The 576,716-nt window shown below is 49.3% G+C and overlaps 2 protein-coding genes across 3 annotated transcripts; one reads left to right on the forward strand and one right to left on the reverse strand.

The window, feature by feature from the left end:
- The first annotated feature begins 178,656 nt into the window (after window positions 1-178,656).
- Window positions 178,657-467,086, forward strand: CTIF (cap binding complex dependent translation initiation factor). The gene is made up of 12 exons (XM_058557072.1): window positions 178,657-178,809; window positions 248,755-248,962; window positions 262,539-262,610; window positions 277,671-277,744; window positions 278,986-279,090; window positions 285,462-285,537; window positions 328,109-328,185; window positions 371,624-372,116; window positions 374,753-375,052; window positions 426,028-426,183; window positions 463,141-463,194; window positions 465,025-467,086. Exons 2-12 carry the CDS (start codon window positions 248,783-248,785, stop codon window positions 465,238-465,240), a joined length of 1,803 nt encoding a protein of 600 aa, XP_058413055.1. The 5' UTR covers window positions 178,657-178,809; window positions 248,755-248,782; the 3' UTR covers window positions 465,241-467,086.
- Window positions 467,087-521,204: 54,118 nt separating this feature from the next.
- Window positions 521,205-551,657, reverse strand: SMAD7 (SMAD family member 7). 2 transcript variants are annotated; one of them, XM_058557074.1, is made up of 4 exons: window positions 550,515-551,657; window positions 549,109-549,162; window positions 543,299-543,370; window positions 521,205-523,238 (listed from the first exon to the last, which is right to left on the reverse strand). In XM_058557074.1, exons 1-4 carry the CDS (start codon window positions 551,125-551,127, stop codon window positions 522,700-522,702), a joined length of 1,278 nt encoding a protein of 425 aa, XP_058413057.1. In that variant the 5' UTR covers window positions 551,128-551,657; the 3' UTR covers window positions 521,205-522,699. The 2 variants fall into 2 exon arrangements, with proteins under 2 accessions (XP_058413057.1, XP_058413056.1); XM_058557073.1 differs by having other exon boundaries at window positions 543,299-543,373.
- Window positions 551,658-576,716: the final 25,059 nt, after the last annotated feature.

The raw sequence follows: 576,716 nt of genomic DNA on the forward strand, positions 1-576,716 counted from the left end.
CCGGACGGCTTCCCAACCAGTGAGGTCTCCAGGTCCATCCTTCAGGTACCACTGATACATGATAGCACTCCTGCACCCCTCACTGCCTCTGTTTCCCCACTGGCATCAGCTCCCTGCTTCCCAAGGGAGCTGGTGGGGACTAACGACTTCTTGGTTTGTTACTCTGAGTTGCTCAAACAGAGGTGCTGCATCCGTAACAGCATCAGGCCTTCCCATAAGGCAGAGGAAGTGAACCCACCTGATGCTAAATCTTCCGGTGCCTGGATCCAGCAAGCACGGGGCAGAAACTAATAACTATAAAGCATCCGTCTATCATCTTATCAGGCCTTACTGTGCGTTGTTTGCATAGTTATCTTCCCAAGGGTTGACATTTTATGTCTCCTGCAGGCTGATATATTCTCCCACCTGCCATATCATTCAGAAAGGATAGACGAGCCTCAGGTTCATTACCTGTCATTACACCGTGTACATGTCGCTGGGGGCCGAAGCATCGATTCTTCTTGAGTTTCCCTGGCGGTACAGCCCCCTGACTTGGAGGCTCCAGGTCTGACGGGCTGTGGATTACGCTCACTCCTCAGGCCTTGGGTAGGCTCCACGCCATCCCTTATTGCTTTCCTGGCTGGCCCACTCCTTAGGGGTGGTAAGGTCTTCTGAGCTCCCAGCTGCTTCAGAGGGGACCTGCAGGAAGGAGAGAGGCCCCTGTCAACCACCAGGGCCAGAAACACATGTCCAAGTTTTAATTGTTCTAGAACTTTCCAGCCATCCTCTTATTGCCCTTTATTATTAGGTCTTACAATTCCTGGTGGCTATACAGACTCTAACTCAGCTGGACTCTTTGCTACCAATGTCTAGCCCACCAACCCTATCCCCAGGCCTCAGTGTGTATGCACACACACATACACACCCCTTCATTCCTGTCTCCTTACCTCTGCATATTTCATTTTCTCCATCTGAAAGACCTGCCTTCCATCACGCATCCTGTCCCCCCATTCAGAGTTTAGCTAATACCCACCAACAGAACCTCATTGCCCCAGGAAAGAGGAAGGAGCTGGGTGTTCTCCCTCTACCAATGAGACCCACAAAGAACAAGGTCATGTCTTCTGGGGACATTCCTCAATTCTTCTAGCCCAGGTCCCTAGGACAAGGCTTCTGGGGTGCTGTGGTTTGGGGGCCCCAGGAAGGCCACCCACCTGTGGCTGATGATAAGCCTCCTTTCACAGCCCTTCACTCAGAGCGAGAGACTAGAGTGGAGATGCAAACCTCACTGGGTGAGGGACACAGACACTGGCTCCACTGTGTGACCACACTTCATAGCCAAGACCACGCCTCACATTCTGGGGTGCCGAGGGCAGGTGGTAAGGGGTTCCAGCTAGAAGCAGCCCTGCTCCAGTGTGGAGATCTGCCCAACTCTGGAGACTGGGTCCACACTGGCTGCAGCCCTGCACCTCTGACCAGGCATGGCCTCCAGCTCCTGAGGGTGGAGGGGGAGGGCTCCCACTGCTCTGACCCTGAGCTCCACCCCAACCCTGGGCTCCTCTGGCCTCAGTGGACCCACTGCTGAGAAGGGGCTGCAGCAGGTGGAGAGTGTCTGCCAGGGCACCCAACACTGCAGGTAAAGGGAACCACCATGGACAGGGATGAGGGTGGCAAAGGAAGGCAGGACCGTGAAGCCCCATGGATTTTGTTAGCATGATGATGACAATGTTTTACAACACGCGTAATGATTTATATCCTGCAAGCTGATTTGCATCCACTGGACCCATTTGGTTTAATGATAGCCATGTAAAGGGGTATTTTAAAGATGAGCAAACAGAAGCACAGAAAGGTTGAGAATCTCAATAAGGGTCACACAGTAAGTTAGTGAAAGAGTCAAGAGTGGAATTCCTGGCTCCCAATTATCATTCTTTCCAGCAAGTTCCCTGGCACTAGGTTAATTTCATGTCACTTCAGGGGGGTGGCAGGTCAATAGGAATGGGAAGGGGGGTAACAGCGGCATGCTTGGCATGCTGGCGGGGGATGGAAGAAGAGAACAATCATGCCTTTGGTGTCTTCCCTGATAGCAGGGTCCAGGAGGAGAGAGCACAGAGAGAACAGGGTGATAAACAGGGAAGACAGGAATGTGGAGGCTCCTAGCTAACAGGACCAGCTTGGGCAGAGGAAATTAGCTGTGATAAATAGCCACACTTCCGGGGGGCTGTGCCGACCTTGAGCCTCTGGGCGACCTGGCTCTCTACAGCTCTGGCCTCCAAGGCATTTCTGGACAAGGGGCACTGGGGGTTGGAAGCCCCTTTGAAAGAACAAAGTAATTATTATTACCTTCCAAAAGTGTATATACATTTCAGTGCTATTTTCTATATGTGATATATTCCTAAATAATAATTAAAAAAACTAAACCCCACAAAGTTCCACCCCTAGGAAGAAAGATCTCTGCTGCTCCTGGACAATGGGATTCTCTTCCTGATTCCAAAGCTGCTCAGCTTCTATTGACGTGGAGGAATCACAACCTAGGAAATTCCTACTTGGCAATAGAAGGCAGGGCCAAGCTCCTTCCAGAACAAGCAGCACAGGCCAAAGGCCTGGAAACCCAGGAGAGGTCGTACATCCATGGAGTTAGGCAGGAAAACGACCCAAACACCAAGAGCAGCCGCGCAGCTCAGCGCAGACCCACACGCCCACCTCCGGTCAACAGCGGACTAGACCTCAAAACATCAGGCTATGGGAAGAACAGAAAGTCATCTCCTTGGCATTAGTGCTTTGTCTCAGGCAGCCAGTGGGTCCTCGTTCTACCTTGGAGCTCTGTGAGCCCTACTATGCACACTGGATGCCACGGAGGAAGAAGCTGCACCCTTTAGAAGCCAGCCACCTGCCCATCCTGCTGGCTGCAGTCACCTGGCGGCTGCAGCTCCAGAACAGCTAGAGCACATCAGTTTTCGCTGGGGGTGGGGAGGGTGGGGCCAGGAGCCCTTTCGAGCCCTCCTGCAAGGTGGGGTTGAAACATATTCACAGCAGATGGTGCTGCCACCCTCACTCCAGGATTCTCATTCCTAATTATCTGTGCTGTCAGCAAAACAATTAACCCTCAAAGAAAAATTGCGCCGTCCACTCCCAACCACATGAAAAGGCAATTTTTCCCAAGGACGAGGGACACTTAGGGCAGCGGCAGAGGGAAAGTAGGGCAGCCTTGCGTTCAGTTCCGGATCTCACTCACTCCGGGCGATTTCGCCATCCTCTGACCTCTGCGGTCTGCCGCAGGCATTGCACCGGCGGCCCCTCCTGCCTCTGAGCCTGCGTGTCCTTCTCCATAGAAAGACGGGTGAATGTGATCCCTCTGGTCCCCTTCAGTCCCACAGTGCTACCATTCTACAAGCCCGGTTCTCTTCCTCTGAATTTCAAGTTCCTTTGGAGCAGAGACTTAGTTTCCATCTGTTTCTTCATTTATTGGCTCACTTGCTTATTCATCTGTTCATTCATTCATTCATTCATTCATTCAGTGATTGCATATTTACCGTGTTGCTCCCAAGAGATACAAAGAAAATATCTATTCAGCGCTTCTAACCCCTGCTTGGAGCTTTCTTCTCCTGAGATGTGGGGAGAGGAGGGAAGGATGGGGCAGGGAGAGGTGGGGGCTGCCAGGGGCTTGAGGACTTGGCAGTGGCTTGGCATCAGGCTGTAGGAGGGAAGTCCTGTTGCTGCCTTTCGTCTCTCTCTGAAGATTCAGCTGTGGAAAGGCAGCCTCCCCTCCATAGAGCTGAATTTGATGAGCAAGCCTCTTTGGTCCCAAGGCCGGCCTGCATAGGGGTGGTGATGTGAGGAGGGCAGAGAGTCCCCTACCCCATCACCATCAGCCGCTGTGGGGCTGGTGACAGCACAGGGCCTGTGCTTCACAGGTGCTCATTGAATATGTGAGGCATGAGTGAATGAAGCAGGATGCCCCTCCTTAAAGGAACTGTTTTAAAGGAAAGGAGAGTTTTTACAGGGCTAAGGCATGATGTCTGTTACCCAGGAGGCTACCGTTTAAGGCTGGGATCTGTTGGTCTAATTCATCCCTCATCATGCACTGTCATGGAAAAGAAAGCAGAGTGAGCAAGAAATTGTAGAATGTTCGCTGTTGGGGCTGCACGAGACTTTAGGAATGACATCGTCCTGGGCCACGTTTGGCAGGTGCGATCTGGAGAGGTTGAGGGGCTGGGTGCTCACAGACAGAGAGATGGAGAATGATCCTGATGCAGGTGGCCCCACATCCAGGCCTCACTCTTGCCCCTCTCCACACTGCCTCCCAGGATCACCTCTGAACAGACTGAAGAACTCACAAGGCAGAAAGGCAAGTCCAGATCTGGGCACCGTCCAGCCCCACGTGGGGCTGTGAGCCCCCTACTCAGGCAGGGGCTGTGCTCTGGGTACCCAGGGAAGGAATGCAGAAAACAGATCAGGACTGGGAGGGGGGAAGAGGGAGCTGGGACCCCTCCTCCACCACCATTTTGCCCAGTTCAAGCCTTGCAACATTTTTCTTCCCTCTCCCTGTCGCCCATCCGGCTACCAGCACTTGCCCTCACCCAATGCCCGGCAGCACAGGCTCAGATGCCAGCTCCTCAGCATAAAAGGAGTGTGTTTATATTCAAAGCGGGCTGTTGCCCACTCAGAACCTGCCCACTCGAAAGCAGCACATGTGACTGCACCCCCTGCCCAGAGCCCAAGCAGGACAGATGCCAACCTCTGGCTGGAGACATTTCTAAATATGAGCCTGGCACAAAGAGTCAGGTTCCCAGGCCTCCTCTGCCCTGGGAGACCCAGCCAGGATTTTCAAGGCTGCGGGAGGGAGAGGGCTGGGGGCAGGCAGGATCAGGAGGCAGCCAGCTGAGACAGCCATCAGCCCCCAGAAACATCACCTGAACCCCTCCCCGGCCTTCCAGCCTCGTTAGGGGAAGAGAAAGGATTATCCTGCACCCAGAAAGTCTAATCAATTGCCCGAAACCCTTGGCAGCGGGGACAGGAAAGCCACTGCCTGCTGAAATGTGCACGGATTAAAAATATACAAATGGAATATTTTTTCTTCCCCTCTCCTCAACCCCCTGAAGCCTGGGATGCTTGTTAAAAATAGCCTTGCTGTGGCATGGATCCTACTAAACCCAACGGCTGGCAAGAAAATGAAGGAGCCAGTGGAGACAGCACTAAGTGGTTACCCAGGGGAGTGGGCTGGGGAGGGGCTGCTTTCAAGTGCTTCCGGACACACTTCTACACTGTTTGGATTTTTAACAACAAGCAGATATTATTTTCACTAGTTTTTTTTTCAAATGGAGGTTCATCCATTGCAACCTCCAGCCTAAGCTTCAGGCTGAACTTGTACTGACCTAGCAATCCAACAGCCCAGTGCTAGCTGGCCTGGTGGTGCACTGACCCTCACCACCCAGGGCACCAGGTACAAATACAGCCCAGGGTCATGAAAGGAGCACCGAATCCAGAGTCAGTCTCAGATCTGTAACTAGCCAGCTCTGCGACCTCAGACAAGTCACTTGAGCTCTCTGGACTTCAGTTTCCTTAACTGTAAAACGAGGCAATTGGATTACATGCTAAACCAGGTAACATCTAGTCCAAGCATTTCACAGTTTTAAGGATTGAAGGAAAACATCTAAGACTTGCCCTGTATTTCTCCCCACCATGAACAGGCAAGAGGAATGTGTCCCTGGGCGGAGTGGGGTTTTAAAATCAGGAGGCAGGTAGGAAGGAGAGAAGCTGTTCTGGGAGCAGAGACTGACTCCACACCTTGCTGATGAAGTGTGCAAGGTGGAAAGAGCATCACTTCGGGACCCAAGATGTCCTGGGTTCAAATCCTGACTTCAGCTGTTTAGTATCTATGTGAATTTGGGTAATTGCTTATAACTAGTGCAAATCAACTTCCTCATCTGTAACATGGGGCAAGAATAGCCAAAGGCTGTTGCGACTGTTAAATATAATAAAGTGAAAAAGTACCAGGCTCACTGTAGGAGCTTAACATCCTTTTCTTCTTCTCTTCCTCCTGTCGCTTACCCTGGACTGCATTGCAGGGTGGCTAAGAGCGCAGGCTCTGCCATCAGGTTTGCAGCCCAGCTCCACCACCTAGCAGCTTGTGACCGTGGGCAAGCCACTTAATTTCTCTGGGCCTCAGCTTCTCCATCTATAGAATGGGAGTGCGTTGGGGCTGGTGGTATGCTGCTCCAGCCCACACTCCTGCCCCTTCTAGCCAACTGGGTCCTCAGTTTGCAATCTAACATCCTCCATGGATTTGGCTTTCAGAACTCCCTTCACAAGCCTCCCCCTCCCCCAGCCTCTCTAAGGTTCCCGGCCCACAGCTGCCCAGCACCTGTGCTTGTCCCGCTGGCCTGGCCCTTCCCCCTATTCACTCCCTGCCCCCTCTCCGTTTGGTCTCCACTCAGCAGGTGTGCACCTGGCCGGGAGTGTGGATTCCATCCTGGAGCCATGAAGAATGTGTGCTTCAGATCAGTGCTTCCCAAGCTTTAATGTGCTTATGAATCACCTGGGGATCTTGTCAAAATATAGACACAGACTCTGATTCAGTAGGTCCTGGGGGGGGGTCTAAGATTCTGCATTTCCAACAAGCTCCCAGGGGATGCTCATGCCGCTGCTGGTCCAGGACCACCCTTTGATTAGCAAGGCTGTAGAGTGGAGGAAACCCTGGCGTGTATGTGCGTGTAGGGGTACAGGAACAGGGACAAGGCAGGCCAGTTATCCAAATCAGAAAAGCAGTAGAATTTTGACCAAGATGGCATGATAGAGACCGAGTGTGGATGGCAGAGACACTAATGAGGAAAAGTGGGAGAATGTTTTATGAAATTATGTGACATTACCCAACCTATAAAAATAATGTTTATTGAGATAATGCAGCAACACAGAAAGATGCTTACGAGATATTAACTGCAAAAGCAGACTACCAAATATACGCACACTAGGTCTTCAACTCTGCCAAATGCACATGGAAGAAAACTGATAGTAAGGCTACAGCTCAGGACCACGAAGGCTGTGTTATGGTGATGTAACCGGGCGCATTTTTATTTATTTGTCCTTTTCTAGATGTTCTTAATGAAGTTTTATCATTTTTGCAATTTAAACTTTATCTTCTATATATTCTCCGATGCCTACTTCCCAAAATTGTCACTTACTCTGTGCTATTGAGGTTTGATGGATTTTGAGCACAAATTGCCATTGCCGCAATGGCTGGAAAATGGTGCATTAAATCTTCTCAGTCAAACCCAAAAATAAAGCAACCCAGATTCTGTTTTTCCTCTAAGCCAAGGGTCCAGCGCTTCGGAAGGCTGGCGCTATCACCTCTCACTATAGCAACAAGGAGACCCTGGTAACCCCGAGCTTATGGTTATTAAGAGTGAAAATAGGGAGTCTGTGGCTAGATGGTCAGCAAGAAGCTACTGCAGCTTTGCACTGGACAGGCTGGGTTTGGAGCCTTCTCGGCCTCTCTTGCAAGAAATGGAAAGCAAAAATCAGACCCCAGGAGCTGGTTCCCACAAGATTACAAGGAGTGCTTGGTATTTTCTTGTTTCCCATTTCAGGGCCGTAAGCTGCCCTTCAAACCCCTTCCTGACACGCCAGGAGGTGGGCTGTCATAGAATCAGAGTCCAAACTTTTGGGCCAGGGGATGCCTGCTGCTCACTCGCGTATTGGGCAGGTCCACACCACTCCCAATGCCATGCCCCTAGGCTGCCCTGTGCACCTCTGGGCAGCTCTCCTGGCTTACCAGCACCCCCACCCATTCATCTGGACCTCCATCCCATTCTGTGCAGGATCTCTTCAACTAGTCCTGAGGCAGATGTTTCAGGCCACCAAGCTCCCATCTAGGCCTTGGCTCTGACCTCTGGGAGGCTGGAGTGGGTCCCAGCCCTGGTCTGGCTGCTCCTGTCTGAGGTACAGCGTCTGAACCCAGGCCTGCTCCCCAGCCCCTGAATCCATTTTGCACTCTAGTGAACCAAGTTCGAGGACCAGTTCTGCCACCATCTGGCTGTGAAACCTTGGGCAAACCACTTCACATCTCTGAACTTCGATTATATCATCTATAAAAATTTTAAAATGGGTTTACGCGATCTCATGGTCTCTTTTGGTCCTAACCCTCCATGATGCCGACAAGAATAACCACTTATCTAGCCATACGGATGAGATATTTCACATACTAGACAACTAACCATGGCCCTTCAAGCAACAAAATGTGTTTCATTTTAACCCTGCTGCACGAAGTATTTTTTTTTTAATATTTACATGCTTCTCTTCCTTCTTGGCAAAGGACATAAAACCTAACATTTGTTTGTGTACATCTCTCCCTAGCTTTGTTCCATAGAGCACTTGCAGTGCTGAGGTGCTGAACAGAATGTAACCCCATCTTGAGGGCCCTTCAGCGTCTCTGTGAGGCTCTCTGCTGTGTCGGGTGATGTGTCCCTGCCACGGGGCCTTCTCTCCTCTACCCTCCCCTTCCCACAGTACAGCTCCCAGATGGCATGCTCCCTGATTGGGTATGCCTGCTTCAAGAAGATTCCCTGCTTCTGATGTGCAACTTGGAACCCTCCTGGGGCTCAGAGCAAGGGTCGGTGGAGGGGTGTTCTTAGGAATAAGGAGCCATAGCTTCAGCCATTCTCGCTGATGGTGGGCACTCTTCCCTCGTTTTGATGTCTATGTTCTGGATGGAGAGGTGACGGCAGGCTAATCTCTGGAGAAGTGAAGTGTCTGTTTCTGACCCCTCACCTGAACCAGCACTTGTTTCTGCTTCACTGGCTGGTCTTCCCAGAGTTTAGAGATCATCAGAGCTGGTGACATGACCACAAGGGCCCGACCAGAAGGCAAGTTCAGATTTAGAATTTAACCCCAACTCTATACACCTCTGGTGTCACTCATTTCTCCAAACCCATCCCTGAGTCTCAATATGCTCTTGCCTTGCTTCTTCGCATAAGAGATGCTACAGTTACCCAAATGAGGCTTTCTTTTCCCTGCTTCCCCCAGGAAGCCACCTAGGGGCACTACACCAGATGCAGGCTCATCCCCAGACCAGAAACATCTGGCAGAGCAATCTGCACCCCCCCACCCCTCCTCTCCCTGGCAAAGCAGCATGAAGCCTCAACTCCCTCTGCCTCTGCCCATGTCCCAGGTCGGAGCCAGCTCCACCAACAAGCTCTCACTGTCTCCTCTGCACATCGAGCTTCCGGCGGCCTCTTCTCCTCCCTGACCCAGTCAACTCTGCATTTACCACCGACCCTACCACGTCCCCCTGAACATGTGAACTTCCTGTTCCACACGTGACGGAGCCCACCACATCACTAATTCTCCGGAGGACACCAGCAGAGCGCCTGGAGGTTGCGGTCGGAAAAGAGCATTTCAGAGTTTTCAATCTTAGAGGCTGGCAGTTCTGAAAGGTGGCCTTTATGGAAAGGCCAGGCTGCCAACTACAGGAGGGGGAAGCTTCGGGGAATAAAACAGTAGAGCCACTTTGAGACCAAGGTGGGAAATGGTTTGCAAAATGCTGAGGTCAGCAAGAAAAAGGGCAGGGAATCAGGGCAGAGGAGGACCAGGAGGTGGGTGCGGGATGCCCCTGGGAAAGGAGATGAGGTGATGGATAACCCAGGTGGAGAAAGCAGTTGAGGAGGCCCGGAGGGCATGTTAGTGTGATGGCGGATTTACCGGTCCTGTTTCACAAATGAACCAGACCCAAGATTCCACCCAGCGGGCTGTCGGGAAGGGGCCTCTACAAACCCACATCCCTGCTGGGTCTGGCCCACGGAGTAGCATGGCAGCAAAGAAATGAGCCAAGACAGTCAAATAGCATGAACCATGCAAAATAACAACCACCACCAAGAGCCAGGCATTGCCCCTGAATAAGTCAAGTCAATCATCACAGGCACCCCACCTCTGAACTGGCACCTATTTCTGCTTTGCATCCGATCTTCCCAAAGAGGGGTTTATATGTTGTCACTGCTGACATGACCACAGGGGCCAGACCAGAAGGCTTAGAATTTAACCCCTCTCTGCACATCCCTGGTGACATCCCAGGTCCCAGTCCAGCTCCCACTTTTACAGATTTGTAAACTGAGGCTTAGAAAGGGCAAGCAACCAAGGTCATGCAGCTTGTAAATGAGGAGTCTGGATTCGAATCCTCGACTACCTGATTCCTAAACACGCCCCCTTGGCCACCACACTTCCCTGCAGACCCATAGTTCCTCCCTGGGGCAACGACAGTGGCTCCCATCTGCTTCGTTCTGGGGACCCTGCCATCTCCCTGTATGAAAACACTGCTCCAGGTCTCCTGCAGAGGCTGAGATGCTGCCGGCAGGATTACTCCCTCAGGTAGGGCTGGTTTCCAAGAATTACAGTGTGGACACACTGTGGCCATGCACACTGTCACCTCTGCTCAAACACACACGGTACAATTGGCTGGGAGAGGAAGCCGTGAGAGATGGACCAGAGGACACTGGAAGCTGGGGGCAGGGAGGGGAGGGGAGACAGAAGGAAGCAGGAAAAGGGCAGCTGGGTCTGGGGGGCTTTCAATACAGCCCTGGCTGTGGTGCTGGCTGACGGGCAGCTGGCAGGACTTGAGATGCACCTGTTAGCAGCTTGGTGGCTCCATCAAATCAAAGAGTCGCAGCATCCTGGCAACACTTGATAGGAGAGGGAGGACTAGAGGAGGAAATCATTGTTTCTCTTCATTGCCTATATAAAATGGGCACGGACAAAGGAAATGACAGAGGAGAACAATCATAAATTTTCTCTTTATAACTAGGCTCAAAGACCAAGTCTCCATCTTTTTTTGTTTCTTGCATTCTTTCTAACGCCTACCTGTCACCGCCCAATGCAAACTATAGGAGCTGCATATGTGCTTCCATTCCACAGGTTTTTAGTGAGTCCCTATTATACGTTCGGTCCTATCAAGATGATGAGTGGACGACAAATTGATACTACAGGCCCCTACATGATGGTGTGTGTGGTCTCAGGAGGGAATGTGGGACACACACCTCCCAAAGCAGAAGCCCAGAGTCACCCAATCCTTGGGTGATGCTGGAATAAATGGGGCCCACACTAAGTGCTTAGGAGGAAAGCTTAGAGCAGAACCAAGCTTCTCAAGAGGTGGTGGGTTCTCCAGCCCTGGAGATATTCAAGGCAGGCTAACTGGCCACAAACAGAGGAACGAGGGAAAGTCCAATCCATTAGGGCCCAATATGGCAAAGGACCTCGAAACACCGTGCCCAACAGGCCATGGTCGTGGGGGGGGGGGACAGTTCACACATTCTGGGGACCAGTTTTAAAGGGCAGGGGAAAGATGCTGCGAAATGTGCCTCGAACCCCCCCCAGGGCAGGGACCACAACCTTTTCATTTCATTTTGAGGCCCCTGCACGTAGCACAGTGCCTGGCCATGCTGGGCATGCCAACAGTCCCTCAGGAAGTGAGCTGGGCTCCAGAGCACTCAGTCTGCACCACATGGCACCACACTGAAAGTTAGTGCCTGCTTCCTCCTGCATGTGCTGCGAGGCCCACTCTAACTGGATCGTGAGCTTCTTCCAAAAATGGTTTTCCGTATTTATTGTTTTGAGTAGTCTATTAGTTTTCTGTGACCACTATAACAAATCACCACAAACTAAGTGGCTTAAGCAATACAAATTTCCAGTCATGCACCACAAAAAGACGTTTCAGTCAACGACGGACCACATATAAGACGGTGGTCCTGTAAGATCAGTACCATAGAGCCTAGGTGTGTGGTAGGCTACACCATCTAGGTTTGTGTAAGAACACTCTATGATGTTCACACAACAACAAAATCGCCTAACAACACATTTCTCAGAACACGTCCCCAACATTAAGCAATACGTGGCTGTATCATCTTACAGTTCTGTAGGTCAGAAGTCCAACACAGGTCTCACTGGGCTAAAATCAAGGTGTCAGCCGGACTGTGTTCCTTCCTGGAGGCTGTAAGGGAGAATCCGTTCCCTTGCCTTTTCAAGCTTTGAGATGCTGCCTGCATTCCTTGGTTCATGGGCCCCTTCCTCCATCTTTGAAGTCAGCAACATAGCATCTCTGATTGTTCTTACTTGGTCACATCTCCCTCTCTGACCACAGCTAGGTAAGGCTGTCAGCCTTTAAGGACTCATGTGATTCGATTGGGCCCACCTAGATAATCCAGGATCCTCCCCCCATCTCAAGGTCTATAACCTTAATCACACCTACAAAGCCCCTTGTGCCATGTAAAGCAACATATTTACAGGTTCCAGGGATTTGGGTGTGGACATCTTTGGAGTGGCCATTATTCTGCCTACCACAAAGAGAAATACATTCACATTGCTCAATTCAAATGGCACAAAAGGCTACAGAATGAAAAGTTTCCCTCTCATCCCTATCACCCTTTTCCTTCTGTTTCTATCCCATGAGACTTTGTACCTATATAAATAAACAGCAATATGTATTATACCCTTTTTTACACAAGCAGTACCATACTGTAATACTGTTCTGCATCTTGCTTTTTCACAATACCTTTGAGATTGTCCTGGATCAGTATATAAAAGCATCCTTGTTCTTTTACATGGCTGCATACTATTCCACTGTATGGCTGCACTATAACTGATTAATCCAGTCTCCTGCTGATGGACATTTACGTTGTTTCTAATCTTTTGCACTTACTAACAGCACCGCAATGAACAACCTTGTATGTATGCCCTTTCCTGTATGTGCCTGGATCTGTAGGACAAATTTATAGAAGTAGAACTCCTTGGTCAAAGGATATGTGCATTAAGATTTCACAGCTACTGTCGAATTGCCCTCCACAGAGTTGAACCCATTTATACATACACTCCCACCTCCAGCCACGTACGGGAGTGAGATGTAAGCTTGTGTAGGCAGGGAAGCCATGGCTCACATTTCCTCCGTGTCACCCAGGGTGCTTATTCCATGGATGGACTCAGGAAGCCCTTGGGGATTACCGCTGCTCACAATTCCTTGGACTCTTGTTGGTGATGGGGGCAGGGACTGGAGAGGAGGATGATGCCAGTTCAAAGGATTTAGAAGGGCAGCAGCTTTGTGCCTCTCGACCAACCAAACAGCTCCTCCCGCACCATCATCCCTCCAGGTTGTGAGCCAACGGGTTTCCCCCGTGGGGAGAGCATATTACCACTGTCTAAAAGAGGGACTCTCAGCATTGATGCGCACCAAGAGGAGATTACAAGTGTATTTGGGTTTCCACAGTCCCAGCTGCACCCATGTTAAGAAAGAATCATTTTCTTGCTGTAAATCTATTCCTGGTGGAGACATTGCTTCACACTGAATGAGCCTTTTATGTGCTGACGTCAACTGCGATCTGAAAGATCAGTTAAATCACTTATTCCGGAAGACATGAAACCTTTGACTGGAGTGACTGATTAAGATTTCACAGCAGCAGTTGCCGGGCCTGGGGAGCCCAGAAAGCTCCCATTCCCACCACCAGCCCAGCAAGCTCAGGTTGGGGCACAGGACCCAGAACCCTACCCACCGGGAGCTTTCTCTCTGGCACAGCATGGAAGGGGCTGAAGGGGAGAGAGCAGAGTGCTAAGTCCCAGCAGGGGAGGCCAGAAGGGCAGGGACTAGGGTGCCATGCCCTCTGCCAAGCCCCCTTCCTCACTCTGTTTGACCTCTACTTGGCCTTCTAGGTTCAGCTCAAGGGTCCCCTCCTCCAGGAAGCCACAAGGCCAGGACTCGGTAGGCGCCTCTACAGCATGTTCCTAGAGCACCTTTGACTCTGAAATGTAACCTTGTCTGTCCACCTGACTGGGCGCCCACTGGACTGTGAGCACTCTGAGGGCAGCACCTGGCACAGAGCTTGATGCCCACTAAGTGTCCAAGAAATGCTTGACAAGCGAATGAAACTGAGCCCCAGAAGCAATCAGAATAGCTACCTGCCCTAACGGTATCACCCACCAACGTATTCAAACATTCACAGCCCTACTGGGTGTCAACCATTGTGTTAAGCCCTGGAGGTACCTACAGGGTTCCAACAGGGCTTCTTGTCCTAAAATGCCACCCTGGCCCCAAACGCCCACTGTTTGAGCTGCTTTTTTTAGTGGAAGCCCACTTGCCTCCCGGAAGTTATACTGAGCTCAGGGGTCCTCTTTAGATCCTCAGCCAGCGAGCAGTGAGGCACAGGAGGGGGAAGGTTAGATCTAGAGCCCGGGATGCTGCCAGGCAGGGTGGGGGGCAGGCAGTGCAGAGAGCAGCCCGTGGGCAGCCTGGGGGGACCGGGCACCGGGAGATGAACATATACCTTAGAGGACATCAAGGTAAGAGCTGAAACTTAGAGAAGAGCACAAGTGACCAAAGTTAATGACAGAAGTGATATGCAAGCAGGTGAGCAGGCCGATGTCAAGGTCGGAGGTGAGCTGGAAAGCTGTGATCACTGTATCGGGACCATGGAGGCCTAGGCTCTCCCCATCTCCAGCTCTCAGAGGCTGTCATCAGCCTTAGACATCTGTATACGAGAGTCATATCCTCAGCCTGCTTGCCTCACACAGCTGCTGTACATTAAGTAAGAGAAAAGATGAAAAGTTCTCTGGAAGCCTAAAAGCAACGTAGAAACAGAGACTGCTATATGAATAGTCCTTTGTTTTTACCTAGTGTCTCATAGTCTGCATAGAGCTTCCTATCCAGAACCTCCCGATCCTCTAGCAACCCTGGAAGACAGGCAAGGAGAGTCAGACCCAATTTACAGATGTGAAAACTGAGGGGCAGAGAGCTCAAGCCCAGAAGCACACAGATAGCAAGGGGCTGAGCTCATAGCGCGGCAGGTCTGCTAACTCCAAATAGAGTGTTCTGTTTACCACATCAAGATGGCCCCGCATTGCCTAAAACCACAGGCTCCAGCTGCACAGAAAACCCTCCTCCTTCTTCCATGCTGTCGCTTTCCCCGGATTTGTTGATTGATGAATGAGCTTCCCCAGGCTCTTTGTAACCAGCAGTGTTGGCTTGAGGGGTAGGTGGGGAAAGAATCTTTATCCGGGCTGCAGGCTGAGCTCAGCCTCTGACCAGCTGTGGGGCTGTGGGAGAGCCCCAGCTCCCTCCAGCCCCATGTATCTTTGTTGGGAAAACCACTTAATGACCCTAAACTAGGCGTTTCCAGGAAAATGCACTCAGGGCCTTTCTGTGACGGCATGACAGCAGGGTGGAGCTGGCCTGCACTGAGAGGGCACCTACAAGGTTCCTGGCACTCTGTGCCTATCTCTTCAGTTATCTCGTGATAACTTCAGGTCAACGTTAGTACAGATGAGGAGCAGAATGGTTGCATGACCTGCCCACAGCCCCCACAAAGCCTGGAAGGGGTGGGGCCCAAAGGGCCATCCCTGCATTTTCCATCGCAGCAGGGGTGAGAGAAAAGGAGATAGAGGCATGGTGATGAGGCTCTTATATTTTTTCCCCCAAAAAAGGCTTTATCTCCACTCCAAGCCATCTCCTGGGCCTTCCAAATTTTCCTTCTGTCTATGAATTATGTGGCATAAAAGACACTCAATTGGCAGCAGAAATCAAACTGCAGTTTCTCAGATACTTTCATTCTGTAAAAGCATCGTCTGAGGGTGGGTTTACCTGGGAATACACCTGTGAATTCACACCTATGTGTAAAACTCCATCTTTCTTCAAGGCCTATTTAAATAAACAGGTGTTTTAGGCTGACATAACCAATCTCAACATGAACACAATTAATGACCTCGCTCGTAACAGTTTCCTGTTGGAGCTTTACGTGCACTGTATACACTGTTCTCACGTACAGACCATCCGGTATGGAAAAGAAGGAGGTGATTAATCACTTGGCAAAAGGATTCACCTAAGATCTCCGCTCATCAGTCTCAAATACAATTAGAATAGAGTTTCTCTTCCCACGTGGCTTTCAGAGCATATATGTCTAATGGACTTGGGAACATGGCTTGAGGGACACAGCTATTTCCTGCTTCCTGACTGCAAATCTAGCACCAATTCCAGCCCATCTAGCCAGTTAAGCAGGAGAGGAGAATGCTGGTGTATCAGGGTTGGGTCTGAAACATAGCAGCACACTCTCCTCCATGTTTCACAGAAAGGAGGGGAGATGGGGGGACCAAAGAAAGTGGGCTGAGCTATTGCGAGCCTGCCAAGCACACTGATGCCCTCTTATCCCATTAACATCCAGGACCCCCGGCCTCACCCCACCCAAGGACATTCTTGTTGACCAGCCTCAGAGGGCTTTCCCTATACCCACTCTGTCTCCTGCTTCCTCTCTGACCAGCAAACCATGGTAACCCACCTCTGCCACACCTGGCCTTTCCTCCTCTGCTTTCATCAAAGTTTACCTGCCCTATTGGTCCTTGGAGAAGAAGACTGCCACGTAAACCTCCTCTAAGGGGACCTAGCATAGCATGCTAAGATCAGTTAATTTCCTTCTTGGGCATTTCTGGTTTGTAACATGAGCCTCTTGAAGAGGGTAATATTTTTAACAAAAGAATGTAATCTCCAATAGTGAAATTTCAAGGACTGTAGGGGAGAAACAGGGTGGTGGGGGAGGGGGAAAGACAGAGAAATATCTGAGATGCAGCCTTGAAATCACGTCACATGGATCGGCCGTGAGCTACTACTGAAAATCTGTTTTTCAAAATTTAAAAGAGTCAATTTCCAGATGTCTGCTTTGGGAGCCAAACTGCTGTTGATTTGTTCCCAGTTCACCATGGAATAAAGTCTGAACTCCTCACCAGAGTATTTCAGGCCTGCCATGGGCCCGCTCCTATAAAGCCTTCTCGCCCCTAGTAGGAACTCCACACAGCCACTGGCTTCTGCACTGTGCCCCAGGCCTACTCTGGGCTTCTGAGCCTGTGCCCCTACACACTGGCCCAGCCCAGAGGGCCCTCTCATTTACCGGAGCCACCATAATGCACAACTCCAGGGGGCGCCACTCCCATCCTAGGTCATGTGTGTGCAATGCGTGGCACAGTAATCCAGTCTGCCCACACTCATGGCCTCTCTGCTTCAAGAGCACCCCACCACCACCACCACCACTGCACACTCCTCTGCCCACTCTCCCCGGTGCTTAACATCTTTGGCTCCTTCAGGATTTTGACGCTCACTACCTCACATTCTCTTGACCTGGGTGGGTGGGAGTAGGTCCCCAATTGGAGTAGAAGTGCTCTGCGGGTAGTGACTGGGTCCTGAGTCTGTAGAAACCATCCCCACACCCAGGTTAGTGGGCCGAGAACTTGGCATTGGCTTTCAAAGTGTGGTGCCAGGACCAGCAGGAGAGCAGCATCTGGCAACATCCTAGAAATGCAAATTCTCTGCCCCAACCTCTCCACCACCACCTCTTGAATCAGACACTCCGGAGGTGGGGCCCAGCACCCTGTGTAGGAAGCCCACCAGGCAATTCTGAGCCACGGGAAACTGGAGAACCACTGAGGTATAGGATCCTCAGCACACCCCGATGGGTTTGCTAAATTGATTAGCAGGGTTTTCCAACTTGGAAAGGAGCCGGCCCAATTGAAGCTGCCCATTTCATTGGTCTCTTGTGGGGACCCAACTCCCATGTTTGTTCTAAAACCACAAAGTGAACTCCAAAGCCTTCCCAGCAGCCTGAAGCATTATCATGTCAAGACTGAACACAGACAGCTCCGAGCAGCCAGGCCGGCCAGCTCTCCTCCAAAGGGCACTCCTGTTCAACAGCCCTTCCCCTGGTCCTGCTAACTGGGTGGGGAAATTCCTCAGCAACCAATTAGAGTTTAACACCTCCCTGTCTCCCGACCTACCCCAGCTGCGGTAAGTGCTCTTCCAGCACAGAGCTGGGCATCTTGAAGGCCTCCTTCAAGTTCCCCACACCTTTCACGGCCTGCCCAGGGTAAGTCCCAATATCCCATCTCCTGCGGCGAAACTGCGGTGAGGAGGGGAAGCCAGACAAGAAATACAGAGCCAGGTTCCCAGCCCCACTCCAGACTCACACAATCGGAATCCCCAGGAGGAGCCTGGGAGTCCTGATGTTGAACAAGTCTCCCTGCTCATTCTTATCAACAGGCAATCTGAAAAGCAATCAATGAACCCACCCTCCTTATTTGACAGATACGGAAACTGAGGTCCCGGGGCAGTGACTTGGTATTCCCTGACCATTCCAGATCACAAAGCACCCTCCCCAGTCTCTCCGCCCCCACAGCACTCACAGCCTGGATCCCACCCACAGTTCCTAACACACACCACCCTACACCACACTTCGCAACACTCCGCCCACTCGCTCCTGTTCCGCCCCCACTGAACTGGGTCTAGGGGCAGGGCCAGACCATAGGCATGAGCCCCCCACTAGCACTGTGCTCAGAGGGAGCTTCAATTATGGTTTGACGAATGAACAGCCCCCCAGGCAGCCCGCACTCTTCATTAGCATATGCACTGAGATTAATCTTCCACATCACGAGATTGTCACCTTGAACACACTGGAAGATCTGTCCCAGAGGGGTGAGAGGATGTATACATTCTGACGGGAAGCCAACGGCCACCTGCAGAACAGGTGGAGAGGGGGCCAGAGCAGTAGGGGGTAGAGGCTGGGTCGGGGCTGGAGGAGGTTCACAAGGACAAACTTCACCTTCTTGTTAATTCTGCTGAGCGCCAACCCTGGAGAACACAGCTGGGAAGTGGGACACAGAGCTCACGCTTTCTCACCTCTGCCTCTCAAGAGCCCTGACGCTGACACATAGAAAAGGTGACAATGAAACAGAGACGAAGAAGAGCTCCAAGGAGAAAACAGGCCTGCTCAGTCTCTGGGTCACAGGGCGCAGGGAATCCTCACCAGGTGACCCGGGCAGGGCGAGACACGGGACTGGCCTTCCCCAGTAGCACAGAAGGTGACTGCCAAGAGAAGGAGCTTTTGGGGGCTCCAGGAAGGTCTCACTGGTATTCGGACACTGCCGCACCCAACCCTCATCAGGCCTCCCCACCTCCCCGTATCAAGCAGGCAGGCTGGTAGCAACACACAACTTTGAAATTTCAGGGGCCAAAGACAACAAAAACCTATTTCATGCTCATGGTACAAGTGCAATGATTCTCCAACCTTTTCATTTTCAGATTTGCCCTAAGCAAATGGCACATAGTATACATTTTTGTTATGCAGCATAACCCTTCCAGGCATAGAATCAGTTTCTCTGCCAGTCAGGACAGGCTAGGTTGTGCTGCAGTAACGACAAGCCACTGCGGACTGTGCTCACTGCAGTCACCTAGGGTTTCAGGCTGACACAGCAGCTACCGTCTTGAATGCTGCCAACTGTCCTGCCAGCTCTGGAGGGCTTCGCACTGGTAATTAAATGCTCCAACCTGGAGTGAAACCCAGCACACCACTTACAAACTGCTGGCCAGAATTCATCTCATGGCCCCACCCCACAACAAGGACAATCCTGCCCAGGGCCAGCAGACAGAGAGACGATGACCACCACACCCACAAACACACAGGCACAGCCACCCAGAGCTGGTGCCTGCCATTCCTCCCCATCAGAGCACCACACCTTTCCCTCCCCCGTGAGAAGACAAACTTTCTCCTCTGATTTGTCATTTTCACCCCAGGATGAAGGAAAGCTGTCAGAACAGGTTTAGAAAAAGGAAACTATGAAGACAAGCGAACATGATTTTCAAAGAAAATGACAGGAGATATTATGACAATATATAACATTACAATCTTATGATACATAACAACATTCAAATATATAACATATTATTTAGGTATAACAGGGAGTTAAAATTAAAGGTTTTATGGTGATGGCAAAATGACGGACACTAGATGCCAATGTGAGAAGGAGACAGGCAGAATATATAGAGGAAAACTTCAAGGACGAGTTTAACGACAGTTGGACCTTCCAACAGGTCAAGGAGATAAAAGGAGGCCAGAGAAGGCCTGCCCTGCATATACAGCCCCTGGAAAACCCATCAAATACTGGCGCATCAGTTCTGCAATGATGCTTTGTGACTTTAACAAGCCATCCTTCCCCTTTTGCCCAAAGAGAGAAGGGTGGGAGAGAACTTGGAAAGAAAGTCATGAGTGGTACAAAATAGGAACAAGAAATCATCTGTGCTGAGGTGCGGGGGAGGGGCAAGGAGTGGCCAGAGACCAGAGACCACTGCCTTCAAGGGGTACTTATCATGAGAGGGATTTAGCCCCGGGAAAAAGAATCCAGCAAAGCATACAGGACATTGGCGTGTCTCCCGGTTCAGAGCTAGGGTGTTCTGGCTGCTTCTACGGGCCCAGCCACAGCATCCTAGGATGTGTGTGTATCTAGATTTATTTGTGAATGGGGCCTTCATGGAGGAAGCTCCCTGCTGTCTGTAGAAGCAGAACTGACTGAGTCCGGAAAAAAGTCAAGACCCTCGCTAACTGTGAATTAGCAAAAGATCCCATGTGAGGGTAACTACTTTTCCAAGCATTGGAATACAGGAACCACAAGAAGCTAAACGGACCTTTCCTTGAGCATTCAGAAGTCACTATGGCCCATCAAGATGCTTTGAGTTGTCCTTTGCAGATCAATTCAATTCAATTCTACAAATGTTTGTTGAGTACCAAGTCTGCACCAGACTCTGCAAATTTGAGAGCAAGAGCTTGAAAGAGAGAGCACCAGCCATGACCCCTTCTCTCAATGAGCTCCCAGGTCCTGGGGAGGCAAATGCTGCGCGCATAATGCAGCGTGAGGAGAGCTATAAAAGCAGCATGTCTGTGAGCAGCACGGCCCAGAGCAAGGCCAGGCGAGACTAACCCCGTTTGGGGATGGAGCAGAGGAATCAGGGAGGCTCCTTGAGGGATCTGACAGCTGAGCTAGGATTTATGAAATAAACTTTTCTCCAGCATGAGGTTCGGGTAGTGGTGGGCAGGGAAGGTTTTATGGGGACGTTACAGAACGTGGAAAATCACAGAGCCATAACACACCAGGACAGATTTGAGGAGTCGATGCAAATGTGAAAGGAAGAGTTGAAAGAAATGAGCCTGGAGGTGCAGACAGGGGCCAGACCACAAAGGGCTTTGTATTACTTGATCCTGGAGGGCAGAGGGAGCCAGGGGAGGGAGGTCAGGACACCTTAAGAGGGTGAACCAATAGCCCAGGGAAGAGACGAGGGACTGAACCAGGATAGTGGTGGTGGGCACTGAGGGGACTCTACAGGTTTGAGAAATACGTAAGAAGTAGAATCGCTATGACAAGGTGATCAGCCAACGGTCAGGGTGAGAGGGGAAGGGAGGATGTGAAGGAGCCTGAGGAAGGAGACGGTGTCATGAAGGGACTGGTCCACAGGGCACACACTGCAGAGACCTCAGGTAGACAAGGATAGAGCAGCTGGCGGTCATGGGTCACTGGTGGTCTCTGCCAGGGCAGAATTGGGAGGGGGTGAGGGAAAGGGAGGTCTCCATAAGACTCACATGTCCCAGGAACCTGGATGTAAGGCAAAGGTGGAAGAATGGAAGGATGGGGGCCCAAGGGTCACAGATGTGCTTTATTTTTACCACGAGAGAGAGAAGTATGTTTCTATCCCGAGGGGAAGAAGCCAGTGGAGGGCAACGGAATTTGAAGATGGGGGTTGGAGTGGGGACTGGGGGAGGGGGCTGGTCAGTGGTGCCAGGAGCAGATGAGATCTAGAATACACATGGTGTGGTAAACCTGGGCAGAAGACCAGGAATTTGGAACATCTGGTCTCCCTGAGTCAGGCAAAACTCCTAAGGGATGGTGTCCAGAGAGTCATGGTTGACAGAATACAGAACACAACTGTTTTTACGCAATATTTTCATGTGCATAGAAGTCTTCATTTCTCAAAATGCTTCCATGAATGATCTCACTTGTTCCTCACAATGATTCTGTGAGACAGCCATTAATATTCCCATGTAACAGTTGAGGAAGCTGAGTTCAGAGAGGGCAGGTAGCTTCTCCAGATTCACAGAGTGAGTAAGTGATGGAACTAGCCTTAGTAACCAGTCTTCCAGGCTCCAGATCTGCTGCCGCCCTGCCTCCCAGCTCCCCAGGGCCTCAACTCTCAGGTCCCAGAGGAGACTCACGCTAACTCTCCTGCACAGTCTTTTGCTAAACATAAAAATCTAACGTACTCCTTTAATTTTATTTGACATTGCAAAATTCATCCAGTATCAGATCTAAAACATATCATAGCATCAAATAAACATGATTTCAATTATTTTTTTCTAGGTACACAGGCTGCCTTTGCAGCAGATTCTAACGGACCTTCTCTCCTCTCTCTTTTCTCCATTCGTGCCCTGTGCCGTGCCGTGCATCAACCCAGGGGCACGATGGAATCCCTTGGGAAGCCTTTAAAGGAATACCAAGCCCAGGACACAGCCAGGACCATGGGATCAGAACCTCTGGGGGTGGGCCCGGGCATCAGCGACATCCAGGGGATGTGGATGCACAGGAGGGACTCAAAATCCTGATGTGGAGGAAGACAGCTCCAGAAGGGCTCCTGGGAGATGCCAGGGAGAGAAGGGGAGGACCCGAAGCTGCACAGATTCAGTGAGTCTGGTCAAACTCACAAGCCCCTCAGCCAGTATGCCAGGAGGAGAAACCAGGGAGAAGCTGCCTCCCATCGTGTAACTCCAGTCCTGCCTGCCCTGATGGGCACACTCCCATTTTCCCTTCCCGGTGATCTGCCACATGGAAGGCAGGTTTGGGTATTTCTCCTCCTTTTACAGAGGAGTTAACCGAGGCTTGAAGATGTGAAATGCCTACCCCAAGGTTGGTCATCTTTATGGAACAAAGACAGCCCAACTGGAGGACCAGAACCTCACTGCCAGAGAGGACAGAGAGCTGACGTGGTCCCTCCCCCTTGCCAAGGCCTTCTCACATATGGGCCTCTCTCATTTTCACAAGGGGGACCCTTTCCAGTCAGCTCACCTCTCCCTGTGGTCACAGGGTACTTCTTGATGTGTGCCCAGCTCTCCCTTAAAATCTTACAATGCACACGGTTTCATGCCCCGCAGGCGAACCCTTGTCACCTGCATCATCGTGTCCCCTGGCCACTCTCTACCTAAAACAAGAAGCTCGGGTAAGTTCTTGGGCAACTCCACCTACCACCCCAAAATCAGCCTTTTGGCTCTAAGAAAGGTACAGAAGGCTCCTTGCCCCCTGCTCCGAACCAGCGCCTCTCTCTGGTCCCTCATGAGACAAAGAGCTTCAACAACCCACAGTATTCACGATGACACCACTGTGCCACCTAGCACAGCACCGAGAAGGGCATGGCGCCCACCCTGGGGGCCTGCTGTCTGGTAGAGAATCTACGACGTGCACACACGAAACAGGAAAATCAAGAATTAAACTGGTTGAAACTAACCTTAGGTGCATTCTAGCTCTTGGAGAAGTTATTTAATCTCTCTTGACCTCAGTCTACTCATCAAAATAATGGGGACACTTCCTATACTAACACCACCTTAGAGGGGAGTGTGAGGCCAAATGAATTAATCTACGTGAAGTGCTCAGAATGTGCCTGAAGGATACTTAGGCTCCGAAATGCTGGTTGTTATTGCTGTTGTGCTTTCTGTGTAGACTGGATGCTCAGAGGAGGGAGGGACTGTGTGGCCTACAGCGGCTAGGAGGGAATTTCTAGGGGAGGCTGGGCATGTAAGCATTAATGCAATTGAGAGGGGAGGGTACCATTCAAGAGGAAGGCAGAAAATGAGTCGGAATTTGGACATTAATTTACTGTCGGCGAGCCACGAAGTGTGAGGCCCAACCCCAACCCCAACCCCCCCAGAATTCCTGCCGCTGCTGCAGGATGGACCACATTATTAAAGAAAATACCCCACAGGAACGGAAACCAAACAACTCCAGGCAACAGGAGTTCAGGGGACCTTTGGCTCTATCTCCAAGGCAATTGAAAAGAGCTCAAAACAGATTAAAATATGAGATGAATTTCGAAGCCCAGGAATGAGAGAAAATGAATCCTGTGACTGAGAAGCCAATATGATTATTGCATTATTTGGTTGGAAAGTTAAAATGTGCAGGAAATGTCAGATGCTTTCTCGAAATGGAGGGAGGTTAGGGACAGCAGAGCCGTTGGGGGCATATTCTTTTTAATATTAAAAAACAGCTTCACCCCCGACTTAGTTTTAATCAGAAAAACCCTGTTGGTAGAGCAGCCTGCCCGTCTGCATCTGCCTGAGGTCTTTTTAAGGCAATATTCCACCCCTCAATTGCTGCCCCCCCAAGGACAAGACTTTTTATAAGACCCCCCCCCAATAAAACTAAATAAATCCCAGGGGAAGGGTGCCCTCCCTACACACACACCCCTAGACACACCCTCAGGGCACTGACGGTGGCTCAGCCCCAAACCAAACCTGGTAGAAAGCCCAGCTACCAGCAGTTTCTCTCTGCAGCCTCTCCACATCTTTCCTGCCTAGATTCATTCTCCTCCTCCCTGGGCAATTACCACTCCTAGGTCTGTTCACTATCCATGCCACCCTCAGTCCCCATGTCCCCATCTCCGTGTCCATCATTCACTCGTTCACTCAGTCATTCACTAAAAGATTCTTAGGTATCAACTTGCAGGCTGTGCTGGGTGTTGAAGACACAAAGACATGCAAAGCCAAGTCCCTTCCTGCAGAGAGCTGACAGTCAAATAAGGAAGACAGTCATGCAGCGAGCGATGGAGAGGCACAGTCTGGGGGAGCTGAGGAGAAGGGCTGGTTAATCCTGCCCACAGGAAGGGGGCAAATCTCCTTAAGGAGGCAGCATCTGGGCCTGACCGTTGAGTTGGCTTTCATTATGAGGAGAAGAGTAAGGGAATTCCACGTGTGCACACAGAATTAAGCCAAGGCCCATGGCCAGGAAATGTGACCCAAACCCAAGGGATAGTGAAGAGACAAGTTTGACTAGTGTGAAGAGGCCACGTGAGAGGTGAGAGAGAAAGCTAATGAGGAAGGCCGAGGTCAGACTGATGGGGGCTTTTTTGTATTTTTTAAATAAGTAATAAATTAAATGGTTCAAATCCAAAAAGGTACAAAAGGAAGTGCAGTGAAAAGTCACCTTCCCATCGCTCCCTGCAACTATCCCACTCCTCATCTCAAAGGCAAGCAATGTCAGTCGTTTCTTATGTATCCTTACAGAGATATTTTATGCATATACAAGAAAATATATACCTCTTTTACTTTTTGTGCACAAATGGTAGCATACTATATACATTGTTCTACATTTTTCCATTTAATTATATATTGCAAACCAGTAGTTCTCAAAATGGAGAGTGCATCAGAATTACCTGGCCATCTTGCTAAAACACAGATTGCTGGGTCCCACTCCAGAGCCTCTGATTCAGTAGGTCTAGGGTGGAGCCTGAGAATGTACATTTCCAACAAGTTCTCAAGTGCTGCTGCTGCTGCTGGTCCAGGAGCCACATTTTGAGAACCAATAGTGTAGATCACGCTACATGAATTTATAAAGAGCAGCCTTGTTCATTTTCATGGCTGTGTAGTATTCCATTGCTTGACCATATGGTGATGTATTTAACCAGTCCCCTCCATTTAGGTTGTTTCCAATCTTTTGCTATTTCTAACAGTTGTGCAGTAATTACACTTGTGCATTCATTATTTCACTCATGTGGGTGTAGAGTTCTGGGATAATGTCTGGGTCAAAGGGTATGTGCACTGGCAATTTTGACAGATACTGCCAGGAAGCTCTTGGAAGGAGCCTTGAATGCTAATATAAGGAATTTTGAAATTTAATTAATGCAGGCTTTTGAGCAGAAGACTGGTGAGGTCCGAGATGTGCTTTAGGAAAATTAATCTGGCTCCAAGGTGAAGTGTGGACTAGAGTGAAGAGAGCCTAAGAGAGAATTACCACTGTGGCAGACAGACTCTAAGGGTGCCCCATGAGCCCTGCCTCCTGGTCATCATACCTTTAAATAAGTCCTTTCCTCTAAGTGTGGGTGGGACCTGTGACTGACTTCTAACCAATACAATATGGCACAAGTGATGCAATCTCACTCCCGCAATCACGTTACATTATGTAAGACTACACCTTGCTAGTAGACTGGTACTAGAGACTTTCTTCCTTTCTGGCGTTGAAGAAGCAAGCTTCCATGAATCCTACTGAATGCTGCCAACAACCACACAAAACGGGAAAGAAATCTTTCCCCAGTTGAGCCTCCAGATGAGAACCCAGCCCTGAACGACACTTTGATTGCAGCTCATGAGAGACCTTAAGGCCAGGACCTAGCTAAGCTGTGTCGGGACTCCTGGCCTACAGAAATAACAATTCTGTGAGATAACAAATGTGGCTTGTTTTAAGCAATTAAGTTTGTAATGATCTGTTTGGCAGCAAGAGATAACCAAGCAAACTTTAGGAGGGTGTTCAAAAAACAGGCCATTAAGTGAAGGCCTGAAGTGAACAGGTGCCAGGGGCAAAAGAGGGGAATAGAGATGAAGGGTGAGTGTAGGAGATGTTTCAGAAGAGACCAGAACCTATGGGTTCACAAGAAAGGCAGACAGAGCAGCCTCCTACCATCTGGGGGCAAGACGGTTGGACAACGTCCCTGACACAGGCTCAGCCCATTTTCATGAGACCAAACCACAGAGCAGTCCAAGGTGGGGTGGAACAGACACCCTTGCTCCTGATCCCTCTCTGAAAGTGTTCCTTCCCTTGCAGATGTCTCCCTCCAAGATTACCTCAGCACAGCCTCCCCAGGCCACCAGCGGCCACCTGCAATTTGCTGACAAGGCAGATAAGCACCCACACAGAGAAGACCCAAATAAATCAAGGCGGCATTTCAAACCACTGGGAGCAAGATTGACTTTTCAACTAATTGTGTTGCAACAACTCAGGAATCAACTGAAAAAATTTGGATCACATGTATCAAGGACCTAAACAAAAAATGGAACTATGAAAAGAGCTAGAAGAAAAATGTGGGAGAATGTTTGTAATACTCTTGAAATGGGAAGGACTTTCAAAGTATGACCCAAATCCGAATGTCATATTTTTTTAAAAAGGCTACATCTGAGTTCAAAAATCTTAAAATATCTAACACCAGAAAATAAAATAAAGTCAAAAGATAAATGAAAAAATGGGAAAAATATATTTTGCAACATATATGGCAAGCATAGGGCTAATTTCATTTCTATGTAAATAATGTGCATGTGCGAACATAAGCAAGTCCGTAAGAAGTACCAACAACTCAATAGAGAAATGTACAAGAAAGAAGAAATTAAATTTGTCAGTCCACAAAGCAGGAAACACGAATGCATTATACACATCTGAAATGATGCTCATCCTCACACAATGCAGGAAATGCAAATTAAATCCACAATGTGATCCAATATTTCATACATCAGATTGGGAAATATATTTAAATATGCACAGTGCTGCTGAACCAGAGTATGTATAACCACTCTTATCCACAGTTGGTGGAAGTTTAAATTGGTGTCACTACCATGTATGGAAAGGGAACACACATACACACGCGCGCGCGCACACACACATACACACACACACAGACTCTCTGGAGAAGGACACAGGAGCACTGGGAAGAGTGACCACCTCTGGTAGAAGAACCATGTGACTGCAGCCAGGGCACAGAAGTGGACAGGAGGATTTTCACTGTATCCCTTTTGTACTGTTTACAACTTTCCCAAGTACATGTACTACATTCTCAACAACTCTGTAAAGTAATAAATAAAAAGAAGTAGAGAGAACTTTCACTTCTGGGAAGATGGAATAGACATACTTTTCTATGTGCTTCCCTGTAAGTAAAACTAAAAACCCTGGACATTATGTATAAAACAAACAAGATGAATCTGAAACGTAAAGAGAAGCAACTGGCTAGGGACCTTGGGGCCTGAGAAACAAGAGGATGGTGAGGTTCTTGGGTTTTCTTTTGGCCTCATATACCCCAGATTTGAAGAAGCTGATAACCTGGAAATATCAATGGGCACAGACAAAAAAAGCCCCAACAATATCCTGCTCTTTCTAGCCGAAAGACGAGGAAAGGGGCAGCCTAGAAAGACAAAACTTCTATACAATAACTGCTCTAATCCAGCCAAAAACTGCAGAAAAAACTGTGGCCCCACCCTAATCCATGCTAGCAAAGGCCAATGAGGAGTCTTGACTCTTACTCCCACCCAGCAGTAACGAGGCACACTTACCTGCTGGAATGGTGTCAGTGGAGGCCTAATGGACAGTCAGGATTTTCACCACTGCTCGGCAGTAATGAGACCACCTTCAACCCCTATGGTGTAAGTGGAGGTCACACAGGAAGCAGTAACTAGGCATTGCAATCCCTCCCGGTCAGATAGGTATTTGTGGAGGCTGAGTGGGACACTGGGACTTCAACTCCCACATGACAGTAATGAGGCAGTACCCCCAGTCTCCCTCTGGAGCATGTGAAAAAAAAAAAAAGCCAGCTAAAGCAGAAGGTTTAAGCAAGATCCAGAGTCTCAAAACGTATTACCCAAAATGTCCAGGTTTCAATCAAAAATCACGTATCATATCAAGAACCAAGAGAATCTCAAATTGAATGAAAAAAGACAATCAATAGATGCCAACTCCCAGATGACAGAGATGTTAGACTTATCTGACAAAGATATTAAAGTAGCCATCACAAAAATGCTTCAATAAGCAACTGTGAACACATTCAAAACCAATGAAAAAAATGAAAAGACTAGCAAAGAAATATCAGATATAAAGAGGAACCGAATGGAAACTTTAGAGCTGGAAAATATCAATAACTGAAATAACAAATTCAATGGATGGGCTCAATAGCAGAATGGAGGGAACAGAGGAAATAATCAGTGAACTGGAAGATAGAGCAATAAAAATTGCCCAATCTGAAAAATAGAGAGAAAACAGACTGCAAAAACAAACAAACAAAGCCTCAGGGACTATAGTATCTGTGGTACTATGACAAAAGATCTAACATTCCTGTCACTGGAGTCCCAGAAGGAGAGGAGAATAAGGGTGGTCTGAAGAAGTGCTCAATAGTTGAAAACCTCCCAAATTTGGAAAAGGACCTAAACTGACAGATTGAAGAAGCTGAGCGAATCTCAAACAGAATAAACTCAAAGAAATCCACATCAAGACACATCCTAGTCAAACTTCTGAAAACTAAAGACAAAGAAAAAATCTTTAAAACAGCCAGAGAGAAACGACACCAGCTATATGGTGAAAACAATTAGAATGACAGCAGATTTCTCATCAGAAACCATGGAGGCCAAAAAGAAGTAGCACAACGTTTTTCAAGTGTGAAAAGAACTATCAACCCAGAATCCTATATCCAGAGAAAATATCCTTCAGGAACAAAGAAGAAATCAAGTCATTCTGAGATAAAGGAAAACTAAGAGAGTTTGTTGCCAACAGACCTACTCCCAAAAGAATAGCTAAAGGAAGTTCTTTAGACCAAAAAGGAACAATGAAAGAAGGAACCTTGGACCATCAAGAAGGAAGAAAGACACTAAGCAAAAGTATAGGTGAATACAATTGGCTTTATTTCTCCTCTTGAATTTCTAAATTATATTTGACAGTTGAAGCAAAAATTATAACACCATCTAAATGCATGCAGGAAATATTTAAGACAATTACATTATAAACGGAAGGAGGATAAAAAGACATTAAGGGAGGTAAGTTTTCTACATTTCACTCAAATGATGACACCAGTAAACTGTGGTGAGTTATGTACACATAATGTACTATGTAGAAAAACCACTAAAAAAAAACTATTCAAAAATATAAACTGAAAAATACATAGATGAGTTCAAGTGGAATTCTAAAAAATGTTTACATATCCCACAAGAAGGTAGGAAAAAAAAAGAAAGGAAAGAGACAACAAACAGAAAACATAGAAACAAAATTGCATACTTAAGCCCTAACATATCAACAATTACATTAAATGTGAATAATCTAAAGATACCAATTAAAAAACATGACCCACTATAGGCTGTCTACAAAAAACTCAGCTCCAGTATTATGATACAGGCAGGTCAAAAGTGAAAGGATGTAAAGAGATATATCATACAAACATTAATCAAAAGAAAGCAGGAGTAATTATATCAATATGAGATAAAGTAGACTTCAGAGCAAAAAAATTACCAGAGACAGAGAGGGATACTGATAAAGGGTCAATACACCAAGAAATCATAACAATCCTAAATGTGCATGCACCAAACAGTACAGATACAAAATATGTGAAGCAAACCTGATACAACTGAAAAGCAATAGATAAATCCACAATTACGTTTACAGACTTGAACATTCCTCTCTCAAAAATTAATAAAAGAACTAGACAATCAGTAAGGATACAGAAGAACTCAACAACACCATCAACTAACAGAATCTAATCAACATTTATAGAACACTCCACCCAACAGCAGGAGAATGTACATTCTTCTTAAGTGCCCACAGAACATACACCAAGATAGACTATATCCTGGGCCGTAAAGCAAACCGCGATGAATTTAGAAGAATTGAAATCATACAGACTGTCTTCTCTGACCTCAATGGAATCAAATTAGAAATCAATAACAGCAAGATAACAGTAAAACCTCTAACACTTGGAAACAAATCAACATACTTCTAAATAATCATTGAGTCAAAGAGGAATCCAGATGTCCTTCAACAGGTGAACAGTTAAGCAAACTGTGGTTCACCCACACCATGGAATAGTACTGAGCAATAAAAAGGAACAAACTATTGATACATGCGTCAACGTGGATGAATCCTCAGAGAATTAGGCTGAATGAAAAAAATCTAATTCCAAAAAGTTACAGACATATGGTATGATTCCATTTATATAACATTCTTGAAATAATATAATTATAGAAATGAAGAACAAATTAGCAGGTTTCAGGGGTTAAGCAGGGAATGAGGGCAGGAGGGAAGTGGGCACAGCTATAAAAGCGCAACAGGAGGGATCTGTGTGGTGATGGAAATGTTCTGCATCGTGACTGTATCGATGTCAATATCCTGGTTGTGATCTTCTACTATAATTTTGCAAGATATTGCCATTGGGGAAAACTAGGCTAAAAGTACAAAGGATTCCTCTGTATTATTTTTTTACAACTGCATGTGAATCTCCAATTACCTCAAAATAAAAAATTTAATTGAAAAAAAGTAGAGAATCCCTCCCAGAAGATGTTATCAAGGTAACAGTGCCAATACACACACATTCTCTCTCTCTCTCAGACACACACACGCACACCCATCAAGTGCCTTCAGCTATTGCCATATAAATTTTCACTGCTTTTTAAGTCTGATGTGATTTTCTGCCTCTCTTTGGAGAAGCCTCATCCAATCTCTATGAGGTCCAAGAAAACACCTCTGAGGTCTTTCCTTTGGCCTCCTGAGGCTCGTCCACAGCTTGGCTCTGGATTTGTTAAAGAAATCCAGAACCCACTAGGGAGAGAAAAGCAGGCAGGTGGCAGGAGGTGATCCAAGCTGCATTTTGGGGAGGACATGAGCCACTGAAATTAAACCTAAAAGGGGGTATGTGTCTAGTGCCTGGTTCTATGCATGGCACACGTTTTTCTGGAGAGACAGTTTGTGGCTCTCACCCATTTCTCAAAGGGGTTCATTTCCCGAAGGTGAGAGAAGGAAGAGATCCACGCTTGATATCCAGAACCCCGTTTCTGCAGGAACAACTGGTGAGCTCTGCCGAGCCCCAGTCCACCTTCTGGAAACTCTCAATAAGCCTCCCAGTATTCCTGCCCCTAGTTGAAAAAGCACTGTTCTGAAAATTGCTGGACCCTCAGGATATTCAGTTTCCATCCTGTGAAGCTGGAAATGTCAGAGCTTGAAGATCATCTCATTTAAATGCCCCATGCCCACCCAACAGAAGAGGAAACGGAGGCGTAGGGATATAAGATGAATTCTCATGACCATCCAGACAGGCAGGAGCCAAGTTGAAACCAGAACTTGGGTCTCCTCCCTGCTGCCAGCTTTGGGACATCTGTCCCTTAGGTTGGCATAAGAGCCTGACATCAGTCAGGGCAACCAGGAGGGCACATGCTGGGCAGGAGGACTGCCATCCCCACCTTGTTACCAGTGGGAACACATCAGGCCCGGATTAAAGTGAGCACAGATATGCAGAAGTTAATGAGCAAAACCTTCCTCTGAAAATACCTGACAGTACTTCTGATGTGGCAGCTTTCATTACTCCTAAGAGATACAAATAGGTGGCAATGACGGTTAGGAACACTAGACAGATTTTATTACCTTGGAAGACAGGCCATTAAATGCCACTGTTTCCCAGGGATGTTTCCATCCTGCCCCCTTCTTCCTCTGAGCCCCTCCATTTGCACCATGGCTCCATTTACCAACTGCTCACTCACTCCGCAACTGTTAATTGAGGACCTATGGAATGCCAAGAACACGAAGGTAAGGAGACATGAGCCCCGCCTCGGCAGAGCTCACACTTAGTGGGGGCCTAAATGCTAAAGACACCAACATGATCTACTGGCTCAGCTCAGGCCCACCCCAAGCCCTGCAGCCCCACATGTGACCACCTATTGCACCGTCAACAGGCCCTTCACTGACCTCCCATCGCTCCCAGAGCTGTCTGCCTCCCTCATCGCTATCTTGCAGAGAAGTTTGCGCTGGGGAGAGCCCTCTCACCTGACAACTGAAAGAGCCTCCTGCTTGGCCTCCCTGTCTCCACGCTGGAAGCCCTTTAATCCTTTCTTCACTCTGCTGCCAGAGTGAACATCCTAAATCACACATCAGGCCATGTCATCTTCCTGACTAAAATCTTCTGTGGCAGCAGCTGTTAGTGCTCTCTGAAGGATGTATGCCTCCTGACATTTCCCAGCCTCCCTTGCAGTTAGGATGGGGCCATGTGACTAGTTCTGACCAATAGACTGTGAGTGGAACCATAAGTGTCACTTCCAGGCTGAGGGCGCTAAGAGCCGGTGTGCTTTCTCCATCTTTCTCGTCCCTCCCACTGTGACTCTGGAGGTTTCATCAGACTTCACAGTAGCAAAATTAAACCTTTCTTGGGGTTAAGCCATTGAGATGTTAGGGGTTGCTTATTAGATAGTTATCATTGGCTGACTAATAAAAGTTTTCACGGGTTCCCCATTGCCCTCAGCATATGAAGTCCAAATCCCTTAGTGTAGCCATGTTCCACGCCTTTTATGGCCTGGCCCAGCCCCCCCCGCTGGCCTGTCTCTTGGTCCTCCCCTAAACACACCCTATCAATAACCATGATTCAACCATATCTGCAGGTTCTGGAAGGGCCATGCCACCTCCCACCTGAGATGTCCCCTCTACCTGGAATGCCCTTACCTCTCCCTGCTTCCACCTCCTCTATCTGCTTAGCAAACCTCCATTCATTCTTCAATTCCCAGCTGAAGAGTCCTCAACTCTGACTTTTCCTAGATGAGCTGGGGGCAACTTCTTCCTGACCAGAGGCACCCATCTGCAAGCCAGAGGCACCTGGTCTACACCTCCAAGAGAGCCCATGCTCACACTGTGTCTTGGTTTCTTTTACTCTTCTGTGTCACCCACTGGACTGTGAACTGCACAAGAGCCAGGAGAGTGTTTTCCTCATCTTTAGCTCCCCCAGAGCCTACCTCAGCATCAGGTTCCTAGAAGACCTTCAGAAGATGTTTAATGACTACACAAATAGAGCCCCCTTTAAACTCTGGAGAAAGTCACCTCTTCTTGAAGGAGAAATTCAACCAACTTACAGGAACTCTTCATGAAAAGAGAAAGCTTGAGGTGAGGAACAAAATGACCCATAATTCCACTGGGCTCTAGAAAGAGCTCTGTTCTGGAAGCCAACAAGCCAGGTCTGGCTGCCGTCCTCCATCGGCTCAAAGTCCCTGGGCAAGGCAGTCCCGTCTCGGTCATCTCTGAGGTACCCTATCCAACACCAAGTTACACGGTTCTGAGCATGGCAAAGCTGTCTCTGCCATCCTGCCTGCTCTTCTTGTGGTCCCTCTCCTTCCCAGAAGCCTCCACTCAGAGTTCTTAGCCCATTTCCACTGAACCCCCACCTGTTCAACTAAAATCTGATAAGGTAGTCACCAGCAATATATTATTCTTCCTCAGGCATTCTACTTTAATATGAGACCTCTGAAGACACAATGGAACAGCATTCATAGGGGGATTTCAGGCAGAAGAAGGGCAATGGGAGAGACATCTGGCCAGTGATGAGGGGTTCTTTGGAGACACACCTTCCCTGCACCCCGTTCCACACCCATCCATCACACTGCAGAAGTAAGAGCTGTTAGCATGACTAGACCCCGGCAGACAGCAGGGAGAGTGCTGGCCTGAAAAGAGTTAATTTTGGTGGAATATCCTGAGGGTGGGACCCAAGCTCCTCACTCCTCATTCCATGGTTTCTTTTATCTGGTATTTCTGGCCAAGACAATGAGCAGACAGACTGGAAAGTTACAGGCCAGCTTTACCGATTGCTGCCAAAAATGCAGCAAAGGAAGCTGGAGGGAGACTCGAGCTTCTCTTTAATTTCCTCTTCTGTTTGGCTTCGCATGTGCTCCCCCACCCACCCCACTTGGAGTCTTTTCTGTCCTTGGGCTCTAACTCTGAAGGAGAGCTGCTTCCCAGCCCAGCTGTGCGGGAAACCCCCCCATCCCACCCCAAGTCTCTCCTGACCAAAGTGCTGGCCACATCTGTAAGGCTCTGGCCCTTCCTTGAACAGCAAAGACACTTAGAAGCATGAGATCAACCAGGAAACCCAATTCCCAGGCTAAGCTGGAAATGCAGGGGGAAGAAAGCCTGGGTGAGTCTCTCCCTCTCTCCTTCTAGACTGGAGTCAGGACCCAACTGGAAGCAAAACTGGAAAGGTGGTAGGTGGGAGAGGACCTCCAAACTCCCTGCTTCCCCAAGAGAGGAGTGCCGGCAGAAGGCTAACCTGACCACTGAGAGTGTTCCACCACTAGCCAGCAGGGTCTGGATGGAAACTCTCCACGCTCGACATGTGTGCACACGGACACACACAACAAATGTAGGTAAGTGCAGAAGAGAAAGAAAGAGACCAGGATTGAAATCCTGTCTCTATCTGGGCATGTTATTTAACTATACTGAGCCCCAACTTTCTCCTCTACAAACTGGGGACAATTTGCAGGATGGTGGTGAGGATTAAATGAGATAACACTCCTGCTATGGGACTTGCAGGGACAAGGTCTTCCATAAATGTTAATTCCTCCCCAGACTCTGGCAACCAGTTGTCATTTGAAAATGACAGTAGAGGAATAAGAAGACTAGGTTTTGAGTCCCAGCTCTGCCACCAAGAAGGCAAGTCCCTTATCTTCTTGGACTTTCTTGAAGTTTCCTAATCTTGAAGAGCAGTGTTTCTCAAACTGTAGCATGCATCAGAATTGCCTGGAGGGCTTGTAAAACACAGAAGACCGGGCCCCATCCCCAGAGCTTCCATTCTGTAGTTCTGGAGTGGGACTGGAGAATTTGCATTTCTAATGAGTTCCCAGGTGATGTTGATGCTGTTGGTCCAGGGACCAGGCTTTGAGAAGCTTTGAAGTAGAGGTAGTCTAAGAACTCTTTCCAGCTCTAGTGGTTTAATGAGTATGTTAAACTAATCCACGTTAAATTGTTAGTGACTGATACTTGTTTAATGTGTTCTTCTTAAGGCTACTTACATTTTAAATAGAATAATGTCTTGACCCAAAGAAGACATCTACTTCTAAGTTAGGTATCAAAAGAGCCCTGGAGTCCACGACAGGGCAGATGATTCTGAAGGAAGGGCATTCCAGGCCTCTCCACCCACACTGTGCAGGTGTGACCTAAAAGGCGGATCATTTGCAAAACTCTACCATCCCAAGTGATTCAGCTGCACTTGGTTAATTACTGTTTTAGGGCATGAGGTCTGAGGCTGAGGAAAGGTCCCTGGTTGCCTGAAATCAGCCCAAGGCCAGGCACCATAGCTGGAAGCAGGGCTGTCAGTCAGCTGTGACACTCCAGGTCCCCCCACTCCCGTCAGGGCCCAGGAGAGCAGCCTCCTGCCTGGGGAGGGCGACAGAGCCAAGGGCCTGCAGCCCCAGAGGCTGTCACACTGTGCATCTCTGCAGTTGGGGATGTAATACCCCTCTCAGCTTCACTCCCTTGCTTTTGTGTCGCTGTAAGGCCTGTCCAGCAAGGTGGCTGGGCTCTGTAAATGCTGCTGTCATTCTGCTAATGCTCTGGGCCTGCCTCAGGGAAGATAGCTGCCCCACATGTCAATTACAGAATAATGACACCCTCTGCCGCCCTCTCACCAGTCCCCCACCCAGCATGGCCCTGCCTTTGGTGCACAGGAACATGAAGAGAGCAGAGATCATTATGTAGCAACACCTTCCATCCTCACTGTCTTCTCAATATTTCTAATCGCAAACGTGGATAAAGTCTTCAGGAAAACGTCTATGCTGTGAAAAAAGGTTCCCAGAAAGAATCCAGAGGCTGAAAGCAGGAATGAAATCAAGCCTTCAGGGACCCAGCCTGGGCTCCCACTTGGGCCCAGCACAAAGGTCACAGGGGATGGGGGAGGGATGTGTCTAAGCAAGCCTACCCCACCACAGCATCACCCCACAAAGCACCTGGTTTTGCTTTTGTTCACACTACAAACACTTAGCAAGAGTCTATTGATGTCTGGGCATTGGGTTAAGGGGTGCATATCTAAAGATGAACAAGAAGTGCCCCCCAAAAGCTCTTGGTCTGAGAGGGTGAGACAGCTTGATGTACAAATTATCATCAATAATGCAGTGAGGGAAATGAGTGCAAAGTCTATGTGAGCTCAGGAGAAGAGATGGCTAACTCTTCTTACGGGAGTAGGGAGGAGAGGACAAGATAAAGCAGCACAGAAGGGTGACACTTGAACTGGCCCTAAGGGACGCACAGGAAAAAACATGTCTGGATGGGGTAATATTCAAAATCTTTCACAACTGCTAAGGCCCAAGACCGACCCAGTCAGAACAGACGCTGAGCTGAATGTCAGCCTGACCAGAAACATATGGCTAGTTACACGTATGCATCTACTTCTGCTTCCTCTCCAAACTCTACTAGAATGACGGTTTTTAAAAATTAAGTATAAATTTTTATACTTTTACAAGGATGGGAAGAACTGGAGAAGAGACAAAAGTAATGGAATTTTGGAAGCTGGAAATCAGATGGACAAGTGGTAAATAGCTCAGGCATCCCAAAGAGCTGAATTCTAAGCCAGCAGTGGGGAAAGATGAGAACGAACCCAATTTATACTGCAAAACCCTCTTAACAGTTCAGAGATTGGTGGTCTCAGTTCCTCTTGAAAGCGGGAGAGACGGGGAGAGGGATAAAATAAGGAAGATTGGTTGGCAATCTGTTTAGGAAGAAGCTAGAGCCCCAGGTTCTTTCCCTGACTAGCGACTACCCCTTGCCCAGCCCAGCAGAAGATGGAGGTTTATTCTTTGAAATAAATAGAGGCCTTCTGGACTGGGAGACACCAGGCAGAATTGAGGACAGAGCTACTATGCTGAAAACAGGGAGATTAAAGAACACTCATTTGCATGCTGGTTACTGAGGTTCCATTCCTTCTCCACTGGGCACTCAGAGCACCAACCCTCAGGATGTTACCCTCCAGGCAAGAGACAAGATGAGCCTTCTTTGAGGACCCCAACCTAACTAAGAAGAAAGACTTCATGATTTAAAAAAACTTCATGATATTTAAGATTCCACAAGAAAAAGGCCCAGCCATATTATCCTCCAGTGAAGCCCATGGTCATCAAATCCCACCTGCACTGAGATTCTTAAATACGCACAGATAAACAAGAATAACCAGACAACTGAAGAAAGCTTCAAAATTGAACAATAGAGACCAAAACAAACAACTTGGAAGAAACAGAGACTGTGCAGGAAGAAGAAAACTTGAAAAAAAAAATATCACTAATTTCTTAAGAGAGACAACACTGCAATAATAAAACAGGATGCTATAAAAAAGCACATTCAGAGAATAAAAAAAGAATTCTTGTAAATTAAAAATGTAACAAATGAAATATCAATAGAGGGTTGGAAGTAAAGTTGAGAAAATCTCCCAGAAAGTAAAGCAAAAAGACAAAGAGATGGAAAAGAGAAGAAAAAAGTTAAGAAAACTAGAGAACAAGTCCAGAAGGTCTACTATCCAAATGAGAGTCTTAGAAAGAGGGAAAAAACATGAACAAGAAAAGTAAACCATCCACAAAGTCAGTAAAATTTCCCTGGAACTGAAGAGCCAGAGTTTACAGATTGAAAAGGCCTGCCAAGTGGGCCCTTAGATAAGAATATGAGCACAACTGATTAAAATAGATCCACTGCAAGGCAAAGCACATCATTGTGACAGCTCAGAATACTGGAGAAAAAGACAAAAACAAAAACAAAACATGTTCCTGGATTGGAAGACTCAATATTAATATGTCAGCTCTTCCTGATTTATCTATAGATTCAACACAATCTCAATCAAAATCCCTGGAATCGGGGCCGGCCCGGTGGCGCAAGCGGTTAAGTGCGCGCGCTCCGCTGCGGCGGCCCGGGGTTCGCTGGTTCGGATCCCGGGTGCGCACCGAAGTACTGCTTGGTAAGCCATGCTGTGGCGGCGTCCCATATAAAGTGGAGGAAGATAGGCACCGATGTTAGCCCAGGGCCGTCTTCCTCAGCAAAAAAAGAGGAGGATTGGCGGATGTTAGCTCAGGGCTGATCTCCTCACAAAAAAAAAAAAAAAAAAAATCCCTGGAATCTATTTTGTAGATATTGACAAACCAATTCTAAAGTTTATCTGGAAAAACAAAAGACCTAGAATAACCAACACAATATAGAAGAAGAACAAAGTTGAAGGACCCACACTACCTGATTTCCAAACTTACTGTAAGGCTACAGTAGTGAAAACAGGATGGTATTAGTGAAACAATAGACACATAGGTCAATACAACAGAATAGAGAGCCCAGAAATAGGCCCACACAAATGCAGTCAACTGATCTTTGACAAAGGAGCAAAGCAACTTAATGAAGAATGGATAGTCTTGTTGACAAACAATGCTGCAATGATAGGACATCCATATGTATATATTTTTAAAAATCCAGCTAGATATAGACAAAAAACAAAATGGATCATAGACTTAAATGTAAAATGTGAAACTATAAAACCTCTTGATGAAAATATAGTAGAAAATCTCCATGAACTTGGGTTTGCTGATGAGTTTTAAAATGCAACACCAACATCAAAAGTATTGAAAAGCACAGATAATTGAAAAAAATTGCTAGGTTGGACTTTACTCAAATTAAAAGCTTCTGATCTATGAAAGACAAGCCCCAGATGGGAGAAAATATTTACAAAACACATCTGAGAAAGGACTGGTATCCAAAATATACGGACAACTCTTGAAACTCAACAATAAGAAAACAACAAGCGAGTTAAGAAATGGGCAAAAGATCTGAACAAACACCTTACCAAAGAAGATGTACAGATGGAAAATAAGTGTATGAAAAGATGCTCAACATCGTTTGTCATTGGTAAAATGCAAATTTAAACAACAATGAGGGCCGGCCCTGTGTGCGCTCCGCTACTGGCAGCCCGGGTTCGGATCCCGGGTGCGCACCGACACACCACTTCTCCGGCCATGCTGAGGCCACATCCCACATACAGCAACTAGAAGGATGTGCAACTATGACATACAGGGGCTTTGGGGGAAAAATAAATAAATAAAATTATAAAAAAAAAAATCTGTATAAAACAAGAATTCGTTTTAAAAAAAAAAACAACAACAACAATGAAATACTACTACACACCTATCAGAATGGCCAAAACCCCAAAACTGACAATACCAACTCCTGTCAAGGATATGGAGCAAAAAGAACTCTTATTTATTGCTGGAAAGAATGCAAAATGGTATATATCTAACTGATTTGAATACCTTTACCCACATAAAAACCTATACATGAATGTTTATAGCAGCTTTATTCATAATTGCCAAAAATTGGAAGTAACCAAGATGTCTTTCAATAGGTGAATGGATAAACAAGCTGTAGTACATCCATAGAATGGAATATTATTCAACAACAATAAGCAATGAGCTACCAAGCCACAAGAAGATATGGATGAATTTAAATGCATATTGCTAAATGAAAGAAACCAATTTGAAAAAGCTACATACGTATGATTTCAATTATATGACATTCTGGAAAAGGCAAAACTATAGCGATGATAAACAAATCAGTGGTTACCAAGGTTCAGGGGGAGGAAGAGGGAAATAGGTGAAGTACAGGGTATATTTAAACTATCCTGTACGACACTGTATTGGTGAATACAAGACATTAAGCATTTGTCAAAACCCATAGAACTTTACAACACAAAGAGTAAAACTTAGTGTATGAAAAAACATTTTTTTAATTGTTTAGGTGGTGGAGATATCCTAGGATGGAATGCATAATGTGACAATAGAATCTAAATGTAACATATACATGAAACAAGTTCACTGCAGGGAGTGGGAATAAGGTGCTGACCTAATTAGCTTTGGATATAAATAGAGTACATAAGACTAAAGGAAAAGGAACTGTACATAAGAACTGTACTCTAGTTGATAAAGTTGTTTCCCACAAGAGTATAGGTTAACAATTCTGAAATTATTATACATGTATATTGGAATTGAATATTAAATAAATGGATGGCAGATGATGGCAGCCAGGTTTCTCAGTGTTGGAATGGGTAGTTACAAATAAGCAAAGGCTAGAATGATCCATGTGATAATGGATTAGTATTGGAGACACCAGTATGAACTCATGTTTACCTTAATATAGAAATATTTACAGATATGTATATATACTTGGGTTAGTATACACACATATATGTCCTTGCTCTGTCATCTGAGAAGGCCTAGAAGCAATGACATCCCAGTAGCAATGAGCACACCTAGTGCCCAGATCTTGTTTTCTAACACCATTCTCCAATAAAAGGAACTAGATCTCCTTGGAGAAATGGCTGGTTCTAGGACTGGGGAAGGAAATACACAAAATTAGCCTGGAGCATCTTGTAGTGCCAAAGAATAAGAAAGTGCTAAGACACACACACACACACACACACACACACACAGTGATGGGGGTATGTCAAAGGAATACAGGAGCCAACTGAAAGAGCTCCCAATGGCAAAAACTGGAACAATTTAAGCAACAAAATAAATGAAGTCATAATGAATTATAACCCAAAGTATAAAATGAATATTCATGAGTCCATGTAATATAAGTAAATAATTGAAAACGTAAATAAATGGGAGAGAATAGACAAATCTCCCATGCAGAAGAATTCCAAATCATTTATGTAGATACTCTGTCCTTAAAGAGGTGAACATAATTCCCCATTCCCTAAGTGTTAGCTATGCATAGTGACTTTCTTTCAAAGAGAATATTATGGAAAGGGAGAAAAAAAAGAGTAACTTTAAAGTTGAAAACCTGACAAATGCTATCTCAAATATCAAAGTTAACATCAGCAATGTCATATTGATAACATATACCCTTGATTTGATGTGATGATAATGGCACTTTACCCCTGTGATCTTCTTCCCCAAAACACATTACCCCAGCCTAGTCATGAGAAAAACATCAGATATATCCCAATTAAGGAACAATCTACAAAATACATGACCAGTGCTCCTCAAAACTGTCAAGGTCAGCAAAAACAAGAAAAGTCTGAGAAACTGTCACAACCAAGAGGAGTCTAAAGAGATACAACTACTAAATGCAATGTGGTATCCTGTATGGGATCCTGGAAGAGGATAGGACATTAGAGAAAAACTAAGGAAATCTAAATAAATAATGGTGAATTTAACTAATGATGATATATCCATATTGGTTAATTTATTGTGACAAATGTATCAAACTAATGTAAGATGTTCAATATAAGGACAACCAGGTGTGGGGTATATGGGAACTCTCTGTACTATCTTCACAATAATTCCATAAATCTAAAACTGTTCTAAAATAAACTCTTTATTTAAAAAAAAAACTCTTACAAGCTTCCAGAGGGAAAAAACAGGGCATGTATAGAGGACTGGGTATCAGAATAGTTTCAGACTTCTCAATAATAATAGTGAAATCTAAAAGGCAATAGGAAAATGCCTTTAAAATTCTGAAGGAAAATGATTTCCAAACTAGAATTCAATACCCAGCCAAATTGTCAATCATGTGTAATGGCAGAATAAATATACTTGCAGATATACTTTCAAATAATTTACGTCCCATGCATCCCTTCTTAGGAAGCTGTTGAAGGATGTGATCTACCAGTACAAGGGTTTAAATCAAGAAAAAGGAATCCATGGGATATAGGAAACAGAAAATCCAACATAGGAAGGAGTTAAAGGGAATCTCAAGGATGATGGTGAAATGTGACTCCAAGATGATAGCTATACACCAGGCATAGAGATCAATCAGTACAGATTGGAGAACTTCAGAGATACAAAGAGATATTTGTGTACAAAATGAAATCTGAACATTATGAGAAGAGATTTAGACAATTGGTAGGAATTTGGGGACTGAACTGTAGTAGTAACACAGAATCATAAGCAAATGAAAAATAACACAATGATCAACTCTAGGGAAAACAAAGAGTGATTCAAGAAAGAAACAGTATCATAGAGATACTAGATGGTTCACCTGGAAAGAGCATGTACATAGTCATAACAATGTAAACACTCAATATTTATCTTACAAACATTATGATATAAATATGTTGAGAGAATGAGGGGGATGATGTGTCAGCCAGATTTTTCTAGGTTATATTGCAGTAACAAAAGAAATCTCAGTGGCTTACAAGAACAAAAGTTCTCACTCATGTAATATTGCAGACAGCTGTGGGTCAGCTGTGGCTACACCACACGTCTCCTTCATTCTAGGATCTAGGCTAAAGGATCAGCCCCTCTTTGGGACATGTCCATATTCTTGGCAGAGGGAAAAGAGTAACTCAGGCAGACCATGCAATGGCTCTTAAAGCTTCTGATCACAAGTGGCATATATCACTCCCACTCACATTCCATTGACCAAGCTAACCACATGGCCAGGCTCAATGTCAATTATATTATCCCTCCCATAGAGACGCAAGTCACAAGACAAGGTAAACAGGCATGTTATCCACTTACAGGGAAAGAGTGATTCAACTGGGAACAATAGTATAATTGATGAATGTATATACGTATCATAGTCCTGGGTGGAAGGGAGGTGCAGCAAAAGAGAGCTAAATTTTCACCTTCTTGGCTTTCACTAGTAGGAAGCCAATAGAGAATGCCTAAAACTGAAAAATCAAGATGAGCCATTTACATACGTTATTTAGAAATATAGACATAAGCATAATAATTCAGGAGAAAGAACTCAAAATAGTTGCCTCTGCAGAGCAGGAAATGGGGGTTGGGGAGCAGGGGACTATTATTTTTTATAATAAATTTGTAAAACCCTTTGGTAAAAATAACTAAAAGATGACAAAAAACAACAATGAGGCCAAGCAGCTCTTAATTGCTAACCTTCACAGCGTTGTGGTTACTTTTCACTGTTTTTGATAGTAAGAGAGTGTATAAATCTCTTTACTTTAAAACAAACCAAGTGAAATCGTTGACAGCTACTATTATATTAACGCCCCTTCAAAACCCACCACCTGGTGTCACACATCCTCAGCGATGACACCCCTTCCTACATAAGTGAAACCTAAATATTCTCTACTTTCATTCAGTCAACTCTGTATTATCCAAGCCACAAAAGAAGGATAATAACACAGAATCCCATAACAGAATATAATTCAGAAGTCACATGAATGAAGTGAGAACGCAAACATGTTATTGCTATGCGGGTAACTTGCCTTACTAAGGTTGCAGAACTTCAAATAACACTGAAATTTTTTGCCTATACACAGATCAGGTTAGGAGAAACTATACTAGAAGCCCTCCGAATAACAGAACTCGGAAACAAAAACTTGCCTCAAATGATAACATATGCAGGTGACTAAGAGTTAACATTCCTTTTCCCCCTCTGTACTCTCAAGGTATACACTGCATCTTGAAAGATGTACAAGTGGGAGGCAAGGTAAACACTTCGATCACTGCTTAATAGGAACTCAAATTTGGCCCAATATTTTCTTAACTTAGGTAGGCTAGATGTGAATGTTCATTTACAGGCATGATATCACAATTGATTTCTATAACATAACCTAAACTGGATATAACGGCACCTTAGTCACAAAATACCGTGAGTCAGTTGTCAGTCTGTCAACCCCCATACTCGCCAGACTACTGGCTCAGGTCAATATAAAATTTCCCTTCATTAATAATTCCTTATAGACCCCTCCCAAAACAAAAACTTTTGTAGGAAACTAATTCAACTACAATTTTTTTAAAACTAATGGGGATTAAGAATAGGAGAATACTTTTCACTGCATTTCTTTTTATATTTTTTAACATTTGAATTGCCTAAAATTAAATTACATGTATTTTTTTAAAGCACAAAAAAAGGGGGGAGGTGAGAAAAGCATAAAATAGTTTAGCATGTTATAGGAACAGCAAACAGCAGAGTACCACCAAGGTTGTGGTGTCTGGGTGAGGCTGGATGGGAGTTCTGGAAGCCAGACTTGAAAAAGTCTCATGCTGTGATGAAGGGGCCGGACTTGAAGCTTAGGTATTAGAATGATAATCCTGGGGGCGGAATAATCTTAGGGGTCAGAACCGATAGGAAGGAGGGATCTGCCTGTGTCCTCAGTCCTTTTTGCATTATCTCACTTTAAATCACAATTTTACCACTGAACTAGAGTAGTAAAAATGGACGTGGAGCCAATGAGATGAAGTCAAAAGATACTTAGACGGAACTGCTTCAGAGGGAGGTGAAGGGCAGAAGGATAGAAAGAGGAAACAAAGCTAGTTTTGTTGATAAGGGTTAGCTAGGGTTTAGCCCCCACCCGGGACAGCCCCCTCCAGACTCCTCCCCCTTCCCCTGCAGCCTCTGATACAGCAGAAGGCTTCTCCGTTGTCTCAGCCTGATGAAGTGCGCTTGGCCAGCTCAGCCTTAAGACAAATCGCCTGCGCTGGTACCAGCCAGCTTGCCCCTGGAGCTCCCCCGACTCTGGGAACTGGAGGACTGAAAACACTATGGGTAGGCTTTAGCAATGGGTAGTGCAAGTACTTTCCGACGGGCAGTCTGCCCCTGTTCCCTGTCACCACATCCCCGGAAGAGAAGCTGTTGGAGACTGGAGGGTGTGATCAGGAAGCTGGGAAAGGATTGGGGAAAATGTTGCAGAAGGCAACGCTGGATGCTGAGTCATGGTGCTAGATGCAACCTCACAGCCTAGCCGCCATATCAAATGCACCCACATCCTTCACTGAAAAGGGCTGCTACGATGATCGCGGAGTTGAGGTGAGCTGCAGCGGACCCAACATTATACTCTGTAGACATTTTATTCAATGTTTACTACCTTCTGGTTTGCAGATCTCTTTTCAATTTGGAGTCAATATTTTTCTTTTCAGGTCTCAAGTATTTTTGTGGGCCTTGGAGACATTCGTAGACCCTAGTGATACCCACAATGACCTGCGGCGTCTGGCAATTAGGAAGTCATTGATGACCTCTGCTGAGGCTGACGGGGGTCACTGGGTTCGGCACAATGATGAGGAGCTAAGGTCAAGACTTCAGTTCCTGTCCTGGCCAACTGGTTTTGCACAGTCCAGCAATTACAGATCCCATCTTGGGGTACAGCTAGAGAGGGTGGATAGCCCCATACAAAGTCACTCCCGTTACAATTCCAAACGCATGCGCTGTTGTGAAGGGGGTAATATATGCCCTACACAGACGCAGGCCTGCCCAGAAAGAACTTACCATTTGGAGTGCAAGGTAAAAGGACAGAGATGGGCGGACATAGAGAAGCAACTGAAGCATACAAAAAGTCCCTTTAACCTCTTCCAGCTAGCAGTTCAGAAATACACAGGAAACCTTCCATATTTGCAGAGTCGTGATTTGTGGTTTCAAACATGCACGGCGCTGCTTGCTCCTCGCTCCTCGCCAGCCCACACTGTTATGCTGCAGGCAGCCAGTGCTGCAGACACACAGCCCATGTTTCTCTACAAAGCTCCCTCAGAATGGCCTTTCAGCTGCCCTGGTTCCATCAAGAGGAGATTCTCTCCCCACTCCCAGCCCTGCAAATATACTCTTTTTAACCCCTAATGGTTTAGTCGCAGAATTGTAAGATGAACTAGAAGGCAAGGATCTTACAGACCTAATCCCCACTTTTTCTGACTCCTAACCCATTATTCCAGCCCCTGTCTAATGCAATTAGACGGGGGTGTCTCCTAAGCAGAGGCTGCTCTCTCTGGTTAACACACCATAGGCTGAACTCCAATTGAGGAGGCTTCTCCATCCACTCCAAAGACAATCAGTGCTGATGTGCTTGATCAAGAAACCCTGCCCACCCCACCACCACCACTAACAGCAAGAATCTTCTAGACTAGATGTTGAAAGGCGAAAAGAAGAGATGGAGGGAAGAGCAGAGGGCAAATGCTGCGAGTCCACAGGGGAAGAACATGCACCAACCCAACATCCAGGTGAACTTGGATTCAAAGGCTATTCCTCCCATCCATTCAACAAGTACTGACCCTAGCCAGTGCAGTGGACGGGAACAGCAAGGCGCTGATGCCTGCCAAAGAGGGGAATGCAATCTAAGCTGCAGAGGCTGGATGTACCCACAGTCACCATAGTTTTCCAAACCACAAATCAGAGTTGTTCTGGAAAACCCAGGTCACAGAATAGCAGGAAATACACAAAAGAATCTTGGGTGTAGGATGATGAGATACAGCCTATACACAGATATGCTGGAAGAATGCAATTGGCAATCTGAATAAATCCAGGGGTCCCACATCCCAGTCCCTGCAAGGACCCTAGTCGAAGATACAGGGTCCAGCAAACTGAAATAACCGAAAGGAGGTCCCGGTCTTGTCTTGCTTCATCTCGAAGAATGTCATCAGACACCACGTGATAATGCACTGAAACATTTCTCAAGGTGCCCTTTCTCGCCTCCTTAAGTCCTCTGCACCTCTCTGGAGCCTCTCCTTTGCCAAATCTTCCAAACTTTCCTGGATGCCCAGCATGCAGTTTCTCCATTCTCTTTCTCCTTTCTTAGCTCGCAGTGCTGTAGGAGGAATTAGTTTCAGTGGGATGATCCAAGAAGACTTCTTGGAGTGGGAGGTATGTATGGTGAATTTTAAAAGATAAGCTGGATTTTAATGGACAAGAATTAAAGACCATTCCAGTTTGAGGGGCTATGATGAGTAAAACCAGGAGGGGGCATGAAATGCCCTGTCATGTTCAAAGACAGCAAAGTAGCGGGAGTCGGGGTATGCAAAAATACAGCAACAATGAGACTGGAAAGCCCAATCAAGAGATCAGGATTTGGAGATCAGAAATCTGGACTCATTGGAGGTTTTTTGGTAGAAGGTAAAATGTGCCAAACAGCATTCCAGGAAGACCCAATGGATCGATTAGAGAGGAGGATGCCAGTAAGGAATGTATTGCATCAACCCATCAAGCCAGCCTCCATTTTAATAGATGCTCAAAATGAATGAGGCTTTATTTCTAATAGACAGTTGTAATGGAGACTATTGGAAAACTTGGTCATCTGAAATGCACAGATAACTCTCAAGTCTCATTGCAGCATCATTTATGGCCGTCTACCTCCTCCAGCGAATCTCTTCCCTGAACTTCAGTAAGCTGCAAAACAGATGAGTCTGACCTTCATGTCTCTGCCTCTCAGAGAAACAAGCAGTGAGATGGGCCAGAGAGGGAGGGCAGCAAGAAGAGGATGTGGGCCTGGGCCCCTATATCCTGATGCAAACAAGCAGGGAACTTGGTCAGAAGTGGCAAACCAGCTGATAGGGTAATATCGTAAAGAGCACCATTTGGCAAAGGGAGAAAGAAAGCATGTCTTTCACCCCAAATACTAGACTAATTAGCTATGCAGGTTTGTTTTATAAGACTGTTTCCTCCTTCCGATCAAAATCCCAACCACGCTTCAAAACCCACCTCGGCCACAAAGCCAGCCTCATTATCCCACCCTCCCTGCTGTCCCTCTCCTGAACATCTACAATACCAAACAGTTTGCCACCTAAGGCCAACGCCGTCTTGTTTTTTTCATCTTGTTTCAATGGGCATTCACGTCTTCCTCCCCATGAGGGACTATGTTCCTTAAGATCAGGTAATGTATCTTATATTGTCACAGAGACTTTCTCACAGCACCTAACAGTGGGTTGGGCATACAGAAAGAACGGAATAAACTGTTGCCGAGTAACGGATTGTTTAAAAAGTGTTTGTAAAACATCCCAGTGCTTGTATCTGCTTTCTTTTCTATACTGGGAAATCCATGAAAGAAGCTGGCTTTAGCAAACTGATTTAAAAATATCTTATTTCATTTAGACTGACAAATACTAATATCATAGAAGTTGGAGCTGGAAAAGAGAGACATTTGGGCAATTTAGTCCATCTTAAGTGGAAGTGATTGATGTAACTGATCTAGAACAAGTAGGGATAAAAGGATTGTTTAGAAGCCCACATCAGTATTTAAAAACTATGTTCTCCGAAGTTCAAATGTTGTGCTCTCTTGTTTACAGGATTCATTTGGCCTCCCCCTGCCTCCAGTCTGTATGTGGACCAAGTTGCACTTCAGCCCAACCCTGTCTGAGTCATCACACTTTCTAAATAATTGCCCTTCGGTGTGAATTAATGCAGAGGCTTTAGGCTGGGAGTAACAGGTTAACTCTGCATGCTGCAAAACCACATTTTGTCATTTATTCATAGAGTGATGTTCAGTGTCCTTTAACTGTGTGTGTGTGTGTGTGTGTGTGTGTGTGTGTGTCTGTTTGTGGTGGGCCTGCCTGTGGGCCTTGTGAGCAATTGAGGGCCTGTACCACCTCTGTAGATTGGCTCATAGAAGAGCAGGGTGAAGACAGTGGGCTTCAGAGACAGATAGAAAGATGCAGATTCAACTCCTGATTCTGCATCTTCCTAGCTGTGTGATCCTGAGCTGGGCCCTTTACTGTGCTCTTTGCTGCTTTAACTAAAATCAATAATTAATTCTTCTAACTACAAAAGTAATATATGTCCATACTAGAAAAATTAGAAAACACAAGCTAAAACAAGAAAATTTTAATTTTAATACTATTTTAATATTCATTATTCCAGACTTCTATACATAGACACATTTTTATCGAAATGGAATCATACCAAAAAACAGTGTCCTTTATTGCTGGGCAATTTATTTTGATCACTTTTCCAAAGTACTACATATTCTCCACAGAATTTATTTTTATTTCGTCTAGAAAAGAGCTTTGTTTTTTAATTAGTTTTTTAACATACACACATAATAAAAGTAAGACATAGTCAAAATAATTCAAACAGTAACGAAGAGTCATAAATATAATGCAGAATAAAAGCCCCTCCCGCTATCACGCCCAGTTGCAGTCAGAGAAGTAACACTCAGAGGCCAGTTTTTAATAACTGCTGGTGAGTGTTTAAAAATTGTCATCACAGCGTATCACTCACCTGCTTAAAAACTTCCAGCAGCTTCATATTCAGAGCAAATTCCAAGCCCACCCAGGGACTACCCTTTCTGAGCCTCCACTTTTCCTCTGATGGTGTAAGAGCTGAAATCCACCATCTCTAGGGTTGGGGCCAGCCCTCGCAGGCCACTGTTCTGCCATCTATACTCCTATCTCCAAAAGAGACTGCCTCTTACTCCCTCCCCAAGGAGAAAACCAAGGCACTGAGAGGCAAGTAAGGGTGGTAGCCACTCGGGCTCCTCCTCCTCCTTCCAGAGGCCTTTGCAATTGACAAAGCACCCTTCCTCTGGCTCTCACTTTCGCCTGCATGTGACACAGGGTAAAATGTGTGAGGACAAATGGCCTGGGCAGGAAAGCCGCTGAGCCAGGCTGCAGCAGACTTGGTCTCTGGTCCTCTCTGCTAATAACTACTTGTGTGGCTTAAAACCTCCAAGTTTCCATTTCCTCATCTATAAAATGAAGTAAGTGGACTGGTTCACCAAAATCCCTCCCAATGCTAGTGCTCAGTTCCAGAGAAGCAAAACCATGGTCATCTGGGTGACCGAGCTAGACTCTGCCTAGATGGAGTCTCTCAGTCTCATTTTACTCTCAGGAACTCCATAAAATAGGTAATTTTTACCCTCATCTTACTCAACAAGAAAAATGAGGCTCAGAAATCTTAAGTAACACGCTCAACTTCCCACAGCTGGTAAGTGGCAGAGCCAGGAATTAAAGCCAGTCAATCTTATTCTCTTTTATGCTCTTTCTGAATGCAGTTCATTGGATTTTTGTTTTTGGAGCACCTGTAATAAAATTTTATTAGAAGTGCATGAAAATGTTTTTGGCTTAACATGTTATAATGCAAAGTATAATGTCCAATTCATTGGATTTTTGATCTGCAATTCAGTCAACTATATATTCTATAGGATAATAAAACTCTTTATTAAATTGACCAGACATGACAACAAATTACTATATTCACGAAAGCAATATAGCATCAGTACTCTGACCTTCAGCTGTTATTCATCGATCATGGTGTCACCTAACACTCATTCTTTCTACAGCTGTGGTTCTCAAACTTGCGAGTTCATCTGAACCTACAGGAAGGCTCGTTAAATGACAGATCGCTGGGCCCACCCCTAGAGTTTCTGATTCAGGTGGCCTCAGTGGGGTGGGACCTGATAATCTGCATTTCTCACAAGCTCCCAGGAGATGCTGATGTTGCTAGTCCGGGGACCTGGTTTAGAGAATCACTGCTCTAAAACACTCCTGCCCTCTTGGTTCGTCTAGTTCCTACAGGCTCAAGCATTCAACTGTCCCGGCTATAACTGTTTCACTGTCACAACTTTGCTCCCCTGTCCAGGGTCTGCTGTCTACCTACTTCTTCCCCTCTGGCTCTCAGCACAAGAGAGAGCTTGGCTTTCTGCCCTATTAGTTGGCTTTCTGCTCCACACCAGCTGGCAAAGGCTGAAAGGAAAGGCCTTCTAAGTCAGCATCCCAGCAGGGTGAATTCCCTGTGACGAGCCCTTGAACCAGAAGGAAGGACTGTTCCCCTTTCAAAGCATAAGATCTTCCCTTTCCACCACACATTGAGTGTCTAATAAGTGCTTGCATCTACATACAATTGGTTTCTCCACTAACTTTTTTTTTAAGCTTTGAATTCTTCAAGAGGAAATGCTCTTTTTTATCCCCAAATATCGTTTTTTCAGAACTTTCTTTAAACACACACCAACAGAATGCAACCAGGATTTAAAACAGTAGATTCTACACAGAAGTCCAAGGGCAAGCTGTGGCTGTGTTTCTCTGTTTGGCCTCATTTCTTGCTTGGAGTGGTCAGGTATAATCAAAGAATGGCTGCTTTTGGAATAAAGGTCTAAGTTAGGGGTCCTCCACTTGATCTCCGCTCCTTTCAGGGTTGCTAGAGGATGAGAACTGCTTAAAAGTCAGACAGGATAGTGAATGTCCTCACTGAGGGTGCTTTAAAATAGCAAAAGACAGCTCTGGAGCTGGTAGACGAGAAACTCATAAAGAGATAAAGGGGTCTTTGGTGACCTCCACATTGCCTTTCTGCCCACTTCCTCCCGCGCCCACGTTAGGCCATTGCGACAGGGCAGTGCAGTGAGAAGGCCATCCACAGGCATGGACAGTGGGAGACCAGGATCTGGTCCCAGCTCTACCGCTGACCAGTGAGTGTCCCTGGACCACTCACTTCAGCTCCAGGGACAATATTCAGTTGTGTGTATATAGGGAAACTGGCCTGGATGAACTCAGAGGTCAGCTCAGCACAGTCTGTTAGTGAGAACCGGAAACGGTTTGGACCAAATGTGCTAATGACTTTGCTTTTGATGCGACAATACCTTGGCATTTGTGAACTGTTAATGACCAGGGAGGAACTGTTGTTGTCCAAGTGCTGAAGAGCCCCCACTGCCAAGGTAGGACCCAAGTGGAATCAGGAGAGGCCCTGCCCAGAGGGTGTCCCCCCAGCCCCACGGGCCTGCTCTGACCACCACATTCCTGCCCACATGGCTTTCTTCTGCAGAGAAGATGAAATGAGAACACACCTGCATGGGCCTGGGATAAAGGGTTCCTTTCCCTTCCCCTCCCCCTTTCACAGTCTCCCCCTCACTAACACTCCCCCCTTTCCCTGATATATATATACAGTCAGGTGCTGCATAACGATGTTTCAATCAAGGATGGACCGCATATATGACTGTAGTCCCATAAGATTAGTACCATAGAGCCTAGGTGTGTAGTAGGCTATACCATCTAGGTTTGTGTAAGTACACTCTATGATGTTCGCACAACTACGAAATCGCCTAATGATACATTTCTCGGAACATATCCCCATCATTAAGTGATGCATGACTATATATACAGCTTAAAAAATTAATCATTGAATTGTAAACCTATAAAGTGAATTCCATGGTATATGTTTTATACCTCAATAAAGCTGTTAAAAGTAGTTTTTTTAAGATTTTTTTCTTTTTTTGTGTGTGTGAGGAAGATTAGCCCCGAGCTAACATCCAATGCCAGTCCTCCCCTTTTTGCTGAGGAAGATTGGCCCTGAGCTAACATCTGTGCCCATCTTCCTCTACTTTATATGGGATGCCGCCACAGCATGGCTTGACAAGCGGTGTGGTGGTGTGCGCCTGGGATCCGAACCGGCGAAACTCGGGCCGCGGAAGCGGAGCGCGCGCACTTAACTGCTGTGCCACCGGGCCAGCCCCCTTAAAAGATTTTTATTAATGTAAAGATCTCATTTGATTCTTCTGCAATTAAGCTCTGCATCAAAACTAAAGGAAGTTTTGGTCAGGACACCTTCAAGATGATCACACGCGCACACACACACACACACACACACACACACACACAGGGGACTAACGCTGATGCCCCTCAGTAAAAACCGGCCACAAGGGCAGAACCTGAGCGTCATCCAGAAGACACAAGCATCCTGGGTTCAGCAACTTCAGACACCTCAGTCCTGGACGCTGCCACCTCAGCAGCTGGAAAATGATGTTCCTCTGCCTTCAGGAAGCCAGGACCCTCCCAGATACCCTAAAAGGCATGAGGCTCTGAATCGTCAGGGTCCTCTTTGCAGCACGGACTTTCTGACTGAACATCAAAAGAGCAAAGCAGGGGCCGGCCCGGTGGCGCAAGCGGTTAAGTGCGCGCGCTCCGCTGCGGCGGCCCGGGGTTCGCTGGTTCGGATCCCGGGCGCGCACCGACGCACTGCTTGGTAAGCCATGCTGTGGCGGCGTCCCATATAAAGTGGAGGAAGATGGGCACCGATGTTAGCCCAGGGCCGTCTTCCTCAGCAAAAAAGGAGGAGGATTGGCGGATGTTAGCTCAGGGCTGATCTCCTCACAAAAAAAAAAAAAAAAAAAAAAAAAAAAGAGCAAAGCAGACCACACAATGAAGAAGCCACTGGAACCCCTTCCAACCCTGGCTGGTTCTGAGGCCAGGAAATCCCCAGGTCAGCCACGCAATGGATTGCTGCAGCATTTCCATTGCAACCATTGCATTTGAAGGCTTCTACGGTTCAGCCATTTCATTCTCCCTATGGTGAAATGGGGTAGAATAGACTTCAACTGGCATCCTTTTTTTCCTGAACTTCAAAAAGAAAACCACCATGTGACCAGTCTTCAAATTCAGATGCGTTGTACTCGCAAGATCTTAAAAATGTCTAAGAAGTTTCTTTTCTTTCTGCTGCTCTATTTTGTTTGGTCAAATCCAGCTCAGCCGATGGCAAGTTCTCTAATGATTGATTAGAGGGTGGGGTGTGGGTGGCTGGATCTTCTGTTGATATTAGCTTGAAAGAGCAATATCTGAAGAGCTCTCTGCCTTGTCAGGGAGCACAGTTAAGCCAGAGGCGTGGCAGGTGACTGAAGCTGCAGGGTGGGAAGCGAGGGACCCAAACCAGGGAAAGATTAGAGGCAGCAGGTTCTTTATTTTGACAAATCTTTTCATTTTAATCATCTGTAATAAGACGTACATTGTCGTGTGTACGATATATTTTGGAAAGATAATGAAGTCTGGGGACCTAACTCAGCTCCTAGCTATTAAATCTTTGCTTCGAAGTGGGCTAAAGTCAGAAGTGCATGTGTGGGTGTGTGTGTGTGTGTGTGTGTGTGTGTGTAAAAATTACAGGGCTGTTACATCAGCAGCGGCAAAAATTAGCCAGGTTCTACTACTACATTGAGATTTAGAACATCAGAGTACAGTGACTAATTTTTCTGTAGATATCTTTACAGCATTTGAAATTATGAACGCATAATATGCAAATACACGGAGCTAAGAAATACGCATTCTTGGCAGAGACTGAAGACGTTATAATGTGTGCTGTAAACGGCGACGCGTATGTGTATAAAATCAGTGCGCACATACTAACTGGTCGATTATCCCCTCTAAAACCACACATAAATTCTCCTGACAGGAATTGGAATTTCACACACATCCCGAGAACGAACAGACTCTTAATGTGCTGTGTGTGTATGAAGGATGGAGTATAAAAAAAAACCAGAATGGGTCACTAGGCTAAGAAAGCTTTCTGATTCTCGAGCATGACCACAAAGGGACTGGGGGCTGTAGTTTCCTTTTGAACACGATAATTATAATATTAGTAGTCGTCAATAGTATTTATTGAGTTCTGGGCTCTGTGACAGCCACTATGCTGGGTGCTTTCGAGTCATGATCCCATTTAAGGAGAGAGAAAAATAAAGAGAGAAAGAGAGAGGGGAGTGTGCACATGCGTTCTCTTCAAAAGCTCTACCGCCCTGGCAAATGGCTACTCTCCCAGGGAATGTAACAATTTACAATGGTGAAAATATTAGTTTGTCCATGAGGCAAGCAGGAAGGGGAACTAGGTTACCCAGGTACCCAGTGGCTAGGCTAGATTCCTGGTACAAAGATGTGTCGTTTTGTGGCAAGGCTACTTCAGACCAGGAGCCAAAATCTGGGTAACAGCAATTCCTGAGCAGAGAGCAGAAAACTAGGAAACTATGCAGTCCAGAATCTGAGAAGAGGTAACGAATTCCCAAAATAGAATGTTGCTGAGTCAGGTCTGCACAAATGCAGGGTCTTGAAAATTGTAAGGAAGGAAAAGAAAAGCCCTCAGTTAAACAATGGCTTTTAATGACTTCTGCAAATAGGTGCCACTCAGCGAGGTGGCTCAATCTGGTGCATCAGAATCTGTCATGAAGAATTTCTGGCAAAGCAACAGAGAGAGAACATAGCGTGACTTAGTTTTCCATAATGTAAGCAGAAATATCATTTTACCAAATAACTCACTTTTACAACCTTGCTCTCCATCCCCACCCCTCTCGCAAAGCAGTTTAGGAAAACAGCCAGGGCTCCAGGTAGACAAAGGCAAGCGCTCACTCGTGCATTTTCCGATGGCTGGCAAGGCGCAGGACTGGGATTTTGAGCTCTGCTTTCTCTTCTGTACCACCCAGCTTGTGAGCACGATTTCTGAGTTCTTGGAAACCAGCTGAAATCTGAGTTAGGACATGATTTGCAAAATGGGCACAAGCACACCTAACATCAGAGCTAAACCAGAAATAGGAAGCATCTTCCTTCTGTCAGGGTGCTTTCTATCTTCTCCAAGAGTCAAGGCAAGAAGCCTGAGATGGACATCAGGTCCATCAGGTGAGTTTTGGATTTCCTAATACTTCATTAAGGCACGGATTCCCAAGTCAGTCATAAAAACAACAGTGGGCTTTTTTGTTCAAATGGTTTGTATTTATTTGTAAGTTCGTACTAGGACAGAGAAACTTTAAGATTACAAAGATGGATATAAACCCACTGGAGGAATCATATGCCGACTTGGGCTTTGGTATGGGGTCCTCAAATCCCTGCAGCACATCTCACAACCTACCCATGACACAGGATTTACTGGCCCTCAAATCCTTTCCTCTGTTCCTGTCCATTCACCACCCCCAACAACACAAATTATTTGGCCCACACCACACAGAGAGCAAGTGTACGGAAAGAGCAATTCTCATCCTTGATCATGAACCACAAGGTCATTAGCAAGTCATGTGGCTCTCACATAAGTCATGTTGAAACATAGAACCATCCATCTCCAGAATTATAAAACAGTAAACACACATCTCCGGGAGGTCTTAACACCTGATTTTAGCGTCCTGATATTCCTTTGTGCTGGTAGTTGCATTTTTACAACGGTGCTCTAAGTGGCTCCAAAAGAAATTTCCTAAAATGCCATAGGAAAGAGATATTGGGCAATGAACAAAAATCATCCCAGTTTGGTTCTGGACTAAAATACATGGTTTTAATACTCGGTATCAAGTGGATTATCTCTTCCTAAATTCTTATGTTTTAATGCTAAAATCGACATTATGACATCCCCTGAAGGATACCATAATTGAGCTAAACCAGGCATAAAAACAGAAGCGAACTGGGGGCCGGCCCGGTGGCGTAGTGGTTAAGTTCACACGTTCCCCTTCAGCGGCCCGGGGTTCTCGGGTTCGGATCCTGGGCGTAGACCTACACACCGCTTGTCAAGCCACACTGTGGCAGCATCCCACATACAAGATAGAGGAAGATTGGCACAGATGTTAGCTCAGGGACAATCTTCCTCAAGAAAAGAGGAAGACTGGCAACAGATGTTAGCTCAGGGCCAACCTTCCTCACCAAAAAAAAAAAACAACCAGAGTGAACTGGACAGAGAAGATAAACAGCCTGGGAGTTAAGATATGCTGCAATTAATTCTCCAAGCCTGACCCGGTTAACCAAATGTATTTCTTCCCACTTCCTACACGTCTTTCTGCTGAGGGGATACTTCTTTCTGAGCATGATACAGGTCATGTTGGTCCCACCACCATGCCTTTGCACAGGCTGTTCCTCCCTCCCTCAATAACCTCCAGGAAGCTCAGTGTCAATTTAGGTGCAGTGGAGAGAACACAGGCTCTGGAGTCTGAGCTCTGACGGTTCCAGGCAGCCATGTCACCTTGAACAAGTTAACCTAAACATTCCAAGCCTCAATTCTTCATCTGTTAAATGGGAATAATAACGTCTAATTGAAAGTTGCTGTGAGAATTAATGGGCGTATCACACTCAGCAGTGCCTGCCATGTAGCAGTTGCTAAACTGATGTCACTTCCCATCCTCCTGCCATGCTCCCTTCCTGAGGTTCATCTCAAGTCTCACATCCTGCCCATTCCAGGCACCCAACGTCTCTTTTCTTTAAGTCTTACAGCCTTTACAAGCTATACTACACCATTTAGCCCTTCAGTATAAGACTTGTAAAGGTCTCATAAACATCATCATCTTCCCAACCAGATTCTCTGATCCTTGAGGCCAAGACCACGTGTTGGGCTTCTGATCCCCTGTAGAACTGAGCCCAGGGCTGCAGACAGTGGGGCTCCAATGCACCTGTGTTCTCTGTGGGATCCCAGCTTCCCTCCCTGCACACACGCAAAAGCAGCAACGATTCTTTGTGACGGGTAGTTTGCAAGCCAACCTGCAACTCTTCAGCAACTTTAGTTTGTTGCCTGCAAACTGCTGATGAAGGTCCACAAGCGGCCTGTGGGCTGCTTCCGGCAAGCATTCTGAGCCCCCAGGAGGGCAGGCTGCCAGGACTGGGGCCAGCGTTCCTGGGAAGCAGATGTCCCTCAATCCGGGAGGGGAACACGTTGCTGAATACACACAGGGTCAGACCTGAAGTCTCCAGTTCAAGCAGGTCGAGGGTGCCCCCTTCGATATCGTGAGGTTGATTTCTCCCCCCTGATCACAGCCCCCTCTGTCCACGGGGCTGTTCTGCCATCGCTGCCCATTGGCTGAGAAGGGATCGGCCTGAGAGAGAGCCTTGGTTTCCAGACTGAAGTCAGCCCCGTTTGCCTGGGATAAAGAGGGATTTCAAGGCCCCTCAAGGTCAGAAGGAACACATCAAGGACACGCAGAGTCTGCCTGGCTGAGCCAAGGTCCCAGACCCTGCTCTTTGGAGGACCCTGACGGAGAGAGGCAGCTGAAAGGGATCAAGGACATGGTCCACGAGCTGTGGTTAGGAAACCTTGCTGCTCATATACAGCCAGTAAGCCCAGAGGCCCCTCCCTGACACCCTGCACCCCACCCCCAAGTCAAAGGGCCCAACACCCCCTCTGTAGCCTTGACTTTCCTTCATCAATGCTGCCCCCCACACTGCTTTAACTGTTCTCTTCTATCAAAGTCACCCCCACCTGCCTCCGACGCCATGCCCAGAATGTGAGCACTACCCTGCATGCCCCTTCTCTGCTCCCCCACCCCCACCCATCACCTGGCCCAGTGCCCAGTGCCCAGCACATAGCAGGAACTCAAGACACACTGGTTTAATAAATGAATGTCAACTGTATGGCTCATTTTCCAGGAAGTTCAATGCAAAAATTGTTTATTTTACTCTTAATCCTTAAACAATTAAGCAATTTTATTCTTTGAAGCATCTTATGAACAATAAATCAGCTTAGAATGCTATCAATTTGTCTGTATTCGGAAAACTCAAGGATTGCTTTCATTAAAACATCACTAGGTAAAAACCAAGACTATTGTACAAATAAAAGGCAGGAAAAACCAAAATATCCATCTGTAAGGGACTGGTCAAACAGTAAATTTGTAGTATAGCCATACAGTGGAATCTATGTAGCCAAAACAACCAAACAAAAAGGAACAAGTTCTTTATAGTCAGAAATCTCCAAGACACATTGTTCAGTGGAAAACGTAAACTGAATTATAATGTTATGATATGCTTGCTTTTGGGTCAAAAAATTTGAGAATCCATACGCACATGTATGTGCACATACACATATATACATATTGTCCTGAATATGCATAAAATATCTTTAAACTGAAGAAACCATAATGGTGGTTGCTTAGGGTAGAGATGGGGTGAGAGATAGATGTTTCACTTTGAATACCCTTTTGTACCTTTTGAATGTTAAACCACGTAAGTATTGACCTATTCGAAAAAATTAAATTAAAAATTCAAAGCAAACAATGTGTGGAAAAGTAATAAAAATTCTAGTTTGGGAAAACACGAAAGAGAAATCCTCATTTACAAAGGGTTCAAGGCAGCCTGTTGAGTCATCTGTTAACTGTAGAGGAGACAAAAACCGAGGAGGCACCCTTGTGTGGCCAAAATGACGCCATGGCAGCCGTGGGCTCTGGCATCGGCTCCTCTGCTGCCTTTCTGGGTGACCCTGGGGAGTGGTGGGGCCTCTCTGACCCTTGGTTTCCTCATTTGTAAATAGAAATGGTTGGACCAGCTCTTACAGCACTCTTTCCTGTGTGGGAGTTGGGGGTCCTCAGGTAGACAGAGCTAGTTACTTAGTGACAATCTAATTTTTAAAAAGAAGAGACACTCCTTAAACAGGAGAGAGGGTTTCCTTCTCCCACCCACCCAGAGAAGTCTATGCAAGGAGATGAAAACCTCAAACCCCTCCTCGCCAGAGTGCAATGAAACCAGTGCCTCTGACTTCAGGAGCTTAAAATACACTCGCGGACACACCCTTCCCTCTAAACACACCTGCCACTCTCTTCCTCCCTCTTCCCACATCCTCTCTGGACAGGCCGAGCGCCCATTTATGACAGAGCTGAAATATTTCCTTTTTTGTTCTAATGTTTCCTGCAGGGCCCTTCCCCTCTTCTATGACTGCCATTCACAGTCATCTGGGATGACCCAGGAATAAGAGGAAGCTCCAGGATTTAAAGATAATGAAAACACGTCACTTTTTAAAAATAATAGTTAACATCCATCCCCAAAAGACACTTTTGAAAGAAGGCAACTTAATGGTGGTGACTGGATATTGTCCATTCTTAGAAAGGTTTACATGTCTCTAAGTCATCCAGACAAAACTTTCTAAGGAGATGCTTTCAAATATGCGGCCCAGCAGTGCTCTGTTGCCTAGACTTTCTCTCCAGCCCCACCTCCACCGTCTTCCAACTTAGGAAGTAACTAAATTTGCTTTCCATGTCTTTCTCCCAGGAATTAGAGAACACTACAGCTGGAATGGCCCTTACAGATAACGCAACCTCATTTTGCAGATGGGGAAACTGAGGCCCGTATAAGTGGAATGACTCCCTCATGAATACACTATATGCCCGCCACTGGGCCAGCACAAAAGTCAGGTCTCACAACACTTTTCTTCTCCTCTAATTTGCTTGCTTTTGAAACATTCCCTCCCAGAGGCCCAGCTGCCTTCCCTTGCCATGCAGAGCCCCTCCACCAGCAGCTCCAGCCTCCCCCAGACTGGCTCTCCCGACCTGTGCCCCAGGCTCACTGCACTGTCCCCAGGGGGCTACCGAGCACTTGAAATGTGACTAGTGTCACATGTTGAAATAATAATATTTTGGATATATTGGGTTAAATAAGATACCTTACTAAAATTCATTTTACCCATTTCTTTTTACTTTTTTTAAATGTGGCTACTAGAAAATTTAAAATTTTAATTAAAATTACATAGATGGCTCACACTATATTTTCACTAGGCTGCACTGCTCCAGGTCATATACTGCTTTCTCATTCAGTTTCCAGTCAGCAAAACCGACCTGTCCCATGTCCCATTCCCTGTGTGGCCAGACATTCTCTACTCTCAAGACCAACCCTTGCCCAGGGGTTAATGAGTAAATAGTGTGCCCCTCCCAGGGACATCTAGATTGCGCCTCTGAAGCCTCAGGATGATTTTAAGAAGTATATCTCCCCTTCTGAAGGAGGCAGGGAAGGAGGGAAGGATTCTGGCAGCCCTCAAGTGTGAATTCTATCTACAGGTGAGCAGTGGCTTCCCAACAGTCGTCTTTCCTGCAGACTGGAACTTCATCCCCTGGAGTAAGTACAGTGGTCTCTTGGGGAGGAGGAGGAAGACAACAAAGTCTTGGATGTTTTTGGCACCAATCCTTGGTCTTCTCTCTCCTCTCCCTTCAGGCGAGGAACAGACATTCACAAAACACATAAGTGACACTGGCTTCCATGTATGGACCCCTCATTCTTTGTCAGGAGCTGTGCTTTGTGTGCATTATCTCATCACATTTTCCTTCCCACCTATGAAGTTAGTTATCACCATTTACCTGATGAGGAAACTAAAGCTTAGAGGGGTCAAGTAATGTGCCCCAGGTGACTGCAGGAAAGTGGCCAAGCCATAGGATACAGGGGTGATCAGCTCCCAAACCCATGCCCCTCACCATCCCTTAACTTCTGGAGGCCTCAGTGTCCTTATCTGCAGTATGGGGATGATACTTGCCTGGAGGCAGGGTGGGGCCCGTGATTCCCGAGAACCATCCTCCCCTGGGACTAGGTTCTGGGCTCCTGAGGAGCCACCAGTTTGAAGGATTTCCACCTCTTGCCATTCCCAGGATGGGCTGCCCCCTTCATCCAAGCTGGCAAACCTGTCCTCGCTCTCTTGACTTTGAGGCTCCACACAGCCCTCTCCTCCTGCCTGGGTGCCCTCTGGTTCCTGTCTCAGGGAGGTAAGTGCCTCTAGCGCCTGGATCAAGACTCATATCAACCTAAGCTTCACCTCCTCTGAAAACCCATCAAAACTATTGAATCAGAGAGCTGCTTCCCATGCTGCCCTTTCCTACTCTGCTTCCCAGGATGTGATGATCTTCCCCATCCTTCACCCCCAGAGCCTGTGCTCCCTCCCCAGCCAAACGCACTCCCAAAAGAGGCCTTGACATCTGCAGGCTTAATCAAGATCACCTCCCACAGGAAGGGTTTGGTATTTCATTCATTCAGCAAAATATTTCCTGAGAACCTACTGTGTGCCGGGCAGTCTTCTAGGCCCCAAGCACACGGCAGTGACCATGACAAAGCCCCTGGGGCCCTGAAAGAGCCAAAGTTGTCCCCAAACAGTGATGCCCCTAACACTAATCCTATGATAGGGGTTCAAATTTCCCCAGATTCTCCTGCTGTTCTTATTTTTAGGCCAAGGAATGATTAGTTAACGGGCACTGGGGGTTATTTTGTAATCGTTAAATAAGCTATGATACATTACTTGAAGGAATGCTACACATCCATTAAAATATGTTTCTAAAGAATATTCTGGCATTAGTAAATGTGACAGAACACTCAGTAAGGGGACAGCTTGCAACACCATATACCAGTAGCTCTTAACATAGTGATACAGAGAGGTGAGGAGTGAGAAGTGTTTCTGAGCACGATGTGTTGGGGGTGGGGGGGGACAGAGTGGGGGACTATTTTCCTAATTCTAAACTACCGAAGGCAAAGCTCACTGAAATCTTCTCAGCCCGTGGGAGACTTGGAAAATACATTTTCTTCTAAATATCAATGATTCACAGTGGGAATGTCTCAGACTCCCAAGAGAAATAAACATTTCTGTTTATTAAAAGATGGCACAGGTTTAAAAAGTTTTAGAGAACAATGTTTAATCCTAATTATATTTATGTGTGCATGCGTGCACGAGAGAGAGAGAGATGGCGGGCACAGAAAAAAGACTGGAAGGAAATACATGAAAATTAGAGTATCATAGCAGTTTTTTCCTTCTAATTTTACACCTTTTCATATTTTCCAACTTTTCTATCATGACTCTTATTGCTTTTATAATCAGAAAACAAGCAGCAAACTGAACACTAATAGTTTTTTAATTTCCTTATGAATCTGTTTTTATGGGCACCATTTCAGTGGGTTTGGAAATCAGCAGGGTGTGAAAGACAAATGAAATTCCCCATCCCTACAGGGCTGAGCGTACCCCTTGGCCCTGAAAAGAAACCCTCCCTGCATCCACGCTGGCAGCCAGCTGTCCACAGCTGTTTTGAGGAGGCTGCGAATGAATGGAGCTGGTGGAAAAACACAACATTCCTGACTCTCCAAGGATGGCATTATGCTTGGAACTCTTGCTCACCAAAGAAGTAAATAAACAGAGAGGGAGAGAGAGAGAGATGGCAGCCAAGCAAGCTGGAGGAACTTCAGACCCGGAGGTGGGTGAGCTTCCAGAGCTCCCCAATTCCTAACATAACATCTGAAAGAAGTCCCCTTTGCCCAAGCCAACCAGCCTTGTCGCATCAGTGCTAAGGATGCTTGACCATGGCCCTCCTCTTGCATGCCACCTTCCCTTCCTGCCACACATCACAGTGTATGAACAAGCTTTATTTCTGCCTCTAGGCTGAAGAGCTCCCAAGGGCAGAGCCCCTGGCTGACCCATCTTCATATACGCCCTGGCACTCACTGGTGTATCCACTCACCAACTATTTCCTCGGGCACTGCTACATGCCAGGCAGTGTTCTGGTGCTGAGGATACAAGGGGAGCAAAACAGACAAGGTCCCTGCCACCACGGAGCTTACATTCTAGTGGGAGAGACGAGTAATGAACAAGACTATATCCCAGGTGGAGTTAGGTGCTATGAAGAATATAACACAGGGCGCTGTTTCAGTTGAGATCTAAATGACAAGGAGAAGCCAGCGGGGGGAAGATCGGAGGGAACCGCATCCCAGACAAGGAGAATAGCCAATGAGAAACACATGAGCTTGGTGTGTTCAAGGAACAGACAGGATCCAGGAGGGTGGAATACAGGATGTGGAGTGGGGTCAGAGAGGCAGGCAGGGGCCAGCCCCGGGAATGCCCACAGGAGGGTAGGCAAAGGAGCGTCCATCTGCCTTAGGAAGGAAGCTCACTCTGCCCCCTCTGTGAGGCTGGATTGTGCCGTGACAGCCCAGAGAGAAGGACTACATCACTGTCCATTGAGTCAATGACCAGGTGCTCCCAGTGTCTCTGGTGATGTGGAGTGGCCAATCAGCTTGGCCCAGGGCTCTCATAATGCCTATGGAACCCCATCTCTTCTCATCCACACTCTGCTTCGACGTCCTTGCCCTCCTGACACCCCCTTCTCAGTGCCAAGGAGCACAGCTGACGGCAATGAAGAAGAAAACCTGATGGCCACCCACGCACCCACTGGTGTCTAGCCCTCAGCATTTGTTCAGCAAACATTTTCCATGCCCAGGCCATGTGCTGGGTGCTGAGGATGTGAAGATGGGCAATACACAGCCCTGCACTCAAAAGCCCCAGCGTGCGATGCCTGCGCCAGGCTCCCCAGGCACCACTCTCGGCCAGGAGCTGCCCAGCGACCACCTCTCCATGGAAGGCCTCCTGTTTAAGTCTTCTCTCCCTGGTAAAACCTGCTGTGAGCCCCTGAAATGGTTCTGATGGGTGGATTAATTCACTTCAATGGACTAAACAGAGAGATAAGCTCATGCCCTGCCTGCTTCCTCCACCCCCATCCTCATGCCTCCATCAACCCAGGGAGAAAACATGTCTGGTCTCAGAATGAAGTTGTAACTGGTGGGATAGCAGGTACTATTTATTCGAAGACAAAGGAGGACTGTGTATTGGTGTTGGTATGAAGAGTGGGAGGGTGAGGGGGACTGTTGGTGACTGGGCTTGGGTAGGAGTGGGGAAGGAGGGAATAGCCTCACACCGCCTCAACCAGCACCACAGAGAAATGCCGCAGCACACAGTCAGAGGGAACCACATCTAATCTGCCGCTTTCCGAATCTCCTTCTGCATAAAAATCATCGTCGTCATTATTAAGGAAAGCCGATTACTCCCCACTTTAGCAGATTCTTAAGTTCTGCCCTGTGAGATTTCTGGGGTGTGCCTCATTCTGTGCAAATGGGGGTTCAGTGACTGAGAAAAAGTACACCCACTGACTCTAGGAAATTCTTGTATCCAAAATCCCCCGGAGCAGCTGAAGTTCCAAGAAGCCCTGCAGGACCCCTCACACCGGCCAGGGTTTACTCCAGTACCTGCCACGCGGCTGGGTGACAGATTTTCTTCCCCTGGGGCACAGCCATCCTGGGGAGAAGTCAGCACCGAGGATGGTTCCAGACCCTTGAGTCTCTTCTTCCCAGGAGGGGAGGAGGGGTTATAAATAGCCTGGACTCCTTCAGCCCGACACAGGCACAGATCCCACACCCCCGCCCCAGCCTCAGCCAGCTGGTCCCTCCTCGCCCAAGTTCCCACAGCCAGCTAAAGAGGGAGGGAAACTGCTCACCCACAGAGGGGTAGGGAACAAAGTCCCTCAGGCCCCCATGGGAGTGAGCGGCCTCCCATGAATTGCAACTGTAACCCCACCACCCCTCTACACCCCTTTGTAAACGCGGTGCTGGAGAGGGGTGAGGGGCAATATTGTTAGGGGGCCTCTTACACTCTGGTCACTCCAGAACACCCAAGCTGCATGCTCAGAGTATGTTAATGCAGTGAATGAAGTTATAGGAATAACACTTTCCTCTCTCTGCCTCAGTTTCCCCATCTGTAAGATAGACAAAGAGCTGAACTATGTACACTTGGGGATGCTGAAGAGACTAGCATGCAGTGAAAGTGAAAAGGCACTGTCAAAATACAACATTGTATTATTATTAAGATACCAGATCTTGGTTTCTTCTACAGGAGCCTCAAGCACAGCTATGGGGACATTGATTCTTATCTGTTGTGAGAGCAGAAGAAGAATTATACTCGGTGACATTGTATTAGCCTTGAATTCTTTTTTTTTGTTTTTTGTGTGTGTGTGTGTGTGTGTGAGCAAGATGATCCCCGAGCTAACATCTATTGCCAATCCTCCTCCTTTTTTTTCCCCCTTTTTCTCCCCAAAGCCCCAGTAGATAGTCGCACATCTGAGGCTGAGGCAGCCTCAGCATGGGCGGACAAGCGGTGCGTCGGTGCCGCTGGGTGCCGCCCGGGATCCGAACCCGGGCCGCCAGTAGCAGAGCGCACGCACTTAACCGCTAAGCCACGGGGCCGGCCCAGCCTTGAATTCTTGATACTGCATGCCCTTGAAAGCAGTAAAACTTAAAAAATATTCTCTCTTAAAAGTCATTTCTGACTAATACACATTGACACACACCGCACCCAGAGCTATTTTGAGTTAATATGGTTCCACTGGACTGTACATGACATTATAGACTGAAGGATAAGCATTTCCTAGAATATTTTGGTTGGAGGGGGGGAGTTCTCCCAACAATCATTCTGTTTATCATTCAAATCCTTCCCACCCAGACACACTGGTAAGGAACAAGTGGCTAAAATCTAAGTGGCCAACTCGCAGTTCTTTTTAATTAAGACACTTTGTTTGCTCAATAAAATACAATGTAAAAAACATTTACTGAAAACCCACTCATTGATGTCTAATAGCTGTGTCAAATACTCATAACAACATTTATTCCAACACCCCCAGATAATTGTTCATCTTTCTCATTTGGTATCCACAACAGCACAGCATTTGTGTCCAAGTGTAATTGATCCAGAATTGGGCTCCCTTTCAAAAATATCTGTAAAACCTAATTACCAGGAAAACAGAGTTCTGGCATTCTATGGAAAGTGGGTGCTTCACAGCATGACAAGCTGCAAACTCATCTTGGCTAATCAAGCCACATTATGTTACAAAAGGAGTTTGAGGAGTCTGGGGTGAGGAGGGAGCAGGGAAAGCTGGGATGGTGTCAGACTGGAATCTGCAGTGACAGTCTTGATTTTTTTAAGGCAAGGGCAGAGGACAGGAAATATACCACATTAGCTGGCAAGCATGGATGGAGAAAGTACCAGATAATGAGCCCATGATGGGCTTGGGTGTGGGGGTGGCATTTCTGCTCTCAGGCCCTACAAGGCCTTGCTGAGGGAGCTCTCTCCACCCTGGCCTGGGAGGCTGATGTCATTTCTGGTCTCTCCAGGCCTCTAACCACTGTGGCAGGTCACTTTCCTTCCTGGGGCCTGAGTCTGCTCATCTGTAAAATGAGCTCTCCTCATCTCCTCTAGGATGTCTTTCAGCTCCAAAATTCTGTGACCCCTTAAAGCAGCTTTCTGCTCAGGTACTTGTTGAGGTTGGGGGAAAAGGGAGTGGGAGCCGGACCAGCGAGAATGAAGGACTGAGTGTTTCCAACTCTCATGCAGCTGTGCACAAACTTGCAACAGCCGGGTATCAGACCCACTCCGGGGATAATGATTTCTTTCAGCCCAGGACAGACCAACCAGGGTGGTTCTAACCTCGCTGCCCTGGATTCGTCAACCCGGCCAATAAGGAACGGGGCCAAACCACCGGACTTCTTGGAGCCTCTTTCCCAGAGCTGACCACAGCACCTCTTCCTCTTCTGAGGAGTCTTCCCTTTCCAACCTCATCCCTCTTTATGTCCCAGAGGCTGCAGACACCCCAGCCCTAGCCTTGCGAACGGTCCAGCGAAGTGCCCCGGGCAGGCAGCACACGCCACCGACTCCTGGCTCCCCTCGGCCCTGGACCCTCGCCGCCTAGGCTTGGGTACCAGCCTCCACGGCTGGTTTCAAAGGAAAGGAGAGTTGTTGCCGTTTCGCTTTTCTTTGGCTCCTCCTGGCCCTCCTCCTAATGCAATCAGACAAGTAGCCCGAAAAACAAAGCAGCACCGCAGCCCGAGACCATGCGCTTTCAAAGGAGCAAGAGATGCGCGCACCATGAGCGAAGATGCGCCCGGTTCCTAGAAGAGATCCTGCGCTGCTCCGTGCGGGCGACAGGTACCGGGCTGGCCTCCGCTTAACTTTCCCGAGGCACAGAGGAACCGGGCGTGCGCCCATTTCCCGCAGCTTCCCAACTGGACAGTAGCATGGGTCTTAGGGTCCCGCAAGGGCGCCACCTCGGGCAGGGACCGCTACGAAGCCCTTGAGCCGCGTCGCGAGATGCGGAATCCCAGACTTTCCAGCTCCTTTTCTAATCTTCAAGATAAAACAGGGTGAGGCGCGAGTGCCAAAGTCTCAGGAAACCGTCACTCTCCAAAATGCTCCAGCGCCTTCCTGGCAGAAGTGCGGTAAAACTTTTGGCAGAAACCACCTGTGGCTGCCAACAGGCCCGCCCTGCCCGGGCCGGGAGGCGCCGCCGAGCCCGGGGCCGCACGCGCCCGCAGAAGTTCCCTTCCAGCCCCGCGCGCCACTTCGCTCTGGGCCGCGGTGCCAGCCAGGAGGCGCGGCGCCCGCTCGCTGGCTCGCTCTCCGCTGGCTCTCCCCTTCTCCCTCCCTCCCGCCTCCCGCCTCCTCCCGTTGCATGGCTGCTGCACGGAGCCCCCGAATAGCCACCGCAGCCCCCCGCCTCCTGCCCACCGCGCTGGGGGCGCCCCTGTCCCCGCCAGCGCCCCAGGGCGCGCGGACCGCTGGCCTCTTAGCAACAGCTCCCGAGATAGCTTTCGGCGTTGGTGATGCAGAGCCACCCTCCGGGAGCCCCGCGACCCCTAGACCCGCCTCGGCAGCCGAGGTGCGGGGGACATCGCGACCGTCACAGCCGGTGCTCTAGCCCAGGGCGCGAAGCCACTCACCTCTGCGCGCCGCCGGACCCGCGCGCCTCCCGCACTTGGCGACGCGCCGCGGTCCTCGCGTCCTCCTTCGCCGCCGCCGCCGCGGCGGTCCGTCCGTCCCTGTGCGCCCGAGCAGCGCGGGCCGCTCGGCTGTCAGAGTCTCGTGGCGGGGCTGCGCCGGCGGGTGTGGAGCCGAGCGGCGGCGGCGGGCGCGCGGGCAGCTCCTCCCTCCCGGCGCCTCCGCCCTCCTCACGCCCCGCCTCCCGCGCCGCGGCTGTCAGCCCCGCGCCCCGCGCCCGGCGCCCGCGCGGTCCGCGCCACCGGCTCCGGGGGCGCACTGGGCTAAAGGGCCCGGATGTCTGCGGTCGCCTCTCCCTCGCGCCCGCCCCCTCCCCTGCGCCCCCCTCCCCGCCCTGCCACACATGCACTTGCTGCGTCTCAACCTCCTCCTCGGCTCCTCTTAATTCCTATTTTGACAGTAAGTGTGTGGGTGGGCGGCGCTGCGGGGGACGCCCTGGACCGGCAGAGGCTGCGGGCGGCAGTCAGGACCCGGTGCGCGGGCGGAGTGGGGGCCGGGCAGAGCCACCATCCACTCGGGGCTCCGCATCTTTTTTCTTTCTTTCCTTTTTTCTCTTTGCCTCCTCCAGGATTTAAAGGGACAGCCCCGGCCGAGGCGAGGGTCCAGGCGGCTGCCGTTTCTCCGGTCTCCAGACGCCCTCTGCGGCCCGGCCGGACCCGCCCGCACCCAGAGCACAGGCTCCCGACCGCCGGGTATTTTTAGGTCCACACCCGGCCTGGGGCAGCGGGGCGGCAGAGCTTGGCTCGGTTGCCCCGGCGCACAGCTATTTTTACAGAGTCCGATTGGGGGAGGAAATAAAACAACTCAGCAACTGCTTCCCCACCCGAAAGCAGGGAGCAAGGAGTGGGTGCGAGAAGTTTCCCAAATTCTCTCGGAATTCCAGCGAGCTCAGAAAGACACCTCTCCGACACGAGAAACCACAGGCTTGCGCACTTCAGGGTGCGCGAATCCCTGCGGGCAACCCCGCTCTAGACGCCTGTCGGGCATGGCGTCCCCCCACCCCTCGCCGGCCAGGATTCTCCGCACCCCGCACCCGGCGCGCCAGGGACCGGCCTCGGGCCCCGGGTCACTCCCCTGCACGGCCTAGAAGGCGGCCTTCGGAAGCATCCAATCGCCCGGCTACGCAGCCAGGGGGCGGGCCCTAGGTGGGCTTGGCTCCGCCCTGTCCAGCCAAGCCCCGCCCCCGCGGATACAACTCAAACCCACTTGAGAGTCTCCATGGGACCCGCAGCTCGGAGCGGTGACGGACAGCACAAAGGGCCCATCCGAGGGAAGAGGAGGGGGCTCTGGGCCCGGGAGGGATGTCGTGAGCGGTCGCGGGCGAGGTCACTCTCGGGCAGACGTTCTGGCCACCAGCAGGCCAGGGCGCACGGGAGCTGGCTTTTTCCTCTACCTTTTTGGAACCCACTCCTCCGCGCTCTCGGCGGACGTACGAACCCTCGCCCGCCGAGGCGCGACATCTGCGACTGTACCCTCCGATGTCAGCCGGTCCTCTTCCGGACTCTTCCCTCAGACGCAGGCAAGTTTGCCGTTCTCAAACTCCTACAGGGGCTGCGCTTACCTGAGTCGCGCGGCGCTCAGAAGAGGCAAGAAAGCGAATCCCTCCCTCCTGGGATTCGTACCCGTTCAGGTCAACGTCTAATGAAAGGGCAGTGGGGTTGCTGCTGTCTGGGTAGTGTCTTTTAACGCTGAAGATCCTAGATGACATCCTTTACAGAATTCACAAAAATAAATCTGTGGACACCTTTTGCTTGGCACTTCTTCCCAGAGTTGCTCATTGGGATTTTTGTTGTTGTTGTTTCATTCATTCGTGTAATACATGCACATTGCAAGGCACCACGTGGGGAGTAGTAAAGACAAGGGAAAACGCTCTGGAATAGGATGTGACAGCGGAAAGCTAGGCACAAACTTGAAAGGGGGATCTGGAACATTGGGTTGTGTACATCATGTTTCATTTGCCACAGAGGCCTGGCTTTTCCTATAAGTAAATGTCATTCATGCAACAGAGTGAACCACCTTATCCAAACCGTTCAAAGGCTTATAGAAGTCTAGGAAAGTCTGTCCCGGAAATGAAGAAATTTTCAGATTCAGGATGTCAGGCTTCCAAGTTGCTAGAGCTTTCAGTGGCAAAATAATATCCTTGCTTTAAGCACCCTGAGAGCCACTGCCCTCGCAAATTAGGTTGTCTGTCTCCCTGCTAAATTGAGTTGTCTGTCGCACTTCCTTTCATTAAAGGGTCTTCGGCAATTGGGAGTACTGCTGACCTAGCTGAGAAGGTCAAGCTTCTAAGCCGGAAGCATGGGGTGCATTTAGGGAGTACCTGGAGGAGCCGAGCCCTGGAATGGCAAAATGCCTGTGGACGACAGGAATGCATTTCAGGGGATGAGGGCAGCTAGGACCATGGAAAAGGTGTTTTGTTTGAGAAACGAGGGATGTGGGTACTAAATTAGAAATGCCTCTAAGTCAGAAAGGCTCTCCTCCCTTCTCTGGGTACAGACGGCTCAGAGCAGATGTTGTGTAACTGGGGATCACTGAACGGCTTTCCATGTCAGGAGCTATCGGAGGAGGGTTCCAAGTTCCGGACAGTGAGCTGCAGTACTACTGAACCTCATCACCATAGGCAAAACTTTTTTTTAATTGAAGTATAATTGACATACAACATTATATTAGTTTCAGGTGTACAACATAATGATTTGGTATTTGTATATATTGCAAAATGATCACCACAATAAGTCTAGTTAACATCACTCACCATACATAGTTACAAAATTTTTTTGATGAGAACTTATGATGAGAACTTTTAAGATCTACTTTCTTAGCAACTTTCAAATATGCAATACAATATTATTAATTATAGTTACCTTGCTGTACTTTACATCCCCAGGACTTATTTAGTTTATAACTGGACGTTTGTACTTTTGACCCCCCCTCACCCATTTTGCCCACCCCCCGCTGCCCGCCTCTGGCGACCCCCAATCGGTACTCTGTATCTATGAGTTTGTTTTTTGTTTGTGTTTTTTGGTTTTAGATTCCACATATGAGTGACATCATATAGTATTTGTCTTTGTCTGTCTGACTTATTTTACTTACAATTAATGCCCTCAAGGTCCATCTATGTTATCGCGAATGGAAAGATTTCATTCCTTTATATGACTGAATAATATTCCGTTGTATATATGGGATAGGCACACTAACTTGAAAAGATACCTGCACCCCCGTGTTCACTGCAGCATTATTTACAATAGCCAAGATAGGGAAACAACCTAAGTGTCCCACAATGGATGAATGGATAAAGAAAATGTGGTGTATATATACATGGACTATTATTCAGCCAGGCAAAACTTTTATAAATTTAAGAGCAACCATTAGTGGTATTACAGGATTTTTTTTTAAAGAAAGCTGCTGTTACAGTGCCTTTACAATTTTTGTTGAGTTGTCTTTTTTCCCACAAGACTTGAGCTCCTTACCCATCCTGGTATCCTCAGTGCCTAACACACACTCTGTACCTAATAGGTGCTTATTAAAAGACTGATAAACAGAATGAATGAAAAGTCAATTTAGGATGGTGGAATGCTTACATGGTAACACATAACGACAGAGATCCACTGAACTTTGTAAGACTCATTTGCAATTTACTTGTTTGTGTATAAGTGCAACTGTAAACTTTGCCATAAATAATAGGATTTACTGGCTCCTACCAGACTCTCCTACTAATTAGCCATGTAACCTAGAAAAGCGTGTCATTCATCTCCTCAATGCCTCTGTTTCCAGATCTATAAAAAGGGGATAATAATGGGAACTTTTCTACTCCATAGGGATGCTGGGATGACCAGATGAGAAAAGGTGTGGGCTGGTGTTGCCCCGTGAACGACGTTCATTACGGGGCTACTGTGTGTCAAGCACTGCGGAGCGCATTGTAAATTGTAAATATTAGTTTTTTGGAATAAAGTTGACAGAAATTATCAGAGAATTGAGTTCAAATATTTACCTACATCCCAAGAGTGGTGAGAGGCTGATTCAAGAGAAGCGAAAGGAAGGGAATTAACATTGACAGAGCTCCTTGTAGAATCAGAACTCACGGCATGTTATATGTTCCTCATCACAACTATGTACAATCCATTTTGTTATGACCATTTTATAGATGAGAAATCTGATCCATAGCAGTGGCGAGGACCAAGGTCCCAAAGCTTGGGAAGTGGCAGAGACAGCATTGGGACCCAAGTTTGTGCGTTTCCGAATTCATCAGCCTCCTGTCCTGCGGTGCTGCCTCTAGAGGAGAAAGAGAAGAGGCTTTGAAAAAATCAAGAGAATTTCAAGAAAACAATGGTCCATGCTGCGAGGCAGGTCGGGCAAGGTGCGATCTCGCTTGAGAGGAACTTCCTAGAAGAGGTGGTATTTGACTCCGTCCTTTAAGTTTAGATGGTTTTTCTCACTCTCTCTCTCTTTTTTATGTTGAAATAATTTCAGATTTTCAGAAAAATTACAGAGATAGTGCAAAGAATTTCCATATACCTTCACTCAGATTCCCCAAATGCAAACGTTTCCCATGCTGGCTTTATCCTGCTGTCTCTCTATATATACATATTATTTTTTCCTAAACCATTTGAGAGTAAACTGAAGACATGATGCTCCTTTACTGAAAAATTGTTCCTTGCGTGTTTTCTAACAGCAAGGACATTCTCATACGTAGTAGTCAAAATCAGGAAATTGCCAGCAACACTATCATCCAATCTAAACCATATTTAGATTTTGCCAATTGTCTCACTAATGTCAAAATGAAAAATAAAGAAATTCTAGTCAGGAACCAACCCAGGATTATACATTGCATTCAGTTGTCGTGTCTCTAGGGAGGGTATTTTTATTATTAAAAAGAAATTTTATCCATTTTCATTTCTTATTTTAAATGACCATGCACTCATGGCCCATATAGGGTAACAAAGACTCTCTCCTAGACTAAACTTTAGACAGGCTCATCTGAGCCCTCTTTTTGACTAAGCCTTGCCCTTGGACCCTGTCTTCAGCCTGTCTAGTCCAGTTGTAGCAAGAATCCTGACAAGTCAGTTTAGTGAGAATCCCCTCACCCTTGATATCTGATCACTCTCAATATCTGATCAAATTTCTCATCCCCTACCCTTGATATCTGATCCCCCTGGCCTGCCTTTAGCAAGAATCCTATCAGGTCAGTTTAGCAAGAATCCACCTACCCTTGACGTCTCCTCTTAGTAATTTTCCATCCACTGACCCCCACCCTTTCCTGGCTGTAAATCCTCACTTGTCCTGGTTGAGCCTGATCTCTCTCCACTATTGCAATACTCCTTTTGCAACAGTCTTCAATAAAGTCTTCCTTACCATTTTAACAAGTGTCAGAATAATTTTTTCCTTAAGAGAGCCAAAGAAAATACAGAAAAAAATAAAACCTCTCTGTAATCATCCACCAGACACAACCAGTATTAATCCTTGACTTTTTTAAATGTGCATGTGTAATCCATGCGTACAACCACCACCCTGTTCCAGGGGCCAGCTTCCCTTAGAAAATATTGAGGGTACAGCACTTCTACTTTGAGTTCCTCCAGTTCTTCCTCAGTGTTCAGTGCACCTCCTGCTGCTTCCAGCTTGGCCGCAGTCTACCTTGCCCCTTAGCTCCTGACCCAGAACTCCATCTCCTTCCAGAGGATGCTGCATCCCCTCCCACAGTCCCCAAGAAGAAGCTGGTGTGGGCAGTCCACACCCCTCAGACACGTGGGTCTGTTTGCCACACCAGGACCTACAAAGGTCCTACTGGGTAACAGATTTAATAAAAGGTTGAGGTAGCTCAAGGGAATTAAAATGTAAGACTGGACAACTTGAATATGGACACAGTGCATGATATATGACTTCCCCCATATTCCAGGGAAGAGCAACCAGAGGTTCAACCCTCCAGAGTGGGTCCCTAGATGGTGCACCCCATTTCTAACCTGGTTCCCCTGCTTTCGGGAGTCCTTCTTGCCCTACATTTTGTTCGATGACCGTTTGATGTGACGCTCCATAGGAGAACCAGCCCCTAACCTGAGGGAAGGGGAGTTCCCTGGGATCCCTTCCCCGTGCCCCTCCAAACACACATTTCCCCAAGCCTCAGTCAGTCAAGCCATCTAAGGTAATGCTCAGGGGTAGTTGGGTGGTCACCAACAGGGCTGTTCACTGATGGCCATGGGCATCCCAAGCATGGCCGAGCAGCTGAGCAAATCAGGGCAGGTGAGGTCCTGAGGGAGTCCAGCCTCCTTCAAGATCTCCCCAGCAGTCTGCTTGCAGCTGTGCCTATGTATTCTTCCAACTCTTCAGCAGTAATAGTTGAATCAATGTGCACACACGCACACTTCCCCCACTTGCCTTCCAGGGACACTTCTCGGAGAGATTCAGTCTAAATCTATGAGGATCAGAGAGACAATTTGCTAATTACCTCAAATTTTGCAAAATGCCATAGTATTACTTCCTTTCCTTCATCACTCTCTCCCTGGGTTTATATTGTCTCACTGCCCCCTCTCCCTCAATGAGAACTCGGAAGTGATCCATCACTGAGCTGGGGGCCCCATTGGGATTTCCCTTAGCTGGCCAAGCACCAGGTTGGAGCTGTGCAATTACCCTGAGGTTGTGATTAAACCAAGGGCCCTCAGTCTACTCAGAGGCCATGTGGCAGGAGAAAACTGCTTTTATTCAGGATGTGCAGGGCAAATATGTGTGGCAGAGTGCCTGTTTACATAAACAATTTGATTTTAGAATGCATTACAAAATTCATGGCCCACGTGAAGTATAGTGACTCGATGAAGATTTAGAAAAATGAGTAGAAAAGAGGTATTTACATATTATTTATTGTTTCATCTGTGCATATAAAGATTCTTCATAGTGTCCAGGCACCATCTCTCCCTGTTCAAGTCCAAAAACCATCTTTCCTTTTTTTTCTTGTTCGCTATTGTCAAGTGCACCATTCTTAGTTAATTTCAAATATCCCACCTTGAGAAAAGGTTGCAGTGCCATTATCACTTGTAATGCCATGGCTCCTCAGAACCTGTTTGTATCGAAACAACATAGCTCTTCTTGCTTCTGTGCTTTCCTAGCCCCATTGACTCATGACATTGCATCATCCACCCCGCAGTCTGTGAACACTGGCTTCCGACTCTCAAAAGTTGTTACTGTGTTTTGTTGACGAGGACCTCAAACGCAAGTCTTACCCAGCGTATGGAGGAAAATGTGAGCAATCATTCATTTTCAAGTCATGTTAAATTTACTGTTTGGAATTACACAGCATAAACATACAACACATTTTCCACCCATGACTTCTCTTAAACTCTTTAGGCTGTAATCACTGCATTGTTAGAAGATGATCTCTTTCAGTGTAGACCGAATCCCTGTATATTGGGTTAAATAATGTTCCCCTAAAATTCATATCCACCTGGAACCTGTGAATATGACCTTATTTGGAAATAGGGTTTTTACAGATGTAATCAAGTTAAGATAAAGTCATACTGAATTAAAGTGGGCTCTATATCAAATGGGTGAAAAATATGAAATGGGAGAGGAAAATTTGGAGCCAGGACACACAGGGGGTAACGTCATGTGAAGATGGAGGCAGAGATTGGAGTGATGCATCTACAAGCCAAGGAATGCCAAGGATTGCTGGCAACCCAGAAGCTAAGAGTGAAGCATGGAACAGATTCTTACTCAGAGCCTCCAGAAGGAACCAGCCTGGCTGACACTTTGATTTCAGACTTCTGGCCTCCAGAACTGTAAGAGAATAAATTTCTGTTGTTTTAAGACACCAGGTTTATGGTAATTTGTTACAGCAGCCCTAGGAATCTAATATGTCCTGCTTTCTGTAGACTGACACCAGCGGGAAAGATAGGCAAGGAGCCTGTGGGTGGAGTGAGAAGAGAGGAACAGCTTATGCAAAGAACATCCATCCCCTGTCCAGCACAGTATAAGACCAACCTGAAAAAGCATGACGTCACCACATCGGTTGGAGGCAAGAAAGGACATTGATGAGAAAAACCCATGGGCATTGTGGAGCACCAGACTCAAAAGCCATCAGAAAATAGCCACTGCCTCTCCTGGAGGACTTCCTGACCTGTGACACAGAGCCTATTGAAGGTGCAGGGTGACTGCCTTGGAGGCCAGGTTGGGGACACATGGGGTAAAGGACGCCTGCCACCAGCCCCACGCCCCATGGGTCCTGTAGACCAGCAGCAGCATGGTGATCTGATTACATAAGAGTGAGACCTGATGTGCAGGCCCGTACGCATGGCTCAAGCCCAAAGGTCAGCTGGGGACCATCAGTAGCCCAGAGCCCCAAACTCATTCTGCATCCATAAGAATCACCCCAAATCAACATGTCTGTACCTTTTTGGTGATTCAGTTTCATAAGAATCCACAAAACAAATACCACATTGGTCAGTGGAAGCTATCCACTTACCAAATCACCCTCCTGGAACTGGGAGCTGGCCCTAGAGCCCAGGGATGACTCTATAGACATGAGTCCCAGAGCTGTTGGGGACATCTAGTCCACCCTATAAGTGGGACAGTGGGTCAGAGAGTGCTTGAAGGGGAGAAACAGGGCCTGGGACCCCCATAGGTTCTGGGTTGGGCAGCTGGCAGTGTGCCCAGCCAATCCCATGCACATGAAGGAACTTTGAACATTTTGATGAAGGCGCTCCAAAGTGTGGGGCCTCCTAAAGCTCAAGGATGGGGCAGGATCCCTTTGGTGCTGGTCTAACAGGACTTCCTCCTTGACCAAACTTTAGTCAGGCTCCTCTGAGCTCCCTTCTTGACCAAGCCTCAACTTTGGTCTGCTGAGCCCAGTTTTAGCAAAGAATCCTGCTAAGCCTTGATATCTGATCACCTTGATATCTGATCAAGTTCCTCATCCTCCACTCTTGATGTCTAAGTCCTTGGCCTGCCTTTAGCAAGAATCTTGTTAAACTAGTTTAGCAAGAATCCCCCTACCCTTGATACCTAATCAAGTTCCTCTTAGTAATTTTCCATCCACTGACCTCCTTGGCTGTAAATCCCCAGCTGTCTTTGCTGTATTCAGAGTTGAGCTCAGTTCTATACTGAAGACTCTCTCTCATACTACAGTAGCTCCAATAAAATATATCTTGCCATTTTTAACAGGTGTCAGGTGCAATTTCTTTTCTTCTACAGGTTTAAGCATAGGACCAATTTTATTCCAGGTGCATTTTAGTGCTCTGTGTGTGTTTGTGTGTGTATCTGATACAAATGAGCTCATACTATACCTATTATTTATAAATTGCTTTTTTCATTTGACAATTTTGGTTGTCTCTTTTGAAGGGTATCGATCTATCTATCATCCATCATCTTTGCCAAACTTCTTGTTTTAATCTCCATTTTAAAATTATTAATGATGGGCCGGCCCCGTGGCTTGGCGGTTAAGTGCACGCGCTCCGCTGCTGGCGGCCCGGGTTCGGATCCTGGGCGCACACCTACGCACCGCTTCTCCGGCCATGCTGAGGCCGCGTCCCACATACAGCAACTAGAAGGATGTGCAGCTATGACACACAACTATCTACTGGGGCTTTGGGGGAAAAAATAAATAAATAAAAATTTAAAAAAAATTATTAGCGAAGCTGATATTTGTTCATAAGCTTTTTGGCCATTAATATTTCTTCTTTTGTTAATTGCTTATTTGTGCCCTTTGTCCATTTTCTAATGAGTTTTCATCTTTTTTCTTACTCATTTGTAAGATCCCTTCACATAGTGAGAATATTAATCCTTTACCACAGATATTGCAAATATTTTTACCATTTTGCCATTAGCTTTTAAGTTTTGTTTGTATTAATGTCTTTACCATTCTAAATTATAAAGCAACATACCACCTCTGTATACTTCTAATAATACATAAGTATATTAGGTTAAAAAATTAAATTCCCCTTCATACCCACAAAACACAAGAATTGTACTCTTCTCCCCAGAGAGTACCACTTCTAAGAATTTATTGATGATTTTCCAAATCCTTTTCCACGCATTTCTGTTAAGATTCATTTTGATGTGTAGAAGTTTTAACCTTTCTTAGTTATTCATCTCTTAAAGCTTGATTGCAGTGTCATCCACTCTATGACTGGTGCCATATTAGAAACACCTTCCAGACTCCAAAGTATATATAAATACTCACCCATATTTTCTCCCAAATTTTATGGTTTCACTTTTTTTCAAATTTAAATCTTTAATTAATCTAATAATTTCATAAATAAATTTAATTTCTGTAGAGTGTGGTTTGAGATAAGGAACTTACTCTGCTGTTTTTCCAAATAGATAGAAGTGACAAGTATTGAAAAAAAGCACATCTCAGAATAAAGGAAAAGAATAAACAAATCCACCAAGGGAAGTATTTGCAAAGTTAGTTCAAGAAATAGCAACCTCACGTGGCTGTAGCATAGGAGACTTATACTGGAAAAATAGAAGATACAACTTGAAAGGTCGGTGAATTAAGATCGGGGAGGAATGTGAAATTAGGGTTTTAATCTGTAGGCAAGGAGGAGGTCTGAGGCGCTTGGGAGGAGGAAGTATCTGGCCAGAAGTAATGTGTCCCTTAGAACGGTGTGAGGACAGATGTGCGAAGTCGGATGTGCAAAGGCAGGGAGATGGCGAGCCTATTGTAGTGGCTCAGATGCGTGTAACTAGGGCCTAAATTAGGATGGTGGCAGTGGGGATAGAGAAGAGGTGGTGATTGCTAGAACATGGAAGAGTCAACAGGACTTGGTGAGCACCTGAATATGGAAGGGAAGGAGGGAGACAGCTAAGATTCCCTAACTCTCAAGCCCAGTGGTTGTCACGAGGACAAAACTACTTATTGTATGGATGGAGCTGTTCTGTTCTTCATAGCTCTTCTCCTTCTGCTTTCTCAGGTGGTAGGTTGAAGAAGTTTTCCTTTCTCCATATTACAGATGGGGAAACTGAGGTTTGTCAAGTCATGACTTGCTCAAGGGAGACAAGAGAATTGGGTCCCTTGCAGCATAATCTGGGTGAAATGTAGGCGACAGGGATCTGGGGCTCTGTTATTTCTCTTTGAACATGGTGACCTCAGTTCACCTGTGTGCACAGGGTGGGGTCTACGGGGCAGGCGATGAGGGGACGTGCTCCTTTGTGTGTATGTGCTCCCCGGGTGTGCGGGTGAGGAGGGTAGCACATGCAGCAGCTGGATTTCTCTCTCAGGAGGTGGTGATGGGCACCAGTGCTCCCTGGATGGCTTCCTCTTCCCAAATAAACAATCAGATGACACAATGTCTGAAAGCCCAGAAGATTTCCTGTCTCCACTGGCCTGGTTCCCTGCCTGCTGCAAACTTGGAGCCATTGGAGCTATCTCCAGCCTTCCACCTCCCTCCGCCCTCAGTCTCCAGCTCCAGGACTCACAGAACACCATGAGCTCACTGCGCCTGGCCTGCTTGGCACCAGCTACATGAAGAGGCTGGACGTTCTTCTGCCAAAGAAAACCCAGTGGCTGGGCCAGCAACCTGGACTTCCTCCAACGTGCTGGCTCAGCCATGCTACCCACCTCAAGGCTCCATCCCTCCCAGGGGTCTGCCAGTCTCTTTGGGCCCCCAATCCGAGGGACCCTGAATAGAGTCCAGTGTTACCCAGAAAGAGAGCCGTGTTTCCCAGGAATCATTACCTTCTCTCCAAGCTGCAAACAAGCCAGCAAAAGTGCAGAGAATGAAAGGGGACTGGTGGTTTCTAACCTACAGAAATCTACTCATTCTTTGAGGTCCAGTTGATTTGTCATCCATTCTGTGACTTCTTACCCAAATTCCACCAAAAAGCACTAGCCAACTGCTTCTCTGTGCTCCCATAGCGAATGTGTGCAGTGTTATTATAGCCCTTGTTGCCTGGGAAACAAATAGGTTCCATCTCATTAATAGGTAGTGATCGCCTGATTGCTGGGTCAAGAAGGATGCTGAGGCCATATGCCAACACAATGGAAAAGTATGCCATCGCCAGTTAGGAAAGGCAGTTGCAGTGGGTCACAGCCAGGTACCATGCAGCTGTGTCTGCCAACCCAGACTGCCACACTGTACTGCCCTCTGTTACCTCGACTGTCCCCCATCACCATATGAACAATCTGGGACGAAGGCTCCATTTGCCCATCTTTGTATCTCCAGTAACTTGCACAGTGCCTGACACTTAGTAGGTGCTCAAGAAATATTTTGCTGAATGAATGATTGGTTAGAAGACTTCATAATCCTTCCCACAGGGTAGAGAAGCAGATGCACCCAGCCTGGCTGTAGACAAGTGGGAATTACGCAACCTCAACACTCCCTTGGGTCCATAGGGAGACCACTCCTCCTCGAGGCCCTTGATGACATCGAATCCAATAATATCTTTTCACAGCATTATTCGTGTATCTCCAGCTTGTCTTCACACTAATAACTTGAGGTTACTTTAACCGCACTGTGCCTAGCACGTGGGCACCCATGGGCACTTAGTAATTCCTGGTTACATGAATGAATCTGTCTTCTCCTGACTCTCCACCTGCCATTTACTCTTCTGTTTTGTAAACACTGTTTATTTGGTTTAATACCTGGTAGTAAATGGATTGCCATGTTGTATAAATGTACTTAATTTCCTCTTATCAAGCATGACCATCCTAATTGAATTTGTAAATATTAACCAAACCATAGAATTTTCATTTGGAATGCACCAGTTTAAGACAATTATTTTAAAGGTGAGGAACTGAGACTCTAATTATTGACAGAGTTGCTATCTCCTCTCTGCCTTCCCCTTTTCATTCTTTGATTCAACAATAATTTTTTAGAGTTAACAAAATAAAAATAATTTATTATAGATAATTTTTGGAAGAACACAGAGAAAACCATACTTCTTAATGTTGTGATATCCAGCTTATATTTCTGGGAGCTTTTAGACAAAATCAACTTTAAATGTAGGTAGAATTAGCAGGGCGACCCACCAGGTTCACTTCAAATTCCTCCCCAAGCCATACATAGCCCTTCAACAAGAATTTACCAACAATCTAATATGTGTCTTAATCAAGTATCCCCACTTATACAAAAGAGATAGAAGACACAGTCATGCCCTCCCAGTACTTGTCTCTGCAATTATCTAGAGCTTTAAACATTTTCTATAGGCTGTCGAAGCCACAATAGCGTCTTATTTATGTGGTATGCCACTCAAGCAGGTTTTCTAGAAATTTAAAGCTTGACCCTTCAGCGATCAGAACTTAAAACATATACATATTATTATGTACATTAAAAAGAAAACTTTCTAAAACATATTAAATCCACGTTTTTAAAAGAGAAAACACTCACTATAACCCCAACCCCTCTTAAGGATGCCAAGGCCTCATTCTTGGGCTCAGCTACAAAGCCCTGATCAACTCAGGGTTCATTTTCATCAAGGTTTGTGGGGCTCAACCACACTGAACGGCTCTAGACAGCCATGGGTTTTTAGTTCTTCTATTTAATTCTGGAGGTACTTCTGCCTCTATTCTTACTACAACGCTTGGCTGTCATTTCTCCATTTTGCTGGACTTTCTGCTTCTCTTGCTGTTGCATGTGGGGCTCTTCAAGGGGGCCGCTCTGGGTCAACTCTTGGCTGTTGTTCTCCTCGTGTTTCTCTGTCTCTTTTCCTTGAGCCCAGTCGTTTACTGGACCCTCACCTGGGACAAGCATCATGGGCACTGGACCTGTGCAGTCATGCAAAACCCCACACTTAGGGGGGCTCACACTCGGTTCAATGCTCTACTGTTGCTGTCTTGAAATTCTTCATAATTTTATCTTTGAATTTGTGTTTTATAAGTGACGTCCGATGGGACAATGGGGCATGAGCATGAGAGAGGAGATATGCTGAATACGAGCGTCTCTGCTCTTTGCGGCCCCACTCGCATATGGTGTTGGCTATGCCCACTATGTGGCTCCATGACACCCTCACTTTGTCCTCCCTTCGAGTCTGGCTGAACTCCCTTCGTCGTGGGCCCACAGGAATTCTGTGCTCATCTTCCATGTCCACACGGCTACCACTGTGTGAGCAGGGCTCTGACAGGCCCGAGAGGCCACCCTTTCCATTCAAACCAGAACTTGCTTCAAATACAGAAGGATGACAGTGGCATTTCTAAGAAACACAAATGTCCAAGGAACCCTGTCATGTCCTTTTCTTACTTGTGTCACCTCTCTGTATTAGCCAGCCACTTACTTGGAAAATGATGACATAAAAAGAAAGGGAAAGAAAGGGCAGCCCAACTTCCTTTTCCTTTAAGTCCTCACCTATCAGTAAACTGAAGGTGGAGGTACGTGTGCCTATCAAAAAGTGAAATAAAGACAGTGGAATTAGTTTCATCCAGCATTTCCTCTGTTGTGGTAAGAATAAAATACACATGAATGTACAAGCTATGAAATATGAATTATGTAATTTTGCATACAAGTTAAATGCTTTTGTATTTGCAATTATAATTAGCTTTGCTTATTCACAGTAGCCAAAAGGTAGAAATAACCCATATGTCCACCGGTGGATGAAGGAGGTACCTAGCGTTGTCCAGCTCATAGAGACAGAAAGTAGAGAGGTGGTTGCCAGGGGCTGGGAGGAGGGGAGAGTGGGGAGTTAGTGTTTAATGGGTACAGTTTTAGTTTTGCAAGATGAAAAAAGTTTATGGTTAATAATGGTGATGGTTGTACAACATTGTGAATGTACTGAATGCCACTGAATTGTACACTTAAAATGGTTAAAATGGTAAAGTTTATGTGATGTATAGTTTACCACAATAATAATACTAATAAATGGATAAGAAGGTTAATCCGTGCCCTTGTCTCTTTACCATCTTCCTTCCCCTCCTAGAGGCCTGTGGCTCCTGGAGAAAGAGAAAGATGACTTACGTTTTCAGTTCAAGGCTGGGCAGGAAAAAAGACAGAGGAAATGAAGGTGAGGATGTGGTGTTATCCATCAAGGTTATGGTGCCAGTTGAAGGCTTGTTTTCAGAGAAGCCCTTCAGGGCTTTCTGATGATGGTAGAATTGGGGGCATAGAACTTTTAGAGCTGGAAGGCTCAGGGAGGAGAAATGACTTAGCAGGTCCTCCCAGCTCGTGGGTGGCAAGGACAGTACCAGAGCCAGGGAGGGGCTGGCTCCCGATCCAGGGCTCTTTCCTCTTGACTGAACGTCTCCAAGAGATTGCAGCTATGAGGGAGACGGCATGTGAGTCAGTGACTACAGTGCAATGAAAAGGGGACTCTAAGTAAGGTAGACACAGAGGAGCCACGGGCTCTGCTTCCCGGGGCTAGACCAGAGAAGGCTTTGGAATGAATAGCTAAGGAGTTATATAAGGCAAGGAACCCGGAACAGGCATCCTGTGTGGAAGGAACAGCATGTACCATAGGACATAGCAGCATCGGAACATTGTTTCTGTCGGGAACACTATTGCCGTTTGGCACAGGACTGTTCCAGGCATAGCAGGACGTTTAGCATCTCTGATCCCTGCCACTGAATTCCATAAGCACTCCCCCAGTCATTGTGACAACATTACACACCTGACCCATTTCCAAATGCCACCCGGGGAGTGGTACCACCCCTAGTTAATAACTCCTGAGTGGGTCTAGTTCCTGCAAGTAGTTCAGCAAGGGCAAAGAGCCAAGTGAACCGTGACTGAGGCTGTGGCAGTGAGGGTGAGGGGAGTGAGGGGCCAGGACACCTGTGCAGCAGGGCTTCACGGGCGAGTGACCAGAGCAGTCACCCGGGGTCCTGCACACAGAAGAGCCCCAATGCTCTGAGGCACGAATTTCAATCGTGAAATTCTTGATCCTTTTATCTTTGAACTTGTGTTTTGTGAGTAGAGTCCGAGGGACAATAGAGCATGTGCCAAGGGCTTGGAGCCTCTGTTCCTGTGCAGTCCCACCTCCTACTGCCTCCCCAGGATGGGTTCTCAGCCAACCACTCCATGACCCCTAGCATTTCAGGCTCCACACACTTCCCCCCACCCTGCACCCCATCACTTGACCCCATCACATTTTTGGGAGGTCATGTTCTGCACTGTTCTCCACCCCCAGCGGAGGCCAAGGCAAGTTTGGGGAGGGCCAGGGTTGAGCACATGCCCCTTGGCGTCTCAGGGATAGAGCAAAGAAGTGGCCATCATTGCTGTGGGCTGGCAGCACCATGACACATTGGAGGGTGACTCAGTAGGGTCCCCTTTCCCACCCCCCAATGCAGATACCCAGCTTCTCTTTGGTTGCAATCCCTTAGGGGTTGCCTGTCCACCTATGGTTTGGGGTGGAAGCCCATGGGATGGGAAATTCATTCCCTACACCCAGTGGGGAGCCCTGCGTTTTGCACTGCACCCACAACTTATAGAGCCAGTTCTGCATGCATAAGAGTGTCAGCAGTACAAGAGACATATAAGAGAAAGAGAGAAGAGACAGATAGAAGGGGATGCTTTTGGGAAATGGTCTGGCATGGACTCAGTAGAGTTTAGTGACAGATTACATATGGAAGGAGAGGGAGGATTTTCAGAAGACACCCCTCCTCCTATTTTTAGCCCAGAAATAGAGAAGGATCAGTTTGTTAGAAGGGAGTATGGAAAAGTGAGGAGAAATAATGAGTTTACTTTGGGACATATTTATGTGAAGATTATTGCAAAGATATTCAGAAAGCATTTGGAAATTAGGTTAGGAGCCCAGGAAAGAAGTCTGAGAGAAAGAAATAGATTTGTGAGTCGTAGGTATATGGGAAGCATTTGAAGTCATGGGAGCAAAAGAGAATGGCCAGGACAAGATGTGGTGGTTTGAAGAGGGACAAGGATGCTGCAGGGACAGAGAGTAAGATTCAGACAGAAACATGGGCATTGACTTTGTTCACTAGGTCACCAAGTACCTCAGAGCTGCACTATCCAATACAATAGCCACTAGCCACATGTGACTATTAAAGTTAAATTAAGGTTAAAATTAAATAAAATTTAAAGTTCAGTTCCTCAGTCTCAAGAGCCACATTGCGTCTTCTCACTAGCCACATGTAACTAGTGGGTACACACTGGGCCACTCAGAATACAACATGCCCATCCTCACAGAATGTTCCGTTGGACAGCACTACCTTAGAGCAGATTCTGGGGAGTCGACTTGTCCGGGAGGTCATCAGCAGTGCCAGGACTGGATCCCAGGTCTCCAGACCCCCAGCCTAGGGATTTTGCCCTTGGCTCATCAATTACCCTTTCTGGCTGGCAAGGATGTCCCATCTGCCACTGACTTTCTTGGCATTAAATCAGCACCCACCACTACCGCACCCAGCCTCCCACTGCACACCCCTTCCTGGGCCTCCCACGACTCTTCTCTCCATTCCTTCCCCCTGTTCACCCAGGTGCCGTGCCTGGCGCACAGGAGGCACTCAATAAGTGCTTGTTGAATGAATGAATGACTGCTGGTGAGGTGTGCCAGCTCCTGAGAAGGTCTTCTTGCCATCACTTACTACAGAAATAGGGTCTCCTCCTCTCACCAGCTCAACCCTCATGGTTCTCAGTCTGGTTTTGTCAACCTGGATAAATGCAGTCCTATCTCCTACACCACTTGCTGCCTTGAGTGTTCATTTTTGAAGCATCTTGGAAGCTGTTCTGCATCTGCATGGTCCCAGGTGCATTCGGAAAGTGCACAAGGGAATCCAGAAGGTAGGGGATCTGGTGGCCGGTGCCCAGGATGAGGAATCATAAGTTCCGCGTGTCCCCCTGTGTGATCTTGGGGCAGGCATAGAACCTGTCTGTGCTCTAGTACTCCATCTGGAAAATGGAGACCCCTGATCCTGTCTACTTCACAATATTGTTGTAGGAGCCTGGATGTGAAGGGCTCTGAAAAGTTAAAAGGCTACTCATGTGTCTCCTCCTGGCCCACCCCCACCCCATCCACACAATTTCCACACCTTCTTCATTAAAAACTTTTCCCCATCATCATTCACTCTGACTTTTGAATATTCCACACTCTCCCCAACCCGTGATGGCTTTTCCATTCAGAATATGAGCATACAGAAATCCATCTCACCCTCCAGTCTTCTCTTCCGCACCTCATGCCCCAAGGTCACAATCAAGTTTCCCAAAGGGCTCCTCTCCCCTTGTGGACTCCTCCCTCATCTCCAGTCACTTCTCAGCTCATAGCCATCTGGCCCTGCCTCGCCGCTCCATGGATATGGTTCCCACTAATGCCGCCAGGGACCTCCAAGTCCCACTCCGAGAGGCCGGGCCCCCAGCCTGCTCCACCCCTGGTGGATTTGGTACTCTGACCTCTCCCTCCTCCTTAAGCTCCTCTTTCTGTCCACTTCCAGGACCCCATGCACTCTTAGTTCTCCTCCTACCTCTCTGATTCCTTCGTCTCAGGCTGTCCCCAGTCCCCCCACACACTTACGTGTACCCCACCTCCGTCTGCATGACCTGAAATGTGTTTCTCGGTGCCCCACCCTCCTCCCATGGCTTTCTCGCACTGCGCACTCTCCCTGGGTGACTTGACCAGGGAAACAGGTGCCCTGACACCCAAGTCTGCCTCTCCAGTCCAAACTGCTTTCTGATGCTGAGGACTTGGATGTCCAGCTGCCTCCTGGACATTATACTTGGAGGCCCACAAGCATTTCAAACACAATGTGTCCAAAAGCCAGCTCATAGTCCCCCAAAGCTTCTACCTGGGTTCATTTACTATGGATGGAACTTTATTAGGCATTTTAAGTTGGTTTCCCCCCAAAATCATGCCTAATAGGAAGGATTCAACTGCAAGAGTTCTAGTTGGGAGGTGACATCTCAGTGAGGCCTGATCTGACCACTCCACTTAAAAATGCAGCCCCCTCCTTGTCCTGTCCCCTGACCCCGCTCTGTTCTCAGAGCATTTATCAGCTCCTAACATATGCAATAAACTACTCATTTATGACGTTTATTTTCATGGTCTGTCTCCCCAGCTAGAGTGTAAGGCCACAGCGGAGGGTTTTCATCTGTTTGTTCACTGATGCATGTCAAGTGCACAGCAAGCTCGACACATGCCTGTGGAAGGAAAGGATGACTTGCGGGACTGTGGAGGCCTCTTTTTCTGCCTCCCCCCAGACATAAACCACAGTAGGGTAGACTCTGCTTTATTCACCCCCGAACCCTGCACACTTAGCACGTGCCCACCACATCCTAGACCTCACTGAATGTTTGTGGAACAAGCAAAGTTTGAACATAAGACAGTGTGACCGAATCTGGGGTGACAATTCCTGCCAAGGCCCGTTGTCTCACTATGGCGTCTTTAAAGCTCGGATGCCTTGAACTCTGGGAACTGTGCTAATTTTGTTTTTATTTTTATTGATTTAGTCATTCTAAAGGTAAGCGTTCAAGATCACACTACCATGTCAGCCAGGTGGGCACCCATTCCCATGGAAATTTGGGTGATAAACTGAAGAGGTTGCCTCTTGGGCTCCTCTTTTCCTAATCTCCATGCGGATCACTCTACTTCTGATACCTAATCTGCTTCTGACACATTAATGTGGTAGATTCTTGCAGAGGAGCTGTCAGTGACCAGCCCACATGCTCCGGACACTCAGGATTCCGCTTCTATCTGTGAAGTCCTCGTGTAAGCGCCTTGACTTTTCTTTTTTTAATTATCTTATTGAGGTCATAATTGGCTTATAACGTTGTGCAAATTTCAGGTGTTCGTTATTATATTTCAGCTTCTGTATAGACTGCATCGTGTTCACCACCAACAGTCTAGTTTTGTCCATCACCATACGTATTTGCCCCTTTGCCCCTTTGCCCCGTTCACCCTCCCCCTCCCCCTTCCCCTCTGATAACCACTAATCTGTTCCCCTTATCTATGGCAAGATAGACTTTCCACCAGAGGGCTTTCTCTTACCCCAAGTGCCAAGGAGATAATGCCCCAGGAGCAGCCCTGGTAGAAGGAGTTGGAGGATAGGTACTCCAGCTAATTCACGCCTCAGGGGGACCTCAGTCGTGGTTGATTCTGTCTGTCACAGTGCCGTGGTGAGACTGTACCCCGTTTGCATCAGAGGCAACTTGCCCCATAGGACATCATTTATTGGCTTTTTTCTCTCCCCTGTCTCACTGCTCCACTGCCCTAGAAGTGCTTCCTGGGAGCATCCCCCCATTGGACTGCTGTTCTGAAATCTTTGTCTCAGGATCTGCTTCTGGCAAAACCCAGACTAAGACAATTACATTATTGCTTTCTTTTATATACTGCCTGTCTGTAATCGCTAGTGGAGGATTTGAAAAAAACTTTTATATTGTACATTATAATGCATCTAAATCGAGCAAATTATGCACATACAGGTCAATAAATTATCACAAAGTGAGCACCCGCGTATCCACCACCCAAGAAATAAAACACTGCCAGTACCCCAGAAACGCTCTCTTGCTCCCCCCTTCCCTACACATCCTCCTTCCCTAGCCGCTATCCTGATTTCTAACACTGTAGATAACTTTCCTGGCTTTTGAACTTTATATAAATGCACTCAACAATATATATTCTCTCAGGTCTGACTTCTTTCACTCAACATCACATGCATGAGATTCATCCATGATGCCGCACGGGGCGGCATCGTACTCATTGCATGACTCGATCACAGTGTAGTTATCTGTTCTGCTGATGCCAATCATTCAGAGCTGTTACTAAAAAGGCTGCCATGAACATTGTTGCACATGCACATGTGTACACAATTCTGTGCTATGTACATCAGTATGGACTCATTGTGGATTTGGGGGCATTTGTGATAATAAGTGGGAGAAAGACATTTTTTTAGCAGGGAAGCCCTCTAGGTGCTCGTAATACGATACCATGCAGGCAGCTGTGTTCTTACTGTTCTAGTGTTATAACAAGGCTACAATAAGGCGACCTGTATTAGTTTCCCGTGGCTGCTATAGCAAATTACCAAAAACAGAAACTTGTCCTCTCATAGTTCTGGAGGCCAGAAATCCGAAATCAAGGGGTTAGCAGCCTCCAGAACCTGGAGGCTCTGACTGAGAATCCTTCTAAGCCTCTCATAGCTTCTGGTGGCTCCTGGCAATCATTGGCATTGTAGATGCGTCACTCAGATCTCAGACTCTATCTTCACATTCTGTGTCTTCTCCCCTTCTCTCCTCTTATAAGGACACTTGTCATTGGATTTAGGGCCCACCCTAATCCAGGATGATCTCATCTTGAGATCCTTACCTTAATTACATCTGCAAAGACCCTTTTCCAATTAGGGTCACATTCAGAGGTTCCAGGTGGACCTATGTTTTGGGAGCCACCATTCAACCCGCTATAGGACCCAAGAAGTTGGATATAGTTACTCCCTGAGAGTTAAACTCTTGAAATCAGGACACAGTGAAGGAGCTAAGTTCTCTCAGGAATCACCTTGGGTATTTCTCTGAGGAATCACCTTGGGTATAAGTGGGACATCTCCCAAATCAAAGCAGGATAAGCAGAGTCCAGCTGAAACTAATCAAAGCCCTCCAAAAGTGATTCCTTCATCGGGATCTACAGAGTTTTTCCGTTTTGTAAGAAGGCATCACAAAAATCAAAGTGCTCCTGGCTAGGGTCATGTTTAGGGTGATATTATCTAATAACTTGATCACCCCCACCCTAATCGTTCCAACAAGTGCTCCCCCAAAAAGTGGCCTAATGGAAGGGAGGACATCCAGGCATAGAGAGTCAGGACAATAACAGAGAAGAAACCCTGAAGACAAAATTTTCCACCTTGCAGTTTTTCTGAGGACTGACTTGAAACCAAGTTTCATTGAAGAAAACACGCACAACCAACAAATGGGAGAATCAATTTTGCTTTGCAAAAGATTCTTTATAGAGAGAGCCCCCTAAATCATTCCCTGCAGGCTCCTTTTAGACATCAAGGTCCCTTGATACCTTTAAAATAGCATTTCCTGGGGCGGCCTGGTGACATACTGGTTAAGTTCACACGCTCCGCTTCTGGCGGCCTGGGGGTTCGTGGGTTCGGATCCCGGGCGCGGACATGCGCACCTCTTATCAAGCCATGCTGTGGCAGGCCTCCCATATAAGATAAAGGAAGATGGGCACAGATGTTAGCTCAGGGCTAATCTTCCTCCCAAAGAACAAAAAAAAAAAATAGCATTTCCTTTCCTCAATCCTAAGATTGAGTTTGTTCACAGCTTTTCAGGACCATATCTGTTGCCAAAATCCACGTTTTCTTGTCCCAATGAAAATGCTCTGGTAGTTCACTTATTTTTTGTGCTGGTCTCCTGAGCTAGTTAAAATCAGCTCTAGTGAATAAGCTGATCTCCCGTTTATCCTCATCTGGAAAAAAGCAGAGGTTTTTCTACATGAAACAAGGCACATTCTGCCTGACAGACCTTGCAATCAGGAAGCCTAGAGTCTAATAGCTGCCAGATCCGGGATATCTCACTTCCTCTCTCTGTTCCTCCCATCTCTCTGTCTTTTAAAGAGAGTTCACTAATTCAAAAGCAGCAGAAGGCCTTTTTTGGGAGAGTTTTCTATAAATCTAAAATTTATCCCAGAAGAGATCCTCTTGCTCTTGCACAAGAATGTTGGTTAGCTTGGTTGACTCTGAGGTCTGCATGAAGCTGAGGCGTGAGCTCTCCAGGCAGGGCTGGAGCAATAATGCAATGACCAGTGATAACAGCTGGTGGAGAGCTGCTTCTCTGGGTCAGATGACCCCTGGAAGTTTCCATTGGCACCCAGCCAGGTTAGTGGGGTCTAGAACCTGCTACACCAGCAGCAGCCCTATCCCACCTGCCCAATTTGCTTCCCCTCTCTCTCCCACCCTCATCTCTGCATTGGCCCCCAAGATGCTTCCCTGCCAGCCCTCTACCCCATTGCCTGAAGCTGGAACAACAGCCTGTCTGCTGCAACAAGACATGCTACACTCTCTCCTCCTGCCTGTGCCGTGGCAGGAAGGACAGGGAAGGAGCTCAGAACGCAAAGTCCAGGCGAAGCCCCGATTCTGGTTCTAACTAACCATGGGGCCTCAAGCCAGTCCCTTCACCTCTCCACACTCAAGTGCTCCTCCCTTGCCAATCGCTCCATGGTGTTGCAGGCAAGGGTCCTGCAGGCAGACCAAATTCAAATTCTGACTTCCAGACTTCCTAGCTGTGTGACCTTGGGCAAGTGCTTCACTGTCTCTGTTCCCTCAACTGTAAAATGGAGACAATAAAGTGCCTACCTCATAGGGTTGTTAAGGATGAAATGAAGTAATATGAGCAAGGTGCGCAGAACAGTGCCTGTCAATAAATGTGGGCTATTATCTCCCAGGTTGCAGGACTCACATGAAATACTGGGAGTGGAAGAACTTGGAGAAGTACAAAGTCAGAGAGGGAGAGAGAAAGAGAGAGGTGGGCAATGGCTATTTTCTTTCTTTTTTTTTTTTTTTTTCTGTGAGGAAGATCAGCCTTGAGCAAACATCCATACTAATCCTCCTCTTTTTGCTGAGGAAGACCGGCTCTGAGCTAACATCTATTGCCAATCTTCCTCCTTTTTTTCCCCCCAAAGCCCCAGTAGATAGTTGTATGTCATAGTTGCACATCCTTCTAGTTGCTGTATGTGGGACGCGGCCTCAACATGGCCAGAGAAGCGGTGCGTCAGTGCACTCCCAGGATCCGAACCCGGGCCGCCAGTAGCAGAGCACACGCACTTAACTGCTAAGCCACGGGGCCGGCCCACAAATGGCTATTTTCTTAGTGCTCAGAACTCCTTATTTATGTCTCTTGTTTCTTGGCCTTTTCAATTCCTTTCTTTAAGAAATACCCAAAGCCAAGTGTGAGATGAAGGAGGAATTCGCAGTTTTCTAAAACACTGGCGGAGCGGGTCATGGACCGCCATTCAGACTGGGGTCTGGACACTTCCTGCTTTCTGAGACATCAGAGCCTTCCATTTGAACTAAAAGATCTGGGATTTGCTCTTGAGCCTCATGCTGACCAAAGACGTGATCTTGGGTATATGGCCTGGTTTCCTCACCTGTACTCTGGGGTGTATAAAACCTTCCCTGCTCCCTTAGAGGGACATGGTGAGGTTCAAAAGGGAAGTGCTTTGTAAACTGGAAAGTGCCCTACGTACATGAACACACTTGACTCCTGGAGGAGAAGAAAGGTCAGGAAAACTTTGAGGACAGGAATTAGATCTTGGTCATCCTTTTATCCAAACTCCTCTTCCCCAGTGTCTCCTTCCAGCACCTGGCCAGTATCTCGCACACACTCAGTGCTCAATAAAACGCTTGCTGAGATGACTCGAGATTGAGGAGGGTATCCATGACCCTTGTGGGTTTCCAGCCCTGAGGGCCCTGACATCTCCGGTGTGTGGGCTGCAAGGAGCCTGCCAAACACGTCACCCATGAAATCACAGGGCCACCAGGAAGGAGGCACAGGTTGGGGTCAGTGGGAACGTACTGGTTTGTAAATTGCACCGTGTCATCATGCACACACCCATGGGCGGTAGTAAGGGAGCAGAGGGAAGAGAAGGGAAAGTAGACAATTTCATGTGAGTGAAATTGCAGGTCCTGCCAGATGGCTCACAGGCCGGGGGCTGGCCCTGGGCAAAAGTGTGCAGTAGGAAAGTTTGTTTTCACTGTTGTCACTCTCTCCATTTCATCATCTTCTCCAACTCGGCCCCCCCAATACACACACACACACACTGCCCGCCCTTGCATTCTGTCCTCAGACACATCCCACTCTTCCACCTGGGAGCCCACCTGCCTGCTCCAAAGGGAAGCCATGACCTGAGCCTTTCCCTACTCCCCTGCCCCATGGCCCCCCCATCTCCCACCAGCATCCCCCTGCTCCACCATCCAACTGTCCAACAGTTGCTGATCTAACTGTCATCCCTTACCACATTAACACTAATTAGCTCCTTCCAGGTAACACAGTTTGAACTCCACCTTGTATTGTGATCTGAGCCCACATCTGCCTCCCAATGAGAGGGCAGGTTCCACAAAGTTGTGGACTGTGTCTGATCCTCTTTGCAGCCCTCTCAGAACCCAGCAGTGTTAGGACCACAAAAGGTGCTCCGTGAACACTCTGTAATGTGCTGGGTTTTTTACCAGTTACCTGTACCTTGTGTATGGGCAGCCACAGAGTCAAAGCCTCCATAAGAGTTGAGTGGGGTCAGGATGATGTAAAGACCCTGTGGATGGAGAGAATGAGCTCCTAAAAGGACCGGCTGGACCCTGACTCCCTCAGGCAGTGTCATGAGATTCTAGTGCTCCATGAAAAAAAAGTCTGGTTCAGCCTGAGTGAAGGGTATGTCGGAACTCTGTCTTACTTTGCAATTTTTCCATTAGTCTAAAGTGATTTCAAAATAAAAAAGGAGGAGGAGACAATGACAAGCCCAGATAGTTTTACAGAGATTTTATCAAAACTTAGAGAAACAGAAAATTCCTGTTGTATACAGACTCTTTCAGAGCATGGAAAAAAGAAAACCAACTAATTCATTATATGAAGTTAATGTGACCCTCATTACAAAAGCAAACAAAGACAGTACAGGTGATGAAAAGTAAAGATCAGGTTTATGTATGAGCTTGGATACAATAGTCCTAAATTAACTAATTAACAAATTGAATATATCAGTGTATAAAGAAAAAGACATCATAACCAAGTAGAAATCCAGGAATGTAAGGATGGTTTAACATCAGAAAATCTCTTAACGTATTACACCATATTAAGTAGTTACAGGAGAAAATTGATATGTTCATGTCAGTGATAAAAAAACATTAAATATATGGTTAAATAAACAATTAAATATCTTCAATGGTCATTCATGATTAAGATATTGAAGTCTAGCAACTGTAGAGAACTTCGTTAACAGGACAAATAGACTCTATCAAATTATTAGAGTAAGAAAGTTCAGGAAACTTGCTACATACAAGAACAACATATAAAAATTAATGCATTTCTATAAATCAGGAATAGACAATTAGAAAATGTAGTAGAGAAAAAGAGTTCATTCACTAGAGCAATAAAATTTAGGAGGGACATAGAACTACATTTGACAGGAGAAAAATGTGTGAGATCTTCACAGAGAAATTTATAAATCTCAGCAGTTTTCTATCACTGTGGAGCAAACCACCTAAAACTTAGTAGTCTAAAACAACAAGCTTTTTATTTGCTCATGATTCTACAGGTCTTCAGTCTGGTCTAGACTTAGCTGGGGCGGTTCTTTTACTGGTCTCACCTGGGGTCACTCATGCAGCTGCAATAATCTGGTATCTCAGCGGCTGCATGATGTAAGATGGTGTTGCCTGGGCCACCTTTCTGCAGCCATATAGCAGTGGAAGAGTTCCAAGAGGGTCAGAGCAGAAGCTGCAAAGCATCTCAAATGAAGTCCAGGCACTGAAGACATACAACAGCACTTCCCCTGTATTCTCAAGATCAAAGCAAGCCACAAGGTCAGCCCAGATTCAAGGCATAGAGGACTGGCAAAATCACGGTGCATCCTCGGATGGGAACAGGTGCTGTGACCACCCTTGCAAGCAACTGACCACACAAATCCCTACTGATCATAAAAGATGAGCTGAATAAATGGAGACGTGTACTTTTTTCACATAGATGGGAAGAATTAAAATTGTAAAAAATGTCAATTTTCCTCAAACTAATCTATAAATTTTTTAATTGCCATAAAAATTCCAAGGTTGTTTCTCATGTTGTTGTCTGTAACTTGATAACCTGATCCTAAATCCATAGGAAAGAGTGAAGGAATAAGATAGAGTGTTATTAAGATGGCACCTAATAGTATATCATGTAAGATGGAAACTGTATTAAAGAAAAATCAGGGGGAAAACAGAGGATGAAAGGTAAAGATAGTGGATTAAACAAATGCTTCCACTTTCACTCCCTCCTGAAATCCCACTCCAACCCAAATGACAGTAAAGCAAAAACGAAGAAGGAGAGAACAGGACAGAATTCTAGCAACCAAATTTTGGAAGCTAAAAAGCAGATGAGAGGGTGGCAAATAACATATCAACTCAGTAGATCCAAGAAAACTGGGTTCTCCCAAAAGTGGGGAAAACCACGAAGCAACGAGATTAAATGAGAGAACTCTGCAAGGGCTCAGGAAAGACCAGAACCAGTTATCTCTAGAAATAAAGATGAAGATGGGGCGAAGTAAATAGTTGAAAGTCTGTACAAGACACAGATTCCCAGACTCCCTCCAGCTCTGCACAGCCAAACCACTGCCTGCTCATTATGGAATTGGAAGTTTATTCTCTGGAGAGGATCAAACAAGAGGTTCCCTGATTGGGCAGAGTTGAGGGCTGGAGTCTCCTACTGAAAGCCGAGCATCAGCAAGCCTGTGCACACTGGAGGCTGAGCCTCACAGATCTCCCTGCCTCTGCTCCAGGAGCCCCGGAGGCCAAGTGTTCGCCCTCAAGACAGGAAACAACTTGATCATCCCAAGAAGCAAACCTAAAGATACTGATACTGAAAATCTACACGCGACGATCTAGCCTGATTGTCTCAGGACAATCTCTACTCACATACCCAGAGCTTCCAGTTGGCTTTTATGTCCCCGTAAGGACATAGAGATCTTCAGACACGTGAGGAAAGCCACCAACATGAAAGCTAGAGACCAGACGAACAAATGGAAAAAACAACTTAGAAGAAGCCAAGTTGACTCGAGGAGAAGAAAACTCAAATAATGCTGTGATAAATATTGTCAGAGTTGTAAGAGAAGATATTGCAAATGTAGAACAAGGAGAGGTTACTAGGAAAAGGAACATTCAGAGAACAGACACAAGTGCTCCTGAGAATTAAAAACATTACATTAGACATGAAAAATTCAATAGAAGAATAGAAGGCAAAACTGAGGAGAGAGGGCAAAGAAAAGGGGTGGAAAATAGAAAAGAGAAGAAAATTAGAGAACTAGTCCAGGAGTTGTGGTATTTAAACAACAGGATCTCCGGTAAAAACAACAGAGAAAATGGAGGAGAGGAATCATAGAAAGAAACAGAGAGAGAGAGAGAGAGGAATAAGAAGGGAAGAGACAAGACAAGAAAGAAACCTCTCAGAATTGCAAGACTTGAGTTTACAGATTTAAAGGACCTGGCAAGTGCCTAGCACAATGGATGAAACATCTTTATGAAATTTTAGAACATTGTCTACAAAGAAAAAAAAATCCTACAAATTTACAAATGTCAGAAAGGCTATGGACTTTTCCATAGCCCTACTGGAATCTTGAAGATAATGGTGAATGCCTTCCAAGTTCTGAAAGTAAAGTACTTCAAATCTAGGATTCCACAACCATCCAAAGTACCAATCAATTGGGAAGGGAGAATAAATGTATTTTCAGACATGGAAGGTCTCACAATATTTACCTCTCATTCACTTCTTCCCAGGAAGCTATTAAAGGACACATGCCCCCAGAACCAGGAAATAAACTGATAATAGGAAGAAATGGGACACAGGAGATCCAACAGGAAAGAGAGATGTGCTAGCGAAGGAAGGGCCCAGGATGACAGTTGTTCACCAGGCATAGAGGCTTCCAGTCCACACTGGAGCTTATCAGACACCTCCAGGAAAGTCTTCTCAGAAACTGAGATTGATTAACTAGCTGATGATTGTGAAGGGAAGAATTAGACAAATGTTGAACCCTTTGTGATTGAATTAGATATGTGTAAATAGAAAGCCAAGCAAACGAAAAAGCAAGATAATTTTTACCTCCAGGAGAAACAAAATAATTGTGTGAAAAAGAAAAGTCATTGTGTGGGAGTGCAAACTGGTGCCACCACTATGGAAAACGGTATGGAGATTCCTCAAAAAATTAAGAATAGAACTACCATATAATCCAGCTATTCCACTGCTGGGTATCTATCCAAAGAACATGAAAACGCAAATGCATAAAGATAAATGCACCCCTATGTTCACTGCGGCATTATTCACAATAACCAAGACTTGGAAGCAACCTAGGTGCCCATCAAGGGACGAAAAGACAAAGAAGATGTGGTATATATACACAATAGGATACTACTCAGCCATAAAAAAAAAAAAAAAAGATGAAATCTTGCCATTTGCCACAACAGGGATGGACCTTGAGGGCCTTATGCTAAGCGAAATAAGTTGGAGGAAGAAAGTCAAATACCGTATGATCTCATTCATAAATAGAAGATAAAAACAGCAACAGAAAACACATAGAGACAGAGATTGCATTGGTGGTTACCAGAGGGGAAGGGGAGAGGGGAGAGGGTGAAAGGGGTGATTTGCACATGAGTGTGGTGATGGATGGTAATTAGTCTTTGGGTGGTGAATGTGATGTAGCCTACACAGAAACCAAAATATAATGATGTACACCTGAAATTTATATAATGTTATAAACCAATGTTACCTCAATAAAAAAAAAAAAGAAGAAAGAGAAGTCATTGTGGTTTACTATTGGTTTGCTGTAAACCAGGCTTTTACATAGTCAAATTAACGTTAATCCCAAATATTGATTTAACGAAAACTATGACACAACCACATTGAGGAGCTGGGGAAAGGAGAGAGACACAAGTAGAACAAGCAAAGAATTCCTCAGTAGATGAATGTTTAAAACTTAATGATTAAAACTGAAAAAAAACTATGAGGTAGTAATACAAGTTTAGACATGTTATTTAGAGACATGGAAATAAACATCAAAATAATTGGAGTTGAAAATAGTTGCCCCTAGGGAGGGAGATGTGGAGAGGAAAGATAGGGAACTGCTATTTTTCTCATCAAACCTTGTAAAACAATTTGATTATCCATCTGTACAACTTTGATTAAAGTATAAACTTTTAAAATAAAATTTAAAAAATAAAATGGTGGAAATAATACTGGCTCTTACCCTTTTATCAAGCTTGAAAAACTCTAAAGTGCCATACAAGTAAAAGGTATTTCATAGCTAATGAGGCACAGGAACAATTGTGCAGGTCAGTATTTATAATCTGGTTGATATTTTGAAATGTCACTGCTCTGTCATATACGCTCAATCTTCCAAATTGTTTGTGCTTATTTAGCATAACTTGTTTCAAAATCGAGGAAACATTCATGCCACACACACACACACACACACACACACACACACACACAGGAAGATCTAAGAATAGCCAAGGCAATGGAATAACAAACTGGCAGGGGACTTGCTTTACCAGATATTAAGACTTTGTAGAAAGCTGTATAAATTAAGTGTAGTGCTGGCACAGAAGAAATAATTACACAAATAGAACCAAATAGAGAGTAGTTCCCTAAAATGGAACCCTAAAATGTGACAAACATTGGGGAAAGCACACATTCTAAATAAATGGGGTTGGTATGATTGGTTATCTAAACGGAAAAACTAACATTAAATGTAATATTGGATTTTTTCTAGGAGAAAGCTGAAACAGATAGCAAAACATTAAGATTTAAGATTTTACAAGCTGAGTGAGAGCTAAGTCAAAACAGAAAAGCAAACAAGATTTCACTGCGGGTGCTGTGTGGTTCATAGACTGGAGGGGGAATCCAGCCAAGGAGACCAATTGGAGGCCATTGCAATAGCAAGGGGAAGAGATGATGTGTATTTGAATAAAAAATGGCTTCGATGGGGACAGAAAGAAGGTGTAGGTCCAGCAGACATTTCTAAGAGAGACTTGATAAGACCCAGCCACTTATCAGCTTTTGGTGATCAGAGAAAAGAAAAGTCAATAGACTCCCAGGTACCTAGCCTGGAGACTGGAAAGATATGCCGATGTTAACAGTTAATAAGTCATCCTGGGTTAACAACAGCTCTAGGTAGGATATAATTATTTCCATTGCGGATACGTTTAAATCTAAGACTGCTACAGAACCTGTAGGTGGGGATTTCTAGTAAGCAGTGGTGTAAATACAGGTCTGCAATTCAAGAGAGAATTGGAGCTGGATGCAGATTTGGAGAGTCCTTGGTGGATAGAATTAAGTCCCTGCTATGTGCTACCATTGCCCTCTCCTCCCTTCCCGTCACAGAGCTTGTCATAATCGACTATAACTACTTGTTGTCTCCTCACTAGGCTGTAAATCCTAGAGATAGAGGCGGGCTTGTTCTCTGCTGTACCCTTAGTGTCCGGCACATACTAGACTCTGTATTGAGGACCTAGCAAAAGGAAGATGATCAAGGACAGAACCTTGAGGAACAGCAGAACCTACTGGACAGCAGCAAGAGAAGACCATCAAAGGAGCCGTCAAAGCAACCACCAGAGAAAGAGGAGACGAACCACAGGATGTGCATGCCCAGGAGTCAAACAGAGAGACGATGTCTAGAGTGGAGTGTGGCCAAGCGGCCAAGATGTTCCTGTTCTGGCTAGGTTTCCCACCTGTCTCATCTCAGCTCTTTCTAGAGGAACTTCCCAGTCCACCGTCCAGACGCCACATTACTCTCCTTCCCCACAGAGGCTGATTAGATCAATGATGGACACCTGACCCAGGGCTGTGTCAGTCTGTCAGTGGTGAGGTTTCGAGGGAAAGTAGAGGGAGGAGAAGTCAGCACCAGGATGTGTCATTTGTGAGGGAGCGGGACCTCTGGGTGAGCAGAGGAAGCTTATAGCAGAGAGAATGAGAATGAAATGGAGAGGCAGCCTCCTTTCCCAGTACTTTCCAGTTCCCAGCTCTGGCCCCTACAAGACCTGCCCTGACCTTAGGTTTTGCGGGATCTGATAAATCTCCTTTTCTTCTTGAGCTACTTAGAGTGGATTTCTGTCCTCCTACCTATGCAGTTCAACTAGATCTTTAAACCATATCTAATATATAGATAACAATTTTAAAGGAAATCAAATGTCTATGGACTCAAGAAAATCTTCCCCTTTACTGGAGATTGTAGACGATACTCGGCTCATATTAAAAATATAATATTTTCTTGCACTTAGAACACCTCTGTTTAGAATTCTGGAGCTAGAAGGAACCTTAGAATCTGCCAGCGAGGGAGAGAATTCATTGCCTGCAGCCATATGCTATTTAGTGACCTGGAAAGGACTCTATTCCTGAACCCCTGACTCCCAATCCAGGGATCTTACCACAAATGCACCCTGTGCCCCCATCTCTAGACTCAGGGAAAGAAGTGCCAATCACTACACAATGGCGCTGGGTACTCAGCCCCATCAGTCCTCCAAATCCAAGTCTAAGAGGAAACACTCAGACCCGGTGGCTGATTTCTCTGCAGTAGGACCCCTCTACCAGGAAGATGGCTTAAATTAAAACCCTGTGTAGGATGGCCTGGGATGACCGCTCCATTTAAGCCGAATGCTGGCAGGATTCTGTTTGTTGAAATCCTGTGTTCCTTTTGTGCATTTTTAAAGTCACATCTGGTGCCGACCTTAGAACCAACACTTTTGTGCTGAATGAAAACTGCGGGATTGTGCGTGCTCGGGGTTCGGGACTCCTCTGAAAGGCGCTCCCAGCCTTTCCAAACTTTCCAAACTGGCCCAGGATGTCCGGCCATGGTCGACTTCCTCCTCCATGGCAGACAGTGCCAATCGAAACACGGCCTCCTGCCAAGACTCTGGGACCACGCTCAGATCCAGGCTCCGGGGGCAGAAGGCAGATCTCGTGCCAAGGTCTCCAAAGCCGAGCTCCTCCTGGGCTCTCATCCTGGAAGCATCCTGGCCTCCCCTCTGGAAAGGGGACATCAGTCTTCAGCTGATTCCTGACATGGGTCGGGTCGGAGCGCTGGAAGCTGCAGGCCCTCCTCCAGCTTGCCTCGCACTCTCCAGCCCGGAAAGGCTGGTTTGCAGCGTCTGGAAAAGCATTTACTGGTTTGGTTGTGGTCTGCCCTAGCAGCCGAGCTGGCTCCAAGTGCCACGTCTCCAAGAGCCACGTCCTCCACCGGCTGCTCCAGCACAAAGACACTCAGGAAAGGTGACAAGGAGGCCCACTTGTACCGTCCTGGTACTGTCCTTCCTCCATTATTTGAACTCAAAAATGTTTGTTTTGTGGAATGAATGGAAAAAAAGGCTGCCCATTATCTGAAATTCCTTTTGCAGCAGTCTTTATGTGATGCTTAACAGACTGAGTGAGAAGAGTCTGAATGAAGTTTTCCTGCATATTTCACTGGGCTTGTGCCAAATTGGATGGCTTATGATGACATTTATCTTCTCAGCCTTCTGAGAAAGGAGCAGGGGATTAAACTTCCTCTCTATTCTGTATGTGGGAAAACAGGCTAAGGGAATTTCAGAGACTCACAACTGTGGAGAAAGACCCAGTAAAGGCACAAAGCAGGGCCAGTCTGAGAAAATGCATGCTAATGAGGTAGACTTTCCCTGCCTTTAGGGAGTTATACAATTGTTAGGCACTGAGGACACCACAGGTGGGGAATTCCGAGGGTAGAGGAACCGGAGGTGGATCCCTTTGCAAAATCAATTTGAGTCACCCCAAGTTTAAACATGTGCCCCAAACTCCCTGTACTCTTGTCCTTGTGCCCCAAGACCTAGCACAAGTGACCCCACTCTAGAAGTTTTCCCTAATTGCTCAGTCCTCATCCATCTTTCCCACCTAAAACTTCTTCCAGTCACCGTCTGAGCCACATCCTCCATCTTTACTGTTCTCAGATTCATGTCAGTCTTCTCTCAACTAGACTACTAGCTGCTTCTCAAGGGCAGGGACTATGCCCTAGATTTTAGAAACCCCAATCCCACTGGGTGTCCTCATTGTTTGCCAAATGACAGGGTCATGAGCACAGCCCCAGGGGCAGGATCAAAGAAAACAGTCATTTGGGACTTGAGGGAAAGCCATCTTGTTTTCCATAAGAACAGATCAGGGAAAAAAAATCAACCATCTGAAATGACGGTAGGCAAAGACATGAGGCTTCCTCTTCAAGTCATGGAAGGTGGCTCTGCTGTCAGCTTCACACACAGGATGGAGCTGGGGTGAACCAGCCTCAGCTGGCCCAGGCTGAGGCTACCCATAGAGGGATTGTTTCTTATGCTCCACACCATTAGCTGCTGTGTTCATTAGTTGTTTCACAAGGATATGATGTGTCACCTAGATGGCAAGCTCCCTATACACAGGGACGCTTTACAATTCTTCTGGACACCATAATCCAGTATTAGACACATAACTGACCCTCTGTTAACCCCGACTGATAAACATTAATATCCAACCAAAAGAAGAGCCCATACTCCAAGCTGGATAAACAAGAATGGACCATTTTATGGGTGGAGAGATTAAATGGATGGCCCACTGGAGTTCCTGCCAATCAGCTGCAGGATTGCAACTACGATCCAGGTTCCCTACGCCCAGTTCACTTTTCTATGGCCTCAGCCATGTTACTCAAGGAGCTTCTACCTACCTCCACCTCAAAGCACTGGGATTTCCCAGCAGTTCCCCTTCTGGAAACTTCCGTCTGTGCCCAGGCCCATTGCCCCATGAGCACCAGGAACAGAACCTGAGAAGCTCCTTTCCAACTTCCTGTTCCAACCTCACAGCCCCCTAATTGACACCTCCCTGGCACCACCCATATTAAATGCCACAAGTGACCCAGAATCATGGCACCATGCATCTGGTCCCATCTGTGACCCCGAGCAAGTGACTTCCCTTTCAGGGTCTCATTGTTTGTATCTGTAACAAAGAAATTGACTAGCTCATCTCTGAGGGGACTTCTTGCTCTAAAAATCGAATGGTCTGGAATGGCAGGTAGGTGTCGGTTTGGTTCTCATTTGGTTGGTTTTCTTATCTGTGTGTCTTGGCCCTGCACGGCCATCTTTACTTGGGGTGGACAACACAATTATCCACATCAAATACCCCTAACTGGACAGTGATCATGTGTCCTGCCCTGGGGAGGCCTGGGGTGGGCCTGAGGCTACCCAAAGGAGATGTGAGATGACTTTGAGTTTCTAATTTTCCTTAGAAATTCATGTGAATTTTGTATTCTATTCTATATTATTACTGAGTTGTTTAAAATAGAAATTTTTGTCCCCAAATCTTAGAGTAGAGTAACTCTCCAGGAAGGTATTTCATGATAAAGTTGTTTGAGCGGAAGCACCTATCTGCAGGGGTTTTCAGGGACACCAGAGCTTCCAGGGCTGAAAATTCATCTTTTGATCCAATAAGAAATCCCTCATCAGATATTCGTCCTTTTCTGTTAAAATGCAAATTCCCTTGGGAAGGGTCTAAAAGCTAGGCCACACTGAGACAAGGATGAGATTCTATTCTTGGGTCTGAGAAGCTCGTTACTACAGGACAGTCTGGGGCTGTGGGGATTACCAGTAGCTGGTGAGAACAGCTGAGGATTTGGGTCAACTTCCATCAAATCAACACCATGATTCAACTATGTCCTCCAGAACCAGAAGGGCATGGTCCTGCACACTCAGCAGCAGACAGGTCCCCCTGAAGAGCTGCATTCAGAGCTGGAACCACGCCTCAGAGGGACTTAGACTAACCAGCCACAGTCTGGACAGAATTCAGGGATGTGCGTCTCATGTGGATGGATGGAGAGACCAGAGTGGGGGGCGAAGTGGAGGATGCTCCCAATTGTCACAGGAATGAGTTTTCGATTTGTATAGCCCCAGAGGACAGAACTCAGACTAGAGCTCACTGTTTTAGGTTTGGGCTCAGCAGAAGGCAGCCTAGAATCTTGTGAAATGGAGATGGGCTGCCTTGGTAGGAAGTGAGCACCCTGGTCCTGGGAGAATGGAGGCGGGAGCTGGCTGGCCACTGGGCGATGGGAACCCACGAAAGGCTGAGAGGCACATGGAGATGCAGCTCCTAGATCCTCTTGGAGGAAGAACTTGCTGCCCAGCTGTGCGGAGTAGGTCAGCAGACAGCCTCCAGTGTCAGCTCTTCAGGGTCGGCTTCAGCTACTGGGAGCCCCCTCCCCTGGGGCTCGCACATGGTGACTGGGAGAGGCAGGGTATAAAGGCTTGGACCTCCAGGCCTGCTGCAGGATACCCTGATGGGCAGTACTCACTTCAAAGCTAGGTTGGCCAAGGCTTTGTGGGGTCTGCATCACCATTCAGCATCTTCCTCTGACCCTCAAACTCCATCTCAGCCTCTACTTCTGGAAAACTCTACCTGAGACAAAAGGAAACAACATGGAATGGGTCACCCTGAGGTTCTAGGTGATCATGCAATTATCACTCCCTTTCATCTGAGTGTGAATGAATTCATTGAAATCTTTACAGAGAACAAGCCTATACAGGTGAAGCTTCAGGAAGTGGGGAGGAAAAAGTCACAAGACAAGGAGGTTAAGAGACAATGGATTGAGGGCTGGCCCCGTGGCTTAGCGGTTAAGCGCGCGCGCTCCACTGCTGGCGGCCCGGGTTCGGATCCTGGGCCCGCACCGACCCACCACCGCTTCTCCCGCCATGCTGAGGCCACGTCCCACATACAACAACTAGAAGGATGTGCAGCTATGTCATACAACTATCTACTGGGGCTTTGGGGGAAAAAATAAAGAAAGAAATAAAATTAAAAGAGACAATGGATTGAGCTGTACACTTTCAATGGGTGAATTGTGTGGTATGTGAATTATATCTCAAGAAAACTGCTTAAAATTTTTTTAGAGAAAGACGATAGAGTAGCTCTAAGATGGTCAGCCCCTCCCAGGCCGTGCCAGGAGACTCCAGCACTGCAGCCCAACATCAGGACCTTGAAGGACCCGTGCAGGACCCTCGGCTCCTCAGCAGGGCTGTCTGTCCCCACAGAGCAGATTGGGCCTGCCCAGGGCACGGTTAGCAGCCCTGGGAGGCTTCAGTAGCACCACCTTCCTCACTGTGCCCCAGAGTGCAGACGGTGGGCTCTGCTGCCAGCCAGATGCTAATACGCCATTTTGTTCTCCACGAACCAGGGTCAGCAGACTTTTTACAGAAAATATTAAATATATAGTAAATATTTTAGGCTTTGTGGGCAACATGGTCTCTTTTGCAACTACTAAACCCTGCCGCGGTAGCACAAAAGCAGTCACAGACAATATGTAAATGAATGGGCATGCCTTTGTTCCAATAAGACTTTATTTACAAAAACAGGCAATGGCCCAGATTTGGCCCTGAGGCCTGTAGTTTGCTGACCTCTGTCCTAGAGTCATGGGCCAGCCTACTTGGGAATAATTTCAGGCCATAGAAGAGAAAAGTTTTCTCTATTTGAGATCCAATCAGGCATCATGTTGCTTGTGTCTTTCAGGCCTCGCTGGAGAAATGGGACCAAAGGGTCTATATATGTGACATAGATTTCAGTTCAACTGGGAACAGAGACCCATCGAATATGGTTTCTGCTCTCAAGGACACCAATCGAGTTCTAGAGACATGTAAATAAGCAGATAACTCCCATTCCGTGTGATAAGTGTAGGAGAAATTTAGGTACATATATGTAGGTTTAGGCTAAAGCCATCATTAGCCATTGTCACCAGGATTCAGATCATTAATTTGGGGGCTGGGTCAGTTGGCCCTCATGGTGGGCTAATGAAGTGGTATCTGTAGTCCCTTCCAGCCATGGTCTTTGCACATCTACAGAGGACTTGACTTTTCCAAATTAGCTTTGGAAACAAGCACAAACATAATCCCAGCTTGGCACTGAGTCAGATCCTACAGGTATTGTTTTGGTGCATAAGCCACAGGGGTATCCACCAGGAAGGGAGGGTGGTCACGGTCATTGTACGGGAAAGGCCAGGGGCTGGGTGTGGCTTCAGATGCCTCATTGCCGTTTCCTGGGCCTGCTCAGTATATTTCAGCTTGTGTGTATGTTTTTCCCTCTGCTGTGCCATGACAGCAACTAGGCGAGTCTCCCAGGTGCCTCCCAGGCCCTGTCTATGGGTGCCCTCTGGTGGCCTGTCGACTGGAAAGCCTTGGGCCTGTTAAGCAAAGAAAACAGGCAGGCGGGAAGGGGGGAGGCATGAGAATTGGTTGCAGAGATTTCTACCAGGCTACCCCTTCGCCAATACAAACTCAAACCTCCCCCTAGGGATTTTGGAATGCATCCAGAGGTTGTTTTCATTCCTAATCAGATCCCCTTCGCTCTTTCAATTTGAGTGATTCGTACCATCAAACAGTTCAAGAGACTTGGCATTGTGAACTGTTTATGGCAGAGAGGGCACCCAAGATCTACTAAAGGCACTGGGGGGTGCAATGGATAAAAAGGCAGCTGCGAATTTTCCTTGTGGGGAGCCATTTCTCCTGTACATCTACACCCCCAACGCTGAGTCACTGGCACTCCACTCCTGTTCCTTCAATGTCTCCCACAGTGGGGGCCTCAATGGGGAAGGACAATCTTCATTTTTCAATGGGAAAGGACGGTCTTCTTCCATATGTTAAGGGCAGTAAGGGGAGCCATTTCTGGTGGGCATGCTCATTTCACTGGAACAGCGGTGCTAGCTGAAGTTTGCATGCTTCTTGCCCTCCGCTGAGGCCATCCACATGTCTTCTTTCACAACCAGAGGGCAGGGTCTGTGGCCCGTTCCTTCAAGCTACACTGCTGATATCCATGACTCTGGCAGTGCCCGTCCTTGGCCGAGCTGTAATGTTGGTAAAATTCAGCTTCTGTTCCAGGACCCCCAGCTTTTTTCAAGGTCCATTCCTTGCTGTCCCCCTTCCCGGCCCACTCTTCCCCTCTTCTAGTGCACCCACCATCATCCAAAAATCTCTGGGCACTGAAGTTTAGGTTCCTCTCCCCAAGGAGACTTGCCTTTTCCTATTTATGTTTCTTTTGGAAAAGGACATCGTTCTACGAGTCAAAAGACCTGGATTTTCATTCCAATCCTGCCACCGATGGCCGTGTAACTTTGGACAAGCCACTTTCTCTCTCTATAGTAAGGGGATTGGTCTAGGCCAGTGGTTCTCAACTTGGCTACACATTAGAATCACCGAGGAAGCCTTTTAGAAGTACCTTTTGTTGCCTGGGGCCAACCCCAGAGAGTTGGATTCATTTGGTGTGGGTGGGATCCCGTCATCGGGACTTTTCATAAACTCTCTAGATAGTTCTCATATATATCAAGTTCTCACATACATCAAGGGGAAGTGGAAGTCTCTGAGAGCACCCAGCACTGTCTGCTATTTGCCTGCATGTGAAGCCAGCCCTGGATTCAGGAAACACATGTACAAGGCCACCTGGAGACAAGGGAAAAGCAAGGACAGCAAAGGTTGAAGAAATTGAGGAAACATACTTTTATAAAGACTCCAAGCAGAGCCCTTTCCAGCCTCTGGAATGGTGGTGTGGCCTCCATCAGATCTGGGATGACTGAGCAGCAGCCAACAACGTGTTTTGCAGTTGGTCCATCCTAAAATTGATGACGGGGTTTACGGGAAAAGTCCAGGGGCCTGAGTCCAGACAAGACGGGAGCTGGCTCGGCCCTGGAAACACCATGTTAAGGGGTCCTGGTTCCCACCCTCCTCCCCTCGTGTCCAGAAGACTTAGCAAGGCCCTGTAGCACATTGTTAACTGCTGGACTCCTGATCCAGACTACCTAGGTTCAAATCCTGGCTCCACCACTTACTAGCCATGTAACCTCAGACAAGTTACTTAACCCCTCCGTGCCTTGTTTCCTTGTCTGCAAGGTGGGAATAATGTTAGTGTCTACCTCTTAGGGTTGTTTTGAAAATGAAATGGGTTGGTACCTGAGCAGTATGTGGCACTTAGAATGTGCTCCATAAAGGTTTCCTCTCCTTATTCAGGAGAAAACTTACACTGTACTGGAATGAGAGTCTGAAGACCTGGCTTTTCATCCCACCTCCATCTTTATCCAATTGTGTGCTCTGGGATAGGTGACCTTACTTGTCTGTGTCTAGTGCCCTCTATTCCAAGATGAGGAGTAGGGCTAACTCCTTTACTCTAAAATCTTTTATGGATCCTCACTGACCTCATGATAAAGTTCCAGTGCCCTCACTTGGCCTGGAATGCCCTTGGCGTCCCCAGCCCCTGCCCTTCTCTCTAGCCTCAATTCAGGCAACATCCAAGGTGGTCACGGCTAGTGAGTGGTCTTGTAAGGCATCATCATATCATGTCTCTCCTCTGCTCAGAGGCTTCCCATGGCTTCTCATGCCACTCAGAGTAAAACCCAAGGCCTGTTGCACAGCCTGCCTGGCCCCACAGTCCAACCTCAGTTCCTACCACTCTCTCTTTCCATGCCCGCACACAGCCCTCTGGCCTCCTGGCTATTCCCGAGATGCCAGCCTCTCCTGCCTCTGACGCTTGTTGTTCCCTCTGGCTGGAACCTTTCGTCAGAGATCCACTTGCCTCAGGCTCACCTTCTTCAGATCTCTGTTCAAGCATCCAGAGACACTGTAATAAATAATAAAAAACAAAGTCAAGGGGCCTACAATGTAAGGGGTGGGCAAGGGACAAACAAAACAGAACAAAGCACAATAGAGAATAGGTATGTCATCAGAGCAGAAACAACTGAGTTAACTTCACGAGACAGCCTGGAGTACTTCCACAGCTCCAGAGAGAGAAAGATCAGGGTGGACTGCAGTCCTTCTGGAAGCTTTGAACTATCAGAGAGGCCTTTTCTGACCACCCATCATACAATAGCACACTGCCCCATCACCCTGCTTTATGTCTCTCAGTAGCCTCACTGTCCCTAATGGATTAAATGTTGGTCTACGGTCCGTCTTCCCTTCCACAATGTAAGCCCAAGGGAGCAGGGACTGCATTTGGCTCCCTGCTGAGTTCCCAGCTCTTACAGCCATGCTGGGAACATACAAGGTGTTTAGAAACTGGGTTGAACGATGAAGGATGCTGGCTTGCCTACTAGGGAAAGTTGTGTTATTGCAAGGAACTCCCAGGAAAGACATATCTTAACCTAAAAAAATTAACTTCTTTTTCGAGTGATGTCAGGCATGGAGACACATGGATGGGGAAGATATTTTAGGAGCAATGGGAATATTCCTTGCCGAGATCCTTGGACCAGGTGGGGCAATACCCACCGCCTGTGACCACGTGGAGCAGGAGACCTTGGAAAGCCATTTAGCTCAGCCCCCATCTCACCAGAGGACCAAACCCTGAGTTTGGGCCCGATGACTTGTCTTGTCTAAAAGACCTCAATAAAGGAGACAGCACTCCAGGCTCACCATGCCACTGTGCCCACCATTGTCCCTCTGGGCACCTGGGAGGCCTGGTGGCAACCTGGACTCTCCCGCTGTGGGCAGGACTCTCCTTTTAACTTCTTACTTCTGTGCTGCATTACTTAGACAGTGGTGGCTTCCCAAATGAAGCCACGTGGTTTGATGGCAGATCTCTGGGGGGAAATGCCACCCTTTCATTGTCCTCACCACTGTTCTGAAAATAGTCCTTTTTAGTCAAAGCTTAATTTAGTTAATGTTCCCAATAGAAATGAATAATCTAAAGTGTAAGCGAATTCTCTTGCAGGCTGTGACGACAGTGTTCCTTCCCTTTATTTAAACACCCTCCTGGGCAGAGCCTCGACTTGGCTTCCCCTGAACCTCCTTAAACATCCCCACCCAGAGGCACTCCACTGATTTCCCATGGGTACAGTGTGCCCTGGGGAGGGCACAAAGGGGCCCCAAGGAGCACCTGCCCACACATCCAGGCTCCCAGACTTGTGCCCTTTGTCCAGTCCCCAGCACCAAGCTGGTCTGGGGGACCCAAGGGAAACCATGGTCCCCAGAGTCTTCCAGGGGCTTATGACATAAGGGGACACACACATGACACGGAACAGAATAAGATGGACAATAGTTACGTAATCACAGCATAAACAATTGAGCTAACTTAATGAGACAACCTGGGAGTGCTTCTGGAAGGAGAAAGATCAGGATGGGCTAGAGATGTTCTGGGAGCCTTAAGGCCCAACTCAAAGCTCACTCCTACTAGGATGACTTCTCCATGGCTGGAGGAGATCTCCCCTCTGCAGCTCCTGTTGCGCTAATCCTAATCTGCACCTCTGGGGTGGTTCTGAACAATCACCACCTTCTCCTATAATTATTTACGTATGAAGCTAATCAACTCCCAGCAAAACCTGCTTCGGCCCTCGGGGTAGAAAGCTGTCTGTGTGTGCCATTGCTTCTCGAACTTCCCTCCATTGTGCAACTGAGCACAGTGTAGAGGGATCGGCAGGTTACATGCATGTCTGTGTCCCTCACCAGGCTTAAAGCATTGGGAGGGGTGGACCTACGTCAGTCTAGTTCATTGCCGTATGCCCTGAGCCTAGTGCACTGCCTAGCCCATGATGGGCCCTCAGTCAATATTTGTTGAATGAAAGCATCTCCTCTACTAGAACCCAATATCCTAGATGCACGGAGCCATTTCTTCTACTCTTCCTATTCTTCCCTGAACGTATCACAGTGTTAGCACTCTGTAACTACGTGCTGACTCAATGAGTGAATGAATGAATGAATGAATGAAAGGAAGACTTCACAGCAGAGATGAGACTTATACTAAGCCTTCAAGGATGAAGCAATCCAGAAAGTCCCAGGAGGAGTGACCATGGTTAAGATCCCATCAGCTTCTTACTGTGGTCCAACTCTCCTGATGAGGTCTCTCATATTAAATCCAGTTAACAAGGGGAAAATCCACCCAGAGGCGTAATAGAGAGAGTATGTCTGCCGCCTCAATTCTGGGTCTGGCACCAGCCGTATACACACCCAGGGGTCATCTTTATGTCCTCAGAGCCCAGCACAGTGCCTGGCATGTGGTAGGTGCCTCATAAACATGTGTTGAATGGAATTGAATATCTCCAACCCATTATTAAGTATCCTGCAGCCCACAAGACTGGGCCATCCAAGACTCTGGGTTTAGGGGAAATGTGTACAGAAGCAGAAACCCAAGCAAACGTGCCCCCAGTCCGCTGGGCTAGATTCTGCAGGCTAAGGTTCTGCAGAAGTAAAAGGATTCTAAGTCTGAGATAGACACCAGCCTCGTCAAGTACAAGCTATAACATTTGTTCTAAAGGCCTGTCATATACCAGACCTAGAGATGAGAGTTGTCCCAATGCAGCTGAGCCGTGAGAGCCCAGCCCCTCATGGCTGACATGTGACCCAAGTGAGGATGGATGGGCAGAGCAGCGTCAGGACGGGAGACATGGTCCTACGGAAGGGGGGTACAAAATTCAGAGCATGGAAGGAGGTGTCTGGAGGCCCCAAATGGTACGTCCGTCTTGGCAAGCAGTGAACCAGCCTGGTTCCCAGAATTGTAAAATCTCATTTTTCCCAGAGAATCTGATCCACGGGTAATTTGAGATGGAATATTCTAAATGCAGGGCAGTGACTGCAAAGGGAGACATAATGTTACCTTTTCCACCTGTCCACACCTCTTTCTCCAGTAAAATGAGAAAAGAGAGAGAGACAAGACAGCGGTTCGATGTTAGCCTCCCCATCCTCCTGTCCGCACTGCAGGAAAGTTCCTTTTGGTTCACCAGATGATGTAGGAGCTGCTGGCAAGAGACCCCTTCTGGGAACTGGCTGCTGAGTTCACCCAGCCTGGAGAGCAGCTGTGAGCTGGCCTGGAGCAGAGCCAGGCGAGCCATTTACCTCCTGTGCCCTTCGTGTAATTCTGGGGTCCCTGGGCAGGATCTGGGGTGGGTGATCAGGCGGGGCCAGCTTTGTCCAGTCCTATGACTTTGTCCCTTCCAGCAGTGCTCCAGTGGCTGCCAAGATTTGCTGCAAATCCCCACCCCTGCCGGCCCAGGGTCAAGACACTGCCAGCTCTCAGCCCAGGCAAGTTGTCCCCAACCCACAAGGCCCTTCTCTCTGATGGGCAGCCCCAGGCTGCGTCTCTGCCTCTTTCCTTAACTAGTTAGAGCCTAAGTTCCTTTGGGTGTACAATGGGAACGACAATAATGACCTCTTCCCACTACCTGGGGACGGCTAGCATAATCCAGAGAGAAGTTGGGTGTGAGGTCTGGGATGAAGCACCAAGGGCTCCAGGTTAATTATTATTATTACCTCTGCTCGACTCAAGAAGGAAAGGGGGGAAGGACATCACAGGCTCAGACAGGCCTGCAGCAATCAGGGTGAGGCTGGTTGGGATCTGCTCATCCTCTCTCAGCAGGTCTGCAAGCAGGGCCGAAGGAAGCCGTGTCAGGCCTGGGTCCTTAGCACAAAGAGTTGATGCTACTGGCTAAGAGAGAAGACTGGCTTGAACTTAGGACGGCACCACCAGGCTGAGTGGGGCCTGTCAGGGGCCTAGGCAGGTGCGCCCAGCAGGAGGTGGTGGAACCAGAGGTTATTTGGAGCCTCCTGGCTTGTTCCCAGATCTCATGGGGACGGAACAGCCCTAGAGGGCATCTCACAGTGCTGCCCAGGCTAGATCAGAACAGCATGATCTGATCTCCCCCCAACCACGAGACCCCCGAGTCCTCAAAGGCCTGTCGCCTCTACATTTCTACTAGACTCCCCCTTGGGAAGTGTCAGCGCCCTCTTCAGGGACAGAAGATGTGTCAAACTGAACTGAAATGCGTAGTGAGGCCCCTGGGGGCTGGCATGGAGCCTGGCACTGCTTGGAATGCAAAGAGGAGTGGGACCTGATTCCTGCTCTGTAAGGGATTCCGGTCCAGCTGAGGAGAAGGGGGGCGGGGAGGTGGCTGCCACCCAGGGTAGGATGCAAGGTTGAGAAGACCAGGAGGGCGCTAGGAGCCAGAGAACTGGGATATTCCCTTCTGTTCTGGGTCAGAAAGTCCTTCTTGGAGGAGTTGACATGTCATAAGAGCCAGTACTGAGCAGTGGTCAGCCCTCGGGCTGGGCTGTGGGTGCTGACTCGGCCACTCCTACAAGCAAGGAATTTTGAACTCCCCCAGCATGCATTTTCTCATCTGTAAAATGGAAAGAAGAAGACATCTGGCCATGAAGTGGCTATAGTGATTGAATGTGACCACGTACACTGCACGGAGCAGGCTGTCAGCTGCAGATCAAGTCTCAATCACAATTCACTACTATTAAGCAGGGGTGGATTTGAATTTACGGAGATAGTGGGGAAAGGGTAGGAGCGGAGGATGGTACAGATCGATGTAGCTCATCAGTTTAAGTTTGAGCTACTCAAGTTAAAATCCCATTTTAAATAACCAAGGAAGTTTCTATTTAAGGAACTCCAGTGGGGAAAGGTTTTGTAAAATACAAATTCCTTTTAAAACAGTGAAGAATCTGCTTTGTTCTCCTGCTTTCAAGTCTGACTTTCGTATAGTAGTTATTTCAGCATGTATTAAGCATGTCGCTTATCCAGGATGCTGTGCCAGGACCTGTGGTAAGAGGTGAGAGTCAGAGGAGTTTGCAACTCAAGAAGTTTGCAAGTGACAAGTTCAAGGGCACAGGTCCTGTCAGAGAGGAAGGCCCGTGTCAGGGAGCCTTGCGTAGCCTCTCTCTCAGATATCTCCAGGGCACTGCTCAGGATGGATTCCCCCACCCCCAGACCCCACGGTCTTGGACAGACCAGCTTCTTCTGCTAAGATCAAGGGCAAATGAGCCACTACTTACTTAGGCAGGCAAGGGACCCCCAGCTGGAGGGAAGCATTAGAGGTCTATGAGAAATTCTAAGACCTCAGGGCAAATCTACCCCAACCAGCCTTCCTTAGCTGAATTTAAAATTAACAGCCCAGCTGCAAAGAGAGTATTTGTTCTGTGTTCATAGGGAAATGGCCTGTGCAGATCTGACCTTGGCTCTGACTCTCACCCCTCCTGCCACAGACCAGAACCACAGAAAACATTAACCCTCCGTCCACCAAACTATTGCTCTTCAGCAAAAGGCATTCAGCCCCTTGTGTGGGTTTAGCATAAGGGGGTGCATTGTGTCCTGGCAATCATTTATTGAGCTGTGCCCCCTATATGAGGTGGCTCATCGTGCTACAAGATAGATCCTTTCATTATCCCCATTTTACAGATGAGAAACTGAGACTTAGCAAGATTTCGTAACCTATCCAAAGATCATACAGCTAAAATGAAGCAAACGAGGGATGTGCATCAGAGCTGGACACCAAAGCCTGTGTTTTCAACCACTGCTCTCTACCGACACCCAGCCCAGTGCTGTGTTTTAAGAAGTCCTTGAGGGACTCTGATACTTTTCTTTACGACCCTTTCTAGGTCAGAATAGCAGAACTGTGGGTTGTATACAAGAGGGTTGGAAACTCAGCCTGGGGGGTGTATATGGTCAGGAAATATGTTTTATTTGGCTATAAGAACGTTTTTAAAATAAAAAAATTTTAATTTAAATTAGATGCCTAGCCTGCCATGTATCCTATACATGAACCTTACATCTGGATCTTTCCATATTTAATTACCTGCCTGACCCCGGAAAGCATTTGAATCTGTGACCCCTGGTAGAGCCCATCTTTCCCTCCCTTGTGACTTTGGGGCTGGTGCTGGGGGACTCTTCAGCCTTGAAGGCACTTCACCCTCTCTTCCCCTGGAGGTACTTTGAGGCCGCCTCTCCTGCAGTGAGAATTCAGACCGAGGAGCCAGCAAAGCCCATGTGGCTCTTACTTTCCCCTACTCTACCCACTTCGTCTCTCCCTGCCCACCCTGCGAAGGACTCCACAGTCCTAGACAGGCCAGCCTGTGTTCCTGAGACCAGAAGTCCACTGAGTGTGGGCAACTCAAAGGGGAGCCAGGGTGTCAGCACCAACCCCACAGTCTTCACAGGACCCAGTGGTCCACAAGGCCTGGCATTGACCAAGGCCTCTGGGCTCAAGGCTAGGTCACTGCCACTTGGCCCAAGGAACTGCAAACCCAAGGCAGCTCCCATCCCAGCTCTGCCATGCTTTGAAACAGTGCCAACAGCAGCCAAGGTGAGGCCTCTAGGTCCAAGAGAGTAGTTGGCTGGTCCCCTGAGTGTCCTCAGGGCTGTGAGCACCCCTTCGTTTACTTGTTCCTGGACCAAGTCCTGGGCAGCCTTGTTTCATGAAACCATGAAACAGCTTCCTGATGGATTTTTCTGGAGAAAATGTGTATGTGTGTGTGTGCGCACACACGCGTGTGGGGGGGTGGGGGAGCAAGGGAAGAGGGAGGGAAGAAGAAAGGAAAAAGCAAAGAAGGAAAAGCAAAACAAGAGAAAACAGCCCAATTCAAAAGACATGTGGTTTTCTTCTTGTGGTTTGATGCAAGGGCTTGGTGGTTTAAGTCAAGCCCTGAGCCCAGATTGTGGGGCAGTTAAAGACTGGGTAGGGCTGGAGAGAGTCCTGAGAACAAAGAGTCTATTGAGGGTGCCCTGCCTGGGGGCGAGGCAGGCAGCAGGAGGGCAGGGCACCTCCACTCACCTGTGGGCTCCCTCCCCTGGGCACAGGCGTCTGGTTTACCCACAAGCGTGACTCACCCAGGAGCTGTTCTTCCTCTGAGAGTATGCAGTGCTGTACAGGGGAAGTTTCAGACAGAATGCGATCCGGTATGAGATCCAGACTTAGGTTCAGAAAATGAAGTCTCCATAGACAAAGACCTGAGATGAGGGTACGGGTTTTAACTCTGCTACAGTCACTAACACTGACAAAGAACTTGGACCAGGTCACTAACAGCTCCAACTTTACAAGATTCTAGACCCCTTTTTAGGGGTGCAGCCTTTCTTCCTACTCCTTGGGCTCAGCAACATCAAGTTTATATGGCACTTATTTGCCTGGCACTCTTCTAAATGCTCTGTTAACTCATTTAACCCTTACATGTCCATGAAATAGGTCCTAGGACTATGAACATTTTACAAATGAGGAAACTGAGGCTCAGAGAGGTTGAATGACTTGCTGGATTGTGAGTCCAGACAGTGAGCTCTAGCATCTATGTTACTAATGATATACTGGCTCACTGTGGGAGGCAAGAATGCCCAGGACAAGGCCAAATATGATATTCCCAAGGGACAGACCCATGCAGCCTGTTCCCTTCCTTCAGCCTCCAACTCCCTACACCCAGTACACATACACAAATGCAGAAGATGATACTCACTCCCCAGAGAGGCCAATGCCCTGGCTTCCTGACCTGGAGGAAGGTAGGAGTCAAGTCCACATGGCCTCTCAGACTTCTGAGAGTTGAAAACTGGGCTCTGGCAAGGGTGAAGATCTTGACAAGTCAGATCCCTGCCATGCAAAGCAGCCTTTGAACAAAACCTCTATCATGGTTACAGTGCCCAGGGGTTGGAATTTTCTGGTAAATTGTATCTTCTGGGTATTGGAAACCCCATTGGCTTTTACTGTTGTTGCTGGAAACCTCTTTAAAATGACTATGTAAAAATAATCCCAGAGCTACCATCAGCCCAACCAGGGTGATTCCCCACCAGTCCCAGAATGGAGGCCACGGGGCTGAACACCCACACATATCTGTTGGATTTCCTTTCATCTAGACCAGGTGCTGGGGGAACTAAGCTGCACTCCCTGTGCCTGGCCTCTCACCCCCACCCCACGCCAGCAGCCTCATGCCTTCCCTCTTTGCAGATCACAGAGCCTGTTAAAGCCAATAGAGACCTTGGAGACCATCTAAGATCCCACGACGCAGCACAACTGGTGGAAAGAGAACTTTGGAGTCCCAAAGTCCAGTGATTTGGAGCCCATCACTTATGCTCTCCGAAATATCAGTAAAAACACCCACAGTAACTGAACGGTTACTGCAAGGATTAAAAGGGGGTCTGCCCATAGAGCACGGAGCACAGTGGCTGGCACAGAGTGCCCACTCAGTAAGCAGTGGCTATTTCCACTTAGACCTGCACTTGAGTTTATTGATAGAGAAACTGAGGCTGGAGAAGTGGTATTGAATAATAACATGTATCTGGCATTTTGATTAGCACATTACATATATTTCCTTATTTATTCCTTTATGAAATAAGGAATATGAAATTTTCCTTATGTATTCCCTATGAAATAAGACAGAGTCACCTGAGACCCAGAGAGGTTAAGGAACTCTCTCAAGGTCACCCAGGCTAGTAAGTGGCTAAGCTCAGATTCACACACCGGAAAAGACGGGATCAGGGGTCGAGAGGCCATCTCTGCCTGTATGGCAGCCAGTAAACAAAAAAAAGTGATGAATCAAGGAAAGAATCAATGAATAAATTGGCTAGGAATGTCTGAGTTCAGAAACACCCTGAAAATCTTCTTGAAATAGTATCATTGCCAAATTACCCATAGCCCTGCCACCACCGAAGAGACTTATACTATATTTCCTGAGATTAACATGGGTCAAAGGAGCTTCGGTGGTAAAGGATCTGTTTCTGGGAGGAACAAGTACATTTGTAGAGCAGAGACAAGTCCATAATGCAGTGTGCACTCAAACTCAGTATTTTGTGGCCAGACACTAATCACCTCCAGTGTGTCGGCCACTCTGGGGACACCAGAGAAGAGGTCCCAGTCCTGTTCTTATCATCCAGTGGGAGATGAGGAAGTTATGGGTGAAAGGAGATAGGACAAGACTGAGCTCCAGATTTGAGGGAAGAGAAAGTGATGCCTGGCAGATGCCCAGAAGAATCTACGCAGTGAAGAGTGGTGAATGGGCCAATGAGAGTCCAGCAGACCAGACGTGGGTGGGGATGTGAGTGCATCCCAGGGCTGTACTACCCCACTGTCTGCTGCTGCTCTTTCGCTCCTCAGTATCCTGACCACAGGAACGTTGTTCATGGAACCCTCCAGCCCCAAGAGTCCTTCTCTGACTTGTCTGAAATCTGGGCCCCAGCATAGAAATGTTTTACACTCTTAGTCATGGGGCTTTCCTGATGCCTGAGATTCAGCATGGATCTAACAGAGATGTCAGAGAGAACTCAGGAAGTAAAGGAAGCAAGAAGAGAGGGAGTCTACAATGTCAAGATTGTAAAAGACAAAAATGCAGGTGAGGCTAAAGAGACATCACAGCTGTCATCCGTGACTGGATCCTGGATTAGAAAAAAAAGACACCAGAGAACACTGGTGGGATTGGGGCAACTTGGGAAATGAGAATATTGACTGGATATTACCTAATAGTATACAAATGTTAAATTTCCTGAGTGTGAGAACTGAATTGTGGGTGTGTTAGAGAAAGTCTTTGTTCTTAGGACATATTAATGCCGAAGTGTTAAGGGTAAAGTGTCATGAATATCAGCAACTAACTCTCAAATAGTTCAGCAGGGGAATATAAATATATATATATATACACACACACACACACACACACACACAGAGGGAGAGAGATAGACACAGAGAGACGGAAATAGAGACAGAGCTAGAGACAGAGGCAAAATGGGGCGCCATGTTAATCCACGAACAATCTAGGAGAGGGATTTGCAAGTATTCATTGTACATTTCTTGCCTCTTCTCTGTAAATTGGTGTTTTTTTCAAGGTAAAACTTTGGGGAAATGTTTTAAAATAGTTTTTTTTTTAAAGAAAAGGTGAACCTTCCAAATGTAGCCTCCAGTAAGCATGAGCACAGTGGAAAGTGCTGGCGTTGGAGAGGAGGCAGGTAAAGCAGAAAGGAGAAGGAGGTAGAAAAGGAAGACCCACCAGAGGTCTCCCTCCACCGACCCTGGGAAGGTCCCTTGGAAGCTAATTAGCTTATCTGAATCCATCTCCTTGAGGAGATTAGGATAATGATATTGCTGATCTCTCATAGTTTTGAAGTTTAAATGCCATCACGTACATACAAACATGTTTTGTGAACTGTCCAGTGGAATGTACTCATGATAATTATGATTTAAGGGAAGAAACAGTGAGGAGAAGGGCTGAGCAGAGAGAGTTTTGGAAGGTAAATCTTAACTAAGGGAAGTTCTGGGCTGGCCCCATGGCGTAGCAGTTAAGTGCGCGCGCTCCGCTCAGAGGCCCGGGGTTCGGATCCCAGGCGAGCACTGACGCGACGCTTGTCAAGCCATGCTGTGGCGGCATCCCACATAAAGTGGAGGAAGATGGGCACGGATGTTAGCCCAGGGCCAGTCTTCCTCAGCAAAAAGAGGAGAATTGGCAACACATGTCAGCTCAGAGCTAATCTTCCTCACAAAAAAAAAAAAATTTTATATCATGCCTTAATTGCTTAATGTAATGGGATTTCTTTTTCTTTTTTTCTTTTGCTTTTTTTCTCCTATTATGTGTGTTACTTTCAATAAATGAAGAGCAGTAAGAGAGAGTGGAGAATGCAACTTTATACTTTGATACCTCGGGGCCAGAACTTTCAGAGAACTTCCCTAGATGCAATCTGCTCCGATGACTTTAAAATTTATACAAATCAATGCAATAGAATGGCAATTAACATGTAATTAAGGCACCACTCAATTGGGGCTCACCAAGACCTGGCACTCAGGAGTCCAAGTATGAAGCATGAGGGGTTTTTATTTGTTTTTTTGTAGTGGCTGAGGCATGGGTGGAAATACTCAGACTTTCTGGGGAAATTCCAGATTGTTTTCTTTTCCTTTTATTTATTTATTTTTTTTTTTTAAAGATTTTATTTATTCATTTTTTTCCCCGCAAAGCCCCAGTAGATAGTTGTAACGTCATAGGTTCACATCCTTCTAGTTGCTGTACGTGGGACTCGGCCTCAGGTTGGTCGGAGAAGTGGTGCCTTGGGGCGTGCCCAGGATCCGAACCCGGGCCGCCAGCATCAGAGCGCACGCACTTAACCGCTAAGCCATGGAGCCGGCCCTCTTTTCCTTTTAAATATTTTATTTTTTCGAGTAGTTTTAGGTCCACAGCAAAACTGAGCAGAAAGTACAGTAGAGAGTTCCCATATACCTGCTGTCCCCACACATGCATAGCTCCCCCCCAGTATCAACATCCCCCACCACAGTGGTACATGTGTTACAGCCGGTGAACCTGCAGTGACCCGTCACTATCACCCAAAGTCCATAGTTTACATTAGGGCTCACTCTCAGTGTTGTACATTCTATGGGTTTGGGCAAATTATAATGACATGTATTTACCATTACGGTATCATACAGAACAGTTTTACTGCTCTAAAAATCCCCTGTGCTCTGCCTATTCATCCCCCCCCCCCACTAACACCTGGCATCTACTGATCTTTTTACTGATTCCATAGTTTTAGATTTCCCAAAATGTCATATAATTGGAATCTTACAGTATAAAGTCATTTCAGATTGGCTTCTTTCACTTACTAATATGCATTTAAGGTTCTTCCATGTCTTTTCATAGCTTGATAGTGCATTTCCTTTTAGCGCTGAATAATATTCCATTGTCTGGATGCACCACAGTTTATTCATCCATCCACCTACTGAAGGACATCTTGGTTGCTTCTAAGTTTTGGCAACTACGAATAAAGCTACTATAAACATCCATGTGCAGATTTTTCTGTGGACATAAGTTTTCAACTCCTTTGGATAAATACCAAGGAGCACTATTGCTGATTCATATGGTACGAGTATGTTTAGTTTTGTGAGAAACCACCAAACTCTCTTCCAAAGTGGCTGTACCATTTTGCATTCCCACCATCAAAGAATAAGAGCTCCTGCTGCTCCACATCCTGACCAGTATTCGGTATTGTCAGTGTTCTGGATTTTGACCGTTCTAATAGGTGTGTAGTAGTATCCCTTTGTTGTTTTAATTTGCGTTTCCCTAATGACTTACGATGTAGAGCATCTTTTCACATGCTTATTTGCCATTGGTATATCTTCTTTGGTGAGGTGTCTGTTCAGGTCTTTTGCCTATTTCTTAACTGGGTTTGGGTTAATTAATTTGGGTTTCTTATGTTGAGTTTTAAGTTTCTTGATATATTTTGCATAGCAGTCCTTTATCAGATACATCCTTTACAAATATTTTCTCCCAGTCTGTGGCTTGTCTTCTCATTCTCTTGACAGTATCTTGCACAGAGCAAAAGTTTTTAATATTAATGAAGTCCAGTTTATCAATTGTTTCTTTCATGGATTGTGAAACATACTTGGGATAAATTCCACTTGGTCATGGTGTATAATTGCTTTTATAAATCATTGGATTTCTGCTAATATTTGTTAAGGATTTTTGCATCTATGTTCATGAGAGACATTGGTCTGTAGTTTTCTTTTCTTGTAATGCCTTTGTCTGGTTTTGGTATTAAGGTAATGTTGACCTCATATAATGAGTTAGGAAGTGTTCCCTCTGCTTCTATCTTCTGGAAGAGATTATAGAAAATTGGAAACATTTCTTCCTTAAGGTTTGGTAGAATTCAACAGTGGTGCTTTCTGTTTTGGAAGCTTATTCATTATTGATTCAATTTCTTTAATAGATATAAGCCTATTCAGATTGTCTATTTCTTCTTTTGAGAGTTTTGGCAAAGTGTCATTCAAGGAATTGGTCCATTTCACCCAGGTTATCAAATTTGTGAACATAGAGTTCTTCATAGTATTCCTTTAATATCTTTCTAATGTTCATGGGATCTGTAGTGATGTCCTCTCTTTCATTTCTGATATTAGTAATTTGTGTCCTTCTTTTTTTCTCAGTTAGCCTGGCTAGAGGCTTCTCAATTTTATTGATCTTTGCAAAGACTCAGCTGTTGGTTTCATTGATTTTGTCTATTGACTCCCTGTTTTCAATTTCATTGATGTGTGCTATAATCCATATTATTTCTTTTCTTCTGCTTATTTTGGATTTAGTTTGCTCTTCTTTTTCTAGTTTCCTAAAGATCTAGTTTCCTTAGATCATTGATTTTACATCTTTCTTCTTTTCTAATACATGCATTCAATGCTGTAAATTTCCCTTTAAGCACTGCTTTTACTGTATCCCACAAATTTTGGTAAGTTGTATTTTCATTTTCATCTATTTCAGAATATGTTTAAACTTCTCTGGAGATTTCTTCTTTGACCCGTGTATTATTTAGAAGTGTGTTGTTTAGTTTTCATTGTTGTGGGAATTTTTCAGCTATCTCTGCATTATTGATTTCTAGTTAACTCCATTGCAGTCTGAGAGCAGACGTTATATTATTTCCACTCTTTTAAATTTGTTAAGGTGTGTTTTCTGGCCCAGAATGTGGTCTATCTTGGTGAATGTTTCATGTGAGTTTGAGAATTATGTGTATTCTGCTGCCATTGGATGAAGTAGTTCAATAGATATCAATTATATCCAGTTGACTGGTGTGCTGTTGATTTCGACTATATCCTTAGCCGATTTTCTGCCTGCTGGATCTGTCCACTTCTGATAGAGAGCTGTTTAAGTCTCCAATAATAATAGTGGATATATCTGTTTCTCCTGCAGTTGTATCGGTTTTTCCTCAAGTATTTTGACACTCTGTTGTTAGGCTTATACACATTAAAGACTGTTATGTCTTCTGGAAGATTGACCCTTTTATGGTTATGTAATGCCCCTCTTCACTTCTGATTAGTGTTGGCATGGTATGTCTTTCTCCACCTCTTTACTTTTACTCTATATATGTGTTTATATTTAAAGTGGGCTTCTTGTAGACAACATATAGTTGGGTCGTGTTTTTTTAATCCACTCTAACAATCTCTGTCTTTTAATTGGTGCATTAAAACTATTGATGTTTAAAGTGACTATTGATGTAGTTGGATTAATATCTACTATTAGATATTAATAGTAGATATTATTAATCTATGAATAGAAAACAGTGAGAAAAATTTTTTTTCCCTTTTCTATTCATTGCCTTTTGTTCCTATTTTTGTCTTTCTCTCTTTTTCTGCCTTTTGTGGTTTTAATTGAACATTTTATATGATTCCATTTTTTCTCCCTTCTTAATATATCAGTTGTACTTCTTTTTTAAATTTTTTTTAGTGGTTTGCAATATACATTTACAATCAATCCAAGTCCACTTTCAAATAATACCATACTGCTTCACAGGTAGTGCAAGTACCTTATAATAACAAAATAGCGTTAATTCCTTCCTCTCTATCTTTGTATCACGGGTGTCATTAATTTCACTTATACATAAGCATATATACGTGCATATATAATAAAATACATTGTTGTTATTATTATTTTGAATAGCTGTTATCTCTTAGATCAATTAAGAATAAGAAAAATAAAAATTTTTACTTTACCTTCACTTATCCCCTCTCCAATGTTTTTCCTTTCTTTATGTAGAGCTGAGTTTCTGATCGATAGTTTTCCTCTCTCTGAAGAACTTTTTTAAACATTTCTTGCAAAGCAGGTTGAGTAGCAACAAATTCCCTCAATTTTTGTTTGTCTAAGTCTTTACTCTCCTTCATTTGTGAAGGATAATTTTTCCGGGTACAGAATTCCAGATAGGTGGGGTTTTTTTTCTCTCAACACGTTAAATATTCCATTCACTCTCTTCCTCCTTGCATGGTTTCTGAGGAGAAGTTGGATGTAATTTTTATCTTTGTTCTTCAATAGGTAAGCTGGGTTTTTCCTGTGGCTTTTTTTTTTAGGATTTTTTTTCTTTCTTTTTGATTTTCAGTAGTCTGAATATCATACGCCTAGGTGCTGGGTTTGTTTGTTTGTTTGTTTTTCCTTTTTTTGGCATTTATCCTGCTGGTGTTCTCTGAGCTTCCTGGATCCGTGGTTTGGTGTCCAACATTAATTTGGGGAAATTTTCAGTCATTAGTGCTTCAGATATTGCATCTGTCCTTTTCTCTCTTTCTTCTCTTTCTGGTAATCCTATTACATGTATGTTATACCTTTTGTCTGTGGCAGCTGAGTGTTGCTGTGATGCTGAAAGCTATGGCCACCAGTATGTCAAATACCACGGTGGACGGGTTTCAGTGGAGCTTCCAGACTAAGAAAGACTAGGAAGAAGGATCTGGCCACCTACTTCTGAAAAAATTGGCCATGAAAACCCTATGAACAGGAGTGGAGCGTTGTCTGATATAGCACTGGAAAGATGAGAGGATGACGCAAAAAAACCAGGCAGGGTTCCACTCTGCTGTGTGCAGGATCACTAGGAGTCAGAACTGACTCAATGGCACTAACAATAATACCTTTTGTAGTTGTTCCACAGTTCTTGGATACTCTATTCTTTTTTTCTAGTCTCTCTCTTTTTTTTTTTTATAATTTTATTTATTTATTTTTCCCCCAAAGCCCCAGTAGATAGTTGTATGTCATAGTTGCACATCCTTCCAGTTGCTGTATGTGGGACGCGGCCTCGGCATGGCCAGAGGAGCAGTGCGTCGGTGCACGCCCGGGATCCGAACCCGGGCCGCCAGTAGCGGAGCATGCGCACTTAACCGCTAAGCCACAGGGCCGGCCCTCCAGTCTCTTTTCTTTTCTGCTTGGGAAGTTTCTATTGACATATCCTCAAGCTCAGAGATTCTTTTCTCATCCATGTCCAGTCTACTAATGGGCCCATCAAAGGCATTCCTCATTTCTGTTACAGTGTTTTAGGTCTCCAGCATTTATTTTGGATTCTTTCTTAGAATTTCCATTTTTCTGCTTACATTGACTAGACTCAGATATGGCAGGGATGTTGACATTATCAGACCAGGAATTTAAAGCAACTGTGATTAATATGTTAAGGGCTTTGCTAGATAAAGTACACAGATGCAGATCGTCTCCCATATCTGCAAGGCCCTCTTCCACACCAAATCAGGCTGCACCCTGTTCCCTGCCCTCCATCCTCAATCAGAAGGCCAGAACAAGCCCACACAGTACAAGCAGGGCTGCTCAGATAGTCATCATTTCAAAATCCTGCAGCATTAAGATAAAGCATACCTGCTATAAAAGGGGGAGGTCATCCTTCTAGAATAAAATATATCCCAATCTACCCCAGTTAAGGTTTTCATTCCCAATTGTTCCTTCTGTCCACACCTACCATTTCCAGTGCCTCCCAGGAACCCCTTGTGACCTACACTGACTTTCAGACTTTAAGTAAACAGATTAAAGCTTATTGAATGCCCAGCTCACAAGCAGTGGGCCTTTGGAAAACCTCTAACCCTTCTGCCTTGCTTGTATGCTGAGACAGATAGAGACAGTAGTGACTCTATTTTCATTTCATTTCAGCAATAAAAAATGTTGAGGAGCGGGCCTGGTAGCGTAGCAGTGAAGTTCGCACATTCCGCTGGGCCGCTGGTTCGGATCCTGGGCGTGGACCTACTCACCGCTTATCAAGCCATGCTGAGGCAATGTCCCATACAGAAGAGCTACAACTCTACGACTGTGATACACAACTATGTGCTGGGGCTTTTGGGAGAAAAAGGACAAAAAAAAAAAAAGAGGAAGATTGGCAACGGATGTTAGTGCAGGGCCAATCTCCCTTAAAAAAAAAAAAACTGTTTTATTTTATTTTTTTAAAAAATGTTGAGCATTTTCTACAGTTCTGACAGGAAACAGTTACTAAAGACACAACCGTGTAGACAGATGTGGTCTCTACTTCCAAGGAAATCGCAGACTAACAGAGATTCAGTGACTGACACAGAGTCCCACAGAGTTAAGGCTCAAGTAATCCTATGGATTTCTACTCACAGTCATCCCTGTAGTAGGCATCCAAGAATAAATATTTGTTCACCTAGATGGAAAGATGGATAGAGACATACATCATACAAACATACACACACACGTACATAGTTGTATGTGTGGATAAATGTTCCTTTCTCTATTAAACCCAGGAGTATCCCACACTTACCAACAAGGCATCTAGAGGTGACCTCCAAAACTGAACAGAAAGTAGCCCAAAGGGGTAAGCACAGGTGAAAACAGACTATTACTAACCATTGCCTAATGACGGTACTGCAGCGTTAGAGTCATATAAGGGGTTTTCAAAATTACAGATGACCCTCAGGCTCCATCCCTAGAGATTCTGATCCATTGAGGGTATAATCCTAGGTATCGGTATTCTTTTTAAGTTTCTGGGACTGTTTTGATGCACAGTTGAGTTTGAGAGCCCTCGGGACAGATTCCCAGATCTACAGGTCCTTCCAGCAAGTGTGGATCAGGAAGCCACATAGATCTAGGCAGAGTCAGCACAAGAAAGACAGAAAACTTGGTTACAAGGCTCAACCAGGGCAGAAAATAGGGCTCCTTGCATTCCTTCAATATATAGGTAGAATTGGGCCTCAAATTTGAAATAGACCTCAATTTGCTAGCAAGTGCTAAGAGAGTTGTACATGACTCTTGCTAAGTAACATGGCTCTGAGAGACTTTAATGCTAACATCACACTGTTCACCTATGGTTCTCAATCAAACCTTGTGGTACAACTCCCTCTGTGAAGAAATGAATCTATGGAAGAAAGAGAAACCATCTCAGTATTTGCACAGGGAAAAGTATTTTTTTCTGCTGTGGAAATGCGAACTTGTCACCGCAATGATTATCTCCTCCATTAAACCCTAAAAGGTTGAAACTGGTGAGCAAAATCAGCTTAATTTATCCTTATCTTGTCATTGGCTTGTCCTGAGGCCATCAAAATTGGTGAAGTCTTCATACTGGTTTTCTTTTACTGCCATGTGTTGCTGTTCTGGCTACATAAAACCTCATCCAGAACTACAAGCCAGGAACCACCTCATGAGAAAAATCCATGCCCTTCAACTTCACTTCAGAATGTACAGTATCTGGAAGCCATTGGCTTTATCCCTAGTGAGTAAAAATTAAATCTGGCCTGGGAAAAGAGTAAATTAGATTTTTGAGATCAGGATACAACATTGGACTATGTGGACCTTTACGAAAAACTACTATGCTGAAACTAAACTCTTCGCACTGCTAAATTGGAGCATGATCGTTGACATCACCAAGGGAATTCACACCTTACAAAAGAGTTATCCACCAGGCTCCTTGACACATGGAGATCTTCCTTACGTTTCAGGAGCAGAGCTATTGCATAAAACTAGGCACACCTGGATGCTTTCGTGGACAATGTTAGCACACGTAAGTCTTAATTTATAATATACAGAGCCCTTGAAAGTAATCAATGTGCATCTGGCTAAATGGTCTCCAAGGTAAGAATTATTGAGTAACATGCCCCTAATTTGCTGTTATCCTGAAGCATAGTGCATCTGACAAAGACCTTGTGCCTCCTTGTATTACCATTCCTAGCTTCCTTCCCAAGGCTCTGCCTGTCTCCTAAACCATGCTGCTGCCACTGCTTGTAACGACCTCCCCAAGCTGACAGGAATCCAGGCTAGGCCCCAGGCCACATGGCCAACACGTACCATGTGCCATTCTGAGGGATCCTCCATTTCTACACTTGGCTAAAAATGTCACATTCAGAGCATGGCATCTGGCTCTCTGAGCAGCTGCCATGGAGCCAGATGATATATTACAAGGGTTAGCATCCACTAGGAAATGGAAGATGAAAGGGAGCTGCGTAATAAATTTCTCCTCATTTCTCCCTTCTGTAGACTACTCTGAGGACTAGTTTCTCCCTGAAATTCTTTTGGAGAAAATCCAATGTGCAACATGAACATGCATGCCAACTGAGTTGTATGTCTCTTCATGGCTTGCTGTGAAGCAATGGCCAGTACAGTAACATATTGCATAGTCTCACGTGTTTCCTTGACTCACTTCCCATTTTTCTTCACCCTGATCTCCCTGGTCTTGCACTTCACAAATGTAACATCAGCACTTGGATCTTTGCTTAAACCTCTGCTTTTTAGAAGACACAGGCTAAAACAATTGCCCACAAGTCGTTCTAGAAAATAATCCTCAGGTTGGCATTAGGGAGTTGAATGGCCCACCTGTCTGAATGTAATAGGTACTCCATTGCTGGTGGTACACAGAATGATACTCGTCCCTTGGAATTTGGTAGATTCATGATTTCTTCAACTTTCACTGTAGTTAATCGGGATAAAGTGCAGGTGGAGGGAGATCAAGGCACTGGGAGGTCAAGCGGTCATGGCACTCAACCAATAGAGAAACTATGTTAATTACCAGGATCATGGATTAGATGGATACTTACTTCAGCATTAATGACACTTAAATAAATAATAGGCTCAGGGAAGTCATTTTAAGGCATGATCTAAAATCCAGATGACCTCTATGGTGGTATTAAAGGAAGTCTTTATTTCCTTTGACCTCAGGGAAGACTGCTGAAAATCAGAATAAGGATCTGATGCAAAGGGTTCCAGAGCTGCCATAAAGGTGAAATGCAGAGCCTTGGCAAATACTCTATGTCAAGTCAGAGCCCTGATAGAGAAAGAGTAGGACTCTGAGTTCTGGGATGGAGACATTTAGGTGAATGAACCCGAGCATCTTGAAACTCCCAATTCCCTTAAGCCCTCCTTCCCAAAGAAGCAGCACCTTCACCTTTGCCAGAGGAGATTAGATTCTACTGGCCTGGAGAATGTGCAATGATCTCACCCAAAGCAGTTTCTTCACAAGATGATGCTTGTCCTCCTGAAGACAAGCTAACCTCCACCAACCCTCATTGTTTCCAGACTGGTAACCAAAGTCAGGTCTCAGCAAGCTCAGATGGAGAAGCAAATCCCTGTTCTAGGGAGGAATTGTCTAGATAGGAAAGCAATGACGAAACTAGCAAGAACTTGGGAACATAAATGGAAGTGAATATTGAAGGTGCTAGCCCAGAGGGTGGCAGAATGTAGAGCTGCATAGAGGGGATTCCTCATTGACATGGGGTAATTCATTTATAACTCATACTTTAATCTGTGTCAAGAACACCTGGATAGTTTGCTAGGATGGCTACTTGGAAGCCTGGACTCCACAAGGGACTACAGTAATCGAAGTGGAGATGCCAGAATTACCTTGGCAGAGTGTTAAAGAAGAGATCAGAAGACTCAGGGAAGTGGAAATATTAAACATGGATTTATCATGTAGGGTCCAAGAACCTACCACTCAGAGGATATACTCTTCACTAAGGTGGTGAAAAACCATTGGTGAGGAAGCTATCAAGCATCTTGGAGAAGATCAATAGTGGCTTTCAGAGGCACAATGGACATAATTACTTAATGGGCAAGCAAGGCAGCAAGATGGAGTGGCAGTCAGGATTCCTTGATGCGTAGGAATCCGCAGCAGTAATTAATAGATTATGGTGTCCTAAAAGTGAGATAGATGGACAACCAATTAGAGTGATATGGTATTTATGTAAACAGAAAAATGTCTAGATCTGGCAAGTAGAAGGCTGACATTAATGACTGCAAAGTAAAACTGTGGCCCTTACCTCTAAGCCAGTTCACAGACAAAGCCCATTTTGAAGAGAATTCCAGGACCCTATGTTCTGACCAAAGTCAACCTCACAGAGGATCCAGTGTATCTGCAAACCCATCCTGTGGTCATCCATCCAGTTCCCAAATATATAGTTAGGATAGATATACTCAGCATATAGTTAGTAGCTGGCAGATCCCTCACAATATTGGCCTGATTTGTGGAGTAAGGGCCAATGGAAGCCCTTGAAATTTCCCTATCCCCAACACCAGCCTCCAAGATAAATTAGAAGCAATATCACATTTCTGGAGGAACTTCAGAGATGAGCACCAACCATCAAAGATTTGAAAGATGAGGAAGGTGGTCCCTATTGTATTCTCATTCTGTTCACCCATGACAGTGGACTACTGCAAGATTAACTCCATTTTCAGCTGCTGGTCTGAATATGGATCTTTACTGGGGCAGATCAACAGAGTGCCTGGCAATCCATCACTAGGGAGAATCAAAAGAAGTTTACCTTTACTTAGCAGGAACAGTAGTACACGTTCACTGTCCTGCCTCAGGCTGTGTTAACTTTCTTGCTCTCTGTCATGATACATCACAGCATCATGCTGATCCACTATATTGATGACATCGTGCTAATTGGAACTGGTGAGCAGGAACTAGGAAGTATCCTAAACACACTAATAAGACACATGCATGTTAGAAAGTGGGAGATAAACTCCACAAAGATTCAGAAGGATGCCACATTGATGAATTTTTTAGAGTTCCATTTGTCTGGGATATATTGGGACATCCTTCTAAAGTAAAGAACAAGTTGCTGCACCTTGCATCTTATAACACAAAGATAGAGATATCATGCTTGGTGGTTTCCTTGGATTTTGAAGGCAATATAGTCTAAACTTCTATTCCATTTCTCTGATGACTCAGAAAGCCACCAGTTTTGCAAGGGCTGCCAGTCAAAGTTGTGGTTCGAAGTACTCTGTTTCTTGGGCTATGTGACCAACAGATCCAATGGTGCTATTATCTGTAGTGGATAAGGATGTGGCAATCCTCAATAGAAGAGTCACAGCATGGAGTCTTCATATTCTGGAACAAGGCCATGCACTATGGTAGAGAACTATACTGTTTGAAAAGTAGCCCCTGGCATAATGCTGAACCCTAATAGCAACTCAGCAGCTGACCACGGGACATCCCATTACTGTGCAATCTAATTCTCCAGTATGAGTTGGGTGCTGTCTAACCTACAGAATCCTAGGTTTGGACATATATATCAGCAATCAATCATGCAATGGAAGTGGTAAGTTTGATGCTAGTCTTTAGAAGATCCAGAAAGATTAAGTAAATTACATAAACAGATGGTCTAGACTCCCATTTCCCTCATCTCTGCCACAATACTAACTCTCCCTCAATCCATACCTATAGCCTCCTAGGGGTACCCTACATCTCGCTGAACCCAGTCTTGGTTCACAGATTAGGATTGCTGCTGCCTTGTCACCCAAATCAAGAATGACCCTTAAAGATGGTGGCAAAAGGTAATTCTTCTAGTGGAACAAGCTGGAACCAGTACACTTGGTCATGTGGAGGGAGTCGGGGCCTGAGGCATAGATGTACACTACCTTCTTGGTGCTATTGGATAGCTGGGCCAATAGTCAGGGGCCTGGAAGGTACAGACTGGAAGATCAGAGATGAGGAAATCTGGAGAAGAGATACGTGGATGGACCTGAGGAAGTGGGAATCAAGTGCATGGATGAATCTTTGGGCCTCACATACGTGCCTACCTGAGAGCATCTACACACTTGGTGCTCTCAGCCAGCAGCAAGACAGGATGGCCCATCCTCAGTTAGTCATCCAATCTCCCTCTTCAGATATTTCAGCATTTGTTCAACGTGTCTTTGAACAGAGTGGTCAAAGTCACAGGATGTAGGTCACACAAAAATCCAAACACAGGAGCTCCCCTGTACCAAGGCTGATTTATTTAATAGTGATTGCTGAGTGCCCAACCTGGCAGCAAAAGAGACCAATGCTGAGTGCTTGAAATGGCATCATCCATCATGTAGACCAGCTAGCCACCGGGGACAGGTCAATTACATTGGACTGCTTCCACTTTGGAGCAGGCAGCAACTCATCCTTCCTACAATTGACAGCAACTCCAGAGAAGGATTTTCTTCAGGGTAAGGCATTACACACATCACACACACACAGACAAACACCAGTATGTGGCACAACACTCAGGGCATTGGAACAATTCGTTGGAGAATAAAAGAGTGAATAAATGAATGAATACTGGAAATAAACGTGTGAGTCAGAGAGTGAAAATTTACGTAAGTTCAGGAAGACCAGGAAAGCCTCTCCAGTCTCTTTCCCCCATCCTCATTCCTCAATCCAGGCCATAGGGCAGGCTCTTAATTGGACCATTGTAATTCCCATTCAGATATATCCCGACCTGTACTCTCTGTCTCATAGCCCCTTTATTCCAGGTGTAAGCCACCATAATCAGGGGAAACACTCTAACAGATATTGTTTCGCTTTATCCTCACCACAATCTTGTGAGATAGGAAGGTGTGAGAGAGACAGTGCTCATCAATATCCATTTCTCCTCTTCTCCCTGGGCACGGGTCTAAACTACATTTCCCAGGCCCTCTGCAGTTTGGTTAGGACCAAGAGATCAAATTCAGACAAATGGAAAATGTTCTGTGCCACTTCCAGGCCTGACCCATACAAATTTCTTAAGTGTGACCCTCCGTTCTTTATCTGACCTGTGGACACCTTGGAGACCACACACTGAAGATGGCAGCTCCATCAGATGGAAGGAGCCTGGGTCTCTGAAAGACTGCGTGGAGCTGAAGCCCCTGTCCGACTTGCATTGGACTTGTACATGAACAGGACAGCTTTCTATCTTGTTAAACCATGAAGGGTTTGGGATTATTTGTTACAACAGTTAACCTAGCCCAAGTAAAACAGGAAAAGAGGTGTGAGTTTTACTATGAAGAATGTGCAGAGACCAAAATATCAAACTGTGAGGAAAAGTGCAGGTAATGGAAAATTACCTGGCGTCTGGTCAAACACACCTAGAGATTCTTCCATGGCTCAACCCTTGGCTGTGTAATTTTGGGCACATCATTTAACATCTCTGAGCATCCATTTTTCTATCTGTTAAATGAAAATATCTATCTTTCAAGTTTATCATGAGGATGAGAGATGATATTTATAACGTGCCAAGCACACTTGCTGACATAGTGGGTGTTCAATGAACATCCACTTTCATTATTATTAATAAAGAATTCTATAATAATAATCCTATAATAAGGAATCATAGATTCACATGGTAAATAACATTAAAGCCAGAGTCAGAGCCCCATTTTCTGAAGGCTAGCCCAGAACAGCCTTACTACACATCCTGTTTTCCCCAGCCCTGCTTTGTGCTGGGGCCAAATGGCCACCATTTTATTATAAAGGAACTCCTGTTAGAATTCATGTTTCTGAAAACAAGACTGAAAACCTCTTCTGAACACCCTTTGCCTGCACGTATTTGAAGGGCTGAGATTAGGCCCAGGCATCACTGAAATGATGTGACCATGAGTTTTGTTATAACAGAGTTCCACTGCATTTGTAACAAAGGTGACGAAGAGGTCACAAATGGTGACCAAAGCTACAGTATTCCACTTTGCACTTTTAGATTCAAACTCTGCCTATTTCCAAGGCTGTGTGAGCCAGCTGTGAACAGGAAAAAAAAGCACTTGAAGAATAAGTTTTTGCCGTCTCCTTTCAACTTCCTCAATTGCTGCACCCTCTGGTGGTGATGAATTTAATCTGGTCTGTCTGTTCCTGGACTTTAAAGGAATAATGGAATTGCTGATGCTGGAGCGTGGGAACCTCACCCTGTGGAGGATCTGGCTAATCACACTCACGCACGAACTCTTTAAGGAAGACCAGGCTGGTGCATGTGCAGCCTGAAGGCAGAGACTGATGTCAGGGGCTCTGCCCGGAGGCAGATGAGAGAGGTGACGAGGGCTTGCCTGCCAGACAGGGGTCGACAGGAATCAAGAGGAGCAAGCATTTCAACGGGGGAAACCCACAGGATTTGGAACTGGACTCAAATGAGAGGAAGGAGGTAAAAATGAAAGAATAGGCTAGGAAATCTCTCCTGGTTCCAGACCACTGGCCACATCCAGGCCCCTGCAGGCTACTCCTCCTCCGGAAGGTACAAACAGTACAAAACTCCACCGGGCAATTTGAAGACAGCATCATCCACTTCTACCATACGGCTTTCCCTTTATCTGTCTCCCTCATGCGTCATCTCTGCACTGGCCAGAGAGGCTGGCCAACTAACTCCTAGGCAGAGGAGATGGTACAGGTGGTGGCAGCTGCCATCTTGTACCCACTGGTATGGTGACTGAGTCCTCCTCTCCACCTCTCCCACCCCCACAGAGATTCATTCCTTGAAGGAAGCCTTTTCTGGGCTTCAAAGCAGAATGCAAGTAGATCTAGAAAAAACTAGCACCCTTTTCCCCAAAAAAAATTTTTTTGAAAAAACTGGATTAAGCAAAGATAAACAGCTTTCTATACTGCAGGACTTCTCAGAGCTTTGAGTACATTAAAGTGCTAAGAGAGTCAGCTACAAGGGATTATAAGATGGTATTTCCAAAATTTATTTGAGCATTGCAAATTGATTTTCAAAGAGCATCTTGCAAGATGCTCTCCAGAACCCACTTGAGAAACCCTTCCTTAAATAACTAGTAAGCATATTTCTATTAAGATCCTGGCTGCCAGGGCCGGCCCCGTGGCTTAGCGGTTGAGTGCTCGCACTCCGCTGCTGGCGGCCCGGGTTCGATCCCGGGCGCGCACCAACGCACCGCTTCTCCGGCCGTGCTGAGGCCACGTCCCACATACAGCAACTAGAAGGATGTGCAGCTATGACATACAACTATCTACTGGGGCTTTGGGGGAAAATAAATAAATAAATAAAATTATAAAAAACAAAAAAAAAGATCCTGGCTGCCGGAGCGCTGCCGGAGCGCAGGTCCTCGTGATAGAAAGAATACTATTCTATGTTCCAAGATACCAGAGTCCCCCTCAGATCTCCCGCTCTGTGTGTGCTTTTGGTTAGTTCCCTTCATTTCTTTGGGTTCCATTTCCTCATCCATGAAGTGTGCTTTTGGTTAGTTCCCTTCATTTCTTTGGGTTCCATTTCCTCATCCGTGAAGTGAGGAGTTTGAAAAGATCTGTGGTTTCTAAACTGTTCCAGGGAAACTTGGGACTTCATGGAGGTTCTTCATGGGTTCCACGACAGTCTTAAATTTCCATAAATTAAGAGAATGTGAACTCATGAAAGAATCCACTAATCTCTTTTTACCTGTTTTATATGGAAGATTTACCAAAGATTTCATTTGAATAAAAGAGTTTATTTGCTAAAACTAGTTGAAAACCTATAGAATATTTAATCTCTAAGGACAATTCCAGACATACACACGGTTGTACAAGTGTATGAACTGAGATTCAAGTAGGACAGCCTGGACTTACAAGGTTTACCAGTGTGGACGGTGGCTAGCTGTGTGATATGGCCAAGTCGCAGGACTTGGGGGAATTTTTGGACTCAGGTAGTTCAGCTATTGGGAATAATGAAAGAGAGAGTGACTGTGACTACACTGGAAATTTTTACGGGACACACTTTGGGGGAAGCAGAGGCTGCCCCAGATTGGCAGTGGGGAACCAAGTCGAGGGCAGAGGGCCCTGCGGCTGAAATTGCCTCCCCCCCCCCGGGGCCCCTGCATCTGCCTTTTCCTTTCCTGTCTCCCAACTCACCCCTCCTGCTCAGTCCACAATGTCATCAAATAACCTTCCTCAAATAGCCCCTTTCTTGCTACCAGGTTGCCCGTGAACCTACAGGAATGTGTTGCAACCTTTGCAGAAACTCTGTGGCTGGTTCTCAGTGGTGCACCAGGCAATTGCAATCTCCATAGCTAGCTAGCAGAGAAAATAGGCATCGTTGGTTAAAAAAAGAAACCAAAACTGAGGTGACTCAATCTTTAAAAATAAACGACCCAAGAGCCTTACATATCAAATCTGTGGGCTTCAATAAAAACAGAACTTAGAGATAAATTTGTAACTTTAAATCTGTATATTAGAAAATTAGAAATAAAAGCAATTAAGTAAGACTACACTTAAGGGCAGTGTGGTCCTGGTGATAGTTTAGTGTTTTTTTTGTTTTTGTTTTTTGGTAAGGAAGACTGTCCCTGCACTAACATCTGTGCCCATCTTCCTCCATTTTTGATTGTGAGATGCCACCACAGCATGGGTTGATGAGCAGTGTGTAGGTCTGCACCCGGGATCTGGGCCTGCGAACCCTGGGCCGACAAAGCGGAGCATGTGAAATTAACCACTATACCACCGGGCCAGTCCTGGAAGTTTAGTTTTTTAATCTCCCAATAACCCCCCCGATAAGCAAGCAGATTGGATAGGATACCTCTCTCCAAATACAAAACAAAGCAAATAAACAAAAAACCCGCATATAACCTCTTCAACCAAACTAGGTGACAGGAAATCTATCAAACCCTGAGGTGTGGACAAATGCATCAAACCAGCCACAACAGGACTTGGCCACAAAAATGAAAAAGTCACCTCCAAATGCTCACCCCCAAAAGGAGAAGACGACACCCTGAGCAGAAAGGTGGGCCCACAGATCTGAGAGCACCCTGTGTGGGGAACGTAAGTCCCACAGGCTGGAAGCTGTGGCGGACAGCAACAATAACTGTGTGGACACGGGCAGAGCAAAGGGGCGTGGAGCAGTTTAAGGCCTTGGGAATCTTAGAAATATCTGGCCATCAATTCATTCCAGAAGGAACGAGCCTCACTTTGAAAAATACTGGAAACAGAAACCAAGCTGAGCAGGGCAGGAACACTATGAGTAAGTGAAAGAGAAAGCTTAGATGGCAGGAGAAGAGGCACCTAGAGGAAGAAAGTCTTGGAAAACACTGAAATACAACACCTGAAACAGAGAGAATGTGCTAGAAGGCTAGGCCTGTAGAGCTCTAGGGCTGAGGACTGGAGCTGGAATGGGACCAATCACCCAGAACCAGACTTATATCTCAGAGACAAAGAAGCGGCTGCAGAGACAGGCCTTATTTTGAGTCGTTCATGACACCAACAGAGGAGGTGACCTTGAGCCTTGAGCTGGGAAGACTGCCCTAGCCCATCTCCTCCCCAACTCCCCTTCCCCACCCCCAGCTTGAGCTTCCTCCTAAAAGCCTGGAGAAGCCATCTGCTTAAGTATGAGGGAAAGGGGAAATACCGCCCAGCTCCACGCAAAGTTACCTTTCCAGAGATTAAAATGAAGCAAAGAACATTGGAGCGCTAGCAGGTGCCTTTAGCGCCCTGTATCATGAGCTCGTGGCCACCTCTAATTTCAGTCTCAGCTGCAAGGGACAGATCCATATGAGCTTGGACCCAGCCCACCCTGCAGTGCCCCTCCTCAACTGGGCTCTCTGCCTTTTTGCTTTCTGTCTTGGGGCTTCCTCCAGGGCCTCAGGGGCCCTCTCAGCTCACATGTAAGAGCAGCCCAGAAGTGCAGGAAAGCTCATGTCCTTCAGGATCACCCCTAAGTGGGGCTGTAATGCATGTAGACCCATCCGTAAACTGGGCCCAAGTGTTTTCTTCCTCTTCAGCTGACCATAAGGAACTCTCCAGGAGCCCGTAGTCATATATTGAGGGACAGGAAGCAACTCAATAGGATTGAAGAAGGCTGAGCTACCTGCTCGTGCAACTTCCTTGTATCTTCTGGACCTATGTGAGCCTGAGATCTTATCTACAATTTCCATTTGATAATCGATTCTTTTTGCGTACTCCCAATCTTACATCTTGGCGAGCCAGATAACCCCCAGTTCATGATGGTTAAGCATTCGGTCTCTACCAAGCAAACCAGAAGCTTTTTCTCAACATGAGAGTCTGCAGAAGTGCATAGACTTGCTCGAAAATCCTAGAGGTCTATGCTGTGGTTCTCCTATTGGTATTCTCCAGAGACTCCAAAGAGTATCCCGATTTGCCACAGGCACTTCGAGTATCGTTGGATCTGCTGGATCACAAGGCCCAAGTGGGTGAGCAGCGTGGACTCTAGCCTGGGCTTGCTGAAGGCCTTTTCTTGCTCTAGTTCCCGATTGAAACTGCAAACAAGGTGTTAACTCTGACTTCCCGTTTGCAGCTAAATCTTTGATTTGACAAGTTACTATACCACTGGAAAATAACTCTGCCATGATTTCTTTCGCTGACTTTTTGTACAGCAGGCAGTTGGCAATGTCACCTCTACAGGCTTTATTAGCCTTTCGGCTATTGTGTGTGTTTCTTCATCCAATGCCACACGATCACTTACCTGTAAGATGCTTCAGTGGCCTGTTTTTTTTTCATTCCTGGTTTGAAAAGCTGTAACAAACAAGTTTTGGCCGTTAAGGACTTCATCATGTCTACATTTGAAATATTCAATTTCTCTTTTTCCTTAAACTCTGAATGACGGGCCTCAAAATTGTGCCACAAATTACCTGATGACATAATACTATTCAAAAATTTTCTGTTGCTTGACACAATAAATTGTAAATATCTATAAAGTTGAAGGAAAGATAGTTTTCCTATTATCGTTTTTCACTGACTACTTCACCTAGTTTCTTTGGAGTATATTCCTCTCTTGCACGAGTCAGAGAACTCTCTAATATCACAGTTTTATCTTTTTTCAGCTTCTTTAAATGTAGACAGTGCAGCTGTGGATTGAAATGAGGAGTCTTCTAATCTCTCTTTTTAAGCCAATGATTCATTCCAATAAGGAAAAATATTGTAAGTATGTTTTCTTTTATTTTAGAATAAAATATAATTAAATTATAAAATTAATGTTTTAGATACCAAAACAACAAAGATTATATACTTCTTGTGTTTCTGTATAGATGCCAGGAAAACTTTGGGATTGCAAAATAATGACTTATTATACAATAATGAAGTCACAGAGGTTATAGCAGGCATAACCAAAGAAAGGTAGTATGAGGAGTAGAATTCCTGAGAACAAACTGAGTTAATTTATAAAAATGCAATATTTATACCCTAATCTTACCAACTTAGAAAATTCTAGAAAACACAAGAATACACAAGCACACCCTCCAGTACCTGGCAAAGTAATAACATCATCACGTATGAAGCCTCTGGATTTTAGAACTGCTATGGACCAATGATCCCTTTGTACCCTCCATTTTTACCCTTTTTGAAATGGAATGTCTACAGCTGCTGCAGCTGGGATATGCCTATCCCAGCAGTGTATACTGGGTGTGTTGGGGGCAGGTAACTTGTCTCTGTAGTTTTACACACCCACAGAAAATGTACTTACCAAACCACACCCCAGGAGCCTCATCCAGCCTCATTCACATCTGGATCGGATTAGGATAATGAGATTTTGGACTTTGAGCTTATGCTATAATGGGACAAGACTTTGGGGGACCTTAATGGGAAGTGAATATATTTTATACATGAGAGAAATGTGAATCACTGGGGACCAGAGAGCTGACAATGGCAGACATACTCTTGAAGTGGTCCCTGATGTGTATGCCTTTGTGTAGTTCCCTCCCTTTGAGTGTGGGTGGTGTCTCTAACTTGATCATAACCAATTAAAGATGGTAAGGGTAATGGGATGTCACTCCTATAATTACTTACATTGTATAAGACTCCATCTTGCTAGCAGACTCTCTTGCTCTCCTTACTGACTTTGAAGAATCCACCTGCCATGAAGAAGCAAGCTATAGCTGCAAAGGACTGAGTACTGCTAACAGCCACACAAGCGGGGAAGTGGATGCTTCCCTAGTCGAGGCTCCAGTTGAGAGCCTAGCCCTGCTGACACCTTAATTGCAGCCTTATGAAACCCTAAGCAAAGGAGCCAACTAAGACATATCCAGACTCCTGACCAAGAAATGTTTCCTAAAACCCTCATAGCAAGCTAAGTATAGAAGGAAACTTCCTTAAATTGATTTTTCAAAAAGTATCCAGCAAAAACCTATATCAAAGACTTTTAATTGTGAAAGACTAGAAGTGTTCCCTTTAGAATCAGGATCAAAACAAGGATCCCACTAGTACCACTTCTGTTCAGTACAGTAAGGCAGGAAAAAAATTACAGGCATAAGTATTGGAAAGGAAGAAACAAAACTATAATTATTTGCAGATGATACAGAAAATCTGATAGAATATAGAGACTAATTATTGAATTATTGAATAGAGACTAATGAGAGTTCATAAATGTTGTAGATATGAGACCAATATACAAAAATAATTGCCTTCTTACACACTAACAACAAAGAATTTTTAAATGTAGTATAAGAAAAAGATATTATTTACTTTAAAAATAAAGGTAACTGTGAATAAATCTAGTAAAAGACATGAAATAATTTTAGGGAGTAAACTATAAAAGTGTTTTAATATTTTTAAAGAAGACAAATAAATGGAGAAATATGATTTTCATGGCTAGATGAAAGTAGCCATATCATAAAGATGTCAGTTCTGTAAATTTAATATAATTCCATTCAAATTTCAATAAAGTTTTTCATGGAATTTGGCAAACTGAAATTCCTAAGGAATTCATTAAAAAGAGCAAAGAGCTCATAATAACAAAAGCAATTTTAAAGACGAACAAGGCCTGAGAACTTGATCTAGAAACTATGAAAATATGGTATAAAGCTAAAGGAATTAAAACACTATATTACTGATGCAATAACAGGAAAATCAACCAACGAAAAAAATAGAGGGCCCAGGAAAGATCCTTACATGCACAGAACTTGTTTTTCAACCTAGATGGCATTGTAAATTTGCAGAGAAAGGATGAGCCATTCTACACGTGATGCTGGGTTTATTACTCCTTGGTATGGAAAAAATAAAAGTGAATCCCAACCTCACATCGTACACAAAATCTGTTCTAGCTGAATTGAAGACCTACATCTTTTAACTTTTTGAAGAAAATATAAAATATCTTTATGAACTTGGGGTTGGGAAAGCCAAAAGATTGGAAGCATAAACCATAAAGAAAAATGTTTGTCCCTTCTACCACCTAAAAAATTTTTTACGCTTTTGTGTATTAAAAGATACAAAATATGGGCTGGCCCGGTGGTATATAGTTAAGTTCACATGCTCCGATTCGGCGGCCGGGGGTTAGCAGGTTCAGATCCTGGGCGCAGACCTATGCACTCCTTATCAAGCCATGCTGTGGCAGGCATCCCACATATAAAGTAGAGGAAGGTGGGAACAGATGTTAGCCTAGGGCCAATCTTCCTTAGCAAAAAAAGAGGAGGATTGGCAAGAGATCTTAGCTCAGGGTCAATCTTCCTCACCAAAAAAAAAAAAAAGACACCAAATAAAACAAAAAGAAAAGCCATGTAGCTACGTCTAGGTCTCAAATATATTCATGCATCTTTTGGTTGTAATAATAAGAAATTCAAAATGGGAGAAAGGACAGATAAATTGTGACACATTCATAAAACGGAATACTTTACAGCACAAAATAAATTAGGTCTACATATATCAACAAGAACATCTCAAAAAGATGACATCAAATGGAAAAAAACCACAAGTTTCAGAAAGATACATACTCTATGACATATTTATATAAAGTTTTAAAATATGCAATTCTACCATATGTTGTTTAGGAATACATAGTGTAAATGCATGCATGGAAAGGATAAACACCAAATTTAGGAAAGTAGTTCCCTTTGCGGGGTAGAGTGTAAGAGGAAATACCATTGAGGAAAGGCCAGGAAGCTTCAACTGTATTTGTTATTTTATTTCTTAAGATGAATGTTATGTTGTTTTCTAAATCTTTTTGTGTGTTTTATATACATCACAATAATTTTTTTAAAAAAAAGAGACTGGGTCATTGGTGAAATCATCAAGCTGCTGGATCAAGTCTTGCTGAGTTATATGAGCCAATACAGCCTCATAATGATTTCAGCCAGCTGGAGCACGATCTTTTTGTTACTGCCACGAAAGGCTCCCAAGGGATTCGGTCTTCTCCTTGAGGCCTCGCCTAACCACTGCAGCGCTTGGATGAGCTTCTCTCTCGGCCTCTATAAGCTACGGTGGCTTCCACCTGGCCCAATATTGTGCAGATTTAACCCCTGATTATTTCATGTGCACTCATCTACCATAAAACTACAACAATAACAATATCTACCATTTCTTGGATGCTCTCCGTGTGCCAATATGGTGCTCATCTTTCTACATCCATTATTTTAAACCGTCTTTACAGCAACCCTGTGAGTGAGTATTACTAACTCCATTTTGCAAACCAGGAAACTGGAGCTCAGAGATGCTAAATGACTCCTTCAAGATCACACAGCAACAAAGTGGTAAGCCTGTCCATTTTCTGCCAACTCTTCAAAGATCTCCTCTCCTATGTCTCCAACTGCTACCTGAGGCTAGGTCCAATGTGAGCTGATGCAGTGATAGACTCCGTCCGGGGAGTGTTGTTCTGATGGGACTGAGCCTTCTCGACAAGGCCAGCTGCAGGGTGGATGAGAAGTGCTTCCCATTGGTGAAGCTGCACTGACGTGTCCTCTGAGCCCTGTAGCCCCCAGTGTGTGGGCTTGGGTCACAGCTGTACAGCCATCAGGTCCCGTCATGGGCACTGACTTGCCTGAGCATTTGCTACCCGGTCCCACTAGGTGTCTCTGTTACTTTATTTTTCTGATGACTGAAGGTGAACCAAGGCCACTTAAAACTATTCAAAGCCACATAAGTGGAGTGCCTGGAATTCTGTGGTCTTCAGACAATCCAGTCTTCTGCAGCTAACGATGTGGGCATGAAAGAAGAAACTCACATTTCTTGGAGGTCTTCTGCGTATCAGCCAGCTCACATACCTTAATGTTAATAACAGCCAACACTTAAGTAATACTTGGTGTGTGCAGACACTGTTGTACGCTCTTTACAAATTTAACTCACTGAAGCCTCATGACAACCCAGGAGATAAGTAGAGAATTACAGAGAGGTTAAGAAACTTGTCTAAGGTCACACAGGTAGTAAGTAGTCTGGTTATTTGGATGATTTCATCCTCAGACAACCCTGCAAGGTAGGTGTTGCCTTCCCTATTTGGAGGATGAGGAAACCAGGCTCAGAAAAATTAAAAGGCCAATGTTACACAGCTAGACAGTGGCAGAAGTAGAATCAAATCTAGGCCTATTTGACTCAGGACAAAATATATGACTTGATCCCTTCCCTGAGAGGGAGAGACCAGTTCACAGGGAGGGTCCTGTGTCCTTAGCCCACATGGGTCACATACACAGGCTTGTGGATACCATAAAGGATTGTGCAACCCACCCTTCACTGTAGACAGGACTGAGCTGTCTGAACTATTTCAGGAATTGCTTCAAAGGAAACAAGTGTGCCCACTGGAACTCAGGAGGATGAGGGAGCGTTGCCTTAGAGGGTTCTTGGTCAGGGCCAGCAGAGGTTGCTGGAAGGTGAGATCTGAGAGGATATACGGAAAGCCTCAAAATTGCTCCCTCTACCCAACTTTTAACTGCTGCCTGGAGTCCCCCCTTTAGAGAGGTATTTATTGGGCTTAAGGTTTTGACCTCTGTTAAAATACAAACTCCACTGGTGGTAGCCTTAGTGTTATTCACCAAATATCCTAGTTGTCCATCCAGGCCCATGATAGGATGGCACACCCTGTCCCCGTGGAGTTGCGTGTGGCCACATGACTCTCTGAGGACGATGAAATGTGAGTGGGCATATGGTGAGTCACTTGCATCTGGAAGCTTTGCGAGCCGGGGCACAGTTCATCACACTCTCCTTCCCTCTGCCACAGTGACCACTGATTCTCCAGAATCAGGTCAGGTCCAGGACCCTGGGTCCCAGGGTAAAGATATCAACCTCCATGGACACGCGGTCTGAGTGAGAAATAACTCTGTGGTATTCGCCCCCAAGATATTGGTATTGTGTGTAACGATAGTATAATCTAGTCCATCCTGACTGATACACCAGCAGGGTTCATTAATCTAGTAGTCAGCCATAAACACCCTAGTGTGAGTTTGCACAGAGCTAGGACTTTGGGAAAACTGGAGCTTTACTGGGGGGAAAAAAAGGAAGGAAAATATCTGTAATAATCTCCAAAGATGGCCCCAAACAATTCCACCCCCCTCCAGTACGTACATGTTGTTCCTCATCTCAAGAGGTGGATTCTAATTTTCCTGACCTTGAATTTGGGCTGGTTTTAGGAACTTGTGTGGCCAACAATGTGAGATGGAAATGATATTCTGGGATGGCCAAGGCTAGGTCCTAGGGAGCCTGGGTCTCTTGGAACAGCCACTCCTGGGACGCTCCCTCTCAGGAAGCAGTTGTCATGCTGGAGAAGCCCAGACCATAAAGGCCATGCGTAGGTGTGTACTCTAGTCACCAGATCCAGCTGAGCTCCAAGCACACTGGCAGTCATGGAGTAAGTCATCTTGAACATCCAGCCTGGTAAGCCTTCGCCCCTGGCTCTGTTTGAGTACAAGCACATGCGAAATCCCAGTGAGAACCGCCCAGCTGAGCCAGTGAACCAAGAAGTCAAGAGAGGTAATAATAGTGTTGTTTCAGCCACTACGATTTGGGCGTGGTTTGTTATGCTGCAATTGATAAACTACACAGAAATTGGCACCTGGAAGTGGGATGCTATTGAGTGTGTGTATGTTTTTAATCTAAAATTGGTGACATTGGCTTTGAGACCAGGGAACAGGCAAGAACGAGAGAGGCTCAGAGGAGACTGTTGGTGAAAGCTCGATGGACGGGGGGCAGAGCACAGAGGAAAGGCTCTTCCACATCTCATGTACCAGGGGACGGTGGCAACAGTGGTAACTTCAGTGACATTACATAGAAAATATACCTAATGAACCAGTGGATTTTTTTGTGTGTGTGTGAGGAAGATCAGCCCTGAGCTAACATCCACGCCAATCCTCCTCTTTTTGCTGAGGAAGACCGGCTCTGAGCTAACATCTATTGCCAGTCCTCCTCCTTTTATTCCCCAAAGCCCCAGTAGATAGTTGCATGTCATAGTTGCACATCCTTCTAGTTGCTGTATGTGGGACGCGGCCTCAGCATGGCCGGAGAAGCGATATGTTGGTGCGCACCCAGGATCCGAACCCGGGCCGCCAGTAGCGGAGTGCGCTCACTTAACCGCTAAGCCACAGGCCGGCCCTTGTGGATTTGACAAAGGAGATTTCCTGGGTGAGGGTTCTAAGCGCCAATATGTTCCTTTTAGCCACATTTGACAGGGTACCCACAGAAAGAGAAAAGAGAAAAATGAACTTGAAACTGTTTCTTGTCTTTTTTTTTTAACTTTGAGTTTCTCATCATTAGTATGATGTTAGCTGTAGTTTTTGTAGATGTTCTTTATCAAGTTGAGAAAGTTCCTCTCTATTCCTAGTTTACTGAGAATTTTTATCATGATACGTTGTTGGAATTTGTCAAATGCTTTTTCTGCATCTATTGATCTGATTTTTTTTAGCCTGTTAATGTAATGGATTACATTAATTGATTTCAAAAGTTGAACCATGCTTGCATACCTGAGATAAATCCCACTTGATCACGGCGTATAATTGTTTTTACACATTGTTGAATTCCATTTGATAATATTTTGTTAATTTTTGCATCTATGTTCGGGGGGTATTGGTCTGTAATTTTCTTTGTCTGGTTTTGGTATTAGGGTAATGTTGACCTTATAGAATGGGTTAGGAAGTATTCCTTCTGTTTCTATCCTCCGAAAGAGATTGAGGGAAATGATGATTTCTTCCTTAAATCTTTGGTAGAATTCACCAGTGAACCCATCTGAGTCTGGTGCTTTCTGTTTTGGAAGCTTATTAATTATCGATTCAATTTCTTTAATAGATATAAGCCTATTCAGATTGTCTATTTCTTCTTTTGCGTGTTTTGGCAAACTGTGTCTGCAAAGAATTGATCCATTTCATCTAAACTATCAAATCTGTGAACATAGAGTTGGCCATAGCGTTCCTTTATTATGTTTTTAATGTCCATGGGATATGTAGTAATGTCCCCTCTTTCATTTCTGATATTAGTAATATGTGTCTTCTCTCTTTTTTTTCTCAGTTAGCCTGGTTAGAGGCTTATCAATTTTATTTATCTTTTCAAAGACTCATCTTTTCATTTCATTTATTTTCCTTATTGATTCCCTGTTTTCAGTTTCATTGATGTCTGCCCTAATTCTTATCTCTTTTCTTCTGCTTACTCTGGATTTAATTTGCTCTTCATTTTCTAGTTTCCTAAAGTGGAAGCTTAGATTATTGATTTTACATGTTTTTTCTTTTCTAATATATGCATTTAATGCTATAAATCTCCTTCTAAGCACTGCTTTTACTTTATCCCACAAATTTGAGTAAGTTGTATTTTCATTTTACATTTAGTTAAAAATATTTTTAAACTTCTCTTGAGAGTTCCTCCTCGACTCATGTGTTGTTTAGAAGTGTGTTGTTTAATTTCCATGTATTTTGGGATTATCCAGTTATTTTTCTGTTACTGATTTCTAGTTCAATTCCATTGTGATCTGAGAGGAGACCCTGTATGATTCTAATCTTTTAAATTTGTTAAGGTCTGTTTTATGGCCCAGAATGTGGTCTATCCTGGTGAATGTTCGGTGAGCTTGAGCAGAATGTGTATTCTGCTGTGGGGTTGAGTGAAGGATTCCATAGATGACCATTACATCCAGTTGATTGATAGTGTTGCTGATTTCAACTACTTCCTTACTAATTTTCTGCCTTCTGGATCTGCCTATTTCTGATAGAGGAATGTTGAAGTCTCTAGTTACAATAGTGGATTCATCTATTTTTCCTTGCATTTCTATTAGTTTTTGCCTCATGTAGCTTGATGCTTCATTGTTGGGCACGTACACACTAAGAATTGTTGTGTCTTCTTGGAGAACTGACCCCTTCATCATTACAAAATACCCTTCTTTATTCCTAATAACGTTCCTTGCTTTGAATTCTGCTCTATATGAAATTAATGTAGCTACTCCTGCTTTCTTTTCAGTAGTGCTAGCATGGTGTATTATTGTATCCATTTACTTTTAATCTATATGTGTCTTTATATTTACAGGTTTCTTGTAGACAAAATATAGTTGGGTCTTATTTTTTGATCCATTCCGACAATATCTGTCTTTTAATTGGTGCATTTAGACCATTGATGTTCCAAAAGATTATTAACATAGTTGATTAACAGCTGCCATATTTGTCACTATTTTTGTTGTCCTTGCTCTTTGTTTCTATTTTTGTCTTCCACTCTTTATGCCCTTTGTGGTTTTTACTGAGCATTTTGTATGATTCTATTTCTCCTTTCTTAGCATATCCATTATACTTCCTTTTTTTCTTTTTTAGTGGTTACCCTAGAGTTTGCAATACACATTCACAACTAATCCAGGTCTAATTTCAAATAACACTATATCATTTCACATGTAGTGTGAGTACTTTATAATAATAAAATAATCCTAATTCTTCCCTCCCATCCCCTGTATCATTGCTGCCATTCATTTCACTTACATGTAAGTATACATAGCATATATGTTTATATAATATATATTAAGCATAAATAATCAAATATATTGTTGTGTTGCTTCCACTGGGAAGCCCACCACTGTGCTTTGAGTAGTCCAAGTCACATACAGAAGCCACATGCAGTCTCTCCAGTTAACATCCCCATCTGAGCTTGCAGCCAACAGCATCAACTGCCAGCCATGCTAGTGAGACACCTTGAATGGCAGCTCAGTCAAGCCTTCAGACAAGTCCAGGCCCAGCTGCCATTGGACTCAAATTCACAAGAGACTCTAAGTAAGAATGACTCAACTGACAACAGTCAACTCACAAAATTATGAATGATAGCAATAAATGTTTGTTTTAAGTCACTAAGTTTTGGAGTGGCTTTTTATACCAATAAATAAGCAGACAACTTCTAAAGTATAAGTACTAGGCCAGAGACCCAGAAAAGAACGGGTGCTACCAGCTTTGGGATGTCAAAGGAAAGCATTAGGGTACCATGAGCTAAAGAGAGTAGACAGGTACCTGTCATGTAACAGATATTCAGTCAACATTTGTTGAATGAACAAGCAAATGAGTGAATGAAAATGGGCACAGGTAGAACAGATTTCTCCTCCTTCCCAGCTTAACAGAGGCCTGTCTCTCTTCAGCCATCAGTACACAGTTAGCTCCAAGTCTGTGCTCCCAGCCAGACCTGGCCATGACAGAGGTGCGTGCCTGAGGACCTTCCCTGTCCTACCTCCCTGGGAAATTGAAGAGGATTCCTCCTCAGGGGTTGTGGCAACCCCCTTTTCTTCCTCCTCCTCCTCCTTCATTCCATACCTCCCCAATACTATTCAATTCATGAGCATTTTCCTTCCAAGACTACCACGTTTCTATCCTATCATAATGGCCACCTCCGAAAGCCAGTCCCTCTCTAAGAGGTTGACTTTCCCCATTTTTTGAATCTCTAACAGCTCTCCAGATGCCCACATTGACTTCACAAACCCCATAACAAAGGTCATGGAAACACAAGTCTGTGTCTTCTACTGGCATGCTGCAGGTGCCAGGATCCACACAAAGCCAAAGGGGGAAAGAAGGAAAGAGCATTCTTCTTAGAGTTTCTAGAAATAGCTCCAGTCAAGACACCTCATTCAAAGTTGTTCAAATATGAAAATGAAATGGAATGCTCATGCTGTCATTAATCCAAGAGTTTACTGGAATGCAGAACACATCCTTGATTTGTATGACAGTGCAAGCAGTGGACGCTCTCTTCCTAAGTCTTGTGCAAAAAAATCTGTTTAAGAAAGTGAGGCCTACCTTTGGTATGTGAGTAAGTTGCTTTGGGGACCGGTGGTTGCCTGCAAGAAGAGAGAGATCAGGACAAAAATGATCAACAAAATTAAAATGGCGGTACATTTGTCAACTGCTTTTGTTTCACCTTCACTTTCCGTCTATAGGCTCTGGCTCGTCATCTCCACTTCAGGAGAACATGGGAACTAGTCTTAGCTTTCCACTACTAGATTCTAGAATCTTAGACACTCAACCTGTCTGGGTCTCAATTTCTTTATCTGTGGAGTGAGAATAACATCGCAGGCTGAGTATTTCCTGAGTGGTATTGAGCATCTCATGAGATTACCATCCATAGAGCACTTTGAAAAGTTAAAGGTGCTTTAAAAACACATAATATTGTTGATTCTCCTTTCATCATCCATTCCTCCCCAAAACTGTGAATCCCACCCTGACACACACACACACACACACACACACACACACACACAAATCATTCATTTATTCATTCATTCATTCGACAGAAAATTTTTTAGCATCCACTATATGGTAGGCACTGCTTTAGGAACTGGGGCTATACTAGGAACAAAATATCCCTCTTGGAGCTTATATTTTAGTGAGAGAAGACAGATAATAAACAAATAAATAAATAGAAAATGTCAAGTGGTGATAAGTAATATAGAAAAAAAAGTATACTGTGAAAACCCTAAGTCTAAATACTACTCTGGTAAAAGATAGTGCCCGTGTGCATGTGTGTATGTGTGTGTGTTGACATGGAGCATGCCGAGGGGGAAGGAGTGGGAGGAAAGGAGGAGCTGGGGATTGGAGGTAGAAGAACCGTATAAATATATGTGTACAAGTATAATTTTGGTGGTAAGAATTGGGACAGAATTGTTCTGACTTTTGGAAGAACATCGAGTCCAAGACCTGTTTATTCTGTGATTCATTGTTCTGGCTTTGTCTGGGCTGGAGCAGGGAGAGAGTCTAGACAAGGTGCCCTGTGGGGCTCGGTGGCAGATGACCCAGTTGTGGGAGGCAGAATGAGAAACTGACTGGGGATTTGCACCTGTCAGGACCCCTCCCCTCTCAGCACTTGGTGAGAGCTGAAATGAGGGTGAAGTGCCAGCTCCCTGGAATCTTATAGGCCTTCCTTGCTCTCCTGTTCTCAGGCTCAGCTCCTCCCTGAGAGAACATTGGCCTGGAAACTCTCTAGGTCCAGTCCTCATGCTTTTTCCAGAAGGTGAGAGGGCAGACTCTTCTCCCCACCCTGGCCCCAGCCAGACCTCAAGTCACCTGAGTTCACCTGGGCTCACCTTGTGATGCCCCTACAGATCCCGTGGCTCTAATTCTGGAAGATGTAGCTTAGGAGAACTTCAGGACAGAGTGGATCCTCCATATTTAGTAGCTATTACCATCAAGTAGCCTTCTGAGCTTCAGTCTCCTCATCTGTAAAACGGGTATAACAGCTGCTACCTCGTTAAATGGATCATGAGTATAAGAATGTATTGCATGCCACAGGCACTGTGCTAAGTACTTCATATGCATTATCCCACTGATCTTAACAAAACTTCATAACCACGATTACTATACCCACTTTACAGATGAGAAATCTGAACAGAGACAGTTAAAAAAAAACTTGCCCAAGGTCACACAGCTGGTAAGTTATCAAGCCAGGACTCAAAATCAGGCTTGTCTGTCTCCAATGCTAGGGTGTTTGTTAATGTCTGTAAAGTACTTCAGTCATAATAAGAGTATCAGTTAGCTAACTGCTAGGAAACAGATCACCCCAAAAGTTAGTAGCTTAAGACAACCACCATTTATTTAGCCCACAATTCTGCAGGCTAGTAATTTAGGCTAGGCTCAGTTGGGTGGTTCTTCTGGTCTTTGTGGGGCTCCCTCATGCATATGTGGTCAGTGGCAGGGTAGCTAGGTGGCACTGCTTACATGAATTGACTGGCTGTGGTTGGGGTGCTGTGGCTCTCCCCCACGTGATCTCTCATCCTCCAGCAGGCCAGCCTGGGCTTTTTCCCGTGGCAGTGACCAAGACTTGGAACTGGCACCCTGTCAATTCTACCCCATTGTTCTATCCAGAGTAAGTCATAAGCCAGCCCAGATTCAGGAAGTAGGGATATAGGCTCCACCTCTTGCTGGAAGGTGTTGCAAAAGACATATTCAGAGGGGAAGATACAGGGAGGTTATTGACAGATGAATCAGTCTCTCACACTAGGCATTCAATAAACAGCAGGTAGTGTTACTATTAGATATTTTTGGACAATGTCTATCAGACAAACCCAGGTAATTAACTCTTCTGTCACTAAGTTCCCTAGAGAATTCCTTGCAGTAATCTGGACTCTTTCTACTACAAGGGGGCAGAACTCTACCTCATCAGGAATCTGTCTCCATCTTTGGCTCTCATTTCCGCTGGGATGGAATCCTTCTCCCACGTCCCCATGGGGTGGCAAAGATGACCACCAGCAGCTCCGAGCTTCCACCCTCCCCCATTTCATCCTCTTGGTGGAAAGAGAATGTCTCTATCCTGACACGTGAAGGAAAGCCCTGGAATGACTCCCACTGGCTCAGGTGGTGTCCTTAGGCCCATCCCATAGGTCCTCATGGTCGCTGATTGACCAGGTCTGAGTCTGACCAAGGAGGGATGTACCTACCCAGAGGAAGATCGCCCTTCTGTCACTGAGAGAAAGAGGAGAGGGCACCAAGAAAGCCACTCAACAGATGTCAGCCACCTACCTTTTCTCACTCCCCTAGAGGAAACTCTCCCTCTCTCCCTGGAGCCCCTTCATTGATCTGAAGTTTCTAGGTCAAAATGCACTAACCAAATCTTAAGTATTTTTTGTGTGTGTTATAAAGTTCAAGGGAACTTCTGTGAACTGAAGCAAAATTGCCTTTAAATGCCAATTGTGAAATCCTAAATGAGAATCTTGCGAAAGGGTCAAAATGAGAACTATTCAGATTAGAAAGTGCAAGGAATAAAACACAAAACAGGATAGCACAGGAAGTCGATAAGAAGAGAGGGAGGCCTTCTGCATACAGAATATACTGGATGCTTTATTCCTGGTCTGGGGAACATCCTGGAATGAAGCCTGTGCAGAAGGCTGAAGAGAAAAGAGAATTCCTGGCTTCTGCCCTAGAGAGTCTTCTTACTTTTAACCTTGTGATTCCCAGAGTTCTGACTCAGAGTGACCAGTGCTCAAACCCCTACTGTCCCAACTGACTAGCTGTGTGATCTTGGTAGGGTGATAAATAATTTATTGTCCAAACCAGGACGCTTTTGAAAGGGAAAGGGAATGTTAATATTGACTTCACAAGAGCAATATAATGTACAGTCATTCCTTTCTTAAGCAAAATAATAAATACTTATATTTTTAGGGGCATATAATAATAAATATAATATTTGCTCAGCACTTATTGTTAGACTGTGCTCAGTTCTTTGTATATTCACTGTAATCCTATCGTGTGGGAACTATTATTATCCCCATTTTCACAGATCAGAAAACTGAGGCTTGGAGAAGCTAATTAACTTTACCAAGATCTGGAAGACAGTATGTTTCAGTTTTCCTGTAACCACACAGTAATGAGACTATAAAGAACCACTAGAACTTGAACTTTCAAATGAGTATCCTTGCTGGGAGTATTCATCTTGAGAAATGACATAGTTGTCAAATGGTGTTCATTACTACACACGTGTTTGGAATTGTGCATTTGGAATGTCCCCCAGATCTTGAGGCACATATTCTTGAGAATCATTTTTATGGTAATAAATTTTCATTCAGAGAGGATAAATGTGATTGTTGAAAAGAACCCAAAGTGATTCAGGATAAAAGTGAATTATCTAAAAATATATTTTGACTTCTGGCTGCCACCTAGGATGGAGAAAGCTGAAAAATGTCACTCTTGCCTTCACAAGAAAACCCAGAAAATCCACAAAATCATAACTTTTCTTGAGCCCATCAAAAAACTGATGTCACAGGACAACATGATTAACATGAAATCTAAGGAAAGACAGGATTCTCTGAAGATGGACAGGATGTAAGCGTTGGTTCGTCTGTTAACAGAGCAAAGGAGGAAGACAGGGCCACCCTATAAGATAGCAAGAAGCATCCAGCTAAAATGTTCAAAGAGTCACAAAGACCGAGGCTGGGCTAGCATGAGACCATAGAACCTCTGGGGTTACAGACATGGGGGGTTCCCACCACTCGGCAGCTCTTCTCCGTGGACCTCCACCAGGCACTCATGAAAAAGATCTTGGGCAGGGAGGGAGACCAGAGAAAACCCTCCTCCGTGATTCAGGGCTGGAAGAGGGCAGTGGGCATAGCCATAGGAAAGTCATGACTCCACTCCCATATCTTTCTCCCAACGAAAGGCATTAAGTCAGTTGGGGAAAGGGCAGCAGCCCTATGGCCTCTAGGGCATAGATGAAGACACATTACAACTGGAGTAAGGGAAATGACAAAAGTCTCTACTCTCAGAGGAGGGACAGCACACAGTCCTGAGCCCACACCACTACATCTCCTGTTATTGGAGGAAAGTCAGGATCACAGAGAAAACCCCACTTCCAAGAAACCAGTGGCTGCCCAAGGCTGGGGCTGAATCAGAACAACAGAGAAGCCCACTCCATCCCTCCACACCCACCACCAGGTCGGCAAGCACCAAGTAACGAACCACAGCCATCTGCCACTGCGGGAGGGGCAAGAGACTGGGAAGAGATTCCCTCTGTGGTTCAGGAACACAGGGAACCCGAGGGTAGAGGAGGAACATTGAGAAAAATCCTTCTGGAACCCTATCCCCCTCCCTTAGGACATGGTGATGCTAATTAGCAAAACAAGTAGAAGGAAAATCAGTAAAGACTTAGCAGACCTCGCCACACTATCAAAACCATCTTGACCTAATTGAATTTATAGAACATTCCAAAAGATGACATCAGAATATACATTCTTTACAAGAGCGCATGGAACATTCACCAAGATATTCCATAAAACAAACTTCAACTAATTTAAAAGAATTTAAATCATAGAGAGGATGATCTCAGACCATAAAGGAATTATTCTAGAAATAGATAACAGAAAGATATCTGGACAATCCCCAAATATCTGTAAATTACGTACTACACTGCCAAGTAACCCATGAGTCAAAGTCACATGGGAATTAGGAAACATTTTGAATGGAATGAAAATGAAAACAAAACATATTAAATTTGTGGAATGCACCTAAAGCAGCACTTAGAGGGACATTATGGCATTAAATGATCATATTAGAAGATGAAGAAAGGTCTCAATATGAGGGAAATAGATATTTTAACAATATTGAGCATCCCCATACATTTACGTAGGTCTTCTTGAAGCTATGTCTGCAATGTTTTGTATTTTTTAGAATAGAAGCCTTGCATGTCTTTCACCATAAAGTTTTGAATTTATAAAAAAAAGAAATGACATTTGAGTATAAAATATAGCTTTTCTTTTTATCAGGGGTATATTCCAAATGAAATAAAGAAATAAGGCTTCATTTATTCATTTTATCGACAAATGTTCACACAACAACTAAAAGTAAGGCATTGCTATTTGCTGCTTATCCAAGAGGCAGATCCGATTATGAGCTCCTTGAAGGTAAGAGAGTGTCTCTTTGACTGGATTTGAACAACCCTTAACAAACTTTCCTACCCAGATGAGACTCTTATAAAAGCATTTAAAAAGACCCATTATGTTTCTTAGCCAGATTTTCTTTGTCCTTCAAGCCTCAGCTCAAGTGGCGCCTCGTCTAAGAAATCATCTCCAGTGACAACCTGCCATCCACACTGAGCTAGAGCCTTCCTCTCTCTCCCATGGTCCCTGTATATACCTCTGTCTTAACTTGTGGTTAGTTAGGCTGTGAGTAATAGAGACCTGAAACATAGTGACTTATATGCACATGCGTTTATTCTCTCATATAAAAAACCATCTGAAGGTAGGCCGTCTGAGGCTTGGCAGCTCCGTAAAGACATACACTCTCTTCTCTTTCTGCTCCAACATCCTCACTGCATGATTTCATCCTCAAGGTCACCACATGATCCAAAATGGCAGCTGGAAATACAGCCTTCTGGTGCACATGGCAGATACCAGGAGGGGCCAAGGAGTGGCCTTCCCTTTAAGTAGCCTTCCCAGATGTCCCACACAGCATTTCCACGTACATCACATTGGCCAGAAGCTAATCCGGGAGCCACACATAGGTAAAGAAGCCTGAGAGGTGTAATCTTTACCATGGGTAGCAGTGTTCCCAGCTAAGAGTCAGGATTCTGTTACTACTGAGGGAGAAAATGGATATGGACAGGCAACCAGTAATTCCTGCCAACCGCACTTAATACAGCATACTATAATTGCCTGGTTGTCTGTCTCTGTTACAAGAATGTGTATCTTGAGTGTCTGGTGCAGTACCTGGCATACAGTAGGCACACGAAAAAAATTTTAACTTTTCTCTTGAGGTTTATTACACATATACGAGTGCACTAATCTTAAGTGTGTATATTTGTCAATGAATTTTCACATATGAATACACCTATATAACCACCACCCAGGTCAAGATGTACACCATTTCCCCCATTCCAGAAGGTTCCCTCATGACCCTTCCTAGTCAACTCCTCCCATAAGTAACCACTATTCTGGCTTTTGTCACCTCAATTAGCTTTGCCTGTTCTTGAATTTCATATGAATGAAATCATGTGGCACTCAACATTTTAACCAACTAATGATTTCTAGGAACTGGAACCATCCAATCCAGATTTTCTGGGTTAGTCTTCATTTCATATAGGCTGTTGTTATAAAAATATTCTTACTTTCTAGAATATTGGGTTCCTAATTGACATACCCAGAAGCTGTCAGCAGACATTATACAGTCCAATTCCCTTTGGCCTGCAACACTTTCCACAATAAAGTTCTCTTCTATGTCCTCCTTTTTAAGACAAATATGCCTTAAAATGCCACCTCCATCAAGAAGCCTTCTGCTGTAGCTCCAGGTGTGCCAGGGCACTAGACGTGCATTTGATGGGGACAGTGACGACGGTGGAAGATAAACAAAAGCTGGCATCGAAGATGAACAGACTCAAGGCTGGCCATCTGGAACACCTGCAGCTGGCCCAGTGGGATGCTGTGTGCCAGTCCAAACTGCCCAGCTGGAGAATTCTCTGCCTCTGCCACCCCCACCGTTGGCAAGGAACCATCACCCTCCTCGCTGGCAGTCAGCTTGTTCTCTATTGGTCAGAAACAGAAAAGTGGGCCCAGATTTGTTAATCAGATCCAGCAGGACATGGAATAAGCTTGGCAGAAATGTAGGGAGCAGACAAAAGGCTGTCAGAGCTGGGTCTGATGGGAAGGCAGTGCTTCTTTATAGCAGAAGCAGAGCATCTCCCTCATGTATGAAAATGACCCTGTTCTTCCTGGAAGCCGCCCCAGAAAGTTTGTCCTGCCGCGTGTCAGGCTTTGGTTACAACCAGGAAGTTGACTAGGACCAGGAGGAGGGGGCAGATGGGCAGGAGGGACAGCGGGGATACCTGCAATGAGGAAGCAATCATTCCCATTAAGTTGGGCAAATGTGGACACATGAGACAATAGCATTGTAACCAGGGTGCTGTCTTCCCCCTTCCCTTCAGCTCTAGGTATATTAGCACACCCAACAGATCCCCAGAGGGCAGAGCTCAGCCCCTAGCCTCCACCTCAGGAGCTCACGGTGATTATTGAGATGTGGCTGAAAGCATGACCCAGGGTTGGGTAGTCAATGCCAGGCTGGATCTTCTATTCCAGGTACTTCTCCTGGCCAGGCCCTGAGGCCCCCTCCCACCATTCTTTCCTCCTTTTACATGCTGTAGGACCACCACTCAATTCTGCTTGACCCCCAAAGCACACTAGCTGGATCGCCTTCAGGGGGCGGCACAACTCAACATGCAGTTCTCCTTTGGATTCTCAAGCATAAAGTATGAGGAATAGTATGTGAATCCCTCACAGGGGATCTAGGTGGGTCCAACACAAAGATGTCTCTGGAGATACTGGGCACCTTCCTGTTTCAGAGGTGATTCACCCTCCTAAGTTCAACTAGGGTGATTCTCTGCAATTCTCTCACCAGAGAAGAGAAAAAGAAGTTTAATCTCCGTGAGGGCATCTGAATACACCACAGTGAGGACAGTGGAAGGGGAGGCTCTGTCCTTGTCCCTATTCAAATGTGGCTCGCCTTTCAAGGCCCCCTCAAACCCTGTTACGGGCTGAATTGTGCCCCTTCTCAAATTCGTCTGTTGAAGTCCTAACCTTTCGTACCTCAGAATGTGACTATATTTGGAGATAGAGCTTTTATAGAGGTAATTAAGGTAAAATGAGGTCACGATGGGCCCCAATCCAATCTTAAGAGACAGACACACACAGAGGGAAGACACAGGAAGGCGAGGGCCGTCTACAAGCCTTCTGAGGGAGCCCTCAGAAGACACCAACCCTGCCAACCCCATGGTCTTGGACTTCCAGCCTCCAGAACTGTGAGGATATAAATTTCTGTTAAGTCACTTAGTCTGTGGTACTTTGTTATGGCAGCCCTAGCAAACTAATATAAACTCTATTTTCTCTATGAAACCTTTCTTACATCCCAGTGAATTTGGTTATTGTTATGACAGATCTCAATGTTTTCTAAACCCTGTGTTACATAGCAGTGGTCCCTAAACTTTTTCCTGGCACAGTCCCATACAATCAACAGCTCTCTGTAGCAGTGATTCCAATGAAGAGGCGTCTATCATATCTAGGCAGGAGGACAAGTACGCTTCCACAAAGTTCGCTAAGTGAGTTTGATTCACGACAAGTTGGAAATTGTTGCTATACAGTTGAAAACAAACAGTTAAGCACTGTTATATACTTTATCCTCTGTTCTATTTGTTTAAGTGTATAAACCCTGTGTCCCTGTTTTAGCCTGGGTTCCCAGAAAGCAGAGCCTGAGACAAGGCTTATGTGCAGGTACCTTATCGGAGAACGTGACACCAGGGAGTAAAAGTGAGGGACAGGGAGAAAAGCAGAGCAAGAGGGAGACTCAGCATAAGGCTGCTTTATGGATTTGCTCACTTTTACAGGTATTAGTTGCCTGGCCCCACGAGTCCCTTTGTAAAGGCGTATGAAACATGTTCAGGATCATCCCTCTGAGACGTTTATTTCCTGGCTCCCAGCTGCCATTGGTCATTTTTGTTCCATGTGGTGGGTGCTAACTCCCCTGCAAGTCCCAATTGAGTATGCACGGGCACCTCGTGGGTTCCCATGAGTCCCATGTGGCAGTGTCAGAGCGACTTAGGACAGGAAGTGAGAAGTATGAGCAGGACTGTCCTTAGGGCGTACAAGGCCTAGGACAGATATTTTTTGTAGGGCTCGCTCTATATAAACAATTTGATTTAAATATCTACTACAAATTTCACAGGCTCACATGAGATAGAGTGATTTGTCGATGAGAATTGAGAATAATGGACAGAGAATAGGTCCCATCAACACATGCGAAGATTTTTTGTGGTGTCCAGGCACCATCTCTGCCTGTTCAGGACCATCAAGTATCTCTTCCTGCTCATTACCGTCAGTGCACCATTCCTGACTAATCGTAATCCTGAGAGAAATATAGCAAGCTGTTATTACTCACAATGTCATGACTCTTTGGAACCTGTTTGTACTGAAACAATATAGATCTTCTTGCCTCTGCAGTTCCCTAATATCATGTATTCAATGCTAGTTACATCATTACTCATAATGCTGCCCCATCTGTGGGGCCACCTGTGAATACTGGCTCCCAATGACTCTCTTAAAGGTTGTTAACGTGCTTCATTGAGAGGATCACAAATTCAAGACTTAGTCAGAGTATGCAGGAAAAGGTGAATGATAATTCATTTTCTGGGCACGCATGCTAAATGTGCCCTTCTAAATTTTCTAACATATATAGAACAGCATGTCTTCCAACCATGTCTTCCCTTGAACTCTTCAGCCCTAATCACTGCATCCCAGAATGTGGTCTCTTTCAATGTTGACTTCACCCCTGCCTTCCACACACTGCCATCAAAACGGAGGAGAGGCAACAGGCCTGTGGGGAAGGTCCGAAGAGTGGGACGTTTTCCACAAGGAATGTCCATCCCTCATTCAGCAAGGCTTCAGACTGACCTGGGAGAGCACAGTGTCACCACATCCATTAGAAGAGCTCAATGGCATTGAGAGTAAGGGTCCAGAAAGTCTTTGGAAGACATGGGAAGGGTCATCCCCAGAGCACTGCCTTGTTGGAACCAACCAGAAGTGGACCCTGAGGTAACCCCACAGGCTGGAGTCCTGGAGCCCCTCGGGATATCTAGTTGACCCCTTGCATGGTGTACATGTCGGGGGGGGCGTTGTGTTTGTGTGTGTATACCATCGAAGAAATTAGGCCCCAGGCCCATGCAAGTTGCAATTCAGGTTTAGGAGCCCTTAGAAAACTTCATGGAAGGAGTGGGGAGGGATGGGCAAGTCCTGAGGCTCAGATCAGAGGCATGGGTCCCGCTTACCTGGATCTAAGGGTGGTACTGGGTGTCGGGCATGGTCTGAGGTGACACAATGCCAGGTCAGGACCATGGGAAACTGGTTGGAGCCTCTTAGAACTGGTTGCTACAGCATTGACAAGAATAAGAGGCAATAAGGCTTACATAATCTGCAATGGCATATAAGAAGTTCTGACATACTCCCCCATGAGATTTTAAACTCCCTAAGGATAAGGACCATGTCTATTCTTTTTCTTATATGCCTCACATCATATAGCATATAGTGAGGATTTAATAATAAGTGCTCAGTAAACAGTTCAATTTACCCTGCCAGTCATTCAAAAATTTTTATCAAGGGCCTGCCTTATATATGCAAAAAACACCAAGCTTCATGAAGAATAAAAGGAAATATGCAACACAATCCCTGTCTATGAGAAGGTTGAGTTATTTGATCACTCAGTTGATGGAAGGGGGTGACAAACCTGAAATTAGCAACAAGAGTCCATGTCCCTCCCTCAGGGTTGTATAGAGCTGTCTTAGTCACCTGAGGCAGCTCAGGCTTCCATAACAAAATACCACAGACTCAGTGGCTTAAATTAAAGAAATTTATTTTATCACAGTTCTGGACGGAAATCCAAAATCAAGGTGCTGGCAAGGCAGGTTTCATTCTGAGGCCTCTTCTCTTGGCTTCTAGGAGGCCGCCATCTCACGATGCGCTCAATGAGCTCTTCTTTGTGCATTTGAGAGAGATGGGGAGAGAGAGAGAGCCAGCTCTCTGGTATCTCTTCTTATAATGGCACTAATCTCATCATGAGAGTACCACTCTCATGACCTCATCTAACCCTACTTACCTCTCAAAGGACTCATCCCCAAATACCATCACATTAGAGGTTAGGGCTTCAATATATGAATTTGAGGGGGACACAAACATTCAGTCCATAACAAGGGCCCAGTACATATTAGAGACTCAATAAATATTTGCTGAATGAAAGAATGTTCGTATCAGGAACTTCAGATTATCCTGCCTGGAATATGGACTCCCATTGTGGTTCACATGAAGTCAAATAAATAAGCAGATATCAAACGTCATTGTGTGCCCAGTCCTGGGCTGGACACTGACTGATACATGCAAAGCAATAGATAAGATTCATATCCTCACAGAGCTGATAATCCCTTTGGGGAAAAGAGAAATCCACAGAAAACAATCAAAGAACCAGGTAAGATTATGGATCTGAGGGTCAAACCACGTGACTTAGGCCTCAGGGCGCACATCTGTGGGCCCTCATAGCTCATCTCACAGGCTGATGTACAGGTTGCCTAAGTGTTTATTTAATGAGGAAACAAAGAGAAAAAAATCAGAAGTTGCCTAATTGGAGCTTACACCCAGATCCAGACATTAGGGAAATAAATAAATAGAAGGTCTCTTTTTCTTTGTTGTCATCCTAATACCCTTTCCAGAACCTTCCGGGTTCTGCTGTTCCAAGGTCCTAGGATCCTCTTTCCAGCTGCTCAAAGCTGCTACACCAGTGCATCCTATGGCCAGTTCACCTTGGGCAAGGAATCACACCCTGAATCTATTTCCCACCACCCCACACTCACCATCAAAACCTACCTGCTTCTGGGCCGGCCCCGTGGCTTAGCGGTTAAGTGTGCACGCTCCGCTGCTGGCGGCCCGGGTTCGGGTCCCGGGCGCGCACCGACGCACCACTTCTCCGGCCATGCTGAGGCCGCATCCCACACACAGCAACTAGAAGCCTGTGCAACTATGACATACAACTATCTACTGGAGCTTTGGGGGAAAAAATAAATAAATAAAAACTAAAAAATAAATAAATAAATAAATTTCAAAATCCAAAAAAAAAAAAAAAAACCTACCTGCTTCTAACCCTTGTCAAAAGGTGTGAGGATCACTTGCTAATTCACACCGAGTGACTGAAGACACCTACATGGGGGGTCCCTTTGCCCATGGTAGGGTTTGATCCTTCTATGCCTGGAGAACTCCGGCTCTTGGGGAACACACTGAATGCCTTTCTCCTCCCTCCTAATGCCAACTGGGAATTTTGAGGTTGGGTGAGGCTGATGGTTTGTCAGAGCCACTCTGAAAGGACTGCTTTGTGAACATCATACTTCTTGGATGTCTAGAAAACCCCATCACAAAAATGGTACTACTTTTCTCTATGCTTACAAAAGAAATCAACATTTTAATTCCACCATTAGAAATAAGATATGAAATGTCAAAATTACTGATTAGGCTAGTCCAGGGATCTATAACCTAAAAATTACCTATAATCATGATCTTAGAAATCATTAGATCTGGGGTTCTTCGGCCTTACCTCACATTAGAACCTTCTGGGGAGCTTTTAAAACACACTGATGCCTTGGCTCTGCCCCTAAATATTCTGATTTAACTGGTCTGTGGTGGATCCCGGACATTGAGACTTTTACAAAGCAACTCCAGATAGCTCCAGTGTACAACCAGGGTTGAGAACCACTGAGCTAGTCCCTCCCTGTCCCCAACCCACAAACTTATTCATGAGGAGAAGAGAACCAGAGAAGGAGGATGCCACTTGCCCAAGGTCAAGGCCAGGTAGTAGTCAAGTCAGCATTAGAACCTCAGCCCGTTGATTCTTGCTCAGAACTTTCTTCTCCTCCACAGCTATAAATGCTGGAGGGCAACACTCCTTCTGAGTGTAGCTTCCAAGAGAGGAGGGATGTGAGAAAGATCAAGGGGGCTGGATGTCTGGAGGAAGGAGAAGCCACAGGAAAGTTCGCCACACTTTACAAGAAAAGGCAGTGTTGACGGGCAACCATGTTAGCTCTTTGCACAGCCTCCACCAGAGGAAGAAGAAAATAGTTTAGTCCTAAGCCTACACTCTGTAGTCACTGTCACAGCCTCCTCTGTTACCAGCTTTGTATCACTGTGAATGTTACCACAGTCCCCAAATCCAGCTACAATTCCCAGCACTGAAAAGGCAGCACCGGGCCTGACTTGCTCCTTTCACCTGCCCAGGGAAAACTGCAGTCGACACAAATATGGCCACTCCCAGGGGACAGTCGTGCTGAAAGGGTCCTGTGTCTTAGAGGCTGCACATAATGCCCAATTATCCCCTGGCTTCCCTAGGGAGAGAATGGAGAGGTGAGGGTTTTCAAAAGCCAGCAGCCCTCAAAGATCCATTATGGGGACACTCACACAGCTGCCTTTCTCCAAACACCACAGAAGGTCACGGGGACACGGGGCAACAGAAGCAGCTGTTTGGGGCTTGAGGAACAGCCTCTCTGCCTGTTCTGGCCCAACCAGAGAACCCCTACTTCCATTCTTAGCTATAGAAACAAAGATGGAGGGTGTTGAGGCAGAAATTCAGCATCACATAAGAGGCACATTCCGGGCCATCTCTGTAGGGGGTTTGGACAAGATCCATAGAAAAGTTGAAGCAAGGAGATCCTGCTCCTGTCAAAGATGGCTCTGTGCTCTTCAAACCCACTTCTGACCAGCCCCCCGCAACCCCCCAGTCCCACTCGAGTCTTCTCTCTCCCTCCCCCACTGCCTGCCCCACTCATCAGACTCTGCTCAGGCCGTCCCCCTGCTGTGTCACTGTGTCTCTCTGGCCACATTAGGAAGTCCTCAAGGGCTGGAAACACACCATCTTCTCATCTAGCTTGGCTTCCCCACAGCTATTAACACAATGCTGAGCTCACAATAAATCTAATGCCATAAATATTTGTAGAACTGATTAACAGAGATTGAAAGAGAAGACATTTCCTTGTCTCCAACTTTGAATCTCTGGGCTTGATTTCACCCCCTTTTATTCCACCATCAGAAACATTTAAGTTTTGAAAATGCACATACAGCTCATGAAAAGCAATTTTTCTTAAATTCCACAAGTATCTGGAGGAGGCAGTATCCTGTAGTGTTTGAGAGTATGGAGTCCTAAAGCCTAGATTTTGAGATTTTGAGTCCTAGTTCAGGCACTTGCTACCTGGGTTACTTTGGGCAAGCAGTTTAACCTTGCCGAGCCTCAGGTTTCTCAACTGTAAAATGGAATTAATATTAGTTCCTCGGTCCCTGAGTTGTTGTGAAGATCAAATGATACAATGCAGGTAATGCTCTCAGCATGCTGCCTGGCACATGGTAAGTGCTAGATAAAAGTGAAGTATCATTATTTATTGATTCCCTACATATCTTTTGGCCAGCATGGTGCAAGGTGCTTGGCACACAAAGGAGAATAAAGCGAATGGTCTTAGACTTGTAACCTAGTAGAGGATGCCGACCCATAGAGTATCATTGTAAAGCAGTGTTACAACTGCAACATAGAGATGTGGACAAGGTATTTAGGAAGCCCAGAGTGAGGAACCCAACCAGACTTCCTGGAGGGATAACTGAGTGAAAGATGAACAGAAGGGCTGGAAGTGGGGTGCGGATGGCATTCCAGGCAAAGGAAACCACATGAACCAGAGTATGAGAACCAGGAGCAGGAAATAGCCTATGAAGAGAGAGAAATTGACTGATACTGCTGCAGCATTGAGCTGAAGACAGGAAGGAGCAAGACAATGTGAGATGAGCTAGCTACCTTTTCCTTTTTTCCCATTGCTGGTGTTGTTCAACAGAGGTGCCTTAGAGTGAGAGATGCATGAGATGCGTACCTCCTTGGTTTCTGGCACCCACATCCTTTAGGAAGCGTGTGCCTGAAGGAGGAGGAGGAACCAACAGATGTAACCTGCCTCAGACCTGAGATCATGCACTTAGCAGTGTCATTCCTTGGGAGGCCCTGTACCAGTGCAGAGCCTGCAGGAGTGAATGGCACGGCTCTTGGCTCACATAGCCTGTCACTTGGGATCACCACCTCCAACCAGGAAACAAGTTGAGTAAAGGACTGACAGAGGACCAACACCTCAGGGGAGCCTCCTGCCTCCTCACAGGCCTGCGCCTGGAGTTCAGCGGTCACCAGTCCTGGGCACCGCAGACCTCAGCACAGACCACACTGAGTGAGGAATTCACTGAGTAGGAAGACCAGCTGGTGCTGGATTGCCCTTTTATACCCTCAGGCAGGGGGCGGGGATACATCTGCATGCCAGGATCCACCCCCATTGCCATATAAGGAAATGCTTCAGCGCCAAGGTCATATACTTCCTGGTTCTATTAATGCATTGCATCATGGGGCCTGCCACTGCCTGCAGGAGTGAGGGTACACAGAGTTGGTATGTGAAGGAGGCTCTGAGCTCACCTCCAGTGTCAGACAGTCCCGAGCTTGAACCCAGGCTTTACCTCTTAGAAAACTCACAAGTTAATATAACCTTTCCACGCCTTGTTTCCTCCTTTATTAAATGGGAATCAGCACACCCACCTCATGGGGATCTTGTAATGATTAAATGAAACCGTGCATGTAATAAACGTGGCACATATTAAATATTCCAGAAAAGGGGCCAGCCCAGTGGTATAGCAGTTAAGTTTGCGTGCTCCCCTTTGGCAGCCTGGAGTTCACAGGTTCAGATCCCAGGCACGGACGTACACACTGCTTGTCAAGCCATGCTGTGGCGGCGTCCCACACATAAAGCAGAGGAAGATGGGCACAGATGTTAGCCCAGGGCTGATCTTCCTCAGCAAAAAGAGGAGGATCGGCAACAGATGTTAGCTCAGGGCTAATCTTCCTCACACACACACACACACACAGACACACAAATACATACATATATGTTCCAGAAAGGCTAGCTGTATTATTGTCCATATTATTGCCATTTCAAAGATAAGGGCTGCAATCTAGTTCCGAGTTGCGTCCTGTGCTGTGTATCAGGTACTTTCATAGGTGTTGGAGATCCTACAGCTAATAAGACATAGGACATGTCCTATGTGTAGTTTATAGTTTAGTGGTGGAAGGAGATAAATAAAAATTTATGTCACAATTCAAGGTATAGGTACTTAGTAGAGGTAAGCACAGGAGACGTGGGACCCCGGAAGGGCATTTAACCTGCTGTGGGAGTGGGGAGCATGCAAGCTGTTAATGGCGTCCTGGAGGATGCAGCTTGTGAGTTGAGTCCTAAAGGATGGGGAGTAGAAGCCCCATGAAGAAGTGAGGGGCAGGAAAAAAATGAGCAATGGCTCAGGGAGGAACATTCCATGCAGTAAGCTTGACGGCATGATTAAGGTTACTGGGGAGTCTAACCAGCAGGCTGTCCGGGCAATGACGCGAGGAAAATGTGGTTTGGTGACCAGGGTGATTTGAAGCCTATGCCAGAATGGCAGTTTTCAATGGCTTATTATTAGTGGATGTGGCCAAGATGGCCGGTTGTCTACCAAATATCCAGGCTTCCCTTCTTCCTCACCGAGAGGACTCCATATGTTGAGTGTGACAAATGCCCAGGTAAAAATCCATTTCTCGGTCTCTCTTGCAAATAGTGGTAGTCAGTGACATGTATGCAGAAATAATTTTTTTTACCTTTTATAATAAAAAATTCCAACATATATAAAAGTAGAGAAAATAGTATAGGAACCACCATGTACCCTTCACGTAGTTTTATAACTATCAACATTTTGCCATTCTTGTTTCATCTATCTTTCCACTTGTCTTGTCTTTTTTTTTTTCTAGATTATTTTAAAGCAAAGGCCAGATGTTATATCATTCCCATCCATAAATATGTCAGTATGTCTCTCCAAGAAATACTTTCTTTTTTAACATAACCACAATACCAATATCATACCTAACAAAATTAGCAATAATTCCTTAATATCATCTGATATGCAGTCTGTACTTAACTGGGGAATCTTTTTGAGAGGACGGACTTCGTACAGGACCACATGTCCCTTTACCTTTCCTCCCATCCCTCTACTGTTATGTGACAATTAAATGGCCAGAGCTCAATTCACCATTTTGTGACCATGTGACCCCAACTTTGAGACAGAAGCCCTGCACTGGGCAAGATAGAGGAGGAAGACAGAGGGGCTGGGGCCCTGAGAAACATGGAACCATCACACCAACATGAGACTGTCTAACACTGGACTTTTTTGATTCTCAGTCTTGTTTTTTTCTTTTTAAAAATTAATAGACTTTACTTTTGGATCAGTTTTGGGTTTAGAGAAAAATTGAACAGAGAGTACAGAGTTCCCAAATATCCCTCCACTCCCAGTTTCCCCTATTATTAACATCTTGCATTAGTGTGGTATATTTGTTACAATTGATGAACCAATATTAATACATTATTATTGACTAAAGTCCACAGTTTACATTAGGGTTCACTCTTAGTGTTGTACGTTCTATGGGTTTTGACAAATATGTAATGACTTGGACCTACCATTAGAGCATCATAGAGAGTAATTTCATTTCCCTGAAAATCCCCTGTGCTCCACCTACTCATCCCTCCTTCCCTCCCCTGGAATCCTTAGCAACCACTGATCTTTTTACTGTTTTGCCATAGTTTTGCCTTTTCCAGAATGTCATATAGTTGGAAGCATACAGCCTTTTCAGGTTGGCTTCTTTCGCTTAGCAATAGACATTCAAGTTTTCTTTGTGTCTTTTCATGGCTTGATAGCTCATTTCTCTTAGCGCTGAATAATATTACATTGCCTGGGTGTACCACAGTTTGTTTACCCATTCATCTACTGAAGGACATCTTGGTGGCTTCTAAGTTTTTCCAATTATGAATAAAGCTGCTATAGACACTTGCGCACAAGTTTTTGTGTGGACATAAGTTTACAGTTCCTTTGGGTAAATGCCAAGGAATAACATTGTTCGATCACATGGTAAGAGTATGTTTAGTTCTGTAAGAAGCTGCCAAACTGTCTTCCAAAGTGGCTGGACCAAATTTTTTTTTTAATGTGAGAGAAAAATCCCTATCATTTTTTAAGCCATGGTAATTGGGTCTCTGTTGTTAGCAGTCGAACGCAATTCCTCATTGATATGGTGGGAATGTGCCTACTGACTGCTGATCACCTGGACAGAAATCTACCAGCACACAATATGTCACCTTAACCAAAAAGCCAGAAGTAACTGCTCATCTACCCCTGTGCCCTTTTCTGTTGACATTTCTTCTTCTTTTTCATGAGAAGGTCAGGAGAGACTGCCAAATGCATAACAAATCAGTGGCTCTCTCCTATTGTAGCTCTCTATTAGCATCAGCAATACAAGAAAAGATTTCAGTTTGGCTCAGCTTGTTATTAATGTCTCATTAAGGTGTCTTCGAGTGATTCCTTCTTCTGGTAGGTGCTTGCAAACAATTTGTTTAATAATCTGTTCCCCCTGTCTTTGATATTTCTCTGGTCCTTCATAATTTCACCAGGATTAAGGATAGTGGTTTGACAGTTGAGTCTACAAATCCTTTTGTAGTTGGAATCCTCAAGTGCTGAAACGAGTGAGTATTCCCCACTATCATTATCCAGTAATCAAAATCATTTTAGTAACTTGATTTGGCTTCATGCTGTGCAATAGATGTGTTCTGGGGAGCTATATATATGTCATATTGTTATAAATTAATTCCTATTTTAAATGAATGGGGAAAGCTCATCACAGAAGAGGATAATTCAGTGAATCCTTCTATAAAGCAAATAATTCCATTATGTGAATAATCACCCTCTAATTTAGTTCTCTATGAATATGAAATATTCAAATATTGAGGGTTTTTTTTACATATGGAGATTATAGCTGCACATTTGGTTATATTCAATTCATTTTTCTTCTTTAACATCATTACGATTATTGTCTTCATTGTTGTTTGTTGTCATTACCAAGAAAAGAACTAAATTTTAGAAACATAAGAAAAGAACTGCATTACTAGAGGTTGTCCTGTCCAATCATAAGCAGATCTTGTTCTGCGTTGAGGAATCCTACAGCCTTCTTCAGTGTCCGCCTTCAGTGGTATAGAATAGTTACTTGGTTACATGACCTTGGGCAAATCACCAATTATATAAACTCTCTCTGTTTCTTCATCTGTAAAATGGGATAATAGCGTTGGTGTGAGAATCAAATGAGATAACAAACATAGAGTACTATGGTGGTTAATTTTATGTGTCAACTTGACTGGGCTAAGGGATGATCAGAGAGCTGGTAAAACACTATTTCTGGGTATGTCTGTGAGGATGTCCCCAGAAAAGATTAGCATTTGAACTGGTGGACCGAGTAAAGAAGCTCCTCCTCACCAATGTGGGTGGGCATCATCTAACCTGCCGAGGGTTTGAAAAGAACAAAAAGGCAGAATAAGGGTGAATTTGTTCTCTCTGCTTGAGCTGGGACATCCATCTTCTCCTGCCCTCAGACATCAGTGCTCCCGGTTCTCGGGCTTTTGGACTTTGATTGAATTACACCACTGGGTTTCCTGGGCCTCCAGCTTGCAGACAGCAGATCCTGGGACTTCTCCGCCTCCACAGTTATGTGAGCTGATTCCTATAATAAATCTCTCTGTCTCTGTCTCTTTCTTTCTATATATATCCTATTGGTTCTGTTTCCCTGGAGAACCCTAATACAAGATACAAGTGCCTTCCACATGGTCTGTGCTTAATTAACGCCAGCTATTATAATTGCTATTAGTAGAAATAATATTGGATGGTGGGGTTAGTCAGGCCTTCTCCTTAAAAAGATAACTATGATCACCTCACACCCATTAGAATGGTCACTACCAAAAAACAAAACAAAACAAAATAACACATGTTAGCAAGGATGTTGAGAAATTGGAACCCTTGTGCACTGTTGGTGGGAAAGTAAAATGGTGCAACCACTATGGAAAATAGTATGGAGATTCCTCAAAAAACTAAAAATAGGATTAACATATGATCCAGCAATGCCACTTCTGGGTATATACCCCCCAAGAATTGAAAGCATGGATTCAAAGAGATATTTGTACACCCATGTTCATAGCAGCATTATTGATGATAGCCAAAAGGTGGAAGTAACTGGGTCCAATGATGGATGAATGGATGAGCAAAATGTAGAATATACAAACAATGGAATGTTATTCGGCCTTAAAAAGGAAGGAAACTGACACATGGTATATCATGGATGAACCTTGAAGATTTTATGCTAAGTGAAATAAGCCAGTCACAAAAGGACAAATATTGTATGATTCCACTTATATGAGGCCCCTGGAGTAGTTAAATTCATGAAGACAGAAAGTAGAATGGTGGTTGCCAGGAGCCTTGGGAAGGAGGAGTACTTGTTTAATGGATACAGAGTTTCAGTTTTGCAAAATGAAGAGTTCTGTGGATGGATAGTGGTGATGACAGCACAACAATGTGAATGTACTTAGTGCCACTGAACTGTACACATAAAAATAGTTAAGATGAGAGGCCAGCCTGGTGGCATAACGGTTAAGGTCGCACGCTCTGTTTTGGTGGCCTGGGGTTTGCGGGTTCAGATCCCAGGCATGGACCAACACACCGCTTGTCAAGCCATGCTGTGGCAGGCGTCCCACATATAAAGTAGAGGAAGATGGGCACAGTTCTTAGCTCAGGGCCAATCTTCTTCACCAAAAAGAAGAAAAAAAAATAGTTAAGATGGGAAATTTTATGTTATATGCATTTTACCACAATTTTAAAAAAAATAAAAAAATTTGAAAAAACTCTACAATTCCATGATTGGGGAGTTTTCTCTCCCTAGCAAAGGGGAACATACCAGACGGAAGGAGATTGTAGGGACTGGAGAAGCGACAGTGAGGACAACTTGGATGTTCTTTTATGGAAATGAAGGCCAGCCATAGCTGACAGGTGGACAGCTCAGAACATCCCCTCATTTCACAAGTGTCCGTGGGGCTAATTCCATGACCGAGTGGCTTCGAGAAGCACAGCATAGGTTAAGACTCGCATCTGGATAACTACAGCCTGCAGAGCTAGGCCCTTCCCAAGAAGCTGGTATTTGAAAATTACAACTCAATTGAGAGCAGAAGAAGAGTTCACTGGTGCTGGCTTAGTAATTAAATTACAAGGTGATCATTAGTCAGCTCAGGCAAAAAGATTACATCTGAGTACTTTAAGCAGCCTAGGACTAAAACTCCTCCCAGAAAAAAAAACTGTGACTAAATTAATGCCATTTTCTACCAATTATAGATGCCCTCCAGAGACTATAAGGTTGTCATGGCAACATGCCCGCTGAAAGGGTATGTTTGATAAGGCCTGGAATAAAGTATAAATGGAGGGAGTGTTGCACATCTTATCTCTGTGTCAGACCAAAATTGTTTTGTAGGATGGGGCACAGGTGAACTGTCACCAGCCTGATCCCCTCTCTTCTGTGGCCCTGTCTGAGATTCCAGGCTGGCTGGCCCCCTCTGCTGCTGCCCTGCAGGAGAAGGGCAGTCCCAACTCTCTCCCACACAGCTCCCTTCCCCTGGGACGGTCTCCCATTCAGTGCCAGACAATGGGCACCTTTCCTTGTTTTTCTGAAAATCTCACTTGCCACCTCCTCCAAGTAGGCTTCCCCAACCACTGGCAGCTCCGTGATCCCTAGACCAGAGTCAGTTCAATCGCTTAGCTCTCACATTTCTCAGAAATTCATCAAAAAGTAAAGCAGAGCCCCTATTTTGGTTTAAGATGGCACAAAGTAAATTCAAGGATTCTTATATCCTTTATTCAAGTACCAAACTTGATCAAAATCAGTCAATGCTGTGAACCACACTAATACCATAGATACATTCCAGAAAAGTGGCTGGCAAAACAAAATTTTGTCAGTCCGGTCTGATGTTGAATGCACCAGATGAGCTGCTATTTAAAGAAACATTGGTTACTCCTTTTGTAAAAGGATAATCATCTCATAAAGTGTCTTTTATGTAAACTCCGATTTTCATATATTAGGTGTATTTTAGAATCTAAAAAGCTGTCTCAAGTCTTTTCTGGAAAGAGTGGAGTATAAACAAATTTGATAATCAATACTGCCAAAACAGAAAAAGAGGTCGGGTATGCATATTTGTGTCTGCCCCATGGGTCACAGGGGGACAGAAGTTCAGTTCCTAGGGCCCCTGGAAGACTGCTTCTCATTCCCCAGGTCCCACTGAAGCCCTAAAGGCCATGCTGAAGGTGCCAGTGTGGATTACTGCGATCTTGGATCAGGCCAGAGCAGACTCACTGTCTGGGGCACACTCCTCTGTCTGTGTGAATTATGACTCAAAACCAAACTGCATGCCCTTGGGCCAGAGAAAAAAGTCCAAATTGGTCAGATTTTCATTCAAGGTCCCACACTGCCTATCCCCAGTATGACAACAAAAACAACAACAATAATAACCAAAACATAAAAGCTAACCTTCACTGAGCCCTTATGATGGCTATAGGCTCCATCCCCATGATCTCATGTAATCCTCATAACAATTTAGCAAGGCAGGTTCTGTTATTTCCGCATTTGATAGAGGCCACAGAAGCTCAGAGCACTGAAGGTGCCCAAGGCTGTCAGCTGGTCATAAAAGGTGATGGCAAGATTCAAACCCTGGTCTGTGTGCCTCCTGAGTCCAGGCTCAAACTAGCTCCACGTTACTAACTTTCTGGACTTACTGCCTCCTCCTCCTTGCCTTTGCTCATCCCCACCCCTCCACTTGCTAATTCCCATTTAAAAACTCCTGCTGTCTGCCCACTGGGAAAGTCCCCTTCCCACGCAAATCACACTCAGGTCTCCAAGTCTGGCTGGGCCCCACTTGTCCTGAAAAATTTTCTCTACCACTCCAGCTCTCAAGACTCCCCCTCTCCCTAGACAATCACTCTGTCTGTTGTACATCTGGCATGTTTTGGATTTTAATCTTATACTGCCGTTTCTTTTCAAAAATGTGTCTGTCTTTCCATCTGACCTAAGCTGTGAGGTCCCATAAACCTAGATTAATGCACATTTTTGTGTGTTCCTGTCATTCATGATATCTAACTTAGAGTAAATGCATTACATGTACTTAATAAACACCAGAGTAAAAAAATAAAGGACATTTTAGTGATTTTTCAAATGGTATCTATAAAGACTTCTTAACAACACAGAAAACGTGTGTTTTTAATTTTATTAAGTGACTCAAGCTGGATGTGAAAATGCATAAGCAGTGCTATCTCAACTGGTGACATAATTATACATAATAAATCATCTGTTTAAAACACAAAAAGTAAAAACTACTAGGGTGAGAAATAAGTCAGGAAAGGAATGAAACCTCACTCAAGTTTAGCTGACTGCATCTTCATTATTTCCTGCAATCATTTCATTATTAACAAATTGAGAAACATGACAAACATTGAAAATCCAGGGTCTGGTATGTGGGGTCCAGTGCGTGTGTCTCACAATGAGCCACTGGGGGGCCAGAAGAAAATATTGATAGTTATTGATGCTCACTTTTACGGTAAATATAGGCAAAAAGTAAGCTTCTCTAGGGCCAGCCCGGTGGCACAAGCAGTTAAGTGCGTGTGCTCCCCTGCGGCGGCGGCCCAGGGTTCGCTGGCCCGGATCCCCGGCGCGCACCAATGCACGGCTTGTCAAGCCATGCTGTGGCAGCATCCCATATAAAGTAGAGGAAGATGGGCATGGATGTTAGCCCAGGGCCAGTCTTCTTCAGCAAAAAAAAAAAAAAAAAAGAGGAGGATTGGCAGATGTTAGCTCAGGGCCAATCTTGCTCACATTAAAAAAAAAAAGTAAGCTTCTCTAAGAGCAAAAGAACTTTGGAATCATTAATTCGTAAAAATTTTTAAATTATTTAAAAATATTTATTTCATCTGTAGGTCATCATTTAAAATGTCTTTTTTGGTAAATATAATAGATAAATGACAAACACATGGATGTGGATCAAAAATTTTTTTTTGACTGATGAGGTATATGAACAAAGATCATTCTTCTCTGGCATAGAATCATTTGGGGCATCAGACATATACAAACAAATGCACACACATTTTCGAAGTTTTAAAAGAAAAAAGAAAGTTTTAAAAGAAAAAAACACCTTGTTATAAATGCACAGTGAGGAAGACTGATGGATGTTTTTTGCAGTGGCAGGACAGGTGCTCCCAGGGGACTTAGAGAAGGTGGATCCTGATGTTTGGAGATGAGGGGGCGTGGTTAAGCTCGCTGGCTCTGAGGTCCACAGCAACGTGTGGACCACCCACCCCTTGCTGGCTCTGTGCCCCTGGGCAAGTTACGTCGCCCCTCCCAGCCTCCGTTCCTTCCACTGTAAAAGGCGCCATGTCGACTAAATGAGACAAAGCGCAGAGAGGGTTTCATTTGTTGCCTGCCAAATAGTAATTGCTCAATTAATACATTAGCTACTGTTCTTTGAAAAGGGGATTTAGGGGCTATGGAAGGCTCAAGGAGAAATTGTTTTGCAGACCTTTCAGGATAAGATTTAGGAGACAGGAATTACAAGCTAGTTGAATAGGGAGACATCTAGGATAGAAAAGAGAAGGGCATCTTCAGGAGGGGAAATTCTCAGCTACAGGGATCCTAAAGGCCGTAACGCCTCTCTTGCACTTCCTCTCTTTCAGGCTGTTCTAGATGTGGGTCTTTGGATTACAAAGGTCAGAAACCCATTCAACCTAGTGCAAATTAAAGGGAATTACTGTAAGGATACAGAGATATCAGGAATCCAACAGAGGTACAGCAGAGCACCTGCGACTGAGAATCGGAAAGTTAGGAACTGCTCTAAACATCTCCTCTAGACATCTCTCCCTCTCCCTCTCTCTTTCCCCCTCCACCCCTCTCCTCTACTGTCTCAGCTTGCTCTTGGCCCACTCAGGCCACAAGCCCCTGGCCGGACTGAGGAGGAATCACCAATGAGCAGAGGTCTCTCAGCCTTTTCCTGTAGATTCTTGCAAGAGGGAATCTGATTGGCTTAGTTCTTCTGCTGGAGCCAGAGCCTCTTAAGTCCAGGCCTAGCCAATGGTCTGGAGTCCCTTGGATCAGGTGTACGTATACCCTGGGTCTAATAAGCCTGACTGCCCCTCCTGGGGCAAGGATGGCACAGTTTTTCTAGAGTGTAGCCTAGTAAACAATGAAACTTGTCTCTTGTAGAGATGCAGGGGTGTATCTTTGCCCAAGTCTTCATCATGGACATGGCGGTGCGTGGATGAGGAGCTCATGCCACTGACCTGTGAGATCTAACCTTGAACTCCGAGGAACTTGAGGAATGCCCAAGTACTCATGGACTTCACTTGATGTTCTTTAATCTTGCAAGACAAGATCTGCTTGTGTTATGCGCCCTGGGAGACTTCAGGGCTTTGTTTAACGAATATCACAAACCCTTCCTGCTCTGCTGGAATGAAACAGCTTAACATTCATCATTTTGGCTACTTAGCTTTATAGCTTCTTTTGCCAGCTGGATTAGAAACATCTTGAAGGGAGAACTTCAAGTTTGGAAATAATCTTAGCACTCATAAAGTCCAACCCTCCCATTTTACAGGTGTGGAAACTGAGGTCCAGAGACAGGAGATGTCACACAGCAGGACACAATCAGGTGGGACCTGGAACCTAGTTCACGCGCTTAGTTCCCCGTGGTGCCTTGCAATGCTTTATCAACATTCGTTCCTTGATTTCTTATTCAGCTTTTGCGTTTCTCAAGCTCATCATTCTCTACTGACGTCCCTTCCTCCACCACCGACTTTCACCCTAGAGGATCACTTTACACCTGCCTTTTAGGTGTAGGTTTTGGGGGTTGTATGGCGGAAGCTGAGATGAGGCCTGGGTGAAATTCAACCTGGTTCTATCAAGCCATTATCTCTCCAGGCCAACACCACAGTAACAGAGCGTAGACACTAGACCGGTAACTTCCTTCCTTCTGCAGGGTCGATGGACACCAAACTGATGCTGATGAGCCCATTCTCTGGTTTCCACCTAAAGATAACTTCTGCAATGCCTCCCAGGTCAATGCTACAACATAGGGATTTAGGCCACTGCTGACCTCCTCCTGATGGGAAGTTACAAGTGGATCTAGTCCCACTTTCCTCCCAGAAGCCTTCTCTGACCATTCCAGCCTACCAGGAACTTTTTGTTCCCTTAAAATCACCCTCACACAGTATAGCACTTCGTCAGTTTCCCTATTATATCATGGCTGCCAGCCTGGTCTCCTTAGCTCCTGAAGGCAGGTAATTTTTCTCCCCTTGCACTCTGGTAGGCTCCCACTGTCACCTAGAGAAGTCCTCAAAACATTTTCCATGTCTAATGCTTTGTTTTTAAGTTGTGCTTGCTTATAGGAACCAAGGCAGAACATTGCCAGATGGCCAAACTGCAGAACCAGTCCAAACCAGAAAGGTCCAAGATGGCGACAGGGTGCCCTTGGCAAAAGCAACCGCGTGCAAAAGTGCCACGTGCAAGGAGGGAAGATCTGCGCATGCCCCAAATGCCCCTGCCCGAGCAATGACGCAGAGGCCCCTCCCCCTTCACATCCCATAAGAACCCTGGTCACCTTGAAGAGAAGGTGTCTTAGAGCGTGAGCTCTCCTTCTCCGTATTCCTTGATCAACGAGTAGTTTCTGCTCTGCTATTCCGAACCCGGTCTCATTCTATTGGCACGAGCGGCTCTGGGCAAAAGGACCCACTTGTGGGTCACCGGTCCCTTAGGGCTCAGTAACACCATCAGGCCTTCAATAAACATTTTGACTGATGGAGGAAAAGCTGGTAGGGAGAAGGAGAAAGAATGGGAAGAAAGGAGAAATAGTTCTTTTTGCTATATACTAGCAAGATACTTGCTACTATCTTAGGCAAGTGTGAATTAGGGAAATCAACTGCTTAAAACAGAGAGAAACAGTCTGGCTGTTAATTTCTAGGCTATGCAGTGACAAGTCAGACAAAGTCAACTCTTGGCAACTCAAGTCTTCCACAATTAAACCAATGCAGTGTCATTTCACTAATTCTGCACCCAGTGGCTCCTCTGACCTAAGCCTGCAGGTTGGGCATAAGATCAACCACAAAGCAGAGAAGGAAGGACAACAGATGAGGGACAGAGTAAGCTCCAGGCCTCCCACCCTGGGAAATTTTAGGGACCCACAGTCTTCCTTCAAAGACCCCATTCCAGCCTAGAATCCCCATCATCAGAGGCCATTTCAGAGAGATGGCAATAAGAAGACAAAAATGTTGGGGTTGGAGGGGAGAATGAAAAGACTATCTCATCATAGTTAGTGAAGGTTTATTAGACTGGACGTAAAGCAGAAGCCAGGCTCTGAGTATATGGAGAGCAGGAGGTAAGTTTCGATGGGTGGGGAGAAGCAGTGTGGGCCGGAGACACTGCCCAGAGAAGGCACCTTGGGTGGGGTAACACTATGTGGTCCTTGGGTAGCAGGGCGAGGAGGAGAAGAGCATAAGCACTGTTAGCTGGTGAGGATTTAGAAAGCTGGGCCAGCTGAATGTGAGAATTAGAACTGGGTGAAGTTTCCTTGAAGACAAACCTAACCTACTTCATATGAAGATGAGTCCCACCCCAGGAATCCTCCATGCAGCACCAGCTCTGCTGGCCTGACTCTGCAGAAAGAGAAGTTCAGGGATCATTCTCCTGGCCCAGAAAGACTCTGGGAGGAGGAAAGGAATCAGCTATCACCAAGCACTTGCTATGTGACAGAGCCAGTTTAAATGCATTATCACTATTGGTTCTCACAAGGCCAAGAAAGGTTGTTAAGCTGCCCAAGGTCACCTGTTCGGAGGCTAAGTAAGCTGCCCAAGGTCGCAGATCCAGGAAGTGCCACACCTGAGATTCAAACCCAGGGGTCAGGCTCTGCAGTCTGTGTTGCTCCCACTGGCCGTGTCACCCCAGGTGCACCCCTCACACAGATGCATGTACTCTCCACCAAGGTTTTGCTTTCTGCACATTGCTCAGCCTCTCTCCACCTCCAGCGTGGATCCTCTCCTCACCTCTGGGATGTGATTTAAAGCAAAGGCAAAACCAAGACCTAGACAATTCCATTGTTGTTTTTTTGCAGGTGGCGGGCCTCTCGCACAATGTGCAAAACAGCACAAAAGGCAGGTAAGTGGGAATTTGCAGAGTGGATAGACTCTGGTACTATTATTTTATATTTTGTAAACCCAGGAAATCATCCAGATGTTAAAGCATAAAAATAACACACTGCTGAGTCAATGAACCATAAATGCTAAGAGCGACAAACCAGCGGGAAGAGTCAGGTGTGCTCAACTATGTTCCTTTGGCAGGGGGACTGGGCCTGCTACCCAGACAACTGGCTCCCAGTACCCATTCTGCCTCTTACCAGTGCATGACAGTGGGCCTGCTGCCTTCCTCTAGAAGGGAGGGGATGACACCTCCATGCCCTTTGGTACAGTCGTCTCCCTTATTTGTGGTTTCGCTTTCCGAGGTTTCAGTTACCCACGGTCAACTGTGGTCTGAAAATATTAAATGGAAAATTCCAGAAATAAACAATTGATAAGTTTTAAATTGCACAGGTTCTGAGTAGCGTAATGAAATCTCGCACCGACCGGCTCCGACCCACCCGGGATGTGAATCCTCCCTTTGTCCATCGTATCCACGCTGTACACACTACCTGCCTGTTAGCCACTTAGTAACCCTGTCGGTTATCGAATCAACCTTGGCAATATCGCAGTTCTTGTGTTACAGTAACCCTTATCTTAATAATGGCCCCAAAGCACAAGAGTAGTGATGCTGGCAATTCCGATATGCCAAAGAGAAGCTGTAAAGTGCTTCCTTTAGGTGAAAAGGTGAAAGTTCTCAACTTAATAAGGAAAGAAAAAAAATCATATGCAGAGGTTGCTAAGATCTATGGTAACTTTTATTACAGTGCATTGTTATAATTGTTCTATTTTATTCTTAGTTATTGTTGTTAATCTCTTGCTGTGCCTAATGTATGAATTAAACTTTATCATAGGTGTGTATGTACAGGAAAAAACATAGAATATACAGGGTTCGGTACTGTCTGAGGTGTCAGGCATCCATGGGGGGGTGTTTCCTCCAGTATCCTCTGTGGGTAAGGGGGGACTACTGTACAAGAATCAAATGAGCTGCCCTATAGGATGTGACTGTGATGGTGTTTTGCTTTCCTTCCCTGGTTTGGCTCATGCTGAGCCTCAAGCCTGGAAGACAGGCTCCCCACACAAAATGAAATCCCACCCATCCTTCAAGGCCCACTGCAAGCCTGTCCTCCAGTGAGAAGCTGTCCCAGGCTCCTTCTGCCCTCTAGACTCATCCTCCACCTCTGCCCCCCATCCATCTACCCTTCCGCCCTGCTGAATTACTAGGACTCTCAGAATTCGCTCTCTTCTCGCTCATCTGGATCCTTTATACTCTGTAGCCTTAGTCAGATGCCTACCCTTCCTTTTTGCCTTTGTTAAAAATCTTAGCAATTCTTAGCTCAAGTACGGCCTCCTCCCGAAAGCCTTCCCAGACCCTCTCCCACACCCACCCACCCTCCATCCAGGTTGGCTGCTCCTCCTAAGGGCTCCCTAGCACTTTACGCTTATCCCTATGTTCAATGCTGACTTATCCCTTATACTTTCATTGACTGTGGTCCCTACACTAGACTTTGAGCTCCTTGAGGGCAGGGACTAAGGGTCTTACTTGTCTTGGCATTCCCAGACACATCCAGTCTGTGGAAAGTGCCCACCAAATGTTATATGAATTAATAAGTGGATTTCTAAGGCAGTTATACTGTGTCACACAGTTCCTCCAATGACTGTATAACCCCTTTGCTTGCAGGGGTGTCCAGCATGGTATATTTCTCCTGAAGGCCTCTCTGTGCCAAGCTCAGTGGCTGGCACCTAGTAGGAAGTCTGAAAACATTGGTGATTTGATTAAGTGATTACTGAATTATCCATTGCATTGAATTCTCCCAGCCACCTCGTCGTCCCCCGTCCCAGCCCTTAGCATGGCCAATGGAAAATTAATTGGTTGCAAAGTGCATATCTAATTACAACATCCCGCCCCTGCCACGGAGATGTTCAAATGTTAATTATAACATATGCATCTCAATAACAGACGTTAGCCTTTAATGCAGCATTAATAATGCCACTTGGGCCGCCCGGTGCATACACAAAGCTTCCTTTTCTCTGCCATTAGGACAGACTTTGCACTTGAAGCTCGGAAGTCCTCATCTTTAAAGCTTTCCAGCCCCTAAAACTAAACGTTTCCCTGCAATCCTGGACAGCGCCTAAAACCCCAGTTCTCCCAGCGCAGAGGCCCCCACCCCAGCGTCCTGGGGGAGCGAGCGTAGGGCGGCAGGTTTCGGCGTCGCTCGGCTGAGCTGTCGCGGCTGCTCTGGCTGCATCCCCGGCGTCCCGGCGGCGCCCGGCTCTCCAGGGCCCGCCATCCTAGGAAAGAAAGGCGAACTACATTACCCAGCAGGCCTCCCGCCGCCCTCTTTCCTTTCAAGTCTTTGCACGTGGCCGGAGGGGAGGGTGGGGCCTGGACGTCACTCTCCTACATTCTCTTTCCCTGTGTCAGAGCAGGGTTCATTTTTTTTTCCTTCCTCTACTCCCTCCCCCCCACCCGCCCCTCCCTCCCTCTTTCCCTTCCCTCCCTCCCTCCCCTCTCGGCTGGGTTTGTGCGCTGGGGCGCCCGATCCCCTCCGCAGCCGGGACGCGCGGAACTCCAGGCAGGAGTCGGCTCTTCCGAGCCTTCTCCCTCCCTTCCCCTTCCCTGCCCCCTCCCCCCACCCCCCGACTCGGGCTCGGAGCGGCGGCCGGAGGAACCCCGAGGTGAGCATCCCCTCGTCTGCCCCCCTCTTTTAGTCATCTCAGCTTGCCCATCGATTCGGGGACCCGGGAGGAGGGCTGCGTGACGTGCGCGTGCTTATAGATAAATCCGGGAAAACCGCCCCAAACAATTAGCCCCCTTCCCCCCTTCCTGCGCCGGGGCAGCCGGGCGTCCGCGCCCATCCACCGTCCCCCACTCTCTTGAGGACGGCACTCCATGATCTCGCCCGCTCCCCAGGTTAGCCTCTTCCCTGCCGGGTTCCCTGCCCCGAGGGCAGCCGTCGCCCTGGAGCTCCGGTGAGGAGGGGGGTTCTTGGGGGGCGCACGGCTGGAGCCCGGCTCGCGTTGGAGCCGCGCGGTGTGGCCGCTGTCATGTGCCGGGTTCCGACCCGGGGGGAGGTAGAGAGCGAGCGTGATTCCTCTCCCTTTTGTTTTGACGCCCGCATTTGCTGCATCGAGCAGTTGGTTAGTACCAGCCAAACTTGCAGCTGTTCTGACTGCGCTCCGCTGAGGTAGGGAGCGCGGCTCGGGGGCTCAGGGCCGGAGGCTGCTGCACTCGCGGCTGCCGGAGAGACCCCGAGAGAGTGTCTCCACGCCGCCCCTCCCTCCTCCGGTGACTGATTGTGTCTGTGGCAGCGGCCGTGTGTGTGCGCGCCCGTCCCCGCGGGCGCGGGGATGTCTGTCGTCTAGACAGGCTGCACCCTCCCTCCGTCCCCGGCGAGCCCGCGGGCCGCGGGGGGCGCGGGGGATGGGAGCAGAGGAGGAAACCGGATCGGTGGAGCTATTGCTGTCGCTGCTTTGGACATTCCCCACGGTGGTGATTCTGTTGGCATTTTTATTATTATTCCCGTCGCCGCGGTGTAATTGGGCCTGGGGAATAGGTCCGCCTGGCGGATTGGGGGTTAAGTTGACAGGCTCTGAAAAGCTAGCTCGCGGTGGCGAGTGACCCGAGCGGCCGAGGGTGGGCTCTGGCTTGGGTTCTTCGGGATGACGAGCAGGTGACTGTCCCGGACGCCGGTAGTGGGGGAGGGTGGGCAGGGGGCGGTGGCTCGGTCTGCGGCGGAGGTCTGGGGCCCCTGAGGGCCGCGTGCCCGAGCCTGGGTGCGACTGGAGAAGGGGTCCCGGGTACGGCGCGTCTGAGCTGGTTATTTCTCTCCATTGACGTTAGAAGACAATCGAAGGTCTGAACCCCTCATCTGGGCGGCGTTGGCTGTTTGGTTTCGTTGAGTTTTGGGGCTGGGGGCACAGGTGTAAGCAGGGAGGGTGGTGCGGCGTGTAGAGGGGAGGGATGTATGGCGGCGCCGCGTGCGTTCCCACCCCGGGGAGTGAGGCATCGCCTCCCCCGCCCAGCTGTTTGTGTGTACACACCGCTCTGGCGTGTATGTGTGGGGGGCGGGGACCGCAGACCGCTGCGTAGTGGGGACGCGCGTGGGCCCCGATCCCCCGCGGGGATTGGCCCTGCCAGCCCCCTCGTGGCGCCAGTTGAGCTCGTCGTCGTGTGTGTGTCCGCGCGCGCGCGCACCCTGGTTACTTGGAGAGGGGGTCATGAGACTGTGGGCCGGGGGAGACTCCGGCGTTGTATGTGAGCGGGGTCCCTCAGGGAGTCCCCGTCCTGCCCTGCAGCCAGAGTCACACTATTCCTCACTCCGCGTCCCCGACGCCCCCTGACCCCGAGGACTGGCCGCCTCCTCGGCGGCGCGGGGGGCTGGTCTGGCTGGGCCGGCAGGAGCCGCGGGCGCGCGCGTGTCGCCGCCGCCCGCCGGACACGCTCGGGGTGACCCTTGCACCGGGGCGCTCTGTGGGTGCGCGTGCCCGTGCGCCCGCCGCTGCCTGCGCAGACCTTGGAGAGAATCAGCGCGCTCTGCGACCCGGCTCCCAATTCTTGGTTCTGGAGACAGTGGGGATCAAAGGCTGCCCGGCCGCCCCGGCCCGGGCCCAGCCTGGCGTTGCCGCCTGCGCCGCTGTCCAGTGTCCAGCGGGCCGCCAGCCTTTGCCCTCTCGGCCGGCGCTCGGTCTCTCCGGTCGGGGGATTATCTCCCAGGCTAGGGGCCCGCGCGCGAAGGGAAGAAGCCGCTGGAGCTGCCCGCTCCACGGCAGCTGAAGACTCCAGAGGGCGAAAGTGACACAGCACGAGCGCCGCCGCTGCCGCCACCCGAGCTGGAGGAGAAAGGAAGGAGCCGCCCAGAGGGCGGGGAGGGGCCGGGGCTGTCGGGTCCCGGTTCCTCCTGCCCAGCGCCGGGTCTGGGCCGAAAACCTCAGGAATCTCGGCTCCGAGCATGCTCTGACCGCGCGAGGAAGTTGCCTGGCTTTCAAGAAAACCCAATTTTACGGGAACAGAATGCACCGAGCAGACGATAGAAGATGTCCAGTCCCTCACAGGATGCACTCAGGTTGCCTGAGGAAACTCCCTTTGAGTATTTGAAACAGGATTCGGTTTACACACAGCTCATCTCATCGGCTGTGTCAAGTGTCTGTCCTGGATAATGTACGCTTAGAGACAGTAATTTTGTAACTCATTCTGGGGTACAGTGTCATCAGTGATTAAGAGATTGCTAGAATAATAATATGTTTGTATGACTTTACAGGGCAGTTTTTTTCTCCTTGTATGATCACATTTATTAAGACGGTCCTGTCAGGTAGGGGGGGTATTAGTCTCATTTTACAGATGAGCACACTGAGGGTCAAAAAGTGCCCTGATTGCCTAAGGCCTCTCAGTAGAGGAAGGGCTGCTCCCCCACCCCCACCCTTTCTGATTTCTCTTCTGCCCTATGGCTTTTTATTTAAATAGTGACCAGTTATTTTTTTTTTTTTTTTTGGAGAGTAGGTCTTCACACCTCAGGAGGTACTGAACCTGAGAAAGGGGGTAAATTATGCTGGTATTTATTCTTTGTCAAAACACTTTTCATTTGCTACTAGTTCCTAATGAGAATAGCCACTAAAGAACAGAAGTCCCCTTTGCTGTTATTATCACTCATCTGATAATTTGCTGTTGGTGAATGGGCATCAGCTTTTTTTTTTTTAATTTTTTTTTTTTTTCTGTGAGGAAGATCAGCCCTGAGCTAACATCCGTGCTAATCCTCCTCTTTTTGCTGAGGAAGACCGGCTCTGAGCTAACATCTATTGCCAATCCTCCTCCTTTGTTTTCCCCCAAAGCCCCAGTGGATAGTTGTATGTTATAGCTGCACATCCTTCTAGTTGCTGTATGTGGGACGCAGCCTCAGCATGGCTGGACAAGCGGTGTGTTGGTGCGCGCCCGGGATCCGAACCCCGGGCCGCCAGTAGCGGAGCGTGCGCACTTAACCGCTAAGCCATGGGCTGGCCCGGGCATCAGCTTTGATACATCCTATATATACCAGTATCATGTGATACATGCGTATGGTATACATGTTTATACAACACATGCCTAGGTTCACATGGTGTGTTCACGGAGTCCTTATCAAATCCAAGGTTTATTCTTTGGTTACTGGTTTCAAAGCCATCAGATTTGAAGGGTGGACCCCTGAGAAACCATCTCAGGTTATACTCCCGGCCCCGCTCCATCTCCAGGAATGGGGAAGCCCAGAAAAGAGCAGAGAGCTCATACATGCCAGTATGTATTTCTCAGGGTTTGTGAATGTGAAAGTTCTCAGACACAGTCTAGAGGGTTGTTAGATTTGGCCAACAAATCAACTGTTCATTCACAAATGTATATCGAGCACCTACATGTTTGTGTATCTTGAAGCTCATACAAAGAAAATGTAACACGGGTCCCTGCCTGCCAAAAGACACATTCTACTGTGGAGACAAATGTAAGATTCTAAGTCCAGCAAATGGTTCTCGAGCCCCTACCTTAGGCTAGATCCTCGACCCTGTTTGGGCACACAGAGATAGTGTGGCAGAAACAGCTGAGTTACAATGCAGTAAAACCGATGATTCACAGCTGACGGGAGGGAACAAATCATAAATATTTTAGAGCACTCACCCTGGGATGTAGTCAATTTCACATATGTTGGCAGGGGACTCATAGTGCCAGTTCCTATCCTGGAACAGATGCAGAAGACAGCAACAGAGGACGAACAGCTTTATGTCCCTTGTTACCCTGGACTTCAGGCTGTTTGGAGCCTCCCAGGTGGGCTGGGAGGTATGTTGTTCTGTAGAAGTTAAGCAGCTAGTGGGAAATGACCCCAAAGCCAACCAACAGGTTACTCTGCTGGGCAATGAGGAGCTGGCAAGTTGTTCTCCATGGTCCTGCCGCAGCTCTGCTGGGCTGGGATGGGCTGGGATAGGCTGTCTTCAGTGATAGGCTGTGGCTTTGGTCAAGGTCTTCCTTGGACCCCCTGGGTTTAGTAGTTTCTGTCTTACGGGTCTGTGTAGGTGTTTTAATATGGGTCTGCTTTTTATCTATCCCTAAACTCACTTCTGGGGTCCCTGACACTGTCCTCCAATTTCATCTCAGTGTGGGGGGTCCATTGCCCTTGTTTTAAGGTTCTGCTGTTTGCAGCTCAGATCATGAAGGAGGAAACAGGAGGGGGTGGTTAGGATGGAGAAAGAATCCCGAGCCCAGATAGAGAACAGGAGGTACAAACAGACGGGCAAATCGCAGTTTCTGGGAATTCTCCAAACTTGGTGGCATTTCTGCTTAGCTTACCCAATAATGTGGCAGCCCCTTTGGATGTGCTTTTGGGGGAATCCTCTACCTCTGGGCCTCACTGCTGACTCACTGGTCACCTGAGCTCAGCTGCTCACTTCTGGCTCTGCTCTTCTGCCCCCTGCCTCATCCTGCACGGCCTTTAATTTAGAACAATGCTGTGATGGTGGCCTTCTCCCTGATTTATCATCATGCTGACTATCGACATCTGCCTTGTGTTTCTGAATTAAACCCAGGCCAGAGCTGTGGTTCAGAACAGGGTGAGAACAGACACATCCTCGGATTCTGGGCACCCAGACTTGGGAAGGGCCTTGTTGATGAGCTGATGTCCATGGGAAGACCACGAGGCCTGAAGAGGTGCAATGACTTGCCCAAAGTCTCAGGAGGCCCTTAGCAAAGTGGGACAAGAAATCTTGGATTTCAATACCTCATCAATCTTCTTGCTCTATACCATCATGCTTTCTGAAAAAAAGCAGGTTGTTACTTTCCAAAGAGCAAGAGGACTCTCCATCTTCTCTCCTTTCCTCTGGTTCTGGGAAAAGCTCTAGGATTGATATTTTAGTCTTGAGATTGCTTTCCTTCGAGACAGGCCTTCCCTGCCCTATCTGTCATCTTTGGCATCCAGGAATCTGGATGAGGGCATAGAATTGGGAGAGGCCCATTCCTTGGGGCCTTCCAACATTCTTAAGTTTGGTCTGCGGCTTTCCCTTCCCATGGCAGGGTCCTCAGGAACCTCCTGAAAGCATTTGCAAAGCAGTATGTGCATTTTTCTAGGAAGAGGATCCGTAGATTTCATTCGATGCTCACCTGACAAAAACTCCTGGGTGGGAGGTGGTGGAATGGGTAGGGGGTTGACTGGCACTGGAGACTATTATCACACCCTATACTTGATTTGGCTTTACAGTTTGCAAAGTGTTTCACACAAATTATCTCGTCTGCTTTTTATAGTAGCCCTGTGAGGCTGTTATCGCGATTCCCATTTTGCAGATGAGGAAACTGAGCCTCCATGGTTAATGACATGCTGAAGTCACAAGGAAGCGGTAGAGCAGGGATCTGAACCCAGGCCTTCAGACCTCAAATCCAGTGCCCAGGGCTGAGGGGGTCCCCCATGTCACATCACCATTACAGTTTTGTGCGCGGAGCTTCTTTATGTCCACTGTTGGCTCATATCCAGGCAAGGAGCCAGACCCAAGTGCTAACTTACCCAGGGGATGGGATGGATAAAAGATGGGAGGCAGTTACCATACCTGTGATATGTGAAGGGGGGCCGGTTTGGGATGATTTCATGGAAGAGGTGAATTTGGGAGTAGGTCTTGGGTCATGGTGGATCTGGCAGAGGTTTTCGGCTGGGACAATGGCCCCAAAGTGGTAAAGGGGAAACTGTGTGTGCTTGGGGTGGGGGTGGATCATCCTGCAGTCAGAGGGCACCTCTCAATAGCAATTGGGCTCTGTTTCTATGCCCACCTCTGTGCCAGGCCCGGGGCTACAACAGGGAACAGGCACAATCCCCCGCCTTCAGGGACCCCACTGTCTCGCAGGAGAGACAGACACTTAACGGTTAAATTCAGCATGGTGTGGTGAGCACAGTGGTCCAGAAAGTTCTGAGGGCCCTACAGTAGCACGGACGGGGCACCTGTTCCAGCCTCAGAGATCAGGGAGGGCTTCCTAAGGGAGATGGACCAGGAGCAGAATCTGAATGGATAAAAAAGATTTAGCCTGGAGAGGAGACAGGAGAAGGGCATTTGGGGGACGGAAAAGTGTGTGCAGAGGTGTGCGGGCCTGAGGCTACCTGGCTGTAGGAAGGACGGCAGCAGTGAGGTCAAGTACAAGGGCGGAGAGGCATACGGGGCTCAGATCTGAGGAGCTTTGGGAGCTTGGCTGAGGAGCTTGGCCTCCAGCCTGCAGGTAGAGCATGGGGGACAGGCTTGAAGCAGAGGCGAGGCACGCCGCCATGGATCAGAAGGGGATGTGACCAGGAGCCAGGTGGCCACTGGGTTGAGGAGGCAAGGACAAGTTCCATACAGTGTGCAGGTCACAGGGATGAGGCCTGGCTGGAACCAGGGCCTTGCGTATGGGGATGGAGGGACGGTCATACATCATAAACATTTAGGGGGTAAAGTCTGCAGTGATGGCTTGGCTCCTGGAAATAAGGGGGGGTGTCTCCGTGACTCCCAGGTCTCTGGCCTCACTGACCTGGTAGATGGGGGCGTTTATCCAGGTGTGAGCTTCTGGCTGCTGGAGCTGGTCTGCTGGGGTTGGGGTGAGAAGGAGGATTGTGGTGAGTTCAATGTTGGGCACGTCGAATTCGAATTGCAGAAGGATAGTCCAATGGAGCTGTCTTACAGACAACACAATGCCCGGGTCGGAAGCCGGAGGAAGAAGTGTGGGCAGAAGCGATAGTTCTGGGAGTGGGAAGAGGTCTTCTGCTGAGTGTGACCATGGTTGGGGCTGCTGTGGACAATAAGAAGACCTCTTCCTCCCATTGTCAGAGAATCCTTTGTCACGCCGGGCTGCTGTCGTCAGGGAAGCCAGGCGGGGATGCTGTGTCATGCTGGAGGCCTAGCTGGCAGAATCCAGCAACAGCCGAGAGCGTTCTTCAGCTGGAAGCATTATAGTGAGTTAGAGGAGAGGCGTTTTCATATTTCTTTTTTAGCAAATATTTATTAGCGTTCATTTCCCTATTAGGTTTTATTTGCACGTGCCTCCACCCTTCCTTAGCTTAGGCATTTTCATTTTTTAACATCTGTGGTGAGCAGAGCGCTGTCCCAGGCCCTTGGAGCATGAGTCAAGGGCAGGGAAGACGTGGACCCTGCTTCGGAGGAGCAGGCAGTCTAGTTGGGAGACAGGACGTTCACACAGGAAGCCACTAAAAAGCTGTAACAACCTGGGCAAATAGAATGCAAATTAAATAGGAAAGGGATGCAGACGCTTCTCTTCCTGTCGTGCTGCATTTTTATAGGGCTGATGTGTTTCAGGCAGAGCTCCAATCTTTTCATTTTTAAATTCTCAGGACCTAAAATAGAGCCTGGCACATAGTAGGTGTTCACCCTGCGCGTGTGGATCTGCAGGGATGTGGCCAGAATTAGTTGTCTGGAGTGGGAGGTCAGCCAGGGCAGATTTCCTTGAACAAGTCCAAAGAGGGTATCCCAACCTTGATTTAGAATATTTTTGGTACCACAGTGGAGTAAAAATCTTGAAAACCTTCCAACTACCAAGCACCTAGAAATGCTGCATAAAATATAACTAGCATCCTTTCAAAGAAGAGCTAAGCTCATAGAATGTAAGAGAAATCCCCAGAGAACGCAAAAGTGAGTGTGGACGGTAAGCTTGTCCTTACGCTAGGCCAGTCCTGGGGGTGGGGGTGGTTGGTGGGGTATGGAGGGGGGCGGTTACTGGTGTCAGAACCAAACGGAGTTGAGTCCTGACAATGTCTTCTCCAGGGCTGGAGATGAGGCTGGGAGTTGCAATGGAGACCCTGCCTAAAAATGAGCCCTGCAAAGGTTTGCACGCTTGGAGAAAGGATGGACTGGCCGTCAGCCTGTTGGCATGGAAGTGGGGGTGCTTGTCTGTCTTGGCCTAGATTTGGGGCGGGGAAAAATCTTCCCTGGAAACTTGAAACCTCAGGCCTGTTATGGCTTTGGATGCCCACTACACACGTGGTCTGGAGGTGGTCTGGAGGTCCTCAAGAGGAGGAATGAGCATATAAACCCTCCAGAGGCCAGGGTCCTCCAGCCTGTGGGTTCTAGGCTCTCAGGGGCCCTGGGAAGATTCTGGGGCTCTTCACCTTCACTGGCTTGGGTATCCATCTTAGAGAGATGCTGCAGGACCAGGGCGGCCCACCTGAGTAAGAAGGAGAGAGAGGTCTTAGTGGTAACCTTTTTTTTTTTTTTTTTTTTTGGTGAGGAATATTAGCCCTGAGCTAACATCTGTGCCTATGTTCCTCTATTTTGTATATGGGATGCCGCCACAGCATGGCTTGATGAGTGGTGCATAGGTCCATGCCTGGGATCTGAACCAGCAAACGCCTGGCCGCCGAAGCAGAACGTGCGAACTTGACTACACCACCCGGCTGGCCCCTGGTGGGAACCTTTTAAAAGGGCCTTCGAGACAACTGCACACTGGAAAAGGCATGTGCAGGGCTGTGGAGAAAGGCTGTTCCTGCCCCAGGGATTTGTCACTTAGCAGAAGCCTGCAAACAGCCCATCCAGGAAGGCCAGAATGTTCTCCCCTGCTTTTCTCAGGCCAGGTCTTTGCAGATGGGGCTTCTGTCTGGGTACCCCCTAAGGGTGCCCTATGCAGATGTCAACTGCTACCCGTCCCCTAGACCATGCACCACATTGTCTTCCTCATGCTCAGAGTCTAGAGTTCCTAGAATTTCAGACTTGGAGACATGTTAGAGGTCACCTAATCAATCCCGTACCTGGTGTGGGAATTCTGACCACATCGCACTTGCTCAAACGCTTCCCATGGCCAGAGTGTCCTGCTGTAGGAGGCAGCACCTTCCCTCATTAGAAAGCTTCTGCAGCTAGAAAGGCCTTTTATTTGCCTCAGCCACCACCCAGCCATTTCCACCCATCGCCCCTTCGCCTGTTGTGAGAGATGCTTTCCAGGCCTTTCGCCATCCTGCTTGCTTCTGCTGGAAGGACCTTAATTTGTCAAGCTAAGATTCTGTGAGAATCCAGCCAGCTTCCGTCCTACCTTCCTTAGCACAGAGGGAGCTTTTGAAGATAGATGTAAGGTTAGCTGAGCTGGCTGCGGAGGTGCAGTCTGTGATGTAGAAGTTCTGAGAAGCTTTGGCTCCGTGCTTTTCAGATATCATGAAAGACGCGACAGCACACACCGCACATTCTTTCCTCCAACCCCCAGAATACATTTCAGCTTATAAGTGACTCAGGAACCCGATGCAGGGAGCTGATGCTTCTCGAGTGTCTGTTATGTGCCAGGCTCAGTGCCGGGCAGTCTCTGTGGGCCTCACCAATAAAAGTAATTTCTGGGAGAGAGGGAGACAGGAACATGGAAATGCCTAACTGTCGTGACAATTGAGCCCTGAAGTTATTCAGAAAGAATGTGTGTGGTTCCCACTGGAGTGGGCGGAGCGGACATTCCCCTGCTGTTCCCTTATAGGGCCTTCCCCTGGGGAGGCAGTGGCGATGTCATGATCTCACCACTAGCTGAGAACCCACAGGCCTTTGCCATCTTCCTGGGGCATTTGCTGAGATGCTTATGAGTGTGAACCATGAGATCAAGAAAGTGGTCTGCTGGAGAGTCCACACCTCGGTGTGTCACAAACAGGAGAGTGTTCACAATCAGTGTTTTTTAGGGCATGCAGTTTTCTGTCTCTTGGTGTGGGTCTACGGTGCCCAGGATGCATATTTGTAGAATGAGGAAAGGCACTCGCTCATTTTGGACATCTTTCCAGATTCAAAACCCGTTCAGTGTGGCCTGGCACAGTGCCCTGCCTGAGGACTTATGGATCTCTACATATTCCTTCCCTAAAGAGGAAGAAAGGTACTCCCCCATGCCGTTGTGGGTTGACTTGTATCCCCCCAAAAGATATGTTGAAGTCCTAACCCCCAGTACCTGGGAATGTGACTTGTACTTGGAGATGGGCACTTAAAGAGATAACTAAGGTCCTATGGGTGGGCCTAATCCAGTATGACCAGTGTCCTTAAAAGAAGAAGAGATTAGAACACAGACCAGAAGACACAGACCTAGGACACTTGGGACAGCCATGTGAGGCCATGGGGGAAGGCGACCGCCTGCAAGGCCAGGGAGAGAGGGCTCAGAAGAAACCATTCCTGCCGACACCTTTATGTCAGACTTCTAGCTGCCAGAACTGTGAGAAAATAAATTTCTCTTGTTTAGGCCACCCAATCTGTGCTCTTTTGTTATGATACCCAGGCTAAAAACCCAGGCCTGTGTGACTCCAAAACCTAGACTTGCTCTGTGAGCTGCTGTGTTTGGGCCGTGGCAGAGATGTCTGTCAATTCAGGGATTAAACCAGTGGTATTTCTACTGAGACCCTGGGGTAATCCAATAATAACTTTAAAAACCTAACTTTTGTTAAGTATTACAGTGCTTAAGGAGCGCTTTACACGTGATCTTAATTAGCCTTCACAGCCTCTATTTTATAGATGAGGACATGAGGGCACAGAGAGGTTAAGTAATTTACCCCAGGTCACACAGCTAATAGGTGGCATAGCCAATATTGCCTGAGTTTTGCCTCCCAATGGGCACACCCAGGGTATGCTGAGGTCCCCTTGTGGTGTTCTGAAAAAGTCACTGGTCTTAGGTCTGCTGCTAGTGACCTGGGTGATCTGCGACAAGTCACTTCACACCTGGATGTCTTCTCCCCGGTGACCTCGGATTGGACGAGATAATATCTAAGGCTCTGATGTTTCATTCTGAGGTTCCCAGCGCCCAGCCTCTGAGGCAGGGATTATATTCTCGGTGCGGAAGAATCCCTGTGACGTCATCGTCAGCATTTGCCCTCACCTAAGGCCTCTGCCCTGGATCTGCCTGATTTGGCCGGGTGCACGTATGGTTTGGCAATTTGCTGCTTCCCTATAAAACTGATTTTTTTCAATAAGGTGGAAATTACCCGCACCCTGTGCCAGGCCCCATTCTGGGTCTTTTAAGGATGTGGGCTCTGGGTTAGATCCACGGAGGGCTATGGGGACAGGGCTGCTGGTGTGGACAGGTTTTCCCTCCGGGTAAAACCAACGCGGTTGACTGCAGCCTCAACCATGCCAGAGAGAAACCAACCGCGCGGGCAGCAAACCTTGGGAGCCCAGGTTGAGCCAAAGGCCTCTTCGTCTTTAGCCTCATCCTGTTTCCACTTCCCATGAGACCCGGGTGGATGAAGGGGGATGGTGAGGAGAGGGCAGTGGCGTGGTTCCAGGATCCCGCAGACTGAAGACGGGGTGGTAAGAACCGGGAGGAGGTGGGCTGGGCTGCCTGTGGACACTCTCGGGGACCTGGTTTTAAACCTCCGGCAGCCCAGCTCCTGGTTGATCCCCATAGGGTTTTGGCGACTTTAGTTACCTCATTGGAGCCGAGTTTACTTAATGTATCTGTAATAGATTTTAGATTAGAAAAGCAGTGGAATGTCAAATTCTGGTTCCCCAGGGGCCTGCTTATGACCTCCGTAGCTCCGAACCCAAGCTCTCTGGCTGTAGCACTGGGACCCCGGGGAAGAGGCCTTCAGATCTCGGTGGTGAAGACCCGCTGAGCATGCCTTAAAGGATGGCATTTATACTACTGATGGACTATAGGCCGATTTTCAGTTCAGTGTCTATGAATATGTAAAAATTTTAAAGCCACGTATTCAATTAAATGTGCATTAAATAAAAAAAAAACATAACTAGTACATGGAACTCATGATTTCATTATTGCTTAGCAGGAAGCTAAGTTTAGTAAAAACTCAATACAAGGTCAATAATAATATTACAACCGGTACAGAGGTGTGACAGAAAACTCCAAGGTGGCGAATTTTGGGAAATGCGGCATAGGCAAGTTTGGGTTGGGTTTATGTCACTGGGCACCGGGAGAGTTTTGATGAATATAGGTCCAGTTTCAGGCCATGGCTACCTCTTTTCATGTGACAAATGCGAGTTTCTAAATATTTATTTACATAAAACTTTTATACATGTGATTGTAATTGGAATTCACAAAAGGTGGTCGTTACCTAAAGACAACCTTAGTAAGTATTTTTGTAAAGCAAAGAATCTTTTTAGATAGTCTCCAGTTTCTTTCGAAAGCACGTGTTTTGCAAATTTAGACTTTTAAACAGTGACTTCTGCTATCTAGGATTTTGATAACCAGAAACTTCTTAATTGGCACCTGAATAACTTCAGCACAATGACAGTTAATATATTTAATGGTCAGAAAGATCATTTTAGCATCAAATTTGCTGCAATAAAGAGCGTTCCAGTTGATATTTATTCTCCAACTGATGATAAAGACTCTTGTCTCAAGTTAACTAAGGGATGCATTTTAGCACTAACTCATCCTAGTAAACCTGAAAAAGCTTTGCTACTCATTCAGATAATCTATAAGAGTTATATTGACGTTGAGACAACCACTTTTAACACTGGACTCAACATTTTTAGGCCAGAATAGTCTCTTCTATATTGTAAGCAATGGTGACCATTTTCTGAACCAGAAATCAGGATGCACATTTGAATTTTTGAACTCAGAACTTCTCCCAATTGTCATCTTGTATCTAGATTGGGACTCCGGGGTCTCATTCTCAAAATTGTTGATATGCTTATACAAGTTTATAATTCTTTTTTTTTTTTGATAAAAATATTGGTTCTACCTTCAGATCCTCCTGAGACTTACTTTCTCTTTCTAGTTTCTCCCAAAATATCTTAGCTCCTTACGATTCTGCTCCCAGTATGATGTGTGTGTGGGTTTTCCACACCACCAAGCAATTCTCTGACACCAGCTGGGTGTCCTACAATTCAACTCAATTCCGACACTATCTACCTGGAGATAGCCTCAGATCCCACAGGTTAAAGGCTCAGTCCTACAAGACTGCCCCTTCACCTCCCAGCTTCAGATGCTGTGCTTCTGACTGGCTGGCTATAGATTGGAGGTTCCAACAACCCCCCTCATTGAGTTCCATTAATTTGTTAGAGAGGCTCACAGAACTCAGGAAAACATTTTACTTACTTGATTACCAGTTTATTATAAAAGGATATAACTCAGAAACAGACATACGGAAGAGATGCATAGGGCAAGGCATGAGGAAAGGGCACAGAGCTTCTATGCCTTCCAGTCTGCCACTCTCCCCGAATCTCCATGTGTCCACCAATCTGGAGGCTCTCTGAGCCCATCCTTTTGGGTTTTTAGGGAGGCTTCATTACATAGGCATGATTGATTGAATCATTGGTCATTGACAATCTACTCAACCTCCAGCCCCTCTCTCCTCCCCTGGAGGTTGGGGGTGGGGGGATGGGAATGGGACTGAAAATTCCAACCATCCAATCACGTGGTTGGTTCCCCTGGCAACCAGCCCCCACCCTTGGTGCTTTCCAAAAGTCACCTCATTAACATAAACCCAGTTGTGGTGGAAAGGAGTTTGTTATGAATATCAAGCCGCCTTTATTGCTCTTATAAATTCCAAGGGTTTTAAAAGCTCTGTGTCAGGGATGGTTGAAGACCAAATTATATTTCTTATTATAAATCACTTTGTGAATATAACAGAATGTTAAATCTGGGGCCTGCATTCCCACCCCAGCCCCCAAATTCCTAACAATCAAAAGAATATTTTTCTGTGTTACCTGTGGCAACAGATAGCTTTGTGACCTGAGCATATGATTGAAATTTAAGAGCCGATTCTAGTTATCATTGCTGTATAACAAACCTCCCCTAAATCTTAGTGGCTTAAACAATAATAATCCTTTATTCTGCTCATGAGTCTGCCATCTGGGCAGTGCCCAATGGGTGCAGCTCACCTCTGCTCGACGCTGCATCATCTGGGATGGCTCAACCAGGGCCAGATCCACTTCCAAGATGCTCATTCCTGTGGCTGACAAGTTGTGCTGGCTGTTGGTCTTCGCCATGTGTTCTCCACGGGGCTGCTTGGACTTCCTCAAAGCATGGAGGCTGGGTTCCAAAAGCTAATGTTCCAAGAAACAGGAAGGAGAAGCTGCCGATTCCTTAAAGGCGTGGCCTGGAAACTGGCTCATGTCACTTCTCTATACCATTGGTCAAGCAGTCGCTGAGCCCAAATTCAAGGAGGAGACACAGACTCTGCTTCTCTATGGGAGGAGTGTCAGAGACTGGGGGGCCATGTTTTAAACCACAAGAGCTGATCTCACGGAAAGGGAGTGTCCTTCCTTTTCACCTTCCCTGAGACTTTAGATTTCATCTTCTACTTGCAGCCTTTTGTGGAGGGATGAAAAAAGAAATGTCTGTAAAACCCTGTTTCTAACATTTGAACTCAGTTATAGTTAGTGTTTTATGTGAAGTCTCTTTTATATTCTAATTCTTTGACAAGTGGCTTCCCCTTGTCATGGGTGTGTGGGCTTCTTCATTTAATCAGTCACTCCCAGAGTTCCCTGAAATAGGGAAATGCAGGCCCTTGGCCTTCCTGGGTGGGAGTCCCCACCCCCCCCCATTGGTCCTTCCAGTCCTTCCATCATAGTCATTTCCCCCTTTCTGCCCCATGCTGGGCCATCCATAGTTATTGGCCTTCTCAGAGCAAGACCCTGTGCTGGCTGCTCTGGGGCTACAGAGATGAATCAGGAGACACCCAGGCCCCGTGCCCTACCTCAGGGAGCCCAGGGTGTGTATTGTACATGGAAAGCAATGGCCTCAGTGTCACTTTTTCTCAGGATATCCTCTTCAGCTGGCAGAACACAGTGGGAGCATGTCTAGCGGGAATGCAGTATTGACCACTTCTCTTTCCCTTTCTGGGGCTCTTGATTTTAGAAAGTGCCCCGGCCCAGGAGGGCAGAGACCTGCGTTCCCGCTAAGTCAGATAACCCCCCACTCTGTTTTCCTCATCTGTAAAATAGGGAATTTGTCTGGTCCAGGGGTCAGCAGCTATGGCCCGCAGACCCAAGCCAGCCCAACGCCTTTTCCTAAGGGACGTTTTGTTGGAACGCAGTCACGCCTACTGCTCTGTGCGTGCCTGGGGGTGCCTTTGGCTAGTAGCAGCAGAGACCATATGGCCTACAAAACCTAAAATATCTACCCTCTGGCACTTTACAGAAAACGTTTGCAGACCCCTGGTCTAGAATAATGGTTTTCAAACTTCATTTTAGCCACAAAGTTCTTTGTTCTAATAACTTTTTAATTTTTATTTACCAATCAATCAATTCTTCTAACACTTACCATATGCCAGGCGTTGTACCAAGAGCTTTAACATTATTAACTGGTTTAATCCTTATAAAAATCCTATAAGATGGGTATTATTATTATCATCCCCATTTTAGAAAAGAGAAAATTGAGACAGAGTTAACAGAAAGATTAAGTAACTTGCCTAAGGTCACACAGCTAATAAGTGGCAAGGGCAAGATTCAAATTCAGCAGTCTGGCTCCGGAGCCCACGTTCTTCCCTGCTGCTCCACACTGCCCTCAGTGGGGGCCTGATGTGAAAACTGGGCGGAGCGGGGCCCGCTGCCTAGAACTGATACGGGGATGGTCAGCGTCTTCCCATCATCCCTCGGCTCCTCTCTCTGCAGCTCCAGGGCCCTCAGGGCCACGTCTGACAACCTCCGGAGGCTGTATAAGGTTAGCAAATAGTAGGGTCCTAAGCTTGTAGAGGGGACTTGAGCTTCTTTTTGGTTTCTACTAGAGGAATGGGTCCTGGTTGTTAGGAACTCAAGCAGGCCCAGAGCTGTAGAGAGCACTGTTCCCTGGGAATGAGGACCACAGACAAACACCGTTTCTAGATGATCATAAATATGCCCAATAAAAATGAGTGCTAGGAAACCAAGGTCCACATTTCAGAACAAGAAACCGCAAGAAGGCATCTTTCGATTAATTGCAATGCCCCAAACAAATATGAAAACCAGTAAGTCTATCTGGAGCCGTTCCCCGGGCTAGAGTGATTGACCTCAGAATCATGCCATAACATTCAGCAAGGGCCGACTTCCTGCACTGAATGTCACCTTCCCAGCTCCCTCCTACCCAGAACCACAGATCAGCCCTCAGGAGTTAAGAGATGAATGCTTTTCTTGGGAAGGTGGGAACCTGGGGCCACAGACGGGCCCTTGGGATCTTCCCTGCATGCTGATTAGCTGTCTTGACTGAGCCCCCTTTTCCCATATTGTGGAGTCCTCAGGGATGAAATATAGCCTTCCCTGCCTTTTGGGGGGGGAAACGCTCCTAGGAGCAGGGAGGTGAGGGTGGCTTACTTTTACTGTCCGTGGAAAGCTGACTGTGATCTTGGTGGTGGTTTGAAGGTGACTGGCATCTTGGCGGAGAGTTTATTCTTTGGTGTTTTGGCTGATCTCAACAATGGTGTCTATTCAATTTAGTGATTTAAGAGGACTCCTGATTCCTAGGGGACCCCCTCTCCCCGCCAGCCTGTAGCTCCTGCTGTACAGAAGGATCTCTCCTGTTCTGAAGTTTTGCTGATCCTGCCTTTTCTCCTAGGTTTGTGTCCCTGCCTGCCTCAGTGGGTGGGTAGGGTGGGCTCTTTCTAAGCTCTCCCCTCCTGCCTGGGGTCCCTGGCCCTGCCTCCTCCCCCAGCCGGCAGCACACTGCTCCCCACCCCCCACCCCCAAAATGATGACAGAGTCTTCGTGACAACCAGGAATCCAGTTCCTTCTCAGTTGGAGATTTTCGATTTGAGGGAAGGCTTGTAAAGTCTTCCGATTTTTGGGGGGGAGTGCTTTTAGGCCACTCTTTGCTTCCCTCGGTTTATCCAAATAGGGGTTTTCCTTGTTTTCAGGAGCCAGCTTTTCTGAAGTGCTCCCTCCCTGCAGTCTAGCCTATTTTAGGCATGACTGGAATTGATCATTGGGTGTCCCAAAGGCCGGAAGTTCCCAAAGCAAAAGGGGCTTTTGTAGGAGTGAGTGGAATCCCTTCTTTTCCCGGATGCTCGCCTCCTCCTGGAATGCAGTGCAGGCAGGGGCCTTGGGGGGACCAGACTGCCCGTGCGGGATGGAGACCCTGCCTGGGTGGGGACAGGTGGGGTGCAGGTCGGTGCCACAGTCTGGGGGCAGCTCCATGTGCTACAGATGGCCCCTTCCCCAGGCCTCGATGCAGGTCCCCAAAACCTGGCTCTCCTCTAGCTTGTCCTGGAAGAATACTTACCCTCGTTCATCCAGTGATTAACTGTAGACAGAAAGCAGGAGGTACTTGAATAAAATGAAGCTGTTTAATTTTGGGGAGTTATTTTGGAAACTAGAAGCTTGGTTCCCATTGAAGATACCTCATTAATATGTGTGGTTGTGTTTTTAACAACTTAAAAAATGTTATTGAAATTATGGTGCCACCACTGCATTAAAATACATTTGAAGAGAAGAACCATCCCCTCCTATCACTTGAATATTGTGTTAATTTTTGCCTGTTATATCCCTTTCCCCTTTAATAGCAACTGGTTGATTTGCAGTTATGTTAAATACTTTTGTATACATAATTAGCTTGCTTTTTATTTGTTTCAAGGTCTGTTTGTTACCCATGTCCCCAGTTTTCTGTAGATCCACGCTCCACAGCTCTGTTGCATCACTGCCTTCACCAGCGACACGTTCTCAGCAGAGTGTCTGGTTCTAGTTTGTGCTTCCGGCTGTCGAGGGCTTTTCCTTCCCTCCTCCTAAAGAAAACAGCTGAGAAATCGCCAGGATTGTCGTACCCTTAAATAACACCAGCTGCCACTCCTGTGTGTCGAGTGTTATGAATTTACCAAGTGCTGCCCCGCCCCGCATGTGGGTTGGGCAGGTCTTATTGTTGTCGCTCTACAAAGACACTCAGAGGGATTAAGTCTCAGGCAGGGCTTCACAGCTGACACCGGGACCAGAGGCCACATCCTCTCTCTCAGCCTTGTGCTCTTGCTGCCACACCACAGGACCAGCCGCAGACACCAGGGCCCGGGCCTCTGTGCTTTGGTCCTGCACAGTGGTGATAATGATAGTGCCTAGTTCATAGGGCCACTGTGAGGATGAATGAGCTGTTACATGTGCTTAGGACGGTGCCTGGTGACAATACATGTGAGCTCTTATGAGGGACAGTAGTAGCTCCACTCATGTGGGGGACAGATGGATCGCGTGGCTTAGGCACACCATCCAGAAATGCAGATACGACCTGTGCCCGGGTAAGTGTCATACAAGGTGAGAAAGTTGGGCCCACATGTGTGACTTTGTGGCTGTCCCCGATTGTGTGTTGCGTGGTCCAGCCTCCAAAAGTCATGCCCTTTCCTTCATCAGGGCAGGTCGACAAGGACATGAGGCCGTTTATAGAGCTGAACTGATGACTGTTTGCGGGAACACAGTGCCCTTCAGGCAGGGATCTTGGCGTGCTCTGTGGGCTTTTTAACCCCCAGCAAGTGTTGCCAGCCCATTTTACAGACCGAGGCTGCGGTCACCAGGCATTCTGGCTCCCAGCCTTGCCTCACTTACTACCTTCTCGGTGTCACCAAGCATACGCACACACACAAAGGAATAAAACCATCAACAGTGTGTGATGTGTAAAGAAAGAGGGGGTTCATTCATTCATTCCGCCAGCATGTACTACAATAAGCTGGGGGTGCAGCTGTGAGCAGGACAGAGCCTCTCCGAGCTTCCTGCCCACGAGCGAGCGAGAGAGTGAGGGAGCGCGTGCTCTGATGGGGGATAAAGCTGGGCAAATGGCTGGAGGGCCCCGGAGGGGAGTGGTGACTGGGGTGTGAGGGCAGAGTCCTGCGGGAAGTAGGGAGTATAGGGAGGGGGGGAGGGGCGTGGTCTGTTTGAGGAGCCCCAGGAAGCCATTGCGCTGGAGGGGAGTGACCAAGGGGGAGAGTGCAGGCCATCCTGCACTCTGGCGCAGGATTTTGGATGGACTTGGCCTTGGACCCATAGTAATGTAGGAAACCTTTGGAGGCTGTGAAGGGCATGAGACTGTGGGGCTCGGGGTATTATCTGGAGAGGGGAGCCGCTCTCACTTCTGACCCTGCTCAGGGCTGGATCTTTGGAACCTCCAGCATCTTCTGCATTTCTGGCTTATCCTGCTTCACAGCCTTCAGGTATGCTCCCCCCGTTGGGGACATTCCAGTGGTCTCAAGGGGCTAATGGCCCCCTCGCTCCTGTTGTGCCAGAACACAGGGCTGCCTCTTATGTGCTTTTGGCAGAATTCCCTCTGCCAATGGTGAGCTTCTGGAACTCCATATGTGCGCCACCTCTCAGTGAGCAGCGCATAGTAGGTCTCCCCAAAGCTGTAGGGAAGAGAGAGGAGCTAAAACTCAAAACCAGGTCCTGTGACTGTCCAGCACCTCAGGGAGGCACTTAGAGAGGAAGGAGTCGAGGTTTCATGGCCAAGATGGGCTTGTTGTGTGTGGGGCTTGCCCTCACAAGGGTTGGGGGCAGGGAAGGAGGTCAGCCCGTCCACAGCAGGGACACAGCGGAGATGACCTTCCCTCGCTGTGGGCAGCCACCTCATTCCGCTGCTTGGTTTTGGAGGTGACAGCTGGGACAGCAGCTGCCGCCTCTGGGACCGGCCTCTTCCTCTCGCATGCCTCTTTGAGAGGCATTTCCCTTTGGGGTGGGAGTTCTCGTTCTCTGTTTCATCCAGAAGGAAAGGATAGCTTTGGAAAGGCTACGGAAACCCCCTTGGGGATAGCCCCGGGTGGATGACGAGAGGCACTTTTTGGAAGGGATAAATAAAGCTGGAGTTATGCCTAAAGGACTTAACAGTTATGACAAAGGACAGGGCTTCTTCCGCACTCCTATTTGGGTTGCAATACCCCACAGCCAGGAGCCCACCTAGCTCAGGCCTGGCTGAGAGACTGTCGATTTGGATTTTCACTCAATCATTAAATTTTTTAAAAGTCAAAGAGTTAATAGTCTCATTTATTCAGCAAACTTATTCAACAGATATTTTTGAGCAGCTATACACCGGGCTGTTTTCTAGGAGCTGGGAATATAGCAAGTGAACAAAACAGACAAAAATTCTTGCACATGGGGTCTGATTTTATAACAAGAGGTCATCTTTAAAGAAAGACACTCCCCCCCGCCCCCAATCTTTAAATAGTAACTCCTGGAGTTCGCAGAGGCATTGGTTTAAGGATCGTTAGCTTTGTGACGGAGAGGCAGGGACAGGGGGGGTAGTTGGGATGACCAGGGACAGAGGGAAGCAGAAGCAGTGTCACCGGAGGCCAGGCAGACAGGGGGGACATCCAGCACTCTTGCGATGTGGCAAGAGTCAGGGAAGAATGAGCTTCTGTTTACAAAGTTGAGCTTGTAAATAGCTATTTCTGAACATGTTTATATTGCCAAGGTAACAGCCCCAACTGGTCTTCTGATAGACCAACAAGTGTTATTGAATATTTTCTTTATGCCTGGGTCCACAGGGCTGGTGGGAAGATGTGCACCCTGCCCTAGGGACTAACATGGTTAAGCAATTTGCAAACAAAACAAGGGCAGTTCTGTTCAGTTACCTCATGTGGCTGGACCTGAGAGCACTGCGGAAAGAACTCAGTGAGAGCAGTCGTGGAAGGCTTCCTGGAGGAGGTGGCTCCTAGGCTCATCAGAAAGAAATGGGGAAGGTGTTCTCAGAGAGGTGGTAGCATGTGAGCACGGCTTGTGTCCATCAGGCAGTGTGACTGGTCTGTCACAATGGAGTTGGCGATAGAGGGGGCAGAGGTTAGAGGGCAGGGGCCGGTGCAGGTCAGTGGAGGCTTGACGTAGTCTGTACCTGGGAGCCATTGAAGGTTTTGCAGCAGAGGAGTAACCTGGTAATGGTGATGTTTTCGAGTGTTTGGGGTGTCAGTGATGGCGGGAGAGAGCTGTTAGCAAATGAATGTGAGTCCAGAGAACCAGGGTCCTGCCCAACGAGTCATGGGGTCACGGACACATCACTCACTCTTTCTGTGCCACAGTTTACCTCATCTGTAAAATGAAAATAAGATTTCTAATCCTAGCTGTTTCACAGCTTTGCTGTAAGTCTTAACTTTGAGAATATATGTGACAACGCTTTAGAAAAAAAAAAGCGTTAATTCAAGAGAAAAATCCAGGCTATTGGTGTCAGGATCCCCTTCTCACTTTCACTTCCTGTGCCTGGGACACAGCAAGAAGTGAGAGAGCAATCTCATTTTCTTGTGGGTAAATGACATTGTCCAAACATCAGAGAACCCAGGAGGGGGGACGTGAGCTCAGGAGTATCGGTCCACCATTTGCATTTGATCCTCACACCACCCCTGAGGGGGGAAACTGAAGGAACCCTGAGCTGGAGCTGCAGCCCCGGGGTCCGGCAGCTCGTCGGCGACGGAGCCTGACAGACGAACAGGGCCCTGACAGACTCTTCTGTGTTAGTCTGCTGGGGCTGCCGTAACACGGTGCCACAGACTCGTGCTTAAACAACAGAGATGCTTTTTCTCAGGATTCTGGAGCTGAGAAGCCCAAGATCGAGGTGTCGGCAGGTCTGGTTTCTCCCGAGGCCTCTCTCCTTGGCCACTTGCTGTGTCCTCACATGGTCTTCCCTCTGTGTGTGTCTGTGTCCTAATCTCTTCTTATAAGGAGGCCAGACCTATTGGATTAGGGCCCACCCTAATGACCTCATTTTGCCTTAATTACCTCTTTAAAGGCACAATCTCCAAATACAGTCATAGTCTGAGGTCTGAGGTACCGAGGTTGAGTTAGGACTTCAACATATGAATTGGGGGCGGGGAACAGCATTCAGCCCATAAACCATTCTGACATTCTTTCAGAATTTCCAGAGTGTACACGGGTTTGAGTGGAAAGGCACACTCCTGGAGGAAGAGGGGAGTGAGAATTGTAAAATTGCTGGGCACTGTCTTAGACCTGATTTGGGGGAGGTAGCCCCATGGAGAAATATGACAAGACAGACACAGATGAGTGAATGATTTGTGTGCCCGGCAAACTTGAATTCACTTAAGTAAACTTCACAAACAAAAAACCCCTGTATTTCAAAAATGTTCAATTAACTCACTTTAGAAAAGATTTCATAACAGGTTTTGTTTAAATACCCAACCTCACTCATATACTTAAAAAGTGATTTGGTTTAACACCATGTGATTAAAGTACTACGTTTTCAGAGCCTGGCCATTAAAAGCAGGAGAGACAGCCTGTAATTAGAATTTTGCTGAAACTCCCTCCTCCAACGACCAGCTCAGTTCACAACAGTTGGCAGTTAAAGCAGCCGAGGCACTCGCGGGTCCTTTCCCTGCAGGTAAGTGTGTGCGGGGAGCCCACCAGTCCTGGGGGAGGGCAGCACCCATCGCCAGGCTCCTGCCTGGGCCTGGGGCCTGCGTCCTGCTCTCCTAGGAGCCAACGCTGGGTCTGTGCCGGCAGCAGTGCAACGTAGTCCCTCTTGCCCTCTGTCACTTGGGGGCAGCGATCTTGGTCCCCTGTCAGTTTAGAGGGCAAGGGGACATAGACCAATGAACATTAAGTGTTGTCCAAACCTGATGTTAGCGATTTCAACCTGCAAACATTTTACTCTTCCCAGAGCTGCAAACATGGCCAAGATGATTGTTAATTGACTAATTTCCAGTCTTCCCTATAAGTGGAGCACATTGCCTGGCATGGGGGGAGGAAGCAGAGATCAGAACGGCCCTTACCCACCCCCACCCCCACCCCCTAAGAGAGGAAAGCGTGTATGACCAGGAAAGCGTGTGTGTGACTGATCCATTTGCAGGGAAGCGTGTCATGATGCTTAGAGCGTAAAAGCCGACGATTATTGGGAGGAAGAGCACTTGTCATCTAGTGCAGAGGAAACGGGGGTTTAATAAAGCCGGTTCTTTTTGGGTGTTAGATTCTGTCCTTCCATCATCAATATTTATTAAGAATACTGTGGGCCAGGGACTGTGCTGGGTACTGAGGGCCATATGGTAGTCTCCTCTGGCCAGAGAGCCTTCAAGAGCAATTCTAGAAGGTCAGGTACTTCATTCCTGCCCTGAAGAGACGCACAGAGTAGTGGAGGAGACAGACATTCACACACAGAGTGGACGAGAAGCCCAGGGCGCTGTGGGAGTCCCTGGAGGGGTGCCTGGTCCAGCTTGGGGAGTCAGGATGTCTCCTTATGGAAGTGTTCAATAAGTTGAGAGCTAAATCAAAGGATACAGGGGAGTTATTCTGGCTAAGACATGGGGACAGGAATGCTTAAGGCAGAAAGGACATTATATGCAGAGGCCTGGTGGTGAGACCGTGCATGGGTGGGGGGTGATTCAGGTACTTCTAAGGGCACAGACTTCGAGGAGAGTGGAGAGAGGTGAAGAATAGGGCTGGATTGTTGAGCAGAGGCCAGAGTGTGAAGCCACACAGGTGGAGGTGAGTAACCAGACCTTGCCCCAGGATTCTGAAGCCAGAGATCCTGTGATAGGTGCCTTGGGCTGGAGTGACCACAGTGCTGGGCCGTCTGGACACAGCCTACCCACTGTCTATGGTGCTCCGAGGTCTCATTCAGACCCCTCATTGGCATCCAGACTGGAATATTTGTTCTTTGATTCTACTGTGAGGTTTGGATGGCCTCCTCGCCCTTCACACCAAGCTGCCTGGCTATTTTCTGGGCTGTGGCTGCCTCTGTGCCCCTTCATGCCAGTGCAGATCTCTTCAGAGCCTGGCAGCCTTTGTTGTTTAGAGTATATAAACCAACTCAAAGGAACCAAACCGTGAGTCTTGGTTAGTAGCAGAGCCCAGAAATAACCAGAGGTTAAATATGATAGAGATTATTTTTCTCTTCCATAAAACAGGCCTGGAGGTAGACTGGCCAGAGCTGTATGCTGGTTCCATGGGACCAAGGCCACTTCCATCTTTTTGTGCCACTATCTTCTGCATGTGGCTGTTTTACTCAAGGTCACCTCATGGTCCAACGTGGTTGCTGGAGTACGAGCCCTCACACCCTCATTCTGGGCAAGAAGGAGGAGGAACTGGAATCAGTTTTCGTTGGTCACCCCTATCAGCAGGGGAGGCTGGGAAATGTAGTTTTCCAGCTGAGCACTTACCCAAGGTTCTGTTAGTAAGGAGGAATGGGAGAATGGATATTGATTAGGCAACTAGCAGCCTCTGCCATGGCATGTCATGTGAGTGAGCCAGGGAGGACCAGCAGTTCTCCGAGGGCCGGGCTCTGTGCTCCCTCTCTATCTGCAGCGCTCAGCCACGTGGCATAGGAGATGCTGCTGAAGGGGCAGGCGAATGAGACAGTGACACGATGGAAACCCTAATTCTGATAAGCCACCAACAAACCCAGGTGACCAAGCGTGTTGTACTTGGATGATCTCAGAGTAACAGCAGGACTGTGCATGGGCTGGGCCCTGGCCCTACTTCTTACTTAGACAAGTCATTTACTTATTTCTTTGAGCCTCAGTTTCTCCTCCTTCAGACAGGGAATAATCCTACTCCTGCAGGTTTGAGCAAGGATCAAACGAGGCAGTAGACTATACCTAACTATATAAATGTAAGTTTGTGGTGCTGATATGGAGCTTGCTTGGCTGCTCAGACTCTCTTCCCCTCCCTCTTGATAAAGTCTAGGAGGTTAGGTTACTTTTCTGAGCTCAATTATATATACTGACTTCTCTCATAGTCTCCACTCCACCCACCCAGGCCACAGGAATTATAATATCTGCTTGTGTTTCCAGCATCTTTCTTGCGAAGAGCTCAAAGCCTTAATTATCTCTGAACCATCTAATATGCCAAGATACAGGAGAAGCAAGAATCATTATTTCCATCTGGAAAATGGGCAAGTAACCCACCCCAGGGTCAGAGCTGCAGCTAAAAACCGGGACTTCTGACTCCAAGCCCGGAGCTCTTTCTCCTGAAATAGTCTTTACAGACCTTTTGTTTTAAAGCCACAGGTGCAGCTTTTCAAAGTAATTCTTAGTCGGAGGCCCCGTGCACAGAACAGGGAGCAGAATGCCACTGGCAGCCCTGCCCTACTAGCCACGTCCCTGGAAACTGCCCCTAACTCTCCCAGGTGCCTGGGTGGGCTGCTCTTGGTCCCTCTGGAAGCATCCAATTCACCAGCTGCCCATAGCTCTGTGTTTTGAGTGCTCTGGGGGGCCACAGGAAGTAGAAACCCTAGCCCTCCCCTTAGTTGGGGAGATGAGGAACGGGGAAACGGTCTAAGGTCAGCCTGTCACAGTGACAGATGTCATCGCACCCTGGCTCCAGCCTGGGGTGGAGACCCTCACGGTCCAGGCCCCACCTGCCAACCCAGCCCAGACTCATCTCCCACTCTCCCAACACCTTACCCCAAATAGGTCCTCAGGGCGTGCTTCCAAGCTTGAAAGAATTATAAATTGGGTGGAATAACCACATACCCCAAGACAGGTAATTATAACATTATCCATTTTTCCTTTTATATTTTTGAATGTTTTTTCACTATTTTTTTTGCCAAGCTTCCTAACTTTTTAGTGAATTTGCCTCTTTGTCCTCATCCTGTCTTCTGTGGTCCACATGCATTGTCTAATAGCAATTTAATTTTTAAAATTTTTTTGAAGAGGCAATACATTTAGACAGTTCAAAAATAAATTCAAAATAAAAAGATACGCTCTGGAAGCAACCTAAATGTTCACGAACCAATGAATGGATAAATAAAATGTGGTGTATCCATACAACAGGATATTATTTGCCAGAAAAGGGAATGAAGTACTGATGAACACTACAACATGGATGAACCTCGAAAACATTGTGCTAAGTGAAAGAAGCCAGACGCAAAAGTCCCCTATTCCATTTATATGAAATATGCAGAAGAGGTAAATCCATAGAGACAGAACGAAGGTAGGAGGTTAGCAGAGGTGGGGAGGTAGGGGGAAGAGGGACTAATAATGGCTTTTCTTTTGGGGTGATGAAAATCTTTTGGAACTAGATAGAGGTGGTGGTTACACAAATTGTGAATGTACTAAATACCACTGAATTGTCCACTTTAACATGCCTGAAATGGTTAATTTCATGTTATGTGAATTTCACCTCAATAATCAAAAAAAAGTAGATATGCTCTGTGAAATATGAAAGCATTGTTTTTATTCTGTCCCCCTCCACTGTCCCCTTCCTTCTTGCCCTACTCCCTCCTAGAAATAATTTTTTTAAAAACCTTTTGTTATTGAAAATTTCAAACAGATGTAAAAGTAGACAGGGTAGTATAATGAACCTCTGTGTACCCATCACCCAGCTTTCTCCGTTATCATCTCGTGACTAGGCTTAATTCTTTTCTGCTGTTCATTTGTTATCCATGGATTATTTGAAGCAAATCCCAGACACCATATTATTTCACTCATAAGTAATTCAGTATATATTGGTAAAATGTAAGAACTCTTTTTAGAAAACATAACCACAGTAGGTAGCACTGTTAATAATATTTTGTTTCTCCTTTTAGTGTTTTTTCATGCACTATGGGGGGAATGTATTCTTTTTTTTTTTTTTTTTGTGAGGAAGATCAGCCCTGAGCTAACACCCATGCTAATCTTCCTCTTTTTGCTGAGGAAGACTGGCTCTGAGCTAACATCTATTGCCAATCCTCCTCCTTTTTTTCCCCCAAAGCCCCAGTACATAGTTGTATGTCATAGTTGCACATCCTTCTAGTTGCTGTACATGGGACGCCGCCTCAGCATGGCTGGAGAAGCGGTGTGTCGATGCGCGCCCGGGATCCTAACCTGGGCCGCCAGTAGCAGAGCGCATGCACTTAACCGCTAAGCCACAGGGCCGGCCCGGAAATATATTCTTATTTTCTCCTTCCTTACATCAAAGGGACCATACTGAAAATGCTATTCTGTTCCTTGCTTCTTTCACCTAACAGAATGTTCTGTAGATCTCTTCCACATCAGCATCTAGGGATCCTCCTTGTTTTTTCCTCAGGGTAGAGTATTCTATCATATGGCTGTCATTTATTTGCACATCCTCTATTTCTGGATGTTTGGGTGGTTTCCTGATAGTCTGAGCTGGACGCTATGCAGGCTGAGAAGCCAAAGGCAAATCCTATTTGGCTGCCGGCCCCAAGGAGCCTGGATTAGGCAGGTTATCCAGAGAAACAGAACCATTAGAGAGAGAAAGAATCCTCCCGGGGTCCTCTGTTCTTCTCCATGTGGTATCTCTATGTGGTTAGCTTGGGCTTCCTTCCGACATGGTAGTCTCAGTGTAGTGGGTCTTTGTTCAAGGTGGCTAGCTCCCCTCAGAACACAAAAGGAAAAGCTGCCGGGCCTTCTTCAGACTTGGGCCTGGAACAGACATAATATCACTTCTGCTGCATTTCTGAATATGCTGTCACACCCTGGGAAGTGTGGATACTGTTCTATCCCCATAGGATGTGGGAGAATGGATACTCAATAAATATTAGCTATTTTATTAGACAGAGCACTAGACTGTCTGAGACCCAGCTCTTGGGATCACTTCCTGCGTGACCTAGCCCCAGACTCACTCCTTCTCTGAATGGGGATAATAGAAATATTAGCCAGTCACCTGCCTCCCAGGGCTGCTGCCAGGTCCAAATGAGATAAGACAATAATAGCTATGGAAGGTGTTGGCAGCTGGGTACTGCAGGGTTTTGGGAACCTCCCTCCGTGGAGCTCTCACCCCCACACGGAGCGAGTCTCGTCTCTGCTGCCAGGACTCCTGCAGGCAGGATCCGGGGCGCAGGAAGGTCCCAGCTCCTCCTGAGGTGCCTAAACAGGCCACCTGTTGGGGTCGGTGGGTAGGGCTCAAGGCCAGTGGGTCATAAGGTGCCCCCTTTTGCTGAGTGTTTACTATGCCCTGGGGGCTTTACAGCTCTTACGTCTTTTCTCACGCACCCTCTTAGCAGTTCTGTAACGCGTGTCACTTTTGCCCCTTTGACAGATGTCCCCACGGTGACACAGCTGAGTGACAGAGCCCGAACTCCAGCTTGGGCCGGTCAGGCTCCAAACCCCATGCCCTTTACCCACAAAGCTGGCTGGGGAGAGAGACTCTTGGCAAAATACCAGAATTTTCCTCACTGTGAACACTGTCGACATTAATTAGATTAATTTTCACTTTTCTTTTGCCTTCGGGAGTTTAAAAATGATGCAGTGGGATTGCAGCAATGCACCATGAGCAGAGCTGCAAGTTCTGGTGTGAGAACCTCCACGCCCAAGAATTAGTCAGCTGCACATTTATTTATCCGTGTGCCCCCTAGGAAGCACCCCGTGACCCCACGAGAGGAGGAATGGTCGGTGGAGGCCCAGCCTCTTGGTCTGGCTCTCCTCTCCTGGGATGTTCTCTGCCCCCTAGGCCAGGACTGTCACAGATGCTGCTGCCCAGCGGGCATTTTTATCAAAGCCGCTTTGAGCACACGTCTACACAGGATTGTGGCCCCAAGCCTTGGTTCTCTGGAGTAAATAAACAACAGCAACCACTTATGGGGCCTCCTCTTTCCAACATAAACTGTTGAAGTCAGGGCTTTTGCTGTATTAAGGCCTTAGTAAATGAGATGCTTTGCCCAATCCCAGTCTTGCTTTTTCACCCCGGGGAGTCAACAAGAAACGTTTGTGGAGGCCCGGGGCCTGCCAGGCAGGCCTGAGCTGGAGAAACGTGCATTGTGGAACAATCGGCCTCAGAGAGAACTTGCCAGAGAACAGTTCGGGTCTGTGGATCGTCTCCCTCACCTCGGACAGCAGCGCCTGCGGGCAGGGCACCCAGGTGCCCCTTGTCCTGGCGCGAGAGCGTGCTAAGGGGTGGGCCTGCCTTCTGGGAGCCGTGGGTGTGCGGTCACTCGCGCCGGGGCTGCCCAGGGCAGCGCTGACCTTTGCAAGGGCAAACACGTGGCCTTTGGGGCTTTGCCAGGCCAGTCGCCAGCCCAAGAGAGAAGCACTTAATACAGCATGATTTTCCCTTCTCCCTCGGCCTGGCCATTTTTACTGGGAAACCAAAAAGACATAAGCATAGTGCAGTAGTTGTGGGGGCGCTGGGTCCACCGGTACCTTATGGCCTTTCCTGAGATGGGCCTTCATCTGAGGACCTTTGCCGTTTCCCCCGCATCTCGCGGGCATCCTCGCCCGGGCCCTCACTCACTCACTCCTCTCGCCTTCCAAGTCCTCTTTCTGTGCAGTTCTCTCCTTCAGCCAACACAAACACCAGAATAAGTAGGCGAAAAGCTGCCTCTGACCAAAGATTCTTCTCCTTTCCAGATTCGCTGTGCCAGCTGAGGCATAACCGTTTATTCCCTGACACTAAGTCTCTGGTAAAACTCAATAAAACCTGGTCCTGTGGAGGCCTCAGTACAGGATTTGTGTGACAAAGACAAAGAAGACAGAAGAAAAAAGGACATAGGTAGGATTCGGTCTGCTAAATGTACCCTTTACAATTCTTCCATTTAGACAGTAATTCTCTATTCTCCTTCATAAGCTTGATGTTTGGAGATTCAAGGCTTGTCTTTCTAGGGTTTTGTTTTCTGGCGTTCTCCGTTGAGGGGAGAATATTCTGAAAGGTTGAAATTGCTAATTGTTCTTAAAACCTTGAGAGCTGCATCTGTGGAATGTGTGATCTTAGAGCCCTGTGTGTTGCAAGCCACGATAGCAGATGGGCATGTGGGGCCCCCAAGGGAGTGTTTTGAGGGGAATTACTGAAGGGAAGTCATTGTAGCTGTTATGGACATGCCATCGAAGAGTGAATCTGATCAGAGGGACATCTGTAAGGCACAGGTGGGAGGTCAGGCATGAGTCACGGCCTCTGTTCCCGTATGGTGACCCAGGGGGAGCGGGGTCTGCCCAGAGCCCCCATGTCGTCATGTGACACCGAGCATGGCAGACTGGCCTGAGGGACTCAGACTGACTCTCGGGAACTTGAGGTTAGAGACATGAAAAGAAAACCACAAGATGTCGTGACTCTAGAAAAATGCTGCCTCGTCCGCCTGAGGCAGGGAGTTTGGGTAAAATGGAATCTGACGTGTGTCCCCGCCTCAGGACCAGAGGGTGGTGACAGAGTTCAGATTTTTGAGGCAGGTGGTGTTAAAAGCCACATCCAGAGAAATAGTCTTGTTTGGGGACCTAATCTTTTGCCCTAAGAGATATTAATCCTGACAGAGCGTGGAGGATCCGATTCCTGAGACATGTCCTTCCTTCCATCTGACGCCTCTCGCATCTGAACTTCCTTTCAGTCTTTAGCCACTGTCTGGAACATTTTCTAGATAAATCATTTTCTAGAACATCACCACCAGAATATTTTCATCACCTGCTGTACCCATTTGCAGTCACTCTCCATTTCTCCCCAGCTCCCTTAGCCCTAGACGACCACTAACCTACTTTCTTTCTCTATAGATTTGCCTATTCTGCACACTTCATATAAATGGAGTTATGTATAATATGTTGTCTTTTGTATCTGGCTTCTTTCACTTAGCATAGTGTTTTCTAGGTTCATCCATGTTGTAGCATGGATCAGTACTTGATTCCTTTTTATTGCTGAATAATATTCCATTATGTGGTTATACCACATTTTAATTTATCCGTTAATCAATGGATGGACATTTGTGGGTTGTTTCCATGTTTTGGCTGTTATGCATAATGCTCCCATGAACATTGATGTGCAAGTTTTTGTGTGGACATATGTTTTTAATTTTCTTGGATATGTACCTCGGCGTAGAATTGCTGGGTTACATGGCAACTTATATTTAACCTTTTGAGGAATTGCCAGAATGTTTTCCAAAGAGGCAGCACCATTTTACAATCCCATCAGCAATGTATGAGGATTCTAGTTTCTCCACATCCTCACCAACACTTATTAGTATCTGTCTTTTTATTACAGCCAGCCTAGTGGGTTTGAAGTGGTACCTCATTGTGGTTTTGATTTACATTTTCCTAATAACTAATGATGTTGAGCATCTTTTCATGTGCTTTGTAGTGGTAAAAGCCCAGGTTAACCTGTTCATCTAAGGGGTATTGGCCACTTGTATAACTTCTTTGGAGAAATGTCTATTCAAATTTTTGCCCCTTCTCTAATTTGGTTATTTTATTGTTGAGTTGTAAGAGTTCTTCATACAGTTTGGGTATTAGACCCTTATCAGATACATGATTTGCAATATTTTCTCCGGTTCCATGGGTTATCTTTTCACTTTCTTGATGCTGTTCTTTGAGGCACAAATGTTTTTAATTTTGATGAAGTCCAATTTATCTTCCTTATTTATTCTTTCATTGCTTGTACTTTTAGTGTCATAGCTAAGAAACCATTGCTTAATCCAAGGTCACAAAGATTTATTCCAATGTTTTCTTCTAAGAGTTTTACAACGCTCTTACATTTACGTCTGTGATCCATTTTGAGTTAATTTTTGTGTATGATGTGAAGTGGAAGTCCAACTTCATTTTTTTGCATGTGGATATCGAGTTGTCTCAGCACTACTTGTTGAAAAGAATATTCTTTCCTCATTGAGTTGTCTTTTTCTTTTTATCATGCCTTTCTCCTACTCAAAAATAACCTTCTCTCTCTCTCTTTCTCTCACACACACACACACACACACACACACACACGCACACAGCCCTGCAGCCTGCCCTGAAGCAGCGGTCATCTCTGCTGCTTAAGGGAGGCTTCCATGCAGCCCATGTCTTTGTCCCCAACTCCCAGGATTCCTTCCCAGATGGATCTCTGCTTACTCAGTTCTCTTTATGTGTTCTTTTGTCTCCCTAGATGGGAGTATTCAGCTCCTTCAGGGCAAGGGCATGAAGGAGGAGCTGCATGTGACCTAAAAAGCCTACACTAATATGTTATCTTTTCACAGCTGTATTTCTTGCTCCCAAGACAGATGTAAGCTTTCCCAGGCATGACCCTTGCAGAGCCCCTCATCCTTCTGAACAGTGTTCACTGACTGGATAATTAAATGGAGGCTTTTACAAGGCCTCTGGCTGACAAATGGTTCACTAAAATGGTAGTTCATCCACCTATCCATCCATCCATCTACCCACCCATCCATTCATCCACCCATCCATCCACCCATCGAACCATCCAACCATCCATCCCACCATCCACCTACCCATCCATCCAACCATCCATCCCTCTATCCATCCATTCATCCATCTACCCATCCACCCATCTACCTCATCTATCCATCTGCCCATCCATCCATCCACCCATCTACCCATCTACCCGTCTACTCATCCACCCATCTACCTCATCTATCCATCTGCCCATCCATCCATCCACCCATCTACCCATCTACCCATCTACCCATCCACCCATCTACCTCATCTATCCATCTGCCCATCCATCCATCCACCCATCTCCCCATCTACCCGTCTACCCATCCACCCATCTACCTCATCTATCCATCTGCCCATCCATCCATCCACCCATCTCCCCATCTACCCGTCTACTCATCCACCCATCTACCCATCCATCTACTGAGAAAGAACAGGGCTGGCTGCTTGGCCTCTGGATGCTGGCTGGATCAGCATGTGTTATAAGTTTGTATTGTTGTAAGCTCAGAATTATCTGATCATCCAAGGGGTAGCCAATTTACAAGGAAGCTGGTGTTTGAGGTTACCCTGGCTGTTGTCCCTGGCAGAATGCTTGGTGAGGGTCATTGGCACAGGGGCCTTTTTGGTGTGTGTGGGAGGGGTCTCCTCAGGAAGCCAATGACACATCTCTGACCTGGTGAGCAAGAGTTAGAGCAGAGGAACAGGGTAGTCTCAGGGGCCCCCTTGTTCCACTCCAGGAATATTTCTGTCTAAATTGTGATTTCTGCTCATTAGAATTTAGTGCCACAGGTTAGAGGTGGAGGCTGCTGAGAAATTCTCACTCTCGGGTGCCCTGTGCAGACCACCAGCCTTCAGCAATAACATCCTTGGGACCTCTAGTCCTTATATCAATTACATTCTATGAGTCCTGAAATTGGGCCCAATCTGAACCACTTTGGGCCCCCTGATGCCCTGGTAGAAGCATCCTACTACTATTTTGCAAATAGGGTTATTGACTTTGACCTCCCCTTTTGGGACACTCTCTGACTGGGGCTTTTATTCCCAGGTACCAGCCACTGTTTGCCCAGACCACTCCTCTTTCTGGGTGCTCAGGTTCTGTCTGTCCCAGTGTGCCAGGCTGCTTCCCCCATCGTGGGACGTTCTTTCTTAGAGTTCCTGTTCTCCTGCCCTGCAGGCTGGTCTCTATGTCCACTCCTCTCTGACCCCTCAAGTATCTGGGGTCTGGCCTGGGCCTCAGTGGGGGACAGGTCCCCTTGGAGGCCTTCGGCAGCATGTAGATTCACCGGGGGACTAGATAGCAACTAACCCACTTGCTGGAAGCAACAGAGCCTTGCTCATCTAAGACACTCTCTTGTATTGCTCCAGAAACGAAAGGCTTTGCAGTCCTGCTTTACAGCTGACTTCTTCCCACTTATCAATGAGTTGCCATGACTTTGCCAGGTTATTACTCATTCCCTCTTCAACATTGTGCCAGCACCAGCTCTCTAATATGTATTTTTATAAATTTCCCATTTCACAGTGAAAGAAGGTGAGACAGCAATACTCTGTTTTCACAAATACCACAAATACCACAGCTGATTTTTGTAAAAATTTTTGATTTGTTGTAAAAATCCTGAGATCTACCACATCCCAGTAGGAATTGCATAACTTATCAGCCCCATGTCCAAAATTACACTTTGTTCCTGTATTTTCAAAAATAATTCTTGCCACCACCTTAAGTTTGGGGGCTTTCCTTTGGCCCTGCCCCCCTCTTATCTCCACGTTCTAAGAGCTTTTCCCTTTTCTTTTCTTTCCTTTCTTTTCTTTTCTTCTTTTCTGGCATTTCTCTAACCACTGGCACTTACTGAGGGAAGCAGACCAGAGGAATGAAGAGTGGCTGGCGAGGGGAGGGAATACTTTCTCTGTTGGCAAGAGTGGAGCAGAGCAAGTGGCTGGGAGGATGGGGCTCCCCATCCAATTTGCTCCATTGGGTCAGGCAGCCAACCACCCCCTTTTCCTCGTTTCTTTTTGTTTTTTTCGCTTTTGTTGTTGCTTGCATAGGGCTTGAAGGCTAGAGTGCATATCCATCCTGCAAGTGTTCGTTGAGCTCTAGATGTGTACCTGGTACCCAGGAAGGTGTTATCACGTGTCGCTGGGTGGAAAGATGGCAGACAGGGTGAAGTTAAGGCTCCATGCAGGGAAAGGTATGATTAAGTGTCAGATGGCGTACTTTGGAAATAAGTGCTGGAGACTTCTGGGAAATGGAGGTCACTGTGGGCCAAAGCAGGGAAGGCCTTTTTTCTGAGGTGGGTGCAGGGGCCCTGTAGGATAGGGGGGTTGGAGTTGGGTGAAGAGCGACCCATTTTGGAGGGAGAGGGCATTACTGTTCCCCTGGGGGGACCTCCTGTGTGACTTGGCATCTGAGAGGCCCTGAGAAGAGAGGTACCAGAATGAAGCCTCCTGGGATGCAAGAGGCAGGCCCCGCGTGTGTGAGGTGGAGTCCCCTGCATGTGAGGTAGAGCCTCACACTCTGCCCAGTGGGGGACCATGATAAGACTTTACAAAGACGAACTGACAGCTTCATAGAGCTGTTTAGGGATGAGTTCTGGGACCTAGAACCTTGTGAGGACAGGGAGGCCTGTGAGTAACTGGACTTGGTGGCCCAGGCAGCTGGCACAGGGAGGTGATGGCAGCGCAGATGGCATAAAGACATCGGTAGGAACAAAGAGGAAGGAGTGAGATTGAGAGACTTTTCAGTGGGAGACCCTGCAGGGCCGAGTGCCTGGCTCTGGGGGATGAGGGAGGTGCTGGGGGATGGCATTGATTCTGTATAGTCCGCTGGGGGCCTCCAGCAGACATGGCCTCCCTGCTGCCTCTGCCGTGCCCTCCTGCCTTGGGGTCCCCTCTGTGCTTTGAATGGGCTTCTGAGTTGCACTGGGTCACATTGACCTGCCTGCCGTGTGCTGTGTGCCTCTCCACATAGGGACAGTCATGGCCTCCCCGCCACGGTGGTAGCGAGTAGTAGCAGTGGCAGTGATGGTGGGGGTGGGAGGATTGGTACTGGGGGTGGTAATAATACGATCATTTGGAGTACTCATACTGGTGGTGGCAATGATATGATCATTTGAGCCGTGACTACGGGCTAAGCATCTTACTGACTAGTTCATTTAGTCCTTACAACAACCTCATGGGGTTGGCCCCGTTTTATAGATAAGGAAACTGAGGCATAGAGAATTAAGCGATATGCCCAAAGTGACACGTCTAGTAAGGGGCAGAACTCAAACCCCAGACTCATGGTCCCAGACCCCATGCTTGGTCACTCCGCTCTACTCTCTCTCAGAAGAGCAGGCCATCAGTCACTGTCTGTTGAATCGCATTGACTGTGCCATTTTAAAGCAAATGTGGGTCAGCACCTCCAGTATGCCCAGGGCCGTGCCCTTTGCGCCCTCTCCACGCCATGTCTGTGATGGTAGGTAAGAGAGGACAGAGGAAACGCTGACCTTCAAGGGGCAGCCGGGCACTGGGGCTGGACGGATCCTGAGCACAGCCACAGTTGCCGCTGCTGTGTGACTGACCCCCACCCCACCTGGCCCTGGCAGATATCTGCAGCCCTGTCTGGGTCAGGCCAGCTGTGCTCTGAGCATTGGCCCTGAGAGGTTCTTAGGCCTCTGGAATGGCAAAGAAGGACAGAGAGGTGGAGTAGGAAACGGAAGTCCTGTCCAACTGGTAGTCTGTGGAATCGGATGCTGCAGAAAATTGTAATGAATGCCCTGTTAGCTTAATTTCCTTAGAGTGTGAAGTGTTTAGACATCACAGGGATGAGAGTGATACCAGCCCAAGAGAGAACTTTGAGTTCAGGTTGCATTATTCTTAGACTTATAGATTGGCAGGGGAGGAAGCTGGGCTATTTTAAGACGGTGCTGTATGAGTTCTGTAATTAACAGACAGTGTGCCCCCCGTTACACGCTCCCCTTGCTCACGCTTTATTGTAATTAGTGTTTTAATCATCTTCAAACAAGATCCTAAGGTCTTTGCGGGCCTGGAACATGCCTCCATCCCTCACTGCTCCGTCCTCGGTACTGGGCACACGAGTGTGGCGGGAGGATGAATTCCTTCTGGAGGGGTTGCAGGAGGTGCCAATAACTGGGTAGTTGATCAATGAGAAGTTTGGTAGGTGGCAGGAGCAACTTGACCAAAACATGGAGGGACAGAAGGCATGTAATGTCTAGGAAGGGCAAGTGACAAGGAGCACCGGGTTGAAGCTGGGGACTGATGGAACGAGGCAGCACCAGTGGTGCCTTGAATATCAAGTCACTTCTCTTGTCTTTAGGGAGCAAGGGCTGAAAACGCGTGCTCTGTCCAAAGAGCGTGAACAGTTTCCTGACGCTGGTGTTTCAGCAGACCAGGCCTCTGCTAACCTATGCAGTACCTTTGTCAGGATTAGAAAAAGGTCTCCCTTATCTTGGTGGATGAATTTTGAAGAAAGCAGCCCTTTCCCTTTCCTCCCTCCCTCAGGTGGCTGCAGCCTTGCGTCAGGGCACGTGGTTTGACAAATGGGGTACGAGCTGGCTCTTGGCCCTCATTCACTCTCTTGGATGGATATCTTTGAGCAGTACACAAACTGTACAACTAGATAGGGTCACCCTTTTGAGATTTAAGGTCTGGGTTTAGGCTCTTGATTGGAGAGAGTATAAGATGGGAAGCCTTCCTGTGTCACCCAACCCTGATCATCCTATTTATTTACACCCTTCTCTTGGCCCTATGTTGCTGTTATTTCCACATAGAACCAGTGACTGTTACCATGCAGGTCAGAACAAATGTTGGCTCTGGACCCTGGAGAACATTACCATCACCCAAGGAACTTATCCAAATGCAGATTCCTGTTCCCCAAACTTACACTGTACGTGATTCAGGAGGTAGGACAGAGCCCAAGAATCTGTGTTTTTTGTAAGTTCCCCAGCTGGAAACCACAGATCTAGCCCATCTCTTCAGTTTATAGAGAAGGAAACAGAGACCCTGAGAGAGATGGTGATTTGCCCAGGTGCACCCAGGGTGGGCTGAGACCTGACCCCACTCCCATGATTTTCAGTGAAGGCCTCCTTCCACTCCACCAGCTGACCCCCGGCTCTGTCCCAGCTCCCCACTCTCTGACAGTCTCCAAGTCCAGGAGGCTGACTCTGTACCATTTGGTTTGCAGATCATGCTTCCTGTAGCCATCAATGGTTTTTTTTTTCTCTTAACATGAACAGTACTTTACCAAAGAGTAATTTACCTACAGGATAATGCATGCATCTTAAGTGCACAGCCTGAGGGATTTTGACAAATGTTTGTACTGGCGGAGCCATTGCCCAGATCAAAATAAAGATCATTTCCATCACCTTGGAAGTTCATCACTGGTTCTAAAAGCATATTAGAAAGGCTAGTGAGGATAGAAGGCAGCTGTTTGGGGGACAGAGACCACCTCTCTTGTTTGTTCCATGTGTGTGTGTGTCTTGTATTCTCTGTAATTTCCCTTGGAAAGTGGGGCCAGTGTATGGGGCAGGGCTCAGGAAGAGGCAGGAATGCTTGTTGCCAAATTTCTCCAACCCAAAACACGTTCACGTGCCAGAGCCAGGCCAAGCTGCAGGATGAGAGTGGTGCATCTATTTGGACTGTCCACAGCATGTGAAGACTGCACTTAAAATCTGTCTTGTTGTTGAAGTAAAGGGATGCACAGAGAGCAGAACAAAAATCATTTGGATGTTGAAAATAAAAAATTATCTTTAAAGAAAGCTCCAGGTTGTCCTGGGCTTCTCTCAACCCCTGCCCTGGCCCCCAGGGTAATGCAGTCTTGCTCCTGGCCAGGCCCAGGCTTGGGAGAGGTCTTGGAGCCCCAGAATGTGGCATTGCCGGAGCCTGTCCCAGGACCCATCAGCTTTCTGTGAGGTTGGGGTGGGGCCTGGGAGCACAGCTTGGACACCCACACCACCTGCACCCCCAGGGGTGACCTGCTGGGAGGGAGGCCAGCACTGGTTTCCCTGCAGACTAGGTGGGCAGCCCACCCTCAAAGGCTCACTTTGAAGGGTCCTCACTTCTAAGCCATGAAGCTGTGGACAGGGACCTGTGGGATTTTCATTGCCTCCCTTGGAGGGAAGGAGCATGCAACAGCGGCAATCGACTCCAGCCTTGAGTAGCTCCCTGGGGCTTGCTAAGGGGCATTGACACTCCCTAGGGACAGAATTGGCTCAGAACATTTGAGCAGCTGACCCAGCCTACTGCTCAGTGATGCTCTCTTTCCTGCTCAGTGATTCTCCTTCCGTTTCACAGGCTTTTTTCGGGCTTTCTTTTCCTGCCTCAACTTCATGAGTCTTCATAGCTGAGTTAGAAAAAACAATAACCACCCACAGGTGTTTTTCCCTTTGGGCGAACTCACATTCGTGAGCCTTATTGCGTTGCCCCTGCTGACTCCGAGGGCCGATGGCTTGAAGGAGGACGCCTGTCCTGTGGGTTGTGGCCTCTGTTCTTGTTTTTCCTAGAGACACACTTGTAGGTGAAGGGTCAAAGACATCTTTGGTTACTTTCTTGATTGAGTTTCTTGATTCCTAGGTTAAATAACCTAGGAATTATATTTTTTAATAACCTAATTTTAAGGATTTTTTTTTTAATACTTGTGCCAAATCGCCCTAGAGATTGCACACGTTTTCACCCCATTAATGGAGTGTGAGAATACCTGTTTCCCAACACTGGGTAGCAGCATTTCTTTCCACGCTTCCAAATTGATGCATATAAAACTGTATCTCATTTTCCTCTGCATTTCTTTGATTACTAGTGAACTTGAAGATTTTTCAGGAATTTATAGGCCTGGAAATTTACTTTTCATGCTCTTTGCCCATTTTTATATGGCTGTAGTTCTCTTTTTCTTTCATTTTAGTTAGAAGTCTTCATTTAGGTTAAGGCCTTGGTTTTCAGCTTAAAAAATATTTATCCCTACCTAGACTTGGAAGCTTGGAACAAATTTAATTAACTTCAGAGTGGTACCAGGCCACCACTAGCCCATCTCCTGAGTGGTCTTTGGGAGAGTTAGGAGAGATGCCCCTTCCCTGGAGGACACAGCTCCATGCCTAAGGTAGGGCCTGGTGAGTGGGCACAAGTGGGTTTCAGCCCAGTCTGGGTCCCTCAGCTGGGCACCCCTGTTCAGAGTACAGCTGTACAACCCACACAATCCACGCAGCATGCGCCACTCTGTGGCTGCTCAGAGTGTTAGAAAACTGAATTGAGCCAGTTTTGAAAATAATATCAAAAACCCCAAGCCGCTGGATGGCACAGTTTTTACAATCATCGAATCTCCCAGTCTCCTAACGTGGGCATCACAGTGTTTTGAATGGAATCTGAATGAGGTTACCATTATGGGGTTTGGGTGCAGCGTGCTATGGCAGCAGAGGCCTGGAGGGGAGGGAAGAGGCCCGGGATCTGGTCCTGCCTTTGCTACTAATTAATGACGTGACTTTGGGCAAGCCAGCCAGCTTGTCCCGGCCTCACTTTCTCGCCAGTAAAGTGAGAGCTGCGACTAGATAAACTTCTAGGTCATTCTCAGTTCTGATATCCATGAGCCCAAGTTCTAGCCATATTTTTCTTTTTTTCACAAAAAGATTATGACATATTTAAGACAGTTTGGCTTTATTTTTTCTTTAGCATCCGGCTTATAGAAAAGCAAAAACATTTCAAAATCTGGTACGTATGTTTTTACATTTCACCAAATTTCCACCTGACCTAGTCCTGAAGGGCGTCCTCAGGGTCTAGGAAGTTGCTGGTGAGAGGGCATGGATGCATTTGACAATGGGAAACTGGTGATCTTGGGTCATTCCATCTCTTCCTTCTTTCCCTCCTCAGTAACCGTTTATGTGTCTCCTTGGTGAGCTCAGAAGTGAGCAAGGCTTCAAGAACCTCATTGCCTTTTGGTGGAGCAGTGACTCGAGCCTGAACTCCCCGGGACCTTCCTGTGTGCCAACTCCACGGCCGTTCTGCCTTTGAGCTGTTATTTTGCTTGCTCTGCTGGTGGCCTCTCCCAGCAAGGACCCCCGACACCCATAACTCTCCCTGCCTTTGGCTCCCACAACCACTTTCCTCTGCTCCTCCATGCCTTTCTTGCTCTCCACGTCTTCCCACAGGGAGCTGTTCTCTGTGGCCTGGGGTTTCCCGGGGTCCTAGTCCCAGCCCCTTCTCCACTAGCCCTCGGGTGGCCCTGGCTGTCACCTGAGTGCCGTTGACTGTCACGTCTGTTCTCTACCCCAGGCCTGTCCTCTGATCCCAGTCAGTTCCCACCCGACTGCCTCCTGGACACCTTGACCTCCGGCACCTCCTAAATCCAGCTTGAGATCCTTGTCCACACCCCTTGCTGTGGTTCACCTTCCTGTCACCTAACTGACCCCCCATGCCCAAACTTGGGACTTGCAGTCTGCCTCTCCTTTGTCCCCAGTCCCTCCTTGTACATCCAGCACCCTCCTTGCCCCTCCGCACAAACCCACTCACTGATCTGTCCTGTTGCCTGCACAGCTCTCGTTGTATCTTCTTGTCTTTGTCCCCTGCCTCCATCTTGGCACAGCCCACATCTGCTCTGGTCTGGCCACTTACAGTGCTCTCTCCACTGCTCCTTCTGCCTCCAGTCTCTCCCTCTCCCAGTCTTTCTTTATTACTTTGCCCCAAATCTAAAACAAGGAAAACCTCTGTCCTGTGAATGAATGTCCCTGGGAATCTTTGCTCTGTCTCTTTACTGCACCCACATCCCACATGGGGGAGGATGCATGCTTGCAAAGATGAACCTGACCTATCCTTTATCAAGGTAGGCCATTCCCCTCTCACTGTTTCTGTCACCCCCCAGCACAAGGTGGGCAGTGGGAGACCTCCCTGTGCTTCCCCATCCTTCCCCGTGTTTATCCTCCTCCCCATCACTACCTCCCATCATCTCCAGAGGCTTGGTGGATCAAAGGACCTGTGGTTGGATGTAAGAGCCTGAAGAGGCTGTCTGGCCCAACTCTTTACATTTTATAGAAAAGAAATGCATGACCAGAGAAGGGGAGTGTTCAGGGTCACACAGCTGGGCGTTTGTGGTGGGTCCTTTCCTAGGCGTGTGTTAGTTTCCTAGGGCTGCTGTAACGATTCATCACAACCTGGGTGGCTTAGAACAACACAGATTTATTCTCTCACCGTTCTGGAGGCTAGAAGTCTAAAACCAAGGTGTCAGCCACGCTCCCTCTGAAGTCCCTAGGGCAGGATCCTTCCTTGCCTTTTCCAGCTTCTGGTGGTGGTCGATAATCCTCGGCATTCCTTGGCTGGTAGATGCATCGCTCCAATCTCCACCTCCATCTTCACTTGGCCCTCCCCCTGTATGTGTCTCTGTCTCCGAATTTCTCTCTTTTTATAAGAACACCAGTCATTGGCTTTAGGGCCCATCCTACACCAATATGACCTCATCTTAACTTGATTACATCTGCAAAGATCCTGTTTCCAGATAGGGTCACGTTCACAGGTATGAGGGTTAGGCTCCACCATGTCTTTTCAGGGGACACAATTCAACCCACAACACCGTGGCAGGTGTCACCCATTTCTGTGGTGCTGAAGAGGGGTGTGAGATGTGGCTCACACTGGGTCACCCTGGGGTAGAATTCTGCCTGGTATCTAAGGTTGGAAACCCTCACTCCTCCACTTGTACTTGTAATGAACAGTTTGCTAGCAGTAGGGTTTTCTTTGTGCGTGTGTGAGGAGTGGAGGACTAAAGTGGGATGGGCCTTCTTTTAAGATGTGACTAAGATTTCAGCCTAGGGGAGGGAGAAGCGCCTCATGGGGCCATCATTTTTATGTTTTACCTTTTTGTCGTTGTTCCAGTCTGGGAAATAAACTTGCACACGCCCTGGGACTCACTGCTTTTCATTCTTCTCTGTTATTTAAACTAGCAGGCTTGCTCCCGTTTTCCTGTACAGGCAAGTGCCTTATGCTACGGGTTTTTTGATTGCTCTGGAAGTTCATTGTTGCTCTGGCCTCCTGACCTTTGTCTGGCCTCGGCCCATGCGCAGCGTTTCTGAGTCAGCATTTCGGGTGGGCTGCAGGGCGGGGCAGCATGATTCTCCATGGCCGCAGAGGTTCCGGCCCTAGGCCTGTAGGTGGGGAGAAGCCAGGGTTCGGGCTCCATATTTAGTCTGGAATCCAGTTCCAGCTGCTGCTCTGAGGCCACAGTGGATGCCAGAAAGGGCGGAACACCAGCCCTGAGCCAGAGCAGCCATGGCCTGCTGTGCAGCACAGCTGGGGACAAAAGTGGCAGCCCATCTGTGCTGGACCTGCCCCTTTTCCTGCCTCTGCGTTGACCAGGAGGCCCAGGGAAAGGGCCAGTGAGGGAAGCGAACATCTGAGAATTAGAAGGATTAGAACTAGAAAGGGCCTAAGGTGAAATAGTCCAATGCCCCTTTAGTATAGATGTGGAGACTCGGCTGGCCCAGGGAGGTGACTTGCCCGAGGTCACATAGTTAATGGCAGAGCCACTAGATTTGGGTTTCTGGACTCCAAGTCCTTTGCCCTTCCCTGGAGCCATGCTGCCAGGAGGCCGTGCTGTCATCAGGGTGGGATCCCTCCAAGCACCCACTTTACCAGAGACTGGGAAGAGAATGACCAACACTCCCGGCGGCACCCAAATCGGGAAAAGACAGATGTCCATTTCAGACATCTCCTGGCCTCCCTTTCTGGGCCACTCTCCAGATCCCATTGGCCTCTGCCACTCCTTACCCCTCCTCATGGAAACCTGCTTGTGTCAGTCATTTACACTGTAGTTTGAATGTCAGTCCTTTCCTGGGGGAGCTCGGACAGTCGTCACAGAGTCAGACTTGGAATCAGACAGACGCAGCATTCTGGGGCGTGTCGTAAGGTGCATGTGGATGGAAAGAGGCAGACCTCAGAAATGGAGGAAGCTCCAGAACCAGCTCTCTCCTCACGCTCTCAGAGCATCTCAGCTCCTGTCTGGTGCCTGCCCTGTCTCTCTTGTCCACAGACTGGTGATGCATCCCATGCTCTACAGTCCAGACCTGTTCAGGAACCAGTCCAATGGCCTTGCTAATTACCATTTCAGGGCAGGGCCTTCCCACCAAGCCACCTCGTGGTTCCCAGTGGGCTGCGGGTAGACCACCCTTGGGTGTGGCGTCCGCTGCTCCAAGCAGTGGCTGCCTGCAGGCACAGAATGGCCGGGTCTGAATCTCTGAGCAGGACACATGGGAGGGGACAGTTTCAGCATCAGGAAGAGCTTGGCACCGTGACAGCAGTCCCCATGGCCCCGTGTCCACATGCCCTTACCTGCTGTGTGGCCTTCGTGTCTGGACCTTTCTGGGTCTCAGTTTCCTCATCTCTAAGATGGGATCCATTTTGCAGACTAGAGGGAGGGTTGGAGAGAGTGCATTTAAAGGCTTAGCTCCTAATAGCCACTCACATAGTTATTATTATGATGTTCGTTGCCTCTCTTAATCCTCACAGCAATGCCGGGTGGGTAGGCAGGGCCAGTACTATTAACGCTACTTCACAGATGCGGAAATTGATAGTAGAGCAGGAAAGGGACCCACCCAGCCCTTTGGATTCCTGGTGCTGTGTTCTTTCCACTGAAACACCCTGGCAATATCTGGGTTTCAGGAGTGGTTCTCTGCCTTGCCCCAGTTCACCTAGATACGCGTGAATAAATTACCGTAAACTCTCCACTTGAGAGGCACTTTACTTCCCAGGGATGGTTTTGAAATGGCTCTCCCTGGCATTCTTCTGAATGGGGCAAGGAGCAGAGGCCGTGGCTCAGACTCAGCAGAGAAGCCGTGGGTCTCGACTGCTCAGTGAATGGATTAATAACTGGCGCGAGCCTGCCTCAGAGCCCTGGACGCTGTCATTCCCATGACATGCAACTTTTGTCGCTGTTAACAGTCAGAGGCTGTGTGCCGGCAGAGGGCTCCGGGAGAGTGGACGGGCGGGCCTGGCACTGCTGAGGACAGCAATTAGCAGGGAGTGGCTGGTACTAATCACTCTGATCAGCCAAGCAGAAGCCAGGCCTGCCTTTCACTGGCCGCCGCGCTGGGCTCCGGGGCCCCAGGGAGAGGGGAACAAAGGGAGTCGCTGCAAACTTTGGGGGCCTCTTCTCGTTCTGGAGGGGCTGGCTGCCGTGGGAGCAGGGAATGGTGGGCAACTGGGAGCTGGGAGGCCCAGAAACGGGGGGGCCCAGCCAAGCTGGCTGACTCCACGGTGCCCAGAGCCTCCAGATGAGCTAGCACATTTTTTTAATGAGCCCTATAAAGTTTTCTCCTGTCCCTCACCCTGGGAATCCTCGGTGGCCAGAAAGACTGTGGCACCGGCTGTTGGGTGGGAGCGTGGCACCTCTCAGGGTTCGAGAGGAGGCTCCAGGAGGGATTCCCTAGGTCAGGTTGCGGTTGGCAGAAATGCACAGGAAACCTCTCCGATGGGGTACCACGTGGAGAGCGGGATTCCAGCGCCAGCTCTGGGGTTCTCCGGAGAAGACTTTGCAGAAAAGGGCAAGTTTGTAGCACATGTGAAAGGACTCGGCTGAATCAAAGCAAAATTATCTTTATTGTCATCATTATTGGTATTGATAGTACGTCTTTGGAGTTCTTTTGTATTTTAGACCTGATATTTATGTGCTTAACAACCCTGGGCAGTTAAAAAAAATAAAGGGAAAAAAAGGTGTTATTCTCATCCATAGGTGTAGACAAGGAGGCCTAAACATGCAGGTGACTGACGCAGGTGACCCAGCTCAGGTGAGAGCTTGCCTTTGCCCCATGTGGGGCTGGAGCAGGCCAAGTGGTGCTGGGAACTCGTTCAGATTATTCTTTCTAAGTATCTGCCGCTTGTACCGTATGATACAAGCTCCTGAAGACGTATTTAGTGGAACTCTTCTATCAACCAGATGACATGGACCAAAGAGGTGAATATTTACCTCTCCTGGGGCACAGGTGCCTCCTGGAACAGGAACCTCCCCTCCGCCTGGCGCCAGCTCCCCACTCCAGAAACCTGCGGTGGAGGCAGAGAGAGTTTATATGGCAGAGAGGTGTTGTGGAGCATTGTGGCTGCAGTCGGACTACCCTGTTTTTTTTTGGTGAGGAAGATTCGCCCTGAGCTAATATCAGTGCCCATCTTCCTCTGTTTCGTATGTGAGTTGATGCCACAGCATGGCTTGATGAGTGGTTAGGTCCACGCCCGGGATCCGAACCCGCAAACCCAGGCCACCAAAGCAGAGCGCACGCACTTAACCACTACACCACCCGGCCAGCCCCCGGACTACCCTCTTTATGTGGGTGGGCTGGGGGAGATGCCTTGGTCATGGCCCAGCTTCGTGGATGTGTACCTCTTGCAGGTGCACAAGGCCCTACGCTCAGAAGGGTTAATGATTGGTGACTCCTCTGCTGTCTCTGTTTTGAAATTCTTATTTTAATCAAAAGACCCTGAATTTTCATTTTGCACTGGGTCCCTCAAACCACGTAGCCAGTCCTGCTTGCTCAAGGTTCCACAGCTGTTGAGGACACGAGGCCTGTGCTCCTCACAGCCACGCCTGGGGTCTCCGGGGTCTGTCCGCTGGCCCAGCTGCTGGGGAGGGGCCAGCAGAGGCCGCAGCTCCCACTGTTGGTGGGGCCGGCACTTATGGCAGCTGCACCTGGAAGCTGGGCAGCTGAGCAAGGCTAGACAAGGATTTCTGGAATGAGCTCACGCATTCTCTGGCTGCCGCTTTCCACCCCTCCCTCCCTCCATCCCAGGCTGCCCCTTCCCTCCTCACCTGGAAACACCAGGTGCACTCCTGTGACTTTGCTGGCAAAGGGCAAGGGGCCAGAAATCCTCCCCCCGTCAACCTCCTGCCCTGCCCTGAAGTTGGCTCCATCCACACTCCACACAGGGTATATTTTTGATGGATGGAGAAGACTAGAACTATCCAAGGATGAGGGCTGTGCTCCCAAGGGCCTGCTCCTCACCTGGTGCACTCTGTCAGGCTGCCTCAGGCCCTGAGCAGGGCAGGGCCAGGCCCTCCCAGATGCAGAACCACCCCACACCCAAACCCTGCCAGAGCAGGGCGTCAAGTTCAGCAAGAGAGCAATTGGAGAGCTGAGGAGCGAGATCAGAATTACAGATCCCGGTTTGCAAGTACTGTGGGACTCCAGAGAAGGGATATTTTGATGGTTAGTGCCAACTTTGCCACCTGAAACTAGTGGTCTCCAAAGTGGGGTGCATAAGTGCCACCCCTGAGGAAAATGTTAGAATGCCTATGTATATTTATTTTTCATTTTTTTAAAAAAATTCTTTTATTGAGGTTATATTGGCTTATAACATTGTGTAATTTCAGGTGTACATTATTATATATCAGTTTCTGTATATTTTTCATCCTTTAATTTCTGTTTTGGGGTATGTTTTTGTAATGCACAAATTGTATTACCAGGGTGAGTGTGTGTGGGTGTGAGTGCAAGTATATTATGCACACATGGTGTCTTAGTTTGCTAGGACTACTGTAACAAAGTAATACAGATTGGGGGGCTTAGACAACAGAAATTTATGGCCTCACAGTTCTAGAGACTGGAAGTCCAAGATCAAGGTGTTAGCAGGGTTGCTTTCTTCTCCGGGGCTATGGGGGAGAATCTGTTCCGTGCTGCCCCCTAGCTCCTGGCGGTTTGCTGGCAATCTTTGGCATTTCTTGGCTTGTAGATGTATCACCCTGATTTATCTTAACTTAGCATTCTTCCTTGGTGTGTGGTATGTGTGTGCAAATTTCCCCTTTCTATAAGGATACCGGTTATAATTGGATTAAGGGTCCACATTACTCCAGTATGACTTTATTTTAGCTAATTTCATCTGCAATGACCCTATTTCCAAATAAGGTCACATTCTGAGGTACTAGGAGTTAGGACTTCAATGTATGAACTTTGGGGAGACAGAATTCAACCCATAACTAATGGCATAAGCAGTGAAACAAGCTAGAAAACCACTGGCTTAATCAAGCTGTTTGCTCCTGTGATCAGCTAACCTGGACCGTGTGCTAGCCCAGCCGTCTCGGTTCCCCATCAGGAGGCCCTGGTCGAGGAGTAGTCTTGACAAATAGCAAGAGTGGCTGCAGGATTTTCAGGGCCCTGAGGCCTCCAGTCTGCCAAGAGGAGGAGAGACCCTCAGCGAGAGGTCAGGGCCTCAAGTGCCAGGTGCAGGGAAGAGTACCCTGGCATCATGCTTCTCTTCCCTGTCTCGAAGCATCGAGTCACAATGAGCAAAAGAAGTAGCACTAAGCAGTCATGAGGGAACCGGCTCCTGAGCCCAGCCGCTCCAGGGATGGGGATCAGGAGCCCTGGGTCTCTTGTGACATGACCTTGAGTAAGTCACAGGATTTTAGGATTTTAAAGTTGGCAGATCATCCTTAAAGATCACCCAGATCAACCCTCTCGTTTTACTGACACAGGGACTGAAGCCAAAGGAGGGGAGAGTCTTGCTCAGGGTTTCATTAGGATTAGGATGGGTGGCTGTGTTAGTTATCTATTGCTGTGTAACAAATTACCCCCAAACAACACATACGTACTATCTCTCGCTTTGTGCTGGTCAGTAGTCTGGGCTTGGTTGGCCTGGCTGAACCCTCTACTTCCAGATTCTCTCATGAGGCTGCAGAAAAGGTGTGGTTTAGGGCTGTAGTAGACTGTGGGAGGATCTGCTTCCAAGCTCACTCATGTGGTTGTTGACGGCAATCTGTTCCTTGCAGGCTCTTGACCTGAGGCCTCAGTTCCTCACCGGCTGTTTGCCAGAGGCCACCCACAGCTCCTTGCCACATGGGCCTCTCCATCACAGCAGCTTGCTTCATCCAAGTGTGCAAGCTGAGAAGGCAATAGAGAGTCAGCAAGGTGGAAGTCACTGTCTTTTGTAATCTGATCGCAGAAGTGACATCTTACCATTTTTACCGTATTCTGTTTTTTAGAAGCAAGTCACTAGGTCCAGCCTTGCTCAAGGGAGGGGATTACACCAGGTCATGGAAAGTAGGAGGCAGAGGTCATTGAGGACCATCCTAGAAAGCTGCTTACCACAGCAGCATTTGACAGAAAACCCAAATAACTGTGGTTTAAACAACCCAGAGATTAATTTTTCTCTCATGTAAAAGAAATCTGGAGGCAGGCAGCCCAGGGCTGGTGTGGGGGCTCTGTGGTCATCAGGGCTCAGGCTCTTTCTATCTTTCTGTTTTGCCATGCATATTGAGTATCTACTATCCCCAAAGTTGCCTCATGGTCCAAGAGAGCTGCTGGAGCTCCAGGCATCATGTCCAAAAAATAGGAAGGGCAAAAGGCACGTGCTAGCTCAGCAGTCCCTTTAAAGAGTTTCCCACCCAATAACTTCCTTTTACATCTCATTGGCCACTACTATCTGCAAGGGAGGCTGGGAAATGTAGTTTTTATCTGGGCGCATCATCTCCCCCCGTTATAAGAGTTTTGTTAGTGAGGAAGAAGGAGAGAATTACATATTACGGATTCAACTAGAAGTGTCTGCCGCCTTCGTGACTCCACAACTTAAAAGTGTTGAAGACAGGTTACTGCATTGTGTGGGCCCTGCTCCCAGTTCCTGGTCTCCTGGGGCAGCTGTGTGGGTGGAATAAGGGCAATGAACTGAAGGGGGAAGTGCAAATGCAATGTCGGATGATGCGTTGAATGAGGAAGTATGTCGACTGGCCGATTTCATTTGCTCCCTCCCTCATTCATTGAGCATCCATTTGCTGCTCCTCTACTCTCCACGAGGCAGCTGGAAAGGAGGAAGAAAAAGACATGAGGGACCCACAACATCCAAGAGAAAACAGATATGTGAGTGGATAAATGACCATTCAACAGATAACTCCTCAGAAAACCAGTCCTGGGGAGAAGGGGCATGTGAGCTGGGTCTTGAGAGGTGGATAGGAGTTGTCTGGATGGGACCGGGTCAAGGAAGCAGCCTGTGTGCTGACATGCAGATCCATCCCCCTGGCCTAAAGGAGGGCCTTGCTGGGGTGTTCTCTCTTCTCCAGCCTGAGAATGTGGGCTGTTTCAGGTGAGGATACCCAGCGGCCACTGCAAGCGACAGACCTCTACCTCCAGCAGGGCCTCTGATGGGGCTTCTGGCACCCTCTGTTCTGTTGCCTCCTCAGCTTTTCTAGTCCATCGTCTGATGCCTGGACCCTGTAGCCAAATTCCTTAGACCTCCAGTGGGCATGCGTCAAGCTCCAGGCCCTTAAACGGGGGAGGGTAGGGGGAAACAGTCGAGCAGGTAGGGGAACCCCAGCTGAGGTTACTGGGGAATTAGGGGAGGTTCTGGATCTCACCAGGGTTCCAGATTTCTCCTGCTTGGCAGCCACAGGCATCCCCCAGACCTTGTTTGCCTGATAAGTCACAAGAGAACAGTCAAAACCATACAACTTCACCTGTGAACTTCTGCTCATTCATGTTTAAGAAGGTGTCAGAGGCCTCGGTGTGAAGGAATTTAGAAGTGTGGTATCATTAGCAGGCAGGGATGGTGTGGCGGGCACCTCAGCACTGGGGCTAAGGTGGCACCATCTGAGGATGCTCAGAAATGCCTGAAGCCTGTGCGCCCTCTGTCACCATACACAGGCTTAGACTAGAGAGCCCACGAGGCAGCAGGCGTGCTGGCGGAGCTAGGAAGAAGCTCATGGCATGTGCATCTCTCGCATTTAAAACTTGCAGATCAGAACTTGGGAGCTTCTTCCCCTTTGGTATTTTGCCATCAGGAGAATCCACTCCCAGGCGGTTGGTATGTGAGATGATGAAATGGCATTGCAGTGTGGGCATGCGGGCTCCTGTACTCACCACTGTGGTAAACGGAGAGAGAATTCTATACCAACACCCAGAGCCAGAACAAGGATGGTAGTGCCAATAATGACAACGACATTTATTGAATATATTGAGGTGTTCAGCATGGATTAAAAGTGCTTTGTGGGGATTATCTTTGGTCCCCACTTCCAACTCCTAGCCTTCTTCCCAGGACGGTGGGCAACCCCAGTGGTACTCCCATTTCCCACCTCTGGCTCTACATAAGGTTAGCAGGTTCTAGATTAAGCCGTGATGCTCAGAGTGACGGGTGGACAGAATGCTGCCCACCCAGCAGAAGCCCTACTGCACTGCCGGAGTCGAAGATGACCTCTGTGCCAGTCAACTCATGGATGCAGAAAAACCTTGCAAATGAGGCAGTGTCCCTGCAGGAGGGGTATGAGCAGATGGCCCTGCTGGCCTGGGGTGTGGTGGGTGCCTCCGAGTATGGATGTGCCCTCCGCGTGACCCGCCACGGCGTCTAGGACAGAGGCCCCTCAGAGCCGGCGTTCTAACCAGGTGATCAACAGCTAACCTTGTTTTTTCTCTTAAACTCAAGTTTGTTTTTTCCTTGCTTATAAAAATGCCAAAAGCTCATTTTTTAAAAAAATAGGAAAATATAGAAAAGGTAGTCCTCATTCTGCCTCTGAGAGATGTTTTAGGATATCTGTTGTTTACAGTCATTTTTCTGTGCATTTACATATAATTGAGATCCTAGTATATAAAAAATTATGATTTTTTCTGCATAACATGGCAACATGAACGTTCCCAGGTTATTACAATCCTTCGTAAATAATTCCCGCGGGCCGAATAATCCATCGGGGAGATGGCCGTAGTGGAACCACTTTCTGCTGCTGAGTGTGACGATGTTTCAGCACCAAGTACGGGGTATCACGTTAGCAGGAGGCAGGGCAGCGCCCATGTCTTGGGTAAGACGGATGAGACCCCCAGATGGGATGCATGGTGGGGGCTCCGAGAGCCCTGACTGAGAGTGCCATGCCCCTCACTCAGCCTGTTAGGGGGGTTTCCTGAGCCAGCCCAGTGTTCCCCAAAGCTTTCCAGCCTATGGTACCCACAAAGTGGCTGGTCCACTTTGAGCGAGAACAGGGCAGCTCACCAAGTTGCCAACCACGTTTCTGATAACACTCTGTGCCTCAGTTTCCTCACTGTCAAATAATGGAGACAGTAATAGTGCCCATTGGTTGTGACCACTAAATGCAATAAAACGTGAAGTGTGCTTAGAAGGGTGTCTGGCCCCCAGACACACAACAGATGTGTGCTGTCACTATCACCTGCTACTGGGGAGCTCCCGGGGGCTGGGGAGCTAGGCCTGGCGTGGGAAGTAACAAGGATGCCGTAGATGAGTGGGTGATGCCAGGACTGAGTGAGGGGCTGTGCTGATACACACACCTGCTGCCGAGGTTCAGGTTCCACCACCTGCTAGTTGGTGTCTCACTTGTGACAGCTCCAAGGTCTGGGCACTTTGGGTGGGTAATCTCATTTAACACCCATGCTCTTCATCCTAGTAGCTCGCCCCAATAACGAGGATGAAAGTAAGAGGGGCCTTGCGTTCATTTAGCCCTTCTTGGCCCTGGATCTGTCAGGGTCATAGATGCACATGGATTTCCTGCAGCCAAGTGGAGCGGGGGTGGGAAGGGATGTGGGCTAGAGGCCATGGGGCTCAGCCAAGGCTTCCAGCCTGGGACAACTTCTCCACAGGGTCCCACTCTGAGAGTCCTTGTGCTACTACGAGAGTCACCTTAGTTGAGTTTATGTGCCTACCGGGGGCCAGCTTGGTGGTCGTGTGGCCCGAGGGCCTAGGAAGAAGAGCTGGATTCTGTCCGTGCCTCCATGGCTGTACACAGGGCCAAACGCCAACACCAACTCCTCAACCCCTTCTGCCCGGCGGGGTGGAATGAGGATTTGGGGGCCGTTTGATCCAGCAAGTCTCGCTGTGCCCTGGCCACCTGGGCTTGCTGCAGTGGGCGTCCAGAGAGGAGACAGTGGCACGGCCCCTGCCTGGAGGAGGTCACAGCCTCAGGGCTTGCATGTGGCTTGATATGGCTCCGCCATGCAGTCCCTGCACTTGGGGCCTTTCCCCTCCCCCACCCGGCAGACCTCCTGCTCCTCCTCCCGGGTCACTCAAGGGAAGCGCTCCCTGACCCTCTTTCCCAGACAGATTATTATTCGTCACCGTTATTTACTGAGCCTCTAGTGCGTGTTTGACTTTGAGATAAGCGCTTCAAGTGCGTGCATGGTATATTGATTGCCTACTGTTTGCCTGAGACTGTGCTCATTTGACGTATTTTTCTATAGTCCTCTCCACTGCCCTGTGAGGTAGGGATTTTTGTCTGTTTGGGAGCTGGGGACGCCGAGGCTGAGAGAGTTCAGTTACTTACTGGAGGTCATGCAGCAGAGGCTGCATGTGTCCGCTCCAGTTACTCCGTGCTCACTCCCATGTGTGTCCTTGTCCCTGTGTCTTTGGGACCCCCGACAGGAATTCCTACCATGCACCATCTTCTCCCTGCCCCCCGGGGGGGCTGCTCCTGGCAGAGGCCCCGTCTCCTTCACCTGGTACCCAGGGTCTAGCACAGTGCCTGGCACGCGCTGCGGAGGTGACTGTGATTTGTTGTGCTTTGCGTCAAGGCTGGAGCCAGAGTAAAGGGCATTGGGTGCCGTGAAGGGATATTTCCTTTGAGCTCTGACACTCGCTGTCCCCAGCTCTTGGTGTCACGACAAGTCAGACTAGCAAGTTGTATATTTCTTTCTCCGTGGATGGTTCTGGATGAACTGGACAAATTCTTCCTTACCTTTTGCAGTATAACTAGTTCTTTCCTTTTTCCCCTGATATTTCTGACCGGCCCTGAGCAGCCTCCTCCTGTTCCATCACTCCCCGTGCGGCTTGTCTCTTATTGGTTACATTTTACACTGGTGTGTCCCTGGAGAGACTGTGACTGGTGCTGAAATCTGAGAAATGCCCCCTTCACTCTCTCAGCCTCGTGGACAGAGTGTTTCCACGGCCGCTGTTCTCATACATGGTGGGCACGCACGCTTCTGGGTCAGCTTGCCCATTTCAGTCCTTTCAGACTTCTGTATCTCAGCTCAGTTTAACTGCATCTACCCTCACCTCGAAGGCTTTCGGCCCGTTCTTTATCCAGCTATAGGAAAAGAAAAAAGAAAGTTTTGTTGAAGCAAAGAGAACTGACCCTGTTGACCTGTGTTACTCTCAAGGCACCAGCTCTGCAGTCCTAGGCTCATAAAAGAAAAATGCGGTTTTCCCCATCTTGATCCAGTGCCAGGTGAGACACATCCACTGTCAGGATGCGAGCAGCGTGTTTAGATATTGAGAATCAATTTAGCAGTCTCCTGAACTCCGGGTATTCTGTTGGCGTGCAACAGACACAATGATTTCTAATGTCAGGCTCGGCAAGGACGTTTCTCCTGTAGGTGATCTGATGGGGGGAGGCTGTCTCCCTGGGGACCCTGCCCTTAGAGAGGGTGTGTGACTCCAAGAAGACACCTGACCAGCCTCATTTACAAACATGGCCCAATATTGTTGAGTGGCAGCCCCGGACCAGCCTGTGGAGAGTAGAAATGCAGTTTCCTGGCAGCTATAAACTAATGGTTCCTTAGACGGTATTGGAATGAGGTTTCTCATCACCCATCTTCACGGGGCTTGTAGGACTAAGAATGTATGTACAGATATGTTAATCTTACTGTGATATATGCTCTAAAAGACTATTTTGGTTTTTTTAGGCAAGAAAATGTAAGATAAGCTTAGCGATGGCAGTCTCCTGGAGGCAGCCTGAGGGAGTAGAAAAAACACACGTTGGCACAAATCTCAGCTAACAAGGGCTGTAGTCCTGTCTCTGATTTGGGGTGTGTCACGTCACAGCTCCAACGCCTGTGTTTCCTCATCTGTAACATGAGGGATTGGCTTGCCCATTTCGTTGCTCCGAGGAGGCATGGTTTTTTTTCACATGTTAATATCTCTGAAATCACGGTGCATCTGACTATGGCTCGTCGGCAGCCACATGGCCGGTACGACATAGCCGTCATTGCCTGAGCAGGCGTGAACATGGTCCTGCGGTTCAGACTGTCATGACCTCAGTTGAATTAGGTGCATTGTTGTTAGCCACGTGTTAAGTGTCATTGTCATTCAAAATGTCTTCGAAAAGATCTCACTGTGATTGATTATTGACACCAAAAGTGACTGTATACACAGAAAGGCATGGAAACAGCAGTGGGGCATTGATTGGATATTAGAAAAGCAAATAGTCATTATTGGGGGAAGGACTGCAATCTCATACAAGAATTGCCGGTCTCATGCATGCTATGCAGCGCCACCAAAGGCAGGAGAAATCCCCAGTTCCCTCAGAAGGGATGAAAGGATCTCAAAGTCACATGAGGCTCATGTGACCAATTTGTCTGCATGCAGGACCATCATTGAGACATTATGTCATAGTTTAATTGGTGGCAGCATTTTTTCTTTTCTTTGTGGCTCATAAAATAATGGTGGGTCTTACAACTGATGACTTGCTTTCTAAGGTTTCTCCTGGTTTTAATATCTAACAGTTATATTTGCGTTTTTCTGTCAGCTAGAGCAAGCTAATAAAAATGACATTTTCAGTGTTCCTCTCATGTGTTGGTGCTGCTCCTCTGGGCCCCACAGCACTTGACTCATGATATCAATTGCCTGGTTACTTTCCTGCCTTTCCTGTTGTGTCCCTAGCACCTAATACCGAGCTTGAGTAGGTGCTTTTTAAATGAACGGATGGATGAATGGACGGATGGATGGATGGACGGACGGAAGGATAGACGGACGGACGGATGGAAGGATGGACGGACTGACGGGGGGGTGGATGGATGGATGGATGGATAGATGGATGGATGGAGCTGTACCAGGAGATGAATCTCCATCTTTGATGAGGCAGCAGAATTCCTTCTAGGGAAGCTGCAGATATTTCTCACAGATTCAGTGGGAACCTAGACTCCATTTTTCAGGCTTTTTGTTGATTAATTTATAGTCTTAGTTGACTCTCAGAACTACAGTTTTCTCTGGAGAGGTCTCTAAGCTACTTAGCCAGAGAGTCCAGCTCAAGGCAATTATCCTGAGGCCAGCTTGTGTAGATACACTAATTTTTTAAACAGCTTTATTGAGATATAATTCACATACCACACATTTCACCTATTCAAAGTGTACAATTAAATGGTTTTCAGTATAATCACAGATAAGGACAACCACAGTGAATTTTAGAACACTGTCACCTCCAAAAGAAACCTCATACCCTTTAGTTATTGCCCTCCCTGCCCAATTATACCATCCCCCCAGCCCTAGCCCTAAGTACCCACCAGTCTACTTCCTGTCTCTATAGATTTCTATATTCTGACATTTCATACTAGTGGAATCATATAATATGTGATCTTTTGTGATTTTCATTTAGCACAATGTTTTTAAGGTTTGTCCATGTTGTAGCATACATCAGTACTTCATTCCTTTTTACGACTGAATAATGTTCCATTGCATGGACATTTTGTTTATTCATTCATCAGTTGGCAGACATTTGGGTTGTTTCCATGGTTTGGCTATTATTAATAATGCTACTAAAAACATTCATGTGCAAGGTTTTGTGCAGAAATATATTTTCATTTCTCTTGGGTATACACTTAGGAATGGAATTATGGGTCATATGTTAACCCTATGTTTCATTGTTTGAGGAACTACCAGACCATTTTCCAAAGTGGCTACACCAGTTTTCATTCCCACCATCAGTGTATAAGAGTTCTGATTTCTCCACATCCTTGCCAATGCTAGACTCTGATTCGTAAGGTCCTTTCTACTTCTAAGCTCCCAGGACTCTGGGTTGATATCCAGTGACTGTTGAGACTATGGAGGCTCCTTTCTGGCTTCATATATCCTGCTTTCCCTGTCTCAGCGGAGTTTGCAGAGGGCTGTGGGGAAATTCTGTTAATTATCTGCCAGTTAACCACTCAGCCTGCTCCCTGTGGTTGTAACTGGCTATAGACTGTTCCTGCTGTGTTCGTGTAAAGAGGTTATCTGCTGCTACTGCACTCTAGTGGGTGAAATTAACCACAGGGATAATGGGAAATAGAGCCAAAGGACTGTGATGGACTAATAAGAATAGCCCTCCAGGATCTGCCACCAGACGGATTCTCTTTTCTCTCTGCAAGGCATCTGGCTGTGTCTGGCAATCCTCGCTGCAGCTGCCCCAAACCAACCCTGGGTAGAGAGAGCCCCTAGGTCATAGAGGCCCAATATGAGCAGCTCTACAGTCTGCCCGCAGGGAGCCCATGGTCCCTCCATCCATCTTCTGTGGAATCAATCTTACTTTGTGCCTGGCCCTGGAAGAATAATGGTGGGAGAGACAAAGTGATCTCTGTCTGCAAGAATGCACACTGTTGTGGGTTCCCAGCAGAAGTGATCTGGAGCTCAGATTTTCTGGCTGCCTGTTTCCCTAATTTCTTGACCTCAGCATGTCCCAGAGAGAAACACTTGGGGAAACCAACCGCAGGAGAACTACCACACCTGAGTCTTCAACATGGCCTTGGCCAACAGCTCTCCTCTCTGGCTCAGCCATCCATTGCCGGAGACCTCCATAATTGGGGCTCCGTGTTCCACGAGATAAAAGCTGTAGCTGACAAGTGTTTGTGGTCTGCAGGGCTTGGCTTTCCCACATTCTCTCTCCAGAAGAAGTCTTTGCAGCACATAGGACCTTCATCTATTTCATCCGGTCCCTTTCCTCTTCATCCCTCAGAGCTGCTGCCCGATCACAGCACAACCCAGTGGGAACATTCAGCGACTCATTGGCCACAAGGTAGTGGGACCCTGGGACATTGCTGGTACTAGGGAAACACCTGGGGCTGGAGTCAAGAGACCTAGGTTACAGTCCTTCACTGTCACTGGGCCACAGGCAAATGGTTCCAGGGTCCCCATCCGTAAAAGGGAGGTGGTGATGCATGCCCTGCCTTACTCACACACTGGGTTATTGAGAGGCGACTGGTGGGATGGTGCTGCCCTGGGCAGACCCCAGGAGCATGAGGCCTCCAGAGATAACTTCTGACCACCTGGGTACTTCATGTCTGATGGCAGCTCACTCTGTTACCCCGTGAAAGGCACAAAGCCTCAATGTGGAGCAGCTTCCAGGGCCCACTTCAGGGGTGACCCTGGGTACCACTGCTTATGGGGGATGTTGGGTGAAGGATGGGAACGTTGAGTGAATGGAGCTCTGGGCACCTCACTTCTGTTCAATCAGAGAAGCCATGTCTTGGAGCCACTCTGTCTGGGTTCAAATCCTGACTCAGCCTCTTACTACCCAAATGACCTTGGGCAACTCCTGTCTGCCTCAGTTTCCTAGTTTGTACAATGGAGATAAAAATGATGCCTACATTATAGGATTATCTTGAGGATTAAATTAACATATGACAAGCATTTAGCACAGGATTTGGCACACAGTAAATGCTCAATAATTGCTAGTTGTTATTATCTTTTATATATCAGAGGAGCCATTTGTAATTTCATTTGAAAAATAAGTGTGGTATTAGAAGAACATAGTTTGGAAACCAGCAGTCTGTGGGGAACGTGGTATTGATGGTTTGCTTCCCTGCTTCAGTGAAGGTCAAAAGACAGCTGTCCCCGAGCAGGAGTAACCCTCGTGGGGTCCTCCGAGCAAAAGCAAAGGCAGCCATGGGTGTGCGCCGCCTCTGGGCCTGGAGGCCACTCCAGGAATGAGGAGTCCAGCCTTCCGTTTTCTGTGGTTTTGTGCTCCTGGGCCTTGGCTGCTCAGTTCTTTATCTCCTTGTGGTTCACAGAGAATTCAAGGAGAGGTGTAATGGCCCTGGGCACTGGATCAAGTTCACAATTCCTGTGGTTGCTGTCCAGTGGGCCTCAGGTATTGTGTGTGGGACACGCAGGCCACTCGGTCAAAGAGGGGCTGCCCCCAGCCTGGCTGTATTAGCTGGTTCCACTGCTAATGTGCCACCGTCTCCGCCCATCAGCAGCCAGCAGCTGTCTGTCTGCTAATTCCAGGTGGACAGAGCATCAGTTACCCACTGACTATTTCCTCACTTCTGGGACTCCATCATCAAATACTCAGTGATTAGCTGAATGTCTGCGGTGGGCCCAGGTCTGGCTCCCAGGGGACAAAGGAAGGAGCAGACATGTCGTCAGCCTCTAAGAGCTCATGGTTTAGCTGGGTAAGGAGGCAGCCCCTCGGACCCCTTCAGGGCTGAGCTGGAGTGTGGTGGGGCTTTAAGGGGAGTAGTAGGATAGCCCTGTGCTTTTACCTGGGCCCTCCCTCGAGACAGCCAGGAGAGGCACCCCTTTCCCTGGACAAAGCTTGGGGGTGTGCTGCCTTCTGTGGCTGGCTATTTTCTTTGCTTCCGGTGTAGCCCAGTCCCTTCCGAGTGACACAATCCTCCTATAATAGCCCTGTGCCTTCTTCAACCAGGTTAGGGTTGAGTCCTGCTGGTCTCAAAACCTTTCTTTCTCCCTCTTTGCAATGACTTGGCATATTTCTGTTTGAACTGTCATATGTTGATTGCACATTGTAGCTCCCAGGGGACAGTCCTTGTTCTTGATTTCCAAGTTCATAGGGATACCCCTCATTTTAGTAGTCATAGACCACATGCAATTACTTTCTTGCAGGGGGTCTTGAACTCAGATGGCTGTGAGGGCCAGGCAGGTAATACGTGTGAGGGTGCAGAGCCATGTAACAGTGATGGTTGTGGGCAGTGGGGAGACATTAGGGAGTGTTGGGGTCTGTGGAGGACTGGAGATTGCATGCCCTTTCTGAAGAGGTCAGCACTGCTTAGAGTGGGGAGGTGGGCCGATGTTGCTAGATCGTCCAATTTTTCAAGAAAATCAGAAATGTGGATTTTTATATAAAAAAACTTTTGATTTATAAATGTTGGCTCAAATATTTTTAAAATACCAAACAGACCAAACAAAGCACACTGTGGTCCAGATGTGGCCCAAAGAGACATTTGCAACCTCTGCTTTGTGGTTATACTCCTGTGCGGGAAGGTTATCCAGGGTCATCCAAGGTGGAGGACAGAGGCCCGAGGCCTGGTGAGCAGCTGCTATGGGTGTTCTGAAGGGAGGGTCACTGTGAGCTGGGGTGGTCCGAGTGGTGTCCGGGAGGTGGGCTTGAGCTGTCCTTAAGGATGAGGAAAGGAGAGGGACATGGATGCTGTTCTCAGAGTGAGCCAGCTCTGCCGTCCCAGCTGCGGGACAGGCCTGCAGAGTCACAGTCCCCACCGAGGGCCAGGCTGTGTGGAACCTGCTCCCGGCTTCTGAGCCCCCCACCGGGCTCTCAAAAGCTCGTCAGGACTCTCACTGCTCCCACTCGGCTCTGGCTCAGGAAGCTTTCCAGGGGGGACCCTGGTTACCCCAACGGAGACACTGGAGAGACAGCGTCACCCGAGAAGAAAGGCCTGGGGTGCTGGGGCCACCGAGTTTGGAGGAGCTTTCTGGCCTTAATCTGAGGTGCTCTCACAGGTGCACTGCCAGGTTCAGAGCAGGACACTGTCTCCTTTCCCTGCTGTTTTGAGTTAGTTTTCACCCTTTGTCCATCAACCCAGAAGTTTTTGAAGGCCAATGGTGGGGCCCACCCTGTCTACCCACCAGGGCCCAAGCAGGAGAGAGAATAGGTCCCCATGAGACCATGCAGGTTAGCAGAGCTGAGGTCAACCCAGGAACTGGAGTACGAGAGGGCCAGACTGAGGCCCAAGCAGGGCACAGGCAGATCAGAGTGGGGAGACATTAGGGAGTAGTGGAGTCTGTGGAGAAATGGAGTTCAGAAACAGCAGTGACCAGTGATAGTCAGAGTGGCCAAGGAGGGCATCGTGGAGGAGGTGTGTCTGGAGCCGGGCCCTGAGGGAGAGGGTGCAGTTTGGAGAGGCAGAGGTGGGAAAGATTGCAGGAGACAGAGTGGGGCATAGCAGGGGGCAGTTGTGATGTCAAAAGACAATCACAACCAATAATTGAGTGCTTGCTGTGTACCTGGCTGTGTTGTACACTTTCTCCTATGTTCTCCTTAATCCTCACTACATTTTATGAGATGGTAGTTTCATCATCAGTCTACTTTAAAGATGAGGACACAGGCTGCCCAAGGTCACAGAGCTAGGAAGTGGTTTAGCCAGCACTGGAACCTAGAATCGGAACCCGTAACTCTTATGTTACTCTGTCTTAGGACTAGGCAGCAGTGAGGAAGCCACCTGACTCCAGCCAGGGATGTGGCTGGCTGGCCAGTGACCCTGAGGCCTGTGACAGCTTTGGTACGTTTGTCTCCTCTGCGGGGCTTCCCTTGTGACTTCCACACCCTCTGACACCTGTAGGGCACAGCATACAGCAGGCGCTTAGCACCCATTGGTTGGAATGAATTGCCTCAAGGAAGCTCTTGAGTGTGGTGGGAAGAGGTTGGAGCCCTGGTTCTGCGACCAAGTGACCTTGGTGGCTGGTAGGGAGGGGGAACTGGATGGGTCCACTCCCCGCACCCTTGGCTTTAACGTCCTAAGGGCTGGGAGGGGCTGGGGGAGAGCCCAGGCCCAGAGGCAGTGGGCAGTATTGCTGAGGAGGCCCACTCTCAGGGAGGAGTGTGTTGGGTGGGCGTGGGAGGGCTGGGGAGCCGTAGGCCAGCCTGCTGTCCTGGGTTTGGGGTGGTGAGAGGTATAGGATGGAGCAGGGCCTCAAGGACCATGCAGTCTTGTCAAGACAAGATAAAAACCCGTAAAAAATTCAAGAGCAGGACAGGAGTTGGGTAACAGCACAGGGGAGGATGAGGAGGTGTCAGGAGGCAGCCTGTGCTCTGAGCCATGGGATCAGGTTGGGGGTCAGTGCCAGGAGCCCAGTGGAGGCTCCTGTGGGCCTCAGGGGCCTGCCAGGCAGGGCAGACCTGGACAGCAGGAGTGTCCAGGGGTAAAGGAGGGGCTAGACCTCCCAGAACCCGCCCCAGGTGCCCTCCTCCTTCTGGCCTGTCAGTGTAGAGGCCTCCGCAGAGCCAGGGATGCTGCTGTTTCAGGTTCTTCCTCCGAGGGGAAGTCCCAGTCAGGAGACTGGAATCTAATGCCGTGCCGTTGGGTGGACTGCTAAGGGCGCCCTCGTCACACCAGCAGGGTGCGCTTCCTTCCTCTCTCCACGGCCTCCCTTCTCAGACCCCTCTCCGGGATGCGGCCACAGTGGCCACAGTGGATGTGCTGAGGAGACAAGGATTCTCAGCATCTCTCTTGCTTTCCTGGCCCTCAGTAACCTGTCCCCTCACCATAAAATCCTCAGTTACTCCTGGAGGCAACTCTCGAGGAGAGACCAGGGAGGCCTGAGCCCCATTTTTCTCTCTGTGGAGCTTTTGAAAGAACCATTGCTCCAGGGCCCTGCACAGGGTGGGGGCTCACTAGGGTGTGAAAATGATGCAACGATTTGGGGTTTGTCTGTTATTTCAGACTATCTGTCCTGCTTTTTGTTTGTTTGTTTTTTGTGAGGGAGATCAGCCCTGAGCTAACATCCGTGCTAATCCTCCTCTTTTTGCTGAGGAAGACCGGCCCTGAACTAACATCTGTTGCCAATCCTCCTCCTTTTTTTCCCTTTTTCTCCCCAAAGCCGCAGTAGATAGTTGTATGTCATAGTTGCACATGCTTCTAGTTGCTATATGTGGGACGCGACCTCAGCATGGCTGGACAAGCGGTGCATGGGTGCGCGCCCAGGATCCAAACCTGGGCCGCCAGTAGCAGAGCGCACGCACTTAACCGCTAAGCCACGGGGCCGGCCCCTATCTGTCCTGTTTTTACTGCCTGACATTAATGATTGTAACCCAGAACTGCACTTGGGCTCCAAAGACACTGGCAGTCACTGGGGGAGAGGGGAGGTGACACTCAGCTCAGCAGGGGGTCTCTGGGGATGGCAGACTGTTGAGGGGCTTGGAGTGTGGGGACCTGCGTTGCAGGCCTGGCCCTATCTGTAGGCATCTGAGTGGCTCCTAGCAAGTCGTTCCTCTTCTCTGGGCTCCAGTGTCATCCTCATCTGCACAGTGAAGGGGCCAGATTCTCTAAGGACTCTTGAGGTCCTGTGGCTTAGGTTTCAGGAGTCTCCCTAGTTTGTTCAGACCAGTTGGATGTGTCTGGGCCCACAGTTCAGCATTGCAGGACTCTAAGCAGGTGCTGTTTTATGCACCTGGCTGAGAGCCCGAGGTCCACAAATAAATAATAATTCAGCCCGTTGAGGTCCTGCCTGGCCCCAAGTGGGCCACAGGGGAATGCTGCCCCTCTTCCAGGGAGCCGACCCGCAGGCCAGAGGGTCGGGATGGAGAATTTAGAGAACAGAGTGGAATATGAACAGTGGATAGAAGGGATGTGAGAGGTTTTCTAGATCTTGGCTATTCAAAGTGAGGTCCTCTGACCAGCAGCAACAACATCAGCTGGAAGCTGGTTAGAAATGCAGAATCTCAGGCCCCACCTGCGGTGCACTGAGTTTGAATCTGCCTTTTAACAAGATCGCCTGTGATTCGCGCACACATTAAACTTTGGGGCGCGCCGTTCCTGACCACTTTGCTTAAATTCTTGAACATACCTCACAGAAAGAAAGCCATTTTCCACGGGTAGGGGCAACAAAAGTACCATGAAACAACAGTTACACTTACAATGTGTATCACTCACCAATATTTTCTATTTTGTTATATATTATTTAATGCTGAGACCATGAGTTTATTTTACACGAAGGTTATTTTAGAGCCCAGTAAATAGCTGAGACTTGCAGCTTGAAAAACACTGCACTAGCTAACACCCTGTCTGATGTTTGAGTGACAAAGGGTTACATTGGTGTGTGTGGGGGTGTGTCAGACATTTAGAGGACACCAGGTGTCCTGACTCCTGAGACAGTAAATGTTGCCCACTTCCGAGGTCATCTCCAGCTCCAAGTGTTCCTGAACTTTCCCACTTCCGGTGCTTGGGGACCTGAGGCTCCTATATGCAGAGGCATCCACCGAAGCCCCCTGCTATTCTCTGGCAAACACCAACGTGGCCCAGCGTCTGCAGACCAGCACCGACAGGAGTGACTGAGCATGAGGGCTGCAGTTGGGGGAAAGGCATTGTCTCCGGAGTCCTGTTTATGCAGGAGGTGGAGTGTGGGCTGGACTCGGAGGGCTGGGTTGGCAGCAGGATGTTGTGAACGGGGTTCCCATGGCTTCCTCAGGAAGAGCTGTGGGCATCCTCTGTCCCCAGCCAGCACGGCCTCTCTCCTCCCACACATCAGCAGGCGGCTTGGCCTGTGGCTGTGGCCTGGCCCTGCCCTGGGGACCGCCTGACAGCCGACAAAGGAGAAAGCCTTAGTTGCAGGCTCTGGGTGAAGGTGTCGGTTGCCAGCACTGTGTGGAAGTGGAAGGGGAGAAGGGATGGGGCTTGTGTATATCAAGGTCACCGGGAGCCAACTGCTGGAGAGGAGCCCGGGGAGGGGTCTGTGCTGCAGCAAGCAGCATGAAGTGGCCACGGGAGAGGTGGGATGAAGGCGAGTGGGTGCGATTCAACACGGGGTGAGCAGTGTGAGCCCTGCCCCCACCCACAGCTCAGATGTGCCCACCTCAGTCTTCAGAGTTGCTATCATGCCAGGACAGGGGGACGGACCAGGAGCCCATAGCAAGCCCCTACAGCACCGCACAGCTCCCCTGCAGGAGGCTGGGCCCCTTGCAGCAGCCAAAAGCCAAAAAAATGCATCAGGAAAGCAGAAATGGAGACCTTCCCGGGCTTCCTCTGTGAGGTCTGGGGGAGTTGCATGGTGAAGGGCGGAGGGGAGTCTGATGAAGTGTGAGCGTGTGGTGCTGCCCCCTTCTGGGCCTGGAATGATGGATTCCCAGAGCAGGGCTGATAGGCCATGGAGCAGAAGCGTCTCGTCTGGTTTGCAGGTCACCAAATTCGTTCTGGGGATTGGAGGAGGAGGTAATGCCTCTAATGCCTGGCTGTTCTTAAAGGGATTGGCTAAATTTACAGCTACTAATACCATTTGTCACTGGGTGGGCACAAAAGGATGCTGATCTGCTGGAATGGTTCCAGCTTCTGTCTCTGGGCCCTCGGGGCACTTGGTGATGTCAGCTCCCCTTTCCTCCAGACCTCTCGCCCCTGACCCCTGATGATAGCTCCAAGGCAGGCAGGGCCAGAGGGTGGGAGGGGAGACTCTCGACCCCAGGCAGAGAGCCCTATGGGGTCAGCAGAAGCCCCTTTGCTGAGTGTGCTAGGAAGCCACACGGCTCTGGGCAGAGGACACGGTGGAAGGTTCCCATGGATCTGGGTAGGTGGAATATGGAAGTGGAGAAAGGCACCTTTGCATCAAAGGACGTGAGTGTTTTTGTTTCTGGCCTTAAAAATAGTCAGCCAGGCTCATTGGGCTATAGTGACAAGCAGAGAATGTGATTGGCTGCAGCAGGGGGTGGGGGTGCCCTGGGCCCCTGGGGCTGATATGAGGCTCCTTAACCCACAGATGTTGCAACAGCAAGAGGAGAGCATGGGCCGCCCCTTTCACCAGACTGCTGTAGATGTGCCTAAGTCCTGCCTGGGAAGCGCAGGCCAAGGACCTCTCCATGCCTCCATGACCTTCTGTAGCCTGGGCTCCTCCGTGCCCCTCTTAAAGCTGTGCCCACCCAGGCCCACCCCTCCCCTCTGCGGGCTCAGAGCTGCCTGCCCTTTATTGCAAAGTGCGGCCTCAGCACTTTTCCCACTCCTGTGGCTCGCCTTTTTGTTCCTCCTCATCCATCACCTGGCAGGGAGTGGGAGCAGGGCTGGGAGAGGAGGGGAGAGGGTGGGACAGCTGCGGGGGCGCGTTCCTGGGATCCTCCTGCAGCCTCTGCTCTGCGCTCTGCATCCCGGAGATGTGGCTGCAGCCCGAAGTGTCTCTCCTCCTCTTCCACGCTCTCCTCTCCTTCTCCTCCTTCCTCTGGTCCCATCCCCCTGTCACTTTCTCTGATCATTAAAACAGAAGCTCCTCTTGCTGGCTCTCAGCTTAGCCAGCAGCCCACCTGTTTGGGGATTCGCCATCCTGATCTTGCTGTGAATAAGAAACTGAGCCAGCAGGAGACCCCAAACACAGGCAGGAAGGGAGTGGAACAAGCCCTGGAGGAAAGCACCCCTTTATTTCCCTGTGTCTCCACCAGCCTGAGAGTTTACTGTGCCTCCTCACTCTTTTCACCTTAAAAATGCGGCAGAACTTCTAGGTATGTACCCCAGAGAATCGAAAACAGGGACTCAAACAGGTATTTGTACTCTCATGTTCACTGCAGCATTATTCACAATAGCCAAGGGTGGAAACAACCCACATGTCCTTCCATGGAGGAATGGATAAACAAAATGTGGTACACACATACAATTATTGTTGTAATACAATGTATGATTCGGCCGTAAAAAAGAATGAAATTCTGAGATGTGCTACCACATGAATGAATCTTGAAAACACTACGCTAAGTGAAATAAGCAGTCACGAAAGGACACATATATGGTTCCACTGATATGAGGTAACCAGAATGGACAAACTGATGGAGACAGGAGGCAGAACAGGGGTTGCCAGGAGCTGAGGCGAGGACGAATGGGGCATTGTTTAATGGACACAGTTTCTGTTGAGATGATGAAAAAGTTCTGGAAATAGATAGCAATGATGCCTACACAACATTGGGAATGTACTTAATGCCGCTGAATTGCACTCTTAAAAATGGTTACGATGGTACGTTTTATGTTATGTATATTTTACCACAATAAAAAAAGGAGGCGTAAGTGCCTGACTGCACTTCCAGCCTGATAGCTGAGGAGGTGGACCATGAGGACAGCACTATTCCCCTCTCCCTCCTCCTCCCTCTTCTCTGGTAAAGAGAGAAAGCTCTGGGCTCTTCTGCTGAAGGTGGAGTTTCTCAGCTGCCTAGTTGGGACTCATTCTGGAACATACAAGTGAGTCCAAGTGACGTGTTAGCCTGGGTTCCCCTGGGAAAGCAGAGTTCCTGGAGTCATCCCAGTAGCAGGAGTCCTGGGGGGAGTGACACGGGCGGAGGGAGAGCCAGGCAAAGGGGTGTTATTGATCTGGTCACCGCTGTGGGCAGCTGGGGCTCAATCCACTGGAACCTGCTGAAGGGCAGTGTTGTCCGCACCTCAATTGTCACTTGAGGCCAGAGAGAGTGTTTGTCCTGGTCTGTTAGCTCCTCACACTTCCAGGGTGCAGGGACCAGGTGCCAGGTGGGTCCCTGCGGGGATCTGCTGGCGAGTGTCAGAGGAGCCTGGGGCAGAAGGCACTCGGGACAGGTGAGGTGAGGCACTGTCAGGCCACACCGCATCAATCTGATTGGGCAGGAATCACTGGAGAAGGAGGGGGCATGGTGAGGACACAGGAGGTGTCCAAAACAAGTGACCAGTGAAGAGAGTCCTTTTTTTCCCTCTGGGCACCAAAATTCTGCAGGGTGGAAATGGGTGGCAATGCCTGTTTTCTGTCCCTTTCCTCAGTGAGCTAGTGTGGGTTTGGGGTGATTACTGCCCCCAGGCTCCCTCTCAGGACTGTGATGTGGTCCCGTGAGAGGCCACTGGAGCCTGGGAGAGCCCAGCAGAGTGAGACCGAGCTGCTGCAGGCGGAGCTGGGCTCTCCATCCTCCTGGAAACACTCCTATCTAGTTCCCACAAAACCCAGTCCTCTGCTTGTACCTGTGAAGTGAGCCAGGAAGCCCCTGATAAGATCTTAAGTCTTCGAGGAATAATGGGCGCGGCATTAGGCACTGGTTTTCCCTGCAGGTGGCTCCTTTTCAGCCCTCTCTGGACTTCAACCTTATCATCCCATCTCTCTGAGGCCGGCCACCTGCCTAGGGCCCAGCCCTCTAGAGTGGGCAGCCCAGTTGGGAAGTAAGAGACACACACACAGCACTTGAGGAATTCACTGGGCATTGGAACGGCAGTGGGGACTGGAGAAGTGGGAGATGTCCTGAGGGCCTGAGCAGGCTGCCAGGAGGTGGGGTGAGGAGGCTGTGGGGTATAGGCGGACCTGGAGCTCTGCTGTGCAAACTTGGACAAGTTACTTAACCTCTCTGAACCTCAGTTTTCTCTTCTAAGTAGTATAATTGTACCGATTTCACAGTAGCTGTGAGTGGTAAGTGGGTGAAGGCATACCAAGTGCTGAGAAGAGTGCCTGGCGCACGACATGGGTCCAGTCCACATTCGCCGTTCCTGTTAGTAGAAGTCACAGTACTCATGTCCAAAGGCCAAAGGTGGGTGAATCCTTTGCCCACTAGATGCCATTAAACCAGGGGATTGGGCTAGGGGCTGGAAGGCCTGACAGGTGCTGTTGCAACATTCCATGAGTATAAGGACCTCAAGATTTGGTAGGTAGGGGGAAGGGGAAAGTGCCTCTGGGTGCGGGGCACAGCGTGAGCAGAGCACAGAGGCAGAAAGAGTGTCGCATGTTAGTTTTCTGTTGCCGCGTAACAAATTACTACAAACCTAGCAGCATAAAACAATACCCGTTTATTATCTCACAGTTCTGGAAGTCAGAAGTCTGCTCAGTATATCATGAGGCCAAAATCAAGGTGTTGGCAAGGCTGAGTTCTTGTCTGGGGCCTCCGGGGGACAAAATCTGCTCCCAAGCTCATTGATATTTGGCAGAATTTACTTCATTGCAATTGTAGGACTGAAGTGCCCTTTTCCTTGCCGGTCATTGACCAGGGATTGCTCTCAACTCCTAGAGGGAGTTGCACTCCTAGAGGGAGTGCAATCCTTGCACATGCCCCCCCTTCTTCAAGCCAGCAGCAGCACATGAGTATTTCTCATGCTTTGCATCTCTGTCCCCACCCCAGTCCCAGATTTAAGGGCCTCCTGTGATTGGATCAGGCCCTCCTGAATAGTCTCCCTGTCTTCAAGTCCACTGATTTGGAGTTTAGTTATATTTGCACATCCCCCTCCCAGGAGTACCTGGGTTAGTGTTCGATTGAATAACTGGGAGAAGGTGTACACCCAGGACCCTCTTAGGGTTCTGCTTACCACATGTGGTATGTGCCCACAGGAGCAGAGTAGCCAGGGGGCTGGAGGGGGGCACAGGCAGCCATTGCAGCAGGAGGGGTAAGGTGGGTATTGGTGGTAGGAGTGGTATAAGGCCGCTGTAGGCCTTGAAGGAGAGATGGAGGAAGGGGCATTGGACAACCCCACCCCCACCCCCAACTGTGGCCCTGTACCACTAGGCACGCTTATCCCCATCTGAGCCGACTCCCTGCAGACCCGCTGCCACCCCGGCCTTCACACCTGGGTGCCCTCACTCTGATGAGGACACCACACAGGCCTGAAACCTCGGACTCTTCCCTCTGGGATAGGTGGACACACCTACAAGCCCCAAGGCCACTGAGCTCAAGAGCCCAGAGCACACCGCCTACTGCATGGCACAGCTCCCCTGCAGCTGGCCTGTGGTCCAAGGGAGGCTGGGCCCTCTGCAGCAGCCAAAAGCCAAAAACCAAGTCAGGAAACCAGTTGAAGAAAGTGTGTGTCCACCCAGGGCGGTTCTTCCTCCCTTCGCCAACCCCAACCTCTGAAAAAAACAGTGAGGGTCAGGGGGAGTCAGCATTCCGGGTCTCAGCAGCATTTCTGGAACCCAGTGGGCCATTATTTGTCCTGTTCTGGATCCACTACAGTTAAAAGCTCAACAAACCCTTGATTACTGGCGAATACCTATGTTCCAAAAAAGTTCTCAGTAATCCAAGGTTTTGAAACTCAAATCTTCCTTTAAACATACTAGGACCTTGCTTTTATCATCCACGGTAACATTTTAGACACACACAGCCTTTTGTTGTCTTCGAGCTCTGTGCACACATTATTCAGTTCTCTGCTATCTAACCATGGTTTGGTAGAAGACCATTCTACGAGTTCTGATGTGAAACCACGTGCAGGCTCTGCTTTCTCCAGCTGAGTGGGCTGCACCCTGGAGAGCACAGACCTCCAGACAGTGAAGGGGACACCAGGCAAGCTTTAAAGCCCCTTCCCATTGGCCTAGAGCCTGTCAGGAGGAAGCAGAGGGTCCCTCGTGGGAAGGGACCTAGAGGTGAGAAAGGTTCCAGCTCTCCCCACTTCTGAGTGGGTCAGGTGGGAGATTTTGGGGACAGGAGTGGGCAGTGGAAGTGTCCCTGGAGGCCTGGGGCCCCTGCAGCAGCTGGGTCCACCCTGTCCATCAGGGAAGGACAGCACTTTTGTCACTGGACTTTAGCAGATTTCCCTGGAATGCTGGTCACATTATGTCAGGCCGTCCCAGAGAGAGGGCCCAAGGATTGACGAGGGAGTCCTGCTCCTGTGGAGGGTGGCCAGGCAGCGTCCATGACTAGGCCACGCCCTCCCAGACAACCCATCAGGCCTTTCAAGTTCTATCATTAAATCCAGTCACGTCGCTACAGACAGAGCATGGCGTGTGTCCCACCCAGGAGCCGCACCATGACAAGGCTGCAAAATTGTGTTCATCACTTACGGCCTACAGCCTTCACCTAACTTAGGGGACAGTCTGGTGTCCAAAGAGACTATGTCTCTTTAGAAGGAGGCATTTTCTTGGAGGGCCCAGGCCCCTTAGAGGGTTTGTGTCTGGGGGTCCCCCGTATATCCTAATGCTTGGGTCGGGGACAGCAAAGCCTGTGGTCTGTTTTCTTCTGCTTTGTGGTAGATTTTAACTCCAGTTTGGGAGGTGGGGCTTGGGTGGTAGGCTGGGTCTATCTTCTGCTTTTTCCCAGGTGGTAAGGTCTAGATATGGACTAACGTCCAACATCGCACAAGTTACTGTGTTGGCCAGTTAGGCAAGTGACCTGCCGTCCCTGGGCCTCAGTTTCCCTCCCCCCACAGGGGGAATGCAGCATATTCTTCACAGTAAAGGTGAGCCGGTACCCACCGACTTCTCAGGGCGGTTGGGAGACCCATGATGAGCGAGAGCATGCTTCCAGGAGCGGGGAGTATTTCTCAAGTGGGGGCATCGTCTCAGCCTCCTGTGGTGTCTCACAGAGCCCGTCTGTTCTCTGTCTCCACAGCCCCCACCCAGGCCCCTGAGCTGGAGGGATGGAGAACTCCTCGGCAGCATCAGCCTCCTCTGAGGCGGGGAGCAGCCGCTCCCAGGAGATTGAGGAGCTAGAGCGCTTCATCGACAGCTACGTGCTTGAGTACCAGGTGCAGGGGCTGCTGACTGACAAGACGGAGGGCGACGGGGAGAGTGAGAAGACGCAGTCCCACATCTCTCAGGTAAGCGCTGGCTCGGGGAGGGCCCTGGGCACGTACGGTGACCTTGGAGAACTCCAAGAGGAGTAATAGGGGGGCTCTCATTCTAGGCAGCATCTGGTCGCCTGCCCTAGATTGCCAAGGTGTGGATGGTCCCGCCCAGCAGAGCATGGAATCCAGGCAGGAAGCCCCTGGCTGTGCACTCTCAGCCACTCTGACCCACCTCTACTCCTTCCTAACCCATTGGGCTGCTGGGGCCCAGCCAGACTCGCAATTCATGTGACACACATTTATTGAGCACTTACTGTATGCTAGGCACTGTTCCCTGTCCTCGACAAGCTTATGTTCTAGAAGAGATCTGGTGATTGTAGTTTATCCAAAATGTATAAAATCAAAAGGCTGTAACTTGAATATTTTCTCTGACTTAAAATATAGGCAATTGTTAGCAGCCAAACTCTCAGACAGTCAGGGCTCTGTGGGCCAGAGCTAGTCAGGGGCAGGAGGCGTTCTGACCAGAGTCTCAGGTTGGTCCTGCCCCCTCCTGCATTAGTCTGTGTCAGCCCTGGGCTTGAGTAGGAGGTGGACTTAGCTGAAAGACCGTGGGCCAAGATTTGTAAGCCATGAGTTCTCCCGAGTAGAGTGTGAACCATTAAGGGCAGTGACCGTATCTCATGCCTCTTTGCCTAACTTGGTAAATTCTCAGTAGATATTTGCTCAAGAGTTGCTCCAGGTTTACTTCTAGCTGCCTGTGTGACCTTGGGCAAACTCTCAACCTCTCTGAGGCTTGGTTTTTTTATCCAGCAAATGGGGGTTATCCTGCTGCCTCAAGAATGTTAGAGGTTCAAAGTCAATAAGAGGCTCAGAAGCTATGGAGAAGCAGGGTGTTGCCTTCACAAGGAGACATGGGGTCTTCTGTTCAGAGTCTGGTCCCAGGTGTCCACCTCTTTTACTTGTTGCCCCACCTCAAGTCGGGACTCCTCTGACAAGTAGAGGGGAGCCACTTGGGTGCCCTGCTTTGGAGAAAAGCCAAATGCAACTGGCTGGCTCACTGTCTGGGTGGGCAGAAGATCCAGACCCTCCAGCTTTTTAGAAAACCGTAATGAACTTGTGGTTTTCCTGGAACTCAGGGCCAGGAGCCAACCCGGGAGATTCTGAACCATGGTGGTCCCACTCCTCATCCCATTGGGGGATAGGGAAGAGAAAATCAGCCCTGAGAGAGAAATGGGAATATATGTGATGCTTTCCTGTGTCCTTGAGGTTCTAAAATCACAATTAGTGTAAACCTATAATTTGTCCAGTATTCACTGTACAAGTGTGTGTTAGGCACTTCTCGTGTGCCTGGTGTTGTTCTAGGGCTGGGTATCCAGGACTGAGCAAGACAAACGGAATCTCTGCCCTCATGAAACTTACATTCTAGTGGTGGGTGATAATTGCTGTGGAGAAAAATAAAGCAAGAAAATGGAATGGGGAGTGAAGAGGGTCAGGAGGGGTTTGAAATTTTAAAGAGGATGTCGGGGAAGATGTTCCGGAAGGAGGTGAAGGGGAGAGCCTGCAGATATCTGGGGGAGGAGCGTTCCGGGCAGAAGGAACAGCACGTGCAAAGGCCCAAGCTGGAAGAGTTATTCCCAGTGCAGCAAGGCGGCCAGTGTGGCTGGAGCAGAGAGAAAGAGGGAGAGCCAGAGGAGATGAATCAGCGAGAAAGCGGGTCATGTAGACAAGATGGGCAAGGGCTGAGCCCTGGGGTCTGCCAGCATTTAGAAAGCAGGGGTGTTGGCAGGGACCAGGAGGGGGTTGGCAGTGACACAGAAGGAAACCAGCGAGAGTGGTGCTGGGAGCCTGGGAAGGATGTGTTTCAAGGAAGTGGGGGTGTGGATTGACTGCGTTGACTGCTGCTGCAGGCCGGGAAGACAGGACTGAGAATAACCTGTCTGAGCCGTGGGGGTGCTATTGGTGACCCTGACTAGGGTCCAATCCACAGTCCTGTGGTGGGGGCCAACGTCAAGGAGACGGACTGGAGGATAATGCAGATCCTCTCTGTATAACAGGAGTTTCACTGTAAAGGGGAGAGACCTGTGATATTTGGGGAAGTGATGTCAAAACGGGAGCATTAACAACACATTGTGCATTGATGGGAATGGTCCGGGGCAGAGGGGAGGGTTGCCGGAGCAATGCCCTTAAGTAGGTGAGAGGCCTGACCTTGGCTCGGGCCCCCAGCAGCTCCCCCACAACCACAGAAGGGAGTGGCCAGGCTTGCAGCCATGGATCCAGAATGATACCAAGTTGCACAACAAAGCTGTGGGTTTCTCCAGCTATTTTCAGCCACGATGGTGCAGGTGCAGAGTTATGAAGGTGAATTTGACCACGACTGAGGTTTCTCTGGGTGAGGACAGTGGAGGGGGAGAAGGGCGAGGGAGGGAGGGAGTGATGACAGTGACGTCCCCCAACACCGAGCCAGGCAAGGAGGGGGTGAGGACCAGGGGTGGCTGGTGGACGCTGAGGGGTCGTGGGTCAGTGGATTGGAGGTCCTGGGGAATCGGAGAATTGTTGGAGTCCTGGGACCAGAAGGAGTGAGCTGGAAAGACAGACGTGTCCAAGAGTGGGATGTTTAAAATCCAGGTTGGAGGGAGTGCAGAAATTGGCGATGAAAGGGCTGGGTATGAGCGTGGGAGTGCGTGGGGTAGAGGATGGATCAGGAGGAGAGGGGTCGTGAACGGAGGGGCCAGGCATGGGAACCATCTTCACGGATATCGAAATCACCAAGAAAGGAAAAGCAGGTGCTGGAGAGGGTGGCAATGATCTAATTGAAAAGTCTTCGAGGAGTGCAGGGAGTGAGGTGGGGGTGGGTGACCTGGGGGTCTACAGATGACTGCAAAGGAGGCAGTGGGGGGTGCTTTTCTGGTGATGTGTTACTTATTTGCACAAGTTTGTTTCTTGATTTAAACTGCTCTTATTGTATAGTTAACAATATCTGACCTGAAGTGGAGGGGGGAGGGTGGTCAGACTACAGTGGAAGATTTCTGAGGGAAATGGACCTCTTTGGGTTGTCTGGGGCAGGAAGGGGAGGAACTAGGTGAATCAACTCTTGCAGCCTCCTGTAAGCATCCTAGAGCTGACTTCCCCAGCAGCAGGCCCCATAGACAGGCGCATGGGACCGGCCTGGCATGTGCTGCCCTCCTCCCCTACTGAGTGGACTCTGGTGGCTTCCAGCAGGGCATCCTTCACAGGTCCCTGCAGGTGAAATGGGCACTTACAGGAGGAGGGTCCGAGGAAACCATAAAGCTTCACCCCAGAGGAATGCTTTGCGAATGGTAGAATTTCTATTCCCAGAGCCGCCATCAGGGAGATGATTTTGGAAAGAGGGGCCCTCCCACTGTCTCTGACCTCCCTGTGGTGCCTTGCTGAGCTCTCAGGATATAGAGCAGATAGAGAAGTACCCTCAGTCTGGCCCTGCACTTCCGGCTCCTGCTCCTGGAATAGGTGGGGCCTGACCGTGCTCAATGTCCACATCTGGAGGGGCTTTTAAACAGATGTTTGTTGTGAGGCCGAGTGTGAAAAAATCTGGCCACTTGTAACATCTGGATACATTCCTTAAAATTTCTGCATTCTCTGAAGTTCCCTGGAAGAATGCAAACACCTGGCCAGACCCCATGTGCTGCTAGCCAAGGAGGGACATTTCAGCCCTGCTCCCACCAAACCCCTCTCACCCACCCCATATTTGCCCACAAACACAGCTGGAGTACAGACTCCAGGGGAGGGGCCAGCTGTGGACAGCTCTAAGCAAGGCCGGGCTTAGATGTGTCTATATAACACTTCTTTAAAAAATACAATCTCTGTTGACACAGCTTTATGAGAAATCTTTGCTAAAACACTTTTGCTTGTTTTTATTTAATCTTATGACTATTTTAAATGAAAGCCAAAAACAAAAAAATCCCAGAGAATGTCCCCGTCTGCCTGTCTGTGGTGGTGTTTTGATGTTTCTGGGAGAGGAAAATTGTTAAGAATCTTGGAAGGCTTGAGAAAACATGAGGGAGTGGAGAAGAATGTTGCTCTTCAGTTGGTGAGGTATTTTTTTAGGATCCGAGAGATGACAGGTGACACTCAGGAAGAAAATGCCTCATGATGCTTGTACAGTTGTGTTCTCCCCTGCCCCACCCCCAGCAACAACTATAGATAGATAGAGCAAACAGGATTCCTTTTCTTTTGATGGGTAACCAAGAGAACGTATGTTCTAAGTTTCCCAATACTTTTGGGATACAATATTTAAAATTACACCCAGGGCCAGCCCTGGTGGCCTAGTGGTTAAGTTCGGCATGCTCCTCTTCAGCAGCCCGGGTTCAGTTCCCAGGCTCAGACCTACACCACTTGTCTATCAGTGGCCATGCTGTGGCGGTGGCTCACATACAAAATAGAGGCAGATTGGCAACAGATGTTTGCTCAGGGAAAATCTTCCTCAGCAAAAAAAAAAAATTACACCCACAGTGAGAGGACAGAAATAAATCCACACATCTATGGAGAGCTAATTGTTGACAAAGGAGCCAAGAACATACAGTGGAGAAACACAAGTCTCTTCAATAAATGGTGTCAGGAAAACTGGACAGCTACATGCAAAAGAATGAAAGTAGACCAATATCTTACACCACACACAAAAATTAACTCAAAATGGATTAAAGACTTGAAATATAAAATTCCTAGAAGAAAACATAGGCAGTACACTCTGACTTCAGTCTTAGCAGTATCTTTTTGAATACCATGTCTCCTCAGGCAAGGGAAACAAATGAAAAAATAAACAAATGGAACTGTGTCAAACTAAAAAGCTTCTGCAGGGCAAAGGAAACCATCAACAAAACAAAAAGACAACCTACCAATTGGGAGAAGATATTTGCAAATCATATATCCGATAAGGGGTTAATATCCAAAATGTATAAAGAAATCATACAACTCAATGACAACAACAAAAAACAACCCAATCAAAAAAATGGGCAGAGGATGTGAACAGACATTTTTCCAAAGAAGATATACAAGATGGCTGACAGGCACGTGAAAAGATGTTCAACATCACTAATTATTAGGGAAATGCAAATCAAAATTACAATGAGATACCACCTCACACCCGTCAGAATGGCTACTATTAAAAAGACAGGAAAATAACAAGTGTTGGAGAGGATGTGGAGAAAAGGGAACCCTCGTACGCTGCTGGTGGGAATGTAAATTGGTGCAGCCACTATGGAAAACAGTAAGGAGATTCCTCAAAAAAATTAAAAATAGAAATACCATATGATCCAGCTATTCCACTTCTGGATATTTATCCAAGGAACACGAAAACACTAATTCAAAACAATATATGCACCACTATGTTCATTGTAGTATTATTTACAATAGCCAAGATACGGAAGCAACGTTTAAATGTCCATTGCTGGATGAATGGATAAAGAAGATGTGGTATATACACACAATGAAATACTTCACAGCCATAAAAAGATGAAATCTTGCCATTTGCAACAACGTGGATGGGCCTTGAGAGTGTTATGCTAAGCAAAATAAGTCAGACAGAGAAAGACAATTACCATATGATTTCATAGGTGGAAGATAAACAAACAAGCAAACACATAGCTACAGAGAACAGATTGGTGGTTACCAGACGGGATGGGGGTGGGAGGAGGGTGAAAGGAGTAAAGAGGCACATATGTACCATGAGAGATGGCAACTAGACTTTTGGTGGTGAACACGATGCAGTCTATACAGAAGCCAAAATACAATACAAAAATACAATGATGTACACCTGAAATTTATATAATGTTGTAAACCAACATTACCCCAATTACGAAAAGAATAGGGGGCCAGCCCCGTGGCCTAGTGGTTAAGTTTGGCACACTCTGCTTCAGTGGCCCAGGTTTGGATCCCGGGTGTGGACCTACACCACTGTTGGAAGCCACGCCATGGTGGGGACCCACATACAAAATAGAGGAAGATTGGCACAGATGATAGCTTAGGGTGAATCTTCCTCAGTAAGTAAGTAAATAAATAAATAAATAAAAATACACCCTTCCCCACATTTCCAGAGTGCCTGCTCTCCAATGGATTACAAGTCCCCAAAGGCACATCCTGAAAGTTGACCTCACTCTGTCCTTAAGAGAAGGGGGAATTATAGCCCTATTCAGCAGGAGAGAAGACTGAGACTGAGATGGGAAATGGCCAAACTACACTGCTTGGTGTTGGCTGAGCTGGGCCCTGGTGCCCAACCCTTCCCCACCTACTTTTGTCTCTGATGGGTACACGCTGTGACTAACAGGCTGTTGGGTGATTAAGATATTTTTCCCCTATGGAATGAGAATTAGGACTCCAAATCTCATTGACCATTAACCTTGTGGAAGAGATTGAGGTGTCACAAGAGGGAAAAGTTTGACACTTCTGATGTTAGTAGAAGCTTTAATGGATGATCATCAAGATTTAAAGCAGCATTCACAACTCTGGCTGCACATTAGAATCACTCGGGGAGCTTGGACAAATGTTGATATACAAGCCCCACCCCAGAGTTCAGTTGAATGAAGAGGCGCCTGGGAATTGGCATTCTTATAAGCCCCCATATGACTCTGATGTCCCACTGAGATTGACAGCCACAGCCACAGGTGGGGCATGTCTGTCTCCCTTCCCCACACCTCCATGGCCCGCTGCCTTATGCTCTATTCTCTTGAAAGGATAGAATGTAGGGATATTGTAAAGAGTGGATACATTTAATGAAGGCATATTTTCCAAAAATTCTTGTTAATAGATCAAATGAAGGGCCAGTGAGGGTAAAGATAACTTTCTATAGTCTTTTTTGATGCTGTCAGGCACTTGGAAGTCCTGGGTTTTGTCTAAAATGCAGAGCAACCTTACCAAGAGAGACGCAACAGTGCAGATAGGAAGAATGGGATAAGAGTACAGTCATGGGCTGCATGATGACGTTTCAGTCAACAATGGACCGCATATACAATGGTGGTCCCATAAGATTAGTACCATACAGCCTCGGTGTGTAGTAGGCTGTACCATCTAGTTTTGTGTAACTACACGCTATGATGTTCACACAACGACGAAATTGCCTAACGACGCATTTCTCAGAACGTATCCCCATCTTTAAGCAACACATGACGGTATTCAGATTGGCTTGATGCTTCTCTCTCACAGTGTTTTTCCTTCTCTTTCTTTTCATGTTTTTCTTTCATTCTGCCTTCCCTGTTCACTGTTCCTTCACCCACTTTGATCCCATTCCTTCATTTCCTCCTGCCCTTTGAATCCTTTTCCCCTGCCATCTTTGCTCATAGGAGGAAGCACTCAATGGTGGACCACCCATGAAAGGCTTTACAGAAGAAGTGAGTTTAAGGGGGAACTTTGGGGGTGGTTGAGCATGGGGGACTCATTTTATTAAAAAGTAATTTATTTTTAATTATGCAAGTACTATATGCATACATTGTCATGAATTCTCACAAGAATTCCAATATTAACAATAAAATCTCCCTTAGCTACCGCCTCATTCCACTACCTTCCCCTACCTTCCATCAGATTGGTGAGTTAACTTCCACACCCTTTTTTAATGCTATTACCAACACATATATATAATATGATTTATAGAAATACATTATTTCAAAATTATATATCATAGCCAGTGAATGTGTTGTGGAATAACCCGCATCTTTCCCCTAACTGTATGCCCTGAAGATTCTTCTGGCTTGTCCGTCTGCTGCACAGTAGCCCATCCTATGGATGTCCCATGGTTTAACCGTTCACCTGTTGATGGGAATTCAGGTTACTTTAAAATTTTCCCCTGGAAATACAAGATATTCAGTGAATACTGTTGGACAAGCCTCCTCCTGCATATATACAAGTGTTTCTTTAGGTAGATGCTGAGTAGAGTTAATTTTCATAGCTATTGACAAATTGCTCTCCAAAATGACTGTTCCATTTTTCACACTACCACCAGTGTATTAGCACAAATCATCTCTTGTCGCTTTAATTTGCATTTTCTTGATTTCTAGTGAGGCTGAGCCCTCACTAGATTACCAGTCACTTTTTTAAAAATAGGTTAAATTTTTATTTACTTTTAAAGCAACAATTGGAAAAACAGAGAGAGTCAGAAAACAGAGAAAGAAGTCCACCATAATTTTATGACAAAAATGAATGTAATTTTTGTGTATTATTTTTTTTTATATATACCATTTACAAACCTGTGCTTCTAGCATACATATAATTTTTAGCTTGCTTTTTTATTTGGCATGATCTCCTAGACACTGTTTGGCGGTTTTTAGCATAAAGTATAGTTGTTTAAATCCGCTCTTTTTCTGCCGGTTACTGTTGGCTAGATAGTAAAGTATAATTAAAGCTAACATTTATATATTAGGCCCTGTTTAGGCTCTGGAGACAAAGTCATGAACAGAATGGACCACAATCCCTGTCCTCCCAGCCCTTGCTTTCAGACCGGGGAAAGACAGATGACAAAGGAATGGGATGTCAGGAGGTGATGCACAGGAAGGGCATCAGAGAGCAACTGTCCTTTGATATCAAGAAGGGACATCCCTGGGGGGACTTTAGAGACCATTGAACAGTGGGGCGGTTTGTCTGTAGCCCCTTCGGCCTCCCTCACTTGCTTTTCCTCTCTCAATGCTCAGCATCTTCCCCTGTCCTTCACCAAGTCTGCTCCTGAAATACTGTACATTCTGGGATGCAAATGGCCGATAACGGATTCTAATTCTTTTTTAGTGTGAAATATTTTAAATGGACTGATAAGAGCAGAGAATAATAGAACAAACACCTATTTTGAGTATTTCCCTGTTTATTAAGTCTTAACCCTGTGCCATCTTTGCTTCAGCTCTTTAAATCAAGAAATAAATTATAACAACAATAATGGAGGCCCAAAACCGCTCCCATGAATTTGATGTTCATTGTTCGCATGTATAAAAATTTCCCATTTTTCCTGCCTCGCTCTGTTCAATGACCTTTTCAAGAGGAGCCGCCTTCACCCCCCAGAGGGCTTGCTTCTAGCTGTAAACCAGTTTACCTTGAAGGAGATGTTCTATGGGTGGGAATCCGGCGTGGGAGCCAGGCAGAGGACAGTGTTCCTGAGGTGGAGCTCTTCTCTCCATTCTGGAATCATCTCATACACAGAAGGACAGATTCCAAGAAGGTCTGTGTCTGGAGATTTTTCTAGGCAATGGCTCAGAAAAGGGAAAGGGGAGGCACGAGATGGTGGCTGCAGCCTAAGAAGAAAGAAGACAGCGTATAGCGCTATAGCGCGGAATCCCAGCAGAGGCAGGGAGGGGAGGAGCTTTGGAACAGGGAAGGGAGAGCTCCCAGGGGGCTTTAGGACCAGGGAAGAAGCACTCGTCCCCGTGGCGTGCTTCAGGCAGCAGCAGGGAGAAGAGGTCCCTGGAGCTGCTGCTTGGCTGGGGGGTTGGCGGTGGGATTCATGTGTGAGTGCAAGCCCAGTGACATAAGTGCAGTGATTCACACTTAATTCCTCCCTCTGGCGTCAGGAAAGCTGTACACAGTTGGACCACAGTCCCTCCTCCAACAACTTTACCCCGTGGGCCATGCAGTATCCAGCCCTGGCTGGGTCTCTGGGGTGGGTTTCTGCGGACTTGACCATCTTGCTTGCTTTCCCTCGTGCAGATAAGCCCCTCACTCACTGCTTGTCTGTACCATGCTCTCAGATCCACTTCGTCAGTTCCAGCCTCCCGACCTGCTCTTCCCCACACACCCGCTGCCATCAGTTCAGCCTCCCCTAGCACAGCTTTGATGACACCCCTCCCCTAACAGAAGGCTTCCGACCCCGTCTTCTCCAGGAATCCAGGCTGGCCCATTTTCTTTCCCTAACCACGCCTGCCCAGAGCACACTCTTCCTTCTCAGCCTCGCCCTCCACCTCTCCTTACATTCCTGTTATTGGACGTCTCACCTCTCCTGTGAAAGGAGAAGCTTGTTGCAGGTCCCACACCAAAGGCACTCAGGAAACCGCTTCTAGTTGGCTGATGTAAAGTTAAGGGTGACTTTGACAAAGCAGAACAGTCTCGTCGGAGCTTGAAACTGCTCTTGGAAAGCTTAACCAAGGGGGTGAGGTTGTATGTGGCTGTGAAAGAAGCCTGGCCTCCTCTCTGTGCATGCTTGTCAGGAGGAGCCATCGTGGTTCCCCAGCCCCACCCTGCCAGGGACCATGGAGTCTCCCACCCTCGGGTCACCATTCTGTGGGTTGTCACATCAGCACTATGCATCTGGGGTTGAAGTGTCCTGGGACGCCCTGAACCGGGAAAGCCTTTCTCTGTAAGGCTGTCCTAGGATGGGATGAGGAATGCATGATCTAATCTTCTCCCCAGCCAGTAGTCACTACGTGCCTTGGCCGACCCTCACCCTGACAGCAGGCTCCAACCAGGAAAGGAGAAACCACTCCAAGTATATAGAGCAGAGGGATTGTTTTTACAGTAGTTTAAACATTTTATATATAAATATATATACACATGCACATATACACACACATGTATATACATATGTATATATTATTCAAAAAATACGTATGCATACATACATATATGTACTACATTTTATTCTGAAATTATTTTAGACTTATAGCATGGGTGCAAAAATAGTACAGAGTGTTCTCATATACGTGTCACCCAGCTTCTCTTAATATGAACATCTTACATAACCATACTGCAAATATCAGAACTAAGTTGTTAACATTGGTACAATGAGACTTTATTCAGATTTCACCAGTTTTTCCACTAATGTCTTTTTTCTGTTCCAAGATCCAAATTTGCATCTAATTGTCATGTCTCCTTATTCTCTTCCAATCTGTCACATTCTTGGTCTTTTCTTGTCTTCCATGACCTTGACATTTTGTGTGTGTGTGTGAGAAAGATCAGCCCTGAGCTAACATCCACACCAATCCTCCTCTTTTTTGCTGAGGAAGATTGGCTCTGGGCTAACATCCGTGCCCATCTTCCTCCACTTTATGTGGGGTGCCACCATAGCCTGGCTTGACAAGCAGTGCATCTGTGCGCGCCTGGGATCTGAACCCCGGGCTGCCGCAGCGCGCACACTTAACCACTACGCCACCGGGCCGGCCCCCATACCTTGACACTTTTGAACAGTACTGGTCACTTATTTTGCAGAAAGTTCATCAATTTGGGTTGCCGAATGTTTTCTCATAATTAGATTGAGGTTGTGCTTTTGGGGAAGAACACCTCAGAAGTGACGTGCCCTTCGCTGGGCATCATATTGGGGAGTCCGTGATGTTGATGTGTTTTATTACAGGTGATATTATCCCCCATCACTTGGCTAAGGTGGTGACTGATGGATTTTTCATTTTCCATTTTTTTCCTCTTATAATTAATAAATAGCTTGGAGGAGATGCTTTAAGACTGCAAATATCCAGACGGGGAAATTTAATCCGGGGAGTTGGTTACCCACAGATAAAAGAGTTGAGAATCTAAACAACCCTGAGATCAACAATTGCAGGAAGCCATTACCACCTCTAGGCCTGAGGCACAAAGGGAGGAGATGGTGTTGCCAGAGCCCAGGGGTCAGTGTCATGCACAGAAGGCCTATCTGGTAGGGCTGGAGTCATGAAGGAGACCCAGTCCCTGCTGGTAATGCCACCTGAGGCATAGAGGGGAGGGGGAAGATACGCCCTGGCTTCTCCCTTCTTGTCTCCCATTGGCTGAACCCAGCTGGAAGCCAGCTGATGCAGGAGCCTGGGAATCACAGTCTGCAGGGGTCAGCCCCTCTGCGATACAGAGCAGGGATGGGCAAGCAGTCTATCTGAGGGCATGCTTGCCTGGGACTGGTACCTTGCCTTTGCCGATTCGCTTGAGCTGTGCTGTCCAATATGGTAGCCACTAGCCACATGTGGCTCTCCAGCACTTGAAATGTGCTCTATTGTGGATTTCACAAACTTAGTATGGAAAGAAGAATGTAAAATATCTCATTCACAATTTTTATATTAATTACCTGTTGAAATACTAATATTTGGATATATTGAGAAAAACAAAATGTATTATTAAATTTAACTTGACCCTTTTCTTTTTGCTTCTTTAAATCTGGCTACTAGATCATTTAAAATTAGGTCTGTGGGGGGCCGGCCCGGTGGCACAAGCGGTTAAGTGCGCGCGCTCCGCTGCGGCGGCCCGGGGTTCGCTGGTTCGGATCCCGGGCGCGCACCGACGCACTGCTTGGTAAGCCATGCTGTGGCGGCGTCTCCCATATAAAGTGGAGGAAGATAGGCACAGATGTTAGCCCAGGGCCGTCTTCCTCAGCAAAAAAAGAGGAGGATTGGCGGATGTTAGCTCAGGGCTGATCTCCTCACAAAAAAAAAAAAAAAAAAAAATTAGGTCTGTGGCTCTCATTTTATTTCAGTTGGACAGTGCTGCTCTAGAGCACGCTTGCACCGGCCTGTGTCATCAGCATTGTCATAAAAAGTCTTTCCTATACAAAGATCACGCCCTTAACCCACAGTCAGGAGGGCGTGTCCAGCCAAGGTTTTATAAAACTGGACTGCACTGGCCTTGGGCCATCCACACTCACCCAAGTTTTGACCAAGTGTGTCAAACAGAAAGAGACTGGGCTCCTCTGCTTTTCCTGTATCACACAGACTGTAGGTCAAGGTCAATGTTCAACATTAGCCCAGAGGCTAGCTAACGTTTAACCCAATAATAAAACACCACCACATGGCTAGATAGCATAGCGCCTTACAGAGGAAGAGCTGACCTGTACTACTACTTCATATCTTTACGGTGTTTTTATAGTTTGCAAAGGTCCTCATGTCAACCTTGCAGAGTCACCCAGCCTTGCAGTCCCCATTTTACAAGTAATGAAATGAAGCCTGGGAGATCACGTGGATTCCAGTAGCTCCCAGACTTCTGGTGCATCACATGGGGCGCTTGTCCAAATGCGGAAGCTCAGGCCCTACCCTCAGAAAGCCTGATTCAGTGGCTGGAAGGTGGGGCCCAAGGATCTCCATGTGGCAGGCTTTGGGGACTGTCACACAGGGGATTGTCAGACCACACTTCGGGGCACGCTAGGCCTCTGAGCTCTCAGGGGCTGAGTGGTGGGTTTGGGCTTGAGCCAGGCTTCTGATGACTAGTCTGGGGCTCTTCCCCAGTGCCAGGCTGTCCTGTCAGTCCACAGGTCTATTGTCTTTTGGAGCTGGGTATACAGGATGATCCACACATGCTTGCCTCACCTCCAGCTCCAGCCTTGACACTGTGGACGGCTAGTGCGGCTGAAACACGGTCAGGCGGTCAAACGTGGTGCTGGTTGTTTGAAACTTACAATGACCCTGTGCTGCGTCTGGTTGACTCTGGAATGTAGCTGGATCCTCATCACTTTGGTGGGCTAGGTGAAGGGAAATGAGTTTGCCTTCCTCGACCATACACCAAAGGGTCACCTCCATGTGGAATCTGGAGATGCCAACTGGGACCTGCTGGGGGAAGGATTTGCTGTTGCAAATGGCCGAGCAGGATTTTATACTGGCTCTGCTGCAGAAGGGCAGGGCTATGCCGGGGGCGGGGGGCCTGCGCAGAGTGAGGATGAGCCCGTGTGTCCTGCCATCACTGACCACTCCTTTCTCCCCTGCAGTGGACAGCAGACTGCAGTGAGCAGCTGGACAGCAGCTGTTCCTTCTCGCGAGGGCGAGCCCCCCTACAGCAGGTAGGGAACCAGCTCTGTGCTCCATCTGAGGCTGTCATGTGTCTTGTCTGTCTGGGTTCCTGGGCTGGCCCATGGCTCTCCTGAGAGGTGGGGATATGGAGAGAGCAGGAAATGGGAGAGGAGAGGGTGCAGTCTGCCCTCTGGAAAATTCTCCCTGAACCCTCAACCAACAGTGAAGCTCCCTGGAACATGTAGACTCGTGAGATGTCTTTTCAGTAGCTGCATTATTTATAATAACAAACATCTGGAAACGACCAAGTGTCGATTGAGAGGAGAATGGATAAGTGATATGTGATATATCCTTATAGTGGAATATTATACAGCAGTAAAATGAATGATCTGGAGGTTCACCCATCAACGTTGGTGGATCCTACAAACAACGCTACTCCTAGGATTTTGGTGCTGGTGGGACACTTCACAGATCACTTCTGCTCCAGATTTGCAGAGGACCCAGAGGGGCAGACAGGGGATGAGGTGTCAGAGACCCGTCCATTTCCCCCCCGGCCAACCAGCTGTCCTGGGACCAGGCTGGAGCCCGCTGCTTCTCTCCCCGCTGCTGGCCTGTGAGACCCTGAGGGAGCTCCGTGTGGGTCACGTGGCCAGGAGGGAAGGAGGTAGCTGCTCTTCGAGAGCTGTCCTGGTGACCCCCAGGCCCCTGTGCGTCCTCTGTCTGTCCAGCTGTTCTTGCTGATACCTCATCCCTGCCTGTGGGAGACAGTGGGATTAGAGGCTGAAAAACCCATTTATCCCCAGCCCCCAGCTCCGCCTCACACTGCGCCTGTCCAGAGACATGAGGGAGCCTTCACGGCAATAACTTGCTCCCAATTTCAATGCAGCTGCATTAGCACATTGCCTGGGCCCACTTGCTTCTGTCCGACTTGGGTCCCACAGTGCTGATTCAACTAACTCTTTCTATTCTGTCCTGAGGGAAGATGGTCGGTGGCCTCAGTTCTAGATCTTCCTTAGGCTGGAGGGCTTTGCTACACCATGGTGCGGGGAGACGGCCGCCCTGGATAGTTCTCTCCCGTTATAAGATGTTTGTGTGTGTGTGTGTATTTGTCTCTTAAGTAGGAGGCCATAATAAGATCCCTGGCAGGCGGGTGGGGAGGAGACCCAGGTTCTTCATTTTGCTCTGCCACAAACTTAGTGGCAATTCTCTTCATCCTCTGCTTGCTCGTATAAAAACCAGGAGACTTGATGGCCTCTGAGGGTCCTTCTGGTGTCTTCATTCCATTTGCAGATGAGGAAACTGGGGTCCACGGAGGTGTAATGGCCTGACAGAGCTGAGACTTGAACCCAGGTCTCTTGCTTACCCCCCACCCCCCAATTTGACCTTTCACCTTCCTTCGCTGTGGTAGGTATCCTTCTATGGAGGTCTTTTGTCCCTACCACTAGACTGCCAGTGCTTGGTCAGGGACCCTGTGTTATACTCCCTGAACCCCTCCACCTCTTGGCCTAAGGCCTCGCACAGCGGGGGCACCGTCTCTAGCGTCTAGTGCCGATTATCCTGGGATGATGGGGCAGCTCTACTGCCCACATTCACCCGTGGGGGAGAATTAGGTTCATGGGGAACTGAGGCTAAATTGAGACTGGGGTGACTGGCTGCTCTGGCACTCCGCCTGCCTGCCCCACCTTGGCCACATGCACCCAGGAAAGGGGGGCCAGCAGGAGGATGCTAAGGTCCAACATTCTGCCCAGGAAGCTCTGTGTGGTGGCTCACAGACCATGCTCTGAGTGAGGGGCCCAGGGGCAGGCGCCATTTGGGATGGCACTGCAATTATTTGTTATTTCAACTAATGTAAAAAAGAAAAGGCTTGCCTTCTCTGACCCCTTTTAGAGGCTTAAAGTAGGGGTAACCCAGGGTAGGTTGAGTCCCATGAGATGTCCAGAACAAAAAACGGACTACACATAGTCCTGAAGATGCCTGTCCAGGTGCCAGCAATAGGGGTTATTTGGCATCCTGGCAGCCTCTTTCCAAGAGAGCTTGTCCATCACCTAGTCATTTAGTTAGGAGGTTGGAATACAGTTTCTGCCTTTTCGTTGTATTGGGGGAAATGCGTGGAGGTGATTTACAGGAAAGTACCTGAAATGAGAGAGTGCAATCCAGTGCATTTAGAAAACATTTCAAGGTGCTGACATGGGAATTGGCGTTCAGGGAAGAAAGCTGAAGGCATAGAAAAGTTGTATGGGATCAGGAGCGAGCAGCTCTTCTCCATCTGCACAGAAATGCCAGGGAAAGGAAATTAATGTGCACAACAGCACCAGGGCCTCTGATTAGACCTTGAGAAGGACTTCCTGACTGAAAGACTTGTTGGCCTGCAGTGTTGGTTGTTGAGCAAGGTGATGAAATCTTTGCTGGAAACCCAATGAACACACCTCCTTATCAGGCGGGTTCATGCGAAGCCCTGGAAAAGGTGGGGGTGTGTCAGAAATAATGTCTTTAAGTCTTGGCTGACAGCGTGTGATCCACACTCCCTGGAATGATGAGAGAAGGGCACTCCCCTGTTCCATCATGATGCCCGGTAGCAAATCGAGGCATCAGGAGAGAGTGAAAGAGCCTTGTCCCAAGGGTCAGGACAACCAGATGTTGACCCACGTGTGGCACGCAATGCCTCTTCTGCAAAATGAGCCACTGGGCTGCACAGACTTCTCTGAGCCTCTCTGGACATCTCCTTCATTGTTTACATTCTATGTCTCCATGAAATGACCAACTGGATCCAACCAGCTGCTGAGAGCTGCAGCAGGTCTGGGTTTTCCTGATTTCTCCACTGTGCCCCCACCCACTCTGGTACCTGTGCCAACCTGCAGACGAGGTACATCCTGGGGGCCAACACTGACTCTGACCCGGGGATGACAGGTGGTACGCAGAGGTGAGCCTCAGATACACTGCTTACCTCTGGCCACAGAAAAGGGTAGAAAGAGTTTTCTGCCAGTCATCTTGCTGCCCTCCAGTAATTATAATATTTGATTCGGTGCCAATTTAAAAACTCATTAGTATGAATAATATCTTAGTACAAGTACCTAGATTTTTAATCAGCTTCTATGGGTATTTAAGAAATATCATGTATATGTCATGGGGTGGTTCTTTGTTTAGTCAGCATTTATTAAGCACCTGCTGTGAGCATGGCAGACGCATGAGCTGGAGCCTTCCGGATCCCTACCTGTTTGTGGAGTAGAGGCTAGTTAACATGAAACAGGCTGAAGGCACACACATTAAGTCCCCCAAAGAGACGTCCTGGTCACAGATGCTGCACTCATACCAAAGAGTGGTCATGTTGGTCTGTGCGGGTGGGGAGGTGTCTTGCAGGATGTGAGACTTGATCTGTGCCTTCAGGAATGGGTAGGATATTTGGCCAGATGGAAGGGAAGAGAGAAGAGGATGAAGAGAGAACGGTATTAGCAAAGGCTCAAGTTGAGCATAACATTGGGATCTTAGGGCAATGGGAGAAAGCACAGCTAGAGTGGATGGTTAGTGTTGGGTGTTCCTAAAGTGGTGGGAGATGAGGTGCTGAATGCGGAGGGGACTGTGTGCTCCACTGAGATGCTGGAACTACTGTCCGACCCCACCCCTGTTTGTGTACCTTGTATATCTTACATTTTCTCTGGTTTTCCATACAGGTAAAGTCTGTCCCCTTGTATCAGTCAGGATAGTCTAGATAATGCTTCAGTAACAAACAGCCCTGCATCTCAGTAACTTTAAACAAGCCCATTCAGGACCCAGCTTGATAGAGTGGTTGCTATTTTAACCAGACATCAGAGGGAAAAGAGCACTGGAGGGTCTTGCATTGTCAATTCAACGCTCCAACCTAGATGTAACACACATCACTTCTTCCACTCTTAGCTTGTTACCTGGAACTGATCACATGGCCCCACCCAACCATAAGAACACTAAAAAGTATAACCCTGTTATGTGCCTGGAATGGGGAAAACCAGAACTATTTAGTGACTGGCTAGAATGACTGTCAAATGCCGCACCTCTAGTAGAAGGTCACCAGAGGCTGGGCTGACCTCTTTCTCCCCACATCCAATCCAGAGCTAAGGAGGTCTCCAGTGAACCCTAAATCATGGGCTTTCAAGATGACAAACAGCTCAGAGGACACCTAATCCAACCTCCCACCCTGCAGTGCAGAAACCCCCTCGTGTGGCTATTGAGCTACTGGACATTTCCAGAAATGGGGAGCTCACTGCCTCAAAAAGCATCACAGAGCATTGTTAGGCAGCTCCTAACATTGACAACAATTCTTTCTTTGATTCAGCCCCAAATCCCCTTCTCCTAACTCCAGCTGATGGTTTTAGTTTTACTCCTTTTGCCCATGGCTATTTGGTCTCTCCCCCAGCGTCCACCGTCCACCGTGGCAAGTCTGCTTTTGAAGCCAAATATCCTCATTCCTACAGCTGTTTCCCTTTGTCATCTTAGCTCATTCAGTTGTTTATTTACTTGTTCTTTCATCCATTGATCCAATCAACAAGCCATCATTGAGGGCCATGTGTGTGCCAGGCACTGTGCTAGGAACTAGGAATCGGGATGGTGAAAGAGATGGGCACGGACTCTGTCCACGTAGAGGGTAGAGTGGGGAGGACAGGCTTCTGAACCACAGTGCTGAGAAGTCTGGAACATGATACGATGGTTCTTAGGTCCTATCCCATCCGGGGTTACCCACTTGGAAGCACTATCAGTATGGACTATAATTCCTCTTAATAAGCCTCCTAGAACTGAACACAGTCCAGCTGGCATGATCTGATAGTGTCACCTCTGCTGCTCTCAGCACATGAGCCTCTCTTCTCCAGAAGATGTCACCTATCACTGTCTTCCAGGTGCTTTCTGGCTCCCGCTCACCTGGAGGAACCAGGATGCAACACTTACCGAACAATATTGGCGGTTGACTTTTATAGGGAGAACAATCAGCAAGGACGCGTTGAGCATCTGCTGTAAACGGTATGAGCCGTGTGGCCTGGTCTCTGCCCTCGGAGCACCTAGAGTCTGCTTAGACAAATGAGACTTTCTCAAGTGGAAAAGCGACAGTCCAGAGCAGCCCGCGTGAGCCCAGGGAGGAGTGGGGCTGGCTTCTGCAGGGGAGCTTGCATTCGGCAGAGGAGGTCAGACTCACAGGCAGCGGGGAGGAGGCGCCATGCTGTCATGGAAACGGCATTGAACTGGGAGCGAGGAGACACGAGTCTTAGCTTCTGTACCTTTGACTTACTATTCGATCATGGGTGAAATGCATCTCTCGCTGCAGCCTCAGTTTCCCCTCTGAAAAATGAGGAGATGAACTAGAGTTAAGGCCCTCAAAATTTCCTAAAAATACAGACCTATATTTCTGTTTTGGGGAAGATGGAGTAGATGTTCTTTTCTATATTCTTCCTGCTAGGTACAACTAAAACCCTGGACGTTCCACATAAAACAAATATAAGAAGATCTGAAAGGTGGAGAGATGTCAGACCAGCTAGGGCCCTTGGGACCTGAGCAATGACACAGGGGTGACTTCCCTGGGTTTTCTTTTTGCCTCCTATATTCCAGACTTGGAGCTGAAGAAACGGGTAACCAGGAAATGCCGATGGACACAGATTTAGAAAGTCCCAATGAAAGCCTGCTCTTTCTAAGCAGAAGTGCAGGAAAAGGGCAGCCTAACAAGATAGAAAACTTTTAGACGATACCTGCTCTGCCCCAGCCAAACAGCACAGAGAAAACTGTGGCCCCACTCCCACTCCGACCAGCAAAGACCCAGAGGGAATCTAGACTTCCACCCACCCTGGGCTGTAACGAGGCACCCCAAACCCCCACCAGGGTGTGTCAGAGAAGGTCAAGTAGGAAGCTTTGACTTTCATCCCTGCTGCCTTGTAAGAAGGCCCCCTACCTACCCCCATGGTGTCACTGGAGACCATGCAAGAGGCCTGGACTTCCACCCCTACTCAGCAGTGTTGGGGTGCCCCTCCCCTCCCAGCTGGGATAGTGTCAGACGAGGCCTAATAGAGAGTTGGGACTTCCACTGCTGCCCGGTGGTAATGAGGCCACCCTCATGGCAGTGGGGACCAGTGGGGACCTGGAATCCCACCTTCACTGAACCATAACAACAAGTGCACCCCTGGACTTCTACCTCCACTGGCAGTAGTGGGGCTATGCCCCCTCCCTCCCCTCCCAGAGTGGTAGCACCAAAAGCCAATTAAAACAGAAGATTTAACTGAGATTCAGAGTCTCATAACATAACAGGAAAGTGTCTTGATTGCAATCAAAAATCATTTGTCGGGCTGGCCCGGTGGCACAGCAGTTAAGTTTGTGTGTTCCGCTTCGGTGACCTGGGGTTCGTTGGTTCGGATCCTGGGTGCAGGCCTACTCACTGCTCATCAAGCCATGCTGAGGAAGCATCCCACATAGAGCAACTAAAAGGATGTACAACTGTGACATACAACTATCTATTGGGGCTTTGGGGAGAAAAGGAAAAAAAGAGGAAGATTGGCAACACATGTTAGCTCAGGACCAATCTTCCTTAAAAAAACAACCATTTATCATTCCAAGAACTGGGAAGATTTCAAACTGAATGAAAAAAACAATCAATAGATGTCAACACTGAGATGCAAAATTGGACCTCATCAAAATTAAAAGCTTTTGCTCTGGAAAAAACCATGTGTAGAGGATGAAGAGAAACATTACAGAGAGGGAGAAGATTTTGCAAAACATATATCTGACAAAGGACTAGTATCTATAATATATAAAGAACTCTTAAAACTCAGCATTAAAAAAAAACAATCCAATTAGAAAATGGACAAAATACATGAAGAGACATTTTTCACTGAAGAGAATATACAGATGGCAAATAAGCACACAAAAAGATGTCCAACATTATTAGCCATTAGGGAAATGCAGATTAAAGCCATAATGAGATATCTCTACACACCTATGTGAATGGCTAAAATTAAAAAAAAAAAAAAAGTGATAACACCAAATGCTGGTGAAGATGCAGAGAAACCAGATCACTCCTACATGGCTGGTGGGGATGTAAAGTGGTATAGCCATTCTGGAAAACAGTTTGGCAGTTTCTTAAAAAACTAAACCTGTACATACCATATGATTCAGCAATTGCACTCCTGGATGTTTATCCCAGAGAAATGAAAACTTATGTTCACGCAAAAACCTGTCCTCAAATGTTTATAGCAGCTTTATTCATAATAGCCCCAAAATGGAAACAACCCAGATGTCCTTCAACAGGTGAATGGTTAAACAACCTGTGGCACTCAGCAATAAAAAGGAATCAACTACTGACACGTGCAACAACCTGGATGGATCTCCAGGGAATTATGCTGAGTGAATAAAACCAATCTTCAAAAGTTACATACGCTATGATTCCACTTACGTAACATTCTTGAAATGACAAGATGATAGAATTGGGGAACATGTTAGTGGTTCCCAGGGATTAGAGAAGGAGTGGCAGGATGAAGTGGGTGTGGGTACCAAAGAGCAGCAGGAGGGATCCTTATGGATCCCCAGCTGATGGAAACATTCTGCATCTTGACTGTATCAACGTTAATATCCTGAATGTGATATTGAACTATACTTTTATGAGTTTCCCCATGGGGGGAAACTGGGTAAAAGGTACACAGGATCTTTCTGTATTTTTTCTTACAACTAGATATGAATCTACAATTATCTAAAAGTTAATTTTTTTAAAGTACAGAACCTGTTGTCTGATCAAAAATTTTCAAGGAAATCCCATACTGAAAACCAAAAGGAGCAGAACTGGTGAGGCAGGGGGCAGGAGCCCATCTGCTTTCTCCCCCACTCCATCCACCTCATTGCTCTGGGGCCACCTCTGCAGAATTCCAATTCCTCTCAGCCCTTTCCTCCCTGACCTTCTGTGGTTCTGAGTCTGGTGCTGGCAGGAAGGAAGACATCCCTGGGGACTCAGGCATTCCAAGAAGGCCTCCTAGTGAGGAGACTTGAAGGGCAGGATCCCTTCTCTGCACAGGGGCATGGAGCATGGTGGGGAACTGGGGACAGTTGAATGGGCCCCCATTATTTCAGCAGATGCTGGAGAGGGAGCCAGCCAGAAGCGGGCTCTGGTGTGGCCCAGTCCCGGACAGGTTCAAATAACACGGCCATTTAAATCCTAAAGCACGAACTTAATTAGCCGAGAAAGAGTAGGCAGAAAGGGTTGGCTTAGGAGAAATCTACTTGGCCATATTATTTCCTACCTCTCCTAGCCTTTGAGTCTTAATTTGAAGACAATGGGGGTAGAGCGGAAAGGGACAGAATGGACAGACAGACAGGCAAGTTCCAGAGTGAAAAGAATGGCCTTTCCTGCTCTTGAACTCAGCTCTGGTGCTGCCCAGGTGGCTCTCTCTGCTGGTCTCTGCTCTGCCATTCTCCTGCCTCAAAGGCCCTTCTCTTGTCAGGGGATTAAAATATTGGGGGTCCATCATTAACTTTCCCACCAAAATGGGGGTGCTGTCCTTGGTGCTGAACACACATGCACGCGTGTGCGTGCACAGTTGCCAGGACAGGACTGTTTCTCCCTGATCCCTGCCCTTCCCCAGCACCTCCTTCTGTGCTTGGCTCCTTACTTCCTCTCTGCTCAAGCAAACCCTAGTTGCTCTCAAAGTCTGGTTTAGTTTGGGCCTGAGAGGAGTTTCAGGAAGCCCCTGTGTCAGCCTAGGATGTGTCTCCGGGGTCCTTTGGTCTCCAAACATTTGGTGTAATGTAAAAAACTCTCCCAGTGTCTCATATGTTCCACCTGCTCTCCTCCAACCCAACTCGGGAATCACCAGTCTAGCCCAAATGCTCGTGGTATAGAAGGGGCAGCACAGGTCCGAGGAGCCAGAGTGACTCTCATGAGGCCCTCCGGAAGCAGCTTGCAAGCCTAGAATCCTGCTTTCCCCACTCAGTCCAAATCATGTTGCCGCTTGCAGAAAGTTTTCTCTAGAGTCTTAAAGCCACTCTACTTTCTCTTCTGAAGCCGGCAGCCTGGGTGATGTGCATCATGTTGCGTGGTGCATGGCTACATGCCGTCTTCCATTGTACTCTCCATTTCTATGATCCTCAGTTGGGTGGTAAGACCTTTGAGGGCAGGGACAATAGCCTCAGACCTCTTGTGTCCCAGCACTCTGATGATCTACCAATGAGGGTGATAGATCAAAGCTGGAGGCAGGGGAGTCGGAGAGGGCGTCCTTAGAGAGGAGGGAGAGAAGTTTTGTCCGTTGTCTAAAGGGACGGCCCTCCCTATCAGCTCCCCTGGGAACCCTGTCTCCATGATGTCAGAGAATCCACGCTAGGGTCAGGCTTGCTCTTGGCCCTCACGATGGACAGAATCTAGGGAAGGACATTCTGCACCAGGAAGGGAAATGGACTGGGACAGTGAGCCCTCTGAGGAGCAGGGGCTGTACCGCCCTCTTCTCTCTGGTGCCCAGCACTGGGCCCTGTGCAGCCAACTGACAGCAGCTGGCCCCTGTTGCTGCAATCCCGGGCTTTCAGCTGCAGGAGACCAGGGCCAAGGGCTGGCCACCCCAGCCTCACGCAGCAGCAGACATTCTGGGGAAATGCAGGCTGACACACCCTGACATCCTCTAGTTGGGGCTTCACCTGTGACCCTCCCCATGATGCGGGGAATCCTCCTGCTGCCCCCTGTGCTATTCAGCCAGGTTCTGTCTAATTTCTAAACCCTTGTAGCCTGGAATTGTCAACACACACACACACCCATGCACATGCATGTTCACAAGCAAAAATCACTCTGCAGTTGTGTATTAGTGAAAAAAAACAGCAGCACAGAAGAGGGTTTTTTCCCACTGCACCTGACAGCCTGTTCTTCTACTGTGCAGTGATTCACTCCTACCTTGCTTCTTTCACTCATGCACGGAGCCCCCATCCCTCTGCATTCCATCTCACACCCCCGTATTCCCTCACTACAGGCAGTTTACTCCCTCCACCAGCCCTGCCTTCCCAGACATGGGCTGAGATGGACTCGGAGAACCCAAATGTTTGTAGGGGATGGATATGTTACTGTGTTGTGGAAATCTGCAGTGGGGTCAGAATTTATTTGAATAATATAACTGCATGGCGCAGTGGTTAAGAGCATAAACTCTGGGCCACTCTGCATTCCCATCCTGGGAACTAACTCTGTGAATACAGGCAAATTCTCTGAGCCTCAGTTTCCTCATCAATGAAATGGGGTGATGCTACCATCTGCTTCCTGGGCTTGTAACACACGTGAAGTGCTCAGATGGTGCCTGGCGGTCAGTGAGGGCTGTGTTTGTGTCTACTATTGTCATCGTGTGAAGCCTGTCCTCCCCTGAGCTGGGGGCAGCTGTGTCCCCTGCGGGGCCCTCTCAGAAGCAGCGTTAGCCCTGCCCGTGGGCAGGCTGTTTCCATTTCTTCTTCTACATGGCTTAAAGTGCTCATTATCCCTTTGTGATCTGTTCTGAGCACAGCCCAGTTCACTCTGGCGTGGGGCCCCCTAATTGCCAGTAAAAGGGGCTGTTGTGAAGGCTTCAGCCGCGTTTAAGTGCTAAAAACGATCCACTGAAAAGAGCGATTGTTTCTGATAAGGCTTCTCAGAAGCTTGGCGTTGCAGCAACCTGGGGGGCAGGGGTGAGTCACCTCAGGCCAGGGAGGGGGTGGGGCTCAGAGAAAAGCTGTGGTCGCCAGGAAGACTTCTCAAAGAAGCCAGGGAGGTTTTATGGAGAGCTCTTAGTGCCTGGACACCGAGTCCTTGCTAAAAAATACTTAATGAAGGATGCTGGGTCTCAAGGCTAGGGTGGGGGATGGGTGGGCAGGGAGGTACAACAAAAAAGTGAAGCTAGGGATCCTACTGTCAAGGGAGTGACAGACTAATTGGGAAAGAGAGTTAATGTAGAGAGCGTTAGGTGACTGTTTCCCAAAGTGAGTTCCATGGAACCCTAATCCTGCAAAATGCTCTATGGAATAAAGAGGAATGATGGGGTAGATTTCTGGTCGAAGGAGTTTGGGAAATACTGCATACTATATTGCCACCTACGTGAAGAACCAACATCCATCTAAGACCAATAAAGGCACTGAGAAGTTCTGCAATGAAGTAATTTATTTAACAGTCTTTTAACTATGTCCCAAACATCTGACTAGGGAACCTGTTTGAACTTTGTTTTCCCCATAGAACTCTTTTTAACATCCAGTGTTTCTAAAAGCATGTTCCATGGACTACCCCAGCTGCACTAAAGTTAAACCACCAATGCTCCCCTCCCCTGGTGATTCTGATGCACATTGACATTTGGGAGCCAGCAGATTAGTGTTTCTAGAACACCACTGGGGAGCTCTGCAGTCGAAGAGTCAGGAAGGGAACCAGCCACTGGGGTGTGCACTGTACAAGCTGTGGATTCATGGGGCACAAGCATTGAGGAAACTGCAGAGCTGCAGGGAGGAGGGTCTCGAGCTGGATCCTAACAGAAAGGCAGACTGGGGGTGGGAGGGTGGGAAGAATATTTGTTTGTTTTCTCTGAGTCCAGGAAGAGCATAGAGGCCCAAAGAGGAATATAACCCATACCTTTGGCAGCTCAGTGTGATCTCACACTAGTTCACTGGTGTGAACACACATGGTGTGAACACTAGCATCATGCATTACTAGTGTGCCGAGGAAGCCAAGGTCCCTCCAGCTGAAGACTGGGGCTCGAGAGGGCAGGGGTACCTGGGAACAAGCCGAGCCTTGGTCACCTTCTTCTCTGTCCTCACCTCTCCTGTGGGTCCTCAGTGTGAGTAAGGGCTGGGAGTGGTTTGGAGAGTGAGGTGGGTCTGGCTCCTGGTGTGAAGTTCCAGAAATCAGATTGCAGTCTGCCTGTCTGTGGGTCCATCTGTCTGCAGGCTCCTGCCCCTCTGGCTTCCCTGACCTCTCTGGACACTAAGAGGGTTTGTGGAACAGGTGACGTGTGTGTGTGTTGGGGGTCGCAGGGTTTGAGGGTCCAGAACTCAAGAAAGAAGGAATATCCAGGTACTTTTACGGCTTCCAGGGCTTTGGTGGGATCTGAAGCCACGTGGTAGGGTGGCCCCGTGGTCGGCTTGGATGCTGTCAGCCCAGGGCTAGCGGGCCCTGGGGATGGGCGTGGGAGGCTATTGGGTTCCTGGTTGTCCAGTTTAGAGTCAGTCGCTCTGCCGAGTGAGGCCTGGCCCCTCTGGGCACTGCCTGGGCCACCACCTCGGCATCGACAAGGGACATCAATAAGGAAGGCCCTACAGGTGAGCTTCTCCCCTCTCTGGGCTGAGACTTGGAGGAGATAGATTTTGTTTCCCAGTGCCGGCTATTTCTCCAGCCCCCGTTGATAAAAGTTTGTCTGCCATGATTATACGCCTGTCACATTTCATTGCAACAAACTCTGAGGAAATGTCCAGATTCTTGTCATGTGCTGCAGTGATTGTGTCAAATAGAGTGACAATAAATAGGTCATCCCCTGTAACAAGATTTTCATTGTGAGCATCTGCAGAGACTTGTCCTCTCACCTGTTAGGACACCAGCCTTAACGGGGGCTACCTTCCTGGTATATCCAGCACAGAGAGGCTGGCTTGCCGCAGCCCTCACGTGTCCTGTTCAGTGGCCGAGGGTCCTTATTCTTGCCAGGGATGTCACCTCCCCCGGGGCTGCTGAGTTGCACAGCTCCAGGGTGCTGTCCACATTATTCTTCCCTGGAGGCGTTTCCCCAGGGCATCCCTCGGCTGTGCAAAGACGAGGTTCCAGTGCCTTGGTCTGTAAAGGGCTCCCTTCCTGGCACTGCTGTGCCTCAGCTCTGAGAGTCAGAGCTGTGTTGTCGGGGGGGAAGGAGTGGAGGCATGAGGTAGGTCACTGTGAGAAGTAATGAGACCTAACCCTCTGGAGACGGAGAGCTGAGAACCAGCGCGGAGGGGCCCCAGGGGTAGGGCCATGCAGCGAGCTGGGGGAGAAGCACGTTGTGGAGGCTTCTGACCTGGGTGATGGAGATGCTGGTGCGGTCACAGGAGCCGGGAGGTTGAGCTGATGAGTAGGGTGGAGGTTTGAGGAACAAGGTATACGTTGGGATCGACAGATAGCTCTGAGTTCTCTGGCATTTCAAATATGATTCAGGTTATCTACAACAGCTCAGGAATATGTTCTCCGGGTTGCCGTAAGGAGGGGCGGCAGTTGTAGGGATTCAGTGAGAAAAATGTGTGGCGAGAGTGTATAAACTATGAAGCATTGAAAAAATAGACGTGTCTGGTCGCCGCTGCTGTGGCTCTTGAAAGAGCCCTGGTCGGCATTCTGGCTCTGCCAGTCACCAGCTGGTTCTCAAGACCTCCCTCCCTGAGCTTTGGTTTCTCTCCTCAAATCACAGATGGTAACGGCACATCGGGGGTGACCTGCATATGCACGGAGAGGTGGCCTTCCTTTGGAGAGTATAAACACGTGTGGCAAACGCCAGGGGCGTCTCCTCCAACGACTTCTGCTCTGTCACTCTTCCCCACCCATCAGCCAGGGGCCCTTGCCTTGGACCCCAGGAGGTCCAGAGGCTGGTAGGTCCCCCTGCCAGCAATGCTGCTTCAGAAGAGGCTGGAGCCCGAGTCTGAGATGCCCAGGTGCCCTCTTAGCCTGAGGGTAGCGCCCCCACTTCCTGGCTGTGGCGTTCCTGCCAGCCGTCTGCGAGGGGCCTTGACCCACTGCACAGGGGCTGATGGTGAACAGCCCAGGAGGGAGGTTCCTGTGCTCCGCAGGGCCCTCGAGCTGCCTTCAAGGGGAATCACACTCGTCCCTGTGAGATGCTTTGCACTCCTGGGTTTCACTGTGACATTCTTGTCCCTTTTTATGCTTGTTCTCTCTCTCACCACCCTACGTCCCTCCTCGAATCCTAGGATGGTAAATCGATCTTACATTCTAATCTGTGAATCAATCTTTCAGACACAAAGGCAGCAGGCTTGCCCCTCCTCCACCTACAGGGTAGAGTCTATGTAAGCAGTCAGCAGGCATCTGAGGTAGACCTACTGTGTGCCCAGCTTGGCCACTGTAGGGGCACAAGAAGAGAAGGTAGCCGTCTAGGAGCTTAAAACTCAGCTGGGGTCATGGATGAACCATGGATTCTTTTGTTCCACTTTACGTTTGTGGGATTTATTTATGCTGTTGTGTGTTGTTCTAATTTGTTTGTTCTCGCTGCTGTGTGATATTCCAGTATGTGAACATACTCGATTTGTTTGTCTGCTCAACTGTTGGTAGGCATTGAGTGGTTTCCAGTTTGAAGCTATCATGAGTAGCTATCATGCTCTGTACCTCTGTGCTATGTACCATTGGTGAACATCTGTCACGTTTCAGTTGTGTTTATACCTGGCAGTGAAGTCCTGGGTCATACGGCAGGCACACATTCAGCTGTAGCGGAGGCGGAAGTTGTGTTTTTAGAGTGTGGTGGTGGAAGGCAGACTCTCGGGGTAACGAGGGACGCATGGCATCAGGAGTGAAGGCAGGGAGCTGGAGATCTTGTTGCAGCCATCATCAGCCAAGGAGCAGAGAAGCCAAATCTTGGGAGCTGGATCAAGTAAAGCATTTTCTGTCTATGGGATGGATCATGTAGGAAACATCAGAGGATGGAGACTGGAGCGGGTGGACTTGGAGAAATTCAGTGGCTGGTGTAGCCCTGGTCAATGGGGGCTTCTTGGTGCTGCCTGATTTGGGCGAGTGGGGCTTAACTCCCAAGGAAGTCAACCCCCCTGACATGGAGCCTCCAGTGTGCCTGCCTCTGCAGAGCCCCTGCCTGGGCAGCAGCCACTGCCATCAGGCTGGCAATCATGGTGGCTCGTCATTGTGGAGGCTTTGAGGAGAGAGCCATGGGCTGGGGGCAGCAGAGACCCAGACTATCTCTGTACCTGACCGCACAGCTCTGTCAAACACCATGGAAGCAAGAGCCCATGCCCAGGGGGAGGCCGAGTACTCTCACTCTTACTGAGTGCACCAGCCAGGACGCTCACTCCTGCCCAGGATGGCCGACAGAGGGGGACAGGGAGCGCCTCTGCAGCCCTCCCTGGCATTGGGCTTTGGGGAGGCCTTCCACCACTTGTTCTCAGTGTCCTGGCCGAGCAAATAATGCCACCCTTTCGTCCCCCACCTCTTCCAGAACGGCAGCAAGGACAACTCGCTGGACATGCTGGGCACGGATATCTGGGCCGCTAACGCCTTTGATTCCTTCAGGTAAGCCCCGCCTCCTCTCGTCTGTGGTGTGTGGCTCCGGCAGGGACCTCAGCTTCCTTGTCCCTTTGCCCTGCGGGGTTTTTGGGGGCTGAGTAAATGTTGAGAGTTCACTGATCAGGAAGTGGAGAGAAACGACAAGAGGGAGGGGATGAGGCAGAGAGGGTGAGGCTGGAGAGGAAGGAGGTCGGAGAGATGAGAGAGGAGAACAAAGGAAGGAAAACTAGGAGAGGATCCATGGGAAAGAGAGAACGAGAAGGGATGAGGAGGCAGAGAGAAATGAGGGTTGAGGGGAGAGGGAAGACAGAAGCCGACAGTCCAACCACAGGGAGAGGGAGAGAGAGCAGAGGGCAGGGCTGGGGAGAAGGAAGAGCAAAGGAGAATGACACGTGGGGGCGTCAGGCTCCCTGGGTTATCCCCAGGATGGATAGAACCCACCCTTCCCACCCGACGTTATGGAGGGGGTGGTGGTGCTGGCTGCAGAGAGGTCTGGAGGAAAGGAAGGATTGTCAGTGGCTCAGACTCTAGAAGGTTCCTGATGGGCCAGGTTGGAAGGACAGGCATTGGCCAGGGTTCCTCAGGATGTGGGGACGGTGCCCCTGAAGGGTGAGCTAATGTTCTCCTGCCCTGGTGACCACTCCTCTGGGGAGTGACGGCCTCGGGCCATGCATGGCGTTGGCCCTTTAGCTCCACTCTGCCCCTGGCCCTGGAGCTGCCACCTTGGGGCGTCCTCCAGACACACCCCTGTCCCGGGCTTGCCCAGCATGGAAGCGCCGTGGGTCTCCTGGGACTGGACCTTGGCCTCCTGCTTCTCCGCTGACTTGCCTTCTGTACCTCAGAGCTGCCTTGTCCCCATTTCGAGCTGCAGTCAAGGCTCTAGTGACAGGTTTTTGGCCTCCTTTCTCTCTCTGGCCTTTCTCAAACGTAGGTGTGAAAACAAACTCTCACGTGTTCGAGGGGGACTGCTGTAGAGTGGGCACCAGGCCCACACGTGTGTTCTGCAGGCGTGCACAACCGCACAGCAGGGTTGAGGGGAGGGGAGGGCTTCTCAGGCAGCCCTCTGCCTCGTCGTCTGTGGGCACAGAGCTGACACCTTGGGCTCCATTCTGAGTGAGGGTTCCCTGCCCAACCCCTGCCTTTGGCCAGTGGGTGCCCTCCCTGGTTGTGCCCCAAAGTTCTCGTCCCCATCAGTAACGGCTTGTCACCCCCTTTCCTCCTGTTTCTCGCCTTCCCTCGCCCTCTAGTGGTGCCACCTGGGACCTGCAGCCCGAAAAGCTGGACTTCACCCAGTTCCACAGGAAGCTGCGACACACGCCCAAGCAGCCCCTGCCACACATCGACCGTGAAGGGTAAGGGACGACTCGGGGGGCTCTTACATAGAGGTGGGGTGAGGTGGAGGCCAGCTGTGGCTATATCAGAGCAGGGAGGGGCCTTTCCCCGGCAGGCAGGTATCCCTGCTGCACTGGGGACACACAGGTGGCTGATGTCGGGAGAGGCTCATCGCCCCAGACCTGCAGGCTCACTGGCCTCCCTCCACCCTTCACTGCCCAGCTCCCTCCAGCCACACTGCCCGCACCCCTTTCTGACCACTCACAGTGGCCCTGCTTGTCAGTAGTCTGGTCCAGCGGGTCTCACACTTGATCAGAACCACCTGGGGGCTTGTTAAAACACAGGTCTCTGGGTCCACCCCCAGAACCTCTGATTCAGGAGGTCTGGGGTGTGGCCTGGGAATGTGCATTTCTAACAAGTTCTTAGGGATGCTGATGCTGCTGGTCCAGGGACCCCACTTTGAGAACCACTGGTGTAGTGGCTGATTTTACTGAGGTTGTGTCACCTCTGCCTACTTCATGTGTCAATGCTGCCTTCCCCTTCTAAAGACAGTGCTAGGGCCTTGGCTGACCTCAGATAGGAATGTGACTTCAGCTGGACATGGGGTGTGGGACAGATGGTTTCTTTTCTTTCCTTTTTTAAATAATTTTTATTGAGGTAAAATTCACATAACATAAAGTTAAACAAATTAACAATTTTAAGGTGTTCAATTCAGTGGTATTTAGTACATTCATAATACTGTGTAACCACCACCTCTATCTAGTTGCAAAACATTTTCAACACCCCAATATAAAACCTATACCCATTAAGCAGTAACTCCCCATTCCCTCCTACCCCTGGCAACCACAAGTCTGCTTTCTGTTTCTATGAATTTACTTATTCTGGATATGTATATATATGGAATCCTATGTGGTCTTTTGTCTCTGGCTTCTTTCATTCAGTATAATATATTTGAGGTTCATCCATGCTGTAGCGTGTATCAGTACTTCATTCCTTTTCATGACTGAATAATATTCCATCATATGGATATACCACCACTTGTTTGTCCATTCATCTACTGATGGATATTTGGGTTGTTTCCACCTTTTGGCTACTGTGAATAGTGCTGCTGTGAACATTCATGTATAAGTATTTGTTTCAGTCCCTGTTTTCAGTTCTTTTGGGCTCTATGCCTGGGAGTGGAATTGCTGGGTCACACGGTCCAATTCTGATACCAATTCCCGTTTGTGTTTTTTTCCCCAACACCACCAAGCAATTTTTTGACACCAGCTGGATGTCCTACAGTTCAACTCAATTCTGACACTATCTGCCTAGACATAGCATCAGATCCCACAGGTTAAGGGCTCAGTCCTACAAGACTGCCCCCACCTCCACTTCAGGTGCCAGTCAGAGTACAGGTTGTCACCTGTGCTTCTGACTGACTGGCTATCCAACAAGCCCCTCCTTGGGTTCAGTTAATTTGCTAGAGTGCTCTCTAGTGCTAGAGAACTCAGGAAAACATTTTACTCATCAGATCACCAGTTTGTTATAAAAGGATATAGAGCCAGATGGAAGAGATGCATAGGGCAAGATATAGGCAAAGGACACAGAGCTTCTCCAAACTCACCACTCTCCCTGAATCTCCACTAGTTCACCAACCAGGAAGCTCTCCGGACCATCCTTTCGGGTTTTTATGGAGGCTGCATTACACAGGCATGATTCATTAAATCCTTGGCCATTGGCAATTGATTCAATCTCCAGCCCCTCTCCCCCCACCCTCAGGTTACCTAGGGGCTTTCCAAAAGTCACCTCATTAACGTAACAAAAGACACCTTTATCACTTTCTTCACTTAAGAAATTCCAAGGATTTTAGGAGCTCTGTGCCAGGACTGGGGACAGAGACCAAACATATCTTACTAAAAAATCACACTTGGTGATTCTATGTTTTAACTTTTTAAGGAACTGCCAAACTGTTTTTCACAGCAGCTGAATATTTTACATTCCCACCAGCAATATACAAGGGTTCTGATTTCTCCACATCTTTGCCAATACTTGTTATTTTCCTTTTTTTTTTTCTTTTTTTAATTGTACGCATGGCTTTTATTTTTCCAATCCTTCCACACCCATTCTTATCTCCCTGTCACTTCAGATCTACACATAACTGGTATTATGGGCCACTTTCCTGCATCTCACCTATCCCCTCACTGCCACTCTGCCACACTCCACCCCTAGTGGCCACACCCTTCTCTTGGCAACACGGGTTTCCCTGCAGGGTAATGAGCAACAAACTGGGAGGGAATATTCTCATCTGTATTTCAGACAGGAGAGAAATGAAGCTCAGAGAGGCAAAGTATTGTGCCCAAGTCACAGAGCCAAGATTTAAAGCCTTCTAATGCCATCCAGTGCCCAGGTCATGACAGCAGAGTATCCTTAATTGGCTTAGCCCCCTTCAAATTTTATGCAAAAGTGTGTGCAGGTGTATATTTTTGGGGGGAGAGGCCCATCACTCGCATCAGACTCCCTCAGGGTACCCCAGCCTCTCACCACACCTCCTATTTTCATTGTCCTGCCTGTGTGGGTTCCCTCAGAACTCTTGGGATAGTTTTCCTCTGGGTGGAGAGAGGAGATGGCCTTGAGCGTGGAGGAACCCTGATAGAAGGAGACAGAGCACAGCGGAGGCCCAGCCACGAGGCTCCCCTGGCCCTACCTCACACCGTCCACCACTCACTGCAGGCTCAACCCCTCACCCCACAGCCGTGAGGCCACTTCCCTCCTGAGCTGCTAAGCTGCACAGGGCTGTGCCCTCCACACTTCTGAGTTCAGGAAACTCACCTTTCCTCAACAGGTCAAGATCAGGAGCGGGTTTTCAGCAGAGGTGGTGCTTCCCATCTGCCCTGTTGTGGGAGCTCGGGGTATGCACCGGGAACGGGAGGAGCATTTTGCACTTCTGAAGCCCAGTCACTAGGCCTGCTGGGTCCCTGCACGGTGCTGGGTCCTGTGAGGAACACACACACACACACACACACACACAGAGTATAAAATATGGTCTGCCCAGAAGGACTGTTCGCTCTCTGTCAAAATGAGACATGAACCCATTCATGATTGAGACTGTGTAGGAAAAAAAAAGACTCAGTTTTGTGGTATAGACATTTAGAGAATACACAGTATAAAATAAGCCACTGGATGGGCGGTTAAATAAAGCAAATGCAAAGTGGGTGAGAAGAAAGCACTTTTGGGGGATGAACTGTCTAGGAAGGCTTCGGGAGAGAGAAGGCATTTCACTGGGAAGCTCCTGTGCTCCTGTGTCCCCTGGGAGCACGTAGATGGCACAACCAGTGGGGAAACTGAGGCCCAGAGGATAGAAGTGATGGCGCTGCCTCACGACCTGAAGGAGTCAGATGGAGAATGTGTGAAGTCGAGGTTTGTGAAAGCGTCTGCACCAGTTCACAAATTAACATCGTAACAACATACTATTTGGCAGCAGCAGCGATAGGTGACTATCCAGGAAGGAACGATTCCCCTCGTGCTGCAGGCCATTGGCCCTTCTGAAGCCAGAGGAACCGGCCACACTTGCTTGCCAGCTGCAGGCCAGGCTCACCACTCACAGGAGCCTGCTAGATGTGCTGACAGTCACCTGGGGTCTCCTACAGACATCTGGCTCTCTGGCCAAATCCTGCCTCTGCCGGGTTCCTGGGGGGAGTCTGGGCACAGCGTCCTGCGGCCACCTTGTGGCTGGGCCAGGAACTGTGTCCCTCTTAGAGTCCTGTGCCCTGGGGACAAGCTCCATGTGCCCAGCTGCTGCATCCCTCAGAAGCAGGGCATCACTCGGTTGCCAAGGCTTCCCACAGCCTGTGTTTCCATGGAGGGACAGAACTCGGAGAGGCTGTTGCCTTGGAAACCGTGTTGGCAGCAGTGACTCAGCTGGTCTACAGCAACCTTCTGCCCCCTGAACCTGCAGTCCTCCAGGGGGTTCTGAGCCCCAGACTGGGCAGGCCTAGGGGGACAGCAAGCCCTCCCTGCACACCGCTCACTGCAGACCCCAGGGGCTGCTGAGGGGACAGTGAAAGGCCACTCGTGTGCGAGGCTGGGCTGGTGCACGCCGGGGAGTCCAGAGGTGTGTGACAGCCACACGTGACCTGGGGGAGGGGGTGTCAGCCGTGGCAGTCAGCCAAGAGTCCCCAGTTCCCTCCTCCCCCACTGCCATGGCACATACAAAACAGATGACTGCGAGCAGTTGGTGCCTTCACGGGCCAGCCTGTCTCTACCCGGCAGATTTGTTTCCAGACCTTTCTCCACCTCCTCATCTGCAGCCCAGCACATCACCTGGCCCTAGTGGGGAGGAGGGGGCAAAACTCTCCTTTTTTCCCTCCTTACACCCCTCCCACCCCAGCTCCACCTACCAGAACCCGAGCTGACCTCCAGCGCCCTCTTGGCCCTTTGCCCACCCCCTGGCACCCACCCCACCCCACTCCAGCCACGTGAACGCTGACGTTCTTAGCTCCAGCCCTTTGCCCCGCTGCCCTCTGCCTGGGGCATCCTCCCAGAGTCTGCTTGGCCGGCTCACGCCTCCCCTCCCTGCCCTAGCCCCAGACCGGCTGCTCCTCTGTTCTTGTAGCCACCTCTTGCCCCTGACCGCGCACTCACACTGCGCTGTGACACGGAGGGCAGAGCAGGGCCCGGTCTGTGCATTGTCTACACTGAGGCCCAGCCCGAGCGGAGCCCGCACAGAAGTGCTTGTTGAGTGAGCACATAGATCGTATCCCTGCGCCCCCTTCCACCCAAGCCTTGCTGGGTTTGCAACCGCATGGTTTCTCTTCCTCGGGTTCCAGGGCGCCTCCGGCGGTAGGACTTTCATGACACTTATCTCATGCTGCCCCCTACTGGTGCCCAGGAGAGCCGCCCTGTTCGAGGAGCTTGGGACTCGTTTCCTAAGAGCTATGAGCTGTCAGAGGACAGGAACCGCGCGGGGTTTATTTCCCGTGGCTCCCAGGGAGGTTGACAGGGCCCAAAACACAAGAGATGCTTGGCAAATATTGAACCAATAAACTAATTACTCTAAAATTTGACCGTTGCATTAACTCCGCAGCTGGAAATGCTGCCACTCACCCACCCAGTATCCCTCACCGTACCTCTGTTAACAATAATAACAATAATGCTGCTGGAACTAATGCGCCCTGTGCCCTGGCCACGCGCCAGGCCCCGCTCCAAGTGCTTGCCTCATATTATTTAATCTTCACTGCAACCTAGGGAGGTAGGCACTATTGTTACCTTTACTTCGACAGATGAGGAAACTAGGAGACCCAGGAAGAATTAGTGACTTGCGTGGGGCTGGGTTGGCTCCAGAGTCTGTGCTCTTAGCCAATCACTGCACTGCTGCTGTTCCCCAAGAACAACAACAACAACAGTAATAGTAATGGCAGTAGAAGTCGTCTTTGCAGTAATAATATATTTATTTACCTTATTATTTTTTATAATTTTATTTATTACCTGTATTTACCATGATAATATATTTACCATTTATGATATTATACCATTAAAAGGTATATTTAATGTATATATAAAGGTATATATGTCTGTATATGCCGGCTGTGGTTCTAAGCACTTAGATACTTTAATTTAATCCTGCAGCGACCTACGATGTTGGGCATTATTAATTATCCCCACTTTACAGATGAGGAAATTGAGGTCCAGAGAGGTTGAGTGACTAGCGTGGGATCAGCCAGTTAGTAAGGGATGCAGCTGGGGTTCCAACCCAGCAGTCTGGTTCCAGAGTCTGCACCTTTAAATATGCAGAAGACGTGGACCTTTGCCAGTGAATCCGGGCCGGCGTCTCTGGCCTGAGGGTGCACTCGGCCACAGAGGACATGAAGAGAAGACATCATTATCTGAGTGGGCTTGTTGGACTGGCCCAAAGTCAGGCTAAGGAGAAAGGAAGCCCCATTGGGGGCCTGTGTGGCCTCAAGAAAGTTGATTGGTCTCTCTGTTCATTCATTTTCCCTTTGGTGTAATGGGGCAAGACGACGGGCTTTTGCAGGATCTGTGACAGGCTTTGGGGTGTTCACCAGCATGGAGCTTAGCATCTTTGTCTGGAAGGCTCAGGGGGAGTAAGGTACCTTTCTCACCTCCCTAAGGGTTGGATATCGCATTAGTGCCCCATGCCCCCAGGCTGGTCCCAGCATTCCCACTTGCACGAGGTCCTTTGTCCTTGAGGAAGGGCCTGTGTTGCCAGACCTGGAGGAGGACACTCTTCTCTGGGCCGTTTTCTCTGGGTGGGACAGGCTGGTTCGGCAGGCCTTCAGGGAGGGCAGGACCAGGTATCTCCTGAGCATCCCTGCTCTTTCTGCTTGCTGGACCAGGAGAGGATGCATGAGTGCACCAATCTTTCAACACCTCTCTGTCTTTTCTGGTCCAGGTGTGGAAAAGGGAAGCTGGAAGATGGGGATGGGATCAACCTGAATGACATCGAGAAGGTCCTCCCAGCCTGGCAGGTAGGTGCAGGTGCAGAATCCCCAACACTTCCCACCCCAGGTCGTGATCCTGGGCCTTGGCAGGGCGTAAGTGCTCCACTGGCCCCATGCTCCAGTAGAGCATAACCAGGGTACCGCACCGTTAGGTGGGCAGGGGTGGGAACCTTCCAGGATCCAGGGCATCCCACTGTGAAGTGCACGTGGCAGCCCTCTCTCAGCTGTGCTGCGGGCACTGGTGGTGGGCCTGACGTCCCCCAGAGATGAAATGGGCCGTGCCCTGGCAACTCAGCGCACTTGGAAGTTTTTGTCCCTTGACCTGAAGTCTCTGCAGGTGAGGCGTCCTGCATTGTGTTCCAGGGGGACTGGCAGGGCTAAGGTGGTCAGAGCCATTTTCAAGCCTTTGAAAAGTGAGGCTGTCCCACCAGCCTCCACGTGTCTGCTTTGCTTGCTGATTTTGTCATTGATTTGGCTCCTTTCCCTGAATCGGGCCAGCCTGTGGGACGAGAGGATTTGCTCGGCAAAGAGACAGTGAATCTGAGTCTCTAGATGCTTCTGGTGCTGGTCTTTGGGCAAAAACAGTAGGAATCCAGCTGCTTCCAGGGAGGCGGTTGGGTCTGCTGCAGGGGAATGAGAGCAGCAGATGCTCCTGCTGACTGAGCCTGCCCTGCCGGTGACCTGCCACCACCACACGCACCACCCTCTCCTCTCTTCTGAGTCTCTCTTGCTATTTCACCTACATCCATTCTTCTCTTCCTGCTGCCTTTATGCCTTTCCCACCTGGTTCAGTGTTCATGCCTCGGGCCCATTAATGAGAGACAACAGAATGTACAGTCATGGCCTCAGCAATCTGATTAGGATGTGCTTTGTGTTGATTTTCCCTTGTGTTTCTTCTACTTGGGTTTATTGAGCTTCTTGGATCTGTAGGTTTATAGTTTTCATGACATTTGGAAAAATTTCAGCCTTTATCCACCCACATTTGCCACCACTGGGATTCTAATGATCTGTATGCTGTGCTGCTTCGTATTTTCCCATGGATCATCAAAGCCCTGCTTATTTTTTTAAAGTCTTTTTTCTCTCTGTGTTTCATTTTAGATAGTTCTATTGCTGTGTCTTCAAGTTCACTAGTTTTTTTTTCTGCAGTGTCTAATCTACTGTTAATCCTCTCCAGTATATTTCTCATTTCAAATATTGTATTGTTCATAGGTAGAAGTTCAGTATGGATCTTTTTTTTCTGTATCTTCCATTTCTCTCCTCTTCCTGCTCATACTTGCTCCTATCTTGGGCATACGAAATATATTTATAATAGCTGTTTTAATTCTGTTATCCATGTCATTTCAGAGCCTGTTTCTATTAATTGATTTTTCTCCTGGGTATGGGCCGTATTTTTCTTTGCATGTCTGGTAATTTTATGTTAGATGGCAGATATTAGGAATTTTACATTGTTGGGTGTTGGATTTTTTTTTTTTTTTGTATTCGTTTAAATATTTTGGGCTTTGTTCTGAAACACAGTTATTTCAAAATAGTTTGGTCATTTCAAGGCCTGCTTTTTAAGCTTTGTTAGATGAGAAGCCTTTAGGGAACGTTTTGCTCCACTGCTGAGTCAGTACCTTCTGAGGTTGCTGCCCAATGCCCTGTGCACTAGGAGGTGTTTCCACCCTGTCTGCCAGGAACACAAACTGTCTGCAGCCCCATGTGATCTCAGGGGGTTGTTCCACCTTTTCCCTTCGGTAGCTTTTGGCCGGCCCTGGAAGTTTCCTCACACACATGTGCAAATTAGTGCTCAGCCAAAGACTCGAGGGTCTGCAGATTTGTGGATTCCTCTCTCTGTGCAACTCTCTCCTCTCTGGGCCTCTGCCTCACAAATTCTGGTTGCCTTGGACTCCCTGCATTTTGCACTCTGTCTGCTTAACTCATTGAGACCATGGGGCTCTGTGTAGACTCTCTCCCTGTGGGCAGACTGGAAGCTCTCTCCAGGACCAGCCTGGGGCACGTGGTGGGCTCCCCACCTTACAGAGGGAGATGTGGTGACTGTCTGGTGGAGGAACCCAGCAGGGTCCAACCTGACCAGGTGATCAAGGTGCACATCATCAGCGGTGGGATGGGTGGATGCCACGTGCCCCTGATGTGCTGCCGGGCGAAAACCCAACATCATTTCTGGGGTTTTCCTGCCAAGAAAGTATGGCCTGAGTCTGGTCACAAGGAAGCAAATGTAAAGACTGTTCTCTAAAACGACTTAGACGTGAAAGACAGGGAAAGACCAAGAAATCTTCCAGATTGGAGGGGACTGAAGAGGCAGATGAGTGAATGCAACCTGTGTTTCTTGCTGAGATCCGGGACTAGAAAGAAACAGAGACCTTGGACTGTCGGAAAGTGTGAATGGGATCTAGGTGGGCCAGTAGTGTTGCTTGGATGCCAGTGTCCTGACTTGAAGAGCTGTGTCATGTTATGTAGGAGAGTGTCCTTGTTTTTGAGAAATACACAGGAGAACATTTGAGGGACATGGGGCCTCATATCTGCAGCTTGTCCTCAAATGGTTTAGAAAAAGAAAAAGATCTTGGGTTTGGAGATACATAGATGGAGAGAGGAACAAAGGTGGTGAAGTATTAGCAGTCAGAGAATCTGAGTGAGGAGGGGAGGGGAGTTCTCTGTATTGTTCTTGCAACTTTCCTGTAAATTTGAGAGAAAAAAAGCATCAATAGGGCTTCAGCCATGGTGTGTAAGGCACACCGTATCAAAGCCACAGAGCATCAGCCCAAGAAATACCCGTTGGGCTGGATCTGTGTTATATTATCACAGCTAATGTAAAGCTAGCCCTAGTGCAGAAGATAAAAGGGTAAAGTATACAGAAATGACCATTTATCTCTCCATTCCTAAATGCCTACAGCATTCATTATTGATAGAAAAAATACATTTGAGAGACACCGGTCTGGTGAGGAACAAGATCCCCCTGCCCTAGGTGAGATGTTGACCTTTCGGTGGCCTTTGAGCTAGAAGCCTGGGGCATCCTGACTGTAAAAGTAACAGGTCTGACCACTTTTCCTGTTTGGTGACCATCTCCGAGCTCCTGGGGGAGCAGAGCAGGGGACCTGTCTTTCCTGCTCAGAGGGGAAAGGAGAGCTGAGCCCCTGGCTGGGGGGGAGGCCACAGAGTTCAGGGGTTCAGGGCTTGGTGTCAGGACCCCAGACATGGAGCCCCTGGAATCCTGGCCCCACTACTCACTAGCCAAGGGGTAGGGCTAGCTACTTACTCACTCTGCCTCAGTTTCCTCCTCTGTAAAATAGGACAATAACAGCATCCACTTCATGGGATTGTTAAGAAGATGGAGTTCATGACTTCGTGTGAAGCACTGAGAACAATGCCGGGCACATAGCAGGTGCCCCACCCTCTGATAGGGGACCAGGCTATGGGTCCCCCTTTGTTAGGAGCTGGGAGAGGGAACAATTTCCTGTGCCCCATCCCCAACCTGTGCACTTTCCCTAAGTGGCTTCCCAGGGGGTGCAGAAAGATTGGACTGGAGGTCGGGAGAATCCCGTTCTGGATGTCTGCCACAGATGTGTCCTGTGACCTCCCCTCAGGGGGCCTCGGTTTACTCATCAGGAAAATGACACAGTTGGACTAGATCAGAGGTTTGCAAACCATGAAGCCCTTGGGGTTTCCCAGTGGTGCCTCAGGGGTGCTGCTGGGGGTGAGGATAGGGAGACTGAAGAAGCAAGCTCAGGGGGTCCCCTCTTGAGCTCACCCAGAATTGCTCTGCCGGTATCTCTAAATCAGTCTTCTACAGATGGTTTCATTTGAAGAAATTGTTCCACTACTAAACAAATTTTGAAAATCATCAGACTAGGGTCCCATTGAGGTTTCATATTTCTTCAAGGAATGGTCAATCAGCAAGTATTCTTGGTTCTGCGGGGCCTGTGTGTGACATAAGCTCTTAGAGGGTGCTAAGGTGGAGGTCTTCACCCTCATCTCCATTTTCAGTCTGGATCCACACAGTGGAAGGGCTTCGATATTCACACACACACACACACACACACACACACACACACACCCCACTTTGAACCAGCTTTGTCCTCAGAAAACTACCAACAGATAAGTCACTAAGCCTGTGGCACTGGACCTTGGCTGTGCATCAGAACTGCCTAGGAAGCTTTTCAATCTACAGCTTTCTGGATCTCACCCTAGGTCCACTATATTAGTTATCTATTGCTCTGTAACAAATTGCTCAAAATGTAACAGCTTAAAACAGCAGACATTTATTATCACACAGCCTTCCTGAGGGTCAGGAATCTACCTGGGAGCAGCTTAGCTGGGGGATCCTGGCTCAGAGTCTCTCCTGAGGCTGCAGTCAAGCTGATGGCCAGGGCTGCAGCCATCTGAAGGTTTGACTGGGGCTGTGTGGTTCCCTCACATGGCAGAGGGCAGGAGGCCTCAGTTGCACCCTGCCTGTTGGTGGAAGGCTTTAGTTCTTTGCCACATGAGCCTCTCCATAAACTGCTTGAGTGTCCTCACAACGTGGCAGCTGGCTTCCTCCCAAGCAAGTGATCTGAGAGAGAGAGAGATAACAAATGAGTGAACGAGCGTCCGACACAGAGGTCCCCATCTTTTATAACGTAAACTCAGAAGTGATATACTCTCACTCTGCAACATGCCGTGTTGCTTGCACCACAGACCAACCCTGGGACAGTATGGAGAGGACCACACAAATGTGTGAATGTCAGGAGGCAGGGATCATTGGTGGCCATCCTGGAGGCTGGTGACCACACCCACTGAATCATACCCGGGAATCTGTATTTTTAAAAGCATCACAAGAAATTCTACCATTTTATCAAAATTATGACCAAGAATTTAAAACCTAAAGTTATAGCTGATCATGCCCATGGCTTGACCTCTCCTTGGGGTGTTTGCGTGTCATCTGGGCACCATTAGGGCAGGGCTGACAGGGTTTCTTGATCAAAACACAGGGGTCTGGTGGCAGAATCTGAGGTCCTGTGGAACATGTTGGGATGATTTTTCTGAGTTTTCCTAGCGTTCTTGAAAGCCCCTCGTAGAGAGGGCTGGCTGGTTCCATTGTCCAGCCTTGGGTCCTGAGGGTCAGCTAGCCTAGCTATTGGCATTTGTGGGGGGACAAATCTTAATTGGACGGAACTGTCCAGTACGATACAGGATATTTAGTGTTCCTGGCCTCAACCACTGAATGCTGGTCACTAGGGAGAGGGCAGTCATGGCGACCACCAAAAACACCTCCCATTTCCAGAGACAGATGCCTAGGAGACACTATGCACCCAACTGAAGGCCATGGAATGGGAGGAAAAGCCCCCCATAGCAGGGACCCCCAGCCCTCCCACAGGAATCTTAGGCCTGAGCAGAGATGCCTGGGCTTCCTAGAGACTTTCTTCAACAGATGTCAGAGTTTGAGGAGTAGAAAGAAACCTATTGCCTCCCCTCCCCACTTGGAGGCAAGAAGGAAAGAAGATAGGAGGATGAGGGGAGAAGGTTGGCCTGAAGCTCATTGCCTACCTCCCTCCACTTCTTCCACCCAGAAGAAGACGGGCATTCAAGCTGATGCCAGCTCTGCCTGCCCGGCATCTCCCCACCCCGCAGAGACCTGGGCCGCCATCTCTGACCCCTTCCTTCCCTGTTCAGACTCCTCAGCAGACTTGCCCCAGCCCACATGTCAGGCCTCTGTCCAGGCTTTGCTCCAGCAGGGCCCCTTGCCCCCAGTCTGTCCTGCAGTCCCTCGGCCTGGAAATCCAGCTCCCCCTTTCTCTGCCCAATGGACTCCTTGTCCTGCCTCAGGACACCTACCCTGTGATGCCCTCTCAGATGCAGAGAGCAGAGTCCGATGGTCCATCTGCCGATCTCCCCAACCCCCATACCCCCACCCCTGTGTTACGGCTCCCATCACATTGCACCTGTTTGTTTAATCATCAGACTCTCTTCCTAGACTGTGGGCAGGAGGGCGGGGGCCACATTTCATTCATCTTCATAACCTCAGCACCAGGCGCTCTTGAATGAATTACTGCTGAAGAATAGCCCTTCAAGATGCATTATGTGGCTGTCTGGAGGATCCAAGAGAGGGAGGAGGTTTGTCTGTCTTGACGTTCAGTCCATCCCTCTGCCTATGAGTTTCTCCTACCGTTTTCCAGCAGAACTTCGACACGAACCTGGTATGCTCAGTGTGACTTCTGGGACACGTCTTTTTTTTTTTTTTTTTTTTTTAACAAAACAGGATTTTTCCATTATCTGTTGTATTAGGATACTATAGGCCATAGCACGATAGCAAACAAACTCTCAAATCTCAGAGGCTTCACACACTGGATTTTATTTCTCATTTACTGAAATTCTGCTGAGGGTCGAGCTGTCCTCCAGGGCAGCTCCTTTCCAAAGTGGGGGCTGAAAGGTCCAGTTGAATTCCGTCTGTGGCCCCACCATCTCAACCCATGGCATTCAGGTAGCCCTGGCCAGGCAGAGAGAGAGCTGGAGGGTCACACTTTAGGTCTTAAATGCTTTGGCCCAGAAGTGTCCCTTGCACTCATAGCCCATTGGACAGAACTAATCACATGACCCCACCCAACCACACAGGGGCTTGTAGGGGTGAGGAGCACGAGGCAGATGTGCGAGCAGCAATGCCTCTGCCGTATGTTCCTCTCTCCTTCACTTGCTCACTTCACTGATCTTCACGGGCGAGTGCTTTACACCAGCCTTTTAGAGAGAGAATTGCACGAGATACGATTCCCCAAGAGGGGCACAGTCTAGGAGAGATGAGACATGTACACAGATGACAGTACTGCAGAGATGAAGCTATAATGTCTGAGCACACGCTGGTGCCTTGCCCAGGTCAGAGTCCCTGTAGGGTGGACTGGGTCCTCTCCCTGCATACTCCACCTGCCTCCCAGTGCTGCTGCAGTCTCTGCAGTCTCTGCAGTCGGGCTTGAATGAATGGCTGAGTAAGGAGCAGAGGGCCCCAGTGGCCCCCAGACTTAATACCTATTGTAGATCTCTGAGGAGCTCTCGCTTATCTCTGTGACTTATCAGACACACATGGGACACATGTCACAATGAGTGGTCCTAGGTGGGAGTGCCTCAGTCAGAGGTCAGATGCTGACACCTGGGTGCCTGTTTAATCCCCCCTGCAGCCAAAGCCGAGGACCCTATGACCCCACATGGTCGTATTTCCACAGCAGGCAATGAATCCAGGGGGCGAGTCTCACCACAGTGCTGTCCCTCAGGGACCCCCATCACTGGGGCCACCCAAGGACCTGGGGCAGCAGAGTGTACAGTAAGTGTCCAAGTCTGCTGGGCACAGTTCTCTACCCATAAAAGGCATTTAGTGGTTAGTAAAGGCTGATGCTGGTGATGTTGACTGTCCTCAAGGTCTGCCTCCCAGTAGCGTGGCTGAGGGAGAAGAGCAGGTGTGCTGGGGTGGGTGACAGCCTGCAGCCAGATTCTAGCGTCCACACACTCGGCAGCCTTGGGTGAGCCAAGACTGGAAGCATTGCTCCCCAAGAGCTCTCATCAAGGGAGGGCAGCTGGAGGCTCTGAGCACGATGACATGGATTCCGGGGGACATCAGTCATGGTTCCAGGTGGTAAAGCCATAGGGCAGGGCAGAAGCTGAGACCGTACAACTGGGCTTAGAATGGAGTCCTGGGGCTCCCCCTGCATTTTTGGCATCTCTATTGTGAACTGAGTAAGGGTGGAAAGGGGTTGGCCAGCCTGCCGTGTTGGCAGTGATGTGGACGTTCCAGCCCCCGTCATTTGTAATCCTGCTCCTAGCGTGGCCCCAGGGGCAGGTGTGGCTGGTGCATAGGCCTTGCAGGACAGACGGCGGCACGCTGTCTGCTCCCACTAGAGGGCACCAGCGCACCGCTCTGGAGTCTCTGCAGACGGGCGTTTGCAGTGAGAAGTCCCTTGTTCCCAGCAGCCAAAGGTGTCCTTGCCTCACTGGGGCTCAGCATGGTCCCAAAAATGACCCAGGCCAATGCTCAGGCCCTTCCTCCCCAGAACAAGGGAGAGGATGAGGCAGTGAAGGAGGCAGCCACACAAAGGTGCAGGGAAGACCTGTTTGGCCAAAATGTCCCCTGCTGTGCAAAGGGCTGACATTCCTCCAGGGAGTCTGTCCCCCCCCCCCACACACACACACACACACTCCTCAGACCCCTGACACGTGACACTCCTGGGAGGACACACCCTTTAAGGCTCTTTCAGCTGCACAGACGAGGGTGTTTGCTCAAGGAGTGAGGGGCGCTGGTGGCATTCCCCACACCAGACGGTTTCACCGGGGCCTGCAGGGGAGGCACCGCTGGTGTGGGGCTCGGGGGCTACAAAGTGTTGGCTTCTGCCCTTGGTAGGACAGGCACTGGCAGGTGCTGAGGGGGAAAGATGGAGCTCGTTTATCCAAGCCAGGTTAAACTTGACTAAGTTCCACGTGCGGGCAAGGGAATGGAATCTGAATGGGTTCCCGCCTCCCCATGCGCACCCCTCGCCTCACCTCTGGCCCGAGACCACCTGCCCGGACGCCACCCCGGGGCTCCTCCCCCTGAGGTGTGGGCACTTGAGGAGCAGTTTCTCCTCGCGGCTCCTCAGGCCACCAGAGCGCAGGGAGCCACACGGCCTCAGGGCCCTGCCGAAATACCCTCCCTGTTCCCCCCGCGGCCCCAGGCTTCTGTGTCCTGTACCAAACCCCAGCTGAAAGACTGTTGTTGAATTATCCCGTGTCTTGCCCAAGGCTTTCTACAAGAACTGACTTTGATCACTCTTCTTTGAATTCTCTGTCAGACGAACGTTATGTCTGCCGTCTTTTGTCGGACAATGGGAACTGCAAAACCCAACTTATTTCCCTTTTTGCCTTCGTTAGGAAATTTCGAAACTAAATTCTGTGTCTGTCTGCAGTTAGTTATGAGCTCTCTCTGACCTGGTCAGGTCCGTTGCTCTGACCCTCTGGTGATGACCCAGTTGAGTAGTTCACAGAGTGAGCCCCCCCGTCATGAGGTCAGCCCAGCCACACACTGCACAAGGAGCCTCACCGAGTTAGGTGGGACTTCTGGCCTCATGGCTGTGCGCAGGGCGCTCCGTATGGAGGGGCCCGGAAGACTCACGGAAGGTAAAGCGGGATTTTTGCCCTCGTGAGAGTCTGTCCAAGGCACTCCGTTCACAGAGGACCCAGAGAGAGGACAGGAGACCAGCTAAAGGACGGGACAGTGAGACTTGGGGTTAAGCACCCCATTCTTCTGCTTGGCCCCAAATAAGGACAGGGTGAGGAACCCCCCCCCCAAGGAATCTGAGGGACAAATGAGCTTTCAGAATGAAAATCACTGCCCCCCAGAGTGACGGCCAGGTTTCGCCTCTCCGCTGAGTGCTTGGAAGATTAAACATGCTGGCAGACGCAGCAGCCGCCTTGTTCCTCCAGCAGGCGGCGCTGTTGCTGTTTGGAAATGGGTTGGTGAGACGTGCCGCCCCACACTGGACTGAAGCTGCTGTAGCCCAGTTCCCAGCACTCCAAATGGGAAGGAGTGACTTTATGGCTCCCCAGAGCTATACCAGCTCTGTTGCCAAGTCTTCTGGAAACTTCCAGGATATGCTAAGTCACAGGCATAAGGATTATTAAAATATCCCGAGATGCCGAGGAACAAAGTCACGAGAAAACCAAGCCCCACCTCGCACCCCCAGGCCTGTCCTCTTCCCCAAGTGCTGCTTCATGTCGCTTCTTGGTCCCACAGGAGGTGCAGTCTGACTTTATTCGTTGAGTCCACCAATCTTCACTGAGCACTTTTCTGTGGCCAGGCATTTGCTTAGCCACAATGGACTAAGTTAAAATGCAGGGGCCACCGCCTTTCCAGTGAACCGGGACGTGAAATTCTCCTAATGTCCCCTTAATGAGCATCCAGCAATGACTATCGCACCTACAGTAACACTGCAAACATTTGCCGAGTGCTCTCCATGCTCCAGGGATCTCTGATGTGCTTTCTCATTGTCCCTGTGGAGTGCATGCTGTTATCTATCTCCCTGGGCGGCTGTCACCTTCTCAGTGAGACCTCCTGAATGCCCCATCCCGCACTCCCCATCCCCCCCCTCACTTCATTCTTCTCCACAGCGCTCCTTTACGCTTTATCTTGTGGTCTGCACCCTCCCTCTGGAGTGTAGGTTCCACTTGGGCACATCCAGGTGTTCATTAAATATTGGGTGAAGGACTGAAGGAGCCCTGTCGTGCTCCTGTCCTAGAGGGACTCACCCCCAGCACCCCAGTCCAAAACCTGTGCCTCCTGCACAGGGGCTCATGTGAATTGAACACTATCTGAGCTTCGTGTCTGCGATATCAGAATCCACATAACTATCCTGTATTGTTATTGTCGTTGGTTGTTTTCCAGATGAGAGAACTGAGATCAAATACCTTGCTCCAGATCACACGGCTTATAAACGGGGGAGTAGGGATTGGAACTCAGGAGCCCGACTCCTCCAGGACCCCTTTGTAAAAGGGGTGACGAGGAGGAGGAAGACCATTTTCTAACTCTCGGTGACTGTGGTCACGTACAGCAAGTGAGGGGTGAATGTCATTTCCTTTAATAAGCAAGAACAAGAAAATGGATATCTTTTTTTTCCCCTGTACTGCTGAAGGCACTAAAAATGGAAAGACAGAAGAGAGGCCCCTACTGACACCTGAAAGAGGAAAATATATGATTCTTACTTTTTTTTAATTGGAAAGGTTTCCAATGGCCTCCCCCGGTCCTGTGTCAGCTATCTAGGAGTGCGTACCTAGAAGAGCCCCTCGGCCTCTCTGGCCACCTCCCCGTCCTCCTCCAGTGCTTCCTCCCTCAGGACAAAAATAAGCGCCCATACAAAGAAGGAGACCAGGAGTCCTTCAATCCGTGGTTTCCTGTCTGAGGCGACCAGCTAGCAAGGCCCGTAGGGACTGGGAACGTGCTCTGGGAGGCGAGCCCATTTTTACTTTTGTTGTTGGTGAGTCTTTTTACAAGAAATTATTATTTAGGGGGTGAAGACTTTTATTGGTGACACTAGGAAAGTTCTTAGGGAACAGGCAACTGGCTGAGTCTGGACTGGTTGTCACATGGTCCCCAGGGGCGAGTACACTGCAGGGAGCTGGGACAGCAGGTGGCAAATGGCTTCGGGCTCCAGGGGGTCCAGGAAACATCTGCCTCCTTATGTGACAGCCTCCATTATCCAGAACACGGCTAGGGTCTTAGACTAGGATCCGCAAACTGTGGTCCACAGACCAAATCCAGCCGAGCAGCCTGTTTCTGCAAATAAAGTTTTATCGGCACGCAGCGCCGTCGCCGTCCGTTCGTCTGCTCACAGTCCACAGCTGCATCTGCGTTACAAGGCAGAGTTGCGTAATTGCAACGTGGACCCGACCGCCTGCAAAGCCTAAAATATTTATTATCTGGCCCTTTACAGAAAACGTTTGCCAAACACTGATCTAGACTATAAACAGAACAAAAGCCCTGAGAGTTAAAACAGGTGGTGAAAATCCTGAAATTCACACACTGTGGTCATTGGACAGCCCTTCAGTTCAACACCCGGGACATCGTGCAGTTCACCCAAACTCATTCTCTTCCTGCTTCCATTTCTTCGACTGTAAAATGGGGATCGTCCACCTGTTTGACTTACTTTCAAGGCTATGCCGAGGGTCAGAATATAAACCAGGTCATATAGCGACAGTTATTTGTAAACAGAAAAACACTCTGCAGACGTGAGGTGGCCTTACTAAGTGGCCCCGTTACTAGCGGAAACAAAGACAGAATGGTGACTTGACAGACAAGAAACGTGCTTGGGAGCCATCCAGCCGTCCCTTCTGGGGGTTTTTGTTTGGAGAAGGGAAGTGGGGGGAGGTAGAGATTCTGGTGAGTTTCCCCAGCTCCTTCTGAGGCTGAGATCTGAAAGAGTAACTGTCTACCTGCAGGGACCTTAGACAGAGACGTGCTGCCTCCCCAGCTGTGTCTGGAGCCTTCTTTGCCCACCCCATTCCTCTTACCTGTGTGACCTTACCTCTCCCCCCCCCCCAGATCTCCCCCCTCTTTCATGGCCCTCTTCATATTTGACTTCTTCCGGGAAACTGTCCCGAACGACTCAGATCACCCATCCTCAGAGATCTCATGGTTGTTTGGAGGACCTGATTCTAGGCCACTTTTGAGATTCTCCGGCTGTTTCCTGCCTCTCATGTGTTTGTGCTTCCTGGAGGAGGCCGACCTCGAACTGGGCCTTGAGGGAGGCCAGGGAGGTGGATCTATAGAGAGAAAAGAGAAAGTGTGGCTTTAAGGGCTTCGGACATCAATGAGCAGTGGTTCAGAAAAAGTGGAAGCCACAGAGGTGGGGAGTCCAGGAGTCCAGAAAGGACGTTTCCATATGCAGAGAGTAGTTGGTGGAGGTCCTTGAGGCCTTGGGACTTGACCAAATAGGGACTCAACGGTATGTTCTTGAGCAGGGACGTGCATGATGGAAGGAGGATTAGGAAACTAAGGGCTAGGGCCTCAATCTTTATGCCCTCCTCCTGGGACCCCTGGGGAATTCCTAGGATTGTACACATCTTCCCGCAATGGCCAGGAAAGGAAGTTTTGTTACTTCGTCAGGGATAGGCCAGGGTCCCTTAAGAACAGGACTTGACCCCGGTAGAGAGGTCATCTGATCCATGCCCTGCTTTGGGCCAGATCCTACCCAGAATCCTTTGCTGCATGCCAGAGGGCTTGATCAGTGGCTGGGAGGGAGCCCTTGGGGGTGGGGGAGTAGCGGGCCCAAGCGAGGCCAGACTGAGGAGCGCCTCCGTCACGGCCCCGGCCGGGCCAAGGACCTCTCACAGAGACCTTCCCACCCAGCCCTGCTCGGGAGTGGCCTGGGTTTGGGAAAAGGAGGTCAACAGAGACGCCAGGCACAGAGTGCTGTGAGCAGGCCCCACGCTGGCCTGCGGGGCCTCCCGACAGATGCTCAGAGGCAGGTCCACCCTCCTGCACACACATCCCCCAGCAGTGGCAGGGTCACCTTGCCTGCAGCCCCATCATCCGTTCACAGAGCATTTTCCAGGGCTGGTTTAATGCCCCTGCTGTCTTGGTGATGCCCTGCTGACTTGGGCCGGTCCTAATTGTACAAGGCTGCACCCTGGTCTAGCACCTTTCCTCCTCTGTCCTTGGCCAGTGGCAGGAGCAGCTGAGACTGGGGGAAGAGGAAGGTGTTGCTAAGGGTGTGAAGCATCCATTATTCCTTTATTAGCCAGTGTGCCATTTCTGGTCGCGTTCTCCTTCCTGGCGGCGGTGAGCTTGGGGGCGGAGAAGCCCGGTTATTTTTGTTCCCCCAACTTCTCACTGCAGAGGGGGCGGGAGCGGACGGGGCTACGTGCTCTCCAGCAGGCCTTTGTGAATGGGCCCCAGCTCCCAGGCCACCCCGACGGCGGGCAGCCCCCCCAGGACAGGCTGACTCTCACTGGCTGGACATGGTTGTTTCTAGCATTGCAGTGGCCAGGCCGGAGGAAGCTTTCTTCTGGCCCAAGAACAATACCAGGGTCAGCCCGGGGACCTCCCTCCTACACCCTCTTCCTTCCATTGTGAGCCGCCACACAATCCCAGGCTGCTTGGTTCTGCACAGCCTGGGGGGGGGGGCGGGGGGGTTGAGGGGAAGGCCCAGGAGAGATTAGCAATGTGTGCGACACCTTTAGTCGTCTGCCTCCACTTCCCAGGCTGGGCCAGGGTTCTGGAGGCAGCAGATGGACAGACAGACAAAGCAGATGTGAGTGGCTCTTGGGTCCTTGTTCTTTGCAAGCAGCTGCCAGCAGGGTGAGACCACTGGCTGGATGGCACCACTCCCTCCCCCTGCCCCCATTGAATCATAGCATGTCAGTGCTGGAAAAGGCCTACCCAGACCTTCTGCCCATCACCCCATTACACAGACAAGGAAACTGAGACCCAAAAGGTAAAGGTTTTACCAGACTTCTTATTGCCCTGCTTAAAATCTCTTCACTGATTCCCAAGGCCTATGGAAAAGCTCCACACTTTCCTTTGTGCCCTCTGTGTCTGCTGGCCTTCCAGGCTTCTCTCTTGTGACTTCCAACTGGTGCTCTGGCCTTGTGACTAACTGATAGGCCCTTGATCCAGCAGCACTGGTCCCTGCCTTAAATATCCTTCTTTCTTCATTTGCCTGCCTGCCGATTCTTCAGAGACCACTTGAAGGTCACCTCCTCTGTGCAGCCCTCCCTGATAACCCACATCCTTGTGGATTTACCTGGGCCCCTCCTGCACTTAGTATATACCCAGAGAAGGTCTTACCGCTCCGTGTCGTTAGTATGCATGTGTGTCTCTCCCTCACATACACACCTCTCCCCACAACACACACTCCAAATCCTGGGGGCTGAAAACTTATTCACCTTTGCAACCCTTAAGACAGTGGTTCTCAAAGTGTGGTCCCCAAACCAGCAGCCTCAGTATCACCTGGGAACTTGCTAGAAATGAAATTCTTGGGCCCCACTTCACTCCTACTGACCCAGAGACCAGTGGTCTGTGTTTTAACAAGCCCTCCCCTCCAGGCCATTCTGATGCACCCTCAAGTTTGAGAACCAGTGCCTGAGGACCTACTTGCAGGCAATTGGCTCTTAATAATTTCTTTTTTTTTTCTTATTGAGATATATTTGACATGCAACACTGTGCAAGTTTAAGGTGTACAATATATTGGTTTGATACATTTATATTGCAATATAAATGCCATTAACTAACATCTCCATTGTGTCACATAATTATCATTTCTTTTAGTATTGGAAACACTTAAGATCTAATCTGTTAGCAAGTTTAATGTTTATAATGCAGTTTTGTTGTCTATCTTAATAATTTACTGAGTAATTGACATCATCCAGCCCCTTCTATTTGCTGCCAAAATTTTTGGTTGTTTGTTTGCTCTTTACCATGATTTTGCTCAAATGAAGGACAAAGAATCTTGCCCTATTTGACAACCAAGGATGTGGCTTTGCAAAGGGTTAAGTGATTCAGGAACGACACAGTCCCCCAGACTCTAGCACCTGCTCCCATCACTGGCCGTGCCCCAGATGGATGACCTGTTGGCCCCAACAGCCCTGGGTGAGTCCCTGCAGATTAGGGTTCCTGGGGGCTCATTACTTTCCTGCCCATCAAAGGTAGAAACCTCAGGACGGCCCCCAGTGACACTGCCCGTTTGCGGGTGGTCAGAGCCACACCTGGGGTGGAGATGTGGGGCAGCCTTCGTTCAGAGAAGGATGGAGAGCCCTGACCTGATCATTCTGGCTCTTCTTGTCCCTCACTCCACTTCTGCATGAAGATTTACCACCCTCAGCATGTAGGGCGGCGGCTGATGGTGAAAGGATTTGTCCCTGAGCTCAGAGCCTCTGTCAACACAGGCAGTGACCCTGACGCATACTTGGTGGCAGGAGGAAGCTGACCTGGGGATAAAACAACAAACACTAGCTTCTGCCTACAAAGGGAATAATCAGAAGTTGATATTAAATAGACTATAAATAATAACGGTAATGTAGTTAACAGGCCTAGCTAAACAGACTATGGAAAGTCTAAATATTGAGGTCATGTCCGAAAAACAATTCTGGCCTTTCCCTCTGAGGTTCAGTGTTCTAACTTCGAGCAGAGGGCTGAGGAGGCCCGAGCACTGGGCCAGCGAGGGGTGATCTTGTCCTGCCTCTGAGCCCCCCCTTCCCACAGTCAGACAGGAGTGGAGGCTCTGCCATCCCTCTGGGCCCAACCTCATACCCCCCTTACCCACTCTTGTGGTGCTTCTAGAGGAAAGACCTAGTCAGTTATTAAAGCATTGTATGTATTCTTGTGTTCTCAAAAGACCCTCACTTTTCCTCTCTGTGCCCAACCCCTGGAGGGTTCAGGAAGCAGTTCTGCCTCCCCAGTCATGTCGGGGGGCTGTACCAGCTCCGTTCCCTTCCTCTTCCTCCACATCCCCAGCTTCTCTCCCTCCCCAGAGTTGATAAACCTTGAGTTTTTTCATTACTGCTGGGGAATTTAGTTTAGCGTTTTGGTGCTTGTGTCTTGGAGTGTGTTTCTCTTGGGTCCCAGAGCTCTGCCGGCCTGAGGGGGATCCAGGAGGTAAATGGCGGCCTCATGATCCACCAGGACAAACACAGTGGTGCTGTGGGCTGCTGGTGCCAAGGATTCTGGGCCCCGGCTCCCAAGTGCTTGCTGGGAACCTGTTGTCCCGCGAGGCCCAGGGCTGTTAGCCCACACATTTTATGTGGAGTGGCTGCTCGGGCATGGACTTCAGTCCCACCTGTGGGCATTGCTGCAACGTCAGGCTGGGTATAAGCTAGAGCCTCGAGGGTCCCAGCCCAGCTCACCTGCTGCCTCCGTGGCTCTGTGTCCTCATCTCCACGGTGAGTGTGTCGGAGCAAATGGTCCCAGTAGCCATTTCTGCCTCGTACATTCTGTGGCTCTAATTAAGTAACAGTTAACTCAGACTCATTGGTATAAGGTGATGCCATTGGTGCAGGTGGGATTCAGAAAAGGTGGGCTGGAGAAACTTCACCGCTTCGTGGGGAGGCGGCCCTAAAGATTTAGACCCATCTACCCAGTTTTTCCAAACATACTACACGCCTATAGCTTACACAAATTAAGAAATTAAATAATACTAAAAAAAACTAAAAATTAAATAATTAAATAATACTAAAAATGCTAACAGTTAAATAATCCTAAAAGGCCTGTAATGGAAAATAGCGATTCCCTGTCCCATTCTTCCTCAATCTACTAGTTCCATTCCTCAAAGCAACTGCTTTCACTTTTTTTCCCTCTTTTTTTTCCTGATGTGCCATCATACTTCTAACATACACATATAAAATATCTAATATTTCTAATATCTAGTAAACTATTCTTATTCTCCTCTTTTAAAATGTGTTGATTTGAGGTATTATCTGCTGATGTCCGTTTTGGTAAATGAGAATTTTGCTCTCGTGTACCCTATCTTCTCAATATAGTTATATCAAATTTTAGTTAGTTTTAGTCAGATTATTACTTCCTTACTGAATCCTACTTTACGTTTGTTTTTATTTTGAAAAACATTCAGATTTACAGAAAAGTTGCAGAAATAATACAAAGAATTCCTGTATACCCTTCACCCGATGCCGTGTTCACATTTTGCCACACTTGCTTTATCATTCTCTCTGTATAATTTTCTTATTTTTTCTCTTGATGGTTTGAAGAATAAGTTGTGGACATGGTGCCACTTTACCCCTGAATATACTTCAGTGTGTTTTCCAAAAAACAGGGACATTCTCCTACTGAACCACAATTTCATGATCAAAATCAGGACATTAACATTGGTAGAAAACTAGTATATAATCTATAGACCTCATTTACATATTTTCAGTTGTCCTACTAAATCCTTTAGAGCTAAAGAAAAAGTTGTTTTGTTTTGTTTTGTTTTGTGGGTTAAAACTCAATACAAGACCACACTTGGCTTTTAATCGTCATGTCTCTTTAGTCTCCTCCATCTTTCTGTCTTTCATGACCTTGACATTTTTTGAAGAGTACAGGCTGGTTATTTTGTAGAATGTCCATCAGTTTGGGTTTGTCTGATGTTTCCTCATGATTAAATTTGTGCACTTTTGAAAAGAATGCCAGGGAAGAGGCACTGTGTCCTCGGTGCAAGACATCAGGAGGCACGAGATGTTGACTTGGTGACATGACATTAACCGCCTGTTCAGGTGGGAGCTTCTGGGCCTCACCACTATAAAGTTGCTATGTTTCCCTTTGTAATTAATAAGTATCTCACAGGGAGGTATTTAAGACTATGTAGATACATTGTTTCTGATAAAACTTTTACCCACTAGTTTTAGCATTCATCGATGATTCTTGCCTGAAATATCATCATGCTGGTTAGCAAATGGTGACGTTTCTAATTCTAGCTACATATTTTTGTTGACTTTCTACTGTAAGGAAGATCTTTCCTTTCTCCCATATTTATTTATTTATGTGTCTTGGCTTATAGATTTTTGTTATTCTAAGGGTTATAATCCAATACTATTATTATTTATTTTGATGCTCAAATTGTCCCAGATTTGGGAGCCCCTTCAGACTCACTTGTGTGTATTTCTGAAATGTCCTCATTATTCTTTGAGTACTTCCTTACTTGCTGGCACAAGAAGTTGTTCCGGGCTTATTGGCTGCTTTCTCTGCCGGCCCTGGAGTCTACCATTATCCACGGAGCCCTGGTACTTTTTAGTGGATGGTTTTTAGAAACCCAGATCCAGGTGCGAGGTGTGCTCATTGCTACTGAATCCCTTGTCTTTTGACTCATTCCTCTCGCCCATTTCCTGAGCACCTGTGTCCCCAGGTCAGAGCTCCTCTTATTCAACTTCTCCAGAAGATAAAATCTTTTGCCTGGGGGCAGGGACTGAAGGATAGTTACATGGCTGTATGGGGTGGGGAAGGAGACTTGGGAAAGCCCATAGTCAGACTTTCATCCAGTTCTGCTGTTTCCTCCCAGCCTCTGAACCCTGCCTTTGTGGTACCCAATACTGCCAAGCTCTGAGCTCTCTGGAGGTTTGCAGGCTCCATCAGCACATTGCTCATCAGTATCCCTCTCTCTGCTAAGTTACCCGCTGCTCCTTCATTCGCATTCTTTTTCCCTAAGTTTGTTGAAATCTCTTGTCTTGTCCTCTGTGCTTCTGTGGGTTTATAACTTTTTTTTATTAATGAGAGAGGGAGAGTTGAAATTAGTGCGTGTGGTCAATACACCATGGCGAGTCGGAAGTCTAATTTGGTTGGATTTAGGTAATCAGGGGAAGAGGGAGAGTATATAGGAGACACCAAGCTTAGCGTGCTTGTCGGGAGCAGCAGAGGGAGCAGAAGTGTGCATCAGGGAGTAGAGGGATGAAGTGCTCTGTCCTCTGAGGCCAGGCAGGAGGACGGGCATGTGGCTGAGGCCCTGGACATATTGTCGCTGAGTTAGAATACAAAGGGGGCAGCAGGATGTACCCGAATGCCAATGAATAGATTCTTTTCTTTCCTATTGTTTAAAGAACTCTAAGAGGGGAGACACACACACACACACACACACACACACACACACACACACACGCACGCACCAGCTGTCTGAGGGGCCTGGGAAAATATGCACAGATTCAGACCTTACAGAGAGACTTGCTCCCACGGGAGAGCCAAGAGCCACCAGGACAAATGTCCTCTGGGACCCAAGGGTAAGGCTCTATTGCCCAGCCATTTAGGATTCCAGCCACACCCTGCCTAGCTTTGCACTTGACCCCTTGTGGTGGGAAAGACTGTTCCCCAGCAAGCCTCCAGGGTCCTGGGAGCAGGGTTCTTGTCCAGCGCCACACCTGGGCAGGCCTGGGCACACAGTTGGAGCTCAGTAAGTCACAGAACTATAGTTGCTAAAGTGCCAGAGCAAATGTGTGAGCCAACTGTGTGCAAATGGGAGATGCAAAGCAGCCTCTTACAGTTGCCCCTGAAAACCTGCAGGTCACCAGGTCGTTATTGGCCTCTCCTTCTGTAGCTGCCTGAGCCTGCTCCCTTTGGCATTACTGAGAAACATGACCCCATACCAGCCCCCCCCCCAATGGTAGACTGGCCACAGAAGGCCTCATATAAAGTACAAGCTGTCCCTGCCTCTTGCCAATTCGCATTTCAACAATCCACGCATTCTGCAGTTCCTGAAAACCATTTGTGTAGAACTTCTGGTAGCTTTAATCTCCTTACTTGGGAGTTCCTGCTCATTTCTGGAAATTTTGAAATAAGCAAGTATGCCCTTAGGGGCAGGCAGGGCAGTGTTTCCGGTGTAACACATTGAATCCTAGTGATAAAGGCTGGCACCCCAAATGGAGGTGATGGAGGGTTAGTCTGTATGCGGCTCTGTTAGCAGCTCCTTGTCTCCAGAACACAAAGCCCTGAAAGGCAAGGACTCTGGGTACATCCTCTTACTGGGAAGTGCTCCATTTCCGACTGATCACTGGCAGGGATTCGTCCTATTGACAAGTTGTCACCTCAGGCTGCGATGGGCAGGATAAAGCTGGAGTGTGCTTGGGATGGAGCTGGTGATGGGGAGAGGGTCAGATGAGGGCAGGCCCAGGAGTAGGGCACGCCTAGAACGGGTACCTAGACCAGCCTGAGAAAACACGGCCACTTGGCTGCGTCAGGCTGGTGCCCAGGGTGAGGAACAGCCAGCGTTGTGCGGCGGAGCAAGAGTTGAAATCTCTCCCTGGACATCCTTCCTGGAGACCACCTAGTCAGCATTCTAAACAATGAGGAGAGCACTCTGCACACATCATACTCCACAGGGAAACCAAGGCCCCTCTGGGGAAGGGCTGTCCCAAGGGCATGCAGCAAATTCAGCCACTGATTTGGGGGCCCAGGATCCCAGGTCACGGCTCTTCCCACACATCCTGCAGTTTCATTTATAGTGGATTCTAATGATTGGTCCTTGTATGAGGCTCATAGGACATCTGTTTAAAGATTTATTTTCTAGCGTTTCGCAGGATCAGCATCAGTAGGTATCTTTGAAAAGTCTTCCTCGCTTAAGTGTCCACACATAAAACGTTTTGTAGAAGGAAATAAGAAAAAAAGAAGAAAGGAAAGAAAATTGTGATCAGAGCTGCCTCTCCTTCTCTGGCCCCGCCCCCTGCCCTCACCCCGACCAGAACAGCAAGGCCGCCTGAGCGGTGATGGCAGCCCCGACCCCTGGCCAGGCGCTCCCTGAGGCCCGCTCCTCGGCCCTGCAGGGTCTGGGCACAGCAAGACGGAGGGGACCACATCCTCTTGTTGCTCTCTGTTCTCAATGCTGGGTGTCGGGCAGGCCTGTGAGTCTTTTTTTGCCCCTAAAGAAGGCTTTTTGGAAAGTTCTAGGACATGGAGCAGCCCCGCCACTAGCCAGGATGGCTACTGTGCAGATTAGAACGAGGTGCTCCTTCCTCTACATGTTCGACAGCCTCTGCCCAAAATTGTCAAAAATGGTTCAAATCTATGATGACCAAGAGGCGAGGACCATCTCCTGGAGTCATGCAAAATGTGTAGGCAGCAGGCTGGTCCTCATTTTAAGGAAATTTCACAAACAGAAGCTTGAGCTGAATACCTAGGTCACTAGTTCATTTTATAGAAGGAAAGACTTTCAGTTTAGAATATTTCCAGCTAAAGAGAACTCCCCTAGGAGAGTAATATCCAGTAGCCCAGAAGGCGAGGGAACCCATTCTATTTCTTCAGGGGGAAGGAGTCAGGCCACAGAATGCTATAGAATGTTATAGAACATTAGTTCTGAAAGGAACCTTCAGGTCGTCTAGTCCAGCTCCTTTCATTTTGCGGTTGGGAAAATTAAGGCCCAGACATACCTTCTTGCTCTGAGCACAGGGCTCTGCTCCTCCCCAGTACAGAGGCAACAAGCTGAATTGTAGAGGCTATCATGAGTCAGAGGTCCCCGTGCCTGGGAGAGAGGCTCCCGCAGTCCAGGAGGGGCTGAGTGCAGAGGTGATTTGCAGAGAAAAAAAAACTGCTACCAGATTCCTCATATTCTTCAGAGTCTTGAGTGAGACCCTAGTGGATCACCTCGTTCACCTGCTCTGGCCAGAGGTCATCCACTCAGCACATAGATTCTTCTTGTGGACATGTGAGTGATATTGAGTGAGTGAGTAGTATGTGATTCACTTTAAGGAATTTATTGCAATGACCCTCAGCAAAGCTGGTCATAAGAGGCAGACATTCTGACAGCAGAATCTTTATAGTCCTGGTCCACCCGGCCCAGCCGAGGCATAGTGGCTGGTCAAGGGCTGCTCACCTGAGGGGCAGTTGTCCCTCTTCCACTTGTCTCACCGTGCGCGCGCGCACACACACACACATGCACACATACACACAAAGTATTCTCTCAACAGGCTAAAAATGTTGGGAACAATTCATCCTAGTTCTTGACCTGCGACCTCCAGGGCAGTTCAGTGGCCTCTGGGTCATTCTTTTGCTTCAAAGTGTACCCTCCAGGTCATAGCAGAAACATTTGCTTGGCAAGAAAAGAGAAGATGTGCCTTTATGTGGCCTTTCCTGGCGGCAAGAAAAGGGACATTGTTCTAGCAGGCTCGTGTGTGGTGTGGTCAAGGAAACACATCACGCCCCGTCGGCAAGGTCCTCTCAGGACACCCCAAAGGGCGGCAGCACGGTGGCTGGCCACGTGGGTCAGGCTGGCCGCTCAGCTTGGGCAGCTGGCACAGGATGTCCATGCACTGGAGGAGAAAACCTGATTGGTGGAAGACAGAGGGTCAGATACACCAATCCTATAGACGGGGGCCAGGGAGGAACCTTTCTGGTCACTGGGGAAACTAGGCAGGGGGACCTCTCTGTGCTACAAGAAGAGATGACCCAGAGACCTCGGGGCGATTCAAAGAGTCAAAAGTTAGTGACTAAGAACGGCTTCTTTCAGTCCTGCCACTAGCGTGATGTGAAACTGCAGCTCCCTCTGCAAAGCTGAGAAGACTTTGTTTCCAGGTCCCTGAAATGAAGTGCTGTGTCCCCTTTGTCAATCCTCGCTGCATGTTAGAATCAGGTGGGGAGCTCTTAAAAAAATACCTGTGCCTGGACCCCACCACAGACAAATCAGAAGCTCTGGGCGATGGGTTGTGAACATTGACCATTTTTACAACTCCCTGAGTAATTCTAATGTGCAGTCAGGGCCCAGACCCTCTGCTCTAAGGTATTAAGGATTTATGCCATTTCCCTATCCTGTAAGGTGTTTGCATCATAGAAAAGCAATGGGTTAGCCAGGACTTGATCCAAACTTATAAGACATCAGTGCAGTGACCTCTGTCTTCTTGACGTTAATCACAATAGGCCTTGCATAATACTCATTTATTTTCTGTCTGTCCCGTAAGGATATAGGATTCCTTGAGCTCAGGAACCATGTCATATTTGCCATTGCGTTTCTCACAGATGGTACCCTATCCCCCAGCCCCAGCCCTATCCTTCACCAAAACTAGCCAATTTTGTTCTTAAATGTTTATAGACCCTCCTCTTTCCATCCCTCTGCCACTTTCCTAAGCCCTGCATTAGACATTGTCATTTCTTGACTATTGTAATAGCCTCCTAACTAGTCTGCCCTGTGTTTGCCTTAAATCCACCCTCCACGTTACCTCCAGCATGATCTACAAAGGACACAAATCCAGCTATTTTACTAACGTGCTTAAGCCTTTCCCTGCCTCCCCATCACACCTGGGACCAAGCTCCTGCCATGCAAGGCCTCCCCAGTCCAGCCCCTGCTCTCCCTTCAGCCCTGGATCTCACGTTTTCTCCATCATGCATTCCTATGTCACAGCCACAATGGACCCGTTTGGGGCCCTGAATACAGAGGGGCCAGGCCCCCATCTTCTCTTGGCTGATCTGTCGGGAGCCCGTGCCTGGCGTGGGGATTGGCAGTGGTAAGTAGACCATGAACAGGTAGTGAACACACTCCAGCAGCCCTGGGACACGCCACAACATGCACAGAACCCAAAGGCATCCTCTAGGAGTCAACACAGGATTCTGTCCTGCTCGACCCCCTCCAAGCTAGATGACTTTGACCAAGTACCTTTACTTCCTCAGAGAATTTACCCCCTGCCTGCCACCATCTCAGAAGGCTGTCATGAGAACAAGCAAGATGATCATTGAGGAAGTACTTTGAAAGCTGTGAGGCCCTGGTCAATGTCAGGGCTTCTGTGAGGGCATCAGTAAATACGTGTTGCATATGGCAGCTCACTGGGGCCCGTTGGGAGTCATTCGCCGTGTAACACTGTGCACGTGCTTGTGAGCAGGGCAGACGTGTTGGTGGCGACACTGGCTTCTTCCCTCAGGGTTTTTATAAAGGGAATCTGGTGAAGGAAATAGACAATCTTCTTAAACTCCCCCAAAATAACTTCAATGGAAACAATTGTGGTAACATCCATTCTGCTGTTATTGTTTCAGTCTACTGCAACATGGGAACAATCTCCCGGCATTTCCAACTCAACTGGGAATCAACTTGACTTCCAGAGGCCTGGAAACAAAGGGATTGTGCTCAAGGGGGCTGTGGGTCTTCATGGCCCATGGAGCTGAAGACAATCCCAGGGCTTGTGTACTGTTCAGCTTTTCCTCTCAACTTCCCTTTGGGGGTCGTGTTTGCTTGAGATCTTTGTATTTTCCCATAGATAACTTTTGGGGGGTCATTACCGAAAGAGTTTATTATAACAATACTTGAGATTCTAGATTTCCCTTCAGTCAGTAATATGTCCCAGACTTCAGAATGCTTAGTGACTCTCTGCACACCCCCACCAAATATGAGTCCCTTCCTTTGAAAGCTCTTTCTTAATGCTCCATTTTTCCACCTTCTCACAGGTGCTCATCTCTCCGGGCCTGGGTTATATCCTCCTGTCTGGTCTTCCTGCCTCTCCACCTCTTCTCTTATTAGCCTGTCCTTCTCAAAGAAATTGTCCGGGCACCTTTGCCCAGTCCCCTCTCCCGTCACCTCCCTCCCTGACTCACAAGGCAACACGCAGCTCTCCACTGGTCCATGTGACAAAATCTGAAGCCCTCTGCAGGGCATGCATAGTCCCTGGGCTCTTTCTTCATGATCCCGTCCATTCTTATCATCCCCCACTGCCTAATTGTTGTCCCCAATTTTCCAGGACAGCCCTATTTTCCTGTCATTTTATCCCTTCCAACAACTTCAGCTTGTTAATTCTGTGACTAAATGTGATTTAATTTTCTACTTTTGTAAAAAATCCTTTTTAGACTCCTTCTTCTTCTTTCTGGCTCACGTACATAAAGACCAGTTTGCTTCTTGCCTCTGTGTGCTGAGTCCTCCCCCCACCCACCTCTCTGCCTCTCATTCTCCCGTCCCTCAGAATCTCTCATTTCTCCCTTCCTCTAAGAAGTGTGCCCTGATTACTCTGCTGGGACATTCTAGAATCTTTTCTTTCTTGGAACTTGGTCTCCATGGTAGCACTTCTCAAACTTTAATGTGGGTGCAGATAGCATGCAGATCTGGCTCATATGCAAATTCTGATTCAGCAGGACGAGGTGAGGCCTGAACTCCTGCATTCCCTCCCAGCTGCTGGTCCGTGGACCACGCTTCGAGTAGCAGGACCTCATAACAGTGATTCTCAAATTTGGCTGCACTTTGGAATCACCTGAAGGTTTTAAAAGAGGACATGCCAGTCTTCCACCCTGAGATATTCTGATTTTATTGGCATGGGGTAATACCCAGGCACTGGGATTTTTAAAATCTCCCCAGGTGGTTGTAGTGTGCAGGAAAGCGTGGGAACCACTGCCTTGTTATATAGAATGAATGTGGCTAGGCCTATGATTTATTTCATCTGTGCTTCCCTTGTCTCCCTGCAGAGACTACAATCCCCTCTAAGGCAGAACTTGGTCACCACTTTTTTTTTTTTTTTTTTGAAAATTGATTGATTGCCTGATGATTGAATATAAGGCTGTTAGGTGCTTTTTTGATGATTAACCAGTGTTAATAGAGCACGTATTGCCAGAAAGGAACCTACTAGATGTCAAGAGGGAAAAAAAAATGAGATCTTGGATCTTGCTAGAGTGTGGTGAAGTCTACACAGTGGCAGCCTTGCTGAGGTGACTGCCTGTGTGGCTTGGTTTCAAGGGCTCAGGACGTGTTTCCACCCCATTCCCACCCCCGAGGGGAAAAAAACAGCCTCTACCTCCTGGGCTCGCTTATTCCAAAAACACTTTTGTTGTTGGTGCCTTCAAGTCGATGCGACTCCTAGCGACCCTGCATACAGCAGAGCAGAACCCGGCCCGATCTTTTTGCACCATCCTCTCACCTTACAGCGCTGTAGCAGACAATGCTCTGCTGCTGTTCATAGGGTTTTCATGGCCAATTGTTTTGGAAGTGGGTGGCAAGTCCTTCTTCCTTGTCTGTCTTAGTCTGGAAGCTCCACTGAAGCCTGTCCACCATGGGGGACCCTGCTGGTATTTGAAATCCCGGTGGCATAGCTTTCAGCATCACAGCAACATGCAGCTGCCACAGTATGACAACTAACAGATTGGTGGTGTAGTTCCCTGACTGGGAAATGAACCTTGGGCCACGGCAGTGAGAGCACCGAATCTTAACCACCAGACCACCAGGGCTGGCTTCCGGAAACACTACCACTAATTTTTTTTTCCCCTTTTGGTCTAAGGTAGTAGTTCTCAACTTGACCACCCTTTAGAATCACCTGGAGAGCTTTCAAAATCCCCAGTGCCTGGGCTGCACCCCAGACCACTTGCACCGGAGCCTCTGGAGTGGTCTCTGGGCACCAGGATGTTTTAAAGCTCTCCAGGGGCTGTCAGTGAACAGCCAGGGCTGAGAGCCACCGACCTTAGGTTTTTATTGATTGAAGTGTAAATGTAATCCATTTATCCTCATCTCAGGGGATTGAGTTTGTCAGATCCTTCCCTGAAAGCAGGTTCAAATAGCAGTAGGGGAGAGAATGTGAGGATGCGAGGCACCTATCAAATGCAAGAAATCACCACTCAGTGGAAGGAAGGGCCCAAAGAGGGAAGATAAACTGCTGCAAAATGCACATGGCCTCCCAAGAATTCTCTAGAACAAGGGTCAGCAAACGATGGCCCATGGGCCAAATCTGGCCCCCCACCAGCTTTTATAAATAAAGTTTTATTGGAACACAGCCGTGCGTCTGTGGCTGCTTTTGCTAGACAATGGCAGAATTGAGTAGTTTTCACAGAGATCATATGGCCTGCAGAGCCTAAAATATTTACTCTCTGGCTCTTTACAGAAAGTTTGCCAACCCCTGCTCTAAAGAGTTGACCCTGCATGTACTCCCTAGTTGTAGCTTAGGTATCAACACAAGCGCTCAGAGTTTTAAAAACCACTTCTTAGACTCTGTAATTTTTTAGTTGCTCTTAAAGCATAGCGGAGTGTCCTGGTAGATGTCTGAGAAGAAGTCCTGGTTGGGCTAAGCTATGGTTCTCCTCACTCAGCCTCGAGTGTCAGGCGTTGGGTGGCCAGTGGTATGGACTGCTGCCCTCTGGCCCCAAGCAGCCTCTTTAGATTACCCCAGTGGGCCATACAGATGCCACTGTCCTCCCTAAGGGCTGTGAGATAGGAGGGTTGGGAGGTCCCACATCAAAACCTGATAGATTTAAGAGTTTGGGCAGACTGGGCTAGGAATGGACTCCTTCCTTTCCTGTCCAAGGAGGATGGAGTCAGGGGAGGGGCTTCAAGGCTCTGGAGATGGAGAGGATGAGCTGTTTTGACCAGAGCGGGAGGACGGCCAGGAAGTGCCTAGGGCCCTCACTTCAAAGTCCTGTGTCCAGGCTCTCGTGTTGCCCTCCATTCCTTCTTGAGCCACCACTGTGCCCCTGAAAGTAGGTCAAATCACTGCCCGTGACAGAGACATGGAGGGAATTAGATACCGACTAGGTCATCAGAGCTGCTGGTGTCGAGTGAGCAGACTGAAACCAATGGCTGCCCAGTTTAAGACAAGTCGTAAAGACTCCTTTATGTGGCAGGGAATCCTTAATGGCCCACATCCACACAACAAAAGGTCAGCCCTGCTTTCTGGGAATGGAACAAGTAATTGAATTTCTGAAATGGTACATTTCCTGTAGTCAGAGAGAGGTACAACCCGAGTCCTTGAAGTATTCACTTAAAAAATTAATAAGTTGGAGGCAATTATTTCTTTTACCAAAGATATTTGCAATAGAACTTATAATTTCCTAGTACAATTAAAACACAATTCTATACAGAAATTTTTTTGCACTCAAGCAGCTTTTTAGGAACTCATCTCTATCTACTAACTTCTTATCTTTATTCCTAATTGGAAACCTCCATAAGACCATGTTCCTTATACTTTTTAATTTTTGACAACACACTTGTCAGAGAGGTCCATCATTTTTGCATGATACTGATTATATTAATGTGTAGCTTGGCAGCATAGCTATTAGTGACTTAATTTGGAAGGAGGGAGAGGGAAGATGCAAGGGACTCCCAGCACAGCTCAATTACAGCAACCCTGTGAATTTATGCTTTTGACACTGCAATTGTCTACAGAATGAAGCCATGGAAAACGAGGAGTGGGCTAACCCTCTCCATGGCTTACTGAAAACTGTGCTCATCATTTGTTCATTCATTTTCTCATTCCATCCACAAACGCTTGTTGAGGACCTCCTGTGTGACCTCGCTATGCAAAGTCCGTTGTGATGGAACCTGGGGTTATTGGAGGAGAAATGCAACCCCACTGACTGCTGGATCCGTGGTTGCTGTGGCTGGCGCTGGCTCTCAGATCTGCTGCTCTTATGGGCATTGTGTTATTGTTCCATCCTGAGCCTCTGAGTTAATGTCCCAGCTCTACCATGCACACGCTGCATTTCTTTAGGTCTGCTATTTAATCTATTCGATCCACCATTTCCTCGCCTGTAGAGAATGCATAATAATAGTGCCTCCCTTTCAGGGTTATTGTGAGGTTTAAATTAGTTAATACACGTAAAACTCTTCACTCGGTGTCTGCCTCAATAAGTGACGGACACTGTTATTATTATAGCTCGAAATCCTTGCAGACATAATTTAGTTCCTTCTATGGTAAGGAGACTTTTTGAATACCTTCCAGGAAAATGGAATTGCTCACTCAGTGGAAGGGAGCATGTTTCTCAGGCAGGACTGGAGGGGAAGGAAAGACTTTGCAGGCTAGCTTCCCCCCATTGTTGGGCCAGCTCGTCCGCATGGGACTCAGCTCAAGGATGCTCTTGCCACGCCTTGCCATCTCTTTCTTTATCTTCTTGCTACCCTGACACAGCTTAGGAGGTAGCTAGTAGAACCTGTTGCCAGCAGCCAAGGAGTGTGCACGGCAGGTTTTCTCCTGTGTACCGGCTATCTCCCACACACGTTCTCCCCCTTCACCGCTTCCCCAACCATCAATGTCATCAGTCAAGTGGAAGATTCTTGTTGCGTATCTGCAACATGTAAGATGCCGTTTTGGAGATGAAACTAAGGGCTCTGACAGGGAAGGTGGGACCCTAAGGCCTCCCCTTTGCCTGGGCCGTGGTCCCGGCTGTGATCCAGAATTAGCCTTCACTCCCAGCGCTTTTACACCAAAGAGCACAGGTCCCGGGCAGAGAGCAGGGGCTGAATTCTATTCTGGAATCAATGACCATGACCCAGGAGGGGCCACTGAGTGGGGCCTCCCCGTTGGTGCCTGACTTCCAGTCACAGTTCAATCTGCCTTGTGTAGAAGAAGCCTTGTGTTGAGGCCCTAAGGAGACCATGCCTACCCCCTTGGACCCTGCTGCCCATTCATCCCTCTGCCTCCGCAGAGTGTAACTTCTGGCCTCACCTTCCTGGCCACTGTTACTTGTGTGACTCCTCCAGACCATCTTCCTCCCTGGGTAGGTACTGACCCCCTCTCAGCCTGTCCGGCCTCAGCTCTGCGGACCTGGGGTACCCTGGACCCTTCTCCCTCAGGGCTAGTCTGGGCATGAGCACTTCCCCATTTGAGTTCAACAAACGTATTCGAGGATTGGCTAGGTGTGTTCCTATATGCTATCTCATTTGATTCCCAGCACCTCATTTAATCCTCACGACAGAAGGTAGGTTTAAGTTCTCCATCTTAGAGTAGAGGAGACTGAGGCTCAGAGAGGGGAGGTGAGCAGTCCTACTGCCTGGCTGGACTTGTCTCTGGCCTTGTATGTAGGGCTGGTTTGGCAGAAGTGAGACACTTGTTACAAACTAGGGGCCTGTGGAGTTGAGTGGTGGGCACCGAGCATCCACGTTGCTGTTGTCACTGTGCAGGCCAGTGAACGGCCACCTGGATCCTTGGAGAGCTTGCACTCCAACCAAGGACTGGGGGATCCAAGTCTTCATTGTCTTTTCCATTTAACTGAAGGAGAGTTGTAGTCGCTAAGCACTGGGCCTCATGGTTACAGGTTGAGGGCCGATGAGGCAGTAGAGCATCCCGGCTTCTTGTGGCACAGGAGATATCGTCTGGTTGAGGGCCACAGTCTGTAGGCCCCAGGCCCATGGGTCACCCGTGAATGCCGTTGGTTCACAGTAGGTAGAATGAAGATGGCCCAACTCTAGTCTGTCATCTTAACTTTTCATCCAACAAGCAATTATGGAGGACTACAGTACCTCCAGGGCACTGGGGGATGCACAAAAGTGAAGGAAACGTGGCCCCTGAGACTTTATGATGTGGTTGAGGAGGCAAGCTTTTAAGCAACTACCTAGTCTGTTTGGACGGCAGGATGGAGTTGTCTATATGTGCTGTGTGACCAAATGGATTAATTCTCATGGGAATTAGGGTTAGTTTTGCAGGACAGAGGCATTTATGCCAACGGCCAAGGCTGGACAGGATTTCAGGGGTGAACAAAAGTGGGGAAGATGCTCCAGGCAGAGGGAAAAGCCTGGTTCTAGGAATGTGTGTTCAAGGGTGGGGTGGCAGGCACACGGGGGCAGGGAGGAGTGGATGGCCCTTAGAGATCTGCGGCTGACTGTTCTCCAGTCTAACTCCAAACCGCAGGGCAGGAACCTGGGTCTCCTGGCCCCCAGCCCAGTGCTCCTTCTGCTGCATTTCCATAAATAGAAGCTTAAAGCAGTCCCTCTGGGTGGGCTCTTGATCTGACATGGGAAGGGGGCAGTGAGATCCTGAAGAATCGCTTCCTCCACACAAGTGGTTGGAAAGGCTGTGGTGCAGCCACGAGTACTGGTCATTTCATTAAATCCTGGCCCTCGAGTCGGTCACCCAGCCCTGCAGCCCTGGATCTGGTGCCTTGGGCCCAGCTTCTGCACATTGACCTTCCTGCACACCTTGGGTTGTGCACAGGGCCTGAAGCTGTGCAGCCTTGCACGGCAGTTCTCTACTCCTGAAGGTTAACATTGTGCAAAACTTCACCGTCTTTTTAAAAGAAAGGAAGGAGCAAAACACCCCTAAAACCTCGTGGAGGAAGGGGACAGCAAGTACACAGCTTTCCTGGCCTCTTCTGTTCCAGCAGCTGCACAGTCTAGTCGGGGGTGCTGCCCTTCTGAAACCTCCTGTCACAGGAGACAGCCTGGCTGCAGGCTGAGCTCGGGAGGGCCCGGCGGTTGGCACAGGACTCACTTTTGTATGTCCTGGGGAGACGACTTCAGTGTTAGGAGCTGCCAGCAGCTGAGGGCTATGTGTTTCTCCGTCAATGAGTGGGCACTAAACTAATTGTATTGTGTTTGTGTCAGTGGCCCAAGGAGGGTAGGACAGTGGCCCAGGACGGGGAGAGTCAATGAGCAAATTACCAAGAAATCCCCTGTGTACACTTCAAAACAAAAACCAAACAAAAACTGGTTATGGCTTGATGAAATGCCGTTAGCAAGAAGGGCAAGAGTCTGGATTACCTGCTTGCTTGACTTTTCATGCCAGGAAGGTAATGTTCGCTGCTGAGGTTCATGGCTCAGGCCAACACAGGTAAGCCAGAGGTGTGCCCACTGGTCTTTGGCAAAATGAGAAAAATGATGAATTCATATTTTGCTTGGGGATTAGGGTCAGGTGAAAGTGATCACTTATATTCAAAATTGTTCTTGAAAACTCCTTACATTGCCCAGGAAGTTCAGAATCCTTGGTTTGGAGTACATACCCTGTGCAATGTTACATACGTATAAGTGTGTAATGTGTACTCCATTGTAAGAGTACGTAGCCCCATATAATATTTAAATTTTATTTCTTTCTAAGGATATACAGGTGAATTTGAGTCAGGTAGACAAGTGTCTGATTGAAACTCTGTGTAAAGGGCATTCTATAGGATAGCGAAGTGACTTTTTCATAGAGCTGAAGTTAATCCATATAAAGGACCATGTTTTATTTTAAAGTTATGTGCTTAGGAAATGATGGTGATGGTAGATGGGATGTCCTTAGGCAGAGTAAAAAGCAACTCCCCATTTTTAAATTTAAATTTTACCTGTTTATGAAATGGAACTATTAATCTAGGCCTACTCCTTTATTTAAACTAAAGAAACTCTAAGCTTTGTGTATTAAAGAATAAACAGCAGGGGAGTAACCTCTCTAGTTTTCCCCCCGGTAGAGGACGTTAGTCTCAGCCTTGAATCCCTCTCCATCTGTCAACCTGGTCATTCTGGTTTGACTCAAATGTCACTTTCTTAGAGGGGCCTTTTCTGAATCTCCGATCGAAAGCGTTACCCTCTTCATATTTTCCCAGCACACTTGTCTCTGTTTAAATTCTTTTTCTTTTTAGCTGCATCTTGTTGACTAACACGTCCCCCTTGTAGAGTGGAAGCCCTTATCTGTGGTTCAATTCACCGTTGTATCCGCAGCATCCAGATCAGCTCCTGGCACCTCGCCACAGATGTGTGGTGTGAATGGATGAAAGCATGATTGGTTCCTCAGGGGAGGAGCCACGTGTCGGCCCTCTTGTCTCTCCAGTGCCCTGCAGGTTCTCAGTCAACCTGAGAGGAGAGGCCTTCTCCCATCCCACCCCCGCTCTCTGCCGCACTCTTGTCTCTGTCGTGGCTCAGCTCTTTAGATATCCCGTGAGCTGCCTGGTGCCCTGCGGCCCTGACCAGGCTGGTCTACTGAGTGTTTCATTCACCATTTCTCTTAAGTTGGGGTGGGAGTTCAACGCCTGCATGGAGGAGGCTGAGGTTGCAGCGAGCTGCACTTCTGTCCTCTGAGAATGTTCTGGACACTGCCAGGGAGCTCAGGGAGTGGTTGGTTGGTGGACACAGGTTGCCACATTCTAGGATGGCATTACTGGGAGTTTGGTCTGCGGCTTCCAGCAGGCTCATGAGGGACATGGACGGAAACACTTAAGAAGTCTCGGGGGGCCGGCCCCGCCCCGTGGCATACCAGTTAAGTGCGCGCGCTCCGCTGCTGGCGGCCCGGTTCGGATCCCGGGCACACACCGATGCACCACCTGTCAGGCCATGCTGTGGCGGCGTCCCACATAAAGTGGAGGAAGATGGGCACGGATGTTAGCTCAGGGCCAGTCTTCCTCAGTAAAAAGAGGAGGTTTGGCAGATGTTAGCTCAGGGCCCATCTCCCTCACAAAAAAAAAAAAGAAGAAGTAGTCTCGGGGTGGCCGACCTTCCTGGCACGCGGGCTCTGGGTACAGATGGGGTGATTTCACAGACTGTGCCAAAGAAAGGAAAGGGGTGTGGGGGGTATGCAGAGGATGGGGGGTGAGGTGGGCAACTGGGGAAATCACCTGTGCCACCTACCCTGTGCCAGGCCAGAGCAAGGTGCCTTATATGTCAAATAATCTGATTTAATCCTCTTAACAACCCTCTGAAATAGGTATAATACTTTATTATTGCCATTTTCTAGATGAGGAAAATAGAAGCATAAGTAAGGTAAGCAGCTATCCAGGCTCCCATAGTAGGTGGCAATGATGGCATTGAAATGAAACCTATCCCTGCTGGGCAGCCCCGAATCTGCATTGCTTAAAGACCCCTGGGCTCGGCAAACGCTGGGATGTGGGCCCTGCTGCTCATGGGTGCTCCTTTGTCATGGCCTCCTTATTGTCCCCCGTGTCCTCTGACCAGCCAGCTCTGGCCAGCCGTGCAGGGGGCAGGAGAGTGCTGAACCCGTTCATTCACATGAGGCCTTAGAGGCATCCCTGCCCAGTGGAATGGCACTCACCCTGGGATCTCAGCGTGGCTGGTAGAGGTGGTTTGGGCAGGAGATACCCCCCGCCCATGGCCCATAGAAGCCCTTACACTTATCAAATCCCGACTACTGCCGGTGTGTATAATGAGCCACACCAGAGCATATTCAGGAGAAGCCAGAGCACAGCCAGCAATGCATGCCTCCCAGTAACTTCCACTGGGGCCACCATCTTTCTTAGTCTCCTCTGTTAACATAAGAGCCTTCTGGTAACTCAGAGGGTAGCCTTAGGCAGCCCTTCCTACAGGGGTTCCTTGTACCTTGGATGTCCTCCCTTGTGATTTCCCTGGGTCTGGAGTAGTAAAATCGTTTATCTGTTCCCCCCAGCAGCCTGTGGACCTCTTCAGGACACAGATACAGTCTCATTTTTCTATGTCTGTGATGCGTAGTGTGGTCACAGAATACAGTGGGCGTCCTCTAAGTGTTTGTAAAGTCATCACTCCTCTTCTAAAATCCACCGTTGCTTCTGTTCCCAAGATGGTCTTTGAACCTCCCCAAGTACATGAAACTATTCACCAACTTGCCTACCTTTCAAAGAATGTCACTTCCCCTTAGAGGCCAGAGCATAGGTATTGCTTTGTCTTGAGCTTGGTTTATGGAGTTTTTGAGGATTTGCGTCTTATCTCTGTCATGGACACACCTTTCAGGGACCGGAATTCAGGCCATATGTGTCAGTCTTGCCCAGGCAATTTTTCTGGAGGCTGCAGAGCAGACACTGTGCCATTTCCAACGGCCGCTTGTACCTCTTGCATTTCTCGTGCATCCTCCTGCCCCTGGTCTGCAGCAGCTGGAAGGTGTTGACTTTCTTAGTTCAGCAGTGCTCCCGGGACCCTCCATAAATGTCGCTTGGCAGGGGAGTGGAGTGCATCTGTCTGCCCCAGTTCCATTCTCACGTGTCTGTCCCTGTGTCAGTGAGCAGCAGGGACACCATGTGAGTCTGGGTGACCTGCGTCCAGGACTGCTTCTGGACTCTTGGTCATGGGCTTGTCACCTGGACAAGGCCCTGAGCCACTTGATCTCATTTGGTCTTCGACACAGAGAGAGTCATAGTCATCCCTACACACGCACACACACACGCACACACACACACGCACACGCACACACACACATGCACACACCCTTCACAGTACCGCCCCGATTGCAAAATGGAAGACTGACCATGGTAGTTGAAAAAAGCAGCACATTAGTAATTGTTTCCTTCACTTTTTATAGCATATAACATAGAAATAATTTTCTAACATTTTTCAGTTGGTTCTTAGTCTCTGTCCTTTGCCTCAATGTTCTCCCCTCTTTTCTGTTTCTTCAGAAGTTATCCACTAAGTGTCATCTGTATTTGACAGTCCCAGGGGATTCTTCCTGACATGGCTATCCATGGGAGGGGTGGGGATGGTCGTGTTTGCTTTCCATGACTTCACGGATATAATAAGATCAACCACAACACCTGAAGTTGTATCACACTGAATTATTTAAGACTTTTTTGGTTGCAAGTGACAGAAACCCACCTCAAAATATTTTAAAGATAAAAAAGGAAATGTATTGGCCCATGAAATCAAAGGAAGGCTTACATAGTCATGACGAAGTGGGTAGAAAGAATAAGTATTTTCATGCTCATTTTACACAAGACGGAGAAGAAGGCTGGATGAGTGGGCACCACCAACTGCCCGGTGGTACCAAAGTTTGGCAACAGATCTGGGACCCAGGTTGCTTAAAGGGTGTGTTTGATTTGTTAGTCGAGATTCTTTTGGCTGTTACAGTGAGAAACCCAACTTGAAGAAAAAAAAAAGGGGGCAGGTTTTATTGGCTTAGTGCATCCAAGGAGGGCTTGCACATGCCAGCGATGCCACCAACCTAGCCTCTGTAACCACTGCAGGGCAGGCACAGACCCCCTGGAAGTCAGATGAATGCTGCGGGCTCTCACCCCGAAGACCACTACAGGCAAAATATTCATGTGCAATTCAGGGGGGGTCATAGACTCCACTAAAACCCGTCCAGAGAGCTTAAGTTAAGCTCCTCTTCTAGAAAAATGTTAGTTCTTGTGGAGCCAGCATCCATATGGTATCTTTTCAGAGTGGGTGGAGTTTAGGTTCAAGCTCTAGGGTGCGGGTGGGGGGCAGCTGGAGCAGGGGGTGGGTGCCGTGGCTCAGGGCAGCCTCTGGATCTTTTCCCTTTCTGCTTTTATCTATGTTTTTATATTGGGACTCCAGCTGATGTATTGTTTTTAAAAGAGTCTCTACTGATTAAAAAAAATAAATTAAAAGATAAGTTAGAAAACCACAAATTTAAATGTGGGCGAGCCCACCCGCCTCTCCACCTTTCTTTCTGAACAGGTCAGCTTCTTTGAATAGCCGTGCAGCCCCAAGATTCCAGGAATTTTAGAAACATTACCTGTTTATTTCGGCTTGGACGTGACCCACACATCCTGCCCACGTGGAGCAAGACATTGGTAGGATAACATCTTAGAAGCTATGAAAAAACATGACCCCCAGCAGGAGGAAGGCTCCGCTGAGACAAGCTCATTATCAGAGGAGCTGTACTTGGTGTTTTTATGGCCCTTTAAGTTGCCGAGTGCTGTGGTTCCTTTGTGCCGTTCACCCAGGGCACGTCTCCCCTAGTCGGGCTGGGTCAGGCTGGAGACCAGGGAGCCTGGGGAGTCCCAGGTGGCTTTGCCCGAGGGTCTGTCCTGCCTCTCTGGGGCTCCAGCTACTCGGGCTTGTCCAGTGGGCACGGCAGAACCAATGTCCAGTTCTTCTGAGCCAAATGAATCCAGGGGCCCTCCACTCTGCATCATCTGGAATTTTCTGGAGGGAAGGAAGCCATTAGTTTCCATGTATATAATAGCACTCTTAGGAATGACAGGAGCCTGGTGGGGCCAATACACAAGCTCGTGCAGAAGCGGGACGGTGATTTCCAAGAGGCCAGGGCCAAGAGTCGATATCCAGGCGGTGGCGGCAGACAGGCGGGTCGCTGGAGAGAGCAGGGCTGGGGCCGCAGGGCTCACCTGATCAGGTGAAGACGCCTCGCTTGAGACCTCGCGCCGCTGCCTCACCTGAGCCAGGACCCTCAGCCTTCCTTTCCAACTCCAGCACTTCAGGGCTGCGCCACCTCCTGCTAAAGGCCACGTACGCCGTACGCCATGTGCGCAGTTTGTCCGGGTCTTCCGCAGTCTGGAGGGATACTTCACACAATAGGAGCGAGATTCTCTTTCATTTGTCTAACACTCTCTCCCTTTGCAAAGAGCTGGTGTATGAGAGAAAGATAAGAGACCTGTGATATAGTTAGGACCTATCAGACCCAGGTCCGGGGTTAGTGGTCAGAGGTCAAAGGTCATGGGAATATCAGGACTATCTCCCTGGGGTTCCGTGAAGCTGCAGGCCGTGGGATTGAGCTCTGTTGGGCATTTCTAAGCCTCGTCCAGCAAGATTGAAAGGATGTCAGGCACAGCAGCAGCCAGTCCCCCACTGCCCCCCCCCCCCCAAAACAACCTGTGAGTGAAGGACAAGGCGAGCTTGACGGCCGTGAATACCACCCTCTAGCAAAAGAGGAGCAGAGGCCAGCCAACAGGGCTATGCCCAGGGTCATCTCACGGGACACAGCAAGCACACGCAGGCAGGCGTTCTGCAGGGCAGACATCGAGAGGGCATCTGAACCAGTGCCCGATGACACAGCTCTCCATCCTCAGGCCTGGTGGGAGGCATCGTGGTCAGAAGTGGGGCTGCCCAGCTGGGGCTCCAGCACAGGTCAGGGCTGGCTCTCGGCCACTCCTCCTCACTTCTTGGGACCCAGAGGGCATGGCTGGGCACCAGCCTAGGACCTTGAGCTCCTAGGGCTGGTCCTGAGTCTGTTCCTCTGGAATTCTCCATCTGATGGACCTGACACATAGTGGGCTTTCAGTGCTGAGTGAGGAAGAACCAAGGATTGACAGATGAGTGGATGGATTGATGGGTGAATGTCAAGTAGCAGAGGTCTTCCCTGACCACCCCCACCCCCACCCCTGCTGCTCTCATCCCCTTGCCCTGCCTTGTTCTGCTCCATAGCATTTTTCATCATTTATCACATTATGTACCTATTTGTTTGTTGTCTCCTTTCACTCGAATATGTGCTCTAAAAGAACAATCATTGTGCCTATTTCTTTTTTACCACTGTATCCTCAGTGCCTGAAACAATAATATTTATAGGCTGAGTAGATGGATGGAAGGGTGGATGGATGGATGGAGGGGAGTCTGTGGCCCAGTGGAAGAGTGTCACTCTTTTCACAGAGTCAGCTAGTCGCAGAGCCACCAGGCACACATGCTGTCCTCACTCAGTGCGCTGGCTTTGTGCCCTCCCTCCCTGTATCCTCACCCCTAGACCCAAGATTTGTTTGTTTATAGCTGTCATCTCAGGACAAGGCCCTTGTACTCTCAGCCTGGGGCCAGCAGCTCTGCCTGGCCTGCCTTTAATCCCTCAGAAATACCCCCTGCCCCTGGTTGTGAGCTATCAGCCTCAGCCTGCCCCAGAATAAGCGGATTTTACATAACATGTTTCTTCAACCAAAGCAATAACGTGCTGCCCCGCCGTGCTGCATCTTACACCAGTGCTGGCCACTGGGACGAGAGAGAGTGTGTGTGTGTGTGTGTGTGTGTGTGTGTGTGTGTATTTCATGTGTACTCTGCCAGCGCTGCATGCAGGAGTATTATCTTCCCTCCCTCCCTGGAGAGCCTTGGTTTATGTAATCTACTTGTCTCCCAGGCCCATTTACTTATCAAAAGCGGTCAGAGGTTAGACAGAGGGGGAACTGCAGCCAGGTCTCAGAGCTAAAGGGAGAAGCGTTCTCATGTAGAGAAGTGGAGGAAGGAGCAGGCAGGGCCCGGGTGGTGCAGGGTGTTGCTGCAGAGGCGTGCCTGACTCCTACTGACAAAACACACAAACCAGCTGGTAAATCGAAAGGCCAGTGCTCTCATTTATGGGGGGATTCATACCTGGACTGAAGTCCACATGGGACTCTTTCAAAGCCTGAAATGGAAGGATTTGTTGAGTAAAGAATTAGAGCAAAGGCCACTGTATGCTCTTAAAGAATAATTCTGACGAGCCTGATAAATTTCCTCTTCTCCACTTTAGGGATCTATCCTATCTGAAAAGCAGAATACTAAAGCCAGAACACCATCTCCCCTGGCCAGGCCTGGAGATACCACACTCCTTTCCAGATTCCTTCCTAGTCACTCCTGTCATTGGGTCCCCCTTGCCTAGGACATGCCACCCTTTCCAGCTCTATCTTATGGACAGTGTTTTAGGGCAACTGCTTCTTGGAGAGTAATTGAGTGAGGGACACTTTTCATTGTGGCTGGATATTTTTTTTTTTTAACACTTGCTGTTCTGTCTACCTGGAATATCCTGCTCCCAGATAATTTTTTCCACCTTTTTAAAATTGAGATATAATTCACATACCATAAAATTCACCCTTTAAAGTGTACAGTTAAATGGTTTTTAGTATATTCACAAGGTTGTGCAACTATTACCACTGTCTAATTCTGGAATATTTTCATAACCCGAAACATAAACCCAGCACCCATTAGCAGTCATTCCCCATTCTCACTGTCCCCAGCCACTGGCAACTACTAACCTACTTTCTGTCTCTGCAGATTTGCCTATTGTGGATGTTTCGTAGAAATGAAATTATACAGTATGTGGTCTTTGGTGACTAGCTTCTTTCCCCAAGCATGATGTTTTCAAGGTTCATCCATGCTGTAGCATATATCAGAATTTCCTTCCTTTTTATGGCCATATAATATTCCATTGTATGGCCATACCACACTGTATTTATCCAATCATCAGTTAATGGACATTTGGGTTGTTTCCATTTGGGGCTATTATGAATACTGCTATGAATATTCATGTATAAGTCTCACCTCTCACCAATGACTTTAAAGAACCTCTGCTAGCCTGGGTCAGCAGCTAACCTGATGGCAGATGTGTGGCTAAGCACAACTTTTCTCCCTCTTTTTTCTTCTGCTGGCCTCATATTTGCCCCCAGATGCCTTTGTTCTGGGGGGAATGTGGGCAGCATCTGGAGTTGTGTGTGTCACTTGGTACCAACCACCAGCTTGAGGTTGAGGAACAAGGTGGCTGATTGAAGAGGGTCCTCCGGTGAAGCTTGTATAAATACAGTGCACCCGGTTTTATGCAGGAGAGCCTGAAAGTTCTGTGTAAGTGCCCCAGGAAGAAAGCAGTCATTCATTTATTCACCGTGATGTCAACAGGCTGGGGCCCAGGTGGCTTTGTGGGCAGGACGACTCCCCTGTAGCCCTGGCATGGATTGTTCCTGGGGAGGGAGGACCTCAGAGGTGCGAGGTTTTGTTCTGTCACCTTTGTCACTTTGTTCAACTGATTTCTGGCCTCTCCCTGGGGTCTGCCAGCCTCAGAAAGAGAGCTGCATCCTTCCCCAGCACACCACCTGGGTCACCAGGCTTTCTGCTAATTCTCTCTGCCTTTCCTGACCTGAGCTTCCCACTCCCTCCTGCAAACCACCTCCACTGGACTCTTTCTGCCAAGACTAGGGGCTCCATGAGGACAGGGACCAGAGCAGCCCTGAGCAGAGTGTCAGGATCATGGGAAAGACAGCGATGATGATAATGACGATGGTGATGACAACGACACTAGAGATACTTATTGAGGTTTACTCTGTACCAGGCACTACTCTCCATCTTTTACATGTTTATTAACTTGTTTAACCCTCACAAGGGTCCTAGGAGGCTGATGCTATTATTAGCTCCGTTTTAAAGATGTGGAAACTGAGGCACACAGAGATTAGATCATCTACTCAAAGTCACACAGCCATGAAGAGGAAGAGCCAGACTGAATGTTCACAGTCTAGTTCCAGAGCCCATGCTTTAACTACTGTAATATTTTATATATGTACATACGTATATATTAATTTGGGGGGATGGATGGATGGACACAGATGTCACCGCAGTGGCTTCATTAGAAGCCCTCAGTGGCCCGGCATGCCACTGGGCCACATGGAGTCCTGGCAGAGAGCTAGGACTCCATGCTGAGGTTGGGTCCCAAGGGCAGCTCCCTACTGTTGTGGCCAGTGTTGGGGGAGAGACCAGGATGCAGGTCAGAGTCCAGGACTCTGAGGCCTGGACGGGGGAGGCCGGCACCTCCTGGGCTCGTGGAAGGCCAAGTGTTGCGGACAGCTCCCTCCGCCTGGCCTCAGAGCTGAGATCCCCGTCCAGGCCGCCAGCTTGAGAGGGAGCCTCCACTTCCTTCCATTGTCTGTGTGGGGCACACCCAGTATGTTCCTGCAGTGACCTGAGGCCGGGAGGGAGGGAGGGAGGGAGGGAAGGGGCCAGCCCGGAGCTGGGTCAGGGTGGGAGAGGGGAAATGAGAGGGGAAGACTTGGTGTTTTTCCTTGTTAGTGTTTTGTATTAAAGCAAGCAAATAATATCCTTTGAGAAAACCATTCAACAAAGCACATCCTAAAGCCACAGCGGCCCATTGTGGCTGCCTGGAGCCCGGAATTCATTCATGCCTTTCTGGCTGGATTTTTGGAGGCAAGAGACAGGGTGGGAGGGAGGGGTTGTCATTAAAATATATTTTGAAATGTGTCATTCCTTCTCTGGACTCAATGGGAGTCTAGGCCAATGTCCGAAACACTAGGGTCCCTGTGTCCTCCTGAGCCTATTGTCCTCCCAGTGCCCCCCAGGAAGCTCCCCAAGACTGGCCAGTCCTAGCACAGCCCCAACATCCACTCTGCCCCTCCGCTGGGTCGGGGATTGGAGTCTCTAGGGCCAGCAGGGCCCTCCACTGTGGAGCCTGTATCCGGAGTGCTGCATATGCCCTCACCATAGAGGGTCTGGGCCGCCAGCCCCACAGAATTGCCTGTCTCTAAATCACTGAATGAGCCCTCTGGGCCTCAGTCTTTCTGTCTGTAAAGTGTGTGTGCTGGGGGAGTAGGGGAGAGCAAATGGACTCTCAGTGAGCACTCTCCAGCCCCCTGGGCCCTGTCATGCCCTCTCACCCTGTGCATGCCCAGGGCCCTGTGGGTGGCATGGGGGTGACACTCAGGCTGTGGACTCTGCATCAGGGCCTGTATCCAGGTATCCCTGGCCCAAGCTGGACCACCCTTTCCTCCCAGACCCCCAGGCCTAGGAACACCCTATCGCCCACCCCCCACAGGCTGCCCATAATGGGATGGCAGTGCTCTTTCCCATATCCCACCAGAACACACTTTCCTAAGGGGAAGGGAGGTGGTAAGAACAGAGCTGGCCACCAGCCCAGCTTCTGCAAATAATTCTGCCTGGGGCCTGGTATTTGTAGGATCACCCCACGTTATAAGTAGAGGGTCTCTCTCCAACCTTGCTGTCAATATGTAGATAGTTGTTGTCATGACGACAATATACAAAAGACCATCCTTAGGATTTTCCCCAGTTTAAGGTTTAAAAGGCATTTGGCTATTTGCGTGTTTCCCCTAACTACTCCCCAGGAGTATAAGTAATGAGGATCTTGGACAAAAATTGCACGGGGGGTCCTGGACTAGGATGAGGAGACCTGGTTCCTAGCCATTCCCTCTGCGTGAGGCTTGTGGTTTGCAAGGGGGCTGCATCTCCTTGGTCCTCTCAACTGCTCAGAAAAGATGCTTACATTCCTATTGTATCAGGAAGCTTGATGTTAGAGAAGTAACTTGTCCTCAGTCACACGGCCGGTGAAGCTAGGATCTGGTCCCAGCTCTGTTGCTAATTCCCTGCAGGACCTTGAACTGGCTCATTCACCTCTCTGGACCTGAGCATTCTCATCTGTAATCTGAGTGACTGGATAAGACGAATTCTAAGGTCCCCTTTGTGTCTTTACTCTTCTTTGGTTCTGTAATTCCGTTCACTAACTCTGGTATTTTCCATCTTTCAGTCTGGATTTGGTTGTCTTTCCAAGCCCTCCATCTCTTTTTGTCATAGATAGTGTTAGCATTAGAAGTTCTTGGTTCTCTTTCAGAAGTTACTAACAATCCCCCCTTCTTTCCCCCACAACACAGGGCTACCACCCAATGCCCCATGAAGTGGAGATCGCGCACACCAAGAAGTTGTTCCGGAGGAGGAGAAACGATCGAAGGTAGGAGAGACTCCATCGCGAGCTTTGGGTTTTCGTGTCCTCTGTCGTCATCTGTAGCCCATCAGTTCTAGTCTGTGTTTTGCTTTTCCCAGTCACCAGAGGGGGCACGGTGGGTTGGTTGCTGGTTGGGCAGCGGCGGCTACACTTTTCTTGGTTGGCCCGGGAATGGAGCCCTTCAGGAGTCCAGGCAGGTTTTGCAGTTCGGCAGAACTGCTCTTTCCGTGGACCTTGCAGCAACAATAGCAGTCCTCGGGGACTAGGACCCGGCTGGCGTGTGTTTTGAGACGTGGCCTCCAGGAGGCTCTGGTGCTCACGATTCCAAGAGTATCTGTCTTTCCTCCCCACCAGTCACTGAGAGTCGTCCCTGGCTGTACTCAGCTCTGCTGTGACAGGCAACACACAGATCAGCAACTGCACATGCTGCTGTTTTCACATGCATGGAGGAGCTCGCTTAAACCAAGGCAGAGACCAGAGTCTCCCTGGAGCTCAGAGTCCTGGGTGATAGCGAGGGGCCAGAAAAAGTGCCATGAGGTAGCCCGGGGTAGGAACAAGCCACTGAGGTTGGGCATCCTGGGAAGGCGGGCTTTTGTTTCCTTGAAGGCTTTCTGACATGGAAAGATCTTAAGCTATATTTCAAATGGAAAACTCCAAATGCAGAAAAATGTTTACAGTGTGTGGCCATTTGTGCAAAAGAGGGGTTAGAGTATATTTTTTGCTTGAACGTGCATAAATGATTTCCGGATGGAAATATAAAAGAAGGAAGGAAGGGAAGGAGGGAGAGAGAGAGAGAGAGAGAAAGAAAGAAAGGAGAGAGGGAGAAGAAAGAGAAAAAAGACTTCTGCCTGAGGAATTAAAATGAAGTGTTCCTCTACAGGGAATTTCATCTTAGATAAAGGTGATGGCTTGTGGTTTTACCTTTACTGAATAGAGAATGTGTTCCGAGAGCCAAGAAAGAGCCCAGCCAACATCCTTGCTCAGAAACTGGAAGTGTCTGTTCTCATGCAGCTCCCTCAAGACTAGGGCTGTGGCTGACCAGGGTCCCCGATCCTTCCCTCCACGCGTGGGCCCTGAGTGAGGAGTGTCGGGTGGTGGCCGCAGCTCTGAGTGGGTGGAGGACTGGGCACCCGGAATGCCTCTTCATCAGCTGGTGGATTTAGTGGGACTGAAACAGTTCCAGAGGACAGTAAATGTACAACTAGCTGGGCGGAAGGCAGTGCTGGCTTAGAACTCAGAACCACCAGGCACTTTATGTAGCGGCATCAGAAGGGGGAACTGAGCGAGGAGATTTGGCACGAACCCTCTTCCTGGCTTGTCCAGAGTGTGGTTATTGCACTGTGAGTGCCTCCTTTTTGCTGTGCGGCTTCACAGAGGTTGATTCCTGGTTTCTGGGTTCCTGGTGCAGGGAAGAAGTAGGGGGCGCCCCCCTAAAGGGGAAGGGAGTTCACGGGGGCCTAGGGAGGTATCAGGGAGAGCAGAGGCTTGGTGTCCCTCCTCCCCTGCCCTGTGGTCCCCTGAGTTTGTGTCTGGAGGTGTGGGGAGTCCCTGAGCTTCCAAATGAGCAGTCACCCTCTGACCCGCTTCCCCGGGCCCAGGCCGTGGCAGGCTGCCGCCCAGCATCCAGGTCAGCCACACCTCCACTTGTGGGCCAGGTCACCTCCCTCAGCAGGAGTCCCGGGACAGTGGCAGGCCTCCGGAAAGCAGCAGCGTGACCCAGGAGCGTAGGAAGAGGAGCGTGACATGCACGCACCGGGAAGCTGACCTTCCGCCAGGCCGCGCTCGTGTTAACAAATGCCCGGTTAGGTCAGCACACCTCGAAAAGGATGTGGACCTGGGACAGGGTCCAAAGCAAGGCAATAAAGATGATTAAAAGGATGGAAAGTATGTCCTGTGAGGAGAGGCTCAGGGACGGGGCCAGAGAAGAGGAGGCTGCAGGGAAAGAACGTTCATGCCAGTAAACTCATGAAAGATTTATACAGACGCGCATCGAGCAAGAGCCGGGTGAGGCCGGGGCGCTCCACCTTTATCACGATCTGGAGTACGGTGCAATCCAGCCCTCAGCCGTCCTGGAGTCCCCAGGCAATGGGGACTTTCAGGAGAAGAGCAGGCAGCCAGGTAGTTTAAGGACCTCATTGTCGGAAAGCAGGAAGCCAACACCAGGGCCCTTCCGAGTCCTTCGTGGTAGAGCGTGTGATTCTGACGTTTGAGGAATGGCTGCAGAATATCGTCATGTCGACCCTAACTCCCAGCCTTGCTAAGAGTTAGTGGCCTTGCTAAGCCCCAGACCTTTCTATTTGACCTTGATAGTTAATATTTTTATACAGCAGGTTAACTTTCCTAGTATTTGGGGCTTAAACTACACCCAGAGGGGCTTGCATTTCCTAGGTGGCAGAGGGGGAGGCGACCAGAATCAGGTTTGGTGGCCAAAGGGCACGGCCATCATCTGTGTCATGCCTCTGATCTCTCCCTCTGTTGTGGGGGAGAGCAGGTACTGTTTCCCTGTTTAACAGATGGAATAACTGAGGCCAGAGACATCAGCCAAGATGGTTCAGCTAGAAGTAGAGGCTGAACTCCCCTCTACTGACTCCAATGCTCAGCCCTTTCGACTCCACAACCTCAGGTGGACCTTTGACCTAGAAAAGGCCAACAGCGGGGAGCTGGTAGGTGCATAATTGGGGTGTGGCTGTAATGTCCCATGAAGAGCAATGGCCCCTCTATACCCATGGTGTCTCTCCTTGGAATGCCTGCAGGGGGCTGTGGCCTTCTGTCTTCCTGCAGAGTACTTGGAGTTGTGTCTGATGGCTGTGAACTCCCCCTAGCAGGGGCAATTTGCTGGACCTGGGCTCTGTGATACCCCGCAGCCTGGAGCAGGAATTTTCAAACTGGGCTCTCGAGTCTGCATTATATCCCAGTTCCAGGTGACTCGCGCGGTGTTTGGACTTGCCTTCACTGCTTTTTTTCCGGGTGGTTGACGTCTGAGGCACGTGCCCTGGAATTAGACACTGGGTGTGAGTCCCACCTCCTCCACCCACTAACTCTGTGATCTGGGCAAATTGCTTCATATCTTGAAAACTCTATTTCCTCTTCTGTAAGATGGGTCTCCTAATTGGGAGGCTTAAACAAGCTAATCTTTGTAAGCCTCCTGGAGATGGTCTTTGTGCCAGCCCACTCTTCACATCAGAGGGGGTCCAAGAGGCTCAGGAAACCCTGTAAGGTGACAGTGGGGAGAAGATGTCTGCAGCGAAGTGTGGGCTTTCGGCCCTCCATCCCGAGTGCTGGATTTGCTTATAAGCCCAGGGAGCAGAGCTTTGCCTTGCGTTCCCTCCAGGGGCGGGGAGCCCAGGATTGGTTGTTCCTTCTCCTGGATCAACTTGTAAAGCTCTGCCCCCAAGGTGGGGGCTGGCAGGGAAGGAGAGCTCCTCTAGAGCCGCTGTCAGCAGACTCCGCTCCCGCATTCCGTGGGCTGCTCCAAGGGGCTCTATGATTAAAACTGAGTTGTGGATGTCTTTTCCTCATGTTGCAGAAAAAGGTTAAACTCACAAGCAGTTCAAAGGTTTTCTCCTTAAACATGTTCTCAAAACTTGGCCGATTGATAACCATTTGTTTATTTTGGGAAACCAGTCAAAGATGTTTGCTGATTTCAGACAAAATTATGCATTTCATGATGTGAATGTACTAAATGAGTGTTTCCTGCGTTCCTCAAAGAGCAGTGTGCCTCCTTGTGCTCTGTCCCCACCCAAGCTGGAGACCTGCTGACTGGGAGGGGGTTCCTGCTGGGGTTGTCTCCCGCCCCAAGCTCCCTGCCCACAGGATGTAGGGTAGAGGAGCAATCACTGGAGGGCCGAGTCCTGGCCACACTGCTGACCCACTGCCTGTGTTGACCTTGAGTGAGGTCTCTCACCTCCAGGGCGTATGGGGATTTTCTCTACTCCTCTGGCCCCATGCCCGCTCCATTTGAAGAGATGAACGAACTGAGGCAATTAACAGGGAAAGCTGACTCTGGGATGGAGATTAGAGGGCAAGGCACTTACTAAGGAGTACCCTTGGGATCAGTACCTCTAGACAGGAAGGGAAGGGAGCAGGATTGGGCAGAGGGAGAAGTTGACCCCCAGTGCAGTGTGGGTGGCCAGTGCTGACCCTATGGGGAGCTCTGAAGTTGGGGTGACTCTTTACGCTTGTCCCAAGATGGAGTGAAGGGGCAGGTCTTTTTATCACCATGTCCATTGGTCATCGGATGGGGACAGCCTGGGGGTGGAGTGTGACCTTGGGCCAGCAGCTCTCTTCATCCAGGGCAGTTTCCGTAGGGCCTGACAGCTAAGGGGCAGGGGAGTGCATTGTTCCTGAAGGGAGACCTGGGTGGCAATCACAGTGGATGCCACAGTGAAGCACTATTAACTCTCCAGCTAGGAATGATGGAGCAGTGCTCTGTGCTACATTCCATGCTCCAGAGAACACCAGAGAAGTGTCAGGCGTGGTCCCTGCTCTCAATGGCCTGAGGTATAGTTTGCACAATGCTCTCTGGCTTCAGAAGCCACCAGAACATGGTGCATGACTATGTAGCATCAGCATGTTTGCTCAAGGAGGTTCAGAGAAGAGAGCCAATAGGAGGTGGTTACAGAATGCTTGCTGGAGGAGGTGGGCATTGACCTAGCTGTGAGACCTGAGGAAGATGTGGAAAGGAGATGGGAGAGCGTCAGGATGAGAGGAGCGTGGAAACCACAGTTAAACAGGTGTGGGAGCCAGGGATTCCCACCTCCCCAGAAGTCACCCCCACAAAGCTCCCCAGAAACGGAGCCAGATGGGAGAGGCTCACAGCAGCCACTACCCCCACCGGAGCTAAACAGAAGGGAAAAGCTGGAGCTCCTGGCTCCTGTTGGGCCCCAGGCCAGACTGTTAGAAATCTCGGTAGACCCTGCAGGCTCCAGAGCCCCACTCCTAATGGTTAGAGTGGGGCAGCTAATGGAGGCGTTAGCGGTCCATCGCATGATGCCCGTGTGTCTGGGGAGACGGGAGAGCTGTTCTCCAAATTAATTTGTTTCATTAACTGAGGTCTCAGAATGGTTAATTTACTTCATGTGCAAACTTTGAAAGGAAGAAAAAAAGAATGTGGTGGTCATTCCCAGCTAGTGTCAGATGGCTCTGCTGGGCGAGAGGCAGGAGAGCAAGCCATCCCCACATCTCCGAGTGTCACCCCCTCCCTGCATCTGTCCCCTGGGTGCAGTCAGGACACATTGTGGGCTCTGCAGGGTAAGCAGAGCCTCCAGCAGCTCTTGCTCACTCTGTCCTATGATTGACCGTGACTGTGGCTTGGTGTCCTCTAATTGTAGGACCAATTAAGAATCTCATCCCTCCTCCCTGTCCTCTGCCAGCATGTGCCCAAACCCTCCCTGGGTGCCAGGCTCTTTCCCTGGGGACAAAGTTAGTGTCAGCCGTCAGATTTAATTTTGCAAGCTCTGACATCATCTAGGTCACTGATAAAAACAAATAGGACATCTGGAATTAGTCGTGATGTATATGCAACTTTGTGAATATACTAAAAATCATGAATGATGTAATTTAAAAGGGTGAGTTTTCTGGTATGTGAATTATATCTCAATTAAAAAAATTTATTTTGGGCCGGCCCCGTGGCTTAGCGGTTAAGTGAGCGCGCTCCGCTGCTGGCGGCCCAGGTTCGGATCCCGGGCACTCACCGAGGCACCGCTTCTCTGGCCATGCTGAGGCCGCGTCCCACATACAGCAACTAGAAGGATGTGCAGCTATGACATACAACTATCTACTGGGGCTTTAGGGGAAAAAATAAATAAATAAAATTATAAAAAAAAAAATTTATTTTAATGAATAAGGCAGGTCCCAGGATGGAGTGATGCGGCAAGCCCCTGGAAACACTCCTTGAATCTCAATGTTTGCAGCATTCCCCAAATATATTAGGCTAGTAACCCTTTCAGAAAAGGATGTAGATTTGGTCTGGTCGTGACTTGGTCTGTGTGAATCTGTGCTAGCTATTAGTAGTCACATCTTTTCTTCCAAATTAGCTGTTTGGGAATCTCCTTGGGAGAGATGATATCTATATTTTTCTGATTTTTGAAAATTGAACTGTATGCACGTAGCTACAGTCTCCAGGATTCCTCAGATGTGGTCAGGGGACATTTACGACCTCACATGAGGAGTTCTCTTTCCCTGAGCAATATTGCTCCACCCCTCAGGCAAGAAGATGAGAACTCAGAGCCCTCTTTGCTCTCCCACGATCTCATAAGCCCTCAACATTGTACAGATGCTCTAGCGGCGTCTACCTTTCCTGGTCCAACACTTGTTCTCCAACAGAAGGCAAACCTTTCTTTCGGCCGCCCCCTTAATTTCACATCATCCATCCCATCAGCAGCCTCATGCTTCCCTCCTCCTTCTCACTCTAAATACAAAAATATAATTTTAGAATTGTCATTAACACTTGTTAAGCCCACTCCTTGACAAGCTCTGACAATTCCACCTCATGCTTTGATGGTCATCACTGGTTACGGGAGACTCCTCATCCCATTCTGGAGTCCACCCTACCCCTCCTCCTCTTCACATCTGGGCTCATGGGGCAAGGACCCTGGAGGATGCCCAGTGCCTCCTTAAGCCCCTGTCTGTAAGTCACAGTTGCTTTCTGGAGCTTGATGTTCCCTTTAGCACCTCAGATCACTCCTACAGTCATGCAGTCCTTCATCCTATGAAGATGGCTAAGTCTTAGATCTTCCCACCAGGAACTGATCAGGAATTAACCCAGTTCAGAGCAGGATCTCTCCGTCAGGCCATTCACATAAGTTGTTAAAGTAGCCCTTTTGGAAGTACAGTCGATCCTCCTTGTTCGTGGATTGCATATTTGCACATTCGCCTATTTGCTAAAGTTCATTTGTGATCCCAAAATCAATACTCACAGAGCTTTCAAGGTCATTCGTCAACATGCATAGAGTGGGGAAAAATTCAAGTCGCCCAACATGCGTGTTCCCAGCTGAGGTCAAACGAGGAGATGCTCTGCCTTCCTGTTCCAGCTCTCATACTGTAAACAAGTGTCCTTTTTCTGATCTATTTACTGCCATGTTTTTCACGTTGGCGTGCTCTTCTTTGGTGAATTTGCTGTTTAAAATACCCCCAAGCGCAGCGCTGAAGTGCTGTCTAGTGTTCCTAAGCACAAGAAGGCTGTGACGTGCCTTATAGAGAAAATGCGTGTGTTAGCTGAGCTGCCTTCAGGCGTGAGTTCTGGTGCTGTTGGCTTAGTTCAGTGTTAATGAATCAACAGTATATATTAAATAAAGGGTCTTTAAGCAGAAACACATGTAAAACGAGGTCATGTATTGATCAGTTGGAGAAAATGTTGTGACCAGAGGCTCGCAGGAACCTAGCCCTGTATTTCCCCTAGAAGCAATGGTTCAGTATTCCCTAATTCAGTGTTTGTGGGACTTTGTAGAACATAACTACCGTGAATAATGAGAACTGATCGTGTTTGCTCTTTAAAACAGGGAGAGAGATACTGAAAGTCAAGGAATATGTTGTGAGTGATACGACTTGGGGTCTGAGTCATTTATCTTGTTCGTGTGGTGATGGTAGAGCTGGGGGGAAGAGAAGGGGGCAGAGGGAGGCACGTCCTCCACTGGTCGTCACCTGGCTTGGATTTCACTGAGGGGACCTCTGCTTCCTTTGCCCCATCCTGGGATGACACCATCCCCGAAGCCCTCCTGACTGCTCAACCCTGCAGTGACCATCATTGTCATCCTGTCATCAGGAGCCCAGGGGACAGTGAGACAGATCCACGCTCCCGTTGCCTGTGGTTTGTCTTTATATCCCAGCAAGGAAATTGCCCTCATTAAGTCCCTGCTAAAGATAGAGAAGAAAATGGGGCAGGCAAACCCCCACCTGGCAGGCAGGGCTGTCAGACTCTAAGCAAAATGAGTCAGATAGGAATTATTTTTAGGCTCCTTCTCCTCCCCCACGCCCACCCCTAAGCGGGCTCTCTTGGAAAGAAGAGCAGCTCATTTCTTGAAGCCAGATGTCCAGGTCCGTGTTTGATTGACGTGAAGGCCTTGGTACACCTAGAGAAGACCCCAGCCTTTGTACAAATCATAATGGTCAGATCATCCTTTGGACAATGCAGCCGCCTCGGGCAGCACTCCCGGGCAGAACAGGCTGCCGGGAGGGCCCCGTGGAGGCCGACCCACGTCACATGCACGAGCGACGTACCGTCCCCAGATGCCCTTTGTGCCCCTCTTTCCTGGCACTTGCTGCATACTCAGGACCTACTCTCAGCATCACACAAGGCTCTGGGGTCCCCCTGGCAGGGAAGGACCAGCATGTCCCTTGGCCCAGGACTCGCATCCGTGTGGGGGCTATTTTGTGCATTTTGGCAGAGCTCCTGGGTGCCGGGCCTGCCCACCTTGGCAGTGGGCATCTCCTGTCTGTGCCCACAGCTGGGAAGCTGAGCATCACTCCTCCTTGTTCACTCTCTTCCCCTTTTTCCAGCTATTAGGATTCATTCAGACTCCTTAAACCCTAGATGGCAAGAGAGGGAGACCTGTGAGCAAGGAAGCTGACTGCAGAGGAGGCAGGGGGCACATGCCTAGTGGCTGGGAGGGCAGGAGGGCTGCTGACTAGGAAACTGGCCATGAGAGATAAATGCCATCTCTACTGGGTCTGTGCCTGGGGCCCGAAGTAGAAAGGAACCAGCCACCCAAGTGGCTTTAATTACCCCTCCTCAGAGATCTTAGTTTCTATTTTGCTGAAATGCTGGGCATTTGGGGGTTGGCTCACAAATGTTAGCCCCCAGCCCTTCCTCCCTTGCAGGAGCAGATGGAAACAGGCAATTCTGAAGGCCCCACATGACCCTGGCACCAAGTCGGCACAGCCTTCCCTGGAGGCAGTGTATACGGTGGGCAGCCCAGGGCCTGGGCCAGGCTCACTTGGTTATGGGTCTGGCTTGTCCCTCACCAACCAGGGGATCTTGAGAAAATAAGGACTCTCGCCAAGGCTGTTCTTCTTATTGTCCCCAAGGACATGGATGTGCAGCCTGCAGGGATGGCGGTAGATGACGTGTGATGGCAGGTACATGGAGAGTCCCAGCCCCGTGCCCAGCTCTAAGTACAGAAACATGAGTCCTCTCTCCTTCCTGACGTTCGCTCCTGGGACCCCTGTGCCCTGGGCAGTGTGCCAGGAAGGAAAGAATGCTGGGCTAGTGGTCGAGGAATCTGGGTGTTCATCCTTGTGGTGTGGCCCTGGGCGAGTTCCTTACACTCTTGGAGCCCGCTGTTTTCTCAGCAATAAAATGGAGCTCCTGATTCCACCTCTCAAATGTGTTAGGAAGAGTGCAGGGCTAAAGATGAAAAAGAACACTTCTCAGGAATATTCTGTTCCTTAACTGTGGGTTGGGAAAGACATTACTGAGATACACTCTAGAGGCCGGTTGGGGCTTTCAGTGCAAATAACCAGTGCCCCTTATATCTTCAGCCCAGCCCAGGCACCCTCTCCAGAAAGTTCCAGAAAGGTAGGCCATGTCTGCTGCTCCTGTGTACATCTTTCAGGACCAAATCTGGTCCAGGTCTGCACCCTGGGCACCCAGCTGTGCCTGACTGAGCCCCCATACTCCCAGCATTCTGGCTGCCTGAGATAGGACACTGCCCAGGACCACCTTACTCATAGGGAGGGCTGCACATCCCGTTGGTTCTAGGTTTTTCTGGACCCACGGGAAACCTCAGCCCACCCTCAGTCATGCCTGGAAGTCACTCAGTGATTTAACAAGCATTTCCAGAATGCTCACCATGTTCAGGACACGCTGAGCCCTTTACAAATATCAGCTCATATAATCTTCCCAACAATCCTAGGAGGAAGATACTATTTTTACAGTTGAGGGAAGTAACTTGCACGGAGAAGTAAAGTAACTTGCCCAAAGTTGCAGAGCTGGCAAGTAGCTGAGTCAGACTGCAAACTCAAGCAGTCTGGCTTCAGAGCCGGTGCCCCTAACCAGTTCTCTGCGGGAGAACTTCCCTCTGCCCGCCCTTGGCATGCTCAGCCTCCCTCTGCTGGGTCCCTCACTGCCTTCTACATACACCCCCTGATTAACTCTTGTGCCAGGGGTGGTAAAGGCAGCACAGGGGCTGCCATTTTCAAAAGGACTGAGGGGAGGACTAGTGTATTATTCAAAGGAATGAACAAATGGTGAGATTTCAGACAAGACCCACCAGACGGGGTTGCCCACCCTCTGCCTTCTGCACCCCTGCACCAGGTCAGTCATGCCCATAGATGCCTTCCCTGGTCCAGATGATTCATGCAGGGACATATTTAGGAAGTTCCTGCAATAGCCCAGAGATTTCCCAGGTTGTGGGGACCCTGCCCAGTGAGAGGCCAGAGAAAAGGTGGTTTGAGTTCCAGAATCGTGGGCAGCTCTCAGGGGAGGAGCGTCTGGCCAGGGAGAGCTTCCTCAAGCTGCCAGCTCCCCCCAGTGTCAGGAGGTCAAGGCCAGGGCACAAGGGTGCCCTCCACTCCCCAAGGCTCCCCAGCAGGGACAGGAGCACAGGTTTTAAAAATACCAAGGAACCTTCCTGCCTGGGTCAGCATTTACCCTGAGCTCCGAGAGTTATTTCTGAGTCTTCCCAGTAATTTAATTTTAGCCATTTATTCCAATACGTGTGTTTTGGGGAAGCCAAGGTGGCCTCTATTATGGTTTGGAGTATTTTGGGAGGCCTTGGTTTCCAGAAGTGATGCAGGGGCTCAATTAGGCAAGACATCAGCAAGCAGAATTAAAATAACTCAAGAAGACAGGCCCTCGGGTCCCCAGAAGTGATGCCTGTGCTTAGCCTCCAGGGGGGAAATGAAGACAAGGTGTCCCCTGCGTGCCCAGTGGCCATCTCTCAAGTGGCATTTGTGTCATTATCTCCAGCTCTCCGAGCACCGCAGGCATTTCAGTGCTCTTCAGAATGCAGAACAGATGGAGCTGCCCATTCTTTCCAAGTAGGCCTGGATAGACAGACGGACAGCCCAAGCACCAGGGGTGGACAAGCCCACACTCATGCCAAGCTCTGTAGGTCCAGCTTGTAGGACGCTCAAACTCAACAACAATTCATGGGCAGCTTAAAACTTACAGTCTCCAGCACATTAACATTGCAGAGGGTTTTGGAGGAATTATTAAACAGCTTGTAACCTTTCTAAGAGACCTTCAGAACCCCCAACCAGCGCCAGCCATACCTGACCTCCCCCCCTCCACTCCCTGAAGACAGAGCCTGCTCGACCTGCCCTCAGCTCCTCTCCCACCACACTGTCCTCGCTCACTGCACTTCCAGGCCCCAGTCTTCTCTCGGTTCGTTGAACAAGCCAAGCTCACTCCTGTCTGTGTGGCTGGCCCCTCTGCCTAGGACCTTCCTCACCTGACCCTTGCCCTCGCTGCTCTCTCCCATTTTGCAGCTTCCGCCTGCCCTTCACTATCCAGTGCTCCCTTGATCCTCTTCTCTGACCTTTCCCACAACTGCTGGGGCACGTCAGGCCTGCATGGACTAAGAGAGCTCTCCCACCATGCTCAAGTTCCCTGGCTCACCTGGAGCAGGTGCAGCAGCTGAGGGATTTGGGGATGGGCGGGAGGCCCGAGAGCGTGCAGGACACTCGTTCATGGTGTGCAGAGGGTGAGCCCCCGTATCCCGAGACACCTCTCCGGGTAAACAGATGAGCCCAGACCAAAAGCAGTCCCCCCAGCCAGCATTATCCACAGTTACCCCTCCCTCAGGAATACGCTGCCCTTGAGTTGTCTTCAAACTCCATCTTTTCAGCTTTGAGGAGAGGATTCCTTGGACAAAGGATCCAATTTCAGGCTTTCTGTTTGTCAGAACTGACACTGAACTCAGGAACGATGTGTGTGGACTCAAAACAAAGATGAGAATTGTTTTTAGAAACAAAAGAATACTGTATGGGGCTGTGTGTGTGTTCGGTCTGGTGGCTGAGTGGCCGCAGTAAACACGTGTTCCAGACTGGCTTGGTGCATCAGGGAGCAGATGGCACTGCCTGGTCACCCTGAGTGGGAAACCTGGTACCTGAATGTGAGCTGCAACCATGGCTCAGAGAGGATGGGCAGAGACTGGGGTGAGACAGGCAGAGGGCAGGATTCTGACTTTGCCCTGATGTTCTGGAAGGTTGGAGATGCTCAGTGGGGCAAAGCAGGTGGTCATTAGGACCTCTCTAGGCAGGGCCCACGAAGGCCAGCTCCCTCCCAAGGCCCCACTGTTCAATTCCAGTCTCACTGCCGTCAAGACAGCAGGGGAATCTTGGGCACACTCTCCTGGCCAAAGCTCTAGTGTATTTTTACTGTGGTGCCTTCCTCTGCACGCAACTGGGAAAACCATCTCTGCCTCCTCATCCACCCCACCTCCCCCTACTCTCAAGCCGCTTCTAGTGTGCCTGGACTTACTGCTCTCGCATCCCATCTTGTGAACTGGGGGTCAGTGGTCGATCTGGCCACCTGGGGCAGACACTTTGCATTTTCACTGGAAACTTCAGTGATTACCCAGAGTTAAGAGGATCATCTAGTGCTGAGAGTTTCTGGCACACTGAAAAGCCAGTACGTGTGGGGGATAGGTAGGGAGGGTGGATGCGTTGTATTTTTGGAAGGCAGGATTTTAGCTTCTAAAAGCCTAAAACCATGCCACTTTAGGCAAACACCCTTTTTGTTCTACCTTCACTTTCTGGAAGTCACATAACATGAGCCACTGCAGGACCCAGCTTCCAGCCAAATGTGTATGTGGCCCCTTGAGTGTGCCGACTTGTCTAGACTTGGTTTGGGTCTCATTGCTAGATGTGGAGCCTCAAAGGCATTACCTCACCTCCCTGAGGCTTGTTTCTCTTCCATAAAATAGGACATCTACCTTCTAAGACTATTTTGTGATTCAAATGAGATGATGCTCTGAAAGTAGATAAAATGCCAAGGGCAGCACGAACATGAGGACTTAGCCTGTATCTGTGTTTGTAGTATACATATGTCTGTGTTTATAGTTGTGTGGGTGTATGACTGCTTTAGGGACTTTGCCAGTTATTTCCAGAGTTTACTGGACATGGAGCTTGGCCTGGATGTTTGTATTGGTTATCTATTGCTGTGTAACAAATTACTCCAAAACTTAGAGCTTAAAACAACAAACATTAATTATCTCACACAATTTCTGAGGGTCAGAAATCCAGGAGCAGCTTAACTCGGTGGTTCTGGTTCAGGTTCTCTATTGAGATTGTCTTCAAGCTGTTGGCCAGGGCTGTAGTCATCTGAAGGCTCAACTGGGGTTGGAGGGTCTGCTTCCAAGCTCACCCACAAGGTTGTTGGCAGGTCTCAGTGCCTCATTAGTTGTTGATCACAAGATGGGCCTCTTCATAAGGCTACTCATGACATGGCAGCTGGCTTCTTCCAGAGTATGATCCAAGAGACAGGCAGACAGACACCAACATGGAAGATGCAGCATTTTTATAACCTAATCTTAGGAGTGACATTCCATCACTTCTGCCATATTCTGTTGGTCACACAGACTACCCCTGGTACACTATGGGAGGGGACTACACAAGGGTGTGAATCCCATGAGGCCAGAGCCATCTTGGAGGTTAGCTATCACTCCCCACCCTCTTGCCCCCAGTGATGCACATTCCTCCTACATGCAAAATACACTCACCTCTCCCATTGTCTCTTCCCAGTGTCTCATTTGATTACAGCATCAGCTCAAAATTCAGAATCTCATCATCTACATCATATTCAGGTATGGATGAGGGTCTTTGGGTGCAGTTCCTTACATACAGCTCCTCAAGTACAGCTCTTTCTTGATCTCTGAGCCTGTGATTTAAAGAAACAAGTTAGGGGGCTGGCCTGGTGGTGTAGCGGTTAAGTTTGCGCGCTCTGCTTCAGCTGCACGGGGTTCGCAGGTTCAGATCCCAGGCACGCACTGATGGACTGCTTGTCAAGCCATGCTGTGGCAGCATCCCACATAAAGTAGAGGAAGATGGGCACAGATGTTAGCCCAAGGCCAAGCTTCCTAAGCAAAAAAGAGGAGGATTGGCATCGGATGTTAGCTCAGGGCTAATCTTCCTCACAAAAACAAAAAAGAAACAAGTTAGCTGCCACCCACCCCCACATACCCAACATACAACTATGGGACAGGTGTAGGGTAACTGCCATAGACACCGCTGTTCAAGAAGGGGGGGAAACAAGGAGCATATAGAAGTCATTGGTCCATAGCAGTTCTGAAATCCAGCCAGGCAAATGTTGGAAGTTCCTTGATTAGAATTCAGTCCTACTCCTACATAGGAGTTATTCACCATCACTCTCAGCTCCACTGTCTACCCTCAGGGTCTCTCATGAGACTGCAGTCAGGTCATTGGCCCTGTGAATACTCTGGGCTCTTGGTTCTGCCTCTGAGTCATCCTTCCTTTTCTATGAAAGGTAGCATATGTGTACAACTGAGTCATTTTCTCAGCTATCTTCGTGCCAGTAGAATTTTGGAGGCCTAACAGTCTCTTTTCGTTTTGTACAGTCCCTGTCCCTTCCAGCCCAAGCTGTCAATGTTTCTGCTGATATAATTATTTTAAAAACCTCATGGGTCTTCCGTGAATTCTGTTGGGGTCTACTTCGCTAAGTAAAACCCACCCACAAATCTCCTTAAAATCATCCCTTCTCTACTTTGGGTCCTGCTAAGGAACAACGCCCTTAAGCTCCTTAGAAGCTCTATTATTTGAGAAGATCTGAGAGTCACACATTTGAAATCTTTAGAGCTTTTTGTCTAACTGAACAGTCCTTGGAGGCACCACCATCGATCTTTCTGAGATCCTAACAAAGGATTTCATAGTCACACCCCAGCCCCATCTTTGGACCATGCTTTCCTGAGAGTGGCTGGATTTGATCTTTGCTCAGGATTCATTTCCTAATTTTAGTATCATTTGCCATCTGGAAAGTCTGGGAATCTGCAAAACTGCAAGTCCTGGCTCCTTTTTTGTAACAGCCCTTCTTTTAGCTCCTCTCTCCTCTCACATTTTACTATACCCAGCAAGAAGAAACCAACACTGCAACACTCTGGCTGGAAATCTCTTAGCTAGATCGTGGGAGCCATTAGGTACGTTTTCTACTTTTCGCATAACTGCAGGAGACAGTGTTACTAAACATTCTGCTGCTACATAGCAAGAATCTCCCTTCTTCCAGTTCCCAATAATATATTTCTCACTTCCTGTAAAGCCCTCACCAGCGGTCTCCTCAAAGTCCATATTTCTACTCACAGCCTCTTTGTGGCGCTTCAGGTTTTCACTAACACTTATCTCAGAATCCTCTGCTGCCTACCCACTGCCCACTCCCAGAGCCACTCCCGCATTTTAGATCTTTGTTAGGGCAGCACCCCACTTCCAAGTACCAAAATCTGCAGTAGTTATCTCTTGTTGTGTAACAAATTACCCCCAAATTTAGCAGCTTAAAATAACAAGCATTTAGTATCTCACACAGTTTCTGAGGGTCAGGAATCCAGCAGGAACTTAACTGGGTGGTTCTGGCTCAGGGTGTCGCATGAGGTTGCAGTCAAGCTGTTGGTGGGGATTACAATCATCTGAAGACTTGATTCAGATGGGGCTGGAAGATCCACTTCCAAGCTCCCTGACGTGGTTGTTGGCAGGACTTAGTTTCTCACTGGCTGTTGGCCGGAAGCTTCATTTCCCTGCAATGTGGGCCTCTCTATAGGGTGCTCATGACAGAGTGAGTGATGAGAGAGAGAGATGGAAGCTGCCATGTCCTCTGTAATCTAATCTCCACAGTGATATATACAGTCCATTCTGCCATATTCTATTGGTCACACAGACGAATCTTGGTAGAGTGTGGGAAAGGACTACACAAGGGTGTGAATGCCGGGAGGTGGGGGCCACTGGGGGCCATCTTTATCTGTTTCTAGTTTCTTCCTGAGTCATTTTTTTTTTCCACTTTAAATGACCTGGTAAAACCCACCAATAGCTTTGAATGGGTTGAGGTTTTGTGTGTTTTCTCTTTTCTGGTTCAACTTCAGATCTTTCCAAGAATGTCTTCTTTATCCTGTCCTCTCTTCTGTCCTTCCATCCTCCTTGTCCATGGCTCATCTCTACAATGGAGCATGAGTTATAATATTTCCTCCGTGGAGGAGGTTTTAAGCCAGAGATGCTGTTGTCTTAGCTTTGGAACACACCTGACCTCCAGGGTCCAGAAAGTAGTTCCAGGAAATGGGACCTTTCCAAGATACAGACACACACTCACACATATACTTATTTTCCCTTAAACTCTAAAATTTCAATGATTATAAAAGGTTGGGCTTTAATTAGAAGAATGAAATACTTGAATCTGTCAGACACTGATGGGGAAGACACTCTCCTTGGTAGGAGAGAAAAGAATACAAATATTAACACAAAGATGTCCTACATAGCCTTTCTCATAGCATCCCCGCAGCAGGCCTGGGAGGCAGATAACACAGATGCGAGTGTCCCCATTGTGAGAGTGATGTAGATAAGACTCAGAGAGGCTACATGATTTCCTCAAGACCTTGCAGAACTGAGGCTGGTTTCAGACATCAGAATATCCAGATTCTTTTCCATGGGGTTCTGGAACATTGGCCTGGTGCAGGGGAACATGTGCTTCTTTTTCACCCACTCCAGAATAAATGGTGATCTGGAGTTGTTTGCCTATCTGAGTGAGGGTTGTCCTGCCTGGGAAAGAAGACTATGTATCATAAGGTTCAGAATAGTGGGGAGAGGAGAGACATCCCTCAGAAGTGGATATGTTTTGGTGGATATGATGAAAGGTTGTGAGGGACCACACAGTAGTGGTACAGTGGTGATGGGCAAAACAGGACCCCTTTAATCTGTCCCTTCCAATCTACCCAAATGCTCTTCCCCCTCCATTCTGAAGGCATCACTAGAAGGACTTCAGGAGGTGCTGGCTCCAAGTGGACCCATTGGAATGAAATGATAATAAGCCCCTTTTGTCTACAGCTGCGCTGCCTAATACAGTGGCCATGGTGGCTATTTAAGTTAGTTAAAGTTAAAGTTAAAATTTCACCTCTTCAGTCGCACCAGCCACATTTCAAGTGCTCAGTAGTGACATGTAGTTAACGGTTACAGCATTAGACAGTGCAGATAGAGAACATCTCCCTCCTCACAGAAAGTTCTATTAGGTATCCCTGCTCTGCAGGAGCTCCCCCAGGCTCCAGAGAGCCAGGCATGGGGTGGCTGAGGAAGGAGAGAAGACTGGAGTGGAACAGTCTGAGAGTCTGGGCAGGGGAGGAAGGCCTGAAGAGCAGAAGGAAGAAGCTGAGCTAGAGAAGTGTTCACCGAGCAGCGCGTGCCTCCTCCTCCCTCCCTATGAGGCTCAGGAGGTGTTCGTTCCTCTTCGAGCTGGGTCTGGGGTAAGGAACAGTGCCTGCCCTCCTGGGGTCCAAAGCCTCCAAGGGCCACTTCCTCAGGGTCTTTGCTCAGAAGCATGGCCTGGAGGAAAGCAGAATGCTACCCCCAGGGAGTGGACTTCAGATTCACCCTGCAGGCCACCAGGACCCCTGAGAGCTGTGCAGCCTCCCCCAGACCTAATGGGGACATCACCGAGAGACCTGAGTGTAGAGCCCTGATTGTGGGCGATCCAGGGCACATCCTTGGGAACAGGGGGAGACACCTGGGAGTTTCTGGGGAATGGAGAGGTCCTCATTCCCCCACCCACAATTGGATCCTTTGCCGAAACATTCCTGCCCTCTCTACTTGAGTGGAACTCCATTAAGCCTCTCTTTCTCGGAGAACTCTGTGCACAAACCATGTCTCAACAGTGGCCTCCCAGGCTCTGCTCAGGGCACCTGGTGAGAGCTTGGTTTGTTTTTGGTAAGTGAGGGAGTGCCTAGATGGATGAAGTTTCTTCAAACAAAATCTTACATAGAAACTAAACATATAAACCAATAAAAGAAGACTTCCTTAGTTTAAATCAGGTTGAGGCCAGAAACCCAACTGTCCCCACCACCATTATCCCTTTGTCCTCACTTGTGTAGAGTAGTTACTGAAACTGCTCCTTGTGGAGTGTCCCCCATCCTGGACATCCTGTCTGCATCAGAGGTCAGCAAATTTTTCCTATAAAGGACGAGGTAGTAAAGCTCTCAGGCTTTGTGGGCCACGTGGTCTTTGTCACGAGTACTCAGCTCTGCCGTTGCAGCCCAAAAGCAGCCATTGATAGTACGCAAACAAACGAGTGACTGTTCCAACAAAACTTTATTTGCAAAACGAGTAGTGATGGATCTGGCTCATGGGCCATAGTTTGCGAATCCCTGGTCTAGCTTCTCACAAGTCCTCCAACAACCCCAAAGAGAAGGAAATTTCTGTTTCCACCTTACAGCTGAGGAGACCAAGGTGCAGCAACATGAAATCACCTTTCTGCCTCTGCTCTCACGGGCCTCTCGGGGCAGACCCAGGTCTGTCTGAGCAGAGCTCATGTCCCCGTCTCTCTACTCTGTTTGGGATGGAGTGCCTGCCAAGGGCTGCCCCTGGGATGGAGGTAACAGGAAAGCCAGGAGAGAGGCCCCGGGGCACCAGGCTGTCTTACCCCACCCCCTCAGCGTGCTATAGTCCTTGGAGACAGTACTGCAGTTCTGAGGGCCGCTGTGCTGGCCGGGTGCTGGGGCTCCGGTCCGATTAACCCCACACGCCCTGTTGGCTCCCTGCCCCAGAATGGACGAAGGTCCCTAGGAATGCATTTTCACATGGAGGCTGCAGAAGGCCTTGCTGGATGCTGCCATGGGAGACCTCAGTATTCAGGGTACCTCAGAGTAGCCAGTGATGCCTCAGGGGTAGCAACAGAAATGGAAAGCTGTAGGAAAAATGGAAGTCATGTGCCCCCTGCTTCCCTGAAGCTGTTAAGGCAGGCCCTGAGAAGGCGGAAGGGAAAGAAGGGCCAGCAGGGCAGTGCACAGACAAGATAGGTCTTGCCTCAGCCCTGGGGCTGCCCAGCCCAGACCCTGCCCTGCATGGGACTCTCCCATGCCTGCCACAGGGCGGCCACCACCTCTGGCATCCCCCTGGAGAAGCTGCTGCAAAGCCCCCCTTCAGCAGGGCCTGTTCTCTAAGTCTACAGCCTAGAGCTAACACAAGGGCCCAAAGCGTCTTCAGGCCAAGAGAAGTCTCTTGCTCCTGGTGCCCCATCCTTGACCAGCCCCTTCTGGACGCAAGTCTTCTCGTTCCTTCTCCTCTTGGGTTCTTTTGGATCTTTGCCTCTCCGATATGGTCCAGCCAGTGCAGCGCTCTTCCTTATGTTGCCTCCACAGTTCACCAGCCGTGCCGCGGAGAGACAGGGCTGCCCAGCTCCCAGCCAGGGTCTCCATCTAGAGCGTAGGCAAGTGGACGCCCTCACTTATGCAATCAACCATCTGGGGGCTTTACTCATCTTTGTGCCCTCAGCAGAGGCTGGTGTCCTCTCCGCAGACATTTGATCTACATATTAATAATATTAATAATCATAGTACGAATGAATGTTATTTTGAGAGGCGCTGGGGCCTTGTTGCCTGAACTTCCATTAGAGCATGCCTCTTTTGGGTTAAAAATTCACATTTGCTGTGGTCCCTTCCAAAGTGTAGCTGCCCTGGGGGAGAAGTACCCCAAGGCTCTCAGACACCTTCCTGGGACTGACTTTATTAAGTTTGTGGTCTGCAGACAGAGGAGAGGGGGTGAAGGGGGCAGAAAGGGAAGTTGGAGGAAGTATGTGGGGTGGGGGGAGGTGAGAGTGGAATTGAAGGCCCAGCTTGGTTGCCTGATGATTGTGTCTCAGCCCTGCCTGCCTGTTTTGGGAGTGGCGGCCTCCCGCATCCTTTAAATCCTTCAGATCCCACCCAGCCTGAGTGGTTGAAGCAGGACTAGCTGGGCTCTTTGCTCTCCTGGGGGAGCCTGCTGAGTGTGGGGTCAGGAGAGGGACTCTCCGGGGACTGATGGAGCCAGGCCAAGCCCCAGGGAACATCCTGCAGTCGAGAAGAGTAACAGGGACACAGATGGCCTGGCAGGGGTCTCTGGTCCCCGTCAGCCCTGGCTGCCAGGGATGAGGCATACCCGCTTCCGTGAAGGGCTTCTGGGTGAGTATTTAGAAGGTATCCCAGGGGGCTGAGCTGGCCCATTCCACCACAGAGCAACTGGGAGTGTTGGGGAAAAGGAAGAAAATTCTCTCCGAGTCTGCCCAAGGTTTTTCATTCTGTGAGAGCAGCATTGTGAAAGAAGTCAGCTTGCCTCAGCCTCCCTTCGTAGGGCACTCTCCCAACTCTGCTCACATTGCTGCCCCTAACTCCCCGGTCGTGGTCCCTTTCCCCCTGGAAATCATGACTAGCCCGTCCCTTCTCCAAGTCGCTCAGGGCTGGGTCTCAGCCCATGTAAAGGCCTACCTTCCCATCCTAGGACTCCTGTGTGCATTTTAGCCAGGGGCGGCAATTTGGGGTACACTAGAGCGGGTATTTGGAGACAGAGCTGGCCATCTCCCCTGAAGCAGGATTGGCTCTCAGCAAGGCCATTAGGGATGGTGGGTTCTCTGATCTCCGCCGAGCCTGCCCTGTGAGCCCTGGCTCAAATCCAAGACGAACGTCCAGCTGGGGGAGGGGCCAGACTGGAAGAGAGGCCTCAGGCCCCACCTGCTCCCCGTGGGGCAGGGAGTGGGGGAGACATTCAAGGCTACCCCTTCTTCTGGCAATGACTGCCCACCAGAACTAGGTCAGGGCCCCCCCACCCCTGGGGCATCACTGTGGTCAAAGAGATGACGTCAGATGAGCTGCGTTAAAATTGGTCGGATCCCAGGATTCATTGGGGTGTGTTTGCCTCCTGTTTATCATCAGGGCAGCATTCTAGGGGAGAGAGGGAAGTTTTCTCTCAGAGGCCGAAGCCCTTTGCAGTGTTGACCTCACCCACCTCCTGATTCCCGGGTGGTGGGAGCAAGCCTGTCCCCAGCCCCTGGACGGATGGGTAAGTGGGAAGAGAGGGTCCACTGAGAGCTTCTCACAGGCCGAGGTCTGTGTGAGGCATTCCACGAGCTTACAGACTAGTTGAGAGAAAAGACATAATGAACAATTCACACTTAATAAAATTTGTGTGTGTTTGTGTGCGTGTGTGGTGTATATTTTATGTTTGTGTGTACGTGTGATGTGTGCATGTGCGCAGTGTGTGTACATGTGTGTGTGTCTATGTGTGTGTGTGTGTAATAATACAATGCCAGGCCACAGGCCTTAGGACTTCAGAGGAAGGAGAGATTTCTAGCCAAGAAGGCTTCCTGGAGGAGGTAGAACCTGATCTGTCTCTTCAGTGGGGTCAGGCGGAGGGCAGGAGGAAGCACATTCCTGGGGAGTGACTGAGCAGAGGCAAAGGCCTCGAAGTGGGACCTGCCTGGTGTGGTGTTCAGGGACAGTGGGCAGGCCGGCCTGACTGCAGAGGACACTGCTGCGGGTCCGAGGAGAGAGGGCGTGTCAGGGAAGTGAGCCCCATGCGGAGGGCCTGAAAGGCCTGCAGAGGGTTGAGGCCCAGTGCACCAAGCTTTAGACACATCTATGGATGCATCATATGCAGATGTCCAGGCTAGGAGACGACATCCTTGGAGGGGAACAGCAGGTGCCAGGGCATGTGTCAGAAGGTATGTGGCATGTGGAGGGTGGCGCAGAGGAGGACAGTTGGTGTTGAAGAGAAGAGGGAGATGAGATAGGAAGCTGGAGGAAGAGAGGAGTCAAGAGGTGAGGAGAGGGTACCTGAACAGGATCTGTATCTGCTGGTGTTCAAGGCAGCCTCGGGTTTTTGTCTTGAGTCCCAGAGCCCAGTTCTCATCCTTTCAGGCTGGAGTCTGTAGAATGCTTGCTGGTGATGAAGTTTCCCCCATCAAAATAGGTCGCAATCAAAATTGGAGAGGTGCTCCCATCCCACCTGCTGTGCTCCCTGCGAGCTCGGCCCCTGGATCCTGGGTAGAGACAGTAAACACCCAGGCATGCTAGCGGAGGGGAGAAGGGATGGCCTCTGGGGAGGGCGGGGCTGCTTGTTATCCGTGTGTCAGGGGAAGTGGAGGAGTCAGAAAGGGCACGCCAGGGTGGTCTGGTGGTTAGGATGGCCTCGTTCCTGGGAACGCTTGCCACGGAGCCTTTTCCCCAGCTTCTCCATAGCAGCAACTGTTCCTCCCCCGAGTGTTAGGAAAACCTGCAATTACCCAGCCGCCCCTGGGTGGGAGGGTTCAGACCTCCTCTTCTTTCTTCCAAGATACACTGAGTCAGGAGCCAGTCAGTCAGAAAGTGGATTCCTCTCCCACGTTCCTTCCCGCACAGCCCCCTGGGGGCCGTGGTTAATGAGCTTGGTGATTATGTGTTTCACGTCTGGGATTAGGAAGGTGAAGAGGGTTGGATGGAGGCCTGTGCCTCTCCAGGCTCTGAAGCCAGCCGTCCTGCTCTTGGCATGCTCTGGGGCCACTCAGCAGATCCCACAACCTCCCCGGGGTGTGGGGCCCTCTCTGCCTCCAGCTGCGCAGGGCGGAAGTCGGAGCTGTGGCTGGAAGCTTGGGAGACGACTCTGAGCTGGAATGTGTGATGCACGGCTGCGTGGAAAGCTCCACCTGGGCTGCCACTTCGGGATGGCTCAGGGTTCTGCTCTTTCCTTTTCTTCCAGTGATTTTTCTTTTGGGCCCATTTATTTCCTGGCCTCTTGCCTTTACTTGTGTGAGTAGTGGTTGGGGGTGTGGAGAGAGAAGGAAAAACAGAGAGAATGGGTGGCTCCGGATCTGAAATTTTCTCAGGGGAAGAAAGAATAAAAGCAACCTCATGCATCAGGAACTTTCTGGATGTGGACCACCGTAGCCAGTGAGCCCCCAGTGAGTCACCCAGTGCCCCGCTGTTCCACTCACATTCTGGCACCTGTGAACTCCCTAGCATGGTACCTGCTCAGCTGGCTGCTCCCTGCTGAACCCCTGCTTTGCCCTCACACTGCCACCTCCTGCTCGCAGCCCTGTCTCCGTGACCCACCACATGGTTCCAAAGCACCCAGCAGCCCTTTGCCGTACTCGGAGAAGCCAATGATGGGCGCTGAGGCAGTCACGTGACCAGCTCCTGTCTTTTCTCCTTCCCCCATAAAAGGGTGGGCTCCTTCTATGGCTTTGCCAGGAAGAGGTTCGGGTCGGCCTCCACACGTGGTCCTCTTATAAACCCACCGTATCTGCTCCAAGGCCTACAGAGATCTTATCCAGGCTCCTCTTTTGCAGCAAGAACCGGGCTCCCCAAAGTCAAACACATTGGCAGAGCCAGACTGTAACCTGGGTCCCAGCTCCTGCCCTGATGCTTCTCCTAGCATTGGACGAGGCCTCATCCTGTCTATCACCAAGAAGCAGGGAGTTCTAGAAGTCAGAACAGGAAGAAACCCCAGGATAACCCATTCCCTTGTAAGCTGCTGCACATGGAATTCTAGAGACTGTCTTCCCCTGATCCAGAGGGTTGGTGCTTACTAGAAAGCAGGATTGAACCACCTTGGCACAGACAATTAAAAAAAAAAAATCCATGACTAAAAATAAAAAGCAGAGAGAAATAAATGACCTTAAATAATATTAACTGAACAAAAGAAAAGTGGTACAAGTATATGTAGTATGCTACTATTTCTCCCTAAAAAGGCAGATCTAAATATATATTCATATGTACTTATATTAAAGATAATGAATGGATGGATAAACCTTAAAAAATGGTTATTTACAGAAGGAAAGGGGGAAGAGGAGAAGGAAGACATCGCTGAACACCATGTTTTGCAGCTTTGACTTTGGAACAGTGTAAATATTTTACATGATTATAAATAAAAATTAAATTGAAATGAAAACAAACCTTTTTGCTATACATGAGAAAGCAGGTGCTCTGCCTGAGCTGGGTGTCCGGGCCGGCTCCTGGGGTAGCCGTTTCCCCGAGCTCCAGGCTCTCGGATCCTCCAACCTTCTCAACATCCCGCCGTGGGTGTCTCAGAAACTCTTCAAAGTCAGCATACCCAAGAGCAAGCCTCTGTCCACCCCAAACCTGCCCTCCCCCAGTCCTCCTGGCTCAGGTAACATAGCTCCATCCCTGCAGTTACTGAGGCCAAACCGCTTGGAGACAGCCTTGATTTCTCCCCTTCTCTCCATCCACATCCAGCCTGTCCGAAATTCCTGCCAGTCAAACCGGTCCCGAATCCACCCACTTCTTAGCACCTCTACTCCTGCCCTTCTGGTCCAGGGCACTATTGGCTCTCTCCTGCATTGTTCCTATAACCTCAATGGTCTCCCTGATTCTGCCTTTTTAAATGTCATTTCTTTGTTCAGAATCCTCCAGTAGTTCCCCATTTCACATAGAATAAGGACCAAAGTCTTTTCAATGGTCTACAAGGCCCCAGATGATCTAGTTCCCATAACCTCTGACCTCATCATCTACCATCCCCCCTCACACTCCACACTCCAGATACACCGGCCTTCTTGGGGGTCTTGAGCACACCAGCAAGCTTCTACCTCGGGGCCTTTGCACTCGCTGTCCCCTCTGCCTGGATTGCTCTGCTTCAGGTATTTACATGACTCCTCCCTCAAGTCTTTGCTCAATGGCTCTGTCTCAGTGAGACCTGTCCTAACCACTCTATCTAGAAGTGCAAACTCTCCCATGGGTGCCGCACCATACACCAGCACTCTCAATCTTCCCTCCCAGCTTCATATTCTCCATAGAATGTAACACCCTCTGACTTTATGCGTGATGCATTTATTCTGTTTATTAATCTGTATCTCCCCACTAGAAGATGAGGTCCACCAGAGCAGAGCTTTTTGTCAAATTACTCCCAACCTCATCCCAGTGTCTAGAGCAGAGCCTGGCATACAGTAGACCCTCAGTAAACATGACGGGGTAAATGAATGACAGGACAAGGAGGCAGCCAGCCCTACCCTAGGTTACTTACTTTGTCCTTGCAAGGCCTTTCAGCAACTCACTTACAGTCCTGCCAGCTCTCTGGTCCTGCAGGCGTCCCTGCCACAGCCCAGAAATAAGTCTGTTAGACAACCCAAGAAAACTAGCATTGGCGTCTAGATTTGAAGCAGAAAAAACGTCAGTTCCCACCACCCCCTCTGAGCCGTTTGTAAGGAAGGCCCGGGCCTGGGTCGTGGATCAGCGGCTGGTAGGTGGATGGGGATGGATGTTAAGCCTCAAGCGAGACCCTAGAGGATGGGTCATGGTGACCCATGTGCAAATCCTTCTCAGGAGGTGAAGTTCAAGTCAAATCATCACAAATAAGAATCCTCGACGTGTCTTCTGGATGCCTTCCCTGCATGGTGCCCAGTCATGGGGGGAATTGAGTGTGTGGGGGCTGGATGAACCTCCTTGGCTTGACCTCCAGTGGTGGGGGAGGGCTGGGCATTGCCAGACATTACCTCCTCCCCCTTCCCCAATGTCATCTTTTCTCACGTCATGACAGTGTGACGGGAAGAGCACTGGGTGGGAGTCAAGCCCAGGGTGGACCCTCTCTCTTTCCCTGAGTCAGTGAGGGATCTTGAGCAGGCCACCTAACCTTTGGGGCCTCCATTTCTTCACTGGCCAAACAAAGGGACCTGAGTCAGCTGGACTCTAACTAGGGGGGGCCAGCCGTCCTGGTTTACCCTAGACTATCCTTTTTTTATCACTAAAAGTCCTGTATCCCTAGAAACTCCTCAGTCCCGGGCAAACCTGGATGGTTGGTCACCTTATCTCTAAGGTTGCTACCGCCTCCTGGCACCTGTGATAGAAATTCCATGAGTGTCATCATCAGGATAGTGTTAATTACTCCTTGAACTCCCCAGCCAATCAGACGTGATTCCTCCTGGCTTAGGAGGCTTCGAAACAGCACAGAGGGACTTGTGGGGCAGAGTTAGCATAGGCCAAAGTGGGTTCTTGAAGGAAACTGGGGTGTTTGAAGGGAAAGGCCTCACCCCAAGCTGGACGCTAGGCGAGCTCACCCACTCACCATGGCCTGTGACACCTTCAGAAGGGACAGACTCTTGTTTGATGGGCCTCAGGTGGAAGGTTTTCATTTGGTCTCAAAGGTCCTTCACTCTGCCTGGTGACATACTGTGGGAGAGCCCACGGGCCACCCTGCTCTGGCCCTGGCTCTACCCTTCTTCACTCTTGGGCCTATGGACTAACCTTTCTGTCTCTCATCAATCTCTTCATCTTTAAATAGTCGCAGAAGAATCACTGCCACTCACAGGAGATGGAGTGAGTCCCCATTGTGGATGTTGCACCTATCCTGGATGGGTGATATTCCAAAATGGCGGCCTGGCAGAGAGCAAGCGTCAAAGGCCACAGGAAGCTGAGAGCCCCGTGAGGGAAACCGTTCTGTAATGAGTTGTGGTTTCAAAGTTCACAGGCGCCTTAATCCTTCTGTTAAAGAGCCATGGGAAGGAGCCGTGCTGGTGGTTGGAATATATACTCCTGTCTGTTCCTCACCCTCTACCTCCCGATCCCTCCCACAGCCCACATGTGTGCCTGACCGTCTCGGGTGGCCCAGATTCCTTCCTGCTGATATGCCACGAAGTCCATCAGGGCTACCCCCTGTGTTTCATAAATTCTTAGAGTGCACGTCTTGTGTTCAAAGGGATCTACAAATATCAATGCACATTGTCAGTACAACCTCGCATTGAGGTAGGTACCGTTGTATCCACATTTTACAGGTGAGGGAACTCAGGCAGAGAGAGGTGACATAACTGGCCCAGGTCACACAGCGAGGCAGAGGCAGAGCCGGGGCCTGAATTCAGCTTCCCCTCTTTCTCTTGGCTCAGCCTCTCGCAACCTCTCTTGGCCACCAGTGACTCAGCCACTCCCTGGCCTGGCCGCCGCCGCAGCCCTATCCCTGAAGCCTACCTCTGACCATCCAGCTTCCAGACTCAGCGGAGGCTTCCTCCAGCCAGAACCAAGATTCCTCCCCTTCCTCTACCATCGGTATGCAGAGCCCCCCAAGACCTGCCCCAACCTAACCTTCCAGAATTTCTTCTCACCTCCCCACCCTCACTGCCCGTTGCACCTGTGTCTCAATCAGCCAGCCCACTCCTCGCTCTCTGACCATGCCCAGGACTTCCCTGCTGGGCCATCTTTCCTCCCTCATAGAAATCCCGCCCATACTGCTAGGCCTCTCTGCTTGTACGAGACTCCACCCCCCGGGGTCAAACGGGTTGTCCCTCCATTTCCCATGGCACTTTATGCTGGATGCCCAGAAACAGGAAGGGTTTTATAGCCATCAGTCAAGGTGTCGGGGCTACTCAAGTCCTTGCCCTTGGCCTACCCTGACCGTCCCTCGGTGTCCCCGGAGCGTAGAGAAGCTCTGGCTTCAGAAGGAGTGGGGTCCAGCTCCCTGAACCTGTCCCCTGCTGCAGTCAGCTCATTGGAAGCCTGGGGCAGCCAAAAACAGACCATTAAAAGATTACTGACAGGTTGTACAAATATTACAATGTTAGAGCTTAACAGATCTCTAGAAATCATTTTCTCTAGCCCCCACCCCTCTGCCAAGTCTGAAAGGATAGCATGGGCTCTCCCCAGCTTCCCTTTCTAGCTGTGTGACCTGGGCAGGTTAGTTAACCTCTCTGTTCCTGTTTTGTCGGCTGCAAAATGAGGATAATGTTGCTGTCTACCCATAGAGTTGTGGGGATGATTGAATAAGTTAATTTGTGTTCTTAGAACAGTGTCTTGGACGTAGAAAGTACCATTCAAGTGTCATTCATCATCAGGGTTGTTATTATTATTATTGTTGTTGTTATTATTATAAAAGAGAACTGGGGCCCAGAGAGGTGTTTTCATTAACCCAGGGGCACACAGCTGGTAGCCACAGAGCTGGAGTGGACCCCAGGGTCCCACCTCTCTCTTTCCAGCCAGCGTCCCCTGTTACTTTGCCTCTCCGTCTCCTTTGGTGCACGTTGCCAGGCAGTGGGTACTGAGTAGGTCTAAAGTGCCACCACAAATGAGAGTGTGAATCCCACCCAGGCTGCCCTATGCCATAGCTTTGCCAGCCCCGGCCCCCACCCGCCCCCAACCCCATCGCTTCCCCTGCTGACCAGAGCCTATGGTTAGAAGCCTACGTTGGTTTCCCACCTGAAAGGAATGGGCTCACTGGGCTGCACTGAAACTCTGTCCCTCTGCCACCCTCCCCTCCCCATCCTGCTCTCAGGGCCATGCCCTGCACAGGAAGGGAACAGTGAATGCTGCTGGCACCGAGGCCCCCTGAGGCCTCACTCCGAGCCTCCGAAACTCCTCCCTCGTTCCCGGTCTCAGAAACCACTTCCCACAACCCCACAGGAAGAACCTAAACATCCATTTCCAGTGGAACCTATACTTCCTGTAATGAGCCCGGCAGGGGCAGAGGACAAGATGTGGCCCCTGCCTGCCCTCCAGGCATGAGCTATGGACACAGGCTGCAAACACGCTGATACGTACCATCAACTCCGGGGAAAGATCCTCGGGACAGACAGCATTCACCATGGCCGGGTGACCAGGACAGTTCCCCAAAGGGAGTGGACTTGAGCTCGCTGAGACCCTAGAGATGTGTTGAGGCAAAGACGAGTGGGGAGGAGTTCCATGGGGGAATGGCATGGACGTCCTCGGGGAGGAGGGGGGCAGGCAGGTTAGAGCACAGTGTGCAGACCTCCAGCGGATGTTTAAGGCTTTGAGACTCTCTCGGGGCCAGCAGGAGTTTCCAAACTCTTCTAAATGTCTCACACTGGATCTGCAAACCTGAAAGTCATGTGGAAGATGCTGGGCATGCCATGAACCCTGGGGATGCAGGGGAGGTGTCTTCTGGGCTCGGGCCTCTGGGTTCACACAAGAGGCGAGAGCACCGCGCCCAGAGTCCTGACTTGTCACTGCTGCTGTTTCCTGAGTGACGCTGTGACAGCAGCAGTGGGAACCCCTTATCAGCACTGAGCCTCCTTCTCAGAACCTTATGCAACACGCCTGTCGTCATTATTCCCCCATTTTACCAATGGGAAACTGAGGCACAGACCAAAAAGCACCTTGCCCAGGGGCACACAGCTGGGAGATCCCAGGGGTATGTTTTCACCTTTAGAACCGCACAGTGTGGAACCCTGCCTGTGCGGGTGGAGCGAGTACCGGGCTTCATGGAGATCAGAGAGCCCGCCCAGGACTCGGCCCGTCAGCCAATTCATCACTCAGCAGCCCCGCCAGCCACTTCGGTAGTTTTAACCATTATGCAGTTTGAAATTATTTTTATTCTTGGTCGAATATTTAATTTTTACCCATAACAGACAGTTGGTTAAAGGCAGGAAGCATTAAAGGACACTGATATTAAAAACCTGGTTTATGAGGAATACACAGTCATTCTGCACGTCTGCCTCGGGTGCTCTGCCGGGAGCGTCCTATCCGTCTGGTCAGAGTCCTTGTGTGACAGCTCCCGGAGCCCGCAGAGCTCCACTCCCCTGGCTGCAGAGAGACCGACCAGCTCTGCAAACACGGGAGTCGAGACCCTCCACGCTCACGCCCTGCTATGTGGGCTGAAGGGATTGCAAGCTGCAAATTCTCACGTCTCGTCACTTAAAAACAAAGCAAGAAAATTACAAAAACAAACCAGCAGATTTTTATTTTAAAAAAACAAACAAACGTAAAACTCAAGAATTCCAAACAATGGGCCACAAAATCAGTTTTTGCTTTTTGTTTCTTTTTCTGCCTTATATAGTCAAACTTGAGCCTACATGTTGGCATGTATCTGGTGCCAAAGCCACAAAGTAATGGCGATATGTCATTTTGAAATTTCTTTGTAGAAAATCCTGTTTTTGCTTTCATAACTCATTTACGGTAAAGAAGGAGAAGGCATCACTTGATCAGTGGGGGAAGGTTCAAGTTTGCCTGTATTCATTAATATTGTTAAAGATCATGTTAAACATGAACCTTATAATTCGCTCCCAGTCACATATCAATCTAAAAACTGTTTTACGTAAATAACTTTTTTATCGAATACCGCTGAAAACAACAAAATATTTTTTTAAATTCCTAAGGGTGTTTGCAAGGTGATGTTACTATGAGAGGAGTTGTCAAGTTGAACAAGGCTGTGGCCAGCCCACTAAACTGTCTCAGTTTCCACAAGCGTAAAAATAAGAATAAAAATGTGTGCTTTTTCCCACTCATTGAGGAGCTAGGTCTCCTGGTGGGTGCCATACAGACCCACCCCGGGGGGAAGTGGGGCTTGCTTTGGGAAGTGCACCCCTGCAAGTTTTATCTAAAAGGGCGATCTGACTTGCTTATGGTGGTGCACGGGGTCCACCCAGGCCTGTGTCCCCTGGAATGTAGGACAGTTTGGCTGCCCTTCAGTTTGTGCCGGATCCTTGAGTTCCACCAAGGCCTTCCTGTGGGTCTCGAGGACACAAATGCACAGTGAGCTCTGCATTCAGCTCCGCTGGGACTACCCCTATGGTGAGGAGTCTCTGCAGTTTTACCTGCTCCCAGGTGAAGCAGGACCCTCTGTGGTCAATTTTATCGTATTTTGTTTGGTTTGCCTGGTGCATAAGAAATTGACTTAAGAAAAATGGCCAGCAAGCCTTTGTTGAGTCTGATGTTTCTTCTAGAATGCCCTCTCTACTTCTCCACTTCTAACCAAATCCTATCATTTTTTCAAACTTCTGATTTTGACAAAATTTCAGACCCTCAGAAGAGTTGCAAGAATAACACAAAGAATTCCTATATTCTTTCCACTCAGATTCCTCAAATATGAACACTTTACCACATTTGCTTTATCTTTCCCTCTCTCCTGTACACTTTTTTCTGACCTCTTTGACAGTAAATTGCCTTTCTATGGCTAATTACTTCGCAGCGTGTTTCCTTAAAACAAAGACATTTTTTTTCATAGACATAGTACAATGATCAAAATCAGGAAACTAACCCAGATACAATACTGTGATCTACTCCCCCACCGTCCTTACTCATATTTTTCCAGCGATCCTAGATCGTGGGTTACATTCAATTGTCCTGTCTCTAGTTTCTTTTAATCTGGGGACAGTTTCCAAGGCTTTGTCTTTCATGACCTTGACTGTTTTTGAGAATGACTAGTTATTTTTGTAGAAGGTCCCTCAATTTGGGTGTCTCTGGTATTTCCACACGATTAGACTCAGGTTATGTTCGCTCACTGATGTTGTGTCCTTCCCAATGCGTCGTATGAGGAGACTTGTGTTTTCCTTTCATCCCATGACTGGTGATGCTAACTTCGATTACCTGGCTAAGGCGGTGTCTGCCAAGGTTCTACTGTAAAGTGAGGAGTTTTCCCTTTGTAATTGAGAAATAGCTGGTGAGGAGATACTTTGAGACTCTGCCAATAGTCTGTTTTTCCTTAAACTTTTACCCACTAGCCTCCATGGATGATTCTTGTTTGAAACAATTATGATGATGATGGTTGCCAAATGATTTTCTAATTCCATCGTTCCTTCTGATTTTACTGGTTGTCTTTCTATTGTCAGAGAGAGTCTCTGGTTGATTTTAAACTCACACCTCTAAGCCTCAGGACCCCAGCATTTGGGAGCTAGAGAGAGTAATCTGAACCTCCCTGAATATGGACACTGAATCCTGGCTGACAGGTGTTTAATGTGAAAGCTATCAGCACGTGCTCCAAGTCCCCTTGCACTCTGGAAGCCCAAGAACCCATCTGCTGGGCAGCTGCGTCCCGAGATGGCTGGGTTGGGGCTGGGGTTTGTGATGTGCGTGAAGCTGTCGAGCGATTCTCCGTCCACCATGACGTTTTGCCGTGGACTTGTCATTCCCCCAGCCCTGGCTGAAAAGTGTGGCCCAGGGGAGGCCCTACTCCAGCTAACTCCATTTCACACTTCCTCTCCTGCCCGGGATGGAAAAATGGCCCTTTGGAGACAGAGCAAACCTGTCAGTAATGAAGTTGTGAGGGAGGAGCCTGTGCCAGCAGGGTGGCCGGGATGCGATGGCGGATGCAGTGAGGAGGCAGGCAGACGGTCTCCCCGGAGACCCTGGAAGCTCAGCGGTGCTCCGCTGCCCACCACACAGAACCAGCTCAGGGACAGCCCTGGTCCCATAACAGAGCCTTCTTTCCTTCACGCGGGGCCCTCTCCCAGAGCACCCAGGGCTAGCCAAGAAGGCCTGGGGTTCCCTCCCGGGGCTGGCCCGAGGCAGAGGGGTGAGTGGGCAAGGTTTATCACCCAGCCCTGTGGTCATCCCTTTCAGCTCTACCCCTCGCTCATTTTCCAGTCGTGGGGTCCATTTGATTGAGAAGACAACTGAGGGGCAGAGAGGTTAGGCAACTTGTCCAAGACCGCCCAGCAAGATGGGGGGAAAACAAGGGTGTGAACCCAGGTGTGTCCGAATCCCAGGTTGTCACTGCATCATGCTGCCTCTCCGGGTGAGGACACCTGGGGGGAGCTGCTGAGACCCAGTAGGGCTTCCTGGAGGAGGTGCTTATTGCAGAATGGGCATGTTAGGGATAGCAGGTCTCCATAGCTAACTGTTGGTTGGTGATTTGAACCTGCAGTGACAGGGAGCTCACTACATTCCCAGGCAGCCCCTCCACTGTGAGGCAGCTCTCCCTGTGAGGAAGTTCCTCCATTAGGTGGACTCAGGCTGTGTCTCTGGCCTTCCTTCCTCCATAGTTCAGAGGGGCTCAGCAGTTGGTCACACCTGGGGCTTAAACAACTCTTAGGGGACTTGCTCTCCATCCCCCTTCCTCTCTGTCCTACCTGTTCCAGTTTGAGGGTGATTCCACTGCACGAAGATGGTGCGATTATAACAAGTGATGAGAAGGCCTAGTTCTGAGTGTGCCTCTGAAATCAGTCAGCACGTGGAGTAAGCAAGATAGCGCGGGGCCAGCTGAGGCCCATTGAGCAGCTGTGGTGGACACTGATGGCCAGGCTTTAGGCTGGGAGTAAAGGAAGTCATTGGAGGTATCCCCCAAGCCTGTGGGGACCCATTGGGCAGTGTTCCCCTTGGGATGATGGTGGTGAGTGATAAAGACTTTCATAGTGGGAAACTGTGTCCAAAATGCAACCCTTAGAGGCCAGAATGAGAGCAGAAGCCAGAAGCTGGACATCCTAGGGTTTCTTCCTTGATTCCTAACACTTGAAACAGCCTGTTTCCCCACAGCCTCAGTTCTCCCATCTGTACTATGGGTGCACTAATGCTCATCACTTCCTCCGAAAGTCTGATGGATTCATGCTATATTGCTTAGAAAACTCACAACATAATATTATCGTATAATATTAATATCATAATATAAGCAAACACTAATATAGCACTTACATCAACTCCTTTAAAATTCACAGGAACCCTGTGAGATGAGTACTCTATCTGTCCCTATTTTACAGATGAAGAAGCTAAGGCCCAGAGAGGTTAAGGAACTTTCTCAATGTTGCACAGCTAGAAGTGCAGAGCCAGGCTTTGAACTCTGGGAGTCTGGCTCCAAAGTCTATACAGTGAAGGACGGCAGTGTGTTGCCTCTTGGCAAATACCCTGGGAGTTTGTATTGAGCACCTTGTGTATTCCAGGCAGTGAGGGGCTGTGGGAGAAGGCCACACAATGGGGCAAGTTCACACCCATAGTCAGGCCTCCTCAGTTCTTTAGAAAAAGTGGGTGGGAGCTGGCAGAATCTCAAGACTCCAGAAAGGTGGCAGGGCCAGATTTTGCTTCCTGTGTTGATCCACATGTCTCCGTCAGTTTAGCCCCAGGTAGTAAGAGCCGGAAAATTGAGCATCTCAGCTGAGCCTTACCCATGTCCGTGGCTGGTGTCCACCCTCCTCTGAGTGAGTGCCCAGAGTGGGTACGTAGCTCGGGGGATGCCCAGACCCACCAGCAGGCTGCACTGAGGGTCCGCAGGCCAGAGCTCAGAGACCACGGGGCTTGGCTGGGCCAGGCGGAAGGGCGAGGGCCTTTCCCTGGAAGCAGTCCGCCAGGGCAGCCGCATGCTCTTCCCATGACATCACACTGCCTCAGAACGTTTGAGGCCAAGGATTCTTGGAATGCCTGATTCATCTGGAACAAAAATAATACCTCATATTTATAATGTGCCTTTGTTCCCCCGAAGGCTCTCCTGGGCTTTATTGTATTGTAACTTCAGACCAGCCTTGTGATCCAGACAGGAATGCAGGGAAGGTGGGAACTCACCTAAGAGAACGCTGCGAGGGGGGATTTGGTATTCCCATTCTACAGGTGGGAACACTGAAACGTGGGGAGTCGGGTGGTGTGCCAGAGCTGCCAGCAAATTGGAGCTGAGAGCCCTGGACTTCCAATGGGGTTGAGAGGAGGGCTCAGAAATGCCTCCACAGTTGAGAGACACTCAGAGCCCCATCTAATACCCCAGAGACAGCCATATCCCTGTGCTGCCCTGGGGCAGATGAAGGTGGCAGGAGCCTGCAGCTCCTCCGTCACTCCCCCAGGGCGCAGCAGCGGAGCCAGAGGGCCCTCCGAAATCCAGCTCCCCCCAGCCCTGCCCACAGGCCCCAGCCTCAGGAACTCGCAGACTGCGGTGGGGAAAGGATTGTTCCCAGCACGGATGGAAACCCAAGGGCTACATGTGGCTTCTGTGGTTTTCCCCAGACGCAGCGGAGCCAAGGCTGGAAGGCCGGATTTCCAAACCTCGACCCAGCGCTCCTGTCCAGAGCCAGCCCAGGCCTTCCCTCTCACGGACCTCAGCTTCCCCGTCCCCAGGGGCCCCCAGCCCAGCCTTTGGCCTTTCCTCCTGCATATCTAGCCCTGCTCATGGCCCCCTCCCCCCGTGGCTTTGGCCAAGGCCTGGGTCCTTGGATTTGGGTTTTGGTGACTCGGCAGTGGTGTGTGGCTGCCCTAGGCCCTCAGGACCCTGGAACAGGCCTCAACACCTTGAGACAGGAGAGCGTGGTAGTTGAGGGCGCACGTTCTAGGGCCAAACTACCTGAGTTCAAACCCAAGCTCTGCCTCTTGCAAGCTGTGTGGCCTCAGGCAAGTATTTACCCTTTCTGTGCCCCACTGACCTCTCTGTAAAACAGGGTTAGCAACAGCCCCACCCTCTTAGGGATAAATGAAGGCCGCGCCTGGCACGTGGTCAGTGCTTCATGCATGTTAGCCTGTTGTTATTACTATTACTCTGCGTCCTTGTCATCTCAGTTCCAGTCCTGTTTCTCGGGGCCGCCCTCTGGGCAGGGCCAGCTTCGTGGGTGAGTGATCTGTGGGGTTGCACAGGGACCCGTGCTCAGAAGGGCTGCGCTTGGTTCAATGCTCTGCTTTGGCTGTCTTGAAATTCTTAATAGTTTTTAAACAAGAGGCCCACATTTTCATTTGCACTGGGTCCCACAAATTATGTGGCCAGTCCTGCCTCCAGAACCAGATGAGGACAGACCCCTTTGCTGCTCTTTGCTTCCTTTCCTTCACAACTCTTGTCCCTGGTGGTAGCCAGATACCTATTTCTGTAATTACTTGGTTATAGTGTCTGTCCTTCCAAATGGATCCTAAGCTCCTTGAGGGCACAGCCCTGTGTCGGAGTCATTGCTGTGTCCCCAGGGCCCAGCACATTGCTGGGCTCCCTTGAGGCATGAATAAATGCCCAGCCCCATGCCAGACCCCGAGGGAGATTTAGAGAAGGTTCTGCCCCATCCGAAGGAAGTGGATGCTTTTAAGGGCAGACAAAAGAAATGAACAACGCCGTCCAGCCATCCGGTGGCAGAGACTAGGGAAATTCAGACTCCAGGAGTCTGGAGAGAGGGAGGGGGCATCCTGGGAGCTGGGGAAGGCTCCTGGGCAGGTCTGGGCCTTGAAGCCCAGAGGGGATAGGAGACGTGTTAAGAGACTCCTTGGGGACAGCTGCACAGCTTTTGTCACTCCCCCACTCCCAGCTTCCCTGGAGTGTTCCAGGAGCTGTCTGGCCTTTGGCAAGCCCATTGACACCTCTGATTAACCTCCAGGCAGAGCAGAATCTCAGAACATATTTAATTAATGAAGGAATAAATGAACCAGCCTTTCCCCTCATTCCTTCGTTCATTCATTCTGCAGTTGGTGGGGAAAGTCTTTTCTCTGCCTTCAGGGTGCAGAGGTGCAGTCAGATCCTCTCATTTCTATTCCAGAACATCCCTTTGTTCAGGTAAACATCTGCTTTCTAAAGCTTTCCATCCATGCAGTGAAATACCGCACTTCTTCGTGAACTTTCGCCTTGGCTGGCAGAGGCCTTGGTCTTGAATTATTTCCTGCCCAGCTCTGAGCAAAAGGAGAGTCTCACAGTGTTGGAGGGAAAGCCTAAAGCTTCACTCTCTGAGGCAACAGGGGTGTTCCCGCAGCACGCGGGCACTCAGCTCACGGGATTACCAGGAGAACCTGGTGCAGGGGAGTGGACCTGGCACTCAGAAAGCCAACTACTCCGGTGCTGCTGTTACTGCCGTGATGTTGATGATGGCCCTGGCAATTACAGGGTGATTCCATTGTCTAAGCTCTGTAGGGATGCCCTGGTTCTCCAGAGAACGCTAAGACCTCAGACAAGTCATTGTTGAATCCCATCATAGCGTGTCAGGCAGTACCTTAGAGCAGAAACACAGATGGGAAAATTTCAGTACAGGCTTTGCCAGCTGGGCAACCCGAGGGGAACGAAGCAACCTCTCTGATCCTTGGCTTTCTCATCTGTAAAACTATCATGCTGTCATTCGTGGCTGATCCTCACAGCCACCCCTGACGTGGGAGCCAACACAGCTGGGAACAGAGACAGAGAGGTGAAATCACCCCCCTACATAACAATGAGGGCCGAGCCAGGCTCTGAGCTGGCTGCAGTCTCATAGACAGACTTGACGAGTGTCCTGCAGAACAGACTCCATGGATTTCCATCATCTAAGTCATCCCTGAGGGCATGTAGGTGCTCAATTAATGCAGGCCACTATGATCCTTGTCCCTTTGTGAAGCTAATGTCATACTTCCCTGGGTTGGCTCTCTGAAGAAGGAAGTGAGACTCCCTTATAAGCTTTTCCTTGTCAAGCTTCCCAGTCATTCTGCAAACTGGGGCTGACGTATGTGGTGGGCCCTTCATTTCTGGGCCCCACATGCTGTTGCTAAGCTAAGCAGCCCCCGAGCTGCAGAGAAGCCCTGCGCCCTAGCCCCTACATCTCTCCTCAGCTCTTGCATTGTCCGGGTGGCCGGGGCAGGGAAGGTGGGACCCCGGGTGTAGGTGGGCAGGAACGGAGGCGCCCGAGCTAGTAATGAGCAGTCATCACTTTTCCTGAAGGCAAGAAATATGAGCCCATGCATAGTTTTAAAACCACTCGCCCTAGGAATTTTGCTTTCAGAAATTTTTAAGCAGACCTACAAATTATGTGGTAAAGTGTCCGACATTGAGAGAGCCGTAATAAGTCAGTGGCCCTCGGAATATCTGCTTGGGAACAATTATGAAATAAAAAATGAACAGAGAGACGTTTGTCTGCCTTCGGACCGTTGTTAAAATCATTTTTTAAAACAAAATCTGAAGTTATTCTCCCTACACCCACCTCCCAAAATGCAGCTGTGGTGTTGCGAGAACTTTTTTTTTTTAATAAAAGAGAACGGCCTTAGAGTGAAACAAGACGTCTGATTTCAGAGCCCAAAGAAGAAAGAATAAACTAAATGAGTGGTGGGAAAAGCATACTGACAATTTCCATTCTCAAAAAAAATAAAGCATTATTTCCTAACAGCAGGTGTTCCCAGTAACACAAATGGAATATTAATCTTATCTCCTAAGCCATTCCCCCACCCCACCCCCGACCAGAGAAAACTTCCCCAGAGAGATTAGAACATCAGCAGGCAGGGAGTGGATCTTTGCCCTCTTTGCTTGCAGGGCTTCAAAACTGCCTGCCTAGTGTGTCTCCAAAACCTGGATCCACATATTCATGTATCCGAAACCAAATGTGGCTTCCTTGCCCGGCCGTTGGGAGCAAAAGCACGGCTCATCCCCATCCCATCCAAACCTAAACCCACAGGTTCCGTGGTGAGCAGCCAGCTGGCCCCTGGAGGAAGGTATCGACGAAACTGGAGGCCAGCAGATGCACAAGAGAGAGGAGCTGGTTTTGGCCAGCCCAGCCAGGTCTTGCAACAAATATTTATGAATGGCCAGAGCAGGAGGTCTGGGTCTCCATTGTTGGGAACCGAGGCCCAGCCCCAAATCTGTTCAAGTGGTTAGGGCCCTCTCAGTTCCTTCCCACGCCAAGGACATGGGCCTCATGTGGCCGTCCCCACTGCAGGTCTCAGCGGAAATTCAGCGCTTCTCTCCTGAGGCGGCTGGATCTGAGAGCACATGGGAGACAGACAAGAGGTGGGCACTGGGGCTGTGACAAGCCGACAGGCTAGGTGCACTCCCGAGTCCTCCGCAGGGCCCTCTGCTGCTGGACTTCAACTCCCTAAGCCTCAGCTGGCTGATCTGTAAAATAGGAAGAAAGATTCTTGACCAGCCTACACACAGAGGTCAGTCGCAGCCATCACTGGCCCTGAGAACGAAGCAGGCCTTGAACAGGAAGGAGGAGAAGCGAGAAGGAAGAGGGAGGCTCTGTGCCCCTTGCCTCCAAGGGCATCTGGCTCTTCCCTCCCAGGGGCCACCCAGCCAATCTCATTTGCCATCCAGCCCCACATCTGCCCTCCTCCTTTCGAATCTGTTAGTCTTGCCTGCCCAGTTAGGAAGGGCCCTTGAAGGTGGACTCCTAGGCTTCCCCTGCCATCCACAGACATCACTCCCTGTGTGCAAAGGAGCTGCCACCCTGGAAGAGTGGGTCTGAGAACACCCACCAGTGCCCAGCCATCTGGAGCATTCTTGGTCATTGCTCTATTGACAGGGCTGGCTGGCTTTATGGTCTTTCCAACTAGCAGCACATGGAATTCCAGGGCCCCCCCCACCAAATTTCTAGAGAGGAACAGCAGAAGTTCTGCAAGACCTCACTCCTTTCTTTCTGAGCCCTTGACCACCAGCCCTGTAGAAGTTACCTCCCTCCTTCTCCAGGTGGAGAGAAGTTTTATTTGGGGTTTTGGGGGTTGGGGGTGGGGTGGGAAGGATGTTGGGCAGAGAGAGGGAAATCCCTGATATGCATGGCAAGTGGGAAGCCAGACAGTTTCAAGATAGTTGCTGGGAAGGGCTTGGTCAGCCATCCTTTGGGGGCATTCCTTGGGCCATAGCTGCAGGCACCACAAAAATTCTAAATAAGGATAACAAAAGTTGTGAGAATCGAGTATGATCTGCCAGGGAATTTCCAAGTTTCTTCTCTAGGCTTAAAAATTACTCACACTCGAAGAACAAAGAGAGCGGAAGGAGAAAGGGCCAATTTGTTGAAAGTAATTGAAAAAATACAAGTCAAGATAATTTACAAAAAGTCACAGACACGTGGCACCCTGGGACTTGCTGGGCTGTGGAGTGTCTTCTGTGCTCTCCCAGTGTGGGTCGGTTTGTGCTTCTCAGAATGAGAGCTGCAGGCTTCTGAGCTGACCTGTGTCTCAGGCATCCGGGTTAGGTCTGGGCAATCTGAAGTCCAGGCGGTGATCAAATCCCTCGGAGGAACCTGACTCAATGAAAGGTTTTGCTAATAGGGTCCAGCTGTCCCCTGGGTGCTCCTGCCAATGGTCCCTCCCTGCTGTGAATGCAAACTGACCGTCTTCTGCAACTTAAAGCATTAGACCCATTGACATCCTTGTTTTTATTTTTTTTTTTTTTATTTTTTTTTTTTTTGTGAGGAGATCAGCCCTGTGCTAACGTCCGCCAATCCTCCTCTTTTTTTGCTGAGGAAGACGGCCCTGGGCTAACATCTGTGCCCATCTTCCTCCATTTTATATGGGGAAGCCGCCACAGCATGGCTTGCCAAGCAGTGCGTTGGTGCGCGCCCGGGATCCGAACCAGCGAACCCCGGGCCGCCGCAGCGGAGCGCACGCACTTAACCGCTTGCGCCACCGGGCCGGCCCTGACATCCTTGTTTTTAGAAGGAGACCGGTAGGGAATGAAACTGAGTTTTTGAGGCATGCCAGCGGGGGGATGTTTTTGACTGGAGGAGCTGCCTCTTCCACCCAAGTATCAGGGCAGCACTGCTCTTGGACCAGGAATGTAAGTCAGAACCCAACGAGATTGGGCCGGCCCCGTGGCTTAGCGGTTAAGAGCGCGCGCTCCACTACCGGCGGCCGGGGTTCGGAACCCCGGGCGCGCACCGACGCACCGCTTCTCCGGCCACGCTGAGGCCGCGTCCCACATACGGCAACTAGAAGGATGTGCAGCTATGACCTACAACTATCTGCTGGGGCTTTGGGGGAAAAATAAATAAATAAAATTATAAAAAAAAAAAGAACCCAACGAGATCAAACCTGGACAACAAAGATGAAAATAGCACGCAGAGCCGGCCTGGTGGCATAGCGGTTAAGTTTGCGTGCTCCGCTTCGGCAGCCCGGGGTTCGCAGGTTTGGATCCCAGGTGCAGACCTACGCACTGCTCATCAAGCCATGCTGGGGCTTTGGGGAAAAAAAAACGAGGAGGATTGGCAATAGATGTTAGCTCAGAGCCGGTCTTCCTCAGCAAAAAGAGGCGGATTGGTATGGATGTTAGCTCAGGGCTGATCTTCCTCACAAAAAAAAAAAAAAAGAAGAAGAAGAATGAACGTGGAGCTTCCCGGACCTGGGGGACCATAACAGAAAATCTAACGTGCGTGTCCTCGGAGTCTGGAAAGTAGAGGAGAAAAGGGGGCGGGGCTGAAAAATTACCCAAAGAAATAGTGGCTGGAAACTTCTCATGCATTGCTGGTGGGAATGTAAAATGGCACAGCCTCTCTGGAAAACAGTTCAGCAGTTTCTTAAAAAACTAAGTACATACATACATACCATACATACATATAATACCATACAACCCACCCATGGCTCTCCCAGGCATTTTTCTCAGAGAAATGAAAACTGTGTCCACACAAAGGCCTGTACATAAGTGTTCATAGCAGCTTTATGCTCAATAGCCAATAACTGGAAACAACCCAGATTCCTTCAGCGGGTAAATGGTTAAACACACTGGTACAGTCACACCATGGAGTACTACTCAGCAGTGAAAAGAAACAAACTATTCATACATGCAACTACCTGGATGAATGTCCAGGGAATTATGATGAGTGAAAAAAGCCAATCGCAATGGGTCACATACTACACGATTCCATCTATATAACACTCTTGAGATGACAAAATTGTAGAAATAGAGACTAGATTAGTGGTTGCTGGTGGCTAAGGAGGAGGTGGTGGGAGGGAAGTGGGCGTGGCTATCAAAGGTCACCAGGAGGGTGTTCTGTATCTTGACTGTATCAGTGTCACAATCCTGGTTGTGATACTGTACCATAGTTTGGCAAGATGTTACCATGGGAAGAAACTGGGTCAAGGGTACAAAAGATCTCTCCATATTATTCCGTACAACAGCATATTGTCTCACAATAAAAAGTTTAGAAAAATAAATTCATATTCATTTAGAAAACACAAATAAAAAAAGAAAAGAAAAATCCTCCTCTCATCCCCCAGTGATAACCACTGTTAGCATTTTGGAGCGTATCCTTCCAGATTTTTCTATGCATATAAATACTTGCCTTAAAAAATAGCACTGTGCTGCACGTATTACAATACGTGCTTTCTTCCATCAACAGGAGTGAACTCTGTTGCCTTTTCTTAATTGCTGCACATTCGGTTTTTCACTGTTATAAGCCCTACCGTGAGGAACATACATCACTGTTCGCATCTTTGATCATTTCCTTTGGATGAATTACCACAAGTGGAATTGCAAGGTCCAATGGTTTACATGTTTTAGAGGCTTTTGTGATAAGCTGTCAAATTTCCCTGCACAAACATTACACTAATTTCTACTCCTAATATACAATGTGTTGTAAGTTACCATTTGTGTGGAAACAACTTCAACTACCCCTGAAAACCCTGCCACTAGGGAAAACTTTCCAATGGAGAAAAAAGAATGTTTTCACTAATTTTAATGGAAAAAAATTATATGTTTAACCCCAACCAAAGATACCCCCAAATTTTCAAAGATGAAAAAATTATCAAGTGAATATTGAAATTGAGTTTATGTAAGTAATAATAATTTGAAAATAAATACAGTTTGTTCATAAAATGCAATGCAGTGAAGGTCTGTTGTACCTGCCAAAGAGATGGGTGACAGAGAGTGTGGGACTTATTCTTTAGAAGGTAAATTCTTTCTGCAAACTTTCTTCACCAACTTTACAACTTTTGAGGGGCTTGTGGTTACCTTGTTCTCCAACTGCGCTTGAAATAAAGTTAGGGCGCGGAGGACACCGTGAGGGTGAAATAGAGGTGGAACACAAGAGTGCTTCCAGTGATGGAAGCAGCCCATGCGCACAAGACTGAAGGATGCTGAGGATGTGCCCCCCGACCCCCCACCCACCGCCCTTGCTTGCCTTCAGTCCAAAAATCAGAATGCTTGGGGTTCGTCCCATGCTGCACACCTCAGATTTGTTCCATATGATATTCTCTGCTTAGAAAGTGTTGTTTCAAGTGAATTGGTGAGCCTGTCTTTGCCTAAAACCATCGTGTTAAATATCACTTCTACATTAGTCTGCTTGGGCTACCATAACAAAATACCACAGACTGGGTGGCTAGACAACAGACATTTTCTTTTCTCATAGTTCTGGGGGCTGGAAGTCCAAGGTGAAGGTGTCAGCAGGTTTGGTTTCTTCTCAGGCCTCTCTCCTTGACTTGCAGATGGCCGCCTTTTCACTGTGTCCTCACATGGTCCTTCCTCTGTGTGCCCACATCCCTGGTGTCTCTCTGTGTCCAGACTGCCTTTTATTATAAGGACACCAGTCAGATTGGATTGGGGCCCACCCTAACGGCCTCATTTTAACTTAATCGCCCCTTTAAAGACCGTATCTCCAAATACAGTCACATTCTGAGTTACTGGGGGTTGGCGCTTCAACATATGAATTTGGGGCAGGAGGGATACACAATTTCAGCTTATAACAACTTCTTATAGCACATTTCGTTGGTGGGTTTGGGGGTGAAAATGTCAATGTACCAAAAAAAAAAAAAAAGTTTAACAAATGATATAACTTTTCAAGAGCCATTATGGTAAGAAGTCATTATCGGATGCAGGTCCCTGTGTATATCTTTGCTGGAATATGCATAGGATATGTCTGGAAGATTTACAAAGTTGCTTCAAGAGGACATACTGAGTGGCTGGGGACAGAGGCGGGAGAGTTCACTGTATATTCTATTGTATCTTTTTAATTTTGTTCCCTACACGTGTATTAATGCATATTCTAATAAGGGGATAAAATATTCATTTTAAGCCAAGGATTGACTTAAATCCTCTATAATCACGGGGCCCTGTCTATCTTATTCTCTGCTGTGTCCCAGGCCCTATCACAGAGCCTGGTGCGTAGGAAGCGCTCATTAAGGGTGTTGAAAGAATGAATAAAAGAACAAATCAGTGAATTCCTCTTCTACTGTTTGGACAGGGGGACTCTGAGCAGCCCACCCAGTGACCCCCTCTCCATCTTTCCCCCTTTGGTTTGCAGACGGCAGCAGAGACCTCCAGGAGGAAACAAGCCCCAACAGCATGGTGACCACCAGGCGGGCAGTGCCAAACACAACAGGGACCACCAGAAATCCTACCAGGGGGGCTCAGCGCCCCACTCCTCAGGGAGGCCCACCCATCACGGCTACAGCCAGAACCGGCGCTGGCACCACAGCAATATGAAGCACCCACCTGGCGACAAGGGGGAGTCAGGCGCCCACCGCAATGCCAAAGAGACGGTGGCCATGGAGAGCCCCAAACTCGAGGACGCCCTTGGGGACACCGGGCACAGCGGCCTCGAGCCCCCCCGCAGCCCTGATGCCCTGGCCCCAGTGGCTTCTGAGAGGCTGCCCCCACAGCAGCCAGGGGGTCCAGAGGCCGAGGCAAGACGTAAAGACAGTATTATTCCCGAGCGCATGGGGGAGCGGCCCAAAATTACCCTGCTCCAGTCTTCCAAAGACAGGCTGCGGCGAAGGCTGAAAGAAAAGGTACCGGTAATTGACCTTTCCTTATTCTCTTGCACCCGGGAGGACCGCGCGAGGTAGGCACTTCGGTAGGTGGGCTCGGGTTTGAGGGCCTGGGGAGCCGTGTGGAGGGAAGAAAGGGTGGACCCACCACACCTGGTCACCAGAGGGTAGGCCCTCCAGCACATTTGGCTCCTCACCTTCTGGGCCCCCAAGAGCCCCAGGTGGGCACTTGGTACCAGCCCGCCGCCTGAGAGGGGAGGGGAGGAAGAGGCACATGCCTGGGGGTGATAGGAGGGGTGCAGGGAAGACCTTGTTCTTCCCTTCAGCATTTTCTGGGGTCAGATACTGCCCTGTTAGTGCTAAAGGGCATCTGGGGAGAACACGGAGCTTATCAGGTAAGAAGGACTGGTGCTTCTCCCCGAGGTAAGTCCCGGCCAGGCCGTGGTCCCTGCCAGGGTCGAGAGCAAAGGTGAGTTGGGCAGAGTGGGCAACATTCCCCTCCTTCATCAACCAGCGGCCAGTGAGGGGTCTAAGGGACAAAATTTAAGGAGGCCCTTACTCCCAGCATCACACAGGTGCCAACCCTGTGCTGGCACAGCCCTGAGAGCAAGGGCTTCCTTAAATTTTGCTCCCCAGGAGCCTCTCTTTCCTCCCCCTAGTCCTGGCCCTGGGCTCTAGAGCCTGGTTCACAAATTCAGGAGGAGGTGCCACCAAGCCTCCAGAGAAGGGGTGGGGATCTGTCCCTGGCAGCATTAAGTCCATTGTGCTCCTCCTAGCTCCCCCTCCCTGGCCAAGAGTGCAGGTGAGGTCACCTTGGAGAGGAACAGGTCCTGAGAAGGGTTGGCTTGCCCTCAGCCCTCCCATGGAGTCCTTTTTCTGGGGCTTCTGCAGGGCTCCAAGTTCTAGGCTTCTCCCCGTCCCCTCTCTCCTCCCCCTTCCCTCCTCCATCTTTCGCCTCAGAGGCCAGGCCCAGGGCCACACTCAGGCAGGACAAGGCAGATCAGATCTCTTCCCTGATCAACTCTTGAAGCTGACAGGCTGCTCCTGGTGTCCTTCCCAGCCCCGAGCCCCCCACCCCACCGCTCCCTGTGGGGTCCTGGAGGAAAGCCTCACTCATTCCCTTACGTCCCAAAGGTAGGAGCCTGCAAGAGGTTCCTAGCTGATGACCAATGTGTGGTCTAAAGAGCTTCGGGGCAGATTGCTGCAGCCTGGCCAGGGAGAAGAGATTATTAACTAAGTTCTCTCCAGTTCTACTAAATGTAACCGCGGTGCTGCCGAGTGGAAACGATACAGGCTTCAGAGTCCGGCAAACCAGGCTTAGTCCTCACTCTGCCTTTGACTGGCTAGGTGACCTTGGGCAAGTCACCTAACCTCTCTGAACCCCAGTTTACTCATCTGTAGAATGGGTGTAATACTATCCACCTTGCAGACAGACTATGAAGATTAAATGTCGTAACATGTGTAAAGACCCTTGTGGGTGGTTATTATTCTATATACAGACCACTCCTCCTGCCCTGGGGCCCAGATGGTCAGGGTGGGGTAGGAAAGGGAGGGATAGAACAGAGCAGGTAGGTCCATAGCACCCATACATCAGTTTCAAGGACTCCCCTTAGGCGAGGCCTCCTGGACTTCTAGACCAGCAAGACATGGGCTTAGGCAAGCCATAGACCATCTAGTCTAACCTCCTCATGTGACCAGTGAGGAAACTGAGGCCCAGAGAGTGAAACCACTTCCCAAAGCCATGGAGCAGGTTCTAAATGCCCAGTCTGTGCCTCCAGCCCAGAGCCCTCTGTGTTGAGAACAGAAGGGCAAGTGCGGGACCTGGCTTCACATCCTGATCCTGCCCTTCTACCCTGATCTCACATCCCCGCAGTTAAGTCAGTTGCATTCTCAGCCACGAATCTACTATATTGGAGTAAATACTTTTGAGACTGTCAGATGCCATTTTCTTCTTTCTCCAGCCCAAGTCTGGTCCCAGTTGCAGGGAAACCTTTTAAAGGCGAGGAGTTTTTTCTGTCTGAAATTTCCCTCCTAGAAGTGTCAGTCATTTCGTGGCACTTTGGAGGGGTCCTTGGTGTGTAGTATTTGCTGTAGCAGGCCAGTACAGTCTCCGTAGGACACAGAGCCAGGGCCATGTCCACAAGGATCCCTTTACCCAGAGAACTCAACTGTCCTTGGGCCGTAGGAGCTGGGAGTCTGGAGGTCAAGGTCTCCACTCTCTGGGCATCTCTAACCAACTAGCAGGCATTGTGGATACCGTCCTCCTTCCTGACCTAGTCTGCCTCCTCTTGTCTTCTCTTTGGCCCAATTCTTATTTGTTACCTTATTTCATCTTTTATAAGCCCCATGAAATCATTTCTAGTTGAGACATTTGATGGACAGGTAAATAAACAAAGCCGGTGTGTATGAGAATCTAGGTAAGAGTTAGAACTACAAGAAGGATCAGCCGAGGATGTCACAGGGGCCAAGGACGAGGTCAGCAGAGAGCCTTGGAGCCCGAGGGTCCTGGGTAGAGGTCCACATTCCCAGAGGGATCAGACCTCAGTTTCAAGAAGGTAGGGCTGGGTCCTCTCTGGGGGTGGCAGCCCTCCCTCCACCGGCCACCCCCCGCAGAAACCTCGTCTCCACTCAGGCGCGACTGGGTTTGTCTCTCACGCCCCCAGGATGAAGTGGCGGTGGAGACCACTAACCCTCAGCAGAACAAGATGGACAAGCTTATTGAGATCCTGAACAGCATGCGGAACAACAGCAGCGACGTGGATGCCAAGCTCACCACCTTCATGGAGGAGGCCCAGAACTCGACCAACTCCGAGGAGATGCTGGGGGAGATCGTCCGGACCATCTACCAGAAGGCCGTGTCCGACCGCAGCTTCGCCTTCACCGCGGCCAAGCTCTGCGACAAGATGGCGCTCTTCATGGTGGAGGGGACCAAGTTCCGGAGCCTGCTCCTCAACATGCTTCAGGTAACTGGACACCGACAGCTGCGCCTCCTGTCCCCGCCCCGCCCCGCCGGTTGGTTATTACTAGAGAGAAGGCTGCAAATTCTGACCACAGTTGAACTTTTCCCAAGTTCCACCCTTGCCCGATTAATTATAGAAAATAAAAAGGCACTCAAGGGGCAGGGGATGAGTGGCCGGATTTGCGTGTGTTTGTGTGACTGCTCCATGGCTACGATGGACCAATATAATTTTATAGGTGCTCCATGTTTAACCAGCCTTTCCCTCTTTCTATTTCCACGATAAGAGGGCCGGCTCTCGGCCTTACCCAGGCTTTGTGCTTTGACCTTGCGTCTGAGCAGATGCGAACTTGCTATGGCCTTCTCTTTTCCTCCTCCCCAGGACCACCCCCCCCAACCCTGGAGGTGGTGCTGTTGGTGGTAGCTGGTGCTGAGATGGGTCTGAGCAGAAGACACAAGGGCTTTGTGCAGGAAAGGTTCGGTCTGTCTGCTGATGCACTGGGCTTCCTGAATCCACTTTTAGGGCAGAGGAGAAGCGTGGAGATCCAAGATTGTGTTGTTCCTTGGTGCCTTCCCACTCAAAATCCCACTACCCCAGACTGCTTAACCCCGCTCCTCCACATTCCTTCCTCCACGGGTGCCAGCGTCCAGTGATGGTTCTACCAGTGAGGGTGTGTAGTGGGTGTGGGTGCTGAGACTGAGCCCAGCACTGTTTCATCTCACAAGTGGGGAGCTGGGGGCCGATAGCTGCTCTTCTGTCATGGGCAGCAGCAGGTGAACTGGTGGCATCAGGGAGAGAGAGCAGGTTGCATGGCATGGCGGCCATACCAGGCCTTGGGACTATCCTTGGAGACTCTTGGCTGGGAAAAGTCATCTCCACTCCTACTTTGTACCTTAGTCTAGTTGAGATCCGAATTGAGTTTCCAGTCCAGGTAAAGGGAAACAGTAGCTTGGAAGTTCTGAAAGTAGAATTACAGAGCTGGAAGAGACCACCTGCCGGTCCGTCTTAACTAGGTGACCACATAATAGGTCATCCAAACCACAGCACTTCTGGGAGTCAGAGGGGCTCGGTTCATATTTACACCTAGACGCCAGGCGTAAACCAGGGCATATGGTCACCTGGTCTTAACCACCTGGTTCGTGGTCTGCCGTCTCCTTCCTGAAAACTAGGAGGAAGGAGCCCCCTCCGCATGCTGCCCTCAGGGCTCCCTCCCCACTGTCCTCTCTTCCCGGGAGCCTGCTCGCTGTAACTTGAGCCCTCCCTGGCCAGCCTGAACTGCTTCTCTCCAGTTCCAGGCCCCGATCAGGTTCCCATTCCTGGATCGCCCGCACTCCCCTGGTGACGAATTCCCGCATTACCTGAGGGATTTGCACATCAGGCGTGTTCCTCGCCTGCCGGAATGTCCTGGGAGAGTGTGGAGGGTGAGGGCGGGGAGAAGGCTGCCGGGTACTGCCAGGCACGGGGGAGTCAGGGTCGGGATCAGCCTTTGGCCTTGGTTTTTGTTCTTTTTCAGAGAAGGGCCAGGATAGGGCAAGACTTCTAGACAATGGCTGCCAGCTCCAAGTAACCCAGCCAGAGCCAGTGGTGGACAGACACACGGGGCGTGGGGCGAGACACACCCAGCCTGGAAGGGCAGCTGGCTGAAGGGGCTGCCTGAGATCCTGCCCCGGTCAGGCGTTTCTTCTAACACCCCATGGTTCTAGCAGCCTTGCGCATGGTGTCCAGCAGAGCATCAATCCTGGGAAATGCTCAGCCACAAAAGGGGCTCCCTGGCCCCTACACCCGCCTCTCGATCAGCCGCAAAGTGGACCAGCCACCAGATGTCCCGGCAGGAAGGGAACCTGTTTGGCTGCATTGAATTCAATGAAGGCCTCTTTGCATAGCTAATAACTTCTTGTGGAATTAGTGTGCTGAGAGACACAGTTTGGCAAACACTGAGGTAGGGAAAGAACACTAAATTGAAAGCCGGGAAACAGGACTTCTCCACCTGCTTCAGCCAGGGCTTGGCCTCTGCAGTTCCTGCTGGGAAAGTGCTTGGCTGCTCAACACTCCACAGCGGACCTTGCAATTCTGTGCTGCTGGTGATGAGTCAGGGGCCTCGGGGAGGGGCGTGAGTGGCCCCACATGCGCGTCTTCCTTTCTCACTCTCTCCAAACCTTGCCACTGGCATGAAGTGGTCCTGGATCCCCCTAGCCCTCAGAAACCTGCTTACCCCACATCACAGCTCAATGATAGGTACATCATGTGTGACAGGCTTTGGGGGGGCAGCCCAAGAGACCCCGCCCTACCAATGCCACCTTGTCTCTGAGCAGAGCAAAGCTGTCACTCCCATGTCACGGTTTGCCTGGGTGGAGCATATGTGGGTCGGGTATTTAGAAATTTAAATTCCCTGTAGACCCCCACTCACCCCCTTTTCACCACCTGTAGCCCCAGCTTTCATGTAAGCCAAAGAGGGACCCTATCGAAGGGTATAACCAGAGGGCTTGAGCTAGGCACTTAGGCCTCCTGGGTCACTGTTCAAGCCCTTTGGGCTTCCAGGGGAAGGCAGGCTGGATGTGCTGGTATGAGGCTGTCCCGAGCCCCTTGCGGACCCCCTGATTACAAGGCCCAGAGGAAGCCGACAGCACATGTCTGATTGGGCCTCCTCGGGCCCTGCTGCTCCTCTCTGCAGCCAAGGAGGTGGCAGGTTGGAGTACGGCTTTCCAGGCAGCATAATTCACGGCCACTCTCCACCCCAGACTCACGAGGTACAAGAAAAGAGAGCAGTGGGCATGGCTCATCAAACCCCACTTTCCTTCTTAACACCCACAGGGATGTCTTTTTGTGTCTGCTCTCATTTTCTGGCAAACCTGATTTATATCCTTTTCCTGGCAGACAGTCCTGGGCTTGGCCCCCAGAGCCCTTCCTCCCCATTCTCCCTCTGAGGTTTACGCTCGGCTCCATCCACTCAAGGCCCACGGCCTCTGGATCTGCAGCCAGCTCCTGGATCACTTCAGTGGCCTCCGAGATGCCCCTCATGTGGCCAGGTTTGGCTGCTGCCTCCACGTACAAGTTCTGAGACCCGGCTTAGTGATGCTGGCTGCAAAGGGGCCAGGGTGTGAAGTGCCCTATGAACAGGGCTCCCAGCAGCTGTCTTTGGATATCGCCCTCCCTGGCCAACCGCTTTTGCTGCCTGGGTTTCGGTGGTGGGAGCTGGCAGCATGTGGGGAGATGAGCAAGCTCTGATGTAGTGGACACACTTTGGCAGAGGTGTAAGGGCTGCCTGCCAAGCTGGGGTGCAGCCCCCGTGGAGAGGAACATGGGGCAAAGGGGAGGTCAAAGGCCTCTGAACCCTTCCCAGCCAGACTCAACACTGTCATCTCAAAGAATCCAGAAGCATTACCTTCATGAGCCATGAAAATGCTAGAGACTCTGGGTCTTAGTGGACTCCTGTCACCAATCCCACAGCTCAAAAATAGTCTTAAATTTTTGCATCTAAACTGAGTCTTTTTGCCTTAGATGTGGTCCTTTTCTTAGTAGTGTTCTTGTAAATAAAATTCTACTTATTAAACAGACATTTCTTAAATGTCTACTATGTGCCAAGCATGTAGTCTTCATTAGATCACTGCTTCTCAAATTTGAATGTGCGTTTGGATCACGTGGGATTTTATTTAAATGCGGATTCTGATTCAGCAGGTCTGGGTAGAAGCTGAGATTCTGTATTTCTACCAAGCTCCCAGGTGATGCTGGCGCTATTGGCCCAGGGACCACACTTTGAGTGACAAGCCATTGGGTGACTGACAGTTTGTAGGTGAGGGGTCAATTTCATAGATGGGCCAACTGAGGCACAGTCTTTTATCATTGTGATTGTCAGAAGTGGAGATCCAGCCTGGGAATATTGAGTTTCAGCCACCAGGTTTTCTTTAGGCCAGTGGTTCTCAGCCTAGCTGTCCATTAGAATCACATGTGGAGGAGATTTTTAAACGTACGGCACAGGGACCCTACCCCAGACCAGTTGAATTAGACTCTCCAGGGATGGGCCTGGGCATCCTTTCCCAAAGAACTCCCCAGGTGATTCTAAGGTGTAGCAGGTTGAGCACCACATTAGGAAGATGCTCTAGAGACGCCCTGACTGCCACTGTTGTCACTGATGAATAGCTGTGAACCAGTCAAGAAATCTGTGCCAGGGACTAGATTCTTTGCTGAGCCATGTGGAGGACTCAGAGCCTGAGCCGGTGGGAGAATAGGAGCAGGAGACCTTGACAGCTGAGACAGTCCCTTGACCTTGCCCAGCCTCAGTTTCCCCTCTGTGCAGTGAGGAAGCTGGTCTGGACCATCCCAGGGGCCCTTGCTCCTCGCTGTCATTCTGAGGCTCCCCCCGAGGACCGAACCAAGTCAACCAGGTGGAAAGCCAAAGCTGCTTCGCCCCTGCCGCCGTCCCTGCTTCTTTGCCCTCAGCTCCTCTCCCCAAGTCCTTTTTCTCTTTGTTGGCCTCAGATATTTGTGGGAGCAGCTCTCACGTGTTTTAGGAAAAGGGCCTCACTCTCAACCCACGTTGCCAGGCTGTGCTGGAGGCTGGGCCACCCGGTAAAGCTGGAACGGTGATCGGCTTCACTGGCCACCCCGCCTCACCCCACCCCCTTCCTACCCAGCTCCCGGCTTCCTCGTGTTTGCAGGGTCCCACACCCACTAGAGTCTGTGCATTGATGGTTTCTGACTTCCAGGAGAATGTGGCTGCCCAGGGCCCCTGGGTAACAGAAGTTACCCAAACTCTGCCTTGATCCTCACCAGGGAATTGTGGTGTGATAATGGGGCAGGGGGGCTCCAGTTTCATGGCGAGGTGAAGAATGAGCGTGCCTCTTTTTATGGGACCTTTGGAATGACAGGAATTGGAGGCGTGAGCCCCCTCCACCCAGCACTGCCCTGTCACCACCGCAGGCCGTCCACTTGGGCTCAGGGGGTGCTCCTTTGCCGAGATATGCTTGGGTGGTACAAGTTCAAGCCCTTGTCTGTTGAAATGTGTGTGCCCTGTTTAGCCAAGAGGTGTCTGCATCTGAGCTATGCAGAGCAAAGTATTATTAGAGCAGGCATCAGTGTGTCTGTAACTGAACCCAACTCTCCCTAGCAACCGTTGCCAACAACACATCTAACAGAAGGATGCGATACCTTTTTTTGAAAAAAAAAAAAAAAAAAAACCTCATCTCAACCAAGTCATAAACACAGCAGGGCTGTTGTGAAAAGACAACGCAAAATCAGAATCTGGCGTGTGACCAGATTTCAAAATAATTGCTCTCCGCCAGCACCTTCTAGAAGACAGCCTCTTAAAAAGCTGACCTCGAGCTAGAGAATGGATCAGCTCCTCAGTTTCTAGCTGGGTCACCATTAAGCATTGTGTTTGGGGCTTTTGATACATAGAAACCCAATTGAGTGGTGACAGGGGCTCCTGGACCCCCTGTGGGGTCTCTGGGAGTGATTTTAACTGTGGGTTTTAGCCCCAGAAGGGCCATTCAAGATTTTCTGGTCTGGCTGCCCCTATCAGTAAATCAAAATATAAGATACATCTTCAGGACACATTCACCCTGCTCCTCCCCCGTTTCTCCCATCCTCTGCTCCCTCTCTTGGTCCCACATTGGCTGGCTAGGGCAGAGGAATGGGGCCAATCCTCTAAGTCTACTCATAAGGGGAAACCTTCTCTCTGGATTATCTCAAGTTTCAGGAAAATCAAAAGTCATTCCTCTTTACCCAGAGTTTGGAGTTCCTAACCTCCGTCTTTCACAGAGGGAGGGAGGAGAGGGATTAACATTGATTCTTGGGGTTCTAACCAGCCCTAAGTAGTAAACTCCTCAAGGACAAGAATCCTGGCTGAGTTATCATCAGTCCCAGCTCCTGACATCATGACTTGTACACAGTAGATGCTCCATAAATGCCTGTAGAAGGGAGGGATGGAGCCCTCAATCTTAGGTACCAGTGCTCCCTGGTGTGTGATGGGATCCTCAACTCTTGTGAGCACATTCATGCATGCGAACGTGGAGGTTCTCTCTCTGCGGTGGGTCCCAAGGCAGGAATCCTTGCCCACATTTATAGACAGAAAAGCGTCTCATTGAGGCTACAGGCTTACCCCAAGTCACGGGGCTGAATAGGGATGGTCAGCCCAGCACCCCAAGCTTCTGGCTGCCATGCCACCCCCCAAATAGAGTTTAAAGATCAGAAATGGGAAAAGTCAGGAATCTACCACGTGAGGCTATCAGTGGGGATTTCAAAATCCACCCTCCTAGAATAATCTGTCGGCATTTCCAGTGGTCTCTGAGTCTCTAAGCTTTCTGGGCCGCTGGAAGGCGGAGGGTGTCTGAGGAAACACCATGTCTCCATCGCTTTATCCAGACAAACCACACAGCTGTTACTCCTGGGTTCAGCTCTCCCCCTCGCACCCTCTCCCTCTGCTCAGACCCCCTCCCTCCTTCCTGCACGCCCACCGCTGAGCCGATGTGCACTCCAGGCATGTAAACTAATTTTGCTGTTGGCCCAGGCCAGGCATACCCGGGGATAGAAGCACATTGTTCTGTGCATTCCAGAGCCCAAGCAGAGCCCTGGGCTGTACCCACCCCAAGCTCCCCTCCACTCATTGCTAGAAATCAGGAGGGGAGGAAGCAAGGTGCCAGTGGGCAGTGAAGCACCCTTCCCTGTGGGCAGATGGTGGAGGTGATTTCAGAGGCCCACAAAAGGTCTGTTTTTCTAAAAAATGTTGCCCCACCTGCTGGTTGGTGTCTGATCACTCTGTGCCCATGCTGAAGGCCGTGCCCTGCGAGGGCCAGGCAGAGCTGGCACACACATACCCCCGAGGGTGGGCACCAGTGGGCTTGTCTCACATGTCATGGGTGACCGACTGTCACAGGAGCCTGATCTTCTGCACAAGAGTCTGTGGCAGGCGTGGCTACCCCAACAGGGAGAGCCCACACCTGGCTGGTACCCAGGCTCTGAGCCCACCCTACCAGAACCAGAGGAGGCCCTGTGCCTTCTTGCCAAACTTGGTGCCCATGCTGGCTTGGGAGTGAGTGAATTTTACCTTCTTTCTTCAATCCTCATTTCTTCCTCTCAACAAACACTTATTGAGCACCTGCTGTGTACCACGCGCCGAGGCAGAGCCGGTGTCTGTGTTGTCTCTGTTAATCTACGCACCCCTTGGTCTTCTTCTCCCAGTTTGTGGCAGTAGGGGTACTGTCTAAAGTCTACGTGTTGTGTTCAAGCCTGCAGCTGGAATGTCTCAAAGTCAGTGTTTAGACCAGGTTTCTCTGACTGCTCAATTTGGGGGGCTGGGGATGGGCAAGGGGAAGTGGAGGTGGGGGCATGGTGGCTTCCCAAAGTGCTAAATCTGAGGCCCCCTCTGGATCTTGGGAATGGTCAGGGGGAGAGAAGCAGCCCATGACTCGAACAGAAAAAAGCATTTTGATTTTTTCGTCTGAAAATAAGCAGAGGAAAGAACATGATCGTTGACTCTCAGTGAGTCCCAGAAGGAGCCCAGGGCAGCAGCCTGCCAGTCAAGCTTTTGTTGTCGAAGGCTGTGTCCCCGGGTGTCTTGAAGGCAAAGACTGTGTCCATGTCATCTTTGTGTCCCCTCACTGTGCTGGCACATAGCGGGTACTCGGCAGGTGTCAGATGGCTGGTTCCAGGAGCTTGGGTTCAGTGGGGACCAGGGAGCACTGGTGGGCAGAAGCCTTGGCAGCAGAAGGGGACAGCGCAGTGTTCTGCTCCCTTCCATCTCTGGGCCAGGGGAGCTTCACCCAGGTCAGGAATTGTTTCACCATCACCCGTGTCCCTTGCCAGGCCGTGTCCTCTTCCTTGCACACCCGTACCGCGCCCCCACCCGGCTTCATTTTCCCTACTAAATCCCCTGATAGAACTTGGCCGAGCACTTCCCTGTCTGAGGCTGCCACGCCGAGACAGGCCCTGCAGATAAGTGGGTTATCGGAGAAGGCCAGCTCAGGTGTCCCGGGCCCCAGCGGGTCACCCCTGGCTGGCTGGCAGCTCACCCCCGGCACCTCCTCCTCCCCGCTCCCCAGAGCCAGGGCCAGCAGGAGACAGCAGATCCTTTCCCACAGCCCAGTGAGTGGCCAGCCCCCAGCCGCCGCCGGGAATCCGAGCTATGCTAAGCCGCTCCAGATCGCAGCATCACTGCCCTGCCCAGGCACGGCCGGCCCAGACAGGGCGCCTCTACCTGCCGCGGCTGCCGCTGGAAAGCTGGCACCGCCTGGGCCGATGGAAAAAATCTCTCTGCGGGTTATGTAACTGCTCACCGCCCTGTCCATGGCTCCCCAGAGAGGCCCCCAGCCATCAAGAGGGAGAGTGATGGCCCCTGACCAGGGAGGGGACCGCAGAGGGTCTCTCTTTCAAAGGGAAGCAAATAGTCCTGCGTGATTGCCCAAGTTCCTTCTCTGGACCCAAGGTCCTCAAGGCCCCAAGAAGACCAGGGTGTTCCCTATAAATGCTTATGGAGCTGGGAGGCCTGCCCACGCCGTGTAACCTAGCAGAGTGAGGAAGGCTTGTCCAGGGAAGTGGACCCGGAAGGAGGGGTTAAGGAGAGAGGGAAGGGCGATTTCGTTGTTGGTTTGTTTGGTTTGGTTTTTTCATTTGGCGATTTTTGTGTGTGTGTGGTAAATATATGCAACGTAAAATTTACCGTTTTAACCATTTTTAAGTGCACAACTCAGCCAGCCCTGGTGGTCTAGTGGTTAAGATTTGGCACTTTCACCACTGCAGCCCTGCTTCGTTTCCTGGTCAGGAACCACGCCACCCGTCTGTTGGTTGTCATACTGTGGCAGCTGCCTGTTGCTGTGATGCTGAAAGCTACGCCATTGGTATTTCAATACCAGCAGGGTCACCCACGGTGGAGAGGTTTCAGCGGAGCTTCCAGACTAAGATAGACTAGGAAGAAGGACCTGGCCACCCACTTCCAAAAAATTGGCCATGGGGGCCAGCCCGGTGGCCTAGTGGTTGGGTTCACAGGCTCCACTTCTGCAGCCTGGGGTTCGCCAATTTGGATCCCGGGCGTGGACCTACACACCGCCCATCAAGCCATGCTGTGGAGACCTCCCACATACAACATAGTGGAGGATTGGCACAGATGTTAGCTCAGTGACAATCTTCCTCAGCAAAAAAAAAAAAAACTTGGCCATGGAAATCCTATGAATAGCAGTGGAGCATTGTCTGATATAGCGCCAGAAGATGAGAGGATGGTGCAGAAACACTGGGCAGGGTTCCGCTTTGCTGTGCACAGGGTCGCTAGGAGTCAGAATCAACGTGACAGCACTAGTAACAAAAAAAAGTGCACAACTCAGCAGCACCGAGCACAACCACCACCACCTACCCCCAGAACCCTCTTATTCTCCTAAACAGAAGCCGTGTAGCCACCAAACAATAACTCCCGGCCCCCAGCCCTCCTACACCCTCCGCTCTACTTTCGGTCTCCATGAATTCGCACACTCTATGTATACCGCTTGTAAGTGGAATCATACAATAGTTGTCCTTTTATGTCTGGCTTATTTCACTTAGCATAATGGTTTCAAGTTTCATCCATGTGGTAGCACATGTCAGGATTTCCTTCCTTTTCATGACTGAATAATATTCCACTGTATGGATATACCACATTTTGTTTATCCATTCATCCATCGTTGATAAACACTTGGGTTGTTCCCACCTTTTGGCTATTGTCAATAATGCTGCAATGAACATTCGCATTCAAGTATCTGTTTGAGCCCCTACTTTCAATTCTTTTGGGTACATACCTAGAAGTGGAATTGCTGAAGCATATGGAAAACTTTTTAGGAACTGCCAAGCTGTTTTCTGGAAGGTCATTTTTGATGGGGGAAATATAATGAACCCAGACCCAAAGAAAATATGCAAGTAAGGGACAGTGGGGACACTGCCTTACCTGGGATCAAGGGTATAAGTGGAGAGTCAGAGAAAGTCTGTGAGATGGAGCAAGTAGGGACTTAGAGGCAAAAGATTTTGGGCTTTGTGAGGGAGGAGCAGGGAGCCATTGTTGGTTCTTGAGCTGTAGCATCTCAAGATTAATTAAAAATCATACAATAGTATAGACCTGGAGGAAGGCTCTACAGATTATTCATCCAACCCATTCATATCATAGACGAGAGACTAGAGACCTAGGGAGGTTAAAAGAAGCCGTGCTTTAGGAAGACTGGTATATTGGGTTATAGGATGTTATGCTTGGAAATCTCTACATTAGAGAACCAGGGGTTTTAGATGACCACAGCTATCTCTTTTGTAAAGGGAGCACACACAGATTCAAGCTTGCTCCTCAGAGATCTAAGCTGCAGGCCTCATTCCCCTACACTTCTCTCAGGAGCCTGCTCCATGGCCCTTAGTGCATAAGGTGGTAACGTTCCAGCCACGACCCCCACAATCCAGAGGCTGCAAGCTGGGGTTGCCTACCACAGGGAGCGTGGGAGATTGTGTCCCTCTATCTCTGTTCTCCTTCCTTCTGCAATTGCCACCATGGGCTCCAAGAGCTTCTAGAAGGATCCATCAGTAGACATTTTTGAACTGGGGCCCCTGCGTTCAAAGAAGAACAGGCTTCCCAGCCAAGGGCATGTGGCCTGTATTCCAGAGTGGGCACTGAGCACATGGCCTGCTGGCCACCTTTGGGGTGAATGAACAGGGCTGCCCAGCATCCCCCTACCTCTACCTCTGGTGCCCTCCCCAAAGGCTGTAGGCACGTCTCCCCTGACTCTTCGCTCACCCACACCTCCGTGCATTGGCTGTGGTCTGGGTGCCCGGCTGAAGGAGAGTGACTTATCAGGAAGTTAGTGTGGGCAGAGGGGGTTGTGGGGAATGGAAAGATGGTGACAGAGCAACTATTTAAACAGCCAGCAGAAATGCTATACTCGTCGTGAACTCACTGCTTTCCGGTGGCTGTATGCCATCTCCCCTAGATAAATAAGAGGCCCCTTTAAGTGGACGGAGGTCAGCTCCAGGGCCGATTGGCATCAAGTGAACAAGCCAAACCCATGTTATGCCCAGTTGCTAGTTTCTTCTTACCTGTAGACCTTTTTCTGTTTGATGGCACTCTGTCCAGGAGAGGTGGTGACACTCGACCATGAGGCAAGAACTAGGCTGTGACCTCTCGAGGTCACCTTTCAGGCCAGGAACCCTTGGAGTGGTCTTAGAACCATCAGCACAGGGAACCTGGCCTCGGAACCCGAAGTTCAGAATCAGGCTCCCTGCGCACCCACAGAGTCTCCGTCCCCCGCTGCCTCATGCCCAGAGTTCTGAGTCTTCAGGGAGAAACAGTCCCAGCTGCTGCCCGGGCCCATCGCAACCCCAGCTGCAACTGGCAGTGCCAGGGAGAGGGGGGCTGCCCCTTTGGTGGAGCAGGTTATGACCTGTAGGGGACCATCTTCACTTAACCCCTCAGTGGCCCTTCCAGATCCTAGTTCACAGAGAGAGAAAAACTTCAGGCCACTTTGAAACGTGGGGACAGACATGCTCAGGTAAGAGCATTCTTCTCCTGGGTTGGCCACCCAGCCCTCCCCCCTGGGAAAGCCCCTTGTCCCCCAAATCATCCCACTCTTGACAGTGCCCAGCAAGGACCATACGTATGGCAGAGAAGTTGTGTCGTGTGTGTGTGTGCATGCCAGGATCATTCCCACTCAGACCCATTAAGCAGAGAGGGCCCAAGGGCCACCACGTGACCATGTAGTGCCCCCACCTCCCAGCTTAGCGGCTGAGCAGGGGCGGTAGCAGAGGAGAGAGTAGCTTAGGTGGTACTCGGGGATGGCTGGGCTCCGTCTAAAGCTTATGAGTATCTCTCTATAACTGGAATAAGTGCTTTCTGGAGCAGCTGCATGTAAATCACAGCTCCACGTTTCAGACTCCCACTTACCATGGACCCCCATTAGACAACAACCAGTGCATTACTCTGGGCATTAAAACAAGTCTGATTAGAGGAATGATATCTCTAACGTGGGGTTGGAAGCAGAGTCACCTGGAATTCAGCCTGCAGGCACAGAGACTTGCTCTTAAGGACTTACTGCCACGGGGCATAAGAAATCATTGATGGCCCAGAGGCCAACGCCTCCCTTCCAGCCCTGGTTCCAGTACCAGTCAGCTGGTGACTTTGGGCGTATCTCCCAGGCTGGCTGCCCTCCACTTACTCTTCCATTAAATGGGGTAGTAACACCCATCTCCTGCACCTGCTTATCCCACAGACACGGTCTTGTGAAAATCCACTGAAACACACATCGTTTTGTCTCTGTTCTCGTAAGGCTCCTCCTCCACAGGAACTTCTGCATTTCATAAAAGCGTGTTTTTCCTTTTACTCTTGATGAATCCCATCCATTCATCGTTCCTAGGAGAGGCCCCACTCAGATCTCCTTCCACAAGCCCAGGGGCCCCCAAGGCATGCTAGGACTTGGGGTTCGGATATGATGCTATGGATAGCTCTGGGGTCCAGCCACAAGGAGAGCTCTTACAGGGACCCTGGGGCTGGCATCGAGGCCCTGCTGGGCACTCCCTGCTCAGTTTAACCGTGTTAAACCCAGTAAGCAGGGGCCACTGGCCTCTACCGGGTATTTAAAGGCATGTTGGTGGGGCAAGACCAGCTCAACCAGAGAGCAGTTTAGGAAAGTTGGAGGAGGGGGCAAGCCTTTTAAGTGCTGGCAGCTGGTGAAGGCTTCCTGGAAGAGGTAGCACGAAAGAAGACTCAGGTTTTGGGTAGACAGAGGAAAACAGCAGGAAGGAGCCAAAGCAAAGACTTGTAGGTGGGAGGCGCCTGGACGGGGCCGGTGGCGGGGTGAGACTATACAGGAGAGTGTGGTGGGATGAGGCAGGTCGTGTGCTGCCAGCCTGGCTGAGGGTGTCTGGGCAGCAGCAGGGGGCTCCCCAAGTGTTAGTGAGCCCCAGTTTGAGGCTGCACAGCCGGGCAGTGACTCCAGCTCATGGTCACCATGCTGGCCCACTCATTTGCTGGCACTTACTTCCTTCTCACCATGTCAGGCCAAGACTGTTGTAATCCAAAAGTGAAACTTCTACCTTAAGAGTAGTGAGCCCCCTGTCAGCCTTGGGCCTTGGTCAGTCTTGGGCAGGAGGCAGGGAAGGCTGCCACGTGTGGGGCCCAGGCCAGCCTGCTGGGGGGCTCTGGACACCGGGGTTTCACTGAGGCAGATAGTGTGGGGCCTGGCATCTGAGGCCGGAAGAGCCACGCACCTCTCCTCCCTGACCGGTTCACTGCTGGTGGGAGAGGCCAAGGTCCTGGGTGGCCACCTCGTGTGGCCCACTCAGCTGTCATGTGGATCAGCTGCTTCCGAGAGCCATCTGGAGGCGGGTGGCCACGTGTCACCCACACACGACGTGCAGTGCTGGGGCTGTCTCACTGCCCTTCCTCCCGCCGCAGCCAGTCAGCCCGCAGGGAACCAGAGAAAGGCGGTGCATGACACCGCGGGGCCGGGCAGGTTCATGGAGCAATCCTCACCGCCTTTACCTCCCCCTCCTCTGCAGAAGCCCCGTCCCCTCCTCCCCCAGCACACGTTTTCTGGTAGAGAAGGAGACAGGAAGTCTGAAGCCAGCATCTTGCCTGGCTCCACCTGCTCTGGGCCTCAGTGTCTTCATGTGGTCTGGGGGGTCAGTCTGTCCACTGGGCAACAGGGCTCATGGTCCTTCTGTCCGGATCTCACAGCCCCTCAGGTGGCTTGAGAAGGTTTCGTAGGTTGGGGGTGGATTGGGAGCGGGAAGAGAAGATGGGGAGCTGCTCAGAAGCAGGGGCACCAGACCCTGAGGATTTCGAGGTGTGCTGCAGGAGGCCGGGTTCTAGCTCCAACCCTGCCTTTCTCTAGCTGGGTGACCTCGGGCCAGTCCTTCCACCATTCTGGTGGTTTCTTTGCCCCTAAAATAAGGGGATTCGAAGAAGTGATCTCAGAGGTTCCTTCCAGCTCTTTGTCTATTGTCCTAAAGCAGACATGCTGGGCATACAGAGGGTGCCTGTTAATTGCCCGCTGCTGACTGATTGGTCATTGAATTGACCGGTGAAGTGCAGATCCCATCTGGGACTCTCTCTGCAGTCCTGGGTGCTCTTCCCCACCCTCCTGGCTGGTTCTGTGGAGTCAGTGCCTACCTGTGGGCAGAGCGGCCTGCAGGGGGCGCCAGCGCTCAAGGCCAGCCTCAGAGGCCTGCAGGCCCCTCCCAGGCCAACCCAGCATCCTGGGGGTTGTCCCACAGCGAAGGTTTAAGCCATGTGATGATGATGGCTCTGCCACAAAGCCACCCTCTCATGTGCACTGTCCAGCCCCTTTTGGGCCCCAGCCCTGAGTCCAGACACCTCAGTTTGGGGGGTCCCTTCCAGACCTCCAGGGCAGGCATAGTGCTCATTCCCCAGTATCTGGGGGCTCCTGTCAGGTGTCTGGCCAGGAGCACTATTTCCTCCTCCTTTTTGTTGAGCAGTCACTCTGCAGGCATTTATTGTGCACCGATTGTGTGCAGACACTGTGTACCATATGTACCCATTAGACTTTCGTGAGGTGGGTGTTAATAGTCCCATTCTACGCATGGGTAAAGAAAGTTCCAGAAAGCTTAGGAAACACACCTGAAGTCACAGAGCTACTCAATGACAGAAGCAGAACTGGACCCCAGTTCCCAGCGCCCTGAGCCCCTGCCTCCTGAGAACGTGCCTCGCCTGAGTGTCTCTGTGGGCCAGAGGCGTGTTTGTGTTGGAGGGCGGGGCGGGGCCAGATATAAGGTAGACAACAGGTGGCAGGGAAACGAGATAAGAAGACGCCTTTTAGATGACAGTGTTGATGGGATCCTCCTCCCCGCAGACTAAACAGTGTCCATGTGATCTTCCCACTGTCATCTTATGACCGAAAGAATCTGGAGACAATTTCCAGACCTGAGCTCAGTGGGTGCTCCGGGTCTGCTGCTCCCTGCCTGTCTCGCTGGGGGCAGGAGGCAGGGGTGTCCTTCTTCACCAGGCTGCAGACAGGAAGCAAGGTACTCCTTGGCCTCAGCTTCTTCTCTGTGACCGTCCCACCCGCTGGTTTCCAGCCCATCACCCTCACGATTCATGAAAAAGGCAAAGAGAAGAAAAGTCAGTTGGGTTTGATTTGCTCCCACTTGGCAACCCTGGGGGCTGGAGGCTGCAGCTCCGGGTTAAAGTGGGTCCTGGTGAGTGGGGGCCACGGGTGCCCTGGGTGTTTGGGCTTCTGTGAGGGCCCCTCTGTTCGCAGCCCCCGCAGTCTGGTGGCAGGTTGAGTCTCCTGTGACAGGCCCAGCAACGGAAGCCCAGAGGAAGCAGATCATGTCTCAGATGAGGCTTCAAGCCTCCGTCGCCTGTCTCAGCCAGAGGAAGCGGTGGTGGCACCTCTAACTGGTCCCTTCTTCACTGCCCAGCAAGCCTGAGAGGCCAGGACATCAGGCCTGCAAAGTAAAAAGGAAAGAGAGAGAGAGTGTGCCCGCATGCTGTCTCATTTCTAACATTCTAAATTATTAAGAAGTGAGGACCCTGGAGTGTGAGCCAAGGCGGCCCAGGCTGCTCAGTCCCACAGAAGTCCTTCTAAGGTTTCTCCGGCCATAGCCCAGAGCGTCACCGCAGGGAAAGCCACGGTGCAAAAAGCTTTCTTTGCTGCTGCTGCTGCTCTGCCTTTTCTTTTGTTTAAACTCCCCCCATACAACTTGATTTATCATGACCCCTACACATTCCAGCAACTGCAGCTTCTTCTCAGAATCAGGTTAAGTAGCCCAGGGCTCAAAACGGAAAAAGTCGGAAGGTGGGGCTGCAGGAAAGCCAAGCACACTTAATACAGCGTGCTCCCGCGCTCCTCTGCTGCCTTGGGTTCGTGTGCGTCCTCTCCCTGGAAGCATGGTGCGGCCACACAGACACCTTGGCTCCTCTGCCATATAAAAGGGAAGCTCAAAAATATGGTGTGTTGGCACATCGTAGCCAGCTCCCCCCTGCTTCCTCTCCCTCCAGCCCAGACAGAAGAGGCAGCGTTCTTGAGAGCTGGTTGGAATGAGAGCCCCACAGGGGCAAGATGGCTGGAGGCCAGTTCAGCTTAACAAGCATCTTTATTGAGCACCCTCTGTGTACCTAGGGGGCAGACTGGTGGGGTGTGGCTTGAGGGAGGGAAGTGAAGACAGGCTCAGAGGCCCGTCTATCCCTTCCCCGCTTTCCCCAGGCCCACCTCTGTCATGCTACCCCTTCCTGGCTGGCACAGCTTTCCTGTACTCAGACCAGCCAATGTATGTTTTTGAAGCCCCCATCCCTGCCTTCGTGGGGCTTCTGGCCTTGGGAGCCCCCTCCTTGTTGTCAGGCTCCCAAATGACCCCAAAGGGCTTGCTTGCAAAAGTTTGTTCTCTGAACTTTGTGTTTTCCCCATCTGCTCTGCCCTCCCAGCGCCTCCTGGCTCTGGCCCCAGCGCCAGCCCCGGACTGTCCCTGCAAACACAAGTCAGCTGTGTGTGCAGACAAAGCCGTGCGTCGCGGTGGGGGCCGGGCCTGGAGAAGGGACATTTCCAGGGAACTCTGGGGGCGGTGGCTGGGAGGGCAGAGGCGACTGTCTGATAGCAGGGACTCGGCGTCACCGTCTAGGGGACTTGGCCGGGCCCCAGGGGCCAGTGGCTGTGGGTGGTGACCGGGAGAGGCCGCCAGGCTGGAAGAAATCTGCTGTTTGAGAAGTGTAGGAAACGGGCTGGGGAGGAGAGATAACAGGCCGTTCTCTGTGTGTCTGTGTGCGTCTGCGTCTGCCGGCCAGGGTGGCTGGAGCCAGCCGGTCTGAGGCCGTATCTAGTGAGATTTTTGTCCTGGGTTGTGAAAGTGACCTATGGAGCCAGCAGCAGAGTTCAGGGCCTGGGAGAGACGACATGTGGCCCTGCCCTCCCCTCCCCCTGTCTTGTGTTCCTCTCAGTGTTCCTCCTTCCCCTCTTGCCAAAGAGTGGGAAGGGGAGGGACATGGCACGAGGGAACATTCTTGGTGTGCAGTGCAACTGGAAGGCCTGGGTCTCAGCCTCAATTGTACCACTAATTTGACATATGAACTTGGATACATCCCCTGATATTTCTGGCTCTCAGTCTCGTTGGCTGTAAAATGGGGATTATTTATATCTGCCCTGAATATCGCACAGGGTGGTTGGAAAGATCTTATGAAAAAAGGACGAGAAAATAGTTTGTAAACTGTAAAGTGCCACATAAGCGGAAGACATCGTAATGATTAAAACTGCTTCGTGTCTGCTAGGCTGCTGAATCAAGACCTGGGTTAGAGGAACAGGCGGTGAGCCTCAGGGAAGAGGTGGGTTATGGGAGGTTCTGGGGGCAATGGTAGGTCATAGGTCCAGCCAGGAGCGGGCCCTACAGGGCCCCGGGGCAGGAAGGGAGGCGTCAGAGGCTGTCTGTGGGTGGGGGTGTTGGTCACAGGTTTGCTGACTCAAGGGGAAGGTGGCCTGGGTTGGGCAGGCACTTCTCCAGGGAGACGGAGCGAGCTGTGTGAAGCCCCTCAGCCACTGGGGGCTCAGGGCACCTGCCCGGCCTGGAGGATAAAGTCCACCCAATGGCAGAGGGAAAACGGGAGGACTTTGCTTTCCTTTCCTAACCTCCAGCGCCAGAGGAAGCCAGGTCACCCTGTCCCCCCACCCCCCTCCCCATCCTGACCTGGAAATCAGCCGTCTCTGGTGTGGAAAGTGCAGGAAGGAGCTGGCAGGGGTGACAGGGCTGCTAGGCTGAGAGAAGCTGAGCTATTTAAAGCGTGCGGCGCCCAGGGGGCATGAATGCCACCCCCCCCAGGCCCTCAGGGCACCAAGAGGGCCACAGGTCAGGTGCCAGGGGCTCTGGGAAGCTGCAGGCGGCTACTTCTGGGCCTGGCATGAGAGGGTGGCTCAGCCTCCCCTCCAGCTTGGGTTCCCTCCTCTGAGCCTCCGGGCTGAGTTGGCGGAGCCACACAGACTCCTTGGCTCCCTGTGCCTTATAAACGGGGCTGGGGACGCGTGGGGAGCTTAGAGGAGGAATGCCCGGCGCCTGTGGCCCCGGGGCAGCTGCTGCCCCCCTCCCTCCGTTGGCCAGCGCGCCACCAGCCTCAGGAAACCAGGGCCAGCGGGGGGTAGGATTGGGAAGTGGGGAGCTTTGCCTGGCTGGCCCTTCTCCCCTGCCCCAGCTTGCCTTCCCAGCACATCTCGGATTACAAAGGGTTTTCTCCATTATCCCCAGTTCACGTTTACCTGTCCTGTGTCCTAACCCGTTAGTGAGTGGCGCAGCGTGCTGACCCTCCTCTCCTCTCTGGGAAGGGCCAGTCGCCCAGAGGAGCGACTGGAAGGCAGGCCTGTTAGACACGGGTACCACGCAGACCCCTGCACATGCAGACCAGCTGAGAGTGCCTTAGCTGAGTGGTTCCTGGGCGCCAGTCCTCCCGCCGAAGCTGGTCTACACAACACGCTGCTCCAGCGTGGTTTATGTATGGTGTGATTTGAACAGTTGCCAACTGCGCTGTCCTGTAAGCACTGGCCGTTATTCTGACACTGCATCCTTCCTACCATGTTGGCATTACAGTGTCCTTTCTTTTATGAAATGATGGATGAAAGCTTTTTTAAAAACATCCTTAGCAAAATAAAGTGTTGGCAACCCTCAAATTTTACTGGTCCAAGAAATCCCAGAGCCTGGGCCCAGCGCCCTGGTTGATGTTCAGAACAGCACAGTTCACCTGGGCCCCCGGATGTCCCAGGCACTGGAAAGCCCAGGCCTGCAAGGCCCGCTGGGTGGGAGGAATTGACAAGTGAGTGGGGTGCAGCCCGGGGAGCTGGGACAGGGCGCTCCCACACCTGGGGCTGCATGTCTCAGCCGGACACTAACTTGTCAAGCTTCATGGCTTGGGTTTCCAGCTCGTTCCACTGGCTCTGTTCTCTCAGCTGGAGATGCTTGCTCCTGAGCGGCTGGGAATTCAGTGTCCCAGCTGCCTGCTGCAGGCTGCCCCTGTCCCTGCAGACCTGTGGAAGCTCAGAGAAGCTGCACGGGCTGCCTTCAGTCAAGCACAGCATGTTGACCCCTGCCCTCTTGAGTGCTGACCCCAGTCACTCGATCGGCACACACTCCTACCAGCCTTACATGGCCGCCTGACCCTCGATCTCTCTCTCTCTCTCTCACCCTCTGTCCATCTCACATCGCTCCACGCGCACACTGGTCGACGGCCTTTTCCACGTAGAGATTCCTTCATGTATTAGCTGAGCACCTGCTCTGTGCCAGGCAGTGTGCTAGTGGAAAAATGGGAAAGACCCTCTGCCACCATTGGGTTCCTCATAATCTGATGGTGGGTGTAGACAGATGACCAGTGACTGCCGACCAGTATGCGAAATGCTATAATAGAGGCACACATGGGCCGCCTGAGAATCTGGAGGGGACAGACCTCATATAGGGAACACCAGAGACTGTCACTCAGAGAAAGGGACACTGGAAATGAGTCTCGGTAGCTGGGTTGGGGGACCAAATGAAGAAGTGTACAGAGGAGCGTATTCCAGACAGATGAGCATGAGCAAAGGCAAGAAGCGAGAAGGACTAGTTTGCAGGAAAAGAGGGGATGTGACTGGAGGGAAGTGTGGGGGCAGAGCGGGGGTTGCCGGCCCAGGTTGGGAGGGACACTGTTTGCCCTACCAAGGAGTGGGGACCATTCGCTTCGGTCTTTGGGGCACCATCGAAGGTTTATAAGGGAGGTGACATCTCCTGGTTGGCATTTTAAGCCTCCCTCTGCAGCAGGATGGAGGAGGGCAGGACGAGGACTTTGTGATGAGCAAGGTGTCCCTTTTGTGGAGGAAAGGCGTGATTTGGACCCTCCACGCAGGTGGTGGCAATGGAACCCGAGGGCCAGGGGGTGATCTGAGAGTGATCTCAAGGTCAGTTCTGAGTGACCCATTGAAGGTAAGAAGCAAGAGACACTTGGCAAGTTTCTAGCTCGGATGTCTGCAGGGACCCCTTCATTTAACATGTCAGCACCGTGAGTGCAGGACGCTTGGGCAGAGAACGTGGATGCATGTGCGTGTGCGTGTACATGTGAACACCTCTCACATATGTGCCCAGGGAAAGCCACACTATCATCCCCACTCTCAGAAGTGGTCACCTCCAGCATCTCCCCATCCTTCCTGATAAACACACCCAAAGGGACCAGCTCTCAGCCCCCAGCCATTTGCTGCATGTGTGAGCATCAGATTTTCCACAGGGGGTAGTTCTGCTTTTGATTCCTTCCTTCTGGCAAAACCAGACGCTGGGATAGATTTCTTTTCCCTTTTCTTTCCTTTCCTTCTTCCTTCTTCCTCCCTTCTTTTCTTCCTTCTCTTCTTCTTTATTCTTTCCCTCCTTTTTTCCTCCTCTCCCTCCCTCCCTCCTTCCTTCCTCTCTCCCTCCCTCCCTCTCTCTCTCTCTTTTATGTAAAAAGCTCACAGAAAGGCAGAAGGAGTACATAGAAGACTGATGTTTCTCACTCTTACAGGCTCCACCCCTAAACTCCACTATGGTGCTTTAAGTGACTACAAAATTAGAAAAAATAATTTGCAGAAAGTGAAACCTGACTTGGGATGTCCTTTCGTGAAGTGATCTAGGCAGCCTCGGTGTGTCATGAGGCCCCACCACTGCTGCCCGCGCTGCTGGGGGGCCCTGGTATCTCCAGGCTGAGGGCAGGATTTCCTCCCATGCACACACCTACCATCCTGCAGAAACCTGTCCACCTGCGATAGTTCATATTTCCTCTGAAATGGACAGGGAGCCTGGCCCAACCACAAGACCAGCAGGGAGAGCAAAAGGCCTTCAAATGTGAGAAGCCCCAGAGACCACACCCAGGGGGAGGGATCTGGGGGATTCTTAAGAGACTGCCTGGGACGCAGAACCAGGATGTGGCCTTGACTTTGCCACGAACTAGCTGTGACCTCCGTGTCAGCAGCAGCAGCTGCTACCATTCCCCAGGTTTCTGCTGTGTACGTCAGCCGCACTGGGAGCCCTGGAAATGCCAGTGCCCAGGCCGCACCCCAGACCAATTGAATCACCATCTCTGGGGGTGGGGCCTAGGCATCAGCATTGTTCAAAGCTCCCCAGGTGAGTCCGACATGCACTCAAGGCTGAGAACCACGGTCCCAGGCGTTCTGCTTAGAATTTTCCACGGGTTAAGGTCATTCTACAGCAACTCTGCCGGGTTTATATGAAGGAGAAAGCTGAGGCTCGGAGAGTTTGAATAACTTATCCAGGATCCTCGAGGTTCTCTCTCATCCCAAAGCCCACTACTCTTCCTCCTTTGCAAGCTGGATACACCTGTGCAGACAGCACACAGCGCGAGTGAGTGAGTGAGTGAGCCAGTGTAGGTGGGAGAGAACAGATGGGAGAGACAGGGAGTTCCAGGCAGAACGGCCATCTTGTTCCTGGTCTTGGGGATGGGGCTGCAAGCCAAAGGTCTCTCTTCCAGCCACCCTCCCAGGGCAGGATGGACCCCGATACTGGGGACTGGAGGGCCACCCAGCTCTGCTTGAACCTAAGCATCAGCAGATACTTTGAGGGCCCGCCGGGCCCAGCAGTGAGCAGTGTAAGAGCTTGGCTGGACTCAGGAGCTACATCCCTGCCTGGGTTCAAATCCCAGCTCCAGCACTCAGAGGCCCTGCAACTTCGGACAAGAGACCTGATCTTCCTGTCTCCGTTTCCTTATCTGCATAATGGGGATGGTGGTAGCATTGTTATGAGGATTAAACGAGACGCTGCATGGAAGGATTTAAAGCAGTGCCCAGCACATAGTGAACACGCAGTAAACCCAGGTGCGCTAAGGATCACCGCTGTCATCGTGCAGCTGTGTGGGGCTGACCTGGGCCTGAGTCACTGAGTGCCATCCCCAGTCAGTGTTTCTCCCCTGGCCTTACCTGCTCCTTGCTAGAAGATGAGAATCGCTGGGGCACACAGTCCACTCCTGGAACTCTGAAGAGAGAGGAGGGGCCCGGCCCAGCTGTCCTCCCTCCTTGGCCTCACCCCAGCCCAGCCCAGGGCCCTTCCTCCTCCCTCTGCCAGGATCATTGCCACCTCCACTCTTTCCCCCCAGGCAGCCGCTGACTCCATAAAAGCCTTGTGCTTGGGGGCAGGGGATGGACTGGATGACCTCTGAGTCCCTTCCCTCCTGCACTACAGTAAATCTCCCTTCTCTCACCCTGTCACTCAGCCTGCGTCCTGCTGGGGACCACAGCCTGTCCATATGGTTTAGCCGGAGGCCTGGGGGGGGCCCTAGGGGTGGGACTTTGTTTGGGGCCTCCAAACCATTGAGGTAGGGGCGGGGCCGTGGTCAGGATGACAGCACTGCCTTTCACAGGCTCTCTCGGAGCAGCGGTGAGGGGGCACAGGAGACAGATGACTGAGAGCCACCCCTGGTCCTTAGATTTGTGAGGGATGCAGAGAGGAGGAGAGCCCAGCCTGGACGCCTGTGGCCACGTTGATTCACATCTTGAGTATCTAAAGAGAACGAAGGAAAGAGGGAGGGAGGAAAGGAGGGAGGAAAGAAGGCAGGAAGGAAGAGGACCCATATCTCTCAGAAGAGAAAAACCGTGAGGCACCAAGGAAGGGCTTTTCCCAAATAACACTCTCTCTGCAGGCTGGTTTCACACTCGAGGCTGTGCAGCCCAACTCTAGGCCTTAGCTGCCTCTGCTCCAGGAGATTTTTTTTAAATGCAGCTGCCGCCCAAACCAGGTGTCGCAAGAAGGGACCATGATAAGCCTCAGCTCTTGGGCTCCGAGGTCTCCTCTCCTGGTTGAGTTTCCACCCTCCTGGAAGGAAGAAGGGGGGGGTGGTGTTTGTGCACTCGTGTGTGTGTATGGTCATGCGTTTGTGTGTGTGATAGTGTTGCCATGTTATGCATTCCATCTCCCAGACAGCGTGGATCTGTCTGCTTTTCCTCCAAAGGATGGTTTGCAGTGTAGATTGAGGGCTCCCGACTATAAATGGTATTTTCTCAGCCCTCACCCCAACTCCCCCACGGTGCCCCCACTCCCACACAGCCTCCCGGTGCCCTGGAGGGGCTGGCAAAGCAGAAATACTGGGAAAGCTGAGGGCTGGGAGGCCTGGCCATCCTGTGCGTTTGGATATCTGCCTTTATCACCTCCCCTGAGCAGGGAGGACCTCTGCGTGAGGTGAGGGTGAAGCCAGGCTCTTCTGCCCGTGAAATGCTGCCCTGGGAGAGCAGCTCTTATGACCTTGGGTGGGAGCTCCCCCTTTCAAAGTCTCTAAGTGATAGCTCCCACAGGGGACAAGTGGATGGCTGACCCTCTGACCTTCAGGTTGGAGGAGGAGAAACTTGAATTTTTTTGTTTTTGTCCCTTTCCAGGAGGAGGGTCAGGGACCAGGGCACTCCAGCTTTGGGGATGGAGCCTCACTCTGAGGACCTCATGTGTAAAGTGTGGTTATGCCCCCTGAGGAGGGGCAGAGACCGGCTCTAGCCAGGACTCAGGATGCTGAGTTCTAGGTCCCACTCTGCCCCATACTCTTAGGAGGACTCTGGGTGAGCCATCTCTCCTCCCTGGCCTCAGTTTCCCACCTGTAAATAAATGACCAAAAGCCACTGAGGGCCTCTCATGGCCAACAGTGGGTCCTGTGACCGTGTTCCTCCCATTTCCCTGTGCATCTCAGGCCCACGCCTGGAGCATTTTCCCCCTGCCTGGCCGCACTCCTGCCCTTCGGTGGCTGCACTGCCAGCAAGAACTCATGGATCTGAAGGAGGTCAGGAGAACAGTGGGAACAGCCAAAAAGTACAGCGACGGCCTTTGTAGACAAGAGTCCTAAGTCTGGGAGAGGTGGAGATGTGGCTACAATAGGGACAGAACACAGACTTCATCGCCATCGCCATAAATCCCAGAACAGTGAAACTCAGGGGTCGCCCTTGGACAAATCACTAGAGGAAAAACAAAAGAATTTTTCTGCTGCACAGGGTGGGGGTGGACTCATCATTTCCCTGGAGGTGCAGGCCGAGAGTGGACACAGATGCTAGGAAGGCTGAGATAACACAGGCATGATGACTTCAGGATGGACCACGAAGGAGCCTGGGTGGTAACAACCAAAAAAGCCCCCTGCCCACCTCCCACAGCAGGCCCTTCAGCCTGGCACACCTGGGTAGACTCAGGAGGACATAGGCTGTGCCGAGCATGGGGGGAGGTGGCAGCGAGTGGGTGTGTGCATGTGGGGGTGGGTGGGTACTGGGATGGGAGACATGGGGTGCTCCTGGGCTGCAGACCCTCATCCTTCCTTAGCAGTGTCTCTCTAAACCTTCCCTCCATTGTTTCTGCAGCACTCTCCTTAGCAGGGAGTACCAAACCACTGAGAAGCCCCAAATCATGTTCTTTGGGTTTTGGGATATGTTAGCTGATTTTTATTTTCCTATAACGTGGAGGGCAATAGCCTGGAGTAGGGAGTCCAGCAGGCCTGGGTTCAAATCCTAGCTCCATCATTTACTGGTCGTGAGGCCTTGGACAGTTTTCTGAACCTCTCTGAGCCTGTTTTCTTGCTGTAAAGCAGGGATGATAATCCTCCGTAGGGTTGCTGGGGGATTAAATGAGGTAATGTATGTAAATGGCTAGTACAATGCTGGCTCCCTGTACATTCTCACAATGCTGGCAATGATTCAACTGGACTTTGTTTGGGGTGCTAGTGACAGGGGTTTGTGTTTCGATTCAATTCATCTCATGTGCACTAACACCGTGGGTCTAGCCCTCTGTGAAGCTGTGGGGAGATACAATCAAGTATAAATCGGGACGTACCATGTTCATGGATTGGAAGACTCAATATTGTTAGGATGTCAGTTCTTCCCAAATTGATCTCGAGATTCAACACGGTCCCAATCAAAATCCCAGCAGGCTTTTTGATAGAAACTAGCAAGCTGATTCTAAAATATATCTGGAATCACAAAGGACCTAGAATATCCAAAGGGATCCTGAAAGAGAAGAACAAAGTCGGAAGTGTAAACCAAGGGCTGGGTTTTGCTGTCAGGAAGCTTAAGGCTTTGTTGGGAAGACTAGATGTTCTAATGGAGAGACCCACAGGAGTGTGGGGCAATTAAGGTTAAGAGTGTAGACACCAGAGCCTGAACCCCAGGCTTCCAATGTCAGCTTTGCCACATCCAAGCTCACGACCTTGGGCAGGATACTTTTAACCTCTCTGTGGCTGAGATTTCTCCTCTGTAAAATGGGGATAATCACAGTGCTACTGCCATGGGGCTGTTGTAAGGATTAAATGAGGTGATCTACTAATAAGGTACATTCCACCTACAGAACACCAAGATCAGCCTTCTTGCTTGGGTGGAATCGGAGCTCCTAATCTGGTGGGGAAAATAAGACATACACATGGCCGTATCTGGGGAGGGCCGCGTGAATGGACACTCAGGAATGCTCAGAGGGATTCAGAGGGTGGGGAAGTCTTCAACTAGGTGGGCAGGAGACTATGCAGTGAAAAAGCAGAACTGAGTGTCGTTCACGTGTATGAAATGCCTTCAGTGCCCAAGCCTGTCTACTAAGTGTTGGGGAGGGGAGGGAAATGGAATGAGGACAGTTCCTACCCCCAGGGTCTCATGGTCCCGTGGCAGAGGTGAGCCTTGGAGGATAACTGCCATTCCCAAAGGACGAACACTGGAGCTGAGGACCTGAGATCTGTGAGCCCAGCCCCTCCTTTGCTGAGACCCAGACAGGGGAAGTGGCTTGCCCAGGGTCACTTGGCCAAAGAGTAAATACAAAGGAAGTTTCAAGCAGACGGGGAGTGTTAATGAAGATCTGATGACAAGGAGCTGCAAAGGGGATCCTTGGGGCTTTAGGAGAAGGCTGTGTCTGGAGCCCTGGGTTCAAGGAGGGTGTTGTGGGTTGGGGATGACCAGCAGGCTTGAGGCACCAAAGGGCAGGCTGCCAAGTTCAACAGGACACCCCATAGAGCCCTTTGGCCCAGGCCCAGCTCAGCCAACCCCTCCCCACCCCCCCACCCTGCCCCCCCGGATACACATACCCCACCTGGCCTAGAGACATTTCCTGAAAGACTGAGAAGGCTCCAGGAGCTGGAGGGGCTACCTCAACCGCCTGAGGCTCGGGGCCAGGTCTCTCATGGAGGAACAGACGTGTAAGGGGAGGACGTGACCGGCAGCTTTCATTCTCAGAGGCCGGGGATTTCAGAGGAATGCAGCCAACTCCGGCTCTGAAGTTCCCACTTCAGACCCCGCCGGGCTGGAGCCAAGGGCGCCTCCAGTCGCCACCCTGGAAATCAGAGAGGCACGTCATAGGCCGAGTCTGTGCAGGGGAACACGTCCTCCTGGTGGCTTCGGTGAGCGGGCCACCTCCTGGTGTTCTCCTGGAGGGCCTGGGGGTCTCCTCTAGCCAGCTTCCCCCAGTCTTTGCTCCCCTTTGGCCCCGCACCTGTCTACCTGCACACACCATCTGCCCAGGAGAGTCTTGGCTCTGGGAACAGACAGACCTCCTAGGAATATCATGTCTCTGTCCTTTGAGGTCATGAGCAGACTCTGGGGGAGGAAGGGGAGGTGCCATATGAACCCTACACAATGGTGCGAGCCAAGAGAGGGGGTGACACCAGGCTGCAGCAAGGATGCCTGATGACAGGTACCTCAGCAGGTCTTCTGTATTGCTGGCCGGTCAGACTGTGAGAGCCACACTCTGGACTGATGGGGAAACTGAGGCCCAAGAGGGGTCAGGATTTGTCCAAGGCCCAACAATAAGATCGAGCAGAGCAGGATCTAGGGTCTAGGTTTCCTCAGCCCGGTGCTCTCTCAAACTATTTTAGGGATTTTACTTCATTTTCTTCTATCTTCATTTTCTTCCTTCTATAGCCAGGGCCACTAGAGACCCAGAAGAAAGAGAAGAGTGTAGCCATGTCCCAGAGTCAGGGTCCCTACCCACCCCACCCCCGGGCTGGGTGGAAACTGCCCCCCTGCCTAGCCCGGGCCTGGGGGTCTCCTCCTCTTCTGTAAAGCAAACACTGGCAGACAGGAATGCACTTGTGGCTTGTCCGGATCACCAGAGGATGAACGCTTTAATCCCAGCATCTCCCCGGGTCCTCCCAGCAGCCTGTCGCTGGCTTCGTTGTCACTTTTCTTATGGCTTTATCTTCCTCCGAGCTTCTACTGAGTGTCGTCCCTGGGTCTAGCTGCCCCTGTTTGTATCCCATCCATTTTCCCAGATTTCCTGGAACCCTCTCTCCTTGGAGCCTTCTCTGATGGCCCAGGCTGCTGTGGTCTGTCTGTGCCCTCACTGGGCACTGGGCTTTTACTACCCGGTGTTCTTAGCTTCATTTCTCAGGCCTGTTCCTGTCTCTCTAATAAAAATTGGGGCAACTTCCTTCATTCAACATTCAGTGAATATTTATTAAGGGCCTACTGTGTGCCAGGTGCTGGGCGGGGCCCTGGGCTCTGGTAGGATTCCGAATGAACAAAACAGAGTAAACAGCGTGCTCTCATGGAGCTGACATTCTAGTGAGGAGGGGACGAGGAACATCGAGACAATAGGTCAATCAATAAGTAAGTTATGATAAGACTGTGGAGGAAGATGAAGCAGAGCATACTGGGATGCCGTTTTAAATAGGGCGATGGGGAGAAGGCTCACCAAGGTGACCTTTGGACAGACATGAAGCAGTGAGCCAGGCAGCACTGGGGGAACATTCTGGGCAAAGGAAACAGCAGTGCAAAGGCCCTGAGGCAGGAATGTGCCTTCCCCATGGAGGAACAGCAAGGAGGCTGGGGTGCTAAAAGGGAGGGAGCCAAGGTGGGGACTATGGGAGGACGTCAGGTCAGAGCCGTGACAGGGCCCATGAGGACATTGCATGGGAATCTGAGCCAGATGGGAAGCCTCAGAGGGTTTTGAGCAGAGAAAGCAAGATCCGACTTAGGTTTTAATGGGATCACTGGGGCTGCCCGGTTGAGATTAGTCTGAAAGGGTCGGGTAGACGCAGGGAGACCAGCTTGAAGGCTTTAGGGAGAGTTTAAGTGAGGGGTGGTGGGGAATTGATTAGGGTGGAGAGACAGATCAAAGTCTGGATGGACTTGGAAGGAAGAGCTAACAGGATTCACTAAAGGACAGGATGTAGATGTGAGAGAGAATGCTGGAGTCAAGGATGACCCAAGGTTTGGAGCCTGGACAATGGAAAAGGGGGTTGCCACTCGCTGAGATGGGAGGGACGATGTGGGAGGAGCACGTGTGGAGGGTAGGACCAGGCGCTCACTCTTGGACATGTCATGTTCGAAATACGTCATAGACAGAAGGTGGACTTGTCGGGCGAGCAGTTGGAGTCCGGCGTTCAGAGGGGTGATCTGGATAGAAATAAGCCTCTGAGAGCATTAGGTGGCATTTAAAACCATGAGATCTCAAGGGAATGAGGGTAGATGGTGAAAAGGCCACTGGCTTTAGAACAGAACTGTGGTTTCAGTTGTCCAGGTCATGAGTGGTGGCCGATGACCTGTGCTCTAGCTACCCCCATGTCACAGCAGGCCAACTGGAGGAGACGGGCTGTAGCCCCAGCACCAGTCCCCCAGGATCCTTTTCCAGGCTAGCACGGGGCAGGCCACATGGGAGGCAATTAGTTATGCTTATTAATAAGGAGGCTTCTATAGAGAAACAAGGAGGGGCGCGCTGCAGCCCCATCACCTCTAAACCTCTTGACTTTTCATGGGAAAATGGTGTCATTTTATCACTTCATTCCTTGATGAGACTTAAATTTCAGCTTCTGGAAAACTGACAGAGAGGCTGGGATGGGCGCCTAGGGCTATCTTTGCTCTGTGCGGCTTTATGTAACTCAGACCTTTCCCCTACAGCCATTTACAACTCTGTCTTCTGTAGGTGGTGCCAATAAGATTAAGTATTTAGTGCCCACTGTATTTTGTGCTCGGTATTTCTGACAAAATGTTTCCTGCCTCCATGATGATCCCTCAGTAAACAGAATGCCTTAAGGGAGGATGGTGAGCTCGGGGGCCACAGGTGCCAGCGGGCTGCTTGAGTACCCGTTCCTCTCCTGTTCCTTTTTAATAATTAGCCCAGCTGAAGTTCCTCTTCATTGATCTACTTTTCCCTAAAATTGCTCCCAAATACTTCTTTGAGGTCACTGTGTAAATGCCAAAGCAGGAATCATGGTGTAGTCCAAAATGTCAGCCCACCCCAGTTTTATTAGGTTTGATGCCATCAGGTCCAGCCATTTCTCCAGGAAAATGGGGAAGGACTTTTAGGAAGGGCCTGATTCCCAGACAGCCAACGCTCAGACCACAGGGACTGTGCCCTTAGCCCAGCCTTGCAGATAAAAAGCCTCAGGGGGTCTCCCAGCCACCCCTGCCTGCACAGTGCTGGCAGTGGGGCACCAGAAATTGAGCAAAAATGAGCTGGGGGTCCTGCTGCCCCTATTACCTTCTCTCCTGCTCTAGGGAAGATTTCTTCTCCATCACCAAATGGAGACGGTGGCACCTGTACCACCTCAGAATCCTTCGCGCCAGCCGACTAGCGGCCCGAAGGACGGCTTTCGGCCCCCACAGAAGTGCCACAGGAGCATCTGCCTTGTCTACCCCGCTCTGATCCCCAGCTCGGTTCCTGCCCACCACCCCTTCCTCCTAGAGATACACAGACAATACTTCTCACATTTTGTGCTGCTCCTTCCACAGATGTATTCCTCCCAGCCAGGCCCAAAGGTGAGGGTGAGCTTTTGAACAGTCTTAAGTCATGTCAGGCAAGCCTTCTAGCACAGCAGTGATGGAAAGACAGGGTGAGCAGGGAGAACCAGATCTAAGGGCCACCCAGACTCAAGAGCTGAGGCCCTCGGCTAAACTCCCACCCAGCAAACCCAGGCTCCCAAAAAGGCTCCCCAAGGGGGGAAGGTCTTAGACCAAGAGGGGATGGGCTTGGCTGGTGGTCCCAGAGACAGGGGCTCTGGCTGAGCCAGGGGGTTGACCTTCAGTAGCCAACTGCTTGGGATGGTGGGTAGAGAGAAAACTTGGAAGCAGAGGGAAGTTTGGGGATGTTCTTCCCAGAATAGCTTTAAAAATAGGGCAGCTTTACAAACCACCTAGGATGATTGAAAGCAGGTGGGATTGAAACAGATGCTCTCTGGAGATGCCTGTCAGACCTGGAGTTTGTCGGAACTCTGTAGGTTTTCCTGATTGTTCAGCAGACCTCAGAATGCAGCTTAGGATGTTCCTTCCTCCAGGCCCCTTGTGTATACTGCATTAGCGTCGGTATCTGACAGAGAATAGGCCCACAAACATCTGTGGATGGAGGGATAGAGGGATGGAGTGATGGAGGGAAGGATGGAGCGATGAAGGGAGAGATGGAGCAATGGAGGGAGGGAGGAAGGGATATTGTGTGTATTGCATTGTGTGTACAACACCTGACAGGGAGTAGACCCACAAACATCTGTGGAGGGAGGGAGGGAGGAAGGGAAGGAGGAATGGATAAATAGATGAATGGAGAGAGGAAAGGAGGGAGAGAGGGATAGAGGGAAGGAAGGATGGTATACAGATGGACAGACAAATGAATGGATGGATAGTTGGTTGCAGACTCCAAATTAGCCGACTAGAGTCCCGTGTGGGGATCCATGACAGAGAACATGGAAATCAAAAGTGGTCAGTTTTGTCTTCACTCCCTGTGTTGGCATCATCTAATGTTACTTTCATGTTACGATGAAGCCATGTTTTGGAAGCAGATGGCATTACTCCTGGCCAGGTATTTTGATCCTCAACTGGCAAGGCTGCCTTCTCCTTGAAGGATGGCACATCCAACCATGACTTAGTTGCTGGAGGGAGCCCATCAGAGAAGGGATGCTGTCCTAAGCCCCCAGATAACTGCCGTTCTCTGCCAGCATCCCCTGCCCCTCCAGCATCCCCTGCGCCCTCCTAGTGGGCATCTTCCCCAACCTCATTTCTCCAAGGTCATCAGCTCCCATATATACAGCTTCCTGGAGTTATGATAACCTGCAGTTGTTGAGCAATGGGCCGTCTCACGGGTACCACAGATGCGAGCCTGTACATCACCTTTTCATCTAGCCAGGAGTGTTCTAAGGGAGTCCCCAGAGTAACGAGAGCTTGCAGTGAATCAGTTCTTCCATTTAATGAAGATGCTCACCGAGGGGAAAAAAATCACTTCTTAGTTCTATTTATTTATTTATGTTTCTTAAAGTGGCTTGTACAGAGGTACGTGTATTCTCTGGACTCGTTCGGATAGGTGGGTCCTATTTTCCCCAGGAGCTTACTCACCTGGAAGATATGACCAGACCTCGTTCCTCTGGATCCCCAGAATGGGGTTCAGCACTGGGGGATGCGCCCCTTCTTTTTTGTTGCTTGATGACTCAGAAGTGTGTGTGGGGAAGAATTTCAGACTGTTAATAGAAACCCTCTCTCTTTGTGTAAGTGTTTAATGTTTATGGAAAATCGGATTTTCTCCCCCAAAAGGATGGAGCCTTCACCATCCATGCCTTGGGAAAGCCGAGCTGCTTGCCATCTGTAGTACTAAGCCAGGTGCCATCTTTCAGGTGCTGGTGGTTACTGGAACTGGAGGCATAGGGAAGGGGAGGGAAACACCCCTGAAAGACCAGTTTTGAAGATGGTAAACATTTTCACCATTCTGCTTTTTTTTTTTTTTGCTTTTGGATCAGTGAGGGTCTATGCACAAGAAGAAGGGCCTAGCTGGAGGTGGTTAGAGCAGAAAGCAGCTTATCGAGGTAGACATTATTATAAGGAAGAGACCATCTTAACTTTAGTTGATGCCCTGTACACACCTGCCCCACACTCTCAAACACATGCACCCCACAGCCTCCTGAAGGCTGATGAGGGGATAAGGACTTAAAATTAGAACAGGCTTGCCTCTTTTACATCCTCGTGGCTTCTGGAATATTTGTTGGCATACTCCCACCTTTCATTCGCTTGGGTTGCTGATGCGAGGGACTTGTGCAATGGGAACTGTTTCCCCCAATCGCACTGCTTAGATCTGAGTTGGAGACCTACAGTTTCCTTAGGGCCGTCCTTTATCCTGCTCAGGCCTTTTCTTTGGCAGCTGGAGTCAGGTGCCCAGTCCAGAGCAAAAATGACCATGTGAGCATCCTACACCCCCTGCCTTTCCTGCCTGGGTCCCCGATATCCTTGTCAAAGTCTCCCATGAACTCCGAGGCCTCCTGTGATCGGCCACCTTATGGATGATTTCCCATAGTGCTAGCCCATGAGGAGTATCTAAACTCTCCCTAATTTTCCTCCCTTCCCACCTCACCTGTCTGAAGTCCTGTTTTTCTCATAGAAGGGCACGTTTCTGATCAGTTGAACTGTGCCAGTATGATTTGTGGTTGATGTTTTACCCTGTGGTTTGACTGGGGGGCTTCTGAGAAACAGCCTTATCCTGAAGGTGTGGTGGTAATGGGGCGACCTCAGGCACTGTGGCATGCTGGTGGCAGGAGGTGGGATGCTCTAAGGCAGAGGGGAGCCTTGGGGATCACCCCACTGAGGCCTGTGCTTCTAGGCCTGCAGCTGGCCTCTCCCCTATAGGATAAGAATCAGGCATTTAGAGCTTACAGCATCTATGAGCAGTAGTAGGGCACATCCTATGAGCCCATTCTCCACATGGGGCTCAGCAAGGCCAAGTGACTTGCCCAAGCTTGCATAGGGCTCTCTGCACTCTCCCTGGATGTTTACAAAGAAGCAGAGTCTTCTGTGGTGGGCAGAGTTAGTGTCACGTGAAAGGAGACCACCCCAGGCCTCTCCATTCCTCTCACATAGTCAGAACATCACATGTCACCTGGGTAGCACTTCCTCCGCCTGTGGCAGAGCCAGCGTCACCAGGGGCTGGCAGGGGGGCGAGGAGGTGCCAGACACGCTTAGTACCTCCAGCTTCCTGCCCTTTCCTTCCGCAGACCTGTGAGCAAGCTGGCAGCTGGCGTTATTTTTATCTGGGCACACTGGCGTGGGAGGTATCTGTCAGTGTCATCTGGTAAACGCAGTTGAATTATCTGTTGTCCAAGGCACCCCCAAATAAGTAGTGCTAAGTGTGCTAAGCTGCTCACATTTAAAAATACAGTCAGACTGATGAAAGACAATTTGCTCATGGTGCTGACATCACAGCCTAAGCACAGAGCCCAAGCTTTATTTTTACCCTCTTGGGTTTTTGGCTCATCACACATAAGGGCTTACGCTTTATTTAAACCGTAATTCTGTGTCTGTAATCCACAAGGGGGAAAGGGCCACAGTCTGCAGATTAAACACAGGGGCAGCTCATCTACACTGTGACTGGGGGTGTGCTGAGTTCGCCTGAGCTCCGTTCTGAGTCCAGTGAAGTAGCTGCTTGGCATGCAAGTGTGGCATACGCAGCCCCCAGGAGGTTTCTAAAGATGGCTTCAGGGGCGCCCCCTCATAGGCCTTACAGCAGAGCCCCTCACTGCGCTGTTTTCCAGTGTGATTCAAATACCTCTGAGTCTTGCTGTATCCTAAGAAACTGCCCTGTGCGGAGGGGCAGCAGGAGCATGCAAGGTTGTCGCTCTAGGCAGTGGTTCTCAGCTGGGGGTGGTTTTGCCCTAGCAGGCATTTGGAGATGTCTGGAGATATCGTTGGTTTCCACAACTGGAGGTGAGGGTGGGGGGCTGCAACTGACATTGAGTCGGGGGAGGCCTACAATGCACAGGACACCCCCCACAAAAAAGAATAATTCGGCCCAAAATGTCCAGAATGCCAAGATCAGGCAAGCTTGCTCTGGCAGATGGCGCCTCCTCCCGCCACCCAGCGTGTGGCTTATAGGAGGCGCCTGGTCAGCACGACCACAGATGGGGAAAGTGGACGGTGCCGGCCAGCGGCCCTTCGTCACATGGATCAATTTAGGAAGTGTCCATTGAGCTGTCTACCTTGTGCAAGGCCAGGTCCAAGCTGGACTTTAAGGGGCTGATGAGCAAGGTGTGGTGTCCATCCATCAAGACCAACCACCCAGTTATATACGTGGCCTCATTCAGTCTTCACCACCACTCGTGAGCCTGATGGGACAAGTATAATCAGCCCCATTTTGTGGATGACCAAATTGAGCCCCACTTAGGTGAAGGACTTGCCCAAGGTCACATAGCCCCACAATGGCAGGTCTTCTGGTCTTTTCACTAGATCTTCTCTTAATAAGGATAACACAGCCCTCTCCAATCTCAGAGCTCCCTCTTCTCTCTTGGGTCGTGTCGTATCCCATATTGATGAGGAATCATTCCTTTCTTCCAACCACTTTAATATGAGTAGAACCCCGAATAAGAACAGAATGAGCTTCCCATCTTGGCATCCACATTTTTCCCTAAGAAACTTCCCTTTACAGCCCAATCTAGAATCATCTTGTGGTCATGTCCTCTCTGGCCTTTTACCAAGACCAAGTTCAGATCTAGCAGGGAAGTTACCTACACCTACATACTGGTATAAGGGTCAGAAGACTGCCCCACCTGTGCCTTAACAATATCTCCTTCCCAGCACTGCATTGCCTCAGAGTCCCTCATTCATTTATTCAGTTAATGCAGCCAATACTCACTGAGGGCCTACTATGTCTTAGTCGCTGGGTGTATACTGGTGAATAAAGCAGACAGAGTTCCCCTGCCCTCATGGCACTGTGGACCAGGTGGGAGAGAAAGTCACTAGGCACATCAGCCAACAGGTGTCTAATTCCAAGTTGTGGCATGTGCTGTGAAGAAGAACAAATGATACAGTGAGGGGCAGTAATGAGAGCAGAGGATCTACTTAGACAAGGCAGGAGGCCTCTGGGAAGAGAAGACGAGAAGGCTGGAGCAGAGTGTCCCCAGTCCTAGTGAGAGAAGCTTAGTGGGGTGGGGGTGGGGCACCTCCATATGCATGGAGACAAGATGGATTTTTTTCCCCCAGCTCTTCCAGTATTTCACAGTTAGCACACCCATCATCAGAAATATCTTGAAGTCCTCCTCTCAAATCAAGTCAACAAGAGTCCCCACACTGCTGTTTTATACCCAGCTCTACTCTCTGCCAGATACACGAGGAAGGCAGAGAAGAGGAGAGAGACACCAAGAGGCTTCCATTCTAGCCAAGGACATAAAATATCTCTTGAAACTTGTGCTAGCCAGAATATCAGCTCCCAGTGGAGGGCCCCTCTCCCCTGGCTCAGTCACCTGATGTCAATACCACCCACTTTTCTCCCTCCTCTCTAGAGGCACTGACACCATCACCCTTGTCCAGCTCTAACTCCCACGACACACTGGCCAAGGAGTGAGAGGTCAGACAGGCTATCCCATCACACCTGGTATGGATGTCCTTGGGCCCTGACTTGGAAAGGCCAGGGAAGCGAGGAGGGGACAAACATCCATTGAGTATCTCCCCAGCCAGGCAATTTTCATTCTCATTGTGTCTGTCCCTCTTACCCTTTCCCACATGGGGAATGCAAGACTGTGGGAGGTCTTGGGGCTTACCCAGGTCCAAGGGCTGGGTGGGAGTCAGATCATCCACGCCTGTCTGGCTTTCAAGCCCACTGTGCATACTCTTGACACACCAGTGGTTTTCAAACATTTTTAGCAGCAGAGCTATTTTTTCCAAACTCGATTTTGGGCATATCCTCAACCATGTGAAATAGATCCAGCAGAGGGACTCTGCCTGGAATCTAGGTGCTCAGAGTCTGCCCACCCAATCACTCTGTCATCCACCTCCACAGGTGGCCTGAGGCTCCTTGGAACAACATGAGGGTCTGCGGCCTGGAGCTCAGGGCTCATCGAGAGGGCCTGAGTGCTTCCTTCAGGGCCACCCCCACCCCTGCCACACTGAACACAGAGCAGACATCAAATCCAGATGGGTAGGACCAACGGAATGGCGTGTTGCAATAGTGGGGCCTGTTCAGACAGAGCCTGATGCAATTCATCCATGTCTTTGCAGAAAATAACAAGCATGACAATCACTTCCACATCCCCTCCCCCCCCACACTGTCTCCAGAGGCAGGGCAGGAGCCGGGGTCCCCATTTCACAGATGCAATTTTTGGCCTTCCCCAAGCCCACTGGACCTTGCGTCCTTCTCCTCTATCCCGGCTCCCTTTGTGTGGCCCATACATGGCTGTTGCTTAACTGTCGTTCAGTAAACATTTGGGATACAGCTTGATAAAAGATGTGCGCGCCCCCGTTACAGCTTCCCTGAGAGATAATGCCCCATAAATGTTAATGCGCTTTTGAAGACTTCATCTGTGGCCAAGTTTAAAGTCGAGGGTGGATTTGGGCTTTGGGCTGAGTCATTCTGGAATCCCCATTATAGGCCAAATCTTTTCGAGAGCATTTCAAGGGGTTTTCTCAAATTCTATAAATAGTTTAATAACGCCTGTGTAATCATCTATTTTTATCGCCAGCCTTCCAGACAGTTTCAGAAGTAATGAGGCTGCTCATTGAAAGTAGGATTTCACAAGTCTTCAGTTTCCGATTGCTTTCAGAGCGTGGCCTGTGGGCCTGGCCCTGAGAGGTGGGATCCCGGACAGCGTTTCTGCCTGGAGGAGGTGACCGGAGCGTCCTGGTAGAACTGGGTCCAGGCAGAAACTCTGGGAGCAGACTCTAGGAATCTCCAGAAAGCTGGATAAGCTGGGTTCTGGCCTCAGCTCCCACTTTCCTCCCACGGAAAACCCTGGATGAGACACTTGTCCGCTGTTTCCCTCGTTTCTCAAATTGGAGAATGTGGGCATAGTAACCCTTTCTATTTAGGGAGGGCTCTCAGCTTTTCCGGAGGGTTTTCACGTCTGTTTCATCACTGCATCACCTCGTTAACCCTGTGCCCGTCAAATCATCTCTTTCCATTTTACAGATGAGGACACAGAGGCACAGACAACAATTAGCACGATAGTCACACAGTGACTTGACCAAACTATCTTGGTGTCTTTTTATTTTGTAGTCAGCTTGCTCCTGGAGAGAGCTCCCCACAGAGTGCTCTGCATAATGGGCGAGGCCTCCCTGTGCTGGGGCCAGACCCCGGTGGAGACCTGCCACCAAGCCCACGACCGCTCTCTGGGCAGGACCACAGCCAGGCAGGGAGGAATCCCAATTCTGCAGAGCCCAGCTGGGCCGTCATCTGGGGGGACCTGCAGGGATGTGCAGAGCAGAGGCAGACAGCTGTCCTGTCTACAGGTGGGCCTTTTCAAACAGGACACCTGTCGGGGGAGAAAGAGCCCCCAAAGCAAAATCAGAGGCCTGGGTTCCAGCCCTACCAGCCTCAGAGGCTGGTCAGACCCCTGGACCTAGTCCTCCAGTGTGAGATGCTGTGTGGGGTAGAGCCAATAACACTTCTGGGAAATGCTTGCAAAACAAAACTGCTGTGTAATGTATGGTGGTACGATTACACCAAAATCAGGCAGGCTGCAGATGAGGCCAGGGTACCAGCACCGGCATAGTCTACTAAGTGTCTGGCGACAGAGGGCTGCCCTAGGTCGTGGACCTCAGTGCTCCAGCCCACCTGTGCCTGGGGAGTGGTACCTGTGTCTACCTGAGGCTCAATGAGCCCTGTGACACCCTGCTTGGAGGAATTCCTGCTCATCCACCCACACTCCTATCTGTCAGACTGTCCAACCCTCTCTTCCTGCTTAGGCTGAAAGGAAAACTTGCAGCCTCTTCTGAGGGCTTTTCAAGGCCACAGCCACAGCAGATGCTGGCTCCCCCTTGCCTGAGAATGAGGCTTCACGCCTGCATAAGTGTGAGACAGAATTCCCACTGAATCAGCCCAACTTCTCAGCTTCTCCCCACTGCTCCCCAGCACCGCTTCCCCCGCCCCCCTCCTACAGATCAGCACAGCTGAGCCTTACCTGACCTGGTTTTGCCAACCCAGAAATATTCTGGGTGCTGACACCCTGGGAAGCTTAGAAAATATCTCCAGAATGTTCGAGATTCAACTGGAAGTGGCTGATGGCAGGTCCCAGCCACAGTATGTTCCCTTTCCCTGGAGCCAAGTGCCAGGGAGAACGGTCAGTCACAGAGCATGTCTCCACTGATATTTTTTTATTAATAGTTAAAGGGCCGGCATTTGGGGTGTGATTTTCGCATCTATTGATTAGAGCAGATTCAAGACCATCCCAATAATGTCACTCTCTCTTCATTCTTTTGGGTGGGACTCAAAGGGCGGTATTTGCCACCAGCAAGCAGGGAATTTGACATGATGGTCAGGAGTTTCAGGCATGTGTGAAAGCCACACTGATGGTCCCAGGCCAGGGTCTGTGTTTGCAGTGGGCAGCTGTTGTCTCTGTCTGTGGTCTGCGTTTCTGTCGCAGGCCTGCCCAGCCACAGAATTGGCCGTATGTATGACATGGGTCTGGCCAATCAGGGAACCCCCATCTCCACATCCACAGTGATTGGTCTGCGGTATGGTCATGTGACAAGCAGGACCAATCAGAATCCTTCCCTGAGAGTTGCAGGTGGAACGCTAGGAGAGAGGTGATCTGTCTTCCTTTGGCTCAGGAGCCATTATGATACATCCTAAGAGCTACGACAGCCATCTTTGCCATCACAAAGGGAGACCCTGGCAGGAGAGAAAGTGAGGGACATGCACAAAGCCAAGATAAGCTGAGGCAGGAGCAGGGAGGACCAGCACCATTGTTTGAGCCCTGTGGACTGGCAGCGTCCTTGGACCACCCACCCAACACCCTCACCCTCAATACCCCCCTGTCCCCAGCCCATGTAAGCTAGTTCAGGCCCTGTATGCTTAAGCTAGTTTGAGAGGGTTTCTGTCACTCGCAGCCGAGAACGCTATCTAATAGTGTCTGGGGGCAGAGCAGAAGGAAGCAGTGGAGTGACCAGGGCTTTGGCATCATGTGGGCAGGTGTCCAGGCCGTGGGCCAGGGAGGTCAGGGATGCTCAGGGAAACATCCAGTGGGAAGAATATGCCCACAGGCAGGGAGCAGTGCAGGGCCCCGTGGACATCAGAACTCAAAGCAGGCAACCAGTCCCGGGGTGGTGGCTGCAGCCTTGTGCTCACACTGGCCCCTGGGGCACCTTCTCCCTCCAGACAAGATGGGGAGCTGCAGCAGACTATTGCCAGAGCTGAAGTGACCTGCAGGACTGAGCCAAGACTGGCAGCTGTGGCCACAATGTGGCTGTGATGGCCAGCTGTGAGTGCAGCCTGGTGGGCACGCCCCTTGGCTGGGGCTGCACACAGCCCGCCAGAAGGAGAGGGGTGGCCAGGTATGGGGCTGGCTTTGGTGGACAGAATGACTCAGGATACAATGACCAGGAGGTCTCTCTGCCACTTGTTAAACACCTACTGTGCGCCAGATACATTGCACATGTCACTCCTTGAAGCCAAGGAGGTCTGTCTGACCCGGTCAGAGTGACGCCAAGATCTGGGTGATCCTTCCATGATGCTGCCCCGAGTGGATGGGTGAGAGGCAGGGCCCACAGGCTGCTGCCCAAGGAGGACCGCCCAAGACACAGATGCCGACCAGACAGCCCTTTCTCCCGTCTCCTCCTCTCCTGACTCCAGGCTTTGCTGGAAGCACGCCCACCTAGCCTCAGCCCACCCTTCTTTCCGACTCTGCGCAGCCTGCAGTCCTGATCCCTGGCTCCCAGCCCCATTCCGTCCTCCTGCCCAGGGCCCGAGGATCTATTATTCCATCACAGAGAGGGGGGCCTGGTGTCGCTCTGATCAGTTCTTTTCGGTCCTAAGTCACAGAAACCAACTTGAAGTGGCTTAACATCCCTGAATCCTTTTTCGTGAGGATTCAAAGGTGTCTCATGGAGCCCAAAGCCCCCAGGAAAGACAGGAAATGGCACCTTCAGGATTCTCTCTCCGTCCAAGGGAGATTGATCTTCTGTAGTGTCTCCAGGTTCCCCTCCACAGACCAGCTCTAGGCTTGGGAATTGCCCTGCCTCTGCAGCCAGGTGCCAAGAAAGGACCACACTACCTTCTTTGAGGTGGAGGCTCCTGTCCTGAAGTTCCCCCAGATGATAATAACTGAGTGGGGCAGGAACTTGCCAGGAATTACCCAGGGCCAATTCCTAGGCACTGGGGGTGGGCAAGCAGGCCCTGGCCTGGGTAATAGGTACAGAGGAATGAGGGTAAATGGAGGAGGAAAGCCTGCAGTGGGCTTCACATGGCCGTGGCAAGCAGCACTGAGGGGACAGTCTGAATGAAGGGGAGGCTCAAGGCTGGGAAGAGCGAGACAGAACTCACAGATGACCCTGTCACAAGGGGTGACTCTGCAGAATGGCATGGCCTTACTTGATGCAACCTTGAAAAGGGGAAAAAGTCCCAAATAAACAAAGGAACCTCACTCTATGATAAAAATATTACCCACAAGAGTGAAACGAATGCTATGAGACAGCGCTGGAGCAGGGACAAGGGCTGGCACAGAGTAGGGGGAGCAATATACCTGGGGAGTGAATTGCCGGCCACAAAAGAGAGAAAAGGTGGATCAGGCAAACATGCTCTCTGCTCTCCGGTCTTGGATTAAGAAAAGAATGGTGCAGCCTGTCCCCCTTGAACAGGCTGACCTCTTAGAAATGTCTCATCACTTATGGTGGAATGTTTACCCATCCAGGCCACACATGTTCGCTGAGCACCCACTATGACCCAGGTACTATTCTAGGGGACATGGTGATGGATAAGACACACAAGATCCCTGACTTGGTGAAACTTTCTTTCTAGAAAAGGATCAGATCAGCAACAAAAATAGGACCTGATACAGGAGATAAGAGCTAGGAGGAAAATACAGGGGGGTCTGGCTGACGGGCCCCGGGGCTGCTATTTTAGAGAGGCAGTTAGGGGAGGACTTCCTGAGGAGCTGACGTTGGAGCAGAAACCTGAAGGGAGTAGAAGTTTGAGCTGAATAAAAAATAGAGCACCTTCTATTTGAAAATGACTTTCCCCTTTCCAATATAAAGAATTCTGTCAAATACTCTTTTTAAGCCCTGCAACCAATGGCCTGGGAGAAGGACTGGGACCAAATCATTGCTGCTGGGCTGTCACCAGCTCCCCAGTACCCATCCCTCCCACGTCTCATCCCAACTTCTCCAGGAAAAAGAAACTTCCTGCCAGCAGTAAATAAAAGTGCACTTTCTCCTCCCCACTGGGGAGGTGGCAGCAGCCGCCTCCTCTCTGCACAGAGACAACCCAGAGTCACCGGGGATGGATAGCGTGGATGGGCAAATTTCCCCTGGTCATTTGTTTTAAAAGATGGAGAAGGAAATGATGGTGAGTTTGCAGGGACTGGTGGGCCTGCCCATCTGCTTCAGGAAGTTTCAGAATACACTGTGATCCTTGTGTCTTTCCCCCTCCCTTCTCTCAGGGCAGCATCTCCCTGCTACGGCTGCCGGCCGCCAGGGCGGGGGTGTTTTCCTCCTTTGCCTGTATGCAGCTGTTTTTGGCTTGACCACAGGATTCTATCATGCCAGAGTTCATGTGGTTATCCAGAGCGGGGAAGAATTTCCCAGAATGCCTTGAGAAACCTGAGACACTGAATGGCTTTCAGGGCTTATTGATGTGGCCGGTGCAGGAAATAGCAGTACGTCAATAAATAGTTTTAGGCAGGAAACGGGGCTTAAATGGTAGCCTTAAAGTTTGGGGAAAGGCACTAGGGGTTGCTGGGAGGGAGCCTGCCAGTCAGATGAGAACCTGGAGCCAAATACCAGACTTTGAAATGGCTGCCACCAATCTGAGGCCCCTGGCTGGTTCTGGATGCAAGAGGCTGTGGTTGAAGGCAGAGCCAGGGACCCAGGGGATGGCTGGTTTTAGTTGGCAGAAAAGAGCTCCTTGTTCCAGAGGAAATGCTGGCAACCTACCACATATGTGCCCAGAGGAGACACAGAGGCTGGTTTTTGGTGCCCTCTGGGCTGGGCATGTTCACAACCCATTTCCCCACCCTTCCAGTGAGAATCACCACGAGCTGGCAGATCACTCCACGAGTTCCGCTGTCCTAATCAAAAAAGTCAAGTTTTGGGTTACAACCTGCCAATTTCTTTTTAAGGGACTGTTTTTCTGATTATGAAAAGAAACATTCACAGAAAAGTAAAGAAACTCAGAAAATAATAAAAAGTTAAAAAATAAAGGTCATCATAATTCCATTATTGAGAAACAGCCACTGTTAACCCTTTGGATGTTTCTCATCTTTTTCCTTTTTTAAAAACAAATTTATTCATGGGTGAGATTATATAGTACATGCAATTTTGATTTTGCTTTTTTCACTTAGCATTAGATAGCCATTTTCCTGTGCTATTATAAACTTTTCATAAACATGATTTTTAATGGGTGCATGAATCATCATTTACTTAATCATTACCCTATTGTTGGAAGCTTAAGTTATTGAATTTTTGCATGCATTAAGCTTATTTTTCCTGTTATTTTTAATTATTTCCTTATGATAATTATCCAGAAGTGCAATTACTGAGTCAAACAATAAGAACCCTTTGAAGGCTTCTTTTAAGATTTTTCAGGAGAGTGACGCCAATTTACACTGCCTGTACAAGAGTGCCTGTCTCATTGCATCCTCACCAGCATTGACAATTATCAGTTTTTAAGCTTTGCTAATATTAGTAGGTGGAAAAAAAAATGGTATTTTCATTAATTTCATTGCTACTAAGATTTAATTACTTTGTTTTCATATATTTATCAGCAATTTATGTTTTGACACATGAATTATCTTTTAATGCCCTTTGCCCATTTGTCCATGAGGGATTTAGTGTTTTTATTACAAATTTGAACAAGTTATTTATACATTAAGACCATTACCCTTTGTCACATTTATTGCAGATATTTTTCCCAGCATTTCAATTGCCTTCTAAGTATGTTTATAATATTCTGATGCATTCCTCTGCTGTGTTAATGTAGAAAGCCCTTCTCCATCCAGACATTGGATGAATACTCAATTTAATTTTCTTTAAGTTCTTATGGTTTGTCTTTTTTTTTTTTTTTTTTTTCCAACATTTACCTCTTTATTCCATCTGGAATTCATCTTAGGACTCAGTGTGAAGGGAGACTCTAAATTATCCCCCCACACACACTTAGACAGCTGTCCCTGCATCGTTGCTTGAGTGAATAATGCTTCCTTAGCCACTGATTTGTGGTCCTCTGGGGACCATGTGATAAACTCTTATGGATGCCAAATTTGTTTCTAAGCTGTCTGATCTACCTATCCATTCTTATGTCAGTTCCACGCCCTTTTAATTCTTAAAGCTTTAGGATAGGTGAAAAGTAACATACAAATTTACAAAAATCTACAATTTTGTTTGATTTTAGCTGTTTCCCCTGTTATTCTTCCAAATTGCTTTTAGGATCATTTTTTTCAAGTCTCCGTACCCCCTTTCCCTCCAAAAAGTTCCCATTGGAAAACCGAATACATATTGGTGTTAAATCTGTGAATTATTTCAAGAATTACCATCTTTACAATGCTGTCTCCCCATTAGGAATATTATATTTCTTCACTTGTTTACGACTTTCTCTTAAATCTCTGGGTTCAGTTTTGCAATTTCTTCATAGAAATCTTGCACATTTCTTAATGACGTCATGTAAGAATTTTTCTTGCTTTGTTAAATGAGCTTTTGTACATTAAAATATCTCACTGGTTAATCCTGTCCTAAAAATGCTGTTGATTTTTGTATATTAAGTTTCCATCTAAATACTCTTATTATTAGTTACTAAACTCTCTTGTTAATTCTAATCTTTATTAAAGAGTTCTCTTGGGTTTTTCGTATATATAACATATCAAATCATTTCATCTCTTTCCTTCCACGGGTCATGGATGTTTCTGCTGTTTTTCAATCAGGCCTATAGATGTAATATATTACATTTATAGATTTCCCGATACTAAATCATCCTTGCCTTTCTAGGATATAATCTTCTTGGTTATAATGGATCTATTTGTTATATTTCATTTAGGACTTTCACATCTATTCACATTAGAGAGATTGGCCTGTAGACTTCCTTATTTGTAATTTACTATCATTATGAGATTTTGGTAATAGGGAACTGAAAAAGCCTATCGTTTTCTATATTCTTGATTGGTTTACATAGCAGAGCAGTTACCTAATTTTTTGAAAGTTTGAATCAACTTACTTATAAAAGTCATAAATTTAGAGACCTCCTTATAATAGGTAAGTCTTTCAGAACTTTGCATTTTATGATTTTTAGATTTTTCTGGCTTTTTGTTTTTTTTAGTAAAGTTTGGTGGTATTTACTTTCTAAAAAGTCATCTATTTCATTATTTTTTTCCAAAATCATCAGCATAGAGTTGTAAATAGTTTTTATAATGCTTTTTTATCTACTCCATATCTATTTTCATACATTATTCATATTTCTAATTTTATTTCTGTTTCTTCTTTCTTGATTTTATATATAATTTTCTTTCTCTATTTTTTAAGTAATTAATTTCTGGCTTTATCTGTGTTATATCCTTTCATATACTTCCTTAGTTGGTGGTGGTTTTTTAATTTTTTGAGTTTGCTGTATAGATTAACACTGTTCAATAGAAGTACGTATAATGTGATCCACATATGTAATTTTAAATTTAATAATATATTTTACTTTACCCAGTATATCCAAAATTTCAACATGTAATCAATATTTTTAAAATATGAGACATTTTACATTCTTTTTTTCCTGCTAAGTCTTCAGAAACTGGTGTCTCTTTTTACACTGACAGCATCTCAGGTTGTATAAGCCACATTGCAACCACTCACTTGTCTCATGTGGCTCGTGGCTACCACACTGGACAGCACAAGTTTAGAGGATATATATATTTGCTTTCTTTTTTTAATAGCCAAAATACTTAAGACTATAAATTTACCTTTCATTGTAGCTTTGACCACATCTCACAAGTTCTTATAGCTCTTTATTTCCTATTATTGTATATTTGATTACATCTTTATTCCATCTTTCTTTAGGAGAATATCTTTTAAACATCCAAGTATTTGGCTGTTTGTTTAATTTTCTTCATTCTCAGTCGAAGTATCTAACTTATAGAATTTCTGTGTTTTCAGATTTATAGTGGAATCACAGCTTACAAGGCTTGTTTTCATTTAGGCTTATTAATTATGTTATTTAAATCATCTAAGTAATTTATTTTGTTAATCAGCCATAAAATACTAGTGGTTTCATTTCCCATCACTATTCTTTCTTTCTATTTTTTTCTTATATTTCAATAGCTTTTGTTTTATGTATTTTGAGTATGCTATACAGTATATAATGTTTTATATATATTATGGATTGTGTCTTTTATCTATATAAATAACTTTTTTATTTTATATAATGATTGTTATCTTGAAAACTACTTTGATTTTACTAGTGTTTTAATTTTATTTTCTTTTGCCCAAAATTATTTTTACCTATCCATTTATTTTATATCTCCTATTTTCAGTTCTGCTAGTGGTTACTAGTGTTTTCTTTTAACATTTTTTTGGTGTGTGTGAGGAAAATCAGCCCTGAGCTACATCCATGCCAACCCTCCTCATTTTGCTGAGGAACACCGGCCCTGGCCTAACATCTGTGCCCATCTTCTTCCACTTTATATGGGACGCCGCCACAGCATAGCCTGACAAGCAGTGCATTGGTGCGCACCCGGGATCCAAACCCAGGGCTGCCAGCAGCAGAGCACACGCACTTAAACACTGCACCACGGAGCCAGCCCTCTTTTAACATTTTTAAAGGCAATCCTTAACTTCTATTTCTCTATTTACCAGACTTAAAAAGAAGCAATATGTGCCGGCCCGGTGGCACAGCGGTTAAGTGTGTGCACTCCTCCTCGGTGGCCCGGTTTCACAGGTTCAGATCCCGAGCGTGCACCAATGCACCACTTGTCAAGCCATGCTGTGGCGGCGTCCCATATAAAGTAGAGGAAGATGGGCAAGGCTGTTAGCTCAGGGCCAATCTTCCCCAGCAAAAAGAGGAAGATTGGCATCAGATGTTAAGTCAGGGCCAGTCTTCCTCACAAAAAAAAAAAAAAAGAAGAAGCAATAACCTGTGAATCTCTATGGTCTAAATTATGAAATTTTGTGTGCTTTACGATCTTCTGTCCCTCTCCCACCAGTATTTATCAGTCCTTAGTAATTTAATCTTGGATTATTAAATCACTACTACTATGAAATGCTTATTCAAATTACATTTAATAATTAGATATCTCTTCTTTCAAGGGTTATTTCCAGCTTCTGACTCAATCTTTTTTTTTTTTTCCTGAGGAAGATTTGCCTGAGCTAACATCCATTGCCAATCTTCCTCTTTATGTATGTGAGCTGCTGCCACAGGATGGCCACTAACAGATGAGTGGTGTAGGTCCATGCCCAGGAATTGAACCCTGGCCACAAAAACGGAGTGTGCCAAACTTAACCGCTAGGCAACCAGGCCTGGCCCCTGACTCAATCTTATAACCAAAATTATAATTACTTATTTTGACTTCACTTCGTAAGTCTACCTAGTTTCAGTTTTCACTTCTGGTCCTTCTATACCATGATTTCCTCAGAGTAGAGTAATAAATTTTGTTGGCTGGAGCACGCATTTGAGAAAGTTTTTAATTTTTTAAATTATTTTTGAATTGTGGTTAAAAAAAAACACATAACATAAAATTTACCATCTCAACCATTTCTAAGTGTATAGTTCAGTCATGTTAAGTATAGTCACATTGTTATGCAATCAGTCTCCAAAATTTTTTCATCTGGCAAAACAGAAACTATAACCCATTAATCAACTCCCCTTTGCCCCCTCTCCCCAGCCTCTGGCAACCATGATTCTACTTTCTGTCTCTATGAATTTGACTACCCTAGGTACCTATATAAGTGGAATCATACAGTATTTGTCCTTTTGTGACTGGCTTATATCACTCAGCATAATGTCCTCATGGTTAATGCTGTGGCAGGTGTCAGAAAAGCCTTCCTTTTTAAGACTGGATAATACTCCATTGTATGCATACACCACATTTTGTTTATCCATTCTTCCGTCAGTGGACACTTGAGTTGCTTCCACCTTTTGGTTATTATGAATAGTGCTGCTATGAATATGGATGTGCAAATATCTCTTCAAGATGCTGCTTTCAATTCTTTTGGATATATACCCAGAAATAGAATTATTGGCTCGTATTGGTAATTCTATTTTTAATTTTTTATTTTATTTTATTTTATTTGTGAGGAAGATCAGCCCTGAACTAACATCCATGCTAATCCTCCTCTTTTTGCTGAGGAAGACCGGCTCTGAGCTAACATCTATTGCCAATCCTCCTTATTTTTTCCCCCAAAGCACCAGTAGATAGCTGTATGTCATAGTTGCACATCCTTCTAGTTGCTGTATGTGGGACACAGCCTCAGCATGGCTGGAGAAGCGGTGCGTCGGTGCGCGCCAGGGGTCCGAACCCGGGCCACCAGCAGCGGAGCGCACACACTTAACTGCTAAGCCATGGGGCCGGCCCTCTATTTTTAATTTTTTGAGGGATCACCATGCCATTTTTCATAGCCACTGCACCATTTAATTCACGAGAAGCATGTAGATGAGATTATTTTTAATTATCTCCGATTCATTGTGTATTTTATTATTTATTTATTTATTTATTTATTTTGGTGAGGAAGATTGGCCGTGAGCTAACATCTGTTGCCAATCTTTCTCTTTTTGCTGAGGAAGATTGGTTCTGAGCTAACATCTGTGCCCATCTTCCTCTATTTTATATGTGGGATGCTGCCACAGCATGGCTTGATGAGCGGTGGATCAGTCCGCGCCCAGGATTCGATCCTGCGAACCTCAGGCCGCTGAAGCGGAGCTCGCGAACTTAACCACTACGCCACCAGGCTGGCCCCTAGATGAGATTTTTTAAAAACATTTGCTTGTGTAGAATGTCTTTATCTTGCTTTCACTCATAGCTGGGTGTGTTCTTTTCACCTCAAATATATGAAGATGTTGCCTCAATGTCTCCGAATTTTAACATCAAATATAGAAGTATAATGCCAATCATATTTTTGTTCCTTTGTAAGAAACCTAGCTTTTTTTTTTTCCTTCCTAGCTGTTTTTAGAATTTTTCCTTTTTCTTGAAATTAAAAAAGAAAATTTTCCTGCTAAGTATAGGTAGTGGGGGTCTGGAACATGGTGAACCCTTTTACCTGAAGAGTTAGCTCTTTTTTGTTTGTTTGTTTGTTTGTTTTGTTTTCAACTTAGTTTTTCTCTCTGTTCTCTTTTTGAAAACCTCTATAATTCACAGGTTAGATGTCCACTCTGTCTTCTTTATCATTTTCCTTCCTTTTTTTTTCCATCTATTTATCTTTGTCTTCAGCTTTATAGTCATGGAAGGGCTTACGTTCATTCAAGTTCTAGTATTGGGTGACCTTGATCAAGGCTTTTCATCTCTTTATGCCTCAGTTTCCTCCATTATAAAATGAGAATGATGATGCCTGCCCCTGCTCTGATCACAAGTTAATGAGGGTAGAACCACCGAAAGATTCCTGACTTCAAGACCAGCAGTACAGGGCCCTTTGCAGGCTCTGGGGTGACAGGCAAACTCATTCCTTCATTCACAAGTACCCAGAACACCACAGGGCAGCCCCTATGGGGGCTGCCTGCTCTAGGCTCTGTACTAAGGAGAAGATACAAAGCCATCGAAGGTGCTGGGTACCCACTACTTTTGAAGTCCCTGGCTAAACCCAGGAGACTCTTTGAGGGACCCTGCCCTGGCTCAGACTCCAGGATGGGAGACAAACAACAGGACCCCATGTACTGGCAAACCACAGTTGTACACAGGTAGACATTTCAGTGGGAAATGAGTGGAGAGGCAGGAGGCCTGAGGGGTTGGCATGAGACCCATGAGATCTATGGGCATGAGTAGACTTCCAGGGGACAGTCTGGACAAATGGCATAGTGGAAAGTTCAGACTGGGAGAGTGATTTAAAAACACCATTAAAAGGGTGGGGGAGCTTGGTCTCCAGTTGGCTTCAAATTTCAGCTCTGCCATTGCCACATAGCCATGGGCAAGTTGGGGAACTTCTCTAACCTCGGATTCACCATCTATACAGGGGGACAAAAATAGGACCTGCCTCATAGGCTCAGTGTGATGATTAAATGAGATGTTACCATTAAGATGCTTGGCCCAGCGTCTGGTCCACAGATAGTAGCTGTTGCTGCTGCTGCTGTTTTACATACACATACACACGCACACACTTCAAGCGGATGAAACTGAGAGTTATAAGCTGTGACCCAGGCTCATCAGAAGCTGGAACTGGAGGGACTTCTCTTAGAGGTCTTCTCCTCCAGCCCCTAATTTGCCAGCTGAGGAGGCTGAGGTCCCGTCTGCCCTTTTAGATTTCTAGATGCCACTTTCATCAGACACAAGGGACAGACATTAACCAAGTCATCTCTGAGGACCTTCCACCTCTGGAGATTCTGAGATTCTGGCATTGAGGAAGATGCTCAACCAAAATAAGCAGGGGGAGGGGTACTGGCCTGTGGGAATGGCCTGGGTCATGTTCTACAACCTGTTCCCTCCAAGACCCAGAATCTTAGTGTTATCTTTGAGTTTTCCCTTTCCGTCACCCCTATAACCCACCACTTAGCAAGTACTCTTTACCTTGTCTCTTGTCCCTTGTACCAATTCTGTATCAGTCAGCTATTGCTGCTTAACAAACATCCATAGAAACCTCAGTGACACACAACAATAAGCATGTATTTAGATTTTGTGTGTACAACTTGGCTGGGGGGTGAACTGGTCTAGGCTAGACTTGGGTGGGGCCTTGCTCCACATTTCTCTTACCACCCCACTGGGACCATTGGGCCTACCCAGAAATGGTCTTCTCATGATGATGGAAGAAGCATAAGAGAGTAAGCATAAATACTTAAGGCCTCTTAAGGCCTAGGATCAGAACCAGCACCCTGTCACTTCTGCCTCATTCTGTTGGCCAAAGCAAGTCATCTGGCCAAACCCAAAGACAAGGGGTAGGGGAAATATATTTCTGATCATCATCTAACCTACCAAAAATTCTTATTGTTCAATTGCCAGAGATTTCAGGTTTTTATTTCATTCTGCCTGGACTTCTATAGTATCCTCCTGCTTGGTCTCCACACCTCAGCCGTATTAACCTTCTAAAGAACACTGGTATGACCATGGCATTTCATGACCCACCCAAAGCCTTCCCTCCGACTGTCACACAGCACCCAGCTCCTTGGCTGTTTTCTGTTGTCCATACTCTAGCCCCACCTTTCTTTCCCAGCCCTGCTTCCTGTTTCTCCTCTCAACTCCACTGATGCTGGACCAGGCTGGGTTATACCTTCCTGTTCCCCAAACACCCAAGTGCCTTCCCTGTGCCTTCCCCTTTGTTGTCATCTTTCCCCCTGAAATATCCAATATTCCCATGTCCGAATCCTAGCTCTTTCAAGGCCCTGATTTCCAGTTGAAAGTAATAACTCCTACCTCTGAGCTCCCAAAGTCCCTTCATCTGGACCCTTCCAATGGCTTTGAATACCTTCTCCCTTGTATCGTAGTTATGAGTGAACATGTCTTATCCTGGCTCCTAGTGCAGTGCCTGGCACATAGTGGGGCAATAATATTTTTGACGATGAATGAATCAATGAATGAATACCTCTAATTTTCCTACTATCCTCTAGGCCCCTTGCGGTCAAGGGCTGTAGTTGTGTGTCTGGCCCAGTGCTGGGTCCAAGATGGACCTCAGTTGCCCATTGCCGACATGTACGGGGCAATGTTCTGGTTACCCGCCCTGATGTGGAGGGCATGATTTGAGGGTTAGCAGAGGGAGATAGTTTAGCCACAGGGAGTTGAATGGGGACCCTGATGACTCTAGGAAAGGTTTCATCTCCTCCTTCATCTCATTCCCCCCACCTCAGTATTGGGGTCAGTGAAGCAAGGCTGAGCGGTCCCCAGTCAGGGGACACCGAAGAAGAGGTGCTGTGGCCAAGGGTCAGGGTGGACTTGCTGCCCCCAGTGAGTCCCCAGCATTCATGCTTCAGCCACAGGTCACTCATCCCTGTCCTCATTGAACACATGGGGTTTACCAGTTGCCCAGGACTGACCCTTAGACAGCAGGCACTCAGCAGAGCAAGGTGGTGCCCAGGTCCTTTCTTCCCCGGCGAGGCTGACATGGTCTCTTGTGCCTCCGCAGAAGGACTTCACGGTGCGGGAGGAGCTGCAGCAGCAGGACGTGGAGCGCTGGCTGGGCTTCATCACCTTCCTGTGCGAGGTGTTCGGCACCATGCGCAGCAGCACGGGCGAGCCCTTCCGCGTGCTCGTCTGCCCCATCTACACCTGCCTCAGGGAGGTAAGAGACCCGCACGGCCTGCCCCCTGCCCTCCTGAGAGCGCCGAGCTGGAATGTCTGTAATCAAGTCATCTCAGATGCTCCAGGAAAGCAACAAGCCCCCCCAAAAGAAAGTATCACTAACTCAGACTGCAGTAATTGATAATCTAGAACACTGACTGCATAGAAGGAGCCTACAGTACGTATTATTTGAATGAATGGATCTTTGGACTGGATTGGTTTACCACTGAATTATTTATTTTAAAAAAATATTTGCTTCTAAATTTCATCTGAAAAAGAAATAAATAAGAATAACCAAGAAACTTTTGGGAAGCAAGAGGTTATGTTGCCCTACCAGGTGGTCTAACCCACTTTAGAGGGTCACGCTGGCTGCTCTTGGGATAGAATTGGAAAGGGCAACCATGGACGCTGGGAGCTCGTTTGGGGGCTGTTGGTGTCATCCAGTGAGAGGCTGGAGGCTCAGAACGCAGCCGTGAGAGTGGGGGGTGGTGGGGCTGCTGTTTGCATTCCAGTTATATTTTTGAGTTAGAACCAACAGGCCCTGCTGACGTGATATATAGAGAAGGGGGGAAGTGACACGGACTCCTCGTTACCAGCCTGGTGGCACCATTTTCTGGGATGACGAAGGCTGGAAGAGAAACAGAGTGGGGATGAAAACTAGGAGTCAGTTTTTTATGTTTGGTGACCTGTTGGAGCTGTCCCCAGGGAGCTGTCCCGCGGTTGCTGGGGTAGAAGTGTCTGAAAATCAGGAAGAGGTCAGCCCTGGGGACACGGGATTGAGTGTTGTGTGAAGTGTCAGTGAGTACCTGGTGCTCAAGGCTGAGGACTGGATGGGGTCACCCAGGGAGAGGGTGTAGATGGAAGAGAGGACAGGAGCCAGCCGGAGGCGGGAAGGAGGAGGCGGCAGGGAGGAGGCAAGCCAGGAGGTCAGAGGAGGCTCCAGGAGAGCTCCAGAATCATCACAGCGCTCCGTCAAGGGAGCGGGAGGGGGGCCAGCCGGCACTGCTCATGTGCTGTCCCCTCCCCCTCAGCAGCTGGTCCCAGGATGAAGGGAGGAGCAGCCTCTGTGGAATCTATAGGACCAGGACAGAGACATGGGCTGGGTTTGGCAACAAGGAGATCGAGGGGCCTGTGGTGTCAGTGGAGTGAGCACACAAGCCACACTGGGCCGCACTCGGGAGTCGGTGGGGTGAAGGTGTGAGTGTGGACAAGTCTTTGGAAAAGCGTTTCTGGGAGAGGCGGCAGGGAAAGGGGAGGTATGGGGTCAAGGGACATTTTTGTGTTTTTGAAAGAAAAGAGGTAACAGAGCAATTTCAGAGAAGAGAGGGGGTATTGGTAAGTGTTTTTGAAGCATCCCCTTATAAGACAACAGCGTGCTTGTTCGAGACCGTGTGGATGCTCATGAAAGGAGAGCGCACAGGCCTCTCGTGAGCACTTTGTGAACCCGTGAGCCTCTGCCACCCCACATAGCCAAACATGTTTCTTAACAAATGCGACTTATGTCCTGGATTCAGACAATGACCTCTCCCAACTTTATTTCACTCTCAAATGTCTTAAGCTCAGAAGCAGCACCCGCAGGGGCCATAGCTTTGCCGTTTGTGTCCCTTTGCAATGATTTGGAGGCAGGGGGCTGGCCCGGATGGCCTCTTGGGGTCCTTCCATCCCTGCCTGAGTTGCCTTGGGCCCCTGACAACCCAGCTCAAGGCGGGGAGCAGCACTGTTCTAGGGCAGTGACCTGGAGTGCCCCAACACGCTCCCTCTGCGTGATCTGGGCACCTCCTGGTGTTGCCGTCACCTGCTCCCCCGAGAAGGAAGAGGGCTACAGCTGAGCCCTGGCCCTGGCCACTGGGACACTTCTAATACTGCCTGAGGGGGTGCAAACTTTCTGGTGTGAGATCCGGAAGGTGCCAGGAGATCTGCACAGACCCGAAACAGGGAGCCTCTCCTAACGCACGCTTGTTAGATGCATTAAACGTTTCCGGACGGTTTCACCAACACAGACCCCTGCCATGCCCATGGTAAACTTGGAGAGTAAATAAATCATCGATGGCTTTCACCATTTTGTAAAAGAGGAGACGAGATCCCCGTGTTCCAAGCTATATGCCTGAAGCCACATAGTGAGATGATTCAAAAGCTTGAGCCCAGGGGCCAGGCGGCTGCCTGGGTTCAACTCCTGCCTCCACTGTGTTTTAGCTGTGCCGTCTTGGGGGAGAGTTCACCTGCTCTGAGCCTCATCTGTAAAGGGGGATGATGCTGCTTGCTCTGCAGGGATTTGGGGAGGAAGACATGGCATGGAGAGAGTGCTAAGTGCACTAGGGCAACTAGGTCAGAATGTGGAAGAAAATGCCCAGGGGACTGGTTCTGGGGCAGGGCAGCTCTCAGAGAGCTGGGCATCTGTCCTCCAGTCTGACTTAGGGCCTGGGCACATGCCCAATCTTAAAGGGGCACAGGGACTCACTGCCCTGCCCAGGCACACAGTTGGTCCATGCCAGAGCTGGCCTGGAGCTCCTGAACTCCCGATCCCAGGCTTTTTCCAGTAGAGAACTTGACTTCCCCAAAATAGGTCTTAAGAAAGATGGGACATAAAGCGGTGCCCTCTCAGTCCCTTTGGAGAGACTGTACGTTTCGCAGCCCCCTGGACACCTCTTCATTCTTAGAGTCAGTTGCTTCTTCCCCTACTCATACCCAGGCCTGACTGACATGCCCAAAGCAGGTAGAGTCAGCTCTAGGAAGTTTCTAGAAGCCAAAGGCAGTGTTGCTGCCTCCCTCCATGCTGGAAAAGTTTAGGCTTTTCCCCTGGGGCCATGCAGATGGCTGACCCCAAATCTCCAGGGCCCGCCCCACCCTGGGGTCCTCCCAACTCCCAGAGCCGCCCCCGGGTGGCATTTCCAGCTGCCCTCTAGACCTCTAGACACATCCAGGTCAGGCCTCAAGCCTGTCCAACAAGATGTGGCTGGAGCTGCACCCCAGGGCCCTCCTGCCCAGTCTGGGTCTTCGTGTGAGCCCAGACCCTCCCTTCCTGCCTCCCTGCGGCCAGGCAACAGCCCCGGAACCACCTCCTCTCATGGTCAATGGGCCACCTACTCCATCCTCTGCTTCTCCACCGCCCCCCATGGCCTCCCCTGCTCACTCCTCTTTCCTCGATTCCCCTGAGTCAGATACAAACCCACGGGCCATCTTGGTGTGACGAGTCTCATTTAGAACAAACCTAAGGGTAAGATACACAATCCTCACAGCCCAGCCCCAGTCTCGGGGTCCTCATGCTCACAGAGGCCACCTTCACTGGACCTAGGACTCACTTGGCCTCCGGGCCCCATCAGACTGGAGGAGCCCAGCTCGCTGAGAGCCACCCTGCCCTAGAACCAGTCCCCTGGGCATGTCCTTCCACACTCTGACCTAGTTGAATTAACCGTTTTCTCGGTTACCCAAGCTTAAAACCTTGCACTCCATCCTTGGAATCTCCCTCTTCCTGGCCCTGACATCTCCTCCCAGGCCCAGCTCAAGTCACCTCTTCTGGGACGCTCTCCTGCCCCCGCCCCCAGCAGAGCACACAGGCAGCTCTCTCCTCCGCAGGGCAGGGCACTCCATCCTTATAGCTCCCTCCTTTTCACATCGCCTGATAGTGGTATTTAATAATGATAACAGCACATTGCACCACGTGGAAGGCATTGTCCAAAGCATGTCATGCGTTCTTTTCTCTTTTAACTCTGACAACACCCTGAAGATTATCATCCCCATTTTCCAGAGAAGAGAGGGGTCAGGCAGCTTGCTCAGGGCCACACAGCCAGCAGGCAGCAGAGTCAATATTGGAATCCAGGTCTGACCACCGGAGTCCCTGCTCCTAACCATCCTGCTACACTGCCCTGCAAGCAGAGCAGCAGCTACTCTTGTTCTAGTCTCTATTCGTAACCTGCTCCGTGGCAGAAGCCAAGTAGATCTTTGTGGAATTAATTCTGCTTTTGCCATAAATAACATGTGCCAGTCAGAGATCCTTCTTCGAGGGACAGAGAAGAATAATTTTTAGTGAGCCCTTTTATTCTGTAAGAGCAAAAGTTTTCTGCCAAGATGGTTTTCAAAACAACTGAAGAGAATTATTGGTGACCCGAAGCTGCATGAGTCTCCTTGCTCTCCTGTTTACCTCTCATATTTGCCTCACGAGCTCTTTTTAATTTCTTAATGTTTTTTAAATTTTATTGTGTTAAGAATACTCAACATGAGATCTACCCTCTTAACAGATTTTTAAGTGTACAGTACAGTATTGCTGTCTCCAGGCACACTGTTGTACAGCAGAGTTCTAGAATTTATTCAGCGGGCATAACGGAAATTTTGTACCCCCTGACTAGCAACTCCCCATTCTCCCCTCCCCCAAGCCTCTGGCAACCATCATTCTATTCTTTGCTTCTATGAGTTTGACTATTTTAGATACCTCATATAAGTGGAAATATGCTTATTTGTTGTTCTGTGACTGGCTTATTTCCCTCAGCATAATATCTTCCAGGTTCATCCATGTTGTGGCATATGGCAGAATTTTCTTCTTTTTTAAGGCTGAATAGTATTCCACTGTATATATATATACCACATTTTTTAACCTATTCATCTGTCAGTGGACATTTAAGTTGTTTCCACATCTTGGCTACGGTGAATAGCACTGAGATGAACATGGGAGTGCTAATATCTCTTTGAGATCTTGATTTCAATTCTTTTGGATAAATATCCAGAAGTGGGATTGCTGGATAATGTGGTAGTTCTATTTTTAATTTTGGGGGGAACCTCCCTGTTTTCCATACAGCTGTACCATTTTGCATTCCCACCAACAGTGCACAAGAGTTCTAATTTCTCCACATCCTCACCAACACTTTTTGTCTTTTGAGTTTTGTTTTTTTTTTTTTATAATAGCCAGCCTAACAAGTGTGATTTGCATTTCCCTGATGATTAGTACATTGAGCATCTTTTTATATACCTGTTGGCCATTTGTATGTAGTCTTTGGAAAAATGTCTATTTAAGTCCTTAGTCCATTTTTTAAACCCAGTTATTAGGTTTTTTGCTATTGGGTTGTAGGGGTTCCTTATGTATTTTGAAAATTAATTTCTTATCAGGTACATGGTTTGCAAATATTTTCTCCCATTCTCTGGGTTGCCTTTTCACTCTATTGATCATTTCCTTTGCTGCACAGAAGCTTTTTAGTGTAATGTAGCCCCACTGGTCTATTTCTGCTTTTGTGCTCTTGGTGTCACATCCATGAAATCACTGCAAAGGCCAATGTCATGAAGCTTTTCCCCTATGCTTTCTTCTAGGAGTTACGGTTTCAGGTCTTATGTTTAAGTCTGTAATCCTTTTTGAGTTGATATTTCTGTATGGTGTAAGATAAGAGTCCAGTTTCATTCTTCTGCATGTGAATATCCCATTTTCCCAGTACCATTTGTTGAAGAGACTATCCTTTTCCCATTATGTTTTCTGGGCACCTTTGTCAACAATCAGTTGACCATATATGCATGGATTTATTTCTGGGCTCTCAATTCTGTGCCATTGGTTTATATGTCTGTTTTAATTACTGTAGCTTTGTAATATATTTTGAAATCAGGCTGTGTGATGCCTCATGATTTGTTCTTTTTCAAACTGTTTCAAGATTGTTTTCGCTATTTGAAGTCTTTTGTGGTTCCATATGAATTTTAGAATTGTTTTTTCTATTTCTGCAAAAAACGCCATTGGAATTTTGATAGGGATTGCATTGAATCTGTAGGTCACTTTGAGTAGTATTGACATTTTAACAATATTAAGTCTACCAGTCCAGGATCAGGAACAAGACAAGGGTGCCTACTCTCACCACTACTACTCAGCATGGTACTAGAAGTCCTAGCCAGAGCAATTGGCAAGAAAAACAAATAAAAGGCATCCAAATCAGAAAAATAGAAGTAAAATCGTCTCTGTTTCCAGATAGCATGATCTTCTATAGAGAAAACCCTAAAGACTCCACAAAAAAAGACTGTTAGAACTAATAAATGAATTCAGTAAAGTTGCAGGATACAAAATCAACATACAAAAATCAATTGCATTTCTATACACTGATAACGAACTATCTGAAAAGGAAATTAGGAAAATGATCCCGTTTACAATAGCATCAGAAAGAATAAAACACTTAGGAATAAACGTAGCTAAGGAAAGGAAAGACTTGTACACTGAACACTACAAAATATTGATGAAAGAAATGAAGGAAGATACAAACAAATGGAAAGACATCCCTCGAGCTCTTTTTTAATAGCATTCTAAGGACCCCGTCATCCTGCCGAGGTCCTCAGCCAAACCGTGACTGTGAGGGTTCCACACAAAGGAGGTGTGTAATAAGTGTTTGTGGCCTGAGCTGAAGGTGTTGTCATCCCCCACCTCAGCGGAAGCTGACCTGCCAAGCTTCAGGTCTGGCTCACCGAGCACCATCCTCCCCACTCTGCCTTTTCCTGACCCTACAACACTCTCTCGGCCCCCTCCTCTCCTCTGTCACCTCTGTGACCCAGTGGTGATTTTGCTAGACTCCTCCTGGTTATCACTGAATGCTTCTCTCTGGGCCCCTGACTTCAAGAGCTTTGTCAAAAATTCCTCTGGCAGGGGATGCTGGAGTGGTTTTAACCCTTTACACCTGTTTCTTCTGAGCAGACTTTCCCGGCACCGGGGGCCTGTTTCTCTCCACTCCCTCTCATCCTTTCTCTCTCCATTCCAATGCCCCCAGCGCATCTCTACCGCTGATTGCCATCCTCCTGCCCTCTTCTGAGTCTGGCAGCCATAGCCAGAGGTCAGGACTGGAGGAAGGGAGGGGGTGCCTCTGTCAGTAACCTGTCATCCCTCTGCACCCCGCTCTGACCCCAAGCAACCTCTCCCTCTGCTTGGCTCGCTTGCTCTCATCGCCCCCAGGCCCCAGAAACCCCTTCCAGAGGATGGGCAGGGAGGGAGCAGGTGCCTCTGAAGAGTGTCTCGGAGGGGCACCCCCACCCCGCCCCCTGGGATGCAACTGGCTGGGCTCCTGGAGAAAGCCGGCAGGCGTGGGCTGGGGAGGAGAACACAGAGGGCAGCAGTCAGGCTTCTCAGGAAATGAAATTGCTCCATGCAACAATGAGAGAGCTACTTTTTTAACTTTTTGCGTGAGCGTGCATTCAATTGCTCACATTGTTTTGGCTCCAGGGGAAATCTGACCTCGGAAAAGACTGAGATGAAGTGGGTATGGGTGGAGATCCTCTGCTATTTCACAAGGCTAAGGGAGTCAAGCAGAACATTCTTCAGTGGTACCTTTCCAGTGGGACCATGACTCCCTTCCCGAGAACGGGACGGGGGGCTGCGTTCAGCTGCCCAGCTGGGGCCAGGGCAGGGCCTGCTGTGGCCAGAGGAGGCCGAGGTTGACTGTGCCTGGGGTACCGATGGGCCCTAACAGGGAACGGAGATTTGAAATTATCCTCCATCCAGCCCAGAACTCTTGATCCTGCATCTTAGGAAGCTTTTACAAAATTCCAGGCCCCTCCTTCAACTATAATCGGTTGACTTTCTGGGGATGGGGTTTGAAGGGGGAAAAAAAAGATTTAAGCTCTCCGTGTGACTCCAGTGTGCAGCCGAGGTTAGGAAACATGAGTAGTTGCATCTCAGGTGCATTTAGTGGGCAGGCATGGAGGAGCAGGGAGCGCTGTGGGAGGGCACAGCTGGAGGAGCCACAGAGACCTGAGTTTGAATCCCAGCTCTGCCACTTACTAGCTGGGGGGCTTTAATCTAATTCGTTCATCTTTCCGAACCTCAATTTTCTATCTGTAACATGGGAATCATGGGAATAATACTCACTCTGCAGGTTTAAGCCTGAAAATAAGTGAAATGTTCATGTAAAACATGTGGCACGTGACAGCCCGTCAGTGAGCTAACACATTGGGTATTTCTGTTGAAAGCAAACTGTATTCCAGGCATCGCTCAAGAGAAGTATCACACTGCAGACAGGCCCAGAAAGTAAGGTCCATTCTCCTACCTGGGCACCAAGGCCCCCCACAAACAAACACAACCCCCCTTTCCTGGGGAACTTCTCATGAGTCCTCTATGGTTCCAGCCACACTGTTCCCGTTGTACTTCAACAGAAGGCCTCTCGCATTCTTCCTGCCTTGAGGACGAGCTTCCTCCTCCTCCTGCCTGACCCTTGCCCACCTTCAAGCCCACTCGCAAGTCCCACCACATCCCGCCCTGAGTTACTCCTCTCGGAACATCCTATAGAACCAGTGTCCACACAGGGCTACCGATGCCTGTTCTCTGGACATGTCCTTTGCCAGGTGGTTGTATTAATGCCTTGTGACCTCTTCTTGGTTGCTTTGAGATCATTTCAATCTTTCCTTGGTAACTGGGAGGAGGCTAGGCCTCATCTCTCACGTCACCCCAACTGCATTTTGCTCACGACTCTGTGTTCATTCGTCAGCAGTAACTTGGTTTAAGATGATGCTACTTTCTTATTGAACTGCAGAGTTTCCTAGTTGTACTAGAAGGAGGGAGTATGAATTGTGATCCTTCCCCAAAAGGCGTACAATCCACTTGTCTACCACATCCACAGAAATTAAGCACCCAGGAACATTTATGATGGGTTGTACAAATATTGGGGGGGAGTTTAGGGGTGTGGGCAGCTACTGGGGACAAAGGGGAGGGAGAGCTAGAGCTTAAGGGTAAGCAGGCTTTGGACAGGTAGGCGGAGAAGGAGAAAGTCCTCCGGGAAGAAAAGTTTTAGCGGAGACATGGAGGCCAGAATAAGCGTGGCCCATCTGTGTCGGTGTGGGAGAGAGAGGGCCTTATGGGTGAGTTATGGGCCCACACTGGCTCCCAGCGAGGCATTCTGGTGGACACAGGATAATAGAACCTCTGAAAGTTTTTAAGCCACAGAGCAACACCATGGAAAGTATAAAGGAGAGTTTATTTATTCATTCAACAAACACTGAGAAAAATGCTACTTCTTTATTGAGCCGAAAAGTCTCCTAGACACATTTCCTGGTGGAAATGTGCTGAGATAACAAAGTCAGATAAGTCTGGGCATTCCCTGGCCAGAGGGACCCGTGGGTAACTCAGTGCACAGTGGAAAATGCAGAGCTCAAAATAAGGTGAGAGTGGGAAGCAGGAATGTGGGAGCCCAGATGGCAGACGAAACAAGGAGATCTGCCTGGCAAGGGCATCTGAGCAGAGAACAATCCTCGACTCCTGTCATCTCTAAATTTGTTCTTACTATAACAGTCAATCAAAAAGACTAAGCAGGAAGTGAAAGGCTATAATGAAGCTTGAAAATTCAGGAGAACCTTTCTCCATGAACAGTTTATTCCAGCCCTAATCTTAGGCACAGACCCCGCCTGGAATGTTCCTCTGAGAATGTAGCCTTCCCGGGGGCAGGTACACAGCTCCTGGGCACTGGTTTGGCTGTGAGTTCCTCCAGGTCCAGCAGCTGCTGCTATGAATACCCCAGCTTAAGCAACCATTCCTGTAACCTCCGCCAAAATAACTCCCCACAGTTTTGTCCCCTCCGGAGCTGTCGTCCCCCTCTTCCACTTGGTGGCCAAGTCACTCTATGGTGTGATGCCCCTGACCTGCTCAGACAGCCCCCCCCCAAAACACCCACACACAAACACACTGATGCTCCCCCATCTGAAGCTTCGGGATCTTTGACCTCCTCAAGATAGAACTCCAATCTCTCCTCCACCTCGACTCCCAGACCCTCGACCAACCCCCACCCTGTAACTGTTCTGCTTCCTTAGCCAGACTCTGCAAACTGAAATGTGAAATTTGAAGCCAGTGTTCCCCTTAGCAACCATGGTAACACAGGATCTGATAGAGAGCCTGGAGTTATAAAAATACCAGCTTCCACCAGACACTGGTTTCCAAAGGGAAACCAGTCTCCACGCCAGAACCGTTTTTAAACAGTCTTAAAACTCAAGAGATTTCCAACCCCATCTCAGCATGGCTTCAGGAGGACATCTCTTCAATTCCCTTTCGGAAGGCGGTGGTCGTTGCAAGCTTTAGGTGTTTTCTCTAAAATTTAGAGATTCAGAGAGGATGTGGCTCTCTGAGAATTAGGTAGCCATATAAAGGATATATAGGTAGGAGCAGTTTTTCTTAAACAGCAGCTTTTCGGCATTTTTGAAAAGTTTAGGTTGAATTGCCGCCAGTCTTTCCAGTTCCATTCCAGGGAGTCCTCAGCGCCATCAATCCTCCTAATTATAGAGGGGATATGATTTGATCTCTCTCTCTTCATTGAAAACAGTTTTAATTAACATAACCATTTTCTAGCAGGAATTCTACGTTTAAGGCCTCGGGTGGGGAGGTAAGAGATAGAGTTGTCTAAACTTTTCTGCTCAGGACCAAAAGCAAAAGTCCTGCATCTCCGCCCCCCACCCCCCTCCCCCCCCACTCCTCCCCCCCACCCCCCTCCCCCCCCACCCCTCCCCCCCACCCCCTCCCCTCCCCCCCCCCCCCCCCTCCCCCACGGACGCCCCCTCCGCACGGCCCGCGGACGGAGCTCTAACTCTCCCTGCTTATCTCGGCGCCGCCTGCAGGGGCCGCCTGGCCTTGCGGGGTGGGGTGGGGGGCTCTTCCAGGAGGCAGGGGCCTCCCCCGCCCCAGTCTCCAGACCCTCCTCGGCAGCCCTGGGCGGACTCGCTCTCCTCCCCCCCTCCCGGCTCCCCTCCGCGTTCTCCTCCTCCTTCCTCGTATCTCCTGGGGCCATGCCTTGTAATTTTGAAAAATATTCCAACTCAGTAATTAATGTCTGAACTTCAAGGGGCCCCTGCTTTCTGCGGAGTGGCGCTGAAGGCGGGCGGGGACTGGGAGGAGCTGAAGGCTGTGGCAGGGAGGGCCTGGGTGCGATTTTTTTCTAAGCTGGCGAAGGACGGTAGACGATAAATTGTTTCTTGCTGGTGTTGTGTGTACAAGATACACACACACATATACATATACACGTGCACGTGCATCCGTCTAGATTTTTAAATCCTTTGGGTTTAAAAATAATAATAAGATGCCCCCCTCCCCCCCTCCCCCTCAGTGGCGGTTTCCCAGTAGGCTGATGTCAGAGTCTGCTCAGCCAATTTGGGAGCACGAGGGGAGAGACAGGCTGGGGCACTTTCCGAGGGTGTAGGTCCGGGTGGGGAGATTGGCTGGGAGGGAGATGGAGTGACCTATATATTTAGAAGATAAGAACCCAGGCTCTGTGGGGGTGAAAAATGGCCATCAGTAACTTCAGATAACCCAGAAATCAAAAAAACAAAGTCTGCCTGTTTCCCACCCACAGGGAGGATGTAAGTGGCCTCACTGAAGCCTGGCCTGGACCCCCCAGTGCCCCCCATCAAATGCTTCCCCATGGTTTGCCCATCATCCCCCCCCCCCCTCGCGGCCTTCATGCCTCCTTCGGGTACCCTCCACCCAGCAGGATGCCATGCGCTGGGTGGGTTGCAGGGGCCTGGGCATGAGCATGCTGTGCGTGGTCCCTGCCCTGCAGAGCCGCTGTCTACTGGGAAGGAGAAGGGAAAACACCAAGTGCCCTGTGCTGGGAGCTGGTGCCTAAGTCACATACAACTCTCTCCAGGACCCGCACTGATCTTTCTTCTTTAACTTACTCCAGCTCTCTGGACCATGTAAGTTCAGCAGTTGATGACACCCCACTCGATGCTGTCCTAAGGTTTCCACAGCCCTTGTTGGTCCAGGCCAGACGTGGTTGGGAACCACTTTTTCTCGTGTTTTCTGTCCACCTCTAGGCATAGCTAGAACCTAGTTTCTTACTGATGGCTCCATTATCACTGCCACCACAACGATCAGCAGGTAGCAGGTGGCCTGGGCCAGGCCCTATGAAAAGAAACTACCAGGATCAGCCTTTATTTGTAGCCAGAAGAGAAGGGTCCCCAGGGAAGAAGGTGGACTTCGGAGCGCGACAAACTCGAGCAGCTCACCCTCTCTGGCTCTCAGTTCCTTGTGGGGCCGAGGGTTAAACCTCATTAGTAGATTTGCTAATTACAAATTGACTTCCTCCCTTCTCTGTAGCAGGACACACAAAACAGATATGAAAAACAAAAGACATGGAGTAAAGGGATCAGTCAGCAGCATATTTATATCAGGTAAAATGAAGTGCGTCTTAATGAGGAAAAATGTAAAGGAACACAGGAAAGTCAGTCTCGGGGCCTTTGCCTTTGTCATTCCTTCTGGGAGAATGCCCTTTGCCAGGTGTCCTTCCAGGATGTCACTTCCTCAGAGGGACCTTCCCTAACCACATCCCCACAGCCTGCTTTCTTTTCCTTTCTTTTTTTTTTTTTTTTTGATGAGGAAGATTAGCCCTGAGCTAACATCTGTTGCCATTCCTCCTCTTTTTGCTGAGGAAGATTGGCCCTGGGCTAACATCCGTGCCCATCTTCCTCTACTTTATATATGGGACACCTGCCACAGCATGGCTTGATAAGCGGTGCATAGGTCCGCGCCTGGGATCTGAACCTGCGAATCCCGGGGTGCCAAAGCGGAGCGCGTGAATTTAACCACTACGCCACCAGGCCAGCCTCGCTTTCTTTTTCTTCATACCCCTCACTTGTTTCTGGCTTTACCAGAGAATTTTCTTTGTTAATCTGCTTGTTTTCTGTCTCCCCAGCTGGCATGGAAACTCTCTGAAGGCAGGGAATGTGTCTCTTCTCTTCATGGCTATAGCCCAGTGCCTAGAACAGTACCTGGCATAATAGCTGCTCAATAAATACTTGTTGAATAAATTAATGAAATAGAGTGTCTAGACTGAGCAGAGCGGGAGACAGTGGTCACCCATCTGGAGTTAATCTGGGAAGATGTCTCAGAGGAGATAAATCCAGAATCCTTGAAGAGGTGAGGTGAGCCAGCAGGTGGGCTGGCTGGTAGGGGTCCCTGGGGATGGACTCGGAATGGGAGAGGGAAGAGAAACACTCACCCCAAATCAAACTCAAAGGAAGCAGTTTGTGCTCCCAGTACAAGTGAACCGGCTCAAAAACTGCAGTCAGCCAGTGAAGCTGCTTGTATTCTGTCCCCACCTTTCACTCCAGTGAAGTGGTCTTTTCTTGACTTCAGTCTGCCAAGCTTCATATGAGATTTAACTGGTCTCTCCGAAGTCAAAGTCCCGAGGGCCACAATCATGAGGAGAAGTTGGGGGGCTGGGGGGGGGCTTCTGGCACAGAGTCACGGATGGAGAGCCATGGGGAAGGGGTGACTGAGGGGCCCCTAAGTAGCACCTGCTGTGTGCCGTGCCGGCCGTCCTCTGGGCCTGGAGGTGCAGCAGAGCAGCAGAGCCTTCCTCTCCTGTCCCCCCATGAGGAGGAGAAGGAGTGAGGAGGATGCCCAGGGCACAAGAGGGTGCTGTGGGGGTTGAGAAGAAGGTGGGAGCATGGCACAGGAGGTGGGAGAATGGAGCAGGTGGGAGAGGACACGCACAGTCACAAACATTGAGGACAACCTCTTAGCCCTTAATCTCAGCACAACCGCAGAGGTGGAGCAACATGTCCAGTACAATATAACGGGAGCCACCGTGTCATTGTGCATTTTCCAGTAGCTGCATTTTCTAAAAGGGACAGGTGAAATTAATTTTAATATCTTTTATGTTATCCAATATATCTAAAGAATTATCATTTCAACATGTAATCAACATGAAAAAGCATCAATGACATAGATTTTATTTTTTTTTTTATAAATTTATTTATTTATTTATTTTCCCCCCAAAGCCCCAGTAGATAGTTGTATGTCATAGTTGCACATCCTTCTAGTTGCTGCATGTGGGACACGGCCTCAGCATGGCCAGAGAAGCAGTGCGTCGGTGCGAGCCCGGGATCCGAACCCAGGCCGCCAGCAGCAGAGCGCACACACTTAACCGCTAAGCCAGGGGCCGGCCCTATGACATACATTTTATATTCTTCTTTTTTTTGTACAAAGTCTTTGAAATCCAGTGTGTATTTTGCACTTAAAGCACCTCTCCATTCGGCCTAGGCACATTTCAAGTGCTCACGACCACATGGGGCTGGTGGCTACAGTACTGGACAGCATACGTCTGGAAGCTAGCTTCTGGAATCTTTGGGCTTTTAGAACAGTTCTGGATCCCACGAGTATCTGGATCCTCAATGTCTCAAAAGTATTTTTTATAGGGGCCGGCCCGGTGGCACAAGCGGTTAAGTGCGCGCGCTCCACTGCGGCGGCCGGGACTCGCCGGTTCAGATCCTGGGCGCGCACCGACGCACTGCTTGTCGAGCCATGCTGTGGCGGCGTCCTCCCTTAGAGGAAGATGGGCGCTTGATGTTAGCCCAGGGCCAATCTTCCTTGGCTAAAAGAGGAGAATTGGCATCAGATGTTAGCTCAGGGCTGCTCTTCCTCACAAAAAAATAAAAGAAAATGTATTTTTTATAGCTTCTCTCTGAGCACCCAGAAACAAAGGAAAGTGGTTTGAGCTGAAACCACAGGCAGTGGGCTGGTGTTGGTCGAATGGCTGGACCTCCCTGGTGGGGTCTGCAAAAGGCAATCCTTTTGACCCCAAAAAGAAGAAAGGTGGGGAGAGTGAAAGAAGGGGCAGAAACGGTAAGAGAAGAGGCAAGCATAGAAAGGGGAACAGAAAGGCAGTGGGCGGTAGGAATGACGGACTGCATGACAGAGCTAAGAACAGCATCCACAGACCGAGGCAGGGCGGCCCTGGGAGGGCAGGCAGCTGCCAGCTCCTCCCCACAATGGCCAAACAGAAATCATGGCCCAGGACGTGGAAGGCACAATTAGCTCATTCTTTCATTGCCCTTCTGATTACACTGTTGTTCTCAGGACTGCCATTTCTGTAATTAAGACCTTGTCCCTTACTCAGAGGTATTGAAATATAAAAGTATTTGCTGAATCTGGTTTCCCAGGGTTAAAAGCCAGACTTAGGAAACGCAAACACACTTGTGGAAATGCAAACACACATTCGCTGACTAATTATCCTTTAATTAAGGCCGAAGTCCTGCTTAAAACAATTAGCTCTGGGAATTGAACAGTAGGGACAACTCCTGTTCTTGCTAATTGTTCTCCCCTGATAGCCGGGATACGGCCAGTCTGGGGGGAAGGGGGAACGGAAGGGAATGAATTAGTCTGCTGCTTTTGGTCTGGACTGGACCGCACTCTGCTTGGTTTGGAAACGTTAGTCAGAGGAGAGTTGGAGGTGTGGGGAAGAGCAAGGAGGATGTGGTTTGGGCAAGGGGAGTCGAGAGGCTGCCCCAGGCTTGGACACCGGCCATGGGAAGTCTCAGAAGCTACTGCTGGCCACAGTGAGGTGGCTTGCCTGGCTGGAGCTGAGGGTGTGGGCCAAGGATTAGCTGACTGGAAAGCAATTAGATGAGGTGGGGCTGGCTGGGAAAATACCTGGAATCCCAGGGCTAGAGTTGAGACTTGCTTGGGTACCGCCGCAGGCAGGAGGCCTCGTGGGCTCCGGGAGTGGAGCTACCGCTGATGAGGATGGCTGCCACTGGGCCACTGGGCCACAAGCCTTTTTTTGCCTCTTGCCGTTGGGGAGAAGTGGATTCTAGAGTTTGAGGTATCGGGGAGTCTGGGAAAGAGGCCCTTTTCCTGGTTACCACTTCCTCTCTCCAAATGTCTCCTCCACCTCAGTTTCCCTGCTCCCCTCCCTCCACCCTTCCGCAGACTCCCAGGACGTTCCTAAGGCCTGGGGGGCCATCGGATATCCTCCCCCTTCCCTAGGTAGGAAGGATGTGTATGTAGGGTGTTACCCTTCCAGGGACTTTTTGAAAGGAGAGCTTGGAAGAGAAAAATGTATGCCCCAAAGGAAAAAAAGATGCTCCGGGTTTCGGAGGGGTAGGGGAAGTGACTGACCCCTCCGATGAACCCTTTCTCCAGAAAATACCCCCATGCATAAAGCTTGCAGAGAATCCCTGGAGCCTGTCCTCTGGGGGGCTTCTCAGTTGAGAGCCCCTGCTCTAGAAGTGGAATTTGGGTTTTCATACAGGCAAATGGTCAGAGGGGCCTTCCAGACCGCCCTCAAAGCAATTGTGTAAAGGATTCCCAGGGCTGACCCAGGACACATTAGGACTCCCACAGACTCCAGAAGCCCCTGAGAGCTCACTTTTTTTTCTGCCAGAAGGAATCCTAGCTCATACACAGCCCTCCTCGCCTCCCTCTCCCCTCGCCCCCCGCTCCTCTCCCCTTCACACTCTCCATAGATCAGAGGTCAGTCAGCACACTTCTATAAAGGGCCAGACAGTAAATATTTTAGCTTTGCAGGCCAAGAGGGAAAATCGAATTTAACCACATCCCTGCGATTTGTACTACACTGGGCAACAGTGCGCAGCAAATGAGAACAGTTTCTCTAGAAACTACTCAACTCTGCCTTCGTAATGGGAAAGCAGCCGTAGATGATATGTAAATGAACGAGAGTGACTGTGTTCCAACAAAACCTTATTTATGGACACTGAAATTTGAATTTTATATCACTTGTATGTGTCACAGAATATTATTATTCTTTTGATTTTTCCCCCAGCTATTTAAAAATGTAAAAACTATTCTTAGCTCACGAGCCTCTAAAAAGCAGGCTGGGGGGGCCAGCCCAGTGATGTAGTGGTTGGGTTCCCATGCTCTGCTTCGGCGGCCTAGGGTTCACGGGTTCAGATCCCAGGCGCAGACCTACACACCACTCCTCAAGCCATGCTGTGGAGGCGTCCCACATACAAAAAAATAGAGGACGACTGGCACAGATGTTGGCTGAGGAACAAACTTCCTCAAGTAAAAGGGGGAGGATTGGCAACAGATGTTAGCTCAGGGTCAATCTTCCTCACCAAAAAAAAAAAAAAAAAGCAGTCTGTGGACCAGATTTGGCCGCTGGGCTGTAGTTTAGCGACCCCCATCTAGATCTGTGGTTCTCCACTGGGAAAGTACCCTCCAGGCACTGTCGATGCACATTAAATTGAGAGTCACTGTCATAAAGGAGAGTTTGCAGTTTCTCAGAAGGTGCTGATGCTGCCTGTAGGAGGACCACATGCTAGACTGGATGGAGCTCTAGTCTAACCTCCATCCCCATTTTACAGATGACAAAACTGAGGCTCAGAAGTGACGAGCTCTATCATATGAACCCAGGGAGAGGCTTCTTCGTCCCAGGATGCAGAGCTGAGTGGTTTCCTATCTCTAGCCACCTTCAGAGATCTGCCCTGCCAGCTCACACTGCCCGAGGCGCTAGCCGAGACACAGGAAATGTGTATGTGTCCCCTGGAGTCCCAAAGTGGCAGGGCCCTGGTGAGTCATTTCCCATGAGTGGAGACGATGTGCACTGAGGCATCCCCATGCCGCCAGTCAGCTCCCTCCTGACCACCCTGCCGTGCGCTTCAGAGAAACTCCCTGCCAGCTTCGGGGCCCTGCAGGCTGGGGACAAGAGGGGAGCTGAAGGCCCCCTCCGTGAGAAGGGAAATGGAAAGAATGAGGGCTTGGACATCAGATTACATGATTTTGAATCCCACACTGTTGGTCCTAGCTGGGACCTGAAGCAAGTTACTTAACCTCTTTCAGCCTCAGTTTTTCCATCAATAAAATGGGGAAACAGCTCCTACGTCTGCAAGGTTGCCAAAAGGATTAGTGACCACATCTGTCAAGGGTCTGGCACATAGTGCAGAACGTTTGTGGTATCTTTAGTGGCCACCCTGACATTATGCCTTAACCACAGAGATACCCAGCCACAGCCTGGACAGCCAGAGAAAAAGGCTACTTGATCTTCCTGGCAACACACAAGCCCGTGACTGTGTTGATGTCCTTATGGAGGCAGTCACGTTCCCCACTCCTGTGACATCTCCTTGGTGATTTAGGTTGGGGTGTGTAAGGCCTGTGTCAAAAGTTTGTACCTGGAGCTTTTGGGTGGCCTTTGGGGTCTGGGAACCCACTGAAATTGTATGCCAATATCTGTGAACCTGTGTAGATATGCATTTTTCTGGGAGAGTTGCCAGAGTTTTCATCAAACCCTCAAAGGGTTCCACGTTCCCCAAAAAGTTAAAGGACACACGTGTAGAAACACAATGCAGAAGACAGTACCAGACTTTTGAGACAGATTCCTGGATTTGGGAATCAGCCCCCTGACCCTGATGTATGGCCTTGGGCCCATTGCCCATCATCTAATTCAGATCTGAACTTCCATTTCCTCAGCCCTAAAGACTGTGACTAGCATTCCTGTCCCCCCCACTCCAGAATCAGATGATGTCCTATGAAGGAAAACCCAGAGTAGGGCAGCCAGGGACAGGTGGGCTCTGAAAGCTGCCACCAGGTGAGCAGAGGCCTCACAGGGGGCCACCCTCCAGGGTCAGTGTGTTTGCTTGAAATTTAAATACCTGGGAGTTTTAAAAACAGACACAACTAAGCTCTGGTGATAAGCAGGATCGTGGTGACCCTAGGGGAGGGTCAGTGAAAAGAAGGGGCTCAAGAGCGCTGTCGGGGTGCGGCCCAGGTTCTAGCTCTTGGTCAGGGCGTTGGTAGCACGCGTGTATTCATCTCATTGAATGCTTAGGATGTGTGCATGCTTTGGCATGCAGGATACTCCAACAAAAAGTTTTCTGAAAACAAGGTTCAAATGAAAAAAGTAGAAATACGGTATAAAATCACCCCCTTGGGGATTTTTCTATATAATTTTGCAATGAAGGTAGCACATAGCTAGAAGAAAGAGTCACTTATATATAAACACAAATAATAGAGTAAGATTTTAAAATAATCCGAAGGCCAGATTTAAGTATCTTTCTTCTTAACCCAAACTGCTATCTAAGCCTGCTTACATAACTTTTGCTTTCTTTAATTATCTCAGGGGGCCCGCAGGCTGTCTCAGGCCTCTCACAACCGGGATGGACCTGCCTTGGTCTGGCCTATTTTGAGGAGCCTGTCCGCCAGGGCGGTGGCTCTGCGCAGCACACCAGTGGTTCCGGAGCTCTGCCTGTCCCGTCCCCTCTCGCCTTCTCTAGGAGTCCCTCCCACGGGTTTCTCCTCTCTCTCCCGCATCACATGCTTCCCTCTCTCTAGCGGTTTCTTCTCATCAGCTCAGCAAACCCAACTGAGGGGGTAAACCTCCTGACCCCTCATTCCCCAGCAAGAACAACCGCATTTCTCTCTTCTCTTCAGAGTCAGAATTTTCAAAAGAATTGTCTCTCCACCTGCTATCTCTCTGGGTTGCTTCTGCCCCACCAGGCCAAGCATGGTCCCTGTCGAGACCGCCGTGTTACCAAACCCAGAGGCCTGCTCAGTCCTCAACGCCACCGTTGTCATGAGAGAGTAGCCGTAGATCATATGTAAACCAGTGACAGTGACTGTGTTCCCACAAAACTTTATTTGTGGACACTGAAATTTGAATTTCGTCTAATTTTTGTGTGTCACAAAATATTGTTCTTTTGATTTTTTTTCAACCATTTAAAAATGCAAAAACCATTTGTAGCTCACTGACCCACACAGAAGCAGGCCAAGGGCGGGATTTGACCAGTGGGCTGTAAGTTATCAATCCCCGATCTAGAACCATGGTTCTCAACTGGGGACAATTTTGCCACCCAGGGGGCATTTGGCAGTATCTGGAGACATTTCTGGTTGTCACGACTACTGGCATCCAGGAGGTGGAAGCCAGGGATGCTGCTCAGCATCCTACCAGGCACAAGAAGCCCCAGAACAAAAAATTATCTGGCCCCAAATGTCAGTCGTGCCGCGGCTGAGAATCCTGGTATGAGCGATCTCATCCGGCCTCATAACTGTAAGTACCTCCTGCATCAAGGGCTCTCAAATGCATCTCCAACCAGGACCACTCCTCTGACCCCCAGACTCAAGTGGCCAGACTTGTTCATCCCTCCAGTGAGCCTCAGTCTTGGTAGATGAAACCACTGTCCACCCATTTTGCTCTGACCAGAAACTAGGGGGTTACCCTTGATGTCCCCCCTTTTCCCCACCCCACCCCTCACATCCAATCTGTCTGCAAATCCTGTAGCTTCAACCCCCCAAATATGCAGCTTGTCTACCCTCTGTCTTCCTCTCCAGGGCCACCTTCCTTCTCTTCTGTCATGCACATCACCATGCACCAGCTCCAAACTGGTCCTGCCCCCCTTCTTTGCTCCACTGTGCTTCATCCCAGATGAAATGCCTGCTGGAAGGCAGATATGCCCCCACCAGGAAGTCACAGGAGGCGCTTCTAAGCCAACACTCCTCTCAAGTTGGCTGTGCTGGGCTGCCCAGGCCTTGAGTGAGACTCTGGGCTCGGCTCTCACCTGGAGACTCTCACCGGTGCTTGCACAGGCAGGCAGGTACTCTCATAAATGCTAGAAGAAAATACAAAGAAAGAAGATTGATTTTTGTATGTCCCCCTGAAACTAGTCTCCTTTCTAGTTTCAATTCATATAAAGCACATAGGTAGACAATCTGTCTGTGCATGAGTGGATAGCCATGCTCACACTGATGGCTTCCAGGTATATGTGTTTCCCCCGAGTTTAGTACAGGAGGCTTCGCTGGGGGACTGTGTTCATCTTTCCGGCTTTCTCCAAAACTTCGTCTGGTGTCCCCTTCACCAGAAGCATGGTGAAGTCGATGTCCTTTGTGATTTACTGAAGGACAGGCAACCACAGAGGGTGGTAAGCTAGGAATGGGGCCCCAGGTACAGGCCCCAAAGCCTGTGTTAGTCACAGGCAGATTCCCAGGGCAGCAGCGGCCCCCAAACTTGACCTGCAGATTTGCATCTCCAGGTCTGGGTGCATCCACCTGACACCTCCCCCTGGCCCAGGGACCCCTAAAATTCTGAGTGTCTGGATGGAACACATCTCCTGCTCCCCAAACCTGCTTCTCCTCCCAGAGAAGGTGCCACCATCCTCCTGGCTGTGGCAGCTAGAGACTCGAGGTCATCCCTGACTCTCTCACCACCAGCCCCCATCCCCAAGGTCTGTGGGCAGCGACTCTGATGTAGTTCTTGGGTTGGCCTCCACTTTTCTCCCTCTGCACAGCTCATCTAGCCCAAGGTCACCTTTCACCTTTCACCTGAGTTACCCCACCAGCCTTTGAGACTTGGCCCCCTCCTCACTCTGATCCTTCACTTGCTCCCTGCTCTCTGTATACTCCAGGCTCACAGGACTCTTGAGGGTAATCTCTCTCACAGTCTGGAATGTTCTTCCCTCCCTCCTTCTCCTGATCTCACTCTTTCCCGAACTCAACCTTAAAGGGTCAGCTTAAAGCTCTGCCCCAGGCAGCCTTCCCTGAGCCTCATCTCCCTGCACAGGTGAGTGGTCCTTTCTGTCCCCCACAGCGCCATCAGTTCTGAGCAACAAGCAGCCCACTTAGTAAGAAGAGCTGCCACTGATTGAGCTGCCTTACTATGTGCCAGATACTATTCTAAAGATGTCCCATAGATTATCTCATTTAATCCTACTTTCCAGATGAGGAAACCAAGACACAGAGAAACTACCTGTGTGACATGATTAGTGGGTGACCGAGTCAGAACAGTTTCACTTTACAGCCTGGGTTCCCGTCACTGATCTGCTTGTGCAAGGCTGTGCAACTCTGCAGAGACTGTCTTCTCTGGTAGACTAGTAGATCTATGAGGGCAGGATTCATGCCTCCTTGTTGAATGAATCCATGAATGAATGAATGAAAAAGTTGTTACTCTCACTTCAGACTCCCTGGAGGAAGGTGCAGGACCTGCCGTGCTCCAGGCTTATATGCCGCTGGGGGTGCTGGATCCCAGGGAACTGAGGGGCCCTTCTGAGTGGCTTTGCCCCAGCCAGCACATGTGTTCCTTCAAATCCGATCCACAGGTCTTCTGAGACAACCAGCTGGACATAAGGTCCTGTGTGAGGAAAACCTAGTCTCGGTAGACTGTAGACTAGACCTGGAACTCAGTAGAACCAAATAGTTGCCCCCAGGCTGTGAGTAGAGAGCCTTCTGGCTATGGGGGTTAGGGGAGGAGATCAGGGAAGGCTTCTCAGAGGAGGGTCTTGCCGTCTGTCATGAGGGATCCAGTAAAGGGAGCCAAGGTGAGAGAAGGCAGGCCCAGCGGAGACAATGAGGAGCAAAAGCTGGAGGCAGATGAGGACAAGACCGGTTCATAGGCCTGTGAGCATATGCTTTTGGCTGGACCTGAGGTCTGTGAAGGGGAGGGAGGGAGATGTAGGGCCCCAGGGGTGGAAGTGGACCAGCGAGCGCCTGGGTGTCAGGCTAAGCACTTTTATCCCCTTGCAGCCCGGTCAGTTGAACGTGGTAAGAATGCGTGGGTAACGCAAAATATCGACTCACGCCCACTCATCTGAAAAGATCATCTCAGTTTTGAAAAAGAGTCGCCCCATTATGAAAATTTATATTCTGCTAAGCGTTAAGAAGCCAAATAAACTTCCAGGTGCCAATTAAATTCTCTTATCTCCAACCTTAGACTTGGCAGAGAGTGCTCAGCGAATCCCTTCTGCGGCCCCAGGCAGCCCCAGGCCCTTGTCTCAGCCCATGCCCGTCTGCCTCTCTGTTGGGTGGCTGCTGCTCAGCATACAAGTGCTAATTATGCCTTTACCACAGCCCTAGTATTCTCTGCTTAACAGGCCCTGGCCCAGCTGTCCCTGCCCAGTTGGTCTTCGGTTACTGCCTTGCACCCAAACCCACCGCAGAAGCAGCTGAGGTCTCGCCCACGGGACAGCCCTCCAGCCCAGCTTCTGCGGTGAGGCCTCAAACTCCACCCACCCCCACCCCACCCCAGGAAGGCTGGCACCTCCGTCTAGGAACGAGGCTACTGCAGGCATTTATTCTTCTTAAACACGGCACACCAAGACTATCATGCTGAAGAGGACATGCTGTAAGCAAAGGTTTCTTAGAATTCCATGCTCGGTGGCCGAGTAAGGGGCCAGTGTGCCCCTTCTGCAGCTCCTCGAGGCCCCTCACTGGTTTCTTGTGCCCTCCCCCACTCACATACCCTGTAAAGTCTGAGATGGATAGGAGGGACACCTGGTTAGCTTGGCATACCATGAAGAACCTTCTAAGAAGCTTCTTCCCAGGCTCCAGGACAGGTGGGTTGGTGCAGCCCTGCAGATAACCCTGTGCCCCAATCAGTGAGCGGGCAGGGGCCCATGGGCTGGAGTGCGGCCCCTGGGCTCTGTGCACAGTGGGGCCCTTCCTCTGTGGCACTGCCCTCCTCGGTTCCCTCTGAGCCTGCAGAGAAATCGACCCGCCACCCTTCTTTGTAATTAGATTTCTTTGGCTTCATGAAAACAAGCCTCTTGCACCCCTAGGAGGCATCCCATCTTCCTGGAGCTGCCCCCATCTTCTGATGTCTGAACCACAAGAGAAGGCAGGAAGGCGGTGGGGGTGAGGAGGAGGCCTCATACAGGGACTTGGGTGGCTGGACAGCAGCTCAGCCGCCGGGAAAGCTTACCCAAAGGAGGAAAGGACTGTTTCGCAAGCGAGGCCGGGCGCTCTGAGCTGGCCCGTCAGCCCCTGGCGTGCGGCTGGGCCTGTTAGGAAATCAAGGAGACGCTCTGTCTGCTTTCCAGCAGGCGCCACTTCTCTCTTTCCACTGCTTTGCTCAATTTACGGCGCTGGCTCCAGGACCAGGCTGGCAGTGGACGGGCGGGCCAGCACCCTCTGCCACAGGCCTGGTGCCCAGGAAGCGCGCGCTCATGCCTCAGCTAGTGTTGTCACAAGGGTCCCCGGGCCTGGGGTTGCAGAACCACGCTGATAAGACCAGCCAGCTTTTGGTGGCCATCTCGGGTGAGAAGGCAGGGTGACCCTCAGGGAAGGATTCCAGACTATTTCCTTCTCAGTTGAGAGCCACCGCCCTTATCTCTTTTCCTGCCAGGCAGGGACTCCTCACTAGTCACACACAAAAGAAAACCCCACCCAAGACATACAACCCCCCACATACTTGAAGGGGAGGGCTTGCCTCTGGTTCCGTTCAATCTACCTGGTTATCCGTCAGGGGGGCGAGAAGTGGGCATTGAGCTAAAATTCTAATATTATATATTTGTTCCAGAAGTGGGGGCAGGTTAAGAAGAATGTCCAAAAAATGGAGCCACCTTGGTGGCAGCTCTGAAAGCTCTCAGACCTGTCTGTCAATTGAGATCTTCCTGGGAGGAAGAACACCCAGGAGGTGGGCCAAAAGCCGATCAGAAGGTTCAGGGGCGATTGGGATCTCCATGGGGGGGCCATTAGGGGACTGAGTAGACCAAGGGGTGGAAGAAGTGAATAAAAAAAGCATGCATTACACAGCCCCTCACTTGAGCTCCTGCAGGCCTGAGAATTATTCCCATTTCATATAATATGGGAATATGGAATAGTTGTTGGAATATGAGAATAGAGAAAACTGAAGCCCTGAGATGTCAATTGCTCACCCAGTTTGCTGGGCACATTGCTGTAAGAACTGAAAGCAGAATCCCAGCACTGCAGCTCCTGACTCTCTTTCAGGCTTCATGTTCCACCTCAGAAGAGCCGTCTACCCGGAGACATTCAGACCTGCCCTTGGGCTGCGCTTCCTGGAGGCAGGGGGCAGGCCTAGTTGACCTCTCAAGGTCTCATTCCAGCCCAACGGTGGCTGATTCTACAAGCGAGTTGCTATGGGAACTATAACTTTGAATTTCCTGGCTCTGGGGCTGTGAAAATCACAACCTGAACCTTCCGTTGATGTGGGTTTCTCGATTAATTTCCTGTTTGATTGTTTACTTTAGAGAGCAGAAAATGCCTTTGCCGGCAGCTAGTTCCCTCCACCAAGACGCTTATCACACCCTCCTGGCAAAGCCAGCAAGTTCAAGTCCAGGCCTCAGGTGGGCGGAGGTGGAGGGGCCAGGGGATGGGGCCAGCGGCCAGGAGTGGGGAGAGGTCCAGCTAAGAGCAGATGGCAGCCTGGGGCGCTCTCCTATGCCCTGCCCCTTCCTGTGCCCGCTGAGGGGTCCCAACCTGGTGGGCGCCAGGAGAGACCTTCGAGTTAAGAAGCTGGGCCTGTGAGAGGCGTCTGCCCACTGCCCTGAGCCCCAGACCTGGCCCCCAGCCAGCTAACCCCCCCCCACCCCCCCACCCACCCCCCACCCCCCGGTCTCAGGGAGTCGTTTTGTGCTGAGTCAGACACAGGATGCAGTCACTCCTTCAGAGGGGCGTCTGGAGGGTGCTGTGAGGGGGGTGATGGTCCCAGGTGCCACCCAACACCCGGTGCCCCCAGGCCAGGCATTCTTGGCTGAGCTCCCCAGGGGAAGCTTGGAGACTAACTGCTTCTCCATCTCCCTCTCCTCCGGCCGCTCTCCCCAGGGCCCCACCACTCCAGCAGAGAGCAATGGACGGCGTGCCCGTGACCATAATTCCATCCTTCCCGGCTCCGAGCCTCGGGGAGCGGTTAGCACTGGCAAGCTCAGGTGAGGCCCGCGGCAGGTCGTGACCTCCTGTAATGATAACTGCCTCTTGCTAGGGGCAGAGTCACTTTGTCACCTTCAGAACCTTCCTCTCCCCCGCTCCTGCTGAACCCTCAGAGATGGGCAGGACCACTCACCCACTTTATGAGTGGGGACCCTGAGGCATGAGGAGGGGAAGTGGAATAAGCTAGAGGTCAGCCGACCCGTCAGGAGATAATCTGGGGGGGTTCCCAACGCCTCAGCGCCCCTTCCCTTGTCTAGGTGACTATATAACGTACCATCCAAATCAGGACACTTTTGTGAGAGAAAAGGACATTATTGTTAATTACTTTGGGATGATAGGTGAAAACCAGAACCATGCCAGGAAAACCAGGTGTGTGGTCACCCCACTTTTTGCTGACCTCCCCTCATTAGCCTAGAGTATGTGGGCCGTACTTGTGGGGCAGTGGTTATGTCATTTGACTGTGGAGGCAGATGAGACCTGGGTTCAAATCCCGATTCTCCGTCACTTATGTGCTCTTGGGGAAGCCGTTTCACTCTCCATGCCTCAGATTCTGCAGCCATAAAACGAAGATATTACCATGGCGTCTAACTCAGATAAACCGGTATAAGGATAAAATGGATCTTAAAATGTACACACAGCTCAGAGCTTCGCATCTAGAGCAAGCACTCAAAAAATGTAAGCCAGGTGAGGATTGAGGACCCGGAAGGAGACCCCCTCTTGAAAGGTACAGCCTCAGAGCTGCCTCAGGCATTCTCTGTTCGCCGTTAGGAGAGATCTATGGACATCAGGGCAGTGAACACAGAAGGAGCCACAGAGAGGACAGGCTAGGCTTCGAGAAGGAGGGAAGGGCACTAAAGGAGAAGCTAGGAGGTGTTGACAGCAATCAGTCATGGCCAACGTCCCTGGGGTTTCAAACCCCGACCCAGGGTCCTGGGAACTCATGGCTGCGGGGACTCGATGAACAGAACTTGCCTCCTGTCCAGGCCACTGGCCAGGGCTCAGCCCCCAAGAGGAGCCTCTGGAGCCATGGCCCCAGTCCTCTGGCTCCTGTGTCTGCAGGATTCAGTGTCTGCTCTGAGCCCCAGATTATGTTTCCACCCCCTGGGGCCAGCTGTGGGATGAAGCATTCTCCCATGTGACATTTACTGTGGCCACTTTGTACGGGGCAGTTTGCAAGCTCGGCAGGAAGGAGGCTAATTATTCCCTCTGGGGTGCCTGGTCCCAGTTAGGGTGCCTGCCCGCCTTAGTTAGGAGGGCTGGCAGCCAGACCACAGGGCACAAGCTTGGACTGAAGTCCAGGTCAGAACCATGAATTTCCTTGACATCTGACCATAGCCGCTGTACCAGGGCTCCTTATTAGGCTAGTGGAAAAGTGACATGGGGCAAATTCCCTTCTCCTGGGGATGACAGAAATGCAGGCAGGCACAGAGTGATGATAGTAAGTAATGAACGTGGAATGACACTAATCTCGTAGTTGCACTGGCAGCTGGGCAGCATGAGCATTTACACGTGTGCCTATGTCCAGAGCCCCCCTGGTCCCTCCTGGCCATTTCTGAGGAGTGATATCCCTTCTCTTATTTACGGCTCATCTATGCACTTGATCCTTTCCTTGCCTCTGCTTACCCCCCATCTCTCCAACATTCTACCCGCTCATCTCTGCCTGCAGCCTTTAAATATGCTCAAGTCTCTCCCACTTTAACACTGTAGCAGTCCCCTTGACCCTGTGCCAGTCTCTTTCTCCTAGCATCCTACCCTTCTTCTCTTCTGTAGGCAAGGTCCAAAAGAAAGAAAGAAAGAGGGAGGACAAAAGGAGAGAGAGAGAGAAGAAGGAACAGAAACCCCAAGGAAAAAGAAATGGTGTAGTCTTTCTGTCTCCACTCCCTGACCTCTCTCCCCAACCCCACGTGACCTGGGCTTCCACCTGCTCCTACCCCTGCACTGAAGTCATCATGGCAAATGTCGCCCATGCTCTCCTAAGCACCAAACCCAGGGTGCTCTGGTTCATCTTACTTGACCTCTCTGAGCATTTGACACTGGACCTTGGACTTCTTAGAACTCTTTTGGCTTCCATGACGTTACTTCCTCCTTCTTCTTAGCTCTCTAACCATCCTCTTCCTCCCTTGGGGGCCCTCCTTCTCTACCACTCTTTAGTTGTGCTCTTTCCAGATTTGGAGCCCTTATCCTCTTCTCTTCTCTTCTGTGTCTTCTCCCAGGTCATCTCACTCACACCTGTGGCCTTGACTGACACCTGGCCACTGATGATCACAGATAGCCAGTCTCCCACTAGTCATCTTCCCAGCTCATCCCCAAGGACGATGGACTCAATATTTCCAACACTAAACTCATTCACATTCCCCCAAACCAACTCCACATGACTTCCTAGTATCATTGGTGTCACCACCATTTGTCCAGTTGACCAAGCCCCAAACCTGGAGTTATCCATCTTCTACATTGTCCTATTCCTCACCCTCACTTCTGCCTCTTAAGCATATCTCCTCCCATTTTGCCTGCCTTGATTCAAGCCACCATAATTGCTCACAGCAGCCTCCTCACTGTCTCCTTGTCTGCAGTCACACTTCCACCCTACCAGCTCCGGTCTGTTCTCCATGCTGTACAAGAAAGGATCTTTCTAAAAGGCAAATATTATCTCTGTACTCTCCAGGTTAAAATCTTTCATTGGCTTTCCTGTCCCTTAGGATAAAATCCAAACTCAGTAGCATGGCATCTAGAGCCCTTTAGGATGTGGCCCTTGCCTTCTTCATCATCATGCTTTCTCTCTCCCCTCAGCACCATATATTTTAGCATCTTGAAATACTTGTTATTCACCAGTGCACTCCGCTAGTTCACATTTTCTGCTTTTGTGCATATGCCATCTGCTGCTTCTTACACCATATGCCTGGCGTGTTCCCACACCATTCCATCCTGTGCTCCAACCCCATATACCCAGCACAATCTCCTGATTTCCCCCTACTAGACTGTAAGTTACAAGTCGTCTTCTTCTTGTTATCTCTGTACTTACAGAGTGTTTAGCACATAGTAGATGTTCCATAAATGTTGGTGAAAGGATGGCTATGTGGAAGGGTGGATGGATGGTTGGATGGATAGATAGATGGATAAGTAGGTGAGTGGGTAGGTGGATGGATTGGTAGATGGATGAAAGGATGGGTGGGTGGATGGAAGCTTGGATACATGATGTGTGGGTGGATAGAAGGATGAATGGATGCATTGGTGGATGGATGGATGCATAGGTAGGTGAATAAATGGATTAATGAGTTTGTGTGTGAGTAAGTCGGTGTATGGATGGGTAGATGAATAGATGAGTGAATGGATGGATGGATGGTGGCCAGTGCAGACAAAGAATAGGTAAAATCAATTCAGTTTTGTTAAGGCCCGGGTTGATTATTGTCACCAGTCAACAGAATTAAGATTTATGAGCTCCAACTAGCAAAATAAGAGTTGCTAATGTGGGAGAAATTAAAAATAATTCTCCAAGAAAGAGGATGCTGACCCAGGACTCTTGAGCAACTTCTAGTCCTTCTCAGATTTGAGGTCTGTCTGGCTTGTGCAAGCCACTTAACTACTGCGCCTTAGTTTCTCTGTCTCTTAAGTAGAGATAATAATGCCTGTGGCCTTTCCCTGTCTCCACAAGAGTGTCACGAGGGTAAATGGGGTGGTGTCTACAGAGTGTGTCAAGATCCTCAGGGAAGATACATGTTTATCAAGATATACATTTAATAACAATAATCACACCTTGCATATGAATCAAGCTTTGCACTTTTCAAAGCTCTTTGACATGCATTAACTCAGTTGACTCTCAAAACAGTTCTAGGCAGGTATTATCCCCATTCTTAAGTCAGGAAACTGAGGTGCAGGGTGATTAAGTGACACGCCTGGGGTTACTCTTAGTGAGTAGCAGGTCTTCTGACTCCAAGCCTGCTGCACATTTTTGATGACAGCCTTTTTCAGATAGATTATCTACTTTCCTGCCTCCCTGTAGAGACCCAGACATAACTGACCCTCTTCTTGATGACTCAACGTCTTATCGTGAGCATCAGTTTCTGTGCTGTCCTCTAGACTCAGCTGTAGATGCTGATCCAGGTCCAGCAGAGGTGCAGGGCAGAGGGGCCCAGACTTGTACCTGAGGGCATTCTTGATGTGCCGGCGGCCCGTGCAGCTCCTCACCCCGGCCACCATTCTAGACCACGTGCCAGACGTCAGGGCCACTCCGGCTCTGCCTCGTACTTCTCCCTCTCCCCTTTCTCTCCACTGTCAATGTTTGTGCCCATCACTGTGCCTTCCTCGGCCACCACAGACCTCCACCTCCCACTCTAGGCTCTTCTTTCTTCTCTCTCCTCTTCCTGGGATGTCTTCCATGCTTTCAGCTTGTCCCACCATAGCCCTGGCCCTCCTGGAGACCCAGCCAGCCAATCAGAGCTCTCTGGATTTGTTCCCTAGCAACCCAGCCAGTCACGTGCACTCTGAAATCTTGCTTTGCTCCCTCTTGCTGCTCCCAGCTCACCCTCAACTACCCCCAAAGGAGGGAGGTCCTGTGGCAAGGTCTGAGCTAAGCTTTTACTATGGCTGCATTAGGCTCCTTGGGTTTGTTCTACAAGGTTGAAACTCCATGCTGTTGGCGAGCTGAGGTGGTCAAGGTAGGCTGGCCAGCCTGCCTCAAGTTGGCATTCCACTCCTCGCTGGTAAGGCAAGAAGTTATGGCCTCCAGCGCTCACCCCGCTCCCACAGAATAAGGCAGCCGCATGGGGCTTTCCATCAGCACCCTCTTTCCCTCCCCAGAGGGTGGCATCCCAAGCAACCAGCCTGGTTACGTGCTGGGTATGCCTTGGGCAGCATGCTCATGCCCTGTGGACCTACCCCAGGGACTCCGGGGTGCTCCCACCAGGCTGCCTTTCTCCCTACTTGCTGTGGGGCCTCCCACAGCCTGACTCCGAGCACCCTGGCCTCTCCCCGAGGGAGGATATGATGGGTGTGCCCACAACAAGTCTCCGGCAGAGACAATAGGACAGGAATGCATTAGCTTCCGAACAAACACTGTGTGGGCTCGCACAATTGACTTGGATTCTCGTCCAAGAAACACATTTCGCTGTTCGAGGGTGCGGGTGGCTTGCCTGCCCCAGCCCGCCCACACCCCTCTCTGTGCCAGAGACTTTGATGAGTGGGCTGCTTCTCCCCCCACCCCAGGCTTTCAACCCCCCGGTCGGCAGCCCTGCCTCCTCCATCAGTGCAGCTTTTCTTCCAAAGAGTGATAGCAGGGAGAGAGACAGTCCTGCCCATCCAAAGAGTACCTGCTCCTCCCACCACTTGTTTTTAACCATTTTTTTAATTGTAAAATAGACACAACAATAAATTGATCATTTTAACCATTTTTAAGTGTATGGTTCAGTGGCATTAAGTACATTCACATTTTTGTGCAACCATCACCATCATCCATCTCCAGAACTTTTTTCATCTTGCAAAACTGAAACTCTGCACCCATTGAACAACAACTCCCCATTACTCCTACCCTCAGCCCCTAGCAACCACTGTTCTACTTTCTGTCTCTCTGAATTTAACTATTCCAGGTCCCTCATTTAAGTGGAATCATACAATATTTGTCCTTTTGTGACTGGCTTATTTCACTTAGCATAACATCTTCAAGGTTCATCCATGTGGTAGCATGTGACAGAATTTCCTTCCTTTTAAAGGCTGAATAACATTCCCTTGTATGGATGTACCACAATTAGTTTATCCTTTCATCTGTTGACGGACGCTTGAGCTACTTCCACCAACTCTTGCATATTGTGAATAGTGCTGTTGCGAACGTGGACGGACAAGTATCCGTTCAAGTTGCCACTACTTTTTGAGACTCATCTTGGAGTTAAATAAAGCATTGTTTCCAGAAGATTCCTGAATAGAACATACATAAACAAGAGAGCTCCTTGGCCCCTCAATGTACTGGCAGGGATTTTTTTATCTAAAAACTAGCCATGGAGCCGGCCGGGTGGCGCAAGCGGTTAAGAGTGCACGCTCCGCTGCGGCGGCCTGGGGTTCGCTGGTTCGGATCCCAGGCGTGCACCAACGCACCACTTGTTAAGCCATACTGTGGTGGCATCCCATATAAAGTGGAGGAAGATGGGCATGGATGTTAGCCCAGGGCCAGTCTTCCTCAGCAAAAAGAGGAGGATTGGCAGATGTTACCTCAGGGCCGATCTTCCTCACAAAAAAAAAAGAAAGAAAAAAAAAAAAAACTAGCTGTCCCTTAGGAAAAAGCAGAGCCCTGAAGAAATGGAACACAGAACAGGTAAGTTTTGGCCAAGACTGAAAAGAGCAGAAAATTCTTGCACTGGGGACACTGCCCGCAAAAGATAAGTTGAGGACGGACTCCTGGGAAGCCATTGATCACCCAGAGGTGGGGGAGCCTCTAAGAATGACACTGAAGGGGGTTCGAGGAGGGAGCCCCTATAGAATTGTGTCAACGGCTCCCCAAGGTGAGGCAGGCCAACCTCTTGTTATACCACAAAGAGCAGCAGGGTGCGACTTCCTGTCTGTGATGGTGGGGAAAGTTCCCTCAGATGGAGGGGTGGAGACACTCTGCAGTCCCTTCAGCTCTAAGGCTCTGAGAGTCCGCTCTTAAAGCTGGCGACAAGAGGCCACGTCGGCTCAGGGGGGAATCAGGACATGGTCTGCAGCCACCGATTCCCTTCATGAGCTCTGCATCCCAGCAACTGCAGAGGAAAAGTACAGTGAAAACTCCCCGTCCTCCCCGACTTCCTTGAGAATACCCAACAGGCCGTTCGCAAGAGGGCCTATCACACCATGTGATTTTTGGCTTCACACAGACTTTCCCAAACAACCAAGTGAAAGATAAGTTGAAGGAGAGGCTCTGGGGTGAAGAACCCGCCCACAGCTCTGCTGGAAAGCCTACAGCAGGCCACCCTCACCCTCAGGAGCCCCATCACCCTGAGTCTGTCCCCTGCCACGCAGCCAGGAACCTAGGGCCCCGCCAGGGAGGGAGCAGGGCAGCAGCAAGGCCCCCAGGCAGGCAGAGGGGAGGAAAGGACTTGAATGGGGAGTCACAAAGATGTAGGGGAGAGAATAGAAAGACATGGACCCGCTCTGCAGTTCTGAATCATCACTGGGGAGCAGACAGAGGGCAGGCCAGCCTTGGGCAATAGAAGAAATGAGAAGGAGACACTTGCTCATCAGGGCTACGCGTTCGGCTGGCAAGAGCATGGAGGCTCCAGGAGGCTTTCCAGGCAGCACTGTCAGAAGCCCGGAGGGCCTCTTGGAGGGAAAAACAACTACATCTCAAAGCATCTGGTACTTGCCAGGCCCTGACTCTTCATGGTAGTTCCCATAATGTTACCTCACTTGTCTCTAAAGCCCAGAACCCCTAAGAAGCTGATCTGAGGACAGAACATGACCCCAGGTTCATCTCCATTCGCCAGGACAAACATTGAACACCCACTATGTGTCAGCCAACACGCTGGGTGCATCTGGAGGCAATCCCTTTCTTCCTTCCCATAAGCTCCCGGTTCTGCCTGCTCCCATCGTCCCCACCCCACTGCCACCACTGGCTCTGTCTCTAGGAGCTCATTTCCCACCAGATACACTTTCCCCCTTTCTTTGTGATTTCTACCAGTAATTTTTATTTTAAGGATTTTTTCCCTTCTAAGCACTGCGGGAAACCTACAAGGGAACAAAGTTACCATCAGAAAGAAGTGCCAGTGGGCCGGCCCCGTGGCTTAGCGGTTAAGTGCGCGCGCTCCGATGCTGGCGGCCAGGGTTCAGATCCCGGACGCCCGGGCACGCACCGACGCACGGCTTCTCCGGCCATGCTGAGGCCGCGTCCCACATACAGCAACTAGAAGGATGTGCAGCTATGACATACAACTATCTACTGGGGCTTTGGGGGAAATAAATAAATAAAAGTGCCAGCAAACCTCGCAGAGTTCTCCTAAGATATAGGAGTCCCTATCTTCCCTGCAGAATACAGGGGCTAGGCCCATCTCCCCCCACCCCATCCCAGAGAGTCACAGGACCCTCCCCATCCGTGAGCCAGTCCCTCCCAGAGCAGGCAGGTTGGATGCTGGACCACTCGACCCAGGCAGGCCTGCTGCAATGTGAGTCACCTCCCCCCAGCTTTTTCCAGAACCTGCTTCCTGGTCTTCGCTCTGGCCTCCTGGGTCCTCTAGATGAGGGAGGCTCTTCCCTGTGTGTCCCCCAGAGCTCCCCCAGGCACTGGCTTGGTAGAAGCCTCCCTTGTCTCTCCTTGAGGGTCTGCAGTCCTGGGAGGCAAGAACACTCCAGAAGCAGACACCAGTGTAGAAGGGGAGGGGCAGCCATGTACTGCAGAGTATTCCACTGTGTGGATGTATCGGAATTACTTAACCTGTCGCCTTATTAGTGGCCCTTCAAGTTATTTGCAATAATGCAGCAAAAGCCTTGTATCCATGTCATAGTGCATGCGTGTAGGTACGTGTGTAGGATAAATTTCTAGAAGGAGTATCGCTGGGTCAGAGAGTTTATACACTTGCAATAGTTATACCAGATTGTCCTCTAGAGAGTTATACTAACTTCTCTTTCCACAAGTACTGTATGTTCGCAGACAGGTCAATTATAATTTCATGCCATGTCCCCTTTGGCAAGAGGGATGTGTGGGGTAGGGGGATCCACCTTCCCCTCACTCTCACCTTTTCCAGTGTGTGCACTAGCGTGGCTTGCAGATGGCAGCCTCTCGGGGTTGGCCTTTTCCTGCCTGCAGCCTCTCCCAGCTAGGTGGGTTTTCTCCCTGCCTCCCAAAGTATCTTTGTTAACAAATACTTCAAGTGCTTACTGTGTGCGGGGCACTGTGGCAGGGGCTGGGGAAAACAGTGGGCAAAACAGAGACCCTGGCCTCATGGAGCTTGCCTTCTAGTAGGAAGAGACAGATGACGAGTAGCTAATATGTCGGGGGTGAGATCTGCTATACAGAGCTGTAAGCCAGGAGGTGAGCGGGGCGATCAATTACACCCAGGATGGTCAGGGAAGCCCGGGCCGATGAGATGATATTGGGGCAGAGCCCTGAATCAAGTAAGGGAGAGAGGTCTGTGGGTATGTGGTGGCTGAGAATTCCCAGATGACAAGAGCACAAAGGCTCAGAATCAGAAATGTGTCAGTGGGTAGAGCACGCACACGGATGGCCGTCAACGCCTGTCACTTTGCGCCATCCACACCGTTCCCTCCCCTGGATTGTCCCTTGCTCTCCGCCTGCTTTTCATTTGAGCAGCTCAGGGTCTACCTCTGCTCGTTCAAAATGATTTCTTTTCTGCGTGTCTGCTGCAAACCCGGTTCTGACCGAGGTGCAAAGAGGAAGGAGGTCTGGTCCCTGAGAGCGTCTCTGGCCAATGCAGCCAGCACCGACCTGTCCCCTGGACTCCTGCGGCCTTGACGGCCTGCATGCTCAGTGGGCATTTAGCAAAGACTGCCCTGGATCTTCAGCCCTCCAGAAGCGGATGCTTGTGACTCCTGTAGGAGGGCCCCTGGGCGGGTGGGTGGATGCAACATGACAGGAGAAGGGCGGGGGGTAAGAGGATGTGCGGAATTTGGATTTTGAGCCAGCAGTGGGAACAGTCGCCCTGGGCTGTGTGCGATTCACCTCTCCTTGAACACGTCACGCCCGGGTCAAGAATCTTGACTCCAGGTCTCCGTCAGTGGATAAGGAAACTGACCCAAAAGTGCCTTCCTCTTGTGCTCTCCTCACCCTCCACACTTCCTTTAAAACAAAAACCAAAAAACAATGCATCAATTATATCCAACATTTAGCAAATCCCTCTGGTTGCCAGGAGCTGTGCTGGGTGTTAAAGGGCGACAAAGATGTATGTGGCACTGGCCCTGCCTTTGGCAAGCCAGCAGTTCACAATGGAAAGTGTCTCTTCACTTGTGTGGAATCTGAGTGGGTGGGAAAGCCGGGGAGCGCTCACTGGAGTGAGAAGCAGGAGAGGGCACCATGAACTAGGCAATCTGGAAGTCTCCAAGGAAAGCTGGGAGGTGGCCTGGGCCCTGAAGGATGGGGAAGTGTGCAGGGCTGAGGGGGAGGGCTCCAAGGGATGGAGAAGTCACCGGGAGCAGGTGATCTAGATGTGGGGTCATCGGATGGATGTGGTGATCCACATACAGGGGATGGGGTAGAGACGGAACTGAGGTGGATTTAGGGGTTGGGAGGAGAAGCCCTAGCCAGCAAAGGGAACAGGGGAGGAAGGGTCAGTGGAGTGTGGGGAGAACAGGATGTTAGAGCTTCTCTGAAGCTGTGCCTGGAGGGCGTTTTTACTGGGAGTTCAAGAAAAAATGAATTTTTTTAAAAAGCAGAAAATAATAAATGTTGGCAAGGATGTGGAAAAATCAGAACGCTCAGACGTTGCTGGAGGGAATGTAAAATGGCGCAGCCACTTTAAAAAAAGTTTGTCAGTTCCTCAAAAGGCTGAACATGGAGTTACCACATGACCCAGCAATTCCCCTCCTGGGGATGTATCCAAGAGAAGTGAAAACATATGCTCCCCCAAAACCTTGTACATGAGCGTTCAGAGCAGCGTTGTTCATAATAGCCAAAAAGTGGAAACAACCCAAATGTCTATCAACTGATGACAGATAAACAAGACGTGGTATAAACATACGATGAAATATTATTCAGCCATAAAAAGGAATGAAGAACTGACACATGCTACAACGGGGGTGAACTTTAGAAACATAATGTTAAGTGGAAGAAGCCAGTCATAAAAGACCACGTATTGTATGATTCCATTTATATGAAACATCCAACATAGACAAGTCTATAGAGAAAAAGGAAATTAGGGGTTGCCAGGGCATGGGGGAAAGGGGACTAACTGCTAGTGGGTACGGGTTCCTTTTGGGGAGGATGAGAATGTTCTGGCATTAGATAGTGGTGATGGTTGCACAACCTTGAATATACTAAAAGTCACTGAATTGTATACTTAAAAATGGCGAATTTGATGTTATGTGGATTATATCTCAATTTAAAAGGAGAGAGAGAGAGTGAGAGAGTGAAATGAGGCAGGTAGAGGGAAGCGGGATGGGGCCGTGGCCAGTCCCAGCGCTGAGCAGCCTGGCCATGGCCTTGGTCAGGCAGCAATTCCAGCCTCTGGGGAAGTCAGTGCACCCGTGGTTTTGCAGAAGAGTGCTTTGGTTTCTGGAAGTCCTCCTATAGCCAGGGCCCAGGAACGCCTGAGACCGTGGCTGAGCCTCCCCTCACCCATCAGGGCATCTTTCAGCTAATTTCATTTCTCCAAGGATTTTCGCTGACCAGTTGTTAACAGCTGATGATCTCAGCATACTTGCCGCCGCCTTCAAACCCACCTGCCGCCTTGCTCTGCCATGGCCTCTAACTGCAGCCCTCTGCCCTGACCAGGGCGCCCAGACTCCATGACCACGGTGGTCCTCCAGCTGCTTAAATCCCATCCGAGAACTCACTGCTTCCTGGTGCAGTGTTCCTGCTGCCCTCTGACCTTCGTGGACTCTCTCTCTGGCCTGCCCCTTGGAGATGCTTGTTCCAGGCTGCACCAGGACCAGATCTGGGCGGACCAGCTGCAGGGGGCCAGGAGCTGGTACACAGCCCCTAAGTGGTGTTCTCTGCCCCTGTCTTCACAGCTCCTGCAATCTCAGGATGTGAAGGAAGACGCCGTCCTGTGCTGCTCGATGGAGGTAAGCAGTGCGGCTTAGACATCTCCCACCTCAGACCCGGTGCGCCCCTCCCGCCTCATGCCTCACAGCTGTAGGGGCGCGAGGACCATTAGAGGCGTCCACAAGTCCAGGGCAAGGGTGTGTCAAGAGGGTTGGTGGGGGATGGCTTCCTGAGTGGACATGGACTTCTGCATCCAGAACTGTCAACCCCAACTAGAGTACCTGTTGATGGGGAGACCAGCCCGCCGCTGGCTGGAGGGAGACGATTGCTGGTTCTCTGGAAGGAGGGACCAAGTGCTGGTCTTGTTAACTTTCCCTCTGCCCCCAAGACCCCATTCTCCTTACACCAGGCACACCACACAAATGACTTAAGAGATTCTAGGTGACCCCCTGCCCCCAAATATCTCTCTTGGCTTTGGTGGTGTGGGGTTAGGGGAAGGTGCCTGAGGCTCAAATCCCTCATGTTGGCTCTGTCTGCTTCAAAGCAGCCCCCTTGGGAGGTGCCACTCCTGTCCCCAAGGCATGGCCACTGCTCATTGAAATTCTTCCTCTGGGATCTTCCTTCAGGCACTCAGCTCTGGCCCAGTCACAGGGGCAAACCTTTGCCCTCAGAAAACAGCCCAGAGTCGTTCCAAGTGGAGTGCAGGGAGGAGGAGCTTCCACTGTGAACACCCAGGGCGTGCAAGGGCTATGGGCCCACCTCTCAGGTGGCTTCTGCCAGATGGCCTCCAGGGCCACTCCCAAGGAGCTCAGAGGCCAGACGTGCTGGGAGCCTGGACAGCAGCCTTAGGTCTGTGGGATGGTCACTCCTCCATTCATTTCTTCGGCTCCAGCTGCTTGCCTTACGTGGGACTTGGGGCAGAGGAGATGGGGGGAAAGCATGGTCCCTGCCCTCAGACAGCTTCCCGTCTGGCTAGGGATAGATCATGCACGCACGCACACACACACACACTGCGGACAGGGCAGTGTAGAGAAGTATGTACAGAGCACACATCCCTGAGGAGTCAGGGGAGAGGTCGGGGGGCTGGGGAGGTCAAGGAAGGTTTGGGGAAGAAGGTGGAGCCTCGAAAAATGGGTGGGACGAGTCTGGGGCTGGGACAGAGATGAGGGTGGAGAATGTACGGAGAGGACCTGCAGGGGCTGCTGGCGGAGGTGGACTGATCCAGAAGATAGGGGCTCCTTCTTCCCAACAGGATCTTTTCAGGATTATCGGGGCCTCTCTCAAGGGCAGGCCCTCTGGCTGGCCTTTTCCCCCAGTTCTTATTTCTCGCCTCCCCTTCGTGTCACAAGTGTGGGCAAAGGTCAGTGCTGGGAGCAGGGAGGTGGGATTGGGGCAAGAGAGAAGAAAAGAGAGAAATAGGAGAACTCATCCCTGCTCTCAAGTTCCACGTGGACACACGCAGGTAATAATGACTAAGCTCGTTTCCAGAGAGACAGCCTAGCAAGGGAAAATTAACAGGGTGCAGCCTGATCACCTTTGAAGGGAGCAGGTCACACAGTCATTGAGGGTGTGGGTGGTAGTCAGGGAAGGCTTCTTGTAGGAGGGGAGGCAAGAGGGTGAAAGGGAGAAGTGGCATGTTCCTGGTGAGGCTCTTTTCAGCCCTGGACAGCAGGCAGTATCCTGATCGCTCTTTTCTCTGCCGGCAGATTGGGTGTTAAATGTGGGCTCTCATGGTTGGCTATTTCCACCCTCCCTACTCCCTGTCCTTGTCCCCTGGCACAGAGGCCTGGGCCTGCACTTTCCTGAGATAATCCAGCTATTTTCTGTCCCTGCCCCCAGCCCACCTGACCAAGGTAGGTCAGGAGCCCTTGTGCGACCCCAGTCCTAACTGCCCCCTTCTCTGCCTGCAGCTGCAGAGCACAGGCCGGCTGCTGGAGGAGCAGCTGCCAGAGATGATGACCGAGCTCCTGGCCAGCGCCCGTGACAAGATGCTATGCCCCTCGGAGTCGATGCTGACCCGGTCACTACTCCTAGAGGTCATCGAGCTCCATGCCAACAGCTGGAACCCTCTGACGCCCCCCATCACGCAGTACTACAACAGAACCATCCAGAAACTGACAGCCTGACAGCCAGGGGGCCTGGCGGGCGGCCCGCGGGCAGCTGGGGCCCTGGTGCACAGGGCCAGATGGACAGGCGGGAGGACAGGGGTGGCCCTGGCGGGAGAAAGAAATGGGGAGGAAGGCAGGCAGAGCCGGCGGCCAGTCTGGAGCCAGACGGGGAAGGGATCAAATCCCTAGGAGGCACGCCCCCCGACCGAGCCCCCCCAGCCCCGAGCATGCGGCAGCTCACACCAATAAGGGAAGCATGTGTCTTTTTCCTGGTGGCCCCGGCCCTCACCCCTCCTTACTCCCTCTCCTCCCCATCCCCTCCCATCAAACGCGTCCCCCGCAGGGCTTTGTGTAAGGGTTTCATCTCCGTGACTCCTCCGAGGCCTCGGCAGCCCTGCGCGCCAGGATACCGCTTGGGTCAGAAAGGACCTCAGAAGGCTGAAAAAGTGGGTCAGAGACGGGCTTGCATTGTTCCCGCATGCTGTCAGCCGCAGTCGCCAACTGGCAGCAGGGGACGTGTAGCAGATGTCCAGGAGGACAAAGGCAGGCACGGTCCCCACCAGCCGCCCGTAATTGACGGCCTTTGTCCGCCACGGTCGAGCTGGGGGACAGGGGCTGTCTCCTCTAACCTTCACGCTCCACCCTCCCTACTTCCAGTTCCTCCTTGCTCAGCCCCCACGCTCAGGCCTCGGGGGTCGGGAGCAGAGAGGGGAGCTGGAGTTTGCAGTTCTACTGGCCCTCTTTTGTTTTGTTTTATTTTTCCCGAAGTCAGCTGCTTTGAAGTCTCCTGTCTCGGTGAAAAGAGCCTGCAGTGTGATCACAGTCAGCCCCACGAGGACCCCCTGATTAGTGGGAGATCAAACCCAGCCCCCTCTGGAAGGATTCTAGCCACAGACAGCTTGCCAGTAGCCAATTAGAGTAATTGGAAACTTGTGCCCCAGCAGGGGTCCCCGCTGGAACCCCTGCTCCTCACCCCCTGGCTTCTTGGACCTCTGTTCTCTCTTCTTCTAACTTCGCTCTCAAAGGGCTGATACCGTCGCCGCTGGGAGTGCACTAAACCCTGTCCTGGCCCAGCGCCTTCTGGTGAACTGGGCACAGAACGGGGCTGGCAAATTAGAACCAAAACACTAGGTGATGTTTCCTGCTCCACACACGGGTCTTGTCCCAAGCTCTTACTAGGGCGAGGGGGGGGGGGGGCTGCCTGGATCCCCAGGGCTTGGAGTTTAGCTAAATGGGCTGTGTCGCTGCCCTAGCCTCGTCACAGGCGGGATCTAGAAGCCCAGACCTCCCACAAGGTCTCCCAAGGTCTGTGCCCCAGGAGGGCTCTGAACACTGCAGCCCCAGGGCTGTCGGGAAAGGGTGCATTCACTGAGTCGTGAGCAGGCTCTCAGGTGACCCGGCTGGCCACCAGCTTTCCAGGCTGAGAACGAAGCTGGGGTTTCTTGGAAGGGCCAGGTCCTTCCTGGGGGAGCAGCCCCTTCTCAGATGGCTAGAGAGGAGGATGCAGGGCGGTCCCTGGGAGGCTGGCTTTGGGTTGTCACTGGCGTCTGCACAGCCCCATCTCCAGGTCTGGAGCCCCCACTTTGATGACCCCCCCCGGAAAATGACCTCAGAGCCCAGCAGCTTCCTTGTTTGTTCCTTTGTTGAGGCCAGTCACTCTCTGGGTCACCTTGGAGGCCCCCCTGGCTGCTTGGCCAGTCCAGTCAGGCTGGCCAGCAGGTGAAGGCTGGAGGAGGTTTCCCTTTGGTGACCCTGAGTCTGGGAGACTGGGCAGTGGGGCATGGGGAGCAGGTTCCTCAGTCTCGCCTGGCTCTCCCCATCAGCTGCAACCTGCCTTCCAGGCCCAGAGCAGCAGCCTATGCCAGACCCCTATTGGGGTCAAGGCGTGGGGGCACAGGTTTGCCTGGAATGGGTCTGTACCCTCTGCCAAGAAGCCCGTGCTGCCCCTGGCCCTGGCTTTACCTTCTCCCTTTCTCCTCCCAGGCTTTTCCTCACTGCCTTTCCTCCTCAGCCTGTACCTTCAGCCCAGCCTGGGTCCCAGAGCCACCACAGGCCCCACAGGAGACCTCGAGGGAAGAGCTGGGCTGAGGTTAGGATGCTCAGAGAGGGCACCAGGGAAATCGTGGTCTCTAGGAGTAAGGCAAGCAGCCCTCAGAGAGCCACACCTGTGCTGAAATCGGCCTTGTTTCCCTCGGGGGGGGGGGGGTGCGTGTGCATGAGTGTGTGTGTGTGTGTGTGAGCACATTTGCTAAGAACAAAGCAGGGCCCGAAAGAAGGGAGAAGCCCAGGAGAGGGGCACAAGCCGAGGAGGTGGGGAGTGGGGTCTCCCACCCCGACCTTGGGCTCAGAGAACGTGCTTTGTGAAGGGGCCCCAGATCGAAGGTGCTCAGGGGGCTGATGTGCCCTGGAAAGCCGAGACAGGTGGGCACCATGGGCCTAATGCCCCTCCTCGTCAGGGCCCTCCGTGGTGGTCCTGCCTCAGGGCCGACCCCTCCTCGACTGTTAGGACCAGAGTGTGAAGAAGTGAGATATAAATATGTATACATATATAAATATATTTTTAATTACGTGTCGTGTCACGGTGGCTCCAGACATATGGTTTGCCTAGTTTATTCCGTTGCTTGAAAGCGCTTCCTGGCCAATCCGAATAACAATTTAAGCTGTTTTTCTAAATGCAGGTTGCTGCTACTTTTTCAGACGTGGAAGGAAAACGTTTAAAAAAAAAAAAAATTTTTTTTTTAAGGACATAACATTAAGGCCTAAAATCTGAGACTCTGAGGCAGCTTCCCATGGGAGAGTACCCAGACAGGAACTGGGGGGCAGAAGTGAGAGCCCCACAGGCCTCCACCTCCCCCCAGGGCCAGACACTCCCTCTGCTGAGTGAGGCTGGCCATATCCAGGTGACCTCTGAATGTATTTGATGGGAGGCTGAACTGGGTATTGCATTTCTGAGGCTTGTGTTGTTTTCCTTGCTCGCCCGCGGCTTTCTTGGCGCGTTGAAGAGGCAAAGTCCGGCCATCTGATGTTGATCCTGTCTCAGTCTCTCCTCTGCCAGTCAAGTCGAGGTAGTCATTGTTTTCCTCCCAGGCAGCCGGCCTGCTCGCCACAGTCCTGCTTGCCACGGCCTTGTGGCTTTGCCTAAGCGCTGGGACTGCAGCCCCATGAAGGCTCCCGGCCTCCCCTGGACAAGGCGGGAGCCCTACCATCCTCCCTGGAAGTGTGCACCCCCAAACCCAGTTTCGTCTGTTCGTCCTTCCTTAACCAGTCTGTAAACCTTTAAGGTTTGGGGATTGTTCTGTCCATCCATGTAAATGTAAATGTCGGCCAAGTTGGTATTTATTCTAATTTTTATTTTATTTTATTTTCTCTGAGGGAGGGGGAGGGGGGTGTGGGAAATGTACCGCTGATCACGCCCTGGGCAGCTGCAGGGGTGGGGACCGAGACAGCCAGGCCGCCATGAGGAGCAGCCCCATGGGGCCGCCCTAGACGCCAAGTCCCAGCCTCTTATCTGGCATCAGAAACCGGCCAGTGTTCCTCGTGTGACAGACTCTCGGGGCCTGCTCGTGGAGTCCTGTCCCTCAGCTGCTGGGCGCTCTGTTGGGAAACCTCTGTCTGGGCCTGTGAGGATGCAGATCAGAGAGAAGACAGCTTTCCTCTGCTCGGGACACTTGCACAGAAGGGCCGCCCGACTCGCCTGAGCCAGCTGGGAACCTGGTGACAGGACCTACCTCCCTGGAGCAGGGGCCTGAGGCTGCCCGCCAAAGCTGCAGTGGAATCCTGCTCACGCGACCACCTTCCCTCCCTCGGTATGTCCTGCTTTCCAGCCGAACCCAAACTACAAGTGGGTTTAAAAAATAAACAACACCAAAAAACAAAAATGCCCTGAATCCACATTCTTTGTGTGTTTGGCAAAGGAAATCTCTCCCAAAGGCTTTGGTACCTCAGCTGGTGCCGGCAGAGCCCTCAGAGGAGCCCCTGCCCAAGTGATGAGCTAATGAGAAGATTCCCTACCGTTTGACCACTGTGGGGAGCAGGGGGCAAGGTCTGGACCTGGGGAAGGTTGTGAAGGAGTCTTCCAGGAGAATGTGGGTGGAAGAGAGTTATGTCCCCCAAGCTGGAAACTATGGCCTGCCCAAGGTGGTAGGATTAAACCAGTCCTGCAGAAAATGGCTTTCACACTAAAGATTTGGTTCGTTGCATGTTTAACACCACCACTCCCCACCCCAAACCTACCCCTTCCCTGGAAATGTTGCTGTGGCATTTGGCAATGACTCATTTAAGAAGACTGAGGGCCGGCCCCGTGGCGTAGTGGTTAAGTGTGCGCGCTCTGCTGCTGGCAGCCCGGGTTCAGATCCCGGGCGCGCACCAATGCACCGCTTGTCAGGCCATGCTGTGGCGGGGGTCCCACATAAAGTGGAGGAAGATGGGCACGGATGTTAGCTCAGGGCCAGTCTTCCTCACAAAAAAAAAAAAAAAAAGAAGAAGACGACTGAGACTTGGGCCTAGCAATTTCTAAAAGTCAGCAGCAAGTGGCTGTCCGGTCCCGGTGGGTCAAATCAGTCTTTACTCAAAGGAGCCCAGTGATCCAGTTTCCTGTGATGACACGTCCCTTGTTTTGCACAATCCCTCCCATGGCAAGACACGGGGGACACTGCCTCCTGGTAACAGATGCCCCTCGGGGATTCTTTCTGGCTAGAACTTGCCAGGCTCTCAGCTCCTCAGGTGCCAACTGGAGCATCCACCCCGCTTCATACTTCCCTGACCCAGCCAAGACGATGGCCACACCAGCCCAGGAGCCTGGAGAGGGCATTGCCCATTACTGGGCCCCAGGACACTGCACAGGGATGGCCAAAAGCACATAGATTGGTCAAGGGTGATAACATTTTAATTAAATAATTGAGATATTTGTCAAGCCAAAGTTTTTTTATAAAAATGCAAAAGGAGTAGGAGCAGAAAGTGGAAGTCAAAATGAAAGATGTTTGCAGATGGGAGAGAGGGCAGGGAAGGAGAAATCTTATCAAACACCGTTCACCACGAAGGAGAGGAGATTTTTCTGGGTGATTTAGTCCAGGTTCCAGAGGTTGTAAATTACTGAAAACTATGAAACATGTTATTCAAATAATAAATGTTTCGGGGCCAGCCCAGTGGTGCAGCAGTTAAGTGCGCGCTCTCTGCTTCAGCAGCCCTGGGTTCACAGGTTCGGATCCCGGGCGTGCACCAGTGCACCACTTGTCAAGCCATGCTGTGGCGGTGTCCCATATAAAGTAGAGGAAGATGGGCACGGATGTTAGCCCAGGGCCAATCTTCCTCCACAAAAAGAGGAGGATTGGCATCAGATGATAGCTCAGGGCTGATCTTCCTCACACAAAAAAAATAATAATAATAATAAATGTTTCAATCCTGCATTTCACCACCATCTCTGCTGATATGTATTATCTGTCCTTCCAAGGGTGGGTTACATTTGTACTAGGGTCTACCGGAGGGAAGAAGGGGAAGACTATTTATTTTAGATGAATAAGCTAGAACACACACGTACACACACACACACACACAGAACTCGTAAGGGCCTTTTAAGTACCGAGGCAAAGACAGCAGAAAAAGAAGCGATTGAGAAGGTGAAAGGGGACGAGGTGGTCATGCCCTACTGTTAACGGTCTCATTTCCACAGCTCCCAGCAGCTCCCAGGCCTTCCATCCACGGTCTCAGGTGGTTCAGTGAAGCAGGCAGATGACTATTTTTGATTCCCATTTCACAGATGAGAGTGGTAACACAACTGACCCAGAGCCAGAGGCCAGTCAGTGGGAGAGTCGGGCAGAGGGAGAGCCAAGTGGCCCTTCCCCTAGCCCAGAAAGCGAGCATGTCCTCAGCAGCCCCTCTCCTCCGGCTGCTGCGAGCTCGGTCCCAGGGAGCCGGCCAGTCACGCCAGCCAGACAGAAGGAGCAGCCAGCTGCCCGCTGAGACGGCCATGGGCAGGCTACATGGTCTTCCCTCTGCGTCTGTGGAAAGTAGGAGCATGATGAAATACCTCAGATCAAGGGATTCCAGTGGGGTGGGGAGGAGATGGCGCGATGTTGCAAAGTCTGGTACTGTATCAAAGGATCGGCTGTAACAGGTGCAAACTGTCCTGCTGGATTTCCTCCAGGCCAGTGGTTCTCAAGGTGGGCGGGAGGTGAGGGAGACCTTCTTGGGGGGGCTTATCAACAGGTGGGGTCAATATCTGAATTGCCTGGGAACTTTTTGAAACTACTTACTGAAAGAGGACACACATACACACCAACACATTGAGAACTCTGGCCGTAGGGAGCCCCTCGTCTTACCAGTGGGTACGCGCGTGCCATACCCTGTGTGGGGTGTGGGAGAAAAGATGATTGGGCCGTCACCCACCACTCCAGGAACACAGCGCAATGATGACCATGAAGAGCTGTTACAGTGATGCAGAATTAATATCTAGAAACACGGGCCACGGTGCCGCATTCCTCACCTCGATTTGCAATAGGGGGATTTGCCATCTTAGCCAAAATGAGGCTGGCCACCACACTTGCAATGGGAGAAAGGGCTCGAGGAAGTCGCTTGAGTGTGGAGCAGAATATATACACCATGGACTCAGGGCCGTGTTATGACTTTCATGGGCCCAAGACACTTATGCCTTCCTAGCCCCTTGCTCCTTAAAATAGTATAAAAATTGTATTATATGACCGTATGGGTGTAAAGACAAATATATTAATAATACTTATTAAAACATTTTTTAACCCAAAAATTCACTTTTTTGTGTGCGCGTGAGGAAAATCAGCCCTCAGCTAACAACTGATGCCAATCCTCCTCTTTTTTTGCTAAGGAAGATTGGCCCTGGGCTAACATCCGTGCTCATCTTCCTCTACTTTATGTGGGACACCGCCACAGCATGGCTTGACAAGCGATGCATCAGTGTGCCCAGGATCCGAACCTGTGGACCCTGGGCCGCTGAAGCAGAGCGCGTGCACTTAACCACTGCGCCACCGGGCCAGCCCCCAAAAATTCACTTCTTAATTCTGATTTTGAAAGAGATGAAAACATTTTATGGGCCCCTAAACATATCATGTGCCCGGAGTACTGTGCTAAATGCATCCGTCGACCATGCGTGGACGTCTTACCTGAGCAAGGAATCCTGCCTTTTCCTGCAGCCCACCTGATCTCGGGGGCGCCAGGGCACAGGAGGGTGGGGGGGGGGGTGGTCCAAAGGGCAGCTCACGCTGCAGTTGGCCTGGCTGTGGAAGCAGATGCAGCAGCTGCTTCTGCCCCAGGCTGGCTGCCGGCCAGACAGCCCGGAGTGCGAGGCGAGCAGCTGTGTTTGCCTGGCCAAGGAGACTCTGGCCCAGAGAGCCCACCCCGGCACACAGCACTTGCTTCTTTCCACAGCGTTTGCACACACATTACATGGTTATAGTCTCACCAGAGCCCTGGGAAGGAAGTAAATAAAATTCGTATACCCATTTTACATCTGGGGAAACAGGTTTAGAGAGCCATACCGTCTGCTGGAATGGAGATTTGTAGTTTTCAAATATATGACCCTGTTTGATCCTCACAACAGACCTGCCAGGTGATGGACATTTTTGACCCCATTTTCGAGATAAAGGAAACTGGCTCAGAGAAGCAGTGGTAACCCCATGTCATGTGACAGTAGGCATGAAGGCCAGGCCTTGAATTGCTTCTCAGTCCTGAGACGGGCCTGGTGGGCGTGTGTGGGGACCAGGCTGAGGATCCAGGCTGCTGGCCTCCAGTACCCACGGCTGCCTTTGTCCCCAAGTCCCCTCACCCCGCCGTGTCCCCCAACTCTAATGAGCCCACTGGCTCCCAGGGACAAGCAGGGGCTCGGGACACAGATCTTGGACACTGCCGTGACCCAGCAGAACATTCAGGGACATGGCCCTCAAACATACAGAAATGGGCGCGAGAGAGGGTCATGGCCCAGCATGTAATGAATGCCTTTCCCATTTGACCAGGGCCAGAGCCAGCTCTGCCATGGGCTCAGCTCGGAGGAAAAGGAGAAGTGTGGGGATGAGGAGGGGACAGCAACTCCTGAAGCTCATCGCCAGGGGAGGAAAGGGTACTCAGGGTCTGTCAGCTAACTATTACCATGTAACTCTGTGTAACTAATTGCGTAACTAACGAGCTTGAAATCCCAGGGACTTACAACACAGATGTTCACTGCTCTTGTTTACTGGTCTGCAGATGGTTTGGGGTTTGGATGATCTTGGCTGTCTGGCTTGGGACCCAAGCCCAGTCTCTGGACCACAGACAGCAGTAGGAGGTGCAGGCACGGGCCTTCACTTAGTGCCACCTCCTCTGGGAAGTTCTCCATGACTGCTCCCCAAGTTGGGGTTACAGGACCCCTCTCTGGGCTCCCAGGGATGCTGCTACTATGGCCCGGCTCGCTGTGTGTGTGACCATTGGTGTGTAGGTGGCCGATGCCCACTATGAGCATGACCTTGTCCCCTCTGCATCTGCAGCACTGAGCCCAGGCCCTGCCCCAAGCAGCTGATGAACAAGCCTGTGGGGGATAAATGGGTGAACTGTGACAGTGAGGTCCCAGGAATCAGTGACAGAGAGGCTTGGGGAGGGAAGAGCTGGGCTGTGCCTTAAGCCAGGTCCTGGAGGTGGGGCACTCAGAGCAGTGGAGGGGTGAGGGGACCCCACATGGGACAGGGACTTCCAGTGGGGAAGGCTGGGGGTGTCCCCAGGTCCTGAGGTCTAACAGTCCAGAGAGGCCTGGAGGTGGGGGGACTGCTCTGCTGTCGGGGGGTAGGTCAGAACCATGGCCAGTACAGCTGGGGCCTTTGTGCAACTGAGAAGAAGGCACCCTTCCTCCCTCAGGGGCATCCAGCCCTGCCCAGGACCCTGTGAGCTGCAGGGACCCCTCAGCTGGGCCCCTTGTGGAGGACGCAACCTGCACACTGTGCTGAGATCCTCTGGGGGATGTGTGTGTGTGAGTGTGAATTTGTGCTGCAGTTTCTAAATCTTCCCAACTGGTTGGCCTCTGAGCAATGAGGAGGGGGAAGCAGAGGTGTGAGGGTCCCAGGTCCCCGAACCAGAAGCACAGGGGGGTCTTTCAGAGGAGGTCACCATGGCTTTCCCCCTGCCACCTGGGAATGGGCCAACAGGTCCCGCGATATGCTGAGAACCGGCTGTTGGTCCCGCAAGGGCAGGCCACAAGCTGGCCTTCTGCTCAGACAAGACCTTCCTTCCGTGGGCTTATCCCTCACTTGGAGAGGGGAGAGGTCTGGACAGACAGGAAGGAGGAGTCAGGGGAGGAGAATGTTCCCGAGAGGGTCAAGGGATCCAGTCACATCAGGCGCCTGGTCACGAAGGACTGTGGCTCAGGGGGAGAGGCCCAGGAGGACACACTAGGGGTCCACAGAAGGAAGAAGAACGTTTTGGAGACCAGAGCTGCCCAGTAGTGGAGGGAGCCACTTCACCAGGGAGCGGGACCCCACCAGGGCACGTGTTCCAGCAGAAGCTGCGGCCCACCCTGACATGCTGTAGGAGGCATCTCTCCTTTGTGGTGCAGGCTGTGGATTAGAAAAAACCCCCGAGATCCCTTCCACTCTGAGGCTCTGTAAGGGGAGCAGGGCCTCCTGGGACACCTCCCTTCCAGGATCTGCACTTGCTCTTGACCCCTGGAAACTGCCTCATCCTCCCTCACTCCCCCCCACTTCCAAACACCCCAGGCTATCAGCACCTGGAGGGGAATTCAGAGCCCACGCTCCCATTTTACAGATGAGGAAACCGAGGTGCTTACAGGAAAGGGATTTGCCCAAGGCCCCAGGGGTGGTGGCTAACTTTTATGGGTGAATCTTAACCCAGGCAGCACCTGAGCCCTTCCCCGCATCTCACTGCACCTGGAGGGGACTGTCTCCAGTTCACAGAGACGAGAGAGGTTCATCTGTCCCAGGTCACACCACTGGAAAGAGGAGGGGCAACTTCTAACAGGGTCCCCTCTGCCTCCAGAGCCCTTGCTGGTGACCCCGAACCTCAAACCTGCTTGTCCCACACTCAGCGATCCAATCAGATAAGTCCACTGAGAAATGCAGACAGTCCCTTTCAGTGACGTCCGTCAGGATAAGCCTAGTGAGGCCGGCAAGTCACTCAGTGTCTCTGACCCTTAGTTTCCTCTAATGAGGAAAACTAAACTAAAATGAAAATACTAATATTTACAGTCCTGTCTTGTTGGAAGATTTGGATAAGTAGCACATGTTCTCTGAGTCCTTCACAGATGACAGCTCTCTTCCACTTAACCATCAGGTTCTCCTGCCTCACTGGCTATGTGTGGCTCTTACTCTTTCTGGTAATGGGTGTACACTAAAGTATGTCCACTCTCCCACCAGGACCAGCTGGACTGGGGTTGGGTGGGGTATGGCTGAACTCCTGAGCACTTGTGAAGGTGGGACCTCAAGTGTTGGCTTCATCACATCCTCCGAGGCACTGACAGGTGAGCTGACCTGTCACCCACACATAATGCCCCCTCAGGCATCCATCAGCTGACCTTGAGTGCCTGCTAGGCGCAAGACACAGAGCTGGGCACAGCCCTGGGAGATACATAAGAAAGACCCCCCCCCACAACACCCCCACCCCACACCAAGTGTCAACAATCTTGACAAGTCCTTGAGACCAGTAGGTGTTCAGGCCAATGCAACAATCCTTTCCTGTGCACCCGCTGTGGGCCGAGTCTGTGCTGGGGAGGAGGACACAGTGAGGACCAGGCAGTGGAGGCTGGCTGGCAGAGGACGCAGGCACATAAGGAAGGGGCTGTGAGGTATGGTGGGTAACCACACACCTTCTGGTGATGGAGCCATTAATCCCTGGGGAGGGGTAGGCCAAAGAGGCAGTGGCCTGGGGACCACCCAGTCTCCAGGTGTGGTCTGATAGGGGACTGACCTAGCACAAGAGGTCAGCCTGAGGGTGGGCTCACCCTGTGTAAGCAGGTGCCAAGGTGGATGACAGTTAAAGCTGTGCAGTCAAGGGGAGCCAGCCCCCTGGCTTAGTGGTTAAGTGCGCGTGCTCCGCTACTGGCGGCCCTGGTTCGGATCCCGGGCACGCATCGACGCACCGCTTGTCTGGCTATGCTGAGACAGCGTCCCACATACAGCAACTGGAAGGATGTGCAACTATAACATACAACTATCTACTGGGGCTTTGGGGAGAAAAAGGGAAAATAAAGGAGGAGGATTGGCAATGGATGTTAGCTTAGGGCCAGTCTTCCTCAGCAGAAAAAAAAAAAGAGGAGGATTGGCATGGATGTTAGCTCAGGGCTGATCTTCCTCACAGGAAAAAAAAAAAAAAGCTGTGCAGTCAGGGGAGTGGCCATGCTGTGGGAGGGATGGGCCGGCCGGACCCTGGAAGGCAAGGCTTGAGTGGACAGGCAGGAGAATGCCCTGGCAAAGCCCCGGATGTGCCGGAGACTGAGAGGCCAGGTCCGTGAGGAGCTCCGTGTAAATGAAGGAGGGGCCTGGCTGGGGAGAAGGGAGGGCCAGCCAGGTTGAGTCACCAGTGAGTAAAGTTAGGTTCTCTGGGGGAGAACATGGAGGCTCCTTATCAGACGAGAGACGAACTTCAGGATGATTAATCTTCCTTCAGCACGCAGAATGGATTAAAGGGGAGAGACACAGCAAGAAAACCAGTTAACGATGCAGGGGGCGGCAGCTCGATGGGGAGGGTTCTCTGGCTTCTGATTTTCACACAAGACCTGCTCTCCCCATCCAGGCGCCTGGCCTTTTCCAGAATGGAGCTGTTGTTCCTCTTACATTCACTTTCTGTAGCTGTAACTTACTTCTTTTCACAAAAACTTTCTTAAAAAATATTTTCGGTAGAAATCTTTGTTCAGGGGTTCACACCCGCCCCTGAGCTCTGGAACAGAGGGCACTGTGTCTCACCCTGTCTTGATGACTCAGGCTCATTTCGACAACACTAATTAGTAGACTGAACTGTAACACTGGGTTACCCTCAGGGATTATCAGGGTCTATCCAGTCTGCTTTGCTTTTTTAATTACCGCATCTGCATTCTACAGTTTTTCTGCCTCCTCTCTCATCACAAAGATCTCTTCACTATCAGCACAGCTGCTGTGGCCTGAGAAGCCAGACCACCAACTTGTCGGAACTGTTTGTCAAGTAAGAGCTCACAGGCACAGAGTGAGGGCCCAGGGACGTTTTTATAAGCAAGATGTTTTCAACAATCATTTCACCCGCTCGGAAACTATTTTTGCCTACCTTCTGTCCCCCTATTCTTCCCAAAGTTGTGGATCCATCAGATAAGTAAGGTTTGGCTGACCTAGAATTAAAGATGTGTTCGTGTTGTCCTCTTGATGCCCTGTGAGGCTGATGGGATGCGTCTTACCCCAGTTCTCCAGGGAGGAACGCTGAGCCTGAAGGCTGGGGTGGGCCAGGGTCAACAGTGAGCAAGATGAGCCTCTGACCGCTGGCCTCGGCACCTTGCCTCAGGGCCACACCAGACCTCCTATCATGAGAGCTGTGGGGAAAGGAAGCCAGAGGCCCCTGGGCTTGTGGAAAGAGCACTCCACTGGGAGTCAGCAGTTCCCAATTCTAGTCCTGGTTCCCCAGGCACCAGCCAGCTGCCCACGGAGGTATTTCTTCTTTGGGCCTCAGTTTCCCCGTCCATAAAAGAAAGATGAGTGTATTAGCATCCTCTCTGTGATTCTTGAGTTGTCTTTGCTAATTAGCAGGAAAAGGAGGGAGGAAGGGAGGGAGAGATTAACAGTTGCTCTGCCTGAGCCCCGCCTGGGCCCCCAGGGGCCCTCAGCCCCCTGATTTGATCTCCCTTATGAGGTACCCTTCCCCCAACCGAATTTCTATCTGAGCTGACCCACCTAGGAAAGCTTTTAAATTTTGGATTAGTCAACTAAGGCTCTACAGGCCTTAGGGAAAAGGCCTAAGAATAATGACAACCTACAGATGCAAAGCTCTTTCCAGGAACAAAGAGTCTTGCACCCTAGGGTTGTCACCCCCTTCACAGGGAGGGACGGCAGCCCAGGGAGGGGTTCACCCAGGGGGCTGCGCTGGGAGGAAAACCAACATCTCTGGACTCCAGAACCAACAATTCTTCAGCTACTTTTTCTTTGGCATCTTCCGCCTGTGTTCTGGGCCAGTTCCTCTGGCTTCAGTCCACTTCTTTGCTTGTCTGGCACTAAAGGCTCCCAGGCTGCCCTCTGAAGGGAAGCAGAAGGTGGGTCCTGCCACTCGTGTGAATCAGTGAAGGCATTCCCACTTGAGAGGGACCAGGAGGGAAGCCAAAGCCAGGACTGGCTGAGGACACTGGACAGTGTGTCCCTTGCACCCCACCCCACCAGCTGGACAGGTTGCCCAGTATCCGTGGCTCCTGGAGGTCAGGCCCCTTCCCAGCCCGGGTGGGCACAGGCAGCAGCCCCCCGTCTGCTGGCTGGAGCCCCGCGCGGTTTGCAGAGCCCCAGCGCTCCTTTCCTGCAGCGACCGCTCGGGGCTGGGCCCGAGCTTGGCGGCTTTCCTGGGCTGCTGCCGGATTGATTATTTCGGCTCCCTTTTTGCTGGGGATATCAATATAGCAGGTTCCCGGGATGGCTGTGTTTTAACCTCTCACCCTGGTCTAGACTCCGTTGGCTCCCGCTGTCCCTTGGCCAGGAGGAGATAGAGAGCCCTGGGTCTCTCGGGCAGTCTCTGGAGCCAGCGGATTTCCAGGAACAGAGGCTGGGATCGCCGGGCGGCTCTGCAGCCCCGCCAATCTGCCTCCCTCCAAACTGACCGGTGAATTATTAAAGATGCAATTTCCTTTCATCTTTCCAGTAAAATCGCTCCCTGTGCCGTGATCCACTGCCTTCCTGTCACTGGCTGGGCAGGGGCCTTGGCAGGACCCTCATTCACCCTACTCCTTCCCTATGCCTGGGCCCTCCAAGGAGGTTGGAGGAGGCTGACCTCTTCCTAAAAGGGTCCAGGAAGCCCAGGAATCTTGAGAAACTGTGTGCGGCAGAGGGAACTTGGAATCATAGACTATCAGAGGCCGCTGTTTCACAGCTGAAGGAAAAGGAGCACAGGGAGGGGCGGCGACCAGCCCCGGGCAGCACAGCAAGCTAGAGCTAGGGCTGGAACACAGGCTCTGGTCTCCCAGCTGAGGGTCTCCCCTTCTCCAGCATCAGAACAGCCTCAGGAGTCCCAGGACTTCCGAGGATGGGCTCCCACACTTCCTGGGACAGGGAGTTGGGTCAAGCTCCTCACGGCATCGATTAGGTCTCCGAGGATAATTTACAGTCTTTTCTTGTTATTTACCATCCAGTCCTCAACCCCACCCCCGCAGTGGGTTGGCTGAATATAAACTGTAGTTATTACTGCCCTCTCATCAGTGTTTATTGTTTCGATTTTTACTGTTTACTCTTGGTGATCATCGCAGAAAGGCTGGAGAGCAGACAGCTCCCTGTCGTCCTGGCCGAAGCCTGCAGCTGCTGCGTGGTCATGCACCCCAGTCCTCCTTCTCAAAGCCTTGCTCCAATCTGCCTCCTCCGACGCCCGCCTCTTGAGTTAGCCCAAAGAGGCCCAAACGCTTCTATCTCTTCTTTTGCTCCATCCAAGCTCTGCTCTGAAAAAGACGCTTAGAAAGCATGCTGGGGTCTTTAGCTGGGGTCTTGGTGTCATTAAGACACCATGCTGTGTGCCCAGCCCTGAGCCAACTGTTCTGGAGGTTCCAGATGACCACGGTCTCTTGGTCCAGGGGTCAAGTTCCCTCAGCCCAGGCAGAGAGAACCCGGGGGGCCCTGGAGGCCACCAACCTCCTCCCAGGCTTGGCCTCAGCCCCACCCGACCAGACTGCAGTGGGAGAGTTGGCCCCAAGGCTTTTCTCCATGATGAAACAGAAAGCCTCTTCAGACAAAAGGGGCCTCCGAGGACACACGTGGAAAAGCCTGCCGGAGGGGAAACCCACACCACCTCTCTTCTGGTGGCAGGAAGGGGTTCCAGGCCCTTGTTAAGATCTTTCTTGACCCTCATTTTGGTTTGGATTCCAGTCATTCTTTTTGCCCACAGCTCGCTCCAGCCAAGGCCCAGCCTGGCTAAGACACTCCACACTCTGCTGGCCAGATTCACGGTCCTGGGGTTCCCTCGTCCCTCTCCCAAACCCTCCTTGCTTCCCCCCAGCCTCTGTGAAAAGGGGCAACAAGTCCAGAGAGACCTTCCTGGGCTCAGGCCTGGACCTAGAATCCCCCACCTGGCGGGAGCACCTGTTGTCACCTCATCCTTGGTGTCAGAACCATCTGCACCTCCAGCTGAGCTCTCCTGGACACTTGTGTGTGTACCAGGCACCACGGGAGCCCCTCACGTTCTGCCTTTGACTCAGTTTCATGAAACGTGACCCTCACAACCACCTGTGTGGTAGGTTCATCACCTTATTTCACATAACAAAAAATGAGTCATTTTAAAGTGAACAACACAGTGGCATTTAGTGCAGCCACAGTGTTATGCAACCTCCCCTCTAGCTGCAAATCATTTTCATCATCCCAAAAGGAAATCCCATACCCATGAAGCAGTCACTTCCCATTCCCTCCTCCCCCAAGCCCGTGGCAACCATTAATCTGCTCTCTGTCTTCATGGATTTACCTATTGGGATATTTCATACAAACGGAATCAAACAATATGGGGGCTTTTGTGTCTGGCTTCTTTCACTTAGCATAAAGTTTTCAAGGTTCACCCACACTGAAGCACATATCAGAACTTCATTCCTTTCTATGGATGAATATTCCATTGTATGGATAGACCACAATTTGTTTATCCTTTCAACAGTTGATGATTACTTCCATTTGAAGATGGGAAAACTGAGGCTCAGAGAGGGTAAGTAGTGAGGGTCCCCTTCATTCTCCTGTTTGCTCCTCACAGGCAGTGGCCCCACCTGTGCTTCCCCCATACCCAGGGCAGGGCTAGGCCCTGGAAGTGAGCTGACTGCCAACAGCAAGGGGGCTGCTGTGTGAGGGGCAGTATGCTGCAGTGGTTAGGAGGCCAGACTCTGAAGCCACACTCCTTGGGTCCAAATCCTGGCTCCACCCCTCCATGGCCATGTGGTGTGACTTTGGGCAAGTCATTTAACTTTTTTGTGTCTCCGTTTTCTCATCTGTAAAAAGGAGGTGATGACAATAATAGTAGTAGCAACATCAGCGGGTGTTGTAAATATTAAATGAGCTACTGTTATATACAATTCTAGAAAATGGAAACTGATCTATAGTGACAGAAAGCAGGTCAGCGGTTGCCTGGGGATGCCAGGAAGGGTCAGGAGGGAGAGATTACAAAGGGTTCTGAGGACACTTTTGGAGTAATGAATTCATTCATTATCTTAATTGTAGTGATGGTTTCAAGGTTCTATACATTTGTCAAAATGTATCAGATTGTGCACATGTGCAACATACACATGTTATGTCAACTATACCTCAATAACACTGTTTTTGTTTTTTTTTGTTTTTTTCTGTGTGTGAGGAAGATTAGCCCTGAGCTAACATCTGATGCCAATCCTCCTCTTTTTTGCTGAGGAAGATTGGCCCTGGGCTAACATCCGTGCCCATCTTCCTCTACTTCTTATATGGGATACTGCCACAGCACAGCTTGACAAGTGGTGCGTCCGTGCGGGCCCGGGATCCGAAGAACCTGCAAACCCCGGGCCGCCGAAGCGGAGCATGGGCACTTAACCGCTGCACCACCGGACCGGCCCCCCCAATAACACTGTTTAAAAATATCACATGAGCTGTGATCCAGCTAGTCCACTTCTGGATATTTATCCAAAGAACATGAAAACACTAATTCAAAAAGATACATGCGGGCCGGCCCCCTGGCTTAGCGGTTAAGTGCTCGCGCTCTGCTACTGGTGGCCTGGGTTCGGATCCCAGGTGTGCCAACGCACCGCTTCTCCAGCCATGCTGAGGCCGCATCCCACATACAGCAACTAGAAGGATGTGCAACTATGACATACAACTATCTACTGGGGCTTTGGGGAAAAAATAAATAAATAAAATTTAAAAAAAAGATACATGCACCCCTATGTTCATTGCAGCATTACTCAGAATAGCCAAGACTTGGAAGCAACCCAAGTGCCCATCAACAGATGAATGGATAAAGAAGATGCGGTATGTATACACAATGGAATACTGCTCAGCCATAAAAAAGACGAAATCTTGCCGTATCTAACAACATGGATGGACCTTGATGGTATTATGCTAAGTGAAATAAGTCAGAAGGAGAAAGACAATTACCTTATTATTTCATTCATATGCAGAAGATAAACAAAATCATAGATACGGAGAACAGATTGGTGGTTACCAGACAGGAAGGGGGTTGGGGAGGACAAAAGAGATAAAAGGGCACGTGTGTACAGTGATGGATGGCAACTAGACTTTTGGTGGTGAACATGATGTAGTCTACCCAGAAGTCGAAGTATAATGATGTATGTCTGAAATTTATATATGTTATAAACTAGTGTGATCTCAATAAAAAATATGTATATAACAATGGAATACTACTCAGCCATAAAAAAAGACAAAATCGTCCCATTTGCAACAACATGGATGGACCTGGAGGGTATGATGTTAAGTAAAATAAGCCAGACAGAGAAAGACAAACACTGCATGATTTCTCTCATATGTGGAAGATAAGCTAACACACAGACAGAGAGAACAGTTTGGGGGTTACCAAGGGGAAGAGGGTTGGGGGTGGGCACAAGGGGTGAAGGGGCACATTTATATGGTGACTGACAAACAATAATGTACAGCTAAAATTTCACAGTTATAAACTATTCTGACCTCAATAAATAAAAAGTAAAGATTAAAAAAATATGTATACATAGCACATGACCTAAGAAGTGTAAGTCACTTAGCCTGATACCAGCACAGTGAGAGCTCTATGAATATTAAGTGCTGGTGGTGGTATTCTCTCACAGGCCCTGCCACCAACACCCCCCAGGGTTCCCCCTTCTCTTTCTATCCTTAGCATTTCAGAGTTCCCAAAAGACCACACAGGCTCTAGGCAGCCAACTCCGTGTCTGGCTAACCATGTGCGCACAGGTTATCAAACTCTTGAAATTCTCCAGGAGCAATTGCTAAACAGCCACTGTCCCAGCCCATCTCTCTTACCCGCCCCCACCCCAAGTTCCCGCTGTCACCGCAGCCACCCACATCTCATAACTCAGGGGCCCTGCTCCAGCTCAGTTCTCATCCCTCAGCGCCGCTGGATGTTGAATAGCTTAAATATCACCCCTGTTGTAGACCACTTTCTTCCAAGACCCAGCCTCACTGTTGGGGTAACACTGCCACGTCAAGACCCTCCCAAAGCCCAGGCGTCCAGCAATGCCGTGTCCCCGAGCCCAGCCACAAAGGGAACACTCAGCGCCGAGAAGATGGAGACTCTCCGAGAACACCCTTGCCGGGGACCCGCCGGGGAACATGAATCCTCCCCCTCCTGCTGCCCCCCACCTCGGGAGCCATTGTGGGGTGGGGGAGGGTTCTGGTCTGGAGGTTGGAGAATGTGCACTAGCTGAGTCATGTCACACCTGGACATAGGTTATAATTTGGTTTTCTTGGATTTTCTTAAACATTTCCTCTTCCTTAAACTGCTCTAAGCTCTGAGCAAGCGACTTTTGCTGAACTGGGGGGTAAGGAGGTCCTAGACCTTGACTCCATTTCAGAGGCTGGGCTGGGCTGGGTGGAGGATGGGGTGAGGGGGAGCAGGACCCTGGGCAGGGGCTGGGGTCCTCCTGATACGTGCTCTTCCCAAGAGCCCCTGTCTAGCTTGGGGAAGATGCTGCCCTGTGGTCTGGGAACTCGCCCTGCTCCCTGCCGTCTTCCAGTGGTGAAGTGAGCATGATACAGAGCAAGTTTTAAAGAATGGAAGAAAGGAAGAGATATAGAACCTAGGCCTTCACCGGCCAGGGAGAGATCCCAGGTGGCCTGAGCGGCAGGAGCCCAGGGCCTGGAGAGCATTTGTGTCCTCTTGCGTGCAGAAGAGGCTGCGGACCCCGCAGCCCACCCTCCCCTCCTCCACAGGGCAACCTTCCCCACCTTCCTTCCCTGTCCCAGGCAGGACCACTTGTGGCCTTCCCCTATCCCCCTTCCCCAGCTGTCCTTCTCTCTGATACCACCTTCTCTCCACGGCTCTTGCACCCCTAAATCAGCATCTCACGTTTGACCATTTTGACCGTTCCTCAGCACCCCAGGGTGGGCAGAGGATGGCCCCCTCCTCAGGACCCCCCAAACACACAGCCAAGAACCCACATCGCCCACAGGGCTGGGGGGTATGGCCAGCAAGGTCTGCGGGAGGAAAGATCACGTCAGCCCTCCCAGCTCCAGTTCTGCAGCCCCCTCCTCTAGCCCACCTACCCAGATCCTTGCTGGCCCCTCCACCCCAGGCCCACTCTCCTCCACCCGCCCTGCCTCACACACTTGCAGGTGGGTGACAAAGCCCGGTGAGCAAATAGGTCTGACATACCCTCCTAAATCGCATTGGCTGACCTGCCTTTGCCCAGGTGCATGACTTTGAGACAATCTCCACCCCTCCCCTCAGTTCCTTCATGAAACCCAGGAGGCTGGCTAGAACAGGGGTTTTCACACAGCGTCTGGGACATGGGGCAGGCAGGGTGGAGGGGAAGCTGGGCCCAGCCCACTTCATCCCAGCACCTTCAGTTTCATCTATTTTACAAATGGAGTGATGGGAACCACTAAAAGTTTCCCGCTGCTTTAGAAACACTTGAAAACCACTGGCCTGGACATTCTTTTAATTTGTTTGTTTGTTTTTGCTTTTTTTTTTTTTTTTGGTGAGGAAGATTGGCCCTGAGCTAACACCTGCTGCCAATCTTCCTCTTTTTCTTGAGGAAGAGTGGCCCTGGGCTAACATCTTGCACATCTTCCTCTTTTTTTGTATGTGGGACGCTGCCACAGCATGGCTTGATGAGTGGTGTAGGTCCGCACCTGGGATCCAAACCTGCAAACCCCAGTGCCACTGAAGCGGAGTGCAATGAACTTAACCAGTGCACCACCGGGCCAGCCCCTGGACATTTTTTAAACCCCGTAGAAATCTCTGTTCTAAGAGATAATGTTCCTGTGGGTGCACATGCTGATGACTGGGCAAGAATGCCCTCCAGACACCAGGCTGCAAGGGGAGAGCCAGGCCAGCCTCAGAACATCTGCTTCCAAGGGGCCTGGACTCCTTCCTGTTCCCTGTCCATCCGGGACTCAGGGTCTCCTCCTCCTCCTTCTCCCATGAGCTGGGCTTCAAAGTGGTGAGCAGGGGCCTGGGATTTCCCACACATCCACCCCCAGCCTCGCAGGGCGGGCCGGTGCCTCAGAACCAGGAGCTGCACAAATATGTCACTCAGCCGGTGGGGCAGCTTTCCTGTCGGGAGGAGAGACCTCCGTTTCCCCAGTCCTTGGAAGTAACCACCTCCCCCACCTCAGGGGTTTTCGAGGAGGCCAGCTGGAGTGCTCTGGGCACTGCCCCTCCATCCTGCTTGGGCTGAGGAACAGGGGTCCCCTTCACACCCTGGCCACTTCTCCAGCCACCCCCACAATAATCTGTGGGTGGCTTCAGGAAGCCCCTCCCTGGCAAGGGGAGGCAAAGTTGAGGGACAGACAAGGTACCAACCCCCATGCCCAGGCTTTTTTGACCTTTTTGGGGTTCCAGGCCTCTCTGAGAATCTGAGGAAGACCATGGATCCTTTTCCTAGAAAAACAATCACACGCTTGCAGATTTCTACTCTAATATCAGAAGCCTTTCAAGTCCATCCTTTGGTTCCATATGGGTCCCCAGACCCTGGTTAAGGACACCAGAGCCCCTGACATGAAGGCAGCTTGGAATGGTCTTAGATGGTAGGAAACCTGGCTAGAATCTCCACACAGAGAAGGTCCTGGGTAACTGGGCTGGATGAAAACTTTCCTTACCTGGCCGCGATGTGGGTGGCAGGAATGGTGGACTAGGATCAAGAACCTGGAGTTCTGGCCACCACCATAAACAACCTCGGGACCTGAAGCTTTATTTATTCATTCAAGGTTTGTTATCATCTACCCACACTGTGCCAGGCATGGGTACATGGTGACAAATAAGACAGACGTGTAGACACGTTCCCCACCCTCTGGATGCTTATATTCTCTGGAGCACAAGAAAATTAATAAGTAAACATGGAAATAAATATGTACTTTTATGAAGTGGCCAGGGATTCTGAAGAAACCTCAGGAGCTTCAGTTTCCTCTTCTGTAAAATGAAGATAACTCTAGTCATGCGCTGGTGTTTCTAAGAGGAAGCAATGAGACGACTATGCTCAACACTGAACACTGAGCCTGGCACAGCAGGGCCCAGTCTACAGAGGGGGGTGCTGGTAGGTGGAGCTGATCAGCACAGAGAAGCAGCCTTGGCCTCCCCGCGGTGGCAGAGGCTTTGTGAAAACCAGACCACCACCATCTTGGCCAGCCTGACTCTGGGGCTGCAAGGGCACCAGCCTAGAGGCAGCCTCCAGGCCACAACATCATTAGGCAGCAGTCACCCCACACACAGAGGGCAAGTAGGTGCACAGGGCAGGAGGGAGGCTCCACACAGGGCAAGGCTGGCCCTTTGGAAGGTCAAGTTGAAGCAGTGGACTAGAATTACATGTTTGCAGGGGTGGGTTCTAAGGTCCGTGCAGATTTCTACTTCCAGCTACTGTGGACTGGTTTATCTCACACCAACTTTCCCACCAAGAACAACTGAAAAAAAAATGGATAAAATATATTTTTAAAATTTGTTTGAAGACATTGAAGAGGTCTAGAGGCCATGATCTTGGAGAAAAAGGAAATCCAGAGCGATGAGCTCAACATTTGGCCTCATTTTCCCCCTCAGCAGTAGCTGGGAAGTGGATAATCCCAACAGAAAGTGGAGACGGAGTTTTCGCAATCTCAGGCGGTTAGGGAAAAAAGGAGGGGGGAGGGGCTCAAGCAACTCCAAGGAAGGGGGGACTTATTTTTTTAAAAAAGATTTTGAGTTGGGACTCTTGAAAAGCCCATCAGAAATAGGTCAGTCTTCACAAAGATTGAAAGGAAATTTCAAATAAACTTAATTCCAGATTGGATTCAGGTGAGCTGTCTCTACTCTAACTTCCTTCCAGAAGCAAGAGTATACCCTCTCTGGATCATCCAGAGCCTCACATTATCTCTACAGTTTTTCCATACACAATGTCTAGCAGTCAATATAGTTTACCAGGCACACCAAGAGACAAGACCATATGACCAAAACCAAGAGAAAAGAAAACAACAGATAGTAGCAACAGACCCACAGGAGATCCAGATATGGGCATTTAAAACAAGCAGATTTGGGGGCTGGCCCGGTGGTGCAAGTGGTTGGGTACACACACTCTGCTGTGGCGGTCCAGGGTTCTCCAGTTCGGATCCTGGGTGCGCACCAAAGCACTGCTTATTAAGCCATGCTATGGCGGTGTCCCATATAAAGTAGAGGAAGATAGGCACGGATGTTAGCCCAGGGCCAGTCTTCCTCAGCAAAAAAGAGGAGGATTGGCATTGGATGTTAGCTCAGGGCTGGTCTTCCTCACCAAAAAAAAAAAAAAAAAAAAAGCAGATTTTAAAATAATTGTGATCAATATATTCAAAAAGTAGACAAGATAAAGAATTTAAGCAGAGAAGTGGGAGCCTCTAAAAGTTATCTAGAAATGAAAAATATAATAATCATAATTAACAATGCAATGGATGGGTTTAATAGCAGATTAGATGCAGCTAACAGAGGATTCATAAACTGGAAAACAGGGCAGTGTAAAATAATGAGTATTGAAGCACAGTGAGGAAATTTGATAGAAAATAAAATCAGAGCACAAGAAGAAAATCACTTTTTTAAAAAATCCCTAAATTTACCCCCATAAAGCATAGTATAATTGATTTGTATGTACAATACTCTACAGTGTAGTGTTTGTATATGTGTAATAAGTGTGATAATGGACGGTATGTAATAAAGAGTACACATGTAAAATTTACTTATGGCATTTAATTGCATAAGAGAGAAGAAGCTGGAAGTCTCATGCATTAAATATGAATTTGATGAGACTTCGTGGTGTATCAGACTGAAGGAGAGAATGGCCTTTGGAGCCTGTGCCTGAATCCTGCCTCTGTCTCTTACCAATGTGTATATCTTGGCCCAAGTCACATAACCTCTGTGAAGCTGTTTTGTCATCTTAAAAACGAGGTAGTGTTGTCATGAGGATTAAAGGAGGTAGTATATATGCATGGTACCCAGTGATCACTTACTAAGAGACAAAGGATAAATGGCTTTTTTTAGGTCATCAGGAGCTGACTTCTCTTGGGTGTCCCTCCATCTCTCCAGCACAGGAGCTGTTACTCCATGGAAGTGTCCCACTTTTAGGTCCCCCACCCCATCACAGTAAAAAACAAAACCTTTCAGCTCCCCACACCACCTGAGAGAAGCAGCTGATATATTCATTTACACCTACTAGGTCCTTGATGGAATGTTTGCTTTCAGAAGAAGCAGAGTAGGGAGGGGACCACACTTTAATAGGAATCACCCTCAAATTGTGGCACTTCAGGCACAGAAGGCCCTTTAGGAGAGGAGCTTGGAGTAGAGGATTCTTCCTCACGTTCCTTGACCCACAGCACATGGGTGATCTCCCCAACACTCACTTGTGGCTCTCGCCTGCTGACCACTAGGATGGCACCGGCTGTCTTTCAGCAGTGTGGCCTGTCAATCTCTTTCCCAGTTCAAGGTCTTTTTACATGCTGTTCCATGTGCTGGGATGCGCTTGTCCATGTTCTTCTCATATCCTACTCCTGCTCATCCTTCAGGTCTCAGCTCAAATATTACTTCACACAGTGGCCTTCCCTGATGGTCCTGTCTTAACCATGTCCCCCTTCATGACACTTACTACACTAAGAAGTTGCTTTGTCTATTTTCTTTTCTTTCTTTTTTTTTTTTCCCTCCCCAAAGCCCCAGTACACTGTTGTATATTCTAGTTGTAAGTCCTTCTAGTTCTTCTATGTGAGCCGCTGCCACAGCATGGCTACTGACAGACAAGTGGTGTGGTTCCGGCCCGGGGCACCAAACCTGGGCCGCCGAGGTAGAGCACGCCAAACTTTAACCACTAGGCCATCAGGGCTGGCTCTATTTGTCTATTTTCTTATCTCTTGTCTATAAATTGCCTCTACTGCTTAAAACAGCCCCTCCAGAGCCCTGAATATTATCATCACTATTAGTTTGAGACTAGAAGTGTCAACACGCAGTCATTCAGTCACAAAGCGTTTATTGAACACTTACTCTGTGCCAGGCACGGGGAAGGCACTGGGGAGACAGGATGAACATAATAGACCAAGTCCCTACTCTCACGGATCTGGGAAGAGACACAAGCAAACGTGAAACCTGTCGGAGGCGCTGAGTACAGATGAGGAAAAGACATCTGTAAAGGGATGTAGAGGGTGCAAGAGAGAAGGAGAGATGCGATTTTGTGCGGGGGGGGCACCAAGACTGTCTGATAAGGTGACATTTCAGCAAAGACTGAAGGAAAAGATGGTGTCGGCCATGAAGATATCTTGGGGCTGAGCCTTCCAGAGCTTCAGAAAAGGGCTTGTTACGCTTGGCAAAGTAGGAGATTGTGTTTGTGTTTATTTGGTTTCCAAAGCAAATTGTCTCTTGTGATTTAATAATATAAATCAAAAGCCTTAAAATATGCATACCCTTTGACCCAGAAGTCCATTTAGGAATTTGGCCATAGGAAAAATAATGTATACCTATATTTATGTATAAGGATACTGACTAAATAGGGAAAATAAAAAATATGGAAATAATTTAAATGTTCAACATTACGGAAATGGTTAAGCAAATGAAGGTCACCCATACAATGGAACACTGTGCAGTTATTAAAAATATGTAGAAGAATGTTTAAAGATGTAGGAAAATGTTCATAACCAATTGTTTAGCCATAATCTATATCTATTCAAGTACCATTTTGTAAATAAAACAACATACGTGTAGAAACCTTTGAAGGCATACATAGAAAAATGTGAACAGTAGTTATTAATGAGGGATAGGATTATGGTTAACTTCTGCTTTTTACTTTTCTATTGCCTCGAGTTTTTTGCATTGAGTGCATTCCATATTAATTTTATAATTTGAAAGCGTTATTAAATCAACCTAACTGTCCCTAATACACATTCATTTATGAATTGAGTAGATACGTATTGAGTGCTGACTTTGCACCAGACGCTATGATGGTAACTTCCTGGTGACAAGGAAGAAATAGACAATAGCTCAGCTAAGCCACCACATGTTGCGATAGGTGCCCCAAACGGTTCAGGCAAAGGGGCTGAGAGGGGCCAGCAGGCTTCGCTCGGACGTGGGAAGACAGAAACTACAGGGAGGTTTTGAGGATGTTGTGGAGGCAAGAAGGATGTTCTGCTTCCCTTTCCTCAGTGAAGTGTGAGGCAGAGTCATCAACCGAGAGTTGGCTGGGGCTGGGAGGTTTGCAGGAAGGGTGAAGTCTTGAGGAACAGCAAATTTCCCAAAAAGCACACCAGGCTTTCCAGGCAGCGAGGAGTCCCCCTTGGAGCCCTGTGATGTGTCCAGTCAGTCCAGTGACAAGATTTTCTCCGGCAAAGTTCAACTCTTGAGGAAATAGTTGGGATCCACGAAGGTTGGGATGCTTCAAATAGACACAGAGAGGGAGAGAGAAGCTAAAAATGATGGGGTTAAACACCTGAAATTTACACACTGTTATAAGCCAATATGACCTCAATAAAATAATTTTTATAAAAAATGGTGGGGTTAAAGCAAAAATGGTAAGATTAAAGCCAAAAATGGTGAAGTCAAAAAATTACTGCCATTGAGGGTCAACGGAGACCTGGAGAACAAGACGGGTGGCCAGAGAGAGAGACACCTGGGATCAGGTTCCCGAAGTGCAGCTGCTGGTGGTGACAGGGGTCAGGCTGTGCCCTTGGGACTGTTCCGGGAGGATGAGAGTCTGGAGGCGAGGCAGTCAAGGATCTGAGACTTGGACAATGGTCACCCACATGGAAAGTCCCAAGAGGCTGGTGACAGAGCCAGCGTCCCAAGGAATAAAGGGGAGTGACCATGACCAGGAAGTCAGCAGGTAACAGCCAGGAGGAGGCAGAGAGAGTGTGACCCGGGGCGGTGAGCATCAAAAAGAGGTGGAGTTTCAGGAGGAGGAGAGAGGAGAGATGGTTGGAAGTGGCAGTGTGAGCAAAAATGGCGCCTACCCACCTCCTGGTTCTGAGATGGATGTGGAGGAAAGAAAGCAGCCTCCCCCGGGAGGGCTTCAGGGCCAAGAGAGTCCTCAGGGAGCAAGGGGCCTTCACACAAGAAGCCGAGGCTACAGATGCACTTGTGATCACAGATCTCGAATGGCAGAGACCAAGGAGGGTGACAGGCTGTGTCAGATCAGGGATGTCAAGAAGTGGGGAGAGTCCAGGTGACAATGGATAGTCCTGGAGGGCTGGACTCCTTTCAGGATGGAGAATAAGAAGGATGTGAGGGAATCGGATGGCATTAGCCCCCACTAGTGTCTCAAAAGTCCAATCTGAGTTCAAAGTCCAGAGCAGGGAAGAGGTTCATGAAGGTCGGCTACCAGTTGGGGGTGGGAAGCCTAAGTCATCACTGTTGGCTGTTCCAGGGCTCAACCTCCAAGTAAGTTCCAGATAGTGGGGTGAACACTCTGTACCACGGAGGAGAGCCCTGAGTCCTCAGGGTCACCCAGAGCAATGAGGAACTTGAGTCCTGCAGCAGACTCAGGGAGACCCGCTCCCAAGCACGGAACCCAGGACTCGTGCCCCCCACATCTCAGGAGGAGGAGACAGGGCATGTGGGGCCTTCTTTCTCTCCAAGAGGCACTTGGCCCCAAGCAGGCTGCACGTGGCGGTCCTGACTCACTGGCCCTAGACGATGTCCCCCCTTCCCAAGCATTCCACTGTGTTTTAATGCAGTGCTGGACTTGTTAAAAGAGTAAATTTAGGTTTTATGGTGAGAGGCAGTCAGAGAGACTGAGGCGGGGCCAGGGGGGTTCCATGACAACCCCTCTTAGGGTGAGCCTGGGAAGATGCCTCCTGGCCCCCAGCAACCTCCACCCCTTCCTCGCTTACCACCACGTCCCCTTGCTACTTCTCATTCTCCCAGTGACAACTGGCAGGGAGAGGAGATAGATGGAGAAGACTCTTCTACAAGGTCCCACTAGCTGTGCAACTGCATGAGGACAACCCACTGCTCCTCTCCAGGCCTCATCTCTAAAATGGGTAGAACCTCCTGTTGTCTAATATGGTGGGCCAGGCATATCTCAAAGTGACTGGAGAGAAACCCAAAGGGCCAGGCCCCCTGTCTTCCCAGCTGTGTGACCAGTGTCCTCAGATGTTCCCTCCTAAGACGGGATTATGCATGAAAGAAAATGAGGGAGGTAGATGGGAAAGTCTGAGAGAGCCCTTAGATCATGGTGCAAACCGAACCCTGAGTGAGAGACGGGGAGGAAAGTTTGGGTGGAAGCATGTAGGGCACTGTCGAGTCTAAGGAAGGCTCAGCGAGGCCACCAGGAGTCCTAGAGCCAAGGTCAGCTGCCAGGAGTCACAGGCCTCCCAGCAATGGGCCTGCCTCAGTATCCCTATCAGACTGGACAGCAGCCTATGGGCCACTCAACCACGATTCCAGTACACAGCCCCTAGGGCCCTCAGTCAGTCCTGCTCCTGTAGCTGAAGGACTAGAGTCAGATGCCCAAATCCAACCCCGACCTCCCTCCTTATTGCTGTGGGGCCACAGGCACATGGATCAGCCTCTCTACACCTCCATTTCCTTGGCAATAGAACACCCGCCTCAGGGGGAGGTAGTCAGGAGTCTGTTACTACTGGGGGAGCAACTAGCCAGGGCCTAGTATGTTAGCAGTTGGGTACCCCCTTACCCTCTGTGTCTGACAAAGGGGTTCTCAACTAGGGAAAGTAACCAGTGACCCAGGGTCCACCTCTCCTGGCAGGAGACACACAGTCTTCTCTCTCATTTCTTCTTCTCCTTCCTTTCTACCCATCCTCACAATTTCCTGCCAGAGCATCCCTGAGACTGACAGCCACCTCCTCTGGGAAGCCTTCCTGGCTTTCAGCCACACAGCCCTCTCCCTCCTCCTTGGAATCTCATTGCATCTTAGAAACCCACCACCCAGGAAGACACCTAAATGGTTTAAACATCTCATCCCTGCTCAGCATTGAGCTCCCAAGCCTGTCTTGCCTTCTGCCTCCCTCAGCCCAGGCTGAGCACACAGAAGTCCCTGGATGATGGGCAATTCCCCAGAATGCCAAGCCAGCCTTGGCACAGCCTGCTGCGGCGGGGGCAGAGAGAGACTATTGATGTGTCCTGATTCTATTAATTAAGCTTATCGCCTGTCTGCTGTGCCTCCTGAGCCTGTTCCAGTCTGCTCTTTGTACCACATTAACGCAGAGCAGGTAAGCAGGCCTGGAAGGCTATCTGAGACCTGGGCACCTCGCCCAGCAAGTAGCATCACCAGGCAAGGGCGCATCAAGTAGCATCACCAGGCAAGGGCGCATCGGCCTCAGGGACTGGACCTGCCCACCTCAAGGGCATGGAGTCTGGGGAAGATGGGCCCCACCTCTCTGCCCCTGCCTGAATGGGAGGGAGGGGCTGGCACAAGAGCAGCTGAGAGCCCCCTGCCCTCCCCGCTCCTTGGGAATAGGGCCAGGGTCCATGCACAGTGCTCCTGGAGCAGGAGGGGCCCAGGGAACACTCTCTCCCCTTGTGAGGAGCAGCAGGTCTGGGTTGCAGAGACAGCACTCACCAAGTAGGTCCTAAGACACTCCTGGGAGGAAGACAGGCACAATACGGTTGTTCTCATAGTACAGAGGAAGAAACTGGGGCCCAGAGAAGGGAAATGTTTTGCCCAGAGTCACCAAGTTACAAGCCGAGCTACACCAAGAACTCTGAATCCAAGCATCCTTCTGCCACTGCACTGCCTGCTGGGAGAGGCCCTGCAGAGAGGCAAGCTCCCCCTTCACCCCTGCGACCTTGTTCCCAGGACTTGTCCTCTCAGGGCCTGTTTCCCTACCTTACAGCACAAAGCCTTGTTGGAGGCACCTAGCTTGCAGGGATGTGGTGAGGCCGGGGGAGGAGGCACTTGTGGAGACCCTGGCAGTCAGAGGCGCTGTGTCCTCACCACAGTCTGTCCAGCCCCGGCTAGGCGCCTGGCTCTGAGCTAGGCCCAGGGCTGCAGGGTGGGAAATGTAGCTGTCATTCCCGCAACCCTGGCACCAAACCCAGGGCTGGGAACCCAGCTGAGCACACGCACGTTGCAGTATTCAGGGACACCGAAAGACGTGGTGCAGGGTTTGCCATGTTCTGAGGAGAACCAGGTTCACACACACAAATCCTTGGTGGGCTGTTCACTCAAGGAGGGCCTCTGCTCCACTCTCAAGGACACGGGAACCCCTGCTCCTGCAGGCCCTCCGTCTTCCCCCAACCTGGGCCCCATATGAATGGAGGGATCTCCTCTGCTAGGGCTCTGCCAGCAGCCACGTTCACCTCTATGGAAACTGACGTCTGTTTCTGAGGGTGGCCTGGACCTGGGGAAAAGTTAACAGAGTCTCCCCTCGGCTTCTCCCCGGCTGTGTGACCTTGGGCAAGTCACTTTCCCTCTCTGGGCACCGGGATCATGTCTATAAGGTCCTGTAAACAGAAGCTGGGGGCTTGGGGAGTTTCCTCCTCCTGTAAAGAGAGGCGGGGTGTGAACCGCCCTCTGAGGCCCTGGGGATGCTTGGCATTCCAAGCCCCCATCCCAGCCCTAAGGTCCCGCGTGCACCCGCGTGCAGAGTCGCTGCTGCTGCTGCTGGAGGACGCGGAGGCGGAATGGGAGGAAAGCCAGGATCCGCGGCGGCAAGCTGCTTGCGGGCCCTCCCCGCAGCAGGCCCGACCCGCTCCCTCCCCCTGCGCTGGGGCTGAGGCTGGGCCTCCCGAGGGAGGGGCCCCGCCATCTGAACCCCTGGCTCCCCCGGGCTGGCGCGGACGCGTCGCCGCTTCGGTTCCCAGGCGAGCCCGGTTGGCCATCCATCACCGCGCCCTCCCGGCTCTCGCTCTCCGTCTACCAGTCGGCGGGGTAGGTGCGCCCCCGCCCACCTGGCCATCGCGCACCCGCACCCACCGGCTTGGCGCCCTCCCTCCTGCCCCGGGTCCCAGACGCGCCGCCGCCTCCCGGAGCTTTGCTCGCCCGGCCTGCCCCACCAATGTCCGCGCCTGCGGCGCCCGGGGGCCTGGAGCCGCTGCTGCCTATTTCCCAGACCGCCAGGGCCATGCTCACCCCACCCCGGTAAATATGAGCCTCCAATAGCCACAGGTTTCCCTACTGGACCCTACTTGGCTCTGCCTGTGGTAAAAAATGCCTGAAAAGCTTTGTCGGCTGCAAATCATCTCCCCGCCTGGCTGGTTCCTTCTGCCTGGCTCCGAACTGCTTCAGCAGCATTAACAGAGGATCAATTAAGCCCAATTAAGGCTGGTTTCAGCACAGCCCCTCCCTCTCTCTTGTTCCTCTTGCCCGGCCACTTATCCCTGCAGGATCCCAGGCACCCTTAGCTGCTGGGCCTCCCCCCTCCACCCTGCTATCAGCTCCTGCTCCCAGTTACCCCAGCTTACCTCCGTTTCCTCGGTGTCTGCCCAGTCTCTGCCTGTTGAATGAATGAATGAGTAAATGAATGAACTGGGACATTTCCATCTAAGCAGTTTTGGCACCCTGCCCAGGCCCTGATAGACAGGGACTGCATTAAGCCTTAAGTCAGTATGAAACACCAGGGAATGAGTGGGCCAGGACTGGCAGGTGACTGAGATATTTGTGGGGCGTGAAGTGCGAAACAGTGGGTTTCTGGGGGAGGGGGTGTCAAAGTACTTGGTTTCCAGACCCAAAACCACCTTGCAGTTGTGCATCTGGCCTGTGCTGCAAAAGTTCTGAGTCTGCACTGAGTGCAGCCTATGGAACAATCCAGGGCGGTACACCTGTCCTCACAAGGGACATAGGATCCATTTCAGCATTTCATATTATGTTATTTCATTTTGTCCCATCAGAACCCCGTGAGGCAGGCCTTACTATACCCATTTTAGAGATGAAGAAACTGAGGCTCAGAAACTTTACCCAAGAGCAGTCAGTTAGAATGTGGTAGAGTCAGGATTTGAAGCCAGGTCCCACCTTACTCCAAAGCCCTTCCTCTTTCCTCTGTACATCCCTGCCCTTTGCCTCAAATATAGTCCTTCTGCCCATGGTTCCTCCCTGTGACCCTGGAGGGCAGTGAAAAGTGGCTATATGTGAGCACAGGGTCCATGGTCACCCTCCAGATGAGACCTGAAAGGGCCACATTCTCTGACCAGCTCATCAACGCTGTCTCCACCCATGGCCGGCCACAGGGCTGGGATCCGCCCAGTCTGCTGCGTGGAAGGTCCCTGGGTGGAAGTTAGGAGCCCTGGGTTCTCGTCTCAGCGTGGCTGCCAGCTAGCTCCACGACCTTCTATCACTGCTGTCTCTTGAAATCACGCCCGCAGGTTTGCAGGTGCAGTCACACACACACATAGACATATACACATGCAAACACACACGTGCACAAAACACAGACAGACACACACACACAGACACACAAAGGCCTTGCCCTCTGGGCCAGTTGGGGTTGTCATTTCTTTAGTCGCCCGCACTGGGACCCACTATGTGGCAAAGAAGTAGTCTTTGGGACCCCTCCCAGACCCAGAAGTCTCAACCCGGTGTGCCGGCAGGTGGAGTGCCCCCAGGGAAGGCCAAAGCCTGAGCCTGCAGGTCACCACAGGTTCTGAAAAGCTCATGTCCCTCAGGCCAATCCTGAACACCCAATCCTGAACTTTCAACCTTCACTCGTGGATGGTTTCCTAAACATCTACTATACCCGGGGCTGCAGGCAGGCAGAGGAGCACTAGCCAGGGCTCTGCCTCCCCAGGATCACAGCGGAGGGTGTGAGATGCGAGGAAGGAGTGGGGCGGTGGCAGGAGCGGGGGGCTGGCAGGCAGACCACCTGGCTTTAACCTCCAGCTCTGCAGAACCTGGGCAGACCACCTAACTCCACTGGGCTACAGTTTCCTCGTCTGTGAAGCTAATACTAATATTTACTTCATTTGGATTTAAATGGTTTCAAAAGAGTAAATGAGATAATGAACATAAAGTATTTTGCACCAGACTTGATGCATAGTAAGTGGTTAATAAAAGTTGTTCATTAGTAGGTGAACACAGCTTATGAGTGGACCTCTGCCCAGCCACACGCCAGGGCCCGGCAGAGGCCGGGACAGGACTGGAAGGACCCCGGTGCTGCGTCTGTGAAACGCGCTGAGGACTGGCCCCTCACGCGGGGCTCGCTGAGAAAGGCCCAGCGTGGGGACCCGGCCCGTCAGCCCTAACTGCGGGAGCACACTCTGATGTTGGAACCCCCCTGCTGGACCCGCAGGCTGGGGCCCTGGAGCTGCCCGGGGCTCCCTCAGGGCTGTTCTCGCCTCAGGAGCACACCTGGACCACAACACCTCACCAGACTCTTCCAAGGGAGAGGCACAGACGCCCCCACACCCCGCACACACACACACCACACAGTGCCGGGGCGCCCTGTGAGGAGGTGGGCTCTGTGTTTGGCAGGTGCATGCATGGCCCCCTCCATGGGATGGGGAAGATGCCAGCATGGTCACAGTGAAGGGTAAGAACACATTTCCAGACGGCTCTGCCAGTCCTCGCCGTGTTCCAGCTTGTTGACACGGTGATGGCATAATTACAGTTTCAATCGCAGATTAATAATAAGTCATTTTTCCAAAGGAGGAGGCAGGTCTGCACTGGAAAGGGCCCCAAAGGGCCTGTCGCCTCTGCTATCTGAGGCTGCTGGCCGCTGTTTGATGTTTTCTGCCAAGCTGAGGCTTTTCTAAGGACGATCATAACAACAACAACCACCCAGGTAATAATATCCCTGCCTGCCCCACTGGCCTCCAGATGGAAGGAGATGATGATGGAATTTGCTTTGGAGAAGGCATCTGCCTGTGTGTGTGTGTGTGTGCGTGCGTGCGTGTGTGTGTGTGTGTGTCAGAGATACCCGTGTCAATCAAGATCTGGGTGATGCTCATGGGTGCTGGTTTGTGTGTGTTTGATGTGTCTGTGTGAGCATGTGTTATATTTGGGAGTATGGGTGTTCCCAGGTGACATTAGCAGTGCCCAGAGGGACCCACCTCCCACAGAGAGGCCTCTCTCCCCTCCCTCCTCCACCCCCAGGGGTTCTGTGCTGGAAGACTGGGAGGGACAGAGGAGGCTCTGGACCCCCAATGTGCCTCTGAAGAGAGCTTTGGGGTGTGGCAGGGGCCATGGCAGGGCCCAGGCCAGCCCGGCACCCCAGGGCTCCCAGGTAAGGCTGAGAACCTGCCTGGATGGCTCTGTTCAGAGTGGGGTTGGCGAGGAGCTAATAATAACAACAGTGACAATAACAACCACTTACGTGTGTTCCGAGCTTTCTTCTTTTCTATTCTCTTTTATCTTCGTGATCTCATTTGATCCTCACAACCACCCTGAAGGGAGGGAGGGCAAGCCTCATGACTCTCAATGGTCCCAATGGAAACAGGGGCTCAAGAAGGAAGGGAACGTGCTCAGGTGACATAGCGGGGGGCGACAGAGCCATGGTGCTCAGAGCCTCAGACGTTCCTGTGGGCCAGACTGGAGTCCTGGCCCCCCGTGTGGGCCTCAGACGGGCCTCCACCAGACCCTCCACCCTCTCCATGGCAGCCTGGGCCCCAGGCCAAGGGGTAGGCAGAATTCAGAAGCCCGAGTCATATTTTCCAAATTTTCTTTGGAGCCAAAGGGATGTTGTGCCTGTGGGGATGACAGTGTGACTCTGTAGACTGGGATCCTGAGACCTGGACAACCTCGGGCCGGTGGGCCAACCTCTCTGTGCCTGGCTCTGCACCCATGCTTCGTTGCAGACTGGCCATGTTTGTGCCACCTGAACCTGGCCCCTCATAGGACAGTGACTTGATGAGCTCATTCCCCACGGCCAAGCCCAGCCCAGGTGGTTTTAACAACCCTGTGGGTGTGGCCCCGCCCAGGCAGCTGCCGGCCTGGTGCCCTAGGCAAGAGCAGAGAGCCCCAGAGGAGGCAAGGGGCCAAGATGGAGGCGAGGGGGCAGTGCTCACACAGGCTCGGCTTCTTGCTGCCCGGCCCTGCCCCGTCCCCATGGGGCCCCTGGTTCTTCCTCGGGGCTCCTGGTTGCTGTGCGTGCCTGAAGGTAGCCTGGTGCTCCACTCGCAAAGGGGCCGCCATGCTGTTCCTCCTGCCAAGCGGTGTGACTGCCATGGAGTTCAAAGCAAATGGAAGCAACGTTCAATTATGCCCAAGTGGAGGGAAGGCCCTGGGAGGCAGGTGGATAGTCCCATTTCTCAGCTGGGGAGACTGAGGTGGAGCATCACTCCGAGGCAAGGACCCAGCTTAGGCAGCCCCAGGGAACCTCTGTTCTGGGACCTACCCTGGGACTGGGGGCAGGAATAGGAACACGAGCCCTGGCTGAAGGACCCACGCCATTGCCCCTGCCTGGGGAGGCCCTCAGGGTCGGCACATAACCAAGCCCCTTCTCTCCCAGGAGCAGACCTGGGATTCCCCAGACCTCTGCTCAAAACCCTTGAAGGACTCCAGAATAAAGAGCTATGGTGTCTCCAACCTGGTACCCAAGGCTCCTCACAGCTGACCCCAATCCACCCCTCTCACCGCACCACACTTCCCAGGAATTGACCTTCTTAGGGCCTTTGCCTGATCAGTTCCCCCCGCCACCACGGCCCCGTCCAGGGGCTACGTCGTTCTTCCTTCTCCTCTCTATCCGTCTGAAGCTTGGCCAACTTTCAAACCACTGCTCAAACTCCCGCCTCCTTCTGATGCACCCGGCACAGTGTCTGGCATGGAGGGGCACTCCGTGAGCATTTCCCAAATGAACAAATGAGTGCGTGGCTGAGTGAAGAAATGCCCGGCCAGTGGGCCCTGGCCTGAGCTGATGGCTCTGTCCTCTGAACCCTTGGGGAGAAATTTAAAGCAGACGAGATTTTCTCCAAGTAAAGTTAGGCCCCAGAAGACAGGTGGGGCTGAGTCTCCTTCTCCCTGTGTCATCAGGGCCCCAGCACACCCCAGCGCACCCGTGGTCGGGTCCAGATCCACATTCTGGTTAACAGACCCAATAATGGGGGAGTTCGTCAAGCCAATGACGGAATTTTTTTTAAACACACAGTCTCTCCCCTTCTTCATCCCAGACCCTACTCTCCAGTCACTAGACCCTATTCAGCATGTTCTCTGTCTTTGACCTTTGTTTTTTTGTTCTATATTTTGTTTTTGTTTCTGTTGCCTGCTTATAATAATAACAATAGACAAGGACTATTGAGTGTTGCCTCCGGGCCAGGCACTGTTTTAATTACATTGCATATATTAACTTGTGTAAGTCCTATATAACCTTCTAAGCCAGTAGTTCTCAATTGGGGTCGATTTTGCCCCCAGGGGACATTTAGCAATGTCTGGAGACATTTTTGGTTGTCACAACTGGGGGCAGGGGATTTTACTGGGATCTAATCAGTAGAGGGATTACAGTGGACACAGGACAGCCCCTCACAGCAAAGAATCATCTGGCCCCAAATATCAATAGTGTCAAGGCTGAGAAACTTGCTCTAAGCCTTAGAGTCTAAGATATTGTCTATGACCATCACCTTATTTTACCACTGAGAAAACTGCAGCCCAGAGAAGTTAAGTAACTTTCCCAAGGTCACACAGCTAGTCAGCAGGTGGCTTTAACCCAAGCAGTCTGGGGCCACAGTCCGTGCTTTGGGCCTTACTTTGTGGCATCTCACTTTAGCCTTGTGGCCAAGATCCTCTTCCTTGTGGGCAGCTCTGTCTGTCTACCCACAGCACTGAAGTCACCTCTCAGTCAGAAGGAGGAACGGTCCCATCAGGGTCCAGCTGAGAGTCCCAGAGGGTTTAGCCACATTCTACCACCCCTGAGAACCCGGGATGTCCTACACTAAGTCTGCTCCAGGCCCACAGCCCACTCTGACCTCCCTTCTCTGGACTGGCTCATAGCCCCATGCGCGATGCCTGACCATCTCATGTGCAGGGATGTGTACGGAGGGCAGAAAGGTGCCAGGCACAGGGGCCACATCTCCTGTATCCCCACCCCACCAGGCCCAGGGCCTGAACCCACAGTTGGGCCTTAGCCCTCTGTGGTTTGGCCCATGACATGAGGGAGTGGGTATGGAGGTTCTGGTATAGACAAACATGGGGATGACTGGCGGACAGTTGTGAGGCTAGGGGCTGTCGGGCCGCCTCCAGGCACCACGGGGCCTGGCTGGAGAGGAAGCAGTGGTTGAAATGAGGAACCTGCTGGGGCCCTCCAGACAGCAGGGGGGAGGAAGAGGCCCTGTGCAGAGGGAGGAAGATGCCAGGACTGGCACTGGCCCTCTCGGGACGCAGGCCCCCGCTTAGCCAGGCCTCCAGCCACTCTCCCACTTGTGAGGCAGTTGGCCAGGGTGAGGGTCCCAGGCTGGAAGCAGAGGCGGGAAAAAGCCAGCTGGTGCAGTGAGAAATTTCCCCACTTGCTGGCCCATTGCTTTTGCGGGGAGATAGCACGGAGGGAGGAATCTTTGCTTCTCTCCACCCAAATTGATGGGCAGGCCCTTGCACAGTCCAAGGGTCCCCAAGAGGTCTTGCTGCCCATCCTTTGCCTGCTAGACAGGCATGGTGGGGCGGGGAGGGAAAGACGGCAGGAAGAGACAGGGGCCAAAAACAAGATGAGATCCTCAAGGGGATGTGAAATGAGGAGAAGCCACAAGATAAAAGATGAAAACTCATGGAGGAGGAAGCCCAGCCCAGGGGTGAGAGTAAGGCTGCTCCCTGCAGAAATCCCTTATAGGCAGCACTGGGCCCCTAAGCCTGGCCTCTCCCAGCCTAAGGATGCCCATTTCCCAGGGACCACTCCCTCAGCCTCCCTGGAGTCTTGCTCTGGCCTCGCAGCCACCCAGTGTGGGCAGATCTGCTTCCCTCGTAAATGGTCAGGTCCTCCAGCTGCTTCGAGATACACCACCAACTGGCAAGTCTTCTCTTCCTAAAGTTAAATAGCTCCCTCTTGCCTCTGCAGGAGGCCCTCTTATGACATATTTAAAGAAAACTGGAGAGACAGGAAAAGCAATAATTAAAAAGTCCATTATTATACTTTAATATATTATCTCATTCATCCTCATAATATACTCATTGCTATAACCCCAGCACCTCTCATATGCCGAGCACAATAAGTGTTTGTTCAAAAATCAATGGGAAATCCAAAAGTGAAATTAAGAAAACAATTCCATTTGCAATAGCATCAAAAACAAGGAAATACTTAGAAATAAATTTAACAAAAGAAGTGCAACACTTATACTCTGAAAACTACAACACTTTGAAAGAAATGAAAGAAAATCTAGAGTATTGAAAAACATCCTATGTTCATGGATAGGAGACTTAACATCATTAAGATGGAAATTCTCTCCAAACTGATCTACAGATTCAGTGCAATCCCTATCAGAATCACAGCTGACTTCTTTGTTGGAATTGGCACGCTGATTCTAAAATTCAGATGGAATTGCAAGGGACCCAGAATAGCCAAATTAATCTTGAAAAAGAAGAACAAAGTAGGAGGACTCACAGTTCCCAATTTCAAAACTTACTACAAAACAACTGTTATCAAGACAGTGTCCTGGCATAAGATAAACATGTAGATCAATGGAATAGAATTGAGAGTCCAGAAATAAACTCATACATCTATGGTCAACTGATTTTCTTTTTTTTTTTTTTTTTAAGATTTTATTTATTTATTTTTCCCCCCAAAGCCCCAGTAGGTAGTTGTATGTCATAGCTGCACATCCTTCTAGTTGCTGTATGTGGGACACGGCCTCAGCATGGCCAGAGAAGCTGTGCATCGGTGTGCGCCCAGGATCCAAACCTGGGCCGCCAGCAGCGGAGCGTGCACACTTAACTGCTAAGCCACGGGGCCAGCCCCTATGGTCAACTGATTTTCAACAAGGGTGCCAAGACCATGCAACGAGGAAAGAATAGTTTTTCAACAGATGGGACAACTGGATTTCCACATGCAAAAGAATGAAGTTGGACCCTTACCTCACACCATATACAAAAATTAACTCAAAACAGATCAAAGACATAAATGTAAGAGTTAAAACTATAAAACTCTTAGAAGAAACATAGGGGTGGGCCAGCCCCATGGCGTAGTGGTTAAGTGTGCACGCTCCACTGCTGGCGACCCGGGTTCAGATCCCGGGTGCGCACGGAGGCACCGCTTGTCAGGCCATGCTGTGGCAGGGTCCCACATAAAGTGGAGGAAGATCGGCACGGATGTTAGCTCAGGGCCAGTCTTCCTCAGCAAAAAGAGGAGGATTGGCATGGATGTTAGCTCAGGGCTGATCTTCCTCACACACACAAAAAAAGAAACATAGGGGTAAACCTTCATGACCTTCGATTTGGCAAAAGATACTTAGATATCTTTTTTGCAAGAGCAAAAAAAGAAAAAATAGATACATTGGATTTCAACAGAATTAAAAACTTTTGTGCATCAACGAACACTATCAAGAAAGTAAAAGACAACCCACAGAATTGGAGAAAATATTTGCAAATCATATATCTGATAAGGGACTTGCATCCAGAATATATAAAGAACTCTTACAAGTCAATAAAAAAAAGAATAACCCAATTTAAAAATGGGCAAAAGGGATAAATAGACATTTCTCCAAGGAAGATATACAAATGGCCAATAAGCACGTGAAAAGATGCTCAACATCATTAGTCATCAGAGAAATGCAGATGAAAACCACAATGAGATACCACTTCATAACCACTAGGATGTCTAGACTCAAAAAATCAAATAATAGCAATCTTTGGCGAGAACGTGGAGAAATTGGAACCCTCATGCATTGTTGGTGGAAATGTAAAATAATGCCGCCACTTTGGAAAATGGTCTGGCAGCTCTTCAAAATATTAAACATAGAGGGGCCGGCCCAGTGGCATAGCAGTTAAGTTCGCGTGCTCCACTTCAGTGGCCTGGGGTTCACAGATTCGGATCCTGGGCGCAGACATACACAGTGCTTATCAAGCCATGCTGTGGCGGCGTCCCATATAAAGTAGAGGAAGATGGGCATGGATGTTAGCCCAGGGACAATCTTCCTCAGCAAAAAAGAGGAGTATTGGCAGCAGATGTTAGCTCAGGGCTAATCTTCCACAAAAAAATATATACATATATTAAACATAGAGTTACTATATGACCAACAATTCCACCCCTAGGTATATATCCAAGAGAAATGAAAACATATGTTCATACAGAAACTTGTATTGAATGTTTATAGCAGCATTATTCATAATAGGCAAAAGGTGGAAACAACCCAAATATCCATCAACGGGTGAACAAATAAACAAAATGTGGTATATTCATACAATGGAATATTTTTCAGCCAAAATTAGTGAACTCTAATGTAAACTATGGACTTTGGTCAATTACGTGTCAATGTTGGTTCATTGATTGTAAGAATCTGGTAGCATACTACACTACACTGGCATGAGATGTGTGGGATGGTGGGGGAGGCTGTGGTTGGGGGGAAGGGGTATGAGAGAATTCTGTACTTTCCATTCAATTTTGCTGTGAACCTAAAATTACTCTAAAAATATAGTCTGTTAACATTTTTAAAAGTAAAAAAAAAATGAAGCATTGATACGTGCTGCAACATGGATCAACCTTGAAAACATAATGTTAAGTGAAAGAAGCCAGTCACAAAAGGTCATATTATATGATTCCATTTATATGAAATATCCAGAACAAGGAAGTGTATAGAGACAGAAAACAGATTAGTGGTTCCCTAGGGCTGGTGGTAGGGAGGGAGTTGGGGGAAGTAAATGGGTGATAGTTAAAGCGTAGAGGATTTCTTTTTAGGGTGATGAAAATGTTCTAAAATTAACAGTGGTGTTGGTTGCACAGTTTTGTGACTATACTAAAAACAATTGAATTGTACACTTTAGATGGATGAATTGTATGGTATATGAACTATATCTCAATAAAGCTGTTAAGAAAAAGACATTATTGAGACAATTGAAACTAAATATAGACCATGGATTAGAAAATTGTGCCAATATTAAAACTTTCTGATTTTGATAATTGAAAAAAAAATTAACGGACAACTCTATAAGGTAGGTACTATCTTTATTCCCATTTTACAGATACAGAAACTGAGGCATGGAGATGTCAAGTTACTTGCCCAGGATCATACAGGAGTCTAAGAGCCCATAGTCTTTACCCCGACCTTGTTTCTTCTGGCACTCTGGTCTTTTCCTTTATAGCACTTGTCACAATTTTTAATTTTATATCTTTTTCTTCCACAAGACGATAAGCTCCTTGGGGGCAGAGATAGGTCTCTTCTGATTACCACTTATCCATCTATTTAAACAAACATTTATTGAGCCTACTTACTATAAGCCAGGCCTGTACGTATAAGAGTCAGTGAAAATATCTAGTACAGGTCTTGGCTCATAGTGGGTGCTCAATAGATATTTGTAGTTTGGAGAGAGGGAGGGAGGGATGGATGGATGGATGGGTGGATGGGTAAATGGATGGACAGATGGATGGGTGGGTGGGTGGGTGTGTGGATGGGTAAATGGATGGATGGATGGACGGACGGATGGATGAATGGGTAGATGGGTGGATGAGTGTCTGGAAGGGTAGAGAGGTGGGTTCTGGACAAAGACTGACTGGGCCTTCCCAAGACCAACAGTACCTGACCTTATCCTCCTTACCTAGTTACCTTCTCTCTGCTACTCCCACCCTCCACTCCTGCTCCAATCTTGAGGCCCATCACATCCTGAGACCCGCACCCACTGCACAGCCCCTCCTCTCTTCCTCCATCAAGGCCATCCAAATTTACCCTATCCTTCAAGGTCTTTCCAGGCCCCGCTTCCTCTAGGAAGTCGTCCTAGCCCATGCGATCTGTCCCTTTCCTACACTCCTTCAAATGCACAATATTTGATGGACACCCATATCATCACCAGTCATTCCCTATAGATATGTTCCTGTCCTGAGATGCAGATCTGGAGCTTGGGGCGGGTGGGGGCCTTGGCTCCCTGCTCCTCTGCTGTCCCAGGGGCTGGTCAGTGGCAGGCACCGGGTGAAGCCACTGCATTGACCACATGGGTAGGAGTCATGGCTTCTCCCTGGGTGAAGAGGAAGGATTCAGGCACTAGCAGGAGGAAGGCCCTCAGCTGGACCAGCTCCACAGAGACTGCCAAGCCTGACCCTGGGGTTGGCTGGGCCAAAGCCTGACCCCTCAGTCAGGCTGGGGCCAGGCTGGCAGGGGGACACAGGCAGGCTGGCCACAGCAGGGGCCAGGCGTGGGCGCCTCCCTCCCCTCCCAAGCCCAGGCCAACCAGCCCCCAGGCAGGCTGGAGGCCTGTTTGCCTTGGCCCTGGGCCAAGGCCGCCCCGCCAGTGAGTAATGCGTGAGGACCGCCTGGCTCCAGTTCAAGGGAAACGGGCTGGAGACGGGGCCTCCTCGGCCTGCGTGGGGCTGGGTTCTCGGGGCGGCTTCCCAGAAAGTGCCTGCTGCTGCTGCCTCGGGGCCACTGCTGGGCCTGCTGCCCTCTCTTTCTCCATCTCCCCTTCTCCCCTCCTCCTCCGTAGAGACTAAGGAGAGGCAGATCTTGAGTTCCCAGGAAAAGATCCTCAAGCATGGCCCAGGACCCCAGCCACCCAGCCACACCCCCTAACAGAGCCAGCCATTCCCTGCTGCTGTTACCCCACAAGTTCTGAGTACCTACCACGTGCAGAGCAAGGACCTGCTGTCAGGGAGTTCATGGGAATTCAGGGGGTGGGGAGAGGAGACCCCAGAGGCTCTGGGTGGTCATACTGGAAGCACTAGTACCAGAAGGGGCTCCCCAGTTTATCTGCCCACACCCCAGGGATTTGGGGGAGGACACTGAGGCCCAGGAAAAGGAGTGACTTGCCCAAGCCACACAGTGACTTAACTGCAGCAAGGTAAGAACCCATCCTCCTGACTTTGGGGCCCCAGCCCCCTGCTCCTCCAAAGGGTGGCCCTGGCTTTAAAACTGCATGGGCTCTCATGATGGAGGGACACTGCCTAGGACACTCCTATTTCAAGGCTGGGTTCTCCTGGAGCATTCGCAAGGGCTTCTGTAACTTTACAACTCTGCCTCTGCTGAGTGGCCTCTGCTTACTTAGGACCCAAGTGACCAGCCAGGTGAGGAGGAGACCATGGCCATCATCACCATCAGGAGGGACAGAGATTCCCAGCCCTCCTGTCCCAGTGGGATGGCTCTGCAGCCAGCCATGCCCTATGCCCCTCCGGGCCTCTTTCTATGGTCAGTCTTCGTAGCTACAAACTACAGAACGTGATTTTGGCTGAGTTAAGCACAAAAGAAAGGTCCTGACAGGATCCTGGGTAGGCACAGAATCAATGGTGAGCCCGAGAACTTCTCCGTAGCAGGGGTGGCTGCCCAAACTACACCACGGAGCTTGCCTCTTGAGCGTCCACTGGCCCCACCACAGAGGGCCAGATGACTCTTCACTCCCCACTGATATCAACACTGGACAACAAACACCGGACACTGCTGTTGGCCCTAGACACCATGCTATTCCCCAGAAATGGGATGTGGCCACTGCTCACCCCTAGAATGATTCTCCTGCATCCCTGCTTCTCTGTTCCCAGATCCTGTCTCCAAGACCAAAGCAGGGGCATCCGATTGGCCAATCCCAGTTCACCACATATACTTGGCTACTAGGGAAGCTGAGACAGCAGATATCTTGCTCTGTAGCCTCTCAACTGACTCAAGTAAAGAGAATTCTCCCAGCCAGGTAGACAGCCCAGACGACACACAGGCAAATCAACAATACTAGACGTCCTCTTGATTGCCTTCCCCTGCCTCCAAGTCCTGGTTTATCCCATTCCCCGCCCAGACTATCAAAACTGAACATATGCACAGAAGGATGTTGCTGAAGGGTTTGAGGTTCAGCATGTAATTGTATTATGAAAGTAAAATTCTTAGCATAGGGCGTGGCACTTACTAGAACAAAGTCAAGTTCTTCTCCATGGGGAGTGTGCAGATGCACGAGCTGAGGGAAGGTGAACTGTGGCTCAGCTAGTTGGTGACAGGATCTGGCCTGGGTTACGTGACTCCTCTTTCTGCTTTCCCAGGGCAGACAAGGACGGAGGTTATAAGAAAGTGTCATATAATCAACAATTCAGAGACTTATGCACCCTTATGTTCATTGCAGCATTATTCACTATAGGCAAGAAGTGGAAGCAACCCAAGTGCCCATTGACTGGTGGTTGGATAAAGAGGATGTCATATATATATGCAATGGAATACTACTCAGCCATAAAAAAAGACAAAATCATCCCATTCGCAACAACATGGATGGACCTGGAGGGTATTATGTTAAGCGAAATAAGCCAGACAGAGAAAGACATTTCTTCCACTCATATGTGGAAGATAAACTAAAAAACGGAACGAGAGAACAGTTTGGTGGTTACCAGGGGGAAGGGAATTGGGGTAAAGGGGCGCATTTATGTGATGACTGACAAATAATAATGTACAACTGAAATTTTACAATGTTATAAACTATTATGACCTCAATTTAAAAAAAAGCAAAAAAAAAAAAAGTGTCGTATAAAGAACTGCAGAATATGATTCATGCCAACTGGAGAGATTAGGAAGCTTCCTGGAGGAGTAGATATTTGAGCTGGAAATATTTGAGCTCAAAAGAAAAGATGGATTTCACCAGCTAGAAAGGGGGGACATGCATTCAAGGCCAAGTGGCCTGTGCAAAGGTCCACACCTTTGTGAAAGTGCATGGCTTTTGCAAACAAAACAACTCAGAGCTGGATTTCATAAAAAGCCCTTTGCCATAACCAGGAGCACAGATCAGCAGGGGACAAGCATGGTCCAGAAAGAATAGCCAGGAGGCCTCTGAATTGCTCAGGCTGGAGGCCAGGAGTGCCTAAGCTGAGGCAGTGGCAGGGTAACTATAACAATTTGACACCCAGAAACCTCCAGTCCGGGGTGAGAGAAACCACAAGGGGAGGAGCAGAGAGAAGGGGAAGAAAGTGACTCGGCTTTCAGGCAGGTGTATTTGAGGTGCTGGATTCCATGTTCAGCGTCCCTTTATATGATGGGCACCAAAAGCCATTGAGAAAGCAACAAGATGGAGCATTCCTCTTCAGAGGGTTCTCTGTGTGGTTTGAAGCATGAACGGTAAGCTGTGTGGGGCAAGGAGTGAGTTCCTGAGGGGCAAGCTCTGGTAACAACAGATAGCTCCTAACAACCTTCTGATGGGGGACGTTTGGTTATCTGCAGGGCTTTAGTTTTGCTGAGTGGACTCTGCAAGTCAGGGCCAGAGCAGAATTGTTCAAGATAACAGAGCAGAGGCTGAGGCTGCCAGTGGGCCCTTCCTTTTCCTCTGTCATGCAGTCCTCAGGCATGCTTGGAAGGAGGGGGAGGGGAAGGAGGGGGAGGGGAAGGGAAGGGGAGGGAGATGAGGAGGGAGAGGAAGGAGGGAAGGAAAGAAGGAAGGAAGGAAGGAAAACATGGTACAAAGAGTATTTAAACATGGTTGGCACCAAAATGAGGAACAAAAGCAAAGAAGGTGAACTTTGACCAAGAACAAAAGACTCAAGTCAATGGAAGAGGTGGAAGGATGCTTCAGGGTGACTACTGTGCGTCACGCCCACGAGGCAACCTGTCCAGACTTGAGCAGAGCGGAGGCTTCAGGAGGGAAAAACATTGGACTGACAAGTTTTCCGATAGGTTAGACCTTGAGGAATATTGTTGAGAAGTGCTTGAAGAGTGTGGAAAGCAATGGCAAAACATACAATGAATTCTAAGCAAATGAAAAAACACCTAGGCAAGTCTTAACTCCAGGAGTACCAAAGAGTTGTGTAAGAAAATGAATGCAACCATAGTACACTCCATGGCTCAACAATGAACAATACTGTCCTAATAATGCAAGAGTTGACTAGTGAAGAGAAGGGAAGTAGTGTGAAGATTTAAGAGAGCTAATCCCCAGCTAGAAAGTTACTAGAAAGTTAATAGATGGGCCGGCCCCGTGGCTTAGTGGTTAAGTGCGTGTGCTCCGCTGCTGGCGGCCCGGGTTCGGATCCCGGGCGTGCACCGACGCACCGCTTGTCGGGCCATGTTGAGGCCGCATCCCACATACAGCAACTAGAAGGATGTGCAACTACGACGTACAACTATCCACTGGGGCTTTGGGGGAAAAAATAAATAAATAAAATTATAAAAAAAAAAAAAAAGAAAGTTAATAGATAATATCTAATACTGATGTATCAAGAAATATCAGAATAAGAATATTTCTTAGAAATATGGTGATATAATCACATTTCTAATGTAAATTACCCCTGAAAAGTAGCACTGAAGAAATTGAGCAGGGTTTTACTATTTTTCTCAACACATTTCTGTACTTTTGGAATATTTGAGGATGGATATATATTATTTTTACAACATTTAAAACCAATAAAATATTTTAAAATACTGAAAAAACAAAAAAGATGGTAATAAATACCAAAAGAAACAGCTGGGAGAGTCGAAAGGGTTATTTCCGGAAAACTTAGAGGAGGGAAAAAAGGACTGTGAGCTGCTGTAAAGCTTTCAATGGTCTTTGACTTTTTAAATTTTGTGTATGAATTGTTTTGAAAAAAATTAACTAAAAAATAACTGGCCGCAAAGACTAACAAACAGAAAAAAATAAGCAAAGAGTATAAACAAGAAATTCACAAAAGAAATGCAAATGTCCCTCCAACACATGAAAAACAATTCCCACCCCCCTTCAGTAATGAAAGAACCCATCAGAAGTAGCAGTGCCTTCATGGATCTGGAACATGTGCTCATTGTGTCATTTTGTGTGTGTTGGGGGGGGGGTGCAGTTTACAAAACAGTATAATAGTGTCATTTTATAACAAATTAACAAATTTTCTTCCGGCACCTACTGATATGGTGGGCACATCAGAATGTATTTTTAAAAATCTAAAGAAGATGTGCTAAGGGCCGGCCCGGTGGCTTAGCGGTTAAGCGCGCGCGCTCCGCTACTGGCGGCCCGGGTTCGGATCCCGGGCGCGCACCGACGCACCACTTCTCCGGCCATGCTGAGGCCGTGTCCCACATGCAGCAACTGGAAGGATGTGCAACTATGACATACAACTATCTACTGGGGCTTTGGGGGGAAAAAAGGAGGAGGATTGGCAATAGATGTTAGTTCAGGGCCGGTCTTCCTCACAAAAAAATAAAATTAAAAAGGATGTGCTCAGATATTAACAGGTTCTCTGTGATTGGTGGGACTAGAGGTAATTTTTAAAAACTTCTTTTTCCTTCTTGTTGGTTAATTTAGTCTCTAATTTTTAAACAGTTAACATAGCTTGCTATAAAGAGATAAAAATAAACAGCAAAACAAACACATTACCTATTTTGAGCACCTCCAAAATAAGAAATAATACAATGATATGGGTTTGGTTAAGCACCCAATTACTAACCTGCTCGGACACAGTGGAGACTGTATCATGCTGATTTTTCTACCGCAGTGTCTGGCACATAGTAGGTCCTCAAATGAACAACTGAACAATCAAAATTAAGTAGGGGCTGGTGGGATATTGTAGGCAGGGGGCTTTCTGCATGTATGTGAGCCTCCAGTAAGTACATGGGACATGAATAAGTACACGCAGAGGTGCTAAAAGGATGGGAATGGGTGGTGCATATAAAGCTCTTAGCACAGGGCCTGGCCCTTTGTAAGTGCTCAAGAAATATTCACTATCATTACTAATAACAATAGCAATAGATGTTATTGCTGATGCCATAGTACCTAGGACCCCCAAAATTCTACCACTCTTGGAGCTGCACATCTGCAGGCTCTGTGTCCATCCTCCTGACAGTCACTTCTCCTCCTCCTCCTGCTCTCCCTCCTCGTCTCCCTGCCCTTCCTTCTCCTCCTGCTGCCTACTGACCACCCAGGTAAGCCTGGGGGACAGTGCAGCCTGCGTCCTCACCGAGGCTGGCCACCAGGTCCCACGATTCCAAAACCAGAACGTCCAGCTCTCACTCCCTCCCTGCCCCACACAATACATGAAGGCACGGCACACGTGCTGTGCGCGCTCATTAGGTCCTGGAAGGGAAAGAAAGGGGCAAAGCCAGGGGAACAAGGCCGATTTTTTTGCAAGGGATTGCATGCCATTGATCCCCTGTTTAGAAATAGACCCTAACTGACATATACCACATGGTCAGAAAAGTGCACCAATCGTAAGCATACAGCCTAGTGAAGTACACAAATGGAGCATCCTGTGTAAGTAGCCCACAGATTAAGAAACAGGAAGGCCGGCCCCAGGGCTTAGCGGTTGGCTGCGCGCGCTCCGCTGCTGGCAGCCCGGGTTCGGATCCAGGGCGCGCACCGACGCACCGCTTCTCTGGCCATGCTGAGGCCGCGTCCCATGTACAGCAACTAGAAGGATGTGCATCTATGAAATACAACTATCTACTGGGGCTTTGGGGGGGGGGGGGGAATAAATAAATAAAATCTTTAAAAAAAAAAAAAAGAAAAGAAACAGGACATCATCAGCCCCAGAAGTTCCTCTCATGCCGCCTTCCTAACATCTAACACCATAGACCCGTTTTGCCTGACATTGAACTTTATACAAATGGAACGTTATACAAACGGAATCATACAGTGTGTGTTTTTGTGTCTGGCTTCTCCAGCTCAGCGTTACCTCTGTGAGAGTCACTCTGTTGTTGTGTATAGTTGTGGTCCTTTCATTCCTGTTGCCCCATGATGTCTGCTGTATAAATAAACCGTATTTTTAAAAAATCCGTTGTACTTTTGATAGACATTTGTGTTGTTTCCAGTTTTTGGCTATTTGAACAGTGCTGCTGTGAATATTCTTGGACATGTCTTTTGGTGAATATATGCAGCCATTTCTGATACAGGCATGATTACCTTTAGCTTTAGTGGATACTACCAAACAGTTACAGTTAAACAAATTTTATAGCCCCACCATTCTCAAAAGAGAATGGACCCAGTTGCTCCATACCATCAGTCTCATTCAGAATTGAATGGTATATCTTTCAAATGAATACCAGCATCTTTTAAATTCAGCTCCAATACTAAACAACCATGAAAATGCATCATCTACAGAAATGTCTGTGATATATCATTAAGTGACATAAGCAGGTTGCAAGCCAATATGTATAACATGACTCCATTCATGAAAATTGTGTCTGTGCACACATGGAGGCAGAGGCCAAGTTCAGAAAGGGGATATATCAAAGCATCCTTTGATAGTGGTCACCTCTGGGGACTGGCGTTGGAAGGCAGAATTTTAAATGACGAGATTGAGGATATTTTTACTTTTGATTTTGTGTTTTTCAGTAGTTTTAAAATTTGGAAAAAAAAAAACCCATATAAATAAAATAAAATTCTCCATCCCCCACGCCTCATTACGACAACACACCATTCCGTTACCTAAGGCTGGCAGCCTCATCCTGTCTTTCTTCTTATTCCCAGCATTCTCTCCTGCTCTGGAATTACCCTGGGCAGGGCCTCTGGGACAGGTCTCCTGGGCACTGTAATTTCCCTGGCTGTAGCATGTCATTAGAAGATCTGATGCTGATGACATGGGGCTCAGATGCAGCAAAGATTCCAGATCCTAGTGGGACAGGACAGCCTGGCCACAGAGCAAGCCTCCTGGCAGAGATATCCCTAGAGTTTTGAGCTGCCTCGGTGGGACCTGGGCCTGAGGATGTATCTTAACCTTGAGGAAAGAAACCAGGAAAACAGCTCTTTCGAAGCTGCAGCCTCCCAAGGGGCTCAGGGCTCAGAGCAAGGGCTGTGGAGTGAGGCAGACCTGGCTCCTGGTCTACTACTCTCTGGCTGGTAGACCCTCCCTGGGCCTCCACTTCCTCACCTGTAAAGTGAGATAATGACAACCCTACCTTAGAGACAACACCAAGTGCCTTGCAGAGAGTGCCTGGCACATACTCAGCCTTCAGTAAACGCTGCTGCTATTATTATGATTGTGGTGGTGGCTGTTGCTATCCCCATCACCCCAAGAGGCAGAGTTTTGCATTCACCTTTTGGGGGAAAAAAGAATGCACTCTTTCTTTTCATAAATATCATAAAGCAAATACAAACCCACTTTTCTTGGGGAAAACTGAATTCACCTGGAACTTGAATGCATATATTTCAGTTGGAAAGTTAAGTAGTCATTCAACACCGATTCATCCAAGGAATATTTGTCAAGTGTCTACTATGTGCTGGGCACTGTTCTAGATACTGGGGATATGGCAGAAGACAGAGCCAAGTCCCCGCTGTCACAGAGCCCACCCTCTGCTGGCGAGTCAGACAAGAGCAAACCAACCAACAGATCCAGAGTAAACTGTTAAACATGTATATAATACCTATACTGTTAAACGGTGCCGTGAAGAAAATATAGTGGGATAAGAGGAGTGATGTACTGGGAATGCAATCTGATGATTCCCATCAACGTGTTCAGTTGAGCCTGAGCTCTGCCCTGGAACTTTCTCTCTCTTCAACTGAGTGAGGAAGCCCGGGAGGGCACTGGTCTTGGCTGGGTCTAAGCTGTCACCGGCCTGGGCTAGAACTGTAGCTTGCTCCCTCGGAGATGGGTGGTTTGAGGAGACGGGTGGAGAGATGCTGCAATTGGCCTGTAGGAGGTGAGGACTGGGCAAGGGGGCATTTTCATAAGAGAGTGGGGAGACTGTCCCCTTGGAGGGCACCCCAGCAGTCCCTCAAGGGACACCAGTGGAGGGAGCACTTCAGTTCAAGTCAATTACAGCAGGCATTTACTAAGCACCTTCTAGGACCCCAGAGCTGGGCTTTCTGCTATGAAAGATTCGAGTAAGTATGAGAGCTGGTGCCTGACTTCAAAAAACACCAGTTATGCTGGAGATACAAGACCAATCTCCTTAAAAAGAAGAAAGCAAGGGGCCGGCCCAGTGGTGTAGTGGTTAAGTGCGTGCGCTCCACCATGGCAGCCCAGGGTTTGGATCCTGGGCGCGCACCGACGTACCGCTTGTCAAGCCATGCTGTGGCGGCGTCCCATATAAAAAAGTGGAGGAAGTTGGGCACGGATGTTAGCTTAGGGCCAGTCTTCCTTAGCAAAAAGAGGAGGAATGGTGACAGATGTTAGCTCAGGGCTGATCTTCCTCACAAAAAAAAAGAAGAAGAAGAAGAAAGCAAGACAGATGGGGTCAGGCACCTGAGTGTGTGGGACAGGCCACAGATTCATCTGGATGGGCAAACCACCAAATCTCAGTTGGGTCGCACATAAAAGTTGGACATTCACACAAAGTCTGCTGTGGGTCGGGTGGTTTTCCAGGGCAGTGATTCAGGGATCCAGGCAGTTTTCATCTTGTGACTCCATCATCTCAAAATATATCTTCCAGTGCCTGTGGCAGAGGGAGAGAGAGAGCTGGATCAGGCTCACCAGTTCTTCAGTGCTTTAGCCCAGAAGGGGCACATGGCATATCTCCTCACAGCCCATTGGCCAGAACTAGTCACATGGCCCCAAACAAACTGCAAGGGAGGCTGGGAAATTTGAGGAGCACATGGCTACTCCCTGAGGAGGCCATTCATTACTGCCAGGATCTGGGCAGGCTGAGCGGAGGAAGAGGAATTTGAAAGGGGCATGGGACAGAGCAGATGAATGCCGTGCTTAGAGAAAAGAGCCCAGGGGTAGACTTAAGGAGAACCGCCTGGCATGGCTTTGCCACCTCTTGGCTGGGTGACTTGAGTAAGTCATTGATCTCCTGCAACCTCAGTTTATTCTAAAATGGGGATAATCAGAGCTCCCATCCAGAATCATTAGGAGAATGTGTGTGAAAAGATTCTCTGCATTGTTGAGAACTGATGTAATATTGTTATCTACGAATTAGCTATATTTTCTTTCAGGTTCAAGGCAGCCCTAAGAGACACATTCTATTTCTACCTCCAGGGCCTCGATGTCCTGCCTGTAAAGCCGAGGCGTAGATTCCATCTCACACTTTTCCACCAAAGTGCCCACAGCGCCTGGGACCACGCTGAAAGCAAGACCGGGAGCAAGGACACATCCTTCAAGTGTCTTGTTTTTCTCAAAGATTCATTCAAGTTTGCATTCTACTACATAATATACATGGGATTGTCTTAGGATAAAACGATCATATCCTTTCTCCCACGAAGCTCCTGCTGAAATGGCAGCTCCAGGAAGATGCCCCAGGTTTATTTGTCAGCCTTGCCTGGCCCGGGGCATGCATGTCCATGGGACGACCTTAGAGATGGGGTCTGAGATCCCAAGCCTCTCAAATCAGGAGGAAGCCTCATCATACAGTCTCTCTAGAAAGACACTCCTAGTTCTCCTTGTCTCTGTGGCTCCGATGGGCACCAAACAGGCCCCACAGTGAGCCCGGCCCCCCGCCCCGGTACCCCCCAGCCAGTAAATCATCCCTGAATTAATCAAAGCACGTGCGCTGGTCCGAACTCACCAGGGTCCTCCTCCAGCGGTCACTCTGGGTTCTGTAGATTAATTGCAGCTGGGGGAGGGGAGGGACTCCATTTTTAGAAAATCATTACTTTCAGAAAGAGAGGGGGGCCTTCTGGTTGGGAAAACTGCTGAGCTGGCAGCTCGGGCCTGCTGCTCAAGCCGCCAGGAAACCCGGGACTGTGCAAGCTGCTCCCAGCTCAGTGGGCGCCACCCGGGGCTCCATACCCCCTCTTCCTGAGGCCAGGGCATCCAGCCCTCCTGCCCTGGGTCTTGCTGGCCTTTGCTTCCTGCTCTGGCCTGGGCTCGGCAGTTTGCTGGCGTTCTGAGCAGCATGGGGTCACCCCCATATTGACCACCCCCATTGCCAATAGGCTTAGTTGCCTGTCTTCTCTCAGCCCACTTGCTGCACAACACACGGAGGCCACCGCCAGCCCCTGCCTGCAGCTCCAGGGAAAAAGAAGGTTGGGGACCCCTAATCGCCACTGCCTTGAATTGAGCACCTAGATTAAATGATAAGAAATTGCCATCTTTGTAGGTCAAAACGGTCAGACATTAGCAATCCCACGTGGTTCAACCTAATTATCATATGACCAGCTCTTCAGATGTATTTTCCCACTAATCCCAGTCTTGGCCCCACGAGGCAGGTATAATGCCCATTTTATGTTTCAGAAATTGAGGTTCAGAGAGGTTAAGTGACTTGCCCAAGTGAGTACTCAAGCCCTGGTCTATCTGACTCCAAGACCTGGGACCCTGAGTCACATCCTATTTCATGTCAGACCTCCTCCCCCACCTGCCTCCACATTCATGCAGTCACAGTCGAGAGCTGTGCTTCTAGCACTGTTGCATTGCCAACACACAGACTGAGAAAAACCTCCTCTGCAGGCTGAGTGCAGGGGCTCACCTGATCCGTCTGGAAGTCTGTGTTTGCTGTGGGCTTGGGTGCAATTCCAGCCTCCCCCACAGGCTGTGTGTGGATGTCCTGGGCAAATTACGCACCTGTTGGAGGGTTGGCTCTTCCTGAGTCAGCTAAGGCCTGCCTGCCTCATGCTGCAGTGTGGGGCCACGGGTGGCATAACCCTGGGAAGACCCTTGGTGCATACAAACGTACGTAGGGTGTTGTTTCTATTGTGTGGCAATCAGATCAGCTTGGTCCTTTCAAATCAGAACTTATTTTAGAAATGACATATGCCCAACAGAGTCACCCCTTGACCCAGGTCTGCCCATAGAGATGAGATAGGACAGAGATGATGAAATCTGATGCTGCTACTCACCAGCTGCGAGACCTAGGGCAACTCTTTGAACCTCAGTTTCTTCATCTGTAGAATGGGGCTGATGATAATGGTATCTACTTTTAGGGTGGTTGTAAGGATTATATGGCAAAATCTCAATGCAAAGGGCTTGGAACACTACCTAGCACATAGTCAGAACACAATCAGTGCTGGCTGTTATTATTATTATTGTTATTCCCAGCCCAAGCTAAGCCCACAATCCTGACTCTCCTTCCCTCATTCATGGGACAAGCCCTGTCTGAGCACTCTGCCAGGAATTGTTAGGGCAGTGGATCCTAACTGGGGCCCCAACTGAGACCCCAGAGCGCCAAGAACTTACTGTTCGGTAGAGGAGACAGGATCCTACACTACCGACGTCTCTTTAGGGCAGAGGCTTCCTGGAGGAGGTGTGGCCTGAGTTGCATCTGAAGCATAAGGAGACAGCCAATTGAAGAAGGAGCTGGAAAGCAGTCGGTTGGAAGCGCATAAGCAAGGGGTGTTTGAGGAGCTGCAAGTGGCCCTGCCTTCCCAGGACCAAGGGTCTGTGTAAGGGGGTGGGATGGGGGGGGCGGTGGGATAAAGGGTGAGGTTGGCAGAGGCGGATGCTGAAAGGCCACTTGGAGTAGCGGAAGGAAAGCCGAGGAGACTCTAGAAGATCCTGAACTAAATCGTGCTAGTGGACATAGAGAAAGGGAACATACGTGAGAGACGTTTGCATTTTATAATTATGGGTTGAATGAGGCAGGGCAGACAGGATCTGGTTTTTTATTTCATGATGAGGGGCAGGGGCGAGGGAGATGGGAGAGTCCAGGTTTCTGGTTGGGGCAGCTGAGGCATCCACGGGCAAGGGGAGAGGAAGCCACCAGAGTGATGTTGCTGCCTGGGGAGAGAGTGTGGCCTGAGCAGAGAGCTCAAGGCAGAACCCTGTGAGACACCCCAAAATTTGAGGGCTGAGCTGAGAGGAGGCGGACTAGGCAGCAGGAAAACCTCCCTCCAGTGGGGCACCTTCTCCACCCCTCCACAAATCCAGACTCCAGCTGGGCTGGAACCCGCCTCCTCCGAGTCCCAGGTGGTCCCGGGTACTCGCCACATTTCACCTGTGCTGCTGGCGACCATCTTGGATGTGGGTGTCTTGTCCTCCAGCATCCCCGAGGGCAGGGTGCCCCACACAGCAGTCCTGGCACACGGAGGTGCTCAGCGGATGCCCGTGGGTGACGGCCGCTCTGGCCAGATGACAAAAGTGCGGCTACCACAAACACAGGCTTCCCCTACGTATCCCTCTTCCCTAACCCCCAGTCAGCCACCCCACCAGGATCCACATGCCCTCACCCCAGTTCCAACCTCCTGACGCTGAAAGTCAAGTCCACATAACAGAGGGGGGCATGGAGGTGCCGCTGCCACAGTTCCTGCCCCCCGAATCCAGAGGTCCTGCCCAAGCAGCAGGGCCAGCGGGCAGCATGGTAGCCCCCCTTCCCTCAATTTTGAGAAGTTGTGGGACTGATGCCACACCGGATTCTGTCAAATAGCATCTCTCCAGGGCATGGACCAAGGAGTAAGATCAGAGTCAGACCCTGATCTCCCTAAGCACTTCCTCGCCCAGTGACCTAGGGCAAGTCTTTTAACCTCCCAAAGCCTCCATTTTTGCAGAGGGTCCTAGTGAAGATTAAATAATTCCCTTAAACGCTTAGCATTGTGCCTGACACCTAGTTAAGCATTCAATAAATGGTAGCTATTATTATTATTAAAGAGCTTCCCGGCATGCTGATGCAAGTTAGAGCAAACTAAAATGACTTTGACAGCTCCCTAATGCAACACCTTCCACCCTGGAGTTAATTAGAACCTTCCTTGGGTGTTTTCCAGAGACGGGATTTTTACACTTATTCTGGGTTGCAGAACTAGAATAAATGGAGACAGGTTTCGGTTCACCTGCTAAAAAGCGAAAAGCTTCGAGAGGTGATGAGTTCCCCATCACCTCATGTGAACAAGCTGACCCAGATGACCATTTGGCACTAATGTTTCTGGACAATAAATCAACAGGTATTAATATTTCACGCTATGCAACTGTATTATAATTCCCTCGAATAAAATGATGGTGCCAGTAGGCTGTAGTGCTTTGTGTCATTATCTGGCAAAATAAAAAAATTGGCAATCCTAACTTGCCCTCCAAAAAGTTTTGAAATTGTACGAGTTTGTGATATCCAAAACCTTAACCCTTGCTTCACAGACTTCCTTCCTGGGTCTAAGGTTCAACACCCCCCCCCACCCCGACATAGACACCTACACAGCCCTCTGTTTGGTGTCCAATTTGGACCCATCTCTTATGCAAGAGGCCTTGAGTCTAAAACGTGGCTCAGATCAAGCTGTGGAAATCCCTGGGCAGTACTGAAGAGCCACTTTCCCAGCAAGTGCCATCGGGGCTGGGCTGGGCCAGGGAATAGAGATTGTGGCTTAAGAGTTCAAATGGATGCTCGAGTAGGACCTGGACTTGGTGACCTCTCCGATCTGCTCCACCTGCCAGAGTGCCCGGTACAGAACTTCAGAGGGACCCAGGAGGTAGCCTGATCCCTCCACCCACCAACACTCAACCCCGGACTCATCTCTCCTCCACGGCTTCAGCCCTCAGGGAACCTCTCCTGGAATCCAGCATGGCAGCGACCTTCCTCTGGGAAAGGTGCAGCAGGCTCAGGATGAGTGAGGAGTCAGCCAGCAGGAACTGGATGGACCCAAGTTCTTGGGACTATACCTCCCCATCTTGTGTCCCAACGCAACCTCGCTCCCTATCACCCAAAATGAAATTCCATTTTCTCAACTCTTCAAGCTTTGAAAAATCACCTGCCTTTGTAACCCAGGGCTCCCTGAGGTTGACCCCACTGCAAATTCAGCTACACCCTAGGGTTACTGCCTAACAAGAAAGCGGGTGTCTGTGCAGTGACGGGTCTTTCTAGCATACAGGGAAGATCAGACCGTTCTGGATGTCTCCCTTTTGTGACAGGCCGTCCCCCTCCTCCCCAATCAAGCACTGGGCTGGGGAGACCCCAACTGTCCTGGATTGTGATGGACCGCCCCCCACACCCCTCCTGCCAGAAGAAAAAGGAGCTGTAGGACAACATGGAATCAAGTATACATTTTAAAAATTGTTTAATGGAACATAAACTCCTTTAGAAAAACATTCAGCCAGGTGATAACACCCATAGAAAAAAACACCAATCTTGTGTTTATCTTTTTTAATTTGGCATTTGTTATTTGCATTTATATTAAAGCAAAGTGCATCTTTTCTTTATTTTTCTTGTTTATACACATTGCACAATACATAAATAATGATGCTTATAAAACGTCTTTATATTTACAAGTAATAATATATTTATATATAACATAAAATACATTTTTTCTTTAATAAATCTCGTTTTTTCAGGAGTCCTTTCTCTCTCAAAAGCACTACAATGCTAAATTTCCAATGAGAATGCTTCTCTTGTTCATTTAAACCTTTGTAGTTAGAAAAATAGCTTATGTTAAAGTCTAAACATGCTCATTGAGCTAAGAGCAGTGTCAACGTATCATACGAGTGTATGAGTTATAGAAGAAATGAAAAAAGAGTTAGGTGTCAGCCCAGGATGGTACCTTGGGTGATGATGGACCGAATCCTTCTTCGTGGGAAGGGGGGCTGCTGAGAAGTCTCCCTCCCAGGGCTGCTCCCCTCGCTGGTCTAACAGCAGAGCTCAACACACAGGCTGCGCAGGGGAGGAAAGTGCTGAGCTGGTTTTCTGAGTCCGGGAAAAACCTGATGTAACCAGGGCAGGGGAGAAGCTGAGGGGCCTGAGAGGGCACTGGGTGAGCAATACTGTGACGGGGCTGCCCCGGCAGCCCTTGGGAAGCCCATCTCAGAGATTTCCAGGAGCAGATGGCCAAAAAAGAAAGACACGACAATGGGAACGGGGTGGCTGGAGGAGAGTAAGACAAGCATGGAGGCAGTGGGTTCTGGTTCAGCCTCTGGCAGGGCTGCTTCTAAGAAGCCTGCAGACAGGCCCATGTCCTAGAAGGTTAGGAGGGGCGGGGGCTTCCCCAGGCTGGGGGCAGAGGCTTGCTGCTGGCAGCTGCTGGGACACTCATGTGGCTTGCCCAGGTACCGCCTCTGCCCCCTGAGCATGTCCAAAAGGGCAACAGAGACACAGCTTGGCAGCGCAAACCTCTCAGCCGGAGACATCCATAAGAAACACACAGAGCATGCCACTTCCCCATCCGCCGTTCACGGGCACACACTCATAGACACATACATACACACTGGCTCACACATAACCATGACAAGGGAAACGCCCTCAAGTTAGGGCCTGCTCCCCACGCATACACTGCGTTTGGTGGGACTTTGATTTCTGCTTCCCCTCTTCATATTGGGGTGTTCTGCCTACCATACCACCCCCCAAAGGACCCAACAATTCTTTTCATAAGCTATTTCTCAAAGAACAAAACAAAACAGAACATAAACAAGAACGACGAGAAGGAAAAAAAAAACAAGGACCAAAGAGTTTGCATGAAAAGCAAGCACTCAGGAGGAAAATATTAGCAGCAAAGTAGTTTGGACTGGGCCCGCTCGGCTCACGCTCTGTCCTCTCCCCACGTGGCTACCGGCTGTTGAAGATGACCTCCAGCCAGCACGGGCAGCTGCTGATGAACTGGCGGGTGTAGCACTGGCCCCAGCCCTTCACGAAGCTGATCTGCACAGTGAAGCCAGTCCACGGCTGCTGCATGAACTCGTGGTCGTTGGGCCGCTGCAGGCTGTACGCTTTCTCATAGTCAAAAGCCTTGATGGAGAAACCGGGGAACACCTTGTGTACCAACAGCGTCCTGGAGTCCGGGTTGTCCAGTGTGGCTGACTTGATGAAGATGGGGTAACTGCTGCGGTTGTACACCCACACGCCATCCACTTCCCGCGTTAGCTGGATGCCACAGCCGATCTTGCTCCGCACTTTCTGCACCAGCTGACTCTTGTTGTCCGAATTGAGCTGTCCGAGGCAAAAGCCATTCCCCTGAGGTAGATCATAGAAGATGTCCAGGGAGGGCTCCTGGACACAGTAGAGCCTCCCTACTCTCGTCTTCTCCTCCCAGTATGCCACCACGCACCAGTGTGACCGATCCCCAGGCTCCAGAAGAAGTTGGGAATCTGTAAAACAAAATGGCGGACATGGTTGGTGGTGATGGGAATTTGTATTTTCCTCTTCCTCCTGGAATCAAGACACACATACACACACGTACCCCCATGACCAGCTCATCTCTCAGAACAAGACAGAAGGAGGAGGTGATGGTGCTGGGTTTGCTGCAGGCTCTAATCCTCCTACGGGGGCCTGGAAATCTGACCCACTGACAGAAGAGCCCTGCCTTTAAGCATGGGGTTGGGGTGCTTGTTCCCTCCACTCCCCCCATCCCGTCAGGGACCCAGGACACCAACATGTGTGCCCACCTGGCCAAAGGAAGCCCCATCCCTGCAGAGCTCAGGAGCCAGGGGACACTTAGTAACTTGGTTGGTCCTGGCTTTAGGGCTAGAAAAGGCCTTACAGACAGAGTCTAGAATTACAGCCTTTAAACTGAAGGGAACGTTGAAGGCCAGCTGCTCCAGACCCTTGTCATCCTCATGAGAAAACCAGGACCCAGAAAGCTTGTGGCACAGCCAGACCTAGAATCAGGTCTCCAGACTCCACGACCGCCTGCTATACAGTCTCTGTGCTTGTCACCCAGTTCTCAGATGGGTGCCTTAGTCATAAGGGAGGGCTATCTGGTAAAAACTAAAATGGAGGTGGTCTGGGGCAAAAACATCTATCTTCCTAATAGAAAAATCACCCTCAGTGTGTCTGCCAGTGGCAGCTTTGTACACAAAGAGCGAGTTCATGTCAAAATGCCAAATGACAACATGCAGAGTGGTGTTAACCCAGACTACCTTCACGAAGCTTCCTCTCGCCCAGACAGAAGATTATGTGTCTAAAATGGGTGCAGCCATGCTTGAAGCACCCTTCTCTGCCTGCACCCCTCTTTCCCCTCCCTCTCCAGAAGCATCTAGACTCAGTGCCCTGCCCCCTCCTTCCTCCCTCCCCTGGAGGCCCCACCTCAGCTTTCCCAGGCGTGGTTCTTCCCAAAGGCAGCCAGGGAGACTGGGGTGACTCTGTTAAGGTGATTTTCCTACACAGGCGCTCAGAGGTCTTTAAAGGGAGGATCATATGGAAGGAAAGGGAGCCCCACTGGCTGGCATTCCGACTCCTCCTTAAGCTGGAGCCAGCAGGGCAGGCCTCAGACTGGGAACCATAAATCTCCCCGGCTCGGTCGGGCTGCAGGAACGCCGTGGTTTGTGGTGGCAGGGCGGAGACCGGAAGTCTTGTATTTGTTAACAAAAATGGGGAAAAGCCAGGCGGCAGAGGCCTCCTCCTGCCCTGTCTGCAGCCCTTGCTCCTCACTCTCGGGGTGGGGGGGCGCGGTTGGGGCATGAAGGTGGGGGTTGGCTGTGAACTGTTTTTTGGTTTCTCTGGCCTTCCTGATTTTGGAACAACTGAGGGTCGACGACAGTGGGCTGGGGGTGGAGGAGGGCTCGGGCCCTGTGTCCTGCTGCCCCGGCAGGCTGGGTAACCCAGTGCAGCTCAGCACACCAACTCCTTCCAACATCTCCAGGCATGTTAGGACCTGGGAACCAGTCAGCTCCATTAATTTTTTCTTTTTCCAAACAGCAGCCAGTCTTTCATGGAGGTGCCCCGTGAATAAGTCTGTGCAAATGTGCGTTGTGACCCACTGAGGCAGCCGCACACACACAGCCTGAGCAGCCGTCTCCTACAGACACCCCACCTAGCCGCCTCAAACGTCTATCCAGACAGCTACACAAAATGGGGAAGCTGAGGGCTCCTTCCTCTCCCCTCAATCCCCGCCCCACTGAAAACCAACCCTAGAAAACTGGCCTGTCACCCCCAATACATGCAGCTATATACAGTACAAGTGTGAGAGAGACTGTGTGTGTCCATGAGTGTGAGCACACGTACGAGTGTGTTATGTGAGTGTGTGTTTGCGTGCGCACACACTGGAACATATGGAAAAACAAGAGAGGGACAAGGGCTGCAAGCAGAAGGTGACTCATCGGGCATTAACTTGTTTCTGCAGAGTATCCATCAACGGCTAATAAACTCGTGAGTGCTGGCAATCTTTGAACCTTCTTGCTGAGGGAGTTCAGCTCTGAAGGCTACACTAAAGACCCACAACATCCATGGAAATAAGACGACTCTGGCACGCAAGTTTGCTGGGAAGGAGAAAGCCCTCTTCTGGAAGGCACAGGGCATCCGCCTGCCCGTTTTGGGGAGGAGGGTGTTTTGAAATGTAAGAAGCTCTTGCTTATGATCCCAACTCAGGCCAACAAACCTGGCCTGGAGAGGAAGACTCGAGGAGTCACCGGGAGGGTGGGTCAGGAGACCCTCGGCAGAGCCTCACAATACTCTGTTTCATGGAGCCCAGCCCCCCTGAAACCTGGCACTCGCTAGCGGTGGGGGGGAGGGGGAGGAGGAGCGGGGTGGGGGAGGAGATGGAGGAGGGGGAGGAGGAGGTTCAAGGTGGGGTGGGGTGGGGGCCTGGGATCGAGTTGTCCACGCCAGGCCCACTGGCAAGGGGTGGGGGCCTTGTCTGCCCAGTGGGCCTCTGGGGGCAGAGGAAGCTGGGTGGGGGCTGGGGCCTGAGGTCCACTAGACCAAGCCCAGCACCGTGGGGGGAGAAGGGGGAGCATTCTGGAGGGTTTCTCTTTCATCTGTGCAGCCCTCCAGTCCACCCAGCAATTTGCTGCCAGACATCCCCTGGAAAAAGCTTTTCTGCTGAGGTTAATGGCCCGGCCCAGATAAACGGCAGCGTGGGGGTGTCCCCGTGTGTGAACAAGGCCCCTGAAAGCCCACTCGGTGCCCTAATCTGGTACAGCAGGACCCCTGCCTACTCCTCCCCTCCACTGGCCCTCCAAGCCGCCCCCATGTCACCCCGCGGCCTCCCGGCACCCTGATACCCCCCTTCTCCCTGTTCCTGGACTATCTCTGAGCACAAAAACACACTCTCCAGCAAAACCATCGCAACGGCAAAGGCCCCTTTAAAGCATCACACTTCTGGGGGCCCGGCACAACATCCCACAATGCCAATTCAGAAATGTGCCCCGAATTCCCCGCGACGTGGGCTCACTTCTGGGAAGCGCTCAGCATCATCTTCAGAGAAACACAGTTCCCTGAACTAGGCCCTCAGCCCACAAGCATCTCCCCACAAAGGTCTGTGAAGACGCTTAGCTCCTGGGGGCTTCCCAGGCCTCACGGTGAGGAGCTGGGAGGGCCTCCCACAGAAAAGTCTCCCTCTTACCAGGACTAAGGAAGAGGCTCGAAGCCCAACTTGGGCTTCTTGTCACGGCTGCGGACACTTAACCTCCAAAGGCAAAACTCGTGGTCCCTCGTTAATTTCCCTCAACTTTACAACCTTTTCCAATATTTTCGACAACTTCTCTCCCCATCAGAAAACTGTACAGGGGCTTGTTTTAAAACTCTATTTGTGCATTTTAAAGCATTCAAAAGAAAAGCTGTGTTGTAAAACACTAACTAATCAGATGCCTGCTCACAATTTTTTCTTTTTATTACAGTTTAGGGATTTTTTGGAGCAACCCCAGAAAAATGCTGAATCGACCTAAAATTCCTTTAAGGTCGTTTTTCCCCCTCCCCTCTCCCATTTCCCTTAAAGCATAAAATCTATCCTTTAAAAGGAAGGGGGAGGTGGGTGTTGAGAAGGGAAGGATTTTGCCCTGTGTTTGCACTTCCATTAGGGAAGACCACTTAACAAGGTGCTCCCTGCCTCTTACAAAGAGTTATTTAATTACCTTAGTCATGAATGAACAGACCAGACCCTTCTAGAAGACCTGAGGCTCATGAATGAATCACACCCAGGGTCTCAATGGCACGGTGATCAGACCTCAGGGCCATATTTTAGGTAAGAGAGGAATTTTCCCCTTTTTAAATTTTTTATTTGAAGGTGTGAGGAAATGAAGAAAAATGGAGGGAGAGAGGAAGGAGGGAGGGAGGGAGAAAAGGCCAAGTTCAGTGCCTCAATGGTACCATGTCTGGTCTCCAGCTTATGGAGTCAAGCATGAGGCCAGAGAGGCAGAGCTGTTCTGATAACACCCCGTGGGATTCGGAGAACACAAATGTGCACAAGAGTGAGGCCATCTGAGCCTAGCTGTGCTGATGTGGTGGTGCTAAGGGGAGAGGGAGGTCCCCGAGATTCTAACCTTTCAGGACAGGGACACACTTGGGAAACCAAGCCAGTACAGACAAGGCCACAGCAGCTGTAGTCCACTGCATTAAATGTGCTCCCTGCCAGGGCACAAGGGGGCGGGAGTAACAGGCGGGCAAGGAGGGGTCTCAACCCCATCTCGTCTCCTCGAGGCATCGACTGTAAAGGGGTATTTCTCTGCCAAAATCCCACAGTGGGACAGGCCTGCGAGCCCTCTGCCCAGTGGTCCAGCAGAGCAGAAGGCTGAGGATGGAGAAGCCAAGGAGACAGGAGCCTGGGGAGAAACGGCTGCCGCACTCAGGCTGATGAGGGCACACGGAGGGCACAATGGAAACCCGTTTAAGTTAAACCCAGCAAATCTGGAACACAAACGTTGCCACGCTTCGCCCTCCGCAGGTCCAGGGTCCTCCCTCCTCGGGACTCCGGCGCCGCTGGCTGCCTCATCCTGTCCTTCCCCTATATCAGGTATCTCAAAGGTTAACAGCACCCATCAGCCCTGCTCCCCACCCTGCTCAGGAAACCGGCTGTTCTGAGAGCAACCAGCCCACTTCGGGGACAAGGATTGCAATAAACAGGACCAGTGCCAATCCATCAGATCTACTTCCAGCCCAAATACTCACAATTAACAAGGACCCTTGTTGGTGTCTTATTTTTAAGAGGCTAATGACCAAAAACTAAAGCAAACACATAAAAAAACTTGCTGAGGTATCTGGGTTCAATCTGGGTTCTGGGTAGATTTACCCAGTGTTTATTACAACTTCATCCAGAACACGAAAGATTCCCAAGGCAGCACAGACAACTCTGGGGTTTAGAGCAAGTTACCCATGGGGGTTGAAATCAACTCAAAACGTTTCAGGTTAACTCTCAGTTACCCAGAAAACGCTCAGCCCAACCCATCGCCACTACCCCAAGCTCCTTCACCAAATGGATCAGAGAATGAATTCTGGCTGGTAGAAAGCAGGACTGAGAAAGCTGGATTTTTTTTCAGAGCTCTGCAATGAGATATCGCTATTGAGGTGGCAGGGTTAGGGGGTGAGCAGAGGGTGCTATAAGGTCTCTTTCAATGGCCAGGGTGCTTCCTCGAGTCCCTGGGCCCAACTAACTGAGTTCCCCAAATCCCACGCCTCAGGGAGTTTGGCTACAGTGCAACACTCCCCACCCCCATGAGCTGACCAGCTATGGAGTCACACACCCCCTGCCCTCCCTCCCAGTTCCAATCAGCCTCCCATGGAACTTGGACTTAAGCTCATCCCTAAAACAGAGCCAGCCTCACAGGGTTGTTTTAATGATCTGATACAAAAACAGCCATGGACCAGGGCCCGGCTTGTGGCTACATTCGGGGGTCTCATCTCTTAGGAGCCCATCTTCTCTTGGGTTCTCCAAATGCTCAGAAAATGCTGACCACTCTTCCCCTTTGCCTCCTTCCCCCACACCAGGCGGGAGAACAGTTCTGGGCCGATGCCTACACCTAATAAGCATTTACCATGTACAGGCCTTGTTTGACGGGGCTCATAGCAACCCTGTGAGGTTGCACACTATTACCATCCTTATATTAAAGATGGGGAAACTGAGGCACATGTCACTTGCCAAAAAGCAGAGCTGGGATTCAAGGCTCTGGGCTCTGGGATTCAGAATACTGCCCAGTGTGCGCTGTGAGTGGGCAGCCACCTCAGGCCTCTAACACCACCTGTCCCCAAGGGTTCCTCTCCAAATGCTAGAGGGAAAAATAAGTGTCCTTCAGAACACACTTTAGTAATACTATGCCTACTTTAGGGCTGAGAGAGGGGTCCAGCTCCCTCGAAACAAGAGCTAGGAGTGAACCGGCTTCTTTGCCAGCAAGCTGATCTGCGACCTAGGCCAAGTGGCTTGCCCTCTCAGAGTCTCAGTTTGAGCTGTCCATAACTCATATGAAGGGGGCCTGGCAAAAGAGACCCAGGGGCCCCCTTCTGGCTCTGACTGTCTCTGGCTACACTGTGATTCACAAATGCACCCAATCCGTATTAAACCACACTGGTTCCATTTATCTTTACTACCTTCCAGAGAGTAAGAAAATCACTTTGGGGGAGGGGGGGACGGGACACATTTTTGCATTTAATTTGCAACAAGAAAACAGAACAAGACAAAATCAAAGGGCAAGGAGATTTGAGTCCTATTTTGCTGTGTCCCTCTCTAAACCAACTTTTCTTTTTTAATTTCAAAGAGTTACAGACTTGCATTCTTTCTGTCTGGTCATTCATGGCCCTCAGGAAAAGGGGAGTCCCCGGGGCAGATCTCCTTATCACCATACTTTCAATGTCCGCCCAGGCTCGGCACCCCGAAGGTCCTCACCCATTGCCACCCTCCTCCTGCAAACTCTCCCGAGCTCACATATTTGGCAGATCCTGCTAGTCTAGAAGACTGATTCGTGACTGTGCCTTACAAATTATGATGAGTAATCAGTTACTAGAGCTAAAATTTACTTCCCTGCTCCCCAAACCAGCCCCAATCTCACCTCCCAAAGCCCCACAAACGTCCAAGTCCGAGGCCCCCAGCCCGGGGGTCTCTCCTAAGAGCAGTATTCTGCCGTCAGAGAATATAATTGAGGGTAGTGCTGGGCAGGGGAGGGAAGCCACACAAAGCAAAAGCTCCTGTCTGTCTCGCCAGCTGCGCTGACGCGGCTTCCTGTGCCCCAGCCTTCAGCCATGCAAATTATAGCGTGTACCCGGCTGCCTGCCTTCGGAGGAGGCCAGCTCTGCCCAGCTCCGAGTGGCCGCAGAGGAAGGGTGGGGACTCCCAGGCCGGCCAACTCCATTCATAATATTTACAGTAAATGGGCCTCCCTGGCTGTTGTTCGGTGTGCTTCCAGCCTCACCATTTCTCAAGTTCCAATTTCAAGACTCTTCCACTCCACGGTGCACCACCAAACTCCCACCATAACCCCTAAAATAACTCAGCCAGCTCTCTTCGGAAAGGGGGTTCACACACCTGCACACACAGAACCCCCCAGACCTGTACAGCATGATCTGCTCACCCAGCTGCCCACTGGGTATGACCCTGGTCGCTCCCAGGAAGACACAAGAAGAGGTGAGACCATCATGCAACAGAAAGATGTCCAAGTCCAATCTTTACCTCACCCACCCACCTCCCACCTGGACAGAGTCCAGAGATCCCCCCAAATTCCACATGTGCATTATGCACACACATTCGCATACACGAATCCAAAAGAACCTTTCTTAAACCACCAAAAAGTCCCTCGTTTTCTTCTTTTTATTGACCACTTATAAGTATGTGGGGTCCATGTTCAAGCCCGATAAGAATCTTAATAAAAACGGATGCCTAAGGAGCCAATTTTTCCGAAAGGATGCAAACTCCAAGTACAGGAGGGTTTTCGCCTGGTTCTGGGGGTCTGGGGGCTCTGTGGCGAGCTGCTTTTGCTGTGGGCCTCATTTTAATAAAGCCCCATGCACACTGACCTCCCAGCTCCCGGAAAGGTATTTCAGGACCCAGACGCAGGCCTGCCCTGCCCCCTCCCCAACCCCCACACAGCTCCAACTCAACTCTAGTTTTTCTAGAGGAGAGGAAAATCATCCGAAGACATGGAAAAATACCGTGAGAAACAAAAGTCCTTTTCATCCCTCCTCTCCCCCAGCTACCCCTGTTCCATAACAATTATGAAAACTGTTGGATGGAGTGGCATTTTGAACATTTACTGCATTCCGGCCAATAAATTCCAATGCAGGATCTGATGGAAAAGGCTCCCTCTCTGGCCAGCTCCCTGGCTCCCCGCCCCCTGTCACTCCCAGTCCTCATTCCTTCTCTCTTTACAACCCAACACCAGGGCCTGGCCAGGCCGGGGCCGCACTGTACTTACAGGGAAAAACAACAGTACGACAGACTGGAGACAGTGTGCAGACTGGAAAAGTTAATCATTACTTCTGTCTGCCTCTGTAATCTAATCTTGCCAGCTTTGACACACTCACTGTTCAGCCAACCCAGCCCTTTCGCCCCCAAAGCACCCAGGACCTCCTAGGCCTGAAAGCCCCCTCTCCCAGGCCCTTCCACCCCTGGCCTCCAGTGGTGAGGCCAGGGGAAAGAAAGACAGATGAAAGTTTCCCCCAGCCTGGACTGCCATCACAAGGCCCCTGGAGTCCAACATAAATCGCCGGCTGCTCTGTGCTGTGTGCCCCACATTTCAGAGGACTCCGGGCCTCACATCAATCTGGGCTCCAATCTGGCTTATATGACTGCAGAGAGCCAGGCTGCCCCTCCTCCAACGCACACGGACAGACTCAGACCCCCCACCCCACCCCCACCCCCACCCTTCCCTCACTCCCCATGCCCCAGGGCTCATCTGCAAGCCCGTCCAGTTGCATTCAAGAGTATGATGGGCAGTCAGGCTTCCTTGCTGGCCCCATGTGATCCGTCCACGCACAAGGCAAGATGGCCCTGCCATATGGCAGTGCCTCAAAAAACTAAACAGAGAATTACCACATGACCCAGCAATCCCACTTCTGGGTATATACTCAGAAGAACTGAAAGCAGGATGTTCAAGAGAGACTTGTACACCCATGTTCATAGCAGCATTATTCCCAATAGCCAAATGGTGGAAGCAACCCAAGTGTTCACTGAAAGATGAATGGATAAACAAGACGTGTATACACACACCTAAAAACAAAGGTAATTCTGACACGTACTACTGTGCAACATTGATGAACCCTGAGGATATTATGCTAAGTGAAATAAGCCAGGCACAAAAGGTCAAATATTTTATGATTCCACTCATATGAGATACCTGGAATAGTCAAATTCACAGAAACAGAAAGTAGAATGGTGGTTGCCGAGGGCTAGGGGGAAGGGGAGCAGGGAGTTAGTGTTTAATGGGTACAGAGTTTCATTTTTGGAAGGTGAAAAAGTTCTGGAAATGGATGGTGGTGATGGTTGCACAACAACGTGATGTACTTAATGCCATTGACCCATACACTTAAAAATGGTTAGGATGGTAAATGTTATATACATTTTACCACATGGGCCGGCCCCGTGGCTTAGCGGTTAAGTGCGTGCGCTCCGCTGCTGGCCGCCCAGGTTCGGATCCCGGGTGCGCACCGACGCACTGCTTCTCCGGCCACGCTGAGGCCGCGTCCCACATACAGCAACTAGAAGGACGTGCAGCTATGACATACAACTACCTACTGGGGCTTTGGGGGAGATAAATAAATAAATAAATAAATAAAATTTATATACATTTTACCACACACACACAAAAAAAAAAGCAAGAAAGAAAAAGGCCCTGCCTCTCCTAATGCTATGCATGCCCCCTATAAACCTGCCTTCCTGAGTACAGGGGATTCCACCAGTGGGGGGCCCACAGCAAGGCTAAAGGCCCCATGGAAATGTATGCAAATACTGGCATGCATATGCATTTTTCTGGGGAAAGATTCCTCAGCTTTCACTCATTCTTGGAAGAGTTTGCAAACCAAGAAACATTAAGAACTACAACCTTTTTATTGGCAGACGGAAGAGGCTATTAGCTACCCACCACCTCAGCAACAGGGGTCTCATTCCCACACACCTCCAAATCCAAGAACCAAAGATCACAGACCACGGGATGTCAGTACCGCAAGGGACTTAAAGACCAGGTCCAACCACTTATTTTGCAGATGAGAAAACTGAGAGGCCCAAGACACAAAAATGGTTCACCCAAGGCTATGTGGCCTGGTGGTGGCTGAGCTTCTGCGCCCGCCCATCCCCCGCAGCCCCCCAGCCCAGGAAAGCAGGCCAGCCTCTGGGGACAGACACCTGGAGGGCGCTTTTCCCCCTATTGTAATTCTCTCCAAGCCCCCTCCTGGGACTCCTCCGGCAAACACTGAGATTGGGGGGGGTTTTGAATCTTTGCAGGAAATACCCCCAGCGGGGTTTTAATTGTGACCCTACTGAGCTGGAGATGGGGCCATCTATTTTTAAGAACTATACTGTGGGGTCGGTCCCGTGGCTTGGCGGTTAGGTGCGCGCGCTCTGCTCTGCTGGTGGCTCGGGTTCGGAACCCGGGTGCGCACCGAGACACGGCTTCTCCGGCCATGCTGAGGCCGAGTTCCACATACAGCAACTAGAAGGATGTGCAGCTATGACATACAGCTATCTACTGGGGCTTTGGGGGGAAAAAAAAATGAATAAATAAAATCTTTAAAAAAAAAAAAAGAACTGTACTGTGCACCCAGGTCACAGGAAGAAGTCAACTTTTGCTTTTCCCTCTTGGTTACTGATTAATGAGGAGGAGGGGCCGGGCTGGCTAAGAGGCTGCCCTGGGGCTGGCAAGGTCCCCAAGCGTTTCTGAACTGAGCAGCTCTTCATGACCCTTCCTTGCCTAAGTTCACTTAGCCTACTGGGGAAGGAGACACTTCCAACTTCCTTAGGGGACTGGAAGCAGCGGAAGGTGGGAAAGGTTATGGGGACGATAATTTCACCTCCGAGTGGCAAATGCAGAAAGGTGAGTGCACTGGCAGCACAGCAATTATCTTGGCGTCGTTTTTGTTCCTGCTGAGCGAGCAAGTTAAAAAGTAAAAAGGCAATACTGAAATGAACAAACACGAGGGCCACCAATAGTCACTGGCCTGTTATCTGAGCTGTCTTCTGTCTGAAAGACACAAACTCCCAACTTTGCAAGATGAAATTGGAGTTGAGATTAGTTCTACTCCTTCTGACCTGGATCAAACCTCAGGCCGAACCAGCTCTCCAGAGCTTTTCTAGCCAGTGGGGCTCCACAGAGGAGCAAGGAGATTAATTAAATTAGTGAACTCCGCAAATGGAGCCATCAGTCAACCTCGGGGGAATGGACAGGGGCAGGATGAGCATAAAAATGAAACACCTTGGTAACTGCGTATTAGATTACTTTGTGCAAACCCAACCACACACGGGGCTGCGACTTCAGCAATGGGCTTGACCAACAGATTTAGAACGAAAATCTAAGAGGTGCATCTCCAGATGGTCTTCACAAGAATCAAGCCCACAGGTGTTACAAAAGGAAAGTCAAACTCCTGGGGGTTTCGAAGACGGCCCACCTCTCCTGCGGCTGTCAGGACACTAAATACCATCCTTTCAGATGTCCCCTCACCCCCTGGTTGTGGTCCCAAGGAACAGCCAGCGCTTGACTGGTCATGGTACTCCCAGGTACCACCAGGGTCGGGATTATAACCGCACCTCCTCATGTTACTGCTGTTATCTCACAATCAACAAATGGGTGGTTGGGGGGGCTAGAACCAAAACCAGAGGAGACAGACCTCTGTTTATCCACAAGCTTTGCTTTATCTCAATTCTCAATAGACCACAGAACCAAAGCAGAGGCCAAAGCTGACGACAGAAGAGCCCTCTGCCTGGCCTGTGTGCTCAGGCGATCATCCCGGGGGCCCACCCCTGCACCTCTGCCCTGTCTTACAACACATCACGCCATGGCCCAGCTCTGAGCCCACAGGACCTGGCTCCTTCTGTCCTGTAGAAACTGCCTGAGAAGCTGCCCCTTGCCTGACTCCTGATGGTGCCAACTCCTGTTCAAAAGCCCTCTACCTCATCGACCCAAGAGCACCTTCAGACAAGCCATCACATCTCCTGCTCTTCATTCTATCAGGGCCCAAGAACTGCATCCTCCACGCCTCTCAGAGCCTGGTGCTCAAGAAATAATTGATAAATGAATGAACTGCAGGGACATGCTGGCTGATCCCAAGGCACCTGGCCGAGGGAGGCCCACATGAACCCATCTGGGAGGGGAGCGTGCCTTCCAGGCAGGGGTCAGCTAGAAGGGCCCAGGCCCTGTCCTGGGCTCCTGTGGAGGCAGGAAAAGAGAAGCCCCTGGCCTCAGCTACTTCCCAGCCAGCTGTGGCAGATTCAAGAGGAGTTTCCAAGCCAGGCGCCAGCCCAGCAACCTCTGTGGGCACACCACCTGCCCACAGCATTCTGCCTTGGCGAACTGCTCTGTTTGGACAAGTCACCCTCACAGAGTGCTCAACAATGCTTTTACACACCCCAGGGCTCTTGTTGTGTTACGAAAACAAAACAAAGCGCGCTAAGGAAAAAAGCTGGTGGTGGTGGGGCGGGGATTGGGGAGCAAGCAAGCCACACACGAGTCTTTCTTTCTGATCTCCATCCTAAAGATGGCTCCTGGGCAGCCCGAATCGGGGCACTGTCCCATGTCACTAGAACAATGACATCATCAAAAGAGAGGGGACCTAGAAACTCAGAGATGAGTAAACGGAAACACTGCTTTCACATCCAGGACAATACCACCTTCTTCTCCCCATCGTGGTGGGGCTGTGGCAAGCCCTCTTTTGGGGGGAAGCTTCCGGGTAACCAGCGGGCCACATTCCTCCACCCACCCAGGGCAGAGCACAGACACCGGGCACAGCTGTACTGGGGAAGGTCTCACGCCTGTCTCCTCTCCACTCCTCACTAGCGCCCAAGAAATAGATAGTCTCCTAAGCTAAGGGAACTCCTTGGGTGGAACGGGGCTCGGTGGCTTGAAAATAAAGGCAGCCCTGAGTTCCAACCTGCCAAGTGCCAGGCACCTCCGTTAAAAGGCTAAGGGCAGGGCTGGCCCCGTGGCTTAGCAGTTAAATGCGCGTGCTCCGCTACTGGCAGCCCGGGTTCGGATCCCGGGCGCGCACCAACACACCGCTTCTCCGGCCACGCTGAGGCCGCGTCCCACATACAGCAACTAGAAGGATGTGCAGCAATGACATACAACTATCTACTGGGGCTTTGGGGGGGAAAAAAATAAATAAATAAATAAAAATTAAAAAAAAAAAAGGGGGCTAAGGGCAGAAGTAAATTCCTACTCACCTCCCACCAAAAAAAATAAGAATTTATTTATTTATTTTTTTTTTTGCAAGTTAAAACTGAGCTAATGACACTGGGTGGGGCTCCGTATTGAGGACTAAGCAGCCAAACCAAAATTCACTTCCAGCCAAGAGCTGCTTGGCCTCACCATTTGGGGAAGGAAGCTAAAAACTCATGAAAGATTCTTTAGTAAACCGGGAAATAAGGCTGCAGTTAACGTTTCAACTGAAGGTGACCCTTCTGGTAAAATATTTTTTTTAATAATAAAAATAACATAAAGTTCTCAAACAGCCTCTTTCTTAAAGAAAATGGTCTAAAAGTTCTCGTGGGAGTGGAAGGGAAGAAGGGGGGAAAGGAAACAGGCCTGGCCTCCTCTCTCAGCCACTACCTTTCACGAACAACTTTTTTCTGGAGTTCTTCTCATAAAAGGAATGTGATGCAATTTCCTGTCTTGTCCCAATATTTCCTGTTCACTCACAAGGTGAAAGTTATCATCCTATTTTAAACAACTGTCCTACACTCCATAGAAAGTTCCTTTTTCCAACCAGTGCCCCACTCCTATCACAAAATCTTCCCATCTTAGAATATAAATACTATCATTTTCTATACCTTTAAAGAGTTGGCTTAATGAAAAGCCTAGTTCTCTCTAGAGCAGGCAGACACTGAATCTACAACTGCAGCTTCTCCAGGAACTGGGCTAGGGGCCCAGATCCCCAAAGAGATCACATGGGGAGAAGGGGAGGGGGCTGGGTTCGGCCAAGCCCCCCCAAATGAGCCAAAGTGTTTAGGTGGAGTGGCCGTGACCAAGGGAATGTTGCTTTCTTGGTGTGTTCGCCACTAAATTGAGAAGTGTGTCTCAGCAGTTAATAATATCTTCCCGCTGAAAATAGCCCGGAGAGGAAGCCTCTCTGTGACAGTAGGCACACAGCCAGACTCCAGGCTAGCCATTCAACACTGAGCGAGAAAGATGGTAGGGCCAGTGGTGACCTCCCAGTGGCCGCGCTGTACAGTATCCTTTCACAAGGCTCCCGCAAAGGGAGGGCTCCCGGGCGAGCCACCTGCCTACTCTGCAGCCCTATAACCCCAGCGAGGATGTCACACAGACCAGGGGCTCCGGCAGCAGGGCCAGAGGAAGGGTGCGGATCACCCAGCGAGGGGTCGGGAGGACCCCAAGTTTTGGAAGGCAGCCCCTGCATCGCGCTGCTTACGGGTCCCCAGGCTGGCCAGAGAACCAGGCTGGGCAGGCCAGGGGAAAACAGGATCTGGGGCAGAGAGGGAGCAAGTGCACTCACTTCCCCTGCAGAAAGGTCAGGCTTGGAAAACGAGCCACAGGGAACTTTCCTGCCTCTCATTTCTGCAACCCACATGGAAAAGGGAAGGTCGGAAACTCAACAAGAGATGCGCCTGCTTCTTCAGGTAAAACGAGTCAGAGAGACAGGCCCATCGCCGTGTCCCCACCTGCAAGACCCCACATATGCTCTGGAAACACGTGTCTATCAACAGTGGATCTCAGGCACCTAACGAGTCTCTCTGTGTCACTGTTCTTTATTGATTATTCAAATATCTTCATGTATTTAAAAGCTACCACAGGTCACTACCATTTAACATTGTAGTAATACACATAACATAAAATTTACCCTTAGTAACATTGAGTGCATTCACAGAGCTGTGCAATCCTCACCACTGCCTAGTTGCAGAACATTTTTATCACCCCAAAAGGAAATCCTGCCCCACGGGTCACTTTTACAATGTCATTCGCAACAGCAAAGCCAACTGAAGGAAGGTGTGGAGTTAATGCGCCTTGTCAAGTTTCCACAATCATGCAAAAATCTTATCTGAAAAGAGACACTCAAATTCTTCATGACGGAAGCATATATAGAATCACAGAAAACCTGCCCGGCCACCAAGAGAAGCCACCAAAGATACTCCCCACAGCAACACAGACTCCTTTACCCCCCTACACCAGGGGTTCCAAACCCAACTCGTTGGCACATTGCAATCCCCAAGACAGCTTCAAAAAACATTGATGCCAGGACTCCACTGACAGACTGTGATTCAGAAGACCCCGGGTTCTAAGGTGCAGGCAAGTCTGGGGAGCACTGCTCTGTGCCTTCTTTGTCCCACCAGGTTAAGACACCTGCTTAGAAGGTGCTGCTCCAGCTTCCAGGCCTAGACTGAAGAAGTTACCGGAGAGCTGCCTGGCAATCACAGCACTGCAGGACCAATATTATGGTCACAGCAACAAGCAAGACGCAAAGGAAGCCAGACTTAATCATGAATCCTTTGGCATTTCCTCCCTTCTCACTGCCCCACTGGCTCTGAGTGCCACAGAGGTCCCATAGGTCCAGAAGTCCACCCAGCTACAGCCAGGGTCTGCTAAGAAAAGGCCCAAGGGGGAGGGTGTGTGTGTGTTAGTGTGCTAGGCTGTAGCCAAAAGCTACACCGGAACCTGGCCGTCACCTGGCCCCTCCCTGTTCGCTGGCCAGCCCTGTTCTGCCTCAGTGACAGGATGCGTGAGGCAACAGCCCATCCAGTCTGGCCGGCAGAGCAGCCCAAATTTGCTCTAGAGACTTTAAATGCTGTCACCCTGCATTTAACCCCTGCCTGACTGCCTCACTCTTTCCAGGACAAAAGGGGTTTTATCAGTGGGCCCTTCTCCAAGGGTGAGTGCACGACCTCAAGCATTGCAGAAGAGATGACAAGCAGCCTGAGCTGCTGTCCATGACTGGTCTTCCCCGGGGCGTGCGTGCGTACCAGGCGAGCTGGCCCTAAGATGGCATTTAGGGAGATGTGGATTGGGTCCCTAGAGATCCAGGCTGTCACTTATCACCAGACTGTGGGGAGGTGAAGGGCTCGCTCATGGTCACATGTGCTGTTCCATCTGACTCCCCCGCAAAACCCACGCTCTCTTGGCCACTTGGATGAGCTCAATCCACTCCCCCCGGCCTCCCCATGGCATTAGATGGCTCATGAAACCACATGCGGCTTGTTCCCAGGCAGGGAAGGAGACATCAAACTCATGGCAACAGGCACCCAGGCCCAGGGTCCCAGTTTGCTATCACCATTGCAAGCCAGACAATAAATAATTGTTCACATGCAGCTGAATAACTTTCCTTAAAAACAAGATGGAGCAATCTTTCCTAAGCCATTTGGTTTGACCCCAAGTTGACTGTGAACTGAGCCAGGACCGCATTTTCAGAACATATAGGTATTTCTGAAGACTCTCCTCTGAGGCTATCATAGATGCAAACAGGGATCGAAGAGGAGGAGAGAACTGTTCCTGGAGTACATGCAGACCTAGAGATACTCCCGTCATCCAGACTTGGGAACTAGAAACTGTATATGGATCTTAAGACTTGAGCAAAGGAGTGGCCCTCTCTTGGGTTGGTGGAACAGTGTCTCTCCAATAAGCATGATTTTGCAAAGCCAGGAGATGGGGTTCCCTCAACTGCCCCCCAAAACACATCGGTACTTATGTCTCCATTGCTTCCCACCTCCCTCCTTGAAATCCATGGTGGCACCTCTTTTGAAGTTTAAATAACTACAAATGGGTGCTGGCCTCCAATCCCTCCCCTAACTGGGGAGGTCTGTATGGTTGAGGCCCAGCCAGCTCCAGACATGAATATATAGAGGAAGCTGGAGGATGGGTGAATAATCTGGAACTTGCAAGTGAGATGGTGTTCCTTCAACTCACCAAACCAGGCCAGCAGACAAGCTACATGAAAGCCCCCCAGAAACTCTAGATGGACGCTGCAAAGATGACAGCTTCTAACACATGCTTTTAATTACCAGTGACACAGTGAAAGTTCTGGGAGCAAATCCTTTCCATTTCCACCACGGAGCCAAAGCTAGAAGCTTCCCGTCTACGTCAGACCTCTCTCCAAGGTGGGTCTTCCTGGGCCAGGACGCATGCCAGCAGCAAGGACCTGTCCTGGAGTTGTATGCCTTTCAAAAGGCACCAAACCCAGAGAGCTTAATTCAGGCTGCCAAATCACAATTCAGAACCAATCCACCAACTCTCCCCCACCCCCAAAGAGCATATCCTCTTGGAGAAGCTGGCCTGTTGTCCACCGACCTCGTGTAAGAGGGACCCCAGCCTATTCCAGAGCCTGCCTTTGGGCGTCTGCCTGCTCATGTGTCTGTGCACGGGACTGTCTATCTGTATGTCTGCAGCACACGTGCGTGTGCGTGCACGCGCACACACACACACAACCATGCACCGAACAATCCATCTGTCTCAGAGAGCCGGCTGTCAGAAATGAAAGTACAATCTCCTGGAACAGAGTCACAGCCTTCTAAAAATGTGCCATTTTCCCAGACTGAGGAAACTTGCAGGGGTGGGGTATGTTTCACTGCGAGTCCCGAAGGCCTGGGCCTGTCAGCTCACCGGCCAGCCCCAAGCTGCAAGGCTGGAATTCCAACCTGCAGCCAGCGGGCCTGCGCCCAGCACGCCCACCGCCCACTCCCCTTCCTCGCAGGAAAGGGAAGGTCCAGCCTCGGAGTCACCCCTGCATTTCAGGAGGGGGCATGCCTTTAGAGCACACCCCCACCCCCACCTCCGAGGCACCACATTTTCACATTCGGCTGTTTTTTCTTTCCCTTCTTCCCTTGCCAAGAGAATCAAGCGCTGGCTCCCGCTGCCGACCTTCCTCCCACCCTAAACTGAGCCCCATTCATTAAGGCTGCACTCAGCCAGGGCAGGACAGGAAGGAAAACAGCACACAGAGCCTGTGAAAGAGACACTCAGAGAGGATATTTCAAGGGGGAGGAGAGGGCGATGCTTGTGGGCGCTTTCCTGGCTCCCCACCCTGATGCCCACTTGGTCCCCCTCCCCCAAAGCAGTCTCCCACCCTCCAGCCTCTGCTAACCCCTTCCCCTCCCCAGCCCTGCCCCATTCAGCCACCGCAGCCCCCAGTGGCCTCATCCTCTGCAAGGCGGACACACCCAGGCCACCCCCCCATGGAAAGATCAACTTCTTGGAAAGGAGGAGGTTTGGGCTTCCTCCATTTGCAAAACCCTCTGCCCTGGACCAGGGCCACTACAATCATCTTTTGGGGAGCATTCTCTCTACAAATGGTATAGCCCTTGGTATAGCCCTTGGTTTTCTCCGTGCCCATCGCCTCCCCTCCCCAGACACCCCCAAACCACTGGCACCAACCCAAAAACCAGTTTCTTCAATTCCCCTCCACGGCACATTATAAACTGCTCCGACTCCAAATGGAAAGAAGAAAGAGCTCTAACTTTGAAGCCTTGGGAATTAGTAAATCAAGACCTAAAATTCAAAACAAACGCTCTTTCATGTGGAGGCCGCCCTCCCCCTAAGTTTTGTTTTTGCAGTTTTGTTAAACCTCACGATCTCTTCAGAGACTCATCGCTCCTGCCTAGCAGCTCCTTGTTAATCTAAATGGTTGCAATTACCTTGGGGGTGGGGGGGAGTAGTTAATAAATGGTTTTACCCCCAGTTTCTTTCTAGGACTGGAAAAGTTTTTGGGAACCTAAAGCCCACCCATCTCAGAAGGGGCTTCAGGGGGCATGCTGTTCAGCGGATCACACTGTTTAGCTCTCGGGGCTGGGTAAGGACGCGCTCAGCCCAGTGGCGTCATTTCCTCCAGCAGAGGAGACAGACAAGATGTTATCAATAAGACAAACCTTCCGAAAAGCCCCCTTTCAAAAGCTACCACTTCCCTTGCTTATTTCATGTGGTTCGGAGGGGCTGGGGCTCCTCCCGGCACATTCAGGATTTAAAAAATAAAACCATCTAACAACATCCTGAGTGTGTTCTTTTGCCCAGACCCTTTCCTCTCCTTAGCCTTCTTTCTTTCAGGAACTCTCTCAGCCTTAGAAAGCAGAAAGGACGCAGGCCACGCATGCCACACATCGCTGCACGTTCTCCCAACTGCTCCACTCCACTCGCATCCTCACACCCGAAGCCCCCTCCCCTCTTTGGGTCCCTCTTTTTCCTGCTCAGTTCTCATTAGGAGCTTTGAGTCAACAATACCTTCTGTCTCAGATAACAGTCAGAGTATATATTGCACTGAAACAAAAACAAACAAGGTCTCCCTCAAGACATTCTCAGCAAGCTCAATTCCTGGAGAGGAGAGCCTGGGAGGGACCTGGCCGGGATGAGACAAGCCTGAGCCACACCTGACCACTGAAGTCATCGCACAAAAGAGGGCGCACCACAGTCCCCCAAAGACAGTTTTACAGCTTCCATCTGAGCTGCCATGATCCTACACCAATGTCCCAAAGGCAAGAAATGAAAAATGCTGGAATTTCCTTTTTTTTTTTTCAGGTTACTTTCTCTCTTGCTTTAGCTAGTTCTTAGAAAATCCAGTGATGGCATACTGGGGTGGGAAAAACAGGTGGAAACAGGAGGTCTTTAGAAAAAGATGGAAATGCCTCCCACTTACATGTGTAATGAGTTTCTCCAAGTCTATCACTGTCTTCTCACGTCCCTTGGGGACAATGATGCTCAAGCTATGCAGTGCGCCTCATCCAATCCCATAGCCCTCCAGCACTGGCGTTCCAGGCCCTCACTCATGCCCCTGGGCCCTGGAAAACCTTCCCTCCTGGATAGCAGTGTTGGCACCTACTGTCTACAGTGTCCCCACCCTGCCGCTCCCATCCCCAGGCATGCACTACAGGATCCTGCACCACGCTGGACCGGAATTAGGGCTTGCAGAGAAGCATCAAGGACACCGCCTCTAAACTCCCATCCTACACTTGGGATCTGTCTTCAACAAGTTCTCCAAAGGTGGATCCATCCCCTTCAAGGCACCAGATGCACTAGGCCAAGAGCAAAAAACAGCTTAAACCCATGAACTAATGTCGCCAAAATCACCACATAGAAGCCCCTCGAGCCAGGAGCTGCTTAGCAATAACCACAAAACTCAGCACACTGGTCCCCAGCTGGCCCTATTTCCACATGGATGGAGCAGGCCCAGTGTCCTGATGTGTAAGGGACTGCAGAATGACAAGCTAAAGGGCCCCAGAGTCACCATGGATGCATCCAGTTTAACACACAGAAAAGTGAGAATTAATTCCAGACCAGCTGGGGTGGCAGAGGGCCACCCCCACTCCTCCCGTCTCCAGTACTTTCAAGAGGTCTCGGAACTGCCAGGAAAGTAAGAGAAAGAGACTCACCTGAAAGCCCCCCAGGGGCCAGATAATTCGTTCCCCCTGTTTCAGCGGAGGAAGGCACAGCATCTGGACAGTCTGCTGTGGATTTGAAAAGGAGAGAGAGATAAATAAATACACAAATAAATAAATAAAAACACCAAGATTAATTTTTAAGCACATTCTAAACAGCATTAAAGACAAACCACACATTCCAAACGGCTGACTCCCAGCCACGATGCTGATTATTAATGGTCTGCTCAGGCTTCGCTGCCCATCATAAGACAGACCACAGCACCTTGTCACCCGTCTGGGCTCCAGGCGGCCAGTTAATCATTAGTCAAGTCAGGCTCGATCACAGACTGGCTGGAATTTCTCGTTTATTGCAAGTCCCCCATTGAGGAAACCAAGTAGTTCCCAAGGTCAAAGGAGCTTGAGTTCTGCTCTCTCAACCCCGGCTGCTGTCTCCCTGCCATCTTTCCTGGAGAAAAATCAAGGGCAAAGCCTCCTTGCTTGGAACCAGTGGTCTCTCTGCCACTCCCACAGACCAGTGTCTCACGCTCATCTTTTTAAACACAGACTTCCCAATTCTTTAGGACTTTCTCAAGACTGGTGTTGCGCTGAAGGGACTTCTTTTTCCTTTTAACTGAGGTGAAAACTTTAAAATTTCCTTTAAACTGAGTATATAACAAGCATAGCAAAGCACACACATCTCAAGTACAACTCAATGAATTTTACTCATGTATACACCTGTGCAAAGCCACCACCAGATCAGGACAGAGAACATTCTCAGCCAAGCTTCCAGCCGGAGGGGAAATGTTCTACCTCCTTCCAGGCCTAGTCCCAACTCCCCATCTCTGGAAACCTTCCTGGGCAACCCGAGACCCTGCAAGGCACCCTGCCCTCAGTTCCTTTAAAATCTCCTGGCACTCAGCTCTTGGAGTTTCCTTCTGCTGTCTTTACTCATCTTTTACTTTCAGATCCTGTCTATCCTACTATACTATAGGCTTCTCTTCAATGTCTTTGTCACCCTCAGGTGCTCAGCACAGTCACCAAAATGTTAACGAGGATAATGACAATTCCAGCTGAGAAACAGACTGCACAACCTCCCTCCAAGCAATTAAGACAAAACAATATCGCCCACGAACCACAATTAATTAGTCCCATGAAACAAAAATACACAAGACCCTGTAAGCTTATCATGCACCACTGCCAACGCCAAACTGATTGGATTTCACAGAGAAAGGCCGGTTCAACAAAGGTGCTGCTCAGCTCCCCAGCACACGCACCAGGCTGGATGGTGCAAATCCCCGTCCCCCCCATCCCAGGCCACTAGCAGGATGTCCCTACAGTGTGCATTACCAGTTTCCCCCTGGAACCACTTGGCTGCGCTGACAAATAGGAAGTCAAGCGAGAGAGCAGCCCAGAGACAGGTAGCCCATGGGAGCCGTTAGTAGCCCAGCAGCTGCCTCCACTCCCTGAAAAAGGGTTGGGGGCTGAGCCTGGTCTACACATGGCCCCAAACAACCTCTGGGTTTCTGCTTCCTGCCTCCCTCGACTCTCTCTGAGATTGTCTCTCTAATCCCTCTCCAGCATTCTCTCAGGCTAGAAGAACAACTTTTCAAGAATTCTCCTCAACAGAGGAGGAGGGAGCAGAGCAGCAGGGATAGCAGGCAGGGCAGAGAGAAAAGACTGTGTGTGTAATCTCGTTTTATCAGGGTCAAGTAGAATTCCTAACAGGAATATACAGTTTTACAGGATACACTTAATCAAATGGAAAACAATAGGGGAGGCAGGAAATGGGGCTGCTTGTTCAATGGTGTATACCCTGCACTTTCTAAACTACTTTGATGGCCTCCCCATGTTCTAGAGATAGGCTTCTACCCAACCCCCAACGGAAGACACCCCCTCGTTAAACAGGAGGACTTCTCTGCGGCCACTCCCTGCCCCCTGCTTTGTCTGGCTCAATCCCAGAGGCAAGGTGTGTTTCAAAGGAAGAGCCCAGCATCTCGGGGCAGATCTGGGATCACATTCAGGGTGTCAGCCCATCTCAGATCAAAGGTAAGCCAGCTCGGCACTGGCAACCACAAGTGTTTTTATGAAATGGTGCTCTGCCCTTATGCAGGGCCTTTGATCTCAGGAGGGATTTGCAAACATTAATTAGGCCTCCCTACCACCCCTGTGAAGTAACAAAGTATACCTGTTTGACACTCAACCAGGTAAACTGAGGTGTCACTGACTAGCCCAAGGGGCCACCCAGTGAGCTGGGCCATACCCAAGAGTTCCTGGCCTACAGCTCTCCCTCCTCAGGCAGGCCAGAGTCCCAACTCTCCTCCCTGCAGGTAGTCAGGCTGAGACAGCCTTCAGCATCCAGACTGGCCTCAAGCTACTGCCAGGCTTGTAAAGGTCAAAGAGGCCACATCTCCATCCCTCACCTACAAAAAAGCTCTGCCAAGACAGATCTCCCAAGTCAGGGTCTCAGCTTCTGCCTGTGTCGCCCGCTCCCCCGAGCCCAGGTTGGCACACACTCAGAAGCTCTAGGCCATTCCTGGCTCTCATCCACCGCTAAACATTACCAAGCACCCAGTAAGTGCTGGGTTCTGTGGGAGAAAGATTCATTCCCCTCTCCCAGCAACGACAGAGTCCTTGAAGACGCCAGCCTGGGGAGCAGCCAAGGAATGAGCTGCTGAGAGGGGTACAAGGTGAATGAGCTGGGGATCCCACTTCTCTCACCAATAGAATGGCTCCTGGAGAGCCAGGACATTCTTGTCGACTTATTTCTGAGCATCTTAAGTACTGTCCAGCACAGAGGAGCCCCCCCCAATCACCATCACCACCACCAATATACCCTAAGTGTCCCAGCTCTGCCCCAATCCACAACCTGGTTACAGGATAATCCTCTGCATTGGAATCATCATATTTTCAGGCAGGCACATCATTGGGCCTGTAGAATGAATGAACGAACCAATAAAGGAGCAAATGAATGAATCATCTAATCTAACTCTTTGATCATCTGGATTTAAAAAGAGGCTTGGAAAAATTAAGAGTGGCCTGAGTTAAGAGGTAAAGGCAGAGCTAGATGCCAGACTTTTCAACTAGGCTTCAGAGGCTCCATCTGCCATGGGGCACTGGTCACCCGGTCCCCCGCCTAAGCAAGTGCTTAGCCCCCGCCTAAGCAAGAGTGCACCCAGCAACATCCCTCCCTCCAGCCATCCTTCAAACCTTTCAGACCATCAGATACAGAGGACACCAGGAGCAGAGCCCATGGAGCCATCCCCCCAGCATCCCCACTCCATAAACTAGATTTAATTTTAAACAGCATGTTCTTATTCCTTGTGCCATGAGATGGGGGAGTCTTCCTGACTTCTGATAGCCACAAGTCACAGCCACCCTACCCCTAGGTTCAGCCATGTCTAACACTCCTTCCTGGAAGATCTTGCTGGCTTGGGACCACCTAGCACCCAAGTCTACAAGGTCAGGAACTCCCAAAGGCCACAGTGGAATGGCTTGAACCATTGCAAAATGGAGCTCCGGGCTTTTAGCCCTTGAGTTCCTCCAAAAGCTAGAGGCCAGCCCCCTTCCCACCACCTCTTCCCAAGCTGGAGACTTCACAGAAGAGATTCCCTTAGTTGTGCAACTGGTTAAGACTTTAACAGTTGTCCACTGTAAAACCTTGTGCCTGGTTCTCACCTAGTAACCCAAGACCACAAATTCAACCTAGGGCTTAGAAATTTAAGAATGTAAGTGGCTGATCTCAATTCCCCAGCCAAATACTCTCCTCCCAAGTACAAGGTGAGGCTAAAAGCCAGGGGCAGCATCCCATCTGTGTGTGTGTGTCTGACCTCAGCGCCTCTGGCCACAGCAGCCAGCAAAACCAGCCCCAGACCTGTCCAGGGCCCCCTCCACTCCCAGACCTGGCTGCCCTCCAACGTGTCAGGACAGTTCCTTCCACAGGGGCTTCGCCTGTTACCACCTCATGTCTTACACACGGCACCTTTATTCATTCCTTTTTTTGTTTCGTTTTAAACAAAACGTTTTGGGTGAGTAACCAGCTGTTTGAGTTTCTGATTGGCAGGTTAATCACTTCCTATTGGCTGATCTGGAGAACTTTTCTCTCCCTTGGAAATGGCACATTCCTGTCTTTGTGGCTTCTCTGTTTACACACATTTTGCTACCTAATGTCAACACTTGCTAATGAATAAATATATCACTCCACTCTCTGAAAATGAGGTCCTGGCCTGGCAGAAAGACGGCTTAAATCCCGCGAACAGATTTATCCCGGTATCTTCGCAAAACCCAAGAGAATGTGGCCCTTTTTTTCTAGGATTTTAGGAAGTTTCTGGGAACATTTACCACTAGGAGTCTTTACCCCTTGGGCCAAGGTGACTGGTCTTTCTCTTTCTCTCTCTTTCAAGGAAAACCACCAAATTTGAAAACTACGGAAGGAAAAACAAAAACAGGACAGAGATGGCCCCTTGGAGAACTAACCTCGAGAAAGAATTCTTGAGTCTTGAAGCCAAAAACCCAGTCAAGTTACATTCTTTGAGACAACAGAGCTTGATAATCTCAGTCAACGTTTGTTACGAATACAGAAAGCTGGTTATCTCCTCATTAATGACCATTTATCTGGTGTTTTGTAAATCGAAAGCAAAATAATACATGCTCTGCAGGCCACTTATTACAGGCACCAGGCAGGCAGCAACGCCCTCCTGACTTGAGGGATCGGTGGAGTCCCGGGAGAGCTGGCTGCAGAGCATGGGCTTCGGTTACACCGTTCATTAAAGTATTTAATTTATAACAACGCCCCAGTAAAACTTTTAATTAGCGGGGGAAAGGCCCAACAGCCAAAACTCATGAGGCGGAAGGACCTGTAGAATTCCAAAAGCCGAATGGGGCCCAGCCTTTCACTTCTTCTCCCAGAACCTTAGAAAAATAAAAACTTCAGAAGAGTTGCAATTTTCAGGGAACAGTATCTAGGCCCGAAGACCCAGTTACAATCCATACTCTCAGCAAATGAATCTCCCGCTCTAAGAAGGGGCTCCAGCACACAGAGGCCTGTCCCTGTTGTCACCTCCATGTCCCCATTTTGCTGACCCTCTTCTCCCTGGCACTGTTAGCGCCCCAGGGTGAGCCCCTGCACTGCCAGCCAGAAGCTGAATGCAGACAACCGCAACAGGGCTGGTGCCAGTCTCAAATGGGCTTTTGCCCTGGCCCCATGCCATCCGGTGACAAAGCAACAGGCAGGCAGACCTATGCTAAAAACTTTTACAGCCCCTACCAAAAACTCTGAGAAAACCCTGGAGAGTGCTGACCGGCAGGTGAGGGGAGCAGGGGAAACCCGTGGGGATGCTGGTGCCTCTACTTTTCCCATTTTCTAATCTCTCACTCCAGGCCACGGTCCTCTCTGCACTTTTTTAAACTGTCTTCCCTTCCATCAAACTATCCATTCTTCCCACCCATTCTTCTGGCACTCCCAGAGTCTCCACATTTTCCCATCAACCTGTCCTATTTGGTTCCCAGGATACTTCTGCGTGGATCAAATTCCACGTGTTAAAGCTGAGCCAACTTTGGCCACGGAGTGCAAACACACGAAAAAGGAACAAAATGTAAAGCATATCTAGGAAACGTCGCTGCCTCCCCCCTAAACATATATACATATCTCCAGCCACAACAAAAACAGGAAAAATCCACCAAACTTCCAACAGAGGAAACCTATAACCACCCCCGACCAGACCCAGCGCCTCCCCAAAGCCACTGCCTAGACATAAAAATCTTGGTTCTAGAGGCTCCATTTCTAACTTAAGATAGGAAGGATATTTTTAAAATCATCTACTCACCAGTTGGTTTGAGAAAATCCATCGGGTATCTGGAGTAAGGAGGAGGGGGAGACTCTGGAATTAAAAAAGTAAGAGAAAATAAAGGCCGGGCCATGAGAAAGAGAGATAGAAACTTATGATAACAGAGGCATTCTTTTAGCCCAACTGTTTGTCTTAGCTGTGGGGGTTGGAGGCAGGGCCGCGAGGCGGTGATTGCCTTGATATTTAGCTGTCAGATAAACAAAAGAGGCCGCCTGGCGCCAGCCTCGGCGCTCCGCTCCTCCACGTCTGCGGCCGCAGCCGCCGCGCTCCACCGGCCCGGCTGGAAACCACCGGCTCGGCCGCGGCCGCGCACTTCACAGTTCACAAGGCGGGGGTCTACATAGCCCCCTCCCCGTCCCCGAACTTCAGCCTCGCTCCCACTGTCCACCGCCCAGGCCCGCCCCCCAGGGGCGCAATTCACCTCCGCCCCCGCCGCTGCGCTCCGCGCCCGCGCGGGGAACGCGGGGCTCCCCTTACCCAGCCCACCCGGGAGGCGCGCCCCAAGAGCGCTGGTGAACGTAGGAGGGTCTGTGGGCGCCCAGGATGCACCCGCGCCCCCATCCCCCCGCAGAGACGTTGAGAAAAGGGAAGCAATGGAGGCAGCTGGAAGGATAAAGAGGAGGAGGCTGGGGTCTTGGCGGCGAAGCCCAGGCCCCAGCGCATTAAGAGGCAGCAACGTCACGGAGGCGCTGGGGGCAGACCTACAGTCTATACAGTTCCATAGTCTGCGCTTTCCTGTGCTGAAAGAAAGGAAAAAGCAGGGGACACGCAACTTCTCCTGACTGCTTGTTCTTTTCCACCCTGAGCTGGCAGAGTTGAGAGTAGATATCCAGTTTGGCCTCCCTCCCTCCCTCACCCTCTTTGCCCCAAAACCCCAAAGCTGCGCATCCAGGGCAGTATCCGGGCCACTTGTGCACGACGTGACTCTCCTTATTTACTAAAGGAGCAGAGGCTCTCCAGCCTTTACGATTCGCTTCTCCCAGCCTTCCTTGGCGGGCTTGGACCGAATCCAACTCGGCCACACACCTCAACGCCTTTCCGGGCGCGGGGGAGGCGTGACCCCCAGTTCTCTCTGCACCCCGAACTGATCCGGAAATGAGAGCGTCTCATTTTTAGCCACACGTCTGTAGAGTGTGTGCACGAGCAGTGCCCATAAGCCCCCCTCGGAGCAACCGAGGAGAAAAAAACTGGAAGGGAACCCCCCAGGGAATGCCCTTCCAGTTTCCCCTTGTTCCTTCTCTACTTTGGTCGCCCAAGTCTCCTCCCAGGAGGGAATGTACACTCCCCTCCAGAGAGGTGGCTGCACAAACACAGCCCGCAGGGGCTTTTCTTCCACCGCTTGAGCGCCAGGGGGAGGGGAAGGTGGGCACAGAACAACTTCTTACCTAGTTCGCAGAGTCGGCTAAGGTGATGGGGGTTGCAGCACACCAGCTCGGGGTTGATCTTCCCGTAAGATTCACAGCAACACAGCCTCTTGACTTCCGAGGAATGCCTGAGATCCGGCCACCTGAACACTTTGCACAGCAGGAGAGGGAGCGAGTAGGACGAGGGCGGCTGCGCGGGCTGCGAGCCGGCGGGCGCCCCCAGGCCCAGCCTGCAATCCAGGCGGCCGGGCAGCAAGAGACACGCGGTGCGCGTACCGCCGCGGGACTCCACGGCCTGGAGCAGCAGCTCCAGCTGCCGTTCCTTCAGTTTCTTGAGCACCGAGTGCGTGAGTGCCTTCAGATCCGCCTCGGCGCCCCCGGCCGCGCCGGCGCCCGCGGCTGGGGGGTGGGGATGGTGGTGACCTTTGACACCTCGGACCGCCTTACCCAGGCAGCAGCCAGCCCTGCCCGCGCCGCCGCCACCGGCCCCATGCGCCCGGCCGTCCGTCGCCCCTTCTCCCCGCAGCTCGCCTCCTCCTCCGCCTCCCCCCGCACCCTCCTCCTCGTCCTCGCCGCCGGGCGCACGGCTCCTCCAGAGACGCCGGACGAGCGCAGATCGTTTGGTCCTGAACATGCGGGGCGAGGAGGCGAGGAGAAAAGTCGTTTGCCGGCTAAGGAGCGAACATGACCTCCGCACACCATGAAGAAGTCGGGCGCCGAGTTGGGGCAGCAGGCGCAGGCGACAGCAGCAGCAGCAGGGGCCTGGGCAGGAGCGGCGACGGCCCGAGGGGCGCTCCGTGGCATGCGCCAGTCTCCCGGAGGCCGGGGCGAGCGCGGGGGCCCGGGGGCGCCCGCCGGGGCTCGGGGGCCTGCGCTCCGGCTGCCCCACCCCGCGCGGCCCGCGCCGTGCGCGGCTCTCGGGCCCCGGCGCACCCCGGAGGAACGCGGCCGCCGCTTCCCTGGGGAGGACGAAGCCTGCCCGGGTCGGCGCCTCCCCAAAAAGAGGCCCCCCCGCAGCGGCTCCCGAGTGTCGGGCTCGCCAGCCTCAGCTTCCTACATGGAAGATCCGCGGGGGGCAAAAAACGAAAGGCGTTCGGCTGGGCTGCTGGAGGGAGGAAAAAGCCTCTTTCCCCCTTGCTAAGCAACTTAATTTGGGGGTGGGGAGAAGCAGGCAATTAAAAAAAAAAAGCAGGCACGCGATTTATTTTTTTCCTCTATATCCTTAGTAACCGGATCTCCTCGAATTCCGTGCACACGAAGACTCGGGGGAGGGGGCCGAGTGGACTTCACCCCGCATGAGATGTCTGGCGAAATAAGGAGGCTCTCTCAAAATCTAAGAACCCAATATGCAAAGCCAATGAAAAACACCACCTCCTCGCACCCCGGAGGTCTGGGGGCGTCCGGCTGGAGCTGGGGTTTAAAAAAAGAAAATCTTTACAAAGTAGAACGAGACGTTTGAGGGGTGGAAAAAGCGTATCCACGAGTTACATCCCCCTTTTTTCCTTGCAGAGCCCCGCGGGTCTTCCTCTCCTTTTCTTCTGCCAAAAGAAAAAAATCGTATATTTTTTTAATCCACAGAAAGCTTTGGCTAGGCTGCTTCAATCCTCCGCATCTGGGTGTTTTAAGGGAGTCTCTGGTCTTTCCTCCTGCGCTCCCGGGGGCCCCAGTCCTCGGAGGGGACTTCCTCGGGGCTGGCGGGGGCGCAGAGGCAGAAGATGCTGCTGCGGCGGCGGCGGCGGCTGCGCCCGGTGGGGCTGACAGCGCGGGGGAGGGCGGCGCGGCGGCGGGCCCCTGGCGGGTCGCGCGCTCTCGCCCTCCTAGGCGCAAGCTGCTCGCTAGTGCGGGGGCCGCCGGCGCCCCCTCCCCTGGCCGCGGCTGGCCGCCGGGGCTCCCCGTGTGGGCTGCTCGCCCCGACCCGGCTGCGGCGGCAGGAGGCCCCGGTGTCCTCACGCTGCCTCCTCCTCTGAGACTCTCCTCGTCGCGCCCGGGAGCCTCCTTGTCCCCCGTCCGCCCTCTCCTGGCGCTCGGGTCCTTCTGCCGCCGCCGGGGGCTCGCCGCGCCGCACTCAGGGGCTCCGGGGCCGGGAGCTCGGCAGCTCGGCGCCGGCGGGCTGGCTCTGTCTCCCGCAGCTCTCTCCGGCGCAGCGAGCGGACCGAGCACGGCGCCCGGCTGGCTCGGCTGGCGCGGCTCGGGGACAAGCTCCTCCGTGCGCCGAGCGAGCGAGCGAGCGAGTGTGCCCGGGGCTCGCCGCCTCCCGCAAGGCCTCCCGCCCCCGCCCCCTTCCCTCCCCCTTCTTCCCCCTTCCCTCCCCCGCCCCCAGCCGCCGCCGCCGCCTCTTCCCCGCCCCCCGCCCCCCCCCCCCCCGCCCCCGGCCCTCTGCTCTGCTGGTTCCACTGCGCAGTGGCGCGCCCGGCTCCGGCCTCGTCACGTGGCCGTCTAGACACCCTGTCGCTTTAAAAAAAAAAAAAAGCGATTGTGTTTCGCAAACAACAGATCGGGTTTCTAAAAGCTATTTCTCCCCCCGCCCCCCCGCCTCCGCCACCCCCTCCCGGGCCTGCAGAGGGGGGACCAACGACGGGGGGGCGAATAAAGGTGGGGAGCAGAGAAGCTCCCAGAATCGACTGAGACCTGGCCGGATCAGAGGAGAAATGGGAAGACCCGAGAGCACCGAGCGGGCTTCGCTGGCGAGTTTTGGAGCGGAACGAGCGGGTCGGTGGCCCAATTTAGACCCAGCCGCGGAGCTTCGCCGCGGCCGTCCCGCGCGCGCTCGCCCTAAGCGCTTCATTCATTCGTTCCGTTTTAAGGGCCCTGGCGGCGGATCCCCTGGCCGCGCAGGAGGGAAGGGGGAGGAGAGCGCTGTCTCCGTCTAAAAGACATTTACACCGGACTGGACCGAGGCCCTGGGAAGTGTGCGCTGGAGGGAACAGCCGGGCCGCCGAGGGCGGGGAGGCGGCGCGAATGTGACCTCAGCGGCGGCCGCGCGCTCCCTCCCGCCCTCTCCCGCTCCGGGCTCGGGTTTCTAGGACTGCCTGGAGAAGTGTGTCTTGTGTACAGCTCTGGAATGCATTTGGCTGGCTGACGAGCTGCGAGGGGCAGCATCCTGGCGGGAGAAGTCGGGGGGGGGGGCGGAGTTGCCCGCCCGCCGCGGGCAGGTTTCCTCCGGAGCCCGGAAGACCTCCGCCACCCCGCCTCCCAGCGCGGGAAGGTTACCTTCGGAGCCGACCTGCCTAGGGCATGCATATGCATGCGGGGCCTGCTTCTGCGCCCTCCACGGTCTCGTAGCTTTCAAGGTGCTTAGGGTCAGAGAGTTTATCCCTTAACCCCGGGTTCGGGAGAAGCATAGACCCAGCTGGCAGATTACTGCATGAAAATGGGTGAGGATTGGTAGGGCAAAGGACGAGAACGCGTTTACTTGGTGAAAGCTGATGGTACTGAGAAACATAATGACTTACATATATATGCATCAGTACTAAGGAGGCCACTAGTTGGCATGGTGATCTAACCTCACTTATTCAGTGACATAAGATTTTTTTTAAAGTCGTTTAGAATTGTGAGATCAGGACAATGAAACTCATTGGGGATTTTAATAAATCTTTAGAAAAGACGAAATGTACTATTTTCATTTTCCCAGCTAAATTATACTTTCTTAAAAGGAAAAGGCACAGGGACTGCCAGGTGGGGTTTGCTGGTTCGGATCCTGGGGGGCGCACCAACGCACCACTTGTCAAGTGGTCATGCTGTGGCGGCGTCCCCATATAAAGTGGAGGAAGATGGGCATGGATGTTAGCCCAGGGCCAGTCTTCCTCAGCAAAAAGAGGAGGCTCAGCAGATGTTCGCTCAGGGCCCATCTTCCTCACAAAAAAAAAAAAAAAAAAGGAAAAGGCACAGATGAATCTTAGCTTTATAGCTCAGCCCCCTACCTTCCAGCAACTTAAAAGGAGTCTGACATGCAATAGATGCTTAATAAATATTTAGGAATCAACAGAGTTGGATAGGACTTAAAGGAACATTTGGACCACTCCCCCTCCCCCAACCCACCAAAAGCACCTTTGAAGACATAAATGTGAGAGAAAAACAAGAGACATTGGTTACATGATCATCTTCAGGCAAGGGAGCCCTGAAGTTTATTGACCTAGAAGACACTGCAACGCCAAGCAGTGCAGAGAGGTGTGTAGGACAGGGCATTCTAAACATTTACTTTGTAAGGCCACATAGGCTGCAATTGTATAAGATCATAATTTGGTTATAAGTAAAAATGCTGCTTATCAAGAAGGACATTGAAACCTTGTGTGTCTGTGTGAAACTTTCTAAAGATGCAGCCTGCAAAGACCGCAGCTGAGGAGCCCAGGGGAAAATGGAGGAGGGAGGTTTGGACCCGGGTGAGCCCATCATCCTTGGCAGGGAAAAGCAGAAGAGATAGAATGAGATTTTTGAGGTGTGTGGGAAATGTATAACATACTCCCCTTAGAAAGGCTTAGAAAAAATACCAGACTAGAAGTCAGAAAACCTGATTCCGGGCTGGGGCTCTGCCACTCATGGGTTAAATAACTTGTACTAGTGGTGACCCTCACCACTAGTTGAGCACTTGGCAGGGTTTAAAAGCTTTCTGGGCAAAATTTCCTGCCCTCTCGGGGTCCCCTTCCCTCTCTCTACTCTGGGCCTCACTAGAAGATCTTCAATTTTCAAGAGAGGCTAGGCCAGGCTGCAAAGTGACAGGAAGGACTTAAATAAACAGATTAAGCAAATGTCATAATTCTAATTAAGCTTCTTGGCTAAATGAAGAATCTGGAGACTTGGAAATCTGGCCAGTGGTGCTAACACTCTGTGATGAGAGGACAGAGCACGCACAGGGCAGGTAGGTTCAGTAGGTGTTTCAGGAGTTGAATCTGACGTCACAGCTTGTCTGGGTGGAACATGCATATACTTGCACAGATATGCTCCCATATAGTGTAATTGTGGGTATTTTAATTCAGGCGTCACCCCTATGTTGCCCTCTACACACGGTTTTCCTCCTCCATTTTACTACCCTAGGTAGACGATGGGTGGGATGCTGGGCAAGTAGCTACAATGGTTGGTGCTGCTTTATGGCTCCTTGGCATCCCCTGAATCAGTTCACATCCCAAGCCTTCCTGAAAGCCAGCGCCACGCCATCGCATTCTTATTTCTTTCCCTTCCAAGAAAGAAGCTGGGCGGTAAAGGAACTCCCGGCTGGCTCGTGTGCCTAGAAAGGGAGTTCTTTTCCTTTCCACAGGCACACATGAAACCGACAAGCACCCCGTTTCAAACTATTCTGATCCTGTAAAAAAAAAAAAAAGTTTAGGAGTTCACCAAACTATTGTGAATGAGTTTGATTCTAATCATTTGCTGGCAGGGAATATGGAATAAAATATCTCATTTGCAGTTGTTTATTTCCTGTTGTGGCTTCTATTTTCATCTTTTAGTCACTTTGGTGATAGTAATCAAACCCTAATCATGGTGCAGCCACAAGTCACGGAGACCAAAATAACTTGCAGCACAGTTACGACAAACAAGGATGGAGTCAGCTAAAGACCTGGCTACTTAATCACTGGCCCCTGGCACCCAGAGGACTGCGGGGGCCGCCACTTGACTGACCACTGGCTGAGCATCTAGAGGAGAGAGGAAGCCGGAGGGAGATTGCTCCAAGGCCCCTGGTCTTGAGCAGTTAGGGCCCCAGGGTGCCTAAGGAAGGAGAGCAGCAGAGCGCACAGGAAGTGCAGGAGAAGCGGGTGAACCCCTCCAACAACTGCCAGGGGAAGATTGATTTGAAAGAGAAAGAGGAGAGTGAAAAAGGGAATCTGCAAAACTCTCCACACCTGCAAGCAACTCTATGCAAAAGCTAAAAAAACCCTCCTGTCCAGGGAAGACAGGATTCTTCCTTTCAATACTTTTCTCATTTTCGGTGGTTCTTGGAAGAGAAAGCAGAGGGAGGCCCCGAAGCCCAAGTGAGCGTGCGTCGGTGGGGCCGAGGGCAAGGGCGAGGCAGGGATGAGGATTTTTCCTTGCAGAAGCCAAAAGAAGAAACAGTTGAAGAGGCCAAAAAAGTATTGGAAAATATCGACATTTCTTGCACAACCGTCTCCTGAAAAAAATGTGTGAGTGAGCCCTAAACCATCCTGAACTGGCAGCAACGCAAATGGAAGCGATGGTTCATGAAAGGAAGACGGCATGAGTGGGGCTGATGTGACAATCAGCACTTCTTGGCTTATCTTAGAAGAAGAAGAACATAAGTGAATGAAAATGCATCTAATTCACAATCAAATAAAGATGCTATAAGCCCGGATTCATCAAATATTCTTGCATTACAGACATGCTGTCAACTGATCCATAACATTTGCCAGGTGGCTGTCCAGGGAGCTCAACTAGGTCGTGGGGGTTGGGTGGGGGAAGGGCAGGATGAATTGAACGGTTTATGAAGGAGACAAGAGAAACATGCAGAAAAAGTAAAGATGAAGGACAACAGAGACATTCAAATATATAGTCATATAGAGATACAGTTTCCTCCAGGGAGGGGCACTGGATGGCTGAAGAACCTGGCTGGGAGGGAAACTTCACTGTATATTAACTTTTTGTGCCTTTTGAATTTTGCACCACGTGACTGTTTTTTATTCAAAAATATACAGATTTAAAGATTTTTTTTAAATCCCTGCCTGCTTTTCTCATTTCCTGAAATTTGCTTGTCCTTGTAGAAAAGGACGAGTTGGCGAGGTCGCATGTGGAAGTGAGCTTCTCTCTCGGTGGGGCAATCACTACAGGAAGGCTGATGACAACAGAGGCCAATGTGTCATCCCAGACGGCATGGGTGGAGCTGCCTCGTCATGACCCTGGCGAGAGTCAGTGAGGAAGCACGCCAGGCCTAATCAAAGTCATTCTAGGTATCAGTCAGGTGCAAGTCCTGACCTGGGATGGACAGCCTCATAAATACTGATGTCGCGACGACAGGGGCACAGGAAGAAGCCTGCCCTATCTGAGAAAATGAGAGCTTTGCTTTTTGGAACAGAAATGTGTTCACATGATTCTGATCCATTTAGCCAGCATTGATTCAAGATGTTGAATCAATGAACCAGGCGAGACCTCTGAGGGACATAAAGGTAGTATTAAACAGCCTCTGCCCTCAAGAAGTGCAGTACAACAGAAAAATTTCACAATAAAAGATAAATAAATAATAATTTTAAAAAAGAAGTACATAATCTCTGAGGCTGGAAATGTGAAAACAACCAGCACTCACAAAATGTGATCAACACTACGCTGGCAGCAAGAATGCAGGCGCTTGCTTGGGAGAACAGAATATCAAAGGATTTATTCAGTCTTGGAGGGGTCTCAAAAGGTTTCCTGAAGGAAGAAATCTTTTGGACCAGATTGTCTGGGTTGACTAACCAGGCACAGGTGCTCATGGTACAAATGGTCATGTTCAAAAGGAAAACACAAAAGAAGGAAAAATTGTAGTTTTCTGTCAACTTTGAGCTGTCTTTAAAACCCAAGCCATGCTTGTCACCTGAGGTATAGAACTCTATCTATAGGGCCAGCCCCGTAGCTTAGCGGTTAAGTGCGCGTGCTCCGCTGCTGGCAGCCCGGGTATGGATCCCGGGCGCGCACCAACGCTCCGCTTGTCTGAACATGCTGAGGCCGCGTCCGACATACAGCAACTAGAAGGATGTGCAACTATGACATACAACTATCTACTGGGGCTTTGGGGAGAAAAAATAAATAAATAAATAAATAAAAGAACTCTATCTATAAATGTTCCTGAGCTCAGGAAGTCACTAATGGAGGTGAGGCCCCTAAAATGGGTGTCTGGGAGATCATCTCCCTCAGACGAAAGCTTTCTTTGTAGAAGAAATTGCAGGAACAACACTAGGTCATCTATAGTTTACAGAAAACTTTCTCCTCAAAAAACCGGGAAACCTCCACCGTCAAATCAACAGTCAGGTGTCACTGGTGTCGCACTGGCTCATGTCAGGAAACATGCCCATTTTAACACAAGTGGAAGGGCAGGGCCTTCAGCATCGAAGTTGGCCTGTGACGGCCCAGTAATGGGGGTACTTAGATGATGCTCTCAAATGCCAACCTCGAACAATTATTATTCGCCATTGCAGTATAAACAGAGAGACTGGCAGTTTGGATGATTCCCACAGGCACTAAAAGGTTGATTTTAAAGACAGCAAAGCAAGGAAATAAACACTGAGCTAACTCAGAGGCACCTGGACGAGCCCCGTGTTGTTCCTCACCGTCCACACTGCAGGCAGGGTCTTCATTCAAACCTCAGTCCACACTCAGACAGATTCCGAGCTCCTGGTCATACTGGACAACCAAGCTAACCTTAGCTCTGTTCTGATTCTTCCCCCTATTTTCATCTTTCCCGTTCCCCTGCCAAAAGTCACTAAAGGATGACTTTAGTGCTCAATTCTGCCTAGTAAGTGCCGGTTAGGATCAGAGCGACGAGACATCTGGTAATGGTGAATCAGAACTGGGCAGCCTGTAGCAGGGCTGGATGATGTCTCATCTGTAGTAAAGCAAAGGAGTCATAGGTGACCACACACACTGCACCTGGCACGTTCTGGGACCCACCAGAGGAGCCTGGCCCCACGAGTGACGGCCAAGGTATTTCGACTGCTGAGGACCTGGGGGAGCAGAAGGGACACTTCACCTAGTTTTAGGGTTACAAATACTTTTCTGCTATTTCTAGCTGCAAACGTTTAGGAAAGCCTGTTTCTATAGCCTGTCTTCCTTCCTCATACAATAAACACTGAATTAACAATGCATTGTGTGTACCAGACCCGGTGTGGGGGTCAGAGAACAAAACCCTCACCGTGGGGTTGCTGGGACCAGGCGTGGACAATCCGCCAGCACAGCGTTATGTAAACGAAGCGGTATACAGATGCTAATAGCACAATTATCATGGATTCCAAGGTCGGAGCTGCCCTATTAGCTAATTTTGCCTAACCTTCCGAGCCTAGGGAATGAATTTTTAAAGGAGATAAGTGTCCAAGTGATAAGCTAATGAAGAAGGAAGCCAGCCACATTTCCTAGCATCTGGGACTTTGTGTGGGTTCTCCTAGGACCAGTTGGGACCCCGTCAAGGAGGCAAGACCAGCAGCAGAGTTTAAAGGCAGACAAATAAGCCTGAGAAATCTTTTGCTTAGAATGAGAGAGGCATAGGAAAGAACACAATAAAAAGCATTTCTAGCTCTTTTTTATCATTACTGTGGTCATAAATATTTTCTCCGGTCCTGGAAATAACTTTGTTGGGAATTATGACAGCAGCGAGGAAGTAAGACGAGGTTCACGGGGAAGGAGATACCCAGTAGGCAGGGTTCCCCACTGCCAAGTTCAGTCTTGACCCTCCCTCCTCCACTAAACATTTATTTTGAAGGCTTTCAAGGTCGGTGGAATATGACGCTATTTAGCATTGCTCAAGTCTGGTAGACCAAAGAGAAAAGATAAGGAAACCTATAGTAAAATGAGATTAGAGCTAGAAGGGATTTTAAAGGATACATAGCCCAGAGAGTCCCCATCTCCAGTCCAAACACCAGAATGCTTCATCCACGGTCAAGTTTGCGTAATGTAGTGCGTTTTTTCAAATACTAAATTATTCGGTATTTTTAGTTTGCATTTTCCATTTTATTGATTTTTGAATAAGTAATACATACATAGTGGTACTACACAATTCAAAGAGTACAAAAGGACATGAAGAGAAAAGTTAGGCTTCCTTATACCTGGGCCCCCAGCCACCCACACCTCTCTTAGGAGGTGGCCCCATGACAGGCAAGGATGCAGAAAGGGAGTCAAGTTAAAAGGCTGGCGTCGGGGCCGGCCCGGTGGCACAAGCAGTTAAGTGCGCGCGCTCTGCTGTGGCAGCCTGGGGTTCTCAGTTCGGATCCCAGGCACGCACCAACGCACCCCAGGCACGCACCAACACACCGCTTGTCCAGCCACGCTGTGGCGGTGTCCCATATAAAGTGGAGGAAGATGGGCACAGATGTTAGCCCAGGGCTAGTCTTCCTCAGCAAAAAGAGGAGGATTGGCAGATGTTAGCTCAGGGCTGCTCTTCCTCACACACACAAAAAAAGGCTGGCCTCTTTTACCTTCAAGATGCCTCAGCCCATCCACTTTTCTCCAGGTCCACCCACTGCAACCAGCATCAACATAAACCACTCGGCTCCACCAATACCCCTCTGCTAAGGCTGGTCTCAGTGCTGGTCTGACTGCACCACCACCCAAGTCTTCCCACCACACTTGGAACAAAGACAAACTCCTCTCCTTAGCCTAAAAACCCTGAGTGGCCTGGCACCCCTCCCTCCCCTCTCTTTCACCTCAGTATCTTCCCTCCACCCTAGGGCCTACGCACCTGCTGTCTCTCAGCCTGAAACGCCCCCTCTCCTTCTCCCGCTCTTCCAGGCTCCCAGTCTTTGGGATTAGGTCACTCCACCCCCATCATTATGCACCCTGAGAGCCCCAGGCATCTCCCATCTATAGCATTTGTGACTTGAAATTATACATTTAATTTCAATTCCTTGATCAATGTCTGTCCCCCTACTCCCAGCTGTGAACTCCATGAGGACAGGTACTAGTCCAGTATATCAAGCACGTGACTGCCCTTGAGGAAGCACTCACCAACACTGGCTGAATAAATGAATGTTTGACTGATAACAGAGGAGTCAATCATTTATTCTGAGATAATGTCCTTTGTAGTTTGGGGAACTAATGCGCCCTAGCTTTTATGAAATAGTGGTGATAATAGGTGGTATTTATTTACAGACTTATTTAGCAAAATTAAATGTTGGTCATTGAACTGAGGGTTCCTCAATTCAAAACCCTGAAGAGGACAAACTACTCCTTAAGCCCAAGGATAGAATCTTAGACCGAGAGAGACCTGGAAACGTCTAAACAGCTTTCTTTTTTTTTTTTTTAAATAATTTTATTTATTTATTTCATTTCCCCCAAAGCTCCAGTAGATAGTTGTATGTCATAGCTGCACATCCTTCTAGTTGCTGTATGTGGGACACGGCCTCAGCATGGCCGGAGAAGCGGTGCGTCTGTGCACGCCCGGGATCCGAACCTGGGCCGCCAGCAGCAGAGCGCGCGCACTTAACTGCTAAGACACCGGGCCGGCCCCCCTAAACAGCTTTCTGAGGAATAAGGTGTCCCAAAAGTCCTGGGGACTTAATTAAAACTCTCCTAATTACTTCTGATTCAGTGCCTTTCCCCCATCTGTCCCCTTCCTGTCTGAGGGTCTTCACGTGCTTCCTCTCATCCAGAGCTCCATGAAGATGGAGAGAAAATTCTCTAAGATCACCCACCTGGTTAGCAGCAAGTCCTTCAAGTCCAGAACTCATCTATCCCTCTGTCTACATGTCTCTACACCCAGGAATGAGCAGTTGTCCCAAATATCTAAAAGACAACGTAGCAAATGTACAGGTGAAAAGAAGCAGAAAAACACCAGCTCTCGCTGGCTGGCTGACCCTGGCTGTTTTGCAAAGTAGGTGCTCTGTGAGTGAATGAATGAATGAATGAATAATTGGTCACTCTGACCTCCTTTCTGGGACTCAAACGGCACTCATGATCTGTACCCCACAGTTCACAAGATAGGGTTTCACGGTCCCCCAGAGTTGTGTCACCTGGCTGTACTGTGGGCCAGGCGAACAGAGGCTGTTCCTCAGTTCGCCTGTACGCCAACTGGGTGCCAAACATTGTTCAGGCACATGGTCTCTCCTTCAGGGAGTTTGCATTCTAGGGGGAGGCAGATAATAACTAAGTAAACAAATACACAAAAAACAGAATTTCACATGGTTACAAGAGCTTTGGAAAACATGGAGTAGAGTGAGGAACTAGGGCTGGCGTGGGGCTGAGAAGGGCTGTTTGAGATCTGTGATCAGGGAAGGCCTGTCTGGGGAGGAGCAGAGATCAGGTAAGACCCTTCCAGGAAGGGTTGGTCACCTGAGCCAGATGAGCTGGCATATCAGAGGAACAGCTGGGACGCCAGCCTGGCTGGGGTAGTGACAGCATGGGGAGAGCAACTGGAATTGTGGGAAAGAGAATTATTGGGAGGCTGGATCATGTACAGCCTCCCAGGTGTTCATCTTGTTCAACGGAATGAGCCAGCAAATCCAAGATAATGCAGACAGCTATGGTATTAAGCACCCCAGTGTTGGAGCCAGAAATGCTGTGTTCAAGCATCAATTCCATCACCATTAGCTGTGTCACCTAAGACCTCAACGGATAAAATGGGGATAATTATACTTACCAATGCAAAGATGTCTTGAGATTAAATGAGATGACGTATATGAAAGATCATTGCAGACATGGAGCTACAGAATCCTGATGTAAGAAGAAACTCCAATTGGGCATTTCTGAAGCCAGCATAGAATAGATCTTTGGTATCCACACCCTAAGAGTGTCCACTTATACAGGTTGGCTGACCCTCCATTTGTGAAATCACTGCTGGATGCGTTTGTGTAGTAAATTTCTTCCTTCCTCCCTTCCTTCCTTCCTTCCTTCCTTCCTTTTTGGTGAGGAAGATTGGCCATGAGCTAACATCTGTTGCCAATCCTCCTCTTTTTCCTGAGGAAGGTTGGCCCTGGGCTAACATCCATGCCAATCTTACTCTACTTTGTGTATGGGACGCCGCCACAGCACGGCTTGACAAGCAGTGCGTGGGTCAGCGCCCAGGATCTGAACCCGCGGACCCTGGGCCACAGAAGCAGAGCGTGCCAACTTAACCACTACGCCACCAGGCAGGCCCCGCATGTAGCAAATTTCTTATTATTTCATGGCTACATATACAAATAGATAGCTCATGTCCATTCCTCTTTTTCTCCTTGAACTAACAGGAGCATACTGAGTACAATTTGATGATGAAGATGGTGTTAAAAACTCTGACACTAAAATAATCTGAAATTGATTATTTGTTTAAAATTGCACAAACACACAAATCTTACTTTTGAAAAAACAAAATAAAAACTGCCAAAGGAGGCCCAGGAAAGCAGATATAAGCTCACTTGTAAAAGCCCCAGGATCTTAAACCGTTGGCCGGGTTCTGGCCTTTCCAGGGGAGCCTCACATTCCTTGCATGTGCTTTTGCATCAGACAGATCCTGATGCAAAGAGAGGGAGGCACTGGGTGGGGTTAGAGGGCCCAACCCCCTCCTTCTGGCCTTCCCCAGGCCCAGAGGGGGGGTTTCCTCCTGGCACATCCGCCTGCTGGGCAGCAGTCCTCCCACCAAGTGGCTCCCCAAGGGCTCCCCACCCAGGCCTCTGCCTCGCCCTCCACTCCCAGCCCAGCTTTCCCCTCTCCCACGACCCTGGGCTCCAGGGGACACCAGCTCTGTCTTCTGGGAGCCACCGTGGGCCCAGGCCAAGGGAGAGGCTCCAACAACTGCCTGTGCGCCCAGAACTGCTTATCCAAATGGACTTCTGCTGGTTCTCTGTTAAGCGAGAGACACTTGACAGGCACCTACCCTATGTGTAGTAAATCTCGCAGGATGCCAGAGGAGGGTGGGCACACCCATTCCATTTCCCACCCACACTCCACGAATCACACTCACCCTTAACCCTAGCCAGCTGTCTCCCAATGTCCTCCACTGGCTTGAGAGACGTAGTAGAGGAGGAACAGAGTAAATCCCAGCCCAGTGAGGAATACAGAAGGCACTCAACAAACGGTGTTCCCTCCCTCCTTCTCTCTAGGTGATGGATAGGGCCCCCGGGGGGGTATCTTCATCTTCCAAGAGAATAAGCTCTATACTCCAGATCTTCACTATCCTTTGCCTCCACATGGCCTTCCAGCCCAACACTCAATCTCTCATGGAATACTCTTGACACTGTAAAGAATCTGGGCAGTGTGTAAGCCAATGTGGCTGCCTTCTTTAATTAATATTTATTGAGTGTCCCTATTAGGTGCCTGGCAAGCACAGTGTGTTGTGTGTGGCTAAAATATCTATTCCCTTTCCTCTCCAAGAAAGTACATTCCTGGACAACCCAGGAAGGTTGACAAGCCAAGTAAAGGAACAGCACACTCTAGCAACAGCAAGGCTGAGCTGGGAGTTAGTGAGAGGACAGAGGCCGTACACAGGGCCAGGAGATAGGAGCTTGAGTCCTGGGGTCCCGAACCAGCTATGCCACCTACAGCGGGTAGTGTCACTTCTTGGAACCTGTATCTACACAAATGTGATTGACAATATCAGCCTGCCTGCCTCCTGGGGCTGGGGATGTTATAGAAACCAGGTGAGACCATGTAAGTGACACCCTTTGAAAAGTTTAACACTCTATACAAATTCCAGATGTTTCCTCCCAAATAAAATCTTTGGTGCCTTTCTTGGTAGGCACAAAAATTGAATCAGGTTTAAAAGAATGGAACACTGGGAGGTCAAAATCTGACAAATGCCAGTTTGGGTGGTAGTTTAGACTCTGAGGCTCTGATCCAAACTGTAGAAGAACTCCTTTACCCTTTGATAAACACAAACTATGTTCATCTTCAGTTTTACGTATGATTTTGCATATCTCTCACACACACACACACATTAGGAGGGAGGGGAGTCCTTTGGAGGTCCTTTTGCAATAACTTGGTGCTACATGTATGTAAATGCAGAAAACTCTGTGCAGGTATAATATGAGCAAATTAGACTATGAGTTACTTTATTTTTTATAATTTTGTGTGTGTGTGTGTAAGGAAGACTGGCCCTGAGTTAACATCCGTTGCCAATCCTCCTCTTTTTTGCTGAGGAAGATTGGCCCTGAGCTAACATCTGTGCCCATCTTACTCCATTTTTGTATGTGGGTCACCACCATAGCATGGCTTGATCAGCAGTGCATCGGTCTGTGCCCAGGATTCAAACCTGCAAACCCCGGGCCTCAGAAGCGGAGCACGCAAACCTAACCACTACACCACCAGGCCAGCCCCCATGAACTACTTTAATACAGAGTTAGGTGCACAAACTTCAGAATTTTAATTTCACACAGTCCTGGCAGACATGTAAATTGGTGTGATCTTCCTGAACAGCAGTAGACAATTTGAATCAAGAGCCTTAAAAATGTTCCTATGGACAAAAAAATGTGATATATATATCCAATGGGATATTACTCAGCCTTAAAAAGAAAGGACATTCTGACACATGCTACAACGTGGATGAACCTTGAGGACATTATGCTAAGTGAAATAAGCCAGTCACAAAAGTACAAATACTATATTATTCCACTTGTATGAGGTACCTAGAGTAGCCAAATTCACAGAGACAGAAAGTAGAATAAAAGTTACCAAGGGCTGGGAGGAAAAGAGAATGGAGAGTTAGTGTTTAATGGAAACAGAGTTTCAAGACTAAAAAAGTTCTGGAGATGGATGGTGGTGAGGGTTGCACAACAGTGTGAATGTACTTAATGCCACTGAACTGTACACTTAAAAATGGTCAAAGTGGTAAGTTTTATGTTATGTATATTTTACCACAATTTTTAAAAATGTTCGTTTCTAACCCAGTGTTCCATCTAGGAATGTATTCAAAGCACTTAATCAGAGAAGAGGGCAGAGATGTTTGCACAAGATTGTTGACTTAAGTCTTATTTTTGAAAAACTGGAAACAACCCAAGGGCAAAATAATAGCAGAATGAGTAAATAAGATTATAGCATATCTGTGTTAGGAAATACTATGCAGCCACTAAAAAGCCTGATTCTGAAGACTATCTAATGACATGGCAACATATTCATGAGAAACAGGATTCAAAACCATCTACCAGCGTGATCTCAATTTTGAAATATGTGCACCAGTATATGCGCAAGGAAAAAGGATCATAAGGAAATAAACTAGTTGTTATCTCTGGGTGTTAGAGATTATGGGTGTACTTTTATGTTCTTCATATGTTCCTAATGTTCTTTGATGAGTATGTATTAATTACTTTTATATTGGAAAAGTGATACATCAATATGAAAAAGACTGTCGAGCTTGCAGCAGGGTCTTCGGGTCCCTGCTAGATCTGAATACGCTCAGGCAGCGGTTCGCACAGGAAGCCATCCATAGCATAGGCTTCCAATAAGTCCTCCTGAGGATGAATCAGATCTGTCATGCACATTGTCTGCCTGCAAAGTACCCAGGCACAATGTGAACACTTGTGATAAATATCTGTGATTAGGTAACTGTGGCCCCCAAATACTTTACGCTGCTTTGGGGCACCTGCAGCAGTTTTGTTGAAACTTTTGGGATATCTACAGCAGTTGCCTAAAGATTATTGGTCAGAAGTACGAAAGAAACATAAGTTTGGATGTGGAGTTCACATTTAAAGAGGATGAGATTGACAAGTGCGATTCGATGGGCTTAGCTAAAATGTCCAAAATGCAACCTTCGTTACATGCTAAATAGAGGTATTAGAAGTTGACCAACTGAAACTACAAAATATAATTGAAGAAAAGCTCCCATGTTCAATGGCAACCCAAAAGGTAAAATACTTTGGGAAAGCATTCCAAAAATACGCGTGATCTATATGAAGACAATGTTCAAACAATAAAGAAGCCTGGAATAAATGAAAAGACATATCCCTGTCCTTGGAGAGGAAGATTCAGTGTTAGAAAGATGTCAATCCTTTTCAAATGAATGTATAATTTAACTTGATCCCAACAGAAATGTCAATAGGATTTAAGCAAGGGATGAACTGGGGAACTGACCAGGCTGATAGACTAAGCTTAAAATTTAAATGCAAGGCAAATGCTAGGTGAAATTTGAAAATGAAGAGAGATGGACAGGGACTAGCCCAACCAAATATTAAAAGACATTATAAAGTCTTAGTAATTAAAATAGTTTTTTGCTGACATATGCCTAGAGAGATCCATGCAACAGAATGGAGAGGCCAGAAATTGGTTTAAATATATATGATTCTTTCAAAGAACCAATTTATGGCTTTGATAATTTTCTATTTTATATGTCTATTTTCTATTTTGTTTAATTTCCACTCTTTTGTTTATTATTTGCTTCCTTATTTAGGGGGGCTTAATATGCTTTTTCTTCCCCCTAACTAATTGAAATAGACAGATCATTGATTTTCATTCAGCCTTTCTTCTTTTATAATACATGCATAAGACTACACATTTCTTTCAGCATAACTTTAGCCATAGCCCACAAGCTTTGATATTTTATATTTTCATTGCCATTCAGTTAAAAATATTTTCTACTTTCCATTTGCCCCATAGGTTATTTTAGAAGTGTGTTGCTTAGTTCCCAAACATTTGGGGGATTTTCTAGCTATATTTTTGCATCTTAATGTCACAGTGGTCAGAGAACATACTCTGAATGATTCTAAATATATATGAGATTTATATTTATATATTTAGTTTTATATAAAGATGGCACTTCAAATCAATTGAGAAAAAATGGCTGTCCAATAAATAGCAGTGGGACAACTCAGTGGGAACCTGGGGAAAAAAACACTGGTTATCTACTTCATTCCATACAACAAAGGAAATTCTAGATGGATCAAAGATTTAGATATAAAAACTAAAGCCATAATAATATTAGAAGAATACAAGAGAAAATTCTTCTAAAATTTCAGAGTAGGAGAAGTTTTTCTAAACCCAGAAGACTTAAAAGATTGATAAATTTAGCCTACATAAAATATCCAGATCTTTCCTGGCCTAACCTACCATGAACTCGCTGTTACAGGTTAGATGAGCGGGCAAGTCCTGGGAAGGGTATGTGCAGAAGCTATGCACTGTCAGAGTTGAGGACTCAGGAAGTTTCATGGCCATGACCAACCTTCATGGTCTTGAACTATTGGTAGGACTTGTATAGAGAGAGAAAGTGGGGAAGTATTTCAAATTCTGGGAAATGGGAAGAGCCAAGCATCTCACTATGTTAGAAAAGCATTTGGATTACCATACTTTATCCTCAGCTTGCTGGGAGATCTGGGGCATGTGCTTCAGTCTTCATGGCATAGTCATCTCATTTAATGCAATAAATTGTCCAAGACCCTAATCAGATGTGTGGGTCATAGGTGATAAAAAGCCTTCCACACTGAGCACACTGGGGTAACCAGGAGACTGAGTTCCATCTACATCTAGGTGCCACCACTCAACTAGCCCTGTGACCATGGACACATCACTAAATTCCATTGGGTACCATTTTCTCAGCTATCAACAAGAGGTGTCATGAGAGGCAGTGGTTAGAAGCACAAACTCTGGAGCCAGACTAGCTGAATTCAAATCTTGGCTCTGCCCGTTACTAGCAATGTGCCTTAGTATTCACATCTGTAAAATGGGGGGATAATAATGGCACTTTTGTCATAGGATTGTTCTGAGAACTAAATAAATTAATAATTTTATTAATATATGTAAAGCACTTAGAAATGTACCTGACACATAGTAAGTGTTCTACAAGTGTTCACTGTAAAATAGTGATCATCTATATTATTATTTAAATTGACTTGTACATGAAAAAGACTAACTCATGCTAAGATGTAGATGACTTCACCCGTAGTTAAAGAGGAAATTATAGATGCTGAAATAAGAGATGCTGGAAAGTCTCTTTTCTCAGGAATTATGGACTCAGAATTGGGAAGACCATTAGAAATGATCAATAAGAGAAATCATCCAGCCTGTTGGAAGACTTTTAGGGCCTGTGAATTCCCTGTTTTCAAGGAAACCTGTTTTTCCCTTGGTGGACTTGCGAGTTAAAAGTCCAACCCCAAACTGAGCTGAAGTTTGCCTGCTTATAACTTCCACCCATTAATCCAACTCCTGCCTTCAGCAGCCATGTGAGAAATGTAATCTACTTCCACCCACCAGCCTTTCTTGAAGACTTTTACTACATCCTCCTTCACTTCCTCTCCTATGAACTAAACATGCCCTGTTCTGTCAGGTGATCATCCCAGGACAGGATTTCCAGATTCCTCACCATCATGGTTACCTTGCTCTGGAGATCCTCAATTGGTCAACATTCCTGTTGCAAGTTGGTACCCAGATCACAGTGTTTGAGTCTGGAATGTCCTAGCCATGAATGTTGAATGAATGGATGAATACAGTGGTCCAACTAGCATGATAATATACCAGAACTATCATCTCCCTTTGATTAACACAGCCTCAGATTATATTAGCAGTTCCAGGAGGAGCTTCCAGAGCTCACTGGCTTGGGAGTGCAGGCACGTCTCCCCAGATCCCTTCCCTCCCTGGGGAGATAAGGCTGTAGGGCCCGCTGACTGATGCTCACCCCCTTTGGGAGCCTGCCAAAGAAGAAGACAGCACAACAGAAAAGGTGAAATCAGGAAACAAATACTCTAATCATGCAGAGAAAGAAGCTTGCCAGTGATCGGCTCAAAGGTCCTGTCTCTCCTGACAGACTGCGGGTTATTGGGGTGTTCATTAGTGCCGCTCAACAAACATTTCTTGTTCCATTCACAGGCAAAAGATAGAAACGCACTTCCCTGCCCCCTGAAGTTAGGTGTAGTAGTGTGACTTGATGATGAAATGCAAGCGGAAGAGCCAGCGTACGATCCCTGAGTTCCCTTTCTCCTGCCTTTGGCAAACGCACACACACAGAGATGGGCACAACGCAGAGCGGAGCCCCCAGCCAACCCATGATGGACGTGGAACACAAATGAGAAATCAATCTTTGTTCCTTTACCACTGGGGAAAAAACAACAGGGTGTCTATCTCCACCTGCCAAATCCACCTAATCCCAGGCATTCGGGGGAAGAGAAAGTGAAACCCCACGTAGACCAAGCCATGGAGACCCAGAGGGAGGCGGTCCAGACCCTGGTATTCCCAGGTATGAGCCTGGGAAAGTCACTTGCCCACCCAGGCCTCAGTTTCTTATCCATAAAAGAAAAGGATTTAGCTAGATGATCTTCCACTGAGCTTCCTTAAGTCCATCAGATCACACAAAAGGACACTCTTAATGCACAATGCTATCCTTGGGAGAAACTGGGTGAAGGGTCCTCAGGATCTCTCCATAGTGTTTCCTACAACTGCAGATGAATCTACAATGCTCTAAAAAAAAAAGTTAAAAAAAAAAAAGACAACCCAACCTTAAAGCTGAACCCAGTTCTCATCAAACCACTGTTCTGTGAGTTTGATGGCATAATTCTTCAGGAGAGAAACCCCTCCAAAAGTTTCCACGGGATTTCCTGGGTATAGGGCACTTTGGTCACATCCCCCATCCTCCTCCCTCAGGACAACTCAACTCCACCCATCTCCAGACCTCTGGAGAAGCCTCTGGAGACCCATTTAACTCCCAAACGTGGCAAACCAAGAGTTCCCATTCTCCTGCTTAACTTAGCCACAAAAATTAAATATGAATAAAATACAAAAATGTAATGTCACGGTAGGTGTTCTTTTGCAATGTAAAAACTTTCAGATAGTTGCATTTTTGAATGCTGGAACAAGTAAATTCTGGTTGTTATGCTTTTCACTTTTCTATATTTTATAAATTTTTCTTTAATGAAAGAAATTACGGGAAAAAAAAAACTTTATTTAAGGAAACAAAACTCATAGTCACAGTGGCAGCCTGTTTTGTCCAGACTGTTAGAGGACACTACTGAGCTTAGAACCTTCAGGAGCCCATTAGCTTGGGCAAGTCACTTTATCCCTGTGGCCCAGCATCCTCTTCACTGGACCACACATCCATCCTCTGAACAGCCCTTTGAGGTCAGCTTTTGAGACAGAGCCACAGGCGCACTCTGTCCTTCCGCTCTGGTCCAGCCTCTCTCTCTCTGTCACCCTGTAACTGAGCTGCAGTTGCCAGCATTGCCCCCACTCCCTATTTTCCAGGCACAAAACTTGCAGGGATCTAAGTACACAATGGAACTTGAGGAATCAGACAGACCAAGACCAATCTAACTTAATGACAGAGTGACATTTTTGGTGATCTACAGACACAGGATAGTAGTTGGAGATCCTCGTTAACAGTGGGTGAACTAAGGCAGAGATGAATAAGTGTTTGGTCTCAGGTCACGCAGTTGATGTTGGTGCTGCCCTTCCTTGAGGTTCCCTCCTGGAAGACGCGTTTGTGCCCAGACCTGTCGGCTGGTTCAAGCGTTCTTACTGCTCCATCGAGCAGTCCAGTGGGGAAGCCCCAGTTACCAGGGATGGACACCAGGGCTCTGGGATGGGCCACCGAGGCTGCTTCGTGCCCTCAGCCAAACTATTGGACCTTTCTAGGTTTTGCCTCCTGGGGGGAGGAGAGAGGCATGTTGGTCTCTCCTGGTTCTAAAGGTTAATGCTTGAAATCAACCTATTTTATGATTTATAAACTTTTAACTGATGTATAACTTACACACAGAAAAGTGCATGGATCACCGCATACAGCTTGATGAATTTTCACACTGATAAACCCATATAACCAGCTACCTGGTCAGAAACCAGAACATCACTGGACACCTAGAAGCTCCCTCCTTCATTCTCTGCCGCCACCTCTCAGCGTGGATAACCAATTTTCTGACTCCTCACACCCGAGATTACTTTTGCCTGCTTTTGAACTTTATATAAATGAGATTGCTACATTTTTTTAATGCTCTTTCTGTTTAAGCAACTAAAAATTTAGAGTTTACACGTAGAGAAATTTCAGGATAGCGTTGTTTTTGGTTTGGGCAACCTGATAAACTGCTTTAAAATCACTCTATGGACCATAAAGTGATTTAAAAACCAAATTATTTTACTCTGCCTGATCAACTCACCATTGAGATTCAGCAGTCTCCCTCGGGGTCCCTAGGGCTCCATTGCCAGCCCTTTCCCCTATTCCTTAGAACACCCAAATCATGGATTCTAAGACCCAAGCTAGCCTGGCTTTTTTTAAAAAACTTTTTCTTTTAAAATAGTTTTAGATTTACAGGAAAGTTGCAAAGACAGTACAGACAGTTCCCGTTTCTCCTGTCCTCAATTTCCCCATATTGCTAACACACACTACTACTACATTACTCAGAAATGGCATGGCTATATTACTGTTAACTAAACCCCATACTTATTCTGATTCCTCTAGGTTTTCCCCGAATGTCCTTTTGCTCTCCCAGGATCCTTTCAGGATACCATTTTACCTTTCTTTTTTTTTTTTTTTTTGTAATTTTTATTTATTTATTTTTTTCCCCCAAAGCCCCAGTAGATAGTTGTATGCCGTAGTTGCACATCCTTCTAGTTGCTGTATGTGGGACGCGGCCTCAGCATGGCCAGAGAAGCGGTGTGCCGGTGCGCGCCCAGGATCCAAACCCGGGCCGCCAGCAGCGGAGCGCGCGCACTTAACCGCTAAGCCACGGGGCCGGCCCCATACCATCTTACCTTTAATCTTCATGTCTCCTTAGGCTTCTCTGGGCTGTGAAGTTTCTCCGATTTTCCTTGTTTTTCATGACCTTGACAGTTTTGAGGAGTATTGGTCAGGTATTTTGTAGAATGTCCCTCAGTTGGGTTTGTCTGAGGTTCTTCTCATGGTTAGACTGCGGTTATGGATTTGGGGAGGAAGACCACAGAGGTGAAGTGCTCACCACATCAAATCAGGGGTACCTGCTGTTAACACGACTCACCACTGACAACGTTGACCTTGATCACCTGGCTGAGGCGGTGTTTGCCAGGCTTCTCCGCTGCAAAGTTACTCTCTTCTACCACCCTCTCCACACAGTACCCTTTGGAAGCAGGTCACTAAGTGCAGCCTGCACTCAAAGGGAGGGGGATTAAGCTCCACTTCCTCGAGGGGAGAATATTTACATAAATTACTAGGAATCATCTATATGGGAGATTTGACTCTTCTCCCCCATTTATTTATTCAGTTAATCATTTCTCTGTATTGGCAGAGATTCATTCGTGGGTATTCCTTTTTTTTTTTTTTTGGTGAGGAAGATTGGCCCTGAACTAACATCTGTGCCAGTCTTCCTCTATTTTGTATGTGGGATGCCGCCACAGCACGGCTTGATGAGCGATGCATAGCTCCACTCCCAAGATCCAAAGCATTGAACCATGGGCCGCTGAAGTAGAGCACACTAACTTACCCCCTACGCCACCAGGCCAGCCCCCATGGATATTCTTTTATAGATATTATTCTTTGGATTAAAATCCAATATGACATTATTTTTTTGCTCAAATTGTTCCAGCACTGGTGACCAAGAGCTCTCTCAGGTTGGCTCCTGGGTCCCTTTGAAATAGCCACATCCTTTGATCTTTGAGCACTTCCTTACTCTCCGGCACTACAAGATGCTCTAGGCTCATCTTGAGTACTTCCTGCTCCAGCCCTAACATCAGCCATTTGTTCAAAGAGCAGATTGGCGGGTTTGACCCACCTTTTCCCCTCAAGATGCAAGCAGTCCTCATGGTGGGAAACAGCCCAGCCTTATGATCTGGTGCAAACCACTCATCTGCAAATAACTTTAAGTCTAGCTTGTTGTTTTGTGGGGGTTTCCCCGATTTTGGTTTGTTGCTATGGTCAGAGTAGCTATGTGCTCACCTGCCTGCTACCGTCCCTTCTCCCAAATGGTTTTCAGGTCCCTGGAAGCCACCTTCCTCACTCACTTGACTTAGACTGTGATGTAGACCCGCCCCAGGTGAGTCAGGCTGGAGCTGGGAGAATAAATTAGAGAAGTCCTCCTCTGGCAAGGCCTCCCGACCCACCAGCCTGGCAAACTGCTATAGAAAGATAGATAAGTAGCCAGTTAGCTACACACACTCACACACACACATACACACCCATATGTCAAAAGGGAGAAGGTACCAGGGGAGGGCAATAGAGGCATTCACTCTGAGATCTAGTGTTCAAAGAGGAAAAACAGGGAGGCACTCAGGCAATCCAGAACTGCAGGTCTGAGCTGGCCTGGGGTTTGAGCACAGGAGGAGTGAGTTCTTCAGAACAGGACCAATTAAAACCTTTTAAAATAATTGTTCCCCTGCCTTCTTTCAAAGTCAAGCCCTAATCGCCTTCTCTCTCATTCTTCCCACCATTCCGTCATTTTAAATTAAACCCTTTGCTTCTCTCCCGCCGCCCCATCTGGTCCACCACAGAAATGTGTTTGCTGTTGGGGGGCCGTGGAAGGGACCCTGACACTTGCTTTGCTTAGCACAGAATCTCTGTGGGCTCTGTCCCACTCTCACCTCCACCCCCACCCCTGTAGAGCAGAGGGGAGGTGGGGAAGAGCCAGACAGGTTACCAGAGCACCTGACCAGGTAGTAAAGCTTGTGGCTGCTTACCTGCGCGTCCGCATTACTCAGCCCCACGGAGCCACGGTGCTAGGGTGCACAGAGCCTCCCCGGGACAGGGTCATAAACCATTTATGGCTCCCCGAAATGTGACACATCAAGTTGACATCACCCATCCACCTTCATTCTTCTTCCATCAGAAGTCCCTCCTTTCAGGCCCTCGGTGCCCCTCCCAGCATGTTCTTTGGGGGAGGATGGTACAAAAGCTCTGACGGCTCTGAAGTGATGTGGGAAATCAAGTTCTCAGTGGAGGTTTCCCCATGGTGATAGAGAAATATATAATTAATGGAACTGCACAGACCGTGAAGGTTACCTTGACCTTGACTGAGCGATAAATAGAACTGGAGTTGGGCATAGAGCACACCATTCAGAAAAGCAAACCGCTTTCACCTTTTTTATTTTTAATCTCATCTCCACTTTGTCTCTCTACAGCATCAGAGCATTTTAAGGAAGGAAAACCCAGTCTCTTGTCTCTTAATGGTAGTGATACCTCCTCCAGTCTCTCCTTTCCGGGTGGGGAGTGTGGGCCTGACACACTGTGTCCACTTTCCTAACACTGGCCGGGAGGGGCAGCGATGTGCCCCAGTGGCTCAGCCAGTTGGTGGCAGAGCTGTGACGGGAACCTAGGCCTCCAGACGCCTCTCGCGTCTAGGCGCTTCCCATAATGGAAGGCTTCGCTCCATTAAAAGTTATTTTCGGGATTCCACAAGCCCACCACCATCCCCCCAAAGTGGAAAATTTATGTAAATGGGTCAAAATAAGGCAACAGTTTCTTAATAAGTATGTTTGGAGTTTCACTCTGGACTCAGGCGAGGGGACGAGGACTTAAAGCTTCCAGTGTTCTTCTCTATACAGCGAGACTATTTTTAAAATTTTAAGGACGTATTTAGGTCCACACCAAGCCCAGCAGTCCACACCCGCTCAGGTTCGACAGGGCGCTGGTTCCGCCCGGCTCTCTTCAATGCGTCCCCTCCGAGTGACCCCGGCCCCCGCCATCCTCCTGGCCCCCACCCACTGAGCACAGGGTAGCAAGCAGACACGGCCTACGCCCGGGTCCCCTTGGTAACTGCATCCTTCCCCCTCTCGCCACCCCCTCCCCAGTCCCGCTAGGTGGCGAGAAGGCCAGGCATCGGGGGAGAGGCTGAGGGACGGTGGCACCGAGGTCCCCCATTGCCCGCGGCTGGCAAGGAGGCCGGGTTAGAAGATGGGGGAGGGAGGTGGGGGGTAGAAGAAAAGGAGGGGAACATTATTCACAGGGGGGTTTGGAGGAGGCTAAGCCGCCGAGGCTGGGGGCGGGGGGGATGGGGATGCTCGCTGCTCCTCTAAAATAGCTGCAAGGAACATCCTGGGGATAGGGGTGGGGAAGCGGGGCTTCCATCCCCCTTCCGGGCTGCGGCGGTCCGAGGCCCGAGTCGCCCGTGCCGAGTGTCCTGGAGTGCATGGCCCGTGACTCAGCCGGGTGGCGGCGGCAGCGGCGGCGACGCGAAGCCTGGGAGCAGCGAGGGCTCGCTCTGCGCGCGCCCGAGAACCGGGGTGGGAGGGCGGCGCGGGGATGGAGGAGCGGGGCGCGCGCCCGGCGGGGGGTGGCGGGAGCGCGCGCGCAGCGGCGGCGCCGGGCGGACACCAGGGCCCGGCCGTGCGCCGTCAACCCGGCGCCGCGCTCCGAGCGCCCGCGCCGCCTCCCGGGGCGCCGCGCGGGTGGCGCAGGTAGAAGCCGAGGCGGGGGCGGGGGCCACCCCGGGGCTCAGGTTCCAGCCGCCTGTGTTGGCCCGAAGCAGCGCGCTGCCAGCGGGCGGGCGGGCCCGGGGGATCCGGAGGAGGAGGGCGGAGGAGGAGGTGCTGCGGGGCAGGGCGGGCCGGGCCCGGGGCCGGGACTGCCTCGAGGGCCCCTTCCCCAGCCCCCCGCGGCGGCCGAGCTCCCGCAGCGGCGCTCGGGGCGCAGCGGGAGGGGGCGGGGGCGCCCCTGGCAGGCGCCGAGGCGTGGTGGCCCGAGCGCGGCGCGCCCCCGGCGGGGACTCGGGCCGGGCGGGGCGCGGGCTGCACAGCCGCGGTGGCGGCGGCGGACCT

This window comes from Diceros bicornis, chromosome 16 (assembly GCF_020826845.1).
Source record: "Diceros bicornis minor isolate mBicDic1 chromosome 16, mDicBic1.mat.cur, whole genome shotgun sequence".
Taxonomy (NCBI): Eukaryota; Metazoa; Chordata; class Mammalia; order Perissodactyla; family Rhinocerotidae; genus Diceros; species Diceros bicornis.

Bases quoted from the DNA above. Each gene is read 5' to 3' on its own strand.
- CTIF (XM_058557072.1), top strand. From the start codon at position 248,783: ATGGAGAACTCCTCGGCAGCATCAGCCTCCTCTGAGGCGGGGAGCAGC. The intron at 285,538-328,108 runs GTAGGTGCAGGT...CCCACAACACAG, and splicing joins AGGTCCTCCCAGCCTGGCAG to GGCTACCACCCAATGCCCCA. The intron at 463,195-465,024 runs GTAAGCAGTGCG...CTCTGCCTGCAG, and splicing joins TCCTGTGCTGCTCGATGGAG to CTGCAGAGCACAGGCCGGCT.
- SMAD7 (XM_058557073.1), bottom strand. From the start codon at position 551,127: ATGTTCAGGACCAAACGATCTGCGCTCGTCCGGCGTCTCTGGAGGAGC. The intron at 549,163-550,514 runs GTAAGAAGTTGT...TTTTAATTCCAG, and splicing joins TAGCCGACTCTGCGAACTAG to AGTCTCCCCCTCCTCCTTAC. The intron at 523,239-543,298 runs GTGAGTCTCTTT...TTTGTTTTACAG, and splicing joins GGCCCCTGGGGGGCTTTCAG to ATTCCCAACTTCTTCTGGAG.